This window comes from Aspergillus chevalieri, chromosome 7, assembly GCF_016861735.1.
Source record: "Aspergillus chevalieri M1 DNA, chromosome 7, nearly complete sequence".
NCBI classification, from domain to species: Eukaryota; Fungi; Ascomycota; class Eurotiomycetes; order Eurotiales; family Aspergillaceae; genus Aspergillus; species Aspergillus chevalieri.
Window position 1 is genome coordinate 1 of NC_057368.1, and position 446,512 is coordinate 446,512.

Sequence of the window (446,512 nt, forward strand, 5' to 3'; positions counted from 1 at the left end):
AACCCTAACCCTAACCCTAACCCTAACCCTAACCCTAACCCTAACCCTAACCCTGACCCTGACCCTAACACCCGAATCACCCATCCCCAATCAATCACCATTCACCCCTAACCCCTCCGGGGGTCCATCCACTGCCCCTAACCCCTCATCCTTCATTCCCTCCTAAATCGAACACATACCACTTCACATACCACTTCCCACTGCCACCGCCACCGCCACACCCACCGCCACCCGTACCCTCCATCATCCATCCCCCTCGCCTGCTTCCCTGCTTCCCCTCCCAATCCATACTCACACTCCCAATCAACCCCCGCCCATCCACTTCGCCCCAATCCATTCACACTGCCCATCACTGCCTCCATCCCTCCATCCCTCCATCCCTCCATCCCTCCATGCCCCACCACTGCCGCTGTTGCCTCCTGCAAATCACTCCCCGCTCATCCCCATTCATTCCCATCCACAATCTCCCTAATAACCTCCTTCCACTCTATCCCTAATAACATCACATCGCTATCCATCCCTACTCATCCCAATCTCATCCTTCCACTCTAACCCTACTAACATAACATCATAACATCATATCCATCTCCTGCATAACCTCACATCATATCCATCTCCTGCATAACCTCACATCATATCCATCTCCCGAATAACAACTATCATCATCACTCTACCCTGCATAACCCCCGCATAACCCCCGTATAACCCCCGCATAACACTTCTATCCCTATCCTGAATAACATCATCCCCTATCCCCAATACCATTCCCAATCCCAATCTCATCCACCCACCCATCCCTGATAACCTCCTTCCACTGTCTCCCTAATAACATATCATCATATCCATCTCCCAAATAACAATCATAACTGTCTCCCCAATAACATAACATAACATCAATATCCTGAATAATGACTATTATCATCCCTCTATCCTGCATAACCCCCGAATAACATCATCTCCCTATCCCGTATAACCTCATCATCTCCCTAATAACATAACACCGTCATCTCCCTATCCCTAATAACATCATCATCTCCCTATCCCTAATAACATCATCATCTCCCTATCCCGTATAACCTCATCATCTCCCTATCCCTAATAACCTCATCATCTCCCTAATAACATAACACCATCATCTCCCTATCCCTAATAACCTCATCATCTCCCTAATAACATAACACCATCATCTCCCCAATAATCTTTCAATCCATCCACCCATCTCACCCCCAACCACCTCCGCCTCCGCCTCCGCCTCCGCCTCCATCCACTCCCCATCATCTTTCATTCCCTCCAATCAATCCACATCCACTGCATATCATCAATACCAAATACCACCCTTCTCCCTCCCCCAACCGCTTTCCACCATCAAAATCCTCCTCGCTCCACCTCGCCCCCATTCACCCATCGCCTCCCACACACCGCCCGCCACCACTCCCCATACACCCATTGCCCACCGCTTGCCCACCGCTTTGTTCACGGCTTGCCCACCCCTTCATTCATCCATTGGTTCACTGCTGCCTCACCCGTCGCCTCATCCATCACCCCGCCCCAATATATATCATCATCCCATTCCCACCCATCGCTATCTTGTATGATATATATCTCTATCCAACCACTCTTGCATCCCAATTCTCTCCCTCAACCAACCCCGTCAATATATATCCCTGTCAACATCCATATCAATCTATATATCCATATCAAAATCTTAATCCTAACCTCCGTACACTGCTTCGGTAACCATCCGAATTCTCCTACCAATTCATTAACCACCTCCAACCCATGCTGCTGCCCCATGCTCTTCGCCCACAAATCCCACCACTCCACTATCGTCCTCGACATCCACCCCAAATCCATCCAATCCCTGCCGCCACACTTGCCCAACTGCTTCACTTCCATCCCCATCCACCATCCCCATCCACCATCCACCCATTGTGGCAATCGTCCAAATCATCCTCCTATGCTATGCACATCCACCTGCATCGCACCACCACACCATCACCACCACCTCCTCCTCCGCCAAATCACTCCCCTGTCATGCCCATTCCCACCTGCGCCAAATCCATCCTTCAACCGCTGGTCAAATGGCGGTTTGAATGGGCTCTCAAATGGGCTCTCAAATGGTCTCTCAAATGGGCTCTCAAATGGTCTCTCAAATGGTCTCTCAAATGGTCTCTCAAATGGTCTCTCAAATGGTCTCTCAAATGGATCTCAAACGGCCAGTCAAACGGGCTCTCAAATGGGTGGTCAAATGGCTGATGAAAATGTGTGCTTGAATACATGGTCAAATGGGTGATTGAACAGTTGGTCGAATGCATGATCAAATGCATGATCAAATGCATGATCAAATGCATGATCAAATGCATGATCAAATGCATGATCAAATGCATCGTTGAATGGGTCAAATCGCTGATCAAATGGGTGACCAAATGCATGATGAAATGTCTGGTCGAATGTCTGGTCGAATGTCTGGTTGAATGCATGGCCAAACATGTGGTTTGAACCGGTCAAATGGGTGATTGAATGGCTGATCGAAATGGCTGATTGAAATGGCTGATCGAATACATGGTGAAATGGGTAATCAAACGGGCTCTCAAATCGGTGGTCGAACCGTTCGTCAAATGCATGCATTGTTGAATGCATTGTTGAATGGGTAATCGAACCGGTGGTTGAATGGATGATTGAATGTATGGCTGAACGCATGGTTGAATGCGTCAAATCACTGATTGAACGCGCTCTCAAACGGGTGGTCGAACGGGGCTTTGAAACGGGTCATTGAATGGGCCACACGGCTGATGAAATGCATGCTTGAATGCATGCTTGAACCGGTCAAATGCCGGATCAAATACACGGTCGAATGGGTGATTGAACCGGTCAAATGGGTGATTGAACGGGTGGTTGAACTGGTAATTGAATGCATGCTTGAATGGCTGATCGAATGGGTGGTTCAACGGGCTGTCAAATGGCCAATGAAACGGGTGATTGAATGCATGGTCAAAACAACTGATCAAAATGGATGATTGAATATATGGTTGAACGGGTGGTCGAATGGGTGATCAAACTGGTGATCAAACTGGTGATCGAACTGGTGATCGAACTGGTGATCGAACTGGTGATCGAATGGTTGGTTGAACGGGCTGTCAAATCGGTGGTCGAATGGGTGTATTAAAACAGCTCATTGAAACGGCTGATCGAACACATGGTGAAATGGGTAATCAAATGCATGCTTGAACCGGTCAAATGCCGGATCAAATACATGGTTGAATGGGTGATTGAACCGCCTGATTGAACAGTTGGTTGAATGCATGCTTGAATGGCTGATCGAATGGGTGGTTCAATTGGTTGTCAAATGACTGATTGAACAACTGATTGAACCAGCTGATTGAATACATGCTTGAACGGGTGGTCCAACGGGTGTATCGAAATGGCTGATTGAAATGGCCGATCGAAATGGCTGATCGAAATGGGTAATTGAATACATGGTCAAATGGGTAATCGAACGGGGTAATCGAACCGGTGGTCGAATGGGTAATCGAATGCATGCTTGAATGGCTGATTGAATGTATGGCTGAATGCATGGTTGAACGGGTCAAATCACTGATTGAATGGCTGATCAAACGGGTGGTTGAACAGTTGGTTGAACAGTTGGTTGAACGGGCTGTCAAATTGGTGGTCGAATGGGTCTATTAAAAACAGCTGATTGAAATGGCTGATCGAAACTGGTAATCGAAACTGGTAATCGAATACATGGTTAAATGGGTAATCGAACACGTTAAATGGCTGATTGAATGCATTGTCAAATGGGTGATTGAACCAGTCGAATGGGTGATCAAACGGGTGGTTGAATGGGTGTATCGAAACGCCTGATATTGAATGGCTGATTGAATGGCTGATTGAATGGCTGATTGAATGGCTGATTGAATGGCTGATTGAATGGCTGATTGAATACATGGTCGAAACCGGTGATCGAATACATGGTTAAATGGGTAATTGAATGCATGGTTGAATGGGTGATCAAACTGGTGATCAAACGGGTGATTGAACAGTTGGTTGAACGGGCTGTCAAATGGGTGGTTGAATGCGTGTATTGAAACGCCTGATATCGAATGGCTGATCGAATGGCTGATCGAATGGCTGATCGAATGGCTGATCAAATGGCTGATCAAATGGCTGATCGAAATGGGTAATTGAATACATGGTTGAAACCAATGATCGAATACATGGTTCAATGGGTAATTGAACGGGTCGTCCAACCGGTGGTCCAACCGGTCCATGTCATGCTGCCATGTCCACTGCCTGCCCACACTGCATACCTTGCTGCACTCACACCCACTGCCACCCAATGCCATGCTCCCATACACCACCTGTCATACACATCATTCACCACCCTGGCCCATTCACAATCACACATCATCCATCATCATCCATCATCATCCATCATCATCCATCATCATCCATCATTCATAATCTTCATCATTCACTACCACCAGTCTGCCTGTGTGCTCAACGGCCAATGCGCTTGTCCATGTCCATCCCATGTCCATGAAACCCTCGGCCTTCATCCACTGCCGTACTCAAATATCTACCCTCAACGCCTTCCCATCCATGCTATATATCTCCACTGTCGGACTACATACATACATATATATATATATATACATACATATCGATATACATATCACTATACATCTCTATATACATCGCTATATACATCGCTATATACATCACTATATACATCACTGTATACGTCTTGACATACAACTCTATATACATCTCTATACATCGCTATGGTCCTGGCCAATCCTCCATCTCTCTGCCTCCTGACTCCAACCCCAACTCAACCTCCTGACTCACCCGCCGCAGCCAACAAAACTCCTCAAACAACTGGCTATGGCCCGCCCGGCTGCGCTGCCCCAGCCACCCAATCACCGCCCCAATGTCCGCGCCGTCGACCTGCAATCCCACCAGTCGCCGCTGCCATGCCCCCCGAATGCCCACCCCCCATGGCCCATGCAGCATCATCGCCACCATGGGGATCAAAACCCCCCGGTACTGACACCGGCCGCCCGGCTCCCACCCGGCGCATATCGTCTGCGGCATCCCACAGGAAAAACACCCGCTGAATCGGCTGTACTGGATCCGCCGGCGAACCTGCAGCATCCACTGCTTGGCCGCCTGGCTGCGTGCATGCCGGCATGAATATAAATCGTGCTGGTCATCCGCCTGGGCCATGGCGCAGATATAACATCGATCCCGCCACTGCTGAGCCTCCTGCTCCCCAAACTCCTCATCCAGCCATGCCTGGGACTGTTGCCGGCGGAATTGAATGTCGGCCGCGGCCCACTGGTGCTGGCGTTGGCGGTGGCTTGCGCACTGGCGCTGCTGCTGGCGGTGGCTCGGGCTCGGGTGCTGGTGCTGGCGTTGGTTCGGGCTCTGGCTCTGGCTCGGGCTATGGCTTGGGCTTAAGCTATCGCTGTGGCGCCGGTGCTGACTTGGGCTTGGGCTCTGGCTTGGGCTCTGGCTCGGGCTCGGGCTATGGCTCCGGCGTGGGCTGTGGCTCGGGCTATGGCTATGGCTCCGGCGTGGGAAATGGCTCCGGCGTGGGCAATGGCTATGGCTCTGGCTCGGGCTCGGGCTATGGCTTGAGCTTGGGCTGTGGCGCCGGTGCTGACTTGGGCTTGGGCTCTGGCTCGGGCTATGGCTCGGGCTCCGGCGTGGGCTGTGGCTCGGGCTATGGCTATGGCTCCGGCGTGGGAAATGGCTCCGGCGTGGGCAATGGCTATGGCTCTGGCTCGGGCTCGGGCTATGGCTTGAGCTTGGGCTGTGGCGCCGGTGCTGACTTGGGCTTGGGCTGTGGCTCGGCCTATGGCTCGGGCTCCGGCGTGGGCTATGGCTCCGGCTTCGGCTTGGGCTGCATGAGCCCGCTGCTCTGCTGGAATCATACTCCATTCCGCGCCTGAGCCCCCGACCATTGGAACGCCTCGTGGCACTGCGCGCCCGCCAGTCTGGGTCATCTGCCAGCCCTAACACTGGCCGAACCGCCTGCCCTGGGCCATGGTGCAAGCCCACACACCCGGCCTCATGCCCAGCCTCATGCCCGGCCTCATCACCACCCACGTGCCCTACATGCCACTGCACATTACACCCATCACATGCCTGCTCGTCCCCGTCATCCCCGCAATGCTGCCGCCGGTATCCATTCACTGTCCCATCCAGATAATCGTCCAGTACCACCCGCCGGCACCCCCGACCTGCCACCACCCCCATGTATTGCTGCACCAGCTCCACCTCCGGTGTGCCCAGCTGTCGCTCATCCTCCGCCCACCCCGCCGGCTGGATAATGATCGCCTGGCTGGCCTGCCCATCCCGCCCGGCTCGCCCGCTTTCCTGTGCATAATCCAATAACGTCCGGGGTGTCCCAAGATGAATGATCACTCGGATATTCGGAATATCAACCCCCATGCCCAATGCACTGGTCGCGCAAAGCACTGTGGAATCCCCTCCCATGAACCGCCCCAAAATCCCACCCCGGTCCACCTGCCCACTGAAATACGCCTCACATCCCAATACCGCCGCCATCGCCTGCACCTGGTGGACCCGGTTGGCATATATCACCATCTTCCCCCCCCGGGCCCGGGCCCACTGGAGCTGCGCCTGCAGGAACTGAATAATCCAGGCATCCTGCTCCCATCCATATCCATGTGGTGCAGTGTGTGGAATCGGTGGCCGCCACACCCCATATGCCACATTGCCGCGGCTCGTGCGGGCCCGATATATATCGATCTGATCCTGTGGGTGGTGAATGCGCTGGCTGAACTCCGGTTCCATCTCGGGGGCAATGTGGCCGTTAAAAACACCATCTGTGTACGGGCCCGAACGAGCTTCCCAAGCTGTGCCATGGCGGACCGGAAGTTCTTCTGCTGGTTCATAATGATGTGGCATTCATCAATCACCACCCGGTCCAGCCGCTGCATCACCACCAACCGGTTGATGAATGAATGGAAATCGGGGGTGACAGCCGATTCCGGTGTGACCAGCACAATGGCTGCTTCATCACATGGCTGCTGCCGGTCCCATGCCATACATGGGATGCCTAGCCGCCGGCACCGCTGCTGCATATCCTGCCGCAGCGAGATCAATGGCACCACCACAATGGTGGTGCCCCCGGGGACGGCCCACGCGGGCAACATGAATAACATGCTTTTCCCACCGCCGGTGGGCATGACTGCCACCACGGGGCTCTTGCCCTGCTGGATCGCCGCCATGGCGGGTGCCTGGATGCCCTGGAACTGCATGCCGGCCTGACCGGTCATCTGCTGCAGCGCAGCGGCCATGTCCATGGTCTGCAGCTGGTGGCGCCGCTCCATGTGGTGCTCCTCAGCCTCCACCTGCCATGGGGCCCGCTTGCGTTTCCCAAGCACGGGGCGAGCCCTAACCCGTTCCTGACCGGGATCATTCACCAAGCAAGCCCTAACCCGTTCCTGACCGGGATGGTGAATTGGACAGCTACCTTCATCCACCAAGCGAGCCCTAACCCGTTCCTGACCGGGATGGTGAATTGGACGGTTGCCTTCATCCACCAAGCGAGCCCTAACCCCTTCCTGACTGGGATCACTCACCAAGCGAGCCCTAACCCGTTCCTGACCGGGATCATTCACCAAGCAAGCCCTAACCCATTCCTGACCGGGATCATCCACCAAGCAAGCCCTAACCCATTCCTGACCGGGATCATCCACCAAGCGAGCCCTAACCTGTTCCTGACCGGGACGGCGGCTTGGACAGCTGCCTTCATCCACCAAGCCAGCCCGAAGCCCACCGGCATCAATGTCGGCATGGACATCTCCTGGAACCCCCGTGCCGCAGCCGAACCCCAGAAACTGGTGCCAATCCACACTGGACTGCCGGAACATTGCCCGCCGGTGGCTTGTTGTGCCCGCCTGCTCCATCAGCTGCCGCCCATATACCATCCCCGCCACGTGCGATGAATGGCCCGCCTGTAAATCCGTCATATGCGCCATCCACTGGTCCGCATCCATGCCGTCCTCACAGTCAGCATCCAATGCCGCCGCCTGCTCCGTTTCATCCTGGCGGTCACTGGTGAATGTGCTGGATGCCCGCAGGAACCGCCGGCTGATGCCAATGGCAATGTCCCGGTACGCCGGAATATTCAATGCCTGGCCGAGCCGGGCCTGGGTCTCCCGCTTCAACACCTCCCGGAATCGCTCGGGGTCCATGGCCGCTGCATGCCCGGGTCGGGGCCCCATAAATATGGGCTGGGGGGCTGCCATGCCGGTGTGCCGTTCGACGTGCCAATCAATGTGCCATTCAGTGTGCCGTTCGCCGTGCCATTCGGTGTGCCAATCGTTGTGCCATTCGACATGGCATTTGATGTGCCGGCCTGTGTGCCAATCGGTGTGCCAATCGGTGTGCTGTTCGATGTGCTGTTTGATGTGCCGTTCAGTCTACCATTCAACATGCCATTCACCGTACCATTTGGTGTGCCATTCCATGTGCCGTTCAATGTGCTGTTCGATGTGCCATTCACTGTGCCAGCTCGTGTGCCAATCGGTATGCTGTTTGTTGTGCCGTTCAACATGCTGTTCGATGTGCCGTTCAATGTGCTGTTCGATGTGCCATTCAGTGTGTCGTTTGATATGCCATTTGCTGTGCCGTTTGATGTGCCATTCAGTGTGCCGTTCGCCCTGCCATTCAGTGTGCCATTGACCGTGCCGGCTCGTGTGCCATTCCATGTGCCGTTCAATGTGCTGTTTGATGTGCCATTCACCGTGCTGGCTCGTGTGCCATTCGCCGTGCCGGCTTGTGTGCCAATCAGTGTGCCATTCAGTATGCCGTTCGCCGTGCCATTCAGTGTGCCATTCAATGTGCCGGCTTGTGTGCCATTCCATGTGCTGTTCAATGTGCTGTTCAATGTGCCGTTCGATGTGCCGTTCGACATGCCATTCACTGTACCATTCACCGTGCCATTCACCGTGCCGGCTCGTGTGCCATTCAATGTGCCGTTCGATGTGCCATTCGACATACCATTCGATGTGCCATTCGACATACCATTCCATGTGCCGTTCGATGTGCCATTTGACATACCATTCGATGTGCCATTCACCGTGCCATGCGCAGTGCCGGCCTGCCACGCTGTCAACTGGCCAATGAATGGCATCGCCAGCCACATATACCACACCACCAACTCCCCGACCGCCCGTGGCACATACCGGTGGATCAGCTTGCTGTCGTTGCTCGCATGGAAGCCCTTGTGGTATGCAGTCACCAGTGTCACCATCCCATCCTCAATGAACACATTGCGGAATTGGTTGTTCGGCGTGTTGACATACTGCACACTGAGCAGCTCGGGGGCCCGTGCCGGCTGCCCCGCCGTCATATGGATGGCCACGGCCAGTTTCTCCTTGAACCGGGCCACCCGGGCCAGATACTGTGCCACCAATGGGCCGTGGATCGCCCCCCGGCGCATGAATTGCTGCTGCACGGGGCGCTCTGTGCGCAGCCGCTGGATCATCCACCACCGGCCATCCACGGGCCACCGGGTTCGGCGATCGTGCAAAAAGTTCCAGCCCGGGTGCCCCTGGGTGGGATCATCATACAAGCCCTGCCACGGGATGGCGGGCAGCGGCATGGTGCTTGGGGTGTGGGCGCTGCTGGAACCATCGGCAATACATAATAGTTCACACAGCAGCTCCCGTGTGGCCCCAACCAACCCGTGGATGAACCCACGGAATTCACCCATCGTGAAATGCAGATCCTTGTACAACAGCTCATCGGCTCCCATCCACGCCACATGGCCCGGCGCCGTGCTATTGTAATGGATCTTCAACCCATATGTGCGCCAGTCGAGCAATGTCTGCATGGGCCCATGGGTGCCACGGATCATGAAGCGGCTGACCATCTGCTGCACATGGTCATGAAATGACGGGCGATCGTGCACCGTGGTGGGGGTGTGGCGTGTGGGACTGGCACTATCACAGCCCTCATCGATATCGGCCAGTTGGGCATCTGCACTGGCCAACGGCCATGCTATTGGGCTAGCCGGTGTGCCATTCACTGTGCCATTCACTGTGCCATTCACTGTGCCATTCGCCGTGCTAGCCTGTGCCTGCCACATCTGAATAATGTCCCCCACATGGGGATCCAACCACAGTGCCTTCTGCACCACCATGAACCGCGCAAGCTTGATCATCCGCGATAAAATGGGGGGTAACTGTCGGGATCACGCCACCCAGTCTCCCCCAGCCGAGCACCGCCATGGCACACACAAGGGGGCTTTCATATTCATGGGCACGGTGGCGCTGGTTGAGCAGCTCAATGCAAAACTCCAAGCAGGCACGCTCCATTGGGCTCATCATCCATGCCGGCTCGGTGCTGCCTGCATTGCCAGTCTCCTCTGCTTCTTCCACATGCTCGGGGCTCACCCCATGCCCGGCTGTGGGCTGATCTCCGGGGCTCACCCCACGCCCCTCTGTGGCCCGATAACTGCCGGGGTTCCCACCCTGTTCTAGGATCCGACCGGCCCCGGGGAACATATGGACCGCCCGAGCCCGGGCTCGATGGGGCGCCTGTTGGGGCCTCGCCATGGTGGGCATGGCAAGCTGCCACAAGATCTGCCACTTCCGCTGCTGCCGCGCGGTCATCCCATACACGGGCAGTGGGCCACACCACTCCTGCATGCCCTGTCCGGCCTGGGTGGCCTGTGTGCGTGCAATGAAGCCCAACACTTGCTGTCGGCCATGGACGGGTAACCCTAATCCAACAATAGTGTTCGTCAAGCTAATGGTGCCAAGCTTACGGGAAGGAATCGATGAAGAAGAAAGGAAACAAAGTGGAATCGAACAATATATATATATATCTCTCTCTCTCTATCTATCTCTCCATCGAGCTATATATCTCGCTATATATCTACATCTACATCTATATATATATATACACACCCCCACATACCAAACAGTGTATCCCTTAAGATGAATGGGTGTATAGTGTCTAGTTCTCTTTCATCTCAACAGTCACATACGGCTGCTGCTGCCGCTGCCGCTTTGCTGCTGGCTCCTCCCCTTTTCCCTCCCCCAGCCCCGCTTCCGCGGGCCTAGTGATACCTGAAACCCTAGGAAGGCATGCCACTCCCGACTGATGGCCCGGTATTGCACCCGCCGTGCCTGGATATGGCCAGGTGCCTCCTGCAGCCCCCGGGCATACACCGTCCCAGCAGCCCAGGACCCATGGCCGGCTTGCTGGTCGATCAGCCCATCATCGGCACTGTAGTCACGCTTGAACCCACCACACTGCAGGTGTGCCCGGGAGATGGCAATTGCTGCATGCCGCCAGGAAATCACATTGAGCTTGGTCTGCAGATTGTTACAGATCTCACTGCATCAGCCTCACGTGACAATGCGGGGAGTCAAGGCAGAATCATTGGGCAAAAAGACCATGCAGAAAGAACAAGGATTATGATGAGGAAGATATACACCCAAGCATCACGTGACCACGGTAGAAAGGACGACGGAGGAATTCTACCAATATACCAATATGGTAGATAGGACAAAGAGGGAATGCTACCAATCTATCAGGGAATGGATATTACAGGACAGAAGGAGGTAGCATGGTAGGAACGGAGAATCTACCATTGGACTAGGAAAGGTATATAAGGACATTCATTCATGTACCTAGCTTAGTTCTTCGCGATCAATTCAAGTCTTACAGCATTGGTTACCTTCTAGTTTCTGACTCGTCCGCACTTAACCAACAACCCAGTATACGTACTCGGTTGGCCTTGTTTCTCTACTCGTTACCTTTACCGTTCCTACTTGTTGATTATCTTACGGAGCCTGGAGGGGGCGATATACCCATCAACGACTATTGAACTACGGAGCCTGGAGGGGGCGACATACCCATCAACGCATACGACATACCGAATCGGACCCGAAGGGGCATTGAGCATACGACTACTTGGGAACACTTAAGGTAAGTGTTCAGTCTCGAAATACAACTAACTAGAACCCTAGGTACGACACGAGAGAAGCCAGGTTGTGACACATTGATCGCCAGTCAGTACGAGTCAGGTTTCGAGACTATATTGACTTAAAACACGAACTGCAACCATGTCTAACAACAGTAACAGCAACACTACTCCTAGATCCTCTCGTGGATCTGAGGGACGAACTCCGACTTATGAAGAACTCTTTGGAATGGTTAGCCAGCTGCAGGAAAGCATCACTACTTTGGAAGAACGACAGTCAGCCAAAGCTATCAAAGTTCGACCACCGGAACCCTTTGATGGTACTCGATACAAGTTGCGACCCTTCATCACTCAATTGGACTTGTATGTCCGCATGAACCGGAGCAAGCTCATATTTGAATCCGACAAAGTCCTACTTGCAGCAACTTACTTGACTGGACCAGCATTTGATTGGTTTGAACCTACCTTGCGTGACTTCCAGGAGAAAGATGAACAATACCATAACGACAATACCACCGAGGTTTTCAGCAGCTTCACTGAATTCAAGAAACGACTCCAGGGAACATTCGGAGATATTGACGCCACACGGAACGCTGAACGAAAGCTATGGCGACTCAAACAGACAGGATCAGTAGCCAAGTTGGTATCTGATTTCCAGCAGATCATCACCCATCTGAATTGGGACGAGACGATGTACATTGCGAAATTCGAGGAAATGTTGAAACCAGAGATTCAGGAGAAACTGGTTTGGATGGAACGACCGACTTCATTGAACGAACTCTTTGAACGAGCCGTCAAGATTGACAACACCCTGTATGACCTTAGAGTCAGACAGAAGGAGTCACGATATGGGAACACCTTTAGAGGAAACCCACGAACGAGCCACTATCGATCGAACGATAAACGACCAGCTCAACCACGAAGCCAAGGGTATGAAGATCCCTATGGACCACGACCGATGGAGCTGGATGCCACACAGCATAGGCCCTTCGTATCCGACAAGGAAAGAGAACGAAGAAGGAAAGAGAAACTTTGCTTCACATGTGGAAAGCCGGGCCACATGACGAAGGCATGCAGGCAACGACAGAACGTTAGGCCTCAGCAACAACGAGACGATAACAAGCAACTGCACGCTACCCAGGAGAGAGGAGCGTATGACACCACAGGAATTGTGAACCCTGAACTCAGAGCAACGAATGATTCTGGATGGCACACGCAAGAGGCTTCGGATGAGCATGGAGGACCATGGAGACCCAGAACTATGATTGTACCCAACCTGAGCCCATTGAGGAGGTTGATGGAAGAACAGACGACCCTCACGACAGAGGAAATTGATGAGATCATGAGTTCAAGCGAAGAAGAATATTGGCCCAATGAACGGACGGTGGGATCCGACAGCGGAAGCGACAAAGCCCATATAAGGACGGATGGGTCCGAAAAAGCCATCAATGAGCCAGTTCATGAGAAATCACTCGGCGAACTGCCCAACCAAGATTGGCCAGTTAATGATTTCCTTGACGAAGAGTACGGTGCTCAGTGGAATGGCCACGATCCCAACGTGGAGGAACTCCATGAGATACCGGAGACACCTCAGAACGCAACTCCCGAAAATGATGAACAAGAAGAACAGAGTCTGGCAGAAGATAATGAGGGATACACGAAGTCCAGTGTGTATAGCCCTATTTTGAAGCAACAGCTATGGTCCAAACGGTATACGGAACAACGAAAAGCCGACGAAGAAACGAATACCGACGTTGCCGCGTACTTCATTGATGATGTTGTTATCTCACTTCAGGAGAACCCCAAGAGGCTCTCTAAAGGATTGAAGGAACTATTCAATGAATTGATTACATACTGCCCACATCAGAACTTGAAATGTTGGGAACGAACGAACGAAACTTGGGAAGAACACCTACAGCAATGCGACCAGCACCCATACACATGCCACCACTGTGGACAGAACAACGGAGAACTATGGGGATACCTACGGGACATCACGACCAAACGACTACGAGGCCCCATCCACAGCTCATGCAAGTATGATTGGTGTGATTGCGTGCACTATCGAGAGCACCCAAAGCACAACCAATTACCTTGGATTGTGTGTTATAGTCACGCCTGTGGAGAACATTACGATCGAAAGAAAATGGCGCATTATTTCCCAGAACGACCTAGGAAATACAATGACAGTTGTCCTTGTTGGGATTGGAACTGTGCATGCAGGGGATATCTATTGCACCCAGAGCATTCAAGTATGCACTGGACTGCATGTTATGAAGATGACTGCATAGTTCACTTCGAACCCAAGGATTACTACCCAAGTCCACGACGTCTACGGCAACCAAGATGGCAAGCAAGCCTATCAGCGACACAGCGAGGATACCACTTGAAGTTTACGACACCAGTTCTCAATCAACTAGCCAGAGTGATGGTTGACTCAGGAGCTACTGGAAATTACATGGATCCTAGATTCCAGCGACAATTGGGGATCTTAGGAATTGAGAAGGCGCAGCCAGAGCCTATCTCAGGACTGAATGGTGAGAATTTGGGAAGCCACCTGACGGTCGAATCGGGATTTGTCCCTATGGCTGTAGCGGATCATGAAGAAAGGATCAATTTCGACGTGACACCGCTGGGACAATACGATATAGTGTTGGGGATTCCATGGCTCAGGAATCACAACCCGGAAATCAACTGGAAAACTGGACAAATGAACTTTGCAAATTGCGATTGCCCAAGAACAATGAAAGGACCGAGTCAACGGGAGGCCGGGACCTCACCACGATCTACAGGCAGGAGACCTGGTAGATACGTGAAGCAACCGAGAGGTGGGTTGAGAATGAATAACAGAGAAACGAATGACACAGCGACGAATATTGTTTTAGCAGCCACCAGGGCCTCAGAACGACATTGGCTGATGAATTTACCCGGATGGGCACCGGACACGACCCAGAAGTATTGCGAATATTTGATGGATGAGGATATATCCAAGAGATCAGCGCCGATTGAGGAATATCGCTCAGAAAGAGTTGATAGCAACCAAGAAGCATCAGACTCAGAGCTAGGCTCATGGGAATGGATTGACCATAAGGAGCTAGCAGCAACGACTCAGGAACCACAGATTCCACAGGAGTATATTGAGTTTCAGCACTTGTTCAAGCAGCCTGAACGACCTGAACTACCAGACCATGGACCACACGATCATCGCATACCCCTTATGGAAGGGAAGACACCGACATGCAAGAAGATTTACCCGATGTCAGAACGAGAATCAAGAATACTACGGGAATATATTGAAGAACAATTGGCGAAAGGATTCATCAGACCATCAACATCACCAGCAGGGCACGGAGTCCTATTTGTACCGAAAAAGGATGGAAGCCTACGACTATGTGCAGATTATCGACCACTCAACGCCATCACCATCAAGGATCGACATCCATTACCACGAGTTGATGAAATGCAAGACCGAATCAGAGGAGCAAAATGGTTTACAAAATTCGACATTGTAGACGCCTACAATCGACTACGGATCGCCAGAGGAGAAGAATGGAAAACGACCATCAGAACGAAATATGGACATTATGAATATTTGGTCATGCCATTTGGGCTTACCAACGCACCAGCATCATTTCAACGATTCATTTATGATGTACTTGGAGTATATCTTGACATCTTCGTGATAGTCTACCTTGACGACATCTTGGTCTTCTCCAGCACCTTTGAAGAACATGTGCAGCATGTCAAGAAAGTACTGCAAAAACTTGAGGAAGCGAAGCTACGATTGAAGTTGAAGAAGTGCGAATTCCATGTTCAGGAGACTGAGTTCTTAGGACACTGGATCACTACAGAGGGAATCCAGATGGATAAGAACAAAGTTCAAGCAATCTTGGATTGGCCAGAACTGAAGAACACCAAGGAAGTTCAGCAGTTTACAGGACTTGTGAACTACTACCGACGATTCTTGAAGGACTACTCACAATTCATGACGCCACTGTTCAAATTGTTGAAAAAGGGACAAGAATTTCAATGGGGACCAGAACAACAACAAGCGTTTCAACAAGCCAAGGAAAGAATTGTATCTGCACCAGCACTTGTGCAGTTCGACCCAGAGAAGGAAACCACGATTGAAACAGATGCATCAGACTACGCCATTGGTATGAGAATGACTCAACCAGGACCAGATGGAAAACCACGAGCTGTTGCATTCCACTCACGAAAACTAGTTCAAGCGGAATTGAACTATGACATCCATGATAAAGAATTGCTAGCTATAGTGGTAGCATTCAAGACTTGGAGAGTTTATTTGGAAGGAGCACAACACACTGTACTTGTGAAGACAGATCACAAGAACCTGACCTTCTTCACAACAACCAAAGAGTTGACCCGAAGACAGGCCAGATGGGCTGAAGTACTATCGCAATATGACTTCAAAATCATCCACTGCAAAGGAAATGAGAATGGACAAGCAGACGCACTCAGTCGACGACCAGACTATGAGATCAAGGACAGAACGATCAACCCAGCGATATTGAAAACCAACGAAGATGGAACCATCAGCTACAACCACCAGGTGTTAGCAGCAACGATGCATATCTCAAACGAACCTTTGGAAAAGAAAATCATTGAAGAAACACAAAAAGACAAAATGATCCAGGATATGATTGAAAACTCAGCAGAAAATGACAAATTGACCACAGATAACAATGGATTAGTGTACTTGCACAATCTCATCTATGTGCCAAAAAGCATGAGAAATGAGATCATCAGCATGCACCATGACACTCCACTCCACGGACATTTGGGAACAGAGAAAACAGCTGAACAAATTATGAGAAACTACTACTTCCCAAACACGCGAAAAGTTGTTCAAGAATATGTGAAGAACTGTGAAACTTGCATTCGAGATAAGGCAGCAAGACATCAACCCTACGGAAAAATGCAATCCCCGGATGCTCCAACACATCCATGGGAATGGGTTACCATCGACTTCATCACACAGTTACCGACATCACAAGGATATGACTCGATTACAGTCATCACAGACCGAATGACCAAATATATCCATTTGGTACCAGCCAAAGGAACCATGACCGCAGCAGATATGGCACAAATATTCCTGAAGCATGTTATTACCAACCACGGAATGCCTCAAAAGATCACATCAGACAGAGACAAGCTGTTCACTTCAAAATTCTGGACAACACTCACAAACTTGATGGGTATAGAACACCGCCTCACCACAGCCTACCACCCACAAGCAAATGGTCAAACTGAACGAACCAACCAAACGATTGAGCAATACCTACGGCATTACATCAATTATGAACAAGATGATTGGGTTAAATTCCTACCCATGGCACAGTTTGCATACAACAATGCAGAGCACTCAACGCTCAAAGTAACGCCATTTTACGCCAATTATGGATACCACCCAGTGCTATATGAGAAACCACGACCACAAGAGTCCACATCAGAAGCAGCAAATGAGACAGTCCAAAAGCTGAAGAACTTACACCACCAACTGTCAAGAGACATTGACTTCATGAACCTACGAGCGGCTATATATTACGACAAGCACCATGGAGAGGGACCTACCTTGAAGAGGGGGGAGAAAGTATTCCTGCTCCGCAGAAATATCAAAACGAAACGACCAAGTCAAAAGCTCGATCACCAGAAGATTGGACCTTTCACCATTGAAGGAAAAACAGGACCAGTGAATTACCGCTTGAAACTACCGAAATCAATGAAGCGCATACATCCAGTATTTCACATCTCGCTATTGGAACCAGCACCGAAAAACGCCATGCCAACAGAAAATATCGAAATCGAAAGCGATGATGATGAATATGAAGTTGAACGAATTCTGGATTACCGACAAGTCAATGGACGACCATGTTACCTGATCAAATGGAAAGGGTACGATACCTCTGAGAACACATGGGAACCTATTGCGAACTTGACTGGTTGCCACCAGTTGGTGAAGGAATACCACCAGCGACAGCAGAGTCGAAGTTCTCCCAAAAGGAAGGAGAATTCATCATCTGAGACAGACTAGGATCATCTGTCACCGCAGCAAGCTGAGCATCCAGAGAAGCGGTCTCAGCAACAGGCCAGGAAACTTGAGAATCCAACTCCTCAAGAAGAGCCACGTCATTCTCTAACATAGCCTTATTTCGAGCCTCAAGAAACCGTTTATGTTTCCGCAACCGGGCCAATTTGGCAGACGTCTCGGAAAGACGCGCCAGTGCCTCATCATTTGAACGCTCCGCATCTTCGAGGTCGGCGGCTAATCTCATTCGATCACGCTCCAAATTTTGCCATTTTCGTTCATTATGAAAATCACGTTCACACTTGACGCCAGAACGCACACAATTATTGCATTTTCGATTTGACGAGATTCGTTTACATTCACAAGACATATTGGAAGCACTCATTTCGGAACAACGGAGACAAGGAGGAGAAAAGAAACCTTCCTTATCTATTTTATCAGCCAGACGATCACGACGAGGGTTTGATTTGGGCATGATAAACGAAGCATGAGGAAAAGAAAAACAGAAAAACAAAACACTCACCGACGGGAATGCCGCAGTTCTTATGGCTCTCGAGGACGAAAGCCTGAAAGAGGGGGAGGTAATGTTACAGATCTCACTGCATCAGCCTCACGTGACAATGCGGGGAGTCAAGGCAGAATCATTGGGCAAAAAGACCATGCAGAAAGAACAAGGATTATGATGAGGAAGATATACACCCAAGCATCACGTGACCACGGTAGAAAGGACGACGGAGGAATTCTACCAATATACCAATATGGTAGATAGGACAAAGAGGGAATGCTACCAATCTATCAGGGAATGGATATTACAGGACAGAAGGAGGTAGCATGGTAGGAACGGAGAATCTACCATTGGACTAGGAAAGGTATATAAGGACATTCATTCATGTACCTAGCTTAGTTCTTCGCGATCAATTCAAGTCTTACAGCATTGGTTACCTTCTAGTTTCTGACTCGTCCGCACTTAACCAACAACCCAGTATACGTACTCGGTTGGCCTTGTTTCTCTACTCGTTACCTTTACCGTTCCTACTTGTTGATTATCTTACGGAGCCTGGAGGGGGCGATATACCCATCAACGACTATTGAACTACGGAGCCTGGAGGGGGCGACATACCCATCAACGCATACGACATACCGAATCGGACCCGAAGGGGCATTGAGCATACGACTACTTGGGAACACTTAAGGTAAGTGTTCAGTCTCGAAATACAACTAACTAGAACCCTAGGTACGACACGAGAGAAGCCAGGTTGTGACACAGATGTATGTGGGCCTCACGCTGGAGCACCCCCCGCAGCCGGCCACTGTCCCATGCCCCCGCTGCCAGATTGGGGCCCCGTGGCCACAGGAAGGGGGAGCGTGCCTGCCGGGTGCCATGGGCCAGGGCCTGCACTGCCCGTGCAAAGGGCAGGATCAGCCATAGATAGTACACCACAAGCTCACTGACCTCCGCCGGGAGGTAGCGATGGATGATCTTGGTGGACCCTGTCATGCTGTATCCCTTGTGGTATGCCGTCACCAGACTGACCACCCCATGCTCGATGAAGAGATTGCGATGCTGGCCACACACAGTGTTGCTGTGTCGGATCCCCAGCAGCTCAGTGGCCCGCGCCGGCTGCCCAGCAGTCAGGTGCATCAGCAGGAGCAGCCGCTCCAGGAACTGGTCCACCTGTCCCAGGTAGGCATCCACCACGGTGGTGTGCCACATCACCTGGTGGTCATGCGGCCGCACCCCCACCCACTCAGCCCGCAGCCAGTCGGTGGCCACCACCCGGTCCATCAGCCATTGCTCTCCTGTGGTGGGCAGCGCTGCACGGGTGCGGTGGTCCTGCAGGAAGTTCCATCCACGCCGGTTGTTGGTCGGGTCGTCTGCCAGCTCCACCAGGGCCAGGCGCGGCACCACCGCCTCCCGGGTCTCCTCCTCATGCAGCAGGAACAGCCCCTCCAGCTCCAGCTGGGCCAGCTCCACCTGGGTGCGCACGAAGCCCCGCAGGCCCGCCATGGTCAGGTGCAGTTCCTTGTAGCTCAGGGTCTGCTGGTCATCGCTCCAGTAGATATATCCCAGACTGGTGGTGGTGTTCTGGATGCGCTTGCCAAACGTGCGCAGCCCGTGTGAGCCAGTTGAAGGGGGCAGCCACCCCCGGGAGGAGGAACCGCTCCCGCATGGCCTCCAGGGCATCTGCCGGGTGCTCAACCTGACCATGGTCCGCCATCTGCACCGCGCGCTGCGCCACCAGCATCTGGGCCATCTTGATCAGCCCGGACAGGGAGCTGGTGAACGCGTAGGGGTCCCGGAAGGTCTGTTTCTCCACATCCACCCCCAACACTGCCAGGAAGGCCACCACCGCACTCTCAAAGAGATCCCCTTTCAGTGGGTGGTCCAGCAGCGCGATGGACAGGTCCAGGCAGGCATGGTCCAGTTGCTCATATGCTGCATGGCGCCGCTCGGTCCTCCGGTCCCCCTCCGGGTCCCGATCCCGATCCCCCCCACGGGGCGTCTGGATGACGACCCATGGGCCCCCTCCTGTGGTCCATGGTGGATGATCCGCCGCCCCGGGCCCGGGTGTGCAGAGTGGTGGCGAGGGCAATGACAGCAGCTCCGCTGCCGCCGTCTCCATCCGGTCCAGGGCCGCCAGCTGTGCAGTGGTGAGCTGGTGGCCGAGCTGCACGGCTGCATTGGGGCGGCTGGTGCGGTAGGCGAAGCAGATCAGCCGCTGCCAGACCTGCCGGTAGGCCCGGTAGGTGGAGGGCCGGAGCTGGATCAGGATGGGCCGGTCCCACACCCGTGGCCGTTGCAGGAAGCTGTTGATTCGGATCTGGTGGACCGGATTGAACAGGGTTAGCCATCCGTTGGATATTATCATCCATACAAATCGATGTACAGACGGAGAGATATAGATCGATATACATAGTATACACACACACATGCACACGCACATATATATATATATATATATATATCTCCCTCTCTACATGCATATGGCATATGGGTGTGCACGTGCGTGCATGTGGTGTGGGAGTGCATGTGGTGTGGGAGTGCCAATATATATATATTTCTCGCTTGCTTGCCGACTCACCTGGTCAAACTCGTTGATCCGCCGCGTCTTGATGGACTGGTAGGCCGCCTCGATCAGCCGCTCGACGCTGGCGCTGAACACTGTCAGAAGGGGCTCAGCTGTGGGATCCGGTGGTGCAGCCAGCGGGGCTACCGCTGTGAAGGCATGCCCATGCAGGAACTCGGGCCACCGGGTGAGCTCCAGCCAGGGGGATATCTCGGTGGGCGCTTTGGCATCCGGGTCCGGCACCTGCTGGGCCCCGGCCTCCGCCGCCGCCGCGTCCTCGGCGAGGGCCCCGGCCACCTGCCTCCGGATGAACTCCACCTCACCCATGGTGGCCGCCTGGCGGGCCCGCTCCGTGTGCGCGGGTGGGGTGACCTGGAAGAAACCGCTGCCGGCACCGGAGGGGAAGAAGCGCTGACAGCTGACGGTCCGATACAGGGGCAGCGGGGACACCTGGCTGGCCGGGGGCTGTCGGCCCCGGGGTCGACGGTCCGCATGGATCCGGGTCCGGTGCCGCAGGAGGCTCTCAGGATTGCACACGATGTAGGCACAGTCGGGGTGGGGGCAGCGATAGCCCGGGTGGACGGGGAGCCCCGGGACCGGCGGACTCCCCGGGGCCGGGGGGCGGCGGGACCGGACGGTCAGGCTCCCGCGCGGGGTCCCAGCAGGGCCGCTTGAGCATCAGGGCACAGGCGGCCCGGCGGAGGGCCGGGGTGGCCGCGGAGGGATGCTTGGGATGGCGGTTGGCCAGGTGGGCGGCGAGATGGGCGGGCCGCACGGCGAATCCACAGGGACCACAGATCCACAGGCGATGGGTGTCGTTGTAGAGGAAGAGGTCCATCCTCTTTCGTTCTCGGTCCTTCCTTCTTTCTTTTCAGGTTGTTGCCGGTGTTCGATTGGGTTCGATGAGCACTCACCGTTTATGTGTATGGGTATGGGTATGGGTATGGGTTTGTGGATGTGGATGTGGATGTGTATAATATCTATAGATATATATATATATATATCTATATCTATATCTATATATCGGGGACAGGAAGGAAAAAGGGAAAGAAGAGAAGGGGAGCTCGCAGCGTCTTAATAACCGGACAAACAGATCGAGATCGACGGATCGACGGACGGACGGGACGAAGGGGTGGGACCGGAGACGGGACGAACGGACCAATGAGGATTAGAGAAAACCGATCGGGCCCTGGATCGGTGACGCACTAGGGTATAGGGTATAGGGCATCAGCTAGAGTATTCTCTCGGCCAGGGCGGTAACGGATTAAGAAGTAAAACCGGGAAAGGAACTCAGCCCACCGGGCTTGTCGGGCGTTCAACTTCTTAGTAGTCATGAAGTATTCCAGAGCGGCGATGGTCAGTATATATGTTGAAACGCTCTCAGAGTTGCAGTCCTTCTAGCTCAGTTCACCACTCCTGCAGTGCACGGATGATGGCTAGCATCTCCTTGTCATGGATCTCATAGTTGCGCTCAGCATCAGACTGTTACAGAACTCACTGTATCAGCCTCACGTGATGATACAGAGTTAAGACAGGCTCATTGGATAACAGCTCATGGAGAATATGCAAGAAGGAACAGGGATCAAATTGATATTCGGCGTGTTGGCACCTGATGATCACGTGTTTCACGTGATATGCAAGGAGTATACTAATATACAAGACGGATGTTATACCATCAGCCTGGTATAGGTATACAAGTATACTATGAAAACATCATACCAGGAAAAGGGAGGATATATAAGAACACTCATTCATGTACTTAGCTTAGTTCTTCGCGATCAATACAAGTCAATCAGCATTGGTTACCTTCTAGTTTCTGACTCGTCCGCACTTAACCAACAACCCAGTATACGTACTCGGTTGGCCTTGTTTCTCCATTCGATTACCTTTACCGTTTCTACTTGTTGATTATCTTACGGAGCCTGGAGGGGGCGATATACCCATCAACGCATACGACATACCGGACCGGACCCGGAGGGGCATTGAGCATACGATTACTTGGGAGACACTTAGGGTAAGTGTCCAGTCTCGAAATACAACTAGCTAGAACCCTAGGTACGACACGAGAGAAGCCAGGTTGTGACACAGACATGCTCTTGGAGTAGTAAGCCACCGGGTGCCAGAGATCTCCATGCTTCTGGGAGAGCACTCCAGCTACTACCCCATCTGATGCATCAGTTTCCAACTTCGTCTCTAGTTCAGGATGATAGTGTCGCATAGACTGCGACATATCCTCATCCGCGGATACCACTTTGCTATCCACATCCAAATCCGCGTGGATAGGATGCGGATATCCGCATGGTATCCGCATTTGCACAATTCTCGCTAAATTAACTACATTCAGGCTGTCATGTGATGCATAACTCGCTGATTCAGATTCGTAAATATCAGTTATTTACGCCTGTTCTGATTGTAATAGGATCAGTTGGCACTTTTCCATTGTCCTCCTTATGAAATTTTTGAAAATGCTTAGGTATATTAGACCCTCTGCATTTGAAGTAATTCTAGTATCTCAAATTACAGGCGAAGTGGTGGTAGCTACTAATGATTTAGATATTAAAAGCTGACCTTGGGTGTTACAGGTGAAAATATATATTTACTGCTGGAGTGTGCAGGTGTATCCTCTACCAAGAGAACTACTCTCATGAAGATTGATTTAGGGGAACATTTGCCTGAATAAGATATCAAGCAGTAGCAGGAGCTGATTTTTATATATTTCCAATGCCTAGTCCATATAGTTCAATATGTAATTGTTGGAAAATCAAGAAAATGGGAACTTGATGATTTTATCGTGAACTTTGCGGATCTACATGGATAATTAATGGATATCATGCGGATAATCCAAGGATATCCATATCATATCTGCACTAGTGTTCATTTAAACCTATCATAATATAGAGCGGTACTCCATAATAATAGATCTATCTACTCTACATGTAACTCCCTGCAATAGTCAATGTCCCCTGAAGCCATGTTTAAATCTTTCTGTGAGTCCCTCACATTTTGCTCAGTGATAGTTTCCTATTTACACATTTTTCAATATGTCACAAAACCAACAATCTCAGTTTTCTGATTCTTTCTATGATTCTGACTTTCTTCAATCAGACATTATACAACCATTCTCTGATAGTCAGCAAACCATCCTTTCTGCACCTGATTCAGACTTCACTTTTCCACCACCACGACCTCGTGCTCCTGATACTCTTGCTCGGGTTGGTCCTAAATTCCGCCAGAATTGGATTCTTTACAGCAATATGGCAAAAACCAACTTTGTTGAATGGTGGTTAAAAACAGACTTTGGATCAAAGAGGGAGGTGAGGAATACAATACATTGGGATGGTAGAAAATCATCCAAATGCTGGGAGCAATTTGAACAAGTTGCACATGAAAAGACTGGCGAGCCAAAGGTCATGTGTAAACGCTGCCATAATATCCTTGTTCACCCACATCATCGCCGTGCAGGATCATCTCCAATGCAAGCACACCTCAAAGGATCTGGCTGTCGCAGTCTAATACCAAGAAAGCGAGGTGTTGATCAGCTTCTACAGGACTCAGTAAGGCTAAGTGCTGATATAATTCTTTTTCTTACTTTAAGAACACTAATAATGTTAATAATTTCTAGTCACATTTATCCGCCAAGAGAGTGTTTACCCCAGATCTATGGATGGAAAAGCTGCTTAATTTCATCACTATTGCACGGCTTCCCTTCTGTATTGTTGAGCATCCTGAATTTAAGGACCTTGTTGAACTTGCACAGCTTGCCCCATCAAGACCAGATATCCCTTCCACCACAACTATTCGACGCCATCTACACACAATGGTTAAAGAACGACAACAAAAGCTGCTCCAGAGGCTTCCACCAGGAGGGAAGCTTTCAATTGCACTTGACTGCTGGACATCTCCCTTTTGCCAAGCATTTATGGCAATCACTGGCTATTTTATTGATCAGGAATGGAACTACTGTGAGATCCTTCTTGGCTTTGAGCCGCTTTATGGAACCCATACTGGCAGTAATCTAAGCTCAGTCCTCTTCAATATTCTCCAGGAGCATAATGTCACTGACCGTGTGCTATCAATCACAACTGATAATGCATCGAACAATAACACCATGATGTCAAGCATTCAAGCATCTGTTCAGGCACAAAATCTTAATAGTGATACCATTATTATCCGGGTTCCATGCATTGCACATGTTATTCAGCTGAGCTTGAATCAGCTCCTTGGGAAAATGAAAGCAAACCCAGTCAACGATACAACAGAGACAGAATGGTCAGATGCATGTACACACTCCCTTCATACAAGATATCAGACAAAGGAGATTGCAGACACATTAAACAAGGTATAATATGCTCTTATCCTCTACCCTAATATCTAATAACTACTAACAGTATTGAAAGGTTCGGAGCCTTGCTATCTTTATCAATGCAAGTCCACAGCGCCAGGAAGCATTCCTAGATCTTCAGACCAAACAGCCAAAGCTTGTTCCTTACCAAGATGTTCGTACACGCTGGAATTCTACATTTTTGATGCTTCGCCGTGCCAAACAACTGCAGCCTATTTTCGATGAATACTGTATGATGCATCAATATCTCCATTTCAAGCTCAATAAGGAGGAATGGCGCCAAATTGAGTATCTTCTTTGGGTTACCCAGCCTTTCTTTCAATTCACCACTGCCCTTTCAAAGACAAAGGATGTTACTGTTCATCTGATCTTTGGCATTTACAATAAGCTGTTTGACCACCTTGAGGCATCTATACAGCAGCTTCAGCGCAAGAAAGTCCCCTGGAAGAAGACAATGCTTGATGCACTAGAAGCAGCGCGGTCTAAGCTCTCTGATTACTATGGTAATACAGATAATGAGCTCCATGGTGATATCTTCACAATTAGCACAATTATGGCTCCATCAAACAAGCTTCAGTTCTTTTCCACTAAGGATTGGGAGGATGATACAATTGACTATTGTGCACGATACCGCAATAGCCTTGACAACTATCTTGAGCGGTATAAAAAGCAGCTTTCTGATAAGCACATACTGCCAATGCATCAACCATCTACAAGCCCTACTTCTGAGCTTGAGATGCTACTTAACTCTACAACCCCCAGATCTCAGCATTCACAAACAAGAAAGAATAATGATGAGCTTACACAATATCTAGAGAGAGGTCAGTGCTTATTTTATGTCTTGGATGATTATGACTAACACTAATAGCAGGTCTTGTTTATACTCCTCCAAGACTCTTCTGGAAAGAGCATGAGCTTGAATTTCCAGCACTATCAAGCCTTGCTCGGGATATCCTTTCTATCCCAGCTAGTGGTGCTGGTGTTGAGCGCCTCTTTAACTCTGCTCGTGATATCTGTCATTATCGTCGAGGAAACCTCAAATCTGATACAATCAAGGATCTGATGATGTATATGTGCACATCAAAGTTTGAGATTAAACAAGAGGAGCTAGATTTGATAAAAGAGTATCTCTCAGCTGGTGAAATTACAGGCATTGAGGAGGAAAAAGCCCTCTCTCAGCCCCAGGAAGATTTGGAACCAATAAGCGACAATGAGGAAGATGATATACTATATAACTCACAGCCTGCAGCACCTAGTGAGCGTGCCCTAGGGAAACGATGCAGAAGCATTTCTTCTGAGCCAAGGGATGAGATAGACCATGAGCTTGATGATGATGATGGTGATCATCCTCTACCTAATATACCAGAAGAAAAGAGTAGTATGCAGGCACGTTCAAGAAGAGTTCAGAAACAGCCAAAGATGCCAGCTGGCTTTGAAATTGATAGATACTAGTTCCTATTAGAAGAATTACAATAAATTGAGTTATGACAAAAGTGTCACAGGCTGCGCCTGTAGAATAAATGATATGTTATTCGGAGAGATGATCGGAGGGGTTACCAGACTACCTACCCCGCACGGCGTACATTTGTATATAAAGCTGTCCGATCGGACATCCGTTCTCCTGTTCTTCAACGAAATCTTTTGTGAGATAGCTAGTCATTAGCACTACGGGCTTAGCCCGCAACATTAGATTTCGTTCCTTTTCTTTCCTATCGGCGGCCCAATCGTGCGATAGAGGGATCGACTGAAAATAGTATAATCACGTACGACGACGAGAACCACGACGAGAACCACGACGAGAACCACGACGAGAACCACGACGAGAACCACGACGAGAACCACGACGAGAACCACGACGAGAACCACGACGATAACCACGACGACAAGAACTCATGCCCACATATGAAGCCCCTACCATTAGCGATCACGAAGAATCCACACTGAGTGCTGAACCGGAAACTACAGACTCACAGGAGACCCCAAGCACTATGAGCCAAAGCAATGATAACAATAGTGTGCACCAGCGCCCCCGACAAATCTTACCAGATCCTGAGGTGTTTAAGGGAGATATTGCTTCCTATCAGAACTTCAAACATCTCCTGAAAGCGAAGCTCCATGTCGACAGGAAGGCCCTGGGAGGTCCTTATGAATGCCTCTGGTATGCCTATGGACGATTGTCTGGCAATGCAGCTAGCCATATTCTTCCATGGATGATTGCCAACGCTGATTCGCCCACTATGGTAAACGACGATACAGTGACCAAACTCTTCGAACATCTTGATTTCAACTATATGGATAAGGAGCTCCAGAGGAAGGCTATGTACAACCTTAGCACATTGAAACAAAGCAACAAAACCATCAATGAACTGCTTGCAACCTTTGACCGTTATCTGATGGAGGCTGGCCAACAGAACCAGCCTGACAATATGAAGATTTTTTGGTTGGAAAACACCCTCAATGACGATATATTCAATCGACTTGTTAACGCGCCTACCTGCAAAACATTTAGCGAATACTGTGTTCAACTCCAGGGTATCTATGATAGGCATCAGAAATACCAACAGCGCTCTGCAGAACACCGACGTCCCCCTAATCGACGGACAACTACACCCATGTTTCCTCCTCCAGCAACCTCCCCCACAGCTACTCCTACCCAAGGAGACCCCATGGACTGGGAGCCCACCATTTCTCATGCCCGAAACCCCCAACGCAAGCGGGCTCGATGGGTCAGTGGTAAAGAGATTGAGCGCCGGAAGCAGGAGAGATGCTGTTTCCGATGCGGCTCTGCTGGTCATCAGATTAGCCAGTGCCCTTTTCTCCCTGCACAACGTCCTACAGCGAGGGTTGCTGAATTCACCGCAGAGGATGTCACAGATGCTGTCCTGGATGACACCCAAACCACACCAGTGCCTGATGTACCTTCGGGAAAAGCCTAACTCCTGTGCAAAGTCGCCCACAGGAGTCAGAGCTAGATCGGTTACAGAGATATTGGCGTACCTTCAATCAAAATGTTCACTTCAATGGTCCCCCACTGCTAGTCAGCTCCTTAGTCAATGGAAAGAGCAATTGCAAAACATTAGCAGATTCTGGTTGTACAACATATGGTATCATATCTGAACGCTACGCCTTACGTCACCGATTACAGCGCATATCCATCTCCCCCGGAGCATGCGAGGATTTGATGGTCCACGAGATGGTCTAATCACAGAAGTCGCCTATTTTTCTATGGACGTTGGTGGGAATAAACAACAGGAAATGTATGCATACATTGTTCCCCGCATTGATGGTGAAGACCTCATTCTTGGCCTACCTTGGCTTTACCACCAAGGAGTGTCCATTATTGCGAACAGCCCCCTGGGTGTACCTGCTCTACGTCTGGCCAATGGTGATCATGTCCCCTCGCTGCAGCATGAACCAGACATGGAGATCCATCAGGTCAGCGCTCAATCATTCAGGGTCTGGATGGATCGCCGCAAGAAAAACCATAGTGTACAGATATTTACTGCCAGCATGCGGGATATTGAGAAGGCCCTAGAGGTTAAACATCACTCTGACCCTAGAGAAAAGCTACCCAAGCAGTATCATGCCTGGTTAGAAGTGTTTGAACGGAAGAAGGCAGACACCTTGCCCCCACACCGTGGACCACAGGTGGATCACAAAATTGAGTTAGTAGGGAAGGATGAGAAGGGAAACACACCTGAACCCCCCTGGGGTCCACTATACAACATGTCCCGGGGAGAGCTCCTTGTACTGCGGAAAACCCTGCGGGAACTCTTGGACAAGCAGTTCATACGTGTTAGTGATTCCCCTGCAGCTGCACCAGTCCTATTTGTCAAGAAACCTGGGGGTGGCTTGCGATTTTGTTGTGACTATCGTGCCCTTAATGCAATCTCCAAGAAGGACCGATATCCACTGCCCCTGATTAATGAGACTCTGGAGCGTATTGGAAAAGCTAGATGGTTTACCAAGCTGGATGTTATTGCCGCCTTCCATAAGATCCGCATTGCGAAGGGATATGAATGGTTAACTGCATTCCGCACACGTTTTGGCCTTTTTGAATGGCTAGTCACACCTTTCGGCCTCGCCAATGCACCGAGCACCTTCCAACGCTATGTGAACTGGACTCTACAGGAATTCCTTGATGAATTTGTGTCTGCATACCTAGATGACATCCTAGTTTTCTCCTCTGGATCCCTTCAGGACCACCGTGAAAAAGTCTCCAAAGTCCTGCAACGGCTCAAGGATGCTGGTCTTCAGCTTGATATTGACAAGTGCGAATTTGAAGTACAATCCACCAAGTACCTGGGCTTTATTATTGAGGCAGGCAAAGGCATCCGCATGGACCCTGCCAAATTATCAGCTATCAAGGATTGGACAGCCCCAACTAGTGTACGGGGGGTGCGTTCCTTCCTAGGGTTCGCCAATTTTTATCGACGGTTCATACGAAACTTTGCAAATATCACAGCACCACTCACTGCACTCACCAAGAAGGAAGCAAAATTCACATGGAATTCAGATGCTGACAAGGCTTTCAACCAGCTCAAGGAGATGTTTACCACTGCACCTATCTTAACGCAATTTGATCCAGACCGCGCTACAGTGGTAGAGGCTGACTCCTCTGGCTGGGCTACTGGTGGTGTATTGTCCCAATATGATGACAATGGGGTACTGCGCCCATGTGCCTTCTTCTCAAAAAAAGAACTCACCTGCAGAATGCAACTATGAGATCCATGACAAGGAGTTGCTAGCAATCATCAATTGTTTGAAGGAATGGGAATCAGAGCTCATTAGCACACCCAAGTTCATCATTATCACTGATCATAAAAATCTCCGCTATTTTATGAAACTGCGACGCCTTAATGAACGACAGATGCGCTGGGCAGATATATTGAGCCGCTATGACTTCTACCTCCAGTACCGACCTGGCAAACTTGCCCTTACTCCTGACGCCCTATCTCGCCGAGATCAAGACATGCCCAACGACCCAGGTGATGAACGACTGCAGATGCGAGAGAAGCGCCTCTTGGACCCTAATGCATTTGTTGAGACCAGTGAATGCACCATATGCTGTGTGTCAGCTGTACAGGTCGACAAGTCCATTCAAATCCTACCAATCCATACTAGTAATGGAACTACAGAAAATGAAAACACCACCTCAGATCTTGAACAGCAATGGAGCCATGCAGAAGCTGAGGATACCACTATGCCCATACTTTGTGATGCCATCCGTGCAGGATTACCTCATTTCCCTCCTGAATTGGGAATCCGGGTCTCAATTGGCGAATGTGAATTAGACTCTGATGGTCGGATCCTCTTTCGCAAACGACGATGGGTTCCCAATAATGAACCTTTACGAACAAGATTAATGCAAGAAGCCCATGACTCCCCACTGTCTGGGCATCCAGGTAGCAATGCACTATATAGTCTACTTGCTCGACAACTTTTCTGGCCCAATATGAGTGCAGATGTGAAACGTTTTGTCAAGAATTGTGACCAATGTGGAGCTACCAACATATGGCGAGATCGACGACAAGGACTGCTGAAACCCTTACCTATCCCAGATCGCAAATGGCGTGAACTCTCCATGGATTTTATAGAAGGACTGCCAGAGTCAAATGGTTACAGTGCTATCCTGGTGATAGTAGACCGCCTCACAAAAGGGACTATCCTAATCCCTTGTGCAAGGACAGGAAGTGACTACATTGTACCAAAGTTCCTGCAGCATGTTGTGGCATACCATGGCCTCCCAGCTGCTATCACCTCTGATCGCGGCTCACAGTTTGTGGGTGAACTCTGGGAACGCATGTGTAGCCTCCTCAAGATCAATCGACGCCTATCCACTGCCTACCACCCCCAAACTGATGGGCAAACAGAGCGCATGAATGCAGTTGTTGAGAGCTATCTCCGTAACTTTTGCAACTTTGCACAGGACAACTGGTCAGAAATCCTACCTATGGCGCAGCTTGCAATTGCCAACCAGACTGCAGCTTCTACTGGGTTCAGCCCCTTTTTCCTTGACCATGGGTTCCACCTGGAGACACTTCAACTAGTTGAACCAGTCACTGAAGAACTCCAACAATCATCCAGTGGGTCTGCAGGTGCACGAATAGCTGACAAACTCAAGAATGCATTGGAGGTCGCTCAAAGTGAGTTAGCTGCAGCCCAGGAACGACAGGAACAATATGCCAACCGTTACCGAAACCTTGCACCACACTACAAGCCTGGTGATAAAGTTTGGCTCGCCCTGCATAATATCCGAACAAGCCGTCCCAGCAAGAAGCTTGATGTGCGCCAGGCCAAATATACTGTCCTAGCACAGATTAGCCCATATGCCTACCGACTGAACACACCAGAGGGTATCCACCCTGTCTTCCATGTTGACCTCCTCCGGCCAGCAGCAAACAACCCCTTTCCCAGTCAGCGCAATGACGACTATCAGCCCCCAGCTGTGCTTGTTGACGGCGAGGAAGAATACCAGGTGGAGCGTATACTGGACTACCGACAGATCCGCCGTGGACGGGGATTTCAGCGACAATACCTAGTGAAATGGACCGGTTATCTACATCCTGAATGGACTGCTGCGCACAACATGGAGAATACCGCCGCACTGGATGAATGGGAGCAACGCCACGGAAGCCAGAGCCCTGTGAGGGATGGGGATGATTCTTAGGAGGGGGTGTTGTCACAGGCTGCGCCTGTAGAATAAATGATATGTTATTCGGAGAGATGATCGGAGGGGTTACCAGACTACCTACCCCGCACGGCGTACATTTGTATATAAAGCTGTCCGATCGGACATCCGTTCTCCTGTTCTTCAACGAAATCTTTTGTGTGATAGCTAGTCATTAGCACTACGGGCTTAGCCCTTAACAAAAAGTTCTCTTCGATCCAATATCAACAAATGTGAATTATTCAACCAGTAGACTTTCTTACAACTACAATACCATTTAATACTGCCAAGGATCGCATAAATTATGTAGACACAGATTCGTCAAATTTGCACTGTTTACATATCCACATGGATATCCAAATCCACATGCGGATAGCAAATGCTATCCAAATCCATATCCGCACGGATATGAGGATGTCAAATGCTATCCAAATCCGCAAATTTGCGGATTTGGATATGTATAATTTGGATATTTTGCGGATCGTGTCGCAGTCTAATGAGGATGTCAAATGCTATCCAAATCCGCAAATTTGCGGATTTGGATATGTATAATTTGGATATTTTGCGGATCATGTCGCAGTCTACATCTGCTATCCCTGTGTTCAACAACCTCTTGAGTCTGATGGTACGTTATTCTATATGGATATTCGCTACTTAATGTTGATCCGAAACAGAGTGCACTCTTCGCTAGCTGGTTCAGCTTCGGCCTGCCGGGAATATTCTGGCTATATCTGAATCGAGGCATATGGTTCGAATCACCACGCAAAGTACTCTTAACTATGTTAAATGTGCTGTGCGTCTGTATTGGCATTATTTTGGTAAGCGCTTGGTTCCTGTCTTTTACATTTTCGCGGTATTCTCATATGATTCAGTGTGGCCTGGGCGTGTACACGTCAGGCAAAGCAATTCATGACGACCCGAGCAGTGCGAGCTTTTCCTGTGCCAATAACGCCTGATAGATCATTACTGGCTACATTTTTCACGATTCGTGTGGACATAGCGGACCGTAGTATTCGATCACAATTCGTTTGTTTAGAATTGAATAACGCGGCCTCATCGAACTTGCGGGAAGAATTCCCAAATCATACGCAGTCTGCTAAATTCGATATCAATTAGTTACCACTTCCCCGCACAAAACGGGGTCTATCCTTACCTCGGCTGCGTGCCCGAAATGCCCCGCACCGGGATTGTGCCTCTTATACGCGCGGCATGATGTTGCTTGCATTAATTTCAGCGAGGCATCTGTTTAGTGTATAAGTACTGTATTGGAGATTTTATGTCGGAGTCGATTGTCCACACAATGAGATGAGCCGTCATGAATATAGACGGGGTGGGGCAGGATGAATTTTCCACTTTAGGATTAGAAATCCAGTGGTTATATTTGTATATTTTTCATGGGCCGCTTTTAGATTTGATTCCATTTCTCCTGTACGTTAATCAGACCTAGCTCGCAGGGTAGGTTCTTCCCTTTTTTTCTACATACTCATAACATGCTTGTTTTTTTTTTTTGGCGTTATCGGAATCGCGAACCGAGTATCTTGGATTCGGGTAGATTCCCGAATTAGGGCATGAAAACCTTTTAAATCCGTAATTCCTGCCTGGATCATGCTTACCAAGGCATCGGCAATCATGACTGAACTAAATAGCGCCACGCTTTGCGTCCTAGGCTGCGGTACGTCTATTCTCGCATGATTACTCGTTGCACGTCTAATTCAAGAAAAGGCAACCTGGGAACCGCTATAATCAACAGTCTAGCCTCTAACCCGCCAACAATCAAGAACAGTGCACTTTTCACTCACTTCATCGCTTGTGTCCGGACAGAAAACTCGGAGAACCGACTGAGAGATCGACTATCTCATCTCAACAACCTCTCCATATCCCGCAACAATAACGTCAAAGCAATTGATGACTCTGCCGTCATCATCCTTGCGACTGACCCCGCGGACGTTGAGAGGACGTTGACACAGCCTGGTTTCCGTGATGCCATCACCGGCAAGCTTTTGATCAGTGTAGCAGCGGGTTGGACACAACAACGCTTATACACAACTCTCTACGGCAACGACACCCCCCAGGCTCGTGTCGTGCGGGCTCTACCGAACATTGCTGCCTTAGTCTCGCAATCATTGACTGCGGTTGAAAGCTCTGTAGACTCTCCTTTGCCCTTTGAATGTGTGGAGATTACAGATGCGATTTTCAACAGGATCGGTCGAACTGTGCACGTATCCCCGACGCAGATGGAGGTCATTACCGCTGTTGGAGGGTCGACGCCTGCATTCTTTGCGGTTATTGTTGACGCAATGATCGACGCAGCTGTCGCGGTGGGGCTCCCGAGAGATCTCGCGCATACAGCTGTTTTCCAGGCCATGCAAGGCACAGCAGGAATGCTGCAAAGTGGCATACATCCAGCTTTGCTGAAGGATCAAGGCACATCGCCGGAGGGATGCACCATTGGTGGATTAATGGTGCTGGAGGAGGCAGGAGTGCGTGGCCATGTTGGAAAGGCGTTGAGGGAGGCCGTTACTGTTGCAAGGCTTATGGGGAAAGTGCCTCATGTAAATGATACTCGACAATAAATTCAACTCGCATAAGTTATTTCTCATTGGTCAATGTGCTCTAGTCTAATTTTACTGTGGAAATATTCTCGTAACTCCATGTTCGTCAGACATCCGAATCCAAACGCCGGTATAATGCGAATACATCGAACAACGGTCGCTGACGGAAGATGTCGTGTCATCAGTGTAACTCTCTCGCTCGCTGCAGCCACCTTAGGTCGGTTATATAAGTCCAGACCGAGCAGATGCACCGGGGTCGCCATAAGTTGTGACAAAACCGGCACGACAATTTGTGTTATCACTGTTCTCGAGTGCGGATCTGCTGCTAGGCTGTCTGGGATAACCCCGGCACAATATGAAGGTAGTGTGAAGGAGCCGGAGATGGTAATACCATCGCGTAAAAGAAATATGGCCGTTCCGAGACTGGAAAACGGGCGAGTAGGCACATTTCGCAATGCAACAGTCGCCTCCTTGCTACAGTTGCTGAACAGCTGTGCAAAGCGCATATCCTTCCACACTCCCAGTGGCACGTTGATGGCGAAAGTTGAGCCGAAAACAATGGGATCCCGTGCTGGTGATGTAGGGATCGTTTCTTTGGTGATGGTGTCGGCACCGTTGGCGACGGCATAGGTGGCTGCGTACAGTGTCCAGATGAGGCCGAAAGGACGAGAAAAGACGAACCGACCTGGTCGCTTAAGAGCATCCAAGCAGTGGGATCTTAAACCACGCAGTATCGGCCAGTTACATGATGCTTTTTCGACTAAAGCACTGCCGCGTCCTTTTGTCAGTAAAGCAGCTCTGCTTCCGAGAAAATGAACTACACTGACCGGTCAATGATGGTCACCGCAGGAGTCACTATTGTCGCCGACACAGCAGAAGCAATCAAGTCCCCTGCCAAGTGTAGTTGTGTTTCTTGTCTCATGGTGAAGGTGTCCGTCCATTCTGGCCGACAGGTTAGCCCGACAATATATATATAATCGGAAACAATCCCGACAGTCGTGCGGCTGCCACATTATCTCGGATCAGATATGCAAGCCTCCAACGGTATAAAAGGATTATCTGTGAGCCACGGAGCTCCCGGTGCTTCATATATTTCATTGCAAATTCCGCGGGCATCATCATTTCTTTATGAGTCCTGTTTACAAAATACCAGACCATTGAAAGACGTTTACTTGAATCCTATACCTTGCCGACATCTTTTATGCTGCAACCCCCGAGACTGGCCTCATCAAAGGTGGAATCCACCTGTCGGATAGACTAACCGGTCGAGCACCGCTGTAGACACCTCACAAAAAAGGCATAAATGATGCACGACGTCCCAATGAGGCAATGACCTCGACAAATCCAGTTCCTGTAATGAACCCCTCACAGACCCCGCGATTTGTCATCGCATGCCCAGTTTCACCATGTTTCCTGCTGGTCAAGTCCGATTTCGATTTCAACTACTCCAATTGCATCCATTATGACTGCCGTTGCTCTCACCACGCCGACGGGCCTCTCTTACCAGCAGCCCACTGGTTTGTAAGTCTGTTCGATACTTGACTCTGTGGACAATGAACTAAATGCAGCAGGTTCATCAATAATGAGTTTGTAGGCGGATCGGACGGAGGCAGCATTGATGTGGTATGTGCTGCTTAGTGTATTTTTCTAAGAATTGAGACTGACTGAGACACAGGTGAACCCAGCGTATGTCCATTGGCCATCCTACAAGTTCCGGGCGCTGACTGTACCCTACCAGAACCGAACAGAGAATCTGTGCTGTCAGTGAAGCTCGCGAAAATGATGTCGACAAGGCAGTGGCGGCTGCTCGGAAGGCCTTGAACGGCCCATGGAAATTGGCCACTCCCACCGAACGATCGCAATATCTCTACAAGCTGGTTACACTGATGGAAGAGTCCCTGGAGAAGCTGGCGGCGGTGGAATCAATGGACAATGGAAAGCCGATCAACAGCGCCAGGGGCGACATTGGTGAGGCAATTGGTTGTCTCCGGTACTACGCTGGGTGGGCAGACAAGATCGAGGGTCGCGTTATCGACACGAGTCCCAAGAATTTCAACTACACCCGACGCGAACCGGTATTGTGATTCCTGTCCATGAGCGTCCCAGGACCGGCCGGCTAATTTAACTGCTCTAGATTGGTGTGTGCGGTCAAATCATTCCATGGAACTTCGTGAGTCGCGCTCCAGCATGTCCGTAAGGCAGGCGAATGCTTACGCTCAACAGCCATTGATGATGTGGGCATGGAAAATTGGACCGGCCATTGCCTGCGGAAACACCGTGGTTATCAAGACCGCGGAGGTCACGCCGCTGTCTGCACTGGTCGCTGCTGAGCTCATCGTCCAAGCTGGATTCCCTCCAGGCGTCATCAACATCATCACCGGTTATGGCAACATCGCAGGATCTGCTCTCTCTCGTCATATGGGGGTGGACAAAGTCGCGTTCACAGGATCTACAGCCGTGGGCCGCCAGATCTTGAAGGATGCAGCATCCTCCAACCTGAAGAAGGTCACACTAGAGCTGGGAGGTAAATCACCGAATATTGTCTTCAACGACGCAGATCTCGACCAAGCCGTTCCATGGATTCACAACGGGATCTTCTCGAACATGGGACAGAATTGTTGTGCAGGCAGTCGGATCTACGTGCAATCTGGCATCTACGATGCGTTCATCCAGAAGTTGAGAGAAAATGTTCAGCAACGAGTAATTGGACCCCCCGAGGACGAAAAAACCGCCCATGGTGCCCAGGTCTCCAAGACTCAATTGGATCGTATTCTGGGGTATGTCTATGCTTGTACCCGTCGGGGCAGGTTGCTAATTCGCTTCCAGATACGTCGATTCCGGCAGAAAGGCCGGGGCCAAGGTCGAGATCGGAGGTAACAGAGTCAATTGCCCTGGTTACTTTATGGAGCCGACCATTTTTTCAGGCGTTTCCAGCGACATGGACATCGTACGGGAAGAAATCTTCGGTCCTGTAGGTGTAATTGCGAAGTTCGACAAAACGGAGGAGATTATCGAGGCGGCAAATGACACTGCCTACGGATTGGCCTCCGGTATTCATACCGAGAACCTGAAAACCGCCATCGAAGTCTCCAACAAGATTAAGGCGGGTACGGTGTGGGTGAATCAGTACAATGGGGTCCATTGGCAGTTACCTTTCGGTGGCTTCAAGCAGTCGGGAATTGGAAGAGAGCTGGGCGAGGAGGCGTTGTTCAACTACACCCAGACCAAGACAGTATCGGTGAACTTGGGTACTCCAGTTGTTTGAGCCGACCATTCGCAACCATACTATAATTGGCATTACGGTGGCTTCCGCTGAAGGATCGACGTGGTAGAGATCTTCAATGTACGCTCACGCCAAGTTTGCATTAGACAGCGTACTTGTCTACCAATCTCACCAGTATACTCAAGCTTCCTCTCTAAAATTGTGATATATCTCGGATTGAGGATCCACCGTAAGCAAAATCCACCAAGGCGTGCTCAAAGTATAATTTAAAAGCTCTATAAAGCTAGCTCCTCAATGGCAAGTAGACGGGTAGTATGCAATTCCTCTCGATCAATTGACCCCATTGAACGATGAAGCCGTTCGACGTTGAATTTGTTATTGGTCTCTCTGGCTACTTCGTGAAGGACCTCGAAGCCGTTCGTCAGAGCCCAACCTACGATCCCCTGGTCGACAACATCGCCCCTCGCACTCCCGGTTTCCAGCAAGTCGTTCAGGCCGGCCAAGTGATTTCGATCCTGCTGTGGTTGCCCAATGGTCAATTGGCCGTGGGGGACTGTGTCGATGTCATCTTCTCTGGTGCTGCGTCTCGTGATCCACTCTTTATTGCCAACGAGCATCTTCCCCTCCTTGAGTCTGTGGTCAAGCCATGGCTGCTGAATTGCGACATTACCCATTTTCGACCTAATTCCATCCGCGTCGATTCACCGTGGCCTGAATTACAGGATCTTCGATTGCACTCTGCCATTCGTTATGGTCTGTCGCAGGTGCTTCTGTCTGCCACGGCGTTGGTCCACTCATGCTCCGCAGCCGAAATCATCACCCGCGAATGGGGGACGAGCATTATCGACCGGCCTGTGGATATCTTGGCTTCCTGCCACCGCAACGATTTCTTACAATTGGACCGGATGATCATGAAGCAAGTTTCGATGTTACCCCACGCATCTTTTATTCACGTCCATGATCTTGGACCTCAAGGGACGACCCTGTTGGAGTTCGTGGAAAAGGTATCCCGACGCGTACAGGAACGAGGAGTGTCAGGATATCGTCCGCGCTTGCACTTCGATGTCTACGGGACCATGGGGGATTTGTTCCCAGACGTCGATGAGTTAGTGTCATTTTTGGGTGAAGTCCAGCGAGTCGCTCAGCCGTACGATCTCCTCATCGAGTCCCCGATCATCGCCGACACCAAGGCCGCTCAGACCCAGCTACTGAGGGACCTCCGACTGCGACTGCGGGAGCGGTCCATTCCAGTGCAGATCGTGGCGGACGAATGGTGCAATACGCTCGAAGACATTCGGGAATTTGCGGATGCTGGTGCTGTAGATTTTGTGCAGATCAAGATGCCCGATCTGGGCGCCATCCATAATAGTATCGATGCCATACTCTACTGCCGTGAGAGGAAGGTCGGGTGCTGTCTGGGAGGGTCTGCAAATGAAACAGACGTCTCTGCACGCATCACGGCCCATGTGGCAATGGCAACGCAGCCCGACTTTCTGCTGTCCAAGCCGGGAATCGGAGCGGATGAAGGGGTGATGATTCTCACTAATGAGATGCTCCGCACCTCAGCTGTAGCCCGGAAGTCTCGACTGTACAAGATTTAGACCTAGTTCCATTTCAGAAGTTTGAACAATGACAACTCATCAATTTATATCTTCTCAGAATATTGGTGCAGGGCTTCGTAACTCTTCATTGGCTATGGAACCAATTTGCATGCGTTACCCCTCTTAGATCGGCATGACGCGCAGAAGAGCTGAACGAGAGTGGATATCTAGGCCAGTGGCTGAGCTGAAGATATAATCGCGAGAATACTTTGCGTGACTCGGTGGCAGGATGCGAATTCAGCTTGTATTGAAGATCCAAAACTATCTACTTCGTATTCCGTTGTCAATCGTGGAAATGCTTCACCGAGAAACCCGCCAGAGTCGTACCCGCGTTTGGATCCGTTGGCGATCTGGACCAATTCTTGCGAACGCGCGCTCGAGTCCACTCAATGGCGGGGACATCAATCTCGTTATTCTTTCCCTCCTTGTAGTACCCCAATCGGCGCAAAAGCGGGCTGTCCACAGTCTTCAACATCAGTCGGTCACTTGGCCGAACGAAATAGAGCAGCCCCAGTCGGTCGTTGCATGCTTGGTCGTCAGGGGGCACAACCACTCGATGGATCCCGCTTTTCAGGTATCCGTTCGACAAGATTGAGAGCATGTCGGCAATGTTCACGGCAATCGTGCCGGGAGGAATGCGCAGCCATTCCCAGTCCGAGTTCTCGTATTTCTTCACCTGCAGCGCGGCGACTGGCTGCTGGAAGACAAAGGTAATGGTTCCATTGTCCGTATGACCTCGTGAATAGAGGTCCTTGAAGTTGTTGTTTTCTTCTGCGGAGCGCGCGCGATACATCATATAGCGGAGACCACTGTCGCAGTTGGCCTCGTAGCGATGACCGTTTTCAAACTCGTCCTCGGGAATCTCGAGGATCATGGCCAGCAAACGGAAGAGCCTGTAGGCGACATGCTCATGCACATGTCGATGGAACCTTTCGATCTCCGCCCAGTGCTGTCGGTACACATCGGGATGCTTGCGGTCATACTGGGGGAGGAATTTCATGACGTTGTAGAATTCGATGTTGTCGCGCAGTCCTGGTAGGATCTCGATGGATCCAAGGGGACGATAACCATTGTAGATTCCTTCCTCGAGTGGCGCCCGATACTGAATTCGTTCTTCCTCGGGGAGAGCAAAGAACTCGCGTCCGATGGCGAATTGCCGGTCGATTTCTTCCTGGGTGAGACCAAAGTTCTTGACGTAGAAAAAGCCTACCATGCAATTTAGGTCAGTGATATATTCATCGAGCAATGAGGGACGGTTATCATACCAACTTCATGTGCAGCATCCTTCAACTGCGCTGCAAGTTTCTCTTTCCCTCCCGGAAGGTCGAATTCGGAGAGATCGATAGTGGTTAAATCTGCGTAGTCGACTGTATTGCGTCAGTGTCGTTGTCATGAAGGACTAGGCCTCGATACTCACGCTTGTGCTTGGTCTCTGGAGGATGAGTGTACTTTTCCAGATGCCCGTTGGTGCTACCAAGAGTCACACTTGGTTTCTCTTCTGTTTGGGTTGCCATTGTGCTGGGATAACGACAATTCCACCTTGTGAGTTGGAGCAGTAGAAGATTGTTGATTTTCAGACAGGGGACAGGCAGAGCTCAATAAATAGGTCGAAGAGGGGTCCGACGTAATTAATCAGATCAGGTGGCACTTGATCAATCTTATTGGGTCACGGCTCGGATCAAGTATGCCTCATTCTGATTGACTGCTGGATTCTCACAGCCGTACTTGCATCCTGCAGCACGAGCGGGGTTCATACTGGACCTTGATGTCGTATCCAGCTTCGAATATATGGAAGATCGAGGCAAATTTTGCATATGAGATCTTGATGACAGTAGAAATCTGGGAATCAGTATATTTCTGAAGCATGTGGGGTGAACGTGCTCTGCAGACCAACATCTAATGTAAGCGTCTTTACTCACCTCTCTCCTTCGCCTACAACTATTCCAGTCAGTGCTTCTGCTCCTGCAGAAATAGACGGGTATTATTAGACTCAAAAGCCAGGTACACCGTGTCCGTGGCAGTGCTCCAAGATATCTCGCCCCAGGGTACGGCGCACATCTGCTCTTCATGTACCAAGTTCTCTGCCCACCTGGTGTCCAAAGACTATGAAACAAACGGGAATAAAGTAATTCCCTGACTTTCTGAAAGCCAAGTTCCCTGCGAATTAGCGCCTCATTAACGGACTATGGGGCTGCTCACAGCATATCTTGCATTTGAGCCCGTGAATGACGGTGTCTTTGTTTACCAACTTTGATTGAGGCGGACCTCCAATGAGTTCCGTTGGTTGGCTCGCTGTTTAAAATGGGAGTAATTACGATATCATCATGGTCTAGCCCTCTTTGGCCTTGTGATAACACATAATTCTTATAGACAGATTCAGCACCACATTGCTTGCTATTGGGACGACATACACATACTATTACTTGGGTCCATTGTCGTAGATTTCCTGATGTTCAAAGTATATATTCAGCTCAGTTGACTCGACTGACTCTGGCGCTACTTATTCCAGCGTTACAAATCGGTCCTAGAATCCTCTTGAAATGCGGTCGTCCGGTTCTTGATAGTGAGCGAGGCGTACGCGTCCGTAACTGCTTGGCAGAATCTGGCGAGAGTCTTACTGATCAAAAGTCCCAAGTCCCCGTCTGAAGCTTGCAATACCATGACCAAGTTCTGTCCCCTATAGACTGACTATGCTCCTGTCTTCATATCAGCCAATCATCTCACGCCATGTCGATTGACGCCAAAAGGGAATTTTGACGACTAGAGAATGAAAATGTCAGGAATTGAGGTCTTCAAAACATCAATCTTTGTGCTGTCACTTCGCTTTCCAGATGACTAGCTCTCTGCCGGCTCCTCCTACAATGATGAATCGGCGTATGTTCGTACTGTCTGACGGCACACTTGCATTCCTGTAGTCTTGTTTCGATCATGACTCCGGGATAGTTGGGCCGAGACGCACTGCAACTGAAAAGATGTAATATCTCGCCGCTATCGCGTACTGACCAAGAGGCGAGATGTCGGACCATGATAACATCGAGAAGGGTTCATTCACCTTCTAGCCGACACCTGTGGCACAGATCTCACTGGTCGCCGTGGTCACATTTCCAAGGATATCGACAAGACTGGGATAATTACGGGTTTGTGGACTTCACACCAGCAAGGATTATGCTCCCAGGAGTAGATAGATAAAAATTGAAGAGAAAAGGGGGAAACGGCCGAACGTCATCTGTACCTCCAATCGGACCATTGCAACTCTGCACAGGCTCACTCACATAATGCTTCTGGTCGGAGAAAGCGATATGCAGCATCCGGTCACTCGTCATCAGCGTCAATTCATGCCCTTGATCGGACAGGTCTCGACTATTCCGTACAATTGCAAACCGATGGAATCAGACATTTTGATGCGGCCAGACTCAATGGCGACGTATTCCAGCTGTGATGAGAGTGAGAGGACGTCACACATCGTGAAGAATCGCTAGATGTCAATGGCGGAAACATTGTGTCCAAGCTTCTGAAGAAAGAATAGAGTGACCTGTGTTTTGGAATGAGACCGCTCGAAGTGTAGCCACAAGTCTCGCCGGGTTCGTATCACATTCCCAATATCTGCATCACGCTTATCACATTCTGGAAACTAAAGGGCCGTTGGGCTCCGTGTATGCAATTGTATAATTGGGGAAATGGTCCGTGGAGCAACACAAGTTGGAATTCCGGCAGATACTGGTCCCTCCCCAGAAAAACGACAATTAGACAGCAACATCACAATTTTGCTAAGTACTTCCATCTTCCATTGTTCCCCTGAAGGTCGCGTATCGTATTGACGAACATGTCCACTCTCCCCCGGGGCACTGCATGGTAGTCTGGGTACCAGGAAGCATGGCTCGTACTTTCTCTAACCGGCTTGCTGGGCCCAGTCAGGGCGAAGGATTTAGTTCGTTTCCTTTTTTTTTTTTCCGTTGTTATTTTTTGAGTCCTTAATGAATATACTTCCGACGGGAGGTCACGGATACCCGGACCGTTGCCGGCTACTGGTGGCATGGATGAGTTTCAACGGGAGTCATAGCATTTTGTTAAAGAGAACTTTTGGACAGCTGCAGCTTCACGACAATCTAGGAAGTTTTCGAGCCAATTGGGGCGTTTAACGGCTGAAATCCTGGCCCCGGGATCCTCGTTCCGGCACTTAGCGGCGGATTTTTATATTAGCCTATCGGCGCCATGCCCCCAGTTGGTTCTAGCTGTAATAAACCACATCAAAGGCCGAACTCCCTTTCTACGAAGTGCAGCATGGTCCAATTCAAACCAGACACCGGGTTCAGATCCTACGCTCAAGGATGGACGGGCTCCTATTCCAAATTGACACTCCGGAGCGACGAATACTTGGAAATATGCAAAATACAAACTCCGATAACTATTATAATTGATTATAAAAGGGTAACTATGACTAACTATCAGAAGCAGATCCCGAATACCGTATCGTACAAAAATCCACCAGTAATTAATGAATTACAACAGTTCACATTCAATCAGGCTCTCCACCCCCCGCTGGGCCGTCCAGATGTTCGTAATTTTCAGCCCGACGGACTCTACCAGAGAGCGCCAGTGTCGCTCTGTGCGTTCCTGTGACGCGAAGTCGGCCATCATGATGATATCGAGACTGGTGGTCTCCCAGTAGGCATTGGTATCAGGGATGACGTTCTCGTTGATCAGGACCTTGCTGTAACCCCGTTTCATGGCCGGGACCAAGTTTGACAGTATCTTGCGGCAGTTATCATCGTTCCAGTCGTGCAGGATGGAGTGCATGTAATAGGCGCGAGCGCCTGTTCAAATTAGACTTGATCGGAACAGGGATATCTGGCTTAGCCTACCTTTAACAGGCTGCTCGGTGAAGAAGTCATGGGGCATGACTTCGACACGAGGATGAAGCGACATACTCTGTGCTTGCTCGACCACTGCCGGAAGATCCTGCAGCACTAACCTTCCAGGCATATCAGGCCATTTGCGCTGGAATTCGGAGAGATCGTGACCCAAACTGCCACCGACGTCGACCAACAGGACATCGTCTGACTCCTTCAGATCCATAACTAGCTCAGGGACCGGGTAGAACCCGACATCCATCCAGCTGGGACGGCCCTGGTGGTAGGCGGACATGTGATTGTTGAACTGGGAGGCATGTTCGGGATGGTCACGGAGGAATTCGAAAAAATGCGAGCCAGTCCGAAAGCCCAGCTGGAAGGGACAATCTTTGCCATTGGTCGGGTTGCGGTGGTTGTTTCTGCGTAGGTATGCGGGCAACGCCAGAACACCATCTGTAATGCAGCCAGTCCTGGGTCTGTTAGTCTTCGTCTGAAAAGGGGGAGAGAATCCAAGACTAACATGCAAGCATAGGCATCGCTATAGCGAGGTACGCCAAGTGTAATTGAAAACCCCGTCCGACGGTACTCGTCCGGTCCCGTTTCGTCAACGACGCCCACGGCGCTCAAATGTTTGAGCAGACGAGCTATCAAGTCAGTAAAAACTTGAACAAGGATAGTATGCAAAGCAATTATTCATACACAAAAGGGTGAGGTCAGCACCGGTCTCCTCGGAGAGATAAGCTGCTCTCTTTGGTCTGTCATCGCGCGAAAGGATAGCGAACAGTCCTAGGTCAACACCGGTCTCAATGGCAGCGTAGGCAGTGGACTAAAACGTTAGTGCACCCTTCCACTGGCAATGGTGAATCTTCATACCTGTGACCAGCAGTATCGTATCATGGTCTCACGGGGTGTCTCTAATGCATGAACCAGAGACCGTGCCGCATCCAGCAAAGTGGACCGGGCACTAGCATCATGGTCCACGGAAAAGGCAAGGCCATTTGCGAGAATGTCCTTCAGCAGACCAGAGACCTTTTCTGGGGAATTGGCGGAGATGGCAACCTCGTCAACGGAGAAGTTTCCATTCAAATGTCTATTTTTCACGGCGCCAGCGCTGTTGGTCTTTCCATTGGCGAGGGCGTTGGAAATGCCATTGGCAGTGTCGTTAGCTGAGCCGTTTCTGATAGTCATGGTAAACTGAACGTTTAATTCCTATACTGGAAATCAGGCACCGGTTTGGATGAAGTATCAAACAAGGTGAGGAGCTACGCTCTATATATCACCTATACTTTAGTCGGTCAGGGGATCAGATTCTGAAGGGAGGAGTCTGGATCATTTGGAATAGGGGCTGTCCTTCCGTAGTTATGCTATAGTCGTGTACTCCCGATTACCAGATTCGAATAGGTGCTGTAGACGGAGTAGTGACTGCGGCAACTTCAGTGGGCCCGGATAGTAGAGTACGTACTTTCTGGAGGCTCTCCGGGGCGGCATTAACCACATGACAAGAAACGGCCATGCAGATGCTATTACAATGGAACCAATCACAAACTCCACGCTCTAACGGCCCCATATGCCGTCTGCTGTCATTTGGAAAGCCGAGCTCCACTTGGTCTGCTCTGCATGCACCGGCCGGACACTGACTTGAGATTTATGAGCTCAAGATCAAATAGGAACGAGCCACAGGTCGTCCGAAGTGCTATCATTAATTATCGTGTGGCACATACCACTCTATCTAAATAAATGTGAAATGACCTATCATGGGACTTCTGTTGGACTATGACCAAGGGTTTTCTGATGCTGGTGCTGTGATGGATGCACTTGTGTCCCACGCCCCTGGTCTGGGGGGGGGGGCGTTTCGTCAGGGCTTATTTCGCTTTCATTTAAGATGTCGGCAGGGACAAAATCTCTTCCACCAGCAATTGCTCTTTGTCTTGTTGTGTCCCAAGATGACGGTTACGGAGGACGATAATCGCGGTCCCAAGATCCTTGGGGTCTTGTGGGCTTTGACCGGCTTAACAACGTTCATTGTGGCAGCAAGGATGGTGATTCGGGGAAAGTTACTGAAAAACTTTGGCCCGGATGATTGGTTGATTGCCGCGTCCATGGTAAATGTCCCTTTGATTCGCGTCGTCTTTTTGTATGCTGACGAGACAGTGTATGGGTTTGGCTTACTGCGGCGTCACCACGGCCAATGTGATCATTGGCTATGGTAAGCACGCTGTCTTTCTAGACCAGCATACCCTCGAGACGGCGACTCTGCTCAATACCATTAGCTTCCTCTTTGGCATTCTCTCCTTCACCCTGCCCAAGCTGGCTGTCAGTGCCATGCTGAACCGGATCCTCAATCCAAGCCTTCCCCATCGCATCGCGCTCTGGTTCTTAACCGGATTCGCGGCCGTGGTATCTGTTATTTGCATCCTTATCCTGTTCACCATGTGTGATCCACCAAAAGCGCTATGGCAAACGCATCTGGTCATGGAAGGAGTGGCAACATGCAAAGATGTCTGGATGTTGATCGACTATGCCATTTTCACTGGAGGTAAGTTTCGCTCAATAAGCACCATGGATCGGTCTAACAGTAATATCGCAGCGCTCTCAGCTTTGGTCGATCTCTATTTAGCTATTTACCCCACGACCGTCCTTTTGAATCTGCATATGTCGCTGCGAAAACGTCTGGCCCTGTCCGCAGCACTAGGTCTGGGATCCATGTAAGTATTCTCGCCGTCCGGAGTAGAATCCAACTAATGTACCAGTGCTTCTGCAATGGCAATTATCAAATGCACGCAGCTCAAGGGCTTGGCCGATGAATCTGACTATACCTGTGAGTCGCTTACCCTACATAGCGGCGCGCAGTCGCTGACTTGACTAGATGGAACGGCAGATCTCGTCATGTGGACCAAGTATGTTTCATGACCCGTCCTACTGACCGATTACTGACCACGAACAGCATCGAGTCCAACGTCGTTATCGTCGCCTCCTGCATTCCCACCCTCCAGCCCATTCTTGAACTCATCCTTGGCAAGCGCTCGCTCGGATCGTATAGCAACAACTCCAGTCGCCAAAAGAATAGTAAATATATGCACTCGACATCCTACGCACGCAGTCGTCGATCGATGGTCCGCAAGCCAGAGCCGACCATCACTGATGTCGAGAGTCAGGAGAGTATCCTCCATGCCGAGGACGACCAACACCGCGATGCGCATCCGCTGGGACAGATTCGACGGACAGACAATGTGACGGTAGAATATGAGACGAGAGCAAATGATTCGGACAGAAGACCATCGTGGTAGATATTCCTGTGGTCGAGCACACATTCTTTACTTTCATTTGTTATTCTCTTGTGATTGTGTTAAAAACCACTCTTTTGATCCTCGGATATCGGTTGCGATCTATATATTTAATCAGATACCCGCACAACACCGGGTCGCAACACTGGCATTTTTCATTCGTTTTGAACCAGTTTGACAGCTATGAATTCTCTATTTCTATCCTTCTCTTCACGCATACCTATATTTGTTCAAACATTCTACAGCTCGAGTAAACAATGACTAAGCCATGCGATGTCTCTGATTGGCCCTCAACAGCCTCGGTCCAGCATGCGGGGGTCTTCAGGGATACAAAAGAAGGACCGAGACAGCAGTAGAACAACAACTTGGACAAATAACTATCATCACCAGAATGACTGAGATTGATACCACACCCTTCGCGGAGCCGCCCTACTTGCGCGGTCTACCGTCCCCCTACTACACGCCCGCGCATCGTCGCTTCCAAAAGGCATGTCGGGAATTCCTTTGGGAGCATCTACTGTGCCATGCCATGGACTGGGAGCGCCAGGGAACCGTGCCGGAACATGTCTTCGAAACATTCTGCCAACATAACATGCTGTTGCCGAACTTGCCCGCGCCATTGCCCGTGGGGTGGCTGAAGCGGTTGGGCATCCATGACATTCTTGGGGTCAGAGTCGAGGACTGGGATTATATGTATACAGGGATCTACTGCGACGAGCTGGCTCGGTCCGGACTGGCAGGTCCCGGAGCCTCTTTGAATGCCGGGTTTGCCTTTGGTATCCCCCCGATTATCAAATACGGAAGCGAAGAGCTACAAGAGCGGTTTCTGCCTGAGCTGTTGACTGGCAAGAAGCGCGCTTGCATTGCTATCACGGAGCCTGAAGCTGGCAGTGATGTGGCTAATCTGACAACTACGGCCAAGAAGACACCCGACGGCAAGCATTACATTGTCAACGGGTCCAAGAAATGGTACGTTTTCTGCAACGGGGTCGGGTTCTGGAGACCTCGCTGACGATTCAGGATCACCAACGGCATCTGGTCTGACTACACGACCATGGCCGTCCGCACAGGTGGCCCCGGAGCTGCTGGTCTGTCGGTCCTGCTGGTGCCTCTAAAGGGACATCCCGGGGTCACCATGCGTCGATTGAACGTGGCTGGACAGAAGACCGGTGGCACCACGTACATTGAGCTGGACGACGTGGCCGTCCCAGTGTCGAACCTGATTGGACGCGAGGGCGAAGGCATGCGGATTATTATGACGAACTTCAACCACGAGCGACTGACGATTGCCGTCGGTGTGACGCGCCAGGCCCGCGTCGCGCTGTCCGCGGCCGTCCAGTACTGCCTGAAGCGCGAGGCATTTGGAAAGACGCTTATGGATCAGCCTGTGGTGCGACACCGCCTGGCCAAAGCGGGCGCGGAGCTCGAGACGATGCACGCGTGGGTCGAGCAGATCTTGTACCAGCTCTGTCATATGAGTAAGGAGGAAGGCGACCTACGACTGGGAGGGATCACGGCGCTGGCCAAGGCCAAATCGGCCATGGTGCTGAACGAGTGTGCACAGTGTGCGGTGCTGCTCTTCGGAGGTAATGGCTTTACGGCGTCGGGACAGGGCGAACTGGTTGAAGGTGAGTTCTCGTACGCGGCGTATCGTAGGATATCGACTAACGGACGAAGCCATCTACCGCGACGTCCCTGGAGCAAGGATTCCTGGAGGTTCGGAGGATGTGTTGCTCGATCTGTCTGTGCGTCAATTGGTCAAGGTGTACCGGGCAGAAGAGAAGAAGCTGGGTCGATTGAAGATTTAGAGAACAACTGTCCATTGGGATATACGGTCGCAATAAATCAGAGTACCAAACTGTCATATGCCATGCCAGAATCATTCCGAAACAAACAAACAAACAACAAACAAGCAAGCAAACACGTAGAACCGCGTATCTATCAACAACCACAGCATAAACATTCAACCATATCAATGCAGCATTCGCAGGTTTCCTCGCACAGGAAGCAACAGCACATGGCCGCGATACTGCGCGCGTCAGTCTGATTCTTCTTCGCGTAGGCTATAGATATTATATGTATACTGACCATGCGGTAAGACAGCCACGGTCCTTGCTTTGCGACTCCTGGGGCGGTGGTGGCTGATATTGCATCTGGAGAAATCGTTAGCGAGCCTCGACTCCAGTCTTCAACAGGCGATGGAAGACCTACCGGTGGAGGTTGAGGGGGGTACTGGCCTCCAGGAGGAGGGGGGTAGTATCCTTCTTGGGGAGGGTACGACATGTTCACGAGTGATTTCTGCTAACTTCGAGGTAGAATGAAGAGATGAAAAGGAAAGAACAGAAAAGAAATATATCCCCTGCAATGCCAGGCAGAAGGAATGCCTTCTTGGCCCCGGACTATTGAGCACTATTATGTGCCAAGGGTCTGTGTAGCGCCCAAGTGAGACCGCAGAATGCCCTACACCGTCTATTATAGGCTACTGCTCAGCTATGCTATATTTACCCCGAAGACTCCCCTGGCGTGTTGTCCCCGAATTGCCTAATCGGGAAACTCCGTCACCTGACGCCAAGCCACAAGGCTGACTAGGGCAGCCAATCAAAGCCTGCCGAGAATGGTGTTGCCTGGCCCCTTAGCATAAATGCATAACTATGTATTATTAATAATGAACAAAGGATTATGTACACGTGACCGTAATAACAATAATCCCGTACTCAACTACCTCACTACTCCACAGAGAGTGCACTCTACCGCAACACCACCCGCACGCCCTTGCTGTCCATTTTGACAAACGGGATAAATATCTCATGCTTCACCCTCACGTCCTCCACATCCGTCTCAAATAGGTCCAGCTTGAACTGCCGCAGGATCGTGCTGATCACCAGCAGAATCTCCGACCGCGCGAGGCTGTCCCGTCAGCACTGTCTTCTACTCTCCTACCTCCGTTGAATGAAGGGCAACCCTACTTGATTCCGATACACTGTCGTGATCCCTTGCTGAATGCTACCATATACTTCTCCAGTCGCTTACGTTCATGCGGTTCTGTCCAACGCTCGGGTTTGAACTGGTACGAGTCGGGGAAGACCTTCTCGTTGTGGTGCATCAGGAGGCAGCTCATGCTCACGGGCGTCTACAAACATTAGCAGTGAAGATCGACTTGAGAAAGGTGGCATACTCCGGGCGGAATGGTCCAGTCTTTGAATTGGAGGGCATGGTACGGTGCGGTCCGTGGCAGCCGTGCAGACACTCCGTACGACAATCTATCCAGTTAGCCCGACACTCTTCTGCGAGATATTACGATCGTCCTACCTGAGTCCTTCCAGCATAACTCCGTTCTGTTCTCGTCAGCAAGGATCTTTCTCTGCATGAAGGATTAAACACACCAGGTACGGCATCTGCTCGAGTTGCACCAGTGATGCATTCCGCTCCGGATCCAACGTGTTCAGTTCGTCCATCAATTTCTTCATGATCGCTGGGTCATTCAGAAGATAGAATGTGATATAGCTCATTGCCTTGGCCGTCGTCTCTGCTCCGGCTGACACTAGAATCTGCATCTCCTGCGCCAGACGTTCAGCACTCTTGTCCTGCTCTGGCAGGCTGCTACCAAGAATGTCATGGAAGAAGGTCTTTTGCCGGTCCCCGTCATTCACTTTTCCGGTATCAATGTTCTGGTGATAGTCATCGGTAATATCCCGAATCATTGTGCGACACCGCCGCTGGAACGCGAAAAACAACTCCATCCCGGGGTTCAACCACGCCGTTAGCCATTCCGGCATGGCAAAAAGCACGGGCAGGACCCAGGCGATGGGCCTAAAGAAGACCAACGTTTTGGCTGTTCCCATCATAGTATGATTCCACGCAGGGATGAAGTCCGGTTCGTCGAGATAGTGGTAACCATCGCCCATGGTATAATCCGTGATCACGTCCGTCGTAAAACAGGTATAAGGATACTCGATGTTCACCGGACGGCCCGTCTCCTTCCATTCCTCCAGACGACGACAAAGCTTGTCGAGCAGTGCACGCAGTACCGGTTCCTGCTGGCGGATGCGAGCCGTGGAAAAGAACGGGTTCATATGCGAACGCAGCAGACGGTGCCGGCTGTGCTCGATTGCATTGATGACGGCAAAGGGAGCTCCGAACGGGCGCTGGTAGTATTCATACTTGTTTCGGGGGGTGTCGCGAGCGTAGAGGACTTCGTAGTAGTCGGGGTCATTGACGTGCAGCTCGTCAGGACCGATACGCACGATCGGACCATACTTCTCGTGCAATCGACCGATGTGAAAGGTGAACTGGCCGCAGCAGACCGTATCGTAGTAAAACTCGTACAGCGAGGTCAAGGCCGCCAGTCGAGGACCCGGGAAGGAAGCAATTGGCGAAAGCCAGAGTCGATACACAGCAACACCCACGACGTATGCCGTAACCAGCACAATGGCACTGGTAAACGGATTTACAAGAACCAGACGCAGCAATTCCATCGCAGCGGTTCTGCATGCAGTGGTGAGGTGCTAATGCATCTTGCATTTTTCCTATAACTGTCCTCTTATTCTGCAGAAACCGTTCGGAGCTTGAACCTTCCGTTAATAATGCCATGGTTGCTAACTGGGACTAGGAAGGAGCAACCACCACTGGGATTTGATTCCGCTCGGAGCGAAGCTGCCAACTTGGGTCGATCAACGGTGGATGACAGTTGGGAGCCGTCCGACTGGCAGCCGGTGCCAGCACGGGCCACTAAGTTCTTCAGCTCCCGACAGTCAGGGATGGGATTTTGGTCGGGAAACGCTACGGGGTCACACTACGGCTATGGAGTACTGCCACGTCGACTGCTGGTGCAACTTGACAAATTCGATTAGATACACTGGATTATGAACCTATATACAGGATTCAGAGCGGACGTTCCTGTTCCACCACGCATTGCAGGCTGTTTGGCAGGCCTTGCACTAGTACTTCTTGACGTACAAAGGAGTCTTCTGGAACTGGCCTTCGCCAGCGCCGAGGTAGTAGATCTTCTGGGCACCGTCGTCGCTCTGGACAGCAAACGCCTGCTTGCCGTTGAAGGTGAAGTAGCCATCGTCGTTGACTCCCCAGCCGTTGATGTTGGCACCCTCGGGGGTGGCACCGGAGTGAGGCACGGTCAGAGCGATGGGCTTGTTGGCGTTAGTGATGGCGTACAGGTTCTGCCAGCCGGTGGGAGTCTGGTCGTCGGCAGTGTAGGTCACCTGGGAGCCCCCAGAGCCGCCGCGGACTATACCAGATTAGTACCTTTGTGGACCGGGAATGTTCGGGGAGGTCACTTACGGACGAGAATCTTCTTGTCGTCGGTGCTGCCGCCGATGAAGGCGTTGCCTGGTTCGTTTTAGCATATGATCGGATCTGCTATGTGAGCGAATCACTTACTGCCGTCAGTGAGGACAGTCTTGCCACCATCAGCGACGAGAGTAAAGGACTCAGGGAGAGAGGCAGCCACGGCAGCGGCGATGAAAGAGGAAACGGCGGCGATGGAGAGCTTCATTGTGGATGGAAGGTCAAAGTGACTTGAGAATGTTCCGCTTGTCTTGATTGCTTGAGTTGAACTGGGTTGGGATGCTTTGTTGCATGGGAATACCGGTTTATTTATGCCTGAGATCTGGTCGGTACCATGTTGACCAAATATCCGATGTTGACTTCATTGCGGATAGGGCGATGGATTCATGTCTCAGAACTATGGACCATTCAACTCTCTTGGTCCAGTTGTCGTGCTCAATTGCCTTGAAACGAGCAGATCATCTATCCTGTCAACGCCGGTCCAAACACGTCAGCATAGAGTATCGCGATACACAGTACGCCGTATCGAGGACCATTATCCAGACTGAAGCTAGTTTCACTACTTTAGTGACTATGATGGTGATCACAACCTTCGACGGTTGCCAGTTTCACTGCCTCCACTTCCCCTGATGATCTCCGATGTTTACCCTCTATATGTCCAGACGAGATGGTTCGATGGTGGCAATGTGCTTCGTACATTCCATCTGGTTAAATGTTCAGGTATCAATGATTTCCGCAACAGTATACGACGCCTTCAACCTGGTAGTAAACTTGCATATTTCAAAAGACGTCGGATCATGCACCGCAGAGAAATAACACTCAAGCCGGAATATCCAATGTTTCAGTACCGCCAGGCGATCTTCCGAGGCGATGCAGTTCCATGATTTCTCGAAGGCGGTGGACATCTCGCAATCCAAGACAGCGCTAACTGTTCTTTGCAATGATTTGCAATTTAAGGCTGTGTTGGTAACAAATCACGGAATAATTGCCGGCGCTTGGCAGCCTCACGATGGTAATTTCGGGCACCTCGCCATATGTCGCGATGTGTCTGACTGGTGTGCAATATCGTATGATACAGCATTGTCCAAGCCCTGCGGAAATAGTGCATACCGGATATGCAAAGGACCTTGTGTTTCTCTACCATTCAACGTTTACATCTCGTACGACAACTATATTGGTAACTCGCAGTCTACGAGGGAATTACATATGCAGAGTAGGACATGATTAGAGGATGGACGAACGGATTAGCTTCAAGAGTAACGATCTTATATCTAGAAAGAATGAAGTGATCCAGCTCGAGCTGACTTCCGGAGACTAGGCAAAGGCAGGGATATGTAGACACTTTTCATTTTTTATATGCCCTGGCGGTCACGATACTCGATTGCGAGATCGAGTAATGACCAACCAAAACTGCAGAGTACAATAGAATCAGATCTGTCATCCTACAATTCATGGCCCTTGGGTTCCCGAGGTTTCGATTAGTTGAAGGGGTGGTGAGATCTTGGGACCTGTCCCAGGAGCCATGGGCAGCATTACCGGCGATCAAATGTCCACTGACAACTTCGAGATACAGGAGATTGGTAATGTTGTTTATGAGGTCGACTGTTCCATGAAAGAACTGGATCTACATGAGGGGAGACTCACAGTTATGGTCCCTGATCTTGTCCACGACTTCTTTCTTCAGCATACTGTATTGGACATGGAAAGTTACATGAGACATATGAGAGGTCTGCCCACCCTGTTCACGTCAAAATAAAAAAAAAAGAAAGTTTTTGGCCTGCTTCCCACTATTGTCTGTTTTAGCGTATGCACTTGGTATCAAGCAATGGCTCAAGGACCAGCACAGATCTCATGACGAGACACTGAGTTTGAAAGCAAGTCCACCACCTATTTGAAAGAGGTGATAATACCAAATTTTAACAACAACGACTTATATGTGAATAGTTCTAACGATTTGGACGGCATTTACATTTAAACCATATACAAAGTCCCCGGCTTCTGTTTGATACGGACAACTGGCACTTTATTCATTAGATTTGTCCTCCTTGGCACACGCGACGATATGACTTTCTCGAAACACGGTCTCGAGGAAGAATAATGCCTGGTTGCTTCAAATACATTATGCTATGATACTAGCCTGATAAATGCCACTCAAGCCAGACATTTACAACATTCTGAACTACATATTCACGCATTATGCATCGCTGATACGACTGGTTTCTGAGTTTAACGTAAGTGAATTTGCGGGATTTTGCAAAGCGCTGCCTCGATATGCCTGCATAGTTATATTTTTCTACTTGGTACACTATAGAAAGCAATACTCGCGCAAAATGCAAATTAGCACGCATCGTCAATCATCAACACATTCTAGTAACCGTGTATGTATCAATCGATCCACTCTCGCGCGATCTCAGTCCTTAACCCTAAGCCAATTAAACCCACCTGACTATTCTAGCAAAAAGGCTCAATCCTCCCAGCAAAGCCGTGAATCCGGTAAAGACAATAAGCACGCCGTACCCACTGCCGTAAGCTCCTCCAACGGTCCCCTGCCATGGGTGTCCGTTGATGAGGGCAGAGCTCAATGGACCGCTGAGGATATTTCCAATACCGCGGCCAGCCTCGAGGAAAGAAAAGACCATGCTGAGATCTGCCGATGGCTCGCTCTTTTCCACTTCCCGTGCAACGACAGACCATGTCGACGAGAATGCCCCCGCAAAGAGTCCATACAGGGAGGAAAAGACGTACAATACACCGATATTGGTAGACAGTCCCCAAACGAGAAACACAGAGACTATTGTCCCGACAGTCGAGACCATAATGCAGTTCGTTACGTGGTAGCGGTCTGTCATGTATCCCATGATTGCACAGCCGATGACGGTGGTGAAGTTGAAGAGTACCACTGTGAGCGAAGCCAGGATACCATGAGTTCCAATGGCCGCAGCATGTGAGGGAAGAAAGACAGCCGGGAGGAAATATCCTAGCGCCTCAATGATGTTCGCCAGTTGGTAGATAATGTACACCCGGTTGAACTGGAATTTGAGATTCAAGCTACGCCGGGTTGATGTGCGCGTCGGAATGCGAGGTTTTAGGAAAAACAGGAATGGACCACCTAGGATAAATAGGCCCACGGAGGAGACGCGAAGCGTGGTCTCCCATCCATATCGATCCAGTAGAGCCTGTATCGCAATTGGGAAAACCATCCCGGTAAGTCCAGAACCACCCTAAAATTATTAGAAAACGTCCTATTCAATTATGAGAAAGATAGGAACCTACCCAGACCAATCCAAATGCGAACCCCCTTCGTTTGACAAACCATTCGGTTGTAAAGATGATAGCCGGCGTGAATGCCAGACATCCTCCAATTCCGTATAACACACCCTGAGACAGTGCTAAATGCGTGACGTTCGTTGCGTACGAGCTAGCAGCGAGCGACAAGGACATCATGACCATCCCTATAGTCGATAACCAGCATTGTATTCGGGGCCATGCAATCATAAGGCCAATGACGAAGGGTGTCAGGAAATATGCGAGACCCTGCTCATGGTTAGAATATACCGAGAGTCATAGGTTCCATGGACACTGACTGTCGCGCAGGTTCCGATAATTGCAATGTTGCCAGAGCCTTCGAAAGGTCCATGAGTCTGATAGTATTCTTGGAATACCCCGAAGGAGGAGGCATAGCCTGCTGCTGTATCAGTAGTGTACTTTAGCATGGCACATTTGCTAACATACCCCAGACAAGACCTTCAATCACAAAGGACGCAACCAGGAACATCCAAGCGCCGGCCCCTCTGTCGACAGGAGGCAATTGAGACTCCTCATGAGACAGGTCCTCGTCCGAGAGCTCGGACACCGGTTCCGAGCCTGAACGGATAGTTATGGCTTCTTTGGTTGAATAGTTATGCATATCGGCCATGGCTCTGCAGCTCTCAGAGGGCATATGAAAAGGAACAAGAGGGTAAATATTGGGCCTTCAAGTATAAGAAGCGAGGCTTTTATAAGAACATGATTCCCCCCAAGAAAAAAGAAAAAGAAAATAAAAAACCAAGATAGCTCCGGATGACGTTCAGGCCAAGCAAGCTTGGGATGCAGCTGCTCGCCCCCAAACGGCCTTTGCGTGGCCATTCCTCAACATCTGTAACTAGGCCTTCGTTTACCATGGCGTCAAGATGATACTAGAAAGTACGGACCACAGTTAATCCATCACTGCAAGCTTTGGGCGCCTATGAGATATGTCCGTGCTGCCTGGTATGTAGGGTACTGTCGATCTCATGGGGCCATTGGTATGCATAATCGAGCGCTAGTTACTCACTCGATTTTGATCTACTTAAGCCTAACGGTCGCGAGTCAGGAAATATCGGCCGGTACGGAGTAGGGATTCCGGATCGAATGTGGGAGTTGCTTAAGGTCGTGTGAAATTCCAGCGTGGCGCATTTGTTGAACGCTGGTGCGTTCCTATTCGAGCCGCACGTGCTTCTAGTTGCTCCAAGCCGTATATGGGCTGGCTCCACATGGCAATAGGTCCCGCGACTTGTCCTATCGTTCCAATTGCTGACCAGCGGTGATGAATGAGTCCATTTGGTCCGGGCTCTGGATCGTTCGGCGCATTTCTGTCCAACCGGAATTCACCCCCCCAGCCTCCTGTTTCCGTGGAGTCACATCAACATTCTTGTCGACTGACCCAATTGCCTTCGACTGCCCCGATGTAGATAAGCGGATCTGGACCCGTGATAGAGTGTACTCCGTGCACTCCTGTGGTAGACACAATAATGATAATACCGCGTATCAGGAGGAATCGTGGAGAAATGAGGGGAATTATCCCAAGCTCTCGGGCGTGCATGTTTGCCCTTGAAGAGGAGAATTCCACACTTCCTGAAATAGGACCTTAGTAACTTAAAATTCGACAGACCGGTTTACCTATCTAACAATCGAGGACATGATGTAACCTTATTCTTAGTCGCGTTCGTCGTGACTCAGAGGCCAATGGGATTTCACCCGTTGAGCGTCTCAGTTGTCATCCATTTTCATTGCTTTCGCAGTTGACATCTGACCGGCGAAGGTTTCCGACATGAATACCGGATGACAGTCCTACAGAAGTATGAATGATCCCGACTCTTTTCCATGCACATGTCTTAATCACAAAACAGTTCCGACATGAAAGTGAGAGCAGAGTCTCGTGCTTGGGTGATAGGGCATCGTGTATACGTCTTCTCACCCAAGCCGCAATTAGCCATATTAAAAGCAAAATCCTGGTGTGCTCTCTCAGGTCTCCAGCAAGCGAATATGATCCTGTCCATATGGTTGAAGTGTCCAGCGTTTAGGTGCGTCGTGAATTGATGCTCTGTCACATGACGTGTCCTGCATGGGCTCGGAGTATTACACCCAATTGCAACGAGATAGCCCTATGGCCTTTGATTTGATATGAGACAAACCGGTGTCAGATCGCGATCCGCCATCACGGGACATCATGTCATCAAAAGTTCCGAGGCATACTGTGCTGAGACACTTTCCCAATGGGTTATGCGGAGATATGACGTTGCATGTTTCAGATCATGTCTGAAACTTCGAGTGATATCAGAGCAGTCCTTGTGTCTTCAGCAAATTCAAGGTTATAATCGGCAGGAATCTAATCTGGGTGTGATCAACTAGGCTGCAGAACTGTCCGTTGGACTGTTGCCATGAATTTTCCAGGCCAGATCGACTGGATATGCCAGCTTCTAGTATTGTAGAGATAGAGGGACAACCATGTTCGTTGCCAGTGCCCAAGCAAGGTAGTGTTTGTAGTGTCCGTAAGATTAGAGGCAAGTCATTAGAGATGGCTATAAACATTCGACGTCGTTCAAGTGCGGCCCCAATTGGGAAATACGATGACTCCCCGGTCGTATATTGATCCGATAGGGCCGCGTGGCGATGATATTCTCTGTGAGTAGTCTCTAGGCTGTGCTAATATCCATTTGTCCGATATGCTTGGTGATCCTCATGTCGCCGCTTCTTTTGGGCGAGGGCGGATTTTACTTTGTACTGGTAGGCACTACCCATGTAGCGATATAATCAAAAATATCGCTCCTTTATTCTGCATATTATCTATTGGTAGGTTCTTGGCCATTTGGCAATAATAATGTTATTCGCAGAATATATAAAACCGAATTGAAACCACGTCTATGAACATGTAATCGTACAAATCATAGCTCACCCGCATCCTTCCCAAGCTCAGCCTCGACAACAAGACTATATCGTGCAAACTTGCTGCGCGCCCGGATTTTTTCACCATAGAAGATGAACAGCGGAGGGACAGCGCAGAACAAAGTGGCCACGATGGCAAGGATGGAAACGGCGATGTTGGATCCCAGGTTATGGAACATCTGAGGCGTAAACAGTGGGAACACGCCTGAGAGCAACGCCCGCAGGAACTGCACTGCCGCTGTCCCACTGGCCGAGTAACTCAGGTAACTATCCGCCAAGTAGCCCTGCAGAACGGTATCGAATTCGTTCAAAGCGTATCCGATAAATGCCAGTGCGATTGTGGGCACTATCCAGTGAACGCCATGAATCTTGGGCGGGATAGTCCAGGCCAGCCACCAGAGTCCACCGGCAAAAGCAGCCGCCCCGAGAGCGAGGCCGACCAGCTTATCCTCAGGTTTCACGGGCCGACCCTGACGATGTCGCATATCAAAGATGTAGTGATCCAGCCACCGAGTGAGAGTACTGACGCAGACACCTACGGCAATGGCAAGGAATGCTAACGAAGCTTGAGTGCTTGAGAAACCCATGGACTCATAGATAATCTCAATGGCCTCGGTGAAGATATACAACAGACCGAAGGCCACCGCAGTCATGAGAGCAACGACGAAAACAACAGGTTCTGTGCAAAATAGCTGAGCAGGCCGGAAGAGCGCATCTTTGGCGAAGGTCTGGAAATCAGGGGCATGGTCATGGTTCAATGGCTGGAGCTTGAGGCCTGTTTCGCGGGAAATGGCTGCAACTTTGTGCGCAAGAAGATAGGATGGTCGAGATTCTCGGATAAGGCATAGTAAGCCTGTGAGGGCGGCGATCATGATGGCAAAGATATAAAATATCCAGCGCCTGTTTCTGCATTAGTATGCTTCCGTGATGCCAAGAAGAGCAAAGCATACCAGCCCAATCCAGCGATGATATGTGTACCCATGATCGGCCCAATAATCAGTCCACAATTCGACGCGACGGTCCAACCGAAGATGACCCAAATACGCTCACGCGAATTAAACAGGTCTTCTGTGCTTCCGCTGGCCACTGTGTAGGGAATGGCAGAGAGCAAGCCCGCAGCAACACGGGCCACAATGACAGCTGCTATATGGGGTACTACTCCGACAATAACACAGCAGATACAACTCAGTGCGGAGCTGACAATGTACAACTTCTTGCGGCCAAAAGTCTCGGACCATGGAGAAAGAACGATGGAGCCGACAACCTGCCCGAGCAGGAAGCTGCTTTTGTCAGCTGAAATGATGGTAAATAACCGGACGATAATGCTTACACTGTGACGAAGCAAAAGGTTGACAAAGTCTGACCCATGTGATATTCATGGCGGGCTACTGAAGCAGCCGAGGACTAATCCGTTAGACTTTGCTTCTGTCAAAATAATGGGCGAAACTCACTCCTGCTGTACTCGAAGCAGTTCTATAAAATCAGTCAACTGGTCAGCTAACAATTTGGGAGAAGGGCATACAGGAAGAGATCCAGAAAGAAGATAATCGAGATATCATAGACCCGGCGAGGCAAGGGCCAATTGCGAGGGTGACGTTTGTTGTCTCGTCGCCAGCGTACCAATTGACCATCCGGGGTCAATTCGAGCTCATGCTCGGAAAGGACCGCTTCAGCCCAGGGTTGTTCTGATTTGACAATTTCCGTCGAGCCTAGACTGCTCATGATGTACTACACTGAAGAAGACAAAGGCAGACTGGAATGTGGGTGGCCATTGATGTATTATATTATAAGTTTGTCTCAGGTAAGGGGTCAGTTCCGAAAGGCATTCCAGCCGCGTACCTCAAAAACGGCCGAGTGGCAGGGTCGAGTCCAGGTCAAGCTTTCTCAAGCTTTGACGTACCACGGTTTGCGAATTGGAGACAACACAGAAGAACCGGTCTGAGCGATCATGGGGATCTTCCGGTCGATCATTGGGGATTGTGTGCTCGGATTTCGTCATATCTGATGCATCCTACAGGAGGAAGGCGATGGCGCAGGAACTGCTAGTTGTTCTCTGCTAACTATTGATGTATCCCGGACGCAATGTCGATCACAAATGTATGCTTGAAAATAGGTATGCGAAGCATTCCACACAACGGATGTCTATTCTGTTCAAGTAAAATTGCAATACAGGCTCACAACGCACATTGGCCACCACCGTTCGGAACCAGAAAACACCAATCAATTGTCCTCCAACCCAACCTCCGATTCAACCAATCACATTCTCTTCTCGGTTAAGCGAGTTGCGGTAAAAATCATGGCCAATTGTTGGTCCGTGATTCGTACCCCCTGCTACGTACCTCGCTCACTTGCGGAGAACGTTCTGCACGCTTCGGATCAGCCCTGAACCTTCGAGGCCAGGAAGCTCGCAGCCTCGCCGGCATTTAGGCCGTAGGTCAAATGGGCGGCGGTCACGACCAGCGTGCCGTCACAGACCAAGTCGCCCACAGCGCAGAACACCTTGACCTGGTCCTTGGGGTAATTAGGGATCTGGCCGTGGTCCTGCAGGTTGCGAGTGAACCCGAAGAGCACCACACCCTTGACCTTGTTCTTGATGTCGTCGTCGAGCTTCTGGATGGCGTTGTCGATGACAGCACTTCCTTGACTGCAGATGGTCAGCATGCAGCGTTCTGACATCTAGACGGCAAAATGAGGCATACCTGTATCCTCCGGCAACGATATTGGCCTTGGGGCACTTGCTGGATGCGTCCTGGAACATCTTGACCGCCTCGTTGATCGAGCCTGGGTCGGTGTTCTGAGGCAAAGCATTCTGCACCAGACCGCCCGAGTACGCACCTCCCACGCCCTGGCAGCCCACGGAACCCAGTTTCTGTTGCAGGTTTTGGCAGACCGGAGGTCCGACGACGGTTCCCTATGGGAGAAAGTTTCTGTCAGCCTTTGCTTTCATTCCGCAGCGAGAGAAGTTGACAAGTCCAATCTTACCATGTTGCCAATCTCGGTGGAGCCGCGGGCAAAAATAAACATCGTGTCCTTGCAATTACCCGACTCGACGTCGTTGGAGCTGCCAAGCAGCTGACGGACTTCCAGGTCGGCAGGCTGGGGGACGGGAGTGGCCACTGCGAGCGAGAGCAGGGCAGAAACGAGAACGGACTTGAGCATCATGGTGCCTGTAATGGAGTGATAATCGACAACGACGACTGCGTGAAGATCAGAGACTGGATTGATTGGTGTTGCTCTTCAAGACAGCCATTCTCGGGCTCATGCTGGCAGTATTTATAGTGAATCAGGACTCCCCGTTCTCTAACCCTCAGGCCCGTTGGCGGAAACACAAAATTGAGAGACCGAAGGCCATCAGTACCGAGTATCCCAGGGCGCCGGGATTGACGCTCAAAATGATCTCCCCCCCCCCCCCGGCGGACGCTGTGTTTCAGTCTGGGACTCGCTGAATCTCCTGTTCTTGCAAAAGTACTTGGATGCCTTGGACAGCACGTTCTACTATCGAAGTTGAGATTTTGACCACGGGTTTGACTACAAAAACAATTGAAAGCCTTTCTAGTTCTCTTGTACTAGACCTTACCTCTGCAATATCGAGAACGTACCTCCCGGTATTAGATCAAATACCGAGGATATTTCTACCGGCGTCGCTTCCAAATTGGGTTAGTGGCATGGTTCTGTCACATTTTTGAGACTTTCCAAAATTCGATCTGGTCACCTTTTGTTTCAGAAATGAAGGGTGTTTCTGCGGTAATTAGCACTTGTCAGGCCGGGAAAGGTGCCAATTCTGTACCTGGTCGAATTTTCTGGGTCGTCGGCGGGTAATGGTATTGGCCAGGCTGCGACAAGGTTAATGTTCGGGCTCGCTCCCACGATAAACTACTGCATAAAGGGCTCTCGGATTAATCAAAAATAGTAGATGTTCGTTCTGTATTTTCCTTCTTTTTGTTCCATACCCACATGGCGAGGCAAATCGCCGGCATTGGCCACCCTACGGCACTCTACCCCAGAGGACCCTTCAGGCCGTGTACACGGTTCAGGCACCAGTAATTCAGACACCATGATTCTTGGTCGGTCTAATCTCTGACACACATTTGTTTGAGATGTCCGATTGCCTCGGTTTGTGATATGCTGGCAGTTGTGAAGCGAGGTCCAAAGTCCCTTGCAAAGTGCATGTGCCACACAATGATAAATGTCTTGACGCGTAACTACATAGTAGAGTATGGAGATATAATTATCTAGAAGGGAACATCGTTCTCGGATTTTGGGCTATTCAATTGCCGTTATCCTTCCGTTACGCTTTCTCTATCCTCCTCTCACTTAATCTATATTTCAACCATTTCTTCGGCACAGCTTCTTACGCTTAGCTCTTTGTACGATGTTGTGTTGAAGTAGGTCTAGCCTTGAGCGTTCCACCATCCAATCAGCATAGTGAGTGGGTACGGTGTACTTCGCAAGGTCGTTGTTGCGACATTGGAAACATGCATATATTCAAGGTCGGTCGTGTTGTATATGCCAGCACTACGGAGTACAGAGTAATTCTCCAGTAGAAGTGCCCTTTCTCTCCGCTCCCCTTGCTCCCGGGAGATAAAAACGGCCTGGCATGACTGACAGCTCAGTTATCCTTCGTCTTCTGCATTGCGTGCCTGTCCCGGAGACAAGCTTATGGTGCAGCCCCACTTGCCCATTGGACTATGGTTCAGTTCGAGTCGGAAATGTGTGGGTTAGGATGCCGTCACTCAGACTTCAGAAAAGCGTTGCATCGATTGCACACATTGACATTGTTGCAAGACGGTAATTCAGGGCAATGCTCAACACGGACAATGTACACTTGGCCCTGTCAAGATCCAGAGTTGATCATGACGAACCATCGCGAACTTTCTGCCCGGTGACTGTTAGAATGATGTCAGTAACCTTGTTTCAAACCCTGATCAGCATGACTCGTGTACTTCTGCTGTGTAAAACGTACAAAAGACACTGATCTTGCCCTCTTTTGGCTCTATTTCTGCATAACATGCTGTCTCCAGTGACAGTGAAGGGATCCCGTATAGATCGGCCTCGGTTCAGATGGGTCGGCATGCCGATGAACTACCGATACATTTGCCGATTGGCTGCAGTGAATGAAGCTAAATGCGGAAAGACCCAGTTGCCGCCGGGTTCACCAATCAGACTGACGTATATGGGGGGTTCCTGCCATTTTGAGTCATTAGGTTAAAAATCTTATCGGTGGTGTGATTTCATTGCTGTCGGGCTCACACTAGATAAGCAGGGACGCGCCGTGAAGGAATATTACATCTAACAATTTCCCCTGGACGACTTGCTGGAAGACGTGCAGGAGGAGTGAATAGAGAGAAAACGAGAGATGGCGTCGTCTGGTAAAGATATCGAGGCCGCGAGACCGCAAGGAATTCCATACTGGAGAGTTGTTTTCGATCAAGGCGCTGTGACGCCCGAAATCATCGAGTATCCTTATCCTGGCAAAGGCACAGAAGATGAACCCTACATCGTTGACTGGATCCCCGACGACCCCCGGAATCCTATGTTGTTCAGCAACACGACAAAATGGGGATATACCGTTGTTGTCGCTTTTGCAACTTTCGCGGTATCGCTGTCCTCGTCTGCCTATGCTGGGGCGATTCAGGAAGTCATCAAGTCGTTTACAGTCGTCCAGGAAGTCGCCACGTTGGGTGTCTCGCTGTTCGTCCTCGGATTTGCCTTGGGTCCTTTGATCTGGGCACCGTTGAGTGAGTTGATCGGTCGTCAGATTGTGTTCTCGTTCACATTCTTCGCGCTTGCCGTATTCTGTGCCGGTGGTGCAGGTGTGCAGAACTCCTGGTCCTTGATTATCCTGCGGTTCTTTGCCGGTTCGTTTGGATCTTCGCCGTTGACCAATGCTGGTGGTGTTATTGCGGATATCTTCACGGCAGATAAAAGAGGACTGGCCATGAGTTTGTTCGCGGGAGCACCGTTTCTAGGTGAGTTTATTCCATATGTTGCTACCATGGGAGATACAGTACTAATATTGTAGGACCGACCCTTGGACCCGTCATTGGTGGTTTCCTTGGCCAAGGCGCAGGCTGGCGATGGGTGCAGGGCTTCATGGCCATTTTCAGCGGTCTCATCTGGATGCTGGGCAGTATCCTAGTCCCTGAAACCTACGCCCCTCTGCTCCTTCGCAAACGCGCACAGCGGCTCACCAAAATCACCGGTCACGCATACTGCAGCAAGCTGGATCTTGAGCGTGGTGAGATCTCCATCAAGGATGCTTTCGGTGCGGCGTTACTTCGTCCGTGGATCCTATTGTTTGCCGAACCGATCGTCCTGTCATTATCCATCTACATGGCCATCGTCTACGGAACGCTTTATATGCTCTTCGACGCATACCCGATTGTCTTTCAGGAAATCCGGGGTTGGAATGAAGGAGTTGGCAGTCTTCCGTTCTTGGGCGTCATGGTTGGCATGATGATTGCCGTCATTGGAAACATGTGGGATAACCAACGCTATGTTCGTGTCAACAAGAAGTACAACGGCTTCGCGCCGCCAGAAACTCGTCTAGTCCCGACCATGATTGGCGGTCTTGCAGTACCGATCGGTCTTTTCTGGTTTGCCTGGACGAACGGGACGAACGTGCACTGGATTGTGTCCATCATTGCCGGCGCACCGTTCGGATTTGGCATGGTCCTTGTCTTCCTGTCCATTATGACTTATCTTGTCGACGCATACACTATCTACGCCGCATCCGTCTTGGCTGCGAACTCGGTCATCCGCTCCTGCTTCGGTGCCGGGTTCCCGCTCTTCACCACATACATGTACCACAACCTGGGCATTCATTGGGCATCGTGCATCCCTGCCTTCCTGGGCGTGGCTTGTCTGCCCTTCCCGTTCCTGTTCTACCGGTACGGCCCGCAGATCCGTCGTCGCTGCAAGTACGCCGCAGAAGCAGACGATTTCAAGCGCAAACTGGTGCAGAATGTTGTGCAGCCGGAGGAGAAGAAGCCCATCCCCAAGGACCAGGTGGATGGAACAGTTGACGAAGATCATGTCGATGACAGTGAATCCATTCTCACTGCGTCAACGGAGCGACAGAATGAAGCTCTGTACCAGGAAAGCCCGTACGATATTGACCGTGTCAACACGCGGAACTCTGCCATTACCCAGCGGTCGCGGTCCAGGTCGACGCGAAGTCAGCGCAAGTCGTTTCTCCATTTCTGAAAGTTGTTTTGCATTGGGAGGTTGTCGTTTTGCTCTAAAAGTTCAATACCCTTGATTTTGTTACCATGTCATGCATAGCGAGCTCGTGCATCATTACTCTACATAGCTATATACCACGTCTAATGTCAATACTTAATGTTTTATTCACCTAATGCGAAACAAATCGCGAACACTAATATGTATAATTAATCTATCGTAAAATCATGCAAACGCGTCAAATTTAAAAGTCAGCCGGCTCCGGCAGCTTCGACGGGCTGTCACGGTACTGGTTGGTGATCAGGTGCTTGAAGCTGGGGGACCAGGCAACACGAGGGGTGAGGATGTCCAAGTTCCATAGCTCAGACACGAACTTGAGGATGGAGGTGTGGGTGAAGTCACCAGACTCGTCAGTCGGGCGGTTCTGCACAAGACCCTTGCCCACCCAAGGGGACATGAGGACGGTAGGCACACGGACACCCAGACGGTCAAAAGCAAACGAGAAAGGCTTGCCGTCACCAGCCGTTTCGGTGTAGGTGAGGTCGTCGCCAGCGGGCACATTCTCGGGCGGCGAGACGTGGTCAGCGAATCCACCGTGCTCGTCAAAGGTCAGGACGAACAGCGTCTCGTTCCACTGGGGGCTGTTGCGGACAGCCTCGTAGACGCTCTTGATGAAGCCTTCACCCATGTTAATGGGCGATGGTGGGTGGAAGGACATGTAAGAGCAGCATTCGGGGTTGATCCAGGTGAACTGAGGGAGAGAGCCAGACGCAGCGTCCTTGTAGAACTGATCGAGGGGCTTGACGTTGGTATCGGCCTTGCCGGACTTGGCGGTCCATTCGTAGAACTGCGCATCAGGCAGGAAGTCGGTGGTGTTGGAATAGTTGATCCAGCTGATGCCGGCTTCCGACAGCTGCTCGAAGACGGACTTCTGCGGAAGCGACGAGGTCAAGAAGTCGTCGTCATTTTTGCCGTGGCCGTGCGACGTACCCGAGGTCAGGTACGCCCGGTTGGGGTTGGTCGGGCCGGGGACGGAGGCGAACCACCGGTCGAACAGAACAAAGTTCTCCGCCATGGCGTTGAACACGGGGATATGTTCCGGAGTGTAATAGTTGATCACCTCAGCAGCGCGCTGCTTGTTGGCGTCCGGGTAGGAGCGAATCTGCTCCGTGACGAAGCCGCGCATATCGGGCGCATCGTCAGAGGACGGGTGGTCATAACCGTAGATCTGCATGTTGCCGCCAGCAATGCTGTGGTCCGGGTCATCAGGGGCCACATTCTTGGCGATCGGTTTAGCGCAGACGACCGGCGAGTTGGGGTGGGTGATATTGGTCGGGTTGCAGTAGTCGCGGTTGGCCAGGCCGTCAATGGTGGAGTTGTAAGTCAAACCACCAGCGAAGTTGTCGAAGGACAAGTTCTCCTGGACCAGCACAACCACATTCTTGATGGGGATATCCAAAGAGGAGGAGGAAGAGGAAGTAGCGGGCTGGGTTTGGGGGACGGCAACGGCACCGAGGCCGAGCGACAGCTGGAGAACTCTGGTGAGTGAACGAATGCTCATCGTGACGGCAGTGGTAATGGAGTCGGCTGTCAAGTCCATCTTTACAGGTTGGCAGACAATCGGGGGTTTTTATAAGGTATTCAGTCAGTCGGGAATAGAAGGTGAAGCTATCGCGACTTCTGAAAGAACATCGGAAATGCCAACACGTGCAGCTGCCCTGTGACACAATTGCTTGATTCGGACATTTGCCAGTGGATCAGGCGCGGGGGATCAGGGCCAGTCCTGGAACATTGTGCGGGGAGTCCTTACTGTGATTTGCCATGTTTATACAGACTAAGTTAAAGGGGGAATAGAACAACGGCATGCATCCGGTTCCAGTGGACCGCTCTGCCCAGATGATCAGGACACCGCCGGTGATTGGCCCGTGCCTGTGCATATCAAACATACCGCTTTAGGAAGGCACTCGGCACGGAAACAGCATACATACGTCTATTTCACTGATTTCGGACTGTTTTCTGCCGTTTAAAGCTAATTAATGTACAATAAATTCATCTCCACACTCCTGCCTATTCATTGATACCCATTTCTCCTAGTAGCAGCACCCTGGTCACCGTCGGAGATACGGGACCATACTTACTGTCTGTGCCGAACTCTCCACGGGCGTGACTACCGCTGGTCCGCTACATCGCGTGCAATCTGGTGGATGGCCAGTTAACTGCGAAAGTTTACTCACGAGGCCTATATCACTCACCGGATCATTCAACACCACCAGACCCATTGCAAGCGTCTTCGGCACCACATCCGGCTACTTTGAGATTGGCTCCACGGGCACTGGTCTGGCCAGAAGCTCGGCAAATACAGCAGAATCGAAGAAGACGAAGCATGCCGCTATCGGAGCCTTCATTTTAGGATTGAGCTTTTCCTGTCATTTGAGGCAGTGTGGTCGAAAACTCAAGTGACCGATCGGGCCGGGGAGGGTCTATGCTTGCAGTGCTCTATGCTTGAGTAACATCTCGTCATTATTGTCGAGGCAGCTGCATGGCAAGCTGCAGTTAGAATGCAAATGTGACAAATCTACTCCGGACAACAAAGTCCAGTGACCGACAGACGTAGTCCTTACAGCATTTGGGGCAGATATAGTAGACAATGACATATCTATATGCACCCCAAACCTCAGATCCTGCAAGGAGAAGACGATCGTCGCTTGGTTGCCATTTGATCGGATATCGAGATGGCGCAGAGAAATTCAACCTTGCATTGATTACGAGGTGCATGTTGCATTCTTGACCGGTTAATCTAGAAACGCCAGCTGGAAGGTGCCATTTGTGACCTAAATAAATCACAGTATAAACAAGAAATAGTAGTTATTTCATATTGAATTCTATTTATTCTATAGATCAGCAAACTCTCCCTTGAGCGCCTGGCCCCCGGCAAGCTGGTCCAAGTAGCCAGCCACCTTGTTCGTCATCACATCGGTATCGTAGCCGAAGAACTTGTACGCGACCTTGCCTGGCAGACTCTGGCCAAACCGTCTTATGGAGATACCTGCGTCCGCATACCGCTCCCAGCCATTGGGTGCATAAGGTTCAATAACCACCGCAGGAGTACCGGAGTGACGCTGGAGAACACTCCGCTTGTACTCGATTGGCTGCTGCTCGAACAACCGTTGGCAAGGGAAACTGATCACGCGGGCTGCGATGCCACGAGTCTCCTTAAGACGCTGCGCGACTTCCAGCGCGAAAGAAAGTTCTGCGCCTACGCCGATGATGGTCACCTTGGCATCGCTGTCCTCCTCGAGAACGTAAGCACCAAGGGCGACACCATCCCGACGTGTTTGCTTCAGCTGAGGCAAAGCGTGCCTTGAAGTAGAGATGATCGTCGATGTGTGCTTGGCCTCGATGGCGGCAATCCAGGCACCTGCCGTCTCGTTGCTGTCGCCAGGTCGAATGTACAGCAGGTTAGGCATGGCCCGATAGAGCGCAGCCAGTTCGATGGGCTGGTGCGTTGGTCCGTCTTCACCCATACCGATGGAGTCGTGAGTGGCGACGTGGATGACTTGGAGGTGTTGGAGGGCACCCATTCGCACGGCCGGCGCAGCGTACAGGTAAAACATGAAGAAGGAAGAAGTGACGGGGACAATGGTGTTCGGAGCATATGCAGCCAAGCCGTTGGAGATGGCGGCCATGGCGTGCTCACGAATACCATAGTGGATGTAGCGACCAGAGTAGTTGCCGTTGATGTTGCAGTTGGTGCGCAGGTCAGGCTATTCATTCAGTTAGTATTGGTGAGGCTGTAACATAGGGAGAAAAGCACTTACGTGTTGGAAGTCCACCTTGTCTTTCCAGATCATGTTGACCGAGGGCGACAGATCTGCCGTGCCAACCATGAAAGTGGGGACATTTTGCGCAAGCGGATTGAACACGAGTCCGGACGATGCTCTCGACGCTGTTGGCTTCTCGGGGAAACTAGTCGGGATCAACTCCTTCCAGTTGGCGGGTAATTCACCGCGCATCCGGCGCTGAAACTCGGCGCCCAACTCGGGATATTGTGCTGTGTACAATTCGACGAGTTGATTCCATTCCTGTACCAGCTTCTCTCCGCGAGCCGGAAGGTCCTCGAAGAATCCTCTGACTGTATCGCCAATGACGAAGTGCTCGTCTGGGTTGAATCCGTTTGCCTTCTTCATCTCACCCACGTTGTCGACTCCAAAAGCGGCGCCGTGGGCTGCTGCCTTGCCCTCGACGCTGCTGCCCAGACCGATGACAGTCCGGATATTGATAAATGTCGGCTTGTCTTGCGATGCACGGGCCTGCTCGAGGGCTCGAACCAAAGCTTCAATGTCGTAGCATCCATCGTTCACATCGATCACATCCCACCCGCAGGCGCGCATCTTGGCGTTGACATCCTCGGTGTTGGTGAGGTCTACTGATCCGTCACAGGTGATCTGGTTGTTATCGTAGATAACAGTCAAGTTGTTGAGCTTCAGGTGGCCGGCGAAGGAAATGGCCTCGAGACCAACACCCTCCTGCAAACACGCGTCGCCAATCATGCACCAGGTGTGATTGGACACAACGTCGTACCCGGGCCGGTTGAACGTCGCACTAAGGTTCTTGTTTGCAATGGCGAGACCAACGGCGTTCGCGATACCCTGGCCCAAAGGTCCCGTGGTCACTTCGATACCCTCGTGCTCGATCTCCGGGTGACCAGGGCACAGAGCGTCCACGCGGTCCGAGTGGTACGACTTCAATTGCTCGAAAGTCATAGCCTTGTACCCGGTGAGATGCAAGAAAGTGTACTGGAAGAGACAAGTGTGTCCGTTGGAGAGAACAAATCGATCACGGTTGAAGTAATCCGGAGTGTGTGGTGCGTAGCGCATCACGTATCGCCAGAGAGCGACGCCAATGGCCGCCATGCCGATGGCACCACTACCGCTGTATTAGCATCTATAAGTGATTATCGGTAATTTATTGTGATACTTACCCCGGATGTCCACCACCAAATTGTTGGCATAGATCCGCGATAAGCATCCGAAACGTCTTAAGGACCAGGTCATGGTCCTTGCTGAGGCGCTGCACCAGCGGCAGCGCAGACTGACTAACAGGAACCGTTTGAATGGCCATTTTGTCTGTTCAGTTTGCTAGGATCAAGCCGGAGGACGGAGTCACTTATTTATATCGTAGCTCGTGACGCAGCACGCATTAAGTAGAACGAAGCATTGCCCGTATCGGGCAACCAGAGGCAATGGTTACCGTATTGGGTAATCCGTGTACAACTGGTAGGGACCACATTTCCCACACTTATAACGGCCGTCGGACAGTCATAAGACTTTCATTTCTTCCTTACCCCGGAAACCACAGAGTACCTTGGGAACATTCGCTTTCTCCATAGCCATGGCTCCCTCCATCGAAACGGAACACATCGTGACCTCCAAGCCTGGCGTTATCCACATGCCGCTGCCGAATCCTTCGCTACAGGTTACGGCCGATCACCGTTTGAAGCAAGTCGATGCTCCTGTCTATGCTCCAAATCCAGGAGAGGTTCTGCTCCAAATCAAAGCCACGGGTATCTGCGGGTATGTCCTTTGTAGATAGTCGTGAACATATCTGTTGATACTTCATAAGGTCCGATATCCATTTCTGGAAGGCCGGTCGGATTCATACACTGGTTTTTGAAGATGACTGTATTATCGGCCACGAAGCAGCAGGTGTTGTGCTGCAGTGTGGCGAAGGTGTAACGAACCTTCAGCCGGGAGACCGAGTCGCTGTTGAACCCGGTGTCCCGTGCGAGCAATGCTTCCTCTGTGACGACGGCCGCTACAATCTCTGCGAGGATGTGCAGTTTGCGGGTGTCTATCCGTATAGTGGCACCATTCAGCGATACAAAGTCCATCCCGCCAAATGGCTGCACAAGTAATCGCCGTTCATCCGTTCATTCGCTCTCTTGAAGGTTTACTGACGATATAATAGACTACCAGAAAAAATCACTTACGCCGAGGGCGCCTTGCTCGAGCCCCTGTCAGTCGTCATGCGCGGCATCCAAGTTGCCCGCTTACATCTCGGTCGGGGCGTCGTCGTTTGTGGCGCCGGTCCCATCGGTCTCATTGCTCTCGCCGCAGCGCGGGCCTCCGGTGCGCATCCCATCGTCGTGACCGATTTGGATGAGAATCGTCTGGCATTTGCAAAGGAATTTGCTCCGACATGTACACCATACCAAATTAACCGGAACCTGGATGCGGAGGCTAATGCCAAGGCGATCCGGGCTTTGTTTGGAGACGAGGAATATTCTGCACCGGAAACTGTTCTGGAATGCACCGGGGTTGAGAGTAGTATCTGTACGGCAGCATATACAGCACGACGGGGAGGCAATGTGGTGGTTATCGGTGTGGGCAAATCCATTATGAATAATCTGCCATTCATGCATCTTTCCCTAGCCGAGGTACGTTACTCTTTCTCGACTCGCTCGAGTGTTTATACTCACAGTGGATAGATTGACCTGCGCTTCATCAACCGCTACCGCGACACCTGGCCACCGGCCATTTCATGCATAGCTGGAGGAATTCTGGACCTGAAAAAGCTGGTCTCGCATACTGTTCCCCTCGAAAGAGCCATGGATGCGCTGAATATCTGTTCAGATGCAACAACCCCAAGTATCAAAGTGTTGGTGGTGGACGAGGTCGATGCGACTTTGTAATAACCAAAAATGAAGCGCTCGGGCAGTGATAATCGTACCAAATTTAGAAAATACATAGAATGACGCCGATAAGTTGAGACTCCCGACCTTGTATTGGACAGAAAATAGAAAAGAACAATACTAACGCACCCCGGTAATAATGTTTGGCGCCGTTCTTCGTTCTCCCTGGCCTGAGATCCATACAGTCTCAGATTCTTTTATGCAAGCTGCTGCGAACTCAAGAACATCAAGAGGTTTGTTCAGTTTTCAGAAATCATGTCGTGAGTCATTGTTGTCGGAGCAGGTAAGCTGCACTCTGGCAGTGTCTCACACGCGAACCGACTGTTCAGGGCTCTATGGTCTCATTGTGGCCAAAACATACCTTCAAGTTTCCGGAGGCTACGACGATGACACCTCAGACAATCCTGAGAAGCCATGTCTCGATGACCTCCCGTATCCTTTCGCGACATCTGAAGACAAGACTCTGGAGGGAACGAGAATTCATCTCCTAAATACCGACGATGCGTCCGGACTTGGAGGCACATGGAATTATGATAGGCTGTATCATAACTTGCTCAGTCAAAATTCCTATGCCATGTACAAGTACAGTGATTTTTCAATGACGTCCCTCGTTGGACATGACGAGGATAGCCAAAACGGTCAATTCATTGCAGGCTGGAAAATCAATCCGTATCTCCATGCGTGGAGCGAGAAATGGTTTGACAAAGCGCATGCGCTTCAATTGGAGGGTGAATCCTCCTTGAGGTACACAACGTCAAGGTCATTGACAGTCTCAGGTTGCTAGTACCAGTCGACTCGCCAACAAAGAATGGAAACTGCAAATCAACATTGTGTACCCATAGCCAAGCCGACGCGTTACTGTGCTCTGCGACAAACTTGTTCTTGCTACCGGGTTGACATCGGAGCCGAATATGCCTGTCGTTGCCTGACTGGACTGAACAGCTGGCTCAGGATCACACAATATCCACGCAAAAGACGTAGGCAGGTAGGCAGATACTGTCGAGATCATATAGGCTATCATCCTGTTCCCGACAAATTTTTGGAGAAGAAAGGAAAAATTGTTGAAGTCAAAACACGACGAAAACAGCTGCGCTCCGTGGCAATATACGAGGCAAATAAGTCTCCCTTTGATTTCGTACATTTGTTTGCGTCGCTGCATCGAGCGCTACCCGGCCAGCATATGAATGTTGTGTCCGCAGGCCCGGTTCAAGTTCATTGGGTCATCCGTGATAAGGGCCCTGGAACATCCTGGATGACACTACCGAGTTCCTTCCTTCTTAACAAACAGCCAGTCACCGGTGACCAGGCAGCGAGCGCTTGATCCATGAGTCTGCTGAACCCGTGTCTCAATGAGCTGTCTAAAAAGGTGACATCGGCTGACGAATGGTATCCACAGTCCTCGCAGCAGATGGTGATCGGTCGTTTGCCGTAATGGGAATAGTCTTGTCCAGCACCATCACTGTTGTAGCAGAAGTGCAGGCGTTTGGGTGGGTGCTTTTCTGACCGGGGCGCTAGACGGTGATGTGCCAGCCAGATCAAAACCGGGTAGACATCTTCTAAGAATGAACGCTAGTTTCCCGCAAAGATCTGGACCAGAATATCTCCGACGATGTGGTCTGGGGAAACATTACCGGGGGTGGTCTCAATGTCGATGCGATCCACGTAAGTCCCACGGTTATTTCCCCATAATTTGCGTGTCTATCAGTCACGCAGTACAATGACATACTCCTCCAAGATCTTGGCCTAGATCCCCATCGAATGGGCGGTCGTTTCTGGTCCGAAATGAGCGCGATCTATGGGCCATCGGCGTACGCGGGGATTGTGGAGGAATGACTATAAATGCGGGCGAGACAATCAGGATGAAGTATTTGTGCTGGCAGATACTGCATAGATCAACTGAATGCGCGTGTAGTACCTGCAAGAAGGAACTGTAGCGACAGAGTGGTAGAGATTGTTTCCGAAAATGGCAGTCGTGGCTATTTCTGCCCGGAAAGGCAAGTGGGCCACGTGATGTGGAGACGGAGTATTTCCGATCCGATAGACGTTGCCTTTTTGGGAATGCTCTGTACTTGCAGATATATCTGCATAGTACTGAGCGCTCGGTACGTTGGATGATTTTCATTCGTAGAATTGTTCTGTTGATAATACGATGCTTGGCTGTACTGGTTTATATCCAGATGCTTGGGGCACATCATCTTGCCGGTGATATATCAGCCCGGCAGCGGTACCGTACGGAGTACACCTTGAGACTCGAGTTCCTTCTTCTCAGAGGCCCAACCGGCTCAAGAGATACGGTACTGGGATCTCTGCTGCAAGGTTCTGAGCCTGTTAAAAAATAATAATGCTCGGACGGTCGTCTCCCTTCGCCACAGTGTCCTATTCCTTGCGCCGCCATCGTCTTCTTCGCTTGTCTTCGGATGTCTCCCTTCGACTCGTCTAGCGCACTCGGATTGGAAATATCTTAACCGGCAAGATAACACGTGCTCTCCCATTGCTGGATCCTATCATTCTCGGCGGTCTTGCAACCCGATGCTTTACGGACAACGAACTGATGGAATGCACCACCAAATCGCAAGCCTACGAGTCGCATTGCGTGTGTCTAACCGGGATTTTATATCGACAGCCCTATTGTACTTGACCGGAGACGATACCGGAGTGATTGACGCGCAAGTCCAAAGGCTGAGAGTGTTTTTGACAGCTCCGATGGGCTGAGACGCTATCCGAAGGCCCACTGTTCATTTCTCAAATCCCCTGAATTTGACTGCGACAATGTCTCATTGGACACATCTCCTTTAGAAGCCTTGCATCCAGAAAGACTTGCCAATTCATCTATGTGCGGTCCCCCTTTTATGGAGCAACTCAAAAAAGCGGCTTTTCATGCTCCGATGATATGCCGATAGTTGGTTGCGAGCAGGAAAAGGAGGTCCACTGCCCAGATTCTGCCCAGGTTCGTATTCGTTCAAGGGGTACGTCATGCTTTGGACGTCGTAAACAGTGAACTTACTTACAACGACACGACACTTAGTTGCAAGGCTGGAAAACTGCCTCAGCGCAACGTCGGACGCCATTTCCACTCTATTTATCGGAGCTCCCATGCTAGGCCGGAAGATAGGGGGTAATGGAGCAAAAACGAGTGCTTCCTCTGTCGGCTAGGAATGGACAGCCCAGTTATTTAACTTGGCGAAGTGGTCCGCTCCTCTCGGCAAAGACAGTAGTCAAAGAAAATAATTCTCACCCCCGCGCATTCCCTCCTGCATTTAACGCGCCGATTTCTTCTTTATCTTACTGTTTTTGTTGAAAGTCAGCAACGACTCCCTCGTCGGCTCCATGATGCGCCCATGTCCCGGTGGTATCGAATACTCCCTTGTCTCCGCCGTCCGCAACACCGGCGCGCCAAGGGTGCATGGCCAAATGTCTTCTCGAAAACCTGGTTGTTGACTCTGTGCACCATTGTCAGCCTGCTCTATCTATTCTGTCATTTTGTCCTTCCTCACCTGCTCAAATTCCGTCTACGAACCGACCTGAGCTGGTACGATCTTGGCCTGTATGGTTTCGGACCGACCCGATCGTATGCCTCGTTCGAGTATGAATCGCCTGTGGTAGAGATCACTCAATGGGGCTCGGGATGTGATCCGCGATATACCTTTCTCGCTCCGCGTGGTGATTCGATCCCCCATCCGGGGCCGACGATCCTCGATGCCGCCGGGAATCTCATCTGGATGAAGTACAACCACGACATTACACAAGATTTCAAACTTCAGCGGTATCAGGGCGAAGATTATCTGACCTATTGGGAGGGAGAGGAGGTTGCTGGGGGTCTAGGCCAGGGTTCATGGTTCATGGTATGTGTGGAAGCTAGTATATTCCATGATTGTCCAAATCTAACACGCCAGTCACTACCAGCTGGATTCGACTTATACCCAACGCTACGAAATCCACCCCATTGGCGATTTTGACGGCGGCGATCTGCACGAGTTCACCCTGACCGACGATGGAACCGCGTTGATAACCATCTACGAACCTATCCCGGCCGATTTGACAGCCATCGGTGGCCCGGCCCTGGGCTGGCTGTACGACGGGCTTTTCCAGGAGATCGACATTGAAACGAAGGAATTACTCTTCGAGTGGCGCGCTTCGAACCATTTTCCTGTCAACGTGACATACGAGGCTCTCCACACCAAAGGCTATGAGAAGGATACAGCGTTTGATTATTACCACATCAACAGCGTCGAGAAAGATATACAAGGCAACTACCTCATATCGGCTCGACATGCCCATTCTGTGAGCTATATCGATGGAAGTACTGGCGCAGTGCTCTGGACGCTGGGTGGGAAAGCAAACGATTTTACAGACTTATCCGACGGAATCGCGACAAATTTTCGATGGCAACACGATGCGCGCTGGCGTGATAACAGCACCCTCACTCTCTTTGATAACACAGCGCATTCCAACGAAGATCCCGAGGCATCAAGTCGGGGGATGCGCATCCATCTCGATTTCGAATCCCGAACCGCCGAGCTGCAAGTTGCATACCACCATCCACAAGTCTTGAAGTCCACATCGCAGGGCAACATGCAAATCCTAAAAGATACCGGGAACGTGTTTATCGGCTGGGGCCACAGTGCCGCCTACACCGAATTTACACCGGACGGGAGCGCTGTATGCGACGTGCATTTTGGCGCATCGCTGTATTACACCTTTGGGCGCGTGGTTTCTTACCGTGCCTTTAAGGATTCGTGGATTGGCCGTCCACTCACCAATCCAGACGCCGTCGTAGATGACAACGTCGTCTACGTGAGCTGGAACGGTGCTACTGAGATAGCCGCCTGGCAGCTCGAGGTGTGGGATGGACACGATCTGGACAATATGACCTTCAACGCGGCTGTGCAAGTCGATAAGGATGGCTTTGAGACAGAGATAGAGATCCCCGAAGATCTGGACAGTGGCATACTTCGGGTAGCCGCATTGGATGCCCATGGTACGGTTCTGGGAAGGTCCACTTCGCTCCAGCGGTCGCTGGGACTGGATAGATTCCTCAACTTACAATCCTGTGCGCTGGGAATAGCCTTCCTAATGGCTGGAAGCGGGCTGCTGCTCGGGCTATATCGTTATTGTTATTGTCGCTTGTGGCGACGGCGGTCGAGTGACTATCAACTGGTAGATATGAGTGAGAATGAAGGAGATCGATCGGTTTAGCTTGCATCATTCCGCAATCTCCTGGCTTTTGCACAGGTTACATAGTGCTTTCATGTAAATATCATTGTTCATGCATATTATTTCAGGTCTTTTATCGAACCCATGTATCTGCCAGATACCCAGTCACAAAACATAAACACCTCTATGGACAAAATCAATAATCTACTCATTCACCAGCCATGTCCTAGACGCAAATTAATTACTCTCGTCCATTCTTTTTGAGACTGCCGACTTACCATGGAGGCGCGCCCATCCGGTCCAATTCTCAGGCGACTGGTCAATCATGAGACAAACGCATATAAACATAAAAGCTGGAAAACGGTCCACGCAACCCATTCACACTCATCAGCGCTCTAATGATTCCGGCAACTGCACCTTGCCCGTAGTGCATTGCCATGTTGAGTCCGAACCTTTCACTGTCCGGGCGCGGTGTCAAGCCAAGTAATCACTCCAATGTATGGCCTGGTACGTAGGAGATGGGTCTTCCTGTGAAGAATTGTTCAGTTTCTCAGCTGTGGTCTTTCTATCGCTCAGTCACACGTGTTCCCGGCTACACTGGGTTTGAGAGCATACGCTGCCATTCCGAGTAGCCCTGCCCCGAGCCCATAGATAATACATGTTCCTAGAGGAAAGGAACAGCTTGGCTGGTTTGGAGCGGTGGGTGGTACGAGGAATTCTGCAATACTCGGTGATATATAATGGGTTGGTGATCGGGTCTAAACGGGACTCTGAAGAACTATATATACAGCGTACTCAGGGTATGTAACCGTAACGACTATGTTAACATCAGAATGCGCGCATGTTCGAAGAAGTGCCTTGCTCCATGTCTTCAGGACACTGCTGCTTTCCAATGCAGCTACAGCCAACTGTAGGATTATCTTCCTTATCAACTTCGGTAGTCCGTAGCTATATCGCAGCCGCAACCCCACCATACAAAATGATCCGAGGCAATGCCAGCATACTATCTCCAACCCCTCCAATACTAATCCATTTAATGCTCATCAGGGATCTACGATTCACTCGACTCTTGTTTTTTCTCTAAGAATAATTGCTGAGTAATTGATTGTCGCTGACCGCTCTACATGTCTGCAAAGAACTTCACCGTCGCCATTGTGGGCGGCGGCATCGGAGGTCTCTCTCTGGCCGTCGGCTTATTACGACGAAACATTTCAGTGCAGATATATGAGGCGGCACCGGAGTTCAAAGAAGTCGGATTGGGATTGACCATCGGCCCAGCCGCACATCGGACGATGCCCCTGATCGATCCGCAGATCCGACACATCTACGATTCGCTCATCACCACGCATGCGGACAGTCCGGGGTATGAACGGTTCCGCGAGACGTGGTTCGAAGTCGTTTGGGCGACCGGAAATGAGGAGAAATCCGGGGACGTCCTTCTAGATCTCAAAGCATTACCATCAGGGCAAACTACGGTGCGTCGGGCGGATTTTCTAGATGCTTTAGTGAGTTTGATTCCGCCGGAAATTGCGCATTTCGGAAAGCGACTTGTCAGTTTGGAAGAAACGGCAAATGGAGGAGTAGAACTGCGATTTGAAGATGGCACAGCGGCCACAGCAGATGTGGTCGTCGGCTGTGATGGCATTAAGTCCAAGGTGAAAGAATCTATGATATCCCCAGAAGAATACCAGCGCGTCCTCCCGCGATACAGCGGCATGTATGGGTATCGAGCGGTGCTGGATATGGACACTATGGTCAAAGCTGTTGGGGACCATCGGGCGCGAGTGTCTACGATGTATGTAGGAAAAGGAGCATATGGGATATCATATCCGATTATGCGGGCGCAAAAGGTCAACGTGGGGTTGTATGTCTTGAACGACGAGTGGAATGATTATGCTTGGGTGCGTCCAGCAAGCAAAGAGGAGATGCGACGTGACGCTGAGCATATGGGTGACTATGTCAAATTGCTTGTTGAGGTACTGTCCTCTCCATTCTAGACGCGTAGAAGCACTCTGTACTGACGATACCAGTACATGCCGGACCCCACGCAATGGGCTATTTTCGAACATCCTCACATCTCAACATATGCTCGCTCTCGAGTCGCCATTCTGGGCGATGCTGCGCATGCATCCACGCCTCATCAAGGTGCTGGTGCGGGGCAGGCCATTGAAGATGCGCACGTTCTAGCAGAACTGCTGGGCGATCCCCGAGTGACTACTGCTGAGCACATCGTGTCTGCATTTAAGGGATACGATGCTGTTCGGAGACCACGAAGTCAGAAGGTCGTGACGACCAGCAAGGAGAATGCGCATCTGCTTTGTTTATGCTTGAACGGAGTCGGGGATGATGAAGAGAGACTGAAGACGACATTCCAGGAACGACTGCGGTGGTTATGGGACGTGGATATTGAAGACCAGGCCGAGAGAGCGAGGAATATCATGCTCGAGTGTATATACCATTCATAACTGTACAAATTGCACAAGTCACCTGATTTCCACATATGCCTGAGGCGTGAGGCATCTCGGTTATCCGCGGTGTTCCCCGCAAATCCGGGGATGTCGTTTCTTTCCATATAAACAACAGAGGGAGAAGAGTTCTTCTCGTTAAACCTCTCACTCCTTCTGGACTACTCTGTCTCTCTATCTCTCTCTCTCAAGCATCATGATCCCCCGTTCCTCCCTCCAGAGACTCCTTCGAAATCCTCCCTGCCGTCGCTACTCGGCTGCTCCGACCCCTTCCTCGCGTCTCAATCTGCCTATCGACTACAAATCGACACCGCTGCTACATCACACGGCTTCATCTGTTCCTCGCGCATATGGACTCCCTGAGTCGGCAACTTCGAAATCGTTGAACCTTTATCAGGCAATCAACTCCGCTCTGCGAACCGCTCTCTCCACGTCAGATAAGGTGCTGCTCTTCGGGGAAGATGTAGCGTTTGGTGGTGTCTTTCGATGCTCTATGGATCTGCAGACCGAGTTTGGATCGGAGAGAGTCTTCAATACACCGTTGACAGAGCAGGGAATTGTGGGGTTTGCAATTGGAGCGGCAGCGGAGGGTATGAAACCCATTGCAGAGATCCAATTCGCCGATTACGTCTTTCCGGCTTTCGACCAGATAGTCAATGAAGCGGCCAAGTTCCGGTATAGAGAAGGCGGGACAGGTGGGAATGCCGGAGGGATGGTTGTGAGGATGCCATGTGGTGCGGTTGGACATGGTGCTCTGTAGGTGCCCAAGATGAATTGACAATGCTGGTCGACTAATTTGAATAGATATCACACACAGTCACCCGAAGCCCTCTTTGCCCATGTCCCTGGCGTTCAAGTGGTTATGCCCCGGTCTCCCGCCCAAGCCAAAGGCCTGCTCCTTTCCTCCATCTTCCAACACAATAACCCTGTTATCTTCATGGAACCGAAAATCCTCTACCGCGCTGCCGTTGAACACGTCCCGAACGAATACTACACGATTCCTCTAAGTAAAGCAGAGGTTCTCAAGCCTGGAACCAATGTGACTGTCATTTCATACGGCCAGCCCCTCTACCTCTGCTCTGCTGCCATTACCGCAATCGAAAAATCCATGCCGGGAGTGAGTATCGAGCTTATAGATCTACGCACAATCTACCCATGGGATCGTCCAACAGTCCTCGAAAGTGTGAAGAAGACGGGTCGGGCTATTGTTGTGCACGAGAGCATGATAAATTACGGTGTTGGCGCTGAGGTCGCGGCTACGATCCAGGATGGGGCGTTCCTTCGTTTAGAAGCGCCGGTCAAGCGGGTTGCTGGATGGAGTACGCACACAGGGCTGCAGTATGAGAAGTTCATTATGCCCGACGTTGCCAGTAAGTATTCTGACGTTAGCTCTTTTGATTATGCTGACAAGCGACAGGGATATATGATGCCATTAAGCAGACTCTCGAATACTGAATTGTCCGCAAGCTACGCCAGGAATAATGAAGCATAGACAGTAGAGCGTTGCATTTGTATGTATAATCATGTTTCCATATCTTCAATACCATATTATGAATCCTCCTCAACCAAGTACCTATTGGGCATAGCACTGAGCAGCATTCCACCGCCTATTTATTGGACGTTGCATTCCTGAGATACAGATCTTTATGCCACCTTTGATAGGAATGGGGATTGTTTTGGAATTGCCATTTATGGTAAAGCATTGGAATGTAAGAAATGTATGCACACTTTTCTGCAACAGTGCTGGACGCATTAGACAGCCTGTCAGGTACACCGACGTTATATTCCGGTAAAGGTTTTGTGAAATACATGAGACAAAGCGAATTGCATCTCCAGGTCAGTATGGGTGCTGAATGCCATGATAAAAGCTAACCATTATGACCGGCAGCAGACGACGACCAAGTGAGGACACAATGTATGAGCTTCTTTCAGAGAAACAAGGTGGATCAGGCGGATCAATCCTTCCCACCAGGTCCATCAAACGATGGGTCATCGCAACATTTGTTTTGATCGTGATCTCCCTAATTGAAATTTGCGTGATCGTAAAACTCGCCTCCCAAGACCCGCCCAAAGGCTTCGAAAATGGCTTTGCGACTGAGCTGCCCGAAGCAAAGGACGCCATTTCGGTCGAGCAAGTCCGTTTCACAAGCCCTCTCAGAGTCGACGAGAATGGCACCCTACACCAGGTGAATGATCCCAGCGAGCGACGCTACACGGGGAACTCCTCCGAGGTTGACCAGGCGTGGGAGGACCTGGTTTTTGGACGATATCTTCGACTGCGCGAGTCCGAGGTGAACTGGCTTGACAGTGATGAGGAAAGCGATAACCTTGAGGTAATCCCTGAAGATGTATCAGTCATAACCAAGGCGGGAATGTACGGAGGTGTCGACATGCTGTACTCATTGCATTGTCTGAACATGTTGCGGAAGCACCTACACAGCGATCACAAAAACATGCAATACTTTTCGGACGAAGAAGACAGTATGCATCTAGGTAAGTCATCCATCATGGCTTTGTCGAGCCATACTGATGATTCAGACCACTGCATCGACCAGCTGCGTCAATCTATTATGTGTGCCGGAGACCTTACGCCAGTGACACTACGGCATGTCTGGATGGAAAATCCTCGTCGCTCGGTCCTCCTTGGTGAGACTGAGCGCATGCATACATGCCGGAACTTCGATGCTATCCGAGACTGGGCAACGGAGCGGGGGGTTAAGGAGGGGAGAATCGAGGCATAGTGAACCCGTCAAGCTTTGTATGTGCATTTTGGATTTCTACAGGGATACCACCGTGGTTTATCTGTAGCTATGAGAGGACGTATAAACGCACCGATGATGTATTTCGATGCTGCCTTTGTACTATCTACTATTGTACAGTCAGGACCTCGATAATGGATTAACTGAGGGTTGTCATAATCCAGACAGTCTCTTGCAGACCTATAACTGCATCGGCGGTTACATTGAGTTCCATTCACTTCTTAACCTACCTTTATTGGAATCAGAGCCTGACATGCTAGAAATTCGCTCCTATATCTGTCGTTCGAATCGAAAAGTTGTGCTTTTTCATTCTTCCGCTGACTAGCGCAGCCCACAACCATCGTCTTTCTGTATCTCTGGTCTACGTCAAATAGTATACTAATAGGGGAGTCAGTTTCATCGTGGCAATGCCTTGATTTTTTCTAAATTCGAAAGGTCGTCTCAATGGCCGCTCCTCAGCGAACCAAAACCTGCCAGTGTAAAAGGCACACGGCAGATAACAGAGGCGGTTTTATGCCCTCTCAATCTCGATGATTACAGCTTTGTGGGCTGGTTTCTGCAAAGAGTAGATGGCAATTCGTTGTCCGCCTGAATCCCCTGATAGGAGCCACATTACGGAAGGACCCTGAGAAGTTGGGTGTGGTAAACCTACACGGATGTACCTCAGTGATAATAGTCCCGCAACACGAGGCATACATATCACATTTCTGGGAATATCCTTTATTCGTGATATAAAATGAGAAGGGCGCCGGCCAATTTGACGAAGCTGGCTTCGAATTCGTGATGGAACGTCTCGTGACCTACAGTACAACTGCCAATGCGTGGAGCAAAACTGGGGAATTTTGAGACAGTAAGTTTTCAAATCAAGTCGATATGTCCTAACTGGCACAGCGTATCGCACTGTCGAAAATACCATTGATGTAAGTCCCTGCCCTTTAACTCACATTCAGAAATTAATCATTTATTTAGCGAGGTCATTAGACACAATGGCCCGGTACTCGTGCCTTTGTCTGTAACCAAAAATGCGAATGCCAATCCTGAACGAGCACTATAAGTTGCTGCAAGCCAAGCAAGTACTGAAATTGTTTATATCCTAATTGAGCACGCTGCCCAAGTTACAGACAGTATGGCCATGCATTATGCACTTTTCAAGAGGTGATCATGCTAGCTGCATTGGCATCACGGAACACCTTCTCCAGCATTAGGCCGGTGTCAATAACTTTGGAAATGATCCAGGTATTCGGGCTGGAGGCTGGAGAAGAGAGTCTAACAACTATTAGCTAAATCCTAACACGTCTGCTATAATGTCTTTTATCGCAAGTCTGGAAGAGTCCAGAGCATAGCCCGTGAAGTACGTTTTAATAAAAATGCGAATGAATGATAGTAAAGAACATAGATGCCGCCAATTATTCTACGAGGGCGCCGAATATGACCAAACCATCGATATTGATCTATCCACGTTAGAACCGCACGTCAATGGACCTTTCACTCCCGATTTGGCCACGCCACTATCCCGCTTTGGTCAGGCCGTAGAGGAGCAGAAATGGCCAGAGACCCTGACAGTCGGCCTTATCGGCTCGTGCACGAATTCATCATTCGAAGATCTTAGCCGGGCTGCAAATATCGCGCAGCAAGCCGTCGATGCCGGGTTGACTCCTGCAATGCCGTTCCTACTATCGCCGGGTAGTCTGCAAACACGTGAGACCCTGGAAAAATCCGGAATCTTGCAGACATTCAAGAAAGTTGGAGTGAAGATGCTGCCAAATGCTTGCGGTCCTTGCTGTGGCTCCTGGGATCGAACCGATACACCCAAAGTAGTCCTCCAGCCCCATTACCCACGCAAGCAGCGAATTAACTTAAAATGGCTAGGGCACGAGTAACTCTATCATCACGTCCTATAATCGAAACTTCTCCGGCCGTCTCGACTCGAACCCCAAGACCAATATATTCATCGCTTCACCAGAAGTGGTCATGGCTAAGGTCTTTTCGCAGGACCTTGCTTTCGAATCCCAGCGTCGATAACTTAGTCACGCCTGTTGGAGAACAATTCCATTTCGAGCCTCCTACAGGTGATTCCCTTCCTGAACAGGGCTATCTAGACTCCAACGCTGCCTACCAAGCGCCTCCGATAGGTGATCGTAGCGGGTTAGATGTTCAGATCGACCCATCCTCGCAGCGGCTGCAAAAACTCGCACCTTTCGCCCCGTGGTTTGGAAATGATTACGAGGATTGTCTTATCCTGATCAAGACCAAAGGAAAATGCACCACAGACCACATCACCCCAGCTGGTCCGTGGTTCCGCTTCCGCGGCCATCTCGAAAACATCTCGAACAACACTTTGATTGGCGCTATTAATGCGGAAAACGACAAAGTCAACACCGTTCATAATCAGCTTACCCAGAAAAACGCTGATGTTCCCGGTACCGCTCGTCATTACCAAGCTCAAGGCCGTCCTTTGGTAGTGATTGCGGATCACAACTATGGCGAGGGCTCTTCGCGCGAACACGCAGCCCTACAGCCAAGATATCTCGGCGGCATAGCCATTATCGCAAAGAGCTTTGCTCGGATCCACGAGGCCAACTTAAAGAAGCAGGGGATGTTGGCTTTGACGTTCGCCAACGAGTTTGATTATGATCGGATCAAGGCGTCCGATTGTGTCAGTATCATTGGATTAGCGGAGTTGGCGCCGGGTAAGCCTTTGACGCTACAGGTAAAGCCGATTGACAGAGAGTCGTGGGATGCTAAACTATTGCATACGTTTACGCCGGAGCAGATTGAGTACTTCAAGGCAGGAAGTGCGTTGAATACGATGGCAAAAGGGAACGATGCGGTAGAATAATCGTTGAATCATATCTTGTACATCGACTGAAAAATTTGTACCATAAAACGAAATATACAGTCTGATCAGATTTGAACTATTTAAAATGTCATCTTAATCTAATTAACTCAGGATTCATTCTTCCAAAATATCCGACCCTCGAACACCCGACGCGCCGTCCGAAACACTGTAGCAGCGTTCAAACCACCATTCTTATCGAACATCGCTCCAACCAGTAGATTCCCACTAGCATGTCCAATCGTAACACCAGCATCATCAACTCGGTCAGTGCTTGCAACTTCATTTACCGTACTTCCCGACAGTCGCGCAGCAGATGCCAGAGCCAACGCAACAGTGATAGGCACTGCCTTGTGCGGCTGGCCGACAGAGAGAGCGCGGGCGACGAGATCAACTTTCTCGGCCGTTTGGTTCTGCTCCTTGGCCCGGGCATCATTTGTTGGTGAAGAGACAAGACAGATCTTTGGAACACTGCCTGGCACTTTCTCCAGCGCCTCAGCCAAGCCCATCTTGACACCTGCCTGGCGGCGAATAGAATCCAAACGCGGAAGCAGATCCGGATGCACTGTGATCTCATCCGGGGTCATATTCGCCGGGACACCCAATTCGGCCGCCTGGACGAACACACAGGGGTTTGCGACGTCGATACAAGTGGCTGTAATGCCGTCGAATGTATCCCGGACTTGCCCTGTAGGAAGAAGCTTGCCCGTCCGAGACCCAGCGGGATCAACAAAGTCCAACTGCACACGGGCTGCTGTGCCTGCGACACCATCAATAGAAAAGTCGCCGCTTGTCGCGGCCTCTGCATCGACAATGGGAAACGAGGAGTGAATAATCTTGCCGGTATTGGTGTTGTGGATGCGCACTGTCACTGAGCAGGAATCACCAGTAGTCGAAAAGAGACCAGCATCAACGGCATAAGGACCGACAGCACTGATCATATTGCCGCAGTTGCTCGAGTAGTCAACTTCAGGCGTATTAACGCCCAATGCGATAAAGGTGTAGTCCACATCGGCGTCGGGATGCGTAGATTTGCCAACCACGCAGACTTTGGAGAGACTTGAGATGCCGCCTCCCATGCCATCTAGCTGGCGACCATACGGATCAGGACTGCCAATTACGCTGCGGAAAATGTGAGCCCATTGCTCCCGGTCGTGCGGGAGGTCGTCCTGCTTGAAGAAAACGGCGCGGGAAGTTCCTCCGCGGTAATAAGCGGCGGGAAGGGAGTGCTGTTTCTTGGTGGCCAGCGTGCGTAACTGGCGGGGAACAGAGAAAATACCTCGAGGCGAGGCACGAAGAATTGGCCTGAGCATGGCGATGGTTGGTGTTCTCTGTTTTGGTGTTGTGGTAGTTAAACAGTGCAAATAAAATTGCTCGGGGTAGTGGAGGATCGGAGCATCCGACTATCATCGGATGCATCCGTACTACTACGCAGCACCATGTTGAATCGCTGCATTTCCCCCGGATTCGCAAGTCTGGGGTATGACATGCAGAGAAGACAAAATTAGTATATCAGTGACTGTAGGATATGAAATAGAAGGCTTGGCTTCTCCGGAACAGAGCTTCTTTTACCTGCTACCTGTATATATATTCTGCATACATACTTTTCACCATGGGAGGTCGAAAGCCCTTATCTCTCGCGAAATACATACGTGCAATCAAAGATTCGCCAAGGGAAATTTACAATTGGAACCTTTTTCTCTCAGCTTGCTCGTTTGCCCTTGGAGGCTGTGCTAAAAGTGTGTCCATAGACCACGACCGCCAGAATACCAATAACGGATATACACAGGATGGAACGAAGGAGCAGCGTCAGCTATTTCCCAATTGCCAACCTTCAAAACAACTACCGGCTCGACGACAATACCATTTCTAACCTTGTCTCCTTTGTTAATCTCGGAGCTGGTGTTGGCGCCCTTCTCTCCTTCCTGCTGAACGACAGGGTTGGCCGTATTTGGTCACTGCGGACATATCAACTCGTCTATATCGCAGGTAGTCTTATCTCTTGCTTCTCATACGATCATGTTGCTGCACTATATGTCGGCCGTATTGTCGCCGGCTTGGGCATCGGAGCCCTATCGGTCGTGGCACCGATGGCGATCGCCGAACTAGCACCGAAGACAACGCGAGGATTGATGACAATGTGGTTCAGTGTATGTATGCTGTCCGGGCAGATGTTAGGAATTTTCACAGTCTATGGCTGCTCCATTCACATCTCCGGTGAAGGATCTGCAATATCAAATTCCGTGGTTCGTGCAGACTTTTGCTCCGGCTATTAGTTGCATCATGTCGCTTTTCACAGTGGAGTCTCCCCGTTGGCTAGTCTCGCAAAACAAACGCGACACGGCTCTGACAGCTCTTGTGCGCCTCCGTAGCCTTCCATCCCACGATCAGTACTTGCAGGACGAATACCAGGGCATAACGTCCGAGACCGAGGACAACGAATCTAACAGTTTCTGGCAAATTGTCAAGGAGACCTTCATGGTTCGTTCGAATTTACGCCGCTTGCAACTGACTATAACGGCTTATATCCTGGCCCAAATGTCCGGCGCCAATTCAATCACCAATTACCTCCCTACAATCTTTGGTATAGTCGGCGTCACTGGGTTGAACATCAAGCTCTATACGACAGGCTTGTACGCTCTCACCAAACTGGTTTGCTGTATTGCTGCTTCTCTCGTTCTGGTCGATCTTGCAGGCCGTCGACTATCTTTGCTGCTGGGGTTAGCATCCAAATCATTTGCCATTCCTATTTAGCCGGCTACTTGAACATCTACGGTCAAGATTCCTCCAGCATGACGAAGGGTGCATCCGACGCAGCAATCGCGATGATATTCTTCCATGCCATGGGCTGGGCTATCGGTCTCTACAGCCTGCCATATCTATTTGGTGCTGAATTATGGCCGAACCACATCCGCTCGTTTGGCGGCACTATCTCGCAATGCTTCCATTGGTTTTTCTATTTTGCTATCACAAAGGCCACGCCATCCTTACTATCTGGTCTCCATCAATGGGGAGCCTTTATTCTCTTTGACGGATTCTGTTTGCTGGCTTTTGTTTATATGTACTTCTTTGTACCCGAAACTACCGGACTTGGGCTCGAGAAGATCAATGCGCTGTTCGAGCGGCCTTTGTATATGCTAGGACGGCCGTTGGATACTCGGTAAGCGCCCTTGACCTTCTTCTTTGCGAATAGATGCTGACATTCAGTAGGAGAGAAAGCCCGCTGAGTGACGAGAAGCCCGAATCTATGTGGGTTGAGAAGGTGTAACAATCCTAGCCTTTCCTGTGTGACAGGTGCGAGAAATTGGAGGAATTTGGTGTATATTGAATCACAGTCATAACAAAGCAACTCATACATGGTCTATCTATCGGACAGGTGTGGAGTAGTACCATGCGTAAGATCAACAGAAAAATCCCGAAACATCGGTAGAACCCATGTCGATGCCCTCGACAAACAGATCCGCCCATGGAAGGTCGATCTCGGAAAATTGTGGAGTCTCATTGTCCAGCAACCCTCCGCGTTGATTTTCCGTGGCGGCCGGAAACGTATGAGTTTGTAGACCAAACCACGATTGGAACTCAGTGTCCACTTCGGCACTCGGTATGGTTACATCATCAAACAGCGACAGAATAGAATTACCCAGTCGTTCAATGATCCGGCAGCATTTCTTCCCTACAGCCCGGCCATTTGAAATTCCGCGGAAAAGCGTGAGGAAGGTGACGATGTTGGTTTGTACAACCGGATGTGTTAATTCCTGCCGCAATGGCGGAGACGCCCGAAGAGCGTAAAGCATCGCAACAGCCGCCATGAACAGGGAATGTATGGCCACAAAAGTATATTTGATCCGGTTTCTAGCATACAGGGAGGTGTATGAGCTTATCAGACCAATCGCAGATTCCATACATATCCGAAGGTCCTCGGACGATGGCATCGGAATAGCCCGAGAGGGCCGGTAGAGGGACAACATCGCATGGTGAAATGCAATATGGAACCACTCATTGGTTTGAAAAGTGCAAAACGGTCGGGGATACCGTGGGGCGGTCATGAGCCACTGATTCAATTCGGAAAAGTACCGTGTTCGCAACGAGTCAAGTCCCTGGGAATCATTGGTGCATCGCCCTATCGAGTGGAATGACTGGTATATCGCCGCGTTGATTTTTCGCAGCTGAATGATATGAATGAAAGCCGACGTGTCTGGGACTTGAGATATCGCCGTCTGGGAGAGTGAAGGGTGAATGCACGAATCACTTAATTGGTCATCGGCCAAAGGAAGCGGTAATGGTGTTGTGATGTCGGATTCGTGAATCCCCAAGGGCCGACCCATGTTGATAGCCATATTGCAACTCATGACATACGAGCACCAGAAGACTCTCTTTGACATCTCTGTGCAAAGCAGACTCTGGCCGGTCAGGCTTTCCTTGCGGTGCAAGTCAGTTCCAATCGCCAATTGGAGCGCAAGACTCGTCGTATACCACATGTTCACAGATTGCGGTTCATTATGCCCGTACATACATAGAAGCAGCAGGCACTGTACGCATTCTAAGTCATCAATGCCCATGACTATGTGCAGATCCTGTACAGCACGACTGAAAAAGGCCCGATGAGACTGGCCGTCTTCATGCTGAAGCCATGATTTTTCAGTGGCTGCAATAGCACAGACCATATTGACCATAAAGTTGGATATTGGACTTGTTGTTGACTTGGAAAGAAATGGAGTCAGATGCTTTGAGGTGAATGATGGACGGTGGAGGACCGGTAAATACGGCCATCTGCCGTCAAAGAAAGTGTCCACCAGGCTCCTATATGCATTCACATCAAAGTCCACTGGGACGAAGGACGCCTGGTGCACATGGGTTGGCACTGCGTCATCTCCCCATAGATCCCAAGCGCTACTTAGCGCACTCCAATCCAGGTTCCTGACAGTTGATCGCCTGGAGAACGTAGGCCGCAGGATTCGGCCAAAGTAGGGGATGTCCGAATTGAGCGCCCGGTCATGCTGTTGCAATACAGAAGGAACCATAGTGAGAGTTCCTTTAGAAAGCACGTCCGACACACTCCCGGAATCACGTCGAGGAACCTCAGCTCGTAACTGGTCAAATTGTTGCAACAATGAATTGTGCTGTTGCTGCAGGTGTTTCAACTGAGACCGTAGCGCATCCCGCTCACTATTTGATTGGTGCACTACTAGTCGACCTGATTGGATACAGCTCGCGCCAGCAGTCTCACATGCACCACATGTTGGGGTTCTGCCATCACACTAAAGGAATGTTAGCACCCCGGTTATTCTCTTGAGCGAGATAGTACCTTTTGCTTCCGCCGTCTACACCGTTCACAGGCAGCAGCAATGCGAGTCAGCCCACGGCGATGTCGCCGAGGAACAAGAGGTGAGCTGCTCGAGGTGCTCGCTTCGGACATGTTGCCCAGTGGAGTGAGGGACAGACGCGTCAAGGCATTTCCTGGGGCTCGCCCGGTTTGGTTTGTTTTTGAAATGGGTTACCCGAGCGGAAATACTCCAATAGTACTCCAATTGCCGCCTTTTGACCAATGGAACAAGATATGTATTTGTTAAAAATAAATGGAAGAGAACGTCGTCGGCGTACGGTGATCTTGTCGGAATCCATAGCTCGGAGGTGGACTATGTGGTTGCAGATGACGAGGCCTCGTTTTTTGGGTCGCGTGTCACGTTCCTGCTGATTAATGGCCTTGGCGGTCATGTGACTAAAATACAGACGGAAACGGCCTGTGTAAAGTTTCAGTCCGCGTCACTAATTTCAACTACCTTACATGACTTCCCTATCCATCGAAACGTCTATGGATTTAATAAAAACCAATGTACATGCGATTGGAATATAGATTCTAATCAATTGATTCAGAGGTGCTATATTTGGTACCTGTATGAGACAGCCAATAGCTACCTGAAGTTGTTTGCCGGCAAAAATATATATATTTGTTGCGGAATAAATTAGGGTCACAAATCTCACATATAGATTGTTCTTCAGCACTTGTGTTACAGATCTCACTGCATTAACCTCACGTGATAATGCGGGGAGTTGAGGCAGAATTACTGGCTGATAAACAATGGTGAGAATGCAAAAGTACAGGGATCAGTTAATATGCCGCAGCACAGTCACGTGATGGTATATGTCTTGGCAACGATAGATATCTACCATTTGGTATACCTATACTGTCCAGTATACATCTACCAGATAGCAACGATATACCAGGATGGGAGGAGGATATATAAGGACGCTCATTCATGTACTTAGCTTAGTTCTTCGCGATCAATTCAAGTCTTACAGCATTGGTTACCTTCTAGTTTCTGACTCGTCCGCACTTAACCAACAACCCAGTATACGTACTCGGTTGGCCTTGTTTCTCTACTCGTTACCTTTACCGTTCCTACTTGTTGATTATCTTACGGAGCCTGGAGGGGGCGATATACCCATCAACGACTATTGAACTACGGAGCCTGGAGGGGGCGACATACCCATCAACGCATACGACATACCGAACCGGACCCGGAGGGGCATTGAGCATACGACTACTTGGGAACACTTAAGGTAAGTGTTCAGTCTCGAAATACAACTAACTAGAACCCTAGGTACGACACGAGAGAAGCCAGGTTGTGACACATTGATCGCCAGTCGGTACGAGTCAGGTTTCGAGACTATATTGACTTAAAACACGAGCTGCAACCATGTCCAACAACAGTAACAGCAACACTACTCCTAGATCCTCTCGTGGATCTGAGGGACGAACTCCGACTTATGAAGAACTCTTTGGAATGGTTAGCCAGCTGCAGGAAAGCATCACTACTTTGGAAGAACGACAGTCAGCCAAAGCTATCAAAGTTCGACCACCGGAACCCTTTGATGGTACTCGATACAAGTTGCGACCCTTCATCACCCAGCTGGACTTGTATGTCCGCATGAACCGGAGCAAGCTTATCTTCGAATCCGACAAAGTCCTACTTGCAGCAACTTATTTGACTGGACCAGCATTTGATTGGTTTGAACCTACCTTGCGCGACTTCCAGGAGAAAGATGAACAATACCATAACGACAATACCACTGAGGTTTTTAGCAGCTTCACTGAATTCAAGAAACGACTCCAGAGAACGTTTGGAGATATTGACGCCACACGGAACGCCGAACGAAAGCTATGGCGACTTAAACAGACAGGATCAGTAGCCAAATTGGTATCTGATTTCCAACAGATCATCACCCATTTGAATTGGGATGAAACGATGTACATTGCGAAATTCGAGGAAATGTTGAAACCAGAGATTCAGGAGAAACTGGTTTGGATGGAACGACCGACTTCATTGAACGAACTCTTTGAACGAGCCGTCAAGATTGACAACACCCTGTATGACCTTAGAGTCAGACAGAAGGAGTCACGATATGGGAACACCTTTAGAGGAAACCCACGAATGAGCCACTATCGATCGAACGATAAACGACCAGCTCAACCACGAAGCCAAGGATATGAAGATCCCTATGGACCACGACCGATGGAGCTGGACGCCACACAGCATAGGCCCTTCGTATCCGACAAGGAAAGAGAACGAAGAAGGAAAGAGAAACTTTGCTTCACATGTGGAAAGCCGGGCCACATGACGAAGGCATGCAGGCAACGACAGAATGTTAGGCCTCAGCAACAACGACACGATAACAAGCAACTGCACGCTACCCAGGAGAGAGGAGCATATGACACCACAGGAATTGTGAACCCTGAACTCAGAGCAACGAATGATTCTGGATGGCACATGCAAGAGGCTTCGGATGAGCATGGAGGACCATGGAAACCCAGAACTATGATTGTACCCAACCTGAGCCCATTGAGGAGGTTGATGGAAGAACAAACGACCCTCACCACAGAGGAAATTGATGAGATCATGAGTTCAAGCGAAGAAGAATATTGGCCCAATGAACGGATGGTGGGATCCGACAGCGGAAGCGACAAAGCCCATATAAGGACGGATGGGTCCGAAAAAGCCATCAACGAGCCAGTTCATGAGAAATCACTCGGCGAACTGCCCAACCAAGATTGGTCAGTTAATGATTTCCTTGACGAAGAGTACGGTACTCAGTGGAATGGCCACGATCCCAACGTGGAGGAACTCCATGAGATACCGGAGACACCTCAGAACGCAACTCCCGGAAATGATGAACATGAAGAACAGATTCTGGCAGAAGACGACGAGGGATACACGAAGTCCAGTGTGTATAGCCCTATTTCAAAGCAACAGCTATGGTCCAAGCGATATACGGAACAACGAAAAGCCGACGAAGAAACGAATACCGACGTTGCCGCATACTTCATTGATGATGTTGTTATTTCACTTCAGGAGAACCCCAAGAGGCTCTCTAAAGGATTGAAGGAACTATTCAATGAATTGAATACATACTGCCCACATCAGAACTTGAAATGTTGGGAACGAACGAACGAAACTTGGGATGAACACCTACGGAAATGCGACCAGCACCCGTACACGTGCCAATACTGTGGACAGAACAATGGAGAACTATGGGGATACCTACGGGACATCACAACCAAACGACTACGAGGCCCCATCCACAGTTCATGCAAATACGATTGGTGTGATTGTGTGCACTATCGAGAGCACCCAAAGCACAACCAATTACCTTGGATTGTGTGTTATAGCCATGCATGTGGAGAACACTATGATCGAAAGAAAATGGCGCATTATTTTCCAGAACGACCTAGGAAATACAACGACAGCTGTCCTTGTTGGGATTGGAACTGTGCATGCAGAGGATATCTACTGCATCCAGAGCATTCAAGTATGCACTGGACTGCATGTTATGAAGATGACTGCATAGTTCACTTTGAGATCAAGGATTATTACCCAAGTCCACGACGTCTACGGCAACCAAGATGGCAAGCGAGCCTATCAGCGACACAGCGAGGATACCACTTGAAATTTACGACACCAGTTCTCAACCAACTAGCCAGAGTGATGGTTGACTCAGGAGCTACTGGAAATTACATGGATCCTAGATTCCAGCGACAATTGGGGATCTTAGGGATTGAGAAGGCGCAGCCAGAGCCTATCTCAGGACTGAATGGTGAAAATTTGGGAAGTCACCTGACGGTCGAATCGGGATTTGTCCCTATGGCTGTAGCGGATCATGAAGAAAGGATCAATTTCGACGTGACACCGCTGGGACAATACGATATAGTGTTGGGGATTCCATGGCTCAGGAATCACAACCCGGAAATCAACTGGAAAACTGGACAGATGAACTTTGTGAATTGCGATTGCCCAAGAACAACAAAAGGACCGAGTCAACGGGAGGCCGGGACCTCACCACGATCTACAGGCAGGAGACCTGGTAGATACGTGAAGCAACCGAGAGGTGGGTTGAGAATGAATAACAGAGAAACGAATGACACAGCGACGAATATTGTTTTAGCAGCCACCAGGGCCTCAGAACGACATTGGCTGATGAATTTACCCGGATGGACACCGGACACGATCCAGAAGTATTGCGAATACTTGATGGACGAGGATATATCCAAGAGATCAGCGCCGATTGAGGAATATCGCTCAGAAAGAGTTGATAGCAACCAAGAAGCATCAGACTCAGAGCTAGGCTCATGGGAATGGATTGACCATAAGGAGCTAGCAGCAACGACTCAGGAACCACAAATTCCACAGGAGTATATTGAGTTTCAGCACTTGTTCAAACAGCCTGAACGACCTGAACTACCAGACCACGGACCACACGATCATCGCATACCCCTTATGGAAGGGAAGACACCAACATGCAAGAAGATCTACCCAATGTCAGAACGAGAATCGAAAATACTACGGGAATATATTGAAGAACAATTGGCAAAAGGATTCATCAGACCATCAACATCACCAGCAGGGCACGGAGTCCTATTTGTACCGAAAAAAGATGGAAGTCTACGGCTATGTGCAGATTACCGACCACTCAACGCCATCACCATCAAAGATCGACACCCATTACCACGAGTTGATGAAATGCAAGACCGAATTAGAGGAGCAAAATGGTTTACCAAATTTGACCTTGTGGACGCCTACAATCGACTACGAATTGCCAGAGGAGAAGAATGGAAAACGACCATCAGAACGAAATATGGACATTATGAATATTTGGTCATGCCATTTGGGCTTACCAACGCACCAGCATCATTCCAACGATTCATCTATGATGTACTTGGAGTATATCTTGACATCTTTGTGATAGTCTACCTTGATGACATCTTGGTCTTCTCCAGCACCTTTGAAGAACATGTGCAGCATGTCAAGAAAGTACTGCAAAAACTCGACGAAGCAAAGCTACGATTGAAGTTGAAGAAGTGCGAATTCCATGTTCAGGAGACTGAGTTCTTAGGACACTGGATCACTACAGAGGGAATCCAGATGGATAAGAACAAAGTTCAAGCAATCTTGGATTGGCCAGAACTGAAGAACACCAAGGAAGTTCAGCAGTTTACAGGACTTGTGAACTACTACCGACGATTCTTGAAGGACTACTCACAATTCATGACGCCACTGTTCAAATTGTTGAAAAAGGGACAAGAGTTTCAATGGGGACCAGAACAACGACAAGCGTTTCAACAAGCCAAGGAAAGAATTGTATCTGCACCAGCACTTATGCAGTTCGACCCAGAAAAGGAAACCACGATTGAAACAGATGCATCAGACTATGCCATTGGTATGAGGATGACTCAACCAGGACCAGATGGAAAACCACGAGCCGTTGCATTCCACTCACGAAAACTAGTTCAAGCGGAGTTGAACTATGACATCCATGACAAGGAACTGCTAGCCATAGTGGTAGCATTCAAGACTTGGAGAGTTTATTTGGAAGGAGCACAACACACTGTACTTGTGAAAACAGATCACAAGAATCTGACCTTCTTCACAACAACCAAAGAGTTGACCCGAAGACAGGCCAGATGGGCTGAAGTACTATCGCAATATGACTTCAAGATCATCCATTGCAAAGGAAATGAGAATGGACAAGCAGACGCACTCAGTCGACGACCAGACTATGAGATCAAAGACCGAACGATCAATCCAGCAATATTGAAAACGAATGAAGATGGAACCATCAGCTATAACCACCAGGTGTTAGCAGCGACGATGCATACCTCAAACGAACCTTTGGAAAAGAAAATTGTTGAAGAAACACAAAAAGACAAAATGATCCAGGATATAATTGAAAACTCAGCAGAAAACAACAAATTGACCATTGATGACAATGGATTAGTGTACTTGCACAATCTCATCTATGTGCCAAAGAGCATGAGAAATGAGATCATCAGCATGCACCATGACACTCCACTCCACGGACATTTGGGAACAGAGAAAACAGCTGAACAAATCATGAGAAACTACTACTTCCCAAACACGCGAAAAGTTGTTCAAGAATATGTGAAGAACTGTGAAACTTGCATTCGAGATAAGGCAGCAAGACATCAACCCTATGGGAAAATGCAATCCCCGGATGCTCCAACACATCCATGGGAATGGGTTACCATCGACTTCATCACACAGTTACCGACATCACAAGGATATGACTCGATCACAGTCATCACAGATCGAATGACCAAATATATTCATTTGGTGCCAGCCAAAGGAACCATGACCGCAGCAGATATGGCACAGATATTCCTGAAGCATGTCATCACCAACCACGGAATGCCTCAGAAGATCACCTCAGACAGAGACAAACTGTTCACTTCAAAATTCTGGACGACACTCACGAACTTGATGGGTATAGAACACCGCCTCACCACAGCCTACCACCCACAAGCAAATGGTCAAACTGAACGAACCAACCAAACGATTGAGCAATACCTACGGCACTACATCAACTATGAACAAGATGATTGGGTTAAATTCCTACCCATGGCACAGTTTGCATACAACAATGCAGAGCACTCAACACTCAAAGTAACGCCATTTTACGCCAATTATGGATACCACCCAGTGCTGTATGAAAAGCCACGACCACAAGAGTCCACATCAGAAGTGGCAAATGAGACGGTCCAAAAGCTGAAGAACTTACACCACCAACTGTCAAGAGACATCGATTTCATGAACCTACGAGCGGCTATATATTACGACAAGCACCATGGAGAGGGACCTACCTTGAAGAGGGGGGAGAAAGTATTCCTGCTCCGCAGAAATATCAAAACGAAACGACCAAGTCAAAAGCTCGATCACCAGAAGATTGGACCTTTCACCATTGAAGAAAAAACAGGACCAGTGAATTATCGCTTGAAGCTACCGAAATCAATGAAGCGCATACATCCAGTATTTCACATCTCGCTATTGGAACCAGCACCGAAAAACGCCACACCAACGGAAAATATCGAAATCGAAAGCGACGATGATGAATATGAAGTTAAACGAATTCTGGATTACCGACAAGTTAATGGACGACCATGTTACTTGATCAAATGGAAGGGATACGATACCTCTGAAAACACATGGGAACCTATCGCGAACTTGACTGGTTGCCACCAGTTGGTGAAGGAATACCACCAGCGACAGCAGAGTCGAAATTCTCCCAGAAGGAAGGAGAATCCATTACCTGAGACAAACTAAGATCCTTCGACACTGCCGCAATTCGAGCAGCCTCTTCATTGGCTGAACGCTCAAGCTCTTGAAGATCCTCAGCGCTTGGAGGATTCTCTTCGTCCAATCTTTCCAGCATATTCGAATCATGAACCAGCATCCGACTACCACGCTCATTCAAATACTCTTCTTGACGTTCAAGACGATTCAAGGTGGCATATGAAGTAGCAATCGACTCACGAACCTTTCGGATTTTATCTCGCAACTCCTTGCGGGACTTCTCTAAACGATTCCACTCCTTTTCATCATGAAATTGACGCTCACACTTGCGACCACGACGAGTGCACTCAGCACATTTTTGATATTTTGAATCCATGATACACGTGTGCCCACGGAGGAAACAGAATTCACAACGAGGCTCAACTGGAGAACCGAATTGAAGGATACGGTTATACAAACGAAGACGGCGAGTCACCTGATCAGAGCCTGACATGATGAGCCATGAACAAAAGATTTGAAAATAAGGAAACCCACCTGGGAACTGCCGCAGCTTTATGACTTTCGAGGACGAAAGCCTGAAAGAGGGGGAGGTAATGTTACAGATCTCACTGCATTAACCTCACGTGATAATGCGGGGAGTTGAGGCAGAATTACTGGCTGATAAACAATGGTGAGAATGCAAAAGTACAGGGATCAGTTAATATGCCGCAGCACAGTCACGTGATGGTATATGTCTTGGCAACGATAGATATCTACCATTTGGTATACCTATACTGTCCAGTATACATCTACCAGATAGCAACGATATACCAGGATGGGAGGAGGATATATAAGGACGCTCATTCATGTACTTAGCTTAGTTCTTCGCGATCAATTCAAGTCTTACAGCATTGGTTACCTTCTAGTTTCTGACTCGTCCGCACTTAACCAACAACCCAGTATACGTACTCGGTTGGCCTTGTTTCTCTACTCGTTACCTTTACCGTTCCTACTTGTTGATTATCTTACGGAGCCTGGAGGGGGCGATATACCCATCAACGACTATTGAACTACGGAGCCTGGAGGGGGCGACATACCCATCAACGCATACGACATACCGAACCGGACCCGGAGGGGCATTGAGCATACGACTACTTGGGAACACTTAAGGTAAGTGTTCAGTCTCGAAATACAACTAACTAGAACCCTAGGTACGACACGAGAGAAGCCAGGTTGTGACAACTTGCTGGCTACTGATAAAAAGATACAATGGAAAAATAAAAGGCAGTGAGATGATGAAGGCTCAACATTACTATATAAACAGTTTCTGGATGCTTGTTGAGTACTTGCTAATCAGTTTGCTGCTGTTCCTGAATTTGAATCCGCTGCCTCATAAGTTCCAGCTCTAATTGCTCATTTTGAAGCTGTTTCAAGCGAACTTCTTCTTCTTTCCTTTTGACTTCTGCCTCCAGGTCTCGTAATTCTAATTCTTGACGGCGTTGTTCAATTGTCAGTATGTTTGTGTCACAACCTGGCTTCTCTCGTGTCGTACCTAGGGTTCTAGTTAGTTGTATTTCGAGACTGAACACTTACCTTAAGTGTTCCCAAGTAGTCGTATGCTCAATGCCCCTCCGGGTCCGGTTCGGTATGTCGTATGCGTTGATGGGTATGTCGCCCCCTCCAGGCTCCGTAGTTCAATAGTCGTTGATGGGTATATCGCCCCCTCCAGGCTCCGTAAGATAATCAACAAGTAGGAACGGTAAAGGTAACGAGTAGAGAAACAAGGCCAACCGAGTACGTATACTGGGTTGTTGGTTAAGTGCGGACGAGTCAGAAACTAGAAGGTAACCAATGCTGTAAGACTTGAATTGATCGCGAAGAACTAAGCTAAGTACATGAATGAGCGTCCTTATATATCCTCCTCCCATCCTGGTATATCGTTGCTATCTGGTAGATGTATACTGGACAGTATAGGTATACCAAATGGTAGATATCTATCGTTGCCAAGACATATACCATCACGTGACTGTGCTGCGGCATATTAACTGATCCCTGTACTTTTGCATTCTCACCATTGTTTATCAGCCAGTAATTCTGCCTCAACTCCCCGCATTATCACGTGAGGTTAATGCAGTGAGATCTGTAACATTACCTCCCCCTCTTTCAGGCTTTCGTCCTCGAAAGTCATAAAGCTGCGGCAGTTCCCAGGTGGGTTTCCTTATTTTCAAATCTTTTGTTCATGGCTCATCATGTCAGGCTCTGATCAGGTGACTCGCCGTCTTCGTTTGTATAACCGTATCCTTCAATTCGGTTCTCCAGTTGAGCCTCGTTGTGAATTCTGTTTCCTCCGTGGGCACACGTGTATCATGGATTCAAAATATCAAAAATGTGCTGAGTGCACTCGTCGTGGTCGCAAGTGTGAGCGTCAATTTCATGATGAAAAGGAGTGGAATCGTTTAGAGAAGTCCCGCAAGGAGTTGCGAGATAAAATCCGAAAGGTTCGTGAGTCGATTGCTACTTCATATGCCACCTTGAATCGTCTTGAACGTCAAGAAGAGTATTTGAATGAGCGTGGTAGTCGGATGCTGGTTCATGATTCGAATATGCTGGAAAGATTGGACGAAGAGAATCCTCCAAGCGCTGAGGATCTTCAAGAGCTTGAGCGTTCAGCCAATGAAGAGGCTGCTCGAATTGCGGCAGTGTCGAAGGATCTTAGTTTGTCTCAGGTAATGGATTCTCCTTCCTTCTGGGAGAATTTCGACTCTGCTGTCGCTGGTGGTATTCCTTCACCAACTGGTGGCAACCAGTCAAGTTCGCGATAGGTTCCCATGTGTTTTCAGAGGTATCGTATCCCTTCCATTTGATCAAGTAACATGGTCGTCCATTAACTTGTCGGTAATCCAGAATTCGTTTAACTTCATATTCATCATCGTCGCTTTCGATTTCGATATTTTCCGTTGGTGTGGCGTTTTTCGGTGCTGGTTCCAATAGCGAGATGTGAAATACTGGATGTATGCGCTTCATTGATTTCGGTAGCTTCAAGCGATAATTCACTGGTCCTGTTTTTTCTTCAATGGTGAAAGGTCCAATCTTCTGGTGATCGAGCTTTTGACTTGGTCGTTTCGTTTTGATATTTCTGCGGAGCAGGAATACTTTCTCCCCCCTCTTCAAGGTAGGTCCCTCTCCATGGTGCTTGTCGTAATATATAGCCGCTCGTAGGTTCATGAAATCGATGTCTCTTGACAGTTGGTGGTGTAAGTTCTTCAGCTTTTGGACCGTCTCATTTGCCACTTCTGATGTGGACTCTTGTGGTCGTGGCTTTTCATACAGCACTGGGTGGTATCCATAATTGGCGTAAAATGGCGTTACTTTGAGTGTTGAGTGCTCTGCATTGTTGTATGCAAACTGTGCCATGGGTAGGAATTTAACCCAATCATCTTGTTCATAGTTGATGTAGTGCCGTAGGTATTGCTCAATCGTTTGGTTGGTTCGTTCAGTTTGACCATTTGCTTGTGGGTGGTAGGCTGTGGTGAGGCGGTGTTCTATACCCATCAAGTTCGTGAGTGTCGTCCAGAATTTTGAAGTGAACAGTTTGTCTCTGTCTGAGGTGATCTTCTGAGGCATTCCGTGGTTGGTGATGACATGCTTCAGGAATATCTGTGCCATATCTGCTGCGGTCATGGTTCCTTTGGCTGGCACCAAATGAATATATTTGGTCATTCGATCTGTGATGACTGTGATCGAGTCATATCCTTGTGATGTCGGTAACTGTGTGATGAAGTCGATGGTAACCCATTCCCATGGATGTGTTGGAGCATCCGGGGATTGCATTTTCCCATAGGGTTGATGTCTTGCTGCCTTATCTCGAATGCAAGTTTCACAGTTCTTCACATATTCTTGAACAACTTTTCGCGTGTTTGGGAAGTAGTAGTTTCTCATGATTTGTTCAGCTGTTTTCTCTGTTCCCAAATGTCCGTGGAGTGGAGTGTCATGGTGCATGCTGATGATCTCATTTCTCATGCTCTTTGGCACATAGATGAGATTGTGCAAGTACACTAATCCATTGTCATCAATGGTCAATTTGTTGTTTTCTGCTGAGTTTTCAATTATATCCTGGATCATTTTGTCTTTTTGTGTTTCTTCAACAATTTTCTTTTCCAAAGGTTCGTTTGAGGTATGCATCGTCGCTGCTAACACCTGGTGGTTATAGCTGATGGTTCCATCTTCATTCGTTTTCAATATTGCTGGATTGATCGTTCGGTCTTTGATCTCATAGTCTGGTCGTCGACTGAGTGCGTCTGCTTGTCCATTCTCATTTCCTTTGCAATGGATGATCTTGAAGTCATATTGCGATAGTACTTCAGCCCATCTGGCCTGTCTTCGGGTCAACTCTTTGGTTGTTGTGAAGAAGGTCAGATTCTTGTGATCTGTTTTCACAAGTACAGTGTGTTGTGCTCCTTCCAAATAAACTCTCCAAGTCTTGAATGCTACCACTATGGCTAGCAGTTCCTTGTCATGGATGTCATAGTTCAACTCCGCTTGAACTAGTTTTCGTGAGTGGAATGCAACGGCTCGTGGTTTTCCATCTGGTCCTGGTTGAGTCATCCTCATACCAATGGCATAGTCTGATGCATCTGTTTCAATCGTGGTTTCCTTTTCTGGGTCGAACTGCATAAGTGCTGGTGCAGATACAATTCTTTCCTTGGCTTGTTGAAACGCTTGTCGTTGTTCTGGTCCCCATTGAAACTCTTGTCCCTTTTTCAACAATTTGAACAGTGGCGTCATGAATTGTGAGTAGTCCTTCAAGAATCGTCGGTAGTAGTTCACAAGTCCTGTAAACTGCTGAACTTCCTTGGTGTTCTTCAGTTCTGGCCAATCCAAGATTGCTTGAACTTTGTTCTTATCCATCTGGATTCCCTCTGTAGTGATCCAGTGTCCTAAGAACTCAGTCTCCTGAACATGGAATTCGCACTTCTTCAACTTCAATCGTAGCTTTGCTTCGTCGAGTTTTTGCAGTACTTTCTTGACATGCTGCACATGTTCTTCAAAGGTGCTGGAGAAGACCAAGATGTCATCAAGGTAGACTATCACAAAGATGTCAAGATATACTCCAAGTACATCATAGATGAATCGTTGGAATGATGCTGGTGCGTTGGTAAGCCCAAATGGCATGACCAAATATTCATAATGTCCATATTTCGTTCTGATGGTCGTTTTCCATTCTTCTCCTCTGGCAATTCGTAGTCGATTGTAGGCGTCCACAAGGTCAAATTTGGTAAACCATTTTGCTCCTCTAATTCGGTCTTGCATTTCATCAACTCGTGGTAATGGGTGTCGATCTTTGATGGTGATGGCGTTGAGTGGTCGGTAATCTGCACATAGCCGTAGACTTCCATCTTTTTTCGGTACAAATAGGACTCCGTGCCCTGCTGGTGATGTTGATGGTCTGATGAATCCTTTTGCCAATTGTTCTTCAATATATTCCCGTAGTATTTTCGATTCTCGTTCTGACATTGGGTAGATCTTCTTGCATGTTGGTGTCTTCCCTTCCATAAGGGGTATGCGATGATCGTGTGGTCCGTGGTCTGGTAGTTCAGGTCGTTCAGGCTGTTTGAACAAGTGCTGAAACTCAATATACTCCTGTGGAATTTGTGGTTCCTGAGTCGTTGCTGCTAGCTCCTTATGGTCAATCCATTCCCATGAGCCTAGCTCTGAGTCTGATGCTTCTTGGTTGCTATCAACTCTTTCTGAGCGATATTCCTCAATCGGCGCTGATCTCTTGGATATATCCTCGTCCATCAAGTATTCGCAATACTTCTGGATCGTGTCCGGTGTCCATCCGGGTAAATTCATCAGCCAATGTCGTTCTGAGGCCCTGGTGGCTGCTAAAACAATATTCGTCGCTGTGTCATTCGTTTCTCTGTTATTCATTCTCAACCCACCTCTCGGTTGCTTCACGTATCTACCAGGTCTCCTGCCTGTAGATCGTGGTGAGGTCCCGGCCTCCCGTTGACTCGGTCCTTTTGTTGTTCTTGGGCAATCGCAATTCACAAAGTTCATCTGTCCAGTTTTCCAGTTGATTTCCGGGTTGTGATTCCTGAGCCATGGAATCCCCAACACTATATCGTATTGTCCCAGCGGTGTCACGTCGAAATTGATCCTTTCTTCATGATCCGCTACAGCCATAGGGACAAATCCCGATTCGACCGTCAGGTGACTTCCCAAATTTTCACCATTCAGTCCTGAGATAGGCTCTGGCTGCGCCTTCTCAATCCCTAAGATCCCCAATTGTCGCTGGAATCTAGGATCCATGTAATTTCCAGTAGCTCCTGAGTCAACCATCACTCTGGCTAGTTGGTTGAGAACTGGTGTCGTAAATTTCAAGTGGTATCCTCGCTGTGTCGCTGATAGGCTCGCTTGCCATCTTGGTTGCCGTAGACGTCGTGGACTTGGGTAATAATCCTTGATCTCAAAGTGAACTATGCAGTCATCTTCATAACATGCAGTCCAGTGCATACTTGAATGCTCTGGATGCAGTAGATATCCTCTGCATGCACAGTTCCAATCCCAACAAGGACAGCTGTCGTTGTATTTCCTAGGTCGTTCTGGAAAATAATGCGCCATTTTCTTTCGATCATAGTGTTCTCCACATGCATGGCTATAACACACAATCCAAGGTAATTGGTTGTGCTTTGGGTGCTCTCGATAGTGCACACAATCACACCAATCGTATTTGCATGAACTGTGGATGGGGCCTCGTAGTCGTTTGGTTGTGATGTCCCGTAGGTATCCCCATAGTTCTCCATTGTTCTGTCCACAGTATTGGCACGTGTACGGGTGCTGGTCGCATTTCCGTAGGTGTTCATCCCAAGTTTCGTTCGTTCGTTCCCAACATTTCAAGTTCTGATGTGGGCAGTATGTATTCAATTCATTGAATAGTTCCTTCAATCCTTTAGAGAGCCTCTTGGGGTTCTCCTGAAGTGAAATAACAACATCATCAATGAAGTATGCGGCAACGTCGGTATTCGTTTCTTCGTCGGCTTTTCGTTGTTCCGTATATCGCTTGGACCATAGCTGTTGCTTTGAAATAGGGCTATACACACTGGACTTCGTGTATCCCTCGTCGTCTTCTGCCAGAATCTGTTCTTCATGTTCATCATTTCCGGGAGTTGCGTTCTGAGGTGTCTCCGGTATCTCATGGAGTTCCTCCACGTTGGGATCGTGGCCATTCCACTGAGTACCGTACTCTTCGTCAAGGAAATCATTAACTGACCAATCTTGGTTGGGCAGTTCGCCGAGTGATTTCTCATGAACTGGCTCGTTGATGGCTTTTTCGGACCCATCCGTCCTTATATGGGCTTTGTCGCTTCCGCTGTCGGATCCCACCATCCGTTCATTGGGCCAATATTCTTCTTCGCTTGAACTCATGATCTCATCAATTTCCTCTGTGGTGAGGGTCGTTTGTTCTTCCATCAACCTCCTCAATGGGCTCAGGTTGGGTACAATCATAGTTCTGGGTTTCCATGGTCCTCCATGCTCATCCGAAGCCTCTTGCATGTGCCATCCAGAATCATTCGTTGCTCTGAGTTCAGGGTTCACAATTCCTGTGGTGTCATATGCTCCTCTCTCCTGGGTAGCGTGCAGTTGCTTGTTATCGTGTCGTTGTTGCTGAGGCCTAACATTCTGTCGTTGCCTGCATGCCTTCGTCATGTGGCCCGGCTTTCCACATGTGAAGCAAAGTTTCTCTTTCCTTCTTCGTTCTCTTTCCTTGTCGGATACGAAGGGCCTATGCTGTGTGGCGTCCAGCTCCATCGGTCGTGGTCCATAGGGATCTTCATATCCTTGGCTTCGTGGTTGAGCTGGTCGTTTATCGTTCGATCGATAGTGGCTCATTCGTGGGTTTCCTCTAAAGGTGTTCCCATATCGTGACTCCTTCTGTCTGACTCTAAGGTCATACAGGGTGTTGTCAATCTTGACGGCTCGTTCAAAGAGTTCGTTCAATGAAGTCGGTCGTTCCATCCAAACCAGTTTCTCCTGAATCTCTGGTTTCAACATTTCCTCGAATTTCGCAATGTACATCGTTTCATCCCAATTCAAATGGGTGATGATCTGTTGGAAATCAGATACCAATTTGGCTACTGATCCTGTCTGTTTAAGTCGCCATAGCTTTCGTTCGGCGTTCCGTGTGGCGTCAATATCTCCAAACGTTCTCTGGAGTCGTTTCTTGAATTCAGTGAAGCTGCTAAAAACCTCAGTGGTATTGTCGTTATGGTATTGTTCATCTTTCTCCTGGAAGTCGCGCAAGGTAGGTTCAAACCAATCAAATGCTGGTCCAGTCAAATAAGTTGCTGCAAGTAGGACTTTGTCGGATTCGAAGATAAGCTTGCTCCGGTTCATGCGGACATACAAGTCCAGCTGGGTGATGAAGGGTCGCAACTTGTATCGAGTACCATCAAAGGGTTCCGGTGGTCGAACTTTGATAGCTTTGGCTGACTGTCGTTCTTCCAAAGTAGTGATGCTTTCCTGCAGCTGGCTAACCATTCCAAAGAGTTCTTCATAAGTCGGAGTTCGTCCCTCAGATCCACGAGAGGATCTAGGAGTAGTGTTGCTGTTACTGTTGTTGGACATGGTTGCAGCTCGTGTTTTAAGTCAATATAGTCTCGAAACCTGACTCGTACCGACTGGCGATCAATGTGTCACAACCTGGCTTCTCTCGTGTCGTACCTAGGGTTCTAGTTAGTTGTATTTCGAGACTGAACACTTACCTTAAGTGTTCCCAAGTAGTCGTATGCTCAATGCCCCTCCGGGTCCGGTTCGGTATGTCGTATGCGTTGATGGGTATGTCGCCCCCTCCAGGCTCCGTAGTTCAATAGTCGTTGATGGGTATATCGCCCCCTCCAGGCTCCGTAAGATAATCAACAAGTAGGAACGGTAAAGGTAACGAGTAGAGAAACAAGGCCAACCGAGTACGTATACTGGGTTGTTGGTTAAGTGCGGACGAGTCAGAAACTAGAAGGTAACCAATGCTGTAAGACTTGAATTGATCGCGAAGAACTAAGCTAAGTACATGAATGAGCGTCCTTATATATCCTCCTCCCATCCTGGTATATCGTTGCTATCTGGTAGATGTATACTGGACAGTATAGGTATACCAAATGGTAGATATCTATCGTTGCCAAGACATATACCATCACGTGACTGTGCTGCGGCATATTAACTGATCCCTGTACTTTTGCATTCTCACCATTGTTTATCAGCCAGTAATTCTGCCTCAACTCCCCGCATTATCACGTGAGGTTAATGCAGTGAGATCTGTAACAGTTTGTTGAAGCCACTCGGCGAAGATTCCGTGATGAGGTTGTAGATCTAAGTAGTTATCAACTAGTCAGTAACTGCTCAAGAAGCACTTGACATGAAAGTATACTTACTCATTATCAGCAACCTGAGAAGAAGAACCTCTTGAATTTTCATGTGAGATTTCAAAATTTTGACTGCTTGCTTGCCTCTCTGATTCAGCTGTTGAAGATAATCGCTGACGTTTATGGCCTCTTCCTATATTAAATTAAGTACTTGTCAATTACTTAAGAAGTACTTATATAACTTACTTTCCCGACTCATGTGTCGCAGATAGTTTGCCTCCATTGTAGAAGCTCGATATGAATGATGAATATTGAACTGCTGAAAATTATGATATTGAAGAATATCATCTTTGTCAAGTTTTGCAGAACTAAGATAGTTAGTGTTGTATCAAGCAGTTGATGAGTAGTTGGTAAGTACTTCCGAGCTGCTTCAGCCAAAGTCAAATATTTCCCTGAAGCATATGATTTTTGGTGTGATTGCTCAACAGCATTTGTATGGTTTCGTAGAATATTAAAATAATGTGGCTGAATTTTTGAGCATGATTCATTTAGACCTGCCTTAATAACTGCACTCTTTTTTTTGTATGGCCCAGGTCTGGACTGCTGGCGATTCATATTCTATTCGATAGTTAGCAAGTACTTATTGAGTGGTTTATTACCACTTCAATACTAACGTATCAGTAGTTTAATCAACTCATCATACTCAGCCTCTGACTGGCAATCTAGGAGACTCATCATGCGACTCCAAAGGCCTGATCCTTTATTTTTAGTCCCAATTGCCTTTAAAATTGAGCGTTGAAAATGAACACGACAGAATATGATAATATGCTGTAACTGCCATGTAGGATCTTGGTGTTGAGGATCAATTTCAGAAAGATATTGCCCAAGCCCTGATTACTTAGTAACTGCATCAAAAGTACTTCAGGAGTGCTTACCTGTGTACTGTTTTGTGTCCATATCAACAATAATACCATGAATCCCAGATCCATGAATTGGATCAAATAGAACTGGTCGTCCAGAAACCTTCTCAATAAGATGGAATGCTCGCTTGAAAAGTAAATAGTAACCTTCAGTAGAATCCTCACTGGTAAAGACTCGAAGTAAAGTTATGACTAGTTGCCAAGTGGTTAGCAAGTAGCTCTCAAGCAGTTATGCAGATACTAACTTTTGCATTGATCTGGCATGAATGTTGCAAAAAGAACCTCATTCATCTCTTTGGATCGAATTCGCTTGAAAGACATATCAATTTCAAATGAAGATAAAGTTGATAATAAGTCAATCTGATCCTTGAAGGCACAAAATACCATTGTACCTTGAGAATCATGATATTTCTCTTGAATGTATTCCTAGGCACTTCATTAGCATTCTAATAGTCATTCAATGAGGCAATGGATGATTAGAACCACTTACATTGATTAGCGAATCCCGGTTCTGTAGGAATAGCAACCCATTAATATCCTGTCCATTAGGGTATGAAAGAAGTCGTTGTTTCTGGATAATTGTTGCAATTCGGTCTTTATTACAGAAGCTAGAGTGGATCTCTGCTAATGTAGAAGCACCATACTGCTGACAAAATGCCTCTAGTTGTGGACTTCGAAGAAATTGTGCTAACACTAGTTAGTATGTATTATTCAATCACTTGAGAACCAACCACTTACCTGTGGTCAAACTCGGGTCTTGTATTTGTTGGATAATCCTTTTAACCCCTTGTAAAATTCGTTCTGGTGCCTTGCTTGGTGGTGGAGGTGGATGCTGGTGAATTCCATGGGATGTAAAGAGGATATATGGACATTCATTGATATCAACTGGCACTAAAGCAGTAAAAATAACACCACAGGAAGTATGCTGTAGTCTGCCTGGCCCCTGAAGGTGATCTCGATCTTTAACCAGTTAATAGGTGATTGACAATCACTTAAAAAACACTTACCGCAATACTTTCGTCGGGATGCTAATGATTCAAAAACACCACATTCTTCAGTTGGTGGCATAATATCATGATTAAAAAGGTCCTCAAGGAACTGTAGATCAATTGATGTATGGCCTTGAATAGATCCTCGATGATGTTTTGTTAAAAACTCATTGGATCCATTACTACAGCCAATATATGGTGGAAATTCACCATGGACATTCTATGACTAGTTAGAAATCACTTGGAGCATTGTAAAAAGATTTAACCAACCATTTGGGTATGCCGCTTAAAAACTGGCTTGCAAGTTGGAAGCTGGTCAATGCATGCATAACCCTTATTGAAAAATTCATTTTTTGACCGATAATAGCTAGAAGTACTTAGTAATTGCTTCAAAGCTGTTTAGGAGATGTTTAAATACCTGTATGCATTTCGTTTTCCAATATTTGCCTCCAGGATTTGGATATTCCTCTGAGTATTTCGAATCACATCCCAACAATCCTCATCAACAAATGTATGATGATAGGATTGAAGAAATGGATTCAAAAATTCACATGCGTAGATACCAGAGCATTTCCAAGTCCATCTTTTAACTAAACAGTTGAAAAATGGGCATTTGACTGGTCTCCTTGGTCCATGTTGTTGACGCCGTGAGTATTGAATCTGTAACTGATTAGCAAGCACTTTAAAAGCAATTAGAAAGTACTCAACAGTACCTCATGAACAAGCTGCTCCATTTCATTCTGTGATCGCCCTCTAGATGCAACAACATATGAATATCCATGAATATGACTTGTCGGATACTCTGGTAAGTCATCAATATATTCAATTTTTGATGTCTGGAGAGAATGGCTTTTTGAATTTGTGAGTTGTACAGGAATGCCCTATTTCCGCATTGAGCCGTTAGCAATCAGTTAACAAATACTCAATTAAAATAAATACCTCGACATTGGGATCAGTCTCTGGACTTGATGAAGTAAAATCTTCTAAATTGAAGATTTCAGGCTGAGGATCCATAGTAATGAGAAGATCAACGTATACTTTGAAATCACATACAACTGTAACATAAGAAGAAAATTGAAATTGAAATTCAGAGTAATGGGTATTGTATTTGAATAAATCGCGTGTCACGTCCTCGCTGATTAATGGTCTTGGCGGTCATAAGTGTCACGCGTCCACGTTTTTGAGGTGGCGTGATCTGTGGACACGGTGGACTATGTGGTTGCAGATGACGAGGCCTCGTTTTTTGGGTCGCGTGTCACGTTCCTGCTGATTAATGGCCTTGGCGGTCATGTGACTAAAATACAGACGGAAACGGCCTGTGTAAAGTTTCAGTCCGCGTCACTAATTTCAACTACCTTACATGACTTCCCTATCCATCGAAACGTCTATGGATTTAATAAAAACCAATGTACATGCGATTGGAATATAGATTCTAATCAATTGATTCAGAGGTGCTATATTTGGTACCTGTATGAGACAGCCAATAGCTACCTGAAGTTGTTTGCCGGCAAAAATATATATATTTGTTGCGGAATAAATTAGGGTCACAAATCTCACATATAGATTGTTCTTCAGCACTTGCTGGCTACTGATAAAAAGATACAATGGAAAAATAAAAGGCAGTGAGATGATGAAGGCTCAACATTACTATATAAACAGTTTCTGGATGCTTGTTGAGTACTTGCTAATCAGTTTGCTGCTGTTCCTGAATTTGAATCCGCTGCCTCATAAGTGTAACGGGCTAGGCCCGAAAGGCACCTCGAACCATAAATGGTTCTCGATTGAAGCTATTCACAAGAGCGTGCCGAAGTCAGGTGATCGTAGATCACCTGATCACGAGTATATAAATCCACCGCCAGCGTGTCTTTCTTTCTTTCTTTCTTTCCTTTCCCCAACGAGTTCTTTTGTACATATCTATATATTAGATAGCAAGGCTTCGGCCCATTACATTAGAACTCGTTCGCCCTCATCTATCTACTTATTTATTGAACAACGGATTACGCATCGGATTGAACGCGCAACGGATCGTACATCGCACACTGGACACACTGGACACACTGGACACACTGGAAACACTGGACACACTGGACACATTGAACGATTGGACATACCGGATAACTGGATACATTGGACATCGGATATCAGACATCGAAATTCACGGATAGTTGAGCTATTTACAAACAAATCAATAGTCAAGTCAGTCATATGACCACATTTTCAGCGGAAATCAGCGACCACGAGTCAAACGACCAAACCGACGGCAACATGGGAGACAATATACACTCAGGAGGGACCACCACTCCTGTCCCACAAGATCTTGTCGCAGTTATTGCAGGACTTCAACGACAACTGCAACAAATGGAAGAACGGCGGATTGAAGATCTTCGTCGTCTCAAAGAAGAGTTGACGAGCCCACCCAGAGAGCCCTTGCCACAACCGACTATTGAAGAGATAGCCCCCCAACCAATGGCGGACCCTGTTAGGAGACCTCGACCCAAGCTGACAGACCCAGAAGTCTTTGATGGTCGAAACCGAAGTCTCTACCGTCCGTTTCGAAGCAAGCTGCGCGCTAAACTTGAGGTCGATAAAGAAGCCTTGGGCAATGCCTATGATCGTATGTGGTATGCTTTTGGCCGTCTAACAGATGGGGCTGCTATGCAGGTGCTGCCCTGGATGGAGCGGTTTGCTAAGAAAGGAGCTACTGAGAGCCAGCTGGACGGAATGCTTGATCAAATGGACTTCATCTTTCTGGACCGGAATCTGGAGGAGAAGGCTGTACGAGACCTTGCAAGCTTGAAACAGAACAACAAGCCCTTCACAGTCTTTCTCACTGAGTTCAACCGACTACTCATGGAAGCTGATGGCCATAACTGGCCTGAAAACACAAAAAGGTCCTACCTAGACAATGCATTAAACCGTGAGATGAACACACGCCTTGAAACTGTTGAAAAGAAAAATGGATTTGAAGACTATTGCCGCCAGCTACAGCAGATTGCGGACCGGATGGAGAAGAACCAATTGCGGTACTCACGGAACAATAAGCATACCACCTCAACTTCTCCAGCTCACCCTGTGAATACCACCCGTGCTTCCTCTCCACCCCAAGATATGGACTGGGAACCCACAACAACAACTTCTGCACGCAGCCAACCTCGACGCGTGGCTAAGCATGTATCACGAGAAGAAATGGAACGCCGCAGACAAGAACGACGTTGCCTTCGTTGTGGTGACTCCACGCATTTTATCTCCCATTGCCCCTACGACAGTCCTAGGAACAGTACCCGCATGGCTCGCTCACACATTCATGGGCCGGAACTCGAAGATGAAGAAGAGCAGTTGAGGGAACAACCCAAGCTGGGAAAAGAATAGCTCCTGCAAAAAGTCTCTTGCAGGAGCACCACCAGCAGTTGATGGATCTACCTACATGGCGACCGGCCCCAGCAGCTCAGATAGACCTTCAGAAGGAGTGGAACGACTTCCGAAAAAGAGTCAAGTTTGACAGACCTGAATTCAGAGTATCCGCATTAGTCAATGGAGAACAGGTCAGCAGAACGTTAGTGGACACCGGTTGTACTACATATGGTATGGTTTCTGAGAATTTTACCCGAAAACATCAACTGGAGCGTGTAACCATCAAACCACGAACTATCGACGACTACAAGGGCCCAACGGATGATTGTATAAGGGAGGTAGCGAAAATCTCATTGAACGTGGGGGAAACCACCAAAACACTGCATGGCTGTATGTTGTTCCTAAACTGGGTAGGGGACTCGACATGATTTTAGGCCTTGCATGGATAGACGACCAACAAGTGTTTATCGACCCGAATGGTCCGAAATTGCGCTTCACAAATGGCATTGTTGTTAGTAGCATGGAAGATCAACCACAAATGGATATCCAGCCCATCGGGGCGAACGCTTTTGCACTATGGAACCGACAAAAGAAAAAGGACAGCAGCGTACAGATTTTCGCCGCAAGTTTAAAGGACATTGAGAAAGCATTACGACCCAAATTGCTGACAGACCCCCGCACCAAACTACCACCTCATTACCATAAATTCCTATCAGTATTTGACCGGAAGGAAGCTGACAAGCAACCACCATATCGAGGACCAAATATCGACCATAAGATTGAACTCAATAAGAACGCTGATGGAACGACCCCTGAACCTCCATGGGGCCCCCTTTATAATATGTCAAGGGATGAACTGCTTGTGCTACGGAAGACATTGACAGAGTTGTTGGAAAAGAACTTCATACGTGTTAGCAATTCGCCTGCTGCAGCACCTGTATTGCTTGTCAAGAAACCTGGTGGAGGCTTGCGATTTTGTGTTGACTACCGAGCACTGAACGCCATTACAAAGAAGGACCGCTACCCCCTACCACTAATTAATGAAACATTGGAAAGAATTGGGAAAGCAAAATGGTTCACCAAGTTGGATGTTATTGCTGCTTTTCACAAGATTCGTGTCGCTGCCGGCGATGAATGGTTGACCGCATTCCGAACTCGATTTGGGCTGTTTGAATGGCTTGTAACACCATTTGGACTAGCCAATGCACCGAGCACCTTCCAACGCTATGTTAATTGGGTCCTACGAGATTTCCTAGATGAATTTGCTTCTGCTTACCTTGACGACATCTTGATATTTACGGATGGAACATTGTCAGAGCATCAAGAGCATGTCTGCAAAGTATTAGGCCGTCTCCAAGAGGCTGGCTTACAGATTGATATTGATAAATGCGAATTTGAAGTGAAGTCAACAAAATATTTAGGATTCATTATTGAGGCAGGAAAAGGTGTCAGCATGGATCCAGCAAAGGTTGAAGCAATCATGAACTGGGCTGCCCCTACCACTGTGAAAGGTGTCAGGTCATTTTTGGGATTCGCGAACTTCTACAGACGTTTCATCCGAAACTATTCTGAACTTACAACTCCACTAACAGCGTTGACTCAAAAAGATAAACCCTTTGTGTGGGATGATAAATGCAAGGAAAGCTTCCAACAGTTAAAAAGGATGTTTACAACGGCACCAATCCTCATGCAATTTGATCCAGACCGCGAGACTGTCGTCGAGACTGACTCATCAGGGTGGGCCACTGGTGGCGTACTTTCACAGTATGATGATGATGGTGTATTACGACCTTGCGCGTACTTTTCCAAGAAAAACACTCCTGCAGAGTGCAACTACCAGATTCATGACAAGGAACTTTTGGCGATCATCAATGCATTGAAAGAGTGGGAATCAGAGCTCATATCAGTGGTAAATTTCCAGATACTGACAGACCATCGCAATCTCCGTTATTTTACTACCATGAGACGACTGAATGAGAGACAGATGAGATGGGCAGATCTATTGAGCCGATACAACTTCACACTTCATTACCGACCAGGGAAGCTTGCAGGGCGCCCTGATGCACTGTCTCGACGAGAGCAGGATGTTCCTGTATTGGGTGATGAACGGCTAAAGCATCGCGAACAACGACTATTCGATCCTGAGATCCTCAAGGACGGACCAGTGGAAGGAAGCAGCAAAAGAGGACTAGTTGAAGAACCCCATCCTATTAATGTGTCCCGGATCCTTCTAGCACCAGTCGGCATGGAGCCCTATAACAGTGAGCCAAGCGCACCTCAAGGATATGAACAGGCGAACGAACCTACCAATCTCAATAGTGAGCGACCATCGTTGGAAGAGCTACTGGATATGACTCTTGATGAACATTGGGCTCGGGTAGAGCCACTAGATGAAAAGTATGGTCGTATACGAGAAGCAGTGCAAGTAGGAGCACATCAATTCCCACGTGAACTGGGGATCAAAGCCTCAATCTCAGAATGCTCTATTGAACCGAACAACCGCTTGTGCTACCGAGGCCGGCGATGGGTCCCTGACATTGAATCTCTGAGGACAAGGTTGCTACAAGAAACACATGACTCAGTACTTACAGGCCATCCAGGGAGGAGCGCAATGTATGCTATCCTGGCACGAAGGGTCTACTGGCCTGCAATCTCTGAGGATGTCAGACGATTTGTACGGAACTGTGACAAATGCAGTGCCAACAATGTATGGAGAGACCGCCGACAAGGCCTACTGAAGCCTCTACCAATTCCAGACCGAAAATGGAGATATATTGCAATTGACTTCATCGAGAAGTTACCAATCTCAAATGGTTATGAAAACATCATGGTTATTGTCGATCGCCTTGGAAAAGGTGTCATCCCCATACCCTGTGAGAAGATCGACACCTACACAGTAGCACAGAAGCTTATTCAGAGTTTCATTGGCTATCATGGCATTCCAGCCAGTATTGTATCAGACAGAGGAAGACAATTCACCAATGAGATGTGGAAGCGTTTTTGTGAGCTACTGGGGATCAAACGACAATTATCAACTGCCTACCACGCTGAAACCGATGGCCAAACTGAGCGAATGAATGCTACTATTGAACTATTCTTGCGCTCATTCTGTGATCACACACAATCGAACTGGGCGTCATTGCTACCAATGGCACAGCTTGCAATATGCAGCCGGGATGCTGCCTCCACAGGTGTCAGTCCATTCTTCCTTGACCACGGCTACCACGTCGATCCCTTTCAGTTAGAAGAGGATGTTGAAATCAACCTTTCAGCACCAGACCTGGGCACCATGCGTGAACGAGGTGAACGAATTGCAGCCAAGCTAAGGGGAGCTCTTGACATCGCCACAACAGAACTGGCTGTCGCCCAACAGAAACAAGAAGACTATGCCAATCGTCAAAGAGATGTCGCCCCTGAATACCAGGTTGGGCAGAAAGTCTGGCTTGACCTGCGCAATATACAAACAGAACGCCCTAGCAAGAAACTGGGAAGCAGGCAGGCAAAATTTACTGTGTTGGAAAAGATTGGATCCCACACCTACCGCCTCAACACACCAGGCACAATCCACAACGTGTTTCATACAGCGCTCCTCCGCCCAGCGGCAATGGATCCCTTCCCTAGCCAACGGAAAGATGACTACCAACCTCCTGCAGAAATGATCAATGGGAATGAAGAATATATGGTCGAACGAATACTAGATGAGCGTTTTCGACGGTGGGGACGAGGCGAAAGACATGAGTTTTTAGTCAAATACATTGGCTGGCAGGAACCGGAATGGAACGATGCGAGGAACATGGAGGATACCATAGCATTGGATGACTGGGAAACCTACAAAACGATGAATGGGATTGTTGTCCAATCGGCCTTGAGTATACCAAATGAGCCACCCCACGCCGGGGGGCGATCGCGGAGGCGACGAGGAAGGGGGGTAATGTAACGGGCTAGGCCCGAAAGGCACCTCGAACCATAAATGGTTCTCGATTGAAGCTATTCACAAGAGCGTGCCGAAGTCAGGTGATCGTAGATCACCTGATCACGAGTATATAAATCCACCGCCAGCGTGTCTTTCTTTCTTTCTTTCTTTCCTTTCCCCAACGAGTTCTTTTGTACATATCTATATATTAGATAGCAAGGCTTCGGCCCATTACAATAAGTTCCAGCTCTAATTGCTCATTTTGAAGCTGTTTCAAGCGAACTTCTTCTTCTTTCCTTTTGACTTCTGCCTCCAGGTCTCGTAATTCTAATTCTTGACGGCGTTGTTCAATTGTCAGTATGTTTGTTGAAGCCACTCGGCGAAGATTCCGTGATGAGGTTGTAGATCTAAGTAGTTATCAACTAGTCAGTAACTGCTCAAGAAGCACTTGACATGAAAGTATACTTACTCATTATCAGCAACCTGAGAAGAAGAACCTCTTGAATTTTCATGTGAGATTTCAAAATTTTGACTGCTTGCTTGCCTCTCTGATTCAGCTGTTGAAGATAATCGCTGACGTTTATGGCCTCTTCCTATATTAAATTAAGTACTTGTCAATTACTTAAGAAGTACTTATATAACTTACTTTCCCGACTCATGTGTCGCAGATAGTTTGCCTCCATTGTAGAAGCTCGATATGAATGATGAATATTGAACTGCTGAAAATTATGATATTGAAGAATATCATCTTTGTCAAGTTTTGCAGAACTAAGATAGTTAGTGTTGTATCAAGCAGTTGATGAGTAGTTGGTAAGTACTTCCGAGCTGCTTCAGCCAAAGTCAAATATTTCCCTGAAGCATATGATTTTTGGTGTGATTGCTCAACAGCATTTGTATGGTTTCGTAGAATATTAAAATAATGTGGCTGAATTTTTGAGCATGATTCATTTAGACCTGCCTTAATAACTGCACTCTTTTTTTGTATGGCCCAGGTCTGGACTGCTGGCGATTCATATTCTATTCGATAGTTAGCAAGTACTTATTGAGTGGTTTATTACCACTTCAATACTAACGTATCAGTAGTTTAATCAACTCATCATACTCAGCCTCTGACTGGCAATCTAGGAGACTCATCATGCGACTCCAAAGGCCTGATCCTTTATTTTTAGTCCCAATTGCCTTTAAAATTGAGCGTTGAAAATGAACACGACAGAATATGATAATATGCTGTAACTGCCATGTAGGATCTTGGTGTTGAGGATCAATTTCAGAAAGATATTGCCCAAGCCCTGATTACTTAGTAACTGCATCAAAAGTACTTCAGGAGTGCTTACCTGTGTACTGTTTTGTGTCCATATCAACAATAATACCATGAATCCCAGATCCATGAATTGGATCAAATAGAACTGGTCGTCCAGAAACCTTCTCAATAAGATGGAATGCTCGCTTGAAAAGTAAATAGTAACCTTCAGTAGAATCCTCACTGGTAAAGACTCGAAGTAAAGTTATGACTAGTTGCCAAGTGGTTAGCAAGTAGCTCTCAAGCAGTTATGCAGATACTAACTTTTGCATTGATCTGGCATGAATGTTGCAAAAAGAACCTCATTCATCTCTTTGGATCGAATTCGCTTGAAAGACATATCAATTTCAAATGAAGATAAAGTTGATAATAAGTCAATCTGATCCTTGAAGGCACAAAATACCATTGTACCTTGAGAATCATGATATTTCTCTTGAATGTATTCCTAGGCACTTCATTAGCATTCTAATAGTCATTCAATGAGGCAATGGATGATTAGAACCACTTACATTGATTAGCGAATCCCGGTTCTGTAGGAATAGCAACCCATTAATATCCTGTCCATTAGGGTATGAAAGAAGTCGTTGTTTCTGGATAATTGTTGCAATTCGGTCTTTATTACAGAAGCTAGAGTGGATCTCTGCTAATGTAGAAGCACCATACTGCTGACAAAATGCCTCTAGTTGTGGACTTCGAAGAAATTGTGCTAACACTAGTTAGTATGTATTATTCAATCACTTGAGAACCAACCACTTACCTGTGGTCAAACTCGGGTCTTGTATTTGTTGGATAATCCTTTTAACCCCTTGTAAAATTCGTTCTGGTGCCTTGCTTGGTGGTGGAGGTGGATGCTGGTGAATTCCATGGGATGTAAAGAGGATATATGGACATTCATTGATATCAACTGGCACTAAAGCAGTAAAAATAACACCACAGGAAGTATGCTGTAGTCTGCCTGGCCCCTGAAGGTGATCTCGATCTTTAACCAGTTAATAGGTGATTGACAATCACTTAAAAAACACTTACCGCAATACTTTCGTCGGGATGCTAATGATTCAAAAACACCACATTCTTCAGTTGGTGGCATAATATCATGATTAAAAAGGTCCTCAAGGAACTGTAGATCAATTGATGTATGGCCTTGAATAGATCCTCGATGATGTTTTGTTAAAAACTCATTGGATCCATTACTACAGCCAATATATGGTGGAAATTCACCATGGACATTCTATGACTAGTTAGAAATCACTTGGAGCATTGTAAAAAGATTTAACCAACCATTTGGGTATGCCGCTTAAAAACTGGCTTGCAAGTTGGAAGCTGGTCAATGCATGCATAACCCTTATTGAAAAATTCATTTTTTGACCGATAATAGCTAGAAGTACTTAGTAATTGCTTCAAAGCTGTTTAGGAGATGTTTAAATACCTGTATGCATTTCGTTTTCCAATATTTGCCTCCAGGATTTGGATATTCCTCTGAGTATTTCGAATCACATCCCAACAATCCTCATCAACAAATGTATGATGATAGGATTGAAGAAATGGATTCAAAAATTCACATGCGTAGATACCAGAGCATTTCCAAGTCCATCTTTTAACTAAACAGTTGAAAAATGGGCATTTGACTGGTCTCCTTGGTCCATGTTGTTGACGCCGTGAGTATTGAATCTGTAACTGATTAGCAAGCACTTTAAAAGCAATTAGAAAGTACTCAACAGTACCTCATGAACAAGCTGCTCCATTTCATTCTGTGATCGCCCTCTAGATGCAACAACATATGAATATCCATGAATATGACTTGTCGGATACTCTGGTAAGTCATCAATATATTCAATTTTTGATGTCTGGAGAGAATGGCTTTTTGAATTTGTGAGTTGTACAGGAATGCCCTATTTCCGCATTGAGCCGTTAGCAATCAGTTAACAAATACTCAATTAAAATAAATACCTCGACATTGGGATCAGTCTCTGGACTTGATGAAGTAAAATCTTCTAAATTGAAGATTTCAGGCTGAGGATCCATAGTAATGAGAAGATCAACGTATACTTTGAAATCACATACAACTGTAACATAAGAAGAAAATTGAAATTGAAATTCAGAGTAATGGGTATTGTATTTGAATAAATCGCGTGTCACGTCCTCGCTGATTAATGGTCTTGGCGGTCATAAGTGTCACGCGTCCACGTTTTTGAGGTGGCGTGATCTGTGGACACGTGGACTATCTAAATTGCCGATTGTTTTGTATTAGTCAGCTTGCCCCTCATAAAATTGCCAGATAGGAGGTGTCCACAGATCACGCCACCTCAAAAACGTGGACGCGTGACACTTATGACCGCCAAGACCATTAATCAGCGAGGACGTGACACGCGATTTATTCAAATACAATACCCATTACTCTGAATTTCAATTTCAATTTTCTTCTTATGTTACAGTTGTATGTGATTTCAAAGTATACGTTGATCTTCTCATTACTATGGATCCTCAGCCTGAAATCTTCAATTTAGAAGATTTTACTTCATCAAGTCCAGAGACTGATCCCAATGTCGAGGTATTTATTTTAATTGAGTATTTGTTAACTGATTGCTAACGGCTCAATGCGGAAATAGGGCATTCCTGTACAACTCACAAATTCAAAAAGCCATTCTCTCCAGACATCAAAAATTGAATATATTGATGACTTACCAGAGTATCCGACAAGTCATATTCATGGATATTCATATGTTGTTGCATCTAGAGGGCGATCACAGAATGAAATGGAGCAGCTTGTTCATGAGGTACTGTTGAGTACTTTCTAATTGCTTTTAAAGTGCTTGCTAATCAGTTACAGATTCAATACTCACGGCGTCAACAACATGGACCAAGGAGACCAGTCAAATGCCCATTTTTCAACTGTTTAGTTAAAAGATGGACTTGGAAATGCTCTGGTATCTACGCATGTGAATTTTTGAATCCATTTCTTCAATCCTATCATCATACATTTGTTGATGAGGATTGTTGGGATGTGATTCGAAATACTCAGAGGAATATCCAAATCCTGGAGGCAAATATTGGAAAACGAAATGCATACAGGTATTTAAACATCTCCTAAACAGCTTTGAAGCAATTACTAAGTACTTCTAGCTATTATCGGTCAAAAAATGAATTTTTCAATAAGGGTTATGCATGCATTGACCAGCTTCCAACTTGCAAGCCAGTTTTTAAGCGGCATACCCAAATGGTTGGTTAAATCTTTTACAATGCTCCAAGTGATTTCTAACTAGTCATAGAATGTCCATGGTGAATTTCCACCATATATTGGCTGTAGTAATGGATCCAATGAGTTTTTAACAAAACATCATCGAGGATCTATTCAAGGCCATACATCAATTGATCTACAGTTCCTTGAGGACCTTTTTAATCATGATATTATGCCACCAACTGAAGAATGTGGTGTTTTTGAATCATTAGCATCCCGACGAAAGTATTGCGGTAAGTGTTTTTTAAGTGATTGTCAATCACCTATTAACTGGTTAAAGATCGAGATCACCTTCAGGGGCCAGGCAGACTACAGCATACTTCCTGTGGTGTTATTTTTACTGCTTTAGTGCCAGTTGATATCAATGAATGTCCATATATCCTCTTTACATCCCATGGAATTCACCAGCATCCACCTCCACCACCAAGCAAGGCACCAGAACGAATTTTACAAGGGGTTAAAAGGATTATCCAACAAATACAAGACCCGAGTTTGACCACAGGTAAGTGGTTGGTTCTCAAGTGATTGAATAATACATACTAACTAGTGTTAGCACAATTTCTTCGAAGTCCACAACTAGAGGCATTTTGTCAGCAGTATGGTGCTTCTACATTAGCAGAGATCCACTCTAGCTTCTGTAATAAAGACCGAATTGCAACAATTATCCAGAAACAACGACTTCTTTCATACCCTAATGGACAGGATATTAATGGGTTGCTATTCCTACAGAACCGGGATTCGCTAATCAATGTAAGTGGTTCTAATCATCCATTGCCTCATTGAATGACTATTAGAATGCTAATGAAGTGCCTAGGAATACATTCAAGAGAAATATCATGATTCTCAAGGTACAATGGTATTTTGTGCCTTCAAGGATCAGATTGACTTATTATCAACTTTATCTTCATTTGAAATTGATATGTCTTTCAAGCGAATTCGATCCAAAGAGATGAATGAGGTTCTTTTTGCAACATTCATGCCAGATCAATGCAAAAGTTAGTATCTGCATAACTGCTTGAGAGCTACTTGCTAACCACTTGGCAACTAGTCATAACTTTACTTCGAGTCTTTGTGACGGCCTGGTCACGTTGGTTGATTATCACGTGAGGTGTGGTTGTTTGCTTTATTGCTTTGTTGATAAATATGGCGTTACCTCCTTTCTTCCTTCCTCATGTTGATTATTCTCGTCGATAGCTACCTAGGTAGAACCCATGAGTTGGACGTTCCATCATCCTAGTAGAGCGCCGTGACATAATAATCAACATCCTCCTTTTATACCTTAGGGAGAGAAATACCAAAGGCTTCTCCCTTCAAGGGATTCGCTGGTGCCGCAGTTCGGGAGCTGGCCAGGCTATAACAGTGTCTCCATTCAAGTTTCCATCCTCAAGTTCATCCTCAAGTCAAGTCAAGCGCTGCTTCAGTTAAGTTTCTAGAGCTCAGGACTGAAACTTCTGTTGTTGGCATATTCAAGTTCAACTTTCAAGAAGTCCAGTGGTTGCGACTATGCTGGCACCCCTTCAAGTTCTCAAGACTTAAGTTTTTCAAGATTCAAGCTCACGATCCCTTTCTTAAAGATCATGGACCCCTTTCAAGAACTCCGAAACGAATTTTCTTCTACGATCCGCGCCCTCCAGAATGAAATCGAATCCGTCAAAAATGAACCCAAACCACTTCAACGACCAAAGCCATGCCTCCCTGATCCCGAGAAATTCAATGGCCAATCTTTGAAGTTTGATACCTGGCTTGCTTCGATGAAGGCTAAGCTTAGGATTGATGCTCCAGCTATTGGTGATGCAGTGGCTCAGTTCTACTATGTCTATCTGAATCTGGAAAGCAAGTCCAAGCTCTAGTTCTTCCCCAGTTATCTTATGCAGAAGACACCAACACCTGGGATTACAACACCATCCTTGATCAACTATCTCTGGTTTATGACAACCCCAACAAGGTTCAAGAAGCTGAAGATTATCTACTAGTCCTAAAGCAGGATAGTGGTGAATCTGTGGCAGCCTACATCGCCAAGTTTGAGAGGATTCTTTATGAGGCAAAGGGCAAAGATTGGCCTGATGTCACCAAGATTTCAGCGTTCAGGAAAGGCCTCAATCCTACTCTCCGAGGACGTCTCAACCAGCAGTTGAATCTTCCAAAATCATACACTGATTTCCTTCGTGTGGTTCAACAATTGGGAAGTCATTCTTTCAGCTCAAATTCCACCAATGTTTCCCACTCTCAATCACACCAATCTGGCTCTCACACCAAGTCTGATCCTATGGACCTCAGCGTCATCAATATCAACTCCCTGTCAGCAGCGTCCACCTCCCTAGATGAAAGGAACAGACGACGACAACAAGGATCCTGTGTGAGATGTGGCTCCTCTGATCATTGGGTGAAGGATTGTTCCATGAAGGCACACAAGGAATCCAATAAAATATGGAACCAGCAGATGATTGCAAGGTTAGAGGCAAACCGTCTTGATGACCTTAATGATCTCGATGATTGATTTTTGGAGATGTTTGGACATGTTCATGTGTTTTTCTTTTTCAAGTGTCTCATGTATTGTTGCCTTCTCATGTTTTCTTACCTGTGGGTTGACCATGACATTGAGGACAATGCCTATTGAAGCCGGGGGGTAATGTGACGGCCTGGTCACGTTGGTTGATTATCACGTGAGGTGTGGTTGTTTGCTTTATTGCTTTGTTGATAAATATGGCGTTACCTCCTTTCTTCCTTCCTCATGTTGATTATTCTCGTCGATAGCTACCTAGGTAGAACCCATGAGTTGGACGTTCCATCATCCTAGTAGAGCGCCGTGACAGTCTTTACCAGTGAGGATTCTACTGAAGGTTACTATTTACTTTTCAAGCGAGCATTCCATCTTATTGAGAAGGTTTCTGGACGACCAGTTCTATTTGATCCAATTCATGGATCTGGGATTCATGGTATTATTGTTGATATGGACACAAAACAGTACACAGGTAAGCACTCCTGAAGTACTTTTGATGCAGTTACTAAGTAATCAGGGCTTGGGCAATATCTTTCTGAAATTGATCCTCAACACCAAGATCCTACATGGCAGTTACAGCATATTATCATATTCTGTCGTGTTCATTTTCAACGCTCAATTTTAAAGGCAATTGGGACTAAAAATAAAGGATCAGGCCTTTGGAGTCGCATGATGAGTCTCCTAGATTGCCAGTCAGAGGCTGAGTATGATGAGTTGATTAAACTACTGATACGTTAGTATTGAAGTGGTAATAAACCACTCAATAAGTACTTGCTAACTATCGAATAGAATATGAATCGCCAGCAGTCCAGACCTGGGCCATACAAAAAAAGAGTGCAGTTATTAAGGCAGGTCTAAATGAATCATGCTCAAAAATTCAGCCACATTATTTTAATATTCTACGAAACCATACAAATGCTGTTGAGCAATCACACCAAAAATCATATGCTTCAGGGAAATATTTGACTTTGGCTGAAGCAGCTCGGAAGTACTTACCAACTACTCATCAACTGCTTGATACAACACTAACTATCTTAGTTCTGCAAAACTTGACAAAGATGATATTCTTCAATATCATAATTTTCAGCAGTTCAATATTCATCATTCATATCGAGCTTCTACAATGGAGGCAAACTATCTGCGACACATGAGTCGGGAAAGTAAGTTATATAAGTACTTCTTAAGTAATTGACAAGTACTTAATTTAATATAGGAAGAGGCCATAAACGTCAGCGATTATCTTCAACAGCTGAATCAGAGAGGCAAGCAAGCAGTCAAAATTTTGAAATCTCACATGAAAATTCAAGAGGTTCTTCTTCTCAGGTTGCTGATAATGAGTAAGTATACTTTCATGTCAAGTGCTTCTTGAGCAGTTACTGACTAGTTGATAACTACTTAGATCTACAACCTCATCACGGAATCTTCGCCGAGTGGCTTCAACAAACATACTGACAATTGAACAACGCCGTCAAGAATTAGAATTACGAGACCTGGAGGCAGAAGTCAAAAGGAAAGAAGAAGAAGTTCGCTTGAAACAGCTTCAAAATGAGCAATTAGAGCTGGAACTTATTGTAATGGGCCGAAGCCTTGCTATCTAATATATAGATATGTACAAAAGAACTCGTTGGGGAAAGGAAAGAAAGAAAGAAAGAAAGACACGCTGGCGGTGGATTTATATACTCGTGATCAGGTGATCTACGATCACCTGACTTCGGCACGCTCTTGTGAATAGCTTCAATCGAGAACCATTTATGGTTCGAGGTGCCTTTCGGGCCTAGCCCGTTACATTACCCCCTTCCTCGTCGCCTCCGCGATCGCCCCCCGGCGTGGGGTGGCTCATTTGGTATACTCAAGGCCGATTGGACAACAATCCCATTCATCGTTTTGTAGGTTTCCCAGTCATCCAATGCTATGGTATCCTCCATGTTCCTCGCATCGTTCCATTCCGGTTCCTGCCAGCCAATGTATTTGACTAAAAACTCATGTCTTTCGCCTCGTCCCCACCGTCGAAAACGCTCATCTAGTATTCGTTCGACCATATATTCTTCATTCCCATTGATCATTTCTGCAGGAGGTTGGTAGTCATCTTTCCGTTGGCTAGGGAAGGGATCCATTGCCGCTGGGCGGAGGAGCGCTGTATGAAACACGTTGTGGATTGTGCCTGGTGTGTTGAGGCGGTAGGTGTGGGATCCAATCTTTTCCAACACAGTAAATTTTGCCTGCCTGCTTCCCAGTTTCTTGCTAGGGCGTTCTGTTTGTATATTGCGCAGGTCAAGCCAGACTTTCTGCCCAACCTGGTATTCAGGGGCGACATCTCTTTGACGATTGGCATAGTCTTCTTGTTTCTGTTGGGCGACAGCCAGTTCTGTTGTGGCGATGTCAAGAGCTCCCCTTAGCTTGGCTGCAATTCGTTCACCTCGTTCACGCATGGTGCCCAGGTCTGGTGCTGAAAGGTTGATTTCAACATCCTCTTCTAACTGAAAGGGATCGACGTGGTAGCCGTGGTCAAGGAAGAATGGACTGACACCTGTGGAGGCAGCATCCCGGCTGCATATTGCAAGCTGTGCCATTGGTAGCAATGACGCCCAGTTCGATTGTGTGTGATCACAGAATGAGCGCAAGAATAGTTCAATAGTAGCATTCATTCGCTCAGTTTGGCCATCGGTTTCAGCGTGGTAGGCAGTTGATAATTGTCGTTTGATCCCCAGTAGCTCACAAAAACGCTTCCACATCTCATTGGTGAATTGTCTTCCTCTGTCTGATACAATACTGGCTGGAATGCCATGATAGCCAATGAAACTCTGAATAAGCTTCTGTGCTACTGTGTAGGTGTCGATCTTCTCACAGGGTATGGGGATGACACCTTTTCCAAGGCGATCGACAATAACCATGATGTTTTCATAACCATTTGAGATTGGTAACTTCTCGATGAAGTCAATTGCAATATATCTCCATTTTCGGTCTGGAATTGGTAGAGGCTTCAGTAGGCCTTGTCGGCGGTCTCTCCATACATTGTTGGCACTGCATTTGTCACAGTTCCGTACAAATCGTCTGACATCCTCAGAGATTGCAGGCCAGTAGACCCTTCGTGCCAGGATAGCATACATTGCGCTCCTCCCTGGATGGCCTGTAAGTACTGAGTCATGTGTTTCTTGTAGCAACCTTGTCCTCAGAGATTCAATGTCAGGGACCCATCGCCGGCCTCGGTAGCACAAGCGGTTGTTCGGTTCAATAGAGCATTCTGAGATTGAGGCTTTGATCCCCAGTTCACGTGGGAATTGATGTGCTCCTACTTGCACTGCTTCTCGTATACGACCATACTTTTCATCTAGTGGCTCTACCCGAGCCCAATGTTCATCAAGAGTCATATCCAGTAGCTCTTCCAACGATGGTCGCTCACTATTGAGATTGGTAGGTTCGTTCGCCTGTTCATATCCTTGAGGTGCGCTTGGCTCACTGTTATAGGGCTCCATGCCGACTGGTGCTAGAAGGATCCGGGACACATTAATAGGATGGGGTTCTTCAACTAGTCCTCTTTTGCTGCTTCCTTCCACTGGTCCGTCCTTGAGGATCTCAGGATCGAATAGTCGTTGTTCGCGATGCTTTAGCCGTTCATCACCCAATACAGGAACATCCTGCTCTCGTCGAGACAGTGCATCAGGGCGCCCTGCAAGCTTCCCTGGTCGGTAATGAAGTGTGAAGTTGTATCGGCTCAATAGATCTGCCCATCTCATCTGTCTCTCATTCAGTCGTCTCATGGTAGTAAAATAACGGAGATTGCGATGGTCTGTCAGTATCTGGAAATTTACCACTGATATGAGCTCTGATTCCCACTCTTTCAATGCATTGATGATCGCCAAAAGTTCCTTGTCATGAATCTGGTAGTTGCACTCTGCAGGAGTGTTTTTCTTGGAAAAGTACGCGCAAGGTCGTAATACACCATCATCATCATACTGTGAAAGTACGCCACCAGTGGCCCACCCTGATGAGTCAGTCTCGACGACAGTCTCGCGGTCTGGATCAAATTGCATGAGGATTGGTGCCGTTGTAAACATCCTTTTTAACTGTTGGAAGCTTTCCTTGCATTTATCATCCCACACAAAGGGTTTATCTTTTTGAGTCAACGCTGTTAGTGGAGTTGTAAGTTCAGAATAGTTTCGGATGAAACGTCTGTAGAAGTTCGCGAATCCCAAAAATGACCTGACACCTTTCACAGTGGTAGGGGCAGCCCAGTTCATGATTGCTTCAACCTTTGCTGGATCCATGCTGACACCTTTTCCTGCCTCAATAATGAATCCTAAATATTTTGTTGACTTCACTTCAAATTCGCATTTATCAATATCAATCTGTAAGCCAGCCTCTTGGAGACGGCCTAATACTTTGCAGACATGCTCTTGATGCTCTGACAATGTTCCATCCGTAAATATCAAGATGTCGTCAAGGTAAGCAGAAGCAAATTCATCTAGGAAATCTCGTAGGACCCAATTAACATAGCGTTGGAAGGTGCTCGGTGCATTGGCTAGTCCAAATGGTGTTACAAGCCATTCAAACAGCCCAAATCGAGTTCGGAATGCGGTCAACCATTCATCGCCGGCAGCGACACGAATCTTGTGAAAAGCAGCAATAACATCCAACTTGGTGAACCATTTTGCTTTCCCAATTCTTTCCAATGTTTCATTAATTAGTGGTAGGGGGTAGCGGTCCTTCTTTGTAATGGCGTTCAGTGCTCGGTAGTCAACACAAAATCGCAAGCCTCCACCAGGTTTCTTGACAAGCAATACAGGTGCTGCAGCAGGCGAATTGCTAACACGTATGAAGTTCTTTTCCAACAACTCTGTCAATGTCTTCCGTAGCACAAGCAGTTCATCCCTTGACATATTATAAAGGGGGCCCCATGGAGGTTCAGGGGTCGTTCCATCAGCGTTCTTATTGAGTTCAATCTTATGGTCGATATTTGGTCCTCGATATGGTGGTTGCTTGTCAGCTTCCTTCCGGTCAAATACTGATAGGAATTTATGGTAATGAGGTGGTAGTTTGGTGCGGGGGTCTGTCAGCAATTTGGGTCGTAATGCTTTCTCAATGTCCTTTAAACTTGCGGCGAAAATCTGTACGCTGCTGTCCTTTTTCTTTTGTCGGTTCCATAGTGCAAAAGCGTTCGCCCCGATGGGCTGGATATCCATTTGTGGTTGATCTTCCATGCTACTAACAACAATGCCATTTGTGAAGCGCAATTTCGGACCATTCGGGTCGATAAACACTTGTTGGTCGTCTATCCATGCAAGGCCTAAAATCATGTCGAGTCCCCTACCCAGTTTAGGAACAACATACAGCCATGCAGTGTTTTGGTGGTTTCCCCCACGTTCAATGAGATTTTCGCTACCTCCCTTATACAATCATCCGTTGGGCCCTTGTAGTCGTCGATAGTTCGTGGTTTGATGGTTACACGCTCCAGTTGATGTTTTCGGGTAAAATTCTCAGAAACCATACCATATGTAGTACAACCGGTGTCCACTAACGTTCTGCTGACCTGTTCTCCATTGACTAATGCGGATACTCTGAATTCAGGTCTGTCAAACTTGACTCTTTTTCGGAAGTCGTTCCACTCCTTCTGAAGGTCTATCTGAGCTGCTGGGGCCGGTCGCCATGTAGGTAGATCCATCAACTGCTGGTGGTGCTCCTGCAAGAGACTTTTTGCAGGAGCTATTCTTTTCCCAGCTTGGGTTGTTCCCTCAACTGCTCTTCTTCATCTTCGAGTTCCGGCCCATGAATGTGTGAGCGAGCCATGCGGGTACTGTTCCTAGGACTGTCGTAGGGGCAATGGGAGATAAAATGCGTGGAGTCACCACAACGAAGGCAACGTCGTTCTTGTCTGCGGCGTTCCATTTCTTCTCGTGATACATGCTTAGCCACGCGTCGAGGTTGGCTGCGTGCAGAAGTTGTTGTTGTGGGTTCCCAGTCCATATCTTGGGGTGGAGAGGAAGCACGGGTGGTATTCACAGGGTGAGCTGGAGAAGTTGAGGTGGTATGCTTATTGTTCCGTGAGTACCGCAATTGGTTCTTCTCCATCCGGTCCGCAATCTGCTGTAGCTGGCGGCAATAGTCTTCAAATCCATTTTTCTTTTCAACAGTTTCAAGGCGTGTGTTCATCTCACGGTTTAATGCATTGTCTAGGTAGGACCTTTTTGTGTTTTCAGGCCAGTTATGGCCATCAGCTTCCATGAGTAGTCGGTTGAACTCAGTGAGAAAGACTGTGAAGGGCTTGTTGTTCTGTTTCAAGCTTGCAAGGTCTCGTACAGCCTTCTCCTCCAGATTCCGGTCCAGAAAGATGAAGTCCATTTGATCAAGCATTCCGTCCAGCTGGCTCTCAGTAGCTCCTTTCTTAGCAAACCGCTCCATCCAGGGCAGCACCTGCATAGCAGCCCCATCTGTTAGACGGCCAAAAGCATACCACATACGATCATAGGCATTGCCCAAGGCTTCTTTATCGACCTCAAGTTTAGCGCGCAGCTTGCTTCGAAACGGACGGTAGAGACTTCGGTTTCGACCATCAAAGACTTCTGGGTCTGTCAGCTTGGGTCGAGGTCTCCTAACAGGGTCCGCCATTGGTTGGGGGGCTATCTCTTCAATAGTCGGTTGTGGCAAGGGCTCTCTGGGTGGGCTCGTCAACTCTTCTTTGAGACGACGAAGATCTTCAATCCGCCGTTCTTCCATTTGTTGCAGTTGTCGTTGAAGTCCTGCAATAACTGCGACAAGATCTTGTGGGACAGGAGTGGTGGTCCCTCCTGAGTGTATATTGTCTCCCATGTTGCCGTCGGTTTGGTCGTTTGACTCGTGGTCGCTGATTTCCGCTGAAAATGTGGTCATATGACTGACTTGACTATTGATTTGTTTGTAAATAGCTCAACTATCCGTGAATTTCGATGTCTGATATCCGATGTCCAATGTATCCAGTTATCCGGTATGTCCAATCGTTCAATGTGTCCAGTGTGTCCAGTGTTTCCAGTGTGTCCAGTGTGTCCAGTGTGTCCAGTGTGCGATGTACGATCCGTTGCGCGTTCAATCCGATGCGTAATCCGTTGTTCAATAAATAAGTAGATAGATGAGGGCGAACGAGTTCTAATGTAATGGGCCGAAGCCTTGCTATCTAATATATAGATATGTACAAAAGAACTCGTTGGGGAAAGGAAAGAAAGAAAGAAAGAAAGACACGCTGGCGGTGGATTTATATACTCGTGATCAGGTGATCTACGATCACCTGACTTCGGCACGCTCTTGTGAATAGCTTCAATCGAGAACCATTTATGGTTCGAGGTGCCTTTCGGGCCTAGCCCGTTACACTTATGAGGCAGCGGATTCAAATTCAGGAACAGCAGCAAACTGATTAGCAAGTACTCAACAAGCATCCAGAAACTGTTTATATAGTAATGTTGAGCCTTCATCATCTCACTGCCTTTTATTTTTCCATTGTATCTTTTTATCAGTAGCCAGCAAGTGCTGAAGAACAATCTATATGTGAGATTTGTGACCCTAATTTATTCCGCAACAAATATATATATTTTTGCCGGCAAACAACTTCAGGTAGCTATTGGCTGTCTCATACAGGTACCAAATATAGCACCTCTGAATCAATTGATTAGAATCTATATTCCAATCGCATGTACATTGGTTTTTATTAAATCCATAGACGTTTCGATGGATAGGGAAGTCATGTAAGGTAGTTGAAATTAGTGACGCGGACTGAAACTTTACACAGGCCGTTTCCGTCTGTATTTTAGTCACATGACCGCCAAGGCCATTAATCAGCAGGAACGTGACACGCGACCCAAAAAACGAGGCCTCGTCATCTGCAACCACATAGTCCACCGTGTCCACAGATCACGCCACCTCAAAAACGTGGACGCGTGACACTTATGACCGCCAAGACCATTAATCAGCGAGGACGTGACACGCGATTTATTCAAATACAATACCCATTACTCTGAATTTCAATTTCAATTTTCTTCTTATGTTACAGTTGTATGTGATTTCAAAGTATACGTTGATCTTCTCATTACTATGGATCCTCAGCCTGAAATCTTCAATTTAGAAGATTTTACTTCATCAAGTCCAGAGACTGATCCCAATGTCGAGGTATTTATTTTAATTGAGTATTTGTTAACTGATTGCTAACGGCTCAATGCGGAAATAGGGCATTCCTGTACAACTCACAAATTCAAAAAGCCATTCTCTCCAGACATCAAAAATTGAATATATTGATGACTTACCAGAGTATCCGACAAGTCATATTCATGGATATTCATATGTTGTTGCATCTAGAGGGCGATCACAGAATGAAATGGAGCAGCTTGTTCATGAGGTACTGTTGAGTACTTTCTAATTGCTTTTAAAGTGCTTGCTAATCAGTTACAGATTCAATACTCACGGCGTCAACAACATGGACCAAGGAGACCAGTCAAATGCCCATTTTTCAACTGTTTAGTTAAAAGATGGACTTGGAAATGCTCTGGTATCTACGCATGTGAATTTTTGAATCCATTTCTTCAATCCTATCATCATACATTTGTTGATGAGGATTGTTGGGATGTGATTCGAAATACTCAGAGGAATATCCAAATCCTGGAGGCAAATATTGGAAAACGAAATGCATACAGGTATTTAAACATCTCCTAAACAGCTTTGAAGCAATTACTAAGTACTTCTAGCTATTATCGGTCAAAAAATGAATTTTTCAATAAGGGTTATGCATGCATTGACCAGCTTCCAACTTGCAAGCCAGTTTTTAAGCGGCATACCCAAATGGTTGGTTAAATCTTTTTACAATGCTCCAAGTGATTTCTAACTAGTCATAGAATGTCCATGGTGAATTTCCACCATATATTGGCTGTAGTAATGGATCCAATGAGTTTTTAACAAAACATCATCGAGGATCTATTCAAGGCCATACATCAATTGATCTACAGTTCCTTGAGGACCTTTTTAATCATGATATTATGCCACCAACTGAAGAATGTGGTGTTTTTGAATCATTAGCATCCCGACGAAAGTATTGCGGTAAGTGTTTTTTAAGTGATTGTCAATCACCTATTAACTGGTTAAAGATCGAGATCACCTTCAGGGGCCAGGCAGACTACAGCATACTTCCTGTGGTGTTATTTTTACTGCTTTAGTGCCAGTTGATATCAATGAATGTCCATATATCCTCTTTACATCCCATGGAATTCACCAGCATCCACCTCCACCACCAAGCAAGGCACCAGAACGAATTTTACAAGGGGTTAAAAGGATTATCCAACAAATACAAGACCCGAGTTTGACCACAGGTAAGTGGTTGGTTCTCAAGTGATTGAATAATACATACTAACTAGTGTTAGCACAATTTCTTCGAAGTCCACAACTAGAGGCATTTTGTCAGCAGTATGGTGCTTCTACATTAGCAGAGATCCACTCTAGCTTCTGTAATAAAGACCGAATTGCAACAATTATCCAGAAACAACGACTTCTTTCATACCCTAATGGACAGGATATTAATGGGTTGCTATTCCTACAGAACCGGGATTCGCTAATCAATGTAAGTGGTTCTAATCATCCATTGCCTCATTGAATGACTATTAGAATGCTAATGAAGTGCCTAGGAATACATTCAAGAGAAATATCATGATTCTCAAGGTACAATGGTATTTTGTGCCTTCAAGGATCAGATTGACTTATTATCAACTTTATCTTCATTTGAAATTGATATGTCTTTCAAGCGAATTCGATCCAAAGAGATGAATGAGGTTCTTTTTGCAACATTCATGCCAGATCAATGCAAAAGTTAGTATCTGCATAACTGCTTGAGAGCTACTTGCTAACCACTTGGCAACTAGTCATAACTTTACTTCGAGTCTTTACCAGTGAGGATTCTACTGAAGGTTACTATTTACTTTTCAAGCGAGCATTCCATCTTATTGAGAAGGTTTCTGGACGACCAGTTCTATTTGATCCAATTCATGGATCTGGGATTCATGGTATTATTGTTGATATGGACACAAAACAGTACACAGGTAAGCACTCCTGAAGTACTTTTGATGCAGTTACTAAGTAATCAGGGCTTGGGCAATATCTTTCTGAAATTGATCCTCAACACCAAGATCCTACATGGCAGTTACAGCATATTATCATATTCTGTCGTGTTCATTTTCAACGCTCAATTTTAAAGGCAATTGGGACTAAAAATAAAGGATCAGGCCTTTGGAGTCGCATGATGAGTCTCCTAGATTGCCAGTCAGAGGCTGAGTATGATGAGTTGATTAAACTACTGATACGTTAGTATTGAAGTGGTAATAAACCACTCAATAAGTACTTGCTAACTATCGAATAGAATATGAATCGCCAGCAGTCCAGACCTGGGCCATACAAAAAAAAGAGTGCAGTTATTAAGGCAGGTCTAAATGAATCATGCTCAAAAATTCAGCCACATTATTTTAATATTCTACGAAACCATACAAATGCTGTTGAGCAATCACACCAAAAATCATATGCTTCAGGGAAATATTTGACTTTGGCTGAAGCAGCTCGGAAGTACTTACCAACTACTCATCAACTGCTTGATACAACACTAACTATCTTAGTTCTGCAAAACTTGACAAAGATGATATTCTTCAATATCATAATTTTCAGCAGTTCAATATTCATCATTCATATCGAGCTTCTACAATGGAGGCAAACTATCTGCGACACATGAGTCGGGAAAGTAAGTTATATAAGTACTTCTTAAGTAATTGACAAGTACTTAATTTAATATAGGAAGAGGCCATAAACGTCAGCGATTATCTTCAACAGCTGAATCAGAGAGGCAAGCAAGCAGTCAAAATTTTGAAATCTCACATGAAAATTCAAGAGGTTCTTCTTCTCAGGTTGCTGATAATGAGTAAGTATACTTTCATGTCAAGTGCTTCTTGAGCAGTTACTGACTAGTTGATAACTACTTAGATCTACAACCTCATCACGGAATCTTCGCCGAGTGGCTTCAACAAACATACTGACAATTGAACAACGCCGTCAAGAATTAGAATTACGAGACCTGGAGGCAGAAGTCAAAAGGAAAGAAGAAGAAGTTCGCTTGAAACAGCTTCAAAATGAGCAATTAGAGCTGGAACTTATTGTAATGGGCCGAAGCCTTGCTATCTAATATATAGATATGTACAAAAGAACTCGTTGGGGAAAGGAAAGAAAGAAAGAAAGAAAGACACGCTGGCGGTGGATTTATATACTCGTGATCAGGTGATCTACGATCACCTGACTTCGGCACGCTCTTGTGAATAGCTTCAATCGAGAACCATTTATGGTTCGAGGTGCCTTTCGGGCCTAGCCCGTTACATTACCCCCTTCCTCGTCGCCTCCGCGATCGCCCCCCGGCGTGGGGTGGCTCATTTGGTATACTCAAGGCCGATTGGACAACAATCCCATTCATCGTTTTGTAGGTTTCCCAGTCATCCAATGCTATGGTATCCTCCATGTTCCTCGCATCGTTCCATTCCGGTTCCTGCCAGCCAATGTATTTGACTAAAAACTCATGTCTTTCGCCTCGTCCCCACCGTCGAAAACGCTCATCTAGTATTCGTTCGACCATATATTCTTCATTCCCATTGATCATTTCTGCAGGAGGTTGGTAGTCATCTTTCCGTTGGCTAGGGAAGGGATCCATTGCCGCTGGGCGGAGGAGCGCTGTATGAAACACGTTGTGGATTGTGCCTGGTGTGTTGAGGCGGTAGGTGTGGGATCCAATCTTTTCCAACACAGTAAATTTTGCCTGCCTGCTTCCCAGTTTCTTGCTAGGGCGTTCTGTTTGTATATTGCGCAGGTCAAGCCAGACTTTCTGCCCAACCTGGTATTCAGGGGCGACATCTCTTTGACGATTGGCATAGTCTTCTTGTTTCTGTTGGGCGACAGCCAGTTCTGTTGTGGCGATGTCAAGAGCTCCCCTTAGCTTGGCTGCAATTCGTTCACCTCGTTCACGCATGGTGCCCAGGTCTGGTGCTGAAAGGTTGATTTCAACATCCTCTTCTAACTGAAAGGGATCGACGTGGTAGCCGTGGTCAAGGAAGAATGGACTGACACCTGTGGAGGCAGCATCCCGGCTGCATATTGCAAGCTGTGCCATTGGTAGCAATGACGCCCAGTTCGATTGTGTGTGATCACAGAATGAGCGCAAGAATAGTTCAATAGTAGCATTCATTCGCTCAGTTTGGCCATCGGTTTCAGCGTGGTAGGCAGTTGATAATTGTCGTTTGATCCCCAGTAGCTCACAAAAACGCTTCCACATCTCATTGGTGAATTGTCTTCCTCTGTCTGATACAATACTGGCTGGAATGCCATGATAGCCAATGAAACTCTGAATAAGCTTCTGTGCTACTGTGTAGGTGTCGATCTTCTCACAGGGTATGGGGATGACACCTTTTCCAAGGCGATCGACAATAACCATGATGTTTTCATAACCATTTGAGATTGGTAACTTCTCGATGAAGTCAATTGCAATATATCTCCATTTTCGGTCTGGAATTGGTAGAGGCTTCAGTAGGCCTTGTCGGCGGTCTCTCCATACATTGTTGGCACTGCATTTGTCACAGTTCCGTACAAATCGTCTGACATCCTCAGAGATTGCAGGCCAGTAGACCCTTCGTGCCAGGATAGCATACATTGCGCTCCTCCCTGGATGGCCTGTAAGTACTGAGTCATGTGTTTCTTGTAGCAACCTTGTCCTCAGAGATTCAATGTCAGGGACCCATCGCCGGCCTCGGTAGCACAAGCGGTTGTTCGGTTCAATAGAGCATTCTGAGATTGAGGCTTTGATCCCCAGTTCACGTGGGAATTGATGTGCTCCTACTTGCACTGCTTCTCGTATACGACCATACTTTTCATCTAGTGGCTCTACCCGAGCCCAATGTTCATCAAGAGTCATATCCAGTAGCTCTTCCAACGATGGTCGCTCACTATTGAGATTGGTAGGTTCGTTCGCCTGTTCATATCCTTGAGGTGCGCTTGGCTCACTGTTATAGGGCTCCATGCCGACTGGTGCTAGAAGGATCCGGGACACATTAATAGGATGGGGTTCTTCAACTAGTCCTCTTTTGCTGCTTCCTTCCACTGGTCCGTCCTTGAGGATCTCAGGATCGAATAGTCGTTGTTCGCGATGCTTTAGCCGTTCATCACCCAATACAGGAACATCCTGCTCTCGTCGAGACAGTGCATCAGGGCGCCCTGCAAGCTTCCCTGGTCGGTAATGAAGTGTGAAGTTGTATCGGCTCAATAGATCTGCCCATCTCATCTGTCTCTCATTCAGTCGTCTCATGGTAGTAAAATAACGGAGATTGCGATGGTCTGTCAGTATCTGGAAATTTACCACTGATATGAGCTCTGATTCCCACTCTTTCAATGCATTGATGATCGCCAAAAGTTCCTTGTCATGAATCTGGTAGTTGCACTCTGCAGGAGTGTTTTTCTTGGAAAAGTACGCGCAAGGTCGTAATACACCATCATCATCATACTGTGAAAGTACGCCACCAGTGGCCCACCCTGATGAGTCAGTCTCGACGACAGTCTCGCGGTCTGGATCAAATTGCATGAGGATTGGTGCCGTTGTAAACATCCTTTTTAACTGTTGGAAGCTTTCCTTGCATTTATCATCCCACACAAAGGGTTTATCTTTTTGAGTCAACGCTGTTAGTGGAGTTGTAAGTTCAGAATAGTTTCGGATGAAACGTCTGTAGAAGTTCGCGAATCCCAAAAATGACCTGACACCTTTCACAGTGGTAGGGGCAGCCCAGTTCATGATTGCTTCAACCTTTGCTGGATCCATGCTGACACCTTTTCCTGCCTCAATAATGAATCCTAAATATTTTGTTGACTTCACTTCAAATTCGCATTTATCAATATCAATCTGTAAGCCAGCCTCTTGGAGACGGCCTAATACTTTGCAGACATGCTCTTGATGCTCTGACAATGTTCCATCCGTAAATATCAAGATGTCGTCAAGGTAAGCAGAAGCAAATTCATCTAGGAAATCTCGTAGGACCCAATTAACATAGCGTTGGAAGGTGCTCGGTGCATTGGCTAGTCCAAATGGTGTTACAAGCCATTCAAACAGCCCAAATCGAGTTCGGAATGCGGTCAACCATTCATCGCCGGCAGCGACACGAATCTTGTGAAAAGCAGCAATAACATCCAACTTGGTGAACCATTTTGCTTTCCCAATTCTTTCCAATGTTTCATTAATTAGTGGTAGGGGGTAGCGGTCCTTCTTTGTAATGGCGTTCAGTGCTCGGTAGTCAACACAAAATCGCAAGCCTCCACCAGGTTTCTTGACAAGCAATACAGGTGCTGCAGCAGGCGAATTGCTAACACGTATGAAGTTCTTTTCCAACAACTCTGTCAATGTCTTCCGTAGCACAAGCAGTTCATCCCTTGACATATTATAAAGGGGGCCCCATGGAGGTTCAGGGGTCGTTCCATCAGCGTTCTTATTGAGTTCAATCTTATGGTCGATATTTGGTCCTCGATATGGTGGTTGCTTGTCAGCTTCCTTCCGGTCAAATACTGATAGGAATTTATGGTAATGAGGTGGTAGTTTGGTGCGGGGGTCTGTCAGCAATTTGGGTCGTAATGCTTTCTCAATGTCCTTTAAACTTGCGGCGAAAATCTGTACGCTGCTGTCCTTTTTCTTTTGTCGGTTCCATAGTGCAAAAGCGTTCGCCCCGATGGGCTGGATATCCATTTGTGGTTGATCTTCCATGCTACTAACAACAATGCCATTTGTGAAGCGCAATTTCGGACCATTCGGGTCGATAAACACTTGTTGGTCGTCTATCCATGCAAGGCCTAAAATCATGTCGAGTCCCCTACCCAGTTTAGGAACAACATACAGCCATGCAGTGTTTTGGTGGTTTCCCCCACGTTCAATGAGATTTTCGCTACCTCCCTTATACAATCATCCGTTGGGCCCTTGTAGTCGTCGATAGTTCGTGGTTTGATGGTTACACGCTCCAGTTGATGTTTTCGGGTAAAATTCTCAGAAACCATACCATATGTAGTACAACCGGTGTCCACTAACGTTCTGCTGACCTGTTCTCCATTGACTAATGCGGATACTCTGAATTCAGGTCTGTCAAACTTGACTCTTTTTCGGAAGTCGTTCCACTCCTTCTGAAGGTCTATCTGAGCTGCTGGGGCCGGTCGCCATGTAGGTAGATCCATCAACTGCTGGTGGTGCTCCTGCAAGAGACTTTTTGCAGGAGCTATTCTTTTCCCAGCTTGGGTTGTTCCCTCAACTGCTCTTCTTCATCTTCGAGTTCCGGCCCATGAATGTGTGAGCGAGCCATGCGGGTACTGTTCCTAGGACTGTCGTAGGGGCAATGGGAGATAAAATGCGTGGAGTCACCACAACGAAGGCAACGTCGTTCTTGTCTGCGGCGTTCCATTTCTTCTCGTGATACATGCTTAGCCACGCGTCGAGGTTGGCTGCGTGCAGAAGTTGTTGTTGTGGGTTCCCAGTCCATATCTTGGGGTGGAGAGGAAGCACGGGTGGTATTCACAGGGTGAGCTGGAGAAGTTGAGGTGGTATGCTTATTGTTCCGTGAGTACCGCAATTGGTTCTTCTCCATCCGGTCCGCAATCTGCTGTAGCTGGCGGCAATAGTCTTCAAATCCATTTTTCTTTTCAACAGTTTCAAGGCGTGTGTTCATCTCACGGTTTAATGCATTGTCTAGGTAGGACCTTTTTGTGTTTTCAGGCCAGTTATGGCCATCAGCTTCCATGAGTAGTCGGTTGAACTCAGTGAGAAAGACTGTGAAGGGCTTGTTGTTCTGTTTCAAGCTTGCAAGGTCTCGTACAGCCTTCTCCTCCAGATTCCGGTCCAGAAAGATGAAGTCCATTTGATCAAGCATTCCGTCCAGCTGGCTCTCAGTAGCTCCTTTCTTAGCAAACCGCTCCATCCAGGGCAGCACCTGCATAGCAGCCCCATCTGTTAGACGGCCAAAAGCATACCACATACGATCATAGGCATTGCCCAAGGCTTCTTTATCGACCTCAAGTTTAGCGCGCAGCTTGCTTCGAAACGGACGGTAGAGACTTCGGTTTCGACCATCAAAGACTTCTGGGTCTGTCAGCTTGGGTCGAGGTCTCCTAACAGGGTCCGCCATTGGTTGGGGGGCTATCTCTTCAATAGTCGGTTGTGGCAAGGGCTCTCTGGGTGGGCTCGTCAACTCTTCTTTGAGACGACGAAGATCTTCAATCCGCCGTTCTTCCATTTGTTGCAGTTGTCGTTGAAGTCCTGCAATAACTGCGACAAGATCTTGTGGGACAGGAGTGGTGGTCCCTCCTGAGTGTATATTGTCTCCCATGTTGCCGTCGGTTTGGTCGTTTGACTCGTGGTCGCTGATTTCCGCTGAAAATGTGGTCATATGACTGACTTGACTATTGATTTGTTTGTAAATAGCTCAACTATCCGTGAATTTCGATGTCTGATATCCGATGTCCAATGTATCCAGTTATCCGGTATGTCCAATCGTTCAATGTGTCCAGTGTGTCCAGTGTTTCCAGTGTGTCCAGTGTGTCCAGTGTGTCCAGTGTGCGATGTACGATCCGTTGCGCGTTCAATCCGATGCGTAATCCGTTGTTCAATAAATAAGTAGATAGATGAGGGCGAACGAGTTCTAATGTAATGGGCCGAAGCCTTGCTATCTAATATATAGATATGTACAAAAGAACTCGTTGGGGAAAGGAAAGAAAGAAAGAAAGAAAGAAAGACACGCTGGCGGTGGATTTATATACTCGTGATCAGGTGATCTACGATCACCTGACTTCGGCACGCTCTTGTGAATAGCTTCAATCGAGAACCATTTATGGTTCGAGGTGCCTTTCGGGCCTAGCCCGTTACACTTATGAGGCAGCGGATTCAAATTCAGGAACAGCAGCAAACTGATTAGCAAGTACTCAACAAGCATCCAGAAACTGTTTATATAGTAATGTTGAGCCTTCATCATCTCACTGCCTTTTATTTTTCCATTGTATCTTTTTATCAGTAGCCAGCAAGTGCTGAAGAACAATCTATATGTGAGATTTGTGACCCTAATTTATTCCGCAACAAATATATATATTTTTGCCGGCAAACAACTTCAGGTAGCTATTGGCTGTCTCATACAGGTACCAAATATAGCACCTCTGAATCAATTGATTAGAATCTATATTCCAATCGCATGTACATTGGTTTTTATTAAATCCATAGACGTTTCGATGGATAGGGAAGTCATGTAAGGTAGTTGAAATTAGTGACGCGGACTGAAACTTTACACAGGCCGTTTCCGTCTGTATTTTAGTCACATGACCGCCAAGGCCATTAATCAGCAGGAACGTGACACGCGACCCAAAAAACGAGGCCTCGTCATCTGCAACCACAGATAGGAGCTATATAGCAAGACAGACCTCTTTTGCGATTCCATTGGTTGAGCCATATGTCCACTACACCCTGGGTTCCAACAGTTATGAGCCCGGTTCGCCGCCGAAATCGTCAGTTTTGAAGCTATACACATAGGCTTGTGGTAGCGAGTGTTATATGTCACGGCGCTCTACTAGGATGATGGAACGTCCAACTCATGGGTTCTACCTAGGTAGCTATCGACGAGAATAATCAACATGAGGAAGGAAGAAAGGAGGTAACGCCATATTTATCAACAAAGCAATAAAGCAAACAACCACACCTCACGTGATAATCAACCAACGTGACCAGGCCGTCACATTACCCCCCGGCTTCAATAGGCATTGTCCTCAATGTCATGGTCAACCCACAGGTAAGAAAACATGAGAAGGCAACAATACATGAGACACTTGAAAAGAAAAACACATGAACATGTCCAAACATCTCCAAAAATCAATCATCGAGATCATTAAGGTCATCAAGACGGTTTGCCTCTAACCTTGCAATCATCTGCTGGTTCCATATTTTATTGGATTCCTTGTGTGCCTTCATGGAACAATCCTTCACCCAATGATCAGAGGAGCCACATCTCACACAGGATCCTTGTTGTCGTCGTCTGTTCCTTTCATCTAGGGAGGTGGACGCTGCTGACAGGGAGTTGATATTGATGACGCTGAGGTCCATAGGATCAGACTTGGTGTGAGAGCCAGATTGGTGTGATTGAGAGTGGGAAACATTGGTGGAATTTGAGCTGAAAGAATGACTTCCCAATTGTTGAACCACACGAAGGAAATCAGTGTATGATTTTGGAAGATTCAACTGCTGGTTGAGACGTCCTCGGAGAGTAGGATTGAGGCCTTTCCTGAACGCTGAAATCTTGGTGACATCAGGCCAATCTTTGCCCTTTGCCTCATAAAGAATCCTCTCAAACTTGGCGATGTAGGCTGCCACAGATTCACCACTATCCTGCTTTAGGACTAGTAGATAATCTTCAGCTTCTTGAACCTTGTTGGGGTTGTCATAAACCAGAGATAGTTGATCAAGGATGGTGTTGTAATCCCAGGTGTTGGTGTCTTCTGCATAAGATAACTGGGGAAGAACTAGAGCTTGGACTTTGCTTTCCAGATTCAGATAGACATAGTAGAACTGAGCCACTGCATCACCAATAGCTGGAGCATCAATCCTAAGCTTAGCCTTCATCGAAGCAAGCCAGGTATCAAACTTCAAAGATTGGCCATTGAATTTCTCGGGATCAGGGAGGCATGGCTTTGGTCGTTGAAGTGGTTTGGGTTCATTTTTGACGGATTCGATTTCATTCTGGAGGGCGCGGATCGTAGAAGAAAATTCGTTTCGGAGTTCTTGAAAGGGGTCCATGATCTTTAAGAAAGGGATCGTGAGCTTGAATCTTGAAAAACTTAAGTCTTGAGAACTTGAAGGGGTGCCAGCATAGTCGCAACCACTGGACTTCTTGAAAGTTGAACTTGAATATGCCAACAACAGAAGTTTCAGTCCTGAGCTCTAGAAACTTAACTGAAGCAGCGCTTGACTTGACTTGAGGATGAACTTGAGGATGGAAACTTGAATGGAGACACTGTTATAGCCTGGCCAGCTCCCGAACTGCGGCACCAGCGAATCCCTTGAAGGGAGAAGCCTTTGGTATTTCTCTCCCTAAGGTATAAAAGGAGGATGTTGATTATTATGTCACGGCGCTCTACTAGGATGATGGAACGTCCAACTCATGGGTTCTACCTAGGTAGCTATCGACGAGAATAATCAACATGAGGAAGGAAGAAAGGAGGTAACGCCATATTTATCAACAAAGCAATAAAGCAAACAACCACACCTCACGTGATAATCAACCAACGTGACCAGGCCGTCACATTATAGGACGATTACCCCTGAGCAAGTTGAGCAACGAGCAACTGAACCCCTACAAAACAGAGTGGATTCATAAAACCATGGAGTCAAACAGTGTGGTCTCCGCCATGAAGGGCGATAAACTGAAGGACTCTCCTCAATGGAGAAACTGGTTTGCAAGAGTGAAGCTATTTGCTCGCCAGAAGAAGGTGTGGGACCTAGTAAACCCACAGATTGAGGAAGATTACCTCGAGCAGCCAATGCGCAAGCCGAAGAGGCCTCAATACCCAGAAGGTGGATCTGAGAGTGTTAAGCGTGAATGGAGAGATCGGCTTGACATCTATAAGCTTGATCTAGCGGAGTGGGAGCAGCAGGCAAAGGGCTTGGATGCTGTGAACGAATGGATCATCACTAACCTTGATCCAATTCACCATGCCTCCCTGCTTGACTATGAGACTCCGTATGAACGTTTGGTTTATCTCACAACTCGATTTGCCCGATCGAATGCATATGAGGAAGATATCCGTGCTCAGTGGAAGTGGTTCTCATCATCTCCGCCTAGAAAGGGCGTTGACATTAATCACTGGCTAGCTGACTGGAATACTCTGAGGGAACAAGCAGTTAGTTTAGATTTGCCTGAAGTGAAGAGTGCAAACAAGGATTTCCTTCGTGCAGTGAAAGACGTCTTGCCTACCTGGTGGCAGGCGAAGTATGAGTCAATCATAATGAACCATGAGGATTGGGAGACTCGAGATCTGATTGAAAACTTCCGAGGGTTCTACCAAGAGATGGTGCCACAGAAACCAACCAGTACTATCTCAAAAGCATCATTTTCGACATTCCAGGACTTTGAAGAGGCAGAAACAGACCAGCTGCAGAAACCACCACAGAAGCAAGGAAACAAGCCACCGATCCCTAAGCGCTGGTGCCCCTGTGGTAACCGAGGACATAAACCCTGGCTTTGCTATATAATTAATGAAGCCATACGCCCACAGGGCTGGACGGTGCAGAAGGCAAAGAAGCAAAAGGTGGATAAGGCCCTTAAGGATGATCCTCAATGGAAAGACTGGATTGAGACAAAAGTCAAGGAAAATAATGAGAGGCAGCAAAAGGAAGAGAAGCCCAATGAGTCAGCCAATAGTGCTCTGCCCTCACAGATATCCTTCTTCACGTCGACAGATATAGCAGCACTTAATAGTGCTCCAGAGAGCTTCCAGGATCTTAGATCTCGATGGATCCTTGATAATGCCTCATCGATGCACGTCTGCAATGACCGAAGCAGATTTGTCACCTATACATCAACGAGTTCGAGCCTGAAGACTGGTGACTCAACCACAAGAGTAGAAGGACTTGGTACAGTGAAGCTTCAAGGTGTGGACCCGACAACTGGTAAAGAGAAAGCTATCACACTTAGCAATGCCCTCTATTCACCTGGATTCCATACCAACCTTGTGTCATATGGAGCATTGAAGAAGAAAGGCGGCCGTTGGGATGAGGATGGGGATTGCATTCGTGACCCTAATGGTACACCAGTGGTTAGCCTTAAGCCAATCGATTTATTGAACTTGTGGGCATTTGATATACCCTATACAGCAGCAGGTCATGCACATGCAGTCCGAAAATCTGAACAGCCACTAGTGGCAGAAGCACCTGCAGAGATATGGCATCGAAGACTTGGACATGTTGCTCCACAGGTCATACAGAAAGCAGCTGATATGGTTGATGGTGTTAAAATCAAAGGTGAACTACCAGATTCGACCGCGCCAGAATCGACAGAGACAAGTATTTGTGAGGTCTGCAAGCTATCTCATGCACCAAGACAGATCTCAAGGCGTCCTATTGGACAAACATTTGGATGGTGTGGCCGAATCCATTTTGATTTGGTTCAGTTCTCACCTGGATATAATGGGCATCAGTGGATGACACACTTTTATGTTGAAGGCATCCGATTTCACTGGTTATACACTCATACATTCAAGTCTGAGTGTAGAGAAGCTGTCAGAAAATTCATTGCTTTGGTCAAGAACTGGTGGAACTTACCAATCAGAGCATTCCACTATGACAATGAGCAGTCCGCTGGAGATAATGTGGAAGCCTTTCTAAATAACTGTGGTATAATTGTTTCCCACAGTATTGTAGGGCACCCTGAACAAAATGGACCGGCTGAACGGTCAGGGGGTGTCATACTTGAAATGGCCCGACACCTGCGGATTGAGGGTGGCCAGCTACCAAAACAACTATGGCCTGAGTTTGTTAGCGCTGCAGCATGGATCCTAAACCGAATCCCCACTTATCTGAAGGATGAGAAACGATGGATAGTGCCCTGGGAAGAGGCACGCCATGAGTTTGCAGGAGATAGAATGAAGAAAACAAGCCTTGCAAACCTTCGTGTGTATGGTGCCCTATCCTACTGTCGAATCAGAAGCATTCCACGCAAAGAGAAGACCCATCCAAGAGCAGAAATCGGTTTCCTAGTTGGATATATTGCTTCAAACATATGGAAGATATGGTTCCCAGCCAGAGGGAAAGTTGAGGTCGTACGAGATGCTTTCTTTGATGAATCAAGGAAGTGGAAGCCAGATATGCAGTACTGGCAAGATGTTGACCTCCCCACGCAAGAACCAGTTATTTTAACTGAGTATCAACAACTAGATGCTATTCGACAGGACCTTAGTATGCCAGCTTCAGTACTACCACTCGAGGAGGATCAGAATAGGAACCGTACAGATGACCAGCATGAAGAACCGGTTGACAGTCAGAAGGTGCAGATTCCGAAGGAAGATGAGATAATAGCTCAAGAAAGTGCTACGCCGGAAAAGAGATATGAGGCTCAAGAAACCATGCCTCAAGCCTCGCCTCAAGACACCTTACCAGGAGCGTTTCCCACAGAAGAACAGGTCCCACTACCACCTACTCCACCGTACGAAGCGCTGCAAAACACGCTGCAGGAAACAGATTTGAGCCCTGTCACTGCTCAGGGGGTGGAAGACCAGCTTGAACATCAGACACAGGAGCTGGATAATCAGGAGCAGACACCAGAGCTCCAAGTCAATGAGGAAGAGGAACAACTCTCCGACAGTGAACAACAGCTACAACAAGAGTTACAAGCTCCACGCAGCAGAGATGATGGCATTGACATATCAAATATCATCAGCGGTGGTAGGAGAAGGAAGGCCAGGGAGGATCATGAATATGTGGCTTATGCCACTACTGAGACTGAGGACCCCCTGAGCTATTGAGGGCATTCGCAGCTGCCTTATACACAGAAAAGCCGATCCAACGTCATCGAGATGACTTGCCACCACCACCAGAGAACTGGAAGGAGATGCTTAAGCATCCACATGCAGAGGGCTTCATGGAAGCATGTGCAAGGGAGATTCATACATTAACAGAGAAGTCAACGTTCACCATCATTGAGAAGCCAAAGGATGTTTCAAAGCAAGTCCTACCCTTACGCTGGGTTTTTGCATATAAGTTCAACCAGGATGGCTACCTTGTGAAGCTAAAGGCTCGAATTTGTGCCCGTGGAGACCTTGAGATGATCAGTCCTGAAGAGAAGAGAGCAGCTACATTAGCTGCCCGTACAGCAAGGATGATCTTTGCCTTAGTGGCCGCATTTAATCTTGACCTCCGCCAGCGAGATGCTGTTGGTGCTTTTCTCAACAGCAAGCTACTGAAGGAGATATACACACAGATGCCACAAGGTTTTGAACAGCCACGGAAGTGCTGGAAGCTCAATCGCGCACTATATGGCTTACGGATCTCACCGAAGCTATGGCAACAGGAGGCATCAAAGGTGCTCACCAAGCTAGGTCTTAAAGTCGTTCCAGAAGATCCTTGTGTGTTCGTGAAGGAAGGCATCATTGTCTTCTTCTATGTGGATGATATTCTTATTGCAAACCATCCAAGCGTACGAAATCAAGCAAGACAGCTTGAGAGAGACCTCGAGGCACATTGGGAACTCACCGACCATGGTGAAGCAGAGTGGTTCCTTAATATTCGGATACTGCGAGACAGACAGCAGCATAAGCTATGGCTGTGCCAGGATACATACATTAGCAGTGTCGCTATGAGATACCACCTCACACATCGCGCACCTGTCTATACGCCATTACCTGTTGAAGAGTTGATGCCATATGAAGGAACAGCTTCAGCAGAAGATATCAAACTATACCAGCAGAAAGTAGGATCATCACAGTATGCCACCACAATCACACGACCAGATGCAGCCAAAGCAGCAGCCAAATTGTCTCAATTCCTTATGAATCCAGGCCCACAGCATCAGAACGCAGTTGACCGAGTGATATGTTATCTATACACAACGCGTTTTAGGGCCATTGAGTTCGGAATTGGCAGCGGATTAGAGTCCATTGAATTTGCCAGCGATGCGTCATATGGGGATAATCCTGACCGGAAAAGCTCAGCAGGTTATATATGCCAGGTGTACGGAGGACCAGTGGATTGGAAAGCTTCAAAACAACCCACGGTCACCACCTCTACCACTGAAGCAGAACTGCTTGGCTTGTCAGAAACAGCACGCTCTCTCCAATGGTGGAAGCGGTTCGTTTCCAGGATCCAGTTTAACCCTGATCATACAATATCGATTCGATGTGACAACAGACAGACAGTTGAGCTGTTGACCTCAGAGCAAGCCAAAATCAGTACAAAGCTTCGACATGTCGATATCCATGGACACTGGTTAAGGCAGGAGGTCAGAGAGGGTCGAATCAAGGTTATATGGGTGCCAACAGGCCAGATGGTGGCAGATGGACTCACCAAGTTACTCCCTCGTCAGAAGCATGAGCACTTCGTTAAGATGCTCAGGATGGCTGATATAAGCCATATGATTGACTAGCCCAAGCAGAAGACAGAGGCCAGTCTATAGAAGGACCAGAAATGAAGGATTCCAGGCTGTGCAGCTCTCCCTGAAACAGGTAGAGCTGAGGGGGTGTGTCGGAATCCATAGCTCGGAGGTGGACTATCTAAATTGCCGATTGTTTTGTATTAGTCAGCTTGCCCCTCATAAAATTGCCAGATAGGAGCTATATAGCAAGACAGACCTCTTTTGAGATTCCATTGGTTGAGCCATATGTCCACTACACCCTGGGTTCCAACAGATCTTTAGCAGTGAGTCACGTGGTATTACTAATCAATATGGCCCTAGATTAGGTTTATTCCAATATTTAGAGGTAAGTTAGTTGTGATCTAGAGAGCTAGTTACTGGAAGATACGACCAGGATTGTCCATCAACATGCTTTGCCACGCCTCGTCAGTCACCCAGCTCCTGATATTCCGCAGCATGGCCTCGTTATCAATTGCTCGAAACGGCTCTTTGACGTTGATATCGCGGTTAAGACGATTACTACCATCTCCAGTGTGCGGCCAGTCACTACCCCAGATCAGCTGATTGGGGACCTCACGCGCTAGTGTTTGAATAATTGGTTGAGTGTCGTCGAAGTGCGACTCGCTCCTCGTGGAGACCCGGTACAATCCGGAGATTTTGATAAATAGACGGGATTGCTTGGCCAAAGTCAAGAGGGAGCTGAAGCCTGGCTGGGATGATGGAATATCTTGAAGAGATCATTCGGGGTATCACCGGGAAATCCAAAGAGGATAAGTTGCGGTTCGGAGAGAGGATTCTCGCGTCGACTATCGGCGGTGCATTGAGTTGTTGGAATCAGCCATTTGAGGTAGCATGATCAACTGTCTATCTTATTCTCCAGTGAATTGACTTATGCGTAGGTTCTCCGGGTGGAAATGCAATCCATAAAAAATGATCCAACGCGCCCTGCACACCCAACCATGGTCTCGTCATTCACGCACATTATCAAAACGTCTGGCATCAAGGGTATCTTCCAAGGGATTGTGCCTCGAATTGGGGTGGCAGCATGGGCCACTATTTGTATGGTAGGATTTGGTGACACTGTAAGGAGCTATTGTTACGACCCTCATAGAAGTCGGAAGAGCAACAATTTCCTTTTTCGCTGGGATTGTGTGGAAATTTATTATGTTTATAACGCCATTAGGGATTGTTCAACGTTCAACTGAATTACAGGGTTGATTCTTCGATTACCATTCGGATTTTCTATGCCCCCTTGTAGAGACCAACAATGCCCTACATGATGCCTATTATTCATATTGCAACTGATTCGCAATCTCACAAACCCTGTTATGGAGCTTGGTAAGTGGCTTAAGTACTACTTAGAACGTTCTTAGCCCCGGATCGACTCGCTGTATTCTAATCAGCCTCTCTTACGACCGAGATCTGCTCCTGCAGAGGAAGGGCTTCGTTATCTATCCACTTTTCCACTTCTTTTTTTTTTTTTTTTTGCAAACGCATCTTTGTGATCTTTCGGGGGAAGACGGCCTCGAAGGCCGGTTCGAAATGCAAAATAGCTCCACAGACTACCAAGCGAGTGTATCAAGTGTTCTATGACAAATGTGTGCTACAATCTTTTTTTATTTTGCTGTTACTCTGCTCCTTCAGAGAATCCCAGGCTGATCGATTCTCCTTATTTGTAATCTGAGAGCAACAGAGTCTGGTGAGGAGATTACCTCCATCTGCCCTATAAGCACGTCAGTAACCTGCGCAATATTTGTTGCTGGTATAGTAAATTACTTACACGGTACTTTGTTTAGTCAGAAGATCACTGTTGATGAGTCAACTGATTTGTATAGTTACCGGGACCAGATAATTCATGGAATCGTCGTAAACGAGACCATATCAGCAGTCTGCACAATGATTTGTGATTCGTTTCCAGTATGCTCTTCACTAGGATAACGACCGTGCCTGAGAGTTTTAACTCGATGCCACACCTGAAACCTTGAGAATAGAGGATTACACATCTATTTGAAGCTATTATTGGGATGGACGCACGGTAGAAACGAAAGATCGGCAAGGTAATAGTGATTGGACTAATGTGCGAACGTTGAAAGATAAAACACGGAGATGGAGACGGAGACGGTGATGGAGAGCCAGAAGGCTGAGGAACTGAATCCGAGAATCCTCAGGCCAACCCGAATGAGCCACTCAATGGCTTGTCATATTCAATTCGCCTCACAACTATCTATATAGTTCAACGCCATCCCGCTTTCTTCCGAAGATGTGGCATCTGCGCCGTAAGAAGCAAGCACACGACCACGACATAGTCTCTACTTCTTTTGAAGAGATCCCACTAGCTAGATGCCGAGATGTCCCACACAGTCCATACATCTCCATCCTCCAGTATCTCGTATACTACTTCTTCCACAGATCGACGGCAAATCCCACGACGCTGAAACGAATCCTCCACCTGGACGAGGCGCCCGAGCTCCACGAAGCATACATTGTCGGGTACATGGTGGCAAGAAAGAACAGTTAACCGGCGCTGATTGATGGACCGCAAGGAGAGGTGGTGAAAGGATACGCATACTTGTCGGCTCACAGGTGGAGGGCGAGAAGCTGCGAGAATTTCATCCCAAGCAATGCAGGGTGGCGCCGTGCTTGGTACATTTACGGATGGCAATAAGGTGACAAGGTTTCTGGGAATGTCTTCCAAGTATGTGGGTGATACAGAAGCGTTTCTGAAGTCTGTTGATACTCAGGCTTAGGTTCATGTGAGTATGGAGTCGCTGGTGGATTTATGATGTTTTTTGCGGATGAGTCGTGGTGTTCCCGGACTGTTGGCATGATGTACGATATTGCTATAAAGGTTGTGATCTTGATTAAAATGATATGTCGCTCATCAAATCATAAAGCCAAACATATCGCGTCGCTATCATTATGCTAGTATACCAATTATGCATCCTCTAAAATGCTCTATCGCCATGCGCCATAACGAAACCAAAATATACCATGCAAATCGTCCAAAAATACTCCTGTAAACCAACCATATCCACATTAGAAACTGAACAATCCACTCCGTCGTTTCCCAAACGGATAAACAATCAATGCGGCAATAAACAATCCAACCGTAATTCCAATAGCGACCTGAATCATTCCGAAACCCAGACTCGCCAGCGAGAGGTCCTGAGTCGAAGAGATGTTGCTGTCTCCGGACGTGTGAAGATTGTCCCGGACTTGGTCTGCGTACTTCAAGCCCGCGATCAAGGAGCCACTGGATGCCAGTCCCGACGGCACCAGGACGAAAATACCCGGTAAGATGGCCGTCGCGGCGTGGCCGTGCCAGACACGACTGTAGAGGTTTCCAAGCACGCCGATGGTGAACGCACCAACGGTATTGGCGACCTCAGAATTACTCCCGAGTTTCTTGGTGCTGAAGTAGTTCGTGATATAACCGCACAGGGCAATGAAAATCATTACGGGCATTTGTTTCCACTTCGCCTGGTTGATGACAGCCAGGAACGCAGCGAAGATCGGGACGAACGGGAAGTGCTGAAGATATTCATTGCCGTACACATCCTGATTGGTGCACTTCTGTTGTGACGTAGCACTGGAATCCATTAACCCATAGATGGTAATGCCAACCGTGATACCATAACCGAGGAACAACGAATAGATAATGGCATACACCATCCGAATAGAACCTGCAATGATCTGGTGCGACTGGAGCTCCAAACTACTGCAGAGGACGAGGAAACCGGGCAGAATCAAGGCAATCGACGACTGTGCCAGGGCAGAGAAGCAGAACAGGGGCTCGCCATTGACACGAATGCTGCCAAACGCACGGGCCAGGAAGGACGTCAGAACGGCAGCGGTGACTTCGAACACGTTGGAATAGAGCACGGATTTCGGGGACAACACATGCTGCATGAACCCCACGAGGGAACCAAGGAAGAAGGAGATCGGCATGTCCACCGGCCGTGCACCAAAAGCAAAAGGCCCAACAGCTGCACTGGCCAGGCCATAGATAAAAACAAGCATCCACTTGTTGAACCGCGGTTTGCGCTGCATAATCTCATCCAGTTCCTGAGTGGCCTCTTCGACGCCAATAAGATCGTGGACGACATTCTTATAAACGTTGTGGGTGTCGGCCAACCGGCCCAGATCGACGCCCTGCACCATCCGGACCAACTTGACTTCAGCGGTGCGGGTGGCGGGATCGTCAAAGGACATGATCATACAGCCAGGGAGATACAGGAATTGACCCTCTACAGAAAGTACCCGAGCTGTCATCTTCATGTACTCCTCGAGACGGTGGGTAGGAGCGCCATACCGCATCAGGGCACGGCAGAGCTGTATGATATAACGCTGGCGGGCGATAATCTCCGCGATGTGAACCGTAACACGAATTTCGTCCTCCAGGCGGGTCTTGCGCTTCTTGCCTTTCTTCGGCTTCGGGGCAAATGAGGCCTCGTTCACTGGAAGAGTGGGTTTACTGAGGTTCATGGATGCCTCGACCAGGGAGGCTGTCGACTGGTGTTGCGGCTTCTTGTACCATTTCAACTTCTCTTTCTTGGGAGTTGCTGTGCCGGGGGTTGGGGCACCAGGAATGATAGCGCTGGGAGTGACGGCGCCAGCACCGGGAGTCGCGGTTCCCGGAGTAGCAGCCCCGGAGGAGATGGCAGATTCGCTGTCGGACTCTGTATCTGTGACAAGACTCTCTCTGCTAGTACTATTGCTGTTCGTCTGGGTGGCTTGCAGACGAAGCAATTGACCCAGGATACCACCCACAGCACGGCTCGAACCGTACCAAGAACTGGGGCGATGTGAGCCTTCCGGCGTACTCTGACCCGAACGGATGTATGCGGGGCGGGGCTTGCGTCGTCGTGCCTGAGCCTGGGTCATGGTGCGCACCAGACGATGGGCTTCCGCACTGGGGGCGGGCAGCGGACTCTCATCATCCGTCTTCTCCTCCTCTATCGGACGCTTCTCATTGGGCAAATCCTCCATAGTCAATCCGCCTTCGAGGTCGTCGGGTAAAAGGGAAGCTCCCAGCGCTTCACCCTCATCAGCCGGCCGTCCAAGTCGTTCTGTGAGGCGGGTGGTCTTCTGTCGTAGCAATTGACCAGCTGCTCGAAAGCGTTCTTTGGTTGAATTGGTCCTGGCGGAGATGTCCTCATTGGACTCGAAAGGATTGGAGATGACGCTAGACGGCGAGAGCTGATCCTGTTGTCCCTTCCTCCCCTGTTCTACATCTCCATTCTGTCGCTCCGCGAAAGAAATCTCGGTCAAATCTCGGGAGTGGTCGTGAGTCGGTAACAGCGGACGAGAGGAAGTATCAGATCGATCCGAGACGACACGATCCCGGGAGGAGTGACTGAAGGAGCGAAAGCGCACCCGAAGGCCTCGATGCGGTTGACCGGGGGATTCTTCGGGAGGTTGAGGGCGTTCATTGTGGTCGTGGGCGAGACCTCTGCGGTCGTCTTGCAGGCCCAATTCTATGGAATTGACGCGATTCAAAGTCGGAGTTGGGGATAAGAATGGGTCCTGGGCATGATGGTCCGGAGTGAGACGGAGGTCCTGGAAATCCGGGTGATCGAGAGGAGTGTCTTGCGACATGAATGAAACGAATGTACTCCGTACTGAGTAGATAGAGGGGGGAACGAATGACTATGGCTTACATTGTAAGAGGGAAGAGAAGAGGAGAGGAGGAGAGAGATTATATGGAGGACTTTGATAGAAGTCTAGAATAGGAGGATCCATGGATGATCTCATCGTGGAGCCAATGAGCGACTGCCCTGCAGCTGACTGAGCGATTTTGCCGGTTTTTTGTTCTCCATGGCCATGTTCTTTATTGTGTATCTTGGTTAGGCAGGCCTAGATCTTTAATCACCATATACACTACTGTATATACACCTAACTCTATACTGCACGATACGAGAAAACTCTTCTAGCGCAGGAAAAAGAAGCATAACCAAGTATAGCTGACTAACCTTACACGCGCAATGGGTGGATCTGACAGTTCCACAGTGGCAAACGTCAAAGCGCGATCGCTGATTGGTCCGTTCGTGCGTTTTATGCATGCACAGTATTTATGCACGGTTCGATGCACTGAGTATAGATAGCAATTCAGCAGTATATAGTACTGTGTAGAGAGATAGACAAGATAAGACACATACTACTAGCACTACTACTCTACGTATGTATAGAGAGCTTATCAGTTCAATTGATCGATCCACAGCCTTACACATAGAAACAACATAACCGCCCCGGTCTAGACTCGCATTGGCATTTCTATTTCTGGCCCGTAACAGCACGTGATATCAATCGGAAATATTGCTATTGAGCCTGCAATAGATCGGCAGTCGATTATCATACAGGGGTCCTGCGATGCGCTCTGGGCGTTAATATTATTTATTATATCCGCCAGTTATTCAACCATCCGACGCCAATGTTCAGATACATTGCGAATCCCACCCAACTCGCATATGGCACTAGCATCCAAAACGCCGTCCGGTCAATTTGCCACCAGAGATGCAGCAATCCAGCCACATTTCCCCCTATCGCGACCAGATCCGCCAAGGCTAGATCCGGACGCCGGAGTCCAAAGAATAGCGGCATCCACAGATAGTTGAATACCAATTGGACCGTGTAAAGTGTCTGCGACTTCTTGGTCAAATCACGGAGCTCCGGCGAAAATGTCGCTGCTGATAGGCCCGTCATGCTTGCGTGGTGGGCAGCGTAGCCCATCAGTGGGTAGAGCAGTGTCCAGACTGCAGGGAAGAGCCACGTCGGGGGGCGAAACGGAGGTTGCCGGATGCTGCCATACTTGGCTTTGGTCGTGCCGCCTCCTGTGCAGTCAATTCGTCAGACATTAGCGTCTGTGCCTCTTCTCTTGCAGCTTCAAAAGTTTTGCAGTCTGCGTTGCTCACTCACGGTTGACCAGATAGCCCGTTAACATTCCTCCGGCCAGGGGGGTGGCCGTGGAAAGAATTGGCGAGGCAAATACTGCCTGGGGGAGAGCGAATGACCACGACATGTCAGATGCGTATCTCTGTATGTGCACACTACACAATGTATATTTCCGAGTAAATGAGGTGTTCGAGTGTTAGAGAAGCAGCAGAGAATCAAAGAAGCTGAAGTCGCGATTCCCTGCTTTGAGGAAAATTCGAACGACGTCATCGTGGTTGGTCTTGGCGGCTTCGGGATGCCTCTCCTCCCTCCCTCTTCTTTCTATCACTACTACTACCACTTTTACTACTGCTCACTACATACCATTCTCTCCTCTACGCTCTCGCTGCTTTTCATCCAGAATACAATGCAGTTGTTCCATCCTGGGCAGTCACGGTGGTTTTCTCTTCACCACTTGTCCCACAATCTCCAAAACACCCCGACAGGCAATCGCCATGAAGTCGACCGCCGTTCATGGTCTGCATGATCATGGCAGGTATAAAGATAGTGTTGACAATCTTGCCATCAATCTCACCATCCGGTGATTTCCTCATAACTTCCCTATCCAAAATGCCCCTACGGTTGCTTTGTCTCCATGGCTGGGGAACCAGCATCAAGGTCAGTCAGTTCATGCGCGCTACCACGTCCTCTCTCTAACAGTAATAGATCCTCCAGTCCCAATTGGGTACGTCACACAGAATCTTCTGGTATACTCTATTCCATGCTCATCGTTCGACCCTGCACTAGGACCCCTAATGTCCGATCTCCGGCGAGACAATACTGCTACTTTCCACTTCCTGGAAGGCGAATGCGACTCTGATCCCGGCCCGGGGATTGCTGGTTATTTCGACGGTCCCTACTACAGCTACTACAAGTTTCCCCGGTCATTTTCCGACGTTGATGATTCCGATGTTCTGGACGCCTACGATCAGCTCTACACGGTGATTGAAGAAGAGGGTCCATTCGATGGCATTCTTGGCTTCTCACATGGCGGTACCCTGGCTGCCGGGTTCCTCATACAGCATGCCAAGCGATTCCCACATGATCCGCCTCTTGTTCGCTGTGCTATCTTTATCAATTCCCTTCCCCCGTTCCGGATGAATCCAGGGGAGAAGCCTGTCATTGACATGAGTCTGGAAGGCTACTTGTCCTTGCCAACAGTGAGCATTGCAGGTGCTCAAGATTCGCTATTGGAATATTCACGGGCGCTGCATGAGCTCTGTTCCCCGACCTCAGCCTGGATCGTCCATTCCAAGGGCCACGACATCCCGGGAGATAGAACGAACGTGGCCCAAATGGCAACCGCCATTCGTAAATTGGCCGTCTTGGTAAACTTGCCCACTGGATGATTCCGGTGTTTATCGTGGACATTCCTATTGTGGATGCCTACGCTACGGCGTGTTTTGGTCTTTTTTCTTTTTGGTTTATATCTATAGAAAATTCTTGGCAATGGAATTATAGTTCATGTGTCCTGTCTCACAATTTCCCATATATCACCGGGACCTGTAATCGGTACATTTTCGTGTTTCACCCGAATCGAAAGCGGAAAATATCATACTATGGATAGAGTATTTACTCGGGATTGGCTTTTTTTCTTCCAATGGCCATCAGGATCTACCCGCTTTAAGCTTTTTGGTATATAGTACAGCAATCTTGGGACCATGACGTCCAACACATTTGATGCCGCATCATACTCCGTTGCAATGCCCTACGTTTCTGACCTCGATACCGACAAGTCCATGCCCATAGCTGTCGTGGGCATGGGCTTCCGTGGTCCAGGAGATGCAACCAACGTCGAAAAACTCTGGCAGATGATACTTGAGGGCCGTGAAGCACGAACTCGGATTCCCCAATCAAGGTGGAATAACGATGCCTTTTATCACCCAGATCATTCGAGGCACGGGACGGTAGGTGAATTGATCAGAGGGTTACTGGTGGACTAACAATTCTCCAGATCAATGTCCAAGACGGCCATTTCCTTACAGAGGATGTCTCATTGTTTGATGCTCCATTTTTTAATATGACCAGCGATGAAGCAGCTGTATGCCCTCTACCCCTAAGTTAGCGTACTCCGCTGACCACAACAGTCTATGGACCCCCAGCAAAGGCTTCTTCTGGAAGTTACATATGAAGGCCTTGAAAATGCTGGTATCCCTCTTCCCCGGATAACCGGTACCAAAACCTCTTGTTTCGTTGGTTCCTTCAATGCAGACTATACCGATCTTCTCCTTCGTGATCCGGAGGCCGTCTCCATGTACCAATGCACGAATGCTGGCCAGTCTCGCGCCATGACTGCAAACCGGGTGTCGTATTTCTATGACCTTAAAGGGCCTAGTGTAACCGTTGACACTGCGTGCTCCGGGAGCTTGGTGGCACTGCATTTAGCCTGCCAGAGTTTGAGAACGGGTGACGCCACGATGGCCATTGCAGCAGGTGTCAACGTCGTACTCAGCCACGAATTTATGACCACCATGAGCATGATGAAGTGAGTTCTTGTCTAATCTAAGCAGCACAGATTGCCCACTGACGTGCAAGATTCCTATCTCCCGACGGACGTTGTTATACATTTGATGACAATGCCAATGGATATGCCCGTGGAGAAGCAGTCGACTGTCTGATCCTTAAACCTCTCGAAGATGCCATTCGAGACAAGGACACCATCCGCGCCGTCATCCGCGGCTCTGGATCCAACCAAGACGGCCGCACCCCGGGTATCACGTTACCCAACGGCGCCGCACAAGAAGCCCTGATCCGCGATGTGTACAACACGGCTGGACTCGATCCTCGTGAGACAGAATTCGTCGAAGCTCATGGTACGGGCACACAAGCCGGTGATCCCATTGAGACCTCGGCTCTATCAAGGGTTTTTGGACCGGGTCGTGCCCCTGATGCACCGCTGCGTATTGGGTCAATCAAAACGAATGTCGGTCACTTGGAGGGGTCCAGTGGCGTCGCTGGAGTGATGAAAGCTGTATTTATGCTGGAGAATAGGACATTCCTCCCGAACCGCAACTTCACCACCCCCAACCCGCGAATTCTGCTGGATGAGTGGAAGCTAAAGGTAAGTTCAATTCTCTCCAATGTTTCTAGACTACGCTAAAAACTGAAGATACAACTGGAGCCTGAAGCATGGGACAGTCCTGGTCCCCATCGTGTCTCTGTGAATAGCTTCGGATACGGTGGTAGCAATGCTCACATCATTCTTGAGGATGCTGCGGGATATCTCTCCAGGCGGGGTCTGAACGGACTCTACCGGAAACTGCAATCACCATTGGCAATTCCAAACGATATTGCAAAACACAATTCTCAGTCCTCGCGATCTCGCGTCTTCATGATTTCTGGTTTTGATGAAGCCTCGTGCACGAAGCAGGCAGAGAGTCTACGCGAATATCTTCTCGAAAAAGAGTCGCTGATCGACGATGCCTTTATGAACAATTTGGCTTCCACACTCAATGAGCACCGTACCAGACTACCGTGCAAAGTCGCAGTGACTGGTGGCACAATCGCTGAGGTTGCGGGAGCCTTAACCAGTAAGGTCAAAGTCAAGAGGAATACCAAGAAACCTACAGTCGGATTCGTCTTCACTGGGCAGGGTGCTCAATCACCAGGAATGGGAAGGGAACTTCTTGATGCCTACCCTGTTTTTCGGAAGTCTATCGAGAATATCGATGCGTACCTAAAACGTATTGGGGCTCCATTCAGTGTAATAGGCAAGTCAAGGCTGTGTACATATCAGTGAGCTGTTGCTAACAGAGGCAGACGAAATATGGACAAACAAAGACCCTTCCCGACTGAGCCGTCCCCTCCACAGTCAACCTCTCTGCTCTGCACTACAGATCGCCTTGGTAGATCTCCTCGCAAGCTGGGGAATCGTCCCCGACTCCGTAACGGGCCACTCCAGCGGGGAAATCGCATCCGCATACGCAGCTGGCGCATTGAGCATGGAGGATGCAATGTCGATTGCGTACCATCGAGGTGTTTCAGCCAGCAAAATCTCAACCGAAGGACTAATAAAAGGGGGCATGCTCGCCCTGGGAATGTCAGCGGAAGACGTCCAGCCATACCTGGAGAAGCTGCAATCGGGCCAAGCAGTTGTGGCTTGTGTCAACAGCCCATCTAGTGTTACCATCTCCGGTGATGTTCCGGCGATCACGGAGCTCGAGAGCTTTCTCATCGATAAGCAGGTGTTCAGTCGTCGATTGGCAGTTGATGTCGCCTACCATTCTCATCATATGGAACAAATAGCTGCTCAGTACCTGGATTCAATCGCTCATGTCAAACCAAGGAAAGCCAACCACCAGGACAAAACGGTCTCATTCTTCTCGTCCGTAACAGGAACGGAACTCTCCCCGGCTGAACTTGGAGCCCAGTACTGGGTCCGCAATTTACTTGGTCAGGTCAAATTCTCGGATTCCTTGCGCACGCTCTGCTTTGAGGCAGGTCAAAAGCAACGTAATTCAAATACCAAACGCGCTAAGCGTGCACAAAAAGTCAGCGTCGACACCTTGATTGAGGTTGGGCCTCATTCCGCTATGTCCGGTGCTATCAAGCAAATCTTCAAACCTGATCCAAAGCTCTCTGTCGCTGAGATTGCCTACGGGAGCATCCTCGTTCGGAAGCAGAATGCCGTTTCAACTGCCCTATCAGTGGCGGCGATGCTTGCGGCATCTAGCTACCCGGTGAACTTCCAAGCAGTGAACAATCCCACAGATGATGAGCTTCGCCTCCTTGTCGACCTTCCGCCGTATGCGTGGAATCACTCCCGATCATACTGGTCCGAGTCACGAGTTAGTAAGGCATATCGGAACCGAAAATTTCCGCGTACGGATCTTCTCGGTGTACCGGATCCCGTGGCTTGTCCATTCGAGCCCCGATGGAGGAATTATATCCGCGTGGTTGAGATTCCATGGCTCAGGGACCATAAGATCCAGTCCAATATCGTATATCCGGCAGCTGGTTATATCGCTATGGCTATAGAGGCAGCGTCACAACATAGCTCGGGGACCTTGTTGAATTCAGCAACCACTGGGTACCTGCTGAGAGACGTATCCATACAGTCCGCCCTAGTCATCAACGAGATGTCAGCTGTGGAGGTGCTGATCTCCCTCAGAGAACACGCAGCGGACGGTCCTGACAAGTCGTACGAGTTCCATGTTTATTCTGCATCAGACGATAATCGTTGGACACAGCATTGCAAGGGGTTTGTCAGTGTCCAATATACATCCCCCAGATATATCGAGCCCCGCACAGAACTTATGACCAATGGGTACAGTTCCACGACTCTGGACGTTGCACAATTCTATAAGACGCTTGCTGCTGCTGGTTTAGAATATGGGCCAACATTTGCCAACATGACAGCAGCCCGTTACTTGTTGCACAGTTGTGTGGCGGAGATCGCCGTCCCTGATACAGCGGCTGTGATGCCCACTAACTACCAGCATCCGCATATAATTCACCCGTGCACTCTCGACGCTATCTTCCATTCCATATTCCCAGGTCTACCAGGTACCTTGGATGGTACGCTCGAGCCGCCTATTCCTGTCTCCATCGGCGAGATGTATGTTTCTAGCGATATCACTACAGCACCGGGAAGCAAACTGAATGTGTCCACGCAAGTCCATGAACAAGGCGAGCAGGATGTCCTCGCTTCGATTCAAGTTTCTAATGCTCAGACCTCTGAAACTGCGGTGTCTATCTCTGATCTCCGATGCAGGAGGCTTGCAAGCGACTCGCCCAAGAGCACAGCGAAGGAGACTCGCATCGCGTACAGAATAGATTGGCAGATAGATCCAGATCTTTTGTCCAAGGACGGTATATTGTATGTGCTGGGCAATGGATGTGCGAGAAGGCCAGTCAATGGACTCCTTGAACGATGCGCATTGCAATATATCCGCCAGGCAATCGAAGTGCTCAGCGACGCAGAAATCCCGCCAAAGAACCAAGCGATCTGGAGGTCCTTCGTCGATATCGCCAAAAGGCACAGTTCGATGGAATCCGACATCACACAGCCCCAAATTCAGCAAGTATTGAAGACTGGTCCGACGGGCGAACTTCTAGTTGCCGTCGGCGAAAACATCCCCGCTATCCTACAAGGAAAGGTGGACGCAGCCACTCTCCTTCACAGCTCGGGTCTCCTTGAGAAACGCCTTTATGATTGCTACGACTCAGCAGCTGTGTATTTGCGGGCAGTCGGTCACAAGAATCCCAGCATGTCAGTCTTGCAGATCGGTGCAGGAACAGGAGGGGCGATCCAGTCACAGTTCCAAATTCTTTTCTTGGAAGGAAGAAATATCACCCCTCGCTTCCTAGACTACACAGTCACGGACGCAGACCAATCTGTTCTCGAGGACGCAGCAAAGAATTTATCTGAGTATGAAGAGTGGATCGATTTCAAGACTCTCGATATCGAAGCCGATCCTGAGCCACAGGGCTTTGCTTCACACCACTACGATGCGATAGTCATTCCGCATGGGATCTATGCTGCTAGTTCGATGGAGCATGTCCTCAAAAACATCCATCAGCTGCTCAAGCCAGGCGGTCATCTGGTCCTGATAGATCCTGCGAGTAGGCATGACGGTCTCGTCGAGTCTGCCATCTTCGGCTGTCTTCCTGGATGGCCGCACGGCGAATGGGACCAAGTGCTTCGAGGCGCACAATTCTCTGGCGTCGACCATCTTATCGACTTTGATGATACTTCGCTTATTCTCAGCAGCCCACTGAGACAGCCTCCCTCTGTTACTCCTGCCGGGATACTGATCATTGCTGAAGAGAGCAACTCTGTCTGCCTGCCATACTTGCGAGACATGCTCTCCGCCGTTCAACTCACAGCAGAAATAACGGATCTCGCACACGCAAAACCAGAAGGACGACTATGCATCGTCCTTAGTGACATCCTGACACCTTCAATGACCGACGCAGATGATGCCACCTTTGAAACGGTCAAGACAATCTTCCTTCAAAGCTCCGGCGTTCTATGGGTTACACGCGGTGGAGATACCTTGAGCCCCAGGGACCCAGACGCATCAATTATCACGGGATTTGCTCGGACAGCACGCTCAGAGTCTGGCGTAGAACCCATAGTCACGCTGGATCTTGATGCGCGGGATGTGTTATCTCCTGAACGAACAGCGGAGGTGATATTCAGATTATTCCAGTATCGTTTCTTCGTCAACAGCTCGATGCATGCCGATACTGAGTATTCCGAGTCTGGGGGAATCCTGTCTATACCACGGGTCGTGGAAGAACCTCGTCTGAACAAACATCTTGCGACGGCATTGAATCCACGGGTGCTGACGGAACAGCCATTCTACCAGCATGATCGGCCATTGCGGGCGAATGTCAGCAGCCGAGATAGGTCCGAAAGGGTTTACTTCGTTAATGATACCCGAGCGTCTGAACTTCCTCCAGATCATGTTGGGATCAGAGTCCAAGTCGTCGGACTGACCAAGCATGATACCCGAATCCAACCGGGCGAGGAGAATGTTGGTACGCAGTGCAGCGGAACAGTCTATGCCATCGGTAATGCCGTTCAGGGCTTCGAAATCGGAGATCAGGTCGCTTGTCTAGGCACTGGAACAGTAGCCAGCATTTATCATGACCGTGTGGAGGCGTACCAGAAAATCCCACCCGGCACGTCACTGGACATCGCTGCCACCTTGCCTGTACCATTCTGCACGGCATTCTATGTCCTCTACCACTTGGCTCGTGTTGGCCCTAATGATACGATCCTCATTAACGGGGCTGCGAGCGCATACGGTCAGGCAATGGTCAAAGTCGCCAATGGCACAGGTGCGAGGATCTTCGCAATAGTTGCCGACGAAAAGCAGAAGACGTTCCTCTTCTTCACAGCCAAGATACCAGCAGATCAGATTCTTGTTCGCGACGTGGATGATTTCACCGACAGGGTTGAACGCGCTACAGGCGGAGATGTGGACGTTGTCGTTGACTGCAACGACTCTGATCAAGACGTTAAGCTGTTGGCTAACCGGGTCAATACGTACGGGCGGTTCATCAAGTTGGAGGGCGCTGATTCGAAGAATATCCGATTTTCTTCGTTTAACCAAGAGGCCATGTTCACGGTGTTTTCTCTCGAGACGCTAAGGAGAGAGAAGCCTGGTGTCTTATATGATGTCTTCCGGCAAGTGATGGATCTTTTCCGCGACGGAACATTACAAGGACCTCCCTTGTTACAATCAGCCAACATTTCAGAGCTCAACAATGTGCTAGACTCGTTTGATCCTGACAGTTCTCATTTCACGACGATCACAGCCGCCCCGGACGATCTTATCAGGGTAGGTCTTCCAAGCACTTGGGCAAGAGCCACACTGACCTTATCAGGCAACACGTCGAAAGGCAGATCTACTTCTCCGTTCGGACGCTTCGTATATGCTCGTTGGTGGACTTGGCGGTATTGGACGGGCAACTGCTCTCTGGATGGCTGAGCGCGGAGCACAAAACCTCATTTTCGTGAATCGGAGTGGTCTGTCAAGGGAGTCGTCGAAGGAGACTGTTCGAGTTTTAGAAGAACGTGGAGTCCGGGTGATTGTTTACGCCTGCGATATCTCAGATAGCAGACAAATGCAGACCATGGTCTCTGAGCTCGCACAACAAGCACCACCAATCCGAGGTGTTATCCAAGCCGCCATGGTGTTAAAGGTACGCCCCTTCCCGCTGCCTCAAATTCCAACTATATTTAACACAAACAGGACACACACATCGAGAAAATGACCTCCGAGACCTACCACGCCGTCCTCCAACCAAAGTACAGCGGGACCTGGAACCTCCACCGCCACCTTCCATCCGAAAACCTGGACTTCTTCCTCCTCCTCTCCTCGATAAGCGGGATAATCGGCAACGCCACACAAGCTGCCTACGCCGCCGGCTCAACCTTCATGGACGCCTTTGCATCCTACCGCTCGCGCAATCTTGGCTTACCGACCGTCTCTCTCGACCTCGGCGTCATCACGGATGTAGGCTACGTCGCCGAACATCAGGGCCTAGCAGCGGCGATGGAACAGCAGGGCTTCCAGGGGACTGATACGCCGACGCTACTGGCGTTGATTGAGATGGCGATTTCGCAGCCGATAGAGTTCCATCAGGTGATCACGGGCTTGGGCGAGTGGAAGGGGTCAGGGAAGTCGCTGACGAATTTTGATGCGCCGCTTTTTGCGCGGTATCGTCGTTTGTTCACGTCTTCGGATTCTATCGATTCTGATAATGATGTGTCTGCCGTGGACAGGCTTCGCGAGGATCTAGCTGCGGCGAAGACACTCGATGATGCGACAGTTTTGGTCTATACAGCCCTCAGCGCCAAGATAGCAGCGCATCTGTCTCTCTCCGTTGAGAGTATTGATCCCTCGAGTCCGATCTCGGAGTACGGCGTTGATTCGCATGTCGCGGTGGAACTCAGGAACTGGATTACAGAGAAGATGGAGAGTACGGTGCCTATTCTGGAGATATTGGCGAGTGGCTCGGTGGGAGAGTTGGCAGCGAAGATTGCAGGAAAGTCGAAGTTGGTTAAATTGGAAGACTAATCTTAGCAGTGGTATATGGATAAATCAGTTAGGACCAGGTAAATTGATAGCTCAGAATGGATTTTGTTCTTATTTCTGTACAGCCGTAGGGCATCTATCGTGATTAAATACTTAATATCAGACTTATCTATCATCCAGCCATAGCCATAGCCATCCGTAAGTCGTGGCGTAGCAAAAAAGAAAAATTAAACGAAATCAACAACTAACTCCAAGCAACAAAAATATCTAAGGGGTATTTTTTCAATCAATCGAATAAACCGAGAAGATTAGATAGTTAGGGAAGAGAGCAATCATTCAGCCTTCTTAGACTGCTTCGTCCGCAACTTCATCAACAAGTACACCAGCGCATACGAGCTAATCGCGAAAATACACACGATCCCCGCATCACGCCAGCCGTAATAGTATTCCTTGAGGTTCACCGTGTAAAGATAGTCGCTTCCGCGACGGTACTCGCAGACTTCGCAGCCGGAGGTTGCATCGGGGTTGAGTAGGTTCATGCGCGAGCCCATGCCCTGCATGAAGGTGGAGAGGTAGTCGCCGCAGGTGGTGCCGTTGGGGGTATCGAAGATGGCGAGTTCGTTCTTCTTGCAGTTCACGTCTGTGTCGTAGACACCGAACACCAGCATACTGCCGATGAGGTAGTTGAAGGGGTTGAGATAGTAGATCCAGTACCGCCAGAACGCCTGGATCTGGGCATAGGGCACGAGGACACCGCAGAAGGATACCAGGGTACCGATGACGAGCGGGTTGGTGAGGGCTGCGAATACGGCGTTGGGGGCGTAGGCGGCGATGAACTGGCCGATACCCGTGTAGACGAACTCGTACATGAGCATGACGAAGAACATGGCGCCGGCCTTGTCGGAGTCAGACGAGAACCCAACGGTGTAGTACCAGCAAACAAAGTAGAGGACGGCGCAGAGGCAAAGGTAGGGGAGTTCAGAGACGATGAGGGCGGTGACGAAGGCGATCCACGAATACATCTTGGACTTCTTCTCGCGGGTTTCGAAGATGTCGCGGCGTTCGAGGAAGAGGGGTTGCAGTTGGTTGATGACACCGGGAGCGACGAAGATGAAATTGAAGACTGTGAACATGCGCAGTTGCATGTCCGAGACTCCATCGCCGATCATCCAGAACGAAAATCCGTTGAAGAGAGCAGAGCCGATGTGCAGTGCGAGCTTGTTATCGATGTAGTCTATATTGCGGAAGATGGCCAGACACATGCGCTGCGTCACAATCTTCGTCTGCTGCCAAAGAGGCATTGCAAATTCGAACCCGTCATCTTGCGTACCCGGGGGTTTGGATGCGGCCTCATCGATTGTCTGGTCCAGTTCTTGAACCACCTGGTGGTGTTCCGGAGACTCCAACCATACCTGGTTCCAGTCGCGACCCTGCGAGAGGTGACCCGAAACGACGTCAATCATGTGCTCAGCCGGGTTGGTCTCTTTCGGGCACGGGGCTCCGTAGCGCGCAAAGTAGTCCTTAACCGTTTGACCGTTGTCACCAATATCACCGAAATAGACGGTCTTACCGCCCTTGGCCAACAGCAAAAGGGTATCGAATTCGGCAAATAGCTGAGCGGAGGGCTGATGGATGGTAACCAGAACAGCCTGACCGACATCAGCCAGCTTGCGAAGGAACCGAACCGTGTTGTAGGCAGACTGTCCGTCGAGACCGGAGGTAGGCTCGTCCAAGAAGATCAAGATGCTGGGCTTAGACACCAGTTCAACACCAATGGTAACACGCTTGCGCTGCTCAACGCTCAGACCAGCACCAACGCGTCCAATCAACGTATCCGCAATGTCGTGCAATTCCAAAAGATCGATAATCGTGTCGACGTACTGCAGCTTCTCCTCGCGAGGCACATGGCGTGGTTGACGAAGCAAAGCAGAGAATTCCAGGGCTTCCCGAACGGTCGCAAAAGGCTCGTGCACATCCAGCTGCTCACAGTATCCTGCGGACCGCTGGAAGGAAACAGGCAACGGACGACCATCGACCATGATAGAACCCTTGATAGTACCTTCGGTCTTGCGTTGCGCCAACACATCCAGCAGAGTAGTCTTTCCAGCACCAGACGAGCCCATCAGCGCACCCAGCATACCAGGCTTGACCCAGCCGTGCACGTCGTCGAGCAACAAACGATCACCAGAGGGAGTCTTGACAGTGTAACTAAGGTTCTTCCAGGTGAAGACAGAGGTGTTGCGGATCAGTTGTTTGTCGATATCCTCTTGCTTCTTCTGCTCAGCCTCGGCCGACTTGCCAGGCTTCTCGACCATCTGGGACTCCTCGTCGGCGCGGCTGGCCTGGCGAACACTTTCCAATCGCTCGCGAGGAATCAGGAGGGTGTTTCCAGATTCCGACGCAGCCTTCCATCCGGTGGTGGCGATAATGGTGACGACGACGAACAGAGCCCACCAGGCCCAGAGGATACCAAAGTTCCGCCAGACATGTCCATGACTGTACGACAGGGATTTTAAGTAATTGTCGCCGGTAACGTAGTTCTGTCCCTGAATGGCACCACCAACACCAGCGCAAGATTGGAATTCAGTATCCATGTAACCGGGACCAGTGGGCACAAGGTTGGATCCCACACAAGGAATCGTCTTGCCGTGGAACTCGTTCGATAGAAGGGCGTCGAAACCGTAAGCCAAGGGGTCGATCCAGTAAATCCATCCGAGCCAGGGGTGCATCTGCGGCTTGTGAATCATATAACCGGTGTACATGATCAGAGCCGAGATGAGGAAACCGGAAACCTTGGATGCGCCGTCAAACGTGCTGAACATAGCACCAATGGCACGGAACAAAGCCGTCATAACCTGGAGGAGTCAGTCACTGTGGTAGGGAGAGAATTGGGGGAACACACCATAGTTGTGGCGAAAACAATGACCCAGTAAGTGAAAAAGGCATCAGCGGACATCGTCAAACCGACCATGAAGTAAACCACGATCGAAAAAATCGAAATTTGGAAGAGCAAAACAGGAATATCAGCCGTAATCTGAGCAAGACAGAACGCAGCCGGGTGGAAGAAGGCAAAGTTCTTGTGCTTGATGAGAACGGGCCGACCGCTGAACGAGTCCGTGACTTCGGACATGGACAGCAAACTGTTGTAGAGCAGAGAGAAGAATAGGGCACCAGATTTGACGAACAAACCACCAGAGTTGTTGGGAGCATCGTAAAACAGCGAACCGGCGATCAGAGCTTGGACCAGGGTAGAGACTTGCTTGATGATGAAGGTCTCCTTGGCTCCCCAGAGGATCTGGTACTGACGTTGGATACATGTCTTGATTTGATCCACGAAGCTGACGGTCCAGGGGCTGTTGTTGGGCAGTTTGGCTTTCTCGTGAAGGACGGCGTCTTTGAATTCATCGGTTCGTTCTTGTGCCAGGCTACTGGTCGGGTAGTCGTATTCAGCGATCATGCTAGCGTGGATGGGTGACTTTTCGTATTCCGTCCGCAGGGCCTCTGCGGTTCGGGGAAAGCGGTTCTCATATCCGGGTTGAATCTTGCGCTCCGTGGGGACAGTGACACCAGTCAGGAAATCGGCGACGTTGGAACCTTCGCGACAGACGAAACCAAGATCCTCCATGAAGGGACGAGCCTGGGCCATAGGGCCGTAGTAGATCTGCTTACCCTCATCCAGTACGAGCACCTTGTCGAACAGATCGTAGATACCATTACCAGCCTGGTACAGCGTGACGATGGACGAGAGACCCAAGACATCAGTCATGGCGCGGATAGCCTTGGTCCATTCCAGGGCAGTACTAGCGTCGAGACCACGGGTACTGTTGTCCCAGCAAAAAACCGATCCACGCGTGGCCAGACACTCGATGATAGACACACGCTTGCGCTCACCACCAGACACACCACGAACGAACTCGTTACCGACTTTGGTGTCCTCCGTGTGCGAGATACCCATGGACTCCAACAAAAACTTCTTGGTCTCTTGACGATAGGCTTCGGGGGATTTAGTACCTTCAGGGAGATTGAACGGGACCTTGAGACGGGTTGCAAAGTCCATGGTCTGACCAACAGTCAGGGACGGGAAGAACAGTTCTTCTTCAGTGTTCATAACAATCTGGCCACGATACTGCGCGGCCTGTTCGGGAGTCATCGAACCAAAGCGAACATCACCCTGAATAGACTTGTACCCACGACGCTGGTTGGCAAGCATCTTCAACAGCGTCGTGCAGCCAGAGCCAGGCCGTCCCAGCACCAACAACATCTCACCAGGACGCACACAACCATGGCTATCCTGCAGAATCTTCCGCAACGGCGCTTTGTGACGAGCTTCCTTGATGTGTTGAGGGATGTTGAACTGCGAGAGGAAGTTTTCGTTGACGGCGGCTTCGGCGCTGACGACTTCGACATTGAGGTTCCGCCAGGTGACGCCCAGTTCACGGCGCTTGAAGCCAGAGGCGACATCGCGTTGGTGCTGCTGCTTGATCTGGGGCATCAGGCTCCAGTCGTCTGCCTTGCTGGTACCCTCGTGGGAGTGGGAGTGGGAGGACGAGGTATCTTCGGGCTTCATAGTGGCAGCACTGTCAGTGTCCTCGCGGACCTCAGAGGCCGCGTGCAGGAAAGGAGGACGCTCCTGCATGTTGACAGAGACTACTGTGCACTGTGTATGTCAGTGCAAAGATAGTGAAGTAGACACACGTGATAAAGTAGGAACAGGGAAGCAGCAGAAAGAACACCCGAGGGGGGAACACAACATATAAAACCCGTGACACACCTGTCAGATGGAGATAAAATGATTAAAAAAAAGCCTTCTGGAAACCCCGACGCCGAGCTCCACTGATAATCTTTGTTTTCTATACACAGTCAGGCCTCTCCCATTGTAGCCAAAACCCGACGGCTTTCGGCGTTAGAATATGCCGATTCGTAGGACGCCTCATTCACCTGTCATTTTTAACTCTACGAAGACCCTTATTGACCCGTCTCGCTTGCCCTAATCGGGTATAGTTCTCGTGCGGCTCGGCGTTTCCGTCGGTGTTTCAGGCGCTCATCGGTCCGACGGGCTGTCCATTTGGCCCTGTTCCGCTGACAAACCTGTCTTTTCAACTAATGAGACGCTGTCAAGAGGACATTTGTCGGTCTCCGAAGCGCCGGCTTCCGATGACTCAGACGGAGGTCCCGCTTTCTCCCGGGACTAACTCTTTTGGGCATGTTCGAGCCGGACAACGGCGACTTGCCCATTTAGGCAACATCTAGAACATCTAGACTGTGTGTCTGTGAGTATATATATCACATCAAACACCTATCACGGCGTGATCATTATATGCAGACTGTCCATAAGCATCACAAACACTGTAAGCGCTGTATGTAGCACAGAAATCAATATTTGATGACAAAGGGACGGGAAGAAGAAAAGACGATGGACATAGCTCACTTAAATAACGTAATCGGACACCGAGCTGCGCGGGACACCGAGCTGCGCGGCGGCGGCGAGTAACTAACTCTTCTATACGAATTATACGAATTATTTCATCAACCTAGTTAAATAAATGCCACATTGAACTGTATTCGATCTATTAAATTTACTACTATTTAGCAGGACATTTTAACCTATTATGGCCTTCTTCATTGCAGTTGCTGCATCGTGCTGGCCGCCGTGGCCTTCTTGATGGCTCCTGTATCGCCTCCCTCTCAATCAACCTTTGCTGACCTTCAGAGCCAGTTAGACTACCTCCATCTTGAATAAAGGCTCGTGTCATATTCTTCTTCCCTTTCTGATGCTTATTTGACGTGTGGAGCTGATGGAATCCCTGTCTTAATAGAATAGCATCCTGCATTGCGACTTCTGTGCTCTTTATAAACTTTTCAAGCATCTGCTCTGCAACAACTGAAGATAGGGATTGGCTTTGAAGTTCTTGAATCTGCTTTTTCTGCTGATTCAACTGATAGAGATTGACTGGTGTTCTTCCTAAATAAAAGGATTGGTTGCTGGATGAGGAAGAAGGTGGTGTCGGTGTCTTGATGTTGAGTTTTGCAAGAACTCTCTCTGGTTTAAAAGGAATAAGACCAGCAGCTGCAAATGCACTCAATATATTGGCCTTAGAGAATGCACGGCCATGGATGCTGGAGTAGATAGATATGAAGTCTTGTTTATCAATGGCATGGATGTTGTTTTCTGCCATCTCTCTGACTTTCTGGCCGTAATAATGCTTGAGTGGCGCAAAACAGCTTATATCAAGCGGTTGAAGTAGATGAGATGAATGAGGAGGCATATATAACGGAATAATCCTTCTCTCAGTGCAGAATTGATCAAAACTAGCAGTGGCATGACTGCTATGGCCGTCAAGAATTAAAAGACGATATCTGCCAGCTGTCTGAGAAGCAGTATGCTTCTCAAACATCTCCTGAAGCCATTCAAATCCCAGAATATCATTAGTCCAGCCATTATCGCTCAAGCTGATTCTATATTCCTTTGGAATAGCTGAATACCACTGAGATTGATGCTTTTTCCCAGCCATAATGATTTGCGGAGGTAGAGCATGTCCAGAGGCATTTATGGCAATTATTATGGTAATCCACTCGCGATTTCCAGGCTGGATAGATTTGGCATGGCTATCTCTTGTCTCTGATCCACAAATAACCTTTGCAGTTGATGCCACTCCCATTTGAAAGCCAGTTTCATCCATATTGTATATATCCTGCTCTGCAATGCCGTATCTCAGGATAGTCTCTTGAACACGATTAAACCAGCCTTTTATAAGCTCCGGATCTTCACATTTGGCACGCTGATAGTCATATTGGCGGGTATATTTGGATTTGAGCTCAGGATGGCGTTGAATAAATCGGGAGACCCATTTCTCGCTGATAGAGATGTCTTTTGATGGCTTAGACCGCGCGGATAATAAAAGCTGAGCAAGATGGCGTACATTTGATACTCGAAGGGGTAGACCACGTTTATCCATGTCTAGAATCCAGTTTTTAAGGGATTCTTCTTCAGTATTTGATAGCTTGCGACAATTTGCAATTGTATGTTGGCGAGAGACAGTCCCATCGAGGCGAGTCATGAGGGTCCTTGGAGGCACATCAAAGGCTTTTGCACAGGCCGTTTTTGATGGGAATTGGCCTTTATGAAAAGCCTCAATGGCCAATTCTAGACGTTTTTCCTTCGGTATTTCAGTCATGATGAATATGGCAGTAGAAAAGTAGTATATGGGATCATATTCAGGAGAAGCGGCTTCCGACCGCGCAGCTCGGTGTCCCGCGCAGCTCGGTGTCCGATTACGTTACCAATATCTGCTTACTGTCACACGAAAATTTGAGTTGTCTGGCCACTCTTAATTCGCTTACTTTTTAATCATGGACTAGGCTCCTCAGAACAGGAGGGGAATAAAAAGCAAACATTTGCATAGTACTACCCGCTATAGTATCCCGATTGGGTGTCAGCATTAAGACATGCACACTGGTCACCTCCCTCTTCGAAACATATCTGGAATAAAGTATACCTAAGGGGGGAAGGTACGAGCACAAGAGTTGAACAATAATTTTTTTTGTTGCTGATACCACCGTCTATATATCCCTGCCGACTCAAAATGTGCCTATCCTCTTTCTCGCAAGCACAATCCCCAAACAGTCTCCTGGCTCCTGGAACATCGCGAAGAGCTCCAGAACCAGTCAGCCCTAACCCGTGGCCACACACCCACGGCATTTCTACACCACATGAGTACATAGTCACTGGTTTGTTACAGAACTTTGAAACGAGTTTGTTTTTTTTTTTTTCTACAACCGAAGTCAATCCAGACCCCAACAATACGGACCCAGAGCGCTATGCCATTGTGGCTGTTTTGTCGTATTATCTGGTAAAGCGTTCAATCGGTTGGCAGAGCGTGGGCTACCACGGGGAGTCCGGCTGTCGAGGTGGTTAAAGGTGTGCCCAGGTTAGGGAAGACGCTGGTGATATCGACGAATGATAGGGAGGTGTCAGACGAGGAGAGTAGGAGTGAAAGGTTTTTGAAGGTGACCTCAATATATTTGTATAGACTGCTAAATGATTCAAATGCCAAAACAAGCATGATTCATCCTATTCATACAAAAAAATATACATAACTGCGAGCATCGCTCCAACAGTCTCATAGCCCACGGTATCATAAATTCCGGCGGTGGGAGCGTCGCGGGAATATCCCAGCTATGCCAACGCGGTCGCGCAGTCGGTCATGTATAACGGGCGGCTTCTGAGCCTCACAAGTGTCGAATCCATCGAATGTCGAATCCATCGTAGCACATGTACCCAATAAATCGTGAAAAGATCAAACGAAAGATAGCAGAAAAACCGATACGTGGAGCAACTAGTTCAGCTCTCCACCCTGCGAGCGGGTAACTTCCTTGCTAAAAGAAGATCAGCCGTTGAACCAGGGCACGGTATCTAACGATATCAACAGTATCCACTTACATATGCTCCTCCATCGCGTCCAAGTGTCGTCGTTGCTCCTTCAACTGGCGATGTAGGAGCTTCAGTTTCTCTGCCTCGTGGGAGCGGATGTACATGGCCTCGTGGGCGGCTTCTCGACGGCTGAAGGAATCTTTTCTGTATGATTATTAGTATCGCAACAAATGACGAGATGATAAGAAAGACATACTCAGCAAGAAACCCCCGTGGTTTGGGTGATCCGAGGTCTCCCTCCTTCCGAGCCGGCACAGCAATAGAGAACGAACGGAGAGGGAACGCCTGACGGTTGGCCCCGATGCGGGCGGCACGAGCGGACAAATTAATCATTGTAGATGGTTATATTGATATCAATGTAGATAAGGCTGAGGTCTGTTAATCAAAGCAAAAATTAGTGGCGAGGAACGTGTTTATATACCCATCTCACGGCCAGGGACTAGACGGCATGACATCATCGAAGGCACAATCACGTGAACTTTACGCTAGACCGAATCCGGCGCTCTATGATGACTTCTCAACTCCACCCCCGGATCGACCTCATCGCCTTTCTCCGCACCTCCCATGGGCGAATCAGCAAGGGGAACCTACTCCGGAGTACTCACTCACTTGGAGACTTGGAGGAATGATGCGATTCTCTAACTTAACATTCTACCCAAATCCGTGGTTTGCTTTCCATTCGTTTCACTGAGCGGTGCAATTCAGGTCTAACCATGTGCCGCTTGAACCATCCCGTCGTACAATGACCTATTTGCCGGTCTCCGAACGGGAACAAGGAAGGGGCTGCGCGTCGACAACGGTACGATTCTGGCGCTTTCTTTGCGCAGAAGACAGGCACTAAGACGTCATCGTGCACTTGTATTAGGTGTTGTCGTGGAGCAGAGTGTGCCAGCAACATCACCGCGCATTGCTATTGGTTTGACATTCAGCTATGTTACAGGCTGATCCTGGAATCTGCAGCCCGTCCGAATGGGAATTATGTCCGAATATCGCACGCCATTTGCGTTTCTCCCCGCTCTCTCCTCTTCTGCGGACCGGAAGAACTCATTAGACTACGCTACTCCAAAAAATGCGGTCAGGGTGAATCGAATCGAACATCCTTAAGCTAACATTATGGAACAACTAAATCATGTAGCGGAATCCCCGTTGCAACTGACGCGCAGCTGCGATATCAATTCCTTCAATCTCCGCTGTCCTTTGCAGTCGCTGTAGCTCTGCATCGGTCAGAGTCACGTCCTCATCCTCCAGCCGTTCCTGACGTTTGTTCAACTGCCGCAAGTGGAAATGCATAAACAACGCCATTATCGCGCTAACACACTGCAACGCGATACACACGCCCATGGCCGGCCGGTAGAATGGCTCGTCCTGGTCACGGTAGGTGTACGGAGTCCAGATACTAGCCGAGTTTCCGACCGAGTTGATAAAAGCGTATGCTGCCGCTCGTTTGGCCGGCGGTCGCGGGATGGCGTTGGCGATCCACGAGTAGATGGTGCTGTTTTGCGCAAAGACAAACACCATCAGGAAGAAGGAGAAATAACGAGGTCCAAAGCTTTCAGTGGTCATAAAGATGATATACCCGACCATGGTGATCGGAATCGGATAGACGAAGAACCAGAACCGGTTGGCAAAATGGTCCGATAGTCTTGCATGGGCCATACTATATGCGACCATGAACAGGTATGGTGGCGCGACGAGAACAAGGGAGATGGTTTCGTCGTATTTCAGGGTGCTGGTGAGCGTGGGAAAGTAGTTTTGGAACCCACTGGCGCCAGTCATGGACATATAGGCGATGGCCAACACGTAGGTTTTGATATCAGTAAAGGCAAGCTTGAGCCCCTTAATCTGGCTGCGCTTGCCACCCTCATCAACATCGGCCTCTGCGGCCTCGATGGCAAGCCGACGATTGGCGACAGCCTTCATTTCTGAGTTAAGAAAGCGCCATGTATCCGGGAAATCAGGTAGCATGACCATGATCACCAAACCGATGAACATTGTGATGGCGCCCTCGATGATGTACAACCATTGCCACGATGACAGCCCGCGTTTACCTGCCAGACCGTCGAGGATACCGGCCGCGATTAGGTTTCCAAAGGCACCGGAGAGAAGGGAGCCGCTGTAGAAGATACTCATGCGGAAGGAAAGTTCCTTCTTGGTGTACCATTTCGAAAGGTAGAAAAGAACACCGGCGAAGAACGGGGCCTCTATTTTGAATCAGTCATGGCTTTGAATGAGGCAGTTAAATAGTACGCACCGACCAAACCAAGCAAAAACCGACACGCCACAATATCACCGTAATTCTTCGTCTGACTGGTCAACGTCGACACAAGACCCCACGCCGTGGTGAAGCCCCCGAGATATAACGACGGTTTGCCCATATAGTTGAGCAACAAGTTCGACGGCACCTGCATAAGGATATACGCGACAAACAAGATACTCAGACCAGTCTGGTACTGCGCATCGTTGAGACTAAGGTCTCTCTCGAGACCCTGTAGTCTGGCCGCTGCGTAATTGTTCCGGTCAATGTAGTTCATCAGATAGACGAGGATGACGAGCGGCATGATGAGGGCATCGATGCGGCGGAGGAGCTTCTTCTCGACGCGTCTCTCATCGTCGGTGAGCTCGGCGAGGTGGATGGCTTCTTCGTGGGTGACATCGGCCTTTTCCAACTCCCTCTCCATGGTTTCCTTTTCCATTTTGGCTGTATTGATCGCAAGTAGCTTGTAGTACAGGACATTTTCTCCCAGGCCCCGGAGCACTTTATATATCCATGGAACCGGTGGAAACCACAGTAAATCCGGGGAAGTGGAGAGTCAACAATTGTCAGACGGCACTATCTGCATAGTCACCATGTATCATCCCGTCTCGATGGCACCAAGACACGCTTGAGACAGCTGCATATCGGAGTACGTCCGTGATGCTGACATTGTTTACTGGCTGTTAATCGTAGCCACCTTCTCTACCCAACTTTGTAGAAGCTTAGCACCGCAAAATTGCCGAGCTTTTCCAGCATGCGATTGGATGCAGCCTTCCCCGGATTGTCCATCAATGCGGGGGAAATGGCCAAGGGCGGTGCACGGGACCTGTCATCGACTCAAGAGTCGTTTCTGGTACAAATTGTGATGCAACATAGTCCGCATGGACCATTTGCCTTGGGGAAGACATCTGTTGAATTCAACCAAACAATTCACTTCCGCGGGGAGTAGTGTACTCCGTAGTAAGAGTAGCAACCCCGTACGGTCCCCTCTTCCGGCAAGGAACGGGATCATGCCAAGAAATCAATCTGGCATGACAGAAATAACCAGGATTGATACGGTCAATTTATTGAATGGCAAAGGTCAAGTAATGGTTGAAATGAAGGGCCAACCCGGTGGAATGTCTCGGTATCTCTGTACATAGTACGGCATGGCAAGTCACTCTCAGCACAATGTTCTTCCAGCATAGATGAGCACAATGAACTGCATATTCTGCTAATTGCTGTATCGCAGTCTGAATGCCCGGCATCTCATATATCATAGAATCGGGGTTCTGAGGTAACCGGGTACAAGGCGCTGAGCTCATGTCGGACGGGCCCTGGCCCGATTCGCCCTGCCAAGGGACACAAAGCGCAGGGTTGTGTTGCACCGTAGAATGGCTCTCCCCATATTGTCCTTTCTGCACGCGAGGCATGGAACAGCCGAGTACGTCTCACTGTTCGGCAGCATATTCTTGTCAGCATTTTGTTCAGCCTTAACTTCTAGGCTCATCCAGGATTCGCTGCACCGGTCGTCATATGGATAGTGATCCTCATCTGTCGCAGTCTGTAGAATCCATCTCACGCCTGATGTTATCTAGCACCTGAACATTTGGTTCCGTACAGAATCCGATACCGGTCGGTTCCACGGTTCGGCCGAGTAGCACTTTGGCATGTTGCCAACTCCTCTGGTACAGATCCATTCCGTAGTAGTACTAGTACACTATCCCGGAGGACTCGGCATGAATCGAATAATGCTCCGTGGGGTCTTCAGGAGACACTGTGTTCACCGCTCATGAATAACACCCCATAATTGGCCGGCGCACGATCCCGCCAGATCTCGGACATGTTCGCTCTGGATCTCGCACTGTCTTTCTGTCTCCTTTCGACGCCAAAACATCCGCAGCAACAATAATGCTCGACGCTCATTCCTGATCTGATTATTGATAGCCGTGCCTCCCTGCGAATCATGTCTCTACTGGAGACGTCCCACCGGAAAAAACAATCCCCTCCTGTCAATAATCGCCAGTCGCGCTCGTGCAAAGTGTGCCGGCTCCGCAAAGTCAAGGTCTGTGCCTGTCCACCGTTTCAGCATTCTTATGGGTCACTATGCGTTGGCAGCACAAACACCTTATTTAGGACTTGCAGCTGATTGTCATCTGCAATTGATTAGTGTGATCGCGTCAAACCCTGTCATGCCTGTTGTGCTCATGGATACCCGTCTCAGTGTGTCTATGAAGCCATTCCTGGCGATGAGCCTATCTCGCAGGCCGATGAGATCCGTAATCTGCGAGCAGAGATCCACGAGCTAAAATCGCGGCTCGATAATAGAGGTACATATTGATATCTTTCCGGTTCCCTCCTTTTTTTATTTTTCTTTTTCTCCCTCTAACCGAGGCGGACCAACAGACCATTGCATCCGGAATCAACAACGTTATGAACATCTCCGGCAATTCTTCAACTCAATCCGCTTCGCGCCGTTGCAAGAAGTCGATCATATAATCGGCAATATCCGAAACCCTCGCCGCGGGTGGAGGCGACCAAATGGGGCGGTCGGCAAAGACACAGGTAAGCTATCTCATTACGGTATGAGCGAAAGAGGATCATGGACGCTAATTTCCCGTAATAGCAACCCGTGCAATCAACAGAGTGTCGTCGGACGATGAGGATGAGCTAATCCCTCTAGGCGATGGTACCTGGAGCTACGGCAGTAGTGCCGGCGGCTGTAGCAGCAGCAGTAGCAGCAGCAGCAGCAGCAGCAGTATCCGTAGCACTCCGTCTGACGAGACCGAAGCATCATACGGTCGCCCTCTGTCTCCTTTCAATTCGAACATATCTGCCATCGACGTTTTCGTAGAGCGTTTTGTGGATGCCTTTAGTCCTGAAGTCAACGCCAAAGCAGGCCAGGCGGGTGCTTTGCGTCGGGCTGCTGAGATCCGCATGTTTTCTCCCATTATCGGGGATGCTTTTGATGCCGTGTCGGTGGCGTTCTTTGGTCGATCAACCCAGGATCGTCATATTGAAGCTGCAGGCTTCCAATTATACCCCAAGGTGCTGCGCAATCTGCAGCAAGCGTTGCTGGATCCGGAAAGGAGCAAGGCCGAATCGACCCTGGTAACGGTCATTCTGCTTATGGCCTTTGAGGTATGGTTCCTTCTTTTAATCCCCCGAATGACGTATCTAACTAGCTGCTGCAGAGTGTTGAGCGGACGAGTGATGCAGGCGTCGTCGCTCACCTAAACGGGGCTGTTCGATTGATCCAGCATCGAGGCCCAGAAAATCACATGTACGGCGTGGAGCATCTGCTCTTTACTGAGCTTCGTCCGTACTATGTTGGAGCTGCTCTGGTTGCTCGTCAGCCGTCGTTCCTTGCCGAAGAAGAATGGAAAGCCATTCCCTGGTCGGCCGGTACGACCAAAAAAGATATCTTACACCATCTGCTCGACCTCGCTGTCGAGATCCCAGCCCTTTTGGGTCAGTCTGACGACTTCCAAGCAGCTATTCAGCAACCAGGAATGCTCAGCCCACATGAGAAAGCCACCAAACAAGCAGCTCTCTGGAACGGTGTTGCCGACTTGACCGATCGTTTTCTCCAATGGAAACGCAACTGGGTTGATCAATATCCGGATGGCCCCCCACGCGAAGTTGACCCCTCAACGCCTTTCTCCCCGAAAGAAGACGATGAACCTTTCCCGATCTTTCATTGTCGCGACCTGCGCACTGGTGCTGTATTTGCCCCTACCAAATTCCTTTACCCCGACCTCCGCCTCTCACAGACCATGTGCGTTTACTATGCTTTCCGTCTCATCCTCTCGACTGTTGATTCGCGTGCACCGGGTCAAGCCATCAGTCCAGTGGAGCAATACGCACTGGGTTGCGGTATCTGCCGTAGTCTGGAATGGTACATCCTCACCGCGCCGGGGAATATGATCAATCGGTTGGCGTTCCCTGTCCGCGTTGCTTGGGAAGTGTTTCCCGCCGGTGGGCCCGAACAGCGCTTTTTGTACGATGTGCTGAAGCTGGTGGAGAGGCGGCATGCGCTAGGGTTATGGGGGAGTTCCATGCCGGAACTATCACCCAGGACGGGGTCACCACCCAGATAGTGTTGGAGTACCGGCCTTGATTGGTGTGCATCGCGGGTTCGAAGCTAGCCATGGATGATGGCCAGACAATACATGATTGATGAATAATGAAAAGCAAGCGAGTGGGTTACTTAGCGTGTTTGTTCCGGATGGTTTTCGGGGTCTCCTTCAACTGTATATATTTCAAATGTATCAACAAAACATATGTTTTTTTACCCCTATAGATGACCGATCAGGAGCACAACATGCGGATAGTAGAATGGAGATCAACCACGCTCAGGGCCATCCTCGTCGTCTGGGTATCCTGGCCTTATTTCTAGAGCAGCCATGCTCTACCGCGACCCTCAGTATATCGAAATCACCATGCTGGTCCTCGAATAATCCCAAGATGACGCGATTCGACAGGAACTGGTCGCGGTGAATTGAGATGGGAACGAAGCCGGGTAAATGTCAGGTGCTGAACGACGAAAGATCTGATTATCAGACAAGACACCAGTCAGCATTCACACAGAATCAGAAGCGATGAATGACTGGGCACTGCATTCACTCTTGTGTTGCTCATCAATAGCTCTGAAGTGATCCAAGATCCGTCGTTGAAGATGCGTTTTCAGTCATTGGGTTGGTGATGGTGTTGAAGTAGACTTGGATGGAGGGACAGAGTGAAAGATCGAGAGGTCGGTCACCTGACCAGCCCTAATGGATATACCAGATGGACGTCAACTTGTGCCGGAAGCACATCAAAAAAATGCACCGTTATGCCCGCTATGCTGGTTGCATTATAGACACAGTCGCTCCTGCCGTTCTTGCTGTTCTTGCCGTATGGGGGTTGTACCTTCCCGGGAAGGCACGACGAGCTCCTGGCGGCAGGTACAAAACAGAGCATTTTCCCTCCCTCCTCTTCCTCTTTCTTCTCTCTCCCATCTTTCACCCATCTCTCGTTCCCCGTTTATTCTCTTTCAAAAGCTGCATTCGTTACTATCGTGCTACACTCTTAGACTCACTGTCATCTCCATTCTCGTTCGTTATCATCCAGTCAACTACACCTGATGTCGACCGTCCAGCCTGTCCCAAAGTTCTGCATTTTCAGGCCTGAAGGCAGATTCACACCGCTGATCGAAATGGATCAGCTGCCGTCGTGGCTTTGGGTGAGAGGTGCGGACCAGTTTCACCCTTTTATTTATCCGGAGATGGTTCTTGCCTCCCGTGCTATGGTCCCTCGAGATGGCGAGTACGACGTGGTCTGCCGCAACTGCTACTCCACCATCGACAACTTGCATAGGAGTGTTTCGCAGAGCTATGGCCCGTCACCTCCCCCGGCTCCGGTTCCCAAGAATGCCAACTTGTCCGATCCTCTAGGCCACTGCAAGACTGAATACCCGGTCATGCCAGGGTTTCGCCTGCCCTTTGTAGACCTGTCTGTGCCTGGGGTGGGCGCTTACGTTGAGGATCCATACGTTGGCATGTGTCTGGTGGAATGTCCATGGCTGCTGAGCACGAGCAGTCGACTCTCTTCGGTGTTTCCGACTTCCATGGTCCCCAAAGGGTCGTTCAGCCCTGAGTCGGATGACTCCATTGGATCCAGGCTCAATCCAGAAGCGGTGCCCCATGAGCCCAGTTTGCCTGCGCCGTACGCGCTGTCCGATCCAACATGGGCCCAGCCGATCGATGACGCCATTTCGCATCTTTCCCGTTCGAATTCCCGCTCCCTCTTCAGCGTCGAGTATACCGGTGCCAATGAAGAATCTACCTCGACACCCGCTCAAAAATTTCATGCTGCCCTCGAGCAACTCAAGAGTACTATTGGTGTCCGCCGTGACTTGACATCCCCTGAGCTCGAGCAACTCAGGAACAACATCGATGTCCGCCGTAACTTGGCATCCCCTGAGCTCGAGCTTGAGCCAGCTCTCCCTATGACACGTTATCTGGTCGGCAAAGAAGGAGGTCGGCGTCCTTGGAAAAATGACAGGCACTGTCGGGGCGGGAGTGTTCGCAAGCCGAGCAGACATGTTCGCAAGCCGAGCAGGCGTGTTCGCAAGCCGAGCGTCAAGCGACTGGGCTCCCTCAAGGTGGCCTCACCGCGACAGGTGAATGCAGCGACGAAGCGACAAGATCGACGAGAGAAGTTGAAGGCCCGGATCAACCACGGAAGGGGAAATGGGCGCCGTTATTCACACAGGCCCTGGCGTACGCAGATGGCAAATCGTTGACTGGATCATCCTTAGTCTTTTTTTCTTGCTGTTTTTAATCCCTTGAATTTCGTTCGTTATATGTGGGATAATGGATTACTTCATGGTCAGTAGATAGGGCTTACAGTTCAGCCGTTTGTTTAAGTTAGTTTCACATCGGTTTACTGTTGTTTCAATGGATGATGTTTAAGTCTGTCAAGTCAGCGATTGCATTGTAGCATCGAATCTTTTCAGCGTAGCGTTCAATCCAAATTAGTCGTTAGGGACATGCACTTGTATTTCTCTGATGCGAAGCGGAATTTAGACGCATCTATATACTCTATTTCCATAGAACACCGGTGTCCAAATATACTAAACGTAGGCCCTTACACTCCCTGCTTAGAACGCCTCAAATCCGAATCCAACCGTAATTCCTTCACCACCTGAATCCCACTATACGCATCACCGGGAGTAGCAGAACCCACCCGGTCCTCCTTCTGCCTTTGCCCTTCCCGACTCTGCTCACGACTCATCTCCAAACTCGCCTCCAAGCTTGACTCGCGATGCTGCACACCAGTCCGTCTCTCCGCCGCAGTAACACTAGCCTCATACCCCGCACATCCATCCCCAAAATGCAAGAAATTATTATTCCCCACGAAAGATAAATATGGACGAACGACAGGCCGTTCCTGATCAGATGCGCTGGAGATACGCAGAGACGACGGGAGGAGACGCACAATTAGGGGACGGAGAGGCGGGAGGCTAGAGCATATGATGGCGACATTTGCTTCAATGGAGGACCATATTGCCGCAAGGGAGTTGTAGCGCGTGACATCGTTGTGGGAGGCGAGTTTGGCGAGGGCGGGGATGCGGACGACGCTTACTATGCAGACGCTACATTAATCAGCACATGGGACTTGAGTGGTAAAATGGAGACAAGAGTGACGTACAAAATGCCCAATCCAAAAACCAACACAACAGCAACCTTATGCCGCCGTGGCAACTTCAACCTCACCAGCACGGGCATCGGCAAGAACACAATCCACATATCCGTGGCGATCTACAACGCGGCATTCAAAAACCAAAGCGACTGCGGCAGGCATCTCTGCTTCGATACGGGACTCCAGAAATCCGACACGGGAATGCAAAACATAAACGAGCTAAGGACCAGCCACAACGCGATGAGCGGGATGATGCACAGGCTGATTGTCACGGTGAGGCGGTACTTGCTCATCATAGGGAGGAGGCGGAGGTAGAGGGCCAGCATGGAGATCTTAGTGAAGCTTATGGTTAGGTTGTAGAAGGGGATCGTGAGGTAGAAGGCTTTGAGTTGCTTGGTTATTTGCGATTGGGTGAGGTCATTCCGAGAGGTTCCTAGGCCGTAGTGCGTTTCTGGTTTTTGTTAGATGCTCCCCCGTATGGTCAATTCTTTGCTGCTGGGGATAGCGGACCAAGTATCGCAAAAGCGAAGAAGACATAGTCTGTCAACTACAACCCGTCAGTGACTCGCCCTACCAGCGCAGCGAGTAACATACCAACGCGACCACAATCAACCAATCATCCCATCCTGCCGTCTTCACTACCCGCAGCCTCGTAAACAGTCTCAGTGCAACAGCTACCGTGGCCAGGCCGGTGAATATCGAGAAGATGGCCACGGTATTGGACATGCTGGGAATCCGCGGTCTGTCCGGATGTCCATCATTAGGCCAGTAATGAAGTACGGAGTAGTGAAGAGGAATCCAGAACAGTTAAATCGAAGCAAGAGCAGATGAATTGGCGGTTCGACTACAAAAAAGCGAGTCTAAATCTTGGTTGTCATTGCGTCAAGACTTCGTCTCGACCGGATCTAGATCTAAGCCTCGGATGTTTCCTGATTCGGTAGGTGAGCAAATGGCTGCCGCGTGCGACAAGAGAAAAATAGTAGTGTCATCACAATGCATTATTCTATATGATGTACAAAACCATGGCACGTTCAAAACAAAGTAAATCTGTACAGCCAAAATAAACAAATTCATTCACCCGAACATAACTCCTATGTCATAATTCGCTTACAGACGGGACTTGAGGTTGGACTGGAGACGGCGCTCGACAGCAGCCATGTACTCCTTGGTGGTAACCCACGCCTCACGGTTCTTCCGGCCGCAGGAGAGGGCCAAGTCCTTGGTCATGATACCCTCGTCGTTGACAACGTCGACACAGGCACGCTCGAGCTCCTCGGCGAAGGTAACGAGCTCCGGGTTGTTGTCGAGCTTGCCACGCTGCACAAGACCGCGGGTCCAGGCGAAGATCGAGGCAATGGGGTTAGTCGAGGTCTCATTGCCCTTCTGGTGCTCACGGTAGTGACGAGTGACGGTACCGTGGGCGGCCTCGGACTCGAACGCCTCACCGGTGGGGGTGATGAGGGTGGAGGTCATCAGACCGAGAGAGCCGAAGCCCTGAGCGACAATGTCGGACTGGACGTCACCGTCGTAGTCTATGCACGTTAGAATGTATGATAGATAGAAGAGATGCTGGAGACTTACTCTTAAGGGCCATCACGAAGCCACCCTCAGACTTGATCATCTGGGCGACCATGTCGTCGATGAGACGGTGCTCGTACCAGATACCCTTGGCGTCAAACTCCTTCTTGTAGTCCTTCTCGAAGATCTCCTGGAAGATATCCTTGAAGCGGCCATCGTACTTCTTGAGGATGGTGTTCTTGGTGCTCATGTAGAGGGGCAGACCCTTGAGGAGGGCGACCTGGAAGCTGGAGTGGGCGAAGCCGCGGATGGACTCATCGGTGTTGTACTGGGTCTGGGCAACACCACCGCCAGGATAGTCGAAGACCTTGACGGTCTCGGGCTGACCACCCTCGGGGGTGTAAACCAGCTCGAGCTTACCGGGGCCAGGGATGACCCGGTCGGTGGCACGGTACTGGTCACCGAAGGCGTGACGGCCGATGATGATGGGCTTGGTCCAGCCAGGGACGAGGCGGGGGATGGTGGGGATGATGATGGGCTCACGGAAGACGGTACCGCCGAGAATGTTACGGATGGTTCCGTTGGGCGAAAGCCACACTGGAATGGTCAATTGCTGTCAAGTCAAGCGGTCAAAGATGTAGCTTACTCTTCTTCAGCTTGAACTCCTCGACACGGGCCTCATCGGGAGTGATGGTGGCACACTTGACACCAACGCCATACTTCTTGATGGCCTCAGCCGAGTCGATAGTGACCTGGTCGTTGGTCTCGTCACGGTATTCGAGACCCAAGTCGTAGTACTTGAGGTCAATGTCGAGGTAACTGGTCCCTCTCAGTGATCACATTCCGACAGTATATAAACACACGTGAAACTTACGGCAGGATCAACTGCAATGGAATTAGCCAATGTTCTTATCGTGTAAAAATACAAACAGGTTTAAGCATACCTTCTCTCTGATCTCCTTCCAGATGATACGGGTCATCTACATCACCGGAACGAACCGGTCAGCACATGTTTCAAGACAATTACCATTGACAGTCTTCCAGATCCTCCCGATGCAAGGCTAGCCGGTGACTCATTCTCGAGTCTCATATGTCACGAGGAAGATGATCCTCGGGATAATTGACTTTTTCGATATGCAGCTCACCCGCCTTGACCGAGGGACCGAGGAAGCGACAGGGTTCACGGGAGGTATATATATAAAGCCACCGCAGCACCACCGGAGAGACAATTCCATACCTCATCACCGTCCAGTTCAACAACTGGGTTTTGGACCTTGATCTTCTTTCCGTCGAAAGCCATGGTGCGGACTTGGTTGAGGTTTGTAGGGAGCACTCCAGACCAGCGGGAGGTAGTAGACAGAGGGGAACTTCCAAGGGAACGAGAAAGCACAGAAGCACGAGAACTGTAGGCACGGATAGAGGAAGGAGAGGAAGTAGTGTTAGAAGAGGAAGAGTGGTAAGAAGAAGAGGAAGAGGAAGAAGAGGAAACAATAAAAGAGCCGAGAGGGGCGGCGGGGAGAGGGGTCGATGAGGCGGCGAGAGAGCGTCGCGCAAAGGCGGAACTGGCCCGAAGAGCAGCAGCCATCACGGTTCAATGATTTGATAGTATGGAGGGGGATTGAACGGTAGTTGAAATCGGTTCGGATCCTACTGGCTGTGTAGTTCTGCCGGCCGGGGAGAAGAGCAATAGTGTTAGGTCACGCACATCACGGACGAGGACATTGGAGGGGAATGGAGGGTGGAGGGGAATACCCGAGGCTAGATTAGGACGAGCTTTGGGAATCTGGGAGTTTCGTAGTCTGTCTGGGGTTCGGATAGATGGAGGTTGCGTTGCAGTGGAAGCTCGGAAGAACGCAAAGCCTGGATTCAAGCAGTAATTGATTAGTTAGCTGGTTATGAAGCAAATAATCAACGGAGCAGAACGGAACCAGCCGGGAAAAGTTACTGAACCTTTAAGAATATATCCGTTAAGCTCTTCCGGGAGTTGAGGAGGCTCTGGAGCCGTGGTTAGAAGTACAGTAGAGGGAAGTGGGAGAGGAAAAATGAGAGCGGGATGAACGAGGGTACATATAAGAGGGACCAGACTGACCGGAAACAAGCGCTTTGGATAATAGCTGTGACTCTGTAAGTCACCGGTGTCTTTCTCTTCTGGTTTCTACTGCCTTTTTTTTTTTTTTCCTCAAGTATATTGTGCTGGCCGATGTCGGTCATGTCACGAGACCTCATAGTCTACCACATAGCTCACTCATTCCCAGATTGTAGCATAGTAGTACTCTACTGTAACTACTTGCTACACTGCTACCCTACAAAATAGACAGACACTACTATACAGCAATGAGATTCAATTGATCAATTTACCTTGCTATTACCTACATACAACTATCTCCCTCCAGCCGGAGTCTGCACCCTCCTCCGCCCCCACTAGTTTCCCGCGGCAACGAGCGGAAAAGAGGTTCACCGAGTCTCCTGCTCTAGCATGCCCGGAGATGCGACTCGACTCCGGTTCCTGCATACGACAGCATAGCATAGCATCGCATATACATACAGGCATCCAATTGCACAGTACTCTATAGATAGGATATTATATTCATGTCCCATGGCCCGAAACGGACCGTTTTGTTGAAAATACATGCCAATCATGTCCTCGTCATGCTCATGTCTATATACTTGAAATGTTGAAATCGAATGCCTCGAGCGCTTAACACATTAAACCAACGGAAATAATTACGCCAAAGGAATGATTCCTCCCAATTAATCTAGAACATCCCGTCAATCTCCCCGGTCTCGGGGTCGATGTCGATGTTGAGATAACCCGGCGCTGTGGGCAATCCTGGAATTGTCTGGATATCTGCCGCCAGTGCGTACCTGTCATATATTAGCGGGAGTCTTGGGGGGTAAAGGTAAAGAGGAAAGGCAAAACCTACAGATATCCAGCGCCAACTGCCAACCGCACATCCCGAATGGGCACCGTGAACCCGGTCGGCACACCCTTCAGTTCGGGGTCGTGACTGAGCGAGTACTGCGTCTTGGCAATGCAAATCGGGAGGTTACCATATCCTTGTTTGATGTAGGTGTCAACTTTCTTTTGTGCCAGTTCGCTGAACTCAACCTTCTCCGCTCCGTACATGGTCTGCGCAATCTTCTCAATTCGCTCTTGCACAGTGCCCTCCAGCTCGTACAAAAGCTTAAATTCCTTAGGCTTCGAGCTGGCTTGCACCACCGCCTTGGCCAGATCGACTGCTCCCGCACCACCTTCAGCCCAGTGGTTGGCGGGAACGGCATCCTCTGCACCGGCCGCGACAGCTTCTTCCCGGATGATGGCAATCTCAGCCTCGGTGTCCGTCGAGAAGCGGTTGATCGCCACGACGACGGGCACGCCGTATTGCTTGGCGTTCTCAATGTGCTTCTTGAGGTTAATGCAGCCCTTGCGGAGGACCTCGGTGTTCTCCGTGCGGTAGACTTCGGGCAAGGGAGCGCCAGCGGTAATGGCGGGACCACCGCCGTGAACCTTCAAGGCACGGACAGTCGCCACAATCACAACGGTGTCAGGCGACAGGCCAGACGACCGACACTTGATGTTGAAGAACCGTTCACCACCCATCGTGAAGTCGAAACCAGCCTCGGTAACGACGAAACCGGTCTTTGTCTCGTGGTCCTCGTCAGGCTCCGTACCAGCCAGCTTGAGGGCCAGCTTGTCCGCAAGCACGGAACTGGCACCGATACTGATGTTGGCGAAAGGACCGGCGTGAACCATGACCGGAGTACCCTCCAAACTCTGCATCATGTTGGGCTTGATTGCGTCCTTCATCAGCGCAGCAAGAGCGCCACCAGCACCGATATCATCGCAAGTGACCGGTTCGCCTCTCCGAGAGGTGGCCACGACCATACGTCCCAGACGTTCCCGCATGTCCTCGAGGCTGTTGCTCAGTGCCAGAATGGCCATACATTCACTGGCGACAGAGATATCGAATCCAGTCTCGCGGGTCAGACCCTTCTCCGAGGGCGCTTGTCCAACAGTGATCGAACGAAGGTGACGGTCGTTCACATCCAGTACGCGACGCCAGGTGATAGTCTCTGGATCGATGTCCAGGCGTGCAAAACGGTTCACTTCCTCCTCAGTGAGATCGTCCGGGTTGGTCTTCGTAATACCCAATTTCTGTAGTCGTTTGAACATGATGGGCTTGAACTCGCGCTTCCCGCCCTTGGGGGGTACCAATCGCTTGTAGAGAGGGGCATCCTTCTGGGTGGCTTCGTGAAACATACGGGTGTCGATAGCAGCAGCAAGCAAGTTGTTGGCAGCCGTAATGGCATGAATATCACCAGTCAAGTGCAGGTTGAACTCGTCCATTGGGATGACTTGACTGTATCCACCACCGGCAGCACCACCCTTGATACCAAATGTTGGACCCTGACTGGGCTGTCGAACGTTGGCAAAGCTAATGCGGTCAAGGTGGGCACCAAGTGCCTGAGTGAGACCAAGCGTGGTCGTCGATTTGCCCTCACCAAGTGGCGTGGGGGTAATACCGCAGACAAGGATGTACCGTCCATTGCGACGGTGGGCCAGGCGATCCAGGATGTCGAGGCTAATCTTGGCCTTAGTGTGACCGTAGGGCTCCAACTCATGAGGAGCAACGCCAATTTCGGCAGCAAGGTCGGTGATCTGCTTTGGGTACTGAGCGCGGGAGATGGCGATATCGGAAGGAACGGGCTCGGCCAATTTAATCGGCAATGGCGTCAGGTGTCGGTTCTTCTGGTTCTGGAAGTATACCTTGGCGGCGTTGACCACGTTCTTCATCAGCATGGCGACGGTCATCGGACCTACACCACCGGGCACAGGAGTGATCTGAGAAGACACCTGCGCGGCCGATTCGAACTCGACATCGCCTACCAGTCGCTGGCCGGACTTCTTGGTTGCGTCCGGCTTGTAGTTGATACCGACGTCGATCACCACGGCACCGGGCTTCAACCATTCACCCTTAACAAACTCGGTCTGACCAATAGCTGCAACAACAATGTCTGCGTTCTTCACAATTCGGGGCATATCCGGGGTCTTAGAGTGGCAGAGGGTGACGGTAGCATCAGCGTTTCTCAGCAGGTAACTGACAGGGCTGCCGACAATATCGCTACGACCAAGGACCACGGCTTCCTTGCCTGCAGGGTTCACTCCGCTGACGTGCAAGAGCTCCATGACCGCCTGGGGTGTGCAGGGCACGAAGTGAGGGGCACCACCCTTCTTCGCCAGCTCGCCAATGTTGATCGCACCGAAACCATCGACATCCTTCTCGTCGGCCACTGCGGACGTGACTGCGTGTTCGGACAGGTGAGCGGGGAGCGGCAATTGGACGAGGATACCGTGGACAGTGGTGTCGTTGTTGGCCTTGGTAATTTCTTGGAGCAACTCGGGCTGGGAGATGGATTCGGGGAAGTTGACGATTTTGCAGGTGATGTTGGCCTCCTCAGCAGCCTTCAATTTCATGCGCACATAGGTGCCTGGACGGGACGGTGGTCAGCTTCATGGTGAGTTTGAGAGTTTGACATGCACTCACTCGAATCGGATCGGCCGCCAACTATAAGGAGAGTATACTGTTAGTGACTTGATCAATGTTGATAGACACGCAAGAAGCGTAATCTCACCCTGGAAGATAACCAGACTAGGCTTGAACCTGGGGTTCGCCTGCTGAATCTGTTCAATCTCGGTCTTCAGACCATCGCGAATGCTCTTGGCAATGGCCGTTCCATCAATCTTAGTAGCCGTCATGGTGCCTCTCTGCGTATAGTAGCGGGTTTGGATAGAGTCAGAATCCTGCCGGCGCAGTGGATCAGTCCTGAAGAACAGCGGGGCACAATAACCGCGGGCCCTAACGCCACCTGCAATTAAGGACTGATGAAATTGACAAGGAGGAGATGAGGTGTGAGGGGAATAAGAAGTAGAAGAAGAGGAGAAGAAAAAAGGGAGAGAGCAAAAGAGGCGGGAAAGAGGCTGAGGGTGACCATCGGGAGTCCGATGATAGGGCCGGAGCGAAAAAGACTTTGATGGCACACCGCGGCGGGGTAGCGCGGCTAAACGGGCGGGGAGCAATGGCATCAGCGTGTTCGGCCGACTAATCGCATGTTAGGCACTGATCAGGGGAGATAGGATGATCCTGGGTTCGCATCGATAGTACTCCGTATTGAGGACAGATATCTTCAATTGACTGCAGATACAGCCGTATAGGATTCTCCTATCCTTATCCTTCATACAGAATATCGCATTAGTCAAGCTCCTTATGCTGTGGCTCACATAACCTCACATGTACATGTACAATTAGTCCTTCTCGGTCATGCGTCAGTTTCCGCGGGAACGGACCGGCATCAGATTGGCCTTGGCACCTTACTCTATTTGGAGGACGTGCTAGGGCTAGGGTTGTAATTACTAGTCACGTGAAAATTACCGGATTATCTCTCCCGGTATCACCGCGTATCCATACCGAACCAGAGTGTGCGATGGAAATTCAGCTTTGATGACTGTCGAGAGACGCCGATATCCTCCCCGCCAGCAACTCCGCCGCAAAGCCAGACTGACCTCTTGTTAGGCCATATACCTTGTTACTTCGACCTCTTTGCCTTCTTTTTTAGACCCTTCTTCTCTACCAGTTCCTCTCCCGGTCGGCCCAAAATGAGGCCTATCTTGCTGTCGGGCCATGTATGTCTCTATATGCTCCTGCCAAGTTCTTTGAAGATCCCACATCATATTTTTTTCTTTCCCACTGAAGGAAAAGGCCAATAAGACTGACTTGCGCTTTTCCATTTTCTGTCGTTATAGGAACGGTCCCTGAACCAAATCAAATTCAACCGTGATGGCGATCTCCTCTTCTCGGTCGCAAAGGATAAAATTGTGTGCGCTTGGTGGTCCGCCAACGGCGAGCGTCTGGGAACCTACAACGGTCACCAGGGTGCCATCTGGACAGTCGACGTCAGCCCCAACACCGTTCTCCTCGCTACCGGATCCGCAGATAACACCGTACGACTATGGAATGTGAAATCGGGCGAATGCGTGAAGGTCTGGGATTTCCCCACCGCCGTGAAGCGGGTCGAGTTCTCGCCGGATGGTAGCAGATTGTTGGCCGTGACGGAGAAGCGTATGGGCTTCCTGGGTACCATCGCAGTGCTCGACATTGCCTACGGCGACGGTCAGGGTGGAAACCTCGAGGCGCAGGCCGAGGAACCGACCTTGAAGATCACCTGCACAGAGGCCAAGGCGACAGTTGCAGGATGGAGTTATCTGGGCAAGTTCATTATTGCTGGTCACGAGGACGGCAGCGTCAGCCAGTACGACTCGAAGGTACGCTACACGGTGATAAAGAGCTTGGCTTAAGCACGGTGCTAATACGGTTTGCAATAGACCGGTGACCAGGTCGAGAACGTCCAGGCCCACGAGTTTGACCACCAGATCAACGACATCCAGTTCTCCGCCGACCGCACCTACTTCATTACCGCATCAAAAGACAAGACTGCCAAGGTACGTCGATATTTTTTGTTGTATCTCTGGTCTGGAACGGTCCACTGATATCATCTAGCTCATGTCCACCCGTAACCTCGCCATCCTCAAGACCTACGTTTCCGACACTCCCCTCAACAGCGCAACCATCACACCCAAGAAGGAATATGTGATCCTGGGAGGTGGTCAGGCCGCCATGGATGTCACCACCACCTCCGCTCGCCAGGGTAAATTTGAGGCTCGTTTCTACCACAAGATCTTCGAGGACGAAATCGGTCGTGTCCGTGGTCACTTCGGTCCCCTCAACACCGTCGGTGTCCACCCCAAGGGCACAGCATACGCCTCTGGTGGTGAGGACGGTTATGTCCGTGTGCACCACTTTGACAAGCCCTACTTTGATTTCCTGTACGAGGTCGAGCGCGAGCAGCTGAAGCGGTAAATGGAACGATGCAGCATGTGTGCGGGGGCAATTTGATTCTCGGTTTCTAAAATCATGCATTCGTGAGTATGTGCCACGAGGTGAAGACTTCTTTTCCTCTTTCCTTTCAATTCTTGCAAAAATGAACGGGCCACGTTAGGGCACGACGGGATGAGGTGACCTGGAGAGTGATTCAAGAAGGGGGCATGGTTTCTCATTTTTCTCATTTCCTTTTTTTTTCTTTATTCCACGATAAATCGGAGTTGGTACCTATATTCTTGTGATTTGTGTCTAATGAACCAAAATTTATGTGAATGGCTGAGACCTTGTCTCTTTCTCGTGTATAACTCGGCCGCTACACTCTACGGAGTACGAAGTACATAGACTAGATAAAATCCAGAAATGTCTTGTGAACGTTATTTGATATCTATGGAAACAGAGTAAGTATTGCATCGTGAGATTTCCCACCTTTAGAACAACCAAAGTGTGTTAATATGCGAAGAGAATGTGCATTGCTTCCTAACTGACGCCAGAAATGGCCCTTCCGACCAGCAGAAACGGGGAATGATGGATAACACAACAGCTAAAGTTCGAAACATGTCCGGCCGCGAAAGAGAACAGGCGTGGTATTTTCATAAATTTTTTGACATTAACATCAACCTCCCCTAAGAAAAAGCCGGGGCCTCACCGCCGGTCACTGTTTATTACTTTTGGCGAACCTTTCTTTCCCGATATCCGCGCCACGCAGTCTGACGTTGAGCACGCGCTCCATTGTGCTCAGAACCTTCTGGTCGGGAGTGGCGGTACCCTTCTCCATCTCCTGGATGACGGTGGCGGTGGTGTTGCATTTGGTCGCGAGTTCCTTTTGTGTCATTTTGTAGGGCTCCTCATTGCGGCGCTGCTTGATAGCGTTTGCCACTCGAGGACCGACGGTCTTGGGCTTGACGATGTCATCGCTGCGGTCGACCTTTGTCAAGTGTTGGCCTTCGCTACCGCCTGACTTGGAGGCCTGTGGAATACAGTTAATACACTGGCAAAAAAGAAAAAAAAAATTGTGCGGGGTCAACGTACAGCATTGCCAGTAGCGTACTTCTTCTCAGTACCAACAACAAGGCCCTGGCGCTGAGCAGCGTTCAAAGCGCTCTTACCCCGGACAGTAGTCTCACGGGGCGCGCCACCACCGGTATGCTTCTGACCGATGCGAGTAACAGAGTCCCAGTCGCTCATGGTGAATAAATGCGAATATGTGGCGTTAATAGGGGTACAAGACAGTTGGAAGTTCGAGCGGTGTTGGAGCGATCGAGGGGGGAAAGGTGGGGTGGATCGTGGGAGGTATTGAAGTTTGTAGGAAGGAAGGACGTCTCGCGACTCGGACGAATTTATATGGATGACACAGAAGGTTCTCGAGCCCTGGATGGCGGAGTAGGAGGGGAGTCATGCACTATTCCGCTTTTGGGGTTAGTGCGGCTTACCGATGGGGCAAAACATCATCGCTGGAGCCATTTCATCATCGCGGTTTCTTTCTTTTTTTCCCCCTATTTAAAGCCCGATATGCTTATTTTGTGAACAACTGAGGTACTTTTTTTAAAAAGAAAATTATTCATTCCAGATTCAAGAGATTTTGCAGCCAGCATAGCCTGCAGGACAACATGTCAATTGAACACTTATACCGCACTCGCCACCGAATTCCCATAACGACCATTATGTATGGGTACGCTCACATCCCACAAGAAACGACTAAACGACTTCAAGAAAGTTCAATACACCTCGTTTACACGGAATCAATCTCTCTGGGGTACTTTGGTCTATAATCATTCCGCAAACCGTCTTATTTGGGAGCAATGCTTTCCGATATCATCTATCTGTACGAATGCGGAAGACCGATATTTCAGACCTTGTCGAGCCGACTCATCTGTCTACAAGTAGACGTAGCGTATGAAGCCCATTTTGGCCTGTTGTCTCCACCATATATGCTGCATCTTGAGACTTCCTCCGAACTGAGAAGGGACTTCGCATGTTCTCAGGGATGGGATAACATCATATCCCGTGAGCTAATTCTGAGGCCTTCACTCATGCCAATACTGGACTTTATGCTAGTAGTGGTGTCATGTAGCTCCTGTTAACGTCTTCGCAGCATGGAAAATGAAGATCATTGAAATTCGTAGAGCCCTAGGAGTTTATGCCGGCACTGGAGACCGTATTTATAGGAAACCGGTTCCTCTCTACTTATTGTTGCTTTATTTTACAACAACTAGGTCGATTTCTCATGGTTGGCACAGAAACCCCGTCCTGACCAGGCTCATGTCACATTGATGGATATTAGAGCTGCTTTCGGAGCCGGGGATACCGGGATTGGGAAGTCCTTGGCTGTTATGAACAGGGTTAATGCAATCAGTTCGGCTCCAGGGTGTGGGTAATGAAGTCGTCGACTATTGCTGCAGCCTAGAAGCTCGGCGCTCGGCTGAGGTAAGGAGAATGCACTATAGCAGCCGGAAGGAACACTTATTGTCTGTACAAGGAGAGGGCCCTGATCTGGATGAAAATGTCAGTTGACGTTGGTACCGTGTGATGCCATCTATACTTTTGACTGGTTTCAAAGGAAGTGTGCGTCATGCTATGTGTGCTGCCGATATGTGCATATCAAGTACTTGAATCGATATATACATCATGGCATAGGTAAAGCACGCATTACCACGCGCTTACGGCAGAATGAACCCTTTGAATTACAGTAACGGCTGAGTTAAGGGACACAGAATTACATAGTACAATATGTTCAAGAAAAAACGCAATCTGAATCAGATTGACGCCGAAGACTAGATACAATCGAAGAAGACGCCACAATCCATGGCAGTTACTTGCTGAGTCGCTGAAACCGAAGTGAGAGTCGTACCATACTGTCCGTCTTTACCATCAAGCCATTACTTCACTCTTAACCTGGTTCTTAGCTCCACGTCAAAGATCATGATGCATCTTCTCATCCGTCTCACTAAATTGCGCATCACTGGGTAGTCTGTTTTGCCGGCCGGACCTGCCACCCCTCAACTTTCTCAGGGTTATAATGTTCCGCGATAATATCGCAGATTATGTTCTGGAAGAAAAAGGGCTTTTTTTAAGATTTAGGAGTACGACTGGCTGTTGATAAAGACGCCTCAGTCAATGTTCTTCTAGGTGTTGCAGAGAGTTTTGTCTTCTGTCATTACATGCGCGTACATTTTACTAATCAGTTTGAAGTTGGCGTCATAGGAGTTCCTGTTTCAGTAGATTCCATAGGCCATTACAGATTTACTAGGACCTATAGGGACGAACTTCTGGACCATAATAAAATGTGGCTTGTGTGCGTTAGAGCGCTGCTCTTCTAAGGTCACAGGCTAGGAACACTTACGAATTATTCATCGAGGCATTGGGGAGGAGGTACGTACTTGCAACGTTCAGACCTTTGGCCACCTGCTCTAATGTCGAAGCAAAATAGTGTTGGATATGTCTGTCTTTGACTTTACTATCAAAATCACGAAGATTCATGGCTTCAAGGATATCAGGGTGCGTCATAGGAAATTGGTAACATTAAAGTTACCAGCGAAAATCTTTCAGTTATATTCATCAAGTTGCATTTTTGTACGGGTCTTGCTTGTCAACATCCCTGAAGTGCTTCTTCTCCCATGGAACGTCTGGCATTCTTTTTGAGTCTATGTTGGCCCAGATGAAGCCATTAACATTGATCTTGAGATGGATATGGAAGAGACCATTCTGCTCCTAGTTGTCAAATCCACCCAATTGTTGGCAGTCTGTTGGTAGCCAGGGGCTTTGGCTAGCTTTCTGTTGAGTCCATAGGACAAGCTGCGATATCAGTAAGCAAAGATCTTGTTGTTTCCCTGTCCTCCTTTGGAATCACTGGGTATGCGTGGTGTCTGAATACATTGTGGAATGCACGCATAGGAGTGTCGTTGGCCGATGCTGCTTCCTGGCAAGCGTTGTTGCCGAAGCGGAGGTAGTGCAGCATTGAACCCATGGCTGCTTCCAGGAAGGGGTTGTAGTTGAGTACAGAATAATTTGAGTTCCGATACTTGATATATTGATTGACTGATTTAATCAAGTTGAACGTCCATCTTTGGAGCTATGACAGAGGTAGGCTTAGATACATATGCATCTAGAGTCCGGCATTATGCACGATAATACCACAGCATTGGGTATATCATCGTACTCCATCTTTTGAGGCTTGCGACGACTAACTCAATACTAGTTAGCGTCTCCCCTTTCCTCGCCTAATAGCCCCATTGGACCTAGGCATTTGGTCAACATGGCTGACCTTGTTTTCAAGCACGCTTAATGGCAAGACAGCGCCAGCGCAGGTCAGAGACTCTTGGCAATTAGTACCAGAAATTAGTGTAGGGGCAGGACAGTAAAGGACGGAAATAAGAGTATATGGGCAGCAAAGTGCTACCGCATCATTCTTACAGGCAGATTAGCACAAGTAAGGTTGTAAGCATATTGCTTAACATTACGGGGAAAGCCATTAGACAGCACGATAGGCCAGGGAAATCCTATCTATCCTCCTGAACCTATAGGTCACAAGTCAAGGTCTTTAGCAGTATGTGCTAGCGTGTTGTTCTCACAGGCAATTGGCATGAGTTTCGTAGTCAAACACATCACAGGCAAGGTCATCAGGCAGCACAATAAGGCCAGAGGACCCCCGGTTTCCGCGAATCCCACTTCAGAGTCTAGGCAGAATCGTTGAACAACAGGTTATGACGAAAATGCAGGATCCTCAAGTAGGAGTATTATGGATTGCTATTTGGATAACAGATTCAGCCGTGAAAATGGGTCCCTTGGATCGTAGCTCAAAAGGGAAATCGGGGGTCATTGATTCCGGACTAACGAGGTCTATGGAGAGGACTAGCGTAAGCAAGAGGTATATTGCCTATCAAACGTACGTGGGCGTACACAGCTGGTTGAGTGCTTAATCTACAATATTTGTGCGCACGTCGACTATAAGAATCCCCTGACCTCACTACTCAGGCCAACCATTCTCCGTCGATTCTTATCAAGCCGCACATCAGCAATCATGTGATACACAGGAAGTATACCGATATACTGAACAGATATTATACTATCATATCGGTAGACAATATACCTGTGGCAGCCAACGGCCAACAGCTAGAGACCAACTGCCGATAATAGCAAACAGTGCCATGTTAGAGGACAGATGAGGGCGTTCCATTGGTCGCATCTGAAGAATAAGCTCGGCGGTATCGCGGGCGATACCACCGGGCTACACCCTATCACATTCCAAGGACAGCAGCGTCAAGCGGCGGTGTTTGGAGCGCCCCACACTTTTGCCGCTATTGACAGTGGGTTTCTTGTCGTGGATATGCACTTTTGCTAAATGGCATTTCAGAATAAAAATATAGCATAATACCTTTATACGCACTTCATTCTCAGAACTGGAGATCACAGATTAAGCATAACTAGCAGTCAGCCCTATTATAGGCTTTTAGGATATATATCTTGTGGTGGCCTGATTAGCTGTAAATAGCTGATACTTAGTGTTCGGATGGCCAGAACCCCGTCCGTCAGCAGTGCTAACAGATTGGTAGGATAATTTTTGTGGGAAACAGGCTTCAAATCCTCCATCATCCCCGAACATAGAAAGCCCAACAAGGCCAGTCGGAAATACTACGGGATCAATCATTGTCAAGTATTTGCGAATGATTCAAGATGCCCCGGTGTATGAAATATTTGAGAGACCGTCTTTTCCATGGACATGGGGGTCCCGAAATGCAGAGCAACAGTCCAGCAAAGCGGAGGCCCAATCTGACCATACACCAGCTGTTCCAGTGTCCGTCTCATCCAGTCGCCTCAGCAAGAAAACAACCCAATTGAAGGACACTTTCCTCCAACAGGACTTATGGCCATCCGCTTTTGACCAGCTCGATCCAAAAGAAAAAGATAATTTGTCACAAACACGCGTGTCTGCCTCTCCGTCCAACACAGACAACGGGAATCTCTCACAAACGACGGTCTTAATAGACGAGGTTATCAAGATCACTGAATGGCGGTATAAAGAATATCAACAGGGAGGCATAAAGATTAAAAGGTCAACAGGGGAAGATGTTGACCTTCGAAAACTATCGCAAAAGATAATTGATGCTGCATTATCCTTCAAGGACATCATTAGCACTGCAGCTGGTTTTGATCCCACCAATCATGCTGCAAGCGCTTGGGCTGTTGTCTCGCTTGGCCTAACTGTAAGTCCTTGCAAACAAAGGAAATAATAGAAATAATAGCAAAAACTAATATGTAATTTAAAACATAGATGACCAAGAACCGCTTTGACTTGCACGATGCCTGGTTTGGTTCTTCAGAGTACTTGGCAAATATCCTTGCTCGATGTGCCTATGTTGAAAAGAATTTTTACCGCGACGACTCCAGGGAGAGAACTGAGATAGGACGTGCGATCATCAAGGTTTACAAAGCAATTCTCCGGTATGCAGCGGAGGTGCTGGTCAGTCAAAGGCCCAGTGTGGGAAGGTGGATATTGGACACTGTCACTGCAATTACCAGACAACGCCTCACAGAGCTTCAATCCTCCGTCATGGAGCAAGAGCAGTATTTGCACCGTTTTGTCAAGCTTGATCAACATCTAAAGCACGGAAAAAAGGCTGAAATGATTCTGGTTCAAATAGACGAGGCATTAGCGTTCATCCAAACTCTTGTTCAAAAGTTCAACCTACCCATTGCAGAAGGAGCCTTTTACGACTCATACATGGATCAAAATGAGGCTGTGTGCCTTGATGGGACCCGAACTGAGCTCCGCAACGAGATTTTCGAGTGGGCTAAGGCATTTGATAGCAAATGCATATTCTGGTTAAATGGCATGGCTGGAACAGGAAAGTCCACTATCGCTCGAACAGTTGCACAGTCCTTTAAGGAGGATGGCCAACTGGGAGCCAGTTTCTTCTTCAAAAAGGGTGAAGCGGACCGGGGTAACGCAAGAAGATTCATATCAACCATCACAAAGCAATTAATGGCCCGTGACCAGCAATTGGCTTCTGGTGTACTAAGAGTGATAAGGATGGACCCAGACATTTCTGCAAAATCTCTCCGCGAGCAGTTTGCTAAGCTCATTCTCCATCCACTCCAAGACCTGGAATGGAATCAGACCGCTTCGATGGTTATTGTAATCGATGCGTTTGATGAGTGCGAGCATGGTAATGAGATACGGATGATTCTTGAGCTTTTGCCACAGGTACAAAAGTCAACCGCAATCAGACTGAAAGTATTTATAACAAGCCGGCCTGAACTTCCAATACAACTTGGATTCAAGCAAGTTGATAACTATCAGGATCTGGTCCTTCATGAGCTCCCACCGCCAGTTATTGAACGCGATATACGGTTGTACTTGAATAACGAACTTTCAAAGATCAAAAGCGACAATGATACACTCCCTTCTGATTGGCCCGGCAGCGATAGAATGGAGAAATTAGTTGGAATGTCAATTCCTCTCTTCATCTTCGCTGCCACTGTCTGCCGATTTATTGGTGATTGAATCCGGGATCCAGAAGAACGCATTGGATTTGTTCTTCAATCCCAAGGAGTTTCTCAGTCAGCCCAGATGGAAAACATATATCAACCAGTGTTGGAACAACTTCTCAATCCCAGGGATGTAGATGAGTCGAGGAGACTTGAAAATGAGTTTCGTGACATAGTTGGGGTTATTATTCTTCTTGCCACGCCTCTTTCTGTCCACAGCCTTGGAAAGCTTCTTGACCTCCCTGAGGGAAATATCAGCTTCCTATTGAGAAAGCTATACTCAGTGCTGAGTGTACCAAATAATATTCATTTGCCAGTTCGCTTTCTACATCTATCATTTCGAGATTACCTGCTGAATACAAAAAGTGCTTTCCATGTGGATGAGGAAGAGACACAGGAAGATAGCCTTGCATTGCCTTCGCGTTATGAATGTCAACCTCAAGCACAATATCTGCAGCCTGTTGAAATGTGGAACACAGCGAATGGAATCCAGAGACAGATTGCTGATCAGCACCTCTCAGCGGAGTTGCAATACTCCTGCCACTACTGGGTGTATCACCTTGAGCAAAGCAAAACTCAAGTATGGAAGATGGAGGAGGTCTTGAAAATGCTGAAGAAGCATTTTCTTCACTGGTTGGAAGCGTTGAGTCTAATGGGGATTATACAAGAAACTGTTGACATGATTAATACACTACAGTCAGGCATAGGGGTAAGCCGCCATAAATCCACTTCAGAACATTCACTAATCTTAAGTTAGGACAACACAGGTTCTGAGATTTCAGAATTTCTTAACGATGCAAAACGATTTGTCCTCAAAAACATTCACCTCATTGACACTGCACCATACCAACTTTATTGTTCAGCACTGATATTTTCACCGAGCAAAAGCATTATCAGGAAGACGTTTCAGGGGGAACAATCGAGAAGGATACATATATTACCGCAAGACGAAAGTTCTTGGAGCGCAGAAATACAGACCCTTGAGGGACACTCTGACTGGATTCAATCAGTGGCTTTCTCACCAGACGGCCAAAAAATAGCCTCTGGCTCCACTGACAGCACCATCAAACTCTGGGATTCCAGGACGGGCAAAGAGCAACAGACCCTTAATGGCCATTCTGACAAAGTCTGGTCAGTGGCCTTCACATCAGACAGCCAAACAGTAGCCTCTGCATCCAGTGACAGGACTATTAAACTCTGGGATGTCAAGACATGCGAAGAGCAACAGACCCTTGAGGGCCATTCTGACAGGGTTTAATCGGTGGCCTTCTCACCAGACAGCCACACAGTAGTCTCAGCATCCAGTGACAACACCATCAGACTCTGGGATACCATGACAGGCAAAGAGCAACAGACCCTTGATGGCCATTTTTATCCAGTTCAGTCAGCGGCCTTGTCACCAGACGGCCAAAAAGTGGCACCTCAGGTATCACCAACAAATGACTGGGTGGCCTTTGGACGAGAGAAAGTCCTATGGTTCCCCTCTGAATATCGTTCGTTTTCTTGTTCTGCTACTCAAAATGGTATTCTTGCTCTTGGGTATGGTACTGGCCGTGTTTTAACTATAAGCTTTTCAGCAGATTGACTTTTCTTTGCATTTATTCTGTTCCATGTTGTCTTCCAATCTTTTCATAGGGGGTATCCGATTGCAGAGCATTATATACTTATGCATGCATGATAGGTTGTTGAGTCGATTTACAACATTTGGGAGCATGTGGTAGCCACATGGTATTGTTACGAACAAAAAATGCAGTATGTAACTAACACAAAACTAGCTGTCGTTTTATTATTAACAGTGCGTAGTCACGAATATCCAGGCCTAATGTTAATACGGTCTATGTCACAGGCTCAATATCTAGTAAGTAAAACGAATGATAGTTATTCATGTCTAGATTCAAGAAAGATAAGAAAGAGTTCGGAGATGAAGCGGACCGTGAAAAAGTCGTGGAGGCCATGCAAGGTAGAGCAAGATTCGCTGATTGCTTACAAAAATTTATGCATTAACGTGTAGCCCTAAGTACTCACAAGGGGAGCCGATCGAGAAGAACTGGAAGTCTGGACAGGGTTCACAAAAAAGAAAAGAAAAGTTTGCCTATGCCATCCTTGCATGGATTTGTGTGTCCCATTCAACTCCTGTAGATCGCCAATGAAGAGCAATATCTGTCTGTCTCTCAAGTTGCTTATAGGGGTCATTTATCCTCTTTTCAAGCTCAGCTGGATCCACGTGCAGCTTGAGTTGATCATCTGGGGGAAGATTATTGTGCACAAAGAGTTTGTTGCTTGATATGCTGCTCATGGCAAGAATCGATTCGAGGGAACGGACACCATGTACAAGTTCTTGCAGTAAATGACAATCCTTTCAAAACATCTTCGGCAATTTTCACTTCTTCATTTTCTTCAAGGCCCAAGCGTTGTTCAAGCAAGTATCGAAGCATTATCGCTAGTCGGATGGAGAAGTATTCCTTATCAGTTTTATCCATTTAGTTTATCAAGAAATCCTAGGATCTTTGTTTAGCTTGTTTCTGCTTTTCGGAGGTACCATTGGCATTTAGGATATGCGTAAGGCGGGCTGGAGGTGCATACGAAATCATTTCCTCAGCCCGAAGCGCATGACTCGAGTGTGGCTTTCTTTCTTGTTTTGTCTGAAGATACTACCTGGACACCTCATCGAGATTTCGATAGTCCTCGCACTCTTTCGCGCTCTCGACATATTTTCGAAGTAGACCTATGAAATCCGGTTCTTCGGCCATTGTAAAGCATTTCTGCCGCTTTTTCCTTCGGGAAAGGGCTGTCTTTTTGTCCTGGGACAAAAACAAAGATAACACGCACACCATGGAAGAATGAGCCGCTTGCACCGGTGATAGAAAGTAACTCAACCATCCCAACTTGTGGTTCATATAATTAGTGTCAAAGCCTTCGAATAAAACCACTGGGAGTTCTCCTGAATCTGCACTGTTGGGGATGTCAAAAAAGGCCTCCTCTAAGTCTTCATAACTGTTCATTTTTAAGATATCGAAATCCGTTTGTACCATGTCTGTAACAGGAATTGCCGCTGTCTTGCCTAGGTCACGAAGAAAGATCATGGGTTTACAATCAGGAGTATCATCAGGAGTATCGGAAGTTTCTGATATACCACTGAAAATTCTGGAATGTTTTCGAGGTACCTCCGATAAAAATGTTGATACGACATCCGAGTTTTCGAATTTTCCAGAGTCAAATTGATAGTATCCCTCGTGCATGGGAAGAAGATGTTGTAACCCCCCGTAGACCCCCCGTAGAATTCCCCGCCAAGAGTTGAGTCGAATTCATCGAGAAACACTATCCGCATTTTGCCCTTCAAATTGCAGTCTTGGATGGTCTCTAATTCATGTTGTATACCTTCACATTCTGAAACTGCGAGATTGAGTTCCAGCTCGACGGATTCCCCATCAGGGTATGGAGTATGGTTTGAATCACTTTCTTCACGGCCATGGATTTTCTGGAGTTTACTTGCCCGAACACGGCGATGGAGAAAGGTTCTGGTTCGGTCGAGGTGAGAGAATCGTAGACAATATTGGCAATAGTTCGAAAGCTAGAATGGGTTTCCCCCAGATCAGCTGTCATCACTATGGGAAAGCGAAGCAGTATTTCATTCAAACCCATTTTCCACGATTTCCCAAGCGGCTAGCTCTGTGCCATGTGGTAGACTTTTGACTTTGAGGATTAATGATTCCTTTCTACCATTATTAAGCTTTTCCGGTCTCTCTCCGGATTCTTTGTCGAAATCTTCTTCTGGGATCTCTTTGGACGCTGTAAGTGCAGCAAATTTGAGATGTGCAATTACACAAGCATGCTCCGGTCACTACATATGTATATCATACATCCAGTACTACTTATTTAGGGGCTTTGTTAGGCCAACCAGTTCCTGTCAGATTAGCTTCCATGTAATAAATTAGCTTCCATGTAGTAAATACCTGTTCAGTTGATGAACAGCTGGCAAGTGTGTTATCCAGTGATCATTTCAATTTAACTCATTCACATAAAATATTTAACCTGAACAGTCTTCGTTTACAAAGAATTATCAGCGGGACGATCCGCTTCCACCGTGTACTGAAGCTATTCTTCTTGGCTGTATTATCAAATTTCTGCCTGAGGAATAAACATATTTCGGGCTCGCTCTTGCCATCCATTCAGGCTTCACTTCATCTCCTCTTCTCATTCTCTTTTCACTTCCATCGTCTCTTTATTTTCTCTTTTATTTCTCCTGGATTGTTGTCAATTGTCAAATTCAACACAAGTCGTTCATTTGCGTTCATCTCCCTATAACCATGTCAGGCGACAACTTCACGGCGGCCATGGCCAACCGGTCGCGCCGTACTGTCGAGACTGTCGGTTTGCCATCCCCGCATGCTAACCATAAACGGGGTCATCCGTGCTGACTTGATCTCTTTCTTTGGGTCAGGAACTCAAGTTTCTTGCCGAACTGTCGGAAATCACACATGAGCAATTGTCGTCGATTCTGGGCCTGCTCGCCGGGGAACAGTCGCGGCAGCTATCGCAATCGCAGCCACCGCAGCCGGCTCCGGTTCCACTCCCAGTGCAGCAAACAGTTCCTCCTCCGCCAATTCAGCAGCCTATTGTGCCTCCTCCGGCACCGTATTCGCCTCCAACCAACCAGTTTGCCAACACTTCATTGAACGAAAAGGCGCCAGTGCAGCAGCATCCCCCTCCTCCGGGGCCGCCGCCGGGGCCGCCGCCTGCGTACGGCTTGTGCACGGCCACAGCCTTGTATGCTTTTGAGGTGAAAGACCACGGCGACTTGGAATTGCAACCATATGACAAAATTCAAGTCCTCAAATACGAAAATGATCAATGTATGGCCATTGGATACCCCCTCGTTTATACCTGACTGACGATCATATGTAGGGTGGTATGGGCGTAACGAACGGACCAACCAGGAGGGTATCTTCCCTCGTGCCTGGGTGAACGTGGTCCAGGAGAAGGGTCCTCCTCCTCCTCCCCCGGCTACCAACTATGGAAACATGCCCCTGGAAGTGAGCCAAAGCGGTTCTGCGCCCCCGGGACCTGAGGGCGACGGCAAGGGCAACAAGTTCGAGCAGCATGGCAAGAAATTTGGTAAAAAGATGGGTAATGCCGGTACGTTATTGCGCGATTCCCCCAATGCCGCTTTGTACGTAAACCGTGCTAACTCTCTGCTTTCGTTCTTAGCGATCTTCGGTGCTGGCGCTACGATGGGATCCAACATCGTGAATAGCATATTCTAATTCCGGAAATATGAAGTCTGATGTAACAAGGCGTACTTTGGATGAGGCGCTCACCTTATGGGCGGAACCTGTTTTATCTCCTGCTGTGTTTCTCACTGGGATGGTGTTATTGGCTGGTCTTCTTCCTTTTTCTTCTTTCTCTTGTAGTTAGGGAGACTGGGGTCTATTGCGAGGACTCATGGCTTATTTATACTAGGACAGAAAACCTGAGGCAGTGTTAGGGCAAACAGAAAAAGAAAACAAATAATAATAAGATGTCACACGTGGCGTTAACGTGCGCATTTAATTACATCTCCAATCACCTTGAGGCTGTGTTTCCATTTTGATTGGCGGCTAACTCTCCAACTACACCCAGCAGACTGTCATAACCTGGCTTCTCTTGTAGCCTACCTAGGGTTCTAGTTAGCTAAGTCTCAGAATGGACACACTCACCTGTGTGTTCTCGAGTGTGCACTATATCCTCAGAGACTGATCAGGTCATTAATAGTCAGAAGATGCATTGCTGCGTATATCACCAGTCAAATAAGGTAATGAAATAGAGAAATCAAACCAACTGAGTATGTATACTCAGTTATTAATTAAGTGCGGATGAGTCAGAACTAGAAAGGTAACTTAATCAACGCTTGATTGATAAGATTGATTATAAGAAACTAAATACATGAATGAGCATCCTTGTATATCCTTCCAACCTATGAAGTGGTACGTGGTTTGGTAGGTAGCTGGTGTAGATCAAGGCTGCACATCTATCATCTATATACCATCTCTGTACTGTGTCACATGATTCTTGTTTTGGTGATTTCCCATTGCAACAAGTGAGTCAATAGTTCAGCCTTATTTGTCTGCTCTTATCATGTGATGCTTGGTGCAACGAGGATTGTAACACAAACATGCATGAGCAACGCCCCAATGCCCAAAGCCAACAGCATCGGGGTTATCGTCGTCATGGTTGGTCGTCTGGAAAATGAACAATCCCGCCTCAAGGATTCTTTATGGCCAATATGAAGGTTGAAGGCAGGGTGAATAGATGTAATTTAAGATATGATTTTATATACGGGGGAGTATGCCAACGTCCTGGGTTGTCCATACTGAATTTACCAGGGTCTGTGACTATAAACCTTGCCCTCAACGATGTCATTGGTTTACCGGAGATATTTTCTATGGCTTGTCCCGATAGTGCTTACACTCTTACCGGAGACGCAGGCAGATGATGAGTGAGATGACTTTACAAATGGCCTTGCTACAGATTTAGTGAGCTCAATCCCCTGTTCCCTGTTTCTCTTCTTCTTTTTCCCACAGAGGATTGACACCAATACTCATAGGCGCCCATTCTCGCCCTGTTCGGATAGCGACTCACCAAGCAATATCTTTAGGAATTTATCAGCGTACTGAATAACTTCATTTTCACTCTGGCTCCCCTGGGGATCCTAACTGCCGTGGTTTCCGTTATTCGTGTCTGCGGCAACTCATACCTTTGAGCATTTGTTGGTCGATGTCACGAAGGTCCTTGAGAGGCGGAGCACGAGCTCCCCCCCCTGTGTATCTGAGACAACTGAAGAGGTATTCAATAATGGAGGTATTTCGCAAGTGTTTGGAAAGACCCAAATATTGGAGATCGTTACTTGGGAGGATCAGAGCACAAAGAAGGGGGAGCGCTCGCTCCAGATTGGGACGCTACGTGACGCCCTGAGGGAGAGCGCTTGGTATCGGGAAGGATATAAAAGGGAGCACCCTGACGAGCTAGACTATCCGCCAGCACTTGACATCCCCAAACTTTCGCTCAGTACGGGATTAAGAGAAGGCGCCCGGGCTGGTTCTACCTCGCCATTGGCTTAGGTTGCGTGCTTCAAATAGGTATGTATTAGTTAATCCTCGATGTCCACCTCCCGTGCGTGCTTTTCTTGTCTGCGCTTACCGTTTTCTTATACCCAATCAACTTAAAGAAAATATGGCAAACCAGTCGCAACATACACCTTCCCACTCTTCTTCCTTACTTGGATCTGTGTTACTCTGCACGGGAATGTCCCTCTGCGCCTTCATTATCCAGCGGTCCACGAAGGAGATTCATTTACGCCCCAATAAACCCAGTAAGATTTATTGGCTGCAGCCCGGAGGGCAGCACATTGGCGAACAAGTTTTCAGAGCTTTTTTGGATGTCAATGAAAGACCTCGCTCGCAAGCTAGTACTGACATCCAACACATCAAATCGACAAGGCATGAAGGCCAGAAGGTCGACCATATCTGACTGGTTTCCACGGTAATTCTTACTGTCTTGGGATAGGTCGTTCAGTTTGTTGGTCTGAAGAGGGCTAAATGCTGCGATGATTTTACTGGCGCAAATGGGGTCTACCCTTTTGATGGCACTTGTGCGAACCTGGTTTCGGACAAAGAGGATTGGATCAGACGATAGCCGACTTACTCAAGAGGAATGCCCACTTAGCTCACATAAGAAACAAGAACTGGACTGTTCTGCATTTCATCTGGAAGGAGTCGAGTCGAATCATTCAACTTGCGCACGAACTTTGCAAAAGATGTCTCTCGAGCGCCGGCTAGTCTTTCTTCTGCGGCAACAACGGCGGCAGAGCCGCACACATCAGTCAACCCCGGGAAACGGTAGGTTCAGACGAGAATTCGCCTAGCAGAGCTCACATCCAACGTAGAGCAATCTAGAAATCAAGCGTGGCACGACCTCCCCATTTGGGAATGCGGCCTATAGATTGGCCATTACAATCGAGACAACTATGGACCTGCTGTCCAGGTGGACAACCATGGCCAATGGTGTTTATTACTTCACGCTCCCATTTGAGTGTCTATCTCGCAGTGAGGGCACTGAGCGCAGTGCTGTCACTTCCCTGGAGCAGATTACACTGAAAATAAGTTATAATGGACAGTCGACATCGGCGAACTTGAAGCAATATTAGGTTTATGGACATGGTCATTGTTAGATCCAACAAAAGCTAGCTCCAGCCAGAGCTTGGCCGGCTGGTTGGGCTTCATGAGGAGGAAGATAGGGCCGAAGAGGCCGACCTCTAATCTCGCAAATAGATATTTTGCGAAACACGGGCGGAAATTATTTCGTCCAGCGTGATATCTTCTTCCCGGCAACTATTTGGGTTTTACTCGGACTCACATCTGGAAGACATGAATATACTTGTCGTCAAGACCAAGAATGGGCTGGAGATAATGGCTGCACAAGATATTTACATACATTTCCTCAACAATATTCTCGAGGGCCGGCATTTCTCAGACCAGGCACAGGTACTTTCCGGGCCACATGGACACCTTGCTTCCAGTCATTGCCTCAATGAGCTGGTCCAATGCTTTCAGACTGAACATCTAGGATCGAGAGAAGACGCCCTTTTGTACATTATGCCTGTTCTTAGACGACGGCATCCTTTACTGGATTTAGCAGCAGACCCTCCTGCTGTGCTTCAACAAATTGACGGTTTGGTTATGAAAGAGAAATGGTCAGATGCATTTTCTATGGTCCGTTGCCTCTGTAAGCGATGCGAAGGGTCAGAATTCGAATATTCAGCTTTCGAACTAGGCCAGCTCTGCCACTAGGTAGTAGTTCACGATAATCCTGACGCCGAGAAACACGGATACCATGAAACCTATCAGATCCTTCAGGCTGATAGTCGATCCGATTACTTCAGTAAGCTGAATCAGCCTTTGGACAGACTTCGCAACGCGGGATGGATGGATTCCCGGAAAGAACGTCAGTGGTGGAAACAGTTTTCCATGCAGGTGGGATGTGTTGCATGGCATCTTTTCAGTAGACGGGATTTGTCGAAGAGAGCAGCCCTGGAGAGATTGGGGGCTAATGCCTACTTCAACTATACGAACGACGCAGACATGTCCGAAAGAGACTTGGAACAAGTCATGTCAGCATTATTCTCATGGCTAACCATTTTTCCCGAGGCTCGTCCATCCCATTTCTCTAAATATGACCTTTCTAGGGAGCAGGATCTCCAGTGTTTGGCCTTGGTCAACCTGAACGGGTTAGCCTCCCTTCGCCATTGGCTGATGGTACAGTGGGCCGAAGTCTGCAAGTTAAGGTGCGCGGTGGCCGCGATTACATTTTGAGTATGCGGCCCGGAGCGGATCCGATTCAGCAATCGAAACCCTATGCCGCCATGGACTCGATATTAACGATGCTGAAAATCCAGGCGCCAGGATGGCACTCATGAATGTTGTGTCTCTTGATGACAAAGACGCGACAGCAATGGTTCTCGCACACGGTGACAAGCTTAATGCCTGCCAAAAACGGGTCGGCTACGAACCGGTCTTCTTGATGGCTCGAAACGCGGAAGTCATGGCAGTGTTTTGAGAACATGGGGCCGATATCGAACGTACAGACAGACATGGCAACACAGCCTTTCACCTAGCATGCGAAAGAGATGATTGCAAATCCGCTTCATTTCTCTTGGGAAGGGTGCTTCGATTAAGACATTTGCATCGGGCATGACACCACTCACATGCGCTGCTCAGAGAGACAGTCCCCATATTGTTGAGTTTCTACTCGATCACGGGGTGGATATTGATGTCAAGAGTCGTAGTGGTAGGACATCCTTGATAATAGCAGCGTGTGAACCGTCACCAAACGTGCTGCGTCTGTTACTCGAAAGAGGAGCCAACATTTATTTGCGGGACAACGAGAACAAAACAGTCTTCGGGATACTCTGCGACTGCGACGAATCCACGGTTGAAGAAAGGAAGGCTATCTTGGAAGAACACTACTACCGGGGAAACCTTTGTACAGTACAAAGTCCAACCCTGCAGGATGTCACCGAATACAAATATAGCAACGCAACATCCACCACCACCAGATTCAGACCTCGATATGTTCAAAACTTCTTCCGGCATAATGCATGAGAGCGTGTCCCGAGTTAGATTTCTATTATTGTGCGACTTGTTGTGACGAACAGGGTATTTTTGTGAGCACATCGGGAGGCAGCCAATGAGCATCTCCGCACATGCGCTGAAGAAGGTCCTCTAAGCGCCGAGGAGAGCACCAAGCGTCGAATCAATGCACCTCATCAACTTTCGTCACAGTCGATCCTTTCGTGTCTCCTCAGCACTTGAGCTCCCAGGATGGGTTTAAAATTGATCGCTTCTGCCGTTTTCTCTCCTGCTCTTGGAGAGACGACACCCGAACGCGACGCGGAGCCGTGATTGAACAAATATATACTGTCTTGATCGGACAGAAGCTCACTATTATCATTCGTTGCGAATATCTTATTACCATGGCTCAGCAAGTGGCTTACCAACCGTATGCTGACCAGGCTCATGTTGGTACGTTCATTCCTCCGATCAATCGCTACCACCATAACTAACATGTATATCTCCAGCTGCCTTTGAGCTGAGTATGTTCTTGATAGAAGCCAGATAATGGACATCCCCCAATGATGGACGGAGACTCATGTTTTATTGCAGAGAATTACCCCTTCCAGCCACCTCCTTCAAACCCCCCTTCCGTCTTCAGCTATCAACAGCCACCCCAACAGCAAGCATACTCACAATACGGACAGCCTACCGCTGTAACATCGACCGATCAACCCTGGGACGAGAAAAACAATGGTGTCCAACAGCAAGCACCCGCCCAAGTCGACCATGATGCCACGACGCAATTGCAAAACTTTCGCAAAGACAAAGACGATTTAATGGATGAGCAACTGAAGGAGAGAGTGAGAAAAGCGGTTGAAGAACAACTGAAACCGCATGTTGAGGGATTGGAACAATCCCGGGGAATTTCCAAGAAACTCGAGGAAGGGTATACTCTTAGAGACATCCCCGGTGAATATAATGGTGGCTCTTACCTCGCCTCCAACAATGATAGCGGTTCAATCTTGACTGTGTCGCTGGGCGGATCTGTCCCATTGATTGCGAAACCCGGTATGCCGTTACATTTTGGTTCCAAGCTCCAATGCTAATCAATTCGAACAACAGGGGCAATGGTAGCTAAGGATCCCGGTATCACCTTGAGAGGCCAGCTCTCCTTTTCATGGATGAAGCTTCTCACGAGGAGTGGATTCGGCAAATCAAAATTCACTGGGAAAGGGGATGTGTTACTTGCACCATCCTCCCTTGGTAGTATAGGGGTGATCCAAGTCAATACTGTCCGACAACCCGTCACTGATGATGATATACCACTCACTGCCGAATGGAAGGTCGGAAGAGACTCTTTCCTCGCCGCGACGCACGCAGTCGAGAGTGACTACCAAACGCAAAATCTTACCCAAGCTGTGTTCTCTGGTGAAGGCTTGTTCGTTTATACGTTTAGTGGTTGGGGGCCCCTCTTTGTACAGGGTCTCGGAGCAGTCATTGAGAAAAAGGTATTCTGCCGTGTCCTACACAGTTTATGCAAATTCATGCGGATCGGTATGCTAATTGTATACAGATCGAAGCTGGTAAAACGTTTACAATCGACAATGGCTACCTGGTAGCCTGGAATTGCCAGTACAAGATCGAGCGTGTGGCTTCCGGCGGTATCATTTCCGGAATCAGTTCTCGCGAGGGTCTTGCTTGCAAGTTCACGGGGCCAGGCACGGTATATTACCAGACTCGCAAGATCCAGGACGTTGCGGCCCACTTGAAGAAGGCCAACCGGTGAAATACATCTTCTGTTTCTTGGATGCCACACTCCGCCATATTCTATTTCTTTCTCCCTGGCTGGATTACCAGGATATATATACCCTCCTTTTTCTTTTCTCTTTTTGTCTGATTCTGCTTTTTCTGATACCTCCTTTGATTTGACCATTTTGGCGTTTCCCCCTCGTTGTTACATAGTACAGTAATAGGAATCCTTTGGTTTATGCCCATGTTAGCTTGGGTCTTTGGATACCCCGTCAAGAACTCTATTTGGAGATGGAAGACCGCTACGAAGTCCACAAACCGATGGGTAAGTGTCTTCAAATCGTTTAAATTTTTGGCTATTTGCTTTTCAGACCGTCAAACTATCATCATCTAAACCATGAAATTTTCCCCTCATCATCATCATCATCATAGTAGATAAACAAGAAGCAAGAGAAATCTTTATACGACAGGGAAATAAAAAGAAAAGTAACAACCAAATGAGAATATGGAAATAACCACCATCCAGCAAAATATCCACTGAGCAAACTGTTTAACCCTGACGCTTTCTGCGACCGACCTGTCCACGGAATCCAGTCTTGATGGCGGCGACGGAACGACGAGAACCGCACGAGTTGCAGGTGACGAAGTACAGACGGTTCTCACCCTTGTTGAGCTCGGTGTCGGGGCTGCGGCAGGTTTTGCAGGTAACGTATTCAACTGTATCACTTAGTAAGAAGGAAATGGAACGGGAGAAAGAATTGCATACCGATATATCTTCTGAGGACATGCTCAATCTGCTTCTGCTGGAAACGACCCTTGATAACCAGACGTCTAGCACCGTCGACACTTCCGCTGGTACCCAATTCGGCGAACAAAAACTGCATAACGTGGTCGTCCGAACGCTTCATACGCTTGCAGATATCGGCGATGTTGGCGAAAATGGTACGACGGTTACCTTCACGCAGACACTGAGGCGGCGGGATCTTGTACGACTTGGTACCGCTGGAGAGCAAGTCGGGGTGGTGGCTCTGGATGAGGGAAAAGAAACGGTTGACGAGGAGCGAGTAGGGGATGGCTTGCGTCGATTCGTGGGCCCAGATACCGGTGCCAGCTTCGAGGTCGCCCTCGGGGATCTCGTCCTCCTTCTTCTCCGCGCCTTGCTCCGCGACGTTGGCCTCGGCCAGCTTGGCTTCGAAATCACCCGTGTCGGCCTTCTTGGTGGTCTTCTTCTTCTTTTTCTTCAGCCCGGGGTCGAACTCGCCGTCGGGGGTAGCTGCGGCTTCCTCGCCCTCGTCTGCGTCCTTGGGCTTCTTCGACTTCTTCTTCTTGGACAAGCCCTTGAACATTTCGGTGACTTCGTCGACTTGCTGGTCCGCGCCTGTATAGATTCCGATAACCATTAGAACTCTTGCTGCGCCAGAGTGTTTCAGGGTGGGACGGACGTACCGGTAGGCTTCTCCTCGACAGGCTTCTCAACAGCCTTGGGGGCTTCTGTGACTTCGCCGTTCGTATCCATGATGACTGAACCTTCGCTGAAAGCGACCGACTTGCGTTGCTTCTGTTCGACCTGTTAGGGGTTAGAAAATAAGAGGGTGAAAATAATAGTCTGCTATAAGCGCAAAACCAAGGTAGTCAGGAATAAATGGGGAATGCGTGGCAACGTGGTAATGCCCGAGGGGTCTGAATTGTGAAGGCTCGCGTTAAGAAAATGTGGGAGGGGACCATCGGTAAATACGTACAGCCTCCGCCATGGTGTATTTATGATTTGGTTTCTGCTGTGGTACAATATCAACTCACAGTTGAACTCACAATAACAACACGGTGTTATATAGCACTCCCAGCAAAGAATCTCCTGAACCGTGTGAGTTGAACCGTTTTTGGCATTTCGAAGGCGACCCAGTCACTCGCCCTTGAGCACGTGACTTCTGAGTCAAGCGTATCGTCACCCGATTACCATACGACACGTGACCCTCCTGACATCAACGTCGACATACTAATAACTAATTAGAGTACGGAGAGAGTAATTGGTCTACCACCACAGTGTCGTCGGTATCAGTCCGGGTTTCAACCCTCAGCGGATGCTTCAAATATCGTTCAAGCGGTAGGCAGGCCACTGCTTGACTTATTTCAGTTCTCTTATCTCCCCGTCGTACCCCGCCCCCTCGTTCGTGCATTCCGGAAATCACTCCATCATGGCCGCCGAACCCGTCGCCTCCAACCCGTCTCTCGCGGCATCTGGCTATATGGTGTCATCGGTTGATAAATACTCGTACGGCTCGGACGATGAAGTTGCCTCTCTGCCCTCAGAATCGACCTCGAGTTCGGATCTGGATGCACTTTCGGATGATTACTCGGATGCAGAAGAGGAATGGAGAGAGAGCATTGAACAGCTGGAATTGCTCTTGTCGATGGTTCTTGTGCCGTTTGTGGGGAAGTACTTGGGGAGAAAGTGCGCTTACTGGAGTATGTGTTCTGTTTCTCGGGTCGTCATAATCGCAAGGATGCTAACCGGTTCTTCGCTGCACAGGCTGGACTAGATTCATGCAATGGAAGTACCCCGTCGAAGTCGTCGTGAACAACCAAGCTTCCTTTAAGGGAACCGGTGCCATGGCTGCGCTCTAGGATATTCGACTCGCATATCCAATACGCAAATCGTACCATAGTTCGCCATCCGAGCATCTACCTTTCCGCGATTCTGTCCATATATCATCATTCGCTATACCCAGTTAAATACTTCACCATGTTTGGACTTCAACGTTGCTGGCGTTTGGGCGCGTCTTGGTTATTTTGAAGGTGGGGATTTGAACCACAGCTAGGTCATTGGGGCAGGGAGCGTTTGAAGCCGGTTCAACAGTCGGTGTTCAAGTGTATCACCAAGCTAAGTGCGGAAGAAAGAAGTGTCAGGAGAATATCGATTTGCAGCAGCAGGTGAAAAACTCAACTTGAGACAAGCTGTCTATATACCCAATTGAACATTTTGCATCAGAACAACATCACGAAGCATGAAAACCTCTAGTAAACGCCTGTATCCCCTGAACACGAATGCTATCTTGTCCCGTGAATATCATGTGACCCTACCCTTCATCAACTTCGTCGACTGTCCACGGTCCGCTCCCTGACCTTGCTCTTTACCACCGCATCAGCTCTCTGCTGAGCTATTTGCTGCCTTTGCTCCTTTTCATCCATACACCCAAGCGAGAACTCCATCTCTCTTAACGCAGGTCGAGTGCGGTGGTCCAATCCGACCGGCGTTAGGAAACGTTCCAACGGGTCTTCGAGGCACATCCCCTGCTGCGATTCGAAGAGCTTGAGGCTTGTGAGTGATGAGTCTGATGTCGACACACTAGTGGCAGCGAGGTGAATGTCACGGATGGGGTCTTGCGGATGCCGATGTTCGAGACCTCTGAGGTGGGATTGTGAGTAGAATTGATGGATTTGTTCGTCTTTGATGACTTTCTCGGCCCATGAGACTGTTCTGGTGTTGAGCTCCTGCCAATTGGAGTTAGATATGCTATGTTCCAGCAAAGATTGAATCAGCATACCCGTTGCAGGAGCTGGCCATATTGTTCCAGGCTGGACTCGGTCAAACGATGCGTACTGCCTCTGGCTGGCTTCATTTTGAGAGGTGCCCTCGAGGAGTCGTCTATTCAATCGATCTGCGAAAAGTCAACAAGCTGGAAACGCAAGACGTCGACGTTGCTTTTACATGAATCTGGCAACACAGAAGGGAATATTCAGACTCGAACTGCACACACGACATAAAACAAAACTGAAAGGATCCCGGCAACGAGGTGTCAATGCCTTTGTCCAGTCAGATACGCCCTTTATATGGGAGGGACGACCGAGAACACGGAAAGGAAGGCCCGACCAGCTCAGTCGCGCTGGTTTCAAAACCACATCTGACAGGCATGATTACCGCAAGGCATACTTTTCAAGCATACATTTCACCGTATACTGGCCAGTGCATGGAGTAGATGACCTCGACTCCAGTATTTCACTACTATTCTCGTCATCATACTTTCTCCCCCGGACCAGGAACATGGACTGCCACGCGGTTGACTGGGGATCCTCAGCCATCATTTGCTCTTGACTATCCAATCAGCTCGAGTCCCGTACCGTTCTAGTCAAGATCAGCAGGGCACGAGGGATCCATGCTGCAGGTCTGAAACGATCTTTCATGTCGAGAGCAGTGCGCAGTCATTACGTGCAGAGACCAAGTTGTTATCAGTGTGCTCGTGTTGATTCTTCACTTCAGTTCGTTAAGATCTCCGATTATAGCCGTAGCTCCGTGGACACAGCCTGATCAGCGTGGGCTTAGGATGTCGTGCTTGTCTACTCTCTACAAGTAGGTAGGACAGAATAACGACAGTGCCAAGACTGATATCACCGAACAAACACGTTCTTGATTGACACCTGTCGATCCATTAATTTCCGCCATATGAACTATAATGCACTTCCTAGTTAACTAAAGACATAAGGACACGGTAGTCCAATCCTTCATCCGGTACTCCGCAGGTAAACTATGCACAGAACCTTCGGTACATAGATGATCGACACGACTCCCTCGTACCGCCAAACAAGGCTGGAACAAGACTCGACACCTGTCGTATACCACACAAACCACCAAACCGCCCAGCCGCCCAGCCGGGCGCCAATCCCTGCTGCCAAAACTGCAAATTAGGGACCAGAGATAGCCGACGTGCCCCAGTTAATGGTCATGTGTCGGCTGAACGGCCCTGTGCGTTAATTGAAGTGTCTGCAGGAAGATGCAGAGAAAAGGGGCATGCATAGTGCGCCGCAGAGGTGTCCTGCCGACTAATTCCACGCAGCCTTCTGACTTTTTCTCTTTGTTTGAATAATAATAATAATGACAATCACATTACAGGGTCAGGATTTGAAGATGAGCCTCCTGTCGCCTTCCTGATCAGGCTACGTGCAGGTTACATACCTGCTAAATATGGCTTTTCAATGTAAATCGTCAGCTGATCGACCACTCATTTACTAGTACTGCTGGAGTTCATACTTGTAGTATCCCATACAGAGGACTCGGTTCATACTCCGTAATCGACGGGGCTCGAGTCGCATTCTGATCTAAGACCCCCACGTGTTATTCGGTCGATGCATGCAGGTTCTGAGTCATTTCTTTCCCCTGTAGGATTTTAAGGTACTGCACGTACAAACTCTGCCCTACTACGATATGCACATAAGATATGGCTTCGTATAAGCTACACAATATGCTGATCCGGTGGCTTGTTACGTGGTTTCTCTAAGATGTAATCGGGATATGGAAACCGAAAAAAGGTTTGGGAGAATCCATATGGTCTTTCGAGAGAAACCAGGCTATCATGCACTTGAAAGTATTCCGCAATCATTTGTTTCAGCCACCCGTGCAACAGGCTAGTGTTAAAATGGGCCACAAGAGGAAGAAAAGAGCAATGCACCGTCTGCTCATGCAAATCAGTTGTCTTTGTCAATTTCTTGCCTTTCTGCGCCCAGTATAACGTGTTTCTATCATGCACAGTCATTCCCAACATACCCTTTCTGGAAAAGCCTCATTATGTCTAGACATGGCATTGGTTGGATGCCAAGGATCTCAATACATAATTACTTCTACCATGATCGGTTTCCGATCCGTCCATGATCGCCATCCATGTACGAATGTATTGCATTCAGCTGTCGTTTCCCTCTTCTTAACTCTGCCTTCTTGCCGCAGGGACGCAAAATTTCAGGAACACTTGTTCCTGAGGCTCTGTCTGGTAATTCCGTCACTCTCTTCAATCTACCTCTGTTATGGGCCCTTATGTGAAGAAAGTCCTTAACATGTTCTCTCAATCGGGTCGGGACTATCATAGTCCTTTGTGGGAGGCCACATGCGATTGCTTTCCGGCGTCTTAAGCAGAATTCCTGGTAATATGACCAGGGCTCCCAGTACAGCAAGTTGATATTAATAATGAACCACAGGAGCAAGAAGAGAAAGGGGCGATGCACCAGAATAATACTTGCCTTCGTCAACTTTTGCTTTTCTGCGCCCTATGTAACCTGATTCTATCACAGCCCTGTCTTCCTAGGCATTCTGGAAAGGCCTTGATACTTGTGCGAATGTGTAATATCAGTGTAAACATCGAAAATTCCTAGAGAACAGCTGGGCCGTAATTGTTCCTCAAGGTACAGCTTGAAAAGTCATAGTTTGTAGGCTTCTTACTTTATTCATTATCATCTTCAAGCCGGATGCTTGGTCCCACTGTACCTCCGTGTGCGAAATCATCCCGTCCAGTTCTAACAACCCAGTACTTAAAATATGGAGAAATAACAGAGCTGGGCCTCTCACTAACTTGGACGTCTTTTGCACATGGCCACAACATCTAAGGCGATTGGTGTGTCACGGTCTGCCTTTGTGACAGTGCACCGGAACTTAGATCGCCAAGTTTTTCCGCTGTCTTCTAGTAGAGGTCTCGGGATTATCGCGATCCTCTCGAAACGCCAAGGTGCTATTGCTTCCCAGTATCTGGGTAAACTTTTCAAGTGTTTCACTCAGTGTGCCTAGGCCCTCTTTGTTGCCGAAGAGCACTGTCTCGCTATTGCTGGATTTCGCGGTTTGCATGAATCAGTGTACGAACCAAACCATGCATTGTTTCTATCGGTGTCTGAGACAGTAGGGCCTTATTATTGCACCTGTCCACTGGGAGGGTTGGTATAAAATGCGCTGGTAGTAACGAATAGGTTGGCTTACAACCATTTTGAACACTTGGTTCTTTTCTCTGTGGATAGAGATGCTCTGTATGTAGCTGTGATACCAGCTTGTGAGCAGTAAAATCATCTGTGATGCTTCAATACTGGTTATGGATGTAAATGTTGATGTGGTAAGTGAGCGAAGACAGGGAGGTGAAGTACGAATCGTCCCAAATGTATCTGGGGAGTCCATTCACTATCATTGATGGCGTAAGGCGTGTACTAAGTCAAGATGGAATATGGAGTAGTCCTGGCATCTATGATGTACTTGCAGATGTTCTCGGTGAATGAACAGTCTCTAATCAGGAAAACTATATTAGACTAATATCGCTGCATCAAAACATAACACATAAATGATTATCTCCAACTCCAATCGTCCCAAACTGCGGTACCTCATTCAGAAATATGCATTTGCAGGCCTAAATAAATCAATACAGTTTGTTCTGTCGCCAACAAAACCCGGTCGATGTCCCGAATGCTGCAGCCCCCATGCCAACAGCAAACATTATGGGCTGTGAGAACCCGTTCCATGTGTCGTATTTAGAATTATTTGAGGCCTGCACGCCTTCGTTGATGTTGTGCGGTTGACAATGCGTGCAGGCGGCCAAGAAATTATTGCTTGAACTGTGGTTGGTAATTCCAGAAGGCAAAGACAGATTCCAACCATCATCGATGCTATCTGGAAGTGGCGTCGAACCGTCTTGGATGGGAACGAAGTAGCTCTGGTTGCTTGGTATTCGTGAAAGATCTCCATGTGCTGGGTCTTTGTCGTCCAAAACAATTGAGTCGTATACCGCATCAAAATCCTTCATAATCACATCTTCATTTTTGCCGTACGCCGTCTCTCTGGAACAGATGCTAACTATGCTGTTGAATTCAGCGTCTAGGTCTATCTCGTCGGAGCCTGCACTGTCGACATTCCTTTTTGGGTGTGGGTTCTGGTGTGGAGCGATGGCCCGGTTGCAATTTTGACTCATTGAGCAATAATTTGAGAAGCACACTTGCTTTGGAGTAAGTTCCAGCTCATGGTGATCTATATCGCGGCTCGTTTGTCGTTCTGGAGTGTATGTACCTGGTTTTGGGTGTCCGTGTGATGGAGTATCACGCTCCGTGCTGGACGAAGCAGGAGAGGAGAGCGGTTTTTGGATAGAAGCAATGGCATTGGATAACTTTGCCTTCTTAGGGCTTCTGGGCTCGTCGTCCACCTCGTCTGGCTGGTGCCTCCGCTTCAAGTGATCACAGGCCTCTGGCTCTTTGTTTGCCCTAGATCTATTCCGTACTTGCTGGCGTATCACCAAGATTAACTTCAGCTCATCGAGATCCCAGTATCTTCTGTTTGCTTTCTCTTCGTCGCTAATGTGTTGGTGATTCAAGTCGACGCATAGGATGCCTTTTGTGCAATTTTTAGATGAGGCCCGTCGTTCATGTTCCCTACGATCGCTTTCATACCAGGTGTACGGCGTAGCGCTGCGTGATAGCTTTGGACTGAGGTCTGCAGGTCTCATGGTACAGCTGCCATGAGCTTCCGTAGCCATAGCAGCGGGTTCGGGTTGATCTGGGTCTTGCGCGGAAGGATATACCGTCTCATCAATGACATCGTGTTCGTCAGGATAGTCGTTAGAGAAGTACTGAGGGATCTGTGCTTGTGAGTCGTGTTCTCTCCGCGCAGCTCCGTTAGTTTCGCCCTGTTGCTCTACTAGCAGTCCGTTCGGGTTCGATCGTGATCTTCTCGACAGGAAATTCATCTCTGAGAAAGTAAGGTCGGGTACTAGACAGTTGTAGATTAGGCAGTAAATCCAGAGATAAGGAAGTCTTACACTCGCGAGATTTGATAGGCGATGACGTCCGTCCTTTGCCAAATATCCCCATTTTCGGACGAGAAGCGAGCTATAACAGAGTCAGTAGCAGCCTCAAGGTTTGATAATCTGCACATACAGTCAACCGTATCTGAGACACGTTGGGCGCATGGAAATCACGATTGAGGGTATGTCTCCGGCTCTGTTTGGCTGTCTTCTTCTGTTTCTTCGAGCGCTCTGAATCCACGCGATGGTCATGCCCCTTGTACTCGTAACGATCATCTCTGGTCTTGCGTCGAGGCTTGCGCTCATATCTATGCGTCTCTTGTTTAGGGTTGGCGATTTCGCTCAAAGGAGTTCTCTGGTGTAAAGACACGGAAGATTGTTGCTGTGTTCGAAAGGAACGACGGAATATCTGCGCTCCGTGGCCTTCACTCAGGCGCGCAAATGGACTGCGTGGGGAGAAGAGCATGTTGTCTGTTTGTCCGTCTTGTAAGCAAGAGCTATTGGTATGATATGCTGGTAGGGTGAATACTTGTTCCATTGACTATGCGAGTCGAGCGTCCTTCTTCGACGTCTTGCAACCATTTTCGGATGAAAGAAGAGCTGTCTTGGTTCATTGGATCGCGATATTTGTGAGTTCAACGAGGGAAATATATAGTAATTCAATAGAAGAGGGTTGAACGAGTGTGCTTGATAGATGGTTGTCGAATGGTTAATGGGGGAGGTGCGCTGGAAGGCAGCTGCCTGTATACTAACGGCAGGCATCCTCAATAGTGCTTAATAGGTCACGATGATGTTTTGGGTGGTATTTAGTATAATTCAGTGAGGGCAATCGCTTATCCGCCTCGGGAGATAGTCAAACATTCACCTGGAGTCTACTTTACTCTGAAATTACCCACGAATACCGATGAATGTCACTAATCAGGACTGTTATAGACGGGGCATGGAGGGGTAATCATGATTATTATATGAAAGTGAACAACATCCAATAAATATGTCCAATACAAGTCAAATACAAGTCCAAGTTGATTGCTATACAATAAAACACGATAATTGGAAGAAAATCACCAGAATCTGACCGTCACACATTTCTGTCCAATTGGGACATCCTGGTTTTTCGTATCATTTCATTTCTTTTTTTTTTTCCCTCCCCTCCTCTTTCTTTCTTCCTCTCACCACCCACTTTCAACTTTCTCCATCCACCTTCAACATACTCTCTCCTCAATAATCACCATTCTCTACACAACAAAAATGGCCAAACTTTTCGTCGGGTCTGCATATCCAGTCTCGACTCTCTGAAAATTCCAAACTGACACACAATAGCGGCCTGTCCTGGCACACCACGGACGAATCCCTCCGCGCGGGTTTCGAGCAATTTGGTGTCGTCGAAGACGCTGTCAGTGTCCCCATCATTTTACTCCTCGTGTTCGTGCTTACCTTATTTTACTAACTATCTGTAGATTGTCGTCAAGGACCGTGACTCCGGCCGCAGCCGTGGATTCGGTTTCGTCCGTTTCGCTTCTGAGCAGGAGGCGGACATCGCGCAGCAGAACTTGAACAACCAAGAGTACGTTATTATAATATTTTATTTGAGTGAGTGTGGGATCTGGAGGATATTAACGTTCATAGGTTCGACGGTCGTACCATTCGTGTCGACAAGGCGGCCGAGAGGGCTCCCCGCGGCAACGGAGGTGGTTACAACGGTCGTGGCGGTTACAACAGCCGTGGAGGTGAAGGAGATTACTCTGGCGGATACGGTGCGTTTTATTTTACTTTGCTGGAAAATTCTTGTTCATTGAGCAGGTGCTGACAATTCCCAGGCGGAGGTTACTACTAAACGATGCTATGAAAGTGTTGCAAACACGGTCTCGCTGGGCGCTTAAAAGGAACGCGGAACAGAATCAGATGGATATGGCAACGAAATTTGTTATTAATGACTGGATCGCGCTTGTATATCTCTTTGAGGTAATATAATGATATGAATTGTCATGCTCTCATTCAGCGTAGATTCTGCTTCGTATGTATAGCGTCCAGGTGTCAGCCAAATCACTCGGTCCTGGGGAAGTCTTCATGCGCCTCAGCATCAGAGATAGAAAGCGACCTCGTCAGATCCTTCTCGGCTTCTTCCTCGTCAGCCTTTGCCGCCTCCTTCTCAATTGCCTTCACACGGCCCACCAAATCCGTCACATGCACGTCTGCGCTCCCCAGTCCCAGTCCATCCAGTGCCTTCTCAAGCAAATACAAGTACTCCGCATTTCTCCCACTCTGTCCGCAACTGCCACTGATCACCTCCGCGACATCCTGTGGCTCGCGACGAGCCGGCTCACGCAGGAACTGCGGGTTAGTGGGCAAACCGATATACACCATACAAGTGATTGGTGTAGTCGGTGTATCAGCCTTAGATGTAGTGGCGGTCGGTGTCGGATAAAAGGGCGTGTAGTGGACTGTGTAGCCATCTATCTCACGGTCGTCGAGGTAATCATGGACCTCTTCAGCGTGAGACGCTGGGATGTGGTATGCTGCGCCCCAGACGGCGGCTTTGGATAATGAAGAAGGGACTTCGAGGTGTGCGAGCTGTTTACGTTGGTATCTACTTCTTGGATTTGAGTTGGGGGCTTACCGGGTCGTCTAGTGTTTCCCAGAATTCTCGTTCAATCACGGTTACAACCCGCCCGGGGTTTTCTGTGGTTCCGCGATGGTCCGTACTGTTTTCGTCTTAGCATTGATTGATGGACAATGTAAGTATTCAAGCACCGCATACCTAGCCTAGTAAGGACAAAGCGTAATCAGCATCCACCAATTAACTACTTTGAACCAAAGATGAACCAACCTGCCAGAAGCGTCGCACGTAGCCGCTGATATACCCCGGCACTCTCTGGTCTGCTCAACATCAGCAATCTAGCCTCCAATTCAAGGAGACCATGCCGTTCCATGTTGAGATAGAGTACAACATACCATAGTGCGGTGGTGGCTTCCAGATCAAACTCCTGTAACATTTCTCAGTATACCTTGTCCATATGGTATTTATTCATGAGCTCGGGACATTTCGCTCTTATGTATATGTGCCACTTACCCATAACCAAATACCCAAAGATCTCCATTTGGAAAGTAATTTCGCCATGTCCGGCCTTCTATTGTCGTATGCTTCTCCTCTATTTCAGCTGCCATGGTCAACTATCTCAAGTAAAACTGGACCTCCTCAGTAATTGAGTGTATGACCTTGAGTCAAGCACTTACTTAGCTCAAAGAGGAATGATCGTGATGGTTGACAGCCGAGATCCATTGGGCACGCCTCTTGTTTGCATTGTTTGTTCCCGTGTCATCGTACATCGTCAGCGCTGTTTGTCTTGCGCAATCTTTGATTCCTCTTGATCATTCGAATATGGCATCTATTCTTCATTAGCCTTGTAAGTATTGATCTATTATTAGGGAGTATAGAGGAGGCGGCGAGGTTAACCTATATCAGATCATACGAATACGGCCCATCCAAACTTTGCATCATAGGCAATTATCTTGACGGAAATATACAAACACGATTTTATCCAGAGATTGACTTTTGGCATCATCAAATTTCCCGAGTGAATGTGTTCCTGGCAAAACGAATGCTCGGTTTACTCTCTACATTCATCTCAATCATGACAGGCCTGTTCCGCCTTCTCCGGTCACAATATAGTCCCCCAAAGGATCCCACAGATGTATCCTTTGCCAGAAAGACAATCCTTTTGACGGGTGCTACTTCCGGTCTTGGATATGAAGCAGCCATTAAATTCCTCAATCAAGGCGTGGAAACTTTGATCATCGGGTGTCGCAATGTGCAACGCGGCGATGCAGTCAAGACGGAACTTGAGAAGCGCACAAACAGACCAGACGTGATTCGAATCTGGGAGCTCGAGATGAGCAGCTTCCAGAGTATCAAGAGTTTTGCGGACCGTGTCGACACGGAACTGAGTCAGTTGGATGTCGCTGTGCTGAATGCCGGGCTGTGGAATCGGGATTATACAGTCTCTCCCGAGGGATGGGAGGAGACCTTGCAGGTCAATACGCTGTCTACTGCGCTGTTGGCAATTCTGCTGCTTCCCAAGCTGCGTGATAGCTCGAGTATATCGCACCCGGCGCATTTGACGGTTGTGTCTAGTCAGCTGTTTTGCCGGGTTCGTCCTACGCATCTCCGGACAGACGGCAGTCTTCTAGAGCATGTGAACGACCGAAGCAATTTCTCCGGGCCCATGCAATACGCCATCTCCAAACTTCTTCTAGAATACATGTTGAAGAGAGCTGCGGATCGAGTGCGACATGAGAACGGGACTCTTCCAGTGATAGTCAACACCGTGAGTCCGGGCTTCTGCGCATCGTCTCTAGGACGCCAATACAACCGGTTCCACGAACAATCAATGATATGGCTCGAGTTCAAGCTGTTTGCTCGAACGAGCGAACAAGGCAGCCGATCGTTGGTCAGTGCGACATACCAGGGTGCGGAATCGCATGGACGATGTTGGCGCAGTGATGGTTATCTCGAGTATGTTTGTCTTCTTTATATTTTGTCGAGCTAATGCAAGCTAACGCATCGCAGTGAATCGAACGCGTTGACGACCGGGATGGAGGGGTGGCAATTCCAGGAGAAGGCGTGGAGAGAGATATTACAGGTTCTGGTTGAACAAGCAGGAGAAGTAGAGGAAATTGTTGGAGAGCCCAATTGATACCCAATGTGTGTAGATAGTAGCTAGAGTGGTACCCTATATAGTTGTTCCGAATGCAGGGGTTGTATACCGAGTAAAGAACCTCCGCTCCGCCCATGAACCGGTGGGCCGTACAAAGTCACTGGGTCTCACTATGTGATACTTTATATCTTCTCTCTTCTGTCTATATAAAACACTGCGTACACTTCATACACCATGTCAATCTCAGCCAGCTCGCACAGTTAAATAAAAAGCGACCTCTTCTCTTGGCAGCAGCTACTTGCCCCACGGCTCCGCTCCGACGACGAACGAACAAACGCTCTTTCTTCTCTCTCTCCTGAACGAACTCCTTACGGCCTTGTTTCTGTTTTGTGTGCTTTTGGCACGAATATCTCAAGACTTGTCCTCTTCTGCTTGGTTACTTCTTTGTTCTCTTTTCCTAGGGGCTGCTTCTATTCAACTTCCGTCGTCTTGTCGCCGCACCGTTACGTCAAACTTAAAAGAAACGATCTTAAGCCGGCGTCATGGCATACAACAAATCTTATAACCCCGATGCGCTCCCGGCGTAAGTGAAATCAACTCGAATTCCGACTGACAGGGAAAATGGGGTGAATTGCTGACTGGGATTGGGAGTTTACAGACACGCAGAACCGGAGCAGGTACGTCCCTCATCCCACGCTTACCGGAGTTTGTATAGCAAGAACCGCGCGACTGATCGCTGGACTTGAAACGAGATTACAGGTCGCCCAGATGATTGGTGCTATGCAAACAGGGCCATCGCATCCAGCTCAGCCAAAAGCCGCTCGCCCAGTCATACCACACTCCTCTTCTAGCGGTGTTCCCCCGCGAGTCCCGGTCTCGTCAGCATCGTCACATTCCCTGCATCCAGCACACAACGGGCGCCCACCAGTCAGCGCACCTCCGAGCCAATACCGTCCCTCACACACTCTCCATCCCTCTCCCCCGCCGCAAAACTACGGCTTCGGACCACCACCAGCGCACCCGGTTCGGAATCGCCCCCCACCGGTGTCGCGTCCACCACAATCGCCGCATCCCCCTCCCTTGTCCGTCACCAGTGATGACCCGCAGCAGCTGTTTCCACTGTTCCGGGCGGCCAATGTCTCCCACTCGGGCGCGCTGACGGAGCTGGAGCTGGGCTCCGCTCTGGTCAATGGCGACTACACCTCATTTCATCCAAAGACTGTCAAGATGATGATCCGCATGTTCGACCGGAATGGCAGCGGAACCATCTCGTTCGACGAGTTTGTGTCATTGTGGCGGTATCTAGCGGCATGGCGGGAGCTGTTCGACCGGTTCGACGAAGATCGCAGCGGGCGCATCAGTTTGCAGGAGTTTGAGAAGTCGCTGGTCGCATTTGGGTATCGGTTGAGTCAACCATTCGTGACGGTTTTGTTTACGACATTCGAGAGCAAGGGCCGGCAGAGGAATGCATCTGCGATGATGGGTCCAGCTAAGCTGGGCATGAGTTTTGATCTGTTCGTCCAGGCATGCATTAGCTTGCGTCGGATGACGGATGTGTTCAAGCGGTATGACGATGATCGGGACGGTTATATAACGGTCAGCTTCGAAGAGTTTTTGACAGGTGAGTTGATTTTGCATTTACTAATTCCGGAAACCGACTTACTGATCGAGCATCTAGAAATCATACAACTACAAGACTAGGGTTGGGTTGAGCACGGAAGTTTTTTCTCTTTATTCCCAGTTTTTTATACCCCTAACTCATCCATAGAAATTGATTACGGCATTCCTGTGTAGCAATGTCCGCGTACCCGTATGCAAATGTCTGCAACCACTGCATTGTTGCACACGTATCACAACGCCCAAGCGCATGATGAAGACCACCCGGCGTCAGCAGAAATCTAATTCCGACAAAACAGAATGTCTACTTTCAGCCACGCGCAATCAGGTTGAAACAGCGCCAGCAACATGGCATCCCACTCGGCGCTTCTCCTGGCGATCACGCGTTATTAGTGCAGTAGACGATCCTGGCGGTAGACGATGCGAGGCCAAGATATAATTAGCTCTTCCCTCTAATAGCATACCTCCTCACACTCACTCACACATTTGATACATTCGTTTAACTACATAAATTGTACCCTACCGTCGGAAGACGCCGTGAGCAAGCCGGACTTCTCCACTGCAAACGTCTTCCTCGGCGATAACCAAAACTCCGAGTTCGCCTCCAAACGGAAGAATTCGAGTCACGCCCCTTTCTTTTCATTCTTTACTCACAAGTCCAACATAGTGACTCCCTCGATCGGGTCAATAATCCATAATGTCAGGACTCCCACCCTCGAGAGAAGGCAACCACTCTTTGTCCGACTTTACCTTTAACAAACCCGCCTTCGCCCAGTCGCATACCGAAGTATGCTCGTCGAGACAGACCTCCGCACCCTCCACTCCGACTGATATGTCCACCACTCCGTTTCGTCGAGGAGAGCAGGAAAAGCTGCAAGGCCAGGAGGGTGGATCGCCCCCAGACACGCCGGTTAATGGCGATGAGAATGCAAATGGTGACGGTGCTCCGCTGGATCGGACACAGTCGCAGTCGAATCAGTTGGGGACCAAGCAGATTGCGGTTATCATGACGGCGCTTTGTGTATGTTCTCCGTTTTCGAGAGAGAGAATGAGGGAGATGTGATGACTGACGCGACTTGGATCTAGTTGGCACTATTTCTGGCTGCGTTGGATATGGTGCGTTACCCTACATCACATATGACTGTTCCCAAGAAATGCTAACGGTTTAGACCATCGTTTCCACCGCACTCCCCGTTATGGCAGCTTATTTCGGTGCCAGTGAAAGTGGCTACTCATGGATGGCTTCGTCGTATCTCCTTGCCAATGCATCGTGTATCCCCCTATGGGGCAAAGTCAGTGATATCTGGGGCAGAAGATACGTCATTCTGCTGGCCAACTTCATTTTCTTGATCGCTAGTTTGATCTGCGCCCTGTCTACTAATCTGGCGATGATGTTGGCTGGACGTGCGATTCAGGGTATTGGTGGTGGTGGAATCGTTGTCTTGACCAACATTTCCGTGTCGGATCTGTTCAGTGTCAGACAACGCCCTATGTACTACGGTATCTTTGGTGCCATTTGGGCTATTGCCGGTGCTCTCGGACCCATCATCGGAGGCGCCTTCACCACCAGCGTGACCTGGCGATGGTGCTTCTGGCTGAACCTGCCTGTTGGCGGTGTCTCGTTCGTGGCGCTCTTCTTCTTCCTCAAGATCGAATCCCCCAAGACGCCATTCATGGCCGGTATCCGCAGCATCGACTGGGCAGGCGTACTCCTCATCATCGGCGGAACCCTCATGTTCCTCTTCGGCCTCGAATTCGGCGGCATCGACTACCCCTGGACCTCCCCCACCGTCATCTGCCTAATCATCTTCGGCGTGGTAACCTGGGTCGTCGCCATGCTGAACGAATGGAAACTCGCCAAGTACCCCATCATTCCCCTCCGCCTCTTCAACAACTGGCACAACGTCCTCATCCTCACCGTCAACTTCTGCCACGCCTTCTCCTTCATCGCCGGAAACTACTACCTGCCACTCTACTTCCAAACCGTCCTCCAAGCCTCCCCGATCCTCTCCGGCGTCTACGTTCTCCCCCTCTGTCTCTCTCTCTCCTTCACCTCCATCGCCACAGGCGCAATCATCAAAATTACAGGCCGCTACCGCGAACTCATCGTCGCAGGCCTCGTCTTTATGACCCTCGGCTACGGCCTCTTCATCAACCTGCAACCCTACGCCTCCTGGCCGCGCATAATCATCTACCAGATTATCGCAGGTATCGGCGTCGGCCCGATCTTCCAATCCCCCCTCGTCGGTCTGCAAGCAAACATCCACCGCGCAGACGTCGCAACCGCAACAGCAACCTTCAACTTCATCCGCCAAGCCTCCGCCTCCATGGCCGTTGTCCTGGGAACAGTCGTCTACCAGAACGTCCTAGGAAAACAAACTGCTTCGCTCTCCGGGAAAGTAGGCTCCGAAACTGCGCAGAAACTCGCCAACTCGTTCTCCGGCTCGTCCAAGTCTCTCATCGCGAGTCTGGGACCGGAACAAGAACGCGCCGTGCTTGAAACGTTTACTTACGTCCTCAGTCGTCTGTGGATCTTCTACACGGCCGTTATCGGGTTCGCGCTCATTGTCAGTTTCTTCATCCGGCCCGTGACGCTGAGCAAGGCGCATACGTTTGCGAAGACCGGGTTGGAGGAGCAGGAGCGCGCCAGACAGGAGATTCTCGCTGCTGAGCGGGCGAAGAAGGGGAAGGATGGGTCTGCTGTGGAGAAGGGGGGTGCTTAAGTTTAAGCTTGGAAAATTTTAACGTAATGTTGTGTCGTGTGTTGTGTTGCCGCGCTGGCGTGGTAGATACTAGTGGTTGGGTCTGGGTTAGAAAAGTTGTTTCTTGTATATAATCCCATATGCCATCCAATATAATTGTCAAAAGTTCCATGTCGAATATGGCGCTCTTGGCATGCATACTCTGCAAGTAAATTCAAGGTTAAGGTTGTTGCTATGCAAGCAATGCATTGTTAAACCCCTTTATATACATTATATCCATAATAATGACAGCCACATCCATGTCTTCTAAAGTACCAACGGACAAAAAAAAAAAAAAAGAAAGGTGGGGGGAAGAAACGAAAGAAAGATTATCCTGAAGTTCACACATGCATGCTTCTTGCACGTTGTGCCAACCAGTATGTAAAGAAAGGCGATGTTAAAAAATAGAAACCCGAAGAAAAGTTAGGAAAAGAAAATTACCAGAAATGAGAGTGTAGATGATTCATCTCAAAGGATGAAGATCGAGGTAGATTGACAGATAAGAGATCAGGGTATAGTCTGGTAAAAACCACTTTGCAGATGGTCCTAAACAAAAAGAAAAAAATTCAAAGAGTGATAAATTGCAAATCAACAATTGAAAACAACACACCCAAAGCACAGGCCCAGGAAACGCCATCAAATGCCACGACAAGCGAATCAAGACGATAATGCGACAGCAATCAAAACAAGGCAACGACGGAATTACGTTTTTGTCTTCTTGGACGCCCCCTCTCCAGATGGTCCACTATCCGGGGTTTTACGCTTTCTGTCCTGTTCGTCTTCGCGAGCAAAGCCTGGACCTGTCTGGGCTGCCGGTGTCGGGAAGGTCAGAGGACTTGGTAGCATGTTGGTATCCGGACCTGATCGGCCAAACCCCCATTCTGGGAAGAAGCTGGACGGCGACGGTAGAAGAGCATCGGAAACAAAACGACTTGGTAAGGCAGAAATAGGAGTCTCGATATTATTATTATTTGCGTATGCGCTGTTATTCTGGGTCGCGGTCCCAGGCGGCGGTGGCCTTGCAAATGGATTTGGAGGCCCTTGTGCCCCGGCGCTGAGAATAGCACCGGCCGAAGGTGACGGGGGTGGTAGAACAACCCCTGAATGATTCGTCTCTAGGTTTGCTTTGGCAGGTGTTAGAGCTTTACCAGCTGAGTCGCGAGAAGATGAATCTGCCGTAGCGGTGTCCCGATCGGAATTTTCGCTTGGAATTTGCACCTTCAGCTGCGGTCGTTTCGACTGGACACTGTTTGTCCGCGTTGGTGGCTTGATGTCACTGGAAACAGACGAGATTGACTGAGTCCGTGATGCCTCCGTCACAACTCGCGGTGGAGGCGGTGGAGGAATCACAGGAGTTGTAGACTCGTCATTCGCATCCTCTTTTGTCGACTCCGATTTCACATGACTATCTTCGCGCGGCGGCTCGTTTGGTGGGCCTACCCCAAAATGGCGAGCAAGCACCGATCCGCGATCATCAATTGGCGTAAAGATACTGCGAGATTTGGACGAAAGCGAGCGTTGGTGTGTCGGAGGTGACGGATCCTCCTCCGGCTTTACTTGATCGGCGGCAGATGCATCAGGAAGTGACACCGTACGAGGCGGAGCAGGTTGCGGTTGCGGCGTTTCTGACGTAAATGCAGGCGGCATTGAACTCCTCCCCTGATCATGTATGTATGCGTGCGCAACCTGCGGCACTGGCGGATGGGAAAGCGTCATTGGAGGTGGTGGTTGCGCAAATGGGTGTGCATGAGGAGGGGCCATAGGGTGTTGTGGTATTGACTGGGATGGCATCGTATGCGTTGGCATGGTTTGCGGCGTCAAGGATTGATGCGGAGGCTGCGGAGGAGGTGTTTGGTGGTGAGTGACAGGCGGATGGCCGAAATGTGGGAACGGGGCGGGACGGTGAGGATGTTGTGTCATATTTGGGTGCGCGCTGGGATTGTACATCGGGTTGGGCATGTATGGAAAACCATTTTGCGGTGCGGGCGGTGGTGCAGGGGGTGGCGTCGCATGCTGGTGAGGCGCGAGATTGGAGCTGACTCGTCGAATATGATTCCTTGATGATGGACGCGAGACCACCTGAGGCTGCGGGGTACCATGACGAGGGGCGAATGGCATACCATTCGAAATTGGAGGAGAAGCAGACGGCGCATGATTTACGTGCTGAAACCCAGGATGACTGGGGATGTGAGGCGGGGCCATGGGAGGAGGGCCTTGATGGGTCTGTTGTGTTTGCTGAGCCTCGTCAGGGGCGGGTGTGGTCTCGTCTTCTTCGTCATCGTCATCGCGTCTGCCTGCAAAATCTTCCGGTCCTTTGTGTTCGTGGGGAGGTCCAAACTACAAGCAAGGCGTGGTCAGCACATCGCCCACATGGCGTAATTGTGATTAAAGAGCAAACGCACATATTGATAACGGCCTAAAGTCTCACGCATATCACATGATGAGAACTCGTACAGCTTCTTGTTGTGACCGAAAATGATGACCGCGACGTCGACGGAACAGAGGACGGCGAGTTCGTGCGCTTTTTTGAAAAGACCGCCTTTCCGTTTCAGAAAGGTACTAGATAGAGAACATCAGCCTATGTCAGACTGTCTGGAAAAAACATAAGACGCACACTGAGCGGTTGCGATCATCCTTGATCGCCTTGATCTCAATCTTTCTCCGACCCATGGAGAATGAGGCTGAAAGAACCAGGGGGAAGACTCGGAATCAGGCGTCGACCAAGCGGGGATGCAACACAAATGCCGTTCTACTGATCTGGCAGGTTTTGATTGGGGATGGTGAGTTCCGAGGCCGTCGGCGCGTAGTTGAAAAGGGCAGTTGGTGTTATGAGATGACAAGCGAGAAGGGGGTGGGGGGAGGTAAGGCGCCGATAAGGAATTTTATTATTATTCTTTAGGCGAGTGAACGGGTGTAGAAAAAAAAAATCTGACACGAGACAAAGAGCAAACAACCGATAAGATCCCCCAAAGAAAGTTAATCCTGGATGGGGAAACACAGAACGAAAAGCGAGCGAGAGAAAACCAACGGTTTGGGCGATACGCGGGAGTGTCGATTAGACGGTTCTAAAGATAGAAAGAAAACAGGACGAGAGAATTGGAAGATTAGGATCGAGTGAGGTGGAAAAGGGAAGTCTACTGCCGCCATTGCCGCTCGCTTACATTACCGACTATTAATAACCAGCCAGTTATATGTGAGCTCTCACGCGTCCGACCCATCCGATACATCTGAAATCTATAGTAAGTGCGGTGCATAAATTACCCCCGGTCCCCGGTCCAGGTTAGAATATGAATATTATTCTCCAAAGGTTCCGAAATACCTTTAAGCATCACAGCGTAAGCATGTGCCTTTTCTCCCTAAGCCCTGCGGAAGCCAATGATGCTGTCACACATCAGCGAGGGGCTTCTGAGTATGATTTTGCCTAAATAGCAATCTAATATGCTTCTCTTCGTCGTATCTGTGTCTATATAAATCAGAACTTCTCGGTCAATTTTGGCACCATCAATCACTGCATATCTAACACAAATATCTAATACGGCACTACTTCCTTTCCGAACTCTACTCACTATGGCGCTATTCGGACTTCTACTTCAAATGTCTTTCTTTCGGCCCAACATTGTACTCACTCCTTCATATAGAGCTACAACCAAGCATATGCCAGATTTCTATGGAGCCTTCGATCGCAATGCTTCCCGATCATCATCAATCATCCATTCCTTGTCAATAGACTAAACTGTGTGCCTTCAGCACTGCCCCCACCCGTTGCTTTCAACTTGCGCAGAAAGCTCGAAGTCACGAGAGCATGCGAAACTGATGCAGTACCTTGGATCTTGGATAGTCTGCGGGCCCTCTCCCTACAAGCAGGAAATGCGCCCGCCGAATCGGCCTATACACGTGTTCGAGAAAGTCTCCGGTCTGAATAGGATCTACAAAGAACACCGGGGAGCCTTGGACGTTACAGCCGGTTTTGCCTTTGTCTATAACAGCGACAAAGAAGATATCAACCACAAAGATGCCAAGGTCTGGCAGCCCAAACGAAAGGACTCGGATGTCTTCATCTCGAAGTCTAGGATGGCCTAATGACTGGTTTGGAGCCTGATTGGGATATTTCAAGGGAGGCCAGAGCGTACGTGACTCTCTGTCTCTTCCTCTATATATAGATATATATTTGTGCTACTGAGCAAAGCCAATAGGTATGCTTATCACTTTCAGGCACCCATCGTCGTCCTGTTCGATGGCCTCAGACTGGTTTGTATCCATTTCCCGCTCGACAATATTCTCGGCGTCGACAATCCTGCTCAGTGGATGAACATACACGACAATGGAAACAGCGCGCAAACCCATCCATACGCTGCGCCATATTCCAAGCCATCTGTTAAGGCTTGGATCTGAAGGTGACGGCCTGGATGTGATGATCGGCAAAGGATTATTTCCTTTTGTACTCCCTTCGAAGAAATCTCATGCACTCGGAGGCTATTGGCAAACTCAACATTTGTCAACGGTCAGTCTTCGGATTCTGAAGAGAGAGTACACGATGGCGGTAGATAGTATAGGGCTATTTCTTCTACCATGAGATTTACGCCGCGAATATTTCGAGCATTTTCTTCATCAAGCAGAAACAGAAATGCAAGACAAGGAGATATAGTTCCAGTTCGCAAGGTCGTTCTACCAGAACGCTGATTATGGAGGTCAATCCCCACCAGAAGCTGGAGGTCGCTGTATCCGAACCACTTAGAGAGACTTGCATCCATGGATATATCCTGTGGCTTTTCGCTGGTGTATCCCTCAATGTCGATGCTTGTCAATTGCAGAGTAACAGGATCGTAGATAATATTCCGGAAGTGGGAGTCAGGGTGTACAAGTCCTGCGGCCATGCACCTCTCCATAGCACGCATACCTCGTAAGAAGAGGATGGATTTCGCGTTCTTGTCTTCCTGAGGGGGGTATTCAAACATTCTTCGACCGCGGCTCTCGATGAGAAATCCCACCTCACCACGCAAGGTCACAATCCCATAGCAACCCTGGAAGCGCTTGAATATGTTTTATACAGCTACTTCAGTCTCAGGCACGTTTGCGGGTTGCTCTTCATCTGGATCTTCATCGCGTGCCGGCTTGAAGACAAAGGTCTCGCCGTTTTCGAGCTGATTTTGTTTGTGAAGGGATCCGTTGGAACGATATAGTGTTTGGGGAAGAGTTAGGGTAGGTGTTAGAAGATATAAGATATCAAATATACTCACCGGTTTTGCTGCTGGTGGTCATCTTGTATCGCCAAATGTTAAAAATGTTTTATGTCGGGTTCTGTCTTGTCGTCATCATCGAACAATAACGCCAATCGAGGGGCCTGAGGGTTTTTAAATGGCCGGAAAAGATGCAGGGGATGATCAACTTCAGCTCGCAGCTCTTTATCACAAAGAGGACACGCTGCGTCAGCACGATAATGGAAATTCCATTGTTTGTTGGCGTTCCTTGTACGTCCAATCGGGTATGATATAAGCTTGTTAAGTTGCTTGGAATGGCACAGATCCTGGTCATTAGTCTTGACCAGCATTCTCCGAGTCCAGCTTTGAAAAGAAAAAAAAAAAAGAAAACCAAGGGACTGCGTCAAGCCCGTTACAACCCCTGTAGACGTGGTACTAGTAATAGTATTACTGAGCAGTAATGCAGAGTACTGTGTACAGAGTAAAGCACTCTATGCTGTTCAGCGCGGTTAGCGCGTGTGACCCATCACGGACCGATTTGGATGTGTCTCGTTTGCAGGTGGATGAAGCGATTTCGATGAGATGCGGTCAGAAATCGATACATAAACATACCAGTACAGAGTAGTTGTCAGAGTATCTTGTACTCCGTAGAGGAATAACACTGAATATTGTATAAGGCTAACTGCATGTTCCCGCATACAGCATGGTTGTCCATCCCTACCAGAACTCCGTACTCCGTATACTACGATATCCAATTTTGATAAGAGTGAAATAATAATGATGCCAGCATTCAACGGATCATAATGATCTTGTCAATTCAAGTCAATTGACACTAAATCGGGTCTTGAACCATAGCCCGGTTTAGGGTGTTTGTCTACTAGATAATATTACCCCTGAAACGGGCAACTGGCGCTCTTCTCTTTCTTTCTTCTTTCCTCCTCAACCTCTTCCATCGTCCTTTCCTCTTCGATTTTCTCTTAGTTTTCAGTGATTATTATATGTCTTCTTTATACCAGTGGCCTCTCACTGTTTAATACTATCCATTTTAATACCAACCGCTATACCCCGCGTCGGACCGTTGCTGCTGTGTGATCTCTTTTTTTCGGCGCCCTAGAGGCCTTGCAGGTGACCCTCGTGGGACACCTGGGTCTCTTTTTTCACTTCTATTCTTCTACTACCTGATTTATGTGCATCATTATTACAGTCAATATCATTGCCTTGGAAAGACCGCCTCGTCGCACGGTTCACTGTTGCATCCATCCACGCCCCTCGATCTAATACCCTTGACAGCCATAATAATTAATTTTCTACCCGATTCAATCTTTTCCTTGTCTTACCAGAAGATATCGACCCCTCCTCCACTGTCTCGCACGAAAGAATGCCATTTTTCACCCGCGTCTTCCGGGGCAAAGAGTCCAGCGCTGCGAAGAAGGCCGCCAAAACCCCCGTGCCCGAGAACATCACCACGCCCGCAAAACCCACCTGGACTGACGCATGGCAGCGCACAGAGGTTGCTCCGGAGGAGGTGCAAGAGCTTCTACGAGGATGCACGCACGAATTGAAGGCACGAGGTATGTTGGTGGCTTGCTGACATCGGAGTTATCCCCTCCCCCTTTTTTCCTTAGAGTTATCTGCATGACATGCGCATTCCTCGGCTACGCTGATCACTAACGTCTTCCTTGCCTGATAGCTCTCGACACCCCGTTCTTGCTGTTGCCCTACCGTCCCAGTTCTGATGCTACTACCGCTCGTTCGTTTATTCGCAATTACTTCAATAATTCTCAGGCACGAGGCTCGCCCGTAAATGGTGATGATTTGGCACAGGAGCTACGCCTCACGGACCCTATGATCCTCTGCAGCGTGTTGAAATGGTGCTGGAGCAGACTCCCTGGCGGAGTCGTTACTTGGGAAGCATACGAATTGTTCAAGGTTGGCGAACAAGGTACGCCTCCATCTACGGGTATGGCACTTGCGAGGAGCTGCGCTGACATATTCGTCTCTAGATTCACAACTTGCTCGAGATGCCTTTTCCACTTTCATCCCTATTAGCATCGACTCGGACGCACGAAGCAAGATTATCTTCGATTTCTTTGACCTCTTGACTGCTATTGCAGCACACGGCAAGTCCAATGGATTGGGTGGGCGGAAGCTATCGAGATATGCTGGGTGGTGGGCTTTTGAGCACATGGACACAGGCAATGGCTTTGAAGCTGCCTACAAGAACTGGGCTTCGTATGTCTTCCCAAACTCCTGGTTTAATTGATCGACGTTGGATACTAAACTTCGTGTCTAGTGCCGCGGACGCCACAAGCCATCTGTTTTTTGCCTATCTCCGCTCGATCTCCCCCGATTTGCCGCGTGGCATGAGTGGAATAGCGACATTGCCAATTGCCCTCCAGTCACTGGTTCAAGCGACAGAATACCCGCCTGAGACACCCACACTTCTTCAGATGACGACCACTAAGGTCGTCATGATCGTTGATACTGTCTCCCCCACCCCATTTGCTCTTCTGCGACGTGCGAAGAACTTCGAGTATCGGGACAGCGATCGCCATCTGCAGGAATTCTCTGGGTATGAAGACCCCATTCGGGCCCTCACGGACGAGTGCCTTCGCGTGCTGAAATGCATCGCCTCGACCAACCAGGCTGAAGTCTCGAAAGAGAAGACCTCCCCCAACCAGGACGAGTCATGGTCCCGCTTCGAAGACATCGGATTCGGCAACACTCTGGAATCGGATCTCGAAGACAACACGGTCCAGCACGAGTTTGGCAATAGTCTGAAATCCGCTCCCCAGTCCAGCGGAGGAGACCTTGGTCGTCCAACGACCCCTTCGTGGGCTGATTTCATGTCCTCTGGCTTCTCGGGAGATGAGAACATCCTCAAGGCCCCTGTGGCACCTTTGCTCCTGCCTCCGGATAAAGTCCTGCCGCCGCTCTCGACGGGACGAGGGATGAGTTCACAGTCCCACAAGAGAACGTTGGAGTCGGAGCCAGACCTTGAACCGGGCGAGCTGGCCAGCATCGCCACTCTGGAACTGGACGATTCGTTCTGGTGGGTTTGGATCAGCAGTCTGGCAGGCGAGGAACCGGCCACCCGCAAAGCTGTCTTTGGCCGCTGCGCGTTGATCGAAACCGTCATTCACGGGGCTAAGTGGCTCGTTCTCGAGGAACAAGTCAGGGGTGCGGCTCCGGAGCCTGATGCGGGTGCCTACATTGTGGAGAAGAAACGGTTCTTCGGACTATCGACGCGCATGGGCAAACTCGGCCGTCGCAGGTCTTCGGCCAAAAAGGTGACCCCGGTAGGAGAGCCATACAAGCGGACTGATAACCCAGCTCCCCAAAGCAAAACCAGCATTGGCCCTGACCAACACGCCCGGATTCAAGCCGCTGCGGCTGCTTTGCAAAGGAAGCATCGCGATCAGACACAGGAGGAAAATGCCAACACGACCAAGGTCGACAGCTCCGACGCAGCCAAATCGGCCAAGACAAACTCCGTTATGACTCTGCAGCCTTCTATTATGAATGAGGCCTCTCAGGCCATGAAGTGGGCCAAGAACTACGATAAGCATGCGGATAGGAATGCTTTTCGCACTGCTTATTTGGGCGACAGCAATGCCGGCAAGGGGGCGTCTGTGGAAAATTTGAAACCTCAGACGGTGAACGAACCCAGCACACCGGTGTCGCTGGCTCCCAGCCAAATCCCTGAACCCATTCCCGAAGAAGACACCACTCCGATGCCAAGCTCTCCTGCTGCCCCAGCTTCTATCAAGAGCAATGCGGTCGCTGCAGACCAACCTAGCACCAGCCGGCCAGGCAGTATTGCCAGCGTTGCAGTGGAGCGATCTGGCTCTGAATCGCAGCCCAAGGCATCCATAGATTCCACAGATTCCAGTAGGAAGCTGAAGAAGAAGCCTGTTGCCACGGGCTTCAAGAGCATGTTCGCAAAGAAGAAGAACGACACTGAGATGAAGCCCCCGATGAAGCCAACCGGCGCAGAGACTTCTGCTGTTGCTGCTGCGCGGGCGGCTCTGGAAAGCAAAGCCAAAGAGTCCCAGGTACCAGTCAGCCGTCCAGTGCCCAACGGGCCCTCTGTTTTGAAGAAGAAGCCCGTTCCTGGCACGACTCCAGCAGCGCCAGAAAAGCCAGCGACGCCAGAGGTTGTCGAGATCACAGAAACCGAGCGCGAGTCCACTCCCAAGGCCGAGAGTCCCGCACAGAACGGTTCTCCAGAGTCGAAGCCGGAACCGGAGCAGCAGGAGAGCCTTTCCCGGGTGAACACCAAAGAACAGGTTGCTGCGGACCAGGAGTTTTCACGATTCGATCAGGGGCCTTTGGTGGAACAACCTGCCTTTGTCCCAGAATCTCCCGTGTCGCCCGTTTCCGAGAGCATTCCGGAGAGGGAGTCTGTTTCGCCCGAGATGAACGAGGCGGAGGAACCCCGCAAGACTCAGGAGGAGACCACCCCCAAGGGAACGGCGAATGGCAACCAGTTTAACCCCGAGATCAAAGATCGATGGGCGCAGATTCGCGAGAATGCGGCGAGACGAGCTGCTGAAGATGATGGTGACACCAGTGAAGAGGAGAGTAAGTTGCGCACACCATTTGAATTATGACTGATCATCGCTAACTGTAACCAGATTATCAACACCGTGCTGCTCGAATCAAAGCGCGAGTTGCCGAATTGACAAGAAACATGGAAGCCGCGCGTTAGCTTCTCATTCTTTAACACCTCTTTTCTCTCTGATATCCTTTTTTTCGATTCTACTTGATTTGATGTTGTACAGATACGCGACGTGCCATCTACGAAAGCGCTATCTTGTCTTTCTTTATTTGATTTCTTGTTTCGAGTGACAACGAGATATCCCATGGCGAGTTATACATACACTGTGTGAGGACTCCCGATATACGCCGTGATGCACTTTACTTAATTCCTTTGTTTGATTGATTCCCCTTCTGTTGTCTGATTTAATTGATTTATTCGTGGTTATTTGGATTATGCGTCTAGCCAACAAGTTCTTTCCCTCCAACCACTCTTATCTATACTTTCCACAACCCTATAATAAGTAATACAAGTAATACAAGTAATACAAGTAATACTCATATCAAGTCACCATCACCCCAACCCCAAAACCTCAAGAACCCTTCTCGCAACCCCCGCCGCACTCGCCGGATTCTGTCCCGTAACCACAAACGCACCTCCCATGCCTGCCCCCGTATCCGCGCTCTTCGACACAACCACTTTCTCCCCCCACGCCTTCTCAGCTTTCAAATACCCTCCCTTACCTCCACCTCTACCTGCCCCAGGAGCAGTAGCAGGAGCAGAAGCAGAAGCAGTAACCCGCTCAAGCTCCGTCTGCAACTCAAACGGCAACACATTATGCATACCTACTATTTCCTCCTCTTCATTCGAGAACCCGGTTACCGTGCTACCGGAAAGTAATGGGATGCCGGCGGGCGTGGTAGCGTTAAGCAATGCAGCGGGACCGTGGCATACCGCCGCGATTACTTTTGGATAGGGAGTGAATGTCGAGGCGAGTGATTGCAATATAGCAAGATTAGACGGATGTGTCGGTAAATCATACATCGCTTCTCATAATCCCTTGTTAGCCAACCTCCAATTTCTATACCCCGTACGAGCCATATGCAATCCGGATCTAATGGAACGGGGGAAAGCAACATACGCCCATGCCCACCCACAAAAAACACGCCCATAAACTTCCCTTCCGTAACCCGGCTCACAACCTCCCGTAACGGAACAGTCCTCGTCCAAAGACCTCGATTCTGCTCTAGAAACTCTCGCGCCACGGGGTCGGTTTCTAGGATTTGTTGGCTGGCGGAAGCAGGGTCGAGAGGTGCTTCGCCGCCTTGGGGGGAGGAGATTGTTAAGTCTAGATGCGGGGAGAGAATTGTGTAGGGGTGGGCTAGTTCGGACTTTTCGTTGCGTTAGTGTTTTGGGGAATGGGAAATGGATTGACGGCGAGGGAGGGAGGGGAAGTACCAGGTACCAGCCGGTTGTTGCGCGGTTGGATGGGATCATGCCCTGGGAGCTTAGGACGATGAGGAATTTTGGCTTGGACATTTTATTTCTGGGTTCTTTGAATTAGTTATGTGGATGTAGTTGAATTAGGCGGAGAGTAGTAAAGCGTGTATGGAATATCATCCGAAGACTGACGTAATAATTATATTAGGGCTAGTAATATACACGGAGTACTATCGTATATCCATAGATTGCAGCACTCATTGGGTATCAACAGATCATGGATGAATAACATGCATCGTGACGAACGAGAAAAAGAAAAGACTGGAAAACACGCGCTACCTCGCATATCTCATCCTTCTCGTAGCTTCAGAAGCCACCAACGCACTCAGTGCGCCAATGAACAAGCACACCGAGATAGCGTTTGGCGAGTTTTTATCTAGATTCATCCACATTGCTTCCTGCGAGTTGTCGTCGCGCTTGGCGTTTGCTGGTTCTAGGATGCTAAAGACGATCCAGCTGATGAAGGTGCCGACGAATTGGGGGAGAGTTGTGTAGACGTTTAGCACACCTAGGTAGATTCCAGCCAGTTCGCCGGTAGATGGGACGCTAGACGTTGGGTCTTCATCGTCTGAATCGCTGTCCATATCATGGTGGTGGTTGAGACGGAGTATGTCCATTTCCGTGTCTGTGTTTGGATCTGCATAATTGCCTGTGCGAATGCTAGAGGATGTGATCATCTGGACACCGGAATAGCGCGCGGTCAAAGAAGGATCCATGGCGAGTTTGTTGATTTCCACGCCCATAAACGCGAATGGCGCCCAGGAGGCCACGGCCCATGGGACACCACACACAGCTACCAATGCTGTTGCAAAGGCGCGAGATCGCGCAAAGGGCGCCATGATCATCGTTACCGCAAAGACAAAATGTGACATCCACCAAGTCGTTTGCAGGTCGGGGCGAATTGCCGTAATCTTCGTTAGCAACGCTGCGACTCCTGGTGGTGGACGTGGAGTAAACCTCGATCGTTTGTGATCGGGAGACTGGACGCAGAAAGGCAAGATGACGGATCCGATGAACGTGATGGATGAGAATACAACCAGCGACAGACTGCCAATGCGACCGACTTCGCCAAGAATGTCGTCCGATTGAGTCGTTCCTTTAGGCACCTCATACCGAAAGTACGTCTCACCAACCCACGTGGTACTGTAGAAGAGGAACGGGAACCAGCCAATCCATGCCCAAAATTGAGCCCAGCAGATAGCCTGAATGCGAGGTGGGAGCTCCATGGTGGTCTTGAGGAGTTGAGAGATCACCTGCATGGCGCCTGCTTCGCCATCACTATCCCTATTATGGGTCAGCTGCGCCGTACATCAATTTGTCATGAGTCTTACCTTGCTGTGATCAAAATTCTCTCCTTCACCGAATAGGACGTAACCAGGACAGACCCGATCAGAAAGAGCGCCGCGATGACCGTCATCTGCTTGAATTGCGTATCACCGATTAGAGAACCGAATATTCTAACAGTGTCGATTGAGCCGACAGCATAACCAACAAGCTGTCCAATGGCTGACATTCTGCCCGCTTCATGTTATTAGCTTAGTCCTTGTGTCTGCAAGGTAAGACGTACCCCAGGCTGATCCGGATTGCTGTAATGGAATTGGTAATGTATCGACAATCAGACTGCGACAGCATGCTTGTACTGTGCGATGTTAGAACGTTCCAAGCTAAGAAGCTGCTCAAAACCTACCGATGTTGATCGCAAAGTCAACGGCATAGATACTCAGAACCGCAAGAGCTATCGTAGCACTCTGGGACTGCTAGCCGTCAGTCCTATCCAGATAACAAAAGTTCAGCCAGACATACCTTCTCCGGATCCTTGACGAACGCGTTGACAATCTCCGACGTCCACCCCAGCAACAGCAGACATGCAGCGACAATGAACGAACCCACAATCATAAACGGCCTGCGTCTTCCATATTTCGATCGAGATCGATCCGCGATAACTCCAATGAGAGGCTGAATGACCAAACCCGAGAGAGGACCGGCAATCCACACAAGCGACGTTCGGGACTTGGTGAGACCGAGCTGCAGGAGGTACGGCGTACAGTCTACCGGGAAATCATCAGTTAGAGGGGAATAGGACCAGGAAGCGTGGAATGGGCGAAGACGTACATGTCATCTCAATACTCCAGGTAAATCTGTCGCAATGGAGTCAGCCTCGTTTCCTTGACACACCAGTACTCCGTCCAGACAACCCAAATGGCAGAATACGCACTGTAAACCCAACAAACTGAATGTCAACAGAGCCATCCGCGCGGACTCATTCCGTCCCTTGATGGACGGCGTGCCCACCCATCTTGCAGCCTGCGGCATTTTCCTTCCCTGGGTGTCGGCATGCACCTAGTATAACCGTTTTCCAACACTTTATATCACTCGATTTCGCGGTATCGTAGTGGTCTCGTGCGCAATGTCCGTTTCGCGTATATGACGAGGGGTCTTCTCCAGATTTTGCGGAGCTTTCAGGGTCCTAGAATGTGGAGATCCGATATTGGTTGATCTGAGAGCGGTGCTGGACGGAGAACAACGACGATGAACGAAATTGTATTCGGAAAGTCGAAGGATCGAGTATCGAGAGATGCAAATAAAGGATCAATTGGAAGTATGCAAATGCCAGCAGGCAGGATAAATCGCTATGCAAAACACAGCCGCGGCCGAGAATCATCCACGTGCGTCGCAAGGCAGAGATCTGCGGGAGATTAGAGGCAGTGACTTGTTGTTTCAACCGTTTCAATAGGTGTCGCAGGAGAGAAACAGCTAGTCAGGGAAGGAGGAAGAAGAAGAAAAGAAGGACAGGAGGACACAAAAGGGCGCTCTGTAGAACAATTGAGGGGAGAAAAAAGGATGAGCCGAGACACAACACCACGAGCAACTGCGGGCCCCCGGGCCGTCATTTGATGCTGTTAATTTCGTGCCCTGCAGCAATCCGACCCGCCATGGAAGGTGATTGACAGGGTGTTGCCATGTGGTTGTCATAAAAGTACTTCTACCTCTTCAATTCATCCAATTTTATACAATAATCCAGACAAATGTCTATACAATTGCATTCAGAATTGACCACGTTATGTCAGCAAATCCGACTTGCCGATTGGCCGTGCTAAAATAGTCCGTCGTCGTTCCGAAAGTAGTATATATGCCTCAGGCCATTAATCTATTTTTGGAATGATTGTAGTGTTCATAACTTCCGTGTTCGTTTCTAAAAACTGGCTTATAAAACAAGAAAAAAGAGATATCATTGCCCGGCCGTCCAGCCTCGAAAAGAACTGCCCTTCATTGTCGTCATATCGACCCAGATTCCGTCGTCATGCCATAAGAGAAATAACGTGTAATCGACATTACTTTTTGTTTTTTCATTTTTCATTAGTTGTCGCACTCCCTCTACAGTCGGTTAGGAGCGGAGGTCATAGGCCACTGGTACCCAGCAGCGTCGCTGAACTTGTATCCAAACGATGCGGTGAAGTCATCGAGCACAGCGGGGCCACGAGAGCCTAAATTTTGTCAGTTCAGTCAACATTAAAAGCACGAGTCGAAACATACCGTAGGGGTATTCCATGGGGATGATCTCCTTGTTGTCGTCAAGGTAATGAAGGAGAGGAGTGAAGATTCTCCAGCTGGCGTCGAGTTCGTCGTCACGGACAAAGTTTGAGTGGTCACCCTTGAGGGCGTCGAGAATCAGCGACTCGTAAGCCTCGGGAATCTTAAGGTCAGAGAAGCGGCGGCGGTAGGTGAGGTCAAGCTCGGTGACAACGGTTTGCATGGAGAGACCGGGCAGCTTGGAGTTCATCTTGGTGTAGATCGACTCGTTGGGCTGCACACGGATGACAAGCTCGTTACGAGGAATGTCCTTGAAGATACCGGAGGTCACGTCACGGAACTGGATACGGATCTCGGTCTTCTGCTCGTTGAGGGCTAGAAGCCAGTTAGCAATGGTCATGCTAGAGAGAAGACTATGAACTTACCCTTTCCGGCCTTCATGATGAAGGGAACACCATCCCACCGCTCATTCTTGATGTAAGCGGCCATGGCACAGAAGGTCGGGCAACGAGATTCCTTGGGGACGGTGTCGTCCTCCTTGTAGGCGGGCTTGCTGCCGTCAAGCGACTTGCCGTACTGGCCGATGATGACGTTCTTGGGCTCAATCGCGTCCATAGCACGCAGGACGCGAACCTTCTCGTCACGGATATCCTCAGCGGAGAAGGAGATGGGGCGCTCCATAGCGAGCAAGGTCAACACCTGCAGAAGGTCTGATCCAGAGTCAGTGCTGTTCAATTATTGATCGATAGGCTGGCGCATGGAACATACGGTTCTGCATAACATCACGGATGATACCGAATTCATCAAAGTAACCACCACGACCCTCAGTACCAAATGGCTCCTTGAATGTGATCTGGTGACGAATTAGTGCACGAGCCCCTGACTTGCGATACTCATTGCAAACATACCTGAACGTTGTCGATGTGGTGACGGTTCCAGGTGGCGTTGAAGAACTCGTTGCCAAAGCGCATGATGAGAATGTTCTTGACCATCTCCTTACCCAGGTAGTGGTCGATACGGAAGATCTCCTCTTCCTTCCAGTTGGGCTCAAGGGCCTTTTGGAGGTCGCGCGAACTCTGCAGGTCCTTACCGAAGGGCTTCTCAACCTATTGGAAACGAATCATGAGTAACCGTGTCCACCGTACCCTAGCGAAAGAGAGGGATAAAGCGACGTACGATGATACGGGCGAGACCGTTCTTCGGGTAGCAGTTGCGCTTCAGTTGATCGGAGACGGTGATGAAAACACTGGGGGGCAGAGCCATGTAGAAGACTCTGTGCTGCTCCTTCTGGCCTTTCTCGACCTCATCGAGGTGGTTGTTGAGGTTGATGAAAGAGTCGTCCTGGTCGTACTGACCGGAAACGTAGGTGCAGAGCTTGCAGAAGCTGTCGAGCTGCTCTTCGATTTCCTTGGTCGGGACCTTGATGTAGGATCGCACACGCTTAAGGTATTCTTCCTGGTCCATCTTTGTCCGGGCATATCCAACGATCTTGATGTCCTTGGGGAGGAATTTGTTGCGATACTGCGAATAGGTTAATGACTGTCAGGTCGGGTTCCTTTGGGTGTAGGTGTTTCAATCACATACGAGACCAAAGAGAGCAGGGAACTGTGGATATCGTTAGTGATCTTCAGTCTGATTGACTCCCATGCGGGGATGAGGGGTAGGGAGTAGACATACAGTCTTCTTCTTTGCCAGATCACCCGAGGCACCTAGGACAACAATGACGGTGTTGTCCTTGAGCTCAATGGTGCTGAAGTTGGCAATCCACTGGTTAGCCATGATGCGCGATTGAATGGACGGAGTGGTGGTAATTCAACAGCGGGGCAGACGATGAGGAAATTTGACGGGATATCGAGTCGACGCAGCAAGAAGAAAACAGTGATAACGAAAATTCAACAAGAATCCCAAAACAACAAGGCAGTAGCGACGATGTCCATGATCGAATATCCCCAAGGAATCGCACTCGAGTCGCAGATTTCTGGCGATAGGAAGGAAGGTGCACCGCGGGCAGTGATGTCAGAGAGAGGAGGAAAAACTCACCCAGCATTCTGGCGCTCGTCAGTCCGTGTGATTGTGCTGGCCATTTTGGTATGTATATCGACAATGGAATAAAAACCAACAGAAAATGGGATAACAGATAGAGAGAGAAGAGATCAGGGGAGGAAATGAAGAAATGAAGAAGAGAGGTTGAGTGTCTCCCACCAGTTCCGGCGGAGCAGGTGTACTTTTTAACGCCGAACAGCAGGGGTGGGGCCGCTTACGGAGGTCTCTTACTGTCCTCTATAAGTATATCATTTGGTATTATCTAGGTTTCTGATAATGATATAAAAGTAATTGAAAAGTAGATGCTCATTGCTTTGTCTTTTCTCGATTATACTCCTACATTATGGTGTTCTCAGTCCATTACCGCCAACGCTGACACTGTCATACTGATTTCAAAGGTTCCAGCGGATACTCCACCGGGACCAGAAGTGACGCTATCTCTATACGTACTGAGAATGTCCAGTGTCGACCAGGCCTCCTATGTACGGAGTTGCTGTATCTGTATGCTGTAAGTGTTTGCTGACCCCGCGCATATTCAGCTGGCGCCGCTTCTAGATTACTGCAGGGATGATGATTCGGACGAGAAAAGCACCATACTTACTGTAACAGAATAGAAGTATTGTCCGTACCCTACAAGTACATGGTAGTCAGCATCGGAGGACAACACTCCCTATGCGGAACACACGGCTTCACTAATAATACACCACTCTACTTGTACACGGCCAGAATTGCATACAGATACATGTACGTACCCTGATACACGGAGATCATCCCGCCCTCATAAGACAGTCCCCTCTGTATATAAAGACGGACTCGCCAGTTCCGGGAACTTTCCTCCCTCCTCCGTTCTACGTCCTCTGCTCTCGTGCCGATAACCCCTCCGAAACTCAGAGTAGGCAATGGAGATGGAAGGGGCATTTGTCATCGGCCCCAACGACACCATACGGATTCTATTTTCCCGTGGATTGTCATCATTTGGGCCTGGGTCGATCGGAGTCAACTGATTGCTCTGTACTCCGTACCGGCGGACCCTATGGCGGCGATGCCACCGATAAGACACTTGCCCTACTCTTCCGTACTCTATCCCATACCGTTTCCCTGGACCGTCCGCCGTACAAACCTGTCATCAGCGATACATACCGTACGGATAGACATATAGTGGGGCAGCAGGAAAAAAAGAAGAAGAAAACGGGCTTCCCAATCAAGGCTTTCGGTCTGAGAGTCCATTTGCCGCCGCTGCCAGTCGGTCGACTGTCCTCCGCCGCCCCTCTGATTTGCCGGAGGGGTCACGTGGTAAAGCCTCAGGTGTACATTCTGGATACGTCATCTCGCCATCACTTGTCTGCAGTAACGCTCGGATCGAAGCGAAGAATCTTTCTTTCCCGTAGTGAGCAGAACCTGTTTCTCCAACTTGCATTGGCCCTACAGCGTTGCAAGCAGTTACACCACCTCGTACATGGATGAAATCATCCAGCATTCCTGGGCTTAGTCTCTGGCGCTAAGCCCAGGGAAGGAAGGAAGGATTCCTGGAATTAACCGGCAGATCATAAGTGCACTCTTGCAGCGATGCAGTTATCCCAACTTGGTAGCTGGAAGCACTAAGCACTCTGTTCGTCTTGAGAAGGGGCAATCGCATTTTATCCGACCAATACCAGGGACCCTGGTATTGTACCCAGCGGTACATGTACATGGCCGGGAGTACAAGTACTCTGGACAAGACTTCTGCACGATGTCCTATACTGTGCATGAAAGCAGTTGCTACTTGGCTGTCTTGTCCATTGACTGTGCTCTACCCATGCACGGCATTTCGGAGTGTTTTGGGATCTCCTTGAATCTGGCAATCCTCTGTCCGTAGATCACCATGGTTGAGGGGCCAAGCCGATGCTTCCTTGATAGCGGCTAAATGATGGCCAGCTGTCCCCCTCTAAAATAAGAGGACAGAAGCTAAAGACACTCATATCAACTACAGAGTATGTTGTCTTAATCTTCAAAGCCTCTGTACTTACACCAGGGTAATTCGTAGAGTGTCTGTACTTCGTAGAAAGCTTAAGAGCATCTGCACAACGGGAACGATTCCGAACATCAATCCGATAAGCTTCAATATCATGGCGGGGAATCAGCGATAACGATAAGACCTGATGAATTAATCCGGAACGGGAGAATCGGATTCTCCGCTGCTAGCCACAAACGGAATAGCCTGGAACCCATCACGGGACCTCAACTAGCCCTTACTGATCCGCTCGCTAAGCAACCCGTTTGGGGTTAGGGCGAGCCGCGCCCGAACACACCCTCGCAAATTGAACATTGTGCGGTCGTACCTCAATACTCCGAATCTGAAGCGAGACGACAACCACGACAACCCGGACGACTTTTTGCGGGTCATTTCTGCCTCTCTTTTTCTCCCTTGTTTGCGTTGCCCGCTGTTGCTCAGAGAAAAGCCGTCAAAATGCCTTCGGAACACGGTCACAGACGTGAGTGAGATCCTGATGCTTGAGTTGGATATGGTGGCTTTGGCGCGGTCGGAGAAGCTGGGGACTATGAGGGAGGAACATTCGGGACTTGAAAAGCGCGCGATGGGAACTGGGTTATTGTCAGAATGTGCTAACATGTTTTTTTCGATCGCAGTTTACGTTAAGTAAGTTATTTCTGGTTGTTTTTACGTCGCTCGATGTCGCGCACAAACGATGGATATGTATACGGAAATGGGGGAAGCGAGATCATCGAAACGAAACCACGGGAACAACGGTTAACGCGATTCTTTCACCAGGGGTCGTCACCTGAGCTACCAGCGCTCGAAGCACCAGGTCAACCCTAACACAAGTCTGATCAAGATCGACGGTGTTGACAACACTGACGCCGCCAAGTGAGTACCGCGGAGGACGTCTCGAAGGAACATATGGCTAAACGATGGATAGCTTCTACCTGGGCAAGAAGGTTGCTTTCGTCTACCGGGCAAAGCGTGAGGTTCGGGGTTCCAACATCCGGGTGATCTGGGGCAAGGTTACTCGGTCGCACGGTATGTCTGGCCAGCGCCATAAACGGCGGAAGAGAAGGATACCAGGGACAGAACTAATTATGTACAGGTAACTCCGGTGTTGTGCGCGCACAGTTCCGCCACAACCTCCCTCCCCAGTCGTTCGGTGCCTCCGTCCGCGTCATGCTCTACCCCTCCAACATCTAAACAAATCCTACGGTTTTCATGTATCAGTGGGCACTCCTAGAAACTTCGCGCAGACAGACGGGCCAAGGAGTCGAACGGTACGAATTCCGACCAAAATGTTGAGGTGATGGAGTTTAGCGGGTTGATATCTACTATTACTACGTTCGTGGGAGAGGCAGGGCCAACAAAGCCTAACGAATAAAAAGAAAAAGCAAACTTCTTTTTTTCTTTTCCATTTTCTGAACTTGATTGTTTCCCCTTTACCCTTTCATTTATGGTGTTTTTATAATGTCAGCAATGTCAGCTCGAGAAGGGCTTGTTGGGACGGACTCTATTGGGTCTGTCTGACGAACATGGCTTCCTCCCCATGTGTATTTGACGATCTACAACCAATCCATCCATCAACTGTCCAAATTTCGCTCTGAAGTATGACCTGATAAGCACCGCCTTCACCATTCAAAACACGTCGACTACATTCCCGAAGCGACTCTCAATACCTGCGCTTGATGTTACCATTGTGCATCCTACGTTCCCATCATTCAGCCCACCGAATCGCTCAGCCCAGAAATGCGGAATGCGTATTCAATGTAGATCGAGCTCTCGGCCGTATGGATCCAGTGATACGGCGCTAGTAGCACAACACAACTCGAATGCTCACCATGCACGTAAACCGGTACCTCGTAGCCATTATGTGTCCACTCAGCATCTGTCGCTAAGCGATACCCCAGACCAAGCCTGTTCTCCACTTCTCCGGGGAACGGACGCTCCGGTAGTCTCAGATATTGGCGCCAGATCCATTTTAGGATTGGACGCTGAGCAAACAAAACAGATAACGCGAGATGATATGTTCTTGTTTTGATGTTTATTTTCAATAGAGGTTGTTAGGTTGCGTCTGATTATTATTCAGAATTTGGTTGTATAAATACTTCGACCCTAGCACCCGCAACAAATATATCTTGATCCGAACCGAACACAACTGAAATCACCTCTTTCCCTCAACATTCAATCTTTGAAAATTATTTCATTACTCTTCCTTTATACAGCAGGCACCGCATTTATTCATTCTTCTAGCTCACCGGGAATTTTGATGCAGAATATCAGAGCATATCAGACAACATGGCGTAGCTTCATGCATTCTGCACGGCGCATATCATTGAAGCTTGGTTTTGTCTTTCCCGCCAGTCACGAGCATATCTGACGCAAATTCGCAACAGTTCTCGGGTGATACCGGTAGCACTCTTGTAAGTCGGGTGTGCATTGTCATATATGCATAGCATATCGTCAGGTATTGTGGTCGAGGATGATGTATGGCATAGGGTTTGCTCCAAGACTTTCAGTCGAAGCTGCATAGAGTGATAGCCTGGAATGATATCAGACGTTGGACGTTGGTGTTGTATTCCTCTCGTTCCTAGCAAGACTTTTTTGTATATACTCACGCCGCTTCGATTAATCATTCATTTGCTTTTTTCGTTAGACGTTGTGTTCAGCACCTTCACACGGGTTCTCACCTGTCCCCCATATACTTGTAGTACGTATATTCAAGACTTGCTAATCGATATATTAATCGGCCCACAACCTGGGTCTCACTCGTGGCAAGGGTATCATCAATTATGCAGAATGTTGCCGTAGGCAGATGTGTCTTGTAGTGCTGTTCATCTATCACAAAACCAGTATTAGCTAGACTAACCATGGTTGTTTGTCTTTTCTGCTGTAGAAATGGCACACTTGTAAGAGACGACCTTGTGACCGCTATATCAGTCCGTACAGAGCTCATCTTCGGTCAGATTCTATCGAAAGTATCCGTCTAGACTTAACTCGTGTCAGGAATACAGATATGATGTACGGTGCAGATGCAGAGATGCTGATGTGGACTCCGCACTCCGTATTCAAACCGGACGGGGATTGTTCAGGGATATTTTCCGCAATGGACCTGCGCGGTTCGGGAACCGAGCATTCATTGCGATTGCAATACAAATGGTAGCAGATGTGCGGACAGAATGCCATCATATTATAATTCTCAGCCATATTCAAGCTGATGGGAAAATGGCATAGCTCATGTCGGCTGTTCTGTTTTCTTGGTACCCTATGCCATCTCCCACTGATCATCAGCGTTACTAAGACTATGTAGGAAAATCATAATCAACCCCCTTCGGAGCCCTGACCGTCGATAAAGCCGGCCGACGCAAACTTATCCTTTGCTTTACCAGCATGGACATCTGCATGGCCGTAATGAGCGACTATATCTCGCAGCCGGACAATCACGTCGCTGTGCATGCAGCTGTGACATTTATTTTTCTTTACTTCTTTTACGTGACAGGCTGCATTGACCTTGCTTATCTATACTGCTCGGAAATCGCCCATTCGCCGTCCGCACGCAGACTACGGGAATGTCGACAACGTCCTCGTGACGCCGCATGGGTTTAGTGCGTTGGGGTGGAAGTATTTCTGGACAATTAAAATGTGTTTTATCCGGTTCGAACAGCGAAGAAGGTCCAGAGACAACCGGGACCACACGGGAAGTTGATGGAGCTGCACGAGGAATGCATTGGTTGAGATCTCAGATACTGCCAAGCATAAGCTGGATTGAGTTCTGACTTTGGATTAATTAAGTGCTGACCCACTGTATGGAGCAGATCTATTGCTTCCGATATAGTTGATCTGATATAGAGTATGAGGCCGTATATGAGTGTAAACGGTATAAACACACCGCGCTGTATAATCCCCTCAAACTACTTGTAATAGCACGTGTACCTGAATACGTCCGTATTTGACTCAGATCGATGCAACCATGGCTTGTACCTGACAGTGCATAAAGTTGTGCAGGCGGATGCAAAGCACCGATCCATACTTTCTTTATGCATCTCAACGACACCCCTGTACTATCAATCATGATACACATATACAAGTATGCCTTATGCTCTACTCTCGTCTACTCTACTTATTCTGTTTTGTATCCCTAAAAGCACTCCGTACTTTGTACGGAGGTGAATGCCGAGTTAGTCATCACTTTGGCACGACCCACGGATCGTCCGGGGCCCCCGGACCAATCAAGATGCAGCCTAGTTGTGGCTGGACCGGCCGGGTGGGCGGTCAGCCAACCAGCTTCGAAACTGTGATACACATGGAGGTATTTTTAGATTTTTTTTTCTTTTCTTTTTAAATCGACCCAGTGTTTGTATGGAGAGTACAAAGACGAAGAGATGTTAGTGTTGCCATGATAGAATAGAATAAAATAAAATAGAATAATAGTATAGTATGAAGCAGATAAATGACAATCAGAGGACAGTGCGACGAGAACAGAAAATGATCAATATCTGATCAACATCGCGGGCTGTATAGAGATAATGCGCTGTCCTTGATGAACCGCCCCTCATTGCGTGGCACATGGCGTCAACTGGGCGAACGCCGATACAGTTTATTCATCTGATATCTGCATCGAATCCGCTCTTTATATTTCCCTCTTTTCTCTGCGTCTTCTTGCTCCTCTACGCTGTACAGTCTCTCGTTAACTTGTACTTACATACTACATACTATCCCGTCCTGTCGATCGCTGCCGTCTCGCAGGATCATCATACTGTACTCTGCCAACTCAATTGTTTTGCGGTGACTGTCACTTTCGCTCAGCTCGTCCCACTCGCTCGCTCTCGGTTACTTGCTCCAAGAATCGCCATAAATTTCGCCGTAACTAAGACCTCCGACTAGTTCATCCTGAGTCCCCAACGGCCGAACACGCTATCGGACACTAAGACCCAACGGGGCGTTTGCCGAAACAACAATAAATAAATAAGGGACCTCTTAAGACCTGCCAAAAATGCCTAAACACAATCGCGGTTTCAGTTTCGGGAGCAAATCTTCTAAGTCGCATCGCTCCAGCACTTCCGCCAACAGAGTCGCTCTTACGGAAAGTGCTGAGGAAAAGCAGAGGCGGAATTTGCAGACCAAAGCTGATCCGACGCTGGCCATGAGTGAATTGCAGCCAAGTACGTTTTTCTACATATTTTCACCAACTTTTAACACAACCATCTCAGTCGCTAATTAATTATCAGTGGCGGTCGCGCTTGAAAAATCCAATCTGGGCAGTTTGCGCGACATGGCGCACAAGGATCAGTATGGGAATGTCATCAGTATGTGTTCCGTTTAGCTGCTAGCGACTCTAACTAACTTTTGTCTCTACAGCTGATCCCGACCTCTCCAATCCCACTCGTCCCCGTCTTGAGCGTCCTCTGGATACTATTCGCTCTTTCGAAGTCGCCATCGATGGAACCTACGCCAGCAACAACGCCAACGCCAGTCGTCCCGCCTCGTTTGTGAGAAATGGTAAGTACACTGTGCCATCCGCCATGACAACCTGAACCTGCTAACAAATACAGACGAGCCATCGCCAGGTGATTTCAGCCGTCGCACGAGTTACTTCGGAGCAAACGCACACCCCTCCCGTCGCGGCAGCTACAACGACTACAACCAACCCAACAACCACTACCCCTACCACCAGAACACCCACCCCCCTCGCCCACGCCATCCCCGCATGACCTCTAACCAGCCCTACGGCACCCCGCGCAACGCCTACGCACAGAACGGCCGCCAAAACAGCTACCAGAACGGATACCAGAACGGGTCGTACGATAACATCACGGCGATGTCGGGCTCAGGATCCGGGTCAGGAAGCCACTCTGAACCGTACAACGGCACCGACCCCAGCTCTGTGAACAGTTCTATCGACCAGCTCCAGCAGCAGCAACAAATGCAGCCACAGCAGGGCAAGGGATACGGACCGGGGTATGACCAGCCAATCGCACAACCAATGGCACCGCCTGCTCCGCGACACGTTTTTGGATTGGCGCCAGCGTCAGATCCCAGCGCTGGGGGACCGGTTGGTGGTCAGCAAGCGGCGGCTATGGGTAACCGGCGGCATTTGCGCAAAGCGACGAATGACTCCGAAGCTAGTGCGGGCAGCGGTAAGCGCAAGAGCTGGTTTAAGCGGAAGTTCAGCAAGTCTTGATGATTTGCGTCCACAGCCATTTTTCGCCTTCTTGTTTATGTTTGATACCTCGCGGCTCAAGGATATAATATTTCTTTCTGTCATGGTTATGGGTATGGTATCGTTAGGATGGGCGCGGTTTATCTCTTATATGTTATGCTTACGAGGTTACGATCGATACACGGTTAGTTTAGTTCTGCTTTACTGTTAATAGCACGGAATAGTATATGCCATGGGTTCTCGCTTGTCATCACGCATATTCGTAATCATAACTCCAAGATAACGAAAGACTACTTCCCAAACCCAAACAAATGTTTCACCTTATCCAACAAGCTCATCCCAATCCGTTTCCTCTCCTCCTTCTTCTCCTCTTTTTCTTTGGCGTGTTCTTTGTCCAGGTGCACGTTTCCTTGGCCGCCGCGCTGTTCATAATCAACATAATCAGTCCTGATCAAAAGTGGTAGAGGGGAGGGAAGCGTACACCAACATGAAAATCCCCCTCACCGGAGGTCGGTACAATCGCGGGCTCGGGGACGATGACGGCATCGTGCGGAACGCTGGTTGTTGGGGGAACGTGTTGGGAGTTGATGTTTCCTGCTCCGCCGCGCTGTATGGAATAGCATAATCAGTATTTAGATTGCGTGTAAGGATGTGTACGGAGAGGATGGGGACAGACGTACACCAGCGGAATAAGCACCATCACCCTGATCACCATACGGTCCTTCGCGGACGATAGCAGCGTCGACGTACCTAAGATATCATCTTATCAATGTCACCCATATTCTAGAGGGAAATCGGGGGGGGGGGGGGGAGTACGGCGTTGGATCCGGTGCTATATTCCCTTGTCCTGTTTTGTTTCGTCGTCAGATATACTGGTTGAAGATGAATTGGAGTGGGGGAAAGGAAGAGTACCTCCTCGACCATGCGAAACAATCGGTTCGTTTCTTTCGTTGTGAGGCCGCGAGTCGAGGGATGGGATGTGGGTGTGGGTTTTTACATTGTCACGTTCGCCCATTTCGTTATCGCGATTCCGGGAATAGGTATGGGTACGGGGTATCAGATAAAGATGTTGCTCGTTTGTACTTGGTCGTGGTATCAGATAAGATGTTGTTCGTTTGTACTTGGTCGTACTGTATATGAGTGAATGACAAAACGCAGCAAGCTCTAGTATATACCACTCAAATTAGAAAATCCTCTCTATACAGCGATGCGACAGCGACAGTATTTATACGAGTTGCAATCAACGAGGATACCAGGGGCATGACGTCGACTCCGAAACTGATAAGATAGGGATCTGATAGAGAGGTTTGATTGGTTCGGAGCGTGTACTTTAGGTTTACTGATAGGGGCCATGTTTATCCCTACTTGTAGATTATTGAAAGTGACATGAATGTATCGACTAACTACAACTCCGTACTAGCAGATTCCTTTTATATGTGTCTATTTTGACTGCTTTTCTTGGCCGCCGCCGGTCGTCGGAAGGCCCATGAAGATTTTGAATGAGTCGTAGATCATCCATTGCAAGCCGGTCTACGGAGTACCCTATGTTAGCTCCGCTTGATATTAAGGGATTGCGGGATGAGGTATGGGTAACATACCAGTGTTCCAACCATAACAATTCTTACAAACAATCCATTCCACAATCCTCCGAACCCAATATCCTTGTAGATTCGGCCCATGGCAGCGCCAAACGCCTCGCCTGGCTTCCGGCCCGCGTTCAACTTACTCACCATCACATCAGCCGGGTGCGAGACCACGGCGCAGAGAATACCGGCTAGGTAACCACCGCTGAAAGCAACTGCGGTCTGAGCGCCTTTGTTATAGTCGGATTTCTGGCCCGGGAGGTACGAGTAGATTTTCTCAACAATGGTTTCGAAAGAGGCGAACTTCATCATTGTGTAGGGGATTTGGCGGCCCCAGAGGGGGTAGAGACCCTTGTACAGACTGGTGATGTTAGTATTGATTCTGATTGTTGGGGGGGTGGTGACATACCCTCCATAACCCTCTTTCGAAATGACATCTGCCAGCCCGGTAAAGGTTCCTCTGATATCCGGTGGAATCGTCGTCTGCGTGCGCACCTTTACAGCTTCGAATGGGCACAGCGCAACATCCGCGATCAATTCAGCAGATGCACTAGCGGCAAGGTACAAGGATGTCTTCCACTGCGCTGCCTTCTCGGGACCGACGAGATCACTGTAGAATTTCTTGAAGTATTCATATCCGCCGTACTTGAACGCACCTTGGGCCTGTTCTCGTCAGCGTAGACAATAAAATAGGAAAATCTGACGCACGCTATATCCAAAGAAGGTCGGACTCCAGCCCGTAAACACACCCCTCATCCCCTCCACAGCACGAATCTTGCTAAAAGCCTCCAGGTTACCCTTATACAGGTTCGCATCGACCTGTCGTCGACACTTGATCAAATCCAACGGCGTCACGGCAGTATGTGTCAAGCCCTACTCAATTAGCCTTCTCCTTTCCGACAGGGTGTAGGGAGGTGCTCACGCAAGCCAACAGTCCACCAAACGTGCAAGCCGCATAGTACTTCCCACTCCATGGCTCGATATGACCGGTCTTGGATTGCGCTTTTTGGCTGGCGAGGTCGAATTCTCGGGATGCTTCGGAGGTTACGGCGTTGGTAGCTTTCTTGGTTTCTTCAATTGCGCTCCAAGCCGGGAAGGGTTGACGCTTCGTGGGGGCAGGGTCTGCTGGTTGCATCCTGTTCTGCAGAGGATTGGGGAAAATAGCATTAACTGTGTCCTCGGATGGTAGCATATTGAATACCTGGCTGAAAGTATATAGAGATGTATCTGCAAGAATCTTGACAGTTATAATTGAAGTGACGGGATGCCGACTGACCCGAGTCAGCCTCGTATTTAAAAGCACATGACGTAGGTATCTGGATTCTTTTCCGAGGACAAGGAACGATCCTTTCAATGGGTGCCATAAATTGAGTCATTCTATTAGCCGTGCTTGTCTGATCATGTGCCAGCTTTGACTAATGCTCATCCTGTGTTCCGTAAGAAGTATATCTAACAGCCCTCCGCGGCTCTCCGCGGCCCTGACATTCTGCTGTTTCTGCCAAGCGAGCACATACAATCAAATAACACCAGAATCAATTGGACATACATTAAGAGAAATTCTTCATTGACCTATTCACGTTGATGTCCCAGAAGTACTCTGTAGTACAGGGTAGTAGAAAGATCACTGATGGTGGGCCGTTTATCCGATGAACGCGCTGATCCCGATCCGGTGGACCTGATCCAAAAATGGCAAACTCAACCGTCATCTGTCAACCACTCTGACTCTGTACGCATTAGTACACTATACTACACACACACACACACACACACGGCAATATGGCCTCGTACGTCGCAAGCGAGGCGCTCGCCCAGCAGCAATCTGCTGATACTGCAAAAGTTCCCCAGGGCCGCTGGGCGGACAAGTACCGCGGGGTATGTATGTCCCTCCAGTGGGAGCTCAAAGCATGAAATGCAAAAAAAAAAAAAAAAAACAGACTTACTAACAGGATATCGATAGGCCACCGTCGAAGACCTAGACCCTCCGCCAGCCCTCTCCGTCTCTCCTAAAGACTCCATCTCCTCCGCCCTTCTGGCCGCCTACGAACGCGACTACACCCACTTGACCGTTATCTCCTCGACACGCTCCCTCATCGGATACCTCAGCATTCCGCATCTCAAGAAACTACTCCAAGATGGCACCGTGAAGGAATCAGAAACCGTCTCGTCGGCCATGCAGCGATTCAACCGCAAACGGGGAATATACCGAGTCATCACTATGGAGACACCATTGGAGGAACTGGAAGAGTTCTTTGAGACTGAGATTGGGGGGAATGGAGAAAAGCGAGAGAAGCAGGGGTTTGCGGTTGTTACGGATGCTTCTAGAAAGTTTGTGTTGGGTGTTGCGACCAAGGCAGACTTGGAGGAGTTTGTGAAGAGGAGGCCGACATAATCGGGTCTTGTTACAGGTTATGGCGATTCATTGTAAATATGAGACTGGAATTGAACACTAGTCAAGCAAGAATACCCGTAACGCCGTTGCCATTATCATTACAAAGCCATATTGATACACATGCCAGCACATCACTGGGCTTTCTTCCCCTCCGCAGCTCTTTCGCCTTGATCCTCCTGCCATGCGACGAAGATATAAGCAAACAGGACAACATTCGCGGCCACTGCTGCTGTAACCCCGGCCCATGTGGAGTTTCCTGTCCAAGAATTAGTAGAGCTACCAACCAGTCCATTGATTTCAGAATAGCTTACCACTGAAAATGGAGTTCACAGTCAAGAAGTACATGCCAATGGGGGCCGCAACCATAGCGAGAGTGAAGCCTAGGAGTTTGAAGATGACATTGCTATAGCCAGTGTTAGCATGATTAACTCAGACCTTGGAAATCTCAGACACATACGCAGGAACGGCGGGCGTGACATCAGAGTTGGCTGGAGCGTCTTTCGGCGCAGAGGCCACAGCGTCAGCATATGACTTCTCAGGACGACGGCTGGACATGTTGATTGTTGTGGTGATGTAAATGTAATACGATGGACAATATGCGACAAGTGACGTTCAGTCCGGATCCGAAGATTTGATAAAGCGTAATCAACTAGACCTTGGATATAGGATAGAGTCAAATACGACACAAGAAAAGTCCCTTTTGATTGTTGAAAGTGAATTTGAGGTTGACTATTGTTCTGTTTCTGGTGAAGACGGGAATGTCGTTGTCCGGAGAAATCCATCTGGGGATGTCCGATGACGACCTAATTGGTCCGTTGCATTTCTTATGGGAGGACAAGCACATTTACATTGATATTGATTGTAGCTTACAGTGGAAATTTTAATCTTCATCCCTGGTATAATTTCTATATAATTCAATATGTGTGGTTTAGCCATGTATAATCTGTAGGCCATGGCACCTTCCTTGTCTGCACGAACACGTGACCTGGCGCGTCGCGTCCAGAAAAAGAATTGGAAAGAAGGGAAGGATTGGGGTCAAAGTGGTTGATACTGGCAGACTATCGCTTTAATACTACTACAGAGCACTTATACTGTATCCCACTGCATGAGTCTTTCGCTATAGTACCCTATTCTTACTGACTGCGTACTTTCGACTTTGTCGACCATGGACGATTCTGTCCCCGGCAGCCCCGTCAGCAAAAAAGTCGTACGCAGCACTCCTCCGACCGACGACCAACCCGCAACTCTCCCTCTGTCAGACCAACCACAACCAGTCACAACGCAAAAGCCTGGAGAGACGCAGCCCTTGACTCCCGCCTCGCAGCGTTTCACTACTCAGCCTACCCAGCTGGTCGACGATCCCCGTGCTGTAGTCCAGGTCGCCGCTTCCTCTCCACCAGGTCCGACTTCGACGACTACCGCCATCTTATCCTCCTCACCCTTTCGTCCTACCCCACAACAAGGCGGTCCTCTGTCAAACTCCTTGGCTCCTGCTGGAACCCAATTCCGTCCCCCGACATCGGCCGGTCCTGCCAGACGGGCTCCCGTGGTTGATTTGGACGACGACGGACCGACGTATCGAGGCGGCTCGTCGGACGAGGAAGAAGACGAGGAAAATACGGATATCAAACCGGCCCAGTTTACTAAGAACTCCCGGAGTCCCGAACAAATCATGGAGTCGCCTGTTAACAACGGCGCAGGCGCCGCGCCAAACGATCGATTCAAGCAGATTACTTCTTCGTCCGTATACGACCCTAACAGCAGCCATGGCGCAAAACGTCCTGCTTCCGAAATGGGAGGCAGCATGAAGGGAATGGCCGTGAAGAAACAGCGCCAGGACGGCCCGTCTCGCGCTCAACCGGTTGTTGCTCAAATCTCGTCCCTTGATGAGATTGCCGATTATCCCACCCGATCCAAGGTCGAGCGCATGATGAAAATCATGACAAACAAATCCATACAGCAGTGCTTTGAGGCTATGGTCGTCAGACGTGGTATTTTCAATGATGCGCTAGAATACCTGGTCGCTGCGGAGGAGCAGGGAGGCAAAGAGTCGGACGATGAATTGAGCGTTAAAGCTTCCGGCGCAGCGCCGGCGAAGCAACAAATCAAAGCGCGTGGTACAATTCAGGACAAATGGTCTTCGATGCGCATGCCGAACGCAATCCCACGACCCTCATCGCCGCAAGACGACAAACCCCGAAGACGCTTGGTGAGAGGTCCCAAGAACCGCGAGCCCTCTCCCGCGAGCCCCATTCGATCTGAGGCTATACCACCCAAGAAGACCGGTCGATTGGTCAAGGGACGCAGGCAACCATCACCTGCTCGATCGGAATCTCCTGAAGAGCCAGTGGCCATGACTGAGGATGACTCGGACTCCGGTGTGGAGGAGACGCAGGGAGACAGCGAGTTGGAGTTGAAGGTCCTCCGTTTCTTCAACACCTGCCAGACTCTGGAGCTTGCAGATATTGCTGCCACCACGGAAGAGCTTGCAAATGCGGTCATCGCCAAACGGCCGTTCGGGTCTTTGGATGAAGTGCGCATTGTCCCTGCGCCTACGGCTGAGCAGACTGCGAAACCCAAAGGCAGCAGAGGGCGTAAGACGCCAAAGCCGATTGGAGACAAGATCGTTGATAAGTGTTTGGACATGTGGGTTGGCTATGAGGCAGTCGACTCTCTTTGTGCCAAGTGCGAGGAGCTTGGAAAGCCTCTCGCAACCGAAATGAAGAAATGGGGCGTGGACATCTACGGCAAGAAGGATGGGGATTTCGAATTGACCTCTATCGACCCGGCGGCATCGCATGATTCTGGTATTGGGACACCGGCCAGCCAACGTTCTGAAGATGATGAAGATGGTCCGAAATCACGCAAGGGCCGGTTTATCGGTCAACCTGGAATAATGGTCGAGAATTTGAAGATGAAGGATTACCAAGTCGTCGGGATCAATTGGTTGTCTCTGCTCTTTGAAAAGGAGCTGAGTTGTATCCTGGCAGATGACATGGGTCTGGGAAAGACCTGCCAGGTCATCGCATTTTTGGCTCATCTGTACGAGAAGGGCATCAAGGGACCGCATCTTGTGGTCGTGCCCTCGTCGACAATTGAAAACTGGCTTCGAGAGTTCCAGAAGTTCTGCCCGACTTTGTCAGTTATGCCGTACTATGCTGGCCAGGCGGAGCGCGCGGTCATCCGGGAGACCATCGAGGACAACCGCGACAGCATTAACGTGATCATCACCACCTACACCATCGCCAAGGCCAAAGTCGATGCATCGTTCCTTCGCAGCATGGACTTCTGCGCTTGTATCTACGACGAAGGGCACATGCTCAAGAGCAGCACGTCTGTCCTGTATGAGAAGCTTATCCGGATCCCAGCCCAATTTAAGCTTCTCCTCACGGGTACACCGTTGCAAAACAACCTCCAAGAGCTGGCCTCTCTATTAGGTTTTATCTTGCCCAAGGTTTTCCAGGAGCGCAAGGACCAATTGCAGTACATCTTCTCCAACAAGGCGAAGACCAACGAATCGCATACCACCCTTCTCTCTGCACAGCGGATCGAGCGCGCAAAGTCGATGTTGAAGCCTTTTGTCTTGCGCCGCAAGAAGCATCAGGTTATTGACTTGCCGGCGAAGATTTCGCGTGTCGAGTGGTGTGAGCTGAATGCGTCGCAAAAGGAGATCTACGAGCATGAAAAGGAAGAGGTGCGCAAGCTTGTTGCTGACCGGGCCGCTGGTAAGAAGACGGGAAGCAAGTCTGCCAACATTCTGATGAAGCTGCGGCAAGCAGCCATCCATTCTCTTCTGTACAGACGGCATTACAACGATTCGGTTCTGAAGCAGATGTCCAAGGCGTGTCTGAAGGAACCGCAATGGTCTCTTTCTGACCCCAATGTCATCTTCGAGGAACTGCAGCCTTACAATGACTTTGAATGCCATACCATGTGCACGACCTATCCGAAGTCGCTCGGTAAATTCGCTCTGAAGAATGGTGAATGGATGGATTCGGGCAAGGTCAACAAGCTGTGCGAGCTTCTTGAACGATTCAAGGATGATCGCATTCTGGTTTTCTCCCAATTCACCATGGTTATGGATATCCTCGAGCACGTGCTTGAGAACCAGCACGTTGGCTTTGTTCGACTGGACGGCCGGACGAATGTCGAAGACCGCCAATCCATCCTTGACGCGTTCCATGAACGGACAGATATCCCCGTCTTCCTCCTCTCGACCAAAGCCGGTGGTGCAGGTATCAACCTGGCATGTGCCAACAAAGTCATCATTTTCGACTCCAGCTTCAACCCCCAGGAAGATGTCCAAGCGGAGAACCGCGCTCACCGTGTCGGTCAAACCCGGGAAGTTGAAGTCATCCGACTTGTGACCAAGGACACCATCGAAGAGCAGATCTACGCGCTGGGTCAGACGAAGCTGGCGCTTGACCAGGCTGTTGCGGGAGACGAAGCGGACTCGAAGAAGGGTGAAGAGGCTGGTATGAAGGTTGTTGAGGACATGGTTTTTGCTGATATGGAAACGAAGGATAAGGGGGAAAAGTCTACTTAATATTTCCATCGTTATTGTTTGCTGTTTTACTTAATTGCTGGTATTGCTTAACTACATAGTTGGTTCTGTTTGGTACTAGCGACCTCCTTGTTTATTTGCATATTAAAGGATATGACGGCAGCGTCTTTTATGGATACTGGTCAGGGTGCCAGAGGTGTTTGTACTGTTCTTCTTTTGGAGACGGTTAGATAGCTTTGGTTTTGGGTGTTTTTGTGGAGTGAATGAACAGTCCAAGGACTATTAGAGCAATTGGGTTCTTCGTTGCAGTATTAGGTCTGTTTACTCTTGTCTGTACTTGTAGTGGCGTTCATGCATACGATAGTCGAGGATTCATTCTCCGCCCTGACCGCCAACCAACCGCCTTATCATGACCTCCACCTTCCGCATCTAACCATCCTCACAACACAACACCGCGACAATGACTTCCGCTCTTGCAAAGAACCTCAAGCAACCGGCATTGGACTTCCTGTCCTTTGTCAATGCCTCTCCAACCTGTATGCCGCCCTCCTTAGTGTCCCCGAAAACCAAGCACTAACCATATCTCTTACTTAGCGTTCCATGCGGTGCAATCCGCCAAAGAGCTTCTGAGCAAGGCTGGGTTCCAGGAGATCAAGGTAGCTATGGACAGCTCCTGAAGCAAGTAAATGGATCTGGTGCTAAAACAATACAGGAGAAAGACTCCTGGGCTTCGACATGCCGCCCCGGTGGGAAGTACTATCTCACCCGGAACCACTCCACAATTGTGGCTTTTGCCGTGGGGAAGAAGTGGCAGGTATGTCTAACTTTACAGATTCAGGCTGGGTCCAGACATGACTTACTGAGGCGATGTAGCCCGGTAACCCGATCTCCATGATCGGTGCCCATACAGATTCTCCCGTTCTGAGAATCAAGCCCGTCAGCAATAAGCGTGAGGCGGGATATGTTCAGATTGGTGTAGAGACATACGGTGGTGGTATTTGGCATTCATGTGAGCCGTTTCAGCAATCTACGCTATGCATGGCTTGATTTGAGATGCTAATGGTGCTAGGGTTCGACCGTGACCTGGGCGTTGCAGGTCGGGCTATGGTCCGCACCGGAGACGGATCTATTGTACAGAAGTTGCTGAAGATTGACCGTCCAAGTATGTTTCTCTAGTTACAATGTCTGGGATGATGCTAACTAGATAGTCCTCCGTATTCCGACATTGGCTATCCATCTTGACCGCCAAGCTGACTTTTCTTTCAACAAGGAGACGCAGCTCTTCCCGATTGCTGGTCTCGTTGAGGCTGAGCTTAACCGTACCGCTGGCGCCTCTGCAAGTGCTGAGGCAGAGAGTGGTGGATTCTCTCCGTTGAAGGCTATTACTGAACGTCACCATCCTTACCTTGTGGAGCTCATTGCCGCAGAGGCTGGTGTGAAGCCTGCCGATGTGCTTGATTTTGAAATGATCCTATTCGATACTCAGAAGTCCTGCCTGGGTGGTCTGCTTGAGGAGTTCATTTTCTCCGCGCGTCTGGACAACCTTAACAGCTCTTACTGTGCTACTGCTGGTCTGATCGACTCGGTGGCTGACAGTTCCGCTCTGGACGAGGAGACTTCCATCCGTCTCGTTGCGCTGTTCGACCACGAGGAAATTGGAAGCCGTTCCGCTCAAGGCGCTGACTCCGACATGCTCCCTGCTGTCATTCGTCGCCTGTCTGTCCTCCAGGCTTCCTCCAACAACGCCGATATGAGCACCGCCTACGAGCAAACCCTGTCCAGCTCCTTCCTCCTCTCCGCAGACATGGCTCACGCCGTGCACCCGAATTACACAGCCAAGTACGAGGCCGATCACCGCCCCCAGATCAACAAGGGTCCTGTGATCAAGGTCAATGCCAATGCCCGCTACGCAACTAATTCCCCGGGTATCGTCCTGCTCCAGGAAGTTGCCCGCAAGGCTGCTGAGGACGGAGGTGAGGGTGTGCCGCTGCAGCTTTTCGTGGTCCGTAATGACTCGAGCTGTGGAAGCACCATTGGACCTATGCTGTCTGCGCTTTTGGGTGCTAGGACTCTGGACTTGGGTAACCCCCAGCTGAGCATGCACAGCATTCGGGAGACTGGGGGTACTCATGATGTTGCGCATTCGATTCGGTTGTTCTCGAGCTTCTTTAAGCACTACTCTGACGTGTCGAAGAATATATTTGTTGATTAGCTGCAAGCTGCCATTAGGAAAATACAATGATCATCATGCCACTGCCACTTGCATTATGACCGTAGCTGCACAGAAACCGTTATTGTATGCAATAGCCGTTTTCGCGATATCATTGGTTAGCCGGTCCGAGATAAGTCCGCCGCCGCCGCCTCCACCATCGGCATCGGACCTCACCCTCAGCGTCACTAGTCACCAGGCCTACTCTCATCTGGGGAATTTTACTGGAATAAATTCGATGAAGATTTTATAAAGAAAGGGGAAAACAAGTGAATCCACCAGTCAGCAGTCCAGTCCGCATTGCTCTGACCCGCTCATGTCCCCATGACCCTCTATGACAACCCCAGATATCTATCGAGATGCGGAATACATCACTGACGTGTTCACCACGCCGTCTGGTGCTTCCGAGTCCGAGTACGACTTCGGGCAAGATGCGCGCATGAAGAAAGTCCAGGCGACTGCGAAGGTCGCGTTGATCGACCGGGTGCTTCGCGATCTGGATATCTTGATCTATTGCGAGTTGTCTGCGCTATATTACATGGAGTGCGTTCACCCTACACTGGAATACCATTTGGCAGATGAGGTTCTAATAGGTGTATAGCTGCTCGATTCTCCTATTTCTCTTCCGCGCAATAATACAGCTTATCTTCTTCACTCCGAAAGCTTCACCCTTCGATCCGACCCGCAATCAACCGTACATCGGCGCGATATTCTCCAGTAACATCTTTTGCATGATATTCCATGCCTTCTTTATATGGCCGGAGGTTGATGAAACGACACGGGGGTATCTGCATGGGGGTTTGTTTATCGATTTCATTGGGCAGAAGGGGCCGGTTTCGGTGGGGAGGTTGATATCGTTTGATTTGTTGGTTATGGTGGTTGATTTTGTTATGCTGGGGTTGGTTATTGAGAGGGTTAGGACTGTGGATTCGACTTCGGAGTCGCAGTCGCAGTCGCAGTCGCAGTCGGGGGCGGGTGCAGAGGCAGAGGCAGAAAGACAGCAGGATCATGATTCGGAGGAGAGGGGGGTTCTCCGGGATCAGAACAGAGACGACGGGATTGAACTCGATGAGCTCGTGCGCGGTGAACATACACCATCCACACAAACAAATAATCCTAATACCACCGCCAATGACATTGACGACGAACGGACCAACCTCCTTGCAGAACCCTCCTCCAACGCGCATACCAAACCCACCCACCCCCTCGATATCTTCTCCTCCGGCGAATACATGCTCATGGACATCGGCTTAATAGACATCATCCGCGATCAGTGGCACTATAGCCCTTCTTCAATGTCTTCGGGACGATCAACAACTACTTCATCCGCGAGAACTTCCCGGACTTCTCGCTATGTGCCGTCGGCAGAAACAGCTGCGTTTCTTAGAGAGAGGTTCGGATTGCAGGTTAGTGCTGATGGGAGCGTTGAGCGGATAGAGAGATGATTTCATTTCTTGCTTTCTGTTGCAATAGAGCGTTGGGCCGCGGATATGATTGCATGATGGCCTTATTGGAGTTACATTGGAGTACAAGTACATATATCTTCGCTTTACAAATCAATATCTGTACAGAAACCGATTTCATTGCCATAAACGAAGAATCCATAATCATCAATTGATATGGACATGACCATCATTAATGTTACAACCATAAGCCACCTCCATACTCAAACCTATGTAGCAGGCGGCTTCCCCTCACCTTCCTCCGGCTTAACCCTCCGATCCAAAATCTCATCAATAATCCCCATATCCAGCGCCTCCTGCGCCCCCATAAAATAATCCCTCTCCATCAACTTCTCAATCTCATCCAAACTCCATTTCTTATTCCCTGTCAAATGCCTCTGATAGATCTTATTCAGCTGCTCGCGCACGCGCAGGATCTCCTTCGCATGGATCGCGATGTCCGTCGCTTGTCCGAAGTACCCGCCGGAGGGCTGGTGGATCATGATCGAGGAGTGTGGGAGACAGTAGCGTTTGCCTGGGTGGCCGCCACAGAGGAGGAGGGAGCCCATTGAGGCTGCTTGGCCGACGCAGATGGTGCTTACGGGGGCGGCGATGTAGGACATTGTATCGTAGATTGCGAGGCCTGTCATTCACCACCGATTAAATTAGCTATGGACATGTGAATGGACGAAAGGGACGGGAGGGGAACGAACCGGCTGTTACTGATCCGCCGGGGGAGTTGATGTAGAGGTGGATCGGTTTCTGAGGGTTATCGGCTTCGAGGAAGAGGAGTTGGGCGACTATGGAAGCGGACATGGATTCGTCGACTTCGCCATTGAGGCAGATAATTCGTTCCTGCATCGTTAGCTATGGGTCCCATATCGTAGGACACCGGACGTACCTTCAACAATCTGGAGAAGATGTCATCTGGTTAAGGTTAACATAGTTTCTCACATCATAGTATTAAGGACATACAGGTATGCCAGCCGCCTCCCTGTACAATTCAATCAGCGCAAATCCTGAGAGTCTCGAAAATCGGGTTACATACCACTGTCTCCGTCACAAATGGCGTTGGAGTCCATGCCCGCGGCGGACTGCTCGATAGCGAAGGAGCGGAGCTCGAGAAGCTCCGCAACAAGCCCGTTTGGAGGGGACTGTAACTGCGACGGGCGACGCGGCCCAGTCGTAATAAAGAGCGTGTATTCATTGTGATAATGTAATGAATGAACAGGATGAGAAGAATGGGAGGAAAGCGTGAGGAGTGAAGATAGCTACTCCGATAAAGGCGCGGAACGACGTGATGCCGCCGCGGAAGAATCGCGCCGATCTAATCTGGATCGAGGCCGTTTTCTTGTTTGAGCGGATTGAACACAACCCACCATGGAGTGTTCTCGCCAGCGCATTTCCTACGCTTCATGGCGTCTACGAGTCTTTCGGCATTTATTCGTGCGTCCGACTACCCTCAGTCCGGTTCCATCTCGCAGAAACCTCTCCTCGTCCAAACAACATCTCCGAAAAAATGACCATGACCTCGACAATGAACCTTCCATTCGCCCCTCCCAACTCCTCCCCAAATCCCCCCTAGCCTCAATCCCAACTGAAAAGAAACGCAAACTCCGCGCACCACCCGAACGATTTCAAGAACTCTCCCGAAACCCATGGGCAATGGCGCTCGCCTCCCCACTCCGAATGTGCACTGTAACAGGAACAAGAGTCCCCAAGGCCTTTTTAGGCGACTGGGGTATGATACGACGCTCCGACGCCGCAGATCCAGAGAAACTATGGATAATGCCAGTTGGATTGTTGAAAGATGAGCTTTCGCGGACATTGAAGGGACCGTTGAACTTCCTCAAACTCCGGATCGTTGATCGTCTTCCGCTGCTGAAGCAGCTTACGAGACCGCTCAGTCGGTCAACCGGTGGGAAGAAGTCGCCGCTTGTGAAGTTGGTTCCGCAGCGATGGAAGCATCCGTTTGGGCCGATGACGAGTCGGGAAGATAGACTGTTGGTTTGGAGGGGAGATATGCCGGATTTTGTATTTGGGCGGTTGAGGAAGGATGCTTTGAAGAAGTTGAAGAGGGCGGGTGATGAGCATGAACAGGGAAAGGATAACAACAGTCGGGTTTGGAGTATTGTTGGATTGGATGGGGAATCTGGGGAGGCTCTGGTTGAGGCATTAAAGAGCGTTGAGACCATTGAGCGTATGAGCTCTGGTGCAGTGTTGGTCATGGGCCAGACATCTCAGACTGATTCTCAGTCTAGAGAGATTGAAGGACCCCAAAAGCTGGTTTCGAACTTTCCAGACTATGTTACCCTGCCTCAAGTCCAGTCGAAGGTTCCGGTATTCGATATTTCTGTCCTCTTGTCTGAGAGTGACATGAGAGATCTCAGAGCACATGACCAGCGTTTTCAGACTAAAGCTCTGTTCCTCAGACCCGATGATTCGACCTCCGTCGACGCGATCCTGGCATTGTGGAAGCTGAAAGGCTTCATTCGACATGACGAACAGTATAGACCCTAAGCAGCATATTAACGAACTCTCACCACATCTATGGATATCCCTGTACAATATTTATCAAATCTATCTACTACATAACCGTCTATGACTGAACCTCCAACAAATCAGACAACTTATCCAGATACGCCAACGGCTTGATTGGCCCAGCCACAAAATCCTCCTTAGTGCTAACCCCAGTCAACACAGCCAACGTCCCCCCAAGCTTCCCCTCCAACCCAAACCGAATATCTGTGTTAGCCCGATCCCCAACCATACAAGCGCGACTCCGATCAAACTGGAACTTCCCCTCAATAGCGTCCATCATCGCCTGGTTCGGCTTCCCCAGCGACACAGGCTCCTGCCCCAACATCATGATTAACGGCGCACTCATCGACCCGGCGCCAGGGAACAGGGTCCCCGAGTTCGGAAGCGTAGAATCAATGTTCGTCGCGAGGAACACCGCCCCACGCCGGATGTAGTGGTAAGCCAGCGCAAGTTTCAGGTAGTTCAGATGGAAATCCAATCCAACCAGCACGACACCGACCTCAGGGTCCAAGATGGAGGGATCACCAGCCGCAATGCGCTTGTAGTCCTCTGGCTTAACGTCGCGGAGGAAAGCGGGGTCTGTGCCGCCGATGAAGGGGACATTCTCGGACTTGAGTTCTTGTTCGATGCCAGTTTCACCGACGACGAAGACTTTGCGCTTGTTCTCAGGGAGGTTGAGGATGCGGGAGATATAGATTGAGGAACTGTAGGAGGAGGAGAAGATTTCTTCTGTTGAGCTTGGGATTCCTAGGGTCTCCAGTTTCTTCTTGTAGTCTGCGCGCGACTTGGTGCTGTTATTTGTGACGAAGACGACTTGCTTGCCTGCGGAATATTAGCTCTCTGTTCCATCCTGCAGTGCGATTGTGTGTACCATTGTTCCTCAACAGCTCAAGCGTCTCGACAGTCCCGGGGAAGAGGTGGTCACCGGACCAGAGAACACCTATTCAAGACCTTGAGTCAGTCCACGCTCATTCAATTCGCCATACTTCGTTTCGCATTCAAAATATCTCCATATCGTAGTTACGAGGGCCGGCGAGAGGCATCACGAACCGTCGCAATCGAACAGGAAGACCTATGAGCAACAAGGCGTTAGCATAGATTAGCATAGACCATCCTATCTTTGTATCAAAGAACGCAAGGGATTGAATATATCAATTCAACTAACATCAAACTTATCCAGAAATTCCTGCAGACCAGCCTTGTCGCCGGTCAGATAGCGGGGTTTGGTAGTCATCGCGGGGTACTCGCTCGAAGCAGCCATGGTTCTTGTTGTTTTAAAAATTTTTCTTTCGTTCAAGTATGGGAACTTATATGCGAGCTTTTGATGTGAAGGGCGAGACCAGAAACAAGTGGAAAGTGAGTCAAGTTGGCCGGTGAGCAGACTGGATCTCGGAAAGACGAACGGCTTCGCCGCTTGATATCGGAGTGCTACAAGTAGGGATGACTTCATATCAACTATGCCAGTTATAGAAAAGAAAAATCTGAGTGATTGCTCCAGAACCGGATTGAATTAATCTATATGTTTGGAATAGCATTGATTTCCTATTACAACTCATGCAATCGTAGCTTATCCGTTTCTTCGGTCCAAATCGGAGGGAGTGGCACGGACGCGGTATGGTGTAGTACCCCAATTGGAGTCTGGGGCATGTATGCAAATAAAGTAGAGCGCAGTCATCAAAAGTGAAGCCTATGAACCACCAAGGATCCCGGAGATCTGAAGCGCCAGATCCAAAATCGAAAGATGCTCATCTGCACCGTCCGCCAGACGTTTATCCATTTCAGAGAAGGCCGTGACGATCTTGTTCTTCTGGATATCCGGTATAGCGTCGTTATAGACAACTCGTCGATAAAACTGAACGACCGTTAGCAATGAGTTCCGCAGTCAATCCAACGTCGATAGGACTAACCTGCGTCAACAACTGAGCTGCACTCCACCCATCCGCAACAATATCCGTGATAACAGCAGAAACAGCCCCGTACGATGAACCAATCTTCTTCGGCTGTATAGCCTGAGTCAAGCTGTCCAACACATCCTCCGGGATAACTCCCGCAATCTCCTCCACCATCCTCACGGTGATAATTTTCGAGTTGTCATCTGTCATCTCTGAATCTTCATCCCCGTCCTTCTTGCCAGCCGCCCGATGTGCCCCTACCAACCGAGCAGCACTCTGCATATAAGTGATAGAGCGTCGCAAATCTCCCTCCCCACAAGTAATCAACCTATCAACTACCCCATTTTCAAGATTCAATCCCTCCTTCTCGGCAATATACCCCAATCTTGTCCCCGCAGCGCTGTTATCCAACGCCTTGAATCGGAACTTGCTGCATCGACTTGCCAGCGGCTCGATAATTCGGGTGACATAATTACAGACCAGACAAAAACGGGTGATTCGACTGTACTGTTCCATCGTCCGGCGGAGAGCCGATTGCGCATCTTGTGTCATGCTATCTGCTTCATCGAGGATGATAATCTTGAACGGCGGGCAGGGGTGCTTGGAGAGGTACTCTGCGTCTAGGCCTGTGGGCTGCACGAGTTGTGTCCGGGCAAAGCCCTTGACCTTTTCACGAACGATGCCGATACCTCGTTCGTCGGAGGCGTTTAGTTCGAGGATACGAGAGCGGTAGAGGGCGGGACCGAAGAGGGATTTTGCGAGGGCGAGGATGGTAGATGTCTTTCCGGTTCCTGGGGGTCCGTAGAAGAGCATATGGGGGAGCTTGGTCCATTAGAATTTTGTTGTATGATTATTCGCAAAAGGATTGAGCATACATTAGAAGCGTTTAATGTCCGTGACAGCACTTTCGTCGTGTGGTCTTGCGCAGCGACATCGTCTAGTGTCTTTGGTCGGCTATTCTCTATCAGACATATCTCTTTAAACGATGTCCGGGAAACAACCGTGACATACTATTTCTCAACCCATGGCTGGAGCTGCTCCTCTCTCGGATCTGTTGGCTTCTGCTTGGTACTGCTCGATGCGGCTGCGGCCGCTGCGCGGGCTTTGTTGTTGAAGAAGTTGGCAGCCATTGCTGCGAGTATCTGAAATATGAGAAATTAGGGGTAGAATTTAAACTGGAAATGTATACTGGTAGCCCGACGTGAGCTCTTGCGGACCTCCGATGAAGGCCGTGTCGGAGACGCGTGATACGCGACACCACTGTAATTAGCTGTGGCGCAGAGAAGAGTGCTCCAGCCACATCTATGAATATCAAAGTGTGGCTGCTACAATATAAAGTAGTTACGAACAACATAACGGGCACCTCCAGATATGACATTTTATACACAAGCTGTCACCAGGCAATCATTGCTTCTGGTTTGGTAGATACAGACTCATCTCAAGGCTCTTGCTATACGGCAACGTGAGGTTTCTAAATCCGTTATCCGGGGCACGCAGATATTCAAGAAGATCCTTATACCGAGCAGAGGCTCCGGAAGCATTGTCAGTGATTACGACTGCACCAGACCTCATTGCTGGCTGTACTAGTTTCAGTACCAGAAGGGCCAACGGGGCCCAGACTGGAGTGAACTAGCCAGTTGGGCTAAGAAACGGGAAAGGAGTAGTCCACTTACTGTCCAACAGAAGCATATCAATCGTTCCTAGATCGTACCTCAATGTCTCCAGCAAGTCCCCTTCTCTCAACTCAATCACATCATTGATGGAGCTGACGCACTCCTCCCAATACCTCCTGGCTTGAGCTGCTTTACCTGGCTCATGCCCCGTACCAATGACCTTTCCAACACCACCAAACGTTGCGATGTTAAACGCAACAGCAAGCGCGAGGTAGATGGTACTGACGCCCTAAGAGGTGCCAGCCTCCACGATTGTTTTGGCACCTGTCGCAAGACAAAGCTGGTAAATGAAGTGGCACTTGTCCTGGCCAAGAGCGATGAATTTATCGCGCATATTCGCGTCAACGGTATTTGGCTTGTAGGCGGATGTATCTAGCTCCGCTTCCGCAGCCTTCCTGGGCTGCGGACTCAACGTGGAGCCGGTTGAGCAAGGTGAGCGTTTGCGCCGGGACATCTTTCAATGGATGATTGCCCAAACGGGAATTCGAGGGCTGGGAAGATATATTCGATGATACAATTCCGATAGTTAACATGGTGAGTAATGAGTCATTTGGTACCAATTGCATTGAAACCCACTTCTATGCTATCTAACGAATAGATTTGGACTCGCAATTCACAATATTTCTACATACGTGCCTATGTGACGGCTCTGACGACATTACCACCGTATCCGCAGATCCCGCAATACCCGTAACAACCACTTTCCCGCAACTTCCATTCACGTATCATATCGCGACGATTGTCTACCACTACAGTGAAATAGCACCGTGTCAAAATGGTGCAAACAACAGGCCAGCTCAAGCGCAAGCGCGCACGTGTGGCTTGCGAGCCCTGCCGTGAACGAAAGAGGAAATGTGATGGAGAAAATCCGTGTGATACATGCAGCAATTGGGGATATGAGTGCTACTACCAATCCAGTCGAAATTCGAAATACAGGGCATTGGTTTCTTCCGCAGAGTCCTCATCGTCTGGCGCTCCGCCCAGTGGCAGCGGTGTTAGTGCTGCCAGCACGGAACACAATCGCTCAATCAATCCGCACGGCGTGGTTCGCAGTCTCTCTGCAAATTCCGGCGCTGCCTTCGTGCGCAAAATGGGCCTCAAAGTAGATCCAGCCAATGCGCCTCGGTTAAATCTTTTCGGGTGGAATGTGGGTGCGCGACAGCTGTCCTCGGGCCTGGCGACGGCCGCTTGCCTGCCGATTGTTGACATCGTCGCCTTGGGGGATATGGTGCATCTGGCCCATATCTACTTTAACAAGGTTGACCCGTGCTATGGCTTTATTGATAAGCAAGTTTTCTTCGACCATCTCAATACGCGGTGGCGGTCCAACAGTGGTAGCAGCATTTACGATAGTGTACTGGCAGGAGTTGCGGCGCTTGGGCTGCTCTTCTCGGAGCGAAAGGTCAAAGTCACAGAGCTACATCTTATGGAGTCTGCTAGGTTTATCCTTGAAAGTTACGACGGTAGTACTGCACCGTCTGTGGACCTCGTTACGGGTTGGATGCTGCGTGTCATCTACATGCGGATGACTGCGCCACCATACTCGACTTGGCTTGCTAGTTCTACGTTAATGCACCTTATTGAGGCTGCAGGTCTTCACCATGAAGCTCCCGACGGCATGTCCCTCTCTGACGCCAAATGTGATCCAGACATTCGGCGACGCTTGGTCGGCGTTGCCCAGCATCAAAACATGTGGCCATCTTATGATCTTGGCCTGTCGAGAGTGTCTTTGAAAGTTGACCTGTCTTTACCTCTGTCGCCACGGCCCGGGGACTACACGGCAGAGCTACTAGGTCTGCTGCCGATTTCTACCAGTCTGGACCCCGAAGAAACGCAGGACGACTGTGACTTGCAATGGTCTCTAGTTCAAACTCTAGATAGGGTGCACACACAACCACCATCTGTACTCGCGCAGACGAATCTGGTCCTGTGTATGCTTCGACGACTGCATCTATTGAATATCAACACATCGCCCGCCATCGCAGATCGTGTTCTGGATTTAATCCAGAGAGCACTACGGTCCGCGCGCAGCATGCTCACAAACTGCTGTCCATGGCAGCATGTTGCCAACGTACCATTCCATATCATCACCATTCTTCTCGAAATGGACACATTCGCTTCCCTCGCTCAACTCCCCGAGGCCATGCAGACCCTGAAACTAGTTGCATCTACATACAACACCGCTACAATGCGCGAGGCCTACGCTACTGCTAGACTCCTTGTATTTCTTTACCAACAACGGCGATGCCACGATGCTCGCCTGCTGGGCAATGTGCTTGACGTTGATTCCCAGCAAGAGCCCGGCTCAGCTGGCTCAAAGGCCCAAATGCCGCGCGTTAGTCCTAATTCGGAGGAGATGCCCTTGTTGGAGGAATTGGTTGCCGATATGCCTAGTTTGCAAGGATTTGATTTTGATCAGTTCTTGAATATGGATATGCTTCGGTCGGCGCAGGGCATGGATGTGGGATCTTTGGGGGAGGATGGTTGATTTGTCATTTATTAAAATACCCGGATGTCACTCAGAAATGTAAACAAAGTATATTTGTATATATCTTATTTCCCTAGGTTACTGTCGGAATAGCATGTGAACTATGCTGTTTAGCATTCCGCAATACCCGCTCCGTTCCTACGAGTTACATCACCAAATGCGACTGTAAATATAAGAGCATCTGTCCCGCTACTTATACAGCCGAATTCTAACAAAAAAGAAAATGTCGCGATCAGTCCAACTTGCGAAAAAGCTCTCCTCATTATACCCATGGGCTACCAACCCCATGATCATCGGCGCCCCAATGCGGGTCATGTCCGGCCCAGCCCTGGCCGTCGCAGTTTCCCGCGCCGGCGGACTAGGCTTCATCGGACCCGGTGCGAAAACACAAGATATGTTAGCAGATCTCGAAGAAGCCTCGTCCCTGATTGAGAAAGAAAAGACGCTCCGAGCTGCCACAACATCATCGCCAGCCCTCCCCGTCGGAGTGGGCTTCCAGCTCTGGAGCGACGATATCGACACTGCAGTATCTGCGATTCAAAAGTTCAAGCCGTGCGCTGCATGGCTGTACGCTCCACGAAAAGGGCAAATCGACTTAGATCAGTGGTCGCGCCGGATCCGCAACGTCTCACCGCGCACCCAGATCTGGGTCCAGATCGGCACCATAGCCGAAGCGCAAGGGCTAATTGGGAGCTCTGAGCATCCAGATGTGATTGTTGTTCAGGGCGCTGAGGCCGGCGGCCACGGACGCTGCAAGGACGGCCTGGGACTCATCTCGCTGCTTCCCGAAGTGTCAGACGCTCTAGCGAAGAAAGGGTCACAGATCCCTTTGGTCGCCGCTGGAGGAATCGCAGATGGACGAGGTGCAACGGCAGCGTTTTGTCTGGGGGCGTCTGGGATTGCGATGGGGACGCGGTTCCTCGCTGCGACAGAAGCGCGAATTTCTCGTGGATATCAGCAGGAAGTTGTGCGTGCCAGCGACGGCGCGGTATCGACGACTCGCACGTTGCTGTATAACCATCTCCGGGGTACTTATGGATGGCCTGAGGAATATAGTCCGCGGACGATCATTAACCAGTCTTTTATCGAGCATCAGGCGGGGAAGGCGTTTGAGGAGCTTAAGGAGCTCCATGATCAAGCTCTTAATATAGGGGATTCTGGTTGGGGGCCGGAGGGGAGGCTTGCGACGTATGCGGGGGCGTCTATTGGGTTGATTCATGGCGTGCTGGATGCTGGGACTATTGTCACTGATATTCGGAGGTATATTGCGGAGGAGACTGGTTCTTCGAAGAAGGAGCCGAAGCTGTAGATATTGACATGGTATAGCTAGTCACAAGAGACTACATGGTACTATTTCCAAAGAGACCATCCATTTCACTTAGAACGGCATTTATATATGCATGAAAATGGCCATTAAATAGTCGATACATATAGATCCAAACCTCCTGAGCATCTTGAATCATATTAAAATCCTAGAAATGCGCGTTCTGCGTAAATAACCGCCCTAATCTGAATACCAGGTAGATAACTCACCTGCTTCTGTGTTCCCCTCACCCATACCCCTATTGCTACTACTCCCACTTTGAATGGCACCCAAGATCCCGTCCATATAAGTAGCACCGCTCCATTTCTGATGCGTAAGAACTTCCACCCCGAGCTCTTTCTCCCGCGCCTGAATCAAGCGGACATACGCAAGCATACCCTCGTCCTTGAATGCGCGCGAAAGCTCAGTAGTAATGGTTGCCGTGGAGTGTAGTCCAGCCAGGGAAACTAACTGCAAGACGAATCTGTGGAGCAATCAGTATCCAAAATGGAGTATATCATGAAGTAAAGGAGAATAGATTACCCGAGTTTCGCAAGATCCCAGACAAAAGATTTCAAGGACTCATCCGTAAACCCCTGCCCTAGCCAATTAAAGGACGGACTCAGATTGTACACGAGTTTCTTCCCAGGATATACTGCGTGTACATTACTAGCGACTTGTGCTGCTTCATCTAGGCTTGGGCTACTTGTCTCGACCCAGAGGAGGTCGGCATATGGTGCATACTCCCTGGCTCGTTTGATTGCTGCCGGAAGACCAGCACGGTAGTGGTAATAGCCCTCCCGGGTGCGGGGAATATCACAAGACCATTTCACTGGTGATTTGGCGCATCCTTCGGCTAGTTTTTGCCTTTGGGATAACGATATATCTGGGCTCTCTTGCACTTGCCGGTGGTATTCTTGTCGAATGGCTGGTGACGTTCCCTGGGTTTCGAAATGGGCATTGGCAGCTCCGGCTTGCATTAATATAAAATCAAAGCAGGAACTCCAGACGGAAAACGTACCTTCATCAAACGTAACAAGTCTATGCGCATGAATCCAATCAGCTTCAAAGGCGTCTATTTCCACTGGTGCAGCCCCTTGCCTCTCCATCTCCTGAAGAGTCTCTGCCAAAGGCTCTACTTCCCCTTCATTCATCATCACACCCAAGATAAACTCATGATCACGACCATCGACTGTGCTGGAGATGAGGCTACCGCTCTGCGAATCCGTCCGAGCGATGAGCAGGTTCTCCGTGCCCATCATATCCCACTGAAACCGGGCTGCTACCAGCCGCTTTATATGCTCCCTCATAGGGACAAGCACTTTTCCGGATAGATGGCCACATTGCTTGCCTCCCTGGAGTTGGTCTTCGAAGTGGACTGCTGCTGCGCCGTATTCGGCAAATAGCTTAGCTAGTTTCATGACAGCGGTTATGCCACCGTGCCTAGGATGTGGTAGTTAGCATAGTCTTTCCCCCCTAAGCAATGTACATACCCAGTATCGCCGTCAGCAAGAATCGGCCGTAAGAAGTCAACGTATGGTGTGTTTCTCCGTTGATCAGAGGTTAACTGTCTGCGCTCGTCCCACTGTTTCCGGTCATGCATCTTCTGCGCGTTCATCAATCGTTGCACCTGGTTCGGTACGGTGTTGTAGGGATAGTCGCCCATGTCTGGGGAGACTTCATTTGTGCTCGTTAGCAGGGAAGAACATGCCCATCCTGAGACATACAAGGCCTCTTGGTGCTGTGCTTGTTGTGTCATTTGCACGGGATCAATTGTACCCACTGGAATGGTCTTAGCAGACTAGTCGCATTGACTTGTCTAGGTACAGAACTTACTTGTATGCAGAGGCAGTCCCTCTGCCGCCCGTTCATTCAGTAAGTCAAGCAGTTTCCGCGCCATCAAGGAACTGGGGTATATCTGCTGTAACGATCCTCGCTTGGTCACAATATCAGCCGCCGAATAGGGCCGCTTGACCCCGTCAAACCGTTCGCTTGCCCACCATGCTTTTACGTCTCGGATCTGCTGTTCATATAAAGCGTCTTCAAAAGTGCCTGCTTTTTCTGCTGTCGATAGGAGTTGGAAGGCATCTCTAGGCAGGTTGGTTGATAATGGTGGTTCAGCAGGTTTGAGAAGCATCCGAGGGCTGTGGGTGGCAAATGTTCGTATAGCTGTAGTTGATGAGCAAGTCAGGTACCGTGCCAGCAGACGAGTAGACATCCTAAATGACATTTCCGAACAGGTGAAATTACCGTGCTTGATTCTCAAGACAATGTCAACAATGTCATCCTCGCAATCTGTGAGCTGATAGTGACGCATGGACGCAAGTATGCGATTCCGCTATACCCGCAATACCCACCTCGGTCATGTAATGTTGTAGGGCTCGGAAGTCCGCAATACCCGCGTCTTGACAAAAGGAGAGGCAAACTCGAGCTTCCTTTGATTAGAGTCCAGAAATGGCCTAATTGACTCACAGAATTTGTCATCATCCATCCCAGGGCCTACAAGACGGGAATGATGTTTTATAACCTGACATCGGGGTTCAACGAATGCGACGTGCAGCACAAAATGGAGTCTTCAAAATCCAGTCGAACTGGCCAAATAGACCATGAACACAATGGTTTGGATACATCGGAACTCGGACAGGCTTATGGCAGTGTCGGCAAGCACCAGGGAGCTTTGTCGATGGGAGCAGGGAAGCCCATTCCACCTCCTTTACCAGATTCGAAAGAATATATTGTCGAGTTCGATGGACCTGATGACCCAGTTCATCCTCTCAATTGGAGCTTTACGGTAAAGTATGCCAGCCTTGTCTGAAATCAACACAGGTAGACCAATGCTCACCACGATTACCACAGGCTCTACATCTCATCCATTGCTTGCCTCGGAACCTTCACAGCATCATTCACCAGTGCAATATTTGCCCCCGGTACTGTCGGTGCGAGCAAAGCCTTCGGTGTCAGTTCGGAAGTAGGCACACTCGGCACAACCCTATATGTCCTAGGATTCGCATGCGGTCCGTTGATCTGGGCCCCAGCTTCGGAGCTGGTAGGAAGGCGATGGCCGCTGACCATTGGCATGCTCGGGGGCGCTGTTTTCACCATTGCGACGGCTGTGGCTAAGGATATCCAGACGTTGATCATATGCCGTTTCTTCGCTGGGATGTTCGGCGCTAGTCAACTGTCTGTTGTTCCGGCGGTGCTGTCGGATATTCATAATAATATCGATCGTGGCATTGCCATTGCGTTATACTCGCTTACAGTTTTTGTTGGTCCGTTCAGTGCTCCGTTTATTGGCGGGTTTATCTCGACCAGTTCTCTCGGGTGGCGATGGACTTTGTACATCCCGGCTTTCATGGGTTTTGCAAGTGGTTCACTGTTTATATTTTCGCTCAGAGAGACATACGCACCGGTGTTACTGATGTCAAAAGCGGCCGCCATGCGCCGGCAGACTCTGAACTGGGGAATCCATACCAAGCAGGATGAGCTAGAGTTGGACTTCGGGGAATTGTTGAGAAAATATTTCACCCGTCCTTTGCAGATGCTCGTGACCGAGCCGACCATCCTGTTGATCTCGCTCTATATGTCCTTCATCTATGGCATTGTGTACGCGCTTCTAGAGGCATATCCATACGTATTCGAGACAGTGTATGACATGAGTCCCGGGATCGCTGGGCTTGCATTCATTGGCCTTATTATCGGTCAAGTACTGGCGTGTGGATTCATCCTCTCCCAGCATTCGGTTTATGCGAAGATGCTGGCTGCGAATAATAATGTGCCGGTTCCAGAATGGCGCTTGCTTCCGGCGACTATTGGCGCTCCGGTGTTCACTGTTGGTATTTTCTGGTGAGTTCGATTTACGTTCTGCTTGGAATTTAACACTGACCGTGACCACTAGGTTCGGTTGGACCGGATTCACTGCTTCAATCCACTGGATGGCACCAATTGCCGCAGGCATATTCATAGGCTTCGGGGTTCTGTGTATCTTCCTTCCATGCTTCAACTACCTCGTCGACTCGTACCTACCTCTGTGAGTCTCCATCCTCGTCTCAAAGTCCAATAGCTCTCAGACTGATATGCCATCGATCATGAAGAGCAGCATCAACCGTTGCTGCGAACATTATACTTCGATCGAGCGTTGCTGCTGGATTCCCACTTTTCTCAAAGCAGATGTTCGCTAATCTAGGCGTCCAATGGGCGGGGACCCTGCTGGGCTGTCTGGGTGCGATTATGATTCCGATTCCTTTTGCTTTTCGGGCTTTTGGGCCTTGGTTGAGGGGGAAAAGTAAGCTGGCGCCGTAAGCCGGTAGGTCATCGTTCTCTGGGCGTCGCTGCTGTGAGTTAAAACTGGGCTACATAATCGCACATTAGAGGCCCAATATGTAGAGTTATAGAGCAAAATGGATAGACAAATACAAAGACTAATGATACCAAAGGTATTACCAAACTTATCCAGGTCTTATTGATGTCCCATTACTGCTCCCACGGAGCTGTGTCCATCGATGCCAAGGAGTTTCCCAGGCTTCCAGCTCCTCAACGACGTTCTAGGCAGCCAAAGTTCCTCAAACCACCGCATATATCTTTTGCATGTGTAGTTTTCCCTTGTGCTCTCTCCAGGAAATCTTAAGGATGACTGAAACAGCACACAGGGTGGCTTGTATCCCCGAGATATTTGAAGAGATCCTAACTGCACACAGGTATCCGCACTCTCCTAGCCTCCGCTCAGCGAGTCAGTCATTACTGGAATGGTTTGATCAGAAAACCTAATGATATCCAGGCTGCTTTCTTTTCAAACCATATGGAGAAAAGCATTGCTTTGGTCACAGTCGCATACAAGACCCATTGATCAAAGCAAATCTATGGCCTCAGTACCTCCGAAAACGGCTATGCACTCAGAAACTGCATATATATACGGAAAGAGGCCAACTGCAGGTATATGCTCACCAACCAAACCACAACATCCCACATGGTTCTTATTGAAACATGGAGTGTTGACAAGGAGAGTCCTACCTTTACACAACTTGAACTCAGGCCAAAAGGTGGATTTTTTCAATTGGGACCCTTGAATACTGCAGTCAACAATAACGGATCCGTAGCAGGCCAAGTTTCTCTGCTATTCTGGTCAAACCCCAATTTTATAACGCTATGAGCATGAGTTTCGTGAAATATGAGAGTTGGCAAGCTTGATATACTTAAATGATTGTGAGGTTGTTATCTTTTGTGACTGGTTTGGATTACTTGAGCGAAGGTCCAGACGGGACAACTTCAGTTGCTGGTTGGAAACTTTCGCGAATAAAGCCAAACTAGTCCGCGGTCGTGACCAAGAGCCTATCTGGAATGACTAGGGATATGCGCTTCTGCATTCGTTTCCTAACCGGCTGCTTTTGCTCAGCCGTCCTTGTCATCTGCTGGATGATTTGCTCTTGCATCTTTCGTCAATTCATTATTTAATTAGGTAATATATTTCCAGCTCTACATCTCAAGTATTGACGTACGAAGGGCATGCTCGGGCCATCATATTTTGAGTTAATATAACTAAAGCTCATCTTTAACCGACTCTTCTTCGTACATCCTCTTTTTAGGATTCCGGGGTATGTCATCTCGCTGCTTGCGTTCTTCCGGCGAGATATCGTCAATGTTCGTTCCCTCCTGCTTATCCCCTTCCTCAACCATACGTCCAACCTTATCAATCATGCGATCCTGATCTGTTTCTTCACGAGCAGCCTCCCTTTCCCAGGCAGTGTCGCCAGCGTCCCCTTCAGGAACAGCTCGTTGTGCCTCATGTGCTAATGCTGGTGTTTGCTGTACTGTGACTGCGTCCACAGCTTGTGATGATTGTACAGCCTTGCTTGTAATACCAACGATTCCGAGAATCGCAAAGACGGTTCTGAACATCAACCGGAATGGTAGCCAAACAAGCCACCACAGCGGCCCGTAGAGAATGCGGCGGAATAGCAGCCAGGCAATTGTACCGACGATTATGTAAAATGCTGTTTCCAGGTACCAAGTATCGGATTTCTGCGAGCGAAGCAGAGAATTGGCAAGTTTGCGGGAGGACGATAGGAGGGTGTCAAGACTAGTGTATGATTCAGAGAGGGAGGATATGGCGGCCGTTGATTGTTCTGCTCACTTGTTAGACCAGATACTCGTTTGAAAACGGAGGAAACCGACCTAGTGTCTGCTGCGCGAAATGACTCCGCGACAGCTCAGCCTGCATCAACTGATGCGTTCTCTTCAACGCCAAAGTCACGTCATTAGACGCATTCACCATCAAATCATCCTGTGTCAACTTCTCAGACGGCTGCTTCCTTGCCTCACTGCTCTGCGATCTCGAAAACAACAACTCCCTCTCCTTCCGTTTCGCAAGCTCCGCATTTCTCTTCGCCTGAAGTTGCGCATTCCGAAAATCCCCTCTCGTCCTGCGCAACCATCAGTCAGATACACAAATTCTCACTCATATAGACGTAGAATCAAATCAAGTGCAAACCCACCTCTTCAAATCCTCCGCCAACCTGCCCGCCAACACAACAACCCTCTCCTTCTCCGCCTCCTTCTCACTATCCAACCCCTTCCTCCTATTCTCCATGCTGCTCTCCAGAGCCTCAACTTCCACCCTCAGCAGCTCCATCTGCTCCTCCGCCTCCTTGAGGAGGGTGTGGATTTCCGTCCCGAGTTCGAGGCGTGCTTCATCACCTTGGCCGACGGCTGTGGTGAAGTTGCGCAGGCGGTTGACGAGTGGATGAATTTGGCCAAGAGATGCGGACAGGTCTTTTAAGCGTGAGTGGAGGGTTGTTGGGGACATGGTCGGTGGTTTCTATGCAGGACGGCGCTGCGACTGCGCAGGTAGTGTTGGGTAGGTCGATGGCTCGTTAAGTGTGTATTCGGTAGTCGCGCAGGTTCTTCGTGAAACATAAAAGCAGAGATCAAGAGCGCGTTATCTCAATCAAAGAGCGCAATTAGATTGAGTATTCTTAGTTCTGTCATAAGTTGCATCAATCTGTCCGATGACTGATCGGCCAGCGTCATTCAATATGTTATACATGTATTCCTGAGGCATAAGTTTGCATTCAATGCAAACGCCGCTCTCTCCGAAAGGTTTCGCGATTTGGTGATTTCGTGGAAGGCCGACTGATATTCCAGCGCAATTCATTCTGTCCTGCTCCTGTCGAGCCCTGTGCCGGAGCTGCTCTGACTTGAAAAATACCAGACTTCCAAATTAGTGCTCTGAACCGAAGCAAGCACTGCCAGTGACTGAAATTGTCAGATCAGGTACGCCCACTTTCTACTTTCTACAACGCTCCGGAAGAACGCATTTGGATGCGCAAAGAAAAAAGAGCATTTGAACTACAATTATGAGAACGGTGGAAGCTAACTTCCGCACCACAGACCTTATCTACCTCATCTACCGTCCACGCCTACCAAACCACCTCCGAAAACACCAACCCACAACTACAATAACCAAAATGTCCGTCCCAGTCCGAACAATCACCTCCTTCCGCACAACTTTCAACCCCTTCTCCCCTGTCTCCCGCCCTTGCCGTCTCTTCCTCAACCTAATCCGCCAACCCTCCACAATCCCCGCCTCGAGCCCCAACCACATCGACATCAAAGTCACGCAGCTCCCGCGGACCTCGAAACAGCTTCCCGAGATGACAATAGGGTTTAAGGGTGGGAAGGAGGTTAAGCTGGAGGTTGGGAAGAGGCAAATGAAGATTGGGGATGTGATTGAGGAGGTTGCGCGGGTGGGTCGGATTATTGAGCGGGAGGAAACGCTGAAGGGTTAAGAGGGGCTGTGATATGCTATGTTGTTTATGGGTTATGTGGTGATTGTTGTATTATTATGGACTTTTTTTTTCTTCCTGGTTTTTTGTTCACGGCGCTTGGAAAACTGGGTTGTCTGAGAGACAAATCGAGTTTTCCGATGGAAGATGACATGCTTGTATATACCATGTAGCATAAGAATTTTTACGGTCCGGTAACTCCTACTCTCTAATTAGGGAGTTGTAATTTACGATTGTTGAACATGGCATCTAGGGGACTAGGAGTTGCATGAAGCATGAAGCAGTTACTCTGTGAAACCACAATTGCGGTGCACGTTGAACAGCTGAAATACATCATATCATTCATTCACCCATGCGGGCAGTCAATGTCATTACATTTTTGGGATATTCAAGAATGCGTTTAAACAGCAGCGCCAGAGATGAAGAACCACTTGTCAACAGTGCTGTCAATGGGAGCCGGGGGAAGGTCCTGGCCCTTGGGGATGCTGGCAAGAGCACCCTGGTCAACACGGTCACTAGAGCTCTCGACGGTAGAGTTGGCACTGTTACTTTCAGTTAGCTACCATCCGAGCGAAAATATTCAGAATCAAAGGAACTTACAGGCTGATGTCACCCTTGGGGGTCTTGCCAGAGACGAGCTTCTCCCAAGCGTCGGCGCACTCGCGGATAACGTCAAGAGCGTACCTTGAGTTTAAGTGGTTAGAATACGGAACATTCCAATAGCTATAAACGGAGAGCTCACTTCTTGTTCTTGCACTCGCCAGAGAAAGCGAACTGGTTCTCGGGCTTGCCATCAGGGATCTTGTAGATACGGAACCACTCGTTGGTGGCGCGGAGGAGACCAGGGAGCTGGCGCTCAACGTCCTCGACGTCGTTGAGCTTAGCAGCAAGAGGGTCGTTGATGTCGACGACAATGATCTTCCAGTCGGTCTCCTCCTCATCAAGGAGAGCCATCACACCGAGGACCTTGACCTGCTTGACCTGACCGGGGTAGCCAACGACCTCACCGATCTCGCAGACATCGAGCGGGTCGTTGTCACCCTTGGCCTTGGTCTCGGGGTGGACGTTGTGGGGGTCTTCCCAGGTCTGGAATTGCGTTGATTAGACACAATTGAATACATGGTGATCGAAATTGTAGATGGAACATACCTGGGGGAAGGCACCGTAGTTCCAGAGGTAACCCTTGTGGGGGAAGCAGTTACGGACGTAACGGAGCTTGCCCTTCTTGACATCCTGCTTGATGGGGTTGAGGAACTCCTCCTTGGAGATCTATAGAGCGGGGATCTGTGTTAGTATTTAATTGGACCAGTGGCGTTTTGAATTGAACTGAATTGGGGGAGGGGAGCAAACATACCTCCTGCTTGGCGTTGGTCCAACGGGGGATCTCAACAATCATGTTGAGGATGTTCTGCTGCTCGTTGGCGTAGAGAGGGATATCGTGGAAGGGGGAGACGGGGACGCCATCCTTCTCAATGTAGACACGGTGCTCCAAAGTGTTGGGCTGGCCGATCTTGCGGACGGTGTAGGACATGGTGTTCTGTGGTTGTTGCGGAAGGGTAGATGTAGAGGAGATATGTCTAGAGACAAGAGTCGCTCGGTCTGAAGCGGACGACACCTTGGTATTTATCCTTGATGGAGAAGGGAATGAAGCTGAGAGATGAGAAGGAAGAAGAGAGGAGGAGGAAGAAGAGAGAGGAGGGGCGTCGTGTTTAGTGGGGGGAGCCACTGTTGCGGATGTGCGCCGGACGGGCGAGCGAAACGACCACGAACGGAAGGCGGTGGGCAGACGGGTTAAGGGAGTTGGCGATGCCACAATTCTCCAGGGTTGCTGGGCGAATGGAGCAGAAAGCAGCATATGGAGAGAAGAAAGAAAAGAATAAGGAGGGAGTGCGTGGATATAAGGCGGAAAAGGAGGTGACAATCCTATTGTTCTTCCCGAACTTTCAGCATATGCTTCATTCCTACTTTTGGTCTACGGAAGGCATACGAAAAGACAAAATTGGGCGGGTTATTAGTGGCGGCCGCCAATCTCGCCTCGGGATGGAAAATCGGCGGCGGGAATGTTGCCCTGGCAGCTCCGAGGTTCGTCTAGCATGGAAGTATTGGATATTGATGTCCTATTCAAGTTTTTGACCCATTCTCTCTCTCTTTTTTCTCTCGGATATGCCATTTGGGAGAGTAGCACAGCCATGTCATGTGCTTACACCCCTCATAGATAGTTGTGCAGATGCTTCAGCTGCACTGTACCTGTACTCCGTACTCCCAACTCTCGGTGAATCGTCCGCTCCACTAGTGGACTGTTCCAGCCACGTTCTGGGCGTCCCTTACTGATGACCGTCCGCGGTTATTCTATGGACAAAGTGGGCTCTTACGTCTTATGGCTGGTGACAGACCGACAGACGCTCAGTCCATATAGTTTACGGAACCGACATCGGGAGCCGTAATATGTTCATGATAAAGCTTATCGTTATCTTCACGTGCCCAATTTTTTTTTGTTGGAACCCAGGGTGTAGTGGACATATGGCTCAACCAATGGAATCGCAAAAGAGGTCTGTCTTGCTATATAGCTCCTATCTGGCAATTTTATGAGGGGCAAGCTGACTAATACAAAACAATCGGCAATTTAGATAGTCCACCTCCGAGCTATGGATTCCGACACACCCCCTCAGCTCTACCTGTTTCAGGGAGAGCTGCACAGCCTGGAATCCTTCATTTCTGGTCCTTCTATAGACTGGCCTCTGTCTTCTGCTTGGGCTAGTCAATCATATGGCTTATATCAGCCATCCTGAGCATCTTAACGAAGTGCTCATGCTTCTGACGAGGGAGTAACTTGGTGAGTCCATCTGCCACCATCTGGCCTGTTGGCACCCATATAACCTTGATTCGACCCTCTCTGACCTCCTGCCTTAACCAGTGTCCATGGATATCGACATGTCGAAGCTTTGTACTGATTTTGGCTTGCTCTGAGGTCAACAGCTCAACTGTCTGTCTGTTGTCACATCGAATCGATATTGTATGATCAGGGTTAAACTGGATCCTGGAAACGAACCGCTTCCACCATTGGAGAGAGCGTGCTGTTTCTGACAAGCCAAGCAGTTCTGCTTCAGTGGTAGAGGTGGTGACCGTGGGTTGTTTTGAAGCTTTCCAATCCACTGGTCCTCCGTACACCTGGCATATATAACCTGCTGAGCTTTTCCGGTCAGGATTATCCCCATATGACGCATCGCTGGCAAATTCAATGGACTCTAATCCGCTGCCAATTCCGAACTCAATGGCCCTAAAACGCGTTGTGTATAGATAACATATCACTCGGTCAACTGCGTTCTGATGCTGTGGGCCTGGATTCATAAGGAATTGAGACAATTTGGCTGCTGCTTTGGCTGCATCTGGTCGTGTGATTGTGGTGGCATACTGTGATGATCCTACTTTCTGCTGGTATAGTTTGATATCTTCTGCTGAAGCTGTTCCTTCATATGGCATCAACTCTTCAACAGGTAATGGCGTATAGACAGGTGCGCGATGTGTGAGGTGGTATCTCATAGCGACACTGCTAATGTATGTATCCTGGCACAGCCATAGCTTATGCTGCTGTCTGTCTCGCAGTATCCGAATATTAAGGAACCACTCTGCTTCACCATGGTCGGTGAGTTCCCAATGTGCCTCGAGGTCTCTCTCAAGCTGTCTTGCTTGATTTCGTACGCTTGGATGGTTTGCAATAAGAATATCATCCACATAGAAGAAGACAATGATGCCTTCCTTCACGAACACACAAGGATCTTCTGGAACGACTTTAAGACCTAGCTTGGTGAGCACCTTTGATGCCTCCTGTTGCCATAGCTTCGGTGAGATCCGTAAGCCATATAGTGCGCGATTGAGCTTCCAGCACTTCCGTGGCTGTTCAAAACCTTGTGGCATCTGTGTGTATATCTCCTTCAGTAGCTTGCTGTTGAGAAAAGCACCAACAGCATCTCGCTGGCGGAGGTCAAGATTAAATGCGGCCACTAAGGCAAAGATCATCCTTGCTGTACGGGCAGCTAATGTAGCTGCTCTCTTCTCTTCAGGACTGATCATCTCAAGGTCTCCACGGGCACAAATTCGAGCCTTTAGCTTCACAAGGTAGCCATCCTGGTTGAACTTATATGCAAAAACCCAGCGTAAGGGTAGGACTTGCTTTGAAACATCCTTTGGCTTCTCAATGATGGTGAACGTTGACTTCTCTGTTAATGTATGAATCTCCCTTGCACATGCTTCCATGAAGCCCTCTGCATGTGGATGCTTAAGCATCTCCTTCCAGTTCTCTGGTGGTGGTGGCAAGTCATCTCGATGACGTTGGATCGGCTTTTCTGTGTATAAGGCAGCTGCGAATGCCCTCAATAGCTCAGGGGGGTCCTCAGTCTCAGTAGTGGCATAAGCCACATATTCATGATCCTCCCTGGCCTTCCTTCTTCTACCACCGCTGATGATATTTGATATGTCAATGCCATCATCTCCGCTGCGTGGAGCTTGTAACTCTTGTTGTAGCTGTTGTTCACTGTCGGAGAGTTGTTCCTCTTCCTCATTGACTTGGAGCTCTGGTGTCTGCTCCTGATTATCCAGCTCCTGTGTCTGATGTTCAAGCTGGTCTTCCACCCCCTGAGCAGTGACAGGGCTCAAATCTGTTTCCTGCAGCGTGTTTTGCAGCGCTTCGTACGGTGGAGTAGGTGGTAGTGGGACCTGTTCTTCTGTGGGAAACGCTCCTGGTAAGGTGTCTTGAGGCGAGGCTTGAGGCATGGTTTCTTGAGCCTCATATCTCTTTTCCGGCGTAGCACTTTCCTGAGCTATTATCTCATCTTCCTTCGGAATCTGCACCTTCTGACTGTCAACCGGTTCTTCATGCTGGTCATCTGTACGGTTCCTATTCTGATCCTCCTCAAGTGGTAGTACTGAAGCTGGCATACTAAGGTCCTGTCGAATAGCATCTAGTTGTTGATACTCAGTTAAAATAACTGGTTCTTGCGTGGGGAGGTCAACATCTTGCCAGTACTGCATATCTGGCTTCCACTTCCTCGATTCATCAAAGAAAGCATCTCGTACGACCTCAACTTTCCCTCTGGCTGGGAACCATATCTTCCATATGTTTGAAGCAATATAGCCAACAAGGAAACCGATTTCTGCTCTTGGATGGGTCTTTTCTTTGCATGGAATGCTTCTGATCCGACAGTAGGATAGAGCACCATACACACGAAGGTTTGCAAGGCTTGTTTTCTTCATCCTATCTCCTGCAAACTCATGGCGTGCCTCTTCCCAGGGCACTATCCATCGTTTCTCATCCTTCAGATAAGTGGGGATTCGGTTTAGGATCCATGCTGCAGCGCTAACAAACTCAGGCCATAGTTGTTTTGGTAGCTGGCCACCCTCAATCCGCAGGTGTCGGGCCATTTCAAGTATGACACCCCCTGACCGTTCAGCCGGTCCATTTTGTTCAGGGTGCCCTACAATACTGTGGGAAACAATTATACCACAGTTATTTAGAAAGGCTTCCACATTATCTCCAGCGGACTGCTCATTGTCATAGTGGAATGCTCTGATTGGTAAGTTCCACCAGTTCTTGACCAAAGCAATGAATTTTCTGACAGCTTCTCTACACTCAGACTTGAATGTATGAGTGTATAACCAGTGAAATCGGATGCCTTCAACATAAAAGTGTGTCATCCACTGATGCCCATTATATCCAGGTGAGAACTGAACCAAATCAAAATGGATTCGGCCACACCATCCAAATGTTTGTCCAATAGGACGCCTTGAGATCTGTCTTGGTGCATGAGATAGCTTGCAGACCTCACAAATACTTGTCTCTGTCGATTCTGGCGCGGTCGAATCTGGTAGTTCACCTTTGATTTTAACACCATCAACCATATCAGCTGCTTTCTGTATGACCTGTGGAGCAACATGTCCAAGTCTTCGATGCCATATCTCTGCAGGTGCTTCTGCCACTAGTGGCTGTTCAGATTTTCGGACTGCATGTGCATGACCTGCTGCTGTATAGGGTATATCAAATGCCCACAAGTTCAATGAATCGATTGGCTTAAGGCTAACCACTGGTGTACCATTAGGGTCACGAATGCAATCCCCATCCTCATCCCAACGGCCGCCTTTCTTCTTCAATGCTCCATATGACACAAGGTTGGTATGGAATCCAGGTGAATAGAGGGCATTGCTAAGTGTGATAGCTTTCTCTTTACCAGTTGTCGGGTCCACACCTTGAAGCTTCACTGTACCAAGTCCTTCTACTCTTGTGGTTGAGTCACCAGTCTTCAGGCTCGAACTCGTTGATGTATAGGTGACAAATCTGCTTCGGTCATTGCAGACGTGCATCGATGAGGCATTATCAAGGATCCATCGAGATCTAAGATCCTGGAAGCTCTCTGGAGCACTATTAAGTGCTGCTATATCTGTCGACGTGAAGAAGGATATCTGTGAGGGCAGAGCACTATTGGCTGACTCATTGGGCTTCTCTTCCTTTTGCTGCCTCTCATTATTTTCCTTGACTTTTGTCTCAATCCAGTCTTTCCATTGAGGATCATCCTTAAGGGCCTTATCCACCTTTTGCTTCTTTGCCTTCTGCACCGTCCAGCCCTGTGGGCGTATGGCTTCATTAATTATATAGCAAAGCCAGGGTTTATGTCCTCGGTTACCACAGGGGCACCAGCGCTTAGGGATCGGTGGCTTGTTTCCTTGCTTCTGTGGTGGTTTCTGCAGCTGGTCTGTTTCTGCCTCTTCAAAGTCCTGGAATGTCGAAAATGATGCTTTTGAGATAGTACTGGTTGGTTTCTGTGGCACCATCTCTTGGTAGAACCCTCGGAAGTTTTCAATCAGATCTCGAGTCTCCCAATCCTCATGGTTCATTATGATTGACTCATACTTCGCCTGCCACCAGGTAGGCAAGACGTCTTTCACTGCACGAAGGAAATCCTTGTTCGCACTCTTCACTTCAGGCAAATCTAAACTAACTGCTTGTTCCCTCAGAGTATTCCAGTCGGCTAGCCAGTGATTAATGTCAACGCCCTTTCTAGGCGGAGATGATGAGAACCACTTCCACTGAGCACGGATATCTTCCTCATATGCATTCGATCGGGCAAATCGAGTTGTGAGATAAACCAAACGTTCATACGGAGTCTCATAGTCAAGCAGGGAGGCATGGTGAATTGGATCAAGGTTAGTGATGATCCATTCGTTCACAGCATCCAAGCCCTTTGCCTGCTGCTCCCACTCCGCTAGATCAAGCTTATAGATGTCAAGCCGATCTCTCCATTCACGCTTAACACTCTCAGATCCACCTTCTGGGTATTGAGGCCTCTTCGGCTTGCGCATTGGCTGCTCAAGGTAATCTTCCTCAATCTGTGGGTTTACTAGGTCCCACACCTTCTTCTGGCGAGCAAATAGCTTCACTCTTGCAAACCAGTTTCTCCATTGAGGAGAGTCCTTCAGTTTATCGCCCTTCATGGCGGAGACCACACTGTTTGACTCCATGGTTTTATGAATCCACTCTGTTTTGTAGGGGTTCAGTTGTTCGTTGCTCAACTTGCTCAGGGGTAATTGTCCTATAACACTCGCTACCACAAGCCTATGTGTATAGCTTCAAAACTGACGATTTCGGCGGCGAACCGGGCTCATAACTGTTGGAACCCAGGGTGTAGTGGACATATGGCTCAACCAATGGAATCGCAAAAGAGGTCTGTCTTGCTATATAGCTCCTATCTGGCAATTTTATGAGGGGCAAGCTGACTAATACAAAACAATCGGCAATTTAGATAGTCCACCTCCGAGCTATGGATTCCGACATTTTTCTTATCTCCGCCTTTGAAGCAAAAATGTTAAGCCCACCACGATCACACTTGTTGCCTCCTTTCTCGCCTTGACATGCTTAGATTCCTTCGTTCTGCAATGACTGCAATGACTACCGCTCGCGTTCCTATTCCCGCAAATGGGGTGGACTACCGTGGCAAGATCGTCCTGGCCCCGATGGTTCGGTCTGGGGAACTGCCATCTCGTCTTCTTGCCCTGAAGTATGGCGCTGATCTCGTCTGGGGCCCCGAAACAGTCGATCGTGCGCTTATTGGCACATCTCGTCGCGTAAACCCTCGAAATGGGATCATCGAGTTCACCCGCGGTCAGGGTTCCATCATCTATCGCATTGACCCGGTTCGCGAAAAAGGCAAACTAGTCTTCCAAATTGGCACGGCGTCACCAGAACTCGCAGTGGAAGCGGCTAAACTAGTTGCAGCGGATGTGAATGGAATTGATGTTAACTCAGGGTGCCCCAAGCCGTTCAGCACAAGCGGTGGTATGGGTGCGGCTTTGCTGCGGAATCCTGATAAGCTAGTCTCTATCCTTACGGCCCTGGTTGATGAAGTTGGGAAGCCGTTCCAGATTGGGGTCTCAGTTAAGATTCGTATTCTAGAGACTCCCGAAGAGACAAAGGCACTAGTGTCACGGCTGGTCAAGACTGGGATCACAGGATTAACAGTTCATTGCCGTACAACACCAATGCGGCCCAGGGAACGGGCAATTCGCGACCAATTAAGGATGGTTGCTGATGTGTGTCATGAAGCTGGAGTTGCTTGTGTCATGAACGGTGACGTTACCACACGTAATGAAGGTCTGGAGTTGATGAAAGAGTATGGTGTAGACGGGGCCATGATCGCGACATCAGCAGAAGCCAATTCTTCGTGTTTCCGCCCTGAAGGTGGTTTGCTTCCTTGGAAAGACGTCGTCCATGCTTATTTGCGGTTCTGTATGGAGACAGAGAACCGGTTCGGCAACACAAAGTATCTCTTGAATATGCTCATCCCAAGCAAGGAATTCCACCACTCAAAGTCATCCAAGTCTTACTATGATTTTTGTCACGTACTCGGGTTTGATGACCTCGTGCCTGCTGCCCTTCAGGTTGATGAGATTATGAACCTGACACACAAGTCAATCTTCAAGAATAGTGCTGCCAGCCAGAATCAGGAGCCCGAAGGTGTGGATTTCTCTTTGCCATCACAGCCCACAAAGCAAGCGGTCGCGGTATGAATATGGCTTTCTTTGCTCCGCGGTATATACACGAAATCATGTTATTTACGGTTCTCACATCGATACTACGCATAGTCTAATGATCGGGTCTGGTTTGGTGTTTTTCCCCGACACTTTCTTTTTTTTTTTTTTGCAGTGGTCCAGATTCCCAAAACTTAGAATGTTCTATTTAGCTGCCATATGATTTTCATTTACTATTTGTAAACCAAGACATTTAAATCGAGTATCCCAACAGTATTTTATGCCTTAGCAGAAGGTTGCCTGGCTGGTTTTCGGCAAAATGACTCATAGATTAGTTTTCTGCTTCTGACATACAACCATACTACTCTTCTAAGCTTTACATTGTTCATCTCCGAAAGCATGCGCGAGAGCAAAATGCTCACGGCAAGAAACATGCCGCACGCTTTGAGGACTCAATCCCAAGCGCCCGAGGAATACTATGTATCTGGCAGTGTTCGCCTTCCCGGCGATCTAGCCTTTGAAATTAACGAGGATAAAGAAAGAACAAGAACAAGCCATCGATCAATCGATGATAGTAATCCGATGCACGAGGATTGGTTCACCCTTGAGGCCTTTCGGGCCGGGGGCACATACATCTGTACAATACCGGCTCATCATGTGCCCAACCGCCCAAGCCACTGGGACTTTGTCAAAAGCGAACAATTCGGGCTCACTGGAGGATATCAAAAAAAATTCTTTCCAACGCCGGTATGCCCGATTTCAGGTCGATAAATTTCTCTTCTCAGTACTCGGTATTCGAACCGGAACAGGACCCTGTTTTGACTTACCAAATCGATACGAGAGAGCCCTTTACTAATGCGTGCTCGATGTGTGCAGGCAAATATAAACTCTTTTCTGTCAGAATGGAGTGCCTGAAATGCTCGGTTGAAATGGTTGATGGCCATATCATTACGCAAGATCACTCTTTTCCGGTGCGTCTTGAGGATCCAGTATACTCACAATGGTACAGTGTTGTATCTTCAACCCAAACGCGTTGTGCCCTTAGCGATGTCAACTCTATAGGGTGCTGCAGTGAACTGTGCACTGATACATTACCGAAACGACTAGCAACAAACGAGATAGCCCGCATATACCTGTCTCTAATATCTGTTCAATCACTGACACATGCCAAAGCGCTATCTATGGCGAAGCCCTAGGGTGCATTTTCGGGAGCTTCTCCCGATGGTCAATGTGAAGACTAGGAAGACAGCGTCATTCAAAGTCTCAGTGGACAGCCAATCAACTTGCCAAAATCGATATGCGCAGGCCCGGCGTGAGTGCGATAGAGGATTGCACGGTGCGGGACAGAAGATGGGAGCGGAGAGTTGCAGGACCCGGTCAGTGGGGAATGGACTCCGTATGCGATCACATGCCCGCACTGTGTTATCCCAGAAGAAAAGCACATTCTAGGTCTGGCGGCCGAAGGCTAGGGGTCATTATACTTCGTTTGCAATGTTTGCAATAGAGAATGAATGCTGCTGGATGGAAGTTGGGGTTCGGGCCGGATAACGAAGCCGCAAAGGATCGACTCTTTATCGACGAGCCAGGCGTGGCGGATATGAACAAGAAGAAAGTAAACACTGTCAGATCCAGAATTTGTCTCCATGCATAATGCTCGCGTATCAGCTTCACCATGTTCTGGTGACGCTAACTCTACAGGATGCAACTTATGGCGTTTTCTCACATAGTCCGAATGACTGGAAATTCTCGGATAATCAATGTTATTATTATTATTACTGTTATTATTGTTCATACACGCTTCTATCAGCCCTATAGGCCGAGTGGCGGCAGGTCCTGCGGGGCGGCCGGGTAAGCCGCCGTAGTGGTAATCTATGTACATCGTCGCCTTTATACACATATCCTGATATCTCATTCCGCATGCTGTATGTCCCGTACTGCTGGCTTCGTACTGCTGTTCCCATGGCCACGAAGGTCCATGGGCCTGTTGGATACTATCTCGTTTCCTTCCCTACTTCTGCAAGCGTTTAACCTCGGCTGCACTATGCTGCCAGTTGCTTCGTGTCCGTTGTTGTGACTCGGTATGTGGTTGGTAGAGTCTGAAACTGGCCTAGGAGGCCTGTGTCAAGCATAAAGCGCACTGCCTTCGGTACCAGGTCTGGCCGTATTAGGTAGGCCCGGTAATCCAACTCCCGCCTTGACCCCTGTGTAAGATGGTGCATCCGGGGGCCTGCCGGGTTTGTACAGTGGAGGAGAACATGGCGTATATCTTGACGACCACGTCCACAAGAGCATTCAGTCGATTCCATAGCATTAAAGGTACCAAGATAACTAGCCAGCGCAATCTTCCCAGTTTGCATTTGAATGAGGACTGATGTGGCGGCTCTTCGTAGGCCTTGGTATAGTTGCATTGGTGCTTTTGAGGGTTCTTTCCATAAACGACGGAGGGAGTTCCCGTGGGTGGAGGCAGCCCATTCAGACTTCCATGCGCTTGCTGCTTCTATGAGGAGGGCTCTTTGAGCGCTAGCCATGAGAGTGAGCTCCTCCACACCATTGGGTGTCGGGGAATTAGCAGCTTCTTTTGCAAGAGCGTCAGCACACTCATTGCCATAGATGCCTTCATGACCCGGGAGCCAATACAGCCGTATATCCCAGCCGCGTTCCTGTAGTTGAGATGCAGTACGTGTAATCTCGCTCAGGATATATTGGCCAGAAGACCTTCCTGGAGCTGAACACGCTTGAATTGCCGCCTGATTGTCTATAAAGATGATTGCTGTATAGGCCCGATGGGAATGTTGTGATGTCGGTCCAAATGTGTTGCATATTTGGGTGAGAGCCATCTCTATGCCTCGCAATTCCGCTGCATATACAGTATGAGTAGCTGGGGAGCCAATGTGAACTGCCTGGCGCCCTAGAGGTGAAACCACTGCTGCTCCAACTCCCTGTTCTGTCAAGCTGCAATCTGTGTATGCAATGACGTTGGCGCCGCTATGTAAGGCAGTTTGGTGAGCTGCTAAGGCATCTTCCCGAGTTTCTGCTATGTGGGATTCCAGACCTGACCATCATGGTGAGGTCACATGTGGGTGTATAACCTCCAGTCTGTTCTGAGAGATCACAGTTCGCCGGCCCCATTGTTCTAGTGGTGATGTCAGGGGGTCTTGGTCTGGGTTGGTGAACCATCGCATGCGTCGCTCCTGTGCATTCATGGATAATCAATGTATTATATAATTGATGCTAGATGAAATGCTCAAACAATCCGTCTATACTATAATTACATGTAAATAGCTTTCATGCATGCCTCAGAAACCTCAGAACCCGTATGCCGCCAATGCAAGGAAAAAAGCAACGAGAAAAGCAACAAAGGAAAGGACTTTTCCATGACTAGTAAGACAAAAGGTCCTCATCACGCAAACCAAGACTTACTAGAAGTCCCAAAAACCGAACTGTGTAATATAGACATACAAGACAAAGGAAATGTGCAGGAATGACAATTTGAGTATAATACAAAGGAAAAAGCAAGTGGAACGAACGTCTTAGGTCTTGGTGTTGCGCGAAAAACTCATTATTATGAATTAATTAATATCCAGTTGGGTACACAGGCGCGTGCGTTTGAGCTGGGTGTCCCCAGTACCCAGCCTGTGTCGATGGTGCTGTTGTCGGGACAAGGAACGGCTGGCTGAAATAGTCCGGCATACACGAACCCGGCTGTGACTCGTCCTTGGACGTCACGTACGCAGCACTGGCGTGAGCACCAGTGGACATCATGGAAGAAACCATCTCGGGTGAGTAGGATGGGTGCGTCTGCGCAGGACTCCGGGGGCCGTTAGATGGGCAGGATGACGAGGGGGTGAGAGGAAGGCAGTACTCTGGACTGCCATCGTCCGAGGTGCCGCGCATGGCTGGGACCTTTGGCAGGGTGGTCGGGATCGAAGAGAGTGTGTCGTGGTGGTCTGTGGATTGGAAGTCGTGTTGGTCGAATTCAAAGCTAGCTTCAGGGAGGTGGACGTGGGAGACGTGGAGGATTGTATCAGATCCTGGGTCATTGTTAGTATCAGATTGACGATACAATAGAGAAGGCAAGTAACATACCAATATCTCCAGCCAAGTAGTGCTCTTCCATCTGTCGAATGTAGTATATCTCATCCAGGACTTCCAGGCGCTCAGCAGGCGATATTTGGCGTCGCACGTCTTGGCCAGCCTCTTTGAGTTTCTCTGCAGTGATATCGTGACTAGCTCTCAATTCACAGAGAATGTGGATTAGAAGACGGACACGTTCTATTGTAGAAGAAAATGTTAGTGAGAAGTCCTTACTTCCTGTCTGGGTTAGACTCACCAGGCTTGGGCAGGTGATCAGGCTCCTTGTGGGTGACTCCCGTCGGCCACCACCTTGGCTTTGTCAACTCCGGGTCAACTCGCTGCGATGTTCCTCCAACGTTCTTCCGTCCATTATAAGGGTGGTTGACCTGCTTGCGCGGCTCAACCAGTTTGATCCACGCCTTCGCAATCATTCTGCAGTTCAGCTGCTGGAAGTTATCGAACGCCTTCTCGTAGTACCGTCGCAGGAGGTCGTGGTCTCCCACGCGCAGCGCGGTGCGGCGGATGGTGGGACAGGGAGATGCTGATGCGGAATCGGAGTCACGGCGTCTCTGGCGCTTGCTGCGTTGCGACTGCCATTCACAGGGAATGAGACCATCCCGTTTCGTTCGAGAGTGGTGATACCAGGCGAGGGAAGTTGAACTTGGGAGAATGCCGTCCTGGGTTTGCATAATCGGGTCTGTTATGGTGATGGTAAGTATCTATCCTCTAGTGGGGTTGTTCCTTAGGATATTCACTCACTTGAATAGCCCTGCAAGCCATACGGACCTCCCGTCACGGATCGCAAAAACCGCCCTCTAACGTCCTGGGTGAAAATGGCCTTCTCTGAACCCTCAATCGAAGGGGAAACCTCAACACCAAGCTTTCCGTCGCCGTCCATATACAAGATAGCATAATGCGAATACGGAATATTCAGCATCGTTTGCTGGGTTGTTGCGATCTGCTGCTGCGATAACGGTTATCAACACCAGTGATTCTGATAGACCGGATCCATCATGCTTACCGTTGATCTCGAAGCCATCCCATCATCATACGACAATGACTGGTGAGGCATCTCGGGCCCCGTTGTCACGGCGGCAAATGCTGGATTCATGGTGTTTATTCGCACAACTTGGTACGAGGTGCGCAAACAGAATAACAATAAGATAAGAGATGAGATCAATAGACACTGGAAAGGTGCTGATTATGACTCAGGTAACTAGTCTTATATCCAGAGTATAGGCCACGAGAGTTCGACACTGGATGCGATGGTCAAATTTATCTGTATTCTGAGGAAGCAAGCGAAGAGATATAAGAGAATAATGACCCGATGGAATGGAACCGGAGGAGCACCCGTCATATATCAGATGCTAGCCAAGAGGAAAAAGAAATCTGCATATTCTATTCAGGAGATCAGAAAAAAGAAAAAGAAGAAAAAGAAAAAGTACGGTCCAGCGAGCCGTCAGGGAACAGAGCTGTTCTGGCACTTGCACACCCACATGACATGCGAATTCATAGTCTTGTGGCTGGTACAATATGGTTAATGTACGGAAAACAAATACACGCAGCATTGAGGAGCAAAGCGCCATCTAGATGGGTCCTCATCTACATTATGCATGAATAGTCATTACTATTACGGGCGTCGGTACTCATCGTCTTGAGCCGGATTTACGTCTCCGACCCATGTCGACCCTCCCAAGACATGATGACAGAAACCCAATTTTGCCGCCTATCACCAGATCAATACGATGACTGGCTAATTCAATAGGGGAAGGTTAAACCGCCGGGACCTACAGACGATTGCCAGGGACCCCCGCCGGGGAATCAGATTTACGTTCCAGAAGCCCCATCCGGATGGATGATTGATGACAAAAAGCGAGCATCGCTCCGTACTCCGTATTCTACTCTCCTCAGGTACTGTTTGAGGATCAGTATGATAACGGCTAATGCGAAAAAAGCAATAACAATAAAGCCTGTTAGAATTACTTTGCGCGTTGCGTGGCGTGGAGACAGCGCGAGCGAATCGCATCAGCTTGTTCAGAAACGAAAAAGCAACAGGCAAATACCTTGCCCCATGTGTTTGACACCCTTGTCGCCTACTGAGGTCATGCAGGCAAAGTGATGATTACATGTCCAAGAACCGGATGCCTACAGATTAGAGATGCCATGATCGGCAGAAGCCCCTGCCCCTCAAGATGAACAAGACTCCGCAGTATTCAGCGACGCCTCTCGCTTAGCTAGCTCTCGCCGGAGAAATAGAGGGTGCCTTGACCGATATACACATCTGTTTTCGTGTGCTACGTGGACCCAGCTTGGAGCCTTTGGGCGGCGGAGTACGGCAACAATACAACTGGAAACTGCAGTCCTAGTTTGAACAGATGAAAATGAAATGCCTCAATCCGTTCCTGGTGCGCCCAATCAAGTAATCCATGCATGCATGAAAGAGAGAACTTTCCATCACTCTCCACTTCTTCTACGTCGCAAAAGAAAACAATAGAGATCTTTCAAACGGATCTGACTCTAGTTGACCAGCAAGCGACCTGATTTGCCTCCCAAACTGATTAGTGGAGAATATTCCGGTTTGGGAGAGTATTAAGAATACTCGTCAACACCCACATCTCCTGGAAGACGATAGTTCGATGCATGTCGTATCTAGCCTCTCCACAGGTACATCTGTTACATCTCTGCTACCGGAAACGATGCTCGATCACTCGTTTGGATACGGAATATGACAAGATAGAGAACGGGCTATTCCGTACTTTGGCGGACCGCTTCGGTTTCTAAAAACATGACAGGAAATTATCTGCACCAGTAGGATCGACTCCCCTCTCCAGATCGACAAGGGCCTTTGCTTCCTATGGTGATACTCTTCTTCGACTGACGCGAGATTACGGAAAGAATGTGTGGACAGTTAACCTCAGGGCCACAGTTTCACTGACCGCCGATCCTTTAGTGGTTAGTTGTCGGGACAAGACCGCCTGGTGGCCTCACTATGATAGTGCCCGTCTTCTTGCCATCTTTTCTCTTCGTATCCACGACTCACGAAAGACGTTCTGGACTCTTGGCCGGCTTTGCCCGACTAGCGTACGAAACAAAGGCTGTTGCGTAGTATCGACACAATAGTCTTGTTCCTTCCTGAGGCCACGCTGGTGGCTCATACCTCCACCGGCAATGATCAACGAAGGATCCATTTGACATGGATCATCATCTATCGACAGTTGAGCGACAGCGGGCACTAATTCAATTTTGACAGTCGCCTGCGGTGCCAACAACCAAAAAGGGACAGCGCATACAGAGAACCCCGTACATCAACTGCCTTTTCGGCAGGCTCACCGTTGTCTATTCTAGCGGTGACAATACTACAGTGCAGGAACACTACAGGCCAACTCAGCACTGCACACGCTAAAAACGTTCGTTTTCCCGCGGGCAAGCGAAACGATAAAATGGTGACAGAGCAAAACGCCGGAAAAGAGCCAAAAGGGAAAAAAAGATACATAAGACAGTGAAACGCGATCTATCTAGTCCCCCTTACATTTCTGCGGGGAGACTAGAATTTGTTTTTCTTAATTTTGCCTTCGGGATCCTTCCCCTTCGAAGTTCTCCGAACTCCGGTCAAATGAGCTGTCAACTCCAAAAGGATCCATCGACATACGACGCACTTGCAGCACCGATACTTTCCACAGACATTATGTATGTGGCTTGCATGATTGAATCCGAGCGGGGGCGAAGTATCGGTGGATGACGATGGAGTTGGAAAAAAAGAAACGAAATAACGGCCCCCAAATAGGCGCGCGGCGCAGTACAAACGGCGCATTCACACGCGTCAACAAGACCCTTGCCCTTAATACAATTTAGCCTGGCAAGAAAAAAGGGGGTATCAAACGGCATCTCGCGATCTGACTGGCGAAGAATCATACATCGAAAACCGTATCGCACAAGTCCGAGGTCATCTGCAGCCATCAAACTCAACTCGCGACAGAATCCACTTGCAATTGACACTTTGGATACAGAGCATCTGTCGCTGATCCTCTGGTGATTGGTCCGTGAACTTAATGAAGTATCGCCCCAAACGACGCAGATCGGTTGATTCTGTTTGCATTGTGCGGCACAGTGCATTCGTCACCTACACGGAGTATCTGACCTCTCAACTCAGGGACCATGATCTACCGCTACAGTGTATACTACAATCAGGAATTATTATTGAATTTGACCACGATTAAGGTGAAATAATGGTCAGTCTATAGATCCGCTCCTCTGGAAATTCACAAAGAAACGGGCCTCCTCGGACAATTCAAACGGGGAGTAATTTCAAATCAACCTACACATGACAAAACTATGGTGCCTCACAAAGCCGGTTGACTCAGTTCCAGGTTGACAAAAACAGCTTAGTATGACAGTTGTGGATCAAGAAGGTCCACTTTTGGGTGCCCAAAATAGCAGTAGCAGGTCCCCGATGTCGAGCGATGGTCGATGACAAGGCTGACCATTCCCGATACAGATTTCATTGCATTGTGACCAATCTTAAGCGTCAGCCATAGACCCACTGGGTCTTTCGCTCCTACTCTTTGGGGTTCTGAGATCTTCGTCTACTGCAGAAGTCTATCATTTCAGTTGCGCCTCTGCCTTGGCTGTTTCACTGGAGCTGAAGGTGTTGCGCATCACAGTCGCCATCTATTGATCTTGAATCATGTCGGCATAGCCAACGATTCATTATAAATAAGGTGGCCAGCTAAGACGCAGTCCATCGGGTCCGTTGACTACTCCATACTCCAGCCATCAGTTACTCCTTGTGTAATGCAGTGTATTATTTCTGTTCAGACTATAGAAGCAGATCTCTTCATATTCAAACCATCGCATAATGTCCGATCAGTCCTCGAACCGTCAATTTGGTTCGGTTCCTTCGCACCTGTTCGGTCGAGCACGACTCCGTACTCTTTCCCGGGTTTGAGCGGACATACTCAGCCACCCAGGCACTCGTACAGATACCTCCATTTCACGAAGTACCAACATATCCCCGGATCCCCCAAATCATACATGACTAATTCCATGATAGAATAAACTATTGAATCCAGATTGATAGGAATCTGCAAAATGCATCCTTGTACGAAGCAATCAGATTCGGTCCAGATCCGAACCAAGATCTTCCTACGGACCGAACTACTCAATGCTCCGTACCAAAGTTTACTCAGACCCAAAGGAAAAAGAAAACAGAATCAATTGCAGCAGACATGTCCTACCTACCCCATCCACATTGGAAAAGATTTCCGGGGAGCGGCTGTATGGCTGAATCGAAATTGTCACTACAGTGTATTATAGATTTCTGCATGTCGTGAGATGCTGTTGATCAAACTGGCGCAAGTTCCTTTCCGCGTGTCAGGGCGGAAAGTGTTCCCCATCCTTGGATATGAGCGGGATGCACACTGTACACTGCAAAGGATATGTATGTGTCTGCGGTGCGTTTGTGCGATTATACGGTTGCTTGATTGATCTGCATTTTGCACAATATCCTACAAGTACCGCTACTTCAGTTTGGGTTGCTGCAAATGCCCACACTGTACACCGTACTTCGTTCCTCTATCTGTCGAAAGCACTATTTTGGTCTGGACTTACCTATGAACCCATGTGCATGGGCTACTATGTACACTGTATGCAGGCATTATTTATAATAGGACGCATTATTGTCAATAGGGTCGTGGGGGTTGGGTTGAGTATCAGACATGCGCATATGGGACAGCTCAGTTCATCGTCATCGATGTTGAGTCTCTATTTCGAGGTTGCTATTACTCAGTAAAGGAGAGTACTGTACAGATTTACGATGTAGAAGAATGGTATTTCGAGATACATTGTCTGAGGGGGCTACCCTAGAAATCTTTCGAGTGACACGATTTTGAATGCCACTATCTTTGAGTTAGGATGTCATAGTTTGGTAAAATAATTAGAATGTTCAAGCACTTATCTTTATTATATACTGGATTATCTCGACTAGATGAGATGATTTGATGTTTAAATATTTGTGTTTGAGTGCGCTGCCAATGAGATATACATAATGCCTGTTTTATAGATCGAAAGAGGGTCTATTTTTATCTAACCAATCAGCTCGCATGGCTTAGTTGGTAAAGCGCATCACTAGTAATGATGAGATCCTCGGTTCGAATCCGAGTGCGAGCATTCTTTTTTTTACTTGCTGTGTTTCTATGAACAATTCGAGTCAGAAAATCTATTTATTTTCAGCCTTTTGCTTGAATTTCATTCAATTGCTCAAGATTGTAGAACTGAACTCGTGGGTCTCATTGCAAAGCGAATAACTTCCCTGAATAGGGCTAGTACAAGAAAGAGATATAGAACCACTACTAATCTACAAACCACATAGTAAGAAAAGAAAAAGGCGTAATCAACATGAACAACAGAGCACTCATTGGTACTTGCGCAGCTGTAGTAAAAAAAAAACGTAGTTAGCACATGGACCACAATCATATAATGGTAAAGGGAAACTCACATCAAGCGTCAGAGACTTGCTACTGTTCTCCGCCTGATCACGGTAGATACCAACCAGTGTCTCACTGTTCTGGAACAGCCCCGTCTTCAGACTAATCACGATGAACTGCATACCAGGCGCAGCATGATCGTGGATGTAGTTCGCGATACGGGCGACATTGGTGTTGTCCAGAGCAGCGTCGACTTCATCCAGCACGAAGAAGGGAGATGGCTGGTAGGAGTGAATGGCGAAGAGGAGGGCGAGAGCAGCCATTGTCTTTTCACCTCCGGAGAGGTGCTCCATGTCGCGAAATCGTTTGAGGGGTGGCATGGCATGGTACTTGATGCCGTCGAGGTAGGGCTCGTCGGAGTCTTCGATGTCCAAGTACCTAGTATTGTTATATGCCTTGCTTGCCAATGTTTCTCTGGGACTGAGTGACTTACGCTTGTCCACCCAACGGGTAGTTGGAACTCCGCGTCAGCTCCCGATAGATAGGGCCAATCTGCTCAGAAATATGCGTAAAGGCTTTGTTGAACAGATCCGAACGCTTGCGCATAACCTCTTCAAAGTCGTCCTTTGCTTTACGCGCGTGTTTCCGAGATTCTTCAAAGTCCTTCTCAGTACCCCGGAGTTTGTTCTCGACGCTCTCGAGACGCTCCAGTGCGCGGGTGTTCGGTGCCATCTTGTCGAGTTCGCTGTTGAGTGATCGGACCTTCTCCAGCAGTTCTTCTTCAAGTTTCTCGTCGGATTCCTATTTCTGTATAAGCATGGAAATTCTATAGTAATTACTTTTGACGCATCACTTACCTCCTTGAGGGAGTCTCCTAGAGAGTCAAAGTCAACCTCAACACCGTAGTCTTGCACCATAGCCTGGCCACTGCCATTGGCGTCCTCGTCAACGTCCATGGCATCCGGATCAGCCGTCTGCACAAGTTCATCAATAGGGAGATGGTCGAGTGAGTTGGAGCTTTCGGTCAAAGGAATGTCGATGTCTTCAAGCTTGCAACGCCGGAGAAGCGCGTAACGACTTGATGAATTCCGCTGGACCTCAGCCTCTAGACCGCTAATGTTCTTCAAGGATCCTTCGACGTTCTTGCTGCGCTTCTGAAGTTCTCTTCGCTGCTGGTTGAGGTTCTCTGCCGATTGTCCATAGGCTTCTTTTTGCTCTCCCAGACGTTCGCGGAGGATCTCGAGCTCGGCCTCGAACTCATCGAGCTGGTTGCGAATATTTTGCTGTTCGGCCTTAAGTTCCTCGATCAGGCCCTCGTCACGCTGGTGCTGTGTCTGGAGGCTGCTGATACGGTCAACTGTAGCTTGCAGACGCTGCTTCTCGAAGCTGAGTTGGTTCTCGATTCGGCTCTTTTGTGTTGTGAACTCGAGCTTCTTCTGAGAAGCCTCTTCTTGCAGTGAACCTTGTTGTGCTTCGTATTCGCGGATATTATCGTAGCCCAGGCGCTTGCAGAACTTGCGGTAGATGTCATCCTCGACACCGCTGACCGACTCTTGCGTCTCTGTGATCGACTGGTCAAGTTCGTCCAACGTCTCCTTTCGCTCCGCGTACTTCGGCCGGAGGTCCTCGAGCTGACGCTTGACGAAGTCAAGCTCGCTGTGCTTGCTCTTGAGATTCTTCTCCAAGGCCTTCAGTTCATCGCGAGCATAGGCGAGGCGCTGCTCGAGACCAACCAATTCGCCTTGTAGAGTCTCCTCTTCGGTACCCCTGCGGTGACCCTTGGGCAGGCTGGAAAGGTCTGCCATAAGCTTGTCCTTGAGCTTGTGAAGATTCTCTACTTCCGAGTCTTCCCAGCGCTTGGAGCTTTGCTGAGGACCGCGACCACCAGTCATCAGACCACCCTTGTGAATCACCGTGCCATCGAGAGTGACGGTCTTTGCATCCAGGTTGCGCTCGTAACACAGGTACTTGGCTGTCGCCAGGTCATCACAGACAACGGCGTTTCCGCAGGCATAGGTGATCGCTCGTGCAACCGAGTCTTCATAGTCTACAGTTTCGATTGCAGGTCGCATTCCACGGTGTACACCCTTGAGATTGGAGTTGAAGGCTTTCACCTGGATTGTCTCGAGCGGAATGAAAGTCGCCTGTCCAGCTCTCTGGTCACGGAGGTGCTGAATACACTCCTTAGCAGTCTTCTCGTTGTCGACAATGATGGCATCGAAGTGTCGTCCGAGGACCGTACTGACAGCTTCGTTATACTTCTTCTGCTTGGGTCTGCAAAGATCGCTGACTCGACCCTTCACACCCGGGAAGATGCGCTTCAGCGTCGAGATCAACTCTCTTGTCCGGATCTCCTTTTCGGACTGCTTCCTACCGTCATCAGCTTCGAGCAGTTTCTTCAAGACAACTTGGAGTTTCTCTTCCAGTTCGGTCCTCATTTGAGACACTCGTAACCGCTCGGAAGTAAGAGTATTCAATTCCTTTTTCTTGCGCTCGATGTCCTTGGAAGCAGTGGTAATGACCTCGGTGATCGACTCTTGGCGCTCTTCCAATGACTGCTTGTCGGATCTCAAACTTTGTAGCTGCCACTCAGTGCCCTCGAATTTGCTCTTAAGGCTGTTGACAGCTTCGGCTTCTGTCTTTCGCTGGCGTCGTAGATTGTCCAAGTTGAGCTGCTCCGCGGATGACCGTTTATTCAGCTCCTCTTTGAGTTTGTTGTACTCTTGTTGGTCAGCGTCGCTAAGCTGGATACCCTGTTTGCTCATGGACCTTTGCCATTCAGCTCCCCACTGGGCCTGAGCCTTTTCGACAACCTTAAGATCCTTCTCCAGTTGCCTGGTGTTGGCCAATTGTGCCTCGCGCTCCTTGCCGATCTCAGCAATCCGCGAAGCAAACCTTTCGACTTTCTTCACGGTGATGTCGACCTTTTCGTCCACAGGGACCAAGGAAGTATTAGCTTCCTCGATCTGTTTTTCTTTGTTCGTAATGTTCTTCTCGGCTTTTGCGACATCTCTCCCGACTTTGGCGTGGTCCTTCTTCGCATCTTCGACGTTCTTTTCGTATTTTTCAACACCGCGGCGATATTCTTTGAGCTCATCCTGGTACTTCTGGATCTCTTCGCTGGAGTCGTCAATCAAGCGCTGGAAATGAAACAGCTTCCATAAGATATGGGTAATAATAGCTTGGTCGCGCTCCTCTGCCTTCCTAGCGTAGCTATCGGCCTCGCGCTTCTGTTCCTGGTATTGCTTGATCTCCGAGTTGATACCCCTCCGACGGTGAAGCTGAACAGTCTGCTGCTCAGCAGCTTCCTCAGCCTCCACCTTTAGTTTCTCGTACTCTGCCTTGTATTCCAAACTACCTGAGATCTGCTCAATCAACCGCGTAAGGTCCCTGGGAGACTGCGCCGCAATTGCTTCAACATCACCCTGGAAGACAAGGAAGTTGCGCGCCTTAATTAGGATGTTCTCCGCCTCCAGCGCCTCGTTGTATTGCTGCGCAGTCACGACTTGGTTGTTTATCCGGTACTCGCTAACGCCGTGGCTCGTAATTGACCGCCGCCATTGCTGCTCCTCGCCGGCATCGTCTTCGTAAACCGCCATAACCCAGGCCGTACGAGGGTCTTGTGTTCCGTTTGGATCTTGCGATGCGTTCGGATCTTGCGATTCGATTCTATCGACTCCATCTTCGGCCTTGTCCTCGCCGTTTGTAGGTTGTTCGATCGCGTTGCCCTCGGCGTCGAGCTTGGCTGTGCGTAGGACGCGGCCACGATAGACCAGATCGCGGAGGTTCGTGGATCGTAGATGGGAGGATTTGATGCCTAGAACGAAGGAGATCGCATCCATACTGGTGTCATGTCAGCGCAACCGACTTTCCAACATCCGAGGATACAGATTAAAGGCGACGAACGAATTCGACTTCCCAGACCCGTTGGGCCCGATGATCGATGTGAAATAGGCATCACCAAAGAGGAGGACATGATGACCCTTGTATGATTTGAAGTCTAGATAATGATCAGCAACTCATGAATGCGCATTGTTGCGGGTCGCATCGTACTGAAAAGCTCGAGGCGGATGAGTTTCCCCATCTTGTCTCAACGCTGCCGTTATCCGGCGAACGCGGCTCCAGATCAGACAATGGAAATAAAAGAAGCAAAGAGCGTGCAGCAGCAAGTCGACAACGAGGTGTCAACCCAACCGGCCATAGACGTCGTTGTTGGAGGGGCTCGCGATGGTTATCTGGAGAGCGCGTCACGGAGTCGACAGGACGCGCCGGTCACGTGGGGCCGAACCGCCGATAGGGCAGTCAAACAAGAAAGTAGGATAATTTACAATTTTATAATATCTAATTCGTGCTCATAGAAAGCGTCAAGTCTGATGGTATGTACAGGTGTTATTGAGTACAGAGGCAGCTTTCGATAGGCCGCATATAAAGTAGATAGTAAGACAGCATATGAAGGTATCAATCACAGAGTAGTAACAGAAGAGACGAATTCTCATGGTCGACGTTTGATATCGAGCGGATTCCCAATCATCAAGAAATCCTCCGACACGAAACCAGCAGAGTCCATTCTGAAGACACCCTTTTGGCCCTCAACCTCCAAAAGAATAACGCCCTCTTGCGTGAAGAGCTTCCGCACATTCGCAAATATCGTCCAGATCATAACGCTGATCTTCTTCGCCGGTGCTTTGAGAATTTCAATTTCCGACGGCTTGGTGTTTCGCGGGGCTTCGGGCTGCTGTGTCCGGTTCACAGATCCCGGAGTGACCACCAGCCGACGCGAGAAAGCAATCTGGCGAGGGAGGGCATCGAATTCATACGCCTTCTTGAAAGGCATCATAGACCGCACGGTGAAACGGATATGCGTCTGGCCATTCGCGCTGACGGCATTGACCGACTTGATCAAACGTCCAGTCTTTGTCAAGAACACCGTGCCCATGACACTCATTGCAATACAGACACCTCCAAATAGGGTCTGTTGCCAAATGGGGATACCAATGGCAATTGGGTCCCGGAAAATCATGTTCGAGTTGTATACTGAGTAGGCGAAGCAGAAAGCTGCAAGACTGTAGGCTCCGAAGATGTAGCTGCGATGAGATGGTGCGTTGAATAGAATGACGTTCCCTTCTCTTGCGACCTTGCGCTCCAGCTTTCCGAAACCTTCTGGTCGTCTCCCGGCGAACTTGAGGGTCTCTTCCGAGTTTGCGACTTTACGTGGTTGGGGTTGGGGTTTCACGGCGGTTTTTGCCCGGGGGATGCTCGAAGAGAAATACCTCCATGTGGGAGGCGAGGCCGTGTCCTGGACTCTAGGTAACCGGGAGAACCTGGGATATTGCTGCGAAAGCCTTTGGAAGGCGAAGCACCTGGGAAACATATTGTGCGGGAGTCGTCTATACTAAACAGTTAGCATACTCAACTGCAATCGTGGCTCCACACAATGAGAAGTCTCAACCCCAAAGCAATCAATTAAGAGCAATTCAAATAGAATGAATAGAATAAACTTACCTAACCTAATTCCTGGCATTGCCCGAATGTTCAAAGAACTCGGCCAATCCTCCGTCCTCCGCGGCAGAAAAATGTTCCTGTCCCGGCCGCCGGTGAAGCTCCCAACAACCTCAACGTCAAGTTCTACATGCCGGAGATAAGAGCACCATTCACGCCCAGGTCTTCTTCGAAAGCATCGTCCAGTTAATCGCGGACATCGACATCTCACTCCGCTACCCCAGAAGGTCCGTGTGGATTCATCGTGGAGGTAGACCGATCCAGTCGCCGAATCCGGACAATCCGTTGAGATAGCATACGCGACGAAGTAGAATAGTCCTTCAACAATCGGAAAGAAGTGAAGACACACAGGTTGCAACATATTCGTGTGATCCTTGATTCTACAAAATGGCTTCCAATTTCCCTGCACGCCAAATCCCCGCCATGTTCGCCAGACGGCAACAGCCCACCAGAGTACACAGCGCCGCCAGACGTGAGTTCACAGGATATACCCTAGGATACACCCTGCGTAGCCCTGCTATTAGGATACACAGCATGCTAACAAAATACACCGATAGGCTTCGCATCCACCACCGTCCAGACCCAAAACCCCGCCTACCCCCTCTACCCATCCGTCACCCAACTCCTCCACGAAAAGGGCATCCCCGACTCCGAAATCTCCAAGATCCCGGCATCTGGCCCCAAGGGCCGTCTCCTAAAGGGCGACGTTCTCGCCTATCTCGGCTCCATCCCAGCAGACTACCCCTCCACCCAAGCCGCCCGCATAGACAAGCTCGCCCACCTCGACCTGAGCAACATCAAGATCGCAGCACCCCCAGCGCCCAAGCCGGAGCCCGTCCCCGAGAAAATGGAAGCCCCCGCACCGCCGCCGACGACCTCCGTCGCGTTATCGATTTCGCTCTCAGCCGTCTTGTCCGTGCAGAGGAAGATTAAGGAGAGTTTGGGGATTACGGTCCCGCTGTCGGAGTTTTTGGCGAGGGCTACGGATCTGGCGAATGAGGAGCTACCGCGCTCGGCTGCGCAGAAGCCCTCTGCTGATGAGCTTTTTGATGAGATTCTCGGTGGTGAGCCGGTTACTACCTCCCGGGGTGACTATATCCCCGAGTTGAATGAGGTTGATGCCCCGGTTGCGCGGGCCCAGCCTGTCCAGGAAGACCTTATTGACTTCCTTGCCGGAAAGGTTTCTAAGAAGTCCTCCTCTTCGCGGGTAGTATCGCCCGTTGAGGAGCCGGCTGCCAATGTATTCAGCTTGACGGTTCCGGTTAGCGAGGAGAAGAGGGCGAAGGCTTTCTTGGACCGGGTTGAGACGCTCTTGACCGTTGAGCCTGGCCGTTTGGTTATTTAAGCATTTGTTTTTGTTTCATTTTGTTATGTTCTATTTGATAGTTATGTATATGTAAGTTTAACAGCAGAAAAGCTAGAATGATTTGTGAAGGATTTATACAGAGACCGGAATTTCGACTCTATTACTTTTCTACTTTACAATAAGAGTAAGGATAAGCGCAAGCAACCCTTATACATCTTAGTACGTCCCATTCTCCATTACCACTATGATAATACAACAGGTGCTACCTACTGGCCTATCAGTCTAGATCCTAGGGCAAAGAAAACAAACAAGACAAGAAGCACAAGGTCATGCAGTCATCAAATATAGTCAACGAAACGAAGTGAGAACACAAAAGTAGAAACACAACAATAAAGCCTCCTGACCGAATCTCAAGGCCAGAAGTAAATCGCCAACCGCCTATCAAAATCACATGATTAACGCCTGGCTACCCATTTGGAACACCGTATCCGTGGATGAAATCTGGGGATTGAGACGAAGTAGTACCCTAGGACCATTAAAGCTGCAAGGCGCCTTGATAAACAGAAAGGGAAGGGGAATACAAATAAGAGTGCAATGCAATGAAGAAAAGAATCCGGTAAATCAACGCGCCTGGTAGTCTCCTGTAAATGCCGTGAAAAACCCGCAAAAGATGCAATAGATGCCAAGGTAGAAAGAAAATAACGCAACCCATTCCAGCCTGAATCCCCAAACCATGGAGAATCCGAGCATCCAATCCAATCAAATCAACGCCAAAGACCAAATAAACGCCTTGTTGAATGCACGTCACGTCGAGGGCCAAGTGAAGCCACGAACGCCACAGAACCCAATTCTAAAATTGGTTCACCGGATCGTGCCCATTTCTGCTAGTTTGCTGCCTTCTCGCCCATGTTCTCTTCCAGGTCTCTTGTTGAAGATTTTCCAGAACCGGAGTGTTTCATCGCCTGCGCCTGTGACGACTGTTTGTCCGTCGGGGCTCATGGCGAGGTAAAGAACACGGAACGTATGTCCTGTTAATGACACGACCTGCTCCATGCGCGGGTATTTCCAGATAACGATCTGGTTCTGGCTGTAACCATGTGTGCTGATGATTTCGTCGGAATTCTTCGACCACGACAAGTTACACACTTGGCTGCCGGTGTCAACTTCCTTAATCATGGATCCGGTCGATGTGTTCCAGAATTTGATGGTACGATCAGCCGTACCTCCACCGGAAGCGAGGAGATGATGTTGATGAGGCGACCAGGAAATGGCCTTAACGGCAGCGACGTGGTCCGAAAAGCGGTACAGCGGCGTCTCGTTCAGCTTATCCCACACCATGAGTTTATTATCGTTGCCACCTGAGGCCAACTGCCCATCTTCGGTGTTCCATTTCAAACCGCAGACCTCTTGTTTATGCCCTGCAAGACGGCGTATATGTTGATCGGGAGAACGGACATCACGATGAAAGATGATTTTATCTCGAGATCCGGACGTGAGGATGTGGTCGTTCCACGCCAGGGCACCTACTCGATTTGTGTGACCAATCATTGTTCGTAGACGACGACAATGCTCGGCGTCCCATATTTGAACGAGACCTTTCCCTGTTCCAATTGAAAGATGTGTCCCCTATAACAAGCAATGGGTTAGCCTTCCATCAAGACGTAGAACTCGTCATCAGCTTACCCTTTGAATCCAGTTGACACTGGTAACAGTATCATCCTTAAGTTCGCAAAGCTTCGTAACTTGCCCTGAATGCGAATTCCACATATAAACCGAATTACCTAAACCAACTCCCAGAACATTACTGCTACCCCAATCCACCAGGTTCAGATAGAAGTCGTCCTGTAAGTCTGGGGCATCCAGAACTTTGTATGGGACCTTGTTCACGTAGCGTGGTTGTTTCCGTGGAGTTTCCAGAATACGTTGGCTATCGTAACGTATTGGAGACAGACTGTACAATTCTGACCGCACATTCAGGTTTGGAGCATGGTGGCTTCTAGGCGTTTTCGACGGGGTTTGCTGGTTTGATCCGACGCGCGGGGAGGCGTATGTGAAAAGGTTTTTGTGGGGTGTGGATGGTGTGATGCTGGCGGGAGGAAGGTTGGAGACAACGTGCGAAGGTGGTGTATGGGAGCGGGTTTTATCGTTAGTACCGGACAATGGGTCTGCTGCTAAAGAATCCAAATCGGGTTGGGGGACGGTGTTCCCGAACAGTTCACTCCGCAACACTCGCGAGTACATCCTGTTTGCTTCCTCGGCTGAATCCAATGTCAACCACTGTTCTATTCAATATAGGGGGGAAGGACTAGGGCTTACTCTTTTGAAAATGGAGTTCTGAATGTGGAGTGCGCTTTTTCGTTTTAGAAGGAGTCGACGGGCAACCATCCTCATGAAGCAAACTATATGTCGCCTGAAAATCTTGACCATCACGATTCGGAATAAACCTGGCAATAGAGAAATCAATCTCGTCAGCAAAAACCCCGCAACAGTGGCCAAACGGGCAGCGCTGTTTAGCCCTGGATAGCAGAGGGAACAAACCTATCCCCGTAAACTCTCTGCCTCTTTCGACTTGGACTAGTTCCGGGTGTCCTTTCACGGCGATTTCCAGCGTCCTCATAGTCCCTCAATGCCTTCGCGAGAGCGTCCGGATCAATAAGGTCCTGTCCGGTCTGGCTCTTTTTCCGGCCACTCATTGTTTCTGGGAAGAAGAGCATCTTTTTGGACGGCATACTCGGCGGTGTCCTTGATCCCGGCGGGGAAGCGATGTTCAGTGCGTTGGTTCCCGTCCGTGTCGACTTGCCGTTTGATCTGGCGGCGACGGTTTCTGAATCTTTCTTGTTGCCGCCCATGTCTGTCAAAAAAAGGTGATATGCCGTGGTTTGGGAATGTAATTCGTAACGCTCTCAGGAAGCAATTTTCCGGTTTGACAAAGGGATAGCCAGTTCATGCGACGGATTTTCGGGTGGATCGACTGTTCGTGATAGAGCTATCGACCGGCTCGAGCTCGATATGCGCAAAATAGTTCACCAGAAAGAGACGATTGAGAATTCAAGGCGACTAGGGATTAATTGTGGGTAAGAAAGTAATCCTTGATTTTGTGCACTGGAATAACAAGGCGATCGACCGACCCGGCGACGGGCAAAACAGACGACGACGATGAGACGAGCGCTAACGGAACGCAAAGCTGATAATTGGGAGAGCGCAATCAACTCTCGAGTGGCATTAAAGGTAGTTTCGAGCACCGTCTGGAGAGAGAAGCAGGTCGACAGCGCAGCGAAAAGCGAACCAAGGGCTGGCGATTGTCTCTTGGGGTTGACGGAGTTCGAAGGGAGACGCCCTCCGGTCACGCGTCGGCGGCGCTAAACCGTTTTGGGAAAACATGTTGACCATGGATACGCTTTGTTCTAGAGGAGAAACAATTTTCAGACTACTGGTTGGACATTCTATTTTCTTATGTTCTTTCTTCGTTGTTTTTCTTTTCTTTCAATTGACTTAGTGCGGTGTGTGGTTAGTCAGTGCGTTTGGCACTTGTTCTATGTTTTGCATGGTTGCTGGGCACAAAGCGCTCTATTTACAGAGTACTGACATAGGTCACTCTCTGGACATCTCTTTCTAGAGAGGCTGGGAGTATTCATTCTATGTCAATTGATCGACTCATATAACTCTTTTTATAGAGAAACATAAACATAAGTACCGAATGCTATGCTCTATTACTGTATACTGCCCCTCCTGATAACACCCACGCGCCCTGACGCGACCAGAGAGAGCTTGGACCATTGCAAGGAACACAACCACTTGTATGCCAGTCCAAGCGAAGTCCACTGTGCCGCGAACTCTTCCGCCTTATTGCCGCTTTATTTAATTTCTGTTATGATTGACGTCTTAGACACGCGCGTGGTTGTAGTTTACCCTGCTCAGTCCAGGTCGAAGAACATGCACTTCAGTTTTTCCCATCTCCGTGGATGTGCATCTGGAGATTTTTCTGCTATTTCATTTTCGAAAAGTTAATGATGATTTTACAGTCTAACTCAAAACTAGATTAACAAAATTCGTAGGGGGGCATTGCTCAGCACGAGCTTACTAACATCTCAGTACGAGTCCCGGAAAAACACTCGGTACGAGTCTTGATTTCTGAGTCTTTCCGTGAGTTTAAGTCTCGTACCGAGCATATGCCAAGCTTATAGTCAACAAATGATATTTCTACATCTCAGAATCCTCCCTACACAGATTTACATGTAACAAAATACCAAGACTCGCACTGAGGTGTTAGTAAGCTCGTGCTGACCATGTACCCGGTTGGGGGCCTATCGGCTAAGGCTAACTATAACTACCGGGCAGAAAGCGAGGGCGGTGAGGCACGTGACCCGCTGGATTGTTGGAGTTGCGGCTTAGTCAGGGTCGAAAGTACGTATCAAGCATATAATGGTTGAGGTCTCTGATTTGTGCAAATGAAGCTATCTAGGATCCTATATAAGACCGTAGCTACCTAACAGAGTATTCTAAGCGAATGTGCGGTTTTAACAGCAATAAGGGCAAAGGAATGAATAAGCTGCTTGCGCCATATGATATCAGTGAGGCATCAATCAGGCATCAGTTGGTATTGTTCGGTAAGGAACCTCTATATTCCGACAGGTACCAACACTTACACTGATACTTGTAGCCATCGCACCGCCTTCACCATCCTCCGTGTTTATATATTTGCGTCTCTGCCCATGCACGTTCTAAACATCTCGCTTTTCTACACCGTCCACGGCCAGGTCTATACTCGGCATGTCGGCATAGTTAGGGACTGGGCATTGGCTTCGGCCCCTGGCAGGAACTACCGAATAAATTGTGACGGATCAAATGCCCTAATCAGAGCTTGCTAATAATTCCAGCTCTCTTAGCCATTCAACGGCTATCTTTCAATATTGCTACTCGTTCTTAGCCTATTTACTGATGCTTGCACCTTCCTTGGCGCTGACGCCCAGGGTCAACCGGTGGCATCCGACTGATCTGAACCGACCTTCCAACAGCATTTACGGAGATCAGATTCCCACATCGAACATGGACTTCATCATCCATTGTATCGCATATTATCATGGACTGCTCTGCGTCTATCTGTAAATGCTGACTGGAGCGCACAGAGACAAGGCGTTGTCAGACTATCGTTTTGAAGGACTCAGTGAGCGAAAATATCCCGCAGATACCGACACACTCCCACACAACAGCATACCACCGCTAGATCCGGACTCTTACCTCAGCGGCACCCGTACTTTGCATGATTTCTTTCACGAGATCGGTGGTATGCGTGAAATAGGCGGTCGAGGCATCACTCGAAAGAGGAGGCCGACCATCTGGCTGTCAATGTCGAGACTGGCCGATCCTGAATTACCGCCTTGGCCAAAACATTCACCGCCGCTGAACATGACCGTATGCTCTCATGTCTCCTTCGTCACCAACTTCCCATCAATTATCTAATATGCCAGGTGGGCTGTTTGCAACCCATTATAGCGCCCTGATGTGTATCCGGATGTCCGTCCTATCATGAACAAGTTGTCCCAGAAGTCATCGCTCCGGGATTTTCCCATTGCTTGATTCTATTGCCTATAGTGAAGGGCGCGTTTAAAGGGCCATATGTGTCGAGCTGAGACTTTCAGTCATTGAACAGACATGAAAGACAGACGCGGGCCGGCTACCTCATTCTTCCCAGACGCCCATTTACGTCAATGAGCGCCCAATCTCTTATGCAGATTGGGTCTTCTTCAGCGGGCATGGTGTTCAAAGGTCGTGTGCGTTCGCCGGAGTCTGCAACAACCGACCAAAGATGATGGCTGTTCTCGTCCAGAAACCTCTGGAATTTGTTCTTGGTTGACTCATGGAGCCCTATGGGTATCTCATCGCTTTTCAGCTGTCTCTGATCTCATTTGAAAAGGAACCCATTTGCGTGACGTGCTCTGCGGAGCTCGAGATGCTTCACCGTCTCTACAGACTTGGTTTGCTCAATACGATTACAGATGGCTGTCTCGAAATCTTGGACGCTAGGCTGGTCCATGTGCAGCATGGACCACATCGGCTGGTATTCCGGACCAAAGCCGCGCCTATGACGGTGTCTGGTCGCTATACCACATTTATCAGCATTCTATATGATAATATAAACAATCTTCATTCATTACATACCATGGAACCCGCACTCGGGTTGCTGATCTTTGCCTTCAGGGAAGACACAAAGTGAACACGTGAGGCCATAGGCGATCCGTCCTTCCTCGAACCTGAGCACCAGAAATACGTCCAGCATTCCTGTGCCTTCCTTGATATCCAGCCTGTCCAAACTCTGACCAGCCTGGGCCGGCCCGGAGATCGCGGATTCCTGAAGCGTTGTGTTCGAAGTGGGAAACACCGTCTTGAGCGCTATGCTCTCTCTCAGCTTTATCTCGACGCTTGAGCACTCGAATTGATCCAGGATGCGGAAAATCTCCGTTTTCAATGCAGTCTAGTCACGATCTGAACCTTGCTTCAGTTTCAGAAAGACAGTTATAGGGTTATCTCCGTCTCGGGGACTCTACACAATGTGGTAGCAGCCAATTTTAAAAATGTCCTTCAGGTCACAGACTATGCGCACTTTTGCATAGCATTCGTACCAGGCGCCGAAAAGGGGGTCTTCCAACATGATAGGCGAAAATCTGACCGGGCCGTGAGCCCTGGTGTCGACGTCTGGGTTCAAAGGGGTTTTGTCCGATAAGTGGTGGTGTCTTTTTGCATGTTTCAATCATTGTGATTCTTGCTCGGCGGAAACCGGGCTCTCGTGCTTTCTTTTTTGTTGTGATGCAGTGGGAGCTTATTGGGCTGGCATCTTGGATCTGCCGGGTTTCAGGTTTGCCCCCAAACACAAGGAAACGATTTGAAAGTTGATTGGAAAGACTAGCATTGCTTTACAGAACAAGAGAATTTGAGAGAACTTCGAAGCAAATTATATTTTTGCAAGCTATTGAACAAACATTGTTTACCACCGGGGTCTCCAATCTTACTACTTGTTTTCTGAGACAAACCACTCTTAATGGGTCGAACCGCCTGAACAACTCATTAATCTGGAAAGGCTGACCGTGACGGAGATCTGTTTTGCTGGACTACTTGTCTATGCTTTCCCCGATGGACGGCTGGATTGGCGGGGATGACCGAAAAGGGAAGTCCAAGTCAGAATTCCGGATCTGGAACGGATTTCTGTGCTCTACTCCTTTCTCGGTGGGCGGCTAGATTGGCGAGTATGACTCTAACTGCGTTGTTTGGGCAAACCGTTGGTCTGGGAGGTGTGTCTATACAGCGTTGCTTGTCTACGGCTTCCGTTGGAACGTTGAACTCGAACTCCGAGTGTCTACTTCCTCAGGAACCTCGACTTTTGACGGCTGTTCGATGCTTCCCATCATGACCACCGGAAGTCAATTCTTACCACTCGACATCGATTTGTCCAATATTTTCACGACGTCTGCTCAATTATTTCCGCCATTACCACCTGACATTGCTAGAACATCGTTTTTGGCAGTTGTTTAATCCGAAACGTCAATTGTTGGCGGCCGTCTACTTTCCATCCTTCGTGTCGTCATTACCACCGAAACACCGATTTCTAGCAACTTGTGAACTCTTTCTACCTTTCTGTCGTGACCATACAACATTGATTTTGCCGTCTACTTCTTTCCGTCCTTCGTTTTCTTGTTTACCACTGAAGGACCCGGTCAATTCTTTCCGCCATTACCTCCAGAATTGGTATCTGTACACTTCACCCCATTATTTACCATCAACGTCAATCTTTAACGGTTGTCTACTTTTTTCCCCATCAATTACCTTCGGAAGATCTATCCCGTCATTTTCCACCAGAACGTTAATCTGTGGCAAGTATATGCTTCTTTACCGCCAGATATTGAGCTTTTGGCTGTTCTTTACTTCAATACCGTCTACGCCTCTCGACTACTTTGCTCCACATCTCGATTATACGCTCGACTGTACTCTTAATTGGATGCTCGATTAGATGCTCGATTGGATGCTCAACTATACATCGGCAAAATATTTTTTCGTCCAAGACACAGCCGCTGTCGGGCCCGGTTCTCCGCAGTAGATAGAAGCGATTGGAATCTTTGAGTACCAACCAGACAGCAGAGGTATTTCCGCTGTGCTGCCGCTAACCATATATGGTTTATAGGTTACGATCCTACCAGATAAACATCTGAAATATCGCTGCGGGAGCTGAATCAACTAGGGCTAAATTGTATATAAATATATATGGCCTAGGAATCGCTCCATACGGCGTCAATATATCTCGATATATATGACCAATTTGTAGCTCATAGAGGGGTTGTCCGAAAAAAGTATGCCGGATATCATATATGAAAGAGGATCGATATAAAGGAATAGATTGAATGAAGAACCAGACGAGGGCCATATGCCTCTTTTATAGGCTACTACGTAGAGTAGAATCAATTCAAAGCGTTCCGTATAGCTGCACAATGAGTAGGAAGGGGACGGGGATTGATGCATCCCTCTAGTGGAATCTGGAAATATGTCTGTCTGGTTAAAGGACATGGTTAAAGAATAAAAAGTCGTTTTGTCTGGATCAAGGAAAGCGTATGAAAGGGGTACTGCTGGCGAGAGGAAGGGTGGACAATGCAGAAAGATCTTGATAGTCTTGATTTTGGCCCTTGGTATATTCGTTCACTAAAATCTAATCTGCATCGTGTAACTGGTTATCGAGAATCAACTGCCTCCTGTGCCATTTGTTTCAAAGCTTGCTGATCCGTCTTCGAATTTCCAGACTGCCATACTTGTCAGAAGAATGCAGAATACACAACATGGATATTCCAGAACATACAGTAGATAAAGGAAGTGCGTTGATAAACGAGACACCGCCGTACAACTTCATGTTTGCAGTCAGCTCCTGTGCCATCCACTGCACAAACTCGTCGACGGTAAGATTGGATCCGGGCTTTTTCACGATGAACCCGTAGGGTGCTGGTTCTTCTTCACCGGGACTGGAGTGTTTAGGAGAAAACATTAGTACGGGTACTGGCAGGAGATGGACGTGTGGACTGACAGTGTGACAGGAACGACACTAGCCTCCTTCACATCCGGATGAAGTATAAGGCCTCCTTCTATTTGCGCACCAGAGATGTCCGACCCGTTCAATTTGAACATGTCCTGTCAAAATTGCTCAGTGATCCACGAGGCTGAAGTGTGGACTGGAAGCAAACCTTATATCGTCCAACAACGTACAAATAGCCCTCTTTATCAACAGAGCAGATATCGCCGGACTTTAGCCAGCCATCCTCTGTTACGGTGAGGGCCGTCTTCTCAGGTTCGTTGCAATAGCATTTCATGATTCCAGGATACAAATACCACAGCTCTCCCTGCTGACCAGGCTTAAGAGATTGACCATTGCTATCAACGATTTTTGCCTGAACGTTAGGTAATAGCTTCCCGACGGTATCACTTGTTAGAGGTACGTCAAATTCCTCCCCAGTGACGAATCCAAGTCTTTTCTCGTGTTAGCCTTTGAGCCTTTGGAGGTCGCTTATTAGCCCGGAGGGTACTTGGAATATCTTACTCGGTCATTCCTAGTACGGAGAAGAGAGGATGTCCATATTTCTCAGCCCAAGCCTTGCGCAATGTCGAAGAGATTGTTGCTGCCCCAGTGACAACAAATTTCACGCTAGACAGATCAGGCTTATCTTCGTCCTTGTACATCATCAGTTCATTCAACACGTGCTTTGGAATCATCAACAAGGTAGGACGAAATTGGAGTACTGCGCGAAGCCAAATATGCAAATCGAACTTGGGCATAAAAATGGTCCTGGATCGCGCTTTAAGCGGCAATAGCATTGCGTGTGTGATGAACCCTGCCCCATAGAACTTGAAAGCGCAGAATATATCTTTCGAATCTTTCAAATGGCGGCTGCGATTGTATAGCAGAGACTCCACATTGGCGATGAGGTTATGGTGTGTCCGAACAGCCAGCTTAGGGTTCCCTGTTGTTCTAAAGTGGTTGTTTTTTCAATTAAGCTTGCATTCAGTGCGCGTTGATAAATGCCCGTGTGGTGACGTACCCTGATGTACATAACAATATCGCTTCGGCCTCTTTGCTCTCCTCCCCAAGACGTGGCCAGACGTACTCGCTCCCTCCAGGGATGTTCAAAAGCCAGCTCCAATGCCGTACCTTTTGCTCATTGGTCGAGCCGATATCGGACGCCGATCTATCCACGACAAAAATATGCTCCGGAGGAATTCCCACTTGATGAGCGGCGTCGCGCGCTCGCGGTATGTCATTGGGACCGCAAAGAATAAATTCCGCCTCCATTTGTCGCAGATAGAATGCGATGTGGTGCACAGATGAAGGTGGAATAACAGCACATGCAGAACCTGCTGCCATTACCCCCAGCAGAGCGAGGAAAAAATGTATATTTGCCTCGCCATAGAGCATGACGCGCTTTCGTCGTGCCCCGATATGGTGAAGACCACATCCTAGGCGCTTGACAAAGTCTTTGATGTCGTTGATGGTGTAAGAAGGGTCTGACTCCTCAGTCGATACCAGGATTGGCTCGGTTGATGGCCATGCCTTTTTTTCGTCGTATGGACCGTTGAAAACGTAAGAAAGATAGTCGGTTTCTGGAATAGGGATGGTAGGGCCGGTTATAATGTCTGCCATGTTGTTTGTATTTTGAGAGCGATTGAATTGCTGAAGGCGGACGAAGGACAACCATTGATATATGCCTGCATGATTCAGTAATGCGCGAAACAGGATGCATATGCATTGACACGCAAGCAGAAAAAACTCTGTAAGAAAAGATCCAATTATAATGCGAACATCGCCGCCGATCGCCCAGCGGTGAGATGGTAGAAGCGTGCGTTTTGAGATCGTTGATCTCCCGGCCGGCCTCTTAACATCTCGGATCTTTTTTTCGACCAAGATCACGATCGTCATTACCCTTCAGAAATAGCAACTTTATTTGCTTAGCCATCCACGGTTCCCTCTGTTATCAGACGGCCACTGTAAATCTCCGGGTTTCGACACAATCGGAGATTCGATTTGAGCGTACCTATTTTGGTATTAGCTTAAGTCAACCACATCTCATACAAAATGCTGAATGAGAGCCGTTGCATCGATCCCAAGGACCTAACGTGCACCGAACAACTATCATGCTCCTTTCCATGTTTTTTTTTTTTTCTTTCAATTACTACAGCTTACTTCCTGGCAGTTCTCAAGCCGATTTCCATTGATGGAGTACGCAATGCTTAAATCAACCGGCGGAAGCCCAAACAAATGATCATAGTCGGCATGTTGCTCACACAAACTCGACTTGCTCTTGATTTGAATGCATCTTCCGGTTGCTTGGATCGCTGAGCATCAACACTGGCACGGAGAGCAGACCGCGACAAAGCGAGACCATCAAAGGTATCTATCCCAATTACGGGGCAACCCTTATACAATACTGCGAATAAGTCTCTGGTTGGAAGATCGTGATATACTCATGAATTTCCATGCAAGAGCGCTGGTATCAAGACTGTTATATTCCATTGCTGTAAGTCACCTCCAATGTGGACATCCGTTTTCCATCACCATGAGGCTCGAAACGGCGCCATTGATCGCATAGCAGTCTCATCTAGAGATTGTGGTAACAGGGCTGTAGTGTTGTTCGGTGATTATTTCAAGGTGCAGGGTGCCGCTGATATCCAAAGCGTGTCTTTGTTGGAAGGAATCGTACGTTGGGTTCATACTGGCCCTGAGTATACCGAGCACATCGAGGGGTTTGACACGGGGGCGTAGAGCAATGGTGGTGGAGATGCGTGCTAAGCAAGATATCGGAAATAAGGATTTCTTTTGAGCTGGTATCTCTTGGGATCTGGTTGACCATGTTTTACGCACACAATTGGACCATGTCATGTCGTTTTCTCTCGGTAGAATATTATATCCAGATGAGTACAGGCCGGTCAGTCATGGAATAATACAGTTCCAAGAGTTGCAAGATGGCTGTAATCTTAATGAGTGGTCTACCCAGTTGTGAAAGGGCTTAGATAGATCTGGGTAAGTTTCCATCGTCACACTGTCTGACCTGGATAACTTCTACGGCCAAACTTTCTTCTGGTAGACGCATTCGGAACGGAGCAATTACCATATTTAGCTGGGCACTATTGTAAGAGTACTTACCTGTCTTGGAAAAGCATGGAACAGGGGATCTTCTACGTGGCTATACACGAGGCTGGTGCTTGAAAGTATGGTACGCATCGGTGCAGATAACTATGCCTTGTATATACTAGTGCTGCTAGTGTTGACGCTGTGCCTGCAGATTAAGTGGATGATAGTAATCTTCATGCTGTCTTGATCGATAACGCCACGCTTCAAAACCACCATGATGATGGGGCTGTGGAAAGGGATACCGCTCAATACGGAAAAATACAGGGTCGTGCCATGCTCGGTGATGCTGAGGAACCGAGGTCTTGTGTCTCTTGGGCCAAATCGACATGGAGGCTCGCCGAGATCTCCGCGTTGCTTACGGCGTCAAATTTCCCCGATTTTCGTGGTATCAGTGAAATTTATAATTGTTATGATTCTCGCTATTATACCCTCTACTAAAACTTCCTACAGTATAGACCCAACGGCGTTATTCTCGCGGTGTCATCCTGGGACCATATACACAACGGTGGCAAGTCTCGGTATCGACGTAATGAGTTCCCCTCTTCTATATGCAGGTAATGGCTTTATGCAGTGCTGGGCTATCAATTCAGTATGGCTCGGACACGGCTTAGCCAGAAATGATAAAGCATTGTATCACTAAGAGATGCAGTCAGCTTGCCAAACAGCCAATCCCCTGCACTCCGCGACGCCAAGGCTTATAGAAAACTGGTACTTGTTCATTTTGCAACTGAGCGCACCGTCTTATGGGCCAATTCAAGACGATTGTGCGGCCTTCCCGATAATGCAAAATGAGCCTCTAAAACCTCCCACTTTCTCCTCTTTGATAACTGGATCTAACGACCAAATCAGCAAAAAAGATAGTCTCGTGTTGTTGTCTGGCTGTCCCCTCAAGATGTTGTGGTTCTTTCTGGTTCTCGCATTGCTCCTTCAACCCACCTTTGGGCACTCCCCTGGAGCTTTCATCAAACCTGCGCCAGGGAGTTTAGACCATGATTACTCTACAAATGCAAAATATGAACTTGATGATCTGATGACAATACAATGGGAGACGGACGACGCAAATCGAGGCTTTGATATGATTCTTTGGCAAGATGAAACTAGGAAATATGAGACTCTCTCGAGTAGGTCTACCAAATTCCCCCAGAAGTTGTTTCTACGTCTGGATTCTCTGACGCAGAGCAACAGACAACCTGAAAGGAAATGGAAACTATCAATGGAAGGTCACAACAGACCTCAGCCTAACAGACGGACACGCCTTTTTTCTTCAAATGGTAGACACGAATAATTACACCAATAGCCCGGCCAATTATTTCGTCAGCAGGTACCTCAACATCACAGAAGGGAGTGCTCGCCGCAACGAAAGCGGTGCGAGTACCACTACAATCACAGGATCGACGAGCACAATACATATAACACTAATCAGAGCAACATCGACATCGACGGCACCATCGAAAACCTTAAGAACATTCACGAGTGCCTCATCTACCGCCAGCGTAGCTCTCCCTACAATAGTTCCCTACTACCCTGCAAGCAGCGGGTTAAATTCAGAGGCAAGACTGGGAATTGGTCTTGGAGTTGGACTGGGCTGTACATTTCTTATATGTATGGCTGTTATAATATGGTATATCCGTCGTCGGCTGGCAAACATTACTCCTGGAATTAACATGCCGCCACCTTGGACGCCAATGAGCCATGCCCCGGTCCCAACGCAGGACGCAACTGCTCAGTATCCAAAGCCTACGGCTCCGGCAGAAGTTCAGGGTAGCAAACCACAGACTCCTGTTGAAGCTCCGAGTGACCCGAGGACTGAGTCCCATTTGCAGCATCAGAGATCTGAACTGGAATCGTGATATCCCGTATTTCTCTTCCCAAGTGCTCCATTCTGATCAGGCTGTACATATGTGATGAGATTAATCGATGATGCGACGCGGATGAGATGGACTATCCCTTTGGAAAATCGTGTGAATCCCAATCACCACATCCGTACCCATATGGATTTTCTTCGACGTCTCAGTTAAGAAACAAATGGTGTCAGTGAACGGGGGATTCGGATCATCTTGGAGAGAACCCGGGCAGTTAACTCTATACGTTTCCCGTCTACCTCGCCGATTTTGGCTAGAGGCCTTGATGGATACCGCCCAAAAGGCCAATTATCTGCCCACATCGACACCGCTTTTTAACGATCTAACTCCCGACGGCAATATCTTGAATGAAGATATTAAGAAATCACCTTTTTACATACCTGCTGAGGCATGGGAGAATCGTCCAATGGACATCTCTTATTATCGCCCATTCGGGGCGAAGATATGGTATCATCGTCATGGTACTGAGAAACCAACTGACAAGATGGATACACACGGAGCATATGGCCTACTTTTGGCCAATCTATCAAGTACAAATCAGTTAGTATGGAATATTGACAGGGATTCGATGATCCATGTTACAAATGGAAAGGTAGATGAAGGGGATATCTCACTTATTGATCCAACATTCACTCCCCAACCTACCTTACTCGCTTCCTCGACCAATGAGACAACTCCTCCAACCCAACCTTATTTAGACGACAGTCCACCCAATGACGACATCATGATACGTCCTGCCAAAGGCTTCATAGCCTATGTCGCCGGTGCTACTTCTCGCGATATCCCGAGGACCATGAGACGCGCCATGGAACGAAAGGATAAGAATAAATGGTTCAAGGCCATGCAGCGCGAATTCTCTAAACTGCAAAGCAAAGAGATATTTGAGCTGGTAAGAATTAGCGATGTTCCAAAAGGGAAACGGATTTTTCCAGGAAAATGGGTGTACGACAGTAAGGAGGACTACCCACCTGACGATGAACGGTCCTATAAGGCCCGGTGGGTAATACTTGGCAATCTGGTTGAGAAAGATGACATGCAGTATGACTACTGCAAATATGCCCCAGTCGTATCCACAGCAGTTACCCGGCTACTTTTTGCTTTAGCCGCTGCATTTGGATGGAAGTTGCGAAAACTCGATGTCGCTGTAGCCTTTTTGAATGGCGATCTGATAGATGAGATCTGTATGCGGTAACCAAACGGGTTTGAACGAGGCGAAGGTCTGATATGGCGGTTGAAGAAATCAATATACGGCCTGACTCCGGCCGCACGTATCTGGTATGATACCCTCACCGCTGCACTTCATCGCCTAGGTTTTCGTACATGCTCATACGATCCAGGCCTATTCATCCACCAAGAGCGTCGACATCTATATATCACCACCCACGTCGACGATTTTCAGCTCGTCGCTGAACGCGACGAAGATATTGAATGGACGAAGGATGCTCTAGCTAAAGAGTGGGAAATCAAGGATGTTAGCGATATGACGTACTACCTTGGCATGGAAGTGGAATTCGTCAATGGACATATCAACTTACTCCAGCGCGAGTTTATCAAGGATATACCCTCGCTCTCTGCCCGGTAGTTATAGTTAGCCTTAGCCGATAGGCCACCAACCAATCAACCATCCATCACACACGAAAAGCGCGACCTTATCACGTGCCCTACGCCTCGCTTCGGGCGGAGAGGCTGCCACAGATTACAGTTGAGGCCACCCCGATCAGTTCAGCGTTCTTTTCCATTGACCTCCTGTCATATCTACTAAACGATTGTGTTGCAGATTAATGACCCTCGATATATTCGCGAAAGAAAAAGTACTCTTAATGTCCCCTGCACAGGAATGTCGTTCTTGTTCGCCCTCTCAACCTCCCACAACCGAAAGTTCGAGTCCCTTCAATGACAGCGCTCTGTACCGGTATTCGACGCTTTTAGCAATTAAAGCATTGAAGACTACCCGGTCACGTAAGGGAAGCGTGCTCATGCTCACGGACCGACTATGTGTCAAGTATGGACCCCGGGTACATTTATGCGAAAGCATCCACAATGCGTTTCATATCGCAGAATACGTCCATCCCAGTTCCGAACGTGTTATGCGCGTTTACACATTATGACTCTACCTACATCGTCATGGAGAGGATTAAAGGGGATATAATTGGCGCTGGTTGGGTGAAACGAAGTGAAGAGTCGAAGGCTCAGCTTCTTTCACAACTGAAAGAGATGATCCAAGAAATGCGAGAGCTTCATCCCCAAGAAGGTATGGGGGTCGCTTCTGTTGATGGCGGCTCTCTGTTTGACTGCCGCTTACCAGGCCCTTCCTTACGCTTCGGACCATTTCGCAGCATCCGCGATTTCCACCGACATTTACGAAGTGGCGTGGAACTTGAACCTGGCCTCGATTCAGAAGTTCAGAACCTTATCAAACAACAAAACCGAGATTGGCCTTTAATGTTTACCCATGGCGACCTTAGCAGCCTCAATATTCTAGTCCGGGAGGATAAAATCATTGGGATCATTGATTGGGAAACTGCTGGATGGTATCCATCATATTGGGAATATACTAGGGCTTGCCAAGTAAATCCACAAAATTCTTTTTGGATTAATGAGATTGACAAATTTCTTTCTCCAATGCCAGAAGAGCTTTCAATGGAGCGCACTCGTCAAAAATACTTTGGAGACATTTAACATGTACATCATATAATAATTTCCCTCTTCTCAATCAAGTCGTAAGTTGGAGCCTTAGTCATATCGAAGTTTCCCTGACCATCAAAACGGTGTTGATCTTTCTTGTTCTGGCAATATTGCATCGCCTCATTGCGCACTGGTTCCCAGTCAATAACGCTGGTGCCCAAGGCCTTGCCATCGGTCTTGACTCTCTCCAGGGCCTCCTTTACCCAAGACACGCAGTTCCATCCTGCTTGACCCTTGCTTAATCGGTGTTTGACGCAGAATTTCAGCAAGGCGATTTTTATCCTCCACTTTTCCAATCATGACTCGAACGAGCAACATGCTGGTGGGTTCAAGAGGGCATTCACGCTCCTGAAAAGCCCATTCAATCCTCCCTCCTGCTTTCATGCTTTCTTTTGCGTAATATCGAACGCCCATTTTACCATCGGCTTCAATCTTTGGGCCGATAATAAATGCCCAGTGGTAACTAGATACGATAGATGTCAGACGCCCATGCATTGATGAAAATCTCATATTATTGACTTACGTGTCTTCTTTTCCAGGCATTGTTGGTGCTCCCCCTCGCGCATAAAGGGCGACGTATAGGCGATCTTTATTAGACGGCATTTTCACTAAATGTTCACATGAACAAGTGAGCTTTATGGAGGGGAACTACATTAGCTTTGCCTACATTGGGTCTCTGATAAAGTTGTTGTAGGTTACTCAATAATATTCTCAAAAGGAAGGGCTTACTGGCCCTTTTTAAAGCCTATATTCTGAGTCCGATTCTCGAATGTCAGGAAACCGCCAAAAGTACATATTAGCCGCCGTCTAATGTGATCTAAGGTGATATATACCTTCTAATGAGAAACTCGACTACAATTAAACGGGGCGCCTGGAACATCAAAATTAGCACCCACAAAAAACACGTCTTCTTCACGCGTTTATCGACTGATAGGGGCCTCCTGGCACCTATAAACCACCATGGAGGCACTGAGACCCCATGGTGGTGGTATATCGCACGCGTCACCCCCCGGAGTGGGCAACGTGGCCTCCCAGTTCGCGGAAACAGAAGATATGCCAGTCACCCCAACGCCAACCCGCTGGCGATCTGGAAACATGATGCAACCCGAATTCAATGAAGGCAACATGGAGAGTGCAAGCATGGATGAAAATGAGGGCCAGGAACACTGGCAAACCAGAGGAACCAGCAGGACCCCCAGCCGAGCCAGCGAGGCCAGAAGTGGAATCAGGCAACGAAAGATATTACAGAAGTCATTGATTGGCAGGCCAAGGCATCACACTTCCCTGCTAGATGTGAGCAAACAGGCTCAGATGTTAGTGGGGGCCCTGGAAACAGCCCAGACACAACAACAAGAGATATATCAGATGGTGCAGGAACAGGTACAGGCACACCTGGCAGAAGAGCTGTCCAACTGGAGAGCAGAACAACAGACTCATGAAGGGATCTACCTTGAGCGGATTACAAACCTGGAGCAGGAAGTCAGTAAACTACGCACAGAGCTTACAGAAGCCCGGCACACCATCCAGCAGCCTGCGCCGGGGAGGCAAGACACACCGGCAATTGATACCCAACCAAACCGGGTAAACAAACATGTCAACAGCCAAACCACCAAGGTGAGGGAAATGAGCCAACAACCAAGGCAGGAACCTAGTTTTGCAGACCTAGCTGCACTGCTCTCCACCAGACCGGGAGGACAGGAATGGCAGGAGGTCACTAAAAAGAGGCCGAAGAACAGACAAATCCAAGCAGTTGCTGCTGCTAACCCGCCTGATCCAACCAAACTTAAGCCAGCCAAGGACAGCCCCAAAGAGGCACGGAGGCTACTCTTTCGCCGAGAGGGAGGCAAAACCGCCCCAAAATCAGAGAAAGAGGATGTCATTCTGGCCATCAACCGAGCAGTAGCAAAGGAACACTTCCCAGCGTTCATCCGGGTGGTGGATGCAGGATATACCAACACCAGAGCGATTACAATTCTCCTGGAGAAAGGCACCCTAGGCTCTATGCTACTACCTGTCTACAAAGACCTACTGGTCACTGCAGCTCGACAAGCAGACCCAACAGTGATATCTGTTGAACTACCAGAACAATGGTACCGTGTCAAGATTCATGGGGTCCCAATTAGACGTTACCTCACTTGTGGTCTGGCTCTGGCTCGTGAAGAGATTGAGCTAGGCACTGAATACCAGTTAAAAAGAAACCCAACATGGCTTCGGAGCTCAAAGGAGCTACACAACAGCAACCAAAAGGGCTCAACTATTGTTATTACAGTTGGCTCACTAGATGAGGCCCGGAGGCTTCTCATCAATGGCATTCGATTTGGAGGCTCCCGCTATAAGACGGAGCAATACTGGGAAACAGGAGTGGATACAGTCTGCCCCAGGTGCTGCCAGTTGGGCCACCGCAGCTTCAAGGCCTGTGGGGACCGCCCACCATGCTGTTTTATATGCGCGGGGCCCCATGAAGGCACTGAACATGCCTGCCGGGTAGTAGACTGCCCCGCCAAACCAGGAACCGCCTGTAAACACATCCCGGCCAAATGTGGCACCTGTGGAGGCCCACACCCCGCAACAGTAGGGAATTGCCCAGCTAAGCGAGCAGCGAGGAAGGAACTGAGAAAGAGAACTGTGGAGTCTAAAGACAGATCCCAACTGGCTGAGAGACCCCAGCAAATGACCAATGTGGAACTAGCTATTCCAAGCTCACCAGGATTCACTTTCAGTGTGGTCGACCGAGACCAACATCAATCACGACCACGGAGCAGCTCAGCTCCCAACAGCCCCCAGACCCAGCGGTATCTGGGACTAAGCTTGACAACTGGCCAAGAGGACACAGAGATGAGGGGCATTAACACCCCAGGGCGTTCAATAGCCCATTAATGCGACTACTCCAACACAATTGCCGCAAGACCTATGCAGTCACAGTTGCGGCTCTGGAGGCGGGGCTGGAGCTAGGGGTGGGACTAGCATGCCTACAGGAACCTTATATCAATATGGAGTTCCGACATGGAGGATATCAGATATATTGGCCAGAAGCAGGATCTCTTCGAGACCGGCGAGTGGCAGTAGCAATCCGACGGGATATATTGAATGAAATGATTGTGGAGGCCCGAACAGATCTCCTTGATCACCCATACCTCATGGTAATGGATGTATGGGAGTTAAATCAGGCCCGGGAAAAAACATGAAGAACCAGGATAATCAACTGCTATGACAATTGGTTAGGAATCAGCCATTGTTGGCATGGGGGGAATGAGAGACAGAGAAGAGCACTAGAGGATGTGCAATGGGACCAGGTTCTTGAGGGAAGATGCCTGCTTGTGGGAGATTTCAACGCCCATAGCCCACTATGGAACCCTCTTACAAGAGCCCGGGTGAACGCGGGGCCATTGGAGGACCTGATAGATGAAGCAGACCTCTACATCAACAATGAGCTAGGAGTTTCCACTCGACCAAAAAGAACTCCAGGGATCTCAATTATCGACTTGGCTCTAACCACGGTTAGTATGGGGCCTCTGGAAACATGGGTGATTGACCAAGAGCACCCAACTGGTTCAGATCATGAACTGATAGTTATGGAATGGACCTCTCTGGAGCGAATACCCACAATGCCCTCACAGGATGTAACAGGGTGGCAGATCCAGGCGCTCCAAGCCAACCCACAAGCCCTGGAAGAAGCCAAGGGGGATTGGCAAATGAGAACAGAATCTAGACCCTGTTTGGGGGACTCTTGCTCATCAGAAGACCTAGCTGGGGAAGCCATATGGATCCAGGAGGCCCTGACAGCAGTATTAAATCAACATGCAAAACAGCTACGGGTGACTCCACTATCAAAACGCTGGTGGGGAACGGAGATTAAAGAAGCCCGTAGGACCTACAGTCAGGCAAGACGGGCATGGCAGGGTCAAGAGATCTCTACAACAGAATTGAGAGAGGTCCGGAATAACTACTATCAAGCCATCCGATGAGCGAAACGCACCTGCTGGGAAACCTTCCTGGAAGGGACAACTACCCACCCTGGCTCTGTGGACACTGTGAGATGCTGGCAAGCTCTGAAATACACAAAGCCCAGAACAGCTACAACTACGCCAACCCTGCATGGACCCCAGGGGCAGCTAGCCAGCTCCCTTGAGGAAAAGGAGGCCCTAATTCGGGAAACAGCCTTCCCCCAGGTACCAGGAGATAGCCAGGAAGTTGAGATCTCCCAAGGGTCCTGGCATAGCCAGGTGGATGAAGGAATAGTGAGACATGCTCTGTTTTACCAGGCAGTACAGAAGGCTCCAGGAATCGATCGTTTGAATTTTCGAGCCCTCCGGCTCTTGTGGGAATGGGACAGTCCTAGAATTGTTGCTCTGGCCCGACAATGTTTCCGGTTGGGTCTACATCCACCAGTATGGAAGGTAGCGAAGGGTATTCTGTTAAGGAAACCTAATAAACCAGACTACGCAGCGGTGAAGACCTACCGGGTGATTAGCTTACTAAACTGCCTAGGGAAGGTGGTTGAAAAGATAGCGGCAGATGCTATTGCCCACCACTGTGAGACTATGGGAATACTACACCCAGGACAGATGGGAAGTCGCAAGCAACGGAGTGCAATTGATGCAGTGGCATGTCTAATACAGAACACCCATGAAGCCTGGAAACTCCAACAACTTATGGGAGCACTATTCCTTGACGTGAAGGGAGCATTCGACCATGTGAACCCAAGCCGACTGATAGCCCGACTGATTGAATTCAACCTAGATGGGGATCTGATCCGATGGGTACAGTCCTTCTTGACCGACAGATGGGTACAGCTACAGATCGACAACACACAGTGCCCAGCACACCCAATTAACTCCGGGGTGCCACAGGGCTCGCCAGTGTCACCAATTCTCTTCATTATCTACCTCAGCGGTGTATTTGATGCAATTGAGAGGAGGGTGAATGGTATCCAGTGTCTCTCATTTGCAGATGACATAGGCCTGCTCGCTCCAGGATATTCAGTTAGAGAGGTCTGCAAGAAGCTGCAAGAAGCTGCCAAGGTGGCCATTGAGTGGGGGCATGGTAATGTGGTCCAGTTTGATGCGGGGAAAACAGAAGCAGTCCTACTTACTCGCAAACGGGGCCGGGAACTGAAAGATCAGATTCAACGAGCACAAGTGGAGGTAGATGGCCACTGTGTGCCCTTCAACTTAGAGGCAACGCGATGGCTTGGGGTCTGGCTTGATTCTGGGCTGAATCTCAAAGCCCACTATCAGACCTGTATGCGCAAGGCACGGGCTGCAGAAAACAGAGTACAACGCCTATGCCAGAGTCATGGACTGGCCCCAGGGCTAGCTCGTCAGGTTCAAGTAGCAGCAGTGCAATCAGTAGCTCTGTATGGAGCAGAGCTCTGGTGGCAGGGCCAGAAGGATCGGCTAGTGGGTATACAGCTCATGATCAATCGACAGGCCCGTGCAATTACCGGCATGTTGAAATCCACTCCTGTAGGGCCACTAGTTCATGAAGCGGGCCTGGCACCAGCAGAGGCCCTGTTGGAGGCTCGACAATTGAAATACACTACCCGGCTGCTCAGCTTACCGGAGAACCACCCAGCTAAGGAGATCCTCCCAGTGAGCTTCCGGGAAGGGGATCAGCACACCCAACCTGGGGAACAGACCCCAGGGAACCGACAATGGGCTGAGAGAAACAACCAAGGCCCATGGTCCCTGGGACAACACCTTGCTCGACAACTAGCCAATATTCTACCAGTGGACCCATCTGGGGGCTTTGAGAGCACAACACAGACAACCAGTAGCCAGTTTCCAGGCCAAATAGAGATGCTACCAGGTCCAGAGGCCCTAGCAGCGGCGCAATCTCTCCCTCCAGAGCTAGCAATCTGGTCAGATGGATCAAGATTAGAGAATGGCAAAAGCGGGGCAGGGATTGCTTGGCAAGAGCCGGGAGGAACATGGAGGACCCGGGGGTTCCCATTAGGCAAGGGATATGAGGTCTTTGATGCAGAGCTTCTGGGCGTTGTGCGAGCACTCCAGTTAGCAGAGAAAGTGGGGGATCAAAGACCAGTCACTATCCTGTTGGACTCCCAAGCTGCCATTGCAAGGATGCGACACACCCAGCCAGGTCCAGGCCAAGCATTAGTGATCCAAGCACATGCTATAGCCAAGAGACTACATGCCCGAGGTTGCCAAACCACTATCCAATGGGTGCCGGGACATGCAGGAATAGAAGGGAATGAGAGAGCTGACCAGGCAGCAAAACAGGCAGCCAGTAAGCCACCAGGAAGAGGCCCAAGAGAGATATCCCTGGCCTTCACCTGTAGAGCCCGAACAGAAGCCATTACAGCACAAAGGCAGAGATGGCTCAACAAAGAACTTGGACAGCGATCCCAACAAGGTCAACGAACATACAGACCACAGAGGAACTGGCGGCTTGACCGGGCAGCCGCAACGGCTCCCAAGCGCCTAGCAAGCCGTTATTTTCAACTGAAGTCAGGACACGCCGCTATAGGAACATACCTACATCGGATCCAGGTCCGGGAGGATGCAACCTGTGAAGGATGCGGTATATCAAGGGAGACAATACACCATCTTCTCTTTGAATGTCGGGAATGGCGACACCAACGAAACAGGCTCTACAAGGACCTAGAGACTGACGGAGTCTTGAGACCCACCACTGCAGAAGAATATCCACAAGGACGACTCCTAGGAGAGCCCAAAGCTACAAGGGCATTGCTACAATTCCTAGCCAGCACCAGCATAGCTCTACCCCGGGCGCACCTACAGCAGACGGCGGAAAGGGCCCGAAGAGACGACGAATGGGGATTGGAAGCATTGGAGGAAGCAGTTAGAACAGGAGAGGGGTAGCAGGGAGGGTAGCCCAAGGCTGAGAGTCAGCCTAGGCCACACCCATCTTGCTCCAAAACACAAGGAGAGCACGGTGCTCAAAAGCCCTGCGCATACAGGCGGTCTGGGGCGAGGAAAAGGATTGGAAAGATGTTAGAAGGGGGCTAACGCCTCAGGAACCTATGGGGACAAGAGACTGTAGAATAGCCACTGACCTCGAGTCCACGAATCATGGTCTATCATAGCTCTAGGGCTCGGTATGGACAATAAACTTGATTAAATAATAATAATAATGAGAAACTCGTGTTAGAGGAACATGATGATTGGTGATTATGTTTCAACTGTAGTATGTATAGTATGTTTTTAACACTGATCTTACCGCGTGGTAGGAATAGGCACTTAATAACGTAAGTCACATGCGAGTGGCCACGGCCCAGCGACCCCCCCAAACACATATATATATAATTCAACCACAACCAATCAAAATTAATTTTTCTATGTATCCTGTGCTTCAGGGCATCGATTCCTTCTATGCCCTATATTTCTGCAGATTCCACAGCGCTGTGACGGCCTCTGTGGAGTATGAGGCACATAACCCTCACTGCCACGGCTAGAGGGTGGGTTGGTGTTCGAAGCTGTATGGTGATATTTTTGAGCACCTGCTCTGGATTATATGGAATAATCCCTGCAGCAACCTAGCTGTTCGATATTGTATCGGTTTTATAGGCTGTAAGACATGCCTGGAAAAAAGCATGTAAGAAATCATGCTTATCAATTGAGTGTATACCAGATCAAAGCTTTGATTGGATATACTGCCCATATGCCTTCTTGATTGCGGAAAAACAGCCAATATCGAGAGGCTGTAGAAGATGAGATGAATGTGAAGGCATACAAAACGGGATAATTTTGTTTTCTTTGCAGATAGCATCAAATTGAGCTGTTAAATGGCTTCCATGCCCATCCATAACAAGAACTTCCAGGCACCACCTTGGTGCTTTTGTATATGCGGAATGAAGTGGTTTTGCAGCAGCCGCAGCTGCGTTTATAATGTCCTTGAAGGATAATGCAGCGTTAATTATTTTTTGCGCGACGGTCCGGAGGTTGATTTCTTTTGCATTTGGACCCCAATTGATCTTCAAAGTGCGCTTTTTGTAGTCATCATATTGCTGTTCTGTCGTTTTGATAACTTCATCCACTATACCCAACATTTTCGAGTGGATCTCGCTCCATCTTCCGGTTCGCAGTAATTGGAGAGTAGCTTCCACATTGAACAAGACACGCCTGTCTTCGTCTTCTGGTTTATTGTATGCAGCTTTCCACAAGCCCCCGCGTTCGAAATCTCCCTTGTTTTTGTTGCATGCGTCTGAAGAGTTGCTCGAAGCCAATGTTTCTGCAACAATAAAGGACTTTTCTTTTTTGCTTTCTTTGGATCTGTCTTGCTGTGAGTCGACACTTCGTATCCGATGTTAATTTTCCTTTCCCCTGAGTTTGATCCATTTACCTTTGACGGCCCGCCGATTAACTAGAGATTTGAATGCGACTACTCTCACGTATCAGAGCTTCCGGTAATCTTTTAGTTGAATAAAGTACGAACATGATGTCGTCGAAGAAAAGCCGCAAGGCTAGGCTGAAGGGCGGGGGTTTGGGCAGCCGTAGTTTCTCCAAATACGGTTATGATCTGCTTGCCTTCTTAGGTGCAGGGATCGTATGGCCAGCTGGCCCATATGTTCAAGTTGTCTTGTAACGCAAGTCACCAATGTTTTAGGAATCTTGCCTGACTTGCAGCATTCATTGCTTCCCATTCCCAGTTAAAGCTCCTTGAGTGCACGGGATTTCGCACAGGCTCACTTGTATCATTCAGACCTTTGTTATTCCATTTGTATCTGTTGAGGGAGTCGATGGACTTTCAGCCTCAGTCCGTGCCTTCAGGGGGCTTTCTGTGACCATCTCTGGCTCATTATCAGGAAGCGAATTCTAACCAATTTCCTTAAAGCTTTCGGGGAATCAATAGTATCCCAGTTAGCACGTTTGTCCAGGACATCAACACGCATACCAAGGCTCTGCTGAATGCCCGAATTCAGCATTTGTTGGAAGATCAGGCCATCATGTCGGCCCTTTATTCCCTTTGCGATGGCTCCTGTCTCGATCCATGGTAGCGGGGATATGCTCACTTTTTCAATAATTGTTTCGCAATTGTTGCGAACTTTCTGTCATTTCCTCTACCAGCGCTCTCGCGCTTGGAGAAAAAGCCTTGCTCTCAGGACCTCTTCACTCTCGAAAATTATGGCTGATAAATATCCAGCAATAACTTGTTTAACTTGTGGTACATTTATTTCTGCTCCCAACAACGAGCCCAGCCGGGCTAGCTCAATCGGTAGAGCGTGAGACTCTTAATCTCAAGGTTGCGGGTTCGACCCCCGCGTTCGGCTTCTGCAGAAGACGATCACGATTGATCAATTTTTTTTTTTGCCTGTTCTTATTCTTATTCTTATTCTTGTTTAAGTTATTTATTTTCTTTTTCCTAATTTTGCTCAATGCAGAACCCGTAGATTTTGTGTAGATCTAATCAAAATGAACATGTTTTTGTATCTTACCGCATCATCTTTTTAATATCTGCACAAGTTGTAACTAGAGCTTCCACGTTGCAATTATATTTTAGGGTTTTGCGGAAGCAAAGACGTAGCGATTAAGTCGAACAGACGCAAACAACCTTCAAAATGGGTTAAGTTACTATATACGTTTTTTCTGTAACATATAAAGCGCTCATATAGCAGAAAGCACTTGATAGAACATCCCGATGTTAAACGTCCTAGTATCTGTCTCATTGATCTGGTTGGTCCCTTCACTTTCAACTTCGCATTTCCCAACCAAAAATGAGATATCAATTCAAGAATGTAGATACTATATCAACAATGGGTGGAAGGTTGTGCGTTGCATATTCTGAGATCATCCCCAACAAGTTTTTATTTAGCGCATACCCCCCGTGACATAAATGATTGTGTAAGTCGAATACATGTTCTTTGCCTTATACTTGAGGCACAGAGCGCGCCTGTGCTGGGTCCACATAGAGATATAGAAGCAACAGGTCGAACTATCTTGCTGCAGCGCTGGACCCTGCAAAGGACGGTAGAGTCAATGGCTACATGCGGTATTGCATTAATCAGAGCTCGGTAGTGGATCACGTTACTAGATTGGCTTATGGAAGAGCCTTCCGGCCTTTTACAGGAACTCTTTCCTCTTTATTTAAAAAATAATAGTCTTAGGCGAGAACTTGCACAATGCTTTGCAAAATCTATTGTTACAGTCAGACTACAAGACAGCATATTTATCGCTCGCATTATTGAATCAATCCAGTTTCAGAGGTAAAGTTCCACCAGTCTTAAAAGAAAGTGCTGGACCAGCCACTCTTAATGGCAAATGAAAGTGGGCTGCCTGTGCTGGATGTACATTCAATATGCATATCACAATCTCCCATTTCTGAATTGAGGCTCAACTTTTCATTCTGCTGATTTAAAAGATTGCAATTGGTCACATCATCCAGCAAGTCAGCATCTGGAATGAGTGGCTGCTGGTTGTTTGGTTTATTCAGACCATTGCCCTTGTCTCTACTGACAGAATTATGAGAAGACTGTGTGCGCACTCCTTGTAGCTCCCAGTAGGGACTTTGCTCACTGGTAGTGTTCCTGGGAATAGTAGACTCAAGTATTGAGTATTCACCTGGGGTCACAAACCACTGCGGCTGTTGATGCTGTTCTTGGTGTTGGATTGCTTGTGGGACATTGTTGCCGCAGATAGATGGTCTGATATCCATAACTGTAGCACCAGGCACTTCTTCAAGGTACTTGGGCTTTTTGCGAATCCCGTCGTAGCACATATCGCCCATTCCTCGTCTAATACACATGCCGCATGGCCGCTCATCATCTGTTCGAACATGTATCAGCATTCTTCATTTTAGCCGCGGTGGTTTTGGGACCGGTAACATCCAGAAGTACAGGAGCCACCTATAACGAGCAACTCACCACACATTCTGTGAGATCGCTGGCAAGAGAGACAGCTTTTTCTAGCTTTCCTTCCGCGACGATTTATCTGGACTGTGGATGCCATGCCTCCTGCTGCTTGGCTGCTGCCTGAGTTGGAAATGCCGTTGGAATCAGGCGAGTCGGCAGGCATGCTGATCTTTGGAAAACAAAATGCCAAGTGCTCGTCAGAATTGATCCAACGCGATTATATTGATTGGTCTTCTCACCTCTAGCTCCATTGTTCACGGTGGTATTGCGGTATTGCAAATATGGAGAAATCTCGAGCTTGTGAATGCAGAGATAGAGAAAAAAAAAAAGGCTTGGGGGGGGGGAAGATGCAATAATGGTATCTTGCAAAGAAGCATAAAGCAATAAGGACAGATTGCATTGATAACATAGGCTTTTTATAGGTTCGAGCTAGCTCCATGTAGACGGTTCGTTCTACATAATGAGGCACCTCAGCTTCAAGTCACAACCAGAATGTGATTAACGGAAGGATTCATGGCAAAGCGCGACGGATACAACCGTTGGACGCGCTCTTCTGTCCACATGATGTGATGGCTTCGGTAGAAAGGAACCTTAGAAGTTTTCATTTGTCTGTCTAGACTGGGTACTTGAAACATCTTATCAGGCAGTTTGAAGTTAGCGTATCGGGAGTGCGCCCTGGAAGATAAGAATACTTGTATTGCGTACGAGTGCAACTACCTATTCGGTTCCACATTACGGTTTGTTTGAAAGGACATGGCGAGAACGCTACCGATGAGTTCGGTGTTCGCCAATGGCTAGACCTCCCCACCTCTCCGGATTGTGTATTTGTGGGGAAATCCTGGGTAAGCTCCGGACCAGACGATCTTGTGCTCGGCTTGCCCTCCACCACCTCGTTAGCCATCACTGCGCATAGACAAGCTTCTCTTTGCTTTTGCTTTTGTCACCACTATTCGTTCTCCGTTCCGCCGACAAGATCCTTATGCCCGCCATCTTGAACTAGAAAGCAATGAGGGCATTCGAGGGCATTCTAGGCCTGCAACTCACGATAATACATTATCGTCATGCGCCGCATCCCGGAAAAGTTGGGTTGCATGCTGTGACTGAATCCTATAAAGGAAAAACCCCGGATCGACTGGAACACCTCACCCACACTACAAGTTCCATTGTGCCTTATCTTCTGAACAATCTTCATCACCTCGAAACTGTTTCAACATCATTTTTCTATATCAGAACCTATCCTGACTCCAATCAAAATGTGGATCCCAGAAATGCAATGGGCCCAGGTCGCCGAAAAGGCTGGCGGTCCTCTGGTTTACAAGCAAATTCCCGTCCCCAAGCCCGGGCCTGATGAGATTCTGGTCAAAATCCGCTACTCGGGAGTCTGCCACACCGACCTGCATGCTATGAAAGGCGATTGGCCCCTCCCCGTCAAGATGCCCCTGGTGGGCGGACATGAAGGGGCGGGTCACGTCGTGGCGAAGGGCGAATTAGTCCACGGTTTTAACATCGGAGATGCTGCCGGCATCAAGTGGCTGAACGGGTCATGTCTCTCCTGTGAATTTTGCATGCAAACAGATGAATCCCAGTGCGAACAATGCTCGCTCTCCGGGTACACAGTTGACGGCACTTTTCAGCAGTACACGGTCGGTAAGGCTGCGCATGCCTCGAAACTCTCCCCAAACACTCCACTAGATGCTGTCGCCCCGGTTCTGTGTGCAGGAATTACGGTCTACAAGGGTCTGAAGGAGTCGGGCGTGCGTTCAGGCCAGACGGTGGCCATTGTCGGAGCCGGAGGTGGATTGGGCTCCCTGGCGGTGCAATACGCTAAGGCGATGGGCATTTGTGTAGTCGCCATTGATGGCGGGGATGAGAAGCGAGCTATGTGCGAGCAACTGGGCGCCTCGGTAGGTTGATTGTCTAGCAGTATGTCGTCGCATTGCTAACCGCGCGCGGGGGATTGTGTCAGGCATTCGTTGACTTCACCAAATCGAAGGACGTTGTCGCTGATGTCCGAGATGCGACTCCAGGAGGCCGCGGGGCTCATGCGGTCATTCTTCTGGCAGTCTCGGAGAAGCCTTTCCAACAGGCCACTGAATATGTCCGGTCGCGGGGATCGGTGGTAGCCATTGGCCTACCTGCTGGCGCCTTCCTCAAAGCCCCCGTCCTGAGCACGGTGATCCGCATGATCAGTATCAAAGGAAGCTATGTCGGCAATCGACAGGATGGTGTGGAAGCGATTGAGTTCTTCGAACGGGGTTTGATCAAAGCTCCTTTCAAGAAGGCCTCGTTGAAGGATCTTCCCCACATCTTTGAGCTGATGGGTAAGTCAACCGCTCTTTTGCGAAATGTTTCTATATTTTTTTTTTTGGTCTGACAAACAACTTAGAGCAAGGCAAGATTGCTGGACGATACGTGCTTGAAATCCCGGAATAATGTGCTTGCTCTACATGGCGATACCAGTACCCATTGCGTGAAACACAAACGTTTCAGAGTTGTTGTTCTTCTGAGGGCCATGGATGTATCTACTTTGGAGTGTGAGGAGTGAAACCGTACTTTTGTTGATGGGGCAGTACTGTGAAGCAGAGTAGAGTTGGAGCCAAGAGCGAAGATTGCATGTATAGCCGCCGTTTGATCAGTTTGAAATGAGGAATTCCGCCGTGTTATTGTTCTATGACTAACTAGTAGTGGGCGCTTTTACTCAAGACCGCTAGGCGTTGTCGACAAGCAATGAGACCAGAGACCGGATATCAAACCCTGTCTGTAAGAACACTACAAGTAGATATAAGAAACACGCCAAGTGGGTCCAGCTGCTTTATATAAAGGCCGGCCGCGAGCCATGGCACAGATGCCGAAAAGTCAACTGGCCTATTGGCTGAGTAGGGGCGAAGCTTCCCCGGAATGAAAAACCCCGCAAAAGGATCGGCCATTTGCGGAGAGTTTCGGGCATTGGACGTTCAGGGAGTGACGTCTATCAAGAACCTCCGAGTGATCGACAGAAGACTAATGAAATAGGGTCAAGTGACCTCGTCTGCTAAATGTACGGCTTGTAATCAAAGGGCTTTGCTCTTAGCCTCGCTGCCTTATCTAGGTGTGATCTTCCCCTTCGACCGAGCTGTTCTGCGGGAGAAAAAAAAAAAAAAAGGTATTTGCTTGGAATGCGGAGGGGTCCGGCCATTGCCTACTTTTGGCAAAAGTTTCGATACTCATTTTTGTGGAGCAACGAGAACGTTATCCCTGCTGTCACATTAGCGAAGGTGGAGGGGAAGGGAAGAGGGGGGGGGGGGGGGGTAGAGGGAAGCTTCGGATTCATGAATACGTCGTCCATCGGGTCCCCATGTTGGATACCGCAGGGGTCGGAAACGGTGTTGCCGGCTTTCGGTCCTGAGGAAAGCAGACCTACCTATTGAGATATAAATTGGAAGCAATGGCATTAGTATTTGAGACTTTCGAACCAAATTTTATCAATATACGCTTCAGACTGCCTGTATCCTTGCACATACAGAACCTCATTTCATTTTAACACGATCATTACCCGCGTTTACCTCCCGCATCTTAACACCATGGCTTTGTACCAAACCATCAAGACTGCTGCCCTTACCTACGAGCAACCAACTGGACTGTATGTATCCAGAAACAATAGTGATGGTTTACAAACCCTCGTTCGCTAAACAGCAAGCAGCTTTATCAACAATGAGTTCGTCCCGGGCGTTGAAGGTAAAACCTTCCAGACCATCAACCCTCATGATGAGAAGCCCATTGTTGCAGTCCATGAAGGCAACGAACGAGACGTGGATATTGCCGTCCAGGCCGCAAGGAGCGCTCTGGATGGCGAATGGAAGCAAATCACGCCTTCCAAGCGCGGTCAGCTTCTCACCCGGCTGTCAGAGCTATTGGAGCGTGAGACCGAGACTCTGGCTGTTATTGAAGCGATAGATAATGGGAAAGGCGTGGGCATGGCCCGAGGAGATGTCGCCGCGTCTGCAGGCTGCATTCGATACTATGGCGGTTGGGCGGACAAGATCTATGGGCAAACTATCGACACGGACTCAGCTAGTCTCACCTACACCAGGCACGAGCCGGTGGGAGTATGTGGTCAGGTTATCCCCTGGAACTTCCCACTGTTGATGTGGGCATGGAAGATTGGCCCTGCGATTGCAACCGGGAACACTGTGGTGTTGAAGAGCGCGGAGCAGACTCCGCTATCCGCCCTATATGCTGCCAAACTAGTTAAGGAGGCTGGGTTCCCACCCGGAGTAATTAACATCATTTCAGGATTTGGAAAGACTGCTGGGGCCGCCATCGCCGCTCACATGGACATTGACAAGGTTGCATTTACTGGGTCTACAATGGTGGGCCGGCAGATCCTCCAAACGGCAGCCAAAAGTAACCTCAAAAAGGTTACTTTGGAACTTGGGGGTAAGTCCCCGAATATCGTCTTCCCGGATGCCGATTTGGAGGATGCGATTACATGGGTGAATTTCGGAATTTACTTTAACCATGGCCAATGCTGCTGTGCTGGATCCCGCGTCCTGGTGCACGAGTCAGTTTACGACCAGTTCCTGGAGAAGTTCGGTCAACGTGCCCGGCAGAACAAAGTTGGCAATCCCATGAGCTCCGAGACGTTTCAAGGTCCCCAGGTTTCGCAGTTGCAATTCGATCGTATTATGGAATACATCGAGGAGGGCAAAAAAGCTGGGGCGAAAGTGGTTGCCGGCGGCGGTCGCTTGGGTTCAACAGGGTATTACATTGAGCCGACTATCTTCTCCGAAGTTAACGAAAACATGAGTATCGTGAAAGAAGAAATTTTCGGCCCTGTGTGTACCGTCCAGAAGTTTAGCACGGAGGCCGAAGCAATCCAACTGGCCAATGACACCAATTACGGTATTCCCAATTCCCTGCTCTTTTTGACAGACAGTGGCTAATTAGCCATGTAGGATTGGCTGCAGCTGTTCACTCTAAGAATATCGACACAGCACTTCGTGTGTCAAATGCCGTGAAAGCTGGGTATGTTTTCCCTCCGCTCTCCTCCCCTCCCATCTCGTTGTGTGCGCGGTCCTTCAGCTGACACGTTGTACAGAACGGTTTGGGTCAATAATTACAATACGCTTCACTACCAGATGCCATTTGGCGGCTTCAAGGAGTCAGGGTTAGGACGGGAGCTAGGTTCGTACGCGCTGGACAACTACACGCAGGTGAAGACGGTTCGCGTCCGTGTTAGCGACAGTTAAGCTGAATAGGCAACTATTTCAGCGGATTTTACTTTTCCGGGTCCCTCTCTCTCACTTTTTTTTTTTTTATTGTCTGTTGTGTTTCGTGGAAGAATGATATCTGGGGAGTTTGGAATTACTCTGCTCAACCCTTCAATAGGGATGCAATGCACCTGTAGCACACGATTCCTTTGAATATGATTTAATTGGTTAAGGTCGTTTAAGCAGTTAGTGGACTATAAAATGTCGTTTGTCACTGAGCGGAATTTTATTTCCATTCAACCCCATGATATGGTAAAGTAACACACTGCCCCGGTTGGACTATCTTCGGCCGGCTCCATGCGAGTATCCCACTAAAGTGTTGACAATGAATTATATGAATTATTATAGAGCTTCTCTCATATCTTCATGAGATAATTGATTGTATTTGGCCTGCAAAGGAATCTAGATGTATAATTCTTCGTTGTATGGGAGCACTGTCGCTCGCCGTGTTCAACATAATACTGGAGAGCCACTCGGGACAGACAGCATCCATCGGTCCCTCCCCGACAATCTTCGACCCTTTGACCACGGGAATATGCGAGTTACCAGACGCGGGAACTATCGGACCGTTAGCCATTGCGGAAAGGCTATTCCCCCCTCGCCAGGGGCGAGAAGGACCGGCGGATACTTTCCTATTGGTCTTAGTTCTTCCCCCCCCCATAGTCTCTGCCTGTCAGGTAGCCAACCTCATTCTTGCGAGCATTGATCATCCGAATGGTAATTTAGCCTCTTAGCTACCCCGCATGACAGGCGTCACCCGTGATCGTCAGTCATTCCGTACACGCTACTTGAACCCATTGATTGGTTCGGGGATGAGGAAGCTAGGTCAAGCTTCCCGTGATCGAAATTTTCTTTTGAACTCAATCTTGAAATGCGGAGGTGGTCATTATCCTGTCCAAGAAAGGGGTCCTTGTATTGCATGCAAATTGCCCCTTGGCGTGGCCATGCCACGTCAGATGAAGGCTCTAGCCAATACAGCAATCACCAATGTTAGACTTCAGATTATGACGCCCACTAAACTCCGTTCGACCGGGACCAGATGCTTGTCAACTCAGCGGTATTGGCGCCAGAGTCGGTGTCTTCTTCCTGTCTACCGCATCCTATCAAAACGTATGTGGGCGTTTGATGGCGTAGAGTGACGAGTTGTTGCTGGCAACATAAGAAAAGCAGTCGACGCAATGGCAACTCAAAGCTCCCAAAGCACATCAATTCCCTCTCCGCGATCTGCTATACCTACATTCTTCCATTTCAAGCCCGAAATCGAGGACGGCAAAATGGTCGGTGACATCAATTATAATGGCGAACCAAAGGCTGCTTCACACAACGAGGAGAGCCCAATGTATGGACTGTCTACAGTCCCTACATCGGTGGCACTGACGGCCGAGCAATTTGAGAGGCTGTACCTGACCCCAATGACGCGCCGCCAGCCACCATTGGCCAAACAAGTGGGAAATCCGACGCCCTTGTAAGTTCCTTGTATTGGCATCCATTTGGGTCATTGGGCCTCGATGTGAGCTCTGGTTAACCATACAACCCAATCACAGAGCTCTGGGGGGCTTCGTTATCACCACCACCCCCCTCTCGTGTTGCTTGATGGCCTGGAGAGGAGCCAGTGGAAATGGGATTGCATTTACGTAAGGAATAATTCAAGATCCACGATCTCGTCCCTGATCTAATCAATGGAACAGCGGCCCTATCATCTTTCTTGGTGGTCTTTTGTTACTCATAACTAGTGTTCTCGAGTTTGTGCTTGGCAACACGTTTCCCTGTGTTGTATTCGGTACCATCGGTAAGTTCGCCAGCATTGATCGAAACTCCCACGCCTTGGTCGTCCCTACTGACATGAAATAGGTGGATTCTGGTTCGCCTTTGCGGCTACAATGATTCCCGCCTTCAACTCAGCTGGTCTGTTTATCCCGTCTCCCTTCTGACTATAATGGAGTTATTCTCACATACCGAAAGCTCCTTATTCCCCCTCTACTACCGATACAGATGCCGGACTTCTGAGTACTGACTTCATGAATACCTATGGTAAGTGCATATTTCCAGTGTCCCTCGTCAACCCTGATCGGTGATTCTAACTGAAAATAACAGCGTTCCTCTTCATATCCATGGCAGTCCTGATGTTTATTTTCATGATCTGCGCGACACGCACCAATGTTGTGTATACACTGATATTTCTGTCTCTTCTCTTGGTTTTCCTGTTGTTGTCGTCCGCGTACTGGCGGCTAGGTCTTGGGGATGCCGTGGTCGGTAATCGATGCGTGATAGTGAGTGCCGTGCTTGCTCAGCCCTTTCCATTGTGAGACAGAAAAAGCATTCAAAAGATCTAATTTGATATCCCTAGGGTGCCGGGGCTTCTCTTTTTACTGCCAGTATATTTGGATTCTACCTACTCATTGTCCAGCTTTTTGATGCCATGGGATTCCCGTTCAACTTGCCAGTTGGGGACCTGGGGAAGCTTTGGATCCCCGCCCTGAAGAAGTAAGTGACTCCTCTCAAAGCCGGTAAATGCAGAATTCTAACTCATGCAAAGGGTCGAGCCGCGCGACCTTGAAATGGCCGCCGCAGCTAATGATGGCTAAAGCCATTATGAAACCACGTTTTCATTCGGCCACCATGCAGGTTTGGTATTTTCCTTCGGCGCCAAGCTAGGTCGGATGAGTATGTATCAACTTGGGCGATCTTAGCGCCCCAATTATCCCCAACCATTTACTGCAAAGAGCTCTATATCGCAGCCCAAACAGACACATCACAACTATTTCCTATCGCTTCTGCACGGATGCACCCAGCTGGCTGCCCTTGATTACTATTATTTTTTCATTTCTTACCATTCAAGTTTTAATATTGTCCGGTGATGACTGAGATATAACCCTAATTGATAAGGCGTGCCATCATCATAGAGAACGATTTATTTTACAATCCAGCCTACCTGGATTCCTACGGGAATTTTCGGGCATAAATTAAATCTATATACTATACCATAGAGTAATATTGGAGTATATCACACTGTACTCTTATGACTGGAATCACTAGCCTACTGAAATTGTATCTCCTATCTTTCACTTATTCCGTTCAGACACTCGCAGTGTTCCTTCGTACTTGACATTCCACTGGTCTCCATGGCTATTGGAGCCAACAATTGGAGGGATTCTGGGCTAGTTGTGATGGATCATGGTGGGAACGCGGTAAGCCTCTTTTCTTCCTATTTTCTAAGTGAGCGCTATTCCGGTCCAAATTTGACCAGAAGAGGATCTTGTGCTGAACATTCCGAAGAATGCTACGGGAAATATCATTTCTGTCTGTCTTTGTCCTATCCTATTCTAAGCTTAACATGTTTACATAGCACAATTCAAAACTATCCCGTGCCATGGTACTGTTTGGTCGTATGGTCTAACTCAGCTGCCAGGACCCGACATCCCTACGCCAACCGTGCCAGCCACGAATTTAAACACGTACTCTTCTGTTTTCCCTTCTTCGCTTGTCTCGTTCTCTTTGCTCATCTCTTCCACATATTCTATTACCTCCCAATCTTCTTCATCTTCGCTTTTGTCTCTCTCTTCCTTTTCCTCTCCAGCTGCCTCTTCTTTTGTTTCTCTCTCTCTCTCTCTTCCTCGTTCTCTTCAAACCGTTATAGTGTCATCACCGACGAGCACCCTGTTCACCGCGAAATTCGACAGCTGCCCACCGCCATGAATATCTAGGCCATACGCAATGAACTTCATAAGAGAATCCGCATTACCCTGGTCGATACCCCGCCAAGCGCCCGCGCCCTGCGAAGTCTTGACATTTCGCTGGTACAGAACCTCACTCAACAGGCCTTAGAGATGAACATTTGTCTGAGAGAGAGCGTTGACATCGCACTCTTGAAGTTACTTTGATATTGAAAAGATTACCTCTCGAGGGAGGGCTGCGAGGACCATTGCCGCTTGTCGCTTGTACTTATTTGTGACTCGTGTGAGCTGTTGGAACCAATGCAGATCTGCTGCCTTGTGCAGATTGAGTCGGACTTCTGGAAGCTGTGAAGTGGATGGTGGATGTTTTCGGAAGTGCCTAGAGTCATGGCGGAAATATTTTTGGTATGTGTGGTTCAACATGACCTCACTAGTCAAGTGCCTGAGATTGCGATCTTGGACGTGCAGTTGTATTTACACCAGGGCATTTAAAGTGGGGTCTGTATCAAGGCTAGAGGCGATCTAGCGGCTGTGCAAAAATTAACGCCCGATTTAAACGAGAAAGGACTAACTAGTACCACGACCGGCAACATTTTTGATTATATCAGTCACCACCTCTATCTTTCCGGTAGACTCATCAACACTTTCTGCATCATGGTTGGAGGAAATACTCCCCTTTCGCAGCCACCATTCCTCATTGCCGTCCGACCAGAACACATCGCAGCAGCAGAAACTAATCTCATTATCAAGCCAAAATGCGGTGATCTCTCTCCGGAAGACCAGATCATCAAAGACAGCGACGACGGTTCGACCGTCTTCGCAATGGCAGGGAAGAAACACGGCGAGCGGACCGGTCGTCAATTTTGCGATGGCTCCAGATTACCTTATTCGAGTTATACAGGGTAATTGGAATCTCACGGCCGCTGAGAGTACGATTACCAGGAACGGATGGGAAGAAAGACAACCTCGTCGAGTTTTCCATGTCGATACATTACGGGACATTCGACATGATCGTACAGAATGCGGCTACGGAGACAGCAAAATATGAGCAGGATAAACAAGCAACTGTACATGTGCGCCAGGTGTCCAAGGAGTCTATCTATATCTGGGAGATGCTTGTGGGGGAGATCAAGGTGGCCGATATACGGGAGAGCACGGTGAAAAACGATTCTTTAGGATCTGCTCCTCGGCAGTATACTTGGTATCCCAAGCCTCCTAAGAGAAGGATATTGGATATCAAAGTAGCAGAGGGATTTAATGCTTCGCTGGTAAGCCTCTGTACATCCGTAATCACCGCAGATGTTCCTGTTGCTAATGCAGACTAGGCGGCACTGGCTGCAGTTGTGAGCTGCAGCTATTGTATAGCCCCAGCTGAGAGGCACCAGTCATTTTCTTGTACAAAGCATTGGTCAAAGTAATTAAAGTCTCTGGTCCGATAGGGCTGATCCAAACGTGCTGATTTCCGTTTCTGCCTCATAGTCCAGGCAGCAAGGCATAAAGACTGCCTGCAAAACCCCGGTCGCGGATCATCCCTGTTGTAGCCAATAGAATACTCCGATGGAGACACGCATCCCCAACAGAGCAGCCAGCGACCGCCGCACCGCCTTGGATGAGCGCACGTTGTCGATTTGATTGATTCTGGTCGCTCCCCGACAAAAACCATGCGTTCTGGGCTTTGAATGATACTGGAGGATTGTGTCTGACCACCTGCCGTTTGCGATTCGAAACCAAACTTTGTCGGAGATCTTTTGACGATTCAAAAAAAGGTGCGTGACTTTGCGTGACTCTTGGAGGGTGTGCTTGTCGGTTCGGTGGAACAAACAAATAAATGCGCAGGGAACACCCTTGGTGTGTCCTCGTTCCAGAGGGCTTCTTGTTTCTTCTCATGCCTCTTGTCTTTCTTTTGTGTGAAGAAGAACAGCGAGCAATTCTTTGACAATGGGGATGCTGACGTTTAGCCGCTTTCTCAGTCGTCCTTATCCCAACCACCGGGACGGCCCTACCATCTTCTCCTTCCAACAGAAACTCATCATGGAGGACACTGGTTATTTCCAGAGTCGCCAGTCGGAGCCATCGGTGGCTGCGTTGTCCCCGGAGTTGGAGGCGACCGCAATGGACGACGACCCCCTTCTTGATACGGAAGATCTAGCATCTGTGAGCACCAGGTCTATCTCGCCACCTGCCTCGCCCAGACTGTCGCGCAATGCCTCGTTTTCCAACAACAGCAGCTCGTACCAGGAGGACTGGGAGACCTTCCCTCCGCTTGACAAGCTTTCGATCTTCGATCTGTTGGATACCTTCTCTCTGCCGCATCGCCTGGAGAAATGGCAGCAGGCTATCAATGCGCAGAAGGAAAGAGTGAACAAACAACGCGAGAGACTGAAGTCTACTTCGATGAATGCGAAAGACCAAGTGGTCAAAGAATGGAAGAGGCGTGTTCCGACGGCAGATGAACAGCTTGACAGGTACCGCCGTCGCATGAGGGTTGGTGTGGAGCGATTGGGGAAGCAGTGGAATGCGGCGGCGACGGTGAGCCTGCGTGAGAAGATCTCGTTTATCGCGGGTGTCCTCAACATCTTCATTAGTGGCTACCTGGTTGGAGCGTATCCGGAATACTTTTACATCTGGTTCAGTGTCCAGCTGATTTACTTCATGCCGATTCGATACTACCGGTATCACAAGAAGGGATACCACTATTTCCTGGCAGATCTCTGCTACTTCGTCAATCTGATGTGCATGCTGAGTTTCTGGGTGTTCCCGCAGTCAAAGCGACTGTTCATTAGCACGTTTTGCTTGGTCTTCGGGAACAACGCGGTTGCGATTGCAATGTGGCGGAACTCGCTGGTCTTCCATAGCATGGACAAAGTCGTCAGGTAAGTTTCCATCGTCGGTATTTTATGATATTCTTTTCTGACGGTGCTTCTGCAGTCTCTTTATCCATATCATGCCGCCTGTTTCGTTGCACTGCCTCGTCCACTTGACTTCTGCGGAGATGCTGAAGGAGAGGTTCCCGGCAATCTATGCCATCAAATATAGCGAGCCTGGCTCACCAGAGCACTATTCGCTTGGTGATATGGTTATCTGGGCTACTGTCCCGTATCTCATCTGGCAGATAGCCTATCACTTGTTGATCACAGTACGTCGTGCCGAGCAGATTGCCGCAGGTCGACCAACCAGCTTTACTTGGCTTCGCAAGTCGTACGCGAATGCTTGGATTGGCAAGCTCGTTTTGAGCCTCCCTGAATCTCTTCAATCGGTTGCTTTCATGTTGATCCAGTACTCCTATGCACTCGTGACAATGCTCCCGTGTCCCCTTTGGTTCTGGTACCGATGGGCCAGTGCTGGGTTCTTGATGGCGGTGTTCGTCTGGAGTATTCATAATGGCGCAACCTACTATCTCGACGTTTTCGGAAAGCGGTTCCAGAAGGAACTCGAAGAACTGAAGAAAGACGTCGCACGCTGGCAATCTTCTCCAGAAGCGCTCAACAGTCCACTCATGACACCACTGGTGGCCCAGAATGGCAATGGACCGGCCACCCTCGCCCAGGTTGCGTCTGACAAGGCCAGCATTGACCGCATTCCTCCCTTGGATGCTGTTGCTGCTTCGACTGGCGCGCAGGAAGTAAACGGTAACGACTCTATGGTGCGCGAGAGGAAGTAAATGATATACACGATTTGGTTTTTTTGCTCAAGCGATACACTCGACTTCAGTCGAACGATGATACCCAGGGCACTTTTCCTGGGTGCCCTCCTTAATTTTTCCTTTTCTGTCAACCTGTCCCTGGTTTTTGCAAGCGTGAACATGATACGATTTATACTGAACTATGAATTATGCCGTCGCAAGTTTTTTCTTTGAAGTTCGATTGTATTTGAATCAGCTCTAGCACTGTTGGTATAACGAATTCTATTGTATAGCCTCTCCTGCAAGGATGAATACAGTCGAATTAAACTGGGCGATCGCCTTCTAGAACCGCGCCTTGACCGTCTTCGATATGATTCTTCCGACCGCGACTTCCGCTAGAGATCACGTGACTGACTGCAGCCTCGTGCAGTCCCGGAGAAGACGATGACATTACGACACCTCAACCCCCATTTTATGCGTTTGCAGAATTGTTGTTCATGAAAACCTGCTTATTGTGATCCATTGCCATATTCTTGTTCCTCCATATCCTTTCTTGCTCGCTTTCTCGAGCATCTCCAGACTTCCGCCATGTCCGTCGCCTTGAGGTCGAGTAGACTGGTCCGCAGCCATGCTGTATTACGGCCGAATCTGGCGTGTGGGTGTCCCCGTGGTTTGCTTGGCCCATAATAATAAATATATTTATCATTGAAACACAGCGTCTTGGCACCTTTTTCAATGCTTTTTTACATACTTTCGGTTTGGTCAATGGCTAATTGTTTGGTTTTACATGAAATGCAGCTCGCACCCGTCTCGCCAGCGGTGCATTGGGCGCCGCATCGACCGCAAACCTCCGATTCAACGCCAGAGGCCTCCCCTCGCATGTCACAGCGCTGGCTCTCCTAGTCCCCCAGACTCGCGGATACGCTACCGAGCACTCGACATCCAATTCTACATCGTCGGAGCCTTTCCCGCCCCCTGGGTTCAACGCGGGACAGGCCAAGAAGCCGATTCAGAAGGAAGAGTCGCAGACCAAGGACGTGCAGAATGCGGATAAGGCACCTACCGCGCCTGCAAAGAGTGGCGACACTAGGGAATCAGAGATTGTGAAGGCCGACGAGGATAAGAAGGTGTCGGAGAAGAAGGAGAAGAAGTTGACGATCGGGCAGAAGATTAAGAAGGAGGTCCAGCATTATTGGGATGGGACTAAGCTGCTGGGTACGGAGGTTAGGATTAGTTCGAGGCTGGCGTTGAAGATGGCGCGAGGGTATGAGTTGACTCGGAGAGAGCACCGTCAGGTTGGTTTTGTTGGCTTGGTCTTCTGGCATTCGGTTCGGCTAACGGGTTGCAGCTCCAAAGAACGACGAGGGACTTGGGTCGGTTGGTCCCGTTCTCGATGTTCGTCATTATTCCCTTTGCGGAATTGCTGCTGCCCATCGCTTTGAAGTTGTTCCCCAACATGCTCCCCAGTACCTACGAGGGTCCAAAGGTGCGCGAGACCAAGGCGCTTAGTCTTAGCTCGACGCGGAAGGAGGTGTCTAGTTTCTTGAAGAACACATTGAAGGAGACCGGTCTCCCCGTGACTGCGACGACACTCAGAAACGAGGAGTTTGCCGACTTCTTCAGGAAGATCCGGTCCACCGGCGAGTCTCCGTCGACTCAGGATGTCATCAAGGTCTGCAAGATCTTCAAGGATGACTTGACGCTGGACAACCTGTCCCGTCCGCAGCTTGTTGGCATTTGCAAGTACATGAACCTGAACTCGTTCGGTACTGACGCCATGCTCCGTTACAACATCCGCCACCGTATGCGCCAGATCAAGCGTGACGACCGCGCGATCTTCTACGAGGGCGTCGAGTCGCTCTCCGTTCCCGAATTGCAAATGGCTTCTGCCTCCCGTGGTATCCGCACCCACGGCGTCTCCCCCGCTCGCCTCCGCGAAGACATGTCGATGTGGCTGGACCTCCGTCTTAAGCAGGGTGTTCCCTCTACTCTTCTCGTTCTAAGCAACGCATACGTGTACGCGCAGGGCGGCAAGGAGGCCGAGATGTCTTCCCAGATCGAGGCCCTGCAGTCCGTCCTCTCGAGTATCCCCGAGGAGCTGTACCACGAGATCGAGCTCGAGGTGCACAACGCCGAGGGTGCCGCCACCAACAAGCAGCGTCTGGAGGTTATCAAGGAGCAGGAAGAGCTCATTGAGGAGGAAAACGAGCAGAACAGCGAGAACGAGGAGAAGGGCGTTGCTGCGCCTAAGGACATTGAGGACATTGATGACAAGGAAGATAGCTCAACGCAGAGCGCTGAAGCCACAGAGGCTGCTAAGGATGGTCAACAGGCAGAGCTCAACTCGCAAGCCCAGGCAAAGGAGAAGAGCTCTTAAGTTAACCTTTGTTTATTGGGATTGCGGTATAAATGTCTTGTATTTTTCTCCAATTGTCTTCTCATGAATTGCCTTTTTACTTTTCTCCTTTCTTTTCTCATCTCCTTGTGTTATTGCTTTATTGTTGATACATAGACTCTTTTTGCTTGTTGCTGTCGGGCCTCTTTGGTGATGATCTCTTGCTTTATATATTTTCATAGGCTTTCTCCTGTCATGTACGTGAATTATAGACATTGAATCTCTAAGAAATAATTGTATAATACGCATTGGTTCCCTTGAATTAGTGGCAGGATCAACATAGGCGTGCATAACCTCCGCTCTGCTCCCACCCAACCTCGGCAACCCAACCCAGTATATACCGATGACATGTTGGCACTCCACCAACCAGGACGATCAAGAATAGCTGGACCGGGGTAATATAATATCTAACATCGACAATTACAATCTCCAGGATCGTCAATCTGCTATGAAGAGCCGGTCGCTTCTCCAGTTCACCGCGACCATCAATCGGAGCTTCATCTCTCATTCTGCCCCCAGCAGATCACCCTTCCGAGCACCGTCATCGCCAACAACAGCAATACGAAAGACACAATATAGCACAATGCCACGACTGAATCCAAAATCTCAGGTACGCGCTACTTGTTTACGAATTCCTCATTTATCATTAAACCTTCTATCGTTTAATCGAACATGTGTTATTGTCATGTTCCACTACCCATCGCATAAGATTACCATGTCTCACGCCCATCCGTCACTCTAATCTGTAGACAAAATTACTGACGCAAACAGGCTGCGATTGATCGCTTACGGTCTTATAAACCCCCGCCGACAAATTATGATCTGTTGCCGTTGACCAGGCGAGCGGCGGTTTTGTTGCTGCTGTATGCGGATTCCAAGGGGGATTTGAGGATTGTGTTGACTATTCGGGCGAAGACGTTGAGTTCGTGTAGGTTCGGTCATTTTTCGCAGTAGATAATGGGAGGTCTTTGATTGATCATAGGCTAATATGTGATTAGATGCCGGACACGCTGCTTTACCGGGAGGTACGCACAAACAATAACCACCATATTGTACAACGTAGAAGAACAAGTTAAAAACAGAAGCCAGGCCGCGCAGACTCCCTATCAGAAACCCCCCTCCAAACCTCCCGCCGCGAAGCGCGCGAAGAAATTGGCCTCCCAGAAACAAACGCCTCGCTCCCTTCCCCGTTTAACGTCGAGCATCTCTGCGAGTTGCCGGCGAATCTCGCCTGGACGGAGCTGGCAGTACGCCCTTGCGTAGCGCTACTGCACTCCTACGACGAGAAGACGGGTGTCAATGAGGATCCGGAGGTGTCGTTGATTCCCAGGTTGGATGCCCGGGAGGTTGCGGCGGTGTTTACGGCGCCGTTTCATAATTTCTTAAAGCAGGAAGATGAGGCAAATGTAGAGGCTGGCCCAGGGGAGTGGTATTCGGGAGCGTGGACCGAGTGGCATCAGTCTAATTGGAGGAGTAAGTTTGTTCATTTGTCATTTATGTTTTCACATGAATGTTTCCACATGACGAGGTGCAATGGTTCTGCCTTCGTGGCGTTCATCTTATTTCTCAATCCGTACCGTACCTCCGATTCGACTAACAATATCCCAGTGCACCAGTTCTTTGTCCCCGTGCGGGACAAATCAGTCACCAAGCCCAAACCACGCAACCAAACGCCCAGCCAAAAGCATGCAGTCGACAAGCTTTCGCAGGACGAATACGAGCGCGAAAAGGCGGGTCAGTCGACCACGCGATTCAGGGTCCATGGAATGACGGCCCGGATGCTCGTGGATGCGGCGCGGGTGGCGTACGCTGAGGAACCGGAGTTTGAGCATAATAGTGATTTTGGGGATGAGGAGATGATCACGAGGCTCATGCGCATGGGGAGGTTGAGTGCTGTGCGGAAGCCGGGGGATAAGTTGACTAGGGAGGATATGCAGCGGGCGGCGAAGCTGAGTTAGTGGTCTTTCATTGTTGGGTATATAGTATATAGCACGAGTATAGTTGTTTTTCTACGGGTATATGAACGATAGCGGAAGATCGGATCACCGCTATCTACATAGTCCAGTCCAGTATACACTCCGGAGTGCCTGCATGCCGCATACATACGTGATCCCAGCAACGCCATCATGGCGATTTTTCCATCTACATACAATGCTCCGGTCCGCGGCGTCCGATTCCATGTGGAGGCGCCAGTTGGATTGCATATGCGGTGCTACGTTGACTGCACGGATATCAGACAGTTACCAGAAGGGGATATTATAGGTGTTGGTGGACAAAGATGATTATCGGAGTATACACCCACCACCAATAACTACTAACTACTAGTATTCAAGAACTGAATGTTCTGAATCCTTCGACAGGTAATCATCAATAAAGCCTCGGCCATGGAAGTAATAAAGAACTCCTTGCGTATCCCAATGCACCTCTTTGCTGATCGTCTAGAATTTCTTTTTCCGCGATTTCGTTTTCTTTGTCGAGGGTGTCTGTTATGCATGTCTTTTAGTTTAGTATCTTTTAGTTCTTCTTCCTTCTTTGATTGCATTTTTTTCATTATTTTTTTCTTTGTCTACCCTCCTTTTCCTCTTTCCGTCTTAATTTTTTTTTCTAAACATGCACTCAGCCGTGCAGTTATCTTTGTCCAGCCTGATTCTGGCACTTTGAAGAACTGCCCAAACGGTGCACTGAAAAGTCAGAAACCATCCCACGCAAGGCTTGGGTGTCTCTGCTTGGAGCCTTGAAGGGAGGGAAGGGTTTAAGCCGTTTTTTTATATATACAAACCCGCTCTTCTTTCATTCTTTGAATCATCGTTGTCCGTTCGTTCGTCTTTCGCCAGTGTCGGATACATACATCATATACTCTAAACGGTCCGGTGCCGATACTATCACTACCACCCAGTCAAGAAGAAATGCTCTCAGTACCCTACCCCTACACCCACGGCCACGCCTACAGACCAGCCCCGCCAGTGAAACCGTCCCAATCCCTCGAAGGCCTAGAGCAAGTCATTCCACCCACGTCGCCATTAGCACTCTCCTCGCCCTTGTCACTCGTGGGCCGGCCCTACTATCTCCGACTCGACAAGCCACTACCTGAGAAACCGCTCCCCGACACACCGTCCTCCATGGGCTATTCGGATTCGATAGCGTGGAGTAACAGCAACGAGACCAGTACGCTGGATAGCGGGTCACGGTACTCGGGGCGGGAATCGTCGCGCTATTCGTCGGATAGTTATCCGATTTTTGTCAGGACGGGGAGTGAGTATGGTGTTGAGCGGCCGTATTCAGATGCCAGTTCTGGGATTGGGATTGGAGTTGGGGATGTTGGAAAGGGAGGGTTACTGTCGCCAACTGTGCCTGCTCCGCTTGCGACGAGACATAGTCCGAGCCCGCTACATGCGTTTCTGGCGAGTGATAACGAGGAGAATGATATGGTGGGGAATCTGGAAGATCTGGAAGAATGGAACGACAACGACCACCATCTAGACGCGCGATGGTCTCAAACCCGCCATACGGCCACGGACTTCACGCAAGGCCGCAACAATAACAGCCACTACTTCCGTGAGAAGAAATGGGATTTCTTCCCCGAGTTGGCTCCAGTGGCAGCCACGTCGAAGAGGCCCTGTCGTCAGGCATCTGCTGCGCAAGCTAAAAAATGGAATACATCTCGGTTTGACTTTCGACGGACTCGCGCGAATACGTTTACTGCGGCACCGACGGCGCTGGCGAGCAATGTTCGTGATTCGATCCGCTTTGTTGTGCAGAAGACGATGAAGTCTTCGCTGGAGAAGGAGAAAGAGAACCAGAGACGGCAGCCAAGGCCTTCGACGGCGAAGAGAGCGGCTGCTAGTGTGAGTGATTTCTCTGATAGCACTACTAGCAGCAGCGGCAAGGGCACCAAGAGCAAGAACAAGGGCAAGCAACAGCCCGAGCGCAGCGACTACCTATACGCCATCCCAAAACCGTCCTGCGAGGGAAAAGTCTCCATCACCAACCGGCTCAGATCGTTATCCATGTCCACAGGATCCAGCGGTGCCATGGGTAGCCCGCGGTCCACACCCCCACATCACGGCCCGGCATACCCTAAACAACTCGCCGTGCCCTTATCGCCGTATCAGAAGTATGGCGCCGCAGTCTTCGACAAACCATCCACCCCAAGCACACCCGCAAGCACCCAATCCCACAGCCGCTTCTACCAGAGCCAAAACCGAACCCGCCGCTGGTCCCTCTCAAACGCTACCTCCTCATACACATACGCATCCTCCTACGTAACCAACAACAGCTCCACCCCCAATCTCAATCTCACAGCAACACAGTCTTACCCTGAATTACCTACCTCGCCACTGTTGCGGTCACAGCTGCAGCGCGGGACGAAGGCGCTACATGATGGGACGAGCTATATGCGGGATGCGCTGGACGGGGCGAAGAGGAGGGTTTTTGATGCGAGGATGGATCGGAGGCGGGCACAGTTGAAGGCACGGATTCGCTTGATTGGGCCGGTGAATCCATATACGACGTATGGGAGGGTTGATCCGTGGGATTGTATTTGATGTGTCTTATATGGTTCGCTTCTGTGTGTTATTAGTGTTTTGGTATATAGATCCATTGTTATTTGCGAGGTGCTGGGTGTTGGAATTATCGTATGCCTATAAATTGATTGGTTATTCCTGTGGAGTATTCAAGCAATTCGAGATTTCCACTGGTGATTCGTGCAGCGTGGTACCCCTGCTACAGTAGTAGAATCCCTTGCGTGCTGTAATTATAATTCTGGATCCAGCAGAGCTGTGGTCGATGTGAGCTGTCATAATGCAATTAATCAGATATTCAGATCTAGAAGCACAGTGTTCAATGTTCTTGTACAGAGTTATGCACTTTATGTACTTGTACAGTACTACAGAGCTTCCCCGCAAACAGAACGTCATTCCGTTCCTGGCAGCCGCAGATCATGTGCTTCCCCATTCTCTCTGAGCTGACAACATTCCACTCCTTTTTCATCCCTCTGCATCCATTATCATTACTTCATTCTCTAGTCTATCATCATTCCATCATATCTGAGCTCTCATCAAGATCAGCCACTGTGGATTCTCAGAACAACATGGGTGGAGGTGCACCGCTGGGAGCTCCCAGCTTATTTCCCCGGACGCCCAGTCATCCCGTCGGCCAGCGTATCAAGAGCATCTACACCGATCGTCTGCGTCAGTTCACAGCGCCGGGACAGTATGAGGGGCAAAATCTTGTTTCGTATGTCAGCACCATACTCCAATATACTACCAGTACTAACAAACCACAGCAAGTTCTTCGAAACCATCACCACCGACGAAAATCACATCAAACTCTCCGTCTACTCCGTCCCCAACCTCGCCCGCCCTTCCTTCGCAGAAGCTACATCCCACGATTTCACCCCCACCCACACGGGCGCCTCCTTCGGCCCCAGCTGGTCCACGCACTGGTTCCGCATCCGCCTCACGATCCCCCAGGACATGCGCGACAAGGAACACCTCGAGTTCCACTGGGACGCGAACAACGAGGGTCTCGTGTGGAGTGAGGACGGGCGGCCGTTGCAGGGGTTGACGGGTGGTGGGGAACGGATTGAGTGGGTTATCCCTGATGCGTGGAGGGATGGGGAGGAACATGTGTTTTATATTGAGATGGCGTGTAATGGGATGTTTGGGAATGCGCCGGGTGGGGATAGTATTCAGCCGCCGAGGGAGGATAGGTATTATCGGTTGGAGACGGCGAGGATTGTGGCGGTTAATTTGGAGGCGAGGGGGTTGAATTATGATTTTTGGATTATTGGTGGTACGTTCCTTTTTCGCTTTCTCTCCCCTCTTGTTCACTTACTGCATTTCAGAGATGGTAGGGCTTACAGATGGCAGACGCGGCACGGGAGTTCCCGAGTGACTCGTGGGAATCTCATGAAGCCAATATGGTTGCCAATGCCATCATGGATGCTTTCATTGCTGGCAACGGAAGTCAGGAGTCAATCAAGGAAGGACGTCGGATCGCCAAGAAGTACCTTGGTGACAAGCTTGACTCTTCCGAGGTTTACGATACCAACGCGCAACCTATCGTCTACGCCATTGGACACTGTCACATTGATACCTGTTGGCTGTGGCCATGGGCCGAGACCAAGCGTAAAGTCGCCCGGTCTTGGTCGAACCAGTGTGACTTGATGGACCGTTACCCCGAGCACCGGTTCACCTGCTCTCAGGCACAACAGTTCAAATGGCTGAAGCAGTACTATCCCTCGGTATTCGAGCGGGTTAGAGGCTGGGTTAAGAAGGGTCATTTCCAGCCAGTCGGCGGCAGTTGGGTTGAGCATGATACCAATATGCCCAGTGGAGAGTCTCTGGTGCGGCAATTCCTCTATGGGCAGCGCTTCTTCCAAAGCAACTTTGGCGAGCGGTGCACTACCTTCTGGCTTCCAGATACCTTTGGTTACTCGACTCAGATTCCCCAGATCTGCAGATTGGCAGGTATGAGTCGCTTCTTTACGCAGAAGCTCAGCTGGAACAATATCAACAATTTCCCTCACACTACCTTCCAGTGGGTTGCCCTCGATGGCAGCCAGGTCATGTGCCATATGACACCGGCGGAGACGTACACGGCTAGTGCCCATTTTGGCGATGTGAAGCGTAGCGTGACCCAGCACAAGTCCCTGGATCAAGACAACACTTCCCTTCTTGTATTCGGCAAGGGAGACGGCGGCGGTGGCCCTACCTTTGAGCATCTGGAGAAACTGCGTCGCTGCCGTGGTCTTAGTGACAAAGTGGGACTGCTTCCTCGTGTAAAGATGGGCAATTCCGTCGACGACTTCTTTGCTCAGCTTGAGAAGAAGGCTGCTGAAGGGACCAAGTTTGTGACCTGGCACGGAGAGCTTTATTTCGAGCTGCACCGTGGTACATACACCACCCAGGCGGACAACAAGCGCAACAACCGCAAGGCGGAGTTTTTGCTGCGCGATATTGAGTTGCTGGCGACCGTTGCCTCCCTGAGGGCACAGTATAAGTATCCTAAGGAGGAGATAGACGACATGTGGGAGGCTACCCTTCTGTGCCAGTTCCATGATTGTCTACCCGGCAGCTGCATTGAGATGTGCTATGATGACTCGGATAAACTGTACGCCAAGATCTTTGAGACCGGTCAGAGACTTAAAGATGAAGCTCTCAAGGTGCTTTTAGAGGGGGATGGGCATATCAGCAATGGTCTAGTGGCCATTAGCACTATGCCATGGAGTCGCACGGAGATCGTCCGGATCCCTGCCGCATACGCCACCAACGGCTACACCAATTACGCCCTAGTTGAAGACAACACCAGCAGTGCCACACAGCTTAAAGCCCTTGAGAGGGAGAAGAAGCCTGTTGTGATAGTGACAGAAGATAAACCAGGCGTTTTCCGATTGGAAAACGAGCAACTGCGGGTCATCATTGAAAACGGCGTCATCACGTCTTTGTTCGATATCAAGGCCAAACGCGAGATTATCGCAAAGGGTAGCAAAGCCGGTCAGTTGGTGATCTTTGACGACAAGCCACTTTACTGGCAGGCATGGGATGTGGAAGTGTACCACCTTGAGTCTAGAAAGGAGCTTTCTTCTAGCCAGACTTCTATTGCTGAGGCGGATCCGTACCATGCCAGTGTCGTTACCCAGACCAAGATCAGCGACAAGAGCTGGATCAAGACAACCATCAGCCTTGGTGCTTCTGTTGAAGATCAACCGTCTTATGTTGAATTCGAAAGTGAAGTGGAGTGGCAGGAGACCATGAAGTTCCTCAAGGTGGAATTCCCAGTAGACATTACCAATACAGAGGCGTCGTACGAGACTCAATATGGTATTATCAGACGGCCCACACATTATAACACAAGGTATGTGACTGACATCAGAAATTGTGCGTGTTATTACTGACAAAGCAGCTGGGATATGGCCAAGTTCGAAGTCTGCTGCCACAAGTGGGCCGACCTCTCTGAATACGGATATGGCGTGTCAATCCTGAACGACTCCAAGTATGGCTTTGCAACCAGCGGTAATCTGATGCGACTTTCTCTGCTCCGCGCGCCTAAGGCACCGGATGCCCATGCAGACATGGGTCGTCACCACATCCGCTATGCCATTTTCCCACACGAAGGACCTCTGGACTGGCGTACTGTCCGTGCAGGGTACAACTTCAACAACCAGCTTATCATCCAACCTTCATCTGGCGAGGAATACAATGTACAAGTTGCCGAGCTTCTTGGCAATAAATCTCTTGTTCTTGATGCGGTCAAGCGAGGCGAGGATGACGAGGATGTCTCTCGAGGCGGATTGCCCGTACGTCCTGGAAAGAGCGTTATCCTTCGCATCTATGAGTCTCTTGGTGGCAAGAGTCGTGGAACTATTCGGTGTCACTACCCGGTTACGAAGGCTTTCAAGTGCAATATACTTGAAGATGATGAGGAGGAACTTGTCGTGAGAAAGGAAAGGCCGGCTGAGATTAAGATCGAGTTGAGAGCTTTTGAGGTTGCGACTTATCGATTGCAGATCGGTTCATTCTAGCTCTGGCGGTGGCCGTTAAGTGATAACTTGAGAATCCATAAATTGCATAACCCAGTGGATAATGTACAGAATGCAATGCATGACTTGAGCGCCTAACTCCTTTCTCACGGCCAATCCAGTAGATAGCAACCAATCCTTGCACCAATGAAATCAATCCCTCCCATAACTAATCTTCAGCCGCTTCACGGGCGGCTTATCACTATCCTCAACATCTTCATCCACATTCTTATTCCCAGATTTCTTCTTATTTTTCGAGCCAGCCTTCGAATTCCCATTCGTCGAAGCATCACCCCCATTCGACAACGGCGTAGGCGCAGGCGTTGTCTGCGCAGACGAAGGCGTCGGAGATTCCTATAAACATCAGCCTGCCGCTCGTCTTTCCCCCTTAACTAAAGGGGCACAAAGAGAAAATAACATACCCTCATAAAACTCGCCGAACTCCTCGAAAACACCCGATCCGTCTCGGTAACCTGCGCCTTCCGTCTTGCTCCACCCCCCGCAGCGCCCATCCCAGCACCAGACAGCCCGATACCACTTGTCAACGTCGACCCCGTAGAAGAACCCTTGATGTAGTTATCGAAGCCCTTGATTATGTTTCCGGCGGTTGTTTCTTCGAGGTAGGATTGTTCAAAGCGGTAGATTTGGTCTTCTAGTTGGGCCTAGCCCCGGGGTATTTGGGTTAGTCTTGCGCGTGGTTATGGTGGAATCAAGGGAGGGGTAAGTAAGAAGTACCATGCTTTTATCCATTAGGCGCTTCTTTTGGAGAGTATCGCGTAGGTCGCGTCGGAGTTTTTCGTAGTAGGGGAGGCCGCGGGATTGGTCTGTTGTTGTTGTCGTTGTGGCATTCTGGGAGGGTTGTGATTGTGGTTGTTGTCCTGGGTTTTGTGCCTGTATCTGTGGTTGTGATTGGGGTTGTTTGTCTGAGGAGTCTGGTTGTGCCGGTGGTGCTGTTGCTGTTGCGCCGGCGTTGGCGTTGGATGGTGGTGCTGTTTGTGCAGGAGGGTTTGCTGTATCGGCCATCTTCACTTCTTGTATCGTGATGGTATCCTTGTTCCGGGAGGCGATTATTCGAGGTAGAATGTGCAAGTAGGTAAGACAAGTGCTGTCGCATTGAAAAGAGGAGCGCAGCGCAGTACGATCTTATCAGGTTGTTTGCAGTGTTTGCAGTGGTGATCGGGAATGCCAAGAGAGGATGAGGTGCTCCTTGCCTGTTTACTCCTCACTATCTATCCTCTCTACCATTCTTATCCTTTTTACTACTACACAAAAACAATAGTTTAGAGTACAACGAAATGGATCACGCTATGCACCACGAGATGGATATGGGCCATGGTGGCATGGACCATGGCGGACACAGCGGACACGGCGGTATGGACCACGGCGATATGGATATGGGTCACTGTAACATGAACGTGAGTATCCCATACCCCAGATACTTCGTTGATGATATAGTCTCTAATACTATAGTTATGGCTGTTAGATGCTCTTTACATGGTCGACTAAAAACCTCTGCATCGTCTTCCCGCAATGGCGAGTGACAGGCCCGTTCTCGCTATTCGTGTCGCTGGTCGTTATCGTGCTGTTGACAGCTGGTTATGAGGGCGTGAGACGGATTACAAGAAGGTACGAGGCAGGACATGTACAGCGGTTGAGCAGTGTTGGTGTTTCGACGAGTGAGTCTTTCTCTATTCTCTTATAACCCATGGTTCTATCATTGAATGGTTGGATGTATTGATGGTATGGCTATTCGCACCGGCTGATCATTAACGTCTCTTTCATCCTGAAAAGGCACTGAGATCGCCGACGAATGTGCCAGTACCACAGCCACGGCCGGGCTGGATGACCCGGACGAGAGCTCACCGCTGCTTGTAGGCAGGGATCCGAGACGGGTTGCGGAGAGGAGGGGGAAGATTGCGCTGGCTGCGTTGTATGCCGTGCAGGTGTTTTATAGCTTTTTTATCATGTGAGTTTTCCGTGCCCTTAGTGTTTGGTAAAGGGTGTTTGTTGACGGTTGGTGGTAGGCTGCTGTTCATGACGTATAACGGGTTGGTTATGTTGGCGGTTGCGGTGGGTGCTTTTGTGGGGTATTTGGCGTTTGGGCAGGATTCGTCAGCTACTAAGTCGGTTGCCTGTCATTGATCTTTGTTGTGAGAAATGGCCGCTATATTCCGCTGAATATGTTGCCAAGATTCGGGTATCATTTGTTCTGTAGGAACATGCATGTGCGTAACGTTCAGCAATTAGTCATTCAGAAAATGCTCAAGGAACTTCCACATCGCTATCATCGCCGAATCCAAAGCTGAAGCCACCCCCTTCGGCCTCTTCAGGACCCTCCTCTTCCGTCTTGTTATGGACAATCTCGTCCCACTTGCGCTTCTTGCCTTCATTTTTCTTCTTCAGTTCTTCCCATGCTTGTTCCAGCAGATCTGGGTATTTTTCTTGCATCCTCGCTACAAACCGCTCGTAGGGGTTCGTGACATCCTTCCGGAATCCGGAAACCTGGTCTGCTTTGTTATACAAGAAGTCGAGGGCCGCGCTCAAATGTCCACGGGGGATAAAGTTCTGCGTAATAGCAATAGCCGGCTCCAAATTCACAACGAGATGCCACCATCCCGATGGCACATGGAGGATCTCGCCTTCTCCGCATATTCCCTCAATGCAACCTGCTGTCCTCCGCGCCTCAGCGTGGAAAGTGAGAAGCCACTCCGCGATACTGAGAGGAGAGGTCACTTCGCTCTGGTCCTCAGAAACATAAACACCCGGAGGAGGGGGCAATTTCGACGACGACGGGAACATAATCCAGTACTTGGAGCCGCGGACAACAGCGTTCCAGGCGCTAGTGGCGTTGGGGTCTTTGTGGAAGCTGCTTCCAGAGCGTTCAGGGCCGATAATCAACCATTGTCTATCTGGGCGGTCGTTTTCGAGGACCGAAAAGAAGTCTTCTCCGAAACAGGGGGGCGTCCAGTATGTCGTCTCGGGTTCTTGATCGATGTGTCCAACCTTAAGCCCCATCTTGGATACGAACGCCCGGTCAAATAGATAAAGTGGTCTTTCGTCTGAATTGTTCTGCATGTAATCGACGTATGCCTTGAACGGCCAGTCGACAGCCTCCGCGCGGAATACCGTATCCCCATACTTGGCGAGTAACGAGTCCGTCGTCCATTGCTGATATGCCGGCCACTGCTTCACGGGTTCCGTCAGGATAAACGGTCTGTCTGTCCATTCCTTGTGGAATTCTTCAGGTGTGAGGTCTGGAAGGCGCGCGATTTGGTTTCTGGCAGGGATATTACGGACGAAGGGCTCTAACGAGATGTGCGCGCAGTAGAAGGGTCGATGGAGGGCGTCAGAGTATAAGTGGGAACAGTCTAGGCTGGGGACTTGGGAGGGTGGAAGGTTGAGGTATGTTGCGCGCCATGTTTTTCTCCATGTGAATGAAGCAGGAGGAGACCTGAACAGTTGAGTCTCTTAGTAAATGTGTTTTCAATTGCTATGTCTACCAACGATGCCAAAACCAAACCACAAGCACAAGTCTTACCAGGAAAAGAGACCCTTCCATAATTCCTCCGCTTGGGTGAACGCATAGAATGCCTTACATGTACGTCCGATGCGTAATAGACTGGGACCATCGAGGAATTCCAATAAGATCAAGATCAGCTCGTCTGGGAGGATGCTGAAGGTCCCGATGGCATCCCGGAGGTTCTCGGTGGCAAGCAAGGCGTTGCCACTTGGTTTGACTCCTAGAGGATGGCCTGGGATTGTATCACCGGTGTCTTCCTGGTCCTGTAGGTTAGGGTCAATGTTGACAGTCTCGCTGTCGAGAGATGTAATGTCTGGCATGGTGCATATGCTGTATGCTGTATGCCGTGCCCCGCGGGTGTCTTCTGGATTAACCTCGGTAGTCGAATCCAATCGATAGCATATCCAATTTGGCTATAACAAGTAGTTCACCACAATCAAAAAAAGATATCAGTCCAACGCTCGTCCTATTGTCTCGTCTCGATGAAATCGTAAGTGGATATGTTGTCATATACAGTAAGCGGTGACATCGGTTGGGCAGAAAATGAAAATTTGGATAAAAAAAAACCTTTTCGCCGCCCACAGAACAAGCGCCAGACCAACCAAACGTTGAAAACCATTTATTATCCCACTTTCATCCACCCGTCCACTTTTTTCTTCCTTTTTTTTTTCCCTCTTTTCTTGTAAAAGAGTTTTTTTACAACTACTTTCAACCACTTTTTGTGCGTTTTTGCCCCTGCGACCTCCCCACATGGATCGTTTTCGCTAACAAGAACCCTCACCAGAAAAAACCCCACCGCGTCTTGTCCGGATCACAGCGCCTCGCCTGTGATCACTATACTACCAACAACTCGCAAATATGGCTGACAAGGGATTGGAAGATCTTCCTGAGGGTATGTTCAAGTCTCTTTTTCTTTTTCGCCGGGTTTATTTCACCTTGTTGCTTTGTGGTGGCACTGAGAAAGAGGCGGGAGAAAAATTCTCACGGACGGTTTATACGTGCGACGCAGATGCTAACGAATCTTCCACCGTACAGGACAGATCGAATCTAACTACGATGAGATCACCGACTCGTTCGACGCCATGGAGCTGAAGCCCGAGCTCCTTCGTGGTATGTTATATTCCCTCCATCGACGTCTACAGGCGGGGTTCTGTGGACGGAAGGAAACGACGGGAGAAAAAAGTTTCTGACGGGGTTTCAGGTGTCTACGCCTATGGTTTCGAACGTCCCTCTGCTATCCAGCAGCGTGCCATCATGCCCATCATCAAGGGTAGGTCTCTTTGAATTGCTCTTGAATTCCAAATTTTTTGCTAACAATGACCAGGTAACGATGTCATTGCTCAGGCTCAGTCCGGTACTGGCAAGACTGCCACCTTCTCCATCTCCGCTCTCCAGAAGATCGACCCCAACCTGAAGGCTTGCCAGGCTCTGATCCTCGCTCCCACCCGTGAGCTTGCTCAGCAGATCCAGAAGGTCGTTGTCGCCATTGGTGACTTCATGAGCATCGAGTGCCACGCCTGTATCGGTGGTACCAACGTCCGTGAGGACATGCAGGCCCTTCGTGACGGTCCCCAGGTCGTTGTCGGTACCCCCGGCCGTGTTCACGATATGATTCAGCGCCGTGTCCTGAAAACGGACCAGATGAAGCTGTTCATCCTTGACGAGGCCGATGAGATGCTTTCTGTATGTTCCTCTGATCACCGTTTCTATAAATCGCAATACTGACTGGCAAATAGCGTGGTTTCACCGAGCAGATCTACGACGTCTTCCAGCTCCTCCCCCAGTCGACCCAGGTTACCCTGCTTTCGGCTACCATGCCCCAGGATGTCCTGGAGGTCACCACCAAGTTCATGCGCGACCCCATCCGTATCCTGGTCAAGAAGCAGGAACTTACCCTTGAGGGTATCAAGCAGTTCTACATTGCCGTCGAGAAGGAGGAGTGGAAGCTCGACACCCTCTCTGACCTCTACGAGACCGTCACCATCACCCAGGCTGTTATCTTCTGCAACACCCGCAGAAAGGTCGACTGGCTTACCGACAAGCTCACTGCTCGTGACTTCACCGTCTCCGCCATGCACGGTGACATGGAACAGGGCCAGCGTGATGTTATCATGAAGGAGTTCCGCTCTGGTTCTTCTCGTGTCCTCATCGCCACTGACCTTCTGGCCCGTGGTATCGATGTTCAGCAGGTCTCGCTGGTCATCAACTACGACTTGCCCGCCAACCGTGAGAACTACATTCACCGTATCGGTCGTGGTGGTCGTTTCGGTCGTAAGGGTGTTGCCATCAACTTCGTCACCGCTGACGATGTCCGTATGATGCGTGAGATCGAGCAGTTCTACAGCACCCAGATCGAAGAGATGCCCATGAACGTTGCTGGTATGTTTTCCTATCCTATATTGGTCGGTTATGATGCTAACGAATGTCAGACCTCATCTAAACACCTTAACCCGACCCCCCTTCCGTCCTCGATCACGGATTACGATCGCAGTATGCCATTCAACGGAGCCAAGGGTGAGCCGCGGTGGAAAAAAGGACGTCTTTGACCTCGTTGCTTGTCCGATGGCAAAAAAAGAAAGGAGATCGATCCTCTTCAAAAAAAGTGGCTTTCTGTGTCTCCAGCATGTACTCGCGCAGGTGTTAGTCATGAGTTCGTACTCGTCTAGCAGTTTTTTATGGTTTCCTTTGTTCTATTTACTGTGCTTATGGAGATGCGACGTGTTTATGCCTTCTTGTTGTTATAATTCATGGTTCTCTTTTTCTTTTTCTCTACTGTTTCCTGCGTCCGAGTTACCGTTTCTCTTCACTTTTCTCTCGATTTCTCTTTGTACTTAGCTCCCTCTGGTTGGTTAAGGATGCTGTGATTCATTCTTGACCAATAGGTTGAGCAAAAAGAATGTGATTTATCTGCTCAGGCGCTTTTGTTTTTCGAAATGGTGGGCAAAAGCATTTGGGTGGATGAAAATGTGATTATGGCTAGTTGCAATAGAGTAAATGTCATTCCATGTTCTTATGTTCCAAGATGTAGGGTGGCATTGTTGATGTTCCTTCCCGTTTTGTCCAAACCAGCCCTCAAATCAACCCACTCCAAGTAACCCAACCGCTATTCACATCTCACACACCACCCCATCAACTCTTCCAACTAGACAAGACAAACCACAACCATGGAAAACACACCAACAACAGCAACAACAACAGCAACAACAACCACACGGCCCTGGGACCCAACTGCCCCCTCCCTCCTCTGGGCCCACGAACTCCGCCGCGAAAACATCCACCTCCTCAACCAACTCTCCACCACCCAATCCGACCTCTCCAAAACAACACACGCTTTATCTACCCTCCAACAAACCGTCTCCTCCCTGGAAAGGACAGTGCAGGACCTCTGCGCGCGATCTGAAAACCACGCTGAAGCTAAGGCTGACGCTGAGGCTGACGCGCGCGTGGCACTGGAACGAAGAGTTACGGAGCTGGAAGGCGGTGTTAATGCGCGGCTGGATGAGTTGGGAGTGGTCGTTGAGGGGGCTCGGTGGGAGAATAGGAGGTTGGAGGGTTTGGTTGATGGGGTGAAAGGGGAGTGGGAGAGAAAGCTGGAGGGCGCTGTTGGGATGGTTAGGGGAGATATGAGGGATATCGTGAGGGCGGAGGCCTGCAGGGTTGTGGAGGAGGTAGTGGGTAAGGCTATGGAGGGGCTGCAGTGTGGTGGGAGTTGTAGGAGAGGTATGTTTGCTGTTCTGTTTGTTGGGTTAGTTAGGGTTGGACGATACTGATCCGGATGACAGGTGCGGATACGAACATGGGCGACTTCTCTAACAAGGATATGGATATCGTGCCTGACTCGATGCCTAGAGAGAGGCAGGTCGTGTCGTCGGGGCAGGATCATGATACCTCTCTACAGACGCTTTCGCAGAGTACGCTTGGGAGTTCGAACTTTAGCGATGCTGGAGATCAGCCGTTCCATGCTCGCAATTATCTTCAAAAGACGGAGCCGGATCCAGATGAAGCTGACTATAGCATGATAAAGCAGGATGGACGAAGTTTGTCGGAGTACTTCTCGTTGACGGAGGCTGGTCGGGGTCAATTGCCGCCTAGGAAGAGGGAGGGTAGGATTGTGGAGGCGTTTGTGGCTGGGCTTGATGATGTGGATGTTAGGGGATGTCTGGAGAAGCGGTTGGATGAGGAGGGGTGGATGTGGGGTGTTGTGACGACGGTTGTGCAGGGTATTGTTAAAGAACGCGAGGCTTCTCGACAGACGAAGCGGTCTAATTATAAGAGCAAGAAACGGAGGTGCATTCCCATCGTGCCAGTGGATGAGGAGGATCTCTTGTACAACTAACGGTCATGCAAATCATATTTGTTATATACGTTTTGAGCCACCTGATATTCATAATCATACTGACTGTCTAGGTCTCACTGTACTCGTACCGTCCCTCACGATCCTTGACCTCAACATCAATCTTCCCCTCCTCGATCTCCTTCCCATCAACCTCAATCGAAGCCCTCATAACATCCCCAGACTTAACCTCCCCAACACCCTTAGGCGTACCAGTGAGCACCAAATCACCCTTCTCCAGCGTCATAACGCGCGAAATCTCCGCCATAAGCCTAGGAATCCGATAGAGCATGAGACTCGACGAGTCCGCCTGGCGCTGCTCCGACCCAACACTCAACCTCAGGAACGCATTATGCGGGTCCGGAATGCGCGATTTAGCAATCTCCTGCGAAACAGGAAGGAACGTATCAAAGCCCTTTGCGATAGTCCACGGCAGACCCTTTTTCTTCGCTTCGTCCTGGACGTTCCGGGCGGTCATGTCGATTGCGAGGAGATAACCTAGTCAATATATCAGCATCCCACTCCACCAATCCACAGCCTTATTGTAGGAAACTGACTCTGAATCGCATCAAGAGCCCCCTTATCATCCTGCGGATCCAAATCCCGCACCGACTTGCCCATAACCAGCGCCAATTCCACCTCATAGTGCAGGTTTGTTCCGCGGGGACGCAGGACGGGTCCTTCGCCAGGACACAGGATCGAGGACGAGGGCTTGAGGAAAAAAAAAGGTTGCTTTGGTTTGGTGTTTTTTAGTTCTGTGATGTGGTCGCTGCCGAGTTTTTACTGTGGTTAGTCAATTGATTGTTTGGTGGTGGTTTGGGGCGCGGGGAAACGGAGCATACGCATAGTTTCTACCGATGCAGATGACTTTCCTGCAATTGGCTCTGATAGCGGATGCCATTGTTGCGATTTTGTATATCAATTGAGAGGTATCAGGGACGAAGGCACTGTGTTGGAGGAGAGAAGAGGGGATGAGTGCTTTATGTTGCGCGGGTAATCAATTAATCGGATTGCGGAGAAGCGACGAAACTCCGAGTGTCGGTATTATTCCCGACTAGCTTGGGAGAAGGGAGATGGAAGGTGTATGCGATCTCTCTAGATACGTTTTTGACATGCTGTTGATAGGCATGATTGAGTTATAGGCATTCTGCTATTTTGGCTGAGAGTTACGTCAGTTTGAACAGTCGCATCAGACAGAAAGCGATCCTCATTCTTGACTTGAGCCATTCAATTCATAGAGATCGATAAGACAGAGATCTGACCTGCAGCCGCCAAAACACGCTTTCAATTCGAAGAACTCGAAGCACATCCCTTCATACACATACGGAGTACACAAACTGCCATTGCTATCGCCATGCAAGTCGCAGAGATCCTCTCAGACCTAACCTCCCTACGCGTGTGTGTACGTCTTTATCCACCCTTATACTCCATCCTCGGTATAACCACAACTAACGCAACCCAGGACCACACCGACGCCCTCACCCTGGTCACCGTCAACGAGCGACTCCCTGCGCGCACACCCTCCCAAGAAGCCCAATCGCAATCCCAGAATCGTGACAGCAACCAAGACCTCCGACGCGCAAAGGAATTAGTAGATTTGCATCGCGAGCTCAAAACGAGACATGCGAATGGGACTGTGGATGAGGACTTGGCGAGGGCGAGGGAGAATGTGCAGAAGGTTTTGAAGGAGGTCAGTTATAATGGGGAGGGGATTGATGAGAGGGCTTGGGATATGGCGTTTTAGGTGGACTTGTTATTGATGTTATGATTATGATCATGTCTATTACTCTAATATCACTATATTCAATATCACTGTATGAATTCCAAAGCACACCATCTCAAAAAGGCAACCCTGCAGCTCCGATAAGCGCCGGACCGACCTCCCTCCGATATACATCCGCCAGCAGCAACCCAAAGCGCAATCCTATTTCTCGCCGCGGTATCTGCAGCTTTTACGCGCCCAAGCTTTTACACAAGACCAGTGAATACCCTCCCAATCATCCGGCTAGCGAAAATGGCAAGCGTGGATGCGAAGCTGCTCCGGCAGACCAAATTTCCCCCGGAATTCAGCCGGAAGGTGGATATGACCAAGGTGAATATTGAGGTTATGAAGAAGTGAGTGCCTTCTGTTTAACATGCGCTGGATGGGATCAGAGGCTGACTGTGGTTTTCTTCTTGATTTAGGTGGATCGCCGGGAAGATCTCTGAGATTCTTGGGAATGAGGACGATGTGGTGATTGAGCTTTGCTTTAATCTTCTCGAGGGTTCTCGTTATGTACGTGGTTCCGAACTACTTGAATGGGACTGGGACGTAGCTAATATTTCGCTTTGTGAACAGCCAGATGTAAAATCGCTGCAGATTCAACTCACCGGGTTTCTGGATAAGGATACGGGCAAGTTCTGCAAGGAGCTCTGGTCTCTATGTCTGAGTGCCCAGGAGAATCCTCAAGGCGTTCCCAAGGAGCTTCTAGAGGCGAAGAAGCTCGAGCTTATACAAGAGAAGGTGTGTCTGGTCTATACTTTACGTGTCCGATCCGGAAACTCACGTCTACGTGCTAGATCGAAGCCGAAAAAGCAGCCGAAGAGTCCCAACGCCAGAAAGAGCAAGAGCGCATACGTGAACGCGAGCTACAAGATCTTCGACAGAGGGAACGATTCGATCGCGGCAGAGGAGGGAGACGAGGTGGTGGTCGCGGGGGCCGGGACTTTGATAGACGCCCGTTCAGAGACAACAGATCACCACCCCGGCGGCGCAGCCGAGACCGTTTCCGTGAACCTCCTAGGCGAGAGTTTGATTCCTACGTTCCGTCAGGGTTTCGTAGAGGTCGTCGGCCGTCGCGGTCGGTCAGCCGCTCTCCTTCTCGGACACCGTCTTCGTCGAGGTCCCCGCCGCGGAGACGTCGTCGGTCAGTTAGCAGCTCCCCGTCTCCGGAGCGAGGAGATCGCAGAAGGACAAGGAGACGCAGTCCGTCCAGGTCTGTTAGTCGCAGTGATTCATCGCGTTCGCGTTCGCCCAAGAGAGACCGAAGGAGGCGATCCTTCTCCCGCAATTCGTCGCGCTCGCGCTCGCCGCCTCCCCATCGCCATAGGAGGAACGCTTCATATTCGAGATCGAGATCGAGGTCGAGGTCGAGGTCGAGGTTGGGATCTAGGTCACTGTCTCGGGAGTCAGATGATAGACGGAGAAAATCTGATGCAAGAACACATAAGAGAGAGACAACGGCTGATATTGGAAAGGCCCGCTCCCGTGATAACCGCCGCTTGAGCCGCAGCAGAGACCGCGACGGCGGTCGCAGACGTCGATATTCCACCAGCAGCAGCCACAGTCGCAGTCGAGGCCGGACACGCACACCCAGCAGCAGCCCGAGACTGTCTGAGTCTCGCAGCCGCAGTCCAAGAAGGGACCGAGATCATGATCGCAAGAGACGCCGTTCTCTTCAAAGATATACCCCCGCCGCACGAAGACGGCGAAACTCGTCATCTGTATCCGTCCCCACTGAAAAGCGCCAGAGGTTGACTGATGAAGACGAGGGACCTGCCAAACAACCGCCACCTGCAAACCGCTCGAGCTCGGCTGACAAAGAGATGAAGGATGCCGATGAGGTGGGTGAATGAAGCTCATAACCTCGAAGGCAATCTATGTTCTCCTAACCTTGATGTCTGTTCTTGATTTACCATCATGCCCCCTCCCTCCCTCTCCTTTTCCAGTTCTTTGTTCCTGGATGAAAGAAAATAATTTTGGAACTAACGGATTGGGTTATAGACTATTTCCTCTAAGCCGAAAGGTACGCGCATATCCAGCACGGAACTTCGCGAAAAGCTCCTACGAGAGCGAATACGCGCGATGCGTCGTTCATGACCAGGTAGGTTGATTAGGGGTAGTATTCAATTCAATCGAATATCAGATACCATCTTGCGTTGTGACTGTTAGAATTAGTGATACTCGCCCTGTAGACTCTTGGCGACGGTTAAATGTCGGCATTCATCAGACAAACACACCCGTTAAGGATGGTACCTGCAGATGACATGCAACGTATCCCTGTCCAGCACATGAGACACACAGCACACTATGCACAGGCACATTGGGCCTGGGTCATGGGCCAGCGGAATGCCCGGATTACGGATTACACCAGTGGACTCGCCCAACCGTTTACAGACATCACCGCGATGCCCACGATGCCAACGCCCTGCGAACACCAACAGCCGAGTGCACAGTGCACGGCTCGCCAAAATAAAACAAGCAGGCAAACAAATCACCTCCATAATCTTCCCCGTCCCGTAGGCCGACTACAAGAAAAGAAAAGAAAGAAACAAGGCGGTGCAATTGCACAATCAATGAATATCAGTAACTCGTCATCACACTAGCCATCACCACCTGTCAGCCCTTCTTATTGCGATTGTCGGCTGCGGGATATAATATTTTTTATTTTTTATTCTTTTTTATTGTGGACCGGTTTTACTAGTATTACCAGTGACTGTAATACAATACTAATACAAGTTAGTTACGGTATTGTATCGTGCCCCTGAAATACAACCCCACGCGGGAGAGCTTTTTGATGCATGGATAAGATGGGATAGGGTTATGCATCCACATAGTAGAATGTCTACTCCGTAGACAGAATACTTGCATGGTTAGAAAGGAATGTAATCCATTGAAATGGGGAATCAACCATAAACAAGCAAAACACACAAGCCAGGAACCAAAAAACCATGTAAACCAAGATATCAAAAATGGAATCACACAAAAAAAACATAATTCTTTCCTCCGGACCAATCTCAAGAAAAAGACAAGACGCGGTGAACTAATTGTTATGTACATAATGCCCTATACACTTTTTTGAATGATTTCACAGGAAAAGTGTACATACAACTTAACGGAGGCCAAAGAAGTAGGGCACGAGCTGTCCGAGGATTATAGAATTAAAATTAGTTATGTACAGGCCAAAAACCACAAAAGATAGTTCACCAGATACTTCTGCCGTTTGTGTTAAAAGTCGTTCGTGTCCGTTCCTTGAGAAATTCGCCAGAAAAGAAAGCTTCAAAAAAGAAAAATGTTCAAAAAGAGAAAGGAAATTCCCACGTTAGGTAGATTTGCAGTCTTTTACAGCTCAAACCGCTTAAGCAGTAGGAGTGCAGACAGGGACGCTCACGGTGGTGGTGACGGTGACCACACGAGGAGCGCAGCTAGCGCAGGAGGCGGGGGTGCTCAGAGGAGCAGGAGTCTCAGAGCTGGTGGCGATGGGAACGACGGACTCCGAGGTGATGGTGTCACAAGGAGTACTGGAGGCAGCGGCAGGAGTCTGGGGAACCTCAACAGAGGTGGTGGAGGGGCTGGGGGCCTGGGTGGCCTCGACGTCGGGGGTCTCAGAGCTGGTGGCGATGGGGATCACGGTCTCCGAGGTGATGGTGTCGCAGGGAGTCGACGAGGCGGGGCTCGACGAGGGCGAGGCAGGCACGGGGATGACCGGGACGGTGCTGGGGCTAGCGGATGGCTGCTGAGCGGGCACCGACGAGGGAGTCTGCACGGGGACAGGCTGGGCCTCGGAGCTGGTAGCGATGGGGATCACGGTCTCCGAGGTGATGGTGTCGCAGGGGGTCGACGAGGCGGGGCTCGACGAGGGCGAGGCAGGCACGGGGATGACCGGGACGGTGCTGGGGCCAGCGGAGGGCTGGGGGGCCGGGCTCGAGGGACGGACAGCCGGGGTGGTGGTGGGGACAACAACGTCGACGGTGGAGCCGGTGCCAGTGGCCTGGACAACGGTGGTCTGCTCCTCAGAGTTGGTGGCGACGGGGATCACAGTCTCGGAGGTGATGGTGTCGCAAGGAGTGGAAGAGGGAGTGCTGGAGGACTCAGCAGCAGGGCTCGAGGGGACGGGAATGACAGGAACGGTGCTGCTGGAAGAAGGCTGAGCAGCAGGGCTCGAGGGCTGCTGGGCAGGGACGGAAGGCTGAGGAGCCTCAGAGCTGGTAGCGATAGGGATCACGGACTCCGAGGTGATGGTGTCACAAGGGGTGGACGAAGCAGCGCTGGAGGAGACAGGAGCGACGCTGGAAGGAGTAGGGATCACGTTGACAGTGCCAGAGGCAGGGGTCGAGCTCGAGGGACGAGGAGCGGGGCCAGAGGGAACCTGGACAGGGACCGACGAAGAAGAAGGTGCCTGCTCAGAGTTGGTGGCAACGGGGACAACGCTCTCAGAGGTCAAGGTGTCGCAGGGGGTGGACGAAGCAGCACCAGACGAGACGGGAGCGACGCTCGAGGGGGTGGGGACAACAGGGCTCGAGGCGGGGGTGGAGCTCGAGGGACGAGGAGCGGGGCCAGAGGGCACCTGGACGGGGACGGAGGAGGAAGAAGGAACACCCTCGGAGTTGGTGGCAATGGGGACAACGCTCTCAGAGGTCAAGGTGTCGCAGGGGGTGGAAGAAGCAGCACCAGACGAGACGGGAGCGACGCTCGAGGGGGTGGGGACAACAGGGCTCGAGGCGGGGGTGGAGCTCGAGGGACGAGGAGCGGGGCCAGAGGGCACCTGGACGGGGACGGAGGAGGAAGAAGGAACACCCTCGGAGTTGGTGGCAATGGGAACAACGCTCTCAGAGGTCAAGGTGTCGCAGGGGGTGGAAGAAGCACCGGAGGCAGAGCCGGAAGGGCTGCCGTTGACGGGGCTCTCACCGCTGGGGGTAGGGGAGGCGGCGGCGCTGGACGACAGAGGACCGTTGTTGCCAGAGGAGGGAGTACCGGAAGGAGAAGCAGACGAGCTGGAGCCAGAGATGGTGCCAATGACGATAGAGCCGTTGAGGTCAACACCAGTCAACCATCCGAGAAGGGTCAGGCGGATGTCAGAGGTGATGTCAATGTCGACAGCACCAGCGATGACAGCAGCCAACTGAGCACGAGCCTCAAGAGACAGCGAGAGCAGGCTCTCACCACCGGTAAGGATGGAGAGAACACCGCCCAGGATGCTCGAGAGGAGCTCAGTGACAGTGTCGAGGACGAAGGTGAGCAGGTTGCCAATCAGACCACCGCCAAGGTTGACGCTGATGTCAACATCGACACCAACGGACAACCAGAGCAGAACAACGGCCTGGAGCTCAACACCGAGAGAGACGTCAGAACCAGAGAGCCACTTAACCAGAGCAGTACGAGACTTAGTGTCGAGAGCGGAAGAAGCCTTGCCGTTAACAAGGAGCTCAAGGGCAGCCTTGATGTCAGCGTCGAGGTCGGCAGCAATGTCAGCCTTGAGGAAGGCACCGAGACCAGCCTTGGCGGTGTCGGTAGCGAGACCGTCAGCGCCAACACGGGCACCGATGTCAGCACCAACGGAGATGGTGGTGAGACCGCCAGCGGGGACGTTGCCGATAGCAACAACACCGTCAGCAGACTTGCCCTCCAACCAGGCGAGGAGAGCGGTCTTAATGGAGGCACCAAGGGTGACCTTGGGGCCGTTGAGGTAGGCCTGGAGAGCAGACTTGACATCGGAGTTCATGCTGCTGACGAGACCACCACCAGCGGCAAGGTGGAGACCGGCCTTGACGTCGGCACCAAGGTGGGCGGCACCGGAGCCCTTGAGGAAAGCAGCAAGCTTGTCCTGGAGCGAGGCGCTCAGGACAACCTGGGCCTCAATGTCGGCAGCACCAAGGATACCGTCAAGGGTAACAATGAGGCCACCCTTGGCAGCAACATCGGCGGCGTGTGGGCTCAGGACCGAGAGACCAGCAGAGACGTCGACGTCGAGGATGTCGCCATCACCACCAGTAGCCCACTTGAGGAGGGGAGAGCGGAGGGAAGCATCGAGGTGAACACCGACATCAGCGCGCAGCCAGGCGGCAAGCTCCTTGCGAGCCTTGGCGTGAACGGAACCAGCCTTAACACCCATTGCACCAGCCTGGAGGGCCGCGGCGGCATTTGCGTTGATACCGTCGAGGAGCTTAGCGGGGCTCTGCTCGTGGCCACCACCAAGGAGGCCGGAGAGGAGACCGCCCAAGTTCAGGCTAATATCGACGTCGATATCGAGGCCAACGGTACGACGGTCCATGGCCATGTCGGTTGGGTAGGCGAGAGCTGTGCTCGCCAAACCGGCGAGCATGAGAAGGTTGTTCGAACGCATTTTGTAACGAGGGATTTCAAGCAGTAGTCAATCAGCGTAGAATGAGCGTATAGGCCGGAAAGGCGTATTCTATGAAGAAAGAGTAAAAAAGAAAGAATGGCTGTGAACAGCCAAAAAGTGGTTTAACGACAGACTGGTTAAAAAAAAGAAACAAAAAAGAAACAACAAACACTTGAAGATGTGAAGCGATTGACAGAGAGCTTGACGAAGGACGAAGAAAAGAGATCTTCGTCGAGGTTTATATACCCCTGAGGGCTTCTTCCTCCTGGTGCCGGGGCCATCACTTGGGAAATGGAGACCATACCCCAGTCTGGGAAGTATCCACACCCCCTAAGACCCAAAGCCACACAGAAAGACTCAGAAAGTGTCCATCTATTGCTGATCGAGGAAGGCCGGATCTTCCTTCATTCGAGGTTCAGGTACCGGTGGATCCCCAACTGCCAGTGGCTGTCCTCCGTCTAGAAAAAATAAAAAAATAAAAAAAAAGGATGTGGAAACAACCCGAAACAAGCGGACGAGAATTCTATTTCAGGTTACGGGGGCTTCCATTCCGCCAGTATTTTGAGTAATGGTAGCCCCCCCCCGGGCCTGTCGTAGTAAGGTTAGTTCAACGAATAGTGCTCGGCTCTGTAATTAATGCGCATATACGAGAGCTCGTAGACAAACCTGTTCACTGCATCCCATAGTGAAAAGGGGAGAGACAAGAATTTCTTTGGTTGGATTCTAGGCCGGCGTTCATTTCGACTCCCGGACGCCATTATTGAGAATCCGCCGCCCATGGTCAGGCCCAGTCAGTACATAACGATAAACTACTCGTACATAATAATACCTGTAATGACGAGACGATACACGAATTAGCATGGGCACGGAGAATATTCTTACGGAAATGGGGTGCGTATGTTTTCGTGACTGACCTCGTGGTAATAATTTGGTAGTGGGCCCGAAAGACGGTTGTGGAAGCAACTTACTCCTTAGACTCTCACCCCCGGTCATCAACGGTTGCCGGATGGAGTAAAGATGGTTATTACGGCGTACTCTGAGTACAAAGAGCACATATTCCGGCACTCCGTCAAGGAACAAAAAAAAGGAGACAGACTCGACCCCGGCCAATGGCAGCACAACGGTCTATACTGGGTTTGGAAAGAACCCACGCTGATCGTGAACCGGGCCTGCCGCGTTCTCTCGCCGAGTACGAACCACGGAACGATCAGCAGGCTGGTTGTTTTACCCTCAAGGGTGTTGAGGAGCAGTGGTATGTCATTCCGAAGCAAAGATCCATCATCTGAAGATTATTCTATCATCACCGCAGTTGTAGTAATATCTCAGAAGAGTCAGGGCTGACGATAAAAAAAGACGAAACACGCCCTGGTGCTTCTTTTCGCTTCGGGATCTTTTCTTGAGCGGAAAGATCAATCTCACGGGAATCCTCCGGGAAATGACAGAATAGTCGGTATGTTAGGATCTCAGTCCGTTCACTGTGACGAGACCGTGACTGCAGTAGTGCAGTAAGCTATTGCAGGGAATGATGATTATCACCATCGTTAAGTCGACTACAGGCCGTATTTCCTCCACATTAGGACGGAGAAGACCCTGAAAGTTCGAATAGCCATCATCACAGCCCTGATAGCCGTAAACTTCTTTGGTGAGCAGGTACCGTACTCTTTGACCCCAAATATGGAGCACTCAAACCAGAAACTCGACCGAAATTTCACCAGTGGTGGATCTAAAGGGGAAGTAAGCCGGGATTAGTCAGTGTTGCTAGTCAGGTACCAACACTTAGCCTTGCGGCTCCATCCATGGTACTTTTGAAGGGGCTCACGGTTCAGTAACCGTTGCTTTTCTGTATTGCTTCTTTTTCTTCTTTCGTCCGAGTTGCAGGAAGAATGCATACACGATGGCAGCGTATAAGAGAGCGAAAGAGCACAGTCCAGAAATTACAGAGCGGTCGGACTTTCGATGATCCCTTCCCAGATCAGGTGTTCCTGCAGTAGCGTGTCTGACTAACATATTCCTGAGGCACCTTTTGAATATACTACTGTACCGCTCTCCGTGTCCAAGAAAAGAACAGGTCAAAACATTTTCAACAGCCATCGCTCCTCAGAAAAAAAGGTTATTCGGCTCTGGAACAGCCGTCAGAGTCAGTCCTCTGGCTTCCTTGTTTCATCACTTGCAGTTGGGCCGTGTGCGCGATCTCTCCGATCGGGGCTTATCCGGACCTACTCTGAGTACCAGACGAAAAACAGAGAACTCCAGCCCTGGTGATCTATGGAGAACCAACTTTGTCGAAACAATGCAAATGTGCGAGGATGTATAGACCAATCCTGTTCATTTACGGCGCATCCTGTCTCCAAATTGTTGCTTAAGCTTTCAGACTGGGTCAGTCAGAAACAGACGAGCGATTACCTCTCGTGGAGAATGCAGAAAGGCCGGCCGAGCCCAGTGAGAGATTTCTCGGATATGCAATAATGTGGGTTGTTAATGTTTTGGCCCGTTGCTATTGTTACTTGTACTCTTGTCGACAGGGATCCTGGTGCAAACTGACTATCAGTTTACAGAGCGTGCAAAGTGGCCAATTTGACTCGATTTGGACCGTGCCGTGTAACAACAGCCTTGCTAAGATATGCGATTCAAGCTTCTATCCATCGATTTATGGCAAATCTTTTTCCCATTTGGTTGAGATCTGACCCGGGAGAATCCTAAGGCTGGCTGGCTAGCCGTCTATTCCGTACAACGACTTTTGAATAGCATCACTCTCTTCAACGTGCTTCCGTATGCTGCTGGTCCAGATCAAGGCTTGATCCACTATGAAACAGGCTGCTTTTTCCATTTCCGTGGATGATCTCATTGCGGTTCACCGTATGCCTCTGGACGAACTGCGGAGTACACATTTCCACTTTACTTGGGACGTCCACCAGGGAAATCCCTCGCTTGTGTACGGAGTACTGCCGCTAAATTTACGCCATTGGGCTGCTGAGTCTCCCGGAAGCAATATGCCAATTTATCCCAAACAACCATTTACCAAATGCGAACCGTGGAAACACACGAACCGGAGGGTGTCCGGGAGATCTCCAATCTCCAGTTCACGGGCAGTTAACGCATTTGCCATGGCTCCGGATGCCTGCTCCGAGTTCTTTCAGTCCGGTCTCGGCTTGAGATAGTTTCGCGCTTGATTCCGAATATATTGACACTTGCTCTAGACCCATGGGCAAACATACTAATGCTGCAAATTGCTACGGGGCGATGTTACATTGCTTCCATGGTTTCCCATCCGGTGAATTATTCTGTCCAGAACCGTCTCTCGCGAACTTCAACGGAACTATCGGAAGCAATGGAACATGTCGCGGTAAATATAAACCTCTTTGGGTCTAGGCTCATGCAGCTTTGTGACTGCATTCGAGTAAGAATGCGTTCCTTTACAGAACCAATTTAACGTTCTACTGACAGCCCGTACGAGGTGATATTTCACTAGCCCTGCATACAAAGAAGCTACAGTGTGCTAGGTGTAACTCTTGGTCTAGAGTTTGCTAGCGCTCTAGGATATATTGCGTTCGATATGCTGTCATCCCCTGACAGCAAAAACCGGATTCAGTTATCGAAGTATGTACTTCGAACAAAGATAATACAAACATCAACATCTAATCTCGCTAACCACTGCTTACTTTGACTAGTCACATGATGCACGATCTGATTAGTCGAGCCGTATGTTTTCTTTTTTAGCCCAATTCGACTTCTCACTTTTACGGCACTGGCCGAGTATCCACATTCTTCTGTGCTCTCAGCACATTCGAAACATCTCGATCTCTTTATTATTACAATTTCCGTACAAAGTACACCATAAATAACCGCTGTATCTACGCGCAGAAGTACAAAGACAAGCATCTCACCACAACAAAGAGATGCACCTCGTACTCGTTCGCCAGTCCACATACAGCCAGTCCATCCGGAACTATTGCCTGCCCCCAATACGGGGTACCCGAATCTAAGAAATTCAAATTCAAATCATCTAGCCAGAAACCGCCGAAAACTCTAGTTCACATACTTCGCAGACGTCCTCCTTTTGCGCTTCTTGGCATCCAGGCTAAATATGCATGCTTTTTGCTATGCTACAAGTTCTCCGTACACTATGTTCTAGAAACCGGGCGCAATGACCCAATTTTTCCGGCCTTGTCTCAGAATAATAATAGTAACCATGGGATGGGACGAGCTCGAGTCATGTGTTGCCGAAGTTGGTTTGGCTTAGAAGGTGAAGGCCAGTGAGGGAAAAAAAAAAAAACAGAAGTATCTTCTGTTTTTCCGATGGCCGTTGTCTGTCTTACAGCTTTGTCCAGTTGTTGCTCTGTGGATGCTTACACGTAGGGCTGTCCTGGATACCTCGGAGTCTCCGGTATCCCCGGTATATACTCGGGCTTTCTTCGTAGTATACCTGCCAGGGTCAGAAGACGAGATGGCGAGCTGGACAGTGTTTTTGGTCTCGAGGAATAATGCATGGCTGTATGTACTTATGTCGCTATCTCTCGACTGCGACTATCCTTCTAAGTATTCTCGGCCGTTTACTGTACTTCGGGGCCTGTTACTTCTAATACAATTTCCCCGCTCGTGGTCCTGATCTTCGCATCGCTTTTTCAGTACGAGACCGCACCTCGACTGACAGCCACATACCACTTCCAGTCAACGGTAGAGCTAGATAGTTAGAAGTAGTTTGCTATGTCCTGTTTGTTGCGCTGCCTTATCCCTCATCCTGCGGTGCTGATGCTATGAATTAGCTGTAATGTACTTGGCTGTTTGAGATCACACGTAGTTGTCTGTCGTGTTGAGCATCTGTTATTCCGGATACAGCTGTACGTCGACTGTAACGGAGAGGCTTGTGCCAATTGGATAGCAATTGACCTCCAGCAAAGGTTGCGTTCATCGAATTGAAGTGAACTCACAGAATTATTGGGAATTTGTACTTCATAGATGAATATCATCGGTGCTTTGACGACGGTGTGCAAGCCAGCTCTCTAAGATGAACATGCCAATATGATATAATGATGGAACAATGCATCGGTTAAGTCTACGATGTCTATCGCTATTGTTTTCTTGTCGTGTCCATGTAAGCCTATGCTGGCTTTGATGGTGTGCTGTTTACAATGGGGATGCGCAGTCCAATATATATCGGAGCACCGAGGAAAGCTCTGGGTGCCACAACAATGACTGCTAATTGTAAAACGAACAAATACAAGTCTATCAAGGACAGCTCTGAAAGTCTGTCAAGATATATTCTGGGCAGTGACACTATTGACCATTCATCTTATCTACTCTTCCAACTACAAAATGTGAGGTACCAGCACAGTGTCGAAGCACAGAATTAAGCGCTGCAACGGAGTATACTGTATGTCAGTATGCATACCAGCAGAAACTAAGCGAAATAACCAATGGCCAAGAAGAATGCAACGGTATGCACCTCGATGCTCTCATACTGCGTCACATTTCGTTTGTTGTGATGACCCATCACCCCGGGCAACGGTCCCACGTGACCGCCACCCAGCCTCCCGCGAAACCAACGTCGCAGCAGAAAGTCTACAAAACAACCAAACCACCGATTCGCGACGACAACCCCCGGCTTCGCAAGGGCCATTGCCTGGGGTAGATTACACGAGGCCTTACATCTTACATCGACCATCCATGTAGCACTTCCTTAACGACATTCGCATTAACAATGGCCTCTCCCAACTCCCTTTCGACCGCATACAACAGCGGCCTCCATCGCCAACCCTCTTCCCGACAATTGTCCCGTGCCACGGTTTCTCGATCCGGTTCCCGACGCACCTCTTCCGCAATCCAGAGTTCTTCGTCCCGAGACCATGGGATATCCGTCCCCAGGCAGTATTCTGCCGGCGACAGCTCCGATGACGAGGTCCCGGAGCCCAAGTTCAGTGCCTCTGTCAAGGCACTTCTCGACGAAGATGGGCTGGGCTCTTCGCCCCGTCAACGAAGGGAACAGACTCCAGAGGAAGTCCGTGCTTCAACAGCAGCTATATCGAGTCAAGAGAGACAAGAGAGGCGGCGCTCCTCGCGGTCGCCGCGTCTCGAATCGCCCCAGGACCGATCGACCGGCAGCCCCGCGCCGCGCGTTGTTCGCATAGGATCAGCTATGTCTTCTCGATCGAGGAGGGAAGGATCTGTATTGTCAAGTAGCGAGCAACAGGATTCAGACGCAAAAAACGACTTCATCACACCTGCGCCCAGACAACGCAGCGTGCGCATCGCCAGTCATACACGCTCCCCGGCATCGATATCCCCGTCGCAAAGGCGGTCTGCCGAGCGGAACTTCAGCGACGGGCATGGAAGTGCAGAGCGCTTGGAAGAGGAGCGGAAGATGCGTTACGATGATGACTACATGCCGCGCGTTGGTACTTCGTCTGTGCTGCGGTCGCGTGGCGGGGAAGAACCCGGCGCCAGCTCACTGCGTGTCAAGAGAGTCGGAAGGCTGACGGGCGCCTTTTTGAACGGACCTGCAAGGCGTGGCGTGCTCCGGCGCCAGAGTGAAGAGAACGACGAGGGGCCGAGCTATCTATCCCCAGAAGACGACCAGCGAGAAAGCCACGAATCAGCACACGACAATAATGCTGAATACCGCTACAAAGACACAAGGTCCTCACCTCGAGTGACGTGGGCAGAACCGAGACCAAGTTCGCGTGAAGATGGCCGGCATCGCTCTATTGAGCCTGCGAACGCATCAGGGGACGATGCGCCTTACGAACGAATGTCTTCGCCTAAGTCTTATGGGTCGCATTCGAAATCTACGCCTGGATCGTCGTCTGAGTATTCGTCCAAGTCTTCTGGTGCCAGAGAACAACCAGTCTTCAAAATCCCTCCATTACCGTCAATGCCCGCAGCACAGGATCAAGAAAACGAGCCACCGCCGACATTCAGACGAACCAGACCACAGGCGTCCAGTATGTTGGATAAACCGGAGAAGATGTCTGTTGCTTACGGAGAAGACAAGAAAGAGAACGGCGAAACACCAGTTAGTAGTTCGCAAAGGAAGATACTTGCAGCTCGCAGCAACAACACGCCTCATCGACCAGCTCCGCCGCCTCCGAAGATGTCGGTGCTTGACACCGCAACAGGCAGTGGAGGAGCGGCGGCGGCCTCACAGTCTCGCAGGAAGCGAAACCAAGTTTCCATTAATCATAAGGCGTTCACACGACTTGATTGCATCGGTCGTGGTGGAAGCTCGCGAGTGTATCGAGTTATGGCAGAGAATTATAAGATCTTTGCTCTCAAGCGAGTTAACCTGGAAGACGTCGATCCGTTGACCCTGGCCGGATACAAGGGTGAAATCGACCTCCTCAAGAAATTGGAGAACTTGGACCGAGTTGTCCGTCTCTTCGACTGGGAGCTCAACTCGGACAAGCACACCCTCAGCGTTTTGATGGAGATTGGAGAATCTGATTTGGAAAAGATCCTCGCATACCGTTTGAACGCCGACGACGCTACTTTGGATATCAATTTCACTCGCTACTACTGGAAAGAAATGCTCGAGTGTGTTCGTGCAGTTCACGAACACAACATCGTCCATTCTGACCTTAAACCCGCCAACTTTCTCTTAGTCCAAGGAAGGCTCAAATTGATCGATTTTGGTATCGCCAACGCCATCCAGGATAACACCGTCAACGTGCATCGCGAGCAACAAGTCGGAACACCCAACTACATGTCCCCAGAAGCCTTGGTCGACTCGAACGCCTCGCTAGGCCTGCCCTCCAGCGTTGGCAAAATGATGAAACTGGGTAAACCCAGCGACGTCTGGAGTTTAGGCTGCATCCTCTACAAAATGGTCTATGGCCACCCTCCCTTCGCTAAAATCGCCAAGTACTACGAACGTATCATGGCCATCCCCAACCCGAGAGTCCAGATCGACTTCCCTGAATTCGGAGTCGGAGGTGTCCCTGTGCCGCCCGGACTGATCCGGACATTGAAACGCTGTCTGCAGCGTGACCAGACTCTCCGGCCAACAGTCGACGAGCTCCTCGGTCAACGGGATCCGTTTTTATACCCTGATGCACAGATGGATGGCGCTGTCCCGATTAGCCAGGATATGCTCGGCCGAATTCTGGTTAACGTTGTGAATCACTGTCGGGTGCGTGGTATTCCAAAGGAAGAGGAATTGGCTACGTGGCCGGCTGGGTTCTTTGCGAAGATCAAGTCTGCTTTGGAAGAGGAAGCTGGTCGGTGATGATCCCGATGCCTCCTTTCGTTAGACAAACCCTTCTTTCACCTTTTTTTCTTTTTTCTTTTTCCTTTGTATAATCTCTTGATATCCTGAATGATCCGACGAATGGGTTGGCGTTCAAGTTCGGTCCGGTCTTTTCTTTTCTGATACTCTGTCTGTGCCAGGTATCTTCTTTTCTTGGATCTATATTTTGGAGCTTCAGGGCTTTGGCTTTTCTTTTCATTTCTTTTTGAGAGCGATTCAGCGCTGTGCCGCATGTTTTGTGTATGATTGACTGATTGATTAACTTGATTGCATTGGGATTGATTCGACCTGCATGGTTCATGGGTTTTGGTGTTTGAGTTGGGAAATATCAGTTTGATTGAGTCTACAAAATACTTTGGATTCGTAAGAGCGAGTATGATGGACTACAGTATAGCTCACAGGTGAGGAAACAGAAACCAAATCCTTGCGTTATAAATACATGCACAATCACTTTATCTGTACATAACAAGCCCATTCCCAAGAGCTCTCATTGAAAAAATGACTTTTCCTGACCATTTCCCCCTCTCTAAACGTAGTCGAAAAACACGGAAATCAAAACTCACGACTTGACCTCCAATGTCGCCTGATCCTGCCCCTCAACAACAACAGCCCCCTCCTGCACCAGCTCCTCCTTGGTCTTAACCTTAACATCCATAATCCTCAACATAGTATACCGCTCCTTGCTCTTAATCGTCCGCACATGCCTCTGCCTCCTCTTCGTCTTCTCCTTGTACCGCATCGGCTCCGAATCAACCCCCACAACCCTTGCCCGACACTCAAACATCCGCTCATCAATATACGGCTTCCCCTTGAGCGTAAAGTCCCGCGAACCAATCACACTCGCCCGGTTCAGCCGAATCACATCACCGGGCTGCACATTGGCCATCAGGAACGGCAGACGCAGGTGGTCGCCTGCGGTCACGAGGTAGGGCTTCGCGTGGACGTGCGCGGTGATGTAGTGCGCTCGTTGCGCGGTGAGGTGCGGGAGGAGCTCGAGAAGGGAGCTTGTGACTTTCAGGGGCGCTTCGAAGGTTGGGGGGAGTGGTTGTTTCTGAGTTGGGATGTGGCTGGAGGTCTGGGGGGTTGTGTAGGGTGTTGAGGCGGGTGTGCTGGCGGCGGAGGAGGGTGTGACGGGGAGTTGGTGCTGTTGGTGTGTGGGGTTGTTGGATTGGGCACGGGGCGATGCGCTCAGTGGGGACTCGGGTTTTGACGATGTCGATGTCGATGTCGACGTTGTCGTGGAGAGAGTGGCCCGGAAGAGAGTGGTTGATGATGGGGTCTGCTCGAATGGCAGGGCCAGGGCCTTTCGAAGGACGGAGCGGGCGAACATGGTGGAAGTGCTGCGCTGGTTTTTCTTCCTTGGACTGGTGTGGTTGGAATTGGGGTTCTTAAAGGCCCCGGGTAGGCGGTTTCGAATGCAATGGGTCGGTGCGAAAAGTTGAAGCCGCGGCGGGCATCTGGAGAAATTCCAGAGCGCGCAAGTGGCCGCGAGGGTGCCCGTAGTCACGTGACTTTTCGCAGACCTTGTTTGCATATTATATTGTCTTTAGAGGATGTAAATTCGATATTGCTCCATTCCGTAGATATTTCAATTCCTTATTCACTCCGTACATTTCCTGCATTATTCTTCGTTCGATTCTACTTTGTGCGGTACTACGAGCCGATAAGACCACGTGATTTATCTCTGCCAAGACCTGCCGCCGCAACGACTTTTTTCTCTCTGCTCAACCACGAGGCGAGAAACACTACAAGGCATTTCCATCTACAACCAACATGGTACGTTCTACTTCATACTTCCCTATATTAGACTATAGCTAACGAATCTTTTAACAACAGCCTCAGAACGAGTTCGTCCAACTCTCCCCAAATTCAGCCGTCGACCATAGCAACTGACCAAAACAGGTATATCGAGCGCTGGCAAAAGCAGCACGGCAAGCGCCTCGACCACGAGGAGCGAACCCGCAAGCGCCAAGCCCGTGAACACCACCAACAATCCAAAGATGCTCAGAACCTGCGCGGTCTGAGAGCCAAGCTCTACCAGCAGAAGCGCCATGCCGAGAAGATCCAGATGAAGAAGCGCATCAAGGCGCAGGAGGAGAAGAACGTCAAGTCCTCTGCCCCCGAAGAGCCCTCCAAGACACCCTTGCCGCAATATCTGTTGGACCGTTCCCAGGCTACCAATGCGAAGGCCTTGTCGAGTGCTATTAAGGATAAGCGGAATGAGAAGGCGGCTAAGTTTGCGGTGCCGTTGCCCAAAGTTAAGGGTATTAGTGAGGAGGAAATGTTCAAGGTCGTGAACACTGGTAAGAAGACGGCTAAGAAGTCTTGGAAGAGGATGATTACCAAGCCTACCTTTGTGGGCGGTGATTTCACTCGGAGACCGGTCAAGTATGAACGGTTTATTCGGCCTATGGGTTTGCGTTACAAGAAGGCCAACGTCACTCAGTATGCTCTCTCACTTGCCCTCTTGTTTGAATATGTGCTGACTTTCTAGCCCCGAAATGGCCGTCACCGTGCAATTGCCCATCCTCTCGGTCAAGAAGAACCCTCAGAACCCCCTGTACACACAACTCGGTGTCCTGACCAAGGGAACAATTCTCGAGGTCAACGTTTCCGAGTTGGGTATGGTCACCACCAACGGCAAGGTCGTCTGGGGTAAATGGGCCCAGGTTACTAACAACCCGGAGAACGACGGTTGTGTCAACGCGTAAGTCACAAACACTCTGTTCCATCAATGAGCTTTACTGACATCCATCTCTACTAGTGTCCTCCTCGTTTAATCGCTCGTTCTAATCCAAAATAACCACAGAATCGTCCACCCTGCCATTACATCTCGACTTCGATACCATTGGTCCCTCTTTGTCTGTCTTTCGTGTTTATAATTGATATTCTGGGTGGTGTTAAGGCGCTCAAGTGTTCTTTCTCCATGATATACGGGTTATCTCAAAAGTATCATGCTGCTAGATTATTACGAATTTTCAATTGAACTGCATCGTCTGAGCTTCCTACACTGGTATACAAATCTATCGAAGATGTCATAAAAAATTCATTCATCATAACTACCACAAAGTCGATCCCAAAATAGCATCCGCAATCTTCTCCGCCAACGCATAAACCGTCGACTGTGGATGTCCCGGCGGTAGCAACGGAAAACTACTAGCATCAACAACCCTCACCCCCTGCACCCCATACACGCGGGCAGAACTATCCACAACCGCCATCCCATCTCCCTTCTTTCCCATCTTACACGTACAAGCCGCGTGGAACACAGGCCGCATACTCTCCTTAACAAACTCCCGTATCTGCGCATCGCTGGTTACATTCGCGCCGGGGTAGTACTCGACTGGATCCGCTATGCCCATTTTCGATAAAATGGACCAGATCTCCCGCGTGCGTTTGAACGATTGCACGGCTAGATCCATGTCTGCTGGGTGGGAGAGCCAGTTCGGGTCGACGAGGGGCGGTGTTGTCATGTCGGGACCAGAGAGGGAGACTGTGCCGCGGGAGAGAGGCGCAACGAGGGCGATGTTCAGGGTTGCGTAGTTGTGGCCGTCGAGCGGGTCGGCTGGTTGCTTGACTTGGTTATCGCCGTTGAAGGCGGCGACGGGGAGATATTCGAGTTCGGGCCAGTCGGGGGGGAAGTTTGCCAGGGCGGTGATGGATGCGTTGGAGAGCTTCGAGCGGTAGGGGTCTGGGAGCTTTTCCCAGCCGTAGTAGCCTGGGCCGAAGATGGAGAGGGGGCCTGTGGCGTGGTGGAGGTATTTGTTTGCGTTTTCGGCGGCGAGGGTCTTGTTGTTTGCGGATGCGGAGTTTGTGAGGACGTTGACGCGGTGCGCGGTCCCGAAGACTGGGTGGTCGAGCATGTTCTGGCCGACGCCTGGGAGGTTGGAGAGGCAGGGGATTCCAAACTTGGAAAGGTGGTCGCAGGGACCGATCCCGGAGACCATGAGGAGTTGAGGTGATTGCAGGGCACCCGCGGAGAGGATGACTTCGTTGCGAGCGTTGAGGGAGAAGTTGATGGGTGGTGTGCCGAATGTGCCTCCTGTTGCGATTTGGACTCCTGTTGCGGTTTTGTTCGAGTCGAATAGGATCTTCTGGGCCAGGGTGTTTTTGTACACTACCAGGCCGGAGCCGTTGTTGAGGGATTGCTTGAGGAAGCTGGATTCAGAGGTCGAGCGGTGCGCGTTCTTGGGGTTGATGGTGAAGGTTGCATACGCAGAGCCTAGAAGCCTGCCGCTGTTGAGACCGTTGATTTGGCCCATGCCCGCTGTGATGAAGGCCTTGCGGGCCCAGGTACCGAATGCGTCGACGGCATTGCTGAACGAGACCTCCAGCGGTCCTCCGGAGGAACTAAACGCATCTGCCGTCTGATTGTTCGTGGAGTTGGTGTAGAGCCCCTGATTTGGAGGCGTATAATGACAAGATTTCTTGTAGTATGGGAGCAGATTGTCGAACGCATAGCTCTGGTCATCCACCTCATCCGCCCACCGCTGCATACTGTCGACCGTAGGCCGGTGATAAAGCATGAAATTCCTAGCCGAGCATCCTCCCAGTGTCTTCCCACGGGCATAGTGAAGCTTCCGGCCACCCAAAGCTTGCTGTGATTCCGTACTGAATCCCCAGTCGATAAGCGGGTTATACGCGTTGGGCTTGGATCCGGTAAACTGCGACGAGTACCCGGGGACAACAGAGTAATTGCCATTATCGATCTCGTAAAAGCCACCAGCCTCGACGACCGCGACGCTAACCGATTTGTTCTCTGCGAGTCGGCTGGCGATGGTCGAGCCGGCGTTCCCACCGCCGACCACGATATAGTCGAAAGTCGCATTTGTTCCGGGAATGCCAAATGTGTTTCCGAGGATGTTTCCTGTCGCTCCGTAGTTCCAGAGATTAAGCTCCTCTTGCGCTGATGCCGTGACCAGGAGGCCTAGGAGGGAAAATTGAGAGAGGCGCATTGCACGATCACCTCAGCGAGGAAAGACGGTTGACTATTGATTGTAATTGACCTATTTCAAGCTGGTAAAGGGGAGTCGGTCATTTTATGGTCGCGTTGCTATCATGAAAAAAGTGCTGGCCGCAAGGAGAAAAGAAATACTGTGGAGAAGCACCGTCCAGGGACTCAACAGTGCTCCGTATATGGTCTTGAATACGGGCGAGCTAAACATTATTATTCAGATCATTGCCAGGAACAGGGGAATTTCTCGATACGGTGGAGTTGCTGCTGAGGACCGGTGCCGGTGCCGGTGCCGAACTGTCATTTCGCGGAGTCTCCATTGACTGCGACACGGTACTCTGTACGGAGTAACTCGGGGTGACGCCGGAAAAGCCATAAAACGTCGTGGACTCTAAGGCACATTTTCGTGGCATTTCCATCCTGGCGTCGCCGCTTTAAAGCGGGCGCTGGTAAATTTCTTGAAGAGGTAAAGTACAGCAGCAAGTAACAGAGCCGTAAAAACAATACCAAGAATAGGCTAACCAAAGCAGCTATCAGAGCAGGATGCAAAGCGCATACTGGGAGCCAAGAAGCTGATGGAGGGATTAGAGGGCATGGCAAGGGCCAAGGCTGTTGAGAAATTCATGAAATGGTGGGAGAAAATTGCAGAGCGGCTCCCAGAGAATGAAGGAGCTCGAAAGCCTACAATTCGGCTCCTTTCATAGAGAGGTGCAATTGGCTAGGCACTTAACATACATGCCCATCATGGATTCAATTTCCTCTTCATCACCGTCAGAGTCCTTTACGCCTCTGTCTTCCTCATCTTCACCTCTCCTCTCACAGTCATCTACATTATCCTCTGCACCCCCCCCCCCCACGGCAATACAGTGTACTCATTATGCTAGGTCCATGTACCTTTGAAAGTGGCAAATTTAAGTGTCCATTACGGCGGACTGAAACCGAGTTATGGCCAAAACGTGTAAAATTCCGTATTGATGTATTACTACGGGAAAGGCTGAATTCCACACGCTCTTATCCAGATGCTTAGTAATATAGCCGCAACTGAAAATTTTCGATTAAAAGAGCTATGTGCGGTACTTTGTAGAATCCTCCCTTCTTCGTAAGGACTACACAGTTCCAACAGGATCTAGGCCCATATGCTTCCGCAGTCGCCGGACCAGCTGCATGTCTCTAGCCTGTATGGTGACACGCCTGGCATGGATGGCACATAGGTTTGTCACTAGCACACATGGTTAGTTGACTGCAAAATTGATTGCTAATATAAGTAGATGACTTACTCTCAAATTCATTTACAAGGAACGCCTCACTTATTTCTTGCAGTGCGTCCAGGGCGCTGGACTGAAAGCGATAGTCTTTTTCAAACATCATCTCACTGGTGATCTCTTGCACGACACGTCGAAAGGGGGTCTTGGGGAGCAAAAGTTCATGGCCTTTCTGGTAACGACGGATTTCACGCAGAGCAATAGCTTTTGGTTACTTAGCATGAAAATGATTTCACAATAAACTTTACAGTTCACTTACTGCCAGGCTTGAACTTTCTGGTACCCTTCTTCTTGGCTGGGGTCTTTCTGGCTGCTTTTGCACCCAAACGTTTGCGGGAAGCTCTTCCTCCAGTTGATTTGCGAGCAGTTGCAGTGGCACGAGCCATTTTTTTTTTTTTTGTGAAGAATAGAGGTGTTTGAATTGATGGATACTTGATAGAATCTTGTTCAAGCAAATAATGAGAAGAGGAGAGAGTTGAGAAGGAAAGGAAGAAGAACAAAAAATAAAGAGGTGTTCTAAACAGAGGTTTGTATTCACTTTTGATTCACTTTCCATAATTATGGCATCTGACCCTTTTTTTGACTCATCAAATACTGATTCCTTAGCCCTTCCTTTTCTTTTCTCTTCTCCTCCTTCCATTCGCTTCTTCTAAGAAACATATCAACGTGATAAAACTTAGACTGTGAGGTTGACTGTGAGGTTGACTCTGAGATTTATACTGACTTATACAGATAATGACCAGAAAACCTGGAATCCCAGGCCCCAAACCTGGTGCGAATCCAGGCAAAAAGCGAAAGCAGGACAAAGACCTGTCTAAGAATCCCCACACTATGCGAGGCCGTGAACTACTGGCAAGCAAGAGTGACAGTGAAAAGGCTGTGATACGTCGGAAGAATAATGATAGGGCAGCCTTTGTCAGTGCCCGTCTGAAACTCCGGGCGAGTACTAGCTGGCAGGAAGCAACTATGGAAGAACAGGAAATATTAGAAAATTCACTGAAAGATCAAGTGATGAGGGAACGGTATGTTAATCTTGCAGTCAACCTAGCAATAAAACTAATTTTTGATACAGATATGAAAAGGGCCAGTCAGCCCAATTTTTCTTGGATCAGCTGGAAGGAGAGAGCATTGACAGTAGTGTCTGGGAGACTGTGGATTTTGAAAATGATACAGAATTGTGTTATCATGCACAGCTGGATGATATTGCTTCTCATGAGACCATTCCGACCACTGAGACTGCCAAGGAAGCTGAAGCGGCACAATCATCAGCTACAGGACAGCTGATAAAAATCTGCATACCATCACTTGGGGTCACTTTCGACTCTCCCTTCTACGCAGTCTGGCCAGTCTTGACATGAAATTGAAGATTCTTGGAAAGATGGAGTCATGCCATGACCCTCTCTACTATAATGGCATACCATTCTGTCTCAAGAGCATTCTCCCAGAGAAGGTCTTCTTGAAAGAGGAACGCGCTGCATGGTCAATAATGAGTAGTATCAGTTCCAATCCATGGGCAACTCTCCCTGGCCCAGCTGATTGGTGGGAGGGATACTCTTGCCAGTCATTGGCAAAGTTCTGGGGATTTGCATCTAAAGAAGAGGCAAAGGCACTCTATCGACTTGGAATCTACATTATACAAAACAAGGAGGCACCAGAAAATGCAGGAGGGCTTATCGATGAGGTAATGGGGCTACTAGAGCTTTTGCCTTGATTTGTTTTTCTGTCATCATTACCAAATAGTATTCAGATATTCCTGCTTTTATGTTTGCTAGGTTGGTTGCTAGAATTATCTTTATCATGATTGAAAGCTTTTCCTAGGGACTGAGGCACAGAAAGGCCGATATATATTAGATAAGATAATGGACGTGTACTCTACTATACTGAAGTAGGATTAGGGTTCAGGTTCCTTGAAGGAGACTAGCCTATCCGGCTAAATGAGAGCACATGACCCACAGGGATATCCAGGGCAGCTGGACAGAATCTTGGAATGACTAGCAATCAGTTTCTACACTGAATGTGACACTTTTTCCGGCGAACCTACCAATAATATACCAAGTTGCCTATTATGCCTCGCCCTGGAATTGCGCTTGATCATTGGAAACATCAAATAATTGAGCTATTTCACCAGCAATACTCACCTGATGATATCCAAGGTATTCTTCATGAAAAATATAATATGAAAACCAGTGCCCGTACAGTTCGCCGCCGCCTCAAGGAATGGGGCTGTACCCAACGGTTTCCAATACCTGATACACCACAACTACGCGCTCGAATTTCTGCTTTATTCTTTGAATACTGTGCCAGTGACAAGGAGATCATATATATCCTTGAGAAGGAGGGCTATCAGATATCCTCATATGGTCTAAGTGTACTCCGTGCTCGGTTAGGCCTTACACGTCGAGTCTCTCGCTTTAATCGTGAAGAAGCAGATGAAAGGCTCTTGAATATAGTTCAAAAGGAGCTTGACAAGGGTGCCATTGAGGGTTACGGACGAGGCTATCTCTACAGTCATTTCCGAAACCAGATGCACTGCATCTCAAGGTAAGAATAACTGCTAGGTTGAGTGTTAGATTGACCAATTTGAGTGCTAATACTATAACTAATAGGGATCGGCTCTTTGCAGCAGTAAAGCAACTAGATCCGGATGGAGTATACCGTCGGGCAAATGATCTCCAGCGTCATCGTGGGGAGTATATTGTACCTGGTCCAAATTGGTTATGGTCAATCGATGGTCACTGCAAACTAAATTTCTATGGCATTGAAATATATGCAGCTATTGATGCATATTCTCGATACATCACATGGATTTATATTGGCATTTCTGGCCGTACAGCTATCAGTATTCTGGTCCAATTCTTGACAACTCTCCAGAAGGAAGGTGTTCACCCACAGCGGATACGATCAGATCGAGGTACAGAAACACCATTGCTTGCAGCTGCTCAACATGCTTTTATGAAAAGACATGTTGCAGATATCTCTTTTAGAGACTGTTACTGGTATGGAACTAGTACTGCGAATCAAAGAATTGAGTCTTGGTGGGGGCAGTTAACAGGAGGGTTACTTTTCCGCTGGAGGGTGGGTTTGACTCTGATTGCTATATTGATTGCAAGGTTACTGACTTGATTCATAATTGTAGGACTATTTCCAGAGATTGCATAGTGAACATTTGTTTGAACCTGACAATCTGGCTGACAAGATTGCTCTTCTTGCAATATATATTCCTATTCTCCGACAAGAGGTCCAGGCCTTTGCCCGAATGTGGAATATGCACACTATCCGAAAGCAGCCTAATCGACCAAATGCAGTCCATGGAAAGCCCATTATGCTTTATTTCTATCCACAAGATCCTTGTATTCAGAACTATGGATTGAAGCCTGATCCTCAGTTACTACAAGAACTGACAGATCAAACTGCAAGCTATGGTATGATGGTACACAAACTACCTTATTGCTAAATATACTGACTAAAAGAGTAGATTTGAATGAATACCTCCCATCAGAGACAAAGAACTGGTGTAATGAGAAGCTCACAGCTTTTGGTCACCGGTATACCAGAGTTGATGCTAGTGAATACTTTCCTGATGGATCAAGAGTACATTGCCAGGTATATTTAAGGCTTCGTGAGGCTTTAAATACACATATTACATCTGGGCTAGAGCCACACCTTTCATTATGTACAAAGCCAACAGGTGCATGGGATTGGAACTCTGAAATACAACAGGACATGACCATGATTAGAAGAGAACCAGATGATATTGATAATGTTGACATCACTGGGGATGGAAAAGACATAGCTGCAGATGATAATAACTTCATTGGGGATTTGGATAGTCAATTTTAAGGATTACAATTTCTGCAAAAGGCTAATTTTGTTGCAACCGTTGCCGAGTACGCCCAGCTGGAGCATCCAGATGAAGTTCCTCTGGCTCCTGTATCTCCAGTAGCTCCTGTTCCTCTGCATATACCCCATCTAGAGTGGTTTGGTCTTCAGCCTCAGTTGAATCATTAACATGTTCTGGCGATTCAGATTTCTTGCTGTTCCTGTTAAGAGCAACCCTAGGTTGTACATATCGTAGTGGTGTTGTTTGGCTTGATTGGGGGGATACTTGGGAATGGTTTCGCTTCCGTTGATATGTTTGTCTGGGTTTTTGAGGCATAGATTGCTCCTTCTAAGTAGTGTTAGCATGAAGATAGTATTAATACATAGAGACCTATACCTTAATCTTAGGACCCTTTTCTTCCTTAACCTTTTGACCCTTTTCTTTCTTAATCTTCATTGATGTATCCTGAGTATCCTCTACATCAGACAACTCCTCTTCACAGCCAAGAAAGAGAAAGATTTTGTTTGCAGAAAAGCATTCAGTCAAGATATGAGGAACTGGCAATTTGATTGCATCTGTTGGTATAATCTGCGGCTGTCCAATGCCCTTTTCAAATGTCTTTGCAATCATAATCTTGACTGGATTGTATTTTCTAAGAAGATCATCCCATCGTTGATAATTCCGTGCAAGGATAGGAATAAGATCATCTTCTGTCTCATAGGTATCGGCAGGTGTCAAATAGGCTCCGAAAGATGCTAATATAGTTAATGAGAATATATTAGCAATCAAACATCACAATCAATGTTGCAGCTTTCTTTAACTTACTCCTGCATTTCCACCGGTCGCCAAATCCCAAATCAAAGTCATATAGGAATCCAGTATAGATAATAACAGTAACACCAAATTTTTGAAGAGTAGGTTGCGCTGAATGGGTTCTTTGTGTTCGTGTTACTTGTGGACGGCTTGACAATATCTTAGAGCCAGCATGAGGTCGTATTTGTGTACTTTGTTGGGTTCGCTGAATTGACTGCTGCCGGGCAATCTCACTAGTTCGATCAAGCTGAGGAAAGGTTGATGATGTACTTTGATGTGCTGGAGGACTGCTTGATATTTCAATTGGAGTATTTCTCTTTCCAGAGGATTGGGTAGGTGTCTGTGGTAGAAAAATAATGTCCTGAGAAGTAGAAGTGTCAGGGTTTGTCATACCACAATATGGACATGAAATATCATCAGCACAATGAACAGCATGCTCAAAGTGCTCTTTCCGGCGACAGAATGGCGTCCATGGCTCTGACATATTGTGTATACATGTAGAGTGTGATTGTTAAGTTACCTGAGCCCTAAACTTATTGAGTGTGAGATTGAGTGTGAGATTATACTAGTGCCTTGGCATTATCTAACCGAGAAATCTGAAGTGGATAGGTCGGATGTATTGAAGCTTCAGGTGAAGATCGGGGAGTCAATAATCCGGACTGCATGGAAGCTATATATGAAGGAGAAATTCTATATCACAGAGAATGATATATTAACTATATACACCGTAATTGATAATCGAATGACTGCTTAGCCATCCAAATCCAAAGCATATGACTACAGTGTCTCCTTATGAAGAATCTACCCACCTCACTAATCAGACCTACTATTAATTCGACTCAATTGTCACCAGTCATCAAAATTAATCAATCGTTGAGTTAAATACACATTAACGAGTTAATTATCGCAGGTGAAGTGTCTTGGTAGGTTTGTCTAGGTGTGCAGAATCTTGGGAATTATACAACGATTATGAATTAATATGAATGTGTGGAATTTTGTATTTCCTGTGGCAATAAGTCATTTTCGAAAAAAAAAGGTTTTGGCCATAACTCGCTTTCAGTCCGCCGTAGTCCATGCACCCAAGAGAAGTCACTGTGGTCATTGACTCAAATTTCAATGATGCCCAGATCTGTGAGGATTGCAGGCATCCAATAGCCATGCATCTTGATTATGATTAGTTCCTTATATCTCCTATAAGTTGAGGTTCTGTGGCTAATACTTATTGTACACTTAGCTCCTCCAGGCCCTTCTGCTCCCAGCACTGCTACTGCTCTTGCTCCCTCCAGCAATGCTTTTCCTGACAACACCATTTCTGGCAATAATCAATCAAAGAGGAAAATCAGCCTTACTGTAAGTTGTTCCTTGTTGAAAAGTACATAGAAGTAATCTTATTCTTTTATAGATATCTTAAGTTGGGTTCGTCCTCAGACGAAACTGGTCAATGAGTTGATAGAGCGACTTCATTACTATCATATCATCGAGTGCGCGGCACACCAGCGTCTAGGAAAAACAACTGCAATGAACCTTGCTGTCAATCAATTACTTGAGAACTATGGCAAAGAAAGGCCTATTTATATTCTTACAGATTGGAATGAAAGCAAAGTTGATAGAGAAGGCGGCTGGGGTGCATATTTAAAGCAGGAGACAGGTGTTCACAGTGATCAGTGACTCACTTACTCGGCCTATCTGGTTATAGATAAGGCACAAGAGTCGTGCTGGGATGGCGCATTTTGGGCAGATTTATTCAAATGAATTGAGTTTCGTGTCAGCCCATACATCCTACTTTTCATATCATACAGTTCTCTAGGTAGGCGCTCTGTGGGCTTCAGCCAGAAGGAACATAAAAAGACCCCTTTGATACTTGGTTAAAGACAGCAAATATCTCTGCGAACAGATGAAAGCATTGGACCTTCTGTGGAATTTACAGCACATGTGTTGACACCAGTTGGTCTGCCACTTGACAAGGATGAAGCAATGGATGTGGTGACACTAATCACAAAACAAATGCAGCCACGTCCATCTCTAACAGAGGATCTCAAGGAGGGGAGGGACTGGTTAAATTCAGTGGTGGGCAAATTGGATTGCTCAACATTCTGCTAGACGCTCTAAATCGTATACAAGTAAGTATTCCCCGGAATGCACAGGAGCGACGCATGCGATGGTTCACCAACCCAGACCAAGACCCACTGATATCACCACTAGAACAATGGGGCCGGCGAACTGTGATCTCTCAGAACAGACTGGAGGTTATACACCTACATGTGACCTCACCATGGTGGTCAGGTCTGGAATCCCACATAGCAGAAACTCGGGAAGATGCCTTAGCAGCTCACCAAACCGCCTTACATAGCGGCACCGGCGTCGACATCATTGCATACACAGACGGCAGCTTGACAGAACAGGGAGTTGGAGCAGCAGTGGTTTCACCTCTAGGGCGCCAGGCAGTTCACATTGGCTCCCCAGCTACTCACACTGTATATGCAGCGGAATTGCGAGGCATAGAGATGGCTCTCACCCAAATAGGCAACACATTTGGACCGACATCACAACGTTCCCATCGGGCCTATACAGCAATCATCTTTACAGACAATCAGGCGGCCATTCAAGCGTGTTCAGCTCCAGGAAGGCCTTCTGGCCAATATATCCTGAGCGAGATTACATGCACTGCATCTCAACTACAGGAACGTGGCTGGGACATACAGCTGTATTGGCTCCCAGGTCATGAAGGCATCTACGGCAATGAGTGTGCTGACGCTCTTGCAAAAGAAGCTGCTAATTTCGCAGCACCCAATGGTGTGGAGGAGCTCACTCTCATGGCTAGCACTCGAAGAGCCCTCCGCATAGAAGCAGCAAGCGCATGGAAGTCTGAATGGGCTGCCTCCACCCACGGGAACTCCCTCCGTCGTTTATGGAAAGAACCCTCAAAAGCACCAATGCAACTATACCAAGGCCTACGGAGAGCCGCTACATTAGTCCTCATTCAAATGCAAACTGGGAAGATTGCGCTGGCTAGTTATCTTGGTACCTTTAACGCTATGGAATCGACTGAATGCTCTTGTGGTCGTGGTCGTCAAGATATGCGCCATGTTTTCCTCCACTGTACAAACCAGGCAGGCCCCCGGATGGGCCATCTTACACAGGGGTCAGGGCGAGAGTTGGATTACCGGGCCTACCTAACACGGTCAGACCTGGTGCCGAAGGCAGTGTGCTTTATGCTTGACACAGGCCTCCTAGGCCAGTTTCAGACCCTACCAACCACATACCGAGTCACAACAACGGACTTGAGGCAACCAGCAGCATAGTGCAGCTGAGGTTACGCGCTTGCAGAAGTAGGGAAGGAAACGAGATAGTTTCCAACAAGCCCATGGATCTTCGTGGCTATGGGAACAGCAGTACCAAAACTAGCAGCACGGGATATACAACATGCGGAATTACATATCAGGATGTTTGTAGAAAGGCGACGATGTACATAGATTACCACTACGGCGGCTTACCCGGCCGCCCGGCAGGACCTGCCGCCACTCGGCCTAAAGGGCTGACAGATGCGTGTATGAACAATAAATAAATAAATAAATAAACCGGGACCTTTAAACAGAGTTTATATGATATGAACAGGCGGTTATCCCAATAAATAAATCTGAAAATACTCAAGCATCTACAGTTCCTGCTGAAGATGAAGAGCTGCAATATTTGCAATAAAAGATTGTATCCTAAGTTGGAATGATCCCAGAAAATTTCTCGGAAAATCTTTGCTCATGAGATCCAGCCAAATTATAGTTGTAAATGTCTGATGCTAAAATATATACCTCTTATGGAGCTTGGTGTCTCTTACACCATGTATATAATTACCAATACCTAGCAAGCCGCTATTTTCAACTGAAGTCGGGACATGCAGCTATAGGAGCACACCTACATCGGATCCGGGTCCAGGAGGATGCAACCTGTGAGGGATGTGGTATGTCAAGGGAAACAACACACCATCTTCTCTTTGAATGGCGACACCAACGAAAAAGGCTCTACAAGGACCTGAAGACAGACGGAGTCATGAGACCCACTGCTGCAGAAGAAGATACACAAGGACGACTTTTAGGTGAGTCTAGAGCTACCAGAGCGCTGCTGCGATTCCTAGCCAGTACCAGCATAGCTCTACCCCGAGAACACCTACAGCGAACGGCGGAAAGGGCCCGAAGAGATAAAGAATGGGGACTAGAAGCATTGGAGGAGGCAGCTAGGACAGGAGAAGGGTAGCAGGGAGGGTAGTCTGAGTTGAGATTCAGCCTAGGCCACACCCATCTTGTTTTGAAAACACAAGGAGAGCACTGTGCTCGAAAGCCCTGCGCACACAGGTGGTTTGGGGCGGGGAAAAGGATTAGAAAGATTGTAGAAAGGGGGTATTGCCCTAGGGACTTATAGGGACAAGAGACTGTAGAATAGCTGCTGGCCTTGAGTCCATGGATAATGGTCTGTCATAGCTCTAGGGCTCGGTATAGACAATAAACTTGATTAAATAATAATATAATATAATTACCAATCACCAACGAATGGTGGCCTTATAATCAGTTGGCAATACATGTATTAGCGCTGCGAGAGAGCAGAATACAATAATATTTCTCTAAATTCCATGTGAATTAACATTGAATACTATCATTAAACACTGTACTGACGGTGACGGGGATAAATGACAGGTAACTAACTAGTTATTCAAGCAGATAAATCATCAATTTATCCATCCTATTTGGGAAAGTTATGCAAAAACGGGCTCTTGGTGGGCGCAGGCTTTCCTGCCCTGCCCATGGGCTCTCGCGGGCGGGCTGTGGCGAGGTCTAGTTATTCTTATTGTTATTTCAACCTCATTATTGACAAACGTATCTGCATAGCGCCCTGGGACTCCTGAGTCGTCATGCAGGGCCAATTCGTCAAGTGTTAATGCGATGAGAAGAGCGTAAAGATCATAAATGATCCAATAACAATTCTATGCTGGACCAAAACCAAAGACAGCAAAGAATCATATATTCAAGACCATCAGCCTCTAACTATCTAAAATATCTACAACACCTCCCCAGCCTGCCTTCTAATATACCCCACAACCTCTCCCATCACCTCTGGTACCAACCAAGGCGTATGAGCCGCCTTAATCCTCTCCGTTTCAAACACCGCCCCCTTCGACCTCGCCCTCTCAACCATAGCCTCCTGCGCAGCCAGCAGGATCGCACGATCATCTTCACACAGCAGGTATGAGTTGGGAATCTCCAGGTAGGCGGCGCCAGTGGCAGGCGAGGTTTTGGCAGCCCAGGCATGTGGGCGGAGAGTTTTGGTCCATTCATGACCGTCGGGGACGTCGTGGAAGAAGCGGTTGAATGGGTCGCTGGCGGTTACGGTGCCGTTTTCGATCTGAGTTTGAATTAGCCTATAAGCCACCTATACAGCATACAAGCGTGTATAAAATGGATGCATTTACATCGCGTATCATCCACTCCGCCTGTCCCCCAAACGCATCCAGCAAACTCTCCCCGACTTCCGGTACAAACGCCGCGATAAACACCAGCTTAACAACACCTCCCTCTTTCCCTGCCTTCGTCCGTGCTTGCTTGCTCAATCCACCCAACGCGCTGCTTACTGGTAACCCAGCCCAGCTGTGCAAGACTATTACAACATCCCGCCCCGCATCTGCTTCTTGCTCGACGAGAGTGCGGACAGCGCTGATGTCCAGTTGAAGATCGGTGACGGTCGTTGCTTGCTGGACGGCGGGGAAGGCGATTATGTGGCAGGTGTAGTCGGGGAGTTTGGCGATGAGGGGGTCGAAGGCTGTTGGGGGGTACCAGGCGCCGGGGGCAAAGATTAGGGTGGGTTTTGACATTGTAGTGTCAATTGGAGGATGGAAGTCCAAGTGAGGTATTTCTTGTGATGGCTCTTGGGCAGGGACTAGTAATAGCTGCTATATGGGTCTTTCCCTATATACCCCGCACTAGCCGCTGATGCCGTTACGGAGTGCTCCATAGGGATGAGCCGGAAATATCCCTCTTACGGAGTATACTTGATATCGGAAGCAGAATCAATCGGAAAATGATCGCATTGGCCCGGTATGTTCGCACAGGGCATCATATAATCTAGTTTTCGGACCCTTAAGCCATTCCTGATCATGGTTGACTCTCGAATTGCCCCTTTCCTGAAATACACAACAGATAGATGGTATATCCCTTCTTCCCGCATCAAAAAAAAAAAAAAAAAACGGATAACATCCTCTCTATCTCCCTTCAGCATCTGGGCTCGGATACAATCACCAAGAACAAGAACAAAAAGGAAGGGATATCGGCCACCCTTCACCGAGGCCACGACGGTCATGACCATGCATTTTCTACTGGAGTGGACATAATAATGGGTTCAGAAAGCAGGGTCTTATCCTCATCCATCGCACCGCAGATGATCAGCTAGAAAAGGCCAACACCAGCCATGATGGGCGGCACTTCGAAACACCAAACCTCCAGCAGATCAGACCACATGACCAAAGTATTCGCCAACTTTCGCCTGGGGACAGTGACCGTTGGTGCCTGTCCATCCCATATAATTATTGAGGGATTGGGGTGATGAGAAAAGCCATGCCAACACGACGGTGATGTTACGATCGTGGTCCTCAGGGGATGGGTTTGATCCTCCTGGTAAGCCGATGAAGCTGGTAGTGCCTGCTCCTGATGACTTGATTTTACGGTTGTGGAGTAACCAACGGGTTTATTATGTGAAATGCAGATACGATACCGCAAGGCCTGTTGCACCTATATTACCCTCGATCATGTTTCAATTCATCATTGAATGGGAAAGTTACTTGGTTATATGTATGTACAATCTATCACAGTGTGCTTAAAACAGCGTTAAGCGTTGCCATTTTGGTCCAGTGGCTAACCGTCTCATTGTTAAAGGGAGTATCCGAGATATAATCTAACAAACTATCATAATTCATTAGCCGCAATAGCTCTATTACACCAAAACCCCATATCCTCTATAATAACGCCGTAGATCCCAGTAACCGCCCTTATACATAACTCATACACACTGCTGCGCCTCCTTCCCCAATCCACTCGACCCAGCTCGACTCCTCCCCCCCGTCGCTACCGATGGTATCGACGGTGCATACCCATACATATCAACCCCATGCCCCGTCCTCGTCTGCGTCGTCGACGAGGCCCTCGACCTCGACCCATCAGTAGCAGTAATAGCAGTAGGCAATCTCGCAAAACAAACCGTGCTCCCGTCAGCCTCGGCCTGGGGCGAACCCAGCTGCGACAGGCGAATAGGCAAAGAAGACGAAAGCGTGCGCGATCCAGACCCGCTGCCTTTATCTGTGGAATTGTGAGAAGCGTCGTATAGTTGTCGGAACATGGGGCGGAGAGTTGGGAGACAGGCACAGATTATGCCGACAGACTGCTCGATGGAGGACCATGTTGCTGTGTTGATTGTGCTGTACATTGGGTCGTTGGCGTCGGAGAAGTCGAAGGCTATTATGCGGAGGATGGAGACGATGCAGACGCTGGGTCTGTTAGATTGGGATTAGCATGAGATGTTGGGGGATGGACTTACAATCCACCGAGGAGGAATATTCCCGTTAGTATTAACTTCTGTCGGAGGCATGTCTTGATACGCCAGGTCATTGGGAACGGTAAGCATAGCACCAATACATCTAGAAGCATGTTGACGATGCCGTTCCATCGGTAGAAGTTCACTTCGTCAATGCATGACCCTTCCTGGTGTCTGTACCAGTAGTACGAGACAGGAGAGCAGCCGGCAATAGTGACGATGACACAAGCGATGAAATATGCCGTAACTAGGAATGCTGAGATTCCTAGAGCCCAGCGAAATCCTGAAACGACGCCGAAGATTCGGTGGTAGAGAAGTAGCAACGAGGCTTTGGTGAAGACGGCATTGCAGAAGTACGTTATTTGTACCGCGATGAAGCTCTGCAGTGGTTAGCCTGCGTTCTCGTAGTATAAGTTCAGGTAAATGCGCACTATCTGAAAGTTTATGACTTTTTCGGACGCTACGTATTGAGTATGTCGGCCATAGTCATACATCAGAACTTGCGCCCATCGTGTAGCAGCCATTCCCCAATTAATCACCTAGTCACAGTTAGCAACCTAATTTCCTACAAGTTTCCAAGGGGAGCGCACAAGAGCAACCGCAATGGTATAATCATCCCACCAAAGCCCAACCCGCGAAACAGTCCGCGCGATAAACCGCAACGCAGTGATAACAGTAGCCGGTACCACAGTAACAATAGTCCCAATCCATATGCGATAGGCGATATTATCGCCCGGATCCTCATCCATGCGGTCTAATGGTGGCATAGCTGCCAGGCATTGCAAGAGAGATACATCGTCGATGATATCAAGGAGCGAGAGAAAGAAAAATCGAAATCGCAAAATTTCCCGAGGCCAGGCAATAGTCAAGAATGAACCAAGGTGCGGTGCCAATAGAAGAGGGATTATTGTAATGATTTTCACAGCACGGACTTTGCTAGCAGTTACCGTCGGCGTGGTTATTGGCAGCACTGTTCCCAAGCTTCCGGAGATAGACCGTCAGGCAAAGCTTATTAATGTTAAGCCGCGCGAATATTCTGCTTGCATGATGGTATTCTGTACGTTGTTGAGTATTCCGGCATGGCCATGACTTCTACAATACGGAGCATGTCATTCAATCCGAACAGTGGTGTACTTCGTACAGAAGCACTCTACAAGTACGCCATCCGCAGCGCCGCACCAACACGGAGTTTTTGGCAATAATACAATAGCCAGTGGACCGTGTAAAATGAATGATATCATGATTCGTGAACACCTGGAGGACGGAACCGCGTCACTGGTGCACTCCTCCGGCCGATTATTCAGCTGAGTATTCATTCGCGCCTTGTCGCGTGCGTGTCCACAGATCACGCCACCTCAAAAACGTGGACGCGTGACACTTATGACCGCCAAGACCATTAATCAGCGAGGACGTGACACGCGATTTATTCAAATACAATACCCATTACTCTGAATTTCAATTTCAATTTTCTTCTTATGTTACAGTTGTATGTGATTTCAAAGTATACGTTGATCTTCTCATTACTATGGATCCTCAGCCTGAAATCTTCAATTTAGAAGATTTTACTTCATCAAGTCCAGAGACTGATCCCAATGTCGAGGTATTTATTTTAATTGAGTATTTGTTAACTGATTGCTAACGGCTCAATGCGGAAATAGGGCATTCCTGTACAACTCACAAATTCAAAAAGCCATTCTCTCCAGACATCAAAAATTGAATATATTGATGACTTACCAGAGTATCCGACAAGTCATATTCATGGATATTCATATGTTGTTGCATCTAGAGGGCGATCACAGAATGAAATGGAGCAGCTTGTTCATGAGGTACTGTTGAGTACTTTCTAATTGCTTTTAAAGTGCTTGCTAATCAGTTACAGATTCAATACTCACGGCGTCAACAACATGGACCAAGGAGACCAGTCAAATGCCCATTTTTCAACTGTTTAGTTAAAAGATGGACTTGGAAATGCTCTGGTATCTACGCATGTGAATTTTTGAATCCATTTCTTCAATCCTATCATCATACATTTGTTGATGAGGATTGTTGGGATGTGATTCGAAATACTCAGAGGAATATCCAAATCCTGGAGGCAAATATTGGAAAACGAAATGCATACAGGTATTTAAACATCTCCTAAACAGCTTTGAAGCAATTACTAAGTACTTCTAGCTATTATCGGTCAAAAAATGAATTTTTCAATAAGGGTTATGCATGCATTGACCAGCTTCCAACTTGCAAGCCAGTTTTTAAGCGGCATACCCAAATGGTTGGTTAAATCTTTTTACAATGCTCCAAGTGATTTCTAACTAGTCATAGAATGTCCATGGTGAATTTCCACCATATATTGGCTGTAGTAATGGATCCAATGAGTTTTTAACAAAACATCATCGAGGATCTATTCAAGGCCATACATCAATTGATCTACAGTTCCTTGAGGACCTTTTTAATCATGATATTATGCCACCAACTGAAGAATGTGGTGTTTTTGAATCATTAGCATCCCGACGAAAGTATTGCGGTAAGTGTTTTTTAAGTGATTGTCAATCACCTATTAACTGGTTAAAGATCGAGATCACCTTCAGGGGCCAGGCAGACTACAGCATACTTCCTGTGGTGTTATTTTTACTGCTTTAGTGCCAGTTGATATCAATGAATGTCCATATATCCTCTTTACATCCCATGGAATTCACCAGCATCCACCTCCACCACCAAGCAAGGCACCAGAACGAATTTTACAAGGGGTTAAAAGGATTATCCAACAAATACAAGACCCGAGTTTGACCACAGGTAAGTGGTTGGTTCTCAAGTGATTGAATAATACATACTAACTAGTGTTAGCACAATTTCTTCGAAGTCCACAACTAGAGGCATTTTGTCAGCAGTATGGTGCTTCTACATTAGCAGAGATCCACTCTAGCTTCTGTAATAAAGACCGAATTGCAACAATTATCCAGAAACAACGACTTCTTTCATACCCTAATGGACAGGATATTAATGGGTTGCTATTCCTACAGAACCGGGATTCGCTAATCAATGTAAGTGGTTCTAATCATCCATTGCCTCATTGAATGACTATTAGAATGCTAATGAAGTGCCTAGGAATACATTCAAGAGAAATATCATGATTCTCAAGGTACAATGGTATTTTGTGCCTTCAAGGATCAGATTGACTTATTATCAACTTTATCTTCATTTGAAATTGATATGTCTTTCAAGCGAATTCGATCCAAAGAGATGAATGAGGTTCTTTTTGCAACATTCATGCCAGATCAATGCAAAAGTTAGTATCTGCATAACTGCTTGAGAGCTACTTGCTAACCACTTGGCAACTAGTCATAACTTTACTTCGAGTCTTTACCAGTGAGGATTCTACTGAAGGTTACTATTTACTTTTCAAGCGAGCATTCCATCTTATTGAGAAGGTTTCTGGACGACCAGTTCTATTTGATCCAATTCATGGATCTGGGATTCATGGTATTATTGTTGATATGGACACAAAACAGTACACAGGTAAGCACTCCTGAAGTACTTTTGATGCAGTTACTAAGTAATCAGGGCTTGGGCAATATCTTTCTGAAATTGATCCTCAACACCAAGATCCTACATGGCAGTTACAGCATATTATCATATTCTGTCGTGTTCATTTTCAACGCTCAATTTTAAAGGCAATTGGGACTAAAAATAAAGGATCAGGCCTTTGGAGTCGCATGATGAGTCTCCTAGATTGCCAGTCAGAGGCTGAGTATGATGAGTTGATTAAACTACTGATACGTTAGTATTGAAGTGGTAATAAACCACTCAATAAGTACTTGCTAACTATCGAATAGAATATGAATCGCCAGCAGTCCAGACCTGGGCCATACAAAAAAAGAGTGCAGTTATTAAGGCAGGTCTAAATGAATCATGCTCAAAAATTCAGCCACATTATTTTAATATTCTACGAAACCATACAAATGCTGTTGAGCAATCACACCAAAAATCATATGCTTCAGGGAAATATTTGACTTTGGCTGAAGCAGCTCGGAAGTACTTACCAACTACTCATCAACTGCTTGATACAACACTAACTATCTTAGTTCTGCAAAACTTGACAAAGATGATATTCTTCAATATCATAATTTTCAGCAGTTCAATATTCATCATTCATATCGAGCTTCTACAATGGAGGCAAACTATCTGCGACACATGAGTCGGGAAAGTAAGTTATATAAGTACTTCTTAAGTAATTGACAAGTACTTAATTTAATATAGGAAGAGGCCATAAACGTCAGCGATTATCTTCAACAGCTGAATCAGAGAGGCAAGCAAGCAGTCAAAATTTTGAAATCTCACATGAAAATTCAAGAGGTTCTTCTTCTCAGGTTGCTGATAATGAGTAAGTATACTTTCATGTCAAGTGCTTCTTGAGCAGTTACTGACTAGTTGATAACTACTTAGATCTACAACCTCATCACGGAATCTTCGCCGAGTGGCTTCAACAAACATACTGACAATTGAACAACGCCGTCAAGAATTAGAATTACGAGACCTGGAGGCAGAAGTCAAAAGGAAAGAAGAAGAAGTTCGCTTGAAACAGCTTCAAAATGAGCAATTAGAGCTGGAACTTATTGTAATGGGCCGAAGCCTTGCTATCTAATATATAGATATGTACAAAAGAACTCGTTGGGGAAAGGAAAGAAAGAAAGAAAGAAAGACACGCTGGCGGTGGATTTATATACTCGTGATCAGGTGATCTACGATCACCTGACTTCGGCACGCTCTTGTGAATAGCTTCAATCGAGAACCATTTATGGTTCGAGGTGCCTTTCGGGCCTAGCCCGTTACATTACCCCCTTCCTCGTCGCCTCCGCGATCGCCCCCCGGCGTGGGGTGGCTCATTTGGTATACTCAAGGCCGATTGGACAACAATCCCATTCATCGTTTTGTAGGTTTCCCAGTCATCCAATGCTATGGTATCCTCCATGTTCCTCGCATCGTTCCATTCCGGTTCCTGCCAGCCAATGTATTTGACTAAAAACTCATGTCTTTCGCCTCGTCCCCACCGTCGAAAACGCTCATCTAGTATTCGTTCGACCATATATTCTTCATTCCCATTGATCATTTCTGCAGGAGGTTGGTAGTCATCTTTCCGTTGGCTAGGGAAGGGATCCATTGCCGCTGGGCGGAGGAGCGCTGTATGAAACACGTTGTGGATTGTGCCTGGTGTGTTGAGGCGGTAGGTGTGGGATCCAATCTTTTCCAACACAGTAAATTTTGCCTGCCTGCTTCCCAGTTTCTTGCTAGGGCGTTCTGTTTGTATATTGCGCAGGTCAAGCCAGACTTTCTGCCCAACCTGGTATTCAGGGGCGACATCTCTTTGACGATTGGCATAGTCTTCTTGTTTCTGTTGGGCGACAGCCAGTTCTGTTGTGGCGATGTCAAGAGCTCCCCTTAGCTTGGCTGCAATTCGTTCACCTCGTTCACGCATGGTGCCCAGGTCTGGTGCTGAAAGGTTGATTTCAACATCCTCTTCTAACTGAAAGGGATCGACGTGGTAGCCGTGGTCAAGGAAGAATGGACTGACACCTGTGGAGGCAGCATCCCGGCTGCATATTGCAAGCTGTGCCATTGGTAGCAATGACGCCCAGTTCGATTGTGTGTGATCACAGAATGAGCGCAAGAATAGTTCAATAGTAGCATTCATTCGCTCAGTTTGGCCATCGGTTTCAGCGTGGTAGGCAGTTGATAATTGTCGTTTGATCCCCAGTAGCTCACAAAAACGCTTCCACATCTCATTGGTGAATTGTCTTCCTCTGTCTGATACAATACTGGCTGGAATGCCATGATAGCCAATGAAACTCTGAATAAGCTTCTGTGCTACTGTGTAGGTGTCGATCTTCTCACAGGGTATGGGGATGACACCTTTTCCAAGGCGATCGACAATAACCATGATGTTTTCATAACCATTTGAGATTGGTAACTTCTCGATGAAGTCAATTGCAATATATCTCCATTTTCGGTCTGGAATTGGTAGAGGCTTCAGTAGGCCTTGTCGGCGGTCTCTCCATACATTGTTGGCACTGCATTTGTCACAGTTCCGTACAAATCGTCTGACATCCTCAGAGATTGCAGGCCAGTAGACCCTTCGTGCCAGGATAGCATACATTGCGCTCCTCCCTGGATGGCCTGTAAGTACTGAGTCATGTGTTTCTTGTAGCAACCTTGTCCTCAGAGATTCAATGTCAGGGACCCATCGCCGGCCTCGGTAGCACAAGCGGTTGTTCGGTTCAATAGAGCATTCTGAGATTGAGGCTTTGATCCCCAGTTCACGTGGGAATTGATGTGCTCCTACTTGCACTGCTTCTCGTATACGACCATACTTTTCATCTAGTGGCTCTACCCGAGCCCAATGTTCATCAAGAGTCATATCCAGTAGCTCTTCCAACGATGGTCGCTCACTATTGAGATTGGTAGGTTCGTTCGCCTGTTCATATCCTTGAGGTGCGCTTGGCTCACTGTTATAGGGCTCCATGCCGACTGGTGCTAGAAGGATCCGGGACACATTAATAGGATGGGGTTCTTCAACTAGTCCTCTTTTGCTGCTTCCTTCCACTGGTCCGTCCTTGAGGATCTCAGGATCGAATAGTCGTTGTTCGCGATGCTTTAGCCGTTCATCACCCAATACAGGAACATCCTGCTCTCGTCGAGACAGTGCATCAGGGCGCCCTGCAAGCTTCCCTGGTCGGTAATGAAGTGTGAAGTTGTATCGGCTCAATAGATCTGCCCATCTCATCTGTCTCTCATTCAGTCGTCTCATGGTAGTAAAATAACGGAGATTGCGATGGTCTGTCAGTATCTGGAAATTTACCACTGATATGAGCTCTGATTCCCACTCTTTCAATGCATTGATGATCGCCAAAAGTTCCTTGTCATGAATCTGGTAGTTGCACTCTGCAGGAGTGTTTTTCTTGGAAAAGTACGCGCAAGGTCGTAATACACCATCATCATCATACTGTGAAAGTACGCCACCAGTGGCCCACCCTGATGAGTCAGTCTCGACGACAGTCTCGCGGTCTGGATCAAATTGCATGAGGATTGGTGCCGTTGTAAACATCCTTTTTAACTGTTGGAAGCTTTCCTTGCATTTATCATCCCACACAAAGGGTTTATCTTTTTGAGTCAACGCTGTTAGTGGAGTTGTAAGTTCAGAATAGTTTCGGATGAAACGTCTGTAGAAGTTCGCGAATCCCAAAAATGACCTGACACCTTTCACAGTGGTAGGGGCAGCCCAGTTCATGATTGCTTCAACCTTTGCTGGATCCATGCTGACACCTTTTCCTGCCTCAATAATGAATCCTAAATATTTTGTTGACTTCACTTCAAATTCGCATTTATCAATATCAATCTGTAAGCCAGCCTCTTGGAGACGGCCTAATACTTTGCAGACATGCTCTTGATGCTCTGACAATGTTCCATCCGTAAATATCAAGATGTCGTCAAGGTAAGCAGAAGCAAATTCATCTAGGAAATCTCGTAGGACCCAATTAACATAGCGTTGGAAGGTGCTCGGTGCATTGGCTAGTCCAAATGGTGTTACAAGCCATTCAAACAGCCCAAATCGAGTTCGGAATGCGGTCAACCATTCATCGCCGGCAGCGACACGAATCTTGTGAAAAGCAGCAATAACATCCAACTTGGTGAACCATTTTGCTTTCCCAATTCTTTCCAATGTTTCATTAATTAGTGGTAGGGGGTAGCGGTCCTTCTTTGTAATGGCGTTCAGTGCTCGGTAGTCAACACAAAATCGCAAGCCTCCACCAGGTTTCTTGACAAGCAATACAGGTGCTGCAGCAGGCGAATTGCTAACACGTATGAAGTTCTTTTCCAACAACTCTGTCAATGTCTTCCGTAGCACAAGCAGTTCATCCCTTGACATATTATAAAGGGGGCCCCATGGAGGTTCAGGGGTCGTTCCATCAGCGTTCTTATTGAGTTCAATCTTATGGTCGATATTTGGTCCTCGATATGGTGGTTGCTTGTCAGCTTCCTTCCGGTCAAATACTGATAGGAATTTATGGTAATGAGGTGGTAGTTTGGTGCGGGGGTCTGTCAGCAATTTGGGTCGTAATGCTTTCTCAATGTCCTTTAAACTTGCGGCGAAAATCTGTACGCTGCTGTCCTTTTTCTTTTGTCGGTTCCATAGTGCAAAAGCGTTCGCCCCGATGGGCTGGATATCCATTTGTGGTTGATCTTCCATGCTACTAACAACAATGCCATTTGTGAAGCGCAATTTCGGACCATTCGGGTCGATAAACACTTGTTGGTCGTCTATCCATGCAAGGCCTAAAATCATGTCGAGTCCCCTACCCAGTTTAGGAACAACATACAGCCATGCAGTGTTTTGGTGGTTTCCCCCACGTTCAATGAGATTTTCGCTACCTCCCTTATACAATCATCCGTTGGGCCCTTGTAGTCGTCGATAGTTCGTGGTTTGATGGTTACACGCTCCAGTTGATGTTTTCGGGTAAAATTCTCAGAAACCATACCATATGTAGTACAACCGGTGTCCACTAACGTTCTGCTGACCTGTTCTCCATTGACTAATGCGGATACTCTGAATTCAGGTCTGTCAAACTTGACTCTTTTTCGGAAGTCGTTCCACTCCTTCTGAAGGTCTATCTGAGCTGCTGGGGCCGGTCGCCATGTAGGTAGATCCATCAACTGCTGGTGGTGCTCCTGCAAGAGACTTTTTGCAGGAGCTATTCTTTTCCCAGCTTGGGTTGTTCCCTCAACTGCTCTTCTTCATCTTCGAGTTCCGGCCCATGAATGTGTGAGCGAGCCATGCGGGTACTGTTCCTAGGACTGTCGTAGGGGCAATGGGAGATAAAATGCGTGGAGTCACCACAACGAAGGCAACGTCGTTCTTGTCTGCGGCGTTCCATTTCTTCTCGTGATACATGCTTAGCCACGCGTCGAGGTTGGCTGCGTGCAGAAGTTGTTGTTGTGGGTTCCCAGTCCATATCTTGGGGTGGAGAGGAAGCACGGGTGGTATTCACAGGGTGAGCTGGAGAAGTTGAGGTGGTATGCTTATTGTTCCGTGAGTACCGCAATTGGTTCTTCTCCATCCGGTCCGCAATCTGCTGTAGCTGGCGGCAATAGTCTTCAAATCCATTTTTCTTTTCAACAGTTTCAAGGCGTGTGTTCATCTCACGGTTTAATGCATTGTCTAGGTAGGACCTTTTTGTGTTTTCAGGCCAGTTATGGCCATCAGCTTCCATGAGTAGTCGGTTGAACTCAGTGAGAAAGACTGTGAAGGGCTTGTTGTTCTGTTTCAAGCTTGCAAGGTCTCGTACAGCCTTCTCCTCCAGATTCCGGTCCAGAAAGATGAAGTCCATTTGATCAAGCATTCCGTCCAGCTGGCTCTCAGTAGCTCCTTTCTTAGCAAACCGCTCCATCCAGGGCAGCACCTGCATAGCAGCCCCATCTGTTAGACGGCCAAAAGCATACCACATACGATCATAGGCATTGCCCAAGGCTTCTTTATCGACCTCAAGTTTAGCGCGCAGCTTGCTTCGAAACGGACGGTAGAGACTTCGGTTTCGACCATCAAAGACTTCTGGGTCTGTCAGCTTGGGTCGAGGTCTCCTAACAGGGTCCGCCATTGGTTGGGGGGCTATCTCTTCAATAGTCGGTTGTGGCAAGGGCTCTCTGGGTGGGCTCGTCAACTCTTCTTTGAGACGACGAAGATCTTCAATCCGCCGTTCTTCCATTTGTTGCAGTTGTCGTTGAAGTCCTGCAATAACTGCGACAAGATCTTGTGGGACAGGAGTGGTGGTCCCTCCTGAGTGTATATTGTCTCCCATGTTGCCGTCGGTTTGGTCGTTTGACTCGTGGTCGCTGATTTCCGCTGAAAATGTGGTCATATGACTGACTTGACTATTGATTTGTTTGTAAATAGCTCAACTATCCGTGAATTTCGATGTCTGATATCCGATGTCCAATGTATCCAGTTATCCGGTATGTCCAATCGTTCAATGTGTCCAGTGTGTCCAGTGTTTCCAGTGTGTCCAGTGTGTCCAGTGTGTCCAGTGTGCGATGTACGATCCGTTGCGCGTTCAATCCGATGCGTAATCCGTTGTTCAATAAATAAGTAGATAGATGAGGGCGAACGAGTTCTAATGTAATGGGCCGAAGCCTTGCTATCTAATATATAGATATGTACAAAAGAACTCGTTGGGGAAAGGAAAGAAAGAAAGAAAGAAAGACACGCTGGCGGTGGATTTATATACTCGTGATCAGGTGATCTACGATCACCTGACTTCGGCACGCTCTTGTGAATAGCTTCAATCGAGAACCATTTATGGTTCGAGGTGCCTTTCGGGCCTAGCCCGTTACACTTATGAGGCAGCGGATTCAAATTCAGGAACAGCAGCAAACTGATTAGCAAGTACTCAACAAGCATCCAGAAACTGTTTATATAGTAATGTTGAGCCTTCATCATCTCACTGCCTTTTATTTTTCCATTGTATCTTTTTATCAGTAGCCAGCAAGTGCTGAAGAACAATCTATATGTGAGATTTGTGACCCTAATTTATTCCGCAACAAATATATATATTTTTGCCGGCAAACAACTTCAGGTAGCTATTGGCTGTCTCATACAGGTACCAAATATAGCACCTCTGAATCAATTGATTAGAATCTATATTCCAATCGCATGTACATTGGTTTTTATTAAATCCATAGACGTTTCGATGGATAGGGAAGTCATGTAAGGTAGTTGAAATTAGTGACGCGGACTGAAACTTTACACAGGCCGTTTCCGTCTGTATTTTAGTCACATGACCGCCAAGGCCATTAATCAGCAGGAACGTGACACGCGACCCAAAAAACGAGGCCTCGTCATCTGCAACCACGTCGCGTGCTCATACTATCGAGAAAGGTAAGTGGATGTCGAGATCGTCAGGGCGACGGCAATTAGTATTACCTGCATACCGGGAGATTTGAATCGTCGTGGACAGCCACCCAACATGGCAGTGATGGGCATTTTCTCAACACTCGGTGAGTGAGGATAATGCTCACAAAGACCGAAGAAGCCGAGTCATTGATTTCGTTATCAGATGCTTCTTGAGTAATCCGTACTTTTCGGGACTCGGTTGAGATTCAGGGATAGAAATTATTGCGCATTATATATCACCCTGAATAAAAGACTAGTTAAGATGTTCAATCTCATAATGCCTAAGTCTCAGACCCCAGCGTTACATCAACGCACATGGGACTGTATTATATGTCAACGCTAAAACTGATTATTATATTGAATAGAAGCCAGCTTTAGTCCCGGACTAACGGTCATCTTCCTCCGCCTCCAGCGCTCCAGGTATAGGCATTGGAACCGAGAGTAGAGCTCCATACTGGACATCGCGTTGAACTCGGGGATGTTCATCCCGGCCATCTCCGACAACCAACGCCAGATGCTGGTCTTCAACTTGTCGTATCCAAATGATCTGCTTCCAGGATTGTTTGTCTTCTATTCCAGCGCATGTCCCGTCCAGCTTGATCGACGACCGCGAGTTGATTGCCAGAGCCAAATTTCTGAGATGCTCGACCATTTGTTCATAATGAAGGACCAGTCGGAGCGCGGGCGGGTCTGGTTTTGGATGTTGAACCAGATGATATAGGCCAGGACTATGCAACCATACAACATCAATATCGACACACTGAAATGCGAAGCCTAAGTTCCTAGGCCGTATCCGTGGCCCCAGCGTTGAACATCCAAATTGTAGAACGATTGTAGAAGGACCCGCCGGCCGCCAAGCTGCTCGTCAGGTTGGAGGCGTGGGTGTGTCATCGTATATTTTACACAGGGCCCGCCTTTTTAATGAGAGGTACTGCTGGCAGTGGTCGAATTGCGGCGTGAATTACTCTCAATTCCCGGGTCCCAAAACGGAAGCGCGAAAGGCCGTCAGTGACCGCAAGCCCAACAATAGTCGCTACTTTTTTGGTCATCTCCAGGGCAAAGACATCACCACTTACGTTGTGTAGACCGGTCGGCAGGGTGGCAAAGGTGTATACAGACTGGTCGGAAGTGGCTGGCCCCACATACTTATCAAGAACGTTGGATATCAAACTGTTATCGCCAGGAAGATAAGAATAAGATGTAGTAGGGAGATTTAGCTGGTTGGCCCAGTCGCTGTGATATTGATGATCAGCGAGGCTCCAAATCTTGCGGCGGGGTCCAAGACACTGTGCTCGGCATGATGGCCATGTGCGAAGTCGATGAGATCAGTGACATTGTCCAAGAGAATATCCGACGGCACAGGATCGTAGACCAGCTCACTCGCGATCTAACGCGCCTCGACGTCACAAGGAACAACCGCACTTTCCTGTATCATTGTCCCATTCGACAACGCCACTGAATTCGGAATGGAAAATATGCCACCAATAGACGCATTCACATTCAAGCACTGCAAATCAATTTATGTGAAATTCAGAGTATCCAGAGGCCGGAACAAGTTTCAAGCCGATGGAGGGACAATCCAGCCGAAGGTGCTGTAGTTAGCGAAACCAGTGGCCCCAAAGGCATTCCCCACGAATCAGCCTTGGGACTCGCGGCTTGATCGATAGTTGTATGCAGCGCACCGAACACTTACAAACGGTTCATAAACGGGAACGTTGCCAATCTGCAACTTTAGTCGGGCAGATCGATTGATTAGTCCAGAATCCCTCCCAGTAACAACGTCACCCAGCAACTGGCCGTCGTGCCCAGGGTCGTTATGCCTGGTACATCTAGATAACGTTCAAACTCACGGCGTTCACTCGCGGACAGATTGTTCAGGTTTGGATAACTTGGCCAGGTCTCTTTCGATATATCCTCAGACTGGGACTGTAGCCGTCGCCTGGTCCCGCTAATCAACCCCACCAAAGTGATATTTGCAGGATGGCCTGTTCTGATGTTGGAGCTTGCCCATTTTTGGAGCTTTATGGACCCGTCTGCTAGACATGCTGTCGAGAAATTTGTCGAGGTGCAGATTTCGAGCTCCCGAGTGATTTTCTGCGGTCAGAGGTCTCCAAATGAGCACCTACATGGATGGGTCGGTTGAATCCGGAGTAAGGCTCTGATATTTTCCACCAACCAAGGCTGGGACTAGTGCTATTGCAGATGCCGGTCCCAGTGCTAACATGAAAATCGTGCTCAAAAAAAATCCGAGCTAGAATAAGCCGTTGGGCCGAGTGACACGACCAAAACAAAACTCTCGACTGAGGATGTAATCCATCGAACCGACCTTGAACGCGCGGAAATTAAGCCCAGAGACACTCCTCGTTTCCCAAGCAGGCAGCTCCGGGTCAGGTGGGAAACAATAGCAGCCAGGGACGCGACCATGAAGATCTCATGAACTTGGCGGCGACTTGTATTGCATTGGGTGCCTCGTTCACAATCAAGCCGCCCAGCAACCCATTGGTGCCAACGTCCGCGTAGTAGACCTTGCGGAAGCTGAGCTGGAGCACAGCAACCGTTGAAGCCAGAGCCACCAAGTGTAATGGATAAGCAATTCCCCACAAATGAGAACTAAGAACAGATTTGGGTCGCTCTGGGCCAGCATCAAGGCCGGCCGAGGTTGGCCTGTTTTCGGAATTTAACTCTTTTTCTGTCATAGGGATGGACAAGAAGCCGGCCATTTTATGTCCCATTTTGAAAAGAATAGGCGGCTTCATCTTAACCAACAAAATATCTGCGACGATAACCAATTTAGACTGCCGGCATCCCAGACATCAGTCAAAATTTCGTTTCTTTTTCGACAATCAGGTGGGCAGCGTACTCCGTGAACACATCAGGCGAAGCTCACCTGGACTTTTAGGCCGACACACCCATGCTGATTGACTAGTTAACTACCAGTGAGAAGTTTGGTTTATTATGACTGTTATTACTTTTTTTTTTTTTGTATAACCAGGTCTTATAGCATCCTAGAGCTACCAGAGCGCTGCTACAATTCCTTGCCAACACTAGTGTAGCTTTGCCCCAGGCGCACCTAGAGCGAGCGGCATAAAGGGCCAAGAGAGATGAAGAATGGGGACTGGAAGCATTGGAGGAGGCAATTAGAACAGGAGAAGGGTAGCAGGGAGGGTAGCCTGAGCTGAATCTCAGCCTAGGCCACACCCACCTTGCTCCGAAAACAGAAGGAGAGCACTGTGCTCGAAAACCCTGCGCATACAGGCGGTCTGGGGCGAGGAAAAGGATCAGAGAGATTACAGAAGGGGGCTAACGCCTCAGGAACCTATAGGGACAAGAGACCGTAGAATAGCTGCTGGCCTCGAGTCCATGAATCATGGTCTGTTATAGCTCTAGGGCTCGGTATGGACAATAAACTTGATTAAATAATAATAATTGATACTTCTTTAGGGATTTCCTAATAATGGCTGTATTTGGTGATAAATCATAACAGACATAGTTAAGGGCTCTGTCACGGGCTCGGAATAGTAGATAATAACGAACTGAATTCCTATCTAGACTATTGTAGCCATCGACGAGAGATATCGAATCTGGAGAAGAGGAGGGAAATTCTATCTAGGTAGTGAAGGGCTTTTTATATGGGTTTGTTGACAGCATGGCTGCTTGCTCGAGTAGCGGCGATTGAATGTATCAACTGTTACTGCAGCGTTGAGCCGTCAACTGTGAGTTATCACATATGAGCTATACATTGTTCGGATAGCGGCGTTTTTAATATCAGCCACTGCGGCGGCTTCATGGTGTCAAGCCGTCACAGGATTCCTCTTCAGTTGGTATTCAGTGCCCAGCTCAATCTCTCCACGAGCCAGAGTCAGTCCACAGGTGAGATAACGTCTGATTGGGACTACTCCATGGACCTTAACATGGTACCATTGCTAGTAGATATCACTGCTGGGTCTGCCTGTCGAGCTGCGGTGACCAAAAGGTCTTTATGACTGGGTATTAGCATAGAGCCCAGGGTGCCTTTTTCCAGAAGAACTGTAATCGCTCCTGTATTGGTATATCCTGCGTCTACCGCCCGAATAAATACCGGGAAACCTTCTTTCGCCACTGCTCGACTGATGGCCAGTATAACATCCTCCCTTTCTGATCTTGGGGCGGCCTTGCCACTCTCCTGGCGGAATAGCAATCTCCGCACTTCCTTTGGGCAGTCCTTGGCTGGCTAGTTGCAGGAACTGCTTAAGTTTGTTGATGCTTATGCTTCTTCTTGGTAACCTCCTTTCCTTCCTGCCTTCCAGGTTTTGTGGAAAGTAGTGCGGCTAAATCTGCAAATATCGGTTTCCGCCTTGATTTCTGGCCCGTGGTTTCCCTCGCTTTGGGGATCTGGTTACTGTCATGCTGACTTGTCTGACTCCGTTGGGCGTTGGTTGCCGGTGTATACTACACGCAGAATCATTTTACTACAAGGGACACCCTTAGAAATGGACGGTTTACTTCACTCAAATGGCGGCGCAATAGGGGAGTTGATAGGGACACCCCAACTTCACTAGAAATTGCGTACTCTCAGCTATGCATACTCCGCAAAAACCAGGAACTAAAAAGCGACAAGTACAAACATTCTCCAGTTAGCTTCCTGCTTCTATGCATCATCTTATCTCTCTATGCCAATCTTTTCTGTACCCCGTGTCAACGCCCAGACGCCCTCACTCCGCAACCTCAACAATCAACTTCGTACAACTCACCCCCCGGAGCAGTTTGTCCAACCCAGCATTGATAGCCCCCAAACCCTCTGCCAAGACGCTCGGCTCCGGACTCGGCCTGATGGTCCCCTTGGCCAGGTTCTCCCTCAGCCACGTTCCAATCCAGTATCGGAACTGCTCCAGCCTCTCCCCTTCCACCGTCGACGGCAGCACAAATATCGTCTCCACCCCGTTCACGACCTTCGCATCCGGAGGAACCACGGGTGCCGACCCGATCTTTGCCGTCTTCGTCTTCTTCCCTTCTGAATCTTCTCCGAGGAATGTCTTAAGCACAGCCTGACATGGCGCCAGCTGCCCGGTAGCAAGAAAACAATGCCGGATCACTAACCCGTCCTCCTTGGCTGCCGAAACGATCGCATCCACAACTTGTGAATCTTTGTAGTCGAACACGCGGTCCGCGCCCAGTGAACCCACATAACTCTTATTCGCCGATCCGGCCGTGGCGTACGCGGCTGCGAAAGAAGAGTTGGGATCTTCCCGCAGCAGCCGGGCTGTTTGTACGCCCATGGTGCCGACGCTAGAGGAGGCACCCCAGATTAGGAGAGCTTCTCTTTTTTCCATGTTATTCTTTTGCTTCTCTCCGTTGGTATCGGTACCGGTAGAGCCAGCAGAGGCTGGAGCAGAAGCAGTGGCTTCTCCCACCCGGGGGATCCCCATGACATCCCACGCATTAAGGGGTACCTCGGCGGCAACGGGCAAGCTTGCCGCGTGGTTCCAAGACATACCCTCGTACGGAAGGGACACAGCATGCTGCCAGGGGACGAGGCACCGCTCCTGGAATGCACCATAGTCTGGATCGCAGGACTTCCAGACAGAGGCGGCGTAGGCGGCGACGCGGGTGATACCCGGTCGGAAGGAGGGGGCCGGATCATTGTCGGTAGCACTGGTGGGGACGTTGTCGCCGACCTCGAGGACTAACCCCGACATGTCAAAGCCAATGACCGTGGGGTACGTGGGTATGAAGAGGCCTTGGTCACGCATGTAGGCGTCTGCCGGGTTGAGGGCTACGGATTTGACAGCGATGAGGAGCTCGTCTGGTCCTGGCTTTGGAGTGAGGCGTGTTTGGAGCTCAAAGAGCTGGCCTTTGGCTGGGGAGACGGCGGCGAGGTGGGTGGCCATTTGGACTTTTTGTGTAAGTTGAGGTCTTCCGAGGTGGAGGTCAAATGTGAACAGAACCTGGTATTCAAGTCGAGGTTTTATGATTTTGATGTCATAGGATTAGCCTCTCTTCCTAGGATATTGAGGAATAACAACCTTCTTATACGACTAAGCTATCATTTCAAACTACTTACTCTTTGATGTAGTGACGGCCCGTCCGATGCGACCTTTTGTTGATTATAGATGGCGGGAGCGTCAGGGCGGAGCTCGCAGCCAACCAGAGACCTCTGCATCCGAGGAATAGCTAGCGTGGAAGGTGTGTTTCCGAAAGGGGGTTAGCGTATGGGTACCTGTGGCGATGCGAAACGGGTCCTTGGGGTGACCATGACCGCCTCCACCTGCTACAGATCTCTTCGGCATTGAATCTCGAGCTCGGGAAAATCCCTCACAGGCAAGCTTCGCAAAGCATTGGACAATTAACCAAATATGGCCTCGACTTGTCCAAGGGAGGTTCAGGAGCGTAGGACTCTGCGGAGGTCGAGATTTGGCTGCCGAAATTGCAAGCTCAGAAAACTCAAGGTAGGTGGCTCTCGGCTTTCCTATACTGGTGCTTGGCTGAACGAGTTTCCTTGGCTCAGTGCGACGAAGCCAAACCACATTGCAAGAGATGTAGTTCATTCGGGGTATTATGCAACTTCATGTCTAATATTCCTGACCTACAACCCATCGTCGCTGACACAGGGAGGCCATTAGAGGTTCGAGGAAAAGAAGAGCTTCAACCCCCTATCGCCAGTGCTGTCTGGACGTCTGATGAATCCACATCCTATCAATTAAACGCAAAGTGTCAAGATTTTATCACCCGTTATCTTGGACGAAGTCTCATTACCCCAGATGACCCTAATATGACACACGTTAATCGCAAGCTCCTGGGACTAGCCTTCACCGTAAGTATCATGACATTGATTCCGTCACCATCAGACAGAATCAAAGCGGGATCATATATTATGGGCCTGAGATCGGCTAACATATGGCTTACAGTACCCTTTTTTAATGCACGCCTCTCTAGCTCTGGCACTTACATATGACCGCCATCTGAATAGCTCCATAGGCTGTCGTCGCAGTGTAGAAGAGTGCTATCACTGGTCTCAAAGCACAGCTCTTCTCAACAGGCGGTTAAGGGAACCGATTGAAGCGAAAGATAGGGATCCAATCTGGGGCACTGCGGCTGCTCTGGCTATTTTGACCTTCTCGTCCCCTGATGCATGCACACCGGAAGAATCGTGGCCTTTAAAGTCCTCTGACCACTCCGGTTTGGACTGGTTACGTATGAGCAAGGGTAAAATGTCACTGTGGCACATAGTGAACCCGCTACGACCTGACAGTCTTTTCCACGTCATGGCGGCGACCTTTGCTCATATGCATTCACCCTTGCCGGAGAGGGGCATAGATGGTATACCAAGGGCCTTGGCCGCCATGTGTCTCCTCAAAGACTCATCTACGGCGAAAAACAACCCGTATTTCTATGCCGCCCACGCAGTATCCCAGATCCTGGACCTCCCGGATAGCGAGGTCAGAACAGGTCAAACTCAACTCTTCACGCGCAGTATCCATAGCCCTTTTGAAGATTTGCTCCGAAAAAGGGACCCTGTAGCGCTTGTGTTGCTGTATCTATGGTACCGCAAAGCAAGTCGCAGTATATGGTGGTTTGAACTTAGAGCTAGAGTGGAATGTCCTTCTATTTGCTCGTACCTACGGCTATACCACAAAGGGAATGTTGCGGTACAGGCATTCCTTCCAGGAGGTGCTCTCGGCGATAGATGGAATTAGTTAGGCTTTCGAAGCCTCGAATTCTTTTCCCTTTCGGTATTGTTAATATGAAGAAATGCAGCAGTGGTTTTTGAGCTTCCCACTAATTTCAGTGGTTGAGCGGCGCCACACTGCGGGTTAGAAGAGCATCGACATTGTGGGGTAGCAGTCGTACACCTTGGGAGTAGCAGGTTGGAACAGGTAAGGCTGTAAACGTAGGAATAGTGGCAGAATTGAATTCCGGGTGCTAAGTCAGCGCGAACGGGCTCAGTAGTTAGGTGTATCGATTGATCTACTGAGTTGCAGATGCTTTCAAGATGGCGTGGCCAACGTGCCCAAATCCTACTAGTGCACCGCGCTAACAAGACATCCGCAGCCCCGCAACCGGCATCACGTATGGAATGACCGACGGCACCCCCGTTGGCTTCGTACCTTCCCGCTCGCATTATTTGCAGCATTCTTGTGCTAAGTATCGATGTTAGATTCTGATCCAAGATTCGTTGTCAGACCCGAGGTCGGAGCCGCGCACAACCGTACATCTGGAGCGAGGACCATCACACATTTCCGTCATAACCTATTGTCCAATGGTTCAGTCTTTCCCACATCATCACATGAGACTGATACGATAAGGTCTGTAACAGGAACATTCATGAGACATAAGGGCAAAAAGAGTTCACTGTGTTCGTGTTGAGTAACTAATCATTGGAAGATTTGATTGTGGTTATGTGCAGAGGCCAAGTAGTTCGGTGTTTGAAGCTGGGAACAGGACAGCCAATGATCAGTAGCTGTAGCATGCCATTGGATTATAAGGACTCCAAAGGATTGAAATTGCGACGTTGGGTGATGGCTCACCTTCTCTATATAGCGCAGTCATCCAGGCTCATGCAACCCTCTTAACTTGCCCTAAGGCATTTTAACTAAACAGTTAGTACATACGACCATAGGGGGTGGAAAACAGGGCTTCCCGTCCGCTCAGCCGTACTTAAGCCATGTTAAGTGCGGCAAACCGTCAATTCTGCCCTTCTCTCGTTGCTGCTCTAAGGGTGATGCCTGGGTGAGCACTAGTTGGGTGCAGGTGATTGAGGTGATGTCTTTAGAGTCGGAGGTGAGCGTTGGGGTGATCAGTGGGTGAGCAGGGTGATGAGTGGGTGAGCATGGCCTTGCGAAACGAAACGGTGTCTTAAAAGACTATTTGGCATAAATGGGCTGTTGCTTCGCTTGAGCATCGCCTTTTTCTTCTTCGTTTTTCTGTCTTGTGTCTTTCTAGAGACAGTTCTAACGCTATTCATCTTTGAAACCTCCCAATGTCTTTCTACGCCTCCCTGAAAACCACCCAGCCCGCCGGGCAAGCCCATATGCCACAGACTTACTGCAAAAGCATCTGGGCAATACCTGCTCCACAGCTGTGAGAGAGATCCAGCAGATTCCCTCTGGCCTTGCAATCTAGCCCAAAGATGACCTAGGTCTCCACCTCCTCAGTGAGCGCAAGGAGGCCTTGGAAGCCCTTATACAGGGAGCCAGGGCAGAGGTTGAACAAAAATGAACTATCTTTGTCTTACCAAATGCACCTCAAGAATACACTAGCTTTGACAGGTTCCACACACCATGGGCGTCAGAAAAAGAATAGCCCCTGCCACCCAAGCGCACTATCGCCTGCGCGCCACGAAACTAAGACAAGAGAAAAGGCTAGAACAACTCAATGGCACAGAAGATGCTGACATGGGAGAAGCCCCGGAGGTCTGCGAGACCGCGACCGCGTCTCCTCGAGAGCCCACCAATGTGATAGGCTACGCCTAGGGTAGTACTTGGAACAGGTACAATCCTGTTGTATGCCCGATGTGTTGGGCATATATTTACGCGGACCTTTATATGCTAGCTTCTGACCTTAGCAGGCGTTCTTTCTTTCTCTCGCTATCGAATCCTTCCTGTATATAGCTAGATAATAGCTTTGGGGTTCTAGCCCTTTACAAAAAGGATCAGAAATGTTAATAAAGGGGGTTTGATCTCAAGAACCCATATGAACAGGAGCTTACAGTTCAGCTATTAGCCTTTGGTTCATGAATACAGCTTATTATAGCCTTAGGGCTCGATATGAAACTTAATAAAGAAAAAATACCATTTTTGAACCATATGCTGCCTGCCACTACCCTGAAGTTACAGAGTAATGGAGTGGATACCCAGCAATCAACGCCGAGTATGCAAGGCAATCGGACGAAACCTATCTAGTTCTTTGCGCTCACTGTCCCCCCCGATTCAACATCTTCCTTGTCAAACCCCTCTGTTCCTAATATACAGTTTCCGATAGATACTGGTTTGGCAGCTTGGAAGGTTCTTATGTCAGCTTATTTCGTCCGACTGCTATCAAAGGATAAAAGACGTACCAGTCAGGATAAAGAAGACCCTCGCCGGTTTGTCCGAATAGTTGGTCCATCCGTGGATTGTTCCCCTTTGAACACAGACGTCACCGGCCTTCATATCAATACGTTCATCATGATCAAGATGACTATAGATTGCAAACCCCATGAATTAGCAAGGAGGATACCAGGCCACAATGCTGAAACAAACCAGGTAATTTCCCCTTCATGTAAAATACCAAAATCGAGGGATTCAGTCCGATGGAACATCTGCATCCAGGTTAATGCCCCTCTGCCTGTACTGGTTGCAGGACGTTCTCACTGTTTTTGTGCGTGGTGGAAAGTCAACTACACGCAAGACAACGCCTTTCTGGTTGGCTAAATCAGTAGTACGGGACTCAACCGGATCCATCCACTTGTCGTTTGATTCGGGGAACTGATGCGTCTCATAGAGAACAGCAAAGTTGCATTTGATTTTGGTTGGCTCGCAGGGGATCACACTGTCCGCTAAGACAATGGCTTTGCCGTAGTTGTCATGGCCTGTGACAATGCGTCGAGGGTGAGGGAAAAGGTGCGCCATGTCGAGAAGATTGTTCTCCGAAGGGAAGAAGAGACAGGGATAATTTGAGATAATAACCAAAAACAACATACCGTACAGAAGGAAATGTCGACTGGTTTATATAGATATAGTAAACAGTTCATCGCTACTTAGGGTTATTATTCCGACCTCGGATTCGGATAGTTGTATATTCTCCGAATGGTGGTCGTTCGGGCTTCGCGACAACAGGCCATTGAACAAATTCGCCTTTACCGCGTATGGAGGTCCGAGCAGCACCCACGTTATGAATGGCTACAATAATAGGGAGTATCAACAGTATATTGGTTGCACTCCATTGGCATCTGCGCATTAGTATCCTATTTAAGTCTGACGGGTAGTATAATCCAGTCAGAAATGCTATGGTGAATATATTCAATAGCTTCATAAATCAGGTACGCGCCTGGCGGATTATGCGTGCCTAGTTTATGGGATCTAGCTCTAGGTATTATACAGGCAGAGAAGGTGCTCGATTCAATGAGAAAAAAAGGGTCAATTCCCGTAAGACCGACCCCATCACAATGCAAAAGGCAAATCAATACATGTTACTGTGGAATGATATGAAGTCGAGGGCCCAAACGGAAGGCCCCATCGATGATCATTGAAGAAACAATCGAAGCACAGCTTTCAGTTGCTGATCCTTTTTTTTTTTTTTTGAATTCTTCCTTAATGACCAAATAAATTCGTTCGATCTGGTATCTTTTTCCTCACCAGGCAATCTTTTCGGCTAATACTTCAAATGAAAATTCAATTAAACACTCTCCATCCTTGCTGAAAGAGAGCTACCGGCTCGAAGCCTGCATACTGTTCGAGCCCTTCGTCCCCAAAAGGCAAGTTATACCATGCATCATCTAGCGACACACCCGGCTGCTCGATCAATAACGGATCAAAGTCAATTGAATTTGTTTCCCCAATCCTGGAGCAATTTTCAGGAAGAGCGAGTGGATTCCGGGAATCTGCACAGGCTTCCAGCACATCTCGGCTTGAAGCAGGTTGGAAATCATTTGCCCAGTACATCGACCGGTTCGCTTTTTCGAAAAGGCGTACTCGCCTTAGGTCGGCAGGACTTCCCTGCACCGAATCTCCAGGATGCGTAGTCTCGTTGCCAGTCTGAATAGGCTCTACGCCAGACACTATATTCCGCTCTGCAGTCAACTCTTCCTGTGATCTGGAAGCTAGGAGCTGTCGCTGCAGAGCAGAATCAAGTTGTTCTGACTGGGTTTCGCAAATGTAAGTGTGTGTTGGATTCCCCATTAAATAGTCTGAACTCACAAGGAGGCCCAAAGTGTTCCAATGACGGCGAAGAACGTTAAGAAGGCGTAAAATTTCTCGCACGGCGCGTAATTGGCGGCTTTCAACCCGCCTCTCGGCAGTAGTAGCATGTGGTGTTTTGTCTTGACAAGAGACCCCTGTGACCAAAAGCACTATACCTGTTATAAAGGCCCCATAACCAATGAGCGGAGGTAGCTGTGTGACATCGCAACTCCTATACAGAAAGGGGGCCAATAGCTTGTTATGCAAACCTGCGTGGCGCACGACAATTTCGGCGCTCCGTTTAACCATTTCTGCGCCTACTCCTGGCCCCGTAGGTGCACCCGAGAAAAACGGAACAAGCATTGAGTGCAAGATTATTTGACACTGGTGAAAAAGAGATTCTGCAAGTAGCATCATAGGACGGGACCCAGGCTCTGTGTCGTCGGAAGCCATTAGATCTGTACTGGAACTTGCATCATTGAAGATTGATGTTGCTAAGTCTGAGAGACTGTTGAGAGAATCAATGTTAAGAGAAGGAGAAGACGCATTCCAGTCGGTCACTAAAAGTTGAGCCTTCGCCCTGAGATAACCATGACATCAGAAGAGGTTGGCCTTTGGTTGCGCACGAGTTTCCCTTACCAGACACCAATAAATTTCACCAGGATTGCAGCAGCAGGTTTGTGATCATGTCTTATATTAAGTCCAAGCGATTTCGAGTTCCAATGCTGGTCCATTTTCTCGGTCAAGATAATGTCACAGTGGTAACCAGTATCTATAATGTGAGCAGGAAGGGGTACCATGGCCGCCTCTTTCCAAGCTGCTCTTATGTAAGGTTCTGGCTCCATGCTGATACATGTGGAGATCCAGCAAGCCCAAAAGCATCGACGATTAAATTCGGATTCTAGTGATGAATACGCATCAGTGTTAGCATCGATCATCTGCTGATTGTATCCAAGGAGGTGGCAGGAACGATAGGCGAGAGCTATGAGCACAATAGTGGAAGTTTCCCGGATCAGCAAGACTGAGATAATATGCTGATCCAAGGAAAGCAAACTTACCAAGGCAAAGACTACAAGATCGTAAATTACCAATGCCAAACCAATATAGCTGAAGGCATTCGAGGGTCTGGGTAATAACCAGCGAGGGCTGCTCAATCGCGGATGACATGGCTTCCCGGACAGCAGAATTTGCCCATAGAAGGCCAGACGAACCGTAATGTCTTAGGATCTCCAGCTCGGAAACATCAGAAAATGCGTTCTCGTGTTCACAATCCGGATAAAGAAAGCTTTCACGATGCGTCAGCAAAGAGTTTAAACCATATATGTAATGGCATACAGTGTAGCTAATGCAAAGATAGCCTTCACGAGGACCACGGGAAGGTCTCCTTTAAGATATTCCTGGAAGACAACGCGTTTTTGGAATAGCAAAGACGCATTGTAGACTCGTGAGAAATATATCTCAAGTAAAGCCAGACCAAGAGCGCGAGGCGGCAAAGGGGGCTCTGAACTATCAGTTGTTTCTTGACGGGTCGACCTCATCTGCCTTCCATTTCCATTGGATCGAGACAATGTATTTAGTGGCTCAGATACGTTCGCAAAATAGCGAGTTCGAGTCCCGGTGTGTCCGTTGAAAAGCACGGGAGCTGTTCTATCAGAACCAGTAGCTTCCTCACCCACTCGTAAGTCGCCACCTGGAGAGAACGCAGCAGCGTCAGGAAGTAATGTCGGCTGAACGATACAGTCCGACAATCTTTGGGCTGGAGTGCAGCTTACGGGTTCATGAGTGAGGCTGGCGATGTCAGTTCGTTGCTCAAGAGGGACTTGGGAACTTTGGTCATCTGTTTCGCGTGTTTCCCGGTTACGCTGTGATTTCCGACCCCGACGCTTCGAAAGGACAGGGTACACACAAGTCGCTCGGAGCCGCTGACAGCGAGTGCAAGTAGGGCGTTCGCGATTACATTTAAGCTGTCGGACTATTTAGCATTGCGAAGCACAGCAAAGAGAAGATTGCATCACTTTTTGATTCCGACATCTCTGGCACGCCGTGATAGAATGCTGCCCAGTATTATTTGATCGACGCGTCTCATTAGTAAAAGCCCGAAGATGCTCTTCTCTTTGCTGGGTATCCATAGTAGTATACTATTATTCTTATTTCGAACTTGATGCAAATGAACAAACCGCCGATTTGTGAAAAGATCAAGTGAAACCCCGAGTTTCTCACCGCCTATCCAGTTAACTCTGGACGGTCTTAGGATAAGCCGCGATTCGGATTATTACGGCGGACTGAAAGTTTCAATGTTGAACGTAATCTGAGATTCATGACAGGTGCGATGTGACACTTAATTGTTGAGAATAGAATATTCGGACTGAAATGTCCAAATGGCCGAAGGCAGTCGTGGGGTTCTGATTTACTAAGAATCATAACTAGTTATAACCTTCGATCTCTGCATACTGCATGCAGAAAAGAAGGCCAGTTTCATTTTTCTTGAATTAAAACACTCATCTGCAACTTATTATTTCACTCACCATGCCCAACCCAGTTCAGAATGCTGAAACAACTGACGTGAGGTCATACCCTTACGTATTTCGGCAAAACGTCTCGGTCCCCCTCTCAAATGGTGGCCGGATTCGCTGCAACATCTACCTCCCGAAGACTGGGGCGATTGATGGGCGTTATCCAGTTCTGATCACCTATGGTCCTTACGGAAAGGACATACCCTATCAACAGTATGTAGAGTCCGCATGCATGTATTGTACGAACTGACCTAGATCTAGCTTTAATGCCGCGAGCTTTGCCGAGATAAATCCGGACCATAAGTCCGAACATTCCGCCTGGGAGACACCTTTCCCTACGTACTGGACTGCTCATGGGTACGTCGTTGTCAGAGCTGATGAGTTGGGCACCGGTCAGTCGCCTGGACAACTCGATGTTTTCTCAGCCACGACGGTTGATAGCTTTTGTGAACTGGTTGAGTGGGCTGCCATCCAGGAGTGGTCCACTGGTAAGATTGGGCTGCTCGGAATCAGCTATTATGCCGCAATTCAGTGGCAGGTTGCTGCTCGCAACCCAAATGGCCTAGCCGCAATTGTCCCATGGGAGGGATTCGCAGATCATTACCGCGACTTTTCACGGCACGGAGGCATCTTCTCGAATAGTTTCCTCCGTTTATGGTACGACAGACAGGTAAAGTCAAATCAGTATGGCTTGTCAGGCCGGGCGAGCCGTAACTGGGGCCCTGACACTGTGGATGGAAATCTGCCAGAGGAAGAGTTGAGTGCAAATGCTATTGACATAGTTGATCAGCTCCAATCGCAGCATTTCCGGGACCATGACCGATACGCAACTGTCAATTTCAATTTGGAAGACATCCGTGTGCCTCTTTTGAGTGTCGCAAATTGGGGAGGCTACCTCCTCCACTTGCGTGGCAACGTTGAAGGCTATACTTGGGCCAGCTCAGAATTTAAATACCTCCGCTTTATTACAGGGAGACATGATTTGCCTTTCTACTATCCAGACGAAGTTGAAATCCAGCGCAGCTTCCTTAATGCATTCATGAAAGGTGATGATCGGATTGGATGGTCGCGAAAAGGCGCTGTTCCTTCAGTTGACCTTGTTTTGCGAAGAGGTGACGTCGGATACAACGATCCGGACGCCGAAGCATTATACCCCCGTCGAAAGGAAAACGAATGGCCCATTGCGCGAACGGTCTACACGCCGTTATTTCTCAATCCTGACCAACGACTTACGGACAGCGAGCCATCTCTGAGCACCATCAAAAAAATCGCTTATAGAGCTCTTGGAGATCTATCAAACCCGCAGTTCATCTCCTTTCGCACCCAGCCGTTCCAGTCAGAAACGGAAATAACAGGGCATATCGTAGCCCATTTGAATGTTTCCATGAGCCGAGACTCTTGGAGTTCCGCTCCATCAGACATTGACTTGTTTGTTACGCTTCGCCATCTGTCATCCAGTGGCAAAGAAATCTTATATACGGGTACCGTTGGTGATCCAATTCCTGTGACAAAGGGTTTTTTGCGCATGAGCCTGCGAAAAGTAAACAATGAACATCCACATCACCGTCCGTACCGTCCACATCGCGATTACCTCTCGTCGGATGTCCAGGCTGTCATTCCCAACGAGGTATACACCGCCGATGTGGAACTTTGGCCCACCAATGTTGTTGTGCAAGAAGGAGAGTGTCTCGTCTTCGAAGTGAGTTCAGGGGACACTCCTGGGACTGGTATTTTTGAACATTGTGATCAAGTCGACCGGTGAGTCTTTTTTGAGTTCCCATTGAGGCACAATGTAGAATCCTTCACTACTAGAGTGCTTATCTTTGTTCGAATTGGCAGATCTCCGGAAAAGTTCGAGGGTACGAATTTCATTCATTTCGGACCGCAATATGTCAACTCGCTTACCTTACCTATCATCCCTCCGAACTGAACGATAGCAGGTCCAACTGTGACTTGCGCCGAGAACAAATAACCACATAACCTACGCAAAAGTGGTGGGGAATAATGGATAAATTGCTGAGTGATCAAATTGAACTCTGTTGGTTACTGCTAGTTTGCTCTCTATAACCGTTTCTTAGGTTGAACAGTCATGTATTTCAAAAATTTATCAAAAATGTATCTATATCTCGCTTGGTCAGTGTTTCAGGTTTGCTTGTAGAGTAGAACGTATGTCAATCAGACCATGATACTGTGGCAATCGGAATACGATGGGACAGGGTGTCCTAAAATGAGTGAAGTGAAAGAAAGGGTTACCTTTATATGTGAAGTGTCCTCATAGGTAGTCAGCCGATTATACAGGCTGACTATCCAGTGCCTTTCACTTTTATTCAAAAATGGCAACGACACTTGTATATAAGAGAATTTGGATTGAAATATCGATTGTCATCATTATATACATCGCTAACCGATAATCGTATATATTGTAGCGAACCTGTTGGGATTTACGTGAACCGCTCGTAACATACCTCGGAGTTCGTCGCCAGCCCTTCTTCACCTCCCCAGCGGCATTTTCAGAGTCGCGGGTGACGGTAATGACGATCCACATGCCTGCTTTGAACTCTGTTCTTATATTTATGCACAACTAAAGGAGTGAATGACTGCAGTGGACATCAACAGCCTGCAATAATTTTAAAGTGGTCCCAGCGCATGATGCGCGTCGGCCCAGAGGGTCGGACAAGGCAGCTAGACGGTTACGGACATCTTGTCATCAATGCATTTCCTTCATTGTCAGCAGTCACTTTATCCTGGGTGTTTGTGCGCTGGACTCGTCGTTTGATATTTTACCTAGTTCTTGACTTTGTCCATCTCCGACGTCATCGAGTGCTAAAAGTCTTCTCAGGTTTTATGACGATGACTATGGCTGCAGCACCTTCAAGAGCGAAGGATTCGCTCAATGTTGGACTGAAGAGGTGGGATTGCTCGTCTTCTCCCAGATCGATAACCCTACCGAAAAGAGCATTGTCACTGGCATCGCTGCGTCCCACGTATATACGTTGACATACATGAACAGCTTAATGTACATAATAGCCCCGATGTGTCTGTAGCCGAGTCGAGCTCAATTTTGCAGTTCTCAGAAGCACCGAAATATTTGAATAGATCAATCTATTCTCAACATCAACGTTCAAAATGGCAGTTCGCACTAGCAATATGGCCTCCCGGGACGAGCATCACGAAACTAAATTGATTATACCACCGAGGGCTCGATATTGAGGACGGAATCGGAGGCCAATTGGGTGACAATTGTGGATGTGGCGCGGCAGAAATGGTTCAGAGATGACAGGCGCTTCGCGTTCTGTGAACTACAACCTTGAATATATAGAGGTATCCGTGCCCAGCATTTTGCTAATCGGATCAAAGACTCAACCAGACCTTCCAACCATAACGACTGGGGAAAGGAATTATTTATTTATTGAAACTTTCCAGTCGGACACAACCAACCTGAATATCATCGGAATAGCTGGGCACTCCCATGCCTATTCTTCGACTTCGGTAACTTACTCACCAGTAACTACATTGGGCGCTGCTTGCCACATGTAAGAAATATATCTATATGTAATAAAAGTTCACCTTCGGGCAGATATAGATATCCTATTCCCCTAAACAACTGTACGAAGTAGATAATTCACACAGAAAATCTGATAACAACTAGGAAAAGCAAAGGTCTCCTTCAAGAACTGCGCCTGAAACGAGGCGTTTTGCTGAAAGTTGGGTCCGGAATACGCGTCAAAATGACCACCCGGTAGCATGTGCAACTTCTTCGGTTCTAGAGCCCGCGAATATGCCTCTAGTGCCAAGTCAGTGGGGGTGAGCACATCATTCTTTGCGACGGTCATCAACAATGGAGTTGGAGAGATGTGATGGATATGGGCGGATGGATAATATTCTCGGAAAGCTTCGACACTAGAATCGAAAAGTAAGCTGCTTATCCTAGTTTATAGCAAATAAGGAAACAGGCGCACGATTTCAGTGTGACATTATTGTCCCACGCCGTTTTTCTAGCCCAGCCAGTGAAAAAATCATAGCTGTCTGGCGTAGGAAGCGCCGACAATTTATGAGGATCCGCGTTGACTACAGGAACGTAACCTGCGTCTTTACCTGCCGCTCGATCCAGACGGTCTACCGGCAAAGATTAGAATACTAATTTGTCTGATAAGATCGCTACTTACCTTTCTGGAATAGCTCATTCATGCCATCGATAAAGTCAGGGCGAATGAGCCGGTGGAAGTTACTTCAGCCATCGACACAAGGGGCCTGGCTAAGCACTGCTTTCACTCTCCGGTCAACCGCCCCGACCCAGAGGACATGCCCACCACTATAAGAACTTCCCCATATTCCGATGCGCGACGCATCGACGTCGGACCGAGATTGGGCATAGGTAATGGCGTCTGAGTAGTCACTTGTTTGCTGAGAAGGAATGATCTCATGTCGGGGCTGTCCAGGCTTGGTGTCACTTTCACCGAAGCCGCGGTTATCATAAACCAGACAAGCCAAGTCAAGCTTGGAGACCAAGTATTCAGCGAAAGTACCTAGATCAATCTCCTTTAGAGCGGAGAAGCCATGGGCCATCACCAAACATGGTGCTTGAGATCTAGACGGGTTTGTCGGTCTGTAGAACCAACCTCGCAGGGTCACGCTGTCGGACGTTTGGAACGAGATAGTTTCCAAGGCCATTTTGGTTGATTCAGAGTGAACGATGTCGAGGTCCAGTCGCTAAGTTCCAATGTGGTCGATACAAATTTGCCACAGCAGTAGGGGCTTGCATTGTTAAATATCCATCTGCTGGCTGGTCGTGAAGATCGAAACGTTAAAGCCCATACTCTCCGCGCCGCTTGGGCTCTGCGTGTTGGGATTCAGGATCCGGGATATTGGTTATGAAGGAACACTCCAGGGACTCGGGCCGATTCGGTGATTCGGCACAATTCTCAGCAAAGGTAAGGAACCTAAAACACTCCGATAAAGCATCTTTTAGTGCTCTCAGACAAGCACGCTACTTCTGAGATCTTTTGGCCCGAAAGGCCGATGTATTCGGTCCGCAGTTCCCATTTAAGCGAAGGAAGCTGTACGATGCAAATTTGCGAATCTGGAGAAGCAGTTATGTCACCGGTGCGGTTCCGCATGTCCTCGAGGCGGATATTTCGCCGAGGAGACTCTAGGAAACCATATAGGAACCGGCGTCTAAGTCGACTCGAAAATCGAGAAGAGAAAAAGATAACTTTTGATTTCATTTTACTATTTCCATTATTGTTGTTCATACACGCATCTGTCAGCCCTATAGGCCGAGCGGCAGGTCCTGCGGGCGGATAAGCCGCCTTAATGGTAATCACTATGTACATCGTCGCCTTTATACTCATAACCTGATATGTTATTCTACATGTTGTATGTCCCGTGCTGCTGGTTTCGTTCTGTCATTCCGGTCACCAAGATCCATTGGTTCACTATTTCTATTTGAATCACAAACAACAACGATCACTCTCTAAATCAGCAGGCATTCTAGCAATATCAATAAGACACCACATCCACCAACATAAAATATTTTAATATTTTGCAAGGTCCGATGAGCCACAGGAAAGGTGTACTGCGAAAACACGGCAAAGATCGTGACAATGGTTACAGCTGTTTTAAGAGCTGTTGACCTTTCGCCACGTTAAAAACTGGTCAACTAAGGCTCCCTATTGATCATGTTAATACCGCGTTTATACCATATACATATACCACACACCTTTAAAGACCACGGGGTCACAGGACCCAAAACAAGTTCATCACCTTTTAGTTCACAACGCCTGAGTTGGTGAGTTCCAGCCCAGTTGGGAACCAGCGATACATCCATATGGTGCTTCAATATGGGTTTCCCTTCGAGGATTTCAATTTCATAAGGGCCTGAGTAGGCAAGATAATGGCGGGAAGCATCGGCAGCCTCTTTCTCGGCGACATCAAAAACGTCATTGTTCGTATATTTCAGGGAACCGGGAGCCATGAGCTGAGCAGACATGAATCCATCGGCTGTATACATAATATAACCCTGAACATCCTTGCCCATGGGGTATCCGTTTGGACCACTGCAATCGCTAGGCTTACTCACATAGGACACTAGCTTCCAGGTCCCGGTAAGGGCTTTGCGGATTTCCTCGGTGTTCGGCGCCATTAAGTTGATTTCGGATTGTACTTGTCAACGAAAAAGATAAGTTGTATTGTTGAAGATATATTGCTGTAATGAGCCACGGTAGGGTGAGTAAAAGACTTGGATTTCCCAATGTACTTATTTATATAGAATTATTCTCGTCCTGGATGGGAAAAAAAAAGAATGCTCCCGTAGGTTTTCTGTGTCCTGTATTGGTTCGGGCCGATACTATTCATCGCTGGCCGCCATCGTCCTATCCATCGAAGAGAAATCACCGAATCGGGTAGTCGGAGACTCAGCTTTTGTCCGAATGCCGAGCCTGGATTATAGGACTCTTAGCATACCCGCTACGAGTCAGCGGTCGACAGACTATTGCAAAAAATAGTGGTAAGCTCATCCTAGAGGTGGCTTCGGGTGGTACTCAGGCCTCCAGCATCTTCCAGCACGTCTTCATGGTTCAAGCCCCGGAGCAGAAATAATGCGAAAGTGGAACAATACGTGATTTTCAACCCCCCTCCCAAAGCAAGTCCTCTGCAACCAATGCCACCAGCGCTGAGTTCACTGCGATAGACTACTTCCTTGTGCTCAATGCCAGCGCACACAATTGCCTTATTCCCGTGAGTACGTCCACAAGCGACGTGGTCCGAAATATGGTAATGGGGGAGTATAACAGCACTAAAAGCCGATCACATACGTCCATGTCAAAACAATAATCCTAGTTGTGCGGAAGGTTACGTTTTTCCATCTATTGAGGATCTGTTTCGATTGATGAAACTCTGTGTTAGCATTTATGTTGATTAGTTTTACTCCATTCTGCTCGTCATTTGAGTCTCTGAACTGGCTCAGTGTAGTGTGGTTACTACGTACACTCATTAATGTTCACCTCGCCTATTGCATCCTCATCTCCATAGCTTGCGGCGGCCTCGCCTTTAGATCCCTCAACAGCCGTTTCCTCAAACTGAATATTTTCAGCTCGAGATTCACCTCCAACGTTCAGTGTGCTATCCAAGACGCCCACTGAAGGTGACAGAGAGATCTGCGCGTATGAATTGCTACATACTGGTGTCCTTCTTGCACTGATCTGGCGGCTAGTTCCTAAAGCCTCAGCGTGATCTTCAGGCAAGCCCAGACTAGTGGCCACTGGAGGGTCTATCGTGTATTAGAAAAATGGAACAAGCCGCTGAACCATGCCTACCTGGATACTCTTGCTCTGTTCCAACTAGTTCCGAGCGGTATGCATCGATGGAACACCTGCTGATGTGACTGCTCCTGCGTGAAGTCATCCATTTCGACAGCCGATCCATGATGCACAATTTCACGACCATCACTGTCATTGGTCTGAAGTTGTGTCGACTCTGCCGCCGAATCTACGTGTCCAAAATTAGTAAGCTATGAGGCGTGACCACTGTAGGTCAAGCATACCAACTGTTGAGGGCGCGTTCTGGCTCAAAAATACATCCTTGATGTTCTCATCCTGGTGGCCAAGGCCCAAGATACATGCTAGGATCGATAGTTTCTGAGGTCTTCCCTTTACTTTGTGCTGGGCTTTCTAGTCTTGCAATAAGAGTCGCTGATTCATGATCTTGGCTCCAGATGCTGGGCATCGCATGCATTACATGAACTTCTCCGGCAGATGAAGCATGAGAGAAATTATTGCTTGGTATGATTGTATCATTCTTGTGATCTCTGCTCATAGGGTTCTTGCAAGCATGCTGATAATCATTTTACTTTTCATGGCCTCCTTCATTTGGGGTTTCGTAGGAGCGTGTAGAATGCGTGTTTGAAGAGGTTCTGGCCGCAAGGGGGAAGCTTGTTAGAGCCGATGCGAAGATTGATGTTTTCGGAGTGGCCAAGGGGAGTTTGGCTGCTGTTCGGTACTTGTCCGAGTAGCACCTACCCCCTCACTTCCCAATTTTTATCCGCTTCCTTTTCCGTTTTATGAAGGAAGAGGGTTGCACTGACATTGAACAGAGAAAAACTGGCGTCCCTTCATCTCAGCGATGTGTCTCACCAGCCCATTACATTTCACACATATCCACCTCGCCGAATCCGACCCCTCATCCCCGGACTCGTTCGCGGCCTTTGTCGCTTCCCGCTGTCGCGCCTACGTCCTGTCTGAGGAGCCCCTCGGCGTACCTGTGGAGGGTATCCGCCAGCATGGCTGTAACTGCTACGCGTCCGGGGAAGCATTGAATATCGAGTGCATTATGCCGAGGGCTTGGAAAGCTATGCTTGAATGGCTGGAGAGGGTGCATGCTGATCCGGACTATTATGAGACGAAACTGGTGGTCAAGGAGGTTTCGATTGATGAATTGGATAAGTTGAAGGATTTGGAGGATGATGATAGTAATGAGGAGGCTGGGGAGACTGAGGGTTGATGGGATGGAGTTACATAGACTCTTTATTCAGGCTGGGGGGATGGGAATTGGCTACATGGACAGTTAACTGCTCATTATCATCCTTGATTTTAAGGAATATATTTCCATTCCATACCATACAAAGAAACGGCCAATTGGGCAGGCATTAATCTCCTCATCTCCATGCAAAACCATGGCAAGCCTCTCGATGCCCAGACCGGAGAGGTGAGCGGATTACTATTGCTAATAATCCTAGGTTTGGTTAGTCAAGGTGTGAGCTCTTATCCGAGATATTCAGCCAAGAAATGGAGCTTTCTAGGCGCCTAGTATTAGAGGATAGTCGTGCAGCTTGTGCTATTCATCATTCGTTCGCCATATTAAATAGATGATATCAAGCCAAGTCGAGCAATGGAGACGGTGAATAGTAAAAATTCTTGGCATTTCATGACGTATAGAAGGGTTCATTTGCCGAGAGAGAGAAAGAGAGAGAGAAAGAATCGGAGATGTCTGAAGAAAGAGAGATATATATAGCTTTGACAGAGGGACAACCAATTCTGACAGACTACCGCCATCCCCAGAAAATATTGAGATCTCGGGACCTCTAGATGATCCCTCCCTAATGGGGAAATTGCGGCTATAGCAATCAGCATAATGTTTATAGGTTTAACAAGAGTTTTGTATTTTTATAAGATTTAATTTAGAATATTCGGCTTGGCACTATGCATAAATAGCTCTCACTAAGCCCCTAAGGCCATACCTAGATAGAAGATATTTTGAATGCAGCAAGCACTTTTAAAGGCTAGTTTTGATCTGTCAAAATCTGAAAATATGGTTCTATTCAGTGGGCGGTTATTTATATACATTCTGACTTTCTTCTGTTGGATATCAATCATATCTGACCAACTATTGACCACGGCGACAAACTCCTCCTCCTCCTCAATCACCGTATTGGCTTCCTCTCGTGCTGTCATCTCCGGCCAGTTGACCCCTGCTACGATTGTAATTTCTCGTGCGACTGGAAAGATTACCGCCGTCTATGATTCCGTTCTCTCCGCTACCGACTTCCCCGAGGGGACCCCATATACCGACCATTCCCCTTACGTCCTCCTCCCGGGGTTGATCGACACTCATGTTCACCTCAATGAACCGGGCCGTACAGAATGGGAGGGCTTTTACACGGGCACCCAAGCCGCTGCTTTTGGCGGGGTCACCACCGTCGTGGATATGCCTCTGAATGCCATCCCACCCACCACGACTGTTGCGAACCTGAAAGAAAAAGTCGCAGCAGCCCAGGGCAAACGCTGGGTAGACGTTGGCTTTTTTGGTGGTGTCATCCCCGGCAATTCTCATGAACTTAAAGCCCTTGTCCATGAAGGTGTCCGTGGCTTTAAAGGATTCCTAATAGATAGCGGCGTAAATACCAACCTAAGTGTACTCTGTGATACTGCAGCGCTTACTCCCTCTAGATTGATGAATTCCCCGCTGTCAATACGGAAGATATCAAAAAGGCCATGGCTGAATTGGCCGACGAACCCACAACGCTCATGTTCCACGCGGAAAAGGAACCTCACGAGCAACCCCTCCCACCAACCGGACCCGTGGACGACTATTTGACTTACCTGGAATCCCGCCCGTCAACCTACGAGACTAATGCCATTGCAGAGGTCTTGTCCCTGGCCCACCTGGCGCCCCAACTCGCCCTGCATATCGTCCATCTTTCCGCCATGGAGGCCATTCCGATATTGCGCGAAGCCCGCGCACAAGGCGTGCCCATCACTGCAGAGACTTGCTTCCATTATCTCTCCTTGGCCGCCGAACAGATCCGCAACGGTGACACCCGCTACAAATGTAGCCCGCCCATCCGCTCCCAAGCGAACCAGGATGCCCTGTGGGCCGAACTAGCGCGATACCCCGACGACGGCGTGATCCAGACCGTCGTCTCGGACCATTCGCCCTGCACGCCGAATCTCAAGCTCCTCCCGCCGCACATCCCTCCCACCACGGATGCTCCATCCCACAACGGCAGCTTCCTCACAGCCTGGGGAGGTGTCTCTTCTGTCGGTATGGGACTCCCGATCCTGTGGACCGAATTCAGCCGCAGGAATAACCTGACCTTCGCGCCAGAGGGCGAGAATACGAACCGTGCCCTCCAGGATATCGTCCGGCTCTGCTGCATGAATACCGCCGCCCAGGTGGGTTTGGAGAAGCAGAAGGGTGACCTGGCCGTCGGAATGGACGCGGATATCTGCATCTTCGACGACACCGCCGAGTGGGTTGTCGACCCATCTACCATGCTGTTCCGGAATAAGATCTCGCCGTATCAAGGCCAGAAACTGAGGGGTGTTGTTCGGGAGACTTGGCTCCGGGGTGAGCGAATATTCACCCGTGCTGCTGGATTCAGCGATGACAGGCCGTCGGGCAAACTCCTGCTGGAGAAACGGGCTAAACGGACTTGAACTTTCTCATCTGTTGGTGCCTTGATAACACGGTATAACCCAAACCGAGGCAGCTTGTTATGATCATCAGTGACTAGATACTAGATTGGATGAGATACACAACGTTATTATATGACAAACCTACTATGAGGGAAGAAACAGGCATATGGCAGATTGGGATGAGAGAAAGCTAATCAATATGAAGCTATGAATCCCTATGGAAATTTCTATCTCAGGAAGAAGTTCAAGATGAGGAAGTCTTCCACAAAAGGGAATGTAGAGCGGCACGGTCGGGGTTGTAGATAATCCGGCAGCGATACTATTGGATCCGGAGATTGAGAGAGGAGCTGTTATGAAGCTATATGGATAGAATAGAATGTGTTATTGTATCATCTGGTAATCGTCCAGGGAGTTGATCTCTATTCTGAACCAGAATCAGGGAGAACTGCTATCTACGTGTGGTGGAGCTCGTGAAAGCGATCCAATAATATCTATGTACATCGTCGCCTTTCTACAAACATCCTGATATGGAATTCCGCATGTTGTATATCCCGTGCTGCTAGTTTTAGTACTGCTGTTCCCATAGCCACGAAGATCCATGGGCTTGTTGGATACTACCTCGTTTCCTTCCTCCTAGCCCAGCCCGTGACACCCCGGCTGTCTGTTTACTCCAGTAAACTTCGGGTCTTGCAGTCTCCATTTCCCACTCAACGTAGCGCTGCTTTTTGCTCAGTGATTGATCCAAGAGCTTGGGGTGAAGGTAGAAGTGCGTGTGCTGCGCTCTCCATAGAAGATAGATCAGCCTTCTGGAGCATGGTATGAGACTAGGATGGAAGCATTTACCATAAAGTAGTTGCTCGCTGATAGGTTGTCCCAAGCTCTGAATTAGTATTTCCTTGAGGTTTCTCCTCCGTATATACACTACTACAGATCCGATAAGAAAAGACTAGTGAGGGAATTCGGCACGTGGAACTAGAAAACATGACAATCGTTACGCTGAAAGCTCTGGTTGATCAGGATGACGAAGTCGTTTCAATTAAACTAGGCAATATTAGAATTATTCACAAGTCACCAAGCTCATTGATTATCAAGCCGATCTAACTCAGTTCCAGATCCCACGAACAATATTCATCGTCATTCCAATCATAAGATGAAGTTGCTCGACACCATGTTTCCCAGTCAATGATGTAGCTATAGCAGCAGGCAATTGTAAGCTTGATGAACGAAGAATCATCCAGTACTATAGATACTTACCATATCCCTTTCTCCTCATTCCAAATGAGATTCCGGGCACCTTGATCCAGGTTCACAAAGTTATGGTTCAGACACTCGCTGGAGAAAACTGTAAGTTATTGTTATCAAGTAGACAATCATATACACTCACATGTATGATCTTTTGAAAGCTGTTCGCAGTCTTTGCTGTTGTTCATTGCTTAGGCTGTCAATCAACTCCGGTGAGAGTGTTCTCCCCTCGAGTTTCTCCATCACAATGTAGTCCAGAAACCCGCCAGGGACCCAGTCATTGCGGTCTTGATTTTCATGCTTCCAGGCTCTAAATTTCGGGGTGCAAAAACATTTAGCCTCAGTCAGGTCCTTAAGAGCTTTGATTTCTCGCGAGGTTTGACCACGTGTATCCGGTCGTGCTTGTAAAGCCCTCATTTTAGGAGAACTGGATTCCGCCCCAATATAAGGGATCCTATAATATCAATTAGATAGACATACACTTATCAAGAGGAGGTGAGCGTACTGCATTCGAATTTTCATGTATAAATGCCTTCTTCCCCTTTCTTTTCGCCTTAGCGATACGACCTTCTTTAGATTGCCTTCAATCCTGTTTATCCTGGTCAGCATCAACACTGTGAACCATGGCCCATATTCCCTTGACCGGCAAAGATATCGTCCAACAGCCTCTTCGGAATATACTCGTCCCATAAAAGAAATACCGTACCCAATCCAAATCAACCCACAGACTTTGGTTTGTATCTGTCACGAGCTCGGAATAGTATATTATAACGAACTGAATTCCTATCTAGACTATTGTAGCCATCGACGAGAATATAGAATCTGGAGAAGAAAGAAGAAGAGGAAATCTATCTAGGTAATGAAGAAGCGCTTGCCGACACATGACGCACCGCGTTCTCTGAGTAGTCGATTGGCCATATCTTCAACATGGCAAAGCCGAGGAGGGAATGCTCGTGCATCCAGGTCAAGGATATGTTGAACAATTACCGTCTCTTCTAAGTCAGTGAGTTTCCGCGATTTAGGCTTGATATCGCGCTGTGATGCCATTCCTTTGAGTCGCCGACTCAGAGTTGCATGACTGACTGAGTAGATCTTTGCGGCAGCTCGGGCACTTGAATTTGGGTTGCTTCGGATAGCTTGGACAGCTAAGATTACTTGGTTTTCTTTTTTTGATAATTCCATTTTTTGTTGGTGAGGGAAAACGCGGTTGAATGTTGGTGATCGCGTCGCGGCGATTTGGTGTCTCACTCGCTTATCTGTCTCACCCGCTTATCATGCACGTTATCGTAAAACCTTATAATAAGCTACAACTGTTGAGGTTACAGCCGACCTGAATCCTGGATATCAAGATGTGAAATATTGATTTTAGTATGTGTTTTGAGGTGGCCCGCTCGGTTGGGTGGCCCACTCGCTTGTGAGTTACGCTAGTTAACGTAATCCACAACCGAGCGGGCCATCTCCCGACGGTGGTCAAAATGTTGAAGTCAATAACACAACAAAAAATGGCATTTATTACAAAAACTAAGCTCTATTGCGATTAGGACATTGCAATCCTCTATGCCCAATAATACGACAATCACTGCACCGTGGTGGTGCCCGTACAGGTGGTTGGTTTGCTGTCGAAGCAGCTCCGACAGGTATAGTAGTAGAGGCTTCCTGGGCATCGTTCTCACTCTGTATGATACCCTGGGCTTCCTGAATAGAAAGGCCCCCTGTATAGGCTACCTGTCTATGAGAGCGCTTTCTTTTCTGCTGCTGTTTTTCATTTGCAGCCCTCAAATCATGGTTTTCCTTTGCCAGAATTGCAATACTATTCATGGCCGTTTGACAACTGCGGAAAACTTGATCCATAGCAGCCTTTGCAGGAGTTGGGGGGCTATTGCTGTGCTGTCTCCCTAGCGTTTTGACAGTGGATTCTTGCTTCTTTAGTTGCTTGAGATTATGAGGTGTTTTCGGGTCAGAGTTGGTGGATTGGCTCCCAGGAGGTGTAGGAGTCTTCAAATATATATCGAGTTGTGTCAACACCCTCTCTGGATCATATGGAACCAGGCCAGTTGCCATGAAGCCATTCTTGATATTATCCATCTTAAAGGCCTCCTTACGGGCCCGTGGATATGCTGAAAGGAAATCAAGCTTGTCTATATGATTGATCCTCTGCCGCATCTTCTCCTCCACCAAGTGGCCATAAGTGCGCTTCAAGACTGCAAAACAGCCAACATCAAGAGGCTGTAAAAGATGAGATGAATGTGCAGGCATGCAAATTGGCAAAATATTATTCTGATTGCACATCTGATCAAATTATAGCATTAAGTGGCTTCCATGACCATCAAGAATAAGCAGACGATATGTCCCCTTAGTACAGCCATTTGTTGTTGGAATAAAGATATTTTGAAGCCAGGAGAGACCAATTTGATCTGTTGTCCATCCATTCTCACTAAGTTCAATCTGCCAATTTGATGGTAAAGCATTGTCCTCATACCAAGCCTGTATATGAGACTTGCCCTTGAATACAATGCACGGAGGCAGAGCCCACCCCATAGCATTAACACATTCAATTGCAGTGACCCATTCACGATTCCCAGGCTGCAATAGGGCAGGACGACCAGCAGTCTCAGCTCTAGTCACTACTTTGGCAGTCGCAATAAGGCCCATAGCAAAACCAGTTTCATCAAAATTGTAAATGTCCTCATATGCAATCCCATACTGCATTATAGTAATTTGTACACGGTTGAACCACTCCTTGATGAGATTTGGGTCTTCACATTTGGCACGCTGATCGTTGTATTTCCTTGAGAACCGGGTCTTTAGTTCATCATGGCATTTGATGAAGTTATATACCCAATTCTTGCCAATAGGTTGGGTTTTGGATGAACCACGATTGGAAAGAAGAATATTGGCCATATCTTGGACATGAGACGGTCGGGGAGCTGCTCCACGTTGATCCAAAGAGAGTATCCATCGGATAAGTGATTCTTCCTCTTATTTTGTCAATTTGAGACAATTGGCCTGCTTTTCAGCACGATTTATGGTGCCATTCAATCGGCGTTGTAGTGTTGTCCGAGGTACATCATACAGGCGTGCAGCTTCACGAATATTGGAGATTTCTTTTTTTCTTTAAGGATAAAATAGCAAGTAAAACCCTCCCTTCCTGCTGGATTAAATTTTGTGTTTTTTCCTGCAGTTTTGGTGGCATAGTGGCAGTTTGAATTCAATCATCAATATGGCATGCGTCGGAGAATTGAAAGGTGGCCCGCTCGGTTGTGGATTACCTTAGTTAACGTAATTCACAAGCGAGTGGGCCACCCACACAAGCGGGTGGGCCACCTCCCGATATAGGTTGAAAATCATGGCCTATTTCAACACTAGAAAATGCATTTTCATATAAAAACTAATTACAATTGCGATAAGGACAATGGGTCCTCTTATGTCCCAAAGTATTGCAATCAGAACATCGTGGTGGTGCTCGTACGCGTGGTTGAACTGCAGGTGACGCTGGTTCTGTAGGTGCACTATTAATGACTTCCTGGGCCTCATTCTCACGTTGGATAAGATCCTGCCCTTCTTGAATAGTAAGTCCTTCTTCGTGGGCCATCTGCTGATGAGATCGTTTCTTTTTTCCTTGATTCTTCTCATGTGCAGCCCGTAGATCTTGGACTTCTTTGGAAAGAAGGATTGCGCTATTCATATGGATTTCACACCCTTTGACAAGCCGGTTTATTGCATCATTCATTGGACCTGGAGGACTTTGCGTATGTTGCCTTAAAAGCTTTTTGATTGTAGATTCCTGCTTTTGCAGTTGTTTAAAATTATGAGGCGTTTTAGGAGCTGAATCCGTAGATCAGCTGCCTGGTGGTGTAGGGGTCTTGAGTTGTATATTGAGCTTCTCAAGTACCCTTTCTGGGTCAAATGGAACCAAGCCACTTGCTGCAAAGCTATTTTTGATAGTTTCTGGCTTAAAGACCTCTGACCGAGCCTGAGGATAGGCCTCAAGGAAGTCAAGTTTATCAATATGGTTGAAGTTGTGCCGTCCTTTATTCTCAACCAGACTGCCATATGCCCGCTTTAAGGGCGCGAAACAGCCCACATCAAGAGGTTGTAGAAGGTGTGATGAATGTGCTGGCATGCAGATTGGTATAATATCATGTTGACTGCATATTTCATCAAATTGAGGCGTTAAATGACTTCCATGGCCATCAAGAATCAGCAGGCGATATTTTCCAATCATTTGACCATTTGTAGCTGGAATAAAGGTATTTTGAAGCCATCGTGTTCCAATCTGATCAGTTGTCCATCCATTATCAGAGACTTCAATTCTCCAGTCCTTTGGCAAAGCTCTGTCTTGATACCACCCTTTGATATGGACCTTGCCTTTGAAGATAATACATGGTGGTAGAGCCCATCCTGTAGAGTTAATACACTCAATAGACGTGACCCATTCCCGATTTCCTGGCTGTACAAGGAAGGGCTTGCCAGTCATTTCTGCTCTGGTAACTACTTTAGCAGTAGCAACAAGGCCCATTGCAAAGCCAGTCTCATCAAAGTTGTTGATATCTTCAAATGCAATCCCATGCTGCATAATTGTGATTTGTACCCGGCTAAACCACTCTTTGATAATATTTGGATCCTCACATTTTGCACGTTGATGATTATATCGTCGGGAGAAACATGCCTTCAATTCATCATGTCGTTTGATGAAGTTTGTGGCCCAATTGACACCAACTGTCTGGATATTGGTATCTCCGCGCTTGGAAAGCAGAATATTGGCCATATCTTGAACATGAGCTGGTCGGGGAGCGGCTCCACATCGGTCCATAGAAAGGATCCATTGTACAAGTGATTCTTCTTCATTCTGTTTCATTTTATGGTTGTTGGCGCGTTGTTCGATCCTAAAGATATCTCCATTCAATCGGCGTTGAAGAGTTGTCCGGGGCACATTATAGAGGCGTGCAGCGTCACGAATATTACTGATTTCCTTTTTCTGAATAGAAGATATTGCAAGTAATATCCTACCCTCTTGCTCAAGTGCTTTCTGTCTCTTGGGAGGCATTTTTGGCTGTATGGTAGTGATTTGAATGGCTTCGATAACGTGGGCCGCGTAAAAACGCGGGAGATGGCCCACCCGCTTGTGAATTACGTTAATCATTCAGCGATGACTCATCCTCGACGCTTTGCGGCATTTTTGGTTTTGTTTTTCAGAGGGCGGTCAGGCGCGTGCCCCGGGTCACGGTACCCTAAAGAGACGCCGTCCGCTCTGGTATATATAATCCGACCGTGGCCCCCAGCAGCAGCCTTAGAAGTCTATTGTTGCATCCACACCGAGACCATC

General features: G+C 48.9%; 145 protein-coding genes and 2 non-coding genes across 147 annotated transcripts; 77 read left to right on the forward strand and 70 right to left on the reverse strand.

Moving 5' to 3' along the window:
* Window positions 1-4,784: 4,784 nt before the first annotated feature.
* ACHE_70001S (uncharacterized protein) lies at window positions 4,785-5,120 on the forward strand (the record flags this gene model as incomplete). Its single annotated transcript, XM_043282285.1, has 1 exon — window positions 4,785-5,120. One exon carries the CDS (start codon window positions 4,785-4,787, stop codon window positions 5,118-5,120), a length of 336 nt encoding a protein of 111 aa, XP_043139680.1.
* A 72-nt stretch (window positions 5,121-5,192) lies between these two features.
* ACHE_70002S (uncharacterized protein) lies at window positions 5,193-5,957 on the forward strand (the record flags this gene model as incomplete). Its single annotated transcript, XM_043282287.1, has 1 exon — window positions 5,193-5,957. The coding sequence occupies one exon, from the start codon at window positions 5,193-5,195 to the stop codon at window positions 5,955-5,957; it is 765 nt and encodes a 254-aa protein (XP_043139681.1).
* Window positions 5,958-6,051: 94 nt separating this feature from the next.
* Window positions 6,052-6,402, forward strand: ACHE_70004S (uncharacterized protein; the record flags this gene model as incomplete). The annotated part of the gene is made up of 1 exon (XM_043282288.1): window positions 6,052-6,402. The coding sequence occupies one exon, from the start codon at window positions 6,052-6,054 to the stop codon at window positions 6,400-6,402; it is 351 nt and encodes a 116-aa protein (XP_043139682.1).
* Window positions 6,403-6,608: 206 nt separating this feature from the next.
* On the reverse strand, window positions 6,609-11,956 carry ACHE_70003A (uncharacterized protein; the record flags this gene model as incomplete). Its single annotated transcript, XM_043282289.1, has 5 exons — window positions 6,609-8,438; window positions 8,483-10,225; window positions 10,281-10,765; window positions 11,033-11,385; window positions 11,928-11,956. 5 exons carry the CDS (start codon window positions 11,954-11,956, stop codon window positions 6,609-6,611), a joined length of 4,440 nt encoding a protein of 1,479 aa, XP_043139683.1.
* Window positions 11,957-17,922: 5,966 nt separating this feature from the next.
* Window positions 17,923-18,501, reverse strand: ACHE_70005A (uncharacterized protein; the record flags this gene model as incomplete). The annotated part of the gene is made up of 1 exon (XM_043282290.1): window positions 17,923-18,501. The coding sequence occupies one exon, from the start codon at window positions 18,499-18,501 to the stop codon at window positions 17,923-17,925; it is 579 nt and encodes a 192-aa protein (XP_043139684.1).
* A 747-nt stretch (window positions 18,502-19,248) lies between these two features.
* Window positions 19,249-20,034, reverse strand: ACHE_70006A (uncharacterized protein; the record flags this gene model as incomplete). The annotated part of the gene is made up of 1 exon (XM_043282291.1): window positions 19,249-20,034. One exon carries the CDS (start codon window positions 20,032-20,034, stop codon window positions 19,249-19,251), a length of 786 nt encoding a protein of 261 aa, XP_043139685.1.
* Window positions 20,035-20,071: 37 nt separating this feature from the next.
* On the reverse strand, window positions 20,072-21,421 carry ACHE_70007A (uncharacterized protein; the record flags this gene model as incomplete). The annotated part of the gene is made up of 2 exons (XM_043282292.1): window positions 20,072-20,848; window positions 21,110-21,421. 2 exons carry the CDS (start codon window positions 21,419-21,421, stop codon window positions 20,072-20,074), a joined length of 1,089 nt encoding a protein of 362 aa, XP_043139686.1.
* A 196-nt stretch (window positions 21,422-21,617) lies between these two features.
* Window positions 21,618-21,932, reverse strand: ACHE_70008A (uncharacterized protein; the record flags this gene model as incomplete). Its single annotated transcript, XM_043282293.1, has 1 exon — window positions 21,618-21,932. One exon carries the CDS (start codon window positions 21,930-21,932, stop codon window positions 21,618-21,620), a length of 315 nt encoding a protein of 104 aa, XP_043139687.1.
* Window positions 21,933-27,328: 5,396 nt separating this feature from the next.
* On the forward strand, window positions 27,329-28,372 carry ACHE_70009S (C2HC-type zinc finger protein; the record flags this gene model as incomplete). The annotated part of the gene is made up of 1 exon (XM_043282294.1): window positions 27,329-28,372. The coding sequence occupies one exon, from the start codon at window positions 27,329-27,331 to the stop codon at window positions 28,370-28,372; it is 1,044 nt and encodes a 347-aa protein (XP_043139688.1).
* A 1,715-nt stretch (window positions 28,373-30,087) lies between these two features.
* On the forward strand, window positions 30,088-32,106 carry ACHE_70010S (uncharacterized protein; the record flags this gene model as incomplete). The annotated part of the gene is made up of 1 exon (XM_043282295.1): window positions 30,088-32,106. One exon carries the CDS (start codon window positions 30,088-30,090, stop codon window positions 32,104-32,106), a length of 2,019 nt encoding a protein of 672 aa, XP_043139689.1.
* A 1,629-nt stretch (window positions 32,107-33,735) lies between these two features.
* Window positions 33,736-34,679, forward strand: ACHE_70011S (pyrroline-5-carboxylate reductase family protein; the record flags this gene model as incomplete). The annotated part of the gene is made up of 2 exons (XM_043282296.1): window positions 33,736-33,778; window positions 33,829-34,679. The coding sequence occupies 2 exons, from the start codon at window positions 33,736-33,738 to the stop codon at window positions 34,677-34,679; spliced, it is 894 nt and encodes a 297-aa protein (XP_043139690.1).
* A 23-nt stretch (window positions 34,680-34,702) lies between these two features.
* ACHE_70012A (uncharacterized protein) lies at window positions 34,703-35,580 on the reverse strand (the record flags this gene model as incomplete). Its single annotated transcript, XM_043282299.1, has 2 exons — window positions 34,703-35,426; window positions 35,486-35,580. The coding sequence occupies 2 exons, from the start codon at window positions 35,578-35,580 to the stop codon at window positions 34,703-34,705; spliced, it is 819 nt and encodes a 272-aa protein (XP_043139691.1).
* A 540-nt stretch (window positions 35,581-36,120) lies between these two features.
* ALD5_2 (aldehyde dehydrogenase family protein) lies at window positions 36,121-37,923 on the forward strand (the record flags this gene model as incomplete). The annotated part of the gene is made up of 7 exons (XM_043282300.1): window positions 36,121-36,179; window positions 36,230-36,281; window positions 36,334-36,344; window positions 36,397-36,733; window positions 36,793-36,828; window positions 36,882-37,435; window positions 37,485-37,923. 7 exons carry the CDS (start codon window positions 36,121-36,123, stop codon window positions 37,921-37,923), a joined length of 1,488 nt encoding a protein of 495 aa, XP_043139692.1.
* Window positions 37,924-38,231: 308 nt separating this feature from the next.
* Window positions 38,232-39,482, forward strand: ACHE_70014S (putative methylaspartate ammonia-lyase; the record flags this gene model as incomplete). Its single annotated transcript, XM_043282301.1, has 1 exon — window positions 38,232-39,482. One exon carries the CDS (start codon window positions 38,232-38,234, stop codon window positions 39,480-39,482), a length of 1,251 nt encoding a protein of 416 aa, XP_043139693.1.
* Window positions 39,483-39,765: 283 nt separating this feature from the next.
* ACHE_70015A (putative oxidoreductase, 2OG-Fe(II) oxygenase family) lies at window positions 39,766-40,996 on the reverse strand (the record flags this gene model as incomplete). The annotated part of the gene is made up of 3 exons (XM_043282302.1): window positions 39,766-40,688; window positions 40,748-40,849; window positions 40,900-40,996. 3 exons carry the CDS (start codon window positions 40,994-40,996, stop codon window positions 39,766-39,768), a joined length of 1,122 nt encoding a protein of 373 aa, XP_043139694.1.
* A 2,986-nt stretch (window positions 40,997-43,982) lies between these two features.
* On the reverse strand, window positions 43,983-45,520 carry ACHE_70016A (uncharacterized protein; the record flags this gene model as incomplete). The annotated part of the gene is made up of 5 exons (XM_043282303.1): window positions 43,983-44,296; window positions 44,345-44,802; window positions 44,853-44,976; window positions 45,032-45,158; window positions 45,206-45,520. The coding sequence occupies 5 exons, from the start codon at window positions 45,518-45,520 to the stop codon at window positions 43,983-43,985; spliced, it is 1,338 nt and encodes a 445-aa protein (XP_043139695.1).
* Window positions 45,521-46,086: 566 nt separating this feature from the next.
* Window positions 46,087-47,619, forward strand: ACHE_70017S (uncharacterized protein; the record flags this gene model as incomplete). The annotated part of the gene is made up of 6 exons (XM_043282304.1): window positions 46,087-46,434; window positions 46,484-46,868; window positions 46,920-47,037; window positions 47,083-47,150; window positions 47,199-47,229; window positions 47,277-47,619. 6 exons carry the CDS (start codon window positions 46,087-46,089, stop codon window positions 47,617-47,619), a joined length of 1,293 nt encoding a protein of 430 aa, XP_043139696.1.
* A 388-nt stretch (window positions 47,620-48,007) lies between these two features.
* Window positions 48,008-49,424, forward strand: ACHE_70018S (acyl-CoA dehydrogenase family protein; the record flags this gene model as incomplete). Its single annotated transcript, XM_043282305.1, has 3 exons — window positions 48,008-48,585; window positions 48,637-49,244; window positions 49,294-49,424. The coding sequence occupies 3 exons, from the start codon at window positions 48,008-48,010 to the stop codon at window positions 49,422-49,424; spliced, it is 1,317 nt and encodes a 438-aa protein (XP_043139697.1).
* A 133-nt stretch (window positions 49,425-49,557) lies between these two features.
* Window positions 49,558-49,899, reverse strand: ACHE_70019A (uncharacterized protein; the record flags this gene model as incomplete). Its single annotated transcript, XM_043282306.1, has 3 exons — window positions 49,558-49,645; window positions 49,705-49,769; window positions 49,828-49,899. 3 exons carry the CDS (start codon window positions 49,897-49,899, stop codon window positions 49,558-49,560), a joined length of 225 nt encoding a protein of 74 aa, XP_043139698.1.
* Window positions 49,900-50,578: 679 nt separating this feature from the next.
* Window positions 50,579-52,091, reverse strand: ACHE_70020A (cytochrome P450; the record flags this gene model as incomplete). Its single annotated transcript, XM_043282307.1, has 4 exons — window positions 50,579-50,746; window positions 50,792-50,876; window positions 50,926-50,951; window positions 51,000-52,091. 4 exons carry the CDS (start codon window positions 52,089-52,091, stop codon window positions 50,579-50,581), a joined length of 1,371 nt encoding a protein of 456 aa, XP_043139699.1.
* A 462-nt stretch (window positions 52,092-52,553) lies between these two features.
* Window positions 52,554-53,125, reverse strand: ACHE_70021A (uncharacterized protein; the record flags this gene model as incomplete). The annotated part of the gene is made up of 3 exons (XM_043282308.1): window positions 52,554-52,858; window positions 52,912-52,959; window positions 53,011-53,125. 3 exons carry the CDS (start codon window positions 53,123-53,125, stop codon window positions 52,554-52,556), a joined length of 468 nt encoding a protein of 155 aa, XP_043139700.1.
* Window positions 53,126-55,349: 2,224 nt separating this feature from the next.
* On the reverse strand, window positions 55,350-56,367 carry ACHE_70022A (putative MFS monocarboxylate transporter; the record flags this gene model as incomplete). Its single annotated transcript, XM_043282310.1, has 2 exons — window positions 55,350-56,138; window positions 56,191-56,367. The coding sequence occupies 2 exons, from the start codon at window positions 56,365-56,367 to the stop codon at window positions 55,350-55,352; spliced, it is 966 nt and encodes a 321-aa protein (XP_043139701.1).
* A 2,732-nt stretch (window positions 56,368-59,099) lies between these two features.
* Window positions 59,100-60,822, reverse strand: ACHE_70023A (uncharacterized protein; the record flags this gene model as incomplete). The annotated part of the gene is made up of 5 exons (XM_043282311.1): window positions 59,100-60,000; window positions 60,051-60,380; window positions 60,431-60,504; window positions 60,552-60,573; window positions 60,623-60,822. 5 exons carry the CDS (start codon window positions 60,820-60,822, stop codon window positions 59,100-59,102), a joined length of 1,527 nt encoding a protein of 508 aa, XP_043139702.1.
* A 654-nt stretch (window positions 60,823-61,476) lies between these two features.
* ACHE_70024A (uncharacterized protein) lies at window positions 61,477-62,262 on the reverse strand (the record flags this gene model as incomplete). The annotated part of the gene is made up of 3 exons (XM_043282312.1): window positions 61,477-61,744; window positions 61,800-62,011; window positions 62,083-62,262. The coding sequence occupies 3 exons, from the start codon at window positions 62,260-62,262 to the stop codon at window positions 61,477-61,479; spliced, it is 660 nt and encodes a 219-aa protein (XP_043139703.1).
* Window positions 62,263-64,456: 2,194 nt separating this feature from the next.
* Window positions 64,457-66,306, forward strand: ACHE_70025S (MFS transporter; the record flags this gene model as incomplete). The annotated part of the gene is made up of 2 exons (XM_043282313.1): window positions 64,457-65,069; window positions 65,123-66,306. The coding sequence occupies 2 exons, from the start codon at window positions 64,457-64,459 to the stop codon at window positions 66,304-66,306; spliced, it is 1,797 nt and encodes a 598-aa protein (XP_043139704.1).
* Window positions 66,307-69,173: 2,867 nt separating this feature from the next.
* Window positions 69,174-71,403, reverse strand: ACHE_70026A (transketolase family protein; the record flags this gene model as incomplete). Its single annotated transcript, XM_043282314.1, has 3 exons — window positions 69,174-70,046; window positions 70,101-71,208; window positions 71,264-71,403. 3 exons carry the CDS (start codon window positions 71,401-71,403, stop codon window positions 69,174-69,176), a joined length of 2,121 nt encoding a protein of 706 aa, XP_043139705.1.
* Window positions 71,404-71,673: 270 nt separating this feature from the next.
* Window positions 71,674-72,196, forward strand: ACHE_70027S (uncharacterized protein; the record flags this gene model as incomplete). Its single annotated transcript, XM_043282315.1, has 2 exons — window positions 71,674-71,855; window positions 71,905-72,196. 2 exons carry the CDS (start codon window positions 71,674-71,676, stop codon window positions 72,194-72,196), a joined length of 474 nt encoding a protein of 157 aa, XP_043139706.1.
* A 111-nt stretch (window positions 72,197-72,307) lies between these two features.
* On the forward strand, window positions 72,308-72,769 carry ACHE_70028S (uncharacterized protein; the record flags this gene model as incomplete). Its single annotated transcript, XM_043282316.1, has 1 exon — window positions 72,308-72,769. One exon carries the CDS (start codon window positions 72,308-72,310, stop codon window positions 72,767-72,769), a length of 462 nt encoding a protein of 153 aa, XP_043139707.1.
* A 3,542-nt stretch (window positions 72,770-76,311) lies between these two features.
* Window positions 76,312-78,169, forward strand: ACHE_70029S (arylsulfotransferase family protein; the record flags this gene model as incomplete). The annotated part of the gene is made up of 2 exons (XM_043282317.1): window positions 76,312-76,815; window positions 76,877-78,169. The coding sequence occupies 2 exons, from the start codon at window positions 76,312-76,314 to the stop codon at window positions 78,167-78,169; spliced, it is 1,797 nt and encodes a 598-aa protein (XP_043139708.1).
* Window positions 78,170-79,251: 1,082 nt separating this feature from the next.
* On the forward strand, window positions 79,252-80,592 carry ACHE_70030S (putative salicylate hydroxylase; the record flags this gene model as incomplete). The annotated part of the gene is made up of 2 exons (XM_043282318.1): window positions 79,252-80,103; window positions 80,158-80,592. 2 exons carry the CDS (start codon window positions 79,252-79,254, stop codon window positions 80,590-80,592), a joined length of 1,287 nt encoding a protein of 428 aa, XP_043139709.1.
* A 196-nt stretch (window positions 80,593-80,788) lies between these two features.
* Window positions 80,789-82,047, forward strand: ACHE_70031S (uncharacterized protein; the record flags this gene model as incomplete). Its single annotated transcript, XM_043282319.1, has 3 exons — window positions 80,789-81,348; window positions 81,397-81,962; window positions 82,010-82,047. 3 exons carry the CDS (start codon window positions 80,789-80,791, stop codon window positions 82,045-82,047), a joined length of 1,164 nt encoding a protein of 387 aa, XP_043139710.1.
* Window positions 82,048-82,469: 422 nt separating this feature from the next.
* Window positions 82,470-83,333, forward strand: ACHE_70032S (oxidase ustYa family protein; the record flags this gene model as incomplete). Its single annotated transcript, XM_043282321.1, has 2 exons — window positions 82,470-83,085; window positions 83,131-83,333. 2 exons carry the CDS (start codon window positions 82,470-82,472, stop codon window positions 83,331-83,333), a joined length of 819 nt encoding a protein of 272 aa, XP_043139711.1.
* A 1,385-nt stretch (window positions 83,334-84,718) lies between these two features.
* Window positions 84,719-86,190, forward strand: ACO1_3 (aconitate hydratase mitochondrial; the record flags this gene model as incomplete). The annotated part of the gene is made up of 2 exons (XM_043282322.1): window positions 84,719-85,227; window positions 85,344-86,190. The coding sequence occupies 2 exons, from the start codon at window positions 84,719-84,721 to the stop codon at window positions 86,188-86,190; spliced, it is 1,356 nt and encodes a 451-aa protein (XP_043139712.1).
* Window positions 86,191-86,297: 107 nt separating this feature from the next.
* On the reverse strand, window positions 86,298-87,500 carry ACHE_70034A (DUF453 domain protein; the record flags this gene model as incomplete). Its single annotated transcript, XM_043282323.1, has 1 exon — window positions 86,298-87,500. One exon carries the CDS (start codon window positions 87,498-87,500, stop codon window positions 86,298-86,300), a length of 1,203 nt encoding a protein of 400 aa, XP_043139713.1.
* Window positions 87,501-88,470: 970 nt separating this feature from the next.
* Window positions 88,471-88,941, forward strand: ACHE_70035S (uncharacterized protein; the record flags this gene model as incomplete). Its single annotated transcript, XM_043282324.1, has 1 exon — window positions 88,471-88,941. One exon carries the CDS (start codon window positions 88,471-88,473, stop codon window positions 88,939-88,941), a length of 471 nt encoding a protein of 156 aa, XP_043139714.1.
* A 38-nt stretch (window positions 88,942-88,979) lies between these two features.
* Window positions 88,980-89,455, forward strand: ACHE_70036S (uncharacterized protein; the record flags this gene model as incomplete). Its single annotated transcript, XM_043282325.1, has 2 exons — window positions 88,980-89,347; window positions 89,398-89,455. 2 exons carry the CDS (start codon window positions 88,980-88,982, stop codon window positions 89,453-89,455), a joined length of 426 nt encoding a protein of 141 aa, XP_043139715.1.
* A 133-nt stretch (window positions 89,456-89,588) lies between these two features.
* Window positions 89,589-91,603, reverse strand: ACHE_70037A (uncharacterized protein; the record flags this gene model as incomplete). The annotated part of the gene is made up of 2 exons (XM_043282326.1): window positions 89,589-91,445; window positions 91,493-91,603. The coding sequence occupies 2 exons, from the start codon at window positions 91,601-91,603 to the stop codon at window positions 89,589-89,591; spliced, it is 1,968 nt and encodes a 655-aa protein (XP_043139716.1).
* A 9,396-nt stretch (window positions 91,604-100,999) lies between these two features.
* Window positions 101,000-101,572, forward strand: ACHE_70038S (uncharacterized protein; the record flags this gene model as incomplete). Its single annotated transcript, XM_043282327.1, has 1 exon — window positions 101,000-101,572. One exon carries the CDS (start codon window positions 101,000-101,002, stop codon window positions 101,570-101,572), a length of 573 nt encoding a protein of 190 aa, XP_043139717.1.
* A 10,651-nt stretch (window positions 101,573-112,223) lies between these two features.
* ACHE_70039S (uncharacterized protein) lies at window positions 112,224-113,387 on the forward strand (the record flags this gene model as incomplete). Its single annotated transcript, XM_043282328.1, has 1 exon — window positions 112,224-113,387. The coding sequence occupies one exon, from the start codon at window positions 112,224-112,226 to the stop codon at window positions 113,385-113,387; it is 1,164 nt and encodes a 387-aa protein (XP_043139718.1).
* A 4,103-nt stretch (window positions 113,388-117,490) lies between these two features.
* On the reverse strand, window positions 117,491-117,965 carry ACHE_70040A (uncharacterized protein; the record flags this gene model as incomplete). Its single annotated transcript, XM_043282329.1, has 3 exons — window positions 117,491-117,689; window positions 117,752-117,875; window positions 117,929-117,965. The coding sequence occupies 3 exons, from the start codon at window positions 117,963-117,965 to the stop codon at window positions 117,491-117,493; spliced, it is 360 nt and encodes a 119-aa protein (XP_043139719.1).
* A 3,090-nt stretch (window positions 117,966-121,055) lies between these two features.
* On the forward strand, window positions 121,056-123,667 carry ACHE_70041S (uncharacterized protein; the record flags this gene model as incomplete). The annotated part of the gene is made up of 9 exons (XM_043282330.1): window positions 121,056-121,130; window positions 121,189-121,356; window positions 121,410-121,651; window positions 121,703-121,799; window positions 121,849-122,050; window positions 122,098-122,319; window positions 122,371-122,567; window positions 122,632-122,673; window positions 123,392-123,667. 9 exons carry the CDS (start codon window positions 121,056-121,058, stop codon window positions 123,665-123,667), a joined length of 1,521 nt encoding a protein of 506 aa, XP_043139720.1.
* A 1,100-nt stretch (window positions 123,668-124,767) lies between these two features.
* On the forward strand, window positions 124,768-125,915 carry ACHE_70042S (uncharacterized protein; the record flags this gene model as incomplete). Its single annotated transcript, XM_043282332.1, has 6 exons — window positions 124,768-124,789; window positions 124,835-125,050; window positions 125,107-125,305; window positions 125,356-125,477; window positions 125,531-125,654; window positions 125,717-125,915. The coding sequence occupies 6 exons, from the start codon at window positions 124,768-124,770 to the stop codon at window positions 125,913-125,915; spliced, it is 882 nt and encodes a 293-aa protein (XP_043139721.1).
* Window positions 125,916-134,680: 8,765 nt separating this feature from the next.
* ACHE_70043S (uncharacterized protein) lies at window positions 134,681-135,487 on the forward strand (the record flags this gene model as incomplete). The annotated part of the gene is made up of 4 exons (XM_043282333.1): window positions 134,681-134,877; window positions 134,928-135,049; window positions 135,103-135,226; window positions 135,289-135,487. 4 exons carry the CDS (start codon window positions 134,681-134,683, stop codon window positions 135,485-135,487), a joined length of 642 nt encoding a protein of 213 aa, XP_043139722.1.
* A 13,694-nt stretch (window positions 135,488-149,181) lies between these two features.
* ACHE_70044S (uncharacterized protein) lies at window positions 149,182-149,671 on the forward strand (the record flags this gene model as incomplete). Its single annotated transcript, XM_043282334.1, has 2 exons — window positions 149,182-149,313; window positions 149,366-149,671. The coding sequence occupies 2 exons, from the start codon at window positions 149,182-149,184 to the stop codon at window positions 149,669-149,671; spliced, it is 438 nt and encodes a 145-aa protein (XP_043139723.1).
* Window positions 149,672-151,502: 1,831 nt separating this feature from the next.
* ACHE_70045A (uncharacterized protein) lies at window positions 151,503-154,064 on the reverse strand (the record flags this gene model as incomplete). The annotated part of the gene is made up of 1 exon (XM_043282335.1): window positions 151,503-154,064. One exon carries the CDS (start codon window positions 154,062-154,064, stop codon window positions 151,503-151,505), a length of 2,562 nt encoding a protein of 853 aa, XP_043139724.1.
* A 798-nt stretch (window positions 154,065-154,862) lies between these two features.
* Window positions 154,863-155,484, reverse strand: ACHE_70046A (TspO/MBR family protein; the record flags this gene model as incomplete). The annotated part of the gene is made up of 2 exons (XM_043282336.1): window positions 154,863-155,296; window positions 155,382-155,484. The coding sequence occupies 2 exons, from the start codon at window positions 155,482-155,484 to the stop codon at window positions 154,863-154,865; spliced, it is 537 nt and encodes a 178-aa protein (XP_043139725.1).
* A 482-nt stretch (window positions 155,485-155,966) lies between these two features.
* On the forward strand, window positions 155,967-156,745 carry ACHE_70047S (uncharacterized protein; the record flags this gene model as incomplete). Its single annotated transcript, XM_043282337.1, has 3 exons — window positions 155,967-156,014; window positions 156,063-156,081; window positions 156,144-156,745. The coding sequence occupies 3 exons, from the start codon at window positions 155,967-155,969 to the stop codon at window positions 156,743-156,745; spliced, it is 669 nt and encodes a 222-aa protein (XP_043139726.1).
* A 312-nt stretch (window positions 156,746-157,057) lies between these two features.
* On the forward strand, window positions 157,058-164,929 carry ACHE_70048S (putative polyketide synthase; the record flags this gene model as incomplete). The annotated part of the gene is made up of 8 exons (XM_043282338.1): window positions 157,058-157,303; window positions 157,351-157,437; window positions 157,484-157,881; window positions 157,932-158,457; window positions 158,506-159,079; window positions 159,156-163,687; window positions 163,734-164,051; window positions 164,102-164,929. The coding sequence occupies 8 exons, from the start codon at window positions 157,058-157,060 to the stop codon at window positions 164,927-164,929; spliced, it is 7,509 nt and encodes a 2,502-aa protein (XP_043139727.1).
* A 290-nt stretch (window positions 164,930-165,219) lies between these two features.
* On the reverse strand, window positions 165,220-169,523 carry ACHE_70049A (putative ABC multidrug transporter; the record flags this gene model as incomplete). Its single annotated transcript, XM_043282339.1, has 2 exons — window positions 165,220-167,742; window positions 167,790-169,523. 2 exons carry the CDS (start codon window positions 169,521-169,523, stop codon window positions 165,220-165,222), a joined length of 4,257 nt encoding a protein of 1,418 aa, XP_043139728.1.
* Window positions 169,524-170,469: 946 nt separating this feature from the next.
* On the reverse strand, window positions 170,470-172,062 carry ACHE_70050A (uncharacterized protein; the record flags this gene model as incomplete). Its single annotated transcript, XM_043282340.1, has 1 exon — window positions 170,470-172,062. The coding sequence occupies one exon, from the start codon at window positions 172,060-172,062 to the stop codon at window positions 170,470-170,472; it is 1,593 nt and encodes a 530-aa protein (XP_043139729.1).
* A 1,261-nt stretch (window positions 172,063-173,323) lies between these two features.
* On the reverse strand, window positions 173,324-173,651 carry ACHE_70051A (uncharacterized protein; the record flags this gene model as incomplete). The annotated part of the gene is made up of 2 exons (XM_043282341.1): window positions 173,324-173,462; window positions 173,515-173,651. The coding sequence occupies 2 exons, from the start codon at window positions 173,649-173,651 to the stop codon at window positions 173,324-173,326; spliced, it is 276 nt and encodes a 91-aa protein (XP_043139730.1).
* A 789-nt stretch (window positions 173,652-174,440) lies between these two features.
* On the reverse strand, window positions 174,441-175,448 carry ACHE_70052A (uncharacterized protein; the record flags this gene model as incomplete). Its single annotated transcript, XM_043282343.1, has 1 exon — window positions 174,441-175,448. The coding sequence occupies one exon, from the start codon at window positions 175,446-175,448 to the stop codon at window positions 174,441-174,443; it is 1,008 nt and encodes a 335-aa protein (XP_043139731.1).
* Window positions 175,449-175,519: 71 nt separating this feature from the next.
* ACHE_70053A (uncharacterized protein) lies at window positions 175,520-176,052 on the reverse strand (the record flags this gene model as incomplete). The annotated part of the gene is made up of 2 exons (XM_043282344.1): window positions 175,520-176,016; window positions 176,046-176,052. 2 exons carry the CDS (start codon window positions 176,050-176,052, stop codon window positions 175,520-175,522), a joined length of 504 nt encoding a protein of 167 aa, XP_043139732.1.
* Window positions 176,053-177,517: 1,465 nt separating this feature from the next.
* Window positions 177,518-179,651, forward strand: ACHE_70054S (Zn(II)2Cys6 transcription factor; the record flags this gene model as incomplete). The annotated part of the gene is made up of 5 exons (XM_043282345.1): window positions 177,518-177,616; window positions 177,722-177,881; window positions 177,958-178,116; window positions 178,178-178,692; window positions 178,746-179,651. The coding sequence occupies 5 exons, from the start codon at window positions 177,518-177,520 to the stop codon at window positions 179,649-179,651; spliced, it is 1,839 nt and encodes a 612-aa protein (XP_043139733.1).
* A 1,097-nt stretch (window positions 179,652-180,748) lies between these two features.
* ACHE_70055S (uncharacterized protein) lies at window positions 180,749-181,837 on the forward strand (the record flags this gene model as incomplete). The annotated part of the gene is made up of 1 exon (XM_043282346.1): window positions 180,749-181,837. The coding sequence occupies one exon, from the start codon at window positions 180,749-180,751 to the stop codon at window positions 181,835-181,837; it is 1,089 nt and encodes a 362-aa protein (XP_043139734.1).
* Window positions 181,838-182,181: 344 nt separating this feature from the next.
* On the reverse strand, window positions 182,182-182,843 carry ACHE_70056A (uncharacterized protein; the record flags this gene model as incomplete). Its single annotated transcript, XM_043282347.1, has 2 exons — window positions 182,182-182,689; window positions 182,746-182,843. The coding sequence occupies 2 exons, from the start codon at window positions 182,841-182,843 to the stop codon at window positions 182,182-182,184; spliced, it is 606 nt and encodes a 201-aa protein (XP_043139735.1).
* Window positions 182,844-182,855: 12 nt separating this feature from the next.
* Window positions 182,856-183,462, reverse strand: ACHE_70057A (uncharacterized protein; the record flags this gene model as incomplete). The annotated part of the gene is made up of 3 exons (XM_043282348.1): window positions 182,856-183,187; window positions 183,247-183,283; window positions 183,331-183,462. 3 exons carry the CDS (start codon window positions 183,460-183,462, stop codon window positions 182,856-182,858), a joined length of 501 nt encoding a protein of 166 aa, XP_043139736.1.
* A 381-nt stretch (window positions 183,463-183,843) lies between these two features.
* Window positions 183,844-185,839, reverse strand: IDP1 (NADP-dependent isocitrate dehydrogenase; the record flags this gene model as incomplete). Its single annotated transcript, XM_043282349.1, has 6 exons — window positions 183,844-184,268; window positions 184,318-184,851; window positions 184,901-185,073; window positions 185,129-185,139; window positions 185,199-185,234; window positions 185,492-185,839. 6 exons carry the CDS (start codon window positions 185,837-185,839, stop codon window positions 183,844-183,846), a joined length of 1,527 nt encoding a protein of 508 aa, XP_043139737.1.
* Window positions 185,840-187,010: 1,171 nt separating this feature from the next.
* ADE3 (C-1-tetrahydrofolate synthase) lies at window positions 187,011-190,339 on the reverse strand (the record flags this gene model as incomplete). The annotated part of the gene is made up of 4 exons (XM_043282350.1): window positions 187,011-187,119; window positions 187,179-189,744; window positions 189,801-189,821; window positions 189,889-190,339. 4 exons carry the CDS (start codon window positions 190,337-190,339, stop codon window positions 187,011-187,013), a joined length of 3,147 nt encoding a protein of 1,048 aa, XP_043139738.1.
* Window positions 190,340-190,909: 570 nt separating this feature from the next.
* Window positions 190,910-192,170, forward strand: tif34 (translation initiation factor eIF3 subunit i; the record flags this gene model as incomplete). Its single annotated transcript, XM_043282351.1, has 4 exons — window positions 190,910-190,936; window positions 191,057-191,575; window positions 191,636-191,752; window positions 191,811-192,170. 4 exons carry the CDS (start codon window positions 190,910-190,912, stop codon window positions 192,168-192,170), a joined length of 1,023 nt encoding a protein of 340 aa, XP_043139739.1.
* Window positions 192,171-192,843: 673 nt separating this feature from the next.
* Window positions 192,844-193,376, reverse strand: mbf1 (multiprotein-bridging factor 1; the record flags this gene model as incomplete). The annotated part of the gene is made up of 2 exons (XM_043282352.1): window positions 192,844-193,158; window positions 193,221-193,376. The coding sequence occupies 2 exons, from the start codon at window positions 193,374-193,376 to the stop codon at window positions 192,844-192,846; spliced, it is 471 nt and encodes a 156-aa protein (XP_043139740.1).
* A 10,607-nt stretch (window positions 193,377-203,983) lies between these two features.
* ACHE_70062S (SH3 domain-containing protein) lies at window positions 203,984-204,940 on the forward strand (the record flags this gene model as incomplete). Its single annotated transcript, XM_043282354.1, has 3 exons — window positions 203,984-204,043; window positions 204,118-204,529; window positions 204,582-204,940. 3 exons carry the CDS (start codon window positions 203,984-203,986, stop codon window positions 204,938-204,940), a joined length of 831 nt encoding a protein of 276 aa, XP_043139741.1.
* A 5,243-nt stretch (window positions 204,941-210,183) lies between these two features.
* Window positions 210,184-211,550, forward strand: ACHE_70063S (AIM24 family protein; the record flags this gene model as incomplete). Its single annotated transcript, XM_043282355.1, has 5 exons — window positions 210,184-210,232; window positions 210,289-210,303; window positions 210,374-210,832; window positions 210,887-211,272; window positions 211,338-211,550. The coding sequence occupies 5 exons, from the start codon at window positions 210,184-210,186 to the stop codon at window positions 211,548-211,550; spliced, it is 1,122 nt and encodes a 373-aa protein (XP_043139742.1).
* Window positions 211,551-212,063: 513 nt separating this feature from the next.
* Window positions 212,064-213,264, reverse strand: ACHE_70064A (translation initiation factor eIF2 subunit beta; the record flags this gene model as incomplete). The annotated part of the gene is made up of 4 exons (XM_043282356.1): window positions 212,064-212,230; window positions 212,280-212,891; window positions 212,960-213,080; window positions 213,253-213,264. The coding sequence occupies 4 exons, from the start codon at window positions 213,262-213,264 to the stop codon at window positions 212,064-212,066; spliced, it is 912 nt and encodes a 303-aa protein (XP_043139743.1).
* Window positions 213,265-213,705: 441 nt separating this feature from the next.
* ACHE_70065S (uncharacterized protein) lies at window positions 213,706-214,135 on the forward strand (the record flags this gene model as incomplete). Its single annotated transcript, XM_043282357.1, has 2 exons — window positions 213,706-213,976; window positions 214,041-214,135. The coding sequence occupies 2 exons, from the start codon at window positions 213,706-213,708 to the stop codon at window positions 214,133-214,135; spliced, it is 366 nt and encodes a 121-aa protein (XP_043139744.1).
* Window positions 214,136-214,597: 462 nt separating this feature from the next.
* Window positions 214,598-215,130, reverse strand: ACHE_70066A (uncharacterized protein; the record flags this gene model as incomplete). The annotated part of the gene is made up of 2 exons (XM_043282358.1): window positions 214,598-215,002; window positions 215,056-215,130. The coding sequence occupies 2 exons, from the start codon at window positions 215,128-215,130 to the stop codon at window positions 214,598-214,600; spliced, it is 480 nt and encodes a 159-aa protein (XP_043139745.1).
* Window positions 215,131-218,670: 3,540 nt separating this feature from the next.
* On the reverse strand, window positions 218,671-220,510 carry ACHE_70067A (uncharacterized protein; the record flags this gene model as incomplete). Its single annotated transcript, XM_043282359.1, has 3 exons — window positions 218,671-220,010; window positions 220,060-220,129; window positions 220,178-220,510. 3 exons carry the CDS (start codon window positions 220,508-220,510, stop codon window positions 218,671-218,673), a joined length of 1,743 nt encoding a protein of 580 aa, XP_043139746.1.
* A 782-nt stretch (window positions 220,511-221,292) lies between these two features.
* Window positions 221,293-221,878, forward strand: ACHE_70068S (RNA recognition motif domain-containing protein; the record flags this gene model as incomplete). The annotated part of the gene is made up of 5 exons (XM_043282360.1): window positions 221,293-221,312; window positions 221,365-221,437; window positions 221,502-221,608; window positions 221,671-221,798; window positions 221,862-221,878. 5 exons carry the CDS (start codon window positions 221,293-221,295, stop codon window positions 221,876-221,878), a joined length of 345 nt encoding a protein of 114 aa, XP_043139747.1.
* A 209-nt stretch (window positions 221,879-222,087) lies between these two features.
* Window positions 222,088-223,324, reverse strand: ACHE_70069A (gamma-glutamylcyclotransferase; the record flags this gene model as incomplete). Its single annotated transcript, XM_043282361.1, has 7 exons — window positions 222,088-222,615; window positions 222,662-222,746; window positions 222,796-222,802; window positions 222,868-222,921; window positions 222,997-223,028; window positions 223,115-223,202; window positions 223,279-223,324. The coding sequence occupies 7 exons, from the start codon at window positions 223,322-223,324 to the stop codon at window positions 222,088-222,090; spliced, it is 840 nt and encodes a 279-aa protein (XP_043139748.1).
* A 352-nt stretch (window positions 223,325-223,676) lies between these two features.
* ACHE_70070S (putative short-chain dehydrogenase/reductase family protein) lies at window positions 223,677-224,738 on the forward strand (the record flags this gene model as incomplete). Its single annotated transcript, XM_043282362.1, has 2 exons — window positions 223,677-224,557; window positions 224,612-224,738. 2 exons carry the CDS (start codon window positions 223,677-223,679, stop codon window positions 224,736-224,738), a joined length of 1,008 nt encoding a protein of 335 aa, XP_043139749.1.
* A 531-nt stretch (window positions 224,739-225,269) lies between these two features.
* Window positions 225,270-226,400, forward strand: ACHE_70071S (uncharacterized protein; the record flags this gene model as incomplete). Its single annotated transcript, XM_043282363.1, has 4 exons — window positions 225,270-225,282; window positions 225,351-225,376; window positions 225,459-226,320; window positions 226,378-226,400. 4 exons carry the CDS (start codon window positions 225,270-225,272, stop codon window positions 226,398-226,400), a joined length of 924 nt encoding a protein of 307 aa, XP_043139750.1.
* A 613-nt stretch (window positions 226,401-227,013) lies between these two features.
* ACHE_70072S (MDR family MFS transporter) lies at window positions 227,014-229,039 on the forward strand (the record flags this gene model as incomplete). Its single annotated transcript, XM_043282365.1, has 3 exons — window positions 227,014-227,337; window positions 227,403-227,432; window positions 227,486-229,039. The coding sequence occupies 3 exons, from the start codon at window positions 227,014-227,016 to the stop codon at window positions 229,037-229,039; spliced, it is 1,908 nt and encodes a 635-aa protein (XP_043139751.1).
* A 720-nt stretch (window positions 229,040-229,759) lies between these two features.
* Window positions 229,760-231,727, reverse strand: rlmA (SRF-type transcription factor RlmA; the record flags this gene model as incomplete). The annotated part of the gene is made up of 3 exons (XM_043282366.1): window positions 229,760-231,394; window positions 231,460-231,616; window positions 231,672-231,727. The coding sequence occupies 3 exons, from the start codon at window positions 231,725-231,727 to the stop codon at window positions 229,760-229,762; spliced, it is 1,848 nt and encodes a 615-aa protein (XP_043139752.1).
* Window positions 231,728-235,633: 3,906 nt separating this feature from the next.
* On the forward strand, window positions 235,634-238,966 carry ACHE_70074S (uncharacterized protein; the record flags this gene model as incomplete). Its single annotated transcript, XM_043282367.1, has 5 exons — window positions 235,634-235,826; window positions 235,946-236,197; window positions 236,259-236,487; window positions 236,549-238,839; window positions 238,893-238,966. 5 exons carry the CDS (start codon window positions 235,634-235,636, stop codon window positions 238,964-238,966), a joined length of 3,039 nt encoding a protein of 1,012 aa, XP_043139753.1.
* Window positions 238,967-239,368: 402 nt separating this feature from the next.
* On the reverse strand, window positions 239,369-240,334 carry ACHE_70075A (ThiJ/PfpI family protein; the record flags this gene model as incomplete). Its single annotated transcript, XM_043282368.1, has 3 exons — window positions 239,369-239,841; window positions 239,937-240,186; window positions 240,254-240,334. The coding sequence occupies 3 exons, from the start codon at window positions 240,332-240,334 to the stop codon at window positions 239,369-239,371; spliced, it is 804 nt and encodes a 267-aa protein (XP_043139754.1).
* A 236-nt stretch (window positions 240,335-240,570) lies between these two features.
* On the reverse strand, window positions 240,571-242,608 carry ACHE_70076A (putative sucrose transporter; the record flags this gene model as incomplete). Its single annotated transcript, XM_043282369.1, has 7 exons — window positions 240,571-241,579; window positions 241,627-241,816; window positions 241,863-241,934; window positions 241,983-242,049; window positions 242,099-242,343; window positions 242,408-242,433; window positions 242,511-242,608. The coding sequence occupies 7 exons, from the start codon at window positions 242,606-242,608 to the stop codon at window positions 240,571-240,573; spliced, it is 1,707 nt and encodes a 568-aa protein (XP_043139755.1).
* Window positions 242,609-243,670: 1,062 nt separating this feature from the next.
* ZWF1 (glucose-6-phosphate dehydrogenase) lies at window positions 243,671-245,910 on the reverse strand (the record flags this gene model as incomplete). The annotated part of the gene is made up of 9 exons (XM_043282370.1): window positions 243,671-243,780; window positions 243,830-244,201; window positions 244,252-244,536; window positions 244,595-244,679; window positions 244,735-244,932; window positions 245,003-245,347; window positions 245,411-245,431; window positions 245,504-245,576; window positions 245,867-245,910. 9 exons carry the CDS (start codon window positions 245,908-245,910, stop codon window positions 243,671-243,673), a joined length of 1,533 nt encoding a protein of 510 aa, XP_043139756.1.
* Window positions 245,911-248,315: 2,405 nt separating this feature from the next.
* Window positions 248,316-249,050, forward strand: RPL35B (60S ribosomal protein eL33; the record flags this gene model as incomplete). The annotated part of the gene is made up of 5 exons (XM_043282371.1): window positions 248,316-248,340; window positions 248,495-248,504; window positions 248,637-248,732; window positions 248,785-248,885; window positions 248,953-249,050. 5 exons carry the CDS (start codon window positions 248,316-248,318, stop codon window positions 249,048-249,050), a joined length of 330 nt encoding a protein of 109 aa, XP_043139757.1.
* Window positions 249,051-252,840: 3,790 nt separating this feature from the next.
* On the forward strand, window positions 252,841-254,028 carry ACHE_70079S (uncharacterized protein; the record flags this gene model as incomplete). Its single annotated transcript, XM_043282372.1, has 4 exons — window positions 252,841-253,009; window positions 253,076-253,153; window positions 253,206-253,346; window positions 253,400-254,028. The coding sequence occupies 4 exons, from the start codon at window positions 252,841-252,843 to the stop codon at window positions 254,026-254,028; spliced, it is 1,017 nt and encodes a 338-aa protein (XP_043139758.1).
* Window positions 254,029-254,297: 269 nt separating this feature from the next.
* Window positions 254,298-255,022, reverse strand: ACHE_70080A (DUF3602 domain-containing protein; the record flags this gene model as incomplete). The annotated part of the gene is made up of 5 exons (XM_043282373.1): window positions 254,298-254,429; window positions 254,489-254,614; window positions 254,688-254,757; window positions 254,824-254,854; window positions 254,920-255,022. 5 exons carry the CDS (start codon window positions 255,020-255,022, stop codon window positions 254,298-254,300), a joined length of 462 nt encoding a protein of 153 aa, XP_043139759.1.
* Window positions 255,023-255,447: 425 nt separating this feature from the next.
* ACHE_70081A (putative mitochondrial phosphate carrier protein) lies at window positions 255,448-256,782 on the reverse strand (the record flags this gene model as incomplete). Its single annotated transcript, XM_043282374.1, has 5 exons — window positions 255,448-255,537; window positions 255,606-255,951; window positions 256,000-256,253; window positions 256,299-256,463; window positions 256,513-256,782. 5 exons carry the CDS (start codon window positions 256,780-256,782, stop codon window positions 255,448-255,450), a joined length of 1,125 nt encoding a protein of 374 aa, XP_043139760.1.
* Window positions 256,783-257,366: 584 nt separating this feature from the next.
* ACHE_70082S (putative cystathionine beta-synthase (beta-thionase)) lies at window positions 257,367-257,979 on the forward strand (the record flags this gene model as incomplete). The annotated part of the gene is made up of 2 exons (XM_043282376.1): window positions 257,367-257,462; window positions 257,548-257,979. The coding sequence occupies 2 exons, from the start codon at window positions 257,367-257,369 to the stop codon at window positions 257,977-257,979; spliced, it is 528 nt and encodes a 175-aa protein (XP_043139761.1).
* Window positions 257,980-258,110: 131 nt separating this feature from the next.
* Window positions 258,111-258,534, reverse strand: VMA21 (vacuolar ATPase assembly integral membrane protein vma21; the record flags this gene model as incomplete). The annotated part of the gene is made up of 3 exons (XM_043282377.1): window positions 258,111-258,235; window positions 258,291-258,382; window positions 258,437-258,534. 3 exons carry the CDS (start codon window positions 258,532-258,534, stop codon window positions 258,111-258,113), a joined length of 315 nt encoding a protein of 104 aa, XP_043139762.1.
* A 610-nt stretch (window positions 258,535-259,144) lies between these two features.
* ACHE_70084S (uncharacterized protein) lies at window positions 259,145-262,525 on the forward strand (the record flags this gene model as incomplete). The annotated part of the gene is made up of 1 exon (XM_043282378.1): window positions 259,145-262,525. The coding sequence occupies one exon, from the start codon at window positions 259,145-259,147 to the stop codon at window positions 262,523-262,525; it is 3,381 nt and encodes a 1,126-aa protein (XP_043139763.1).
* A 418-nt stretch (window positions 262,526-262,943) lies between these two features.
* On the forward strand, window positions 262,944-264,695 carry ACHE_70085S (M18 family aminopeptidase; the record flags this gene model as incomplete). Its single annotated transcript, XM_043282379.1, has 6 exons — window positions 262,944-263,019; window positions 263,078-263,139; window positions 263,196-263,297; window positions 263,357-263,492; window positions 263,553-263,645; window positions 263,692-264,695. The coding sequence occupies 6 exons, from the start codon at window positions 262,944-262,946 to the stop codon at window positions 264,693-264,695; spliced, it is 1,473 nt and encodes a 490-aa protein (XP_043139764.1).
* Window positions 264,696-265,026: 331 nt separating this feature from the next.
* ACHE_70086S (DSC4 family protein) lies at window positions 265,027-266,137 on the forward strand (the record flags this gene model as incomplete). The annotated part of the gene is made up of 2 exons (XM_043282380.1): window positions 265,027-265,235; window positions 265,294-266,137. The coding sequence occupies 2 exons, from the start codon at window positions 265,027-265,029 to the stop codon at window positions 266,135-266,137; spliced, it is 1,053 nt and encodes a 350-aa protein (XP_043139765.1).
* Window positions 266,138-266,364: 227 nt separating this feature from the next.
* ACHE_70087A (ATP-dependent Clp protease proteolytic subunit) lies at window positions 266,365-267,341 on the reverse strand (the record flags this gene model as incomplete). Its single annotated transcript, XM_043282381.1, has 5 exons — window positions 266,365-266,777; window positions 266,848-266,989; window positions 267,036-267,061; window positions 267,110-267,128; window positions 267,183-267,341. The coding sequence occupies 5 exons, from the start codon at window positions 267,339-267,341 to the stop codon at window positions 266,365-266,367; spliced, it is 759 nt and encodes a 252-aa protein (XP_043139766.1).
* A 173-nt stretch (window positions 267,342-267,514) lies between these two features.
* Window positions 267,515-268,654, forward strand: ACHE_70088S (uncharacterized protein; the record flags this gene model as incomplete). Its single annotated transcript, XM_043282382.1, has 1 exon — window positions 267,515-268,654. One exon carries the CDS (start codon window positions 267,515-267,517, stop codon window positions 268,652-268,654), a length of 1,140 nt encoding a protein of 379 aa, XP_043139767.1.
* A 79-nt stretch (window positions 268,655-268,733) lies between these two features.
* ACHE_70089A (4-nitrophenylphosphatase) lies at window positions 268,734-270,125 on the reverse strand (the record flags this gene model as incomplete). Its single annotated transcript, XM_043282383.1, has 4 exons — window positions 268,734-269,497; window positions 269,547-269,615; window positions 269,726-269,747; window positions 269,841-270,125. 4 exons carry the CDS (start codon window positions 270,123-270,125, stop codon window positions 268,734-268,736), a joined length of 1,140 nt encoding a protein of 379 aa, XP_043139768.1.
* A 237-nt stretch (window positions 270,126-270,362) lies between these two features.
* Window positions 270,363-271,697, reverse strand: ACHE_70090A (replication factor C subunit 2; the record flags this gene model as incomplete). Its single annotated transcript, XM_043282384.1, has 4 exons — window positions 270,363-270,527; window positions 270,583-271,389; window positions 271,443-271,521; window positions 271,579-271,697. The coding sequence occupies 4 exons, from the start codon at window positions 271,695-271,697 to the stop codon at window positions 270,363-270,365; spliced, it is 1,170 nt and encodes a 389-aa protein (XP_043139769.1).
* Window positions 271,698-272,469: 772 nt separating this feature from the next.
* On the reverse strand, window positions 272,470-272,694 carry ACHE_70091A (uncharacterized protein; the record flags this gene model as incomplete). Its single annotated transcript, XM_043282385.1, has 1 exon — window positions 272,470-272,694. One exon carries the CDS (start codon window positions 272,692-272,694, stop codon window positions 272,470-272,472), a length of 225 nt encoding a protein of 74 aa, XP_043139770.1.
* A 321-nt stretch (window positions 272,695-273,015) lies between these two features.
* ACHE_70092S (uncharacterized protein) lies at window positions 273,016-274,728 on the forward strand (the record flags this gene model as incomplete). Its single annotated transcript, XM_043282387.1, has 1 exon — window positions 273,016-274,728. The coding sequence occupies one exon, from the start codon at window positions 273,016-273,018 to the stop codon at window positions 274,726-274,728; it is 1,713 nt and encodes a 570-aa protein (XP_043139771.1).
* A 223-nt stretch (window positions 274,729-274,951) lies between these two features.
* ACHE_70093S (nitronate monooxygenase) lies at window positions 274,952-276,037 on the forward strand (the record flags this gene model as incomplete). The annotated part of the gene is made up of 1 exon (XM_043282388.1): window positions 274,952-276,037. One exon carries the CDS (start codon window positions 274,952-274,954, stop codon window positions 276,035-276,037), a length of 1,086 nt encoding a protein of 361 aa, XP_043139772.1.
* Window positions 276,038-276,232: 195 nt separating this feature from the next.
* Window positions 276,233-278,348, reverse strand: ACHE_70094A (uncharacterized protein; the record flags this gene model as incomplete). Its single annotated transcript, XM_043282389.1, has 5 exons — window positions 276,233-276,515; window positions 276,575-276,998; window positions 277,053-277,474; window positions 277,525-277,813; window positions 277,868-278,348. 5 exons carry the CDS (start codon window positions 278,346-278,348, stop codon window positions 276,233-276,235), a joined length of 1,899 nt encoding a protein of 632 aa, XP_043139773.1.
* Window positions 278,349-278,597: 249 nt separating this feature from the next.
* ACHE_70095S (uncharacterized protein) lies at window positions 278,598-280,062 on the forward strand (the record flags this gene model as incomplete). The annotated part of the gene is made up of 3 exons (XM_043282390.1): window positions 278,598-278,827; window positions 278,888-279,874; window positions 279,927-280,062. 3 exons carry the CDS (start codon window positions 278,598-278,600, stop codon window positions 280,060-280,062), a joined length of 1,353 nt encoding a protein of 450 aa, XP_043139774.1.
* A 1,501-nt stretch (window positions 280,063-281,563) lies between these two features.
* Window positions 281,564-282,830, reverse strand: ACHE_70096A (putative protein transport membrane glycoprotein Sec20; the record flags this gene model as incomplete). The annotated part of the gene is made up of 3 exons (XM_043282391.1): window positions 281,564-282,150; window positions 282,200-282,447; window positions 282,520-282,830. 3 exons carry the CDS (start codon window positions 282,828-282,830, stop codon window positions 281,564-281,566), a joined length of 1,146 nt encoding a protein of 381 aa, XP_043139775.1.
* Window positions 282,831-283,380: 550 nt separating this feature from the next.
* ACHE_70097S (mitochondrial 54S ribosomal mL53 protein) lies at window positions 283,381-283,812 on the forward strand (the record flags this gene model as incomplete). Its single annotated transcript, XM_043282392.1, has 1 exon — window positions 283,381-283,812. The coding sequence occupies one exon, from the start codon at window positions 283,381-283,383 to the stop codon at window positions 283,810-283,812; it is 432 nt and encodes a 143-aa protein (XP_043139776.1).
* A 397-nt stretch (window positions 283,813-284,209) lies between these two features.
* On the reverse strand, window positions 284,210-285,664 carry ipp1 (inorganic diphosphatase IPP1; the record flags this gene model as incomplete). The annotated part of the gene is made up of 5 exons (XM_043282393.1): window positions 284,210-284,351; window positions 284,410-284,493; window positions 284,552-284,895; window positions 284,959-285,078; window positions 285,164-285,664. The coding sequence occupies 5 exons, from the start codon at window positions 285,662-285,664 to the stop codon at window positions 284,210-284,212; spliced, it is 1,191 nt and encodes a 396-aa protein (XP_043139777.1).
* An 899-nt stretch (window positions 285,665-286,563) lies between these two features.
* On the reverse strand, window positions 286,564-291,318 carry ACHE_70099A (uncharacterized protein; the record flags this gene model as incomplete). Its single annotated transcript, XM_043282394.1, has 1 exon — window positions 286,564-291,318. One exon carries the CDS (start codon window positions 291,316-291,318, stop codon window positions 286,564-286,566), a length of 4,755 nt encoding a protein of 1,584 aa, XP_043139778.1.
* A 390-nt stretch (window positions 291,319-291,708) lies between these two features.
* Window positions 291,709-292,863, forward strand: ACHE_70100S (tRNA-dihydrouridine(20) synthase (NAD(+)); the record flags this gene model as incomplete). The annotated part of the gene is made up of 1 exon (XM_043282395.1): window positions 291,709-292,863. The coding sequence occupies one exon, from the start codon at window positions 291,709-291,711 to the stop codon at window positions 292,861-292,863; it is 1,155 nt and encodes a 384-aa protein (XP_043139779.1).
* Window positions 292,864-296,397: 3,534 nt separating this feature from the next.
* Window positions 296,398-298,009, reverse strand: ACHE_70101A (DUF2841 domain-containing protein; the record flags this gene model as incomplete). Its single annotated transcript, XM_043282396.1, has 5 exons — window positions 296,398-296,855; window positions 296,911-297,096; window positions 297,155-297,595; window positions 297,658-297,859; window positions 297,920-298,009. 5 exons carry the CDS (start codon window positions 298,007-298,009, stop codon window positions 296,398-296,400), a joined length of 1,377 nt encoding a protein of 458 aa, XP_043139780.1.
* A 4,981-nt stretch (window positions 298,010-302,990) lies between these two features.
* On the forward strand, window positions 302,991-303,063 carry ACHE_t70001S. Its single transcript has one exon. It is a non-coding gene; the product is annotated as a tRNA-Thr (tRNA).
* A 244-nt stretch (window positions 303,064-303,307) lies between these two features.
* SMC1 (cohesin subunit SMC1) lies at window positions 303,308-307,404 on the reverse strand (the record flags this gene model as incomplete). Its single annotated transcript, XM_043282398.1, has 6 exons — window positions 303,308-303,325; window positions 303,392-303,758; window positions 303,814-304,121; window positions 304,178-307,163; window positions 307,227-307,320; window positions 307,374-307,404. 6 exons carry the CDS (start codon window positions 307,402-307,404, stop codon window positions 303,308-303,310), a joined length of 3,804 nt encoding a protein of 1,267 aa, XP_043139781.1.
* Window positions 307,405-307,812: 408 nt separating this feature from the next.
* ACHE_70103A (uncharacterized protein) lies at window positions 307,813-308,691 on the reverse strand (the record flags this gene model as incomplete). The annotated part of the gene is made up of 1 exon (XM_043282399.1): window positions 307,813-308,691. One exon carries the CDS (start codon window positions 308,689-308,691, stop codon window positions 307,813-307,815), a length of 879 nt encoding a protein of 292 aa, XP_043139782.1.
* A 515-nt stretch (window positions 308,692-309,206) lies between these two features.
* Window positions 309,207-310,164, forward strand: pdx1 (putative pyruvate dehydrogenase complex component Pdx1; the record flags this gene model as incomplete). Its single annotated transcript, XM_043282400.1, has 2 exons — window positions 309,207-309,291; window positions 309,377-310,164. 2 exons carry the CDS (start codon window positions 309,207-309,209, stop codon window positions 310,162-310,164), a joined length of 873 nt encoding a protein of 290 aa, XP_043139783.1.
* Window positions 310,165-310,986: 822 nt separating this feature from the next.
* CDH1 (WD40 repeat domain-containing protein) lies at window positions 310,987-312,974 on the reverse strand (the record flags this gene model as incomplete). Its single annotated transcript, XM_043282401.1, has 4 exons — window positions 310,987-311,751; window positions 311,809-312,383; window positions 312,442-312,569; window positions 312,664-312,974. 4 exons carry the CDS (start codon window positions 312,972-312,974, stop codon window positions 310,987-310,989), a joined length of 1,779 nt encoding a protein of 592 aa, XP_043139784.1.
* A 5,865-nt stretch (window positions 312,975-318,839) lies between these two features.
* On the reverse strand, window positions 318,840-320,794 carry ACHE_70106A (uncharacterized protein; the record flags this gene model as incomplete). The annotated part of the gene is made up of 6 exons (XM_043282402.1): window positions 318,840-318,908; window positions 318,965-319,124; window positions 319,187-319,290; window positions 319,344-319,626; window positions 319,697-320,125; window positions 320,196-320,794. 6 exons carry the CDS (start codon window positions 320,792-320,794, stop codon window positions 318,840-318,842), a joined length of 1,644 nt encoding a protein of 547 aa, XP_043139785.1.
* Window positions 320,795-336,006: 15,212 nt separating this feature from the next.
* ACHE_t70002S lies at window positions 336,007-336,079 on the forward strand. The gene has a single exon. It is a non-coding gene; the product is annotated as a tRNA-Lys (tRNA).
* Window positions 336,080-338,910: 2,831 nt separating this feature from the next.
* ADH1_2 (zinc-dependent alcohol dehydrogenase) lies at window positions 338,911-340,090 on the forward strand (the record flags this gene model as incomplete). The annotated part of the gene is made up of 3 exons (XM_043282403.1): window positions 338,911-339,561; window positions 339,624-339,978; window positions 340,044-340,090. The coding sequence occupies 3 exons, from the start codon at window positions 338,911-338,913 to the stop codon at window positions 340,088-340,090; spliced, it is 1,053 nt and encodes a 350-aa protein (XP_043139786.1).
* Window positions 340,091-341,217: 1,127 nt separating this feature from the next.
* ALD5_3 (aldehyde dehydrogenase family protein) lies at window positions 341,218-342,885 on the forward strand (the record flags this gene model as incomplete). Its single annotated transcript, XM_043282404.1, has 4 exons — window positions 341,218-341,276; window positions 341,337-342,538; window positions 342,592-342,661; window positions 342,735-342,885. 4 exons carry the CDS (start codon window positions 341,218-341,220, stop codon window positions 342,883-342,885), a joined length of 1,482 nt encoding a protein of 493 aa, XP_043139787.1.
* Window positions 342,886-344,084: 1,199 nt separating this feature from the next.
* On the forward strand, window positions 344,085-344,837 carry ACHE_70109S (uncharacterized protein; the record flags this gene model as incomplete). The annotated part of the gene is made up of 4 exons (XM_043282405.1): window positions 344,085-344,371; window positions 344,451-344,540; window positions 344,595-344,695; window positions 344,758-344,837. 4 exons carry the CDS (start codon window positions 344,085-344,087, stop codon window positions 344,835-344,837), a joined length of 558 nt encoding a protein of 185 aa, XP_043139788.1.
* A 2,397-nt stretch (window positions 344,838-347,234) lies between these two features.
* On the forward strand, window positions 347,235-347,905 carry ACHE_70110S (uncharacterized protein; the record flags this gene model as incomplete). The annotated part of the gene is made up of 2 exons (XM_043282406.1): window positions 347,235-347,436; window positions 347,523-347,905. 2 exons carry the CDS (start codon window positions 347,235-347,237, stop codon window positions 347,903-347,905), a joined length of 585 nt encoding a protein of 194 aa, XP_043139789.1.
* Window positions 347,906-348,518: 613 nt separating this feature from the next.
* ACHE_70111S (glycerophosphocholine acyltransferase) lies at window positions 348,519-350,241 on the forward strand (the record flags this gene model as incomplete). The annotated part of the gene is made up of 2 exons (XM_043282407.1): window positions 348,519-349,453; window positions 349,509-350,241. 2 exons carry the CDS (start codon window positions 348,519-348,521, stop codon window positions 350,239-350,241), a joined length of 1,668 nt encoding a protein of 555 aa, XP_043139790.1.
* Window positions 350,242-350,790: 549 nt separating this feature from the next.
* On the forward strand, window positions 350,791-352,579 carry MDM28 (MRS7 family protein; the record flags this gene model as incomplete). The annotated part of the gene is made up of 3 exons (XM_043282410.1): window positions 350,791-350,857; window positions 351,001-351,497; window positions 351,551-352,579. The coding sequence occupies 3 exons, from the start codon at window positions 350,791-350,793 to the stop codon at window positions 352,577-352,579; spliced, it is 1,593 nt and encodes a 530-aa protein (XP_043139791.1).
* Window positions 352,580-353,045: 466 nt separating this feature from the next.
* Window positions 353,046-354,555, forward strand: ACHE_70113S (NUDIX hydrolase; the record flags this gene model as incomplete). Its single annotated transcript, XM_043282411.1, has 5 exons — window positions 353,046-353,207; window positions 353,369-353,525; window positions 353,596-353,622; window positions 353,687-354,070; window positions 354,206-354,555. The coding sequence occupies 5 exons, from the start codon at window positions 353,046-353,048 to the stop codon at window positions 354,553-354,555; spliced, it is 1,080 nt and encodes a 359-aa protein (XP_043139792.1).
* Window positions 354,556-355,503: 948 nt separating this feature from the next.
* Window positions 355,504-357,141, forward strand: ACHE_70114S (uncharacterized protein; the record flags this gene model as incomplete). Its single annotated transcript, XM_043282412.1, has 1 exon — window positions 355,504-357,141. One exon carries the CDS (start codon window positions 355,504-355,506, stop codon window positions 357,139-357,141), a length of 1,638 nt encoding a protein of 545 aa, XP_043139793.1.
* A 545-nt stretch (window positions 357,142-357,686) lies between these two features.
* ams1 (alpha-mannosidase) lies at window positions 357,687-361,121 on the forward strand (the record flags this gene model as incomplete). Its single annotated transcript, XM_043282413.1, has 4 exons — window positions 357,687-357,832; window positions 357,882-358,390; window positions 358,468-360,454; window positions 360,503-361,121. 4 exons carry the CDS (start codon window positions 357,687-357,689, stop codon window positions 361,119-361,121), a joined length of 3,261 nt encoding a protein of 1,086 aa, XP_043139794.1.
* Window positions 361,122-361,271: 150 nt separating this feature from the next.
* Window positions 361,272-362,141, reverse strand: ACHE_70116A (chromatin modification-related protein EAF6/MEAF6; the record flags this gene model as incomplete). Its single annotated transcript, XM_043282414.1, has 3 exons — window positions 361,272-361,472; window positions 361,541-361,780; window positions 361,854-362,141. 3 exons carry the CDS (start codon window positions 362,139-362,141, stop codon window positions 361,272-361,274), a joined length of 729 nt encoding a protein of 242 aa, XP_043139795.1.
* A 272-nt stretch (window positions 362,142-362,413) lies between these two features.
* On the forward strand, window positions 362,414-363,260 carry ACHE_70117S (low-affinity Cu transporter; the record flags this gene model as incomplete). The annotated part of the gene is made up of 4 exons (XM_043282415.1): window positions 362,414-362,533; window positions 362,602-362,794; window positions 362,910-363,084; window positions 363,143-363,260. The coding sequence occupies 4 exons, from the start codon at window positions 362,414-362,416 to the stop codon at window positions 363,258-363,260; spliced, it is 606 nt and encodes a 201-aa protein (XP_043139796.1).
* Window positions 363,261-363,380: 120 nt separating this feature from the next.
* Window positions 363,381-364,958, reverse strand: ACHE_70118A (putative F-box and JmjC domain protein; the record flags this gene model as incomplete). The annotated part of the gene is made up of 2 exons (XM_043282416.1): window positions 363,381-364,569; window positions 364,657-364,958. 2 exons carry the CDS (start codon window positions 364,956-364,958, stop codon window positions 363,381-363,383), a joined length of 1,491 nt encoding a protein of 496 aa, XP_043139797.1.
* Window positions 364,959-365,496: 538 nt separating this feature from the next.
* Window positions 365,497-367,078, forward strand: tif1 (putative eukaryotic translation initiation factor 4; the record flags this gene model as incomplete). The annotated part of the gene is made up of 6 exons (XM_043282417.1): window positions 365,497-365,530; window positions 365,674-365,748; window positions 365,840-365,908; window positions 365,963-366,321; window positions 366,375-367,017; window positions 367,068-367,078. 6 exons carry the CDS (start codon window positions 365,497-365,499, stop codon window positions 367,076-367,078), a joined length of 1,191 nt encoding a protein of 396 aa, XP_043139798.1.
* A 724-nt stretch (window positions 367,079-367,802) lies between these two features.
* On the forward strand, window positions 367,803-368,974 carry ACHE_70120S (uncharacterized protein; the record flags this gene model as incomplete). Its single annotated transcript, XM_043282418.1, has 2 exons — window positions 367,803-368,358; window positions 368,421-368,974. 2 exons carry the CDS (start codon window positions 367,803-367,805, stop codon window positions 368,972-368,974), a joined length of 1,110 nt encoding a protein of 369 aa, XP_043139799.1.
* A 67-nt stretch (window positions 368,975-369,041) lies between these two features.
* ACHE_70121A (fumarylacetoacetate hydrolase family protein) lies at window positions 369,042-369,872 on the reverse strand (the record flags this gene model as incomplete). The annotated part of the gene is made up of 3 exons (XM_043282419.1): window positions 369,042-369,469; window positions 369,529-369,740; window positions 369,814-369,872. The coding sequence occupies 3 exons, from the start codon at window positions 369,870-369,872 to the stop codon at window positions 369,042-369,044; spliced, it is 699 nt and encodes a 232-aa protein (XP_043139800.1).
* A 453-nt stretch (window positions 369,873-370,325) lies between these two features.
* Window positions 370,326-370,715, forward strand: ACHE_70122S (uncharacterized protein; the record flags this gene model as incomplete). The annotated part of the gene is made up of 2 exons (XM_043282421.1): window positions 370,326-370,373; window positions 370,434-370,715. The coding sequence occupies 2 exons, from the start codon at window positions 370,326-370,328 to the stop codon at window positions 370,713-370,715; spliced, it is 330 nt and encodes a 109-aa protein (XP_043139801.1).
* Window positions 370,716-370,985: 270 nt separating this feature from the next.
* Window positions 370,986-372,586, forward strand: ACHE_70123S (PWI domain-containing protein; the record flags this gene model as incomplete). The annotated part of the gene is made up of 4 exons (XM_043282422.1): window positions 370,986-371,086; window positions 371,156-371,246; window positions 371,310-371,474; window positions 371,531-372,586. 4 exons carry the CDS (start codon window positions 370,986-370,988, stop codon window positions 372,584-372,586), a joined length of 1,413 nt encoding a protein of 470 aa, XP_043139802.1.
* Window positions 372,587-374,088: 1,502 nt separating this feature from the next.
* ACHE_70124A (putative cell wall protein) lies at window positions 374,089-377,073 on the reverse strand (the record flags this gene model as incomplete). Its single annotated transcript, XM_043282423.1, has 2 exons — window positions 374,089-375,297; window positions 375,496-377,073. 2 exons carry the CDS (start codon window positions 377,071-377,073, stop codon window positions 374,089-374,091), a joined length of 2,787 nt encoding a protein of 928 aa, XP_043139803.1.
* A 5,698-nt stretch (window positions 377,074-382,771) lies between these two features.
* Window positions 382,772-385,291, forward strand: MPS1 (serine/threonine/tyrosine protein kinase MPS1; the record flags this gene model as incomplete). The annotated part of the gene is made up of 1 exon (XM_043282424.1): window positions 382,772-385,291. One exon carries the CDS (start codon window positions 382,772-382,774, stop codon window positions 385,289-385,291), a length of 2,520 nt encoding a protein of 839 aa, XP_043139804.1.
* Window positions 385,292-385,871: 580 nt separating this feature from the next.
* ACHE_70126A (mitochondrial 54S ribosomal protein bL21m) lies at window positions 385,872-386,642 on the reverse strand (the record flags this gene model as incomplete). Its single annotated transcript, XM_043282425.1, has 1 exon — window positions 385,872-386,642. The coding sequence occupies one exon, from the start codon at window positions 386,640-386,642 to the stop codon at window positions 385,872-385,874; it is 771 nt and encodes a 256-aa protein (XP_043139805.1).
* A 443-nt stretch (window positions 386,643-387,085) lies between these two features.
* NSA2 (rRNA-processing protein NSA2) lies at window positions 387,086-388,092 on the forward strand (the record flags this gene model as incomplete). Its single annotated transcript, XM_043282426.1, has 5 exons — window positions 387,086-387,088; window positions 387,149-387,159; window positions 387,215-387,757; window positions 387,807-388,019; window positions 388,077-388,092. The coding sequence occupies 5 exons, from the start codon at window positions 387,086-387,088 to the stop codon at window positions 388,090-388,092; spliced, it is 786 nt and encodes a 261-aa protein (XP_043139806.1).
* A 279-nt stretch (window positions 388,093-388,371) lies between these two features.
* ACHE_70128A (GMC family oxidoreductase) lies at window positions 388,372-390,267 on the reverse strand (the record flags this gene model as incomplete). Its single annotated transcript, XM_043282427.1, has 1 exon — window positions 388,372-390,267. One exon carries the CDS (start codon window positions 390,265-390,267, stop codon window positions 388,372-388,374), a length of 1,896 nt encoding a protein of 631 aa, XP_043139807.1.
* A 1,105-nt stretch (window positions 390,268-391,372) lies between these two features.
* Window positions 391,373-391,914, reverse strand: HHT1_5 (histone H3.1; the record flags this gene model as incomplete). Its single annotated transcript, XM_043282428.1, has 3 exons — window positions 391,373-391,485; window positions 391,544-391,732; window positions 391,788-391,914. 3 exons carry the CDS (start codon window positions 391,912-391,914, stop codon window positions 391,373-391,375), a joined length of 429 nt encoding a protein of 142 aa, XP_043139808.1.
* Window positions 391,915-392,263: 349 nt separating this feature from the next.
* Window positions 392,264-392,886, forward strand: ACHE_70130S (uncharacterized protein; the record flags this gene model as incomplete). The annotated part of the gene is made up of 2 exons (XM_043282429.1): window positions 392,264-392,550; window positions 392,601-392,886. 2 exons carry the CDS (start codon window positions 392,264-392,266, stop codon window positions 392,884-392,886), a joined length of 573 nt encoding a protein of 190 aa, XP_043139809.1.
* Window positions 392,887-394,052: 1,166 nt separating this feature from the next.
* ACHE_70131S (integrase catalytic domain-containing protein) lies at window positions 394,053-394,982 on the forward strand (the record flags this gene model as incomplete). Its single annotated transcript, XM_043282430.1, has 3 exons — window positions 394,053-394,069; window positions 394,135-394,603; window positions 394,665-394,982. 3 exons carry the CDS (start codon window positions 394,053-394,055, stop codon window positions 394,980-394,982), a joined length of 804 nt encoding a protein of 267 aa, XP_043139810.1.
* A 408-nt stretch (window positions 394,983-395,390) lies between these two features.
* On the reverse strand, window positions 395,391-396,645 carry ACHE_70132A (uncharacterized protein; the record flags this gene model as incomplete). Its single annotated transcript, XM_043282432.1, has 3 exons — window positions 395,391-395,696; window positions 395,745-396,103; window positions 396,174-396,645. The coding sequence occupies 3 exons, from the start codon at window positions 396,643-396,645 to the stop codon at window positions 395,391-395,393; spliced, it is 1,137 nt and encodes a 378-aa protein (XP_043139811.1).
* Window positions 396,646-401,207: 4,562 nt separating this feature from the next.
* Window positions 401,208-402,018, reverse strand: ACHE_70133A (alpha/beta hydrolase; the record flags this gene model as incomplete). Its single annotated transcript, XM_043282433.1, has 2 exons — window positions 401,208-401,552; window positions 401,620-402,018. The coding sequence occupies 2 exons, from the start codon at window positions 402,016-402,018 to the stop codon at window positions 401,208-401,210; spliced, it is 744 nt and encodes a 247-aa protein (XP_043139812.1).
* A 1,181-nt stretch (window positions 402,019-403,199) lies between these two features.
* Window positions 403,200-404,497, reverse strand: ACHE_70134A (uncharacterized protein; the record flags this gene model as incomplete). The annotated part of the gene is made up of 4 exons (XM_043282434.1): window positions 403,200-403,683; window positions 403,734-404,110; window positions 404,162-404,269; window positions 404,321-404,497. 4 exons carry the CDS (start codon window positions 404,495-404,497, stop codon window positions 403,200-403,202), a joined length of 1,146 nt encoding a protein of 381 aa, XP_043139813.1.
* A 758-nt stretch (window positions 404,498-405,255) lies between these two features.
* Window positions 405,256-406,801, forward strand: ACHE_70135S (uncharacterized protein; the record flags this gene model as incomplete). The annotated part of the gene is made up of 7 exons (XM_043282435.1): window positions 405,256-405,330; window positions 405,389-405,556; window positions 405,610-405,851; window positions 405,903-405,999; window positions 406,050-406,251; window positions 406,299-406,520; window positions 406,572-406,801. 7 exons carry the CDS (start codon window positions 405,256-405,258, stop codon window positions 406,799-406,801), a joined length of 1,236 nt encoding a protein of 411 aa, XP_043139814.1.
* Window positions 406,802-419,357: 12,556 nt separating this feature from the next.
* On the reverse strand, window positions 419,358-420,533 carry ACHE_70136A (zinc-binding alcohol dehydrogenase family protein; the record flags this gene model as incomplete). Its single annotated transcript, XM_043282436.1, has 1 exon — window positions 419,358-420,533. The coding sequence occupies one exon, from the start codon at window positions 420,531-420,533 to the stop codon at window positions 419,358-419,360; it is 1,176 nt and encodes a 391-aa protein (XP_043139815.1).
* Window positions 420,534-423,923: 3,390 nt separating this feature from the next.
* On the forward strand, window positions 423,924-424,115 carry ACHE_70137S (uncharacterized protein; the record flags this gene model as incomplete). The annotated part of the gene is made up of 1 exon (XM_043282437.1): window positions 423,924-424,115. One exon carries the CDS (start codon window positions 423,924-423,926, stop codon window positions 424,113-424,115), a length of 192 nt encoding a protein of 63 aa, XP_043139816.1.
* A 425-nt stretch (window positions 424,116-424,540) lies between these two features.
* Window positions 424,541-425,252, reverse strand: ACHE_70138A (cupin domain-containing protein; the record flags this gene model as incomplete). Its single annotated transcript, XM_043282438.1, has 4 exons — window positions 424,541-424,638; window positions 424,700-424,821; window positions 424,884-424,942; window positions 424,995-425,252. The coding sequence occupies 4 exons, from the start codon at window positions 425,250-425,252 to the stop codon at window positions 424,541-424,543; spliced, it is 537 nt and encodes a 178-aa protein (XP_043139817.1).
* A 3,795-nt stretch (window positions 425,253-429,047) lies between these two features.
* Window positions 429,048-430,796, forward strand: ACHE_70139S (uncharacterized protein; the record flags this gene model as incomplete). Its single annotated transcript, XM_043282439.1, has 2 exons — window positions 429,048-429,247; window positions 429,296-430,796. 2 exons carry the CDS (start codon window positions 429,048-429,050, stop codon window positions 430,794-430,796), a joined length of 1,701 nt encoding a protein of 566 aa, XP_043139818.1.
* Window positions 430,797-433,264: 2,468 nt separating this feature from the next.
* Window positions 433,265-433,705, reverse strand: ACHE_70140A (alpha/beta hydrolase; the record flags this gene model as incomplete). Its single annotated transcript, XM_043282440.1, has 1 exon — window positions 433,265-433,705. The coding sequence occupies one exon, from the start codon at window positions 433,703-433,705 to the stop codon at window positions 433,265-433,267; it is 441 nt and encodes a 146-aa protein (XP_043139819.1).
* Window positions 433,706-434,652: 947 nt separating this feature from the next.
* On the reverse strand, window positions 434,653-435,176 carry ACHE_70141A (lipocalin-like domain-containing protein; the record flags this gene model as incomplete). Its single annotated transcript, XM_043282441.1, has 2 exons — window positions 434,653-434,703; window positions 434,754-435,176. 2 exons carry the CDS (start codon window positions 435,174-435,176, stop codon window positions 434,653-434,655), a joined length of 474 nt encoding a protein of 157 aa, XP_043139820.1.
* An 835-nt stretch (window positions 435,177-436,011) lies between these two features.
* Window positions 436,012-436,456, reverse strand: ACHE_70142A (uncharacterized protein; the record flags this gene model as incomplete). The annotated part of the gene is made up of 2 exons (XM_043282443.1): window positions 436,012-436,301; window positions 436,348-436,456. The coding sequence occupies 2 exons, from the start codon at window positions 436,454-436,456 to the stop codon at window positions 436,012-436,014; spliced, it is 399 nt and encodes a 132-aa protein (XP_043139821.1).
* Window positions 436,457-437,152: 696 nt separating this feature from the next.
* ACHE_70143S (uncharacterized protein) lies at window positions 437,153-437,530 on the forward strand (the record flags this gene model as incomplete). Its single annotated transcript, XM_043282444.1, has 1 exon — window positions 437,153-437,530. The coding sequence occupies one exon, from the start codon at window positions 437,153-437,155 to the stop codon at window positions 437,528-437,530; it is 378 nt and encodes a 125-aa protein (XP_043139822.1).
* Window positions 437,531-438,337: 807 nt separating this feature from the next.
* On the forward strand, window positions 438,338-439,965 carry ACHE_70144S (uncharacterized protein; the record flags this gene model as incomplete). The annotated part of the gene is made up of 2 exons (XM_043282445.1): window positions 438,338-438,922; window positions 438,976-439,965. 2 exons carry the CDS (start codon window positions 438,338-438,340, stop codon window positions 439,963-439,965), a joined length of 1,575 nt encoding a protein of 524 aa, XP_043139823.1.
* A 1,076-nt stretch (window positions 439,966-441,041) lies between these two features.
* On the reverse strand, window positions 441,042-441,603 carry ACHE_70145A (uncharacterized protein; the record flags this gene model as incomplete). The annotated part of the gene is made up of 3 exons (XM_043282446.1): window positions 441,042-441,135; window positions 441,199-441,276; window positions 441,329-441,603. 3 exons carry the CDS (start codon window positions 441,601-441,603, stop codon window positions 441,042-441,044), a joined length of 447 nt encoding a protein of 148 aa, XP_043139824.1.
* Between the last annotated feature and the right edge of the window lie 4,909 nt (window positions 441,604-446,512).